The 576,716-nt window shown below is 39.1% G+C and overlaps 1 protein-coding gene, 2 non-coding genes and 3 pseudogenes across 3 annotated transcripts; 2 read left to right on the top strand and 4 right to left on the bottom strand.

The window, feature by feature from the left end:
- Nucleotides 1-77,701: 77,701 nt before the first annotated feature.
- On the bottom strand, nt 77,702-78,541 carry LOC142448721 (glyceraldehyde-3-phosphate dehydrogenase-like; annotated as a pseudogene).
- A 30,414-nt stretch (nt 78,542-108,955) lies between these two features.
- LOC142448719 (glyceraldehyde-3-phosphate dehydrogenase-like) lies at nt 108,956-109,855 on the bottom strand (annotated as a pseudogene).
- An 83,861-nt stretch (nt 109,856-193,716) lies between these two features.
- Nucleotides 193,717-502,148, top strand: CNBD1 (cyclic nucleotide binding domain containing 1). Its single transcript, XM_075550829.1, has 11 exons — nt 193,717-193,918; nt 194,698-194,767; nt 199,546-199,659; nt 212,850-212,852; nt 220,919-221,074; nt 381,560-381,705; nt 404,369-404,541; nt 460,845-460,982; nt 463,941-464,073; nt 493,683-493,792; nt 501,984-502,148. The coding sequence occupies exons 1-11, from the start codon at nt 193,717-193,719 to the stop codon at nt 502,146-502,148; spliced, it is 1,410 nt and encodes a 469-aa protein (XP_075406944.1).
- Nucleotides 261,412-262,340, bottom strand: LOC142448718 (N-lysine methyltransferase KMT5A pseudogene; annotated as a pseudogene).
- On the bottom strand, nt 352,943-353,086 carry LOC142449701 (small nucleolar RNA SNORA48). The gene has a single exon (XR_012784820.1). It is a non-coding gene; the product is annotated as a small nucleolar RNA SNORA48 (small nucleolar RNA).
- A 19,770-nt stretch (nt 502,149-521,918) lies between the features above and the next one.
- Nucleotides 521,919-522,056, top strand: LOC142449744 (small nucleolar RNA SNORA47). Its single transcript, XR_012784857.1, has one exon. It is a non-coding gene; the product is annotated as a small nucleolar RNA SNORA47 (small nucleolar RNA).
- Nucleotides 522,057-576,716: the final 54,660 nt, after the last annotated feature.

Genomic DNA, 576,716 nt, shown 5'->3' with positions numbered 1-576,716 from the left:
CTCTTCAGTGAGGCTGCTCTGAGCTCTCTGGTCTGCTGGGAGGGTGACTGATGCCGCACACAGCTGGACACCTGACCTAGAGCTGGTGCCTTTTCACAGCTGGCTGGTGACCTGAGTGTTGGTATGAAGGACTCTGCCCAACAGGAGCAACAGTTCCTGACTAAATCAGTTAGATTATTCCCTCTGGAATTTGGACTGGGAGATGAGAAGAGGGGCTTGTGGACAGCCTAGAGCTGCCAGACAGAGAAACGTAGCAGTCATGAGCAAATGAGTAAAGTCAGAGTGTGCTAGTGATGGATCTTTTAAGGAAGCCTTGGGGGATTGAGGGATATCCTAACAGTCCTCCTCTCTCACTGTCATTCAGGCTCAGTCATGAATGGCTCTCAGTCCGTTACTTGTGAGTTTTCTTATAACAATCTCTTGCCACTAAGAATACCTTGGCTAAATCAACATGGTAAGGGGTTCCACCCTGCCCCCCATCATTTCAAGTTATAAATTACTTTTTATTTATCTTTTTCCTTGATTATATTTTTAGAAATATCATTTAAGTTTATGTATATCTCTCTTCCTTTGTTCACCATCATACAAGGTATCATTTTGAAAGGATACTTCTTTAGTTCTATAAGTTTAATTGCTTATTAGATGAAACCATTTGTTTGGTTGAAGCAGATAAATATGTTTGAATATTCTATTCTTTTACCTGGAGTCCCTGGGTGTTGAAAACAGTAAATACTTTTGGCTGCTCCCTGAAAGAGTGGAGACCATGTCCACCCAGAAGTACCTTGGAAGAAAGGCCTGGAGATGTGTTTTCACAACTCTGTCATTGAAAACCCTATGGAGCACAGTTCTGTCCGGTCACATATAGAGTGTCCTTGAATTGCAATCAACTCAATGGTTGATGAACAAATCTTAGATTTATAGAGACTGCCCTATACCACTAAACCAGTTGGTCTTATATGGGGAAGCGTTTACTGACTCTTGTCAATTATATTTCAATACAGAGTATGGTTATTTTCTTATATTCTATTGGACAAATTGGCTATTGCTGCCCATGAATTAAGGTATTGGCAAAGACTATTGAATATATACAAAGACTATTGAATATATATTCTATATATGCGATATTGAATATATATAATATATTACAGTCTAAAAAGCTGGCCTATATCTGTATAAATTGCTTTTACCAACAGCTACTTTTATGTTCAAAATATAGTTTAGTTTTAAGCATATGAATTAGTTTTCCATCGCTGCTGTAACAAAATCCCATAGACATGGCTTAAAATAACAAAAGTATATTTTCTTACAGCTCTAGAGGCCAGAAGTCCAAAATAGATTTGTGGAGGTTGGCTTTGTCTGGGTGATTTAGGAGATGATCTGTTTGTCTTTTCTAGATTCTGGGGGTTTCAGACATTCCTTGGCCAGTGGCCTTTCCCTCCATCTTCTGAGCACGGCACTTCAAACATTGTTGCCATCATCCATCTCCTCTGCCTTTGACCCTCTTGCCTCCCTCATAAGAATCCCTGGGACTACACTAGTCATACCTAAATAATAGAAGATAATTTTGTATCTGAAGATCTTTAACTTACTCATATTAGCAAAGACCCTTTGCCTTGTATGCTAACATATTTACATATTTGGGGATTAGAATGTGGGAAGTGTTGAGGGCCATGTGCAGCCTAGGGTAGCAGATATAGATAAGAGCACCCAGCTTTGACCTATTTCAATACAAAGAAGGTCATTTTAAAGCTCCATAAACTGTTATGTAAAGCGTGTATGTATCCCCTACTGGGACCAAAACATTTATTTCAAGAAGCATTTCATGTACTTTAAGTGAAGTGGAAGCCTAAGAAAGATGATTGTAATCACAGGAGGACATTAGCAACTTATCTTTATTTGATTCTGAAATGTGTGACATTCTTCATTTCCATGGCAGATATAAATTAAGCCACGTTCTGCAGAAGATAAGAGTTCTATAATCAGAAATCAACATCTGCAGATATTATGACATTGCACCTGCATGCTTTGAAATGAAGAAAATAAAAATACCAAGCATACATGGGAGGCTATCTTTAAACACTAATAATTTTGCTTTTTCAAGACCAAACATCTTAAATATAACTCTTATTCCTATTAAAGCCTTTGAGAACATGCTATGTCTGCAGATTTAAATGAAACTCTTTTCCCTCTTCACTCAAAAAGCTCTTCTGTTAAATGAAGCTTCCATGAAAGAAGTTTTTATTACAAGCTATGGGGGACGTAAGCTTACAAATATATATTTGAAACAAGTATAACAAGGATAAGAATAATTTGTCATCTCAAAGACATTATCCTTGGTTTCATGCCAGTATATGCTGAATTGTGTGGATAATTCTGTGGTCACTTTCTCCGTTTGTTTGCTGTCTTCTATGACACATGTAGATGCGGCTGCTACTGCACAGGGCTTCTCTCTTGCTTAACCGCAGCAGGTGTCAGAAGCATGCCATTCTATGAAAATTCTTATAGGAATTTTCAAAAGGGCCCTTAATGCCTTTATAAATGTCTATATGTTGGATGACAGCCGTCAATTATTGACCAAAAAAAAGCAGGAACACATTTTATTATATCCTTTTGGTGAATGAATCTTACCATTTGGGAAGTTTCATCTACATGGATTTGTATCAGAAATGGGGCCTTATCATTATTCCTTTTCTTCTTTCGTGACTAAAACTTTTAAATCAGATAATCCAGCTATTGGATACTCATTATAGGAGGTAATGTTATATTACATTCCTGTGATCGTGACTTATTACAGAGCATTTATTCCTCCCCTGCCCCTACCTCTCCTCCTCAAGGAAGGAGACTGGCTACCTATGTAAAAGAGATTGCTCTGTTATCTTTTTTGGCTGAAATAAAAAGGAAGAAGAAAGATAGTCGTAAAAATGCCTAATTTTTACAAGAACAAGTGTATATTCTCTACATCCTAATTTTAATATTTAAATGTAGACTTGGTCTTTGAAATAACACATCATATACATACATGAATGCACACATATGTAAATAAGTTAAGTAGATCAAGAAGAAAAAAGCCAATTTTCTCCAATTCATTTTTCAGACATTTTATAGTTAAATGAGGCCATGAGATTATTAAAGAAAAAAAATTAACCTGTAGATTAATTTGGGAAAAACTATGTTCATGATGTTATCCTCCTAGTTGTGGAAATAGTCTCTTCAACTGTTCAAGTTCGATTCTGCATCAGTTAAACTCTGTTTTTGTCTTCACATAGGTTGTATGCATTTTCTTAAATGAGAGCCACGTCGAATGGGAATTGTGGACATTTTATTTAGAGTGGTGATTGTGATCATATATGTAGTCCATATATGTGAAGGATTCCTTAAGAAGCCCTGGTGGTGCTGTCAGGTAAGCATTGCACTTTTAACCTCAGAATCAATGGTTCAAAGCCAGCAGCCACTCCCAGACTTACTACCTAAGGCAGTAAAGGTTTACACCCTTGGAAATCCTCTATAGGGTGGTTATCCGTTGAAATCAACTCCATGGCAGTGGTGGATTATATTCCTTGCAGGGTATTTCTTAATTTACAATCTTGCTTCTAAGTTGCTCCTTTATTTGTAATATCATTTGTTATTTTCATGTATTTTAATTTCATCCTTCCTTAGAGATGAAACAGGTTGGATAGTATAAACTCAACTGTGCCTTTATTACAGATGTTGTTTTAGTAAAAATATAAAGTTATTGATGCCACCATGCACAGATTTTGTATAGTATATAAAATATGATTTCTAGTTTTATCATCATAACTTCATATTTCCATAATTTAATAACAGCAAATTTGGTTCTAGTGATATATAGCTTTTCTGTGGATGTAACATTCATTCTCACTGAGGAGAAATGGTAGAGACGACTTAGAGGCAGGCAGACAAGTCCTACAAGGTCAGGTGGAGACACTTAGACTTTATCATGTAGGAAATATGGAGGCACTGAAGGATCTTGAACACAGGTGTGAGACCGGTGCAATGCTTTGTGGAAAGCAATCTGCTGATACTATCTGGGCTGCATGAAGAGGAGAGAGATTGGCTGAGATAGAATACTGGCGAGAAGGGAACATGTAGGCAGCTCAGGAGTGTGTGCAGCTAGGGGTTACTGATAGAGGCCTGACCCAGGGTGACATTACCGGAATCGGAAAGGAAGCAAATAGGTTTGAGAGTCCCAAATGAAAGGAGTGTTCACAACTAATTTCCTTTATAGGTCAGCCTAGGTAGAGGAATAACACATGAGTCAGGGGCTGAGCCTGGGGAATTGAATGAATGGTACTGTCGGAAATAAAGGAAAGTCAGGAGAGTGAGCCTATTTGAAAGGCAGAGGGAGAGCTCATTGTAAATGCGCTGTCTTTGGGAAGGCAGTAGAATATGGTTGGAAGAAAATTGGACAGGTCCTTAAAAAAGAAACTGACCTGTTACAGATTTGAAAACATCAGTGCAGAAATGAGTGTGGTAGTCTTGAGAGTAAATGTGTGATTAGATTCTCAGGAAAGCTATAACAAAATCCCACAAAAATTGGGGTTTTTGAACAAGAGAAACTTATTGTCCTGCAATTCTAGAGATCACTAGTCCATATTCAAGGTGTTGTCAGGACAATGCCTTCTCTGAAGACTCTAGTACCAGATCCCTACTTGTCTCTCTAAGCTTCTAGTAGCCCCCAGTATATCTTGGCATGTAGGCGTATTGTCACACAGATGTCTTTGCTCTGCCCGTCACTGTGTCCCTTTTCTTTTATAAGGATAACACTAATTGGATTAGAATGCACCCCACTCAGATATGACTTTATATTAGACTGAAAACTTGTTTAAAGACCTGATTTCCAAGTAAGATCTTAGGTATCAGATATCAGGGGTGTACATTTCAGTGAAAAGATGTCTCATGGAGAGGGTTTAGACAGGAAGAGCAGAGGTGTGAAAACTGAACCCCTAGACAGAGATTTCATTGTCTTTATAACCCTTATTATTACCTGAAATTATGCTCTTCACTATGTGCTTGTGTTACAGAAGCCTCAGTTCAACTCACTTTCATGGAACAGTTAATATATCGAAAGTCCTTCAACTCATATGGGCTGCAGGTCTAAGGTCAAAGAAGCAGAAAGCAGAGTCTGCCCGTAGGCAGACAGCAGGGAGGGCAGCAGCAGCTAGTAGACCTGGGAGCTTAGCAAGGCAGAACCATGGCATCTGCAACTCAAGCTATGTATGCACAGCAACATGATTCTCCACCCTTGAGCTCAGGCTATGTACACACCATAAGCATGGGCAGGCCTCCAAAGAGCCTCAAGCTCTAGCAACATGATCCGTGGGTTGGCTCGCCCCACAGGTAGTGCAACACAAGGTTGATATAAAAAACCAGCTCAAGCAGCAGCCTGCTGGTCCATCACCAGGGAATGATAGAGAGGGATGCCAGCCTCAGAAATTATTTATCTCAGTTGCCGTCCAATCAAGCTGCCACAAGATTAAACTCCACCCACGTGTTCCTATGGGAGCCGAGTTGGCAAACGAACCTAACTATCCTAGTGCTACTTGTCTTTTTCAATCCCTCTAGAATACAAGTTCCATGTCAGCATAGACTTCTCCCACATTGCACACCTCTACATCCGAAGTCCAGATGTAAAACTGGCTTGACACATAGTAGGTGATTTTAAAAAGTATCTACTAAATAGATGAATGAGTGAATGAATAAGAAAATGGTGTTCTTATAAATATTCAGACCTTCTGAATTCAGAGACCACATGTCAGAGAGATGGTTAGTTTTCTCCTACAGAGTACAGACTGACCTGGTTTGGTGTGTGATTCCTCACACATGACTGGAGACGTCTTGGTTTTCATAGGTTTATTTTCATTTTTGTTCTCGCTCTTAGAGAAAAAAGAGAGAATGATATGGGCATGATTAATTTGCATAAAATTGAGTTTGAATGTAAAGTGTTACCCAGTTTTTAACTCAATCATCCCTCCAATTCTTAAAAGTGATCCCTTAGAGGGGAAGAGACAAGAGAACATTCTGGTGCTTCCTGCCCAGTACCAACTGTTACAATACAGAAAAATCCAGGTAGAAGAGATGTCGACTATAATCTTGGAACTCTAAGCTTCAAATAAAAGAGTATAAAAATGGCTTAAACATGGATTGGTAAAAGAAACAGAATGAAAACAAAATGGGAGGGAGACAGTGGGAGGCCAACATGCTGTGGCCACTTTTATATGAGAAGGCAACACACAAGGTGAAGAGAAGCCAAATTCATGGAATTCCCAATCAGACAGATACACGAGTAAAGCAGGATGAGAAGAATATGAATTAGATTTAAGAGAGGAAAACGCAGGAAAGCGGGTGAAAATTCTATTGGCAAGGGCCACCCCAGAGGTAGGAAGGAGCCAGTGAATGGTGGGTGATGACGTCCTTTATCAGGTGTGAGTCTTGGTTATTTGGTTCAGGGTCCACGTGGAGGGAAGACCTATGAGGTAGTGGTTAGAGATGCTCCGTCATGAGGTACCCCTTTAATCGAGTTGGCACAGCAGCTGGATAATTGGCTTAATTTTCCAAGCAGCGTGCCAGACCTTGTCACACCTTCCTGGTGTCCAGGAGTGGGGACTCTCAGCTTCCCCAGAACAGATTGCCTCTCCCCACCAGCGACTACTCACCATCAGGAGCTGTGGCCCCAGTGGATTCAGTTGCATGTCTGTCCTGATCATGCTCTGAATGCCAGGTTCCTGTGTGACTGAAAGGGCGACTCTCCTAAATCACAAACCACCAATCTCCGACTTGGGCTGTTGGACAGAGGTGGTGAGTGCATGGAGCCTGCCATGGTCAGGGGCACACGCAGACTATGCGCCAGACATCTGCCATAGAGGAATGATTGTGAGCATGGCACAAGGTCAGGCTGTGGTTTCTGGTGTTGCATCTAGGGTCTTCATGAGTTTTAATCAATCAAAGTACCTAATACCCACACTGATGAAGCCCTGTACTCTAACACATTCGAAGACATAGAAAAATGGACCAATTTCTAGAGTCAAAGCAACCTCCTAAACTAACAAAAATCAAAAGCTGAGGTTGAAATTTTAAACAGACCTATAGCAAATAAAAAAGGTATCGAAGAAGTTAATTAAAAACACCAACACAAAAAAACTCCCAAAGCATGAACCCAAATCCTGGCCCAGACCACTTCACCGAGAGTTCTATGCAACACTCAGAGAACGCTGCTGTCCTCTAACCCTTCCAGAATCAAGAAAAGGATGATGCACCCTGATTCATTTTAGAAGCTAGCAGAACCATGACACCCAAACCCAGCAAGGGCAATCCTGAAGATGGTCTCTTTTACAAATGGTGCCATGCCGGCAAAATTGGATACCTATTTTCTGGAAAAAGTAAACACGATCCATACCTTGTACCATATATTAAAACTAACTCAAGATGGTGCAAAGACTTCTGCTCTTAAAAAAATTATTATGTAATCATTTTATTAGGGCTCATGCAACTCTTATCACAATCCATACATCCATCCATTGTGTCAAGCACATTTGTACATTTGTTGCCATCATCATTTTCAAAACATTTTCTTTCTACTTGAGCCCTTGGTATCAGCTCCTCATTTTTTTTTCCTTTCCCTCCCTGCTCCTCCCCCCAGGAACCCTTAATACTTTGTAAATTATTATTATTTTGTTACATCTTACACTGTCCGACAAGACTTCTGTTCTTAGGAAATGTTAAAACTGTCTGTTTCCCACGTATTTATAAGTGACTAAGCTCCTTCCTGTGTCTTCATTCAGTGTGGCTTAATTGGCTTGGTGCCCTGCCAAGTTGTACTCAGATAATGATCTTCTCTTACCTCAGCATCAATAGCAAAGTTCAATAAGATAGAAAACAATGAAAGTTGCTGAGGGTGTGAAGAGATTAGAATTCTCATATACCTGTCTTAGTCTTAAAAGGGTGCTATTAAAAGAGGGTGTTTTTAAGCCAGGGGTTTAAAACCAAAAATGTGGCTCTTCGAGCGCAGGGTGAATATAAAAATGTTAACTTTAATTATCTTCCAAAATAATTTTAGCATTGCAACAATTCACAGGATGCTCTGCTCCATCAACAGCAGTTTTTAGATGAATGGACCATTATAAGAAAGCTGGAATGCCTCAAAGATGAATTCAAGGCAATGAAGTCAGCCCAGAAGGCGATGGTGACTGTTTGGGGGATGACAAAGGGGTAGCACGATAGCTTTTCTTGAAGGACACAAGAACATCGTAGATGTTTGTTATGAAGAACTACTAATAATATTGAAAACTGCATTTGGTGTGAAAAAGGCCAGGAAAGTTGTGCCTGGTGTTTGTTTTTCTTTCATCATGACCATGCACACCCCTGCTCATCCTTTGAGGGCAGCCAGCACTGTCCTGAGAAAATTTCACTAGAAAACTTACCCCATTCACTGCAGAGCCCTGATCTCGCCCAGGCTTCCTTTGATCCCCAAACTCAATGACTCTTTGGAAGGCACACAGGTTGAGTTCCTCAAGGGTACCAGAACTACCGTTTTGACCAGGGGTAAATCAAAGAGCTCAGAATTCTTCAAGGAACAATTGCCCCAAACCCAACTCACTGCCCTCCAGGCTATTCTGACTCGTAATGACCCTACCTGACAGGGATAATGGCCCACTGGGTTACCTTTTCTTTTTGAACATTTTTTCTAGCTCATGCTAACATGGCAAGTTGTGGAAGCAGCCCTGGAGGCATATACAGTTAGTCGCTGGGCTGCCGACCCAGTGCCTTGCAAGAGAAAGGTCTGGTAATCTCACAGCCCCAAACATAATCCACAAAGACACCACATAGTGAGGACCAGTCAGGGTCTTAAAACATGGAAATGGTCTCTTAAGATGCAATGATTGGTCTCTCCCCAAGTAGAGCAAAGAAGAGTTCAGTAAACCAAGGACGAAAGGAAGCAAGCAGTCCTTTGGGTCACGTGAACCAGATCACCCCCAGTTACTGTGACTAGCTGCTCTGATCAGAATCACAATGTAATTTCTAGACAGAGTGGGAGAAAATGTAGAATGAACTTTGATAACATAAAGAACAGACTTCTAGTCTGAGAGGAACTGGAAGAACGCCTGCGCTTATGGCCCTGAGACACTCTTCCAACCTGAAACGGAACTCACCCCTGGGGACCACTTTTGCTAGGCCTGTAAAGTGAAAAGTAAAAATCTCAGAACAGCTAACCACATACAACCCAAAAGGCAGCAACCGTTCAAAAATGAAAGGGCAGGACGGGATCCAGGGAAATGAGGAGCCTAGGGTGATCGTGGAAAGAAGTGTTACATTGAAAAGATTGCAACTCATGTCCTGCAGCAAAATGCGTGTAATTGTTGAATTGGAAAGTAATTTGCTGTGGAAGCCACAATAAAATGTTCAAAAAAGGAAAGATAACCCAGTGGGGCAGTTCTGCCATGGAGGTAGGGGTCACTGTGAGTCAGCATTGACTCAGGGTTTCCCCCCAACAACAGCAAGTTCTGGTTCTAGGAGCAGTTACAATGCAAGAATAGCGTCTTCAATTTTAACCAACAACTCTTATAACATGTTAGGATGCAATTCATAAACATTTTCATCGTAGTCTTTATTTGTACACAAATATACTTTCTTTGAAAAATATCTTATTCTGCAGCAAGACTTTGGATTGGGTGTTTCTCGTTTTGAATCATTTGTTACTGATAGGTGGGAATGACCTATGATATTTTGGTTTGAGAACTATCACTCTCAGTGATATGTTTACGAATACAATGTAAATTAAATTATTCCTTCCTAGAAGCCCTGGTGGCATAGTAGGTTATACATTGCGCTACTAATTGCAAGATTGGCAGTTCAAACCTACCAGCCACTCTTCATCAGGAAGATAAGGTTGTCTGCTCTGGTAAACATTTAGACCTTTGGATCATGATGGGTCAGAATTGACTCAATGGCAATGCTTTTGGTGTCTAGGTTTAGGTATTTTAAGAATAAAATCAATGATTTGCATTTCAAATTATAATCTGTGGTAATACACATGGATTTTCACGTAATGTCACTTTAAAACATTCAGAATAATTGGACTTAAGAAGTATGTTTTCTATAACAACATGTTCCCATAAATAACAGATAGGAATATTCCTCTAATATTCCTTTTAAGATATAATGCGATGCCAATAGACTTCATGGTTAATATCCATGGGTTCTAGGAGTTGGTACGGCGTGGGATGCCTAAGGTGTGCTCTACCTGTACCCAGGCTAAGTAATCTAAGTAGGAAAGTGGAGGTTTATGCCTTTTCTTTCTTTCTTCTTTCCTTCAAATACTGCTTACATTAATGATCAGAGCAGGACTATCTGGAAGAGTTGGTGCGGCCAATATTCCTCTTGTTCTGAGTTCTAATGTGAGACACCCCACAACTTTTGACCCGCAAGGTTGGCAGCTCAAACCCACCACCTGGTCTGAGGGAGAAAGATGAGGCTGCCTGCTCTCCTCAGGACTTACAGACTTGGAAACCCTGTCTAGGGTCCCTGTGAGTTGTAGTCTTGATGGCAAAGGGTATGTTGCCCCGTGTAGTCACGCACTGGAGTCAGCTAGACCAGGGTTCTAATTCAGGCATGCCATTTGTTAACTGAGTGTGTATAAACAACAATTATAACATGGTCTGTGGCTATTGTGAAGATTAAGTATGATAGTTTTTGGAAAGAATTTAGCACATTCCTTGGCACATAGTAATTGCCATGAGCTCTTATGCTCTCAAAGAGTACTCTCATGTTACGTAATGTTTGATGTGCTCTTTGGGAAAATAATCATGCTAGACCAGGGTTAGAGCTTGCATTGATGATTTATTTCCCTGACAGAAAAAGCTCCACACTTGCTAGAGACAAGTATTCTGTTCACTATTGGTGGCATTCCAGGAGTCTTTGAACATGCAAATTACTTTAAAATGTGGGATTATTTATTTCCATGTAAGAATTAGAAATCAAAGGCACACACATGATGCAATACTTAAGACAATCCTCCACATCTGTCCAACAATCAGTGTTAATTAAAAAAGAAAGGCAAGTTTTGAAGGCCAGTTTTAAGCAATCTCATTGTTTTTTATTCTCTGGCCTCACTTTGTCTGAATGCTTAGAATATGTCTCCCTGGTCTCCAATGCACTTCTGCTTGTGTTTTACATCAGTCAGCCACCTCTTCTAGATTGGAATATAACGATTGCTCTAAAAAGCCTTACAAAGCTCTCTTAGGTAAATCTACCAAATAATTCAGGACCATCATTCTATAGCTAATAATGAGTGGATATTGCCGATACAACAACCAGTTTGGATTTAAATTAGTCATACAAAACAGATTACTAATCACAAAAGTAAGAATGATAATTACTGTTTGAGGAATAACTATTAGAGTTTTAGGGAGCCCTGGTGGTATAGCAATAGGTTCAAAACCACTAGTAGTTCTTCCTGAGAAAGATGAGGTTTTTGCTCCTCTAAAGATTCAGAGCCTTGGAAACCTTGGGAAGAAGTTCTACTCTGGTCTACAGGCCTACTCCGACCTGGGATGGAATGGATGGCAGTAAGTTAGATTTCTTGTTTTTGTATTTTCCCGAATTCCTAAAAGATTGGCTGGGGGGTAGAATTCAGCCACGGGCACTTCTGTTTCTGTAATATCAGTCAGTGAAATCCTGTGGCGCACAGGTCTACCCTGACACACCTGTCACCATCAGTAGGCCTGGACTACCTGTCGACGACCACCACCATTTGTATGTGTCATCAGGGCCAGTGTCTCTAGGTCTCTCCCTGATCTAATAAGGCAGCTTTTAACATCTCTAGTGGAGACCTTCTTGGATGGGTAACTGCATCTCTAGCCTCCAGCTGCTAGATGCTAGGAGCAACCTTCCTTCAGCTCTGTTAGTTCAAATTGCCTCCAGACATTGCCAGACGGCAAACTTCCCCCTGATGAGAACCACTGAGTTAGAGAAAATGATGTTACCAAGAGGTGTACTAAGAAAAGATGCTTGAAATTCTTCATTGAAGCTAAATCACACACGCAACTAAATATTCTAGAAATATTTTTATTTTGAACGACTGTGGAAGTAAAAATCAACCATGAGCTTTAGTTGAGAATTCTAGATGCTCATATACTCTCTCAAATGCTTATTATTTTGCCTCGAAACAAATTTTGACAATATAGGTAAATTAATGGGGATCGGCCCTGAAGACAAAACAGCACAAGACGCAGGCGGCATCAAGGAAAACCACCGGCCAAGGTTATCTAGCCCACCGTTCATTGACTTATCCCCCGACTAGCACGGATGAAGTCGCTGCTGGATCTCGGAGTGCAGAAGGAACGTACCTGCCTTGTGGTTGGCACAGGCTGCGTGCTCGGAGGAAGACTCACTGCCTTTTCAGCCGGCTGTACCTTGTTGGGTTTAACCGGCAGTGATTTAAACATCTTCTCTGAGGTGGTTCTGGACGCCTCTGTTTTCTAGGACGGTGCCTGGAAGTTCAGAAGTGGGCTTTGTTTTCCTTTTCTGTAGTAGACAAGCCAATTAGTCCTTTAAGCAGGATTTGGGTCTGCTTAATTCCTAGAGGCAATTCCCTAGCTAGTCAGGGCTTTGGCTTAAAAGCAGTGAATTACTTCTGCTTGGGCGAGTTGAACTCTGTTTGTGAACCTTAGAGAGTCAAAATGCCCCTGTGGATAATTCCTCAAGTAGAGGATTAAAAGCCTCATCGCTGAATTGAGTTGTTCAAATGGGCTCACAGTGCTCAGTGGCTTGTTTGTTTTTCCTTCTTTCCAATTATCTACCATCTGTCTTTATCTAATTTTAATCAAAGTAATGCAAACAAATTGTTAATAAATAAAAATATATCCTGAAGTCTTTTTAAAACTAGAGAATAGTTTCGCTTAAGTGGCCCGTGCTGTCTGTCTGGAGACATAAGCTCTTTTCAGGTGTATCTGTAGGCAGTCAGCTTGGAAACTGAGAGGAACTACTCAGAAAGGGAGTAAAAAGGTCATTTAATGGTACATGTACACATTCTTGAATGAATATATTGTCTTCTCTGTAAATTTTCAACAACAAAATAGACAAAAAATTAAAATATGCCTAATGGCGTGTGCTATAAGTGATATGACCAGGCCATCACCAGCCCAGAACAAGGACATACCTACTTAGCTTTCATTTGCATTTTAAGAGGTTATTTCAACATCTCTACAAACTGCTTATTCTTTAAAAAAAAAGTTGATGGTGTACGTTTGAATCCCGATGCTGTGTGAGACACAGATTCCAGATTAAAAATGGTCAGAGGTTCCCACCCCCCCTCTTACCCAGAGTCCAGACACACTTTCTTATCATCTAGACATTTTCTTTTAGTGAGTCTCTTTTGTTTTGAATGGAATCACTTTGCTTGTGTACATTCAAAAAAACCCTGAAGTTCTTTTAATAACAAGACCAGAGCCCCATCCCTACCCCTAGGGTGGCCTGAAGGAACGCAGGTATTTTGTGTCCTCTCCAGCTCTGCACTGAACATTTCCTTCTTTTTACTTAAGGTTTCACGTATGCATTTTAAAGTATGTTTGCTACAATAAGTGCAGAGACACTTTTAGATATTTGTGAAGCTGGGAAATATTGTTCACTTTAAACCAATCTATTGCTAGAAGCATCAGCGGTTAATTAGTTTAGAATAAATTTTGTGCTCTACATCTAGACACAACTATTTCATTAAAAAGGAATGGCTAATAGATGATTCATAACCTGACATGCCCGGTCTGCAAACATAAAGCTGTTTATTCTTTTTAAAAAATTAGTGCAGTTTTGTTCTTTGAAGTTCCTGATTTTTGTGAAAAAAATAGTGTTTTTTGTTTAAAAAGGCAACTAATTTTACAGGCAATTTTAGGAACTTCTCAGCTAAACTTTTAATTCTTTAATTGATTATATTTTATAATGAAGATAAAGCTTTAAAACCAAATCAGGTGAAGGGAAGAGCTGACAGCAGGCCTGTGACTCCTTCCCGCCCTCCCTGGGGCCCTCAGGGAAATGCTGGACCTCTTGATCCTTTTAAACCTGTTCATGGTATTTGCTAGCTGAAGGGTACTGAGAATTCCCCAGCAGGGTTTTGAATCAGTTGATTTAGGTTTTATCTCTTGCTGAGAATTTGCATTTCCACTGTAGATATATTCAATCAAAATCTGCATTTTCACAAGATCCCTAAGGGATTCTTATAGATCACCAGGTGATCATGTTAAAATGATTCAGTATATCTGGGGTAGAAATGCACATTCTCTATAGGACGTAGAAGCAGAATAAACCTTTTGGGATCCTGCTATCAAGAAAATGTACTCAGGAGGACCTGGCTGTTGGGTTTAAACTGCTTATTGCAAACAAATCCGAAATTCATGGGTTTCTGAGATATGGCAGGCTAGGTGGTAAGAGCCATGGAAGTTTTATTAGCAAGTGAAAAATGGAGATGTCCCCATTTCCCCCCACATATTTGCTCAAAAACTCCTTGTTGATTTGAAACCAAATTTGTTTAAGAGAAAATGAAAAAAATTGCTTTTCATTTTTTCTGGAAAAGGATATTTTATCTATGCCTCATAATGACCTCTATTCACTGAATCATTAATAATTTGGTGTTAGGTAAATTCTAAGAATCTGGGAGTTTTCTTGGACAATTCAATAAAATTTAATCCAAGCATCTTTCGAAATGACTTAAAATAGTCTCACAACAATAGAATGATATGGTAGTTACATAATCTGGTGTCAATTTGGGACTTAAGAGAATTAACAGTGAAGGGGTGGAGTCTCATTTGTCAATCAGATCATATAGTCAATGAGGCCTCTGTGTGGACATGGCCTTCTCCTGAGGATTCTGGGAATTTTTGGCCTGCCTCCTTGGAGGCCAGAGACAGACTCTTTCAGCTCACTCTCTTGGAGACTCTCTACTGACAATACCTACTACCTGAGAGAGCTCTACTGCCAAGACACATGGCACTGTGCTGAAAGAGCCTATGCCCGGGAGCTGGAGAAGCCATGTGGCGACTGCTTCCAGCGCTGAGATGCTTACAACTCATTGGATCCAAAGGCTTTCTACCCACTGGCCTGCGATCACCTTGCATTTGACATCATTGCATGTGTTTTGTGAGTCTGAAGAGGACTTTATAGATTGGTATTGAACATGTGGGCTAATAATAGGACTTTGGGGCTTGGACTGGAGTACGTTGGGATGCTTTCTTTAATGTACAATTGCCCTTTATATAAAACTATCTCTGATACACATATGAGTTTCTCTGGTCTACCTGGATGAACACAAATGATGTTAACATGCAGATGGTATTTTTTCTTTGTCTAGATCAGGAGTCTCAAAATTTGAGAAGTGGACAATTGGAAAAAAAAATCTAGGATGAGATACTTAGATTTTGGCTTATTCATCCTCACTTTGTGAGTTAAGGCAAGGAAGTCACTTGCCTTGATCTGGAACTGACAAGGTTGGGCAAAATTATCTGTAAATTTTCTTTTGAGTATAAATTTTGTGATTTTAGTGTTGTTCTGTAGAGACCCTCTCCAACCAGAAGGAAGAGGACTGTTTATTCTGCATTAAGTGACTCCTGGAACATCAGCAATAACATTTTCTTGGTACTGGACTGCTGCAGCACAGCCTGCCATGAATTAAACAGACTATTTCTCAATATAAATCTCAGTATTCGTTTAACTGAAACTATTCAGGGACTTTTCCTGACCTATGGCAGAATGTCCATATCCCCTACCCTAACTCTCTGGTTTCATCTCTAACCCTACTTCCTCTGCTCATAAGCTTTTGCCAAAGTGAATTACTTATGTAACTTGAACTACTTTGCTTTTTCTCACCTCTATCCGTGTCTTTACTAATCCACAGGTTTATTTAGACCTTTTTAATGCCTGAATTAAGAACAAAAAGGTGTTAGCAAAGTAAATTATGCCTCTGAGAAGTCCTCGAGAGAAGGGGTGCCTGGGTTAAGGAATCGGGGACATATCAGATATAAACAACCCCAGCAAGACTCCGAAGAACAAATGTTGATCACACAGACATGAGTATATGTATTATAAATATACAGAGATGTACAATTGTATATATGAGGGACTTCAAAAATTAATGGAAACATTCTATTGTCTTTCATTTCATTTTTCTGTGAACTGTTTGAAGCTTTCCCTACATGAAAACATATAGAAGTAACGTTCTGTTTGTGTAACTACAGATACTCCTCAGGTATAGCCAAATACTTTTCAACCTTGTTTTTCTAGGATTGGAAGATTAGAATCATTGTGTCTTGGAAAACTGGCATAACATAGTTCACACCGTTCACGAGCTTCATCCCAGTGAAGTGAGTAGCCGTCCAACATGCAACTATTGATCTCTACTTGTCAGGAACAGAACAGTAAGACGGAGCTCAAAAGCTCAGAGAAGAAACACATCTACTGGGCTGATAGCCTACATGTGTCCTGAGACCAGAAGAACTAAGTTGTGCCCAGTTATGCGATCTGACCAGGGGCACGAGAGATGGTTGTGGTTAGAATGGGAGAAAAATGCAGAACAATACTCAAAGTCTTATAAAAAGACCATAGCAACTGGACCAGTTAAGGCCAATGGACTTCTTGACACTATTACCGGGAAACACTCCTTGAATCCCTTCTAGTGAAATAGCAGAGTAGAATACAAAATGAAGATATTATCCATAGAATACTGCTCTGCTAACTGGTGCTCCACTCAGACTTTTGGTCGCAGACCAAAAGGTCAGTATTACTTAAAAACAGACAGGAGAAGATAATGGGGAAAGATGCCACAGTACTGGAAATGGAACAACTATAATGTCATTAAAGAGCATATTGACACATTATGAAACACATACCTTATATCATTGGACAATTTGTGTGGATCAACACCAACATCACAATGTAAGGAGTGGACAAAAGGTCTCTGCAGGAACATAGCTGTTGTGCTGTCTTTGACTTTTTATCTGCGGTTAATGTACACAAGACTTTGTCTTAGGCTAAAAGTAGGCCAGCTAAGAGAATTGTAGGTAAGATAATGATGTGTCCCGGGTGGAGGAGACTTAATGGGCTGCTAACTGCAAGGCTGGCCATTCAAACCCACTCGCTGCTCTGTGGAAGAAATATTGAGCTCTCTGCTCCCATAAAGATGTGCAGTCTCTCAACTTTTGTGTAGGGTTCCTATGAAACAGAATTGCCCCAAGGGCAGTGGGTTTCAAGTAGAGTTTTAGGTTCAGTGAACGTTGTATCTATGTGGCACACAGTGAGTATACTATAGGAGCCAGGTGGCATAGTGGCTTCTTTGTTGGGGTGCTGACTGCAAGGGCAGTAATTTGAACTGACCAGAAGATTTGTGGGGGGAAATATGAGCCTTTCTACTCTTGTCAAGAGTCAACATTTACCTAAGAAACCCATAGGGGTAGTTCTCACCTGGTCTTACTGGGTTGCCATGAGGTGATCTGAGTTCACTGGCTGGATAACACCCGGCAATTTGTCCCCATAAAGATGGCACAATTGTTAGGTACTACTGCATTGGCTTTGACTCTATTTACCCTATGCACAAAAGAATGAAAATTCCCTAACTGTGGGCCAGCCTCACAATTGTCATGTTTGAGTTCATTGCTGCAGGATACTGAATCCATCTATCGCATCACGGCTCTTCTTCTTTTTTTGTTTTTTTTAAAATTGTTTATCATTTTATTAGGGGCTCATACAACTCTTATCACAATCCATACATATATGTACATCAATTGTATAAAGCATATCTGTACATTCTTTGCCCTCATCATTTTCAAAGCATTTGCTCTCCACTTAAGCCCTTTGCATCAAGTCCTCTTTTTCCCCTCCCTCCCCGCTCCCCCTCCCTCATGAGCCCTTGATAATTTATAAATTAGTATTTTGTCTCACTGTCCTTGCTACTATAAAGTATTCTGGCTATACTTTTTGCAAGACAGATTTGTTTCTTAATCTCCCAGTCCCTGATACTTTCAGTATCCTTTGCCAACATCATAATTCAACCGCATCAATTATTCTTTGACATTCCTTATTCATTGTCTAACTTCTAATTGGCTATGAGGCAATCAAAAATATCATGGCTTCTGTCATGTGCACTGCCGTCCTCAAAGGGACATCTTTGCTATTTAACACTTTACATAGATCTTGGGCAGTAGATTTGCTCAATGCAATCTGTCATCTGGTTTCTTGATTACTGCATCAGTGAACATTAATTCAGGATTGGGGATTCAAGTAAAATTATATCCTTGTGTTCTGTTTATCATGGTGTTGTCTTTTGGGCCAATTGTGAGGATTTTTACTTTCTTTACATTGAGTTGTAATCCACCCTGTTGTAGGTTTTGATCTTTGTCAGCAAGTGCTTCAAGTCCTCTTTGTTTTCCTCAAGTGAAGTTGTTCTGTATATTACGTGTTGTTAATGGGATTCCCTCCAATCCTGATGCCATGTTCTTCTGCATATAGTCTAGTTTTTTTTATTATTTGCTTAAGGTACAAATTGAATAAATATGGTGAAACGATCTAACCTGGACACAAACTTTTACTGATTTAAAACAGGAAGTGTTCCCTTATTATGTCTGAAAAACTTTCTGTTGGCCTATTTACAAATTTCATGTGTAGACATTGACGTGTTCTGGAATTCCCATTTTTCACAATGTTATGCATACCTTTGCATAGTCAATAACATGTGAATCAATATATTTGTTGTATTAGCTGTTTTCAGACAAGGTCTATGTGATATTGCAGTGATATTCCTGGATCACTGACCTCGTCTTGATCTGGTTTGAATTTATGGTAACTCCTGGTCAAGGTACTGCTGTACTAATTTTTAATTACCTTCAGCAAAATTTTATTTTATTTTAATACTATTTAATAATTCCCATACTTTATTGGGTCAGTTTTTGGGAATGGACACAAATTTGCACCTCTTTCAATTGATCAGTCAGGCAGCTCTCTTCCAAATTTTTTGACATAGACTAGTAAGTGCTTTCAGAACAGTGTCAGTTTGCTGAAATATTTCAATCGGTATTTAAATTAATAGATTCGTTTCCCCCTCCCCCTAATGCCTTTAGTGCAGCTTGGCCTTCATTCAATTCTATTGGTTTTCATCATATACTAGCCCATGAAATGGTTAAATGTTGAATTTTTTTAATTAGTTGGGATTTAGTACATATGACATATCATCCATATTTCGATCATGAGAAGTAGAATTGTATAATTGCTACCACAATCAGTTTCCAACCATTCTTTTTCTACTTGGACTCCTTGATATCATCTCCCTTTTATAGCAGCCCCTCCCCCACCGTCTCCTCCCCCTTATTCTACTTGGCGTCCCTATAGGTACACCAATCCTGGGTTTTATACACCGAAAAATCGAAAAGCATATAACATATCAAAGCATGAATGTTTTTGGTACAGTGGCTCAGTGTGTTAATTCCATTCTCTTTAGATACTTCCTGCATCATTCAGTATTTTGCCCGTACAATCCTTTACTATTTCAACTTGAAGTTTGGATATGTTCTTCCGTTCTTTCAGCTGGAGCTATGCTGAGCATGGCCTTCTTTTTGGTTTTCTAATGTCAGGTCTCCCGACGTTTCATTATGATAGCTTACTTTGTCTTCTCAAGCTTCCTTTGACGATTTTGTATTCCGCTCTTTCTCGTCCTCATTTCTTTTATTCACCTTAGCTGCTTTGCATTCAAGAGCAGGTTTCAGATTGCAGCTTAGGAAATATTATGGGATGTCTTTGCTCTGTCACACGAGGTCGATATGAATGGATAATCAGCCCAAAGGCACGTACTACCACTACCAACAACAAAGTTTGAGTTCTTATTGTGCTTCAGGTACTTTGTTCCTCAGGTTTATAGAGAAGATCAAAACACAGTTCCCGCTGTAAGTATTCACATTACTGAGAAAAATAGCGGTGTAGAAAAATAATGAATTCTATCATGGTAGTAGGTGAACAGTACTTATTGATAGAGAAGAGGAGGGGACTGAATTTGCTTAGCTGTGTGTGGACCTTAACAAGTGAAGTTCCACTGTGGTACTAATAATAGGTCCCAGATGGATCTTGAAAGATGCAGTCTTTACTTAGCAGACATAGAAAGGCAGGGCATTCTAGAATACAGTTGCTAAAAGTATTATGGTTAGTAGTAGTTAATGTGAACAACAATGTGCACTTAGTAGACAGGTAGCCAAGATTTGTCAAACTGATGCTGACTAGTAACAATAAACATGGAATACACAAATAGGTCATGTATTTAAAATAAAATAAAATTCAATCACATCAAGAAGCATGTTATAATCATCACCACAATACTAGAACTTTTTTGTCTTCCTTTTATTCATTGTTATTCATGTAATTATCATTTTTAATTGTGGAAAAATAGACACAACAACGCTTTACTTTAAATATCAGCTCAACACTAGTAATTTCTAAAAGGGCCTAGCATACCAGGTTGATGTCCTTTTTATCTCTGAAGGGTTAGAAAAGCAAGTATTAAGTTCAAAAAGTACAGTTTCAGAGAAAACTTCTGAGTGAACTTATTTTTCTCAAGTTGATTACATTGAATATTTAATGATCTTACAAAGTAGATTTATAGTAACTGATATTTAGAAGCTTCTAATCATAAAATATGTATAACACTATTTAGAAATATTTGCCAGCATGATTTTGGGTGATGACAAATTTAGAATACTTAGATTTTTTTTTTTGCAGTCACCTGCAGGTGTAATGTGACTAGATATTATGCAACTCAGCTAACATGAAGAATTTCTGAAACTAAAGTGATTTTAAATATAGTCTTCCAGTAAGCTGAAATGCTTTCTGTTTCTTTGATTATAATATTTGCATTGCTTTTAATTTATAATTAAAATGCATGAGCAGCAAATGTAACAGATATTAAGGGTAAAAATGCCTTCAGGAAATTGTTAATAACTAGTGGCATCTGTGACTAATGAATACTATATTTGTTTAGACTGTGACTAATAGAATAAATGTCTTGAAAAAAATCCTTATGTCCGTATTTTATAAACAGTAATCGGGCTGCGATGGATTTGTTATGTGACCATGGATGGGGTGACTGTGAGGTTTCTTCATTCTTTCACAAAGTTGGTTAGCCTGCCTCAGTACTTAAGTCCAGTGATGCAGTACAATTGATTATTTACTTATTTATCATCTACTGAACTAACTGGAAGCATGTCAATTAATTGAACATCATGATATGTTGTTGTATAAGAAGATAAATACCATGGTTCAATTCAAAGTGAAGTTTATATATATATAATATATGCAGACATTTAACTTCTAGTGAAGCTGATTTTAAATGGGTTATTTGATTTTTATATTCTGATATGATCAGTGGTAAGGACTGAATAGTTTTTTTAGAGTTTCTGAGCTATTGCAAGATATAACCAGTTCTAATATCACTTACATACAATTGAGTGACGGAGTATGTATGTATGGTTGGTTTAGGAACTATAGCTGTTGGTTATCTCTTATTATCATTTAATAAGAGCTGACATTTACAAAACATATAGAGGAGGAGGTTTCAAAAAGTCAGTGGGAAAATTCCATGATCTCTTGGTTCCATTTCCCCACCAGCTTGTCGTAGCACCCTCCCATTCACCCCCGAGGACATCGTTATTTTCCAACACTCAGTGATGAAACTGTACCAATGATGAAACTTTATTGGTCTCTTAGATCTGAAGGATGAATCGAATTTAGAGCAATTAATTTTTTTCTGAGAATTATTATTAGTTCCTTATTTAGAAGCCAGAATTCATTTCACTCTTGGCTTTCAGCCAGATGGTTCTTTCGGTCTGCTGGATTTAAAAAAAATTTTGAATGTCTTATAACAGCATCATGATCAACATACTTCAAAACATCTGCTTTCTGCTTTGCTACCAGTCTCGCAGCTTCTTTGGGCTTGCTGTCTGCTAAAGGCACTCTTAGTCTTTTAATTTCCTCTGTTATCCTCATTATTCTGATGTGGATTAGTGATTCTTTGATTCTTCTTTTCGAAAACTTCCACTCTGTATTCCCTCTTTTTCCTATCCACAGCCACCAGGATCGTCTACGCACTTAAGAGGCTGCCTTGCTGCCGGAGGAAGCTGGTCGAACGGCATCTGGAGTCCAAGAGGCTAGCCGGTCAGCGTGGGGAGAGGGAGAAGCCCACCCTCAGCGGCGGAGTCATCTAGCACGCTGGTTGTTGAGCACTGTTGACCGTCTTCTTCTGTGCCCTCAAAGGAGTCACTGGTTTCATGGGGTACAGACGCCAAACCAGCTGCTGTTTGTTCCAGCTCCTGGCGACGCTGTGTGCGCCATGCAGGACTTTCATCGGATGATGGATCACAGTCGCTCATCAGCCCTTCCTTTGGAGGAGTCTGCCGATGGCTGCAAACCTCCACATTTGGTCAGCAGCCCGGTGTGTTAGTCCGTTACCTCACCCGGAGACTACGCTGTTTATTCACAGTGCCATCCAGTCAATGTACCCTTGTCAGATGACCACGTCTAAAAGTGTTCACAAGACCGAAATAGTGTATGTCTTACAGTCGCACTTTCATACCTACAATCTAGTTTGGAGGTAAGTTTCCAAATCTTACTTTCATCACTACACGCCATGTATGTACATTGCTTGTCCCCAATGATCAGCTAACTCACACATCCATTTAATTACTAAAGACAATGATGTGAGGCTCTGGAGGCTGGTCACATCACATGTGTTATTTCAGATAATGCTGACATTATCTCATCAGAGAAGTTTTATCGTTACCCTCCATTTTTAGATTTGAAAATGAGAAATTCCAAGAATTAGGAATTTGCCTAAATCCATATAGCTAACAATAGTGAAGGTTGGATTGTGATGGTAAAGATAAAAGGCACCGAGTTGCTCCCTACTGAACATTAAGGGCAGAAATAAACGAGACACCTTGTTTCCAAGAACGCACCGCCTCGTGGAGCACGCACACACATGTGCAGAGCAGCGCTTGCCCCCCTTCCAGATGCCGTACCCCTTTCAGACAGCCCCTCCCCTTTTGGTGACCCCAACATGAAATGATTTTCCTTGCTACTTCATAACTAGAATTTTGCTACTGTTATGAATTGTAATGTAAATATCTGATATGCAGGATGTATTTTCATTGTTGCAAATTGTACATACTGTATATACTTGAGTATCAGCTGACCCGAATATAAGCCAAGGCACCTAATTTTACCACAGAAAACTGGAAAAACTTATTGACTTGAGTCTAAACTTAGGGTGGGAAATGCACCAGCTACTGGTAGATTTCAAAATAAAAACAGATACCAATACAATTACATTAATTGAGGCATCAGGTTAAGTGATTTTGAATTTTTATTTAAAAGAAAAACAGTAAACTAGCTCTGTAAGTGGAAAGGAGGGTCAATATAAACAGTATGGTATCAACAATCACTATACACGTTGTGTGACTGCATACAATGCCGTACCGCATGCACACAGCGCAGCTTGTACAGTTTGAGGCCTAATGCAGGCTGATGATATTCCAGAATGTGATGACATGACTGTTTGCAGAGAGCAGCCTGTGTTGCCAAGTCATTGGTCACCGTCCTGGAGAAGAGCCGGAGAAGAAGAGCGGCCGCATCTGACATTCATCTGATGAGGATGCGGTGCGCCCCAGCGACCAGAACACAGAAGCCGGCAGGTTCATGCCCAGTATGACCGGACAACACAGAGGCTGCCGGGGTGCAGGAGAGAAGAGTGTTGATATCCGCAGTCATGGGACCACCCACAGAGGCTGCAAGCGCCCACAGATGAACAGGAAGGAGCGGAGAACACCCGCACTGCACCGGAGGACAGGTAAGTGGGGACCCTCACTCGAGTATAAGCCGAAGGGTTCTTTTTCAGCATGAAAAATGTGCTGAAAAACTCGGCTTCTACATGAGTACATACAATAATTATAAACACAAGATTAAAATACTAATTAGCACGCATCAGCTACTTATACATGCACACCAGTGTTGCCATGAGTCAGGAGTGATCTAATAGCCGCAGGCTTTGGTTGCACATGCTCAATTGGTGCAGTTGGGTTTATTGTTGATTGGGGACTCATGGTGACAGTGACCTTATATAATCTTTATGGAAACCGATTTCCAGTTCTTTGATTGACAGGTCTTTTTTTCTTTTTCTGTAGTTCTTTTTAAAGTTTGTTTTAATTGTTTTATTAGGGGCTCATACAACTCTTATCAAAATCCATACATACATCAACTGTGTAAAGCACATTTGTACATTCCTTGCTCTCATCATTCTCAAAACATTTGCTCTCCACTTAAGCCCCTGCCATCAACTCCTCATTTTTTACCCTCCCAAGTGCCCTATTTTTAGCTTTTCTCAAATTCTAGTCCTATGATTCTTGATCTACCAAGAGACAGATCCCACACTGATCATACCAAAAAGAAATTAATTTAGTAGAAATGTTAAATAAGTAATAAAAATCTAAATAGACAAAAAAGGAACAGCGAAGTGTCATGGAGGTTGTACCTTGACATCAGTTCCTAATTTTCCCCCTCCCTCCCCGCTTCCCCCCTTCCTTCATGAACCCTTGATAATTTATAAATTATTATTTTGTCATATCCTGCCCTCTCCGATGTCTCCCTTCACCCACTTTTCTGTTGTCCATCCCCCAAGGAGGAGGTCACATGTAGATCCTTGTAATCGGTTCCCCCTTTCCAAGCCACCCTCCCTCTACCCTCCCAGTATTGCCACTCTCACCACTGGTCCTGAAGGGATCATCTACCCTGGATTCCCTGTGTTTCCAGTTCCTATCTGCACCAGTGTCCATCCTCTGGTCTAGCCAGACTTGCAAGGTAGTATTAGGATCATGATAGTGGGGGGGGCGGGGTGGGACGGGGGCGGGGAGGAAGCATTTAGGAACTAGAAGAAAGTTGTATTTTTCATTGTTGCTACATCACAACCTGACTGGCTTGTCTCCTCTCCAAGACCCTTCTCTAAGGGGACATCCAGTGGCCTACAAATGGGCTTTGGATCTCCACTCCACACTCCCCACCTCATTCACTATGGTAAGATTTTTTTTGTTCTGATGATTCCTGATACCTGATCCCTTCGACACTTCATGATCACACAGATTGGTGTGCTTCTTCCATGTGGGCTTTGTTGCTTCTGAGCTAGATGGCCGCTTGCTGGACGGGTTCAAACTATAAATCTTTCATTTAACAACTGAATGCTTACTATTGTGTCCTCAGAGTTCTTTAAGCGCTCTATGAGGTGCTACGTATCTGTGGTAATAATAAAGTTCTAAATGCTTTATATATATGTATTAATTTCCTCCTCACATAATCTTGGGAGAAGGATAATATTATTATCTCAATTTTTCAGATGAGGAAACTAATGCGTAGAGAGTTTAAGTAATATTTTTGCTAACAAGTCCTTAAGGCAGGATTTGCACCCCCCATTGAGTTCCAGAGTCCTGTTAATGCTCTTATAGTTCCTCCCTAGTATCCTTGGTGGCGCTGTTGGCTAAGTGTTGGCCTGCGAACTGAAAGCTCAGCGGTTCAAACCCACCAGCTGCTTGCAGGAGAAAAATTAAAGCTACTTGCTTTCATAAACAATTCAAACTTACTGTCATTGAGTCAGTGCCAACTCATAGCCAGCCTCTGTGGGCTTCTGAGACTGTCACTGCTTATAGGAACAGAGAGCCCAGCTTTTCTTCTGCGGGGATGCTGGTCGCTTTGAACTGCCGACCATGGGACTCGCAGCACAATGTGCAACCATTATGGCACCAGGGATCGATATATATATATATATATACACTTATAATGTAATCTAACTGGCTTCTTGTTAGACACAGCCATGAGGGCGTGCTAGTGGACAACGGGAGGAGCGAAACTTGCCAAATCCATTCCTGCTCGTTACTTGTTCTTTTTTTAAATTCCATGTTACTGTTCACTTCTGGGAGAAAGACTGGGCTTTCTACTCCTGTAAAGCTTAACAGTCTCAGAAACCCACAGGCGTCACTGTGAGTCAAAAATGACTAGATAGCAGCAATTTTGGCTGCTTTGGTTTCCTCCACCTTAGCGTCTTCTCCCCAGAAGTTGAAGTTTCTTCTAGTTGTAGCAGCTGAATTCAATGTACAGTTTTTTCAACACCTGCACAGCAGCTTCCTCACATCCTCTCGGAGCCCCTGTCCCTGTCAGTCACAGCCCCTTCTCCAGAAGTTTGAAGCTGAGCTCTAAACTGTCCTACTGCCTGACTTCCAAGTTTTAGCCCCTTTCCTCCATTTGTCCAGTTCTTGGGGTGGTAGCAGCCTTCTTTAGTTACAACCTCCATGACACTTCGCTGTTCCTTTTTTGTCTATTTAGATTTTTATTACTTATTTAACATTTCTACTAAATTAATTTCTTTTTGGTATGATCAGTGTGGGATCTGTCTCTTGGTAGATCAAGAATCATAGGACTAGAATTTGAGAAAAGCTAAAAATAGGGCACTTTGGCTCATTCATATATATTTAATTGATTCATTTAAAATATATATTCTAGCTAATCCTTGGTGTTATAACACAGCAGGGTACTTATGAAAGAGCTTCAATACATTCGTGGGAAATTGAATGAGAAGATAGGGAATTTTTCTATGAATGTTTGGAAGCTCCCTTGTATTTAAATGTCATTTTCACCAGGTCTTTGCTAAGCATTTATTATTTAGATGACCAGTGGGGTGTTTTACAAATATGTATTATGAGCATAATGAGATGCCACTACCTACCTAATAGAATAGCTATGGAGCAATAGAAACTCTTATTTGTTACTGGTGAGGATATACATGTCATACCAACTTTGGAAAACTAGCCATTTCTGCTATAGCTAAACTTTGTGGCCCAGCAGTTTCTTCCACTCCTAGATAGACATTTTTCCAAAGGTGAGTGTTTGTGTCCACATAAAGACTTGTTCAGAGCAACTTTAATCTTACAGCTCAGAGCTGAAAAAGCCCCAAATATCTGTCATCAGAAAAATAGCTGAACTGTGCTTTACTCGATAAAAGGATACCTTGAAGCACTGCTACTGGTATTCACAACAACATCTGCGTATCTGAAAACGCTGTGTTTAGAGAAAGGCACCAAATACAAAGAATATAAGGAGCTATTATTTACTTAATGAGTTCATGCTTAGTGAACAAAGATACATATTTAATGAACTCATTTCTATGAAATGAGAGAAAGCAGACAAAGTTAATCTGCACTGATAAAAGTTAGAATAGTGATAACCTTTAGGTAGCAGGTTGGGATTGGGGCAAGAGAAAGATTGGCTGACGGGAGCATGGAAGAACTTTTCAGGGGATGGGCATGTCCTGCATTTTGATTTGGATGTTCCTGGGTGTATTATATTTGTTGAAACCTACTGAGTTATACATCGATTGCTTATGTATTTTATTGTATAGTAATTAGAATTCAGTAAAGTAAAAATATCTATTTATCACTATATATAGTGTTTTTTTTTTTTACTGTTAGGCATCATTCTACGTCTGGAATAATCAAAGAGTCTCACATTTGGGGAATGAGATAATTAATATAATTGATTAATAATATAACAGGGTACAATACGTACCCTCTCCAGGGATAGCACAAAGGATGGAACAGTTTAACATCTACATTCAAATCTGCCTGATCCCAAAGGCAACATCAATGAGCCGCCACTATGTGTCTAGGAGCCCTCGTGGCACAGGGGTTAAAGTGCTTGGCTTCTTACCAAAGGTCAGTGGTTTGAACTCAGCTGATGCTCCAAAAGAAAAAGATGCATACAGTCTGCGTACGCAAGCATGTAAGGCCTTAGAAACCTTGTCCCTATGGGCTGCTATGACTCACTTTGACACAATGGCAGTGAGTTTTGCATTTGGCTTACTGTATCTCTGGCATTAAGAAAAGAACTTCTAATTTTAAAAATAAAACAGTAAAGTAACACGTTGCTGTTGTTAGTGGCTGTCGAGTGGGTTCCCGTGCATAGTAACCTTATGTGTCGTAGAAGAAAGTGGTTGCTCCGTCATCAGCAGCTCTGTTGCTATCTAGAAGGTGACTATTTTAAAAATTCATTTCATGAATCTTAAGTTAAGGCTTTTATTTAAAAATTAGTCAATGGATTTATTTAATAATTTATTAAAATATTTAAAAATAAAAAATGTACTGTATGGACCTTATTAATAAATACACTTAATAAACTGGTCCTTCTTGGTCTGAGTCTGGAAGCTCAGCTGAAACGTGTCTATCAATACTTTGCTGGTATTTGAAATCTCAAAGGCCTAAGCTTTCAGCAACACAGCAATACACACCCACCGCAGTATGAAAAACTGACAAATAAGCGGTGGAAAATGACAATTACTATCCCTTTTCAAAGAGGAGGCTCATTCCACCCCCTCCTCCCCCCAGAGTCACGGGGTAAGTTGTTAACAGAGCCATGCTTCACACCCCAACTGATGCTATGGCCTTAAAGTCCCCCATTTCCCCTTTACACTTATATTGTAACACTAAAGTAGAGCTATGCATCTCAATACATGACTTCACCTAGTCTATTCTTTAAGAGATGATTTGAATAATACTACAGTAGGCTTCAAATCCTTTGCCAACCGGCAATGGATGGATGATTGTTGACACTTCGCTTTTTACAAAAGACTTAACATTAGTTCTTGTTCTTGCTAAGGAAAGAGGATTTTCAATTTTACCAAAAAAAAAAAAAAAAAGAGGAAAAGCCACGCCAGTGTTCAGCACAAGCTGTGCAGTGAGCCATTGAGGAGACCGCGTGCACCCGAGAGCGACATGGCGGAGCTCCGGCTCCTTCCCAGGACGACAATGAGCATGCAGCTCAGCTCATGCTGCCCTCGCAGTGACCTGTGGCTGTGAGCAAAAGATGCTACTGTTTAGGTTTTGTTTGTTATTTGGGATGATTTGGTGGTTTTTCTGGGGTGGAGGGGGCAGTCTGAGCATGCTCAAGTATCCCCCCCCATGCAAATGAATGGTAATTGGTTCTTTGCTTCATTTCTGCTTTCAAGAGTGTTCATACGAAAGCACTCCTTCCAGTTACAGAGCATGGGGTAGACCATATCTTCCCTCCAGCCTCCATCTTTGTGTGTCTTATTCTGACACCAACCGTGCCTCCCACTGCACTCTGTTTTGTGTTGGGTCCAATCATACGTGGCGAGGACCACACAGGGCTCACAGACGGTACTTACAGGGAAGGAGGTTTGTGGATTAGGGTGTGACCATGTGCCACAAGCCAGGATTAGTAGACACAGTCTGTTAAGGGGCTGATATTGGTCCAGGCTCGCAGCTGTTCTCAACCTGTGGGTCGTTCGACCCCCCAAAAGGGTCGCGGGGTGGGGGGGTGTCGAACGACCCTTTCAGAGGGGTCACCTAGTTCATAACAGTCGCCAAATTGCAGTGATGAAGTAGCAACAAAAATAATGTTATGGTTGGGGGCGCGGTCACCACCACATGAAGGACTGTATAAAAGCATCACAGCATGAGGAAGGTTGGGAACCACTGGTCCAGAGCAACAAGTCTCTCTGTAGGCCTCAACCTTCTGTCATCTGGCCCCCAGGCCCCCTCTATTTGCATAGTCCCACCTGGTCATTTGGTGGGAGTTGTTAACTGCAAGGTCAGCACTTGGAAACCACCAGCTGCTCCTTGGAGAGCTTTCTACTCCTGGAGAAAAATTAGCCGCAGAAAACAGCTCACTGCCCAGGAGTCGATGCCACCTCACAGGGATTTTATAGGAAAGGGTAGAACTGAACCTGTGCCTTCCTGCGACTGTCCCTTTTTGTGAGTAAAAAGCCTCTTTCCTGCACAAATGCTCCTGGTTTCCACCCACTGGCCTCGCTCTTTTTTTTGGTTTTGTTTGCTACAGAATTTTTTTAGCATTCTATTTATTTATTTATTTTTTAAACAATTTATTAGGGGCTCATACAACTCTTATCACAGTTCATACATATACATACATCAATTGTATAAAGCACATCTGTACATTCTTTGCCCTAATCATTTTTTTCTCCTCTTTTCTTTTTTTACATTTTATTAGGGACTCATACAACTCTTATCACAATCCATACATATACATACATTAATTATATAAAGCACATCCATACATTCCCTGCCCCAATCATTCTCAAAGCATTTGCTCTCCACTTAAGCCCTTTGCATCAGGTTCTCTTTTTTTTCCCCATCCCTCCCCTCACCCCCCTCCCTCATGTGCCCTTGGTAATTTATACATCGTTATTTTGTCATATCTTTCCCTATCCGGAGTCTCCCTTTCCCCCCTTCTCTGCTGTCCCTCTCCCAGGGAAGAGGTCACATGTGGATTCTTGTAATCAGTTCCCCCTTTCCAACCCACTCACCCTCCACTCTCCCAGCATCGCCCCTCACACTCTTGGTCCTGAAGGTATCATCCACGCTGGATTCCCTGTGCCTCTAGCCCTCATATGTACCAGTGTACAGCCTCTGCCCTATCCAGCCCTGCAAGGTAGACTTCGGATCATGGTAGTTGTGGGGAGGAAGCATCCAGGATCTGGGGGAAAGCTGTGTTCTTCATCGGTACTACCTCGCACCCTAATTAAACTGGCCTCACTCTTAGCAGCCCAGTGTGAGAGCCACCACTTAGGAAACCCGATGGGACAGTCCTTCTCGGTCATGTTGGGTCCCTGCAAGTACCTAACAGCAACAACAACAACAATAACAACATCAACAACGACAAAACAACATGTAATTAATTATATTTCTATAAAGATCAGGGTTCCCCCCCAAAATGATTTATTAAAAGAAATAACTCAAGCAACCCATGTTTCGCAGTGTGTTTACATCATGCAAGAATGAATCACCTTCCAGGCTACACAATTAGCTGTTAAGTATAGCAATTCTCAGATAAAATAATTTGGACATAAACTGTTTTAAAAATGTGTAGCCTTGACACGTTCATTCAGCACAATTTGAGCAGCAGACTTATTCACGCAGACCGCTCCTTTCATTGCTTAAATGACAATCTCCAGAGAGGGAACCCTAACCTTCTTCCCTAAGAATTGTCTTCCTCTCAGATCGATTTTTATGCAGCTTGGTTATTTTAACTCTTTGGGGGTCTTTAATTTAGTCATTAATCTGAAGTTAAGAGAGTGACTTTAATCAGTTTTCAACTGGGTAGAGTAGTTAACCTTATTTTAATATGGGACGTTGGCTTTGTGAGTGAAGATACAGGTCTAGGAAATAGGAATAATTTGGCATCAACCCAGGAGAAGGACAGTTAGTCCTGAAGCCTACTTAGTCGCCTTTACCCGGTCTGGTCTGTGGTGCATAGCTGGACGTTGCTTTAGTTACACTGTGAGATGCAATAATTACTTCAAGCAGCATGAGGAGAAGGTAAGCACATTGTTCGTAGTGCTGCCTTGTGAAAAATAACTGGCAGAGACTTTTAGGAAAAGGTTTTAGTTGAGAAAATCTCTACTTCCTTAAATTATTGTATATGATCCATGAATTAAAAGTGTTTACGTTTAGTATCTTTATGTTATTCACTATCTTTGGAAGGACAAAATTCTACCACTAAACCACCAACGGCCTCCAAAGATAATAGCAAACATTAGCATTTACCACATTCCAAGGAGTACTCAAGATTGCCTGGGCAGACTTCTTTCATGTCCACCTCTGTTTCTGTTGGTACTATTATTACTTCTTTCTTACAGATGAGTCACTGGTGGGGAACAGAGGATTGAAGTGAGTCAGCATCCAGGCAATGCAACTTCTGAGTCTATGCTTGTCAACCGCATGCTACTATAAGCAATAGTTGTATTTACAAATATATAACCCCGCTTAATGCCCATGCTTAATGACCATGGTACATTGTGTGAAATAAGACATTAAGTGATTTGGACGGTGTATGAACCTTCTGTTATATCCCGGCAGTCCCTGTATAGTCTGAAGTTAAATCTCTATAAAACCTATTATAGGAAAATCTTTTGGGAGCCTGCCAGACAAAGCCTGGGAGTTGTAGTCACTGAAAATAGGAGACCAGCCTTGCTAGGTGTGGACCTGGTTTGGTACTTTGCACTCTACCCACACTCCAGCATAGGGCAGGGATGGCATTCATCCCTGCATACTAGGTGTGCACAGAGGTGCCTTCAAGCACGTCTGCAGCAATGCATTGTGGGTGCGGGGAGCATGGCTGCTGGTGGCAATGCTGGCTGCTATTGCAGCTTGCTGCTGTCTCTTGGAACCAGGAATTCGGTGTCCTGGATCCCAGCCCTGGTTTGAGGTGGCTCTGGCAAGCCCGGGACAACACAAGAGGAACTATGGCTTGTGCTGGCCTTTGTGGGGAGAGAAAGGTTGGCTGTTGAGTGGGTGAATATAGCCAGAGCAGGAGACACTGTAGAGACTGGGAGGCACACTCTGAGGCCTGCAGGTTTAAAAATCACTGAGGGGAAACAAATGACTGAATGAATGGCTTTCCTTTTAAAGCAAGCAGACAAAACAAACAAAAAAGTAAATAAGTAAAAATAAAACCCAACTCTCACGGGGTCTCAGTATATGTGTTCTTGAATTTTAAGCAACACACCTGTGTATTAAGGTAGCATTCAATGCAAAGGCATAAACAGATGTTGAGGTCGGCCTATCAGTTTTACTCAAATTCTGCTACAGGAAAAAGAAAAACCGCTTCTCAGAAATCCTGATTCAATTGGCTTTGGGTGTGTCCCAGGGAACTGATGTTTCAGTCACTAGGCAGGTGAATCCAATGAGCAGCTGCAGTGCACACCCACTGTCTTGAAAAGATTGTGCTTCCTCGCTTTAGATTTAAACCCCTTTGAAGCACTTCTTGAAGAACGAATCCTGGATCAGCGTCGTCAACGTCACTTGGAAATCTTCTCGAATGCAAATTGTCCGGCCTCACCCCAGATCTACCAAATCAGATACACACATGTAGCCCAGCAGTGTCTGTGCCAGGAAGCCCTCCAGGACATTCTGCTGTATGCTGAGGTTTGGGGAGTACTGAGTTTTAGATAGTTACCACAACCTACTTGTCCATGACTAAAGATGTGTGTTGTAGTCCCTGATGTCATGTATTTTGGGGTGTGCTGTTGAAGGGAGTGAATTCCTCCCCTCATGCCCCTGTAAGACAGAGTAGAATTGTCTCAGAGGGTTTCCAAGGTCCGTCCGTCCACCTGATCGACTTTATGAGAGCTTCGCTTCAGGTCTTCTCACCTGTAGTTGCTGCTGGGTTGGAAGCACAGACACCAGTGTGTCCCCACGGCTTCTTGTTCAATATTAGGTTGCCTAAAAATTTTCCCTTTCTGAAACACAATTATGGTACGATTACATTTTGTTTTTAAAGTCTCTATTCAGCTATCTAATCTACCTACGTTATTAGATACATTCTCAATATGTCCTTTGTAAACCCACACTAACGGCTTTGGTTTAGATGAGATTGCCCAGTAAAGATTTATGCTGCATTTTGCCTCAATGAGACTCACATGGGAATTGTGAATAATTTATCATCTAAAAAGACACTGATACTGTTTCAGCTAATAATCCTGGAAAGCAAGAACACAGAGTATATTTTGATTATATACCTTTAAGAAGTAAGCTAGGGCTTGGAGTTTGGCATCTATAATCTACTTTTGTTTATTTCTCTCTCTCTTTGTGTGTGTATGAGGATTGTAATTGTGGCAGTAAAGAAAGCAAACACTTGGGAAGACAGTTGGCAACTTAGACAAGGTCAAAATCATTATTTGATAAGGTCATAAGATTGGTGGGTTTGTTTCTCAGCTCTGCAGGCCCAGAAATTAAATTGTCAAGCTTGCCCCAAGGTGAGGTCCTCTGGGCATCCTTACTAAACCAAATCTTCAAGAGAGTGGGGTGTTGTCTAAAGTGTTTAATATTCACTCACAATTTTAAATACTTAAGTTTCAGGTGGGCTGGAATACCTATACAGGCAGACCTTGGAGATATTGCAAATTTTGTTTCAGGTGACCACATGATAAAAATATCACAATAAAGAGACACATATGCATATTTGCTATACCAGTACATATGAAAGCTGTTTATCCTACAATCTATTAAGTGTTCAACAAACAGTATTATGGAAGTTTGTAATATTGTTAGAAACACTGAAATATGCCACAGAGGCATGAAGTAAGAGCATGCTGTTGGGAAAAGAGTGCTTCGCATAAGATTGCCACACAGGATTGACACACACCTGTCACTTGGAAAAAAAATATCGCAATACCCATTATGTTAGACAGGGTTCTCTAGAGCAGTGGTTCTCAGCCTTCCTGATGCTGCGGCCCTTTAATACAGTTCCTCATGTTGTAGTGACCCCTCCACCATAAAATTATTTTCGTTGCTACTTCATCACTGTAATTTTGCTACTATTTTGAATTGTAATGTAAATATCTGCAAGATGTATTTTCATGGTTACAAATTGAAATTGAACATCATTAAATCATAGTGATTAATCACAAAACAATATGTAATTATATATTGTGAAATATTTCTTTCTAATTATGGTATGATTACATTTATTTATTTGAATTACAAGTAAATAAAATTTTGTCTTGAAGCATGGTGTAGCATGGGTAATAGTCTTCACACCAGGTATTCATATGTAGGCATATCTGTATGTGGCACACCTGCGTGGAGATGGATAGAGGAGTGGTTTCTTGGTTCCTAAAGTCATCAGAAAGTTTTTCCAATGGTCTTAGGTGACTCCTGTGTAAGGGTCGTTTGACTTCCAAAGAGATCGAGACCCACAAGTTGAGAACTGTTCCTCTAGAGAAACAAAACCAGGGCATTTATGATTTTTTATATATCTATACAACATATGAAATAAACAGCTAATTAGTCTCAATAGCAGTACAAATGGCTGAGCTGCACTGACAGTCCTAGAAGTCTTGAGGGCCACTGGGTGCAAGTCAAGGAAGCAGACAGCTGAGTCCTCTGTAGAACAATTGAGGCTATCCAGCCACAGGCAGCAAACTGTTCAGCAAGGCAGCTCACCAACAGTCAGCCAGATGACAGGGTGTGACAGCCCCCAGCTCAAGCGATGTGTACTCCAGTAGCATGGTGAAGCAGGTCCTGAAGGAACCTCAGACTACACAGTCTATGTGTGGGTTAGGTGTCCCACAGGTAGTAGAGCCTGCAAGCTGAGGCAGAGAAACAGCGAAGGCTGATGATCACACTGGTCTGATCATCAAAGAGCAAGAGACAAGAAAGGCGAGGCTCACCGAGCCATTTATCTCTCAGCCCTCCAATTAATCCCACATGTGTTCATTAGCCAGGTTGGCACAATAAACATACCTACCTCACCCATGAAATACAATAAAGGGAAGTGTGATAAATTGAGGTATGCCTGTATTACTATGATGAATTCTATTTCCTCTTAGAAAATGACAATTCAGAAGTTTAGTTGGTGAACGTGGGACCAATCCAGTGGAAATGGACTGGGTGAAAAATGGCTACTGAATCCATCTTCATTTGGTATATTTGGGAGAAAGACTGGATACATATTTCTGGGTAGGACTTGCCTTTCCTTGTCTCCTCCAGGATTCCTTCTTTTTGGAGACTGTTTTCCTGCTGTTCCGGTTGAGTTAATCATTCCTTTATATCATTCTATTCTTTCTTTAGAAAGAAGGTTGTGATATTCCTATAGTTCTTGTCTACCGATACTATGACCAAGTCTCAATAATAAAGCAACCTGAACATCACCAAACTCCCTAGTCAGCAATGTATCGGTTGTTTCTTAGGGTGGCTTACTTTTTATATAAATTGCATGTCTGTTTCTCATAATTTCATTTTCAAGGTTTCATTTTAATGCTATGTGTACTCATGGGAGCAGGAGCTAAAAAAGATGTTTGTCTGTTATTCTGGTGCATTTTATAAATCGAAGGACCTATATGTGAAATAAAAATGTACATAACCACTATGGGAAGAACCCAATGTTTTAGCACTAGACCTTTTTATTTTATATTTAAAGAAAAAACCCTTTTAAATTCTCTTACAAATAAATTCAAAAAAATTACATATCACTCCTGTCCATATTCAACTAAGAAATTAAAAACATAAATACTCCTGGAATACCTTCACATATTAAATCATGTTATTCTGAATCATTTTCAATGTAGAGTCATTGGCAGACATAGATTTGACATGGTGTCACCTTCACTGGCATCATTAGTATGCCTGAACTAATGTTTTTATTTAACAAATGCTCTGTTTACATAGCTTAATGGACAGAAATAAAAACTCAGAGGTGTGTCCATCAATTTGTAGATACCTGCTTAAACCATATGAAAGGGGGAAGAGATAGTTTCTTTAACAAGTGGTTCTGTTAAAATTATATATTAATTTGTAGGAGAATGAAACAGGACCCATACTTCAAATCATATACAAAAGATTTTATCAAAGACTTACATGTAAAACCTAGACCCATAAGACCATTAGTTAAGAAAAATAGGACCCAAATAGTGGAAGGCAAGCCGGAGGACTCAGATGTCCATAATATCAGAATGTCGTGTTCATCAAAAATTGTTACTCAAATAGTACATAAAGAAGTCAGACGCTTTGAGGAAATTCTGTGGCAATGGCCTATCAAATAGGAAACAAATTTCTAATTTCTAAAATTAGAACCTATTCACAGTTCAACAATGAAAATAAAGACACATAATGCAAATATAAATGGCCAAGGACACAAGCAGATACTTCACCAAAGAAGAGATTCAGGTGGCCAAGAATATATGAAGTGCTCATGATGCTTAGCCATTTGTTGTTATTGGATACTTTCTAGTCTGTTCTGACTCATAGCAACCATGCAGGTTATCTTCAAAATGCTTTGTTTACACAGAATGGATAACACAGAAGTAAATCTGTCCATGTACAGACAGCTGATCTTGGACAAAGTCCAAAGCAAATGAAATGGGAAGAGAGTGTTTCTAACAAATGGTACTGAGGGCAATCCTGTGTACACCATAAAGGAGCATTGCGTTGTCCTGGACCATCCTCACAAGCATTGTTAAGTTTCAGTCTCTTGCTGAAGCCCTGAGTCAATCCATCTCATTGAGAGTCTTCTTTTTCATGGAACCTCTACTTTAACAAGCATGATGTCCTTCTCTAGGGAATGGCTCTGCTGATAACATGACCATAATACAAGGGACAAGTTACACCATCTTTACTTTTTTTCTTTTAAAACATTTTATTAGGGGCTCATACAACACTTATCACAATCCATACATACATCAATTGTGTGAAGCACATCTGTACATTCTTTGCCCTCATCATTTTCAAAGCATCTGTTCTCCACTTAAGCCCTTTGCATCAGGTCCTCTTTTCCACCTCCCTCCCCATTCCCCCCTCCCTCATGAACCCTTGATTATTTATAAATTAGTATATTGTCATATCTTTCCCTGTCCGACATCTCCCTTCACCCCATTTTCTGTTGTCCATCTCCCAGGGAGGAGGTCACATGTAGATCCTTGTTATCAGTTCCCTCTTTCCAACCCACTCATCCTCTACTCTCCTAGTATTGCCACTCACACCACTGGTCCTGAAGGTATATTCGCCTTGAATTCTCTGTGCTTCCAGCTCCTGTCTGCACCAGTGTACATCCTCTGCTCTATCCAGACTTGTAACGTAGAATTTGGATCATGATAGTTGGGGAGGCAGGGGGAAGCATTTAAGAACTGGAAGAAAGCTGTATTCTTCATCTGTGCTACATTGCATCCTGACTGACTCATCTCCTCCCCTATCCCCCTCTGCAAGGGGATCTCCAGTGGCTGACAAATGGGCTTTGGGTCTCTACTCTGCACTTCCTCCTTCATTCACTCTGGTAAGATTTTTTTGTTTTGTTCTGATGATGCCTTATATCTAATCCCTTTGACACTTCGTGATCACCCAGGCTGGTGTGCTTCTTGCATGTGGGCTTTGTTGTTTCTAAGCTAGATGGCCACTTGTTTACCTTCAAGCCTTTAAAACCCCAGACACTATCTCTTTTGATAGCCGGGCACCATCAGCTTTCTTTGCCACATTTGCTTATGCACCCATTTGTCTTCAGCGATCGTATCCTGGAGGTGTGCACCCAATGATATAATTTTTTGTTCTTTGATGCCTGATAACTGATCCCTTTGGAATCACGTGATCACACAGGCTGATGTGTTCTTCCATGTGGGCTTTGTTGCTTCTGAGCTAGATGGCCGCAAGCCTTTAAGACCTCAGACGCTATATCTTTTGATAGCCGGGCACCATCAGCTTTCTTTACCATATTTGATTGTTTACCTGCTTTGTCTTCTGCGGTTGTGTCGGGAGGGTAAGCATCACAGAATGTCAATTTAATAGAAGAACGTATTCTTGCATTGAGGGAGTACTTGAGTGGAGGCCCAATGTCCTCCCGCCACGTTAATACTAAACCTATAAATATATGCACATAGATCTATTTCCCCATCCCCATACATATATTTGCATATGTACATGTCTTTGTCTAGACCTCTATAAATGCCCTTTGCCTCCCAGCTCTTTCCTCTATTTCCCTTGACTTTCCTCCTGTTCCACTGTCATGCTCCGTCCCCACCTGGGTTTCAGCAATACCTCTTAGTTACATTATCCTTGATCATACCCTACAAGGCCTACCATACACACCTCACAACCAATTTGGATCACTTGTTGTTCCCTTCTCCCTGGGTTTGCTAATACAACTTCCTTTCCCCCACCTCCCCCTATCCCATGTTAGCCCGAAACTGTCAGTCCCATTGTTTTTCCTCCAGATAGTTCATCCAGCCTATCTTATTTATACAGACCTGCAGAGATAATAATATGCACAGAAACAAGATAAAGCAAAACCAAGCAATAATATACAACAAAACAACAACAACAACAACAAACCACTGAAAAAGAACAAAACAAAACACAAGAAAGAGAAGCTTGTAGTTAGTTCAAGGATCATTTGTTGGCCTTTAGGAGCGTTTTCCAGTCCAGTCTGTTGGGGTACCATGCCCTGGCCCCAAAGTCCACTTTCAGCATTCCCTGGGGACCTTGCTGCTCCATTCCCTTGCTGTTCCGCTGCCGTCTCCAGTGTCCATCCTTACTTCTAAGGAACTTTTAGATTATATTTCTCCTGCGCCAAATTTGTTTGTTCCTCTGGCAGTCCACTGTACTCTCAAAATTCTTCACCAGCATCATAATTCAAATGCATTAATCCTGTGGTCCTCCCTCCTCCTTGTCTAGCTTTCCCATGCAGATAAGGCAATTGAAAACACCAAGGCTGGGGTCAGGCACACTTTAATCCCTAAAATGACAGTTTTGTCCTTAAACATCTATCATTAGCCAGTAGAGATAAGCAGTTCAAAATAACCACAAGGTTTCATTTCACTCTAGCATTAATAGCAAGCTTTTGCAAAGCAGAAAACAAGCAATGCTGGCATGGGTATGGAGAGACTGTCAACCTCATGTGGTCTATTGGCACTGTAAAATGGACTGTGGACAATTGTATGATGAAATAGAAATATCATCGGATCCAGAAATTTTTCTACTTGGTATAAATCTTAGAGAAATAATAAATAAAATAGTAACAGATATATGCATATTCATGTTCATCACAGCATTATTCACAAGAGCTAAAGGCTCAAGACAACCTAAACGCTCATCAAGGTAGAAATGTGTTAACGTGGGCGAAGAGGAAGGCAATGTACCGTGAGAGATGAAAAGGTGGTAGAAGCAGTGGAAGACACTGGATGGACTGGAAAAGTTAAAGGCAACAAAAGTAAATACTGTTAGAAACACTACCTTCTAATGGAGTGCTCTCTGAGTAGATGCATGGGTAGACCTGCAGGCTAAGTGGGTGTGAGAGTAAGAATCTACTCAGAAATATAGCTATTTCTACTCAGAAATAGCTTTGACAGAGGATATTTGTACATGAATCGTTACCTTTGCTGAAAACAAGGGGCAACCGATGACAAGGATCTACCTATAACCTCCTCCCTGGGGGATGGAAAACAGTAAAATGGCTGAAGGGAGATGTCGGGCAGTGTAAATATGATAAAAAAATAATAATTTATAAATTATCAAGGGTCCATGAAGGTGGCGGGAGCTTGCTCCGTCTCCTTCTTGGAGATGGCAGTGGGGTGGGATTCTACATTTCATGCTTGGGGATGCCATCTCCCCTCCCTGGAGAGACTGGAACAGTGAACATATTTGGGGAGAAGACTGAAGTTTGGGTCTACATTGTCAGTGTTCTGTCTCCTGCAAACATTTCTTTCTTTTTATATTCATGTTCAACAACAGCAGTAACATGTGTCTTATGATGTTGTACTCTCCACAATCGACATGGTTCTCTGATGTGGTTCTCACATTTGCTGAGACTGTTTTTGGGGACCACATTTCTATGGTCTGATGGTGGCCTGGCTGCTGTTTCCATCAAATATGGTCAGGGGCTGGTCCCGTGGACCAGCCCATCTTCTGACACCAGAATTAAAGTCTGTTTGGCATCTATAAAATAGGGGTATGTTTACTAAAACCAAATTAAATCCCAGAATTGCTGGATTCCTCACTACATCATTTTTTTTCATTGCTAATTCGCAAATGGATTGGGGATAGTGTGTCATTAAACCATTAAAATGCTTGGAATATTGTACATAAGAACAATCCATGTTGATTCACACGAAAGTTTACAGACATGCAATGTCTCTCAATTGTCTCTCAAATTTATGCTGTCATTTAAAAATTGCATGGTAACAAATTATCCTTGATATTTGACTTTGCCTTCTAATGAGTTTTATATGTTGAGTAAGTAATTATTGGGAGAAAAGCACATTGATTGTGAGTACAAGGTCCTGTAAGCCTCAGGGCTCAAAAAACATCAAAGGAAGGAGAATGGTTTGTTTTTCTTTGAGTTGAGAGTAAAGAGAAGAGAATAGCTCCTTGCATCTGCCTTCAATAACATGTAGCTCTTTGTGAAGCTGAAGTGTGCCACGATATGGCCATGTACTGACAGCTCCAGGTTTATGAAATCCTACAACTCCTACATGCCCCCCAATATTACGGAAATGTGCCCTCCCTTTGAGACTAAGAAACAAACTCTACTTGAAAGAAATGCATTTGTCACAATTACTTTCACCTGCTGCATATACAGCTTTCACATGATGGAGAAGACTTCAAACCCTTCTTTTTTTTGCCCCGAGGTAGGCAAAATAGGGACCCTATGTGCTTGTTCCCATTTACCTGCAAATTAGGCTTAAAGACTTATTTGGATCTTGTTTGTAACACCATAGCCATCCTGTGTTCCTTAAGGCCCCCCTGTTGTCTGCATTTATCTGATCCTCCTTTATGCTACATTGACACTGACATTCCTGCTTTTTCATCATAGATACTTAAAATTTTTCACTATGAAAATCACAATAGTTAGTTCCAAGTGGATTTTGAATATCAGTTACTTTAGAATGAAGCATTGGCACAGTCAGAAAAATCTCCCACTTTTATCTGATGATCAGTGTATTTAAAATTTTTTAAATGAAAATTGCATGAATGTATTGTAATTATACACATGAAGGATTTGTGCAGATTTATTTTAGGCCAAATCATTATATTTGGAAACATATGACATCTTTAAAAAAAATTATTTTATTGGGGGCTCGTAAAACTCTTAACACAATCCATTCATCCATCCATTGTATCAAGCACATTTGTACGTTTGTTGCCTTCATCATTCTCAAAACATTTGCTTTCTGCTTGAGCCCTTGGTATCAGTTCCTCATTTTCCCCCTCCCTCCCAGGCCCACCCTCCCTCATAAACCCTTGGTAATTTATAATTTATTATTATTTTGTCATATCTTACACTGCCTGATGTCTCCCTTCACCCACTTTTCTTTTGTCTGCCCCCCAAGGCGGAGGTTATAGATCCTTGTAATTTTGTAATTTGTTCCCTGTTTCTACCTTACCTTCTCTCTACCCTCCCGGTATCACCACTCTCACCACTGGTCCTGAAGGGATCATCTGTCCTGGATTCCCTGTGGTTCCAGTTCCTATCTGTACCAGTGCACATCCACTGGTCTAGCTGGATTTGTAAGGTAGAATTAGGATCATGATAGTGGGGCGGGGGGAGGAAGCATTAAAGAACTAGAGGAAAGTTGTATGTTTCATCATTACTACACTGCACCCTGGCTGGCTTGTCTCTTTTCTGTGACTCTTCTGTAAGGGGATATCCAATTGTCTACAGATGCATTTGGGTCCCCAGGCTACAGTCCCCCTCATTCACAATGATATGATTTTTTTTTTTTTGTTCTTTGATGCCTGATACCTGATCCCTTTGACAACTCATGATCACACAGGCTGGTGTGTTTCTTTCATGTGAGCTTTGTTGCTTTTGAACTTGATGTTCACTTGGTTACCTTCTAGCCTTTAAGACCCCAGATATCTTTTGATAGCCAGGCACCATCAGCTTTCTTCACCACATTTGCTTATGCACCCACTTTGTCTTCAGTGATTGTGTCAGTAAGGTGAGCGTACTGGAATGCCAGTTTAATAGAACAATGTGTTCTTGCATTGAGGGAGTATTTGAGTGGAGGCCCAATGTCCATCTGTTACCTTAATATTAAACCTACAGATATATGCACATACATCCATTTCCCCATCCTCATATAGAAATATATTTACATATGTACATGCTTATATTTAGACCTCTATAAATGCCCTTTGTCTCCTAGTTCTTTCCTTTATTTCCTTTTACTTTCCTCTTGTCTCACTATCATATTCAGTTTTCATTTGGGTTTCAGTAATTCCTCTCAGTTACATTGTCCTTGATCAATACTTACCTGGTCTCTTACAACCTCCTTGCCACTGATTTTGTATCACTTGTTGTTCCCTTATCCCTGGGTTGGTTAACACCACTTCCTTTCCCCCACCTCCCCCTTTCCCATGTCCCCCTGGAACCGTGGGTCCCGTTGTTGTTTTCTCTTCCAGATAGTTTATCCAGCCTATCTTATCTAGATACACCTGCTGAGATCATAATATGCACACATACACATAAAACAAGACAGAGCAAAACAAAACAAAACAAAATAGTGATAACAACAACAAACAATGATAAAAAAGAAAAGCCTATAAATAGTTCAAGGTCTGTTTGTTGACCTGTAGGAGTGTTTTCCAGTCCAGTCTGATAGGGTGTCATGCTCTGGCCCCAAAGTCTATTTTTGGTACTCCCTTGGGACTTCCTTGCTCTGTTCCCCTTGCTGTTCTGTTGCACGCCCTTAGTGTTTTGTCTCGGTGTGGTGGGGTCAGATTGAGCGCAATTCCTACACTGTGTCTCTGGTGCTGTCCTCTGTAGGGCTATGGGTCAGTGAGGGTCATGCCTCATAGTGGGGCCGGCCATGTGGCCCTCTCTGTGGACTGGCTGCTCTATTCGGGAACATCGTCCTCAAGGCCTGGTGGGCCAGGATGTGCTCCACTCTCTTATTCCCCTTCATTTGCTCCCATGTGATTTGATCAAATCTGTCCATCTCCCTGAGCTGTAGCTACAGTGCTGTCCTCTGAAGTGAATTCTTCCAGGGGCCGGGGTGACTGTGGAAACACTGGCTTGCTATTTGGATGCCGTGTACCCACTTGTATGTGTAATGACTGCTATACTGCAGTGCTCATCATGTCTCCTGAAAGATGTCAACAAAGTATGTTTATTATAAAATTATGAGATTTTATGGCACGAGGCCCATTTGAGATTTGGTATAAGGCTAAGAGTATACTTTTACTCCTATCTCATGCTGTACTACGGTAGTAGATAAGGGATTTTTGTTTTGTTTTAAATATTATTTGACAGCAGTTCACAGGTACAAAATGAGTAGTTTTTCAATGTGACTTTTAAAATAAAAAACATTCAAATGATGTTGACAGTCCATTTACTGCAGAAATGTTTGCTTATTGGATAAATATTAGAAATACAAGCAAATAAAAATATAACTGACTCAGATCTGCTTTTTAAAGACAGTCATTGTGAACACCAGTTGTTAATCTTCTCTTTCCATATAGGTGTTGTATTGTCAAGGGCCAGCTGCGATTGATACCAACTCTACACACAGTGGGACAGAACACCACCACTCCTGCACCGTCCCTCAGTTGCTATGCTTTGAACCCATTGCTGTGGCCACAGTGTGTCAAATCATCTTGTTGAGGGCTTTCTTCTTTTCTGCTCATCCTCTACTTTACCCGGAATAATGTCCTTTTCTAGACGCTCAACATCCTTGTTACATAGATAGATAGAAATATAGGTCTCTAGCTATTGATAAATAAATACAATATTTGAGCTCACACTGCACATACTCTACTGCTTTTAAAATTTAATACTAACATGTTATGAGCATTTCTTCATATCTGTAAATATTACATTATACTGCAACCTTATTCCAAATGCTGTGCTCATGATATGGGAGCTCCTGGATGGCGTTAATGATTTATTGACTAGTCGAAGGTTGGTAGTTCGGTCTCACTCAGGGACACCTGTTCACAGGCCTGGCAGTTAGTTTACCTGCTTCTGAAAGGTCACAGCTTGGAAAGCCCAATGGGGCGGTTCTCCCCTGCACGTAAGGTCGCTATGTGTGGGAATTGAATCCACAACAGCTAGCAACACTCATTCACTAGATTGAGCATCGCAAATGAACCAATTCCTTAATGCTGTTCAGTATAACATGAAATGGAAACTTATTAAAACAGGCCTTGTCATTCTTTAGCTTTCAGCATTATGCTGTGCTTCACACAAACAAGAGGATTAGTCCATGTGGACAAAGGGGATCAGAGATTAATTGTATGGCGTATATGCAAATTATGCTAGAAAAAGATACTGTACTTAACTTTTATTTTAAAGAAGACTGACAGTTTAAAATTAGTTTAATTTTTTCATTAATAACAAAGATTTAGGGAAAGAACCAAGAAACTCATTCGTACTTGAAATCCTTGTCTATGTTTAGATAAAGCTCACTACCATCAGGCCAATATTGACCCATAGCGACCCTACAAGACAGGGTAGAACTGCCCCTCCGAGTTTTCAAGAGAGTAACTCTATAGGGGTAACCTCATATTTCTCCTGAGAAACTGCTGGTAGTTTTTCACTGCCAACCTTGTGGATTAGAGTCCAATGCCAACCTCTATGCCAACCAGGTCTCTTACTATGTTTGGATAAGGCTCTGAAATATTCCCACTATGCGTTGGCCAATCTTTTGGGAATCTGGCACTGAAGCTATTTATGAACTATCTCCATAAAGAAGTTTCAAATAACTCAAATATTGCTGCCACCAAGTCACTGCTGACTCCCAATGACCCCATAAGTCTGGACAGACTATAACTGCCCCTCAGGGTTTCGCAGACTGTAACTCTTTATGGGGCCAGGCAGCCTCCTTGTTCTCCAGCAGGGAAGCTGGTGGCTGCAAACTGCTGACTTTTCAGTTAGCAGTCCAATGTATAAGCACTGTGCCACCAAGGGTCCAGGTATAAAGAATTCTAGATTTGAAAAATTATAAAAAGACCAATGAATCCATCAAGAGATTTAAATATTTTAAAATATATTCATACTCAAAATGATATAATATTTATTTGTTGATAAAAACCTAATTTATACCACAACAGTTATGAAAGAACATTACTAGATGGCAAAATATTTTTCTTTTTCCTAGTTTCAAAGGGAATGTTCATATTTATTTACAGATAGGATTTTCCTCCAAATAATAATTTCTCCTTTAACTCAATGTCATTCATTTTTTTAATATAATCCCCTGTTAAGTGATTGGATTTAAATATAGCAAGAGCTCCTTGAGGAGCCCTGCTGTGTAATGATTACACATGGGGCTGCGATCTGCATGGTTGGCAGTTCAAAACCACCAGCAACTCCAGGAGAGAAACACTGGCCTTTCTATCCCGGTAAACGGGTACAGCCTCAGAAACCTAGAGGTTTATGCTCAAAAAAAAGGTACAGTATTTAACTTTTACCTTGAAGAAGAGAGACTGCCAGTCAGCATTGGCTGGATGGCAGTGAGTGAGATGACATACTTAGACTGCTAACCACAAGATTAGCGATTAAGAACCACTGATTGTTTCGTGGGAGAAAGATGAAGACTTCTAATCCCATCCAGAGCTACATCTGCAGAAGCCCACAGGAGCAGACTTACCTTGCTCTCGATGGAGTCACTATGAGAAGGAATCAGGTCAAAGGTAGTGAGCATGAGATACTTGCCTATCTTTAAAATTTTAATTTTATATAAACCATATATATGTATATATTCGCATATAAGCTTTCCCAATCAGCATATTATAAAAAGTTTTTTATAGGAACTTCTTTTAGAAAGTTGTTTTTTTTCTGCTAAATTAAAAGCAAAATAATAAGACGACAATCTCAAGCCCCCTCCCTCAATGCAAGAACATTTTGTTCCAACAACCTGGCATTCTGTGATGATCACCCTCCCAGCACAATCGCTGAAGACCAAATGGGTGAACAAGCAAATGTGGTGAAGTAAGCTGATGGTGCCTGGCTGTCAAAAGATACAGCACCTGGGGTCTCAAAGGCTTGACGTTAGACAAGTGGACATCTAGCGGAGAAGCAACAAGCCCACATAGAAGAATCTCACCAACCTGTGCAATCACGAGGTCTCGATGGGATCAGGTAATAGACATCAGAAGTCTCAAAACAGACAAACAAACAAACAAACAAATAAATAAACAACATAGAGTTGACAATGAGGGGCTTTGAGTAGAGACCCCAAATCCATCTGTAGACAATTAGGATATCCCCTCAAAGAAGGGTAACTGGAAGGGATGAGTGACCCAGGAGCAGTATAGTTCTAATGAAACAATGCAATATTCTTCTGGTTCCTTGAGGCTTCCTCACCCCACAACTCTCATGAACCCAGTCCTGCCTTTAAGTTCTGGCTAAACTGGAGCATGTACAGAGGAACATATAAGAGCTCACGACACACAGAATCCAGGTCAGATAAACCCCTCAGGAACAGAAATGGGAGTATCCTTACCAGGAGGGTAGGGAGAACATGGGGAGTGGAGGGGAGGAAGGGGGAACTGATCACAAGGATTGACACATAACAACAGGCCCTCCCCCAGTGGGAGGAACAACAGAAACCATGAGGGGAGGGAGACAGTTGTGGTTATAAGATATGAAAATAATAATAATTTATAATTTATCAAGTGGTCATGAGGGTGAGAGGGAGGGACGGAGTAAAGAGGAGCTGATACTCAAATAGAAAGTAATGGTTAGAAAATAATGATGGCAACATATATACAAATATTCTTGATACAATTGATCAATGGATTGTTTTATGAGCTTTAAGAGCCCCCAATAAAATGATCTATAAAAGAAAAGAAAAAAGAAAACCTCATTTATGAGGATGTACCCCCCAAAATCCGGACTTTTTCCCCCCACAGCTATATATTTAATTTTTTTTTAACAAAACAGCCTTATCTCCTTCAAAGTACTGTAAATTACACTGAACACATTTGTCAAATCTGTGATTCCATTCTTGGAAACATTTTTCAAACTCGTCTGTTTGGATGGCTGATAGCACCTCCCTCATTTTTTCTTTACTTCTTCGACATCATCAAATAGCTGCCCTTTCATGTCCTTCTTCATTTGTGGAAACAAAAAGAAGTTGCATGGAGCAAGGTCAGGTCTGTTAGGCAAGAGAGGCAGGCATCCCTGCAAAAATGGGCGCATTGAGATGGCTGCCTGAGGAGGTGCATTGTCGTGGCAACAAAATCAATCCCCCATCTGCCACAAATCAGGCCTTTTGGTCACACACTGTCACACAATCTTTTCAGAACCTCTAGATAGAAAGCTTGATTACCAGTCTGACCTGGTGAACAAACCCCAAATGTACCACGAGTCGACATTTTCATCTTGTCGGGAAGTGACCAGCGTTAGTCATCAATCAACATTTACCTTTTTTGAAATGAGAAACCCTCTTGCACATTTGAGTTTTTCCCACGGCGCTGTCCTTGTTTGTTGTATTAAACGTCGTAATAGCTTACGGGACATTTTGCCTGAATAGGAAACAAAATTTCACAGCTGCACGCTATCCTCTTAAATCGACCATCAGAAAAAACGGAGTTTGAGTGAAACGGCTTATAGGAAAAACTTCACTGTGATTAGAGAGAACCCTTTCTCCAGGTGACACCACTGCGTGCACTAACTCAGAGCGAGTTACTTGATGCTCACCTACCAGAAAAACTGTGTACTACGAAAATTCCATACTGCCAATAGCAATTCCGATTGTTTTTAGGGTACCCCCTTGAATTTAAACCCTACCAGCCACAAGGCTCGTGGTTGAAATACATCAGCCACTGCCTGGGAGACAGTTGAGAAGATCTTCTCCCCAAAGATTGACAGCCTCAGTGTATTATTCTGGCAATCCTGTGATGGCCATTCCACTCTGTGCGTATGCATGTTCACATTAGGGCGTATCTCAGGGGCACAGCCCTTGGGGGTCACCTGCTTGAAGTTGTGTTACTGGTTTCACTGTGTTTCAGTAAATGAAGCCCATGGATGTTGAACCTGTAGGGAAAGAAAATATAATAGGAGTTTGGGGGTGGGGGAATGATATAGAAAGGTGGGGGAAATAAGAAAGAGATGATATTAAGAAGTCCAGGAGGGAAACATCTGTTTGGATACTTATTATGGAAGCAATTGTACAATCATGTTTGACATGACTGAACTATGGATTGATATGACTTACGTATTAACTCCCACGTTACATCAAATTATAAAACAAAAAAACAAGCAAACCAAAAAACAGAAACAAAAACAAACCAGAATCAGGAATGGGTTTGGGGGTCATACTAAATCCTAGCTCTAATTTAAGAATAATCAGTTCTTACATTATGACCCTGCTCAATACTCACCTGTATGAAATGAGCACTGAAGGTAAGGGGACTACAGTCAAGTGTGGTGAAGAAAGCAGATGGCAAAAAAAAAAGTGCAGATGGTGCCCGCCCATCTATCAGAATAGTGCCTCGGGTCTTAAAGGCTGGTATTTAAACAAGTGGCCATCTAAGTGAAGAGTCAGCTAAGTCCACATGTAAGAAGCCCACCAGTTTGTGTGATCCAAAGATGACAATTACACAATTTGAATATGGTGAAGAGAAGAGTATCAGAGCTAAAATTATGAACACCCAATTTATGGAGGGCAATGGAGGACAGCGGAAGTCCCAAACCCATGTTCAGAGTAGCCAGTCAGACTGAGCCATTGACACATACATTCAGCCATTGGCACATACAAAGGCAAGAGTCTAGAACAGCCTTTCTATCAGGCATAGATCATTGTAATCTTGATTATGCTAGATCGAACTCGATACTTGGTTAGTTGACCTTCTTACAGGCATGGCCTGAATTTATACTGGGGTCAAGTTTCTCATACTTGTTCCACGACAGCAATTTCCTTCCTGGCTTGTGAAATGTTGATGGGGATCTTTTCCTTCCTGTGCACTGTTGTCTGTATGCTATTATAATTACCACCTTAGTGCAGTTAACATCTTTTTCCTGGTGGGGTTCCCAGCTGTGAAGCACAGGAGAAGTGGCTGCGTGATGAGAAGAACGGACACAGGGAGTCTGGGGAAAGCAGGATGGGAGGTGGGCGGTGGGGAGGGAAAGGGGTTTCCAGGAGTAAATAATGGAGGGGGAGGGGGAAGGGGAGGGTAGGGGTGGGGGAGGGGGCACTGGAACTGGTCGGGACTGCACAGCTCAATTGAAAGGCGATGTGACCGTGGGTGGTGGCGGGTGCTCTCAGACTGTTGAGGGGGTGACTGTGCAATGTCCCCTGAAATGATTGAACTATTGAATTGTATGATATGTAAATTATGTGCCAATAAGCTTGGGGGGAAAAGATGCACAGTCTCTGATTTATAGTTGCTGTGAGTTGGAATTGACTCGATAGTAGTGAGCTTGTTGTGCATCTAGGTATATATGACATTGTAGCCTAATAACCACACAGCAACAACCTTGGCATTGCTTCATATCAGTAACTTATATTACAACCTTATTTCAAATGCTGTGTTTATTGTATGGGCGTGCCTGGGTGACACAAGTGGCTTAGAGATTGATTACTCACCTAAAGGTTGGCGGTTCAATCACGGTCAGTGACATCGCTGGACAATCTGCTTTTCTGATTGTGTAATGGGCTATGCATCGAGCTGCTCACTGCGGAGTGAGCAGTTTGAAACAACGGGTGACTCCACAGGTAACCGTGGAGGCCTCTGCTCCCTTCGAGATTGAAATACCTGGAAATGGAAAGGGTCAGCTCTACTTTGTCCTACAGGGAGGCGAGAAATCACACGTGACTCGATGGCGATGTTCAGAGTTTGGTTACATCTATATTCCCCTCACCTCCAAGGGCTAATATAATTGCAGATAAGATAGAACCATCCTGCTCAGAGCTTTGCTGTTTATTCATAAGGAATATGCCCACCTAATTATAATACACATACTGAAAAGACAGTCAATGATAAAGAAAGATTTATGAGAAAGTATATGGGATATTGGAAGGGGGATGAGAAGAATTTAGTTTTAACTAAGAAATATTTCTTGGAGAAGTTGCAATTTGAGTTTTATCTTAAAGGAAGGCCAAGATAAACAAAGATAGGGGAGAGAAATGTGAGGAGAGATTTTATAACATTTATTGGGTTATGTTTGAGGATGCTGAATTCAGGCAGATTATATTCAGATTTGAGCTTTTCCCCTTCTGATCATTGTCAAGGTCCCCAAACACCATACGTTTCATGTTTTTGGTTGCTGTTGGATGACATCAAGAACATCACACAGGAAGACAAAACAGTCATTACAAAGATGGGCAATAGAGATCAAAGTGGATTTCAGAAGAGACTCTGAAACTTGCTTTTAACCGTAGAGTAGCCATGGAAAATGGGAGAAAGGATGAAACAGAAGACCCATGCAGAAAGTTTCAAAGAACAGCTTGAGAGGACAAAGTAAAGCATTACAATGAAATGTGCAAGGACCTGGAATTCAGAAACTCAAAAAGGAGAACATGCTTGCCATATTTTAAACTGAAAGTACTAAAGAAAAAAACTCAAGCTTCGAGTTGCTACATTGAAAGGTTCTGTGGACAAAATATTAACACTACAAGGAGCATTAAAAGAAGAGGAAAGGATGCACAGGGACACGGCACCCAAAAGGACTCATTGACATTCTTGTCAGGGGCAGCAGCTGATCAAGAACACATCCCACTGACGGAAGCAACCCAGGCCAGACTGAAAGCACTGTCCAAAACCAAGGTTCCAGGAATATCAAGCTGATGACACACTGGAAGCCCCCCTTTGTCTAGCCCCCCCAATTAATTTATCTAAATAATAGAAAAAATTACTGGTTTTATCTAGGGCATAGAATTTTGAGGACGATTGTGGGTAACATTTATGAGGATATAAACATTGAATACACCCAATATCCTCAAACATAACTCCATGCTCTCTAACTGCTTGCCTGTGAATGTAGTCCCATGAAAAGAATATCATGCTTGGTAGAAGGTCAATGCCAAAGAGTGAGACCCTCACTCAGGGGGATGACCTAGTGGCTGCAATAGTAAGCTCAAAAACAATAGAGAGGATGGCACCAAAGTGGACAGTGGTGTGCTCTAGTGTACACAGGGGTCAATATGAGCTGGAACTGACTCACTGCCATCAAACAACATGAATGCTGAAAAGAGTACAGGAAGACATGAAGCAGAATCGCTATGGACCAGAAAGTCTCTGGGTGATGCAAATTGTTCACACTAAGTAACAGAAAGTCTGACAGTTCTCACCATCAGCAGCACTGAAAAAGGAAAAACTTGACCATCTGCTTCCCTCCACCCTACGGATCATTATCATCTGTAACACATGAGATCACCATGAATCAGAATTAACTTGATAGCAGAGGACCATAACAACAAATAGACCATCAGATTTTTATGATAAGGAAGTTGAAAACTAAGGCTGTTAACTTAGGTTGAAAATAGCATTGGCTTGTGTCCTTGTCACATCTGGAGTCCCTGGTGGTGGTAACTTACCGCTAACTGTATACTGAAGGTTCAAGTCCATCCAGAGTTACCTTGGAAGAAGGGCCTGGTGATTTCTGTCTGAAAATTCAGCCATTTAAATTTTTGTGGAATACAGTTTTTGTGGGACACGATGGGGTAACTATGAGCTGGAGCCAACTCAGTGGCACCTGGTTAGTTGATTGGAATGGACATTTATTAGAACATGACTTCCAACTCTTTTTTGTTAGGTCCAGATCTATAACTCCAAGTGGTTTACTTCTTATTTATACTTTGAATTAAAACAGAACTCTCAAATTTTAAGTGTAAAAACTTCAAATACTTTGCTCTGCCCAAATCACTCTTCCTCCTGTATTTCTCTCTTATTTATTGGTACCCTCAATCATCTACTGCCAAAGCGGAAAAAGAGCTTCCTCACAAACTCAAACATCCAGCCATTCATTTTGGTAATGAAAAATGCAAATGAAAGATGAAATTCCACTAAGGACAATATCAGTAAATTAGGGGATTTATTGTAAAGGCAGGGTCTCCTTTTGAATAGAGAAAAAGTTCATATGGATTCTAGTGTTTCTTTATAAATAAGATGTTAAAGAGGGACTAAATGGTGATCTAGATGAAATGTTAAATACTTCCACTATGAGGGCATGACTCCTGTTTACCTTTCACCCTACTCTTTCTCCAGTGCTCAGCCTAGTGCTTGTCCTGTGTGTTCAATGAATGCAACTTGGACTCAGAGGATACTTGGTGATCATGGAAGAGAGCAAATGGAAGTAAAAAGATCAACAAAATATATAACTAAGCTGTTGTGAACCTCTGCACATACTCACTAAAAAAATAAGTGGCCCTGTGAACTCAAATCGTAATATGTAGCCACAGTCAATATCTCTCTGCATGTCGAGCATACTTCTCTCCCCTTTTATCCGATAGCAGGAATGGGTGAAGCTCATGAAGTAATAAATTTCTGATTCTCAAATTCATGTTCCTATGGGCTATATCGCACTGACATTTGATTTCTCACGGTGAGGTTTGGGACATACCTTGTACACTCTCAGTCCTTGAATAGCACATTTTCTGTCCAGAGGCAAGCTCCTCTTTGAGAACAAAGCTAAAGCAGTGTTGTGGAGAATGATTTATAATGTATTTTTCAGAAAATGAGTAAGATTAAAAACAAACCAGCTAAGCATTCAATTCATAAAGTCACAAATGGAGTATTAGAGAAAACGCAAATAAGCAAGGAGGAAGGCAGTAATACAAAGCAGAGATCCGTGAAATAGAGGACAAAAAATAATACCGGCCTGAACAACAGAGAAGATTAACTTAACCCCACATGAGCCTGTGAAATGAGTAATGAGATATGGAGATCTCTGGTAAGGTTCATAAACAAAAGTAGTGGCAGGCAAATAGGCAACATATAGAATTTGAAAAGGAAATATTAATAAAAATGGACTAAAATAAAAGAATAAAATTATATTATAATTTGAAATATCTGAAATATATATACATGTATAATATATGTATACACACATTTAAAAACATTTTTAATGTCATTGAATGCAATCCCGCAAGGCAACATCTCATTCAATCCCTGTCCTTATATCAACTCCTCCTTTCTGATCCTTTTTGTCTTTTTTAAAAAAGTCATTTTAATGGAGGCTCTTACAACTCTTGTTAAAAACCATATGTCAGTGGTAGCCACCATCTTCGTACACATATTCCATCACTCTTTTCTAGATATTTACTTTCTATTCAGCCCTTGGGATCAGCTCCTCCTTTTTTTTCCTCCCTCCTCCCTACCCCCAACCCTCCTGGCCCCCTGATAGATTGTAGATTGTTAATTATTTTCCAATCTCACGCCGGCTGCCTTCTCTCTTCCCCTCTGGTTTCTGTTGTTCTTCCTCCTGATTGGGGGTGTAGGTTATGTGCTAGTCATTGCGATCGGTGTCCGTCTCCCTCCGTCCCTCTCTCCCCCTTCTCCCTACCCTCTTGGTGTCTCTATTCCCATTCCTGTTCCTGGGTTCCATGTTTCGTGAGTTTTATCTCTTGCCTATACCTACGTACATGCTCCCGTCTAGTCTAGATTGGGGGTGGCAATGAGGTGTGATAGTGTGGGTGGGGGAGGTCTCCAAGAAACAGAGGTATATCGCGTGACCCACTTCCTCCCTGCGACTCCTCTGTGGGGGGAGGCTCCATTGTCCATAGAAGGGCTTTGGGTTTCTGCTCCAACCTCCTCCATTCTCCGTTTTTGTTTCTTTGTTTACTGTTTGATGAGAATCTTCTGATGCCCGATGTCCAATCTTGACACCCCACAATCGCACCACCTGATGTGCTTCTTCCACATGGGCTTGTTCCTTCACTGTTGGATGGCCGCTTGTTTAAATTCAAGCCTTTAAGACCCCAGAAACTATATCTTTTAATAGCCAGGCATCATTCTCTGTCTTCACCACATCTGCTTATGCACCCATTTTGTCTTCAGTGATTGTGTTTGGGGGTGGGGGGAGCATCACAAAATGCCAATTTATTAGAACAAAGTGTTCTTGTATTGAGGGAAGGAATGAGCTGAGGCCCAAGATCCGTCTGCATTTTCAGTGTATTGCCCTATAAATATATGTCCATAGGTCAATACCACTATTGTTATGGATTAATATATTTGCATAAGTGCACACCTCTGTTAATCTCCCTAGCTATGCCATTGCTTCCTAGAGCTTGCCTCTGTTTCCTTTTGCCTCTTCCTGCCCCACCATCACTTTCCCCCTTTTTCTACCTTAGTGCTTCCTCTCCACTAGTTTGGTGTTGCTCTAATAATCACAGGATCTCTACCCTCTCCTATATGCTGGTTCCGCTTCCCTAGCTGTTCCCCTGTCCATGACACCATCCCTTCACCACCCCATTCTCCCCTCCTTCTTCCCCCTCTACCTTCCAGGGCCATTGGCCCCATTGCCTTCTCCCTGGGCTTCCCTTCCATGGTCCAACCCATATAATCAGGTAACCCATCCATGCCCTAGTCCGAACAATACGAAAACCTACGGTTGAAGAAAAAAAAGGGAAGAGAAAAAGATGAGAGAAAAGCAAAAAGACTCTAGATAGGCCCAGGTCTGTGTGCTGATCCCCATGGCACCCTTCCCCCTGGTCCTGAGGGAGATCCGGGGGCTGCCCCTCCTGGCCCAAAGTCCATCTTGGGGCTCCTCAGGGGCTCTGTGGCTCTGCTTCACTCCAATTCCTGATCTGTTATGCTCCATTTCCTAACTGTCTTCCGCCATGTGTCCCCATTATTGTCCCCTGTCTCTGTTTGCTCCAGTTAGGGGGTGACATGTCTTGAGCTGTTGGTAGTCCCACAGTCCTCTCTGTGCCCCAGCAGCTCCATGCAGGGACCTCATCCTCTGGGCTCTGTGTGCCCATATGGAGTCTAGGCCGACCGCCCCTTTCTCTTTTCCTTCTCGGTTTGCTTCGGTCTGGGTGTGGCAGGTTGGTTCCTTTCCCCACCAGAAAGTTCAATGTCATTCTCTGCGGCACACAATTCCAGGGGGTAGGGTGGGGGGAGGGTCAGGAAGATTCTGGTTAGGGCCGGCCCTGTCGTGGACCAGTCTTTTCATGCATTCCTCCACGTGATATGTTGCCCCCCTGGTTTGGTGCGTCATGGTGGGGTCTGTGTGCACGTTCTGATTCTGTGGAGACACAACCAATATGTGAATCCAACATAAAGAAGGGGAAAGGGGGAAGAAAGAAGGAGAATGGGGGTGGGGAGAAACGGAGATTATTGCTTGTGTCTCCTTTTTGTCTTTGGAACTTTGTCTCTGGACAAATGCCACTCTTTAGCTTTTAAATGGTAGCTTATTCTAAAGAGAGTGTGAATGCCCAGTGCTTTTATTATGGACCCATCTACAGTTTAGCTAACATTGGAGCCATGGATTCATTTCAAGAATGAAGGGTGACTCCAAAAGGGAAAACGAAACCCACAGCTGGAGAGTCGATGCTGACTCAGAGACATGACATGACTCAGGGCAGACATGTCCCTGGGAGCTTCTGAGACTATAACGCTAGATGAGTAGAAAACTGAGTAGCAGTTGGTGGTTTTGAACTACTGACCTTGTGGATCCCAGCCCAACGTGCAATCACTATGCAACCGGGACTCCTAAAAGCCACATGATCTCAGGTTTCCAGTGGCCTGCTTCCAACGAGGTGGGCCTGCTTTTTTTTTTTTAATGATACTGACTTTGTTTCACATTTGTATCACCCAGGTACAATTTCGTTCCTCTTTCCTCAGTGTTTTGAAGGCTGAGATTCAGATGATACATTGGCCTATTGGACTCATTGTTTCCATGCCTCTTAAATACTCGTCTCTTTCTCCTTTGAATGAGATTCACCAAGAGTTACACTGCAGAGGCTGTTCACAGTCCTTCAGGACCGCAGGGACTGCTCACCAAAATAGAATGGAGAGCAGTCTCTGTGGGTGAGTTTATGCCAAGGGACCTTGGTGACCTTTGAGGCTATGATTCTAAGCTCCCAGGCCTGGAGACTCATTTCTTCAAGGTGTTTAGTTATAGCTAATGCAATTTCATACCCTCCTTTCAAGTATGCTTTAGTATTTTCATATATAGATTTACATCATGTGTGTGTGTGTCCACCACCTGTCTGTCAGTTTCTCGTCCCGTGGTGGCTTGTCCTTTGCTGTGAGGCCAGAAGCGATGTCACTGATATTTCAGATGGCAGCAGGGTCACCCAAAGTGAGCAGGTTTCAGTAGAGCTTCCAGACTCAGAACAGACTTCAAAGAAGGAATAGACTGTCCACTTCAGAGCCAGGAGCCATGGGAAGCCTTGTGAAAATCAACAGCACACTGTCAGACACTGGAAGCCTCGTGAATAAGAGCAGATTGTCAGGGCCTGTGCCCATGGATGAACCTTTCAGGTCGGAAGGCACTCAAGTATGACTGAGGAAGAACTGCCTTCTCAGAGGCGACTCTAGGACGATGAGAAGTAGAAAATGAAATGGAATGGCTAAAGATTGATATCCTGTGGATTAGTGAGCTGATATGAAGACCATATGCTCTTCTATGACTGGGGTGATAGATCCAAGTGCAATGGCATCGCATTTATTGTCAAAAAAAGACATTTCAAGATCTATCTTGAAGTACAGTGCTGTCTATAAGAGGGTAATATCTGTCTGCATACAGGGAAATTTAGTTAATACAACTATTACTCAAATTTATGTCACAACTATAGCTAGTGGTGCAGAAATCGAAGATTTAGAAGAGTTTTATTGGCATACAATTCACATATGTAATCCGATGGTCCAGTCATGTTAGCAAGAGTGCTGCAGTCATTGCCACTATCACTTTCAGAATATTTTCCTCTTTCTCGTGCTCATTGCTAGCTCCCCATTTCCTCCCAAACTCCCTGGCCATGAGCCTGGATAATTATTAATCCAGTATGTCTCTACAGATTTATCTGTCATGGATTTCAAATGCAGAAAATCACACCAAACACAAGCACATGAAAGCATTTGAAAAAGAAAAATCCAGCATCCATCCTTAATAAAACATTCAGCAAAGGAACAATAGAAGAACTCTTCAACATAATGAGATCATATACACGAAATAAAGGGCAGGCATTAGTATTAATGGAGAGAGTGAAAATATCCCCTTGAGAAGAAGAACCAGACAAGGACATCTGTTATCACACTCCTGGCGTGTTCAGCATTGCGTTGGCAGTTACAATGAAAGCTGTACCGGGCTGTGTTGACTACGGTGGCGGTGGAATAGGTTTTGATAACCGGAAGCCTGAAACCACCTGTTTTGCTCCACTGTTTTAGTACTGCTTTAATTACCCATGTTCTCTCTTCTTTCCACATAAAGTTGGTGATTAGTGTCTCCTTTCATTAAAAAATGATGCTGAAGTCTGGATCAGGATTGCATATCATATATAGAATGATTTTGGTTGTATTAAAAATAGGCCTATCAAAGATGGTTCCTATTAGTGTGTAAACCTTTTCTTTCTTTTTGCAGTAGTGCTTGCATATAATATTTGTCCTTTTGTGATTGACTGATTACACTCAGAGTAATGTTCTCCAAATTCCTCTATGGTATAAGGTGTTTCACAGCTTCATCATTTTTAAATGTTGCATAATTTTCCACTGTGTGTGAATACCTTGGTTGGTTTATCTATTCTTCCTAGATGGACATTTAACTTGTTTCCGCTCTGTTGCTGTTGTAGTGAGCATGATATATTGGGAGTGGGTGAGCATATTGTTATTCATGTTGCTCTTCTTATATTTCTAGAGCAGCGTTCTCAACCTTCCTAATGCTGCGACCCTTTCATACAGTTCCTCATGTTGTGACCCCTCAACCATAACATTATTTTCATTGCCCCTTTATAACTGCCATTTTGCTACTGTTATACAAAGGAGTCGCAACCCACAGGTTGAGTATATACACCAAGTAGAATTGCTGCACCATATAATGTTTCTGTTCCCAACATTTTAAGGAAGTACCCTATAGTTTATCATAGTGATTGTGTCATTAACAGCCCACTAACAATGTCTGAATGTTTCAGTCTCTCTACACCTTCACAAATATTTATTATTTTCTGATTTTTGTTTTACTTTATGATATTGGTGGTGTGAGATGATATCTCGTTTTGATTTGCATCTCTCTAATGGTTAATGATTAAGGGCATTTTTTATCCCATGCTGATTTTCTTCTTTGATCTCACGCCTGTTTATGCCCTCTCGCTAAATTTGCTGAGGTGTTGAAATTTGTCTTTTGTTGAAGTGCTGAAGTTTGTTTTTCCTTGTTGAGGTGCTGAAATTTTCTATAAATTTTTGAGATTAGTCCCTTTGTCTGATATGCCACTGCTAAGAATATTCTCTAGTTTGTGGGCTATCTTTTTACATTTTTGGTGAAATCTGTTGAGACATAAAGATGTCTAATTTTGAGTAGGTCTAAGTCATTTAATTTGTCGTCTGTGTATACATTGTTCAGTTCTGTTTACTAGTGCATTTATGCCATGTATTAGAACCACTGTGTTTATCCCTAGTTTTTCACTGGTGATCTCAATAGTTCTGGGTTTTATAAATTGGTATTCTTGAGTTTTTTTTGTATATGAGCTATAGGTCTGTTTTTCATTTTTTTCTGTAAAACTGATAACTGAGCACCACTTGTTTTTGTTTCCATTTTAAGATGCTTCATCTTTTGCTAAAAATTAGCTGCCCATGGGTTGATGGATTCGTTTCGGGTTCTCAATTTTGTACCATTGGTCAGTATGGCTACTGTGGTACCAGCACCAGGCTGTTTGGACTGTGGTGCTGGTGAAGTAGGTTTTGATGTCAGGAATTTGGCACCTCCTGGTTTGCTCTTCTTCTTTCGTATTACAGGAGCCCTGGCATCCGAGTGGTCATATGTTCGGCTGATAATTTCAAGGTCAGTAGTTTGAAGCCACCAGAAATGTGCTCCATTGCAAAGATGGGACACTCTCCTCCAGCAGAGTTACAATTTTGGACACTCACACGTACAACTCTGCCTGTCAAACAGGGTCCCTCTGAAGTCAATGTGAGTCAAAAGCTACTCGATGGCAATGAGTTTGGTTTTTGGTTTTCTTTAGCTTTGTTTTCATTATCCACGTTCTCTTTGTTTTCCATATAAAGGTAGTGATTAGGTTCTGCATATTCTTAAGGAATGCTGTTGGAATCTGGATCAGAATTGTTTGTGTACTAGCGACATTTCATAATGGTAAGTCTTCCTATACATTAGCATGGCATGTTCTTCCATTTAGACGTCTCTTTTAGATTCTTACAGTAGTGTTTTGTTGTTTTCTTTGTATCATTCTTTTGTACATCTGGTTATATTTATACGAAAGCATTTCATTTTGTGTGACCGCTGTAAGCGGATTCTTTTAGAATGTACACTTCTCATTGTTAGTGTGGAGGAAAACACACCAGCCAGAGAATGATTTCTTACATCCTGGATCCTGCCATTTTGCTGAATTCTTGTATTACTTCCTGTAGTTCTCTTGTTGAGTCTCTGGCATTTTTTTTGTAAAAGATCGTACCTCATGCAAATATACTTTTTCTTTGCCAACTTGGATGTCTCCCCCTCCTTTATGTTTGTTTTGGCCTTATTGCTCTGGCTGTAACTTCAAATTCAATATTGAACAGGAGTGGAGATAATGGATTTCCTTGTCTGGTTCTCATTCTCAAAGGGATATTTTTGCTCATTCTCTATTAAGAACAATGTTTGCCTCCTGTGTACTCTTCCTTTCTGTTAAAGTTTGATTTATGTATGTTGGGACTCTTTGGGTACGTAGATATTGATTGTGGGTCCGGCCTCTTGTTGGATTAACCTTTTGCTCATGCATAACACCCTTCTTTAGCTTCGACTTGTTTTCCTTTACAACGTTTTTGAAATCAATAGTGAATACTGTCACTTCCACTTTGGCTTTAGAGGCCCTTGGCTTGATACGGGTTTTTCTATTCTTTGATTTTTTAGTTTAATTTTGTCTGTGTTTCTACGGTGTGTCTCTTGTAGCAGCACAACGAAGGGTCTTGCTTTCTTATCCATCCTGTCTCCTCTGTCTCTTGACTGGTGCGTTCAATTTGTCTCATGGCTGCCAGTTTGAAGCTTTGGGTTCTGCGATAGTGTTGATGGTTCTTTTGTTCCATCTAGTTTCCTGGGCTGACTTCATTTTGGATTTTCTGACCTGTCATTGTTGTTTTAATGAACTGAGACTTTATGATATTCTTTTTTTTGTTGTGCTTTATTAATATTTGTGATGTTAGCCTGAAATTTACTATCATCTTTTCAAGTTTAAAATAGCCATTCTATCTCGATATTGTCTTGATTTCCTTTCCATTTGGAATTTCTGTAAGTACATAAATTGTTCTCACTTTTTGCTTTATTATTGTTATAATTTATAAATGGACATCTATTTTCTTTTTATTTTATTGGGGGATAATGCAACTCTAATCACAATCCAAACATACATCAATTGTGTAAAGCACATTTGTACATTTGCTACCCTCATCATTCTCAAAACATTTGCTCTCTACTTAAGCCCATGGCATCTCTTCATTTTCCCCTCCCTCTCTGTTCTCCCCTCCCTCATAAACCCTTGATAATTTACAAATGATTATTTTGTCATACCTTGACCTGTCTGATGTCTCCCTTCACCCACTTTTCTGTTGTCTGCCCCCCAGGGAGGAGATTATATGTCGATCCTAGTAATCGGTTGCCCCTTTCCACCTCATCCTCCCTCAGCCCTCCCAGTATCGCCACTCTCAGCACTGGTCCTGAAGGGATCATTCGCTCTGGATTCCCTGTGTTTCCATTTCTATCTGTACCAGTGTCCATCCTCTGTGGACATCTATCTTCATTATAGTAGGCTTATGTGGTTTTTGATACCTGTCTGAGTTGAGTTCTGGATGGATTTTGTTGTGCATCCTAATCTCCAGTTCTTGTCTGGTGCTTTCAGATCTTTGTTCAAAAAAACTTCCATTGTCATTTCCTACAAGGTTGGCCTGATATTTAAAAATTACCATAATTTCCATTTACCTTAGCATGTCAGAAATATTGACTAGCACCCACCTGTTTGTCCCACCCAGGGACTCATTTGCACAGTTTACTAATGTTGGATACCGTTGCGTTGATTATGTCACATGATTCCTTGTGATAGACAGAACTGCCACATAGGACTTTATTGGCTCTGATCTTCATGAAAGCGGATTGCCAGGTCTTACTCCTGAAGACACTGGTTGGATTTGAACCTTCTATCTTGGGGATAGCAGTTAAGTTCTTAACCTTTGTGCCATTGGGCTCTTTAATTTGCATTATAATATGTTATTAATGTTTCAAATTGAACCATTGCTCAAAAAATATATACGTTAGTTTACATTACTGAAAGTTTTTTTTAGGAGTTTGGGAAATCAAACTCTCTCTAAACTCTCATCAAACTCCTCAAGTCACTCATAGTGACCTTATAGGGCAGAGTAGAACGACCCCTTGGGTTTCCAAGTGTGTAAACATTTATGGGAATACATAATATCTTCTCTCTATTATGAAGTGGCTGATAGAGTCAATGCTGACATTGAGGTTCACAGTCCAACATGTAAACCAGAAGGTAGAAAATTTAATGAAAATTTAATAATCTGTCTAGGCCAGGCTGTTAGATCAGACTAAATATTGTTTTAATGATGATGTCCTTCTTGAAAGTGTATGTTTAACTTGAGTCAGTCAGAATAACTCAGGGTGTTTGAATTTAAAGAGACCAGGGCTAGCTAGGATGATACAAACTCAGCCTACTTGCCCTCTTTGATGATTTCCTTAGAGCTATAGTCTTGGTAATAACATTTTCCGAATCAGTGCCAGCAGGGTTCTGGATTAGCTTCTACCCATGAGAAGTTCTGTTGCAAGATGTGGAAGGTGAAGAGTGGCAGGAGCCATTGTGGCTGCTGCAGTCACTTTGTGGGCTTCAGCAGATGGGCCCACATGAAGTCCTGCCAGCTGCTTGCCAGCATCCTCCTACAACTCACCCACTACCAGGCTGCAAGCTACGGGTGTGCTGCTGCTGCTCCCTCATTTCCTGAACACCATCGGCTTTCCCTGGCCATGGAGACCCCGACTCTCTAACTGGTTCTGTCAGTCTCCAAGTCACTTAAGCATTTTCAGTTCTGCGTGTACTACCCTAGACTGGCTTCTATTTTTCTATTTCTTCCTCAAAATATTTAATTAAAAAAAATCATATTGTTGCGGTAAAGGTCTTTCATTTGAGTTGTTAGAATGGATAAACGCAATGATTTCGTAGTTAACATTGATATTGGTGTTTATAACTTGCTGAGCACTCAGCTTCTGAAATACACTTGAGGGAGCTCACCTTGGCAGAGAAGGCCAGGCACGTTTTTCATACACTGACGCGTAAAGACCATTGAGCTCGTCTTTTGATTTTGGTGGAGACAAACAATCACTTCTCTCATAAAAGATGTCTGCACCATCTCCGGAGTTCTCTAGTCATTTCTGCACTCTAGCCTGTTTTAAATAATCAAATGAAGGAGAAAAAAACTTCTACAAGCGCTCAACTGGATAGTGAGCTTTCCGCTCCTAACACGCCCCCCATACTCTGGGTCATCACTTATTCAAGTTCCCCTTCTGTATACCTGAATGTTTCCATAATTCCTCGTTTTCCCATATCCTAACGTCTTGTTTGAATTTACACTTTAGTGCCTCTTCCATGTCCCCTAGATTTTAAACTTCTCGAAAGCAAGTAGTAAGCCTGATCATCATTATCTGATGTTTAGCCCAGGGTCTACTTTTCATTAGGGAAGATGCAATTAATGGATGCGTTTAAATGGTGGACATTGAGTTGACTTCAGGTATGTTGGACTCGAAGATTCATGTTCTTTTTATGTGGCTCTTGTTCACATTTGGCATATATTTACTATGTCAAATAGACAGCGAGCTGACTAAGAGAAGCAAAACCAAAACTAGCCTATGATAAACTTCAAGGAAGCCATTGGACATTCTATTGATTAAAAAGGGGGGAGGGGAGAATGAATGACTTTTTCTTTTTAAACGTCTATTAGCTCCAATCTACCTTGATAGCCATATCTTCTTAGATTCTAGAAAAAAAATTCTTCTCCATCGGATAACTGTAAAAGGAAGACGGTTAACACAAATGACTCATGTTCTGTGTAAGGAAGACTTGGAAAATGCTGAATTTTAAATGCCAGGCCCATCTAGAAATTTAGGGAGGGATAGAAATGGCAAACAGGATGAGCTTTTTTGCGTGTGGTATTATTTTTAGACAGGGTTTTGCGAAACATTTACGTTGATAAAGAAAATCTATTCCTTCTGGGAAATTATTTTGTGCAAAGAGCTACATTTGGTTTGACACAAACATGTATCATACCTCTGTTCTTAAGACTCTCATTGCCTTGTGGGAGACTCAGGTATTCCATGAGAACAGTCAGGCTATGGGAAGTGCTAAATAGCAGACAGAGTAAATGACGGAAGTTGACATTAATGGACAGTCTTCACACTGGATTGTGCTGGCAGAGCATCCCCTTGAGGACAAACCAACAGGAACAGGTTCCAGGAGTAAAAGTGATTGACGTTCTCTTTCCCATCATCTGCCCCCAAGGAGAAAGTGTGACTTATCTTAGAGGACAATACCCTCACTGCTGGTTTAGATCTTCTTCAAACACAGAAAAATGCATTGCCAATCCATTTTCTTGATTTGTAACGTAAAGCTAAATTAGTGCAAATCTTTCAGTGCTTTCTGTTGCATGTAAGAAGAGATTCATATGACATTTGCATGGACATGTTTAATTTGTGGAGCATGGCCCAAGGCCAGGCATCGGAATAAGTGGGTAGAAAACGTGGTGGACGTGAAGCTGGGCGGCTTAAGTGAAAATGGACTTGGATCCTGCTGTGCCATCCCTCTATGCGTGCCAGGCAGTTTCAGATTTGTTTTCTGAGCAGAATAAAATTCATGCAGGTGTGTATGATGATATGTATTTTGGTTTGTATGAACAGTGATAGTAAATTTTAAAAATAAAAACCTTAGTTATATCCATCAAAAATGTTTGACTGATTTAATCTACTATTTTTTTCCCAAGAAAAGTGCCCTTTTAAAAAACAGATATTTGTTACCAGATAAATTCCTCATCAAGAACTGCTGTGATTGCCTAATAGAGGGGAAAAAAGCCCATCCTTAAATTAAAAATAAGACCCGTCTTCTTTAATTATAAAATGGGAGTGATTACTAGTACTTACTGATTACTTAAATATTCATGAGAAAAGCCTCCAAATTTAGAACCTGTATATTTAAAGATAAAGGTATGTTCGAGGTTCTTATAAGGAAGTCTGGTTAGATCTTTGCTCTCCTGGCTGAGAACTCCGAGAGCTGTGGAAGATGACTTTCCTGCTTCATGTACAGTTTGAAAGGAAGCAAGTAGCGGGAGATATGTTTCTCTTGTGAGACAAATGGAGCGAGTCAGGATCACTTTGTCTGGATACACATAAATAATCGATTCCCTTATTCCTTTTGATTACACATACTGCTTCAATTATGGAATATCTGGATCCCAAAAATTGGCATATGCATTTGGGATCTAAAACTGCCCACATAGAGGTACATGGGACACTGCTGGGTGCCCAGGGGATGCCTGGAAAATAATGACATAAGTGGCAGAAAGATTTCCCCAACTCGTCACACCTGGATGGACTGCTGTGTAGATGCCTGCAGGTTGGAGCTCAAAAGGCGGGTTCGTGGTTTGGGGCCGTCAAGTGAATCCCCACTCTTAGTAGTAGAATTGCCCTCATAGCGTGTCATAGGCTGTGATCTCTGTGGAAGTGGCTTGCCAGGTCTATCTTTCCCAAATGGCTCGGTCGGATTAACGGTCACCCTTCAGCAGCTGAGCCCTTAGCCATTGCTGCCATAAGTGACTCTTGGGATAGAGTCTGGGGATAACCACATCCAGGTCACGAGGTTCAGGAGACTGAAGTGGGGAAGTGATTACAAAACAAAACCATCCGAGGTAGTAACAGAAAAAAAAGCCCCAAATCCCAATTTGCCAAGTACTAGTTTTACGCCATCTCTGGTACTTTGTACTCCTTTGAGTTTTTTATATTTCAGGGTAAGAATTTCAATTCCTAAATACAGATTTTCATATAATACACATTTTGAATTAGATGTACCTTTCTGTTCACTGACATCGGTCCTGTGATATTTCTTTCAACCCAGTGTCTTCCTCTTGTTCCTTGTGGTCTGGATGACTCTACTTTTTCTGTAGAAAAATCTGCTGCTAAAATTTGCCTTAGAAAATCACACCTCGTTCATGGACTCATATGGGTGGGAGGAAGTGGAATGGATAGGTGAAAAGGAACTAAACGGACACCAGCCTGTTCAATACCACCCTTTTCTGACATCAACTAAAAAAAAATGAAAACAAAAACATTTTTTCTGGTGACCCTAACCATCAGATTTAAGTCAGAGCTCACGTCTTCCAGAATGTCAAATTTCCCAAGACTTCAGATACCAAGACAAGCTAAGGGGGTCCCAACACACTTTCTCTTCTGCTTGGGAGGCTAGACATTTATGTCAGTAGCTATAATTTCAGGGGCTTGACTCACTCTGATCTGTTGGCTTTAAATTGAGCTTCCTTTTCATTCTTTTCTACACGATTAGCTATGATTCAGAGTAGACTCAGTGGTCCCTAACAACCACACCTACTAGTTTCCCAAGATGCTATCCGTGACCATGGGAGTCCCAGGTACATCCCAGACTACTGGCCTCCTGCCCCACTACACTCTCTGGTTTGATGACTTGCTCAAATGACTCACAGAGAGTGTTATCATGTTTAAGATAGTTGAACATAACAAAAATGATGCAAATGCCGGGTTACAGAGGATGCGACCTGGCTTCCAATGCCGAGTTTCTGTGTCCCCGGGGCGGCAGCACCCCTCCCACGCATCAACCATAATCCTTGCTGGGCTTCAGTTTCTAGAACCGTTATGGTCATCTCCTACGTAAGCTTGATTGGATAAATTGCGCCTATGTGGGTGAACTCAACTTCCAGACACCAACAGCTTCCCCCCAAGATTAGCTGATGCCAGCACCTGATCAAGAATCACCTTATTGCCATAATTTATTAGATAGGTATGATCTGGAACTCTCCAAAGGCAATGATGACTCCAACCAAAAGGACAGCTGCGAGTTGGTTTTCTCTGTAAAAGGATGAAGACCCAATTCTCTTGGTAAAGATGTTCTGTCTTGTTTTCATCAACATATTTTAAAACATTTTCATTGGCCTATATGTCACATAGTATGCAATTCAATAGTTCAATCCCATTTGTAAGGGCTGTACAATCATATCCACAATGAACTTTAGAACATTTACTTCCCTCTTGTACCCATTGTCATCAGCTCCCCACTTCCCCCCAAGCTTCCTCGACACTCCCCTTCAAGGTCCATCAGTGGAGTCACTGTCTCTATAGCTGTACCAATCCTGAATTTCATACACACGAACATCACAAGCAGAATACAGCAAACTCACCACACTGGGAAGGAGAGCAAGGCCATTCACACCCCTGGAAGATGGTCCGAGAGGATTAATCCTCGGTCCTGCTGGATGGATTTGGGCTTCCACTGTCATCCATAGTTTTTTTTATTTCCCATAGTCCTTTAAAACAATCATTTTATTGGGGCTTATACAACTCTTATCACAATACATACATACATCAATTGAGTAAAGCACCCTTATACATCCGTTGCCCTCATCATTCTCAAAATTTGCCTTCCACTTGGGTTCCTAGAATCGGCTCATTTTCCCCTCCCCCTCCCTCCCTGCTTCTCCCTCCCTCATGAACCCTTAATAATTTATAAATTATTATTTTATCCTATCTTCCACTGCCCGGCATCTCCCTTCACCCACTTTCCGGTTGCCCATCCCCCAGAGAGGAGGTTATATGTAGATCCCTGAGATCGGTTCCCCCTTTCTACACTCCCTTCCCTCCCGGTATCGCCACTCTCACCATTGGTTCTGAGGGGTTCATCTGTCCTAGATTCTCTGTGTTTCCAGATCCCAACTTTACCTCTGTGCATTCTCTGGTCTAACCAGGTATTCAAGGTAGAATTGGTATAATGATAGTTGGGGCGTTGGGCAGGGAAGGAAGCATTTAAAAACTAGAAGAAGGTTGTGAGTTTCATTAATGCTACACTGAACCCTGAATGACTCATCTCCTCCCCACTACCAATCTGCAAGGGATGTCCAGTTGTCTATAGATGGGCACTGGGTCCCCAGCATGCACTCCCCTCATTCACGATGATATGATTTTCCACCCCCCCCCACCTGCCTTTGTTGCTTGAAACCTGGTCCCCTTGGCCCTTCATGATCACACATTTTGGTGTGCTGCTTCCATGTGGGCTTTGTTGCTTCTGAGCTAGATGGACGCTTGTTTGCTTTCAAGCCTTTAAGTCCTCAGATGCTATATCTCTCAATAGCCGGGCACTATCAGCCTTCTTCACCACACTTACTTATGCACACATTCATCTTCAGCGTTTATGTGGGGAAGGTGATCACACAATGAGGGTTTTGTTCTTTGGTGTCTGCTACCTGATCCCTTCAACACCTCGTCTTCACTTAGGCTTGTATGCTTCTTCTCTGTGGGCTTTGTTGCTTCCGAGCTAGATGGCTGTTTTTTTTTGCCTTCTAGCCTTTAAAACCCCAGACACTATATCTCTTTGATAGCTGGGCACCATCAGCTTTCTTCACCACGTTTGCTTATGCACATGTTTGTCTTCAGTGATTATGTCGGGAAGGTGGGTATCATGGAATGACCATTTAGCTGAGTAAGGTGCTATATTGTATTGAGGGAGTATGTGCGAGGAGGCCCAATGTCCACCTGCTACCATACTACTGAACCTATAAATACATGGACATAGGTCTATTTCCCCCATAATCATAAATATATTTACATAAACCAGCTGTTCACAATCCAAGCTCTGTTAACATTCTCTCCTCCTGGTTTGGATTTTTCATCAGTATTTTTCTTATTTTACTTTCTAGATTTTGTGAATCTGGAGGGCAATGACTCTATAATTTCTTTTCTTTCTTTTGAGTTGTCAGGAAAAGGTAAGCACAATGAATATGCTATGAATTGATACATTTTGATTTGAGGGAGACTTTAATCAAGGAAGCAGGAGGAAAGCATAACACTGCAAAAAACTCAGTCTCCTAGAACCTGACCAAATCAGAAAGTTAAGGTCACATTTTCTCTAGTTTAGCTTCTTGTTTAAAAATGTGCCAACACCCTGTGCCATCTTAGAAAATTTTAATACATATATTCCAGGGTTTGGTTGGAAAAACAGAAACCTCAGGATACCACAAGCAGAAAAGGAGTCAGCACAAGGAACTAATGCCTTACAAAACCATTGGTAGAGTTGAAGGTAGGAAAGAGGTTGGTGCCGACTCTCAGGTGCTCATTTTCAGAAACACTCTGAAATTGTAGGAATGCACTGATCATGTAACAACTGCATTCAACATTAAGCCTGGCGATTCCTAGAAAAACAACCAGAGACTGCTATAACATATCCCCTCTGCGGAAGCCCATGGATCTACGGCTTTTTCTCCAATGGAAGAACAATAGAGTGACTTCAACTTCTCATATCTCAAATGTCATGCAAGTGCCTTCTGGTAGACTCTTGTCTGAAATTTTGCTGGCAGGGATTTGGGAAAGATAGATTCCTGCCCTCTATCGCCTGCAGTATAAGAGACCATAGTGAGAGGTGGGTAGAAAGGATACCAAGTTCTAAGGACAATGAGGTAGAAATCAACTTCCATAGCATTCCCCCTTATTAATGATTTTCTTAACCTAGCAATTAGAAGTATCCTGCTCAGTATTGTATTCCTTTATTCATCTGGTAATGAGGCTGTGTAACATATGTGAACAGCAGAGTTTTGGTTTAGCAAAGGAGACTACTTTCAGGAATTATTCATCTAAATATCTGTTCAAAGTAAACATACTCTTTACACAGGCCATCAAAAATTGTTCACATACAAGAGATGATATAGCTATATTCTAACAAAACAATCACACTAAATGAAATCAAATCAAACCATACCAAGTGAAAATAACACCCTAATGAGATATAATATATTGTGAGATTTTTATTTTTGAAAGAAAAATACAGGAATGTATATAATTAAAAAAACCTTATCACCTCAGAGAAATTTGAACTCTGCGATTAGAATTTTAAAATAGCGTATTAGAATAATTGACAGGCATATGATTTTTCCTTGCTTGTGCTAGCAATGATATATCTTATGTTATATCTCAAAAACCATTATGGTTTAAAGTGAGTTTCAGTCAATTAATAGCACCATTCTAGCTATAATTCCTTATGTGATGTATTGTAATTCTTCACTCTATGCCTGTTGCTGTAATCCTACGTTGGAGAGTGCTCTCTGCTCTACTAATGGGCAGGAATGTTGCTGCTGTTGTTGTTGTTTGTTGTTAGGTACCATCAAGTTGGTTAGACTCACAGTGACCCTATGTGTAACAGAAAAAAGACAAACACTACCCAGTCCTGCGCCAAGTGTGTAAGAAGTCACATTGCTCTTACTTCTAAGATACATTCTGGCCGTACTTCTTCCAAGACAGAGTGGTTTATTCTTTTGGTAGTTCACAGTACTTTCAATATTCTTCAGCAGCATCAAAATTTAAAAGCATCAATATTTTCATGGTCTTCCTTTTTCATTGTACAACTTTCACATGCATATGAGGCAACTGAAAACACCATGGCTTGAGTCAGGTGCATCTCCATTCTCAAAGTAACATCCTCACTTCTCAACCCCCTAAAAAAGTTCTTATGTAGCAGATTTACCCAATGAAATGTGTCCTTTGTTCTTAAGACTGTTGTGTACATCGATTGTGGATCCAACCAAGATGAAATCCTTGAGAAAGTCAATCTTTTATCTGCTTAACATGTTGTTTCCTATCGGTCCACTCATAAGGGTTTGGGTTTTCTTTCTATTAAGTGGCAATCAATTTTGAAGGCTGTAATCCTTGAGCTTCAATGGGAAGTGTTTCAAGATTTCCTCATGTTCAACAGGAATGCTGTACCATCTGCATATCACAGGTTCTTAATAAGGCTTTCTCTAATCCTGATGCCACGTTCTTCATCATCCACTACAGCTTCTTGGATGATTTTTCCAGCATGCAGTTTGAATAAGTATGGCGAGAGAATAAAATCCTATACACAACTTTGAAATTTTAATTTTTATTAGTTTCATTGGCATGCAATTCACAAATAATTCAATTTAATAGTTTAATCTTATTAAGAATACTTATGCCATCATCACCACAATTAATTTCAGAAACATTTCATCTTTCTTGTGTGCAACAGTGTTAGTACCCCAGTTTGTCTGCCGCACCCCTCAACAAACAAACCAAACTCACTGCCATTCAATCAGTTCCAACTCATAGGACAGGGTAGAACTAACCCTGTGAGTTTCGGAGACTGTAGTCTATGACCAAACCACCTTGAACATGCCTCATCTCGTCTGATCTCGGAAGCTAACCAGGTCAGGCCTGGTTAGTACTTGGATGGGGGAGATTCTGATACTGTAACTGTTACTAGGAGTAGAAAGCCATGCCCCTAGGTAATGATTACTCCAGTCACTGTCTCCATAAATCCATACATATAAGTTAATTGAAAATAATACAGCTTGGGTCAGATGTACCTTAGTCCTCAAAGTAGTATTTTTTTCTTTTAAATACTCAAGAGGTCTTGTGCAGCAGATTTACTGAATGAAACACAACTTTTGATCTCTTGACTGCAAGACCCATATTTTCCCCCAATATATAAATACCTATTCATACATGCTCCTCAACAGACAACTACAGAAGGATAAAATTGACTATGTTTGTGGGAAGAGATGATGGAAAAATTCATTGTCATCTGTCAAAACAAGGCCATATGAGCATTTGATAGTCAGTGCCAAGGCCTGACTGTGGAATAGACCATTAATTACTCATATCAAAGTTCAGCTTGAAAATTAAAACAAGTTTATGAGTCAAAATATGTCACATGGATTTAGGAACCCTGAATTTAGAGAATATTTTAAGAACAGATTCGATGCATTAAACATTAATGACAGGTCTTAAAGGCTTGAAGATAAACAAGTGGCCATCTAGCTCAGAAGCAACAAAGCCCACATGGAGGAAGCATACCAGCCTGTGCAATCACGAGGTGTCGAAGGGATCAGGTATAAGGCATCATCAGAAAAAAAAATCTTACCATAATGAATGAAGGGGGAAGTGCATAGTGGAGACCCAAAGCCCATTTGTTGGCCACTGGAGATCCCCTTGCAGAGGGGTCTAGGGGAGGAGACGGGTCAGTCAGGGTATGATGTAACACCGATGAAGAATAAATACAGCGTTCCTCCAGTTCCTAAATGCTTCCTCTCCCCCAACTATGATCCGAATTCTACCTTGCAAGTCCGGATAGAGCAGAGGATGTACACTGGTGCAGATAGGGGCTGGGGCACAGGGAATCCAGGGTGGATGATACCTTCAGGACCAGGGGTGTGAGTGGCGATACTGGGAGGGTAGAGGGAGAGTGGGTTGGAAAGAGGGAACTGATTACAAGGATCCACATGTGACCTTCTCCCTGGGGCATGGACGGCAGAGTAGGGGGTGAAGGGAGATGTCAGACAGGACAAGATATGACAAAATAATAATTTATAAATTATCAAGGGCTCATGAGAAGGGGGGAGCGGGGAGGGAGGGGAAAAAAGAAGACCTGATGCAAAGGGCTTAAGTGGAGAGCAAATGCTTTGAAAATGATGAGGGCAAAGAATGTACAGATGTGCTTTATACAATTGATGTATGTATATGTATGGATTGTGATAAGAGTTGTATGAGTCCCTAATAAAATGTTTTTTAAAAATTAATGCTAGAACCCTATCTGAGTTGTGGAACAATGCCAAGACCCTCATAAATGAAGAAAGCAAAGGTAATTATAAATACAACAAATGAGAGAGAGGAAAACCCAAAATGGATATCACAAGAGACTCTGAAAGTTGTTATTGAATTAACAGTCGCTAAAACAGGTGGAGTCATTGCTGGAGTAAAATTGGTGAGCAGAAAATTTCAAAGGAAAGCTTTTGAAGACAAAGTGAAGTATAATAATGAAATGTGCAAATACCTAGAATTAGAAAACCCAAATGGAAGATCACGATCAACTTATCGCAAGCTGAAAGCATCGAGGAAAAAACCTCACGCCTCAGGTTGCAAAATCGAAGGATTCAACGGGTAAAATATTGAATAATGCTGGTGATATCAAAAGATGATGGGAGGCTTACACAGAAGCATCACACCAAAAAGAATTGTCCCCCATTTCAAGAGGTAGCAGAACATCAAGAGCCAATGCTATTGTAGGAAAAAATCCCAAAGTACACTGACGGCGTTGGTTAAAGACAAGACTCCAGAAATTGATTGAATAGTAATTGAAATGTTTAAACAAGCTGATGAAGCACTGGAAGCACTCACTCCTCTGCGGAAGAAATTTGGAAGACAGATACCTGGGCAGCTGATGGGAAGAGATACATATCTGTGGACATTCCAAAGGTCACCCAAAAGAAGGAGAAAATTATTGAACAATGTCATTAATATCAAATGCAAGTAAAATTTTGCCTAGGAAAGGACGTCATGTTTGGTAAAGCAGAAGGTGAGTTACAAAGAGGAGAACCCTGAATGAGAAGGATTGACACAGTGGCTGCAATAACGTTCTCAAACATAATGGCAGCTTTGAGGATGGCGGAGGATCGGGATCGGGCCGCGTTTCTTTCTTTTGTGCGTAGGGCTACCAAGAATCGGGAACTCGAAGGCACCTAACAGTAATAGCAGCAGGAACGACAATAACCGTAAGGTTAGTGCTGCTCGGTGGGAGAAAGGGGAACTGTCTACTCTGGAAAGATCGACAGTCTTGAAAAGCGTCTCTTCTCTATTCTACTCTGCACTCTCACTATGAATCTGACTCGGTAGCTAGTGGCTGGGAATTAATTCCAGAGCAGCTAGTCATCGTCGTCGTCTCCTTCTCCTTCTCCTCCTCCTCCTCAAGTATGCTTTGTTCTGGAAAATAATGAAGAAAACGGAAAGTTAACATCCCAGCCTTCATGGAGCTTTAATTCAAGGGAAAGAGACAGATATTTTCATAAACAAAAACATTTACTAAGATAATCATATACTGTGTTAAGAACACTACAATCAGATACTCTGTTAAGAACTATACTGGTGGGTTTATGAGGCTTTCAATATTTACAGTAGTATAAAGTCTCATTTTTCTCCCAAAGAGCAGTTGGTGGATTCAAACTGTGGACATTGTGGCTAGCAGTCCAGTTTGTAACTCACTATGCCATTAGGTATCCGTTCAAATGGACAGGAGTGGTAAATTAGATATACCTACTAGTTCTAACCAGACAACCAGCTGTTTGAAACCACTGACTTCTCCATAAGAGAGAGACGAGACTTCCTAACTCCCGTAAAGAGCCCCACAGAGGCCCCTCCACTTTGTTCTCTGGCTTGTTATAAGTCTGAATTGACCCGATGGCAGGAGAGAGCACTGCTCTTCCGGAGAAAACATTGCTCAGCAATGAGAAAGATTCAGTCCTCGGAGAAGCTGGTTGAAGAATGTTTTAGGCTGAGGGAAGAGTTAGTACCAAATTCTAGAGACAGAAAGGTGGGGAATCATAATTTACTAATAAGGTTCCCAGGTTGCAAAGGTCTATTTTTATCAACTTTTATAGTACTCTTCATTGGATTACATTGGGATTTACCTTAATATTTCTGTTTTCAGTGTGAACAGAGAACATAGATGGTTGATGTAAATTATAGGAGACCATAAAACATCTAGTACAATTGCTAGCATCTCACAGGGTTGGGTAGAGGATCATTATTACTATTATGGGAAGAAAACAATATAGACTAAAGCTAATGCTAGAACCTCCCAGTTTGATTTGTAGCCCAAATTTATAATGGCTTCATTGTGGTAGAAATGATGTTGGAGATGTGAAACTAGGAAAACATCTCCTAATTGCTCAGAAATATTACAGTTCTTGCTATGACTCTCTCCTACTATTAATAGTCTTAGTATTTATTGAATAAGATTTCAAAATTACTGCATGGGAGGGGGACATTTTTACTTCAATTCTGTTGTCCTAATTCATAGTAGGTCTATAAAAGAACCAACTGGCTCTCTACCATACTTGGGCTCAAAATTTATACCCATGGTCATAGGAAACTTAACAATACTCTATAAAAATGACTAATTATCCATATTTTGGTCTGATTTTCTAGACTCCAGTAGGTTGACATTAGGACCAATTTTATACTTGGAATGCTGCCTTGTGTATTTTCATGAGGTTCTAGTTAGCTTCACTGGCGTGTGTAGTTAGATAAGCTGAGCTTTTAAAATGTTAAAATGTTGATTTCTCCAAATTCATTTTGCCAATCTGACCCACTTATGAATTTAAGTGCTTTATAAGAAAAGCAAAATATACCCAGTTTATTTTAAGTAAACATACACAATGCCTCATTCAGCTATCCTTTTCAACAAAATGATTGTTATTTTCCTAAAGGTAGTGGCACTAACTGCTACTACATAAAAGCACTATGTTTTATCAGAAACTTTTTCTGAAATGCTAGGAGCTTATAAACTACTATGTGTTGCTGAAAAGATCAGCAACACTACTTCAAATTAAAGCTTCAATCAGTCCTTTTTTTTTAAAAGACAAAAGCTCAAGTTTCATCATCTGTAAACTTGGGTTAGTAATCATGTACCTGGTTTGTGGAGTGATTTTCAGAACTACATGCATGTGAAATGCTAGTTCATAGCAAATAAAAATCACCAAGAGAGCTCCAGAGAGATTGTAGATGCAAGGACTAAGCGTCAGCTCAAATCCGTCCTTTTCTGTCCAGTGCCAGTGTCACACCCGCACAGCCCGGATTCTCCACCATCTTCTCTCTGTCCTCCCAACCGCCATATTATTTTCTTCATGGTGTCACCATTTGTCATTAGCCATTAATATAAGTGGATTGTGATGATCTTAACTACAGTTATTGTTTTTGCTAGCTGCCTTTAAGTCAGCCTCTTGCTCATGAGGGGCCTTTGTGTTACAGAGTGGAACTGCTTTAAGATTTTATTTATTTATTTCTTTTTTAAGCAAAAGGAAATAAATTTATTGGAGCCCATACAGGAAACCCTAGAGGGGCTCAGCATACCCTGCTGTGTAGGCATGCCCAGGAAAGGGTCACACCATTCACTGTACCCCAGTGTCCCAGAGGGACTCCCCTTGAGCCGAGCCCCAAAACCCCAGGACTGGCTGGGGGTGGGGACGGCTTTAAGATTTTCTTGTCTGTAAGTTTATGGAAATAGTCTGGGTGGATTTGAATGGACAACCTTTTGGTTAGCAGTTGGGGACACACCATTTGTATCACCTATTAACTGCCAGTGCTTATTGTAATTAGCAGGTAAAATAAGTAGTGCTAACAGAATGAGTTTCCATGAATAACTACCAGTTGTGTGAATGATTGGTACGGTGAACTTATACTACTATGCTGTTAAGAAATTTTGACTGAAAATCCTCTATATATAAAATCGGACAGGTGTATATTGCATTTGATTAGACCTTCAGTATTAAGAACAGATCTTCTCAGAGTGCTTCAGATGTTACTCGGTTGCCAGGTCTCTTCAATCAAGCCAGGTTGAAGTCGGAGGAATCAAAATGTAACTTCCTTGTTCAGTCTCAGTGGCTTGTCATTTGTACATGAGAAAGTACAACAGCATAAAGATTTAAAATTAAGGATGGGATTTAAAATCATATTTGTTTTTAATTAAAGATAACTGTCAGGGCTTGTTTTGGAAAGTAGAGAAAAATTGTTCCAGAGCCGTATTTACCTACCCACTAAGATTAAACAGATACTGACATTTAAAAAACATAATTGCTTCAAAGATTTCTTTTATGTATTAAAATATGTAAATTATGGCCAAATTCTACTCTTTCATTTTCCTCCATTCTTAGAGATAACAGACTGATGTTGGAATAGGGGTACTCAATCCTTCTTCAAGTGGCTCTCTAGTCCAGGAAGATAACCACTAGGGTTCCTGCAGCCTCTGGATTCGGGTTGAATAAGGTTACTGGCAAACTTTGACGACAGAGGAAGTGGGTGTTAATTCTCCATCGCCTTCCTTGCAGGTCCCTTTAGATGATTTGTCTCAGAACCAATGTTTCCTGTTTCTTTTAAAGGTGGACCTGTGTTCTCTTAAGTTCTGTTAGCTGACCTGGCCTTTATCTTTAGGCATAGAAATGGCAATAGGAAGATAGTTAGAAGTCCCAAATTACTACATCGTCTCTTGTGGTTCTCATACAAACGTGCCCCTGTATGCTAGCGACATCCATTCTAGTGGCAGATGGAATGTAAAGAGAGGATCCGCTATGGGGATGATGAACAGAGAGGACATGGGAGTAGGATGAAAGCATAATTCCAGGAACCTGATTTTAGAGTTGATGAGTAACATGTTGGAAAAGTTGCCTGGAGAAGAAGAGCAGAGGTCCTGAAACAGGATGACTGTTTTACAGCTGTTTTACATCGACATGTAACTGTGCATTATTACCTTTCACCGTCTTTTCTATATTATGAATTCCTCCTAATCCCTTCTGGAGCGGAATGGTGTGGTTTTTATGGGTTGGGCTGCTAATAGTAAGGTCAGCAAATGGAGCAAGTTGGAGCTTTCTATTCCCATAAAGAGTTCCAGTCTCAGAAACCCCCTTAGGGCAGCTCTACCCTGTCCTTATAGGGCTGCCGTGAATCAGAATCAGCTTGACGTCAGTGAGCTTGAGTTTCGAGTACTGTGCAGGGCACGGTGGACTAGCTTTTCTCTCTTTGGCCGGGCACTGTGTACTTTACTGATGGTACGTGACAAGGATGGACTTTCTAACACCTCCCCTTCTTCAGTGGGTCTGGGAGGAAACTCCAGATGATGGGATGTTGTCAGTGTCTGGGGGAATTGACACGGGGCAAAGACTTCTCCAGCAGTTGAAAGTCTCCCTCTTCCTCTAGTGCTGTTGCTGGGGCTGGTGGTCCAGGTGGACTCCTAGTCTTTGAAGGCCACATGGACCATAAGGTCCACTGCTTTGTGGCTGTAGCCAAATTTACTGTCATACCAGGAAATGAACTTGACAGCATCAAAGGTGGAAGAACGTCACTTATGAAGTCACAGGGGACAACCTGCTCCTCAGTGTAGTCCAGAATCCCCTGTAAGGGACTATCTGACTCCTGCTTTACCACCTTCTTTATGCTCTCGTACTTTTCAGCTTTCTGCAGAAGGCAGGTGAGATCTACACCCGACATATTGGTTGTGGGGACACAGAAGGCCGTGCCAATGACTTGCCCATTCAGCTCTGGGATAACCTTGCCCACTGCCTTGGCAGCTCAGTAGATGTGGGGATGATGTTCTGGGCCAGAGTTTCCCAGTGGGCTATTGTGGTCTTCTGGGTGGTACTGATGGTATGGACAGTGGTCATGAGTCCCTCCACGATGCTAGAGTTGTCCTGGATGACCTTGGCCAGCGGGGTAGAGCAGTTGGTGGTGCAGGAGGCATTGCTGACAATCTTGAGGGAGTTGTCGTACTTCTCATGGTTCACGCCCATCACAAACATGGGGCATTGGCAGAAGGGGTAGAGACAATCACCCTTTTGGCACCGCCCTTCAAGTGAGTCCCGGCCTTCTCCATGGCGGTGAAGACACCGGTGGACTCCATGACATACTCGGCCCCGGCCTCGCCCCACTTCATGTTGGCCTGATCTTGCTCCTGGAAGATGGAGATGGATTTCCCATTGATGTTAAGCTTCCTGCTCTCAGCCTTGATGGTGCCATTGAACTTGTCATGGATGGAATTATATTGGATCTTGTAGACCATGTAGTTCAGGTCAATGAAGGGGGAATCACTGATGGCAGCAGTGTCCACTTTGACAGAGTTGATAGTAGCACCGGTGACCAGGTGCCCATGCATCCAGATCCGTTTACTCGGACCTTTGCCTCCTGTCTCCAACCTGTGGCTGGGACTGCAAGCGAAGACGTCGCTGCCTGTGTATGAGGCAGAGCAGGTAGGCCTACCTTTTCTACTTACTGTGAAGCTCTTAGTTTCCCTCACCCAAATTCTCATTTCCAGATGAACCGAATGAGCAAAATGCATTTGAGTTCTCTTGGATGACTTGTTTTGCCCAAGTCAGTGTTCTGAGACATGAGTCTTATGTGGTGATGGTGGTTGTTGCTCTCAGTTGTCATGTCAATTTCAACTCTTGGCACCTCCATGAATGTGGAGGGCATCGGCTCCACAGGGCATTGGCTTCTCAAGGCTGTGACCTTTCAGAACAGAACACCAGGCCTGTCTCCCCAGGTACCTCTAGGTGAGTTTGAACCACACCCTTTTTGGTTAGTATTCAAGAGTTTAGCCACTTGTATCACCCATGTATTATTTAGTGGCCTTTGTTTCTCCTTCAGCAAAGCAGTTATTTTTCTATGTCACTGAGGGTGGAGTTAGGAGATATGATGTTATTGTTCAAAGTGAAAAGTTGTCTGTCCGGCCATTGCTGATGGGTCCTTGCCTGGTGTCTGTCCTAGTCTTGCTTAGTTATCTGTATAAGGAAACTGCAATCAAAGGAAATACAAAGACAGTGATGGCAATGAGGAAAACATGGAGACATGGAGGGAGAAAGAAGGGGAAACGAGGAATTGATATTAATATGTAAAAGAAAAAAGTTTCAAAGTTGATTATACCAATGACTGCACAGACTTCCTTGATATGATTGAGAGCCATTGAATAATACGATATATTCATTTTGACTCAATTTTTATAAAGTAAAACATTAATCAGTAAAAATGTCAAGACCACACACACACAAAAAAAACATACCATTTACTATTTTCACATACTTCACTGGACCACATTTGCCAAGATCAAAAGATCCTAGTTTAATTTTTTTTAATTTTACAATATATAATTTTATTATTTTTGTGATTAATCATTATGCTTTAATTATGTTCCATTTGTAACAATGAAAATACATTCTGCATACCAGATATTTATATGGTGATTCATGACAGTAGCAAAATTACAGTTATGAAGTAGCAACAAAAATAATTTATGGTTGTGGGTCACGACAACATGAGGAGCTGTATGAAAGGGTCACGGCCTGAGGAAAGCTGAGCACCGCTGATCAAATGCTTGCATATCAAGTGCTTGATAGTCTCACTCAGTGTTCATTGGCTTGATCATTTAGTGGCCGTAATTGCACTTCTGTTAAGACTTGAAGGATTTATGGCACATGCAGAAATATTAACCAAATATTTGCAAACTGCTGTACATGATATGACCCCTGGGTTTTAAGTGACCAGTACGGCAATAGCAATGGTGAGAGAAGCTTTACTGCGAACTAGAATGGCCCTTTAACCTTTCATTCTTTTTATTAAAATCTTTTTATTGGGGCTCACAGAACTCTTATCAGAATCCATACATACATCAATTGAGCAAAGCACCCTTATACATTCGTTGCCCTCATCATTCTCAAAATTCGCCTTCCACTTGGGTTCCTGGAATCAGCTCGTTTTCCTTTTTTTCCCTCCCCTCCCTCCCAGCTCCCCCCTTCCCTCTACACCCTTAAGGGTTTCTAAATAATTATTTTATCTTAACTTACACTTCCCTAGTTTAATTTTATATGCTTGTCTATGTATTTGAGTCGGACATTGTTTCTCTCTCTGTTCTGCAGTCATCTCTGTCCAGGGGCAGCATTGGACTTCAGTGAGGGGAGGGGCAGGGTTGGATGGGCACACATTCTGTGTTGGCTTGGGCAGGACAAAGCAATGACTAGCTCGGTGTCAGGCTGGCATGTGACTTGGGGTAAGCGTTTCCTCTGTTTCTCATGCAGGTACCAAGTGTTTCAGGAGTGGAGGTTTTGATTCCTTTTTCTTCTGTAGGCTAGGTTGTGAGGAAGGCAGATGGAGCTTCCTGAACCCCCATATCTGAACCCCAGAAGTAGCACAGTGGGCTCCATTTGTACGTGCTACACCTGCCCCGCCCCCCACCCGCTACAGCTGAGCATTCCTGTGCATACTCTGAACCCAGAGGGATGGTATTATAAAGTTAATAAAAACCGTGACAGGTCCAGAAGAGACCACCGAAGAAAATGAAAATATTTAAATTTTAGAATCTGTAATGGTGCATTTGAAATGCTTTTTGAGCAAGTAGCTTTATACTTTCGGATCTCACAAGCCTGCCAGCGCTGCTCACATACCTCTTTCTCACCCACTGTGATCACCAACATCTCTCGTGTTCCAGCTCTTGCCAAACCTTCCAACTGGCCTCCCTACCACCGCAGTCTCCTCCTCTATCCACAGTGTGTAATTTGTCACTTTCCATTAATATAAATGACTGATTATTACCATAATTACTAGTAGAACTTGCAATAAGATAAAATAAGTGGCATTAATAATGTGAGTTGCCAAAAATAACTATGACTTATATGAATGATTGCTACAGTGAAAATGAGCTAAATATTGTTATGCTGATATGCTAATAAGGGGTTTAGAAAGAAAGACTTTATGTTAAAGTTTATAAGTTTATGCAAAAAGTATATAATGGAGATGACTGGGACTAAAAGCTTTAATATTAGGAACATGTCTTCTCAGAGTGTTTTTTATATTGGATGGGTTGGTGTGAGCTTTCTGAAATCAATAAATTGATGTTCCTAATCCCCACAGTTTCATTTAAGGAGAGGAGGTTAAATATAGTAAGAAAGGAACAGCCATTGGGATTGGAAAGATAAGGGGTTGAATCCCCGGTTCCACTATTAACCGGAACCTTGCAGGAGTTAGTGAGTTTCCCAGGCTGAGTTATTTTCTATAAACGGACTGTCCTCCCCGTCTCATAAAATCCTGTTGTCATGGAGTCCACTTGGACCCACGGCCACCCTACGCGTTTCAGAGCAGAAGCGCACGCCATTGGCTGTTCAGTGGCTGTGATCATTCCTTGTCTCCATGGTGTTGCTGGGTGGATGAAAACCACTGACACTTGGTTTAGCAGTCAAGTTCAAACCGTGTATGCCACTCTACCTCACAGCGCTGTTATAAATACTTGGTTATGTGACACAAGTGGATTTACTAGTACATCATCTGTGCAGTAGGACGTTCATGAACTGCAGTTATGAACACAGCGGCAGCACCAATGTAAAGACGTGTTGGCAGCGTTTCTCCACGATTTACTGCTTTTCTCAGCCTGATATGTATCTCTGTTGACAAATCTCCAAGCACTGTGTCACCTGAGCCCTTTGCCCTCTAGCTTTTACATGGGCTGGGTACAGGGGCTACATTGGCAGCAGAGTGCCTGGATGGAGAAAAGCCAGGCTGGAGAACACTGTTGTTGAGTCTTGGGTTTCACGCATCCCACTCTGCTTACAGCAGCTGTTTGGCAGTGGCCACTTGACGTTATGGAGCAGATTAGTCCCATTCCTAAGGTAACCCAACTTCTCTCTCCAGGAGTGGGAAAGAGAAGGGCTGTCCTCGGTGCTGGTCCCTGGGCCCCTTTAACTCGCCTGCAGAGAGGTAAGTAGTGGCTGTGAGGACTGCTTGTATTTATATTCTTTGAATACCTCACCTCCTTCCTGTTAGGATCTTGACTGATAGATACAGTGGTCGTGTGTCCATGTATTTCAAAGAGGAAAGAGAGGATGAGGAATTTAACTGTAAATCAATAAAAGTCAGTATTACCTTAATTTGGTAATTTACCTTAATTAATTACCAATATGTCATATTAGTAAGAAATCAAGGAAAAAGAGACACAAAAAAGAATAAGAAAAAAAACAGATAAAGAGAAGAGAAAAGTAAGTATCAAATTCATTTAATAATGAATTCATAAATGGCTAAAGCAATAAGTACAGTGGACAAAAAAATACTAAATCTAGTCATTGTTAGAGAATCTCAAGAAATAAGAGCTGTTAAATGCTTTAAAGAAAGAAAGAAACAGGAGCTGTAATTTCGTCTTTTTTTCCCAGAGATTTTCAAAAGTAAATGTCTTATATAAAAAATGCAGTTCTGCTTTTCCCATGATTTCTTACCTTGAAGAGGCAGGGGTAGAAATAGCAGTGAATCTTCAGTCTTTTAACTACTAGAAGTAATAGAAAAAATGGTATGTCAGAGGGTGCTTTATACATTTGTGGAAAAATTACAGTATCTCTTAATTCGACTTTTCTAGAAATATTTTGAAAGCTGCTTCCTCAGACTAATTGGTGACTTAAAAATGTGGTTTCAAATGCTCATTCCCACAGAGGACTGAGCTGGAATGAATAAGCAGTTTCTAAATAGTCGAAGTTTGGGGCTGGAACAAATGGTTTGCACCAGGCAGAAGAATGGGTAGGCCGTTAGCGCTAAGAAAACCCTGCGGAGAGGTCCTTCCATGTCTTACGGAGGTTGCCTCGAATTGGAATGAACTCATTGGCAATGGTTTTGTGTTTTCTTATCAGGTCTTCCATTTGTTCAGAGAATGAAATAGGCACACATTTTCTGTAAGCACATTGTTAAAGCATCTTGTTGTTAGAGATATAATAAAAAAACATAAGGAAACCTAGATGAAACTGTAAATACCAATGAGGAAATGTGTTTTGCTTACTGACCTCACATTCGATGATGATCAATCGCAAGTCTTGTAGAGGGACACCCTTCTTGGAACAGCGGAATCTAAGGAGAGTTTATGGAAGTAGAATCCGATTTCCTTTACCCCACTGTAAAAGGATGTAGGCTCACATTAAAATATTTTTAGCCCAAGATGAAAAGGTAATTTAGAATGCAGACTAAGAATAATTTATAATACATGAATGCTATGCAAAAATTATTTTCCTTGAAGTCTAGAAGTTTTAGAGGGGGAAACTGGATTGCGGGTTTATAAGATCTTTTATAAGCACACTTCATTTCTTTCTTTCTGGCAAGTAAATGATCCCCAGCCTTTAAGCATTCTGTTTGAAACATTTATTTTAAGTAGTATTTTCTAAATTACTAATTTTATTTGAAAGTCATAGATAAGGTTATTCAGTTATTACTTATGTGTTTTGCTTTAAACTTTTAAAGTATTTTTATAGAGAAGTCTGACATAGAGAAGGCAGAAGATGTTATTCAAAGGAGATAAGTTCATTACAAAAGACACTTTATTGGAGAGAGTCATTTTTGTAATTTGTAGGGTAAACGTTGGGACGGAAGTTTCTCTTGTTCTTATTAGTAACGCCCAAGGATTGAGTCTTTAAATTGTCACTGGTGAAATTGTAACTGGTATGACATTTTGGTGGCCATGTGTTCTTCAGCACAGTTGTCGGTGACCTATTTTTCCCCTAAGGCTTTTCTCTCGGTGTTGGGGGGGAGGGGGGGAGATGTGCTAGTGCTGAAGTACATCTGAATTTAGTGGCCGAGTTAACAGTCACCCTGATTCTTCTTCTAGTTTTATGAACTTGATCACACTCGTCTATGTAGGAGGCATCCCCTGATCAGGTGTTTACTAATGGGTGACTATTTCGTCCCCTGCGCCTCTGTGACTCTGCAGACACAAAAGCATTGCGAAATGACTGTTATTAGTGACCTTGCTGCTAAAAGCATTGAGAGAGAACTCAGTTATTTAGGACCTCTTTTAAGATTCTTTTGAATCTTGCATATCTGTATGATTGTCTTTGAACTTAGTGCTTTTATTATTCTAAGGTTAAGAAAGTATGACTGGTTAAGTAACATTTGCATAGATAAGAGTTTAGGAATGTTTAAGTTCTTTGAGGTTTGTTTTGTAACCAATTCCCTTGTGTAAGAAAAGTATAAAAACCAAGCTTCAAATACACTCCGGACTTCAGTCCATCAGATTGAAGTCCTCCCGATCCCATGATTTGTATATATCTCTTTCTTTTCCTTTCATCCGAAAGCCTCATTTCGAACCCAACTTGATGCGTGATAGCTGGTCTAATCCCCCGCACGTCTTCATCTTTTGCTGTAATTGAAGGTACTTATTTTTTAAAGTTACTTCTTCTTTTTTTTGAGTTCTTCCCCATCAATCAATGAAGGTCCCCAAATCTTTACTCCATCTGCTCTTCCTCATTCATATTTTGAATGTCTTCTGACATGAGGGGCTCATCTTTGGGGACTATGTTTAACAAAGTTATATTGCTACTCATGAGGTTTTCAGTATTTATCAGTGTTTCCCTATTTTTCATGTGGTTTTCAGTGACGAATATCTCAGGAATGGACAGCCTACTTCTTCTTTGTAGTCAGGTTTATTCTGGGAGTTCTGTTGAAACCTGTTCACTTTGGTGACCCTGCCAGCATCTGAAATACCACCATCACAACAACACTCAAGACACTATGATAAAACAAACTGAGGACAGACTTATCTGGATCTTCATTTGCTGATGGGGCAGGATTCAAAATTAGAACAAACTTCCATGCACATCTATTAATAATTGGAACTCAGAAAGTACAAAATACAAATTTAGGAAAACTATAAGTCATAAAATATGAAACGGAACACAAAAAGATTGATAGCTAAGTCATCAGTTAGCTGAAATAAAGTAGTATTGAGTGTTTTGAATCAGATAATCATACGGTTTATAATTCTGGGAGTGAAAAATTCAAGTAGAATGGCATTGATTTTTTCATAAAAAGACATTTCAAGATCTGTCTTGAAGTGCAAATGCTATGTGTTACAGGATAATATTTATATCTATATAAGGAAATCCAGCTAACACAACTATTATTCAAATTTACACACCAACCACCAAAGTGATTGAAATTAAAGAATTATACCAAGTTCTTCAGCCAATAATCGATCAAACATGCAATTAAGATACAGTGATACTTATTGGCGATGGAGTGACAAAATTGAAAACAAAACATAAGGAACAGTATTTGGAAAACAGAGCCTGGGTGATAGAATTTTGCAAGACCCATGAGTTCTTCATGACACAGACAATGTCACAAACAGCAGCTCTATACATACACTTTTCCAGATGGAATACACAAATATTACATTGACTATATCTGTCGAAAGAAACTATGGAGACACTCAATAACACTAGCCACAAACAAACACAGCAGCAAACAAAAACAAAAACCCAGGGGCCGACTGTGGAACAGATAATTAATTAGTCACATGTAAGTTCAGGTTGAAGCTGAAGAAAATTAAAAAGTTCATGAGACCCAAAATACAACCTTGAGTATATCCTACCTGCATTTCAAAAACATACCAGAATCGATTTTGTTAATGGAACACGAGTGATTGAAGACCCGATGCACTATGGGATGATATAAAGAACAGCACACATGAAAACAAAGGGTCACTAAGAAGACATGAAGAAAATAAGAGATCAAAGTAGATGTCAGAAGTATCTCTGAAACTTCCTTTTTGATCAAATTAATGAACACAAAATCTCAACAGGTAGCTTGAGAAGACAAAGTATTATAATGAATTGTGTAAAGAGCTAGAATTGGAAAACCAAATAGTAAGAACATGCTCAGCATATTTTAAGCTAAATGAAGTGAAGAAATATACAAACCTCAATTTGCAACATTGAAAGTTTTATGGGCAAAACATTGAACTAGGTAAAAAAATCAAACTATGCAGAAAGCATTCAATGAAGATGGGAGGACAATACTGAGTCACTGTACCGAAAAACAAAACAAAGCCAAAACCTCCGAAACCCAAACACAATTACTAACTGACAGTCAACTCTTCCAAAGGTACAATACGACCGAGAACTGGTGGTACTGAAGGGAGAGGCTGAAGCTTCACTGAAGACATTAGTCGATACATGACTCTAGGAACTGTCAGAAAATCAGTTGAAATGACTCAACAAGCTGCGGAAGCAGTGGAGGCAGTTACCTATTCCAAGAAATTTGGGAAACAGCTATTTTGCTAGCCAACTGGTAGATATTCATATTTGTACCCATTTTAAGGAAAGGTGACCCAATAGAATGTGGATGTCATAGAGCAATATTATTAATAATATATGCAAGTAAAATTTTGCCGAAGATCATTCAATAATGGCCGCAGCAGTACATTAACAAAGAACTGCCAGAAATTCAAGCCAGACTCAGAAGATGTGGAACAAGGGTTACCATTGCTGAAATCTGATAGATCTTGGCTAAAAGCAAATAATGCCAGAAAGATGTTTACAGAAGCTCTATTTTCTCTACCAATATGTCTCTTTGTGTGGATCACAATGAACCATGAATAGCATGAGAAGAATCGGAATTCCAGAACTCTTAATTGCACTCCTGTGGAACCTGTACATGGATGAAGAGACGGTCAGTTGAATGGAACAAGTGAATACTGCATGGTTTTAAGTCAGGAAAGGTGTATTTATTCAATCTCTGTTTAGCAAATGAGAAATGAACCATAGGAAGAAGAATGTGGCATCAATATTGGAGGAAGGCATATGAACAGCCTGTGATATGCAGGGAGCGGTGTCCTATTTTGCTGGATGACAGAATGTGCAGATGCCACAACCTGGGGTGCTGAAAGTGAGGACACGGAGAACCTGCTTTTGAAGATAGAGAACTACAGCCTTCAGCATGGGCTACCATTCAACGTAAAGAGACCCCCAATCCTTACCACTGAGCTAATAGTCAATATTGTCTTAAGTGGAGAAAAGCTTGACACTGTTAAGGATTTGATTTTGCTTGGATCGACAATCAATGCTGATGGAAGTAGCCATCAAGGAATCAAGGGATGTGTCGCATGGGGCAAATGGGCTGCACAAGACTGCTTTAAACTATTGAGCAAGGGAGCCACTTTAAGGACTAAAGTGCACCTGCCCCACGCCGTGGTATTTTATCTTATTGCAATATTATATTGGCATATAATTCATGTATCATTATCATACAATACAGTGGTTTAAAATATTTAAAAGGGTTTTGTGATCATCAACACGATCAATTCAGAACATTTTCCTCATTCTTGTATTCAGTATTATTAGCTCCAAACTATCTCCCAACATCCTCTACAGTAACCCTAAAAACAAACAAACGAATGGCAAACTCTGCCATTGCGTCAGTGCCAACTCTGTGATCCTATAGGACAGACTAGACCTGCCCTTGTAGGTTTCTGAGTAAGAATGGGTTAAAAGGGAAAGCAAGTGATGCTATATTTTAACATTAACTACATCTGCAGTAATTGACTTTCCAATGTACGACTATTCACGTCCCTAGTCAATGGTCTAAGGGAGTTTAGTGGAGGGACACTCTTTGTGAGGTCTCTACACGTGGATTTTGGGCTTTCACTGATGTCAAAAAATTTTTGCAAACTGGGTGCTCACAATTTAAGTCTAATTCAGTTCTCACCTCTGATATTGGATGATCTAATTTATAATTTCTGGATCACATGGCTGGTGTGCTCCTTCTGTTTTGGACTTACCTAATACTTCACTTAGGTGATTGCTTTTGAAAAATACTTTTATTGGCATAAATCCACATATAATGCAATCATATTAAGATGGGCTGTGCAGTCATCACCAAAATCAATTTCAAATATTTTCTTCTCATGCTCATTACTGTTAGCTCTCCATTTGCCCCATCCTCCCCCGCACCATGGTATTTTCACATGCTTGGTAAAGTTGGACAATGAATAACGGAGACCACAGAAGAATTGTTGCATTTAAATCATGCGGTTATAGTAGAATATTGAAAGCATCATGGATGGCCAGAAGAGCAAACAAATCTATTGGAAGAAGTATGGTCTACATACTCCATAGTATAGGGATACTTAGTCTCAGACACTATAGACATATTATTGGGAGAGACCAGTCCCTGGAGAAGGACATTGCACTTGGTAAAGAAGAAAATCCCTGATAATGGATGGACACAGTGGACGTAACAGCGAACTTAAGCATAACAACTATGAGACAGGACATAGGACTGACCGGGCAGTGTTTCAGTCTGCATTATATAGGGTTGCTATAAGGAGGAATTGACTGCATGGATCAGTAGCATTTTTTATGCATAAGTTTTTTTTTTTGCTTAAAATACCTTTATTGGCATCTACTTCAAATACCATACAATTTAATCATACAATCTATTAAGAATATTTGTGCAATCTTCACTACAATCAATTTCAAAATTTTCTTTGCATTTTGTGTCATTGAAATAGTTTCATTATGCCTAACCTCACTTTAAAAAATAATTTTATTGGGGGCTCAAACAGCTCTTATCACAATCCATCCATCCATCCATTGTGTCAAGTACATTTGTACATTTGTAACCATCATTTTCAAAACACTTTCTTTCTACACGAGTGCTTGGTATTGGAACCTCATTTTTCCCCTCTCTCCTCCAGCCTCCTTCTCTCATGAACCTCTTGATAATTTTATTTTTTCATGTCTCAACTGACTGATATCTCCCTGTCACCCACTTTTCTGTTGTCCATCCCCCTGGGTGGGGGTTATAGATAGATCATTGTGATCAGTTCCCCCTTTCTCTCTCCACTTACCCTTTCCCCTCCTGGTATCACTACTCTCATTATTGGTCCTGAGGGGTTTATCTGTTCTGCATTCCCTGTGTTTGCAGCTCTTATCTGTACCCATGTACATGCTCTGGTCTATCCGGATTTGTAAGGTAGAATTGGTCATAATAGTGGGGAGAAGGAAGCATTAAAGAACTAGAGGAAAATTGTATGTTTCATCAGTGCTATACTGCACCTTGACTGGCTCATCTCTTCCTTGTTACCCTTTTGTAAGGGGATGTCCAATTGTCTACAGATGGGCTTTGGGTCTCCACCCTGCACTCCCCATCATTGACATTGATATGATTTTTTTTTGTTCTGGGTCTTTGATGTCTGATACCTGATCCCATTGACACCTCATGATCACACAGGCTGGTGTGCTTCTTCCATGGGGACTTTGTTGCTTCTCAGCTAGATGGTCACTTTGTTTATCTTCAAGGTTTTAAGACCCCAGAGGCTATCTCTTTTGATAGCTGGACACCATCAGCTCTCTTCCTTACATTAGCTTATGCACCCTTTTTGTCTTCAGTGATCATGTTGGGAAGCTGAGCATCATGGAATGCCAGGTTATTAGAACAAAGTATTCTTGCATTGAGGGCATACTTGAGTAGAGTCCCAATGTCTGTCTGTTACCTTGATACTTAACATATAAATATATGTACGTAGATCTATTTTCATATCATTATATATAAATATATTTACATATGTACATGCCTGTATTTAGACCTCTATAAATGCCCATTTGCCTCCTATGTTTTTCCTCGGTTTCCTTTTTATTTCCTCTTGTCCCACTATCACATTTGGCCTTAATTTGGGTATTAGTAATTCCTCTTGGTTACAATGCCCTTGATCAAGCCCTACCAGGCATTCTACACCCTCCTAGCCATCTATTTTAGATCACTTCTTGTTCCCTTGGCCCTGAGTTTATTAACACTCACTTCCTTTCCCCGCCTCTCCCTCCTCTCCTGTGTCTCCCAGAAACCACCGGTCCTGTTGTTTTCTTCCCTGAATTGTTTATCCCTCCTATCTTATCTAGCTAGACCTGCAGAGACAATAATGAGCATAAAAACAAGACAGAGCAAAACCAAACAACAAAAAACTCAACGACAAAAAAATGGAAGTTCTATAAATAGTTCCAGGTCTGTTTGTTGACCTTTAGGTGTTTTTTACAGTCCACCTGATGGGGTACCGTGCCTTGGCCTCAACGCATATTTTTGGTATTTCCTGGAAATTTCATTGCTTTTCTCTCCTTGCTGCTCTGTTACGTGCCCTTAGGATTTCTCCCTAGTGTGTGTGGGGTCAGATTGGGCACAATTACCACATTGTGCCTCCAGTGTAGTCCCTTGTAGTGCTATGGGTCAGTGAGGGATGTTGTGGGGAGGCCGGTCTTATAGAGAGGACTCTGTGCATTGGCTGCTCAGAACAGGAATCTCATGGTCAGGCTTGGTGGGCCAGGAGGTGTTCCATTCTCTCTCTCTCTCTCCTTCCCTCTTTGTTTGATCCTGTGTGCTGTGATGAGAGGTGCCCTCTCCTGAAGTGTGGCTTCAGAGCTGTCCTCTGAAATGAATTATTCTGGGGGAGGGGGTGGGGTATCCATGTAGTTGGGATTGGGGCCGGACAATCTATTGGGGTAGACCCTGCTATTGATTCCCTTTTTCAATGCATAAATTTTATACTGTAGTCTCTAACAATTACTTAGAAATTTTGGTAGGCTTTTTCAACTTTATCCATTGATAATATTCAATAGTATACTGCTTATTCAGTACTATGGAGTATTATTATAAAGTTTATGTCCATTCATTATATAATCTTTTAAAGCTTATATTTTAGTTTGGTTGGTTTCCTTATTTTTTTATAAATCATTTTATTGGGGACTCTTTTAGCTCTTAGAACATTCCACACATCAATTTTGTCAAGCACATTTGTACGTATGTTGCCATCATCTTTTTCAAAACACTTTTTTTCCTACTTGAGCCTTTGGTATCAGCTCCTCTTTGACCTTCTCCCTTCCCTACCCTCTTACCCAGTTGATTTCTTCTGATTGGAAAATATTTATATGGGATAGCTTCTTATCAAATAGTAATTAAACTTTGTTTATTATATATATTTGAGTATATTGAAAATTTAAGTTATATAATATTATTCACTTCATGTAATGATATGCATAAGGAAAATATTCCAATATATCTCTAATACTATTTAGGCAAGTTTATTGTTAAAAGACTTGTTTAATAGTTGGTAATATCATACTGCAATATGAATTTGCCAAGTCTATTTCTATAACTGAAATTTAAAGAACTATACATTAACAGTTAAAATTTTCTTAGCTTTTATTATTAAAAATTGTATGCATTTTCTTTAATTATGCTTGTTTAAACATACTATATTTCATTTGACCTACTTTTTTTCTAAGACATTCCATAAATTATACACGTGTCATAATAGAAGAAAGTTAGAAAAACATTTTCTTCTATATCCCCAGTGATGGAAAAGAGAAATAATGCCCAGAGTCTGATTTCAGAGTTATTGTTGTAAGGGTATCTCCTTAGTTAGATATAAATCAGTGTGTGTGTGCAAAACCTTTCTGTAACCTCTATTGCATTGCTTGTTTTGCCTCTAGAAATATGTTTGCCGTCATAATTTTAGGCACTTTAAGTCTACTTACTTAATAGCATGGGTATTTTCTAAGATTTATAGTATTTATAAAGGCTACATATTGAAGGTATTACAATCCTATTTAATAGACCCTTAGAAAATAAATTGTTTTACTACATCCTTTAAGAAAAGATACTTTTGGTTAAAAAAAATGTGTGTGGAAGGACATAACAACCACATGGACCATTTCAGCCTATCCTCATTGGTATGGATTAACTTGCACCCTCCTTGAATATGCAGAGCTCTGACAGTGTAGTGGGTTGCATGTTGGGGTGCTAACCACAAGGTATTTGAGTCCACCCCTCACGAGAGAGACGAGGCTCTCTATTTTCACAAATACAGTCTGAAGAACCCATAGGGACCGTTCTACTTGTCCTATTGGGTTGGTATGTGTCCATAGAGACTTTGCAGTGATTTGAGTCAAAATATGAGGGAAGTGACATAAAACCTTTAGGTAGTTAGTTTATTGTGCCAACCTGGCCGATAAACACATGGGTGGTTAATTGAAGGGCAGAGCGATAAATGGCTCAGTGAGCCTCGCCTTTCTAGTTCTACAGTCTCTTGCTTTGTGATGGTCAGACGAGGGTGCAGCTGTCCTAGCCAGTTCCCTGCTTCAGCTGGCAAAGCTCACTTCATGCAAGACATCCCTGAGGAGAAGCCACGTGGACCTAAGATGCAGCCCTGGGTGCTGGAGCAGCCGTGTGGAGACCCCTGCCAGCGCTGAGATGCTTACACATTCACTGACTCGGCTTTCCTCCTACAGTTGGCATCATTGAGTTTGTTTTGTGAGATGGAGGAGGACTTTGTGGATTGGTGTCGGACATATGGGTTAATGTTGGACTTGTGAGCTTGGGGAGCACTGGGTTGGGATGTCTTCTTGATGTGCATTTAACCTTTATATAAAACTCTCTCTTAGACATGAGTTTCTGTGGATTTGTTTCTCTAAATGACCCAGACTAGCACAAACCTTAATGATCTTATTTTCCTTTTATTTCACATAAAATTATAATTCTAAAATGAATTTTAGCATCCTTACATTTTGAACTCCCTTGTATTTAATTCATCTTAAATAAATCATGCAGCACCAATTTTATAACATTTAAAATTAAAAATAAAATATCTCCAGTTAGAATATTTGAGAAGGATACTGAAAAAATTTGAAAATAAAAAAGTTGATAAAATTTAAATGGGATTCTTTGGTGGAGCATTTATTTTAGGAAAAAAACATTTATTTTATGAGTCAGATATCAGACTTTTGGAATAAATGAGCATAACCAGGCAGGAGAACACAGGTGGCCTTTGTTATTGTTTCTGCACAGTGAAGAATTGGTTACTTGCCTGCATGCTACTTTATAGTGATGATTTTACAAACCAAATGTTTTGACCTTGATTTGGTGCAAGCAATATTAAGTACACTCAGTTCTAAAATCTTACAGATATCTAAATAATATAATCACTTCTTTCAAGTGCTTAAATAATTTTTAGAAAGGACTTTGACAACATTAATTGTGCTGCCCCAAAATATTAACTTTGCTGGCTCAAGATACTTGACAGTCTTAAATCAAGTGGAAAAAATTCACTTCTAAGCCAGGAGTGGAGCTCTTCTTTGGATCCAATATCTCTTTCTAAATCTCATTGATCTAGAATACAGAGAGCCTGATCTAGAATACAGAGAGCCATGACACTAGAGATAGTCAGAAGTAGTGGTTGAGACAAGGTGGCAGCAGAATCAATGTGAAACAGGATTGTGTCTAGAAATCAGTCAGATTCCTTTACAACCACAAAAAGAACTCTGAAAAAAAAAGTAAAAAAAGTTATTTCATTCATAATAACCATCCCAAACATGAAATACTTAGGAATAAATTAATCAGAAAAGCAAAAGACACAAATAAATAAAACTACAAAACATGGCTACAGTGAACCTGAGGATACCTACCTGAGGAGAATATTCCAGGCTCATACTGAAGAAGGATTAACATTTAGAAAACTATCTGCTCAAAGCAATGTATAGAACCAATGCAATCCCGATCCAGATTCCTTCATCATTCTTTTAAAGAGAGAGGAAAGTATATCATCAACTGAACATGTAAAGAAAAGTGGTCCTAGATAAGCAAAGACTTTCAGAAAAAAAAGAAAGAGTAGGAACCCAATAGTAAGTCATACTGTCAAATAGTAAACCACGACAGCCAAAACAGTCTGGTCCTGGTACATTGACAGACACGTGGGATGAAGGAATAGGACGGAAACTCCAGAAATACATCCATTCGCCCATGGAGAGCTGATTTTTGACAAAGGGAAGAAATAATGATATGAAGATGAGATATACATATAAATTTTAAGAAATGGTGCTAACAAACAGGATATCCATTTGCAGATAAATGAAACAAGATCCATAACTCTCATCAAATACCAAAATGAAGCTCCAGATGGATCAGAGACCTAAATAGAAAAAACCAAGAGCTAAAAAGTTTATTAATGAAAAAAAAGAGGGGCAGACTTTAGGGACTTAACACATGGAATATATTGACTGTCAAATATAATTGAAAATGCACAAACCACTGAGGACAATCTAAAGAGTAAAAAAAGAACTTATAGACTGAGAAAATTATTTTGTTAATAACCTATTGAACAAGGGAGAGGTCTCTAAAATGTATAGAAAGCTTTAACACTTCAACAAGAAAAAGACAAAATAATCTAATAAAAAATGTTGTTTCATAGCAGTTTGATCATGCTATGAAAAACCAAAAATGAACTAGCAAAACAAATCAAAAGACATTACTGTAAGAATCTGAAAGAGACCTATATTAATTGAAGAATTACCAGGGATAGGAAGACTTAACATAGTAAAAATACCAATGCTGCCTCAAGTGATCCAAAGATATAATGCAATCCTGATCCAGATTCCACAAGCATTCCTTCAAAACCCCCAAACCAAACTCCCTTTCATCAAAGCAATTCTAATTCAGAAGATGTCTAAATCAAATGATGTCTCCATGGGGAGGGCCCAAAGCTAAGACACTTTCCTACAAAAAGACTTTTATCAAAAGAATAAAAAAAGAACCAAGAACTGGGAAAATGTTTTTGATGACACAAAGACAAGGGACTTATCTCTAAAATCCATAGAAAACTACAACCTCTCAATAAGAAAAACACTTAAAACACTAATTAAAAACTGGGCAAAGGACATACACAGACAGCTCACCCATGATGGCATGCAAATGACCAACAAACATATGGAGAAATACTTGTCATCACTGGCCCTCCTGTAGATGCAAATCAAACAATGATGAGATACCACTTAACAGAGAGGCGTCAGAGATATTAGAACCCCATAGTCTGCTGACTGGACTATATTTACAACCCCTGTGGAAAGTGAAATGGTCCTACATCCAACAACTGGAAATAAAAATCCCATATGTTCCAACAGCCCCTCGATTGAGTGTACATCCTAAAGAATTAAGAGTATGTTTGGTACATCACTGTTCAGGATACTAAAATGATGTCACCAACGTAAATGGCCATGCACAGAAAAATAAAGAAACTTTGATGGTGGTGTTGTTACGTGCCGTAGGGTTGATTCCGACCCATAGCAACTTTATGCACAACCGAACGATCTGCAATCCATGTGCATGGAAGTGGCAGTCAAGAGATCAAAAGATGCCATGCATTTGCTACATCTGCTGCACAAGACTTCTTTAGTTATGGAAAAGCCAGCATATTACTTTGAGGACGAAGGTATGCCTGCCTCATTCAACCACGTGGAAGTGGTCCATTGTGTAAGGAAGAGTGAAGAAGAATTGATACATTTGAATTGTGGTGCTGGTGAAGATTCTTGAAAGTACCACGGACTACCAAAAGAACAAACAAATCTGTCTTGAAGGAAGTACAGCCAATCATGTGGGACTGATGTTACTAAGAGGAATAAGATATTTAAATGACTTAAATAAAACACCAGACGGGGTTAAATTTCATTCCGGTTAATAATCTTTTTTCCATCCATGTCAATATTTTTTATGAGTGCAAAGGGGAAGAAATACCATTACTGTACCTATTGGTATTTTATTGTAAATGTTACATGTGTAATTGTTGAGGAATAAAAATCTACTAAAGTACAGTGGTTAAACACTCAGCTGGCTGCTAGCCCCAAGGTTGACAGTTCTAATATTCAGTTGTCCTAGGAGGGAAAGGTGTGTCAGTCTGCTTCTGTAAATATTTGCAGTTATCGACACTCTGTGGGGACAGCTCTATTGGCTCTGTGCCAAAGGGATGCTCTGCGTTGGAGGTGGCTTGATGGCCATGGATTGAAGCACATAGTCAGTGATAGACAAAGCTGAACTCGAACACACTTGATGACTAGATGTTCAAAGAGTTGTGAGTAACATTAAGAACGGACTGTTTTCTGAGAGTACAGTCTGTCTGTGTGATTCCTTTTTAGTGACAAGCCATTTGGAGATGCTGCAGAGCTAGAGAATGTCACTGCTTTTTAATAGCCTGTTTTTGGTTCACTTTTAAACAAAAGGGATTTTCCTGCAGATTTTTTTTTTCACTCCTTGTTTTTGGATAATTTCTGAGACAAGGTCAGTACCACTTAAAACACAGAAATCTCATATCCACTGAAGTAGATCTTGCTTTTATTTTTCCCCTTATCTGTAAAGCTGCCGTTAATAAGAAGAAATAGGAGAACAAACTGATGAACAAGCATGGAACAAACTAGAAGACCAAATCTGCTATTGAGTCGATTCAGACGCCTACAACTCTGTAGGAGAGCATCGAAACTAGCTGTGTGGTCTTACTGGCTGGTTACAGACCCAGATTGCCCATCTCCATTTCGCAGAGCAGCTGGTGAGTTGGAACTGCTGATCTTTCATCTAGCAACGGAGTGCTGAACCACGTCACCACCAGGGCTCTATTTTTATAATGGAAAAAGAGTTAAAATAAGCCAGAAATGCAAAATCATAGTTTTAATGCTTCTGGAAAATGAACCAGCAGGCAAAACATATAACATACCTTTTACATATCTTAATGTGCTTTATTAAACATTAAGGGTTATGCACCTTAATGAAACATGCTGCATAATTTTAATAGCTTTTTTCATTCTATTAACTGTCTTTATGATAACAACAATATATTGATGGATAATCCAATTTGGTGTCTGAATTAACATACAGTGAAGTACACAAACCATGTATTTCACCCTCTTTAAGGTGCATGCTTCAGAGATTTTGAATATACAAAATTGTGCAAACATCACCACAATCATGCATTTTAACCCTCTTTAGGTATACAAGTCAGAGATTTTTTTAAATAATCAAAATTGTGCAAACACCACATCACAATGCATCTTAAAACTTGAAAAAGCATTTAAAGTTGTGTAAAGATTTATGACACGGTTTAGGTCCTGTGAATCTTGCCCTTCTAAATCTGCTTTACACTCTTCAAATAAGATGCCATAAATAATTGTTCACATCTATTACTCCATCAATGTGTAGAGTGGCATGTCTTAAAGTGAGTATCCCCTTTTACTCAAAGTTGGAAATATGGATGAAAGAAGTCATTTACTTATTTCTAAGACAGAAACAGAAATTGATACTAAGATATCAATACCATCATCACTAAGAATATAGATACTAAGGTCCACTGCAAAGTTCGCATCTGGGTTCTATTTCTTACTAGCTATGACATCTCCATCCCTCCATTTCCTCGGCTATTAAATAGTGAAAAATATAGAACATTTCTCACCAGGTTGTTATGGGGATTAAAAGAACTATAACATGTAAAGTGAAGAAAGTATTGCCTAAAATAGTAGATGTTTGATAAATGTTTCCATTATCATCACACTATACCATTATCATTTTAATTTTGTGTCTGCTTCTTTTATTAAAATTTTGTTTCAATGTTAATAGGATTCTCTGTTAACTTGGAAAGCTTTTGGTGCCAGTTTAAAGGGGGTGATTATATTATAACTTTATCAGTGTATAAATGCTCACATTTATGAGTCTTAATTCAGGTATTTCAAGGCATCACAACTTTGCACAAACAATATTCAGGAGTCTTTGCTCTTTAGCTTCAGTCTGTGTCTACTGGGAACTTTTATTTTATATCAAATCCTTACTGTTTTATATATTATTTCATTTGGGGAAAAAGACAGATGCATGTGGAAATTTCAAGCTGCAAGTAAGAGATATGTAATCTGAAAAAGAAAACAAATTACGTGAAGGTACCTTGTTTTGGAGAGCTACTTCATAATTGCAACAGAAGTTGTCATATTTTTAAGATCTAATTTTACCCAGCAACTTTACTTACTTTCAAATCGCTAACTCACAGGAGGGGTGTAAGATGTAATCGAGAGGTAATTAAAATCAAGTCTTAATTTAGAGTTTCAAAGAAATGATATTGAATACTAATTTGATATAGACTATGTTAAGAATTAAAAGGATGCTTAAGAAAGGCAAACGTTTCAAATTTCCTCTTGATTTGATCAGGTGGAAGTGGAATAAATCAACAAAGGAGCTCTTCGGGAATAATTGTTAGGAAGGCTGAGATGTAAAATAATCAACGGGTACACATAGTATTATGTGAATGATCCAGCATATCAGAACAGAGATTACTTGTTATTCTTTGAAATATTATTGAATATGCTCTTGTGCAAGGAGCATTGATATTTATTTATCGTTAGTTCAGCAACCATCTGACCCGTGGGAGAAAGCAATGGATTGAAGTCGGAAGAACTTCAGAGGGCGTTCAGTGTTAAGAATGACCTTACAACCTTCCAGGCTCAGAGCCAGACTTTGCTTAAATTTTTTTATCCCAGAAGCAGTTCATTATAAGTGAGCATTTCTGATTGTTACAGACACTGCTCTACTAAGCCAACAGTTGTGTCTTTACGACTTCAACCCTTTGTACTAAGCTTTTTCTCTTCTGAACCAGTAAGACGCTGTCCTACTGTCTTAGGAGACATTACTGTGTAGTGGAGAGAATATGAGTTTGGAGTTTGCCCAGTGCTGAATTAATCTGGTCTCCTGGTCACTAAAGGGGCGATGGACTATTAAATAAGCACTTTTCCTGCATTATGTTGAATCATCCTTGAGGAAAGAAAACAAGGCTAATTTTTTTCTCATAATTGGATACCAGGTGCCATTCACCGTGTTGTTGATTCCGACTCAGAGCAGCTCTCCAGCAGGTTGAAACACTGCCCACTCACGCACCATGCTCACGATTTTGTCTGTTTGCGCCCATTCTTTCCATCACTGTGTCCGTTCATCCTGCTGAGGGGCCTCCTCTTCCAGCTGAACCTCTACTTTACTGAACACGAGGTTCTTTTCCAAGACTGGTCTCTCCTGACAGAGCCCAAATAGGTGACCTTTATTTCTGTACTTACTCGAAGGCAGCTTTGTCTTTCTTCTGGAATTCCATGATGTATCCGAGATTCTCAGATGAAATCATGATCCAAAGGCGTCGATCCTTGGTCTTCTTAGTTCATTGTCCAGCTCCACATGCATGTGAGGCGACTGAAAATACCAGGGTTTGAATCAGGCACGTTGTGCTCCTCAAAGGGACTTCTTTGTTTTGTAAAACTCTTTTGCAGCAGTTTTTTTCTGGTACAATTCATCTGATTTCCTGATTGACAGTCCCAAGCTCCTTGATTGTGAATTCAAGAAAAACAAAATTCTTGATACTCCGATCATTTCTGTTTGTCATGTGTTGTTTATTGGCTCAATTGTATGGATTTATTTTCTTATACTAAGGTGTAACACACATTGAATATACTTTTAAATATCATCAGCAATCTTGCTTCATCTGCATATCACAGGTCGTTAATAAGTCTCCCTCAAATCCTGATGCCCAATTCTTCTACATATAGGTCAGCATCTCAGATTGTTTCCTCTCAGCATATATATTGAATAAATATGGTGAAAGGACATACTCAGCATGGGATTAATATAATTCCACAACCCATTTGCTGCCCTAATGACTGTTTTAAGGTATTTAAAAAACCCGGTATATTGAAAAGGAGTTTATTATTTCATACAATTAATAAATAAGAACAAGAGAGATACACGAAACAAAATAGGCTATACGATAATCCTTGACGCCTGTATTTCTATGGATTCATTGTGTCCCAGCTTCCTCCTGGCCTTACTGATGGGGAGCCCCCGCGCGCTCGCAGTAGCGCAAAGCTGAAAGGATGGCAGTGTGTGAACTGGGCTGTTTGGCACGCTCTCTGAGTCTAATGTTTCCCTGAAGTAACAAATGCACGGCGATAAAGATGTAATATTTTACCACAAGTAGAATGAGTTTTATGAAATGAATAAATAAATATGACAAGTATAATTGTATCTAATTGTTATACCTATGGATGGAATGAACCTTACTGAGTGCTTTGAATACACCTTTGCACTGATGAACATTATAAAAGAGTAAGGGAGGTAAATTTGTGATTTTCACATCGGGCGGCTGCCTAGCTGTTCGCCTTAGAGCGAGTCCTGACCACAAGTGCCATTTTCACAGCCGGTTCACCAAACTCATCAAAAAACTAGATATTCATTCAGGCGAACTCATGTGAATGGCTGCATCCCACCACTGGATGGGATCCCAACACACTTTTCCTGATTTTAAATCCGGCACGATTCCCTTGTTGTGTTCTAACTTTTGCCTCTTAGTCTATGCACAGGTTGTGCAGGAGTTTACTTAAATGCCATGAAATTCTCAATCTTTACAATGCTATCCATAATCCAGTCACATAATACCTGGTTAGTTAATTATTATTCATTTAGGAGAATCATAGAAGCCTACTTCTGTGTCTAGAACCTTCAGCATGTTAGCAAAGGCTCATTATCCATTTGACTTTGTTGGATCATATCATGACTTTTTGTAGCCTGAACAGGAGTTGGAGTATATTGGTGCAGATAAGAGCTCTTGACACATGGAATCTAGGACAGATAAATCCCTCAGGAACAGTAGTGGGAGTAGTGGTAACATGAGGGTAGGGGGCATGGTGGGGGAAGGGGGAGAAAGGGAGGGGAATGGATCACAAGGTTGGATATATAACCCCTCCCCCCAGGGGGACAAATAATAGAAATGTGGGGGAAGGGAGACAATGGATGATGTAAGATATGAAATAACAATAATAATAATATATCATTAATTAAGGATTCACAAAGGTGGGAGGGTGGTGGAGGGAGGTAAGGGGAAGAGGAGCTGATACCAAGGGCTCAAGTAGAAAGAAAATGTTTTGGAAATGATGATGGCAACATATGTACAAGTGTGCTTGATACAGTTGAATGATGGATTGTTATAAGATGTGTAAGGGCACCCAATGAAATGATTAATTAAAACAATAACAATCAAACTGCAGCATTTTCTAAATGTTGTCTGGAGATCTCTGCTGTGTGGAGATCTCCAAACTTCTATAGTACCTTCGCACTTCGTTTCCCACATCTTTGACTGGATGTGCTTTATTTTAATTTTCCAAGTGTATTTGTAGTCTTTCATCTTTCAAAGCAGAGATTTTGTCTTATCCAGAATTTCAATAGTGTATTCTAAACTGAAATTATTTTTTAAGGTTTAATTAGTGGAAGTTTGACATAGAAAGTTCCCGAAATGTGATATAGCTCATTAAACAGAGATGAAAGACATTCAGTTGTTTTTTTCCCCTGCCTCCCACATGAGTATGGGTAAAGTTAGTAACTCTAACTCTTGCCCCAGCCTAGAGGCCCAGGCTTATTGAGGGAATTATTTTTGGTTGCCCATGCAGCCTTGGGACTTTCAGTATCCATAACCATGTGGTTTCATGAAGCCTATGAAGCACTGGAAGCACTCCCTAATCTGTCCCAGGAAATTTGGAAGACAGCTACTTGACCAACTGTGGTAGTTATATAACCTGGGGACAATTTGGTACTTGAGAGGATGGGGAAATAGATCTATGTGTCTATATTTACAGGTTTAGTATAAAGGTGGCAGAAGGACCTGGGGCCTGTACTCAAGCACTCCCTCAATGCATGGATACTTTCTTCTATTAAATTGGCTCACCCTCCCCACACAACTGCTGAAGCCAAAGCGGGCGAACAAGTAAATGTGGTGAAGAAAGCTGATGGTGCCCTGCTATCAAAAGAGATAGTGTCTGGGGTCTTAAAGGCTTGAAGGTGAACAAGCGGCCATCTAGCTCGGAAGCAACAAAGCCCACATGGAAGACCAGCCTGTGTGATCACAAGGTGTCGAAGGGATCAGGTATAAGGCATCATCCAAAAAAAAAAAAAGCTTACCATAGTGAATGAAAGGGGAAGTGTAGAGTGGAGACCCAAGGCCCATTTGTCGGCCAATTGAGATCCCCTCACAGAGGGATCTAGGGGAGAAGATGAGTCAGTCAGGGTGCGATGTAGCACCGATGAAGAATACAGCTTTCCCCCAGATCCTAAATGCTTCCTCCCTCCCAACTATCATGATCTGAATTCTACCTTGCAAGTCTGGATAGAGCAGAGGTTGTACATGGGTGCATATAGGAGCTGGAGGCACAGGGAATCTAGGGTGGATGATACCTTCAGGACCAGGGGTGTGAGGGGCGATACTGGGAGAGTAGAGGGTGAGTGCATTGAAAAGGGGGAACCGATTACAAGGATCTACATGTAACCTCCTCCCTGGGGAACAGACAACAGAAAAGGGGGTGAAGCCAGACACCGGACAGGGTAAGATACGACAAAATAATAATTTATAAATTATCAAGGGCTCATGAGGGAAGGGGGAGCAGGGAGGGAGGGGAAAAAAAGAGGACCTGATGTAAAGGGATTAGTGGAGATCAAATGCTTTGAAAATGATGAGGACAAAGAATATACAGATGTGCTTTATACAATTGATGTATGTATATGTATGGATTGTGATAAGAGTTGTATGAGCCCCTAATAAAATGTTTAAAAAAGAACCTCTAAAATAAATAAATAATAGATAAATAAATAAAGCACTAAGAGGAAAAAATTATCAATTAACCATTTTAAAGAGAATAATTAAGTGGCACTTAGAATATTTACAATGTTGTAGAATTATGACTTCTTTCTAGTTCCACAATATTTCCATCTTTCCAAATTAAAACCACCACTGAAGCCATTTGCATTTCTTATCAGAATGATCTCTGTATATGTGCACATTGAAAACTGCTCAGGATAAACCTTGTTTTTTGTTTATTGAATATGTATGTACCCATTAAAAATTGTTCCATGTTTCTCTTTACCCCTAAAACAACAACAACAAAAAACAAAACAAAAAAAAGAGTGAAGGGATGAAGTTAACTCTGTCAATCAGGTCATAGCCAGCGAGGCTTCTATGTGGGTATGGCCTTCCCCTAAGGATTCTGGGAATTCTGGTATTTCCTCCTTGAAGGTGGGAGACACCTCTCTCTCAGTCCACTCCCTGGAGACTCTCTACTGACAAGTCTGACTCCCTGTGAGGAGAAGCCACATGGACATATCCTGATGCAGTCCTGAAGCTGGAGAAGCCACGTGGAGACCCCTACCAGCACTGAGATGCTTACAATGCCACTGGATCCAAAGACTTTCTACCCACTGACCTGTGATCATCTTGCACTAGGTGTCATTGCATGTGTTTCATGAATCTGAAGAGGACTTTATAGATTAGTATCAGACATATGGGCTAATATGGGACTTAGGGACTTGCTGGGATGTTTTCTCAATATTCAACTGCTTTTGTATATAAAATTCTTTCTTATACATATATGCGTGTTTATGAATTTGTTTCTCAAGTCTGCCCAGAATAGCATACCAATTGAGTGGAAGAGAGCCATATTTGTACCTGTTCCAAAGTAAGGTGACCCAACAGAGTGGTCACATTTTAGAAGAAAGTCACTGATACCGCAAGTACATAGAATTTTGCTGATGATCACCCGAGGGTTGCTGTAGTGTATCGACAGGAAGCTGCCAGAGGGTCAGGCTGGATTCAGAAGAGGACAGTGAACAAGGGATCGCATGACTGTTGTCAGATGAGGCGTGGCTCACATAATTGTAAATGCCTAGAAAGTCTCAAGTTCATGGGTTAGACATCAGGTTCAAGGCTTCTTTTGATTCACGTGTTGAGTCAGTTTTGTACTGACATGGATTTGTAAAACACAGTATCCTACTCAGCAAAAACACATTTATCGGTAGTTTTTACGTGTGCCAGTTAGTAACACTGATTCCATTAGCTGAGCAATACAACCATTCTCAGGCTCGTTTCTGAGTTGTTCCTTCCCCAGCAGCACAAATTCACTGACCCCCTCTCTGCCCTGGTGGCATCGTGGTTACGCACTGGGCTCAATCCAGGTCTGCAGTTTGAAACCACACATTGTTCTTGGGGATGAAGATGAGGCTTTCTACTCCAGTAAGCAGTTACAGTCCGACAAACTCAAAGGGGACAGTTCTGAGTCTCTATGAGCTGGCATCAAATTGATGGTACTGAGTTTGTTTTTTGTAAAGTTACTATCTTGTCTTCCAAGTTTCTATGCGCAGTTTGATTGCACATATATAGTTCTTAACATAGCATAATGCTCAAGGCAGACATTTTTTATTAGTTAAGCTAAGCTATTACTTGGTTTTCAGAATATTTCAGGGGGTATTTTTGCTTTAAAGATGAAAGATCATCGCAGGTTAATAGTTTCATAGGTTCATCCAACCTTCCTGGCTCCAAGAAATCTCAAATTTGTAAGAATTTTATGATCTATTCTTTTGATCAGGATTCTTCTTTAAAATCGTCATTAACAATGTTCACTAGCAGTAGCCAGGTACCATCTATTTCTTCTGATCTCATGGCAACGAGACAGTAGTTGATGCAAGAAATTAGCCTTACATTCCATTCTCTCCTCTCTTTTCTGACTCTCCTCTTCTGTTGCTCCAGGCAAATACAGGACATTTGCAAGCTTTTAAGACCCCACGCACGCACGACAAAGCAAAGTAGGAAGTGGAAGCAGTGAACTTGTTACTTAGCAATTGATAATAAGGCCCCATGATTGTCCTTTGTCCCTTGAGAAAAATCTATCAAGGTTATCCCATTGAAAACCCATAAAACAGTTGCAAAAACTCTCTGAGATGACTTCTCAGCCTTGAATTTACTCACCCAGATTTCCTGAGAAATAACTATTTTGTTTTGGTCCTACTGTAAATATATTTTATTTATATTAACTTTTACTTTTGAGTTAGATGAACAGGACAGATTATTTTTCCTTTCAGCAACCCAGACACGGCATCTATTGCAATCAATCCCCACAGCGTCACATCACTTATGCTGCTGCTTCTCTTGGTTTTTGTTTCCATTCCGCTCTCTTTCCTAGTCCTCTGAATGTTGTTGGGCTTATGTTGCGCATTTGATCTCAAATTGACCTTCTAAGACATGTCTGCCTTTTCAGTGTCGTTGCTCCCCTATAGATCTGCCTATTATTTGGCTGAACATTGAGCCATCGTAGTGAGCTCATTTTCAGACCTTAAGTCACTTGGATCATAATCCTCGGAGTCCCACCGTCTCTATCCAGTAAACCTGGTCATAAATCTTCTGTGGTTTTGGGTTTAGATCCACTGTTCTCTTCCATTCTGTCCAGGTCTATGTTAAGTGATTCCTTTCAGAGTAGTTGGTAGGAGTATCCAGACACCACCTAGTTCTTCTGGTCCAAGGGCCACAGAGACTCTTTTCAAGTGGTCCATTAGTCTATTAGCCAGATTGTTTCCATTTCATTAATGTTATTTCTTCTGGACGGGGAGACACCGATAAGTGCACAAACGTGTAGACCTTGGTTGCTGCTCAACAAGCTAGGATGAGATGCATTGTCTTTGTGTGTTGTGCTATGCCGGGATCACAGTCCTGAGCCCAAGCTCTGCCAATAATTTCCATTGGATTAGATCGACAAAATTATGTTCATAACTTTGCCCTGGGTTGTTCCACAATATTCATGGTATATTTGCAAGACAAGTAATACAAGTATAGAAATACTCAGTCAAATATGTGTGTGCGTGTGTGTGCAAGCACACACACATATATACGCACACACACATATACACACATATATATAGCTCCAATAACACTCCCAACTTACTCAACTTCAATATCTCTTCATGCATCTATTTACTCATTGATCATGGCTATTACAGGATTGTGCACAGACCAGTATTTGGCTCTTTGACCTTCAACTCTTGTCCTTCTCCCAGTGCATTTTCTAGCTGCCATAATGTTTTGCTGCCTGGATGCTTATTTTATATCTTCCTCCCCTTGACCCAAGTAAACACATGTTTGGCTTCTTTACATTTTTTTAATCTTCTCACTTTTGGCAAAAATAAAAAAAGGTAAATATGAAAGCTTTTCTTGACCTTTTATAATAGAGTCTCATACAATATTTGTAATTTTTGATGAACATTTTTCACTTATAGTAATGGTCCAAAAGTTCATCACTGTTATGAGATGCTTTCCAGATTAATCTTTCTTCTTTAATGTTGTGTCTTTCCATTGTCCATATGTGCTCTAGTGCATTTGTCCATTCGTCCACTTTCGGTCATTTAGGTTGTTTCTACCTTTTTGCTATTGTGGTCAGAGCTGGCATGAACATAGGTGTGCATGTATCTGTTTGTGTTGGGACTCTTAGTTATCGTGGCTGTATAACAATAGAGGGATTGCTGGGTCGTATGAGATTTCTATTCCTGTATGTTTGAGATAGCGCATACCCCTTTCCACAGGGGTTGTGTAAATTTAGACTCCCACCAGTAGGGTATGAGGGTTCTAATCTCTACGTACTCTAGCATTTGTTGTTCTTCCAGAAGCTAATGTTTTCTTTTTAAACATTTTATTAGGGGCTCATACAACTCTTATCACAATCCATACATATACATACATCAATTGTATAAAGCACATCTGTACATTCTTTGCCCTAATCATTTTCTTTTATTTTTTCTCCTCTTTTCTTTTTTTACATTTTATTAGGGGCTCATACAACTCTTATCACAATCCATACATATGCATACATCAATTGTATAAAACACATCCCTACATTCTTTGCCCTAATCATTTTCTTTTTTTTCCTTTTCTTCTTTACATTTTATCAGGGGCTCATACAACTCTTATCACAATCCATACATATACATACATCAATTGTATAAAGCACATCCGCACATTCCCTGCCCCAATCATTCTCAAAGCATTTGCTCTCCACTTAAGCCCTTTGCATCAGGTCCTCTTTTTTTCCCCTCCCTTCCCGCTCCCCCCTCCCTCATGTGCCCTTGGTAATTTATACATTGTTATTTTGTCATATCTTGCCCTATCCGGAGTCTCCCTCCCCCCCATTCTCTGCCGTCCATCTCCCAGGGAGGAGGTCACATGTGGATCCTTGTAATCAGTTCCCCATTTCCAACCCACTCACCCTCTACTCTCCCAGCATCGCCCCTCACACCCTTGGTCCTGAAGGTATCATCCACCCTGGATTCACTGTCTCCAGCTCCCATATGTACCAGTGTACAACCTCTGCCCTATCCAGTCCTGCAAGGTAGAATTCAGATCATGGTAGTTGGGGGGAGGAAGCATCCAGGATCTGGGGGAAAGCTGTGTTCTTCATCGGTACTACCTTGCACCCTGACTGACCCATCTCCTCTCCTAAACCCCTCTATGAGGGGATCTCCAGTGGCCGACACGTGAGCCTTGGGTCTCCACTCTGCTCTTCCCCCTTCATTCAATATGGTGTGTTTGTGTGTGTGTATATGTATATATACATATACACACACATATATATTCATATATCTTTTTTTTTGAATGATGCCTTATACCTGGTCCCTTTGGCACCTCGTTAGAAGCTAATGTTTTCATTGGAACTTTCTCTCTAGATACTATTGTAAACCCAAGAATATCTCTGATTATGATTTTTTCCATCATATTATCTTCATTAGTTTCAACCTTTTGTTACCATTGAGCCCAACACTTGCTGCTTGATGATGCCAAGATGTTTGCTTATAATTGATGATGACTAATCATATGTCATCCCCAATTTCATAGTTATTCAATGGTAATTCTACTGTCTTCTTCCCTTTGTTTGTGGACATCAGCTACAGGTACTTCACAGGCCGATGTTGATGGTTTTCCCTCACGTGTTTCATCTTTGAGGTCTTCCTGACCTTCTTTAAAATAGTTTATCCATCTAAAAAGCATTTTTTTAAAACCATAGGGTAGCATTTTTGTGAACTTGTTTCAAAGTTTCAATGATTCGAGATGTCAATTTAAATTTTGTTAGAAATTTAATATTTTTATACTTCATTTTAAAAAATCATATAATTGGGGCTCATACAAATCTTATCACAATCCATACATGCATCCATTGTGTGAAGCACATTTGTACATTTGTTGCCATCCTCATTCTCAAAACATTTGCTTTCTACTTGAGCCCTTGATATCAGCTCCTCATTTTCCCCTCCCTCCCTGCTCCCCTTCCCTCTAATATTATCTTCCTTGACATTAAAATAGTTTCCTCAATTCATGGCACAAAAAGTACTTTCAATAAGACTCAGACAAGTGTATTACTGAGCGAACTTTCCTCCAGCCAGCCGCAGCTTGCAGGGACAGTTCAAAATACATTCTGTGTGCATAAACTGTCCCTGCACAAACCAGAGCCCTGGTAGCAATGCTTTTTTTTTACCCTTATATGTGTGATTAATATAAATTATTTTGGTTTATTACAAATCTCATACACATCTTTAACTCATAACTATGGGCTACTCAAATGCTACAAATCCTAAGTGTTCTATTGGTCTTGGTTGTGGTGGTGTATTTCAAGTTAGTGAAGTGGTTGGCTATGCTTAAGTCTTCTTTCCACCTAAGTACTAAGCTCGAGGATCCGTTCCCATAGAGTTCATGTACACAGTGGCTTATTGTGAGAAGCCAAAAAGCTAGGCTTTCTGTGATCACTTCGCAGCATTAGGATTTTCTCTGGATATAACTAAACTTTCTCCACAACTATCTAGAGAGTGAAGAAAACACTTTTTTTTCTGGGTAGTGTACTTTTTGATGGTACATGACAAGGTCGGGCTCTTTAAGCCCTCCCCTTCCTTCAGAGGGTCTGGATGTTATATTCTCAGTATGTTGGGGGACTGAATTGGGGGCAAAAACTCCCCAGCAACTGAGAGCCTCTCTTCCTCTAGTGCTGTTGCTGGGGCTGTTGGTTCAGGGGGGCTCTTACTCCTTGGAGGCCATGTGGGCCATGAGGTCCACCACCCTGTTGCTGTAGCCAAATTCAGTGTCATACCAGGAAATGAGCTTGACAAAGTGGTCGTTGAGGGCAGTGCCAGCCCCAGCATCAAAGGTGGAAGAGTGGGTGTCACTGTTGAAGTCATAGGAGACCACCTGGTCCTCAGTGTAGCCCAGGATGCCTGTTAGGGGACCATTGGCTGCCTGCTTCACCACCTTCTTGATGTCATCATACTTGGCAGCTTTCTGCAGACCGCAGGTGAGATCCACGATGGATACATTGGGGGTGGGGACACGGAAGGCCATGCCAGTCAGTTTCCCATTCAGCTCTGGGATAACCCTGCCCACAGCCTTGGCAGCGCCAGTAGATGCAGGGATGATGTTGTGGGCAGCCCCACGGCCATTATACCAGAGTTTCCCAGAGGGGCCGTCCACGGTCTTCTGGGTGGCAGTGATGGTGTGGACTGTGGTCATGAGTCCTTCCACGATGTCAGAATTGCCATGGATGACCTTGGCCAGGGGGGCTAGCAGTTGGCGGTACAGGAGGCATTGATGACAATCTTGAGGGATTTGTCACACATCTCGTCTCGTAGTTCACGCCCATCACAAACATGGGGGCATCGGCAGAAGGGGCAGAGATGACCACACTTTTGGCACCACCCTTCAAGTGAGCCCCGGCTTTCTCCATGGTGGTGAAGACACTGGTGGACTCCACGATATACTCGGCCCGGCCTTGCCCCACTTGATGTTAGCGGGACCTCCCTCATGGAAGATGGAGATGGCCATCCCATTGACGATTAGTTTCCCATCCTCAGCCTTGACGGTGCCATTGAACTTGCCATTGATGGAGTCATACTGGAACATGTAGACCATGTAGTTCAGAACAATGAAGGGGTCACTGATGGCAACAATCTCCAGTCTGCCAGAATTGAAAGCAGCCCTGGTCACCAGGCGCCCAATGCGGCTGAAACCGTTCACTCCGACCTTCACCGTCGTGTCTCCGGGAGGCGGCTGGGACGCACAAGTACGGGAGAGGCAGCTGTCTGTAGCACAAGGAGGAGCAGAGAAAGAAAACACTTTTCACACACACACACATACACACACACACACCAGCAATCAAGCATGTTTAATCAGAATTCTGCTACTTATTTGGGATTAGGATTTTACAATTTCCTTTGATTTTTAACATTTCCTGAGTTTTCCATCAGTGAATTAAGAAATGAATGCTTTTTGCATTTCAGCTTAGCAAAGAGCATGACACATTTGAATCCTTTAAGTAACAGATGTAAATGGCCCAACCTAAGATTTCTTTGTTCAAAAAGAGTTTATATGAGAACATACTAGAAGCTATAGTTAGGCAAAAGCAGACAGTACCTTTCCTGAGCTCATATAATCAATTTCCTTTGGTGTTTTATAAATGAGTAGAGACTGTTTGTTGGGTTTAGGGGCTCAATTAAAAATTTTTTTGGTAAAGATCAAAAGGCAATGCTGCTTCTGAAAACATCAAAAGTCTAGGAGAGGATTTAGAATGTCTTTCTGGAAAGCTTCTCTTCCTGAATGTGCACCTTGGTGCTTTGTTGTGCACTAGCTATCCGAGAGCATCTCTTAATGCTGTTGACACGCTCACTCTCAACAGCTGAGGCATCGATCGTGTTTCTGAGTACATCCTTGCTCCTATCGTAATGCGCCTAATTTATATCCTCTTGGCAACTTGCGGTGGCTTGTATATAACAATTGAAAGCTATCTGGCAAATATATATCCTTTTAAAGATTCACTGTTTATGCGCATGAAAACTCTGTTTTTGAAGTATAATGCATACTTGTGGAAAACATATTTTGAAATGTTCTTTACATGAGGAACAAATATATTTCCCAAATACACATTTAAAAAGCTTCACATTACAGCATCTTTAACATTTGTATAGAATTGTGAAAAGAAAATATGGGTCCAGCATGCTTCTGCTGCGCTACTCTGCTATCTGGGTTGTGAGAATAAAAGATCTATTGATATTTTAGGATTTGAGAAGATTAGCATTAAGTATAAATATAGAAAGAAATGAAAGGTTTGTTAGAAAATAGCAATTGATGGACAGATAAGGACCTTTAGACAGTGGTACTTTCAATGGAAAAACATACCTATATGTTTAATTTTCTTGAAAGTTCCCTCGTCATCTCGATGTGATGTATGTTTCTCAGGCGCCATTGTCACTGAGCTGTGCTTTGCTGCGGCACCATTCTCATGCTGTCCAAGGGCAACTCGAAGCTTGGGTGTGATCTTAGTCGCTGATCAGTGCAGTCAAACTTTCCTGGTTAATTGGCATTCTTTTATTAATTTCAAAAAGAATTTATTTGAGATCATACAGCAACCTATAACAAGGAAAAAGCAGGCAGCGCCTTCCCTGAGCTCATAGCATCTATTTCCTTTTGTATTGTATAAAAACGTGTTGAGATTTTTTTTTAATGTTGGTCAGGGGTAGGGGCACAGGGCTTAATAATAAAAAAATATCAACTTTAATTAAAATTTTAATGTAATAGTGGGATTATATAGTATTTGTCTTTATGATATTGACTAACTTTGCTAAGTATAATGTCTTCCAGATTTGTTCATGTCATGAGGCTTGACAGTTTCAATATTGCTTTTAGAGATATGTAATATTCCACAGTATGCTTTGTCCCAAAGTTTATCTGTTCCTTCCCAGATTGGCTTTTCGGTGGTTTCCAGCTGTTTGCTATTGCAGATCACACTCATATCAGCCTGGGTGTGCATGCTTTTGTTGGCATTTTGTTCTTTATTTCTTTGGGGTATATGCCAATTAGACAGATGGCAGGACCACCGGGATTTCCAGTCACATTTGGTTAATAAAGCACCTGTAGGCTAGTTCTACTCCATACTATGAGTCACTATGATGCGGACTCAACTTGGATACAGTCAACAAAAACACATGATTATTTATTCTTTTGAAAATGTATTCGAGATTATTATTTCTCTTGAATAGTTCTGTCAGAGCAGGCACTGTATTTGTTACAATTGGGGATTCCAAAAGTTCATTGAAAAATTAGATGAAAAGATAATGGAATTTTAACACAACCTTTTTGAAAATCTTGCCCAAGCAACTTCCTACACATCGTCTCAATAAATATGCTTCGTTGCTCAGGGTGAACAATGAAGTGTTCTTTAGCAAGAATAAAATAATCTGACTTTAGTATAGTATCCTAATATTCCCTTAAAAATCCAATCTTAAACCTGAATAAAATAATTTGTATAAAACCATTTAAATTTTCCAATTTTCAGACTTATAAAAAATGTGATAGAGTTGAGCTAAATTAGATGTCTTCTGGTTTAATAGGTAAGGTCGTCATGTTAATGTTTAATTCACTTTGTCCTACATAGGGCTGTAAACTACAACGTGTAAAAGTAATGTATAGCTGTGTATATTCTGATGTATATAGAAAGCAAAGGAATATGATTGTCTCACCTTCCAAACTAATATATCTTTTCATTTGATAAGGGTCTTTTCAATTACAGGTAATGTAACTAGAGATGAGGAAAGTGCGACTTTGAGACATGAAGTGACTCTCTTACAGCTTCTCCACTAGCAAGTTACTCAGAGCAACTAAATCTTTTGATTGTAGAGAGGTCTCTCCATCAGACCGATGCTGGTGCTTTGGGACATCATGTTCCCAGGGTACTCAAAGGCCATGATTGAGAGGTGTTTTACCCTTTGGCTTCTTTCTTTTCCTTTTTTCCCAGAGTGAATATTCTGTTGGGGAAGAACTTCTAACTCACTTGGTGAAATTTTAGATGCACTGTGGTCTGCACTGATGTAGCTGGATGCACACAGGACAGAAGATGTTATCAAGAGCTGATAAAAGGCTTTCTAGGAACAGAGAAGAAATATTATAAGCTTCTGGGAATATCACCAAGAAATTCTGCTCAGACAGGGCATTAGGTCATTGGTGAAGGATAGCTTTTTGGCAAAACAGTTGATTGTGGGAAAGAATAATGGAAACAATATTCTGGAAGATTATGAACCTTTTTCCCTAGAAATAATTGTCTATTTTAACAGATTGCTGAAGCAGATGGATATATGACATTAAGTACTGTTTATGTACATGAACACACTATGAGACAGATTTGCCTTCATTAAAGAAAAGCAACAACAACAACAACAACAACAAAACAAAACCACTTCAAATATTTAGAAACAGCTTTTTATCAGTTCATTTCATCTCAATGAAATTTGATGTGGTTTAGTCAATTTTGGAGAAAAAAAAACAAAAAAAATAAAACCACAATAAATGAACACCAGCTACAACCACCAGAAATATTTGGCTTTGAAATGTTTCAGCTTTTAAAAATTTAATTCATAAAAATTAGGCTCTCTTTTGCCACATGGCAACCTGGTGACATCATGGTTACATCTTGGGCTGCTAAGCTGGAAGGTCAGCAGTTCAAACCACCAACTGCTCTGCAAGAGATAGAAGATGCTTAAAAAAAAAAAAAAAGAAGATACTTTCTACTCCATAAAGAGTTACTTGGAAACCCACAGGGGCAATTCTGTACTGCCCTGTGTGAGTCAGAATTGAGTCAATAGTAGTGCTGATTTTTTTAACCAAACGTGCGTATGCATTTTCTCAGAGCAGTGCCGCTTACTGATTGAGAAAGAGCAGAAAGCATCGCATCTGCTCCAGTAACATTTAAACATCTGCCCCAAATCATCACATACCTTTACACCTATTCTGAAACCTCCTCTTTTTTAACCTTATGATTTTACTTTCATGAACTTATAATTTTTTGTTTTAGATTTTTCTCAATCGATTCAGCATTTGAATGTTCTGTGCCTTTCTCTGATTATGTATTCTTCACCTCTAAATGATTTTGTCTGTTTTTAATGGTTATCTCAATTATTAAGAATCAATTTAATAGTCACCTGGTTCTTATATTTACTAAACCTTTCTCATCACCACTAATGAGCGCAAAACACATCGTTGCCATGATTACTGTTACATGGAAGGTAGACTGTGCTCCGACTGTTGTGGGAATTGAAGTTTTGTAGAATCGAACAGATGGGATCTAAATCATAATGAACACATGAATGATAGCTGATCCTGAGACGAAAAATCTTATCTGCTTAAACCATGATCTGATGTGCTGTATGTGCCTGTCGTATAGTACAATATTTGCAATACATATTAGTCACTTTGACCAGCTTCTCATTAAAATCCTTCCTATGCAAAGCTATTTTGGAGCTTCAAGGTTAAAGATGGGCAAATATTCTCTACAGTTTAAAACTGAGTACATACCATATTTGGGCTCTCAGAAATATTTGTACTTTTAATTGAATTTTCATAGTGGCCCTATCTTAATTTACATGTTAATGAAACATTGAAATATATTAGGTTGAAATGAGAAAATCCTTTTGTAGTAGTTTATTATCATGAAAAGGAAATGTTTATATCCCAAATCATCTGCCCTTTAGCTGTCTACTATATTATATACAACTTCATTATTTTTAGATCAGTTGAGACTTGTATATGAATCATCTTTTCCAAAACAAATTTATGAACTTTGACGCAAACAGTGACATGTGGATGAATCAGAGTAAGACCAACTAAGTTTGTCAGTGTGTTCAAATCAGTTTCACATATGGTCTAGGTTTTTATGAAGCTGTGCATAACTCCAGGGAAATATGCAAAAGCTGGCAACACATTGTGTAAGGAAGCTATTAATTATCACCCACTACAGGAAAATGTTTTCATGGAACAAAGAATTTATACTTAACAAGATGACAGAGCTCACAACTCTTTCAAGGATTTGTATAGGAAGTAAGATATTCTCTTGATAATCCTCAGAAGATAAAGAAGCACAGTTTTTCTGCCTGGAGTCACTGGAGGAGTATTTCTGTTTAAGCAGTCATCTTTTACACGAAGGAAGTAGAAAAATCCCTGCAGAATCAATTATACCAGGCACATCACTCTTTCTGTAACATGCTAATAAAGCATTTGAGTGAATTTTAAGAAGTATAACTAAGACGTTAGAACAGGGAGTGGAGTAATAATAATATACTTTCTAGGCAGCAGAGACTAGAAAATCATTGAAGGAAAACTGACGGAAAATGACTTAGGGGTTTAGAAGGAAGTATGGACCAATGTAGGAATGATTGAAGGAAGTCAGAAGACAGAATTTCTCCCATAAAATATTTCCTCAGAGGAAAGACTGAACAATAAGCTACCGTTTCTACTGTGTGCTGTGACCCCACCTGACAAGAACGATCAATCAAGAACTGCTAAAGACAGAAGCAGAAGCAATGGAATAGAGTCACCCAGTTCTTATATTTCCTAATCCTTTCCCTTCACCCCTAATGAGCACCAAACACATTGTTGCCATGATTACTTCTCGATGGACGGTAGACTATGCTTGGGGATCATGTGGTTGGTTGTAGATGAATGAGTGATAGAGATCCTTCAAGATCCTCTGCGCATCAGACATTTTATTTGTCTTGGATTGAGTGGTTTCCGGTATGCTTGTACTTTTCAAATTTTCACGCTGTACACAGTGTGTGTGCAGTGGTTCGTTGGTATTCTGTTATCTGTATTATCAGTGGTAAGTGAGAGTTTCATTGGACCCCTTTATAAATGCCAGATAGTACCAAAGATTGGCTATATATTTAGATTGTTGAATATTTATTGACATGTTTGCAACTTTTCCCAGACACCATTGTAATATTAATATATAACATAAGTGAGAATGATATACCTTTCTTGTGATGTATGTCTATATTTCTTGAAGCAAGTTCAATATTTGGTATCTTGTTCTTTCTGGATGGGAGACACACAACTCTGAACTAAGCACCTGTCACTTAGCATGGTGTTATTTCAAGCACACAACTCAATACAGGTATAAAATTTCTATGTCGCAGCATATGGAATGTCTCATTTTTTATGTTTTAAGGCACATTGGTGAGTATTATGAACTTAAAGTAACTGGTTTGAAATCAGTTTAGTCCCCCAAACTATTACACCTGTAGGCAGCCAGAATGATTATCTTTCTGTGTCTGAATATGATGAAACACACACAAATATCACCGTTAAAGGATCTAGATGCGTATATTGATATGGATCCACAAGTAGGCAGTAGGCAAATATCTGATATTTAACCTTGTAGCCCGAGGAAAATAATGTACTCTTTGAAGGCTATAGATGATTGTTAAAAAAAATTTTTTATTGTCAACTGGGTAAAGCTTTACAGAATCAGTCAGTTTTCCATTCAATTCTACAATGAGATGAAACAAAAAAGAGTATGACTTGTGAGTTTTAGTTTTAATAGGGTGAGAAGGTACAAAATAACTGGGGCATGATGTCAAGAAAACAACAATACCAACAACAACAACAAAAGATGGCCTTTCAGGAAAGCTTCATAGATTGGATTCAATTAGATTTAAAGACATAAGAGAAGAAGTGATTCAGGGGAGATGTGTGTGCTTGTGAGCGTGGGTAAGGGGACTGGACATCAGAAAATCTGTTTCTGAAGTCTGCAGGAATCAAATGCCTTTCCATATCACTTGTCAAAAACAATCAACCCCCCAGAGTGGAAGCAATTCTCCAATGCTTCCCCAGACAAGCATTCTCTGTTTTACATTGCTCAACTTCAAATCCATCCTATAAGGTTCAGAGTTTTGGCAAACCGTAGACCACGTGGTGTAAGCCTCAGATGTGTGGGGCGATATAGAGAATGTTGGACTTTAAATGTGGAGAAATAGCAACGTGCAGGTTGCTGTTGTGTTTTGGGGAGTCATGAATGTCCAATTTGGCCCCACTAAATTCTCTCCTGATTTAATCTCGAGATTTTCTGTGTTGTTTATTGTGGATACAGAGGCATCTATTGCCTAAATAGCTTCTGGGAAATGTAGGACTTTCTGGAATGCAATGGGCGTCAGAAAGTCTCTTCATCGCTTTTGGTCAGGAAGAAAAAATAACTTGCAACCAACCTCTTGGTTTCATCTCTGGTGTCCAGAAGAAGGCAAAGAGTATTTGTAGAAGTGAGCTTTTCCAAGAACTTGTCTCTACTCCCGTCTTTAGAATTTAGCAGGTGGTTGTTGTTAGGTGCCACTGAGTTGGTTCCGGCCCATAATCACCCCGTGTACAACCGAAGGAAAGATGGTCCAGTCCCACACCGTCCTCGCAATTAGCTGTTCCTATGCTTAAGCCCATTGTTGCAGCCACGGTGCCAATCTGCCTTGTTGACAGCCTCCCTTGTGGGTTAACCCCTCGACTTTACTAACCAGGAAGTCTTTCTCCATAGATCTGTCTCTCCTGACAACATGTCCTAAGGATGTCAGATTAAGTCTCTTCATCCACGCTGCTATGGAGCCTTCTTGACCCTACTTCTTCCGAGACAAATTTGTCCTCTTTGAAGTTCATAATACTTTCCAGATTCTTCTCCAGCACCACATTCAAATCGATTGGTTCTCCTTCAGTCTTCCCTGGTCAGTGTCCAGCATTCACATGCATATGAGGCAATTGAAAAGATCTTGGTTTGGGCCAGGCATTTTTCAAAAGAGCAAAGTTCCTAATTGCTCAATAGTTGAACCAAAAATCCAACTAGAAAAAAACCTGTAGGTCGAGAGTGGGTCTAACGTTGGGTCTTGCCGAGAGGACAAAGGGGTGGCATGTCAGCCTAACCACCCGCTCAGACAATACAGCACTTGTTTCAATGAGTTCAAACAATCTTCACTGTGCCTTTTCTTTTCCCCGCATTATTTGAGTAAAACATTATAACCAAGGCTCCAAAGAAAGTTAGTGATACTAGTCTAGTGGTAAAGTGAAGAGGAAAAATGGAGAGACCCATTTTAGATTTAAAGACAGAAATCATTGCAAAATTGAAATCAGCTCGCTCCTTGTCTAATTTGGTGGCTGAACAAATGGCTAAGTTGATACTATCAACATTTTTGAAAAAAAGATCAAAGTGGCTCATGTAGTGAAAGGTGTGAAACGGTTAACCATGAAATCAAGAACCAAGACCATCAAAGTCGTTGAAAAGTGACTATTTGGATAAAACAGAAACAACAGATGGTATTTCTGTGACACTGATATCAAAGAAAGCTAAAAGCCTCCAAAGTAATGTAAAGTTCTGGACAAATGAATTTAGAAAGTGCAATTTGGGAGCCTCAGAACCAATTGTTTGGTTTTCCATTATTTCTTATGGGCAAAATATGTTCAGTTCTTGAATTTGGAATGAATTGATTTAGACAATTGAGGTATCATTGCACTCTAAAGAAGTCATGCAGCAGATTTACCCAATGCAATTAATCTTTTAATATTTACTTCATTATGACATTTTTAAAAAATGGGAGTTAATATGCATATTTCATTCCACAGTTCAATCACATAAAGCAATATTGTACAATTGCTACCACAATCAGTTTCCAAACATTCTTTTATTCCTGAATTCCTTGATACCATCTCCCCAGTACTGCCCCTCACCACTGCTGTATACCCTTTCTCAGAAACCCGTGTTCTACTTGCTATCCCTATAGGTTGATCAATCCTGGGTTTTGTATACCAAACACCAGATCACACAATTCAAGAGGGTGACTGCCAATGACAAAACACATCTGAGATCAACCCCAATATGAGCAAAGCAAAACAGAAAATGTTGAAAACAGATCAGGTACAGAGTGCATTCCTTGAGTATTGATTGGAGATCCCAGCAAGAAAAAAGTCTTTGACAACTTCAATCTTTCTTAATTTATTATGACATCCTTTTGTGAGGATTGTGGTCTTCCATTCATTGAGTTGTACTCCATACGGAAGGCTGAAATCCTTGATCTTCCTCAGTAAATATTCGAAGACCTCCTCACTTTCAGCAAGTTTTGTCATCTGCATATCACAGGTTGTTAATAAGCCTTCATCCAGCTCAGAGGCTACATTCTCCTTCATATAATGAAACTTCTCTGGTAATTTGTTCAGCATGCGGTTAAAGAAGTCCAGTGAGAGGACACAACCCTATCACAGACCTTTCCTGAGTTCAAACCACGCGGGATTCCCTGTGCTGCTTGCACACTCGCCTCTTGATCCAGGTGCAAGTTCTGCGTGAGCACAAAGAAGGGTCTGGAATGGAGATTCTTCTCTGGGCTGCCCATACTTTCTGATGAGCTGCACAGTGGAATGCCTTGGCAAAGTCAGTAAAAGGCGAGCAAACATCCTTTTGCTGTTCTCTGCCTTGGGCCATGATCCACCTGACATTGGCCATGCTCTCCCTTGTTGACTGTCCTCTTCTGAACCTGGCCGAAACTTCTGACAGCTCCCTGTCGACATAGTGCTGTTGTTGAATGATCTTCAAACTTTACTTTCATGTCATATCAATGATATTGCTCTATGACGTGAGCAGTCTGTTGGGTCACTTTTCTTTGTAATAAGTACAAATGTCACTGAAGGAGCTTCTAACATCACAGCAACACACAAGCCACCACAGTACAACAAACTGAGACACAAGTGGTGGAGAATTTAGTATAAGCAAAGTTGGTTCACTTTGTTTAGTTATTTTCACTCAAAAGCAAATATGTAAAACATATTCAAATTAATATGCACTGGTTGAGCTTCTATGCTGAATAAGACCCATTCACTGAAGTTGAAAGAATGTTTTTATATCTTTCAATTAAGAATTCAAGTTACATAAGTTAATTTTCTGCAAGAAGATGAGAAAGTACACTGGTTCTCAATAGAAGCAACTGATTTTGACAACTTTTTGATCTTGTATGCTCTTCTGAGCTGAAATATATTTACTTGCTACCACCCAATTATTGATCAGTTTTAATGAATGAACCAAATCTTGCGAAGCAAAGTCCACAACCAAATCAATGAACCATGGACATATACTTGCACACTGAATTACTGTAGGAAAAACACGCATTGACAATATTCTTGGTGGCTTTGAAGTATGCTTCTCTGTGTAGAGCTACTGAATATGATATAATTTTAGAATTTTGAGCCTCACTAAGCCATTTCTGAGTTATTCAATTAGTGTGTATTAAGTTTCTAACCTCTTATTTATTACTTTGATTGTTTTCCTATAAATGTGAACAGTTCTTAAGGGACATTATATGGAGACAGGAATTGGATTCATGTAATAAGATGCTTGAACCGCCCATTGGCCTTCTTTCATTTTTATATAAAAACCTTTTGAACCCAGGCTGAGTGCCATACAACACGAAGGCTTTGAATCCCGAGTCTTCAGGGGCCAACACACTCCAGAGGCCGCACTAAAGAGATTCCATGTGGGAACTACCCCTCAAACGCACCTGTAACCTGAGGACGTCAGACCGAACTTACATGGTACGTAAAGACGCAGAAGACAGCCTTACTGAGCATATTGAACTGTCCACGGGTGGATCAACACTGACAGTACCTCAGTACCCTACTTGCTGTGTTAAAATATGTGTCAGTATTGCAGACCTGTGATTGACATTTTCAGTGAGTGTTACTGTAAATTTTGCTTGACAACCAACTTCCATTGTTTGTATAAATAGTGTCCAATTACATAAGGATTTATTCTGCACAAGTGAATAGTTTTAGGGATTGATATGCAGTCACCTACATTGGTTCAATCTCCCACTTTAAACAGTGATTTAAAAATTAGAACCATGGACTACACAATGACACTATTAACAGAAGATGCTTATGTGCCAGGGAAATGACCAATAAGATTCTCTACCATAAATTAACAAGGGGGTCTCTAAAGGGAGCCAGAGGCTGATAAAAAACATAGATCCAGAGTGAATTGGGGGCTCGCACTTAATCATAGCTCAGATCTAAGAACAATTAGTTCTTTTGGCATGGTCCTGCTCAATATTTACCCCCATGGAAGAAAGGCAGAAGAGTTGGGTGCTATAGCAAAGTGTGGTGAAGAAATTAGATGATACCCAGGTATCAGATAGAATAGTGTCTGGGGTCTTAAAGCTTTATTTCCAAACAAGCATCCATCTAAGTGAGATAGCAACTAAGTCCACATGGAAGAAGCAAATGAACATCCATGACCCAAGGATTGTAAATTACATAATCCAAAGCCAAAGGCAGGAAGAGTAGCAGAGTTCACATTGTGAGACTCTGGTGTGCAGAAGGCTACGGTAAACAGTGGATGTCCGAAGTGCATTTGCGAGATCTACACAGGAAATAAATCTCTGCAGATTTCCCTCTAATTATAATTGAAGGATGAAAATAAACTGGTTGCCAAATAGAGTATTGGGTAGATGACTATCAGATTAAAATGATAAACCTTACCCTAATGGTTAAAATCCTTGTCAATCGATTTCCCATGATATACTTTTGGATTGATTTGGTTTTCAATATTTTCCGTGTTTTTCTTTTTTTTCATATTGGGGTTTATCTCATATATTTTGTTATTGCGCATAGCCTTCTTGAATCTTTATTATGTGCTTTTTTCTCTTTTTCAGTATGTGGAAGCTAGGATTGGTGAACCTGTCGAGATGACAGTAAGGGTTCCTAGGGCACATGGTAGGAGAGGTGGGGAGAGAGGGAAAAGATGACTTTGAGGAGTTCAAGAAGGAAGAAAAGGTTTTGAACATTACTGTGGTAGCAATTGTATAATACTGCTTGATATGAATTTATAATGGAATGTTATGATATCTTAATTAGCTCCTAATAAAATGGTTTGGAAGAAATCCCCAATTTTTGGAATCAAATATACTATCAAATTCAATATAGGGATATTCTAAAATAACTGAAAAAAGGTAAATCTAAATCTTTCCTTGAAGACAAGATATGTGAGGTTTTTTGATGTGTACGGGGGCATGTTAAAGTGGTGATGAGGTATGATCATTTGTAAAACTGCATTGCAGGGTCTGTGTAGAGGTAGGAAAATAGGTAAAACAAAAATGCATTAAGAAATTAGACTTATACAAATAACAGGTCACATTCTATTTTTAAAACAGATTAATTCCTTTAATAAGAAATCTAAAGACTTCTGAGTGTCCTACATAAAATGTTGGCTCAGCAAAGGACAGTAAGGTGGTGTCTACATCCAGTCCCATGACCTCCATCCTAGATAAGTGTCTTGGATACATTTTCTCAGTGTGGTGCCTAAGAATCTACTTCTAAGGCAATTTTTTTTTAAAGCAAGAGTTCTGAACTGGATTTGGACCTTTTTTGTAGCATAGTGGTTTTTACTGAACTTGTCAGTGGCCCTTTGTGAAAGTATTCTAGAGACTGAGAGTACCTGCATGAAAGAATCTTGAGATTGAAGAAAAATAGGAGTTCACAAACTCATAATGTATGAATGAATCAGAGGAGTAAGCTAGAACCAAATAGTTCCGTCTGGTTCCATGGCATAGCTCCAGTAGTTAGGACGATTACATAGTTATGTCTTCCATTGACTTGTGTTTTCCTTGCTCAAGTTTTAATGCTGAGCCCTCTTCTGTGCGTCATCGTAGTCAACCCTCACAGGAGTCCTGTAAGAATGGCACTTATCCGTGTTCAAGAGATAGGGAAGCCATCTACACGTGTTTTAAAATACATGGAATTCTACATGGTCAGAAAATGACCGTCATAGTTCCTTAATAAATATAGAATGGTGCTTCAAAATGTCAGTGGGGAAAACATCTTATTTTTTAATTCCACGCACACTTTTGACTAAATGGCTAAGTGCTTGCCTGCTAACTAAACGGTTGGAAGTTCAAGTGCACTAGCTACTCCATGAGAGACAGATGTACCATCAGCTTCTATAAAGATTACAGCCTCAGAGAATGAGTGCATAGTTGTACCCTAACCCACAGTGTTGCGAACTGACCCCATGTCAGCAGGTTTAGTTTACAGTTACTCCAGCTCCCATGAAGTGGAGCAAACAAATTAAGGGAGAAATTAGTCTGTGTTCAAAGTTAAATATTTCTCTTTTTTGAATCATTTTATTAGGGCCTCATACAACTCTTATCACAGTCTATACATACATCAATTGTGTAAAGCACATTTGTACATTCATTGCCCTCATCATTCTCAAAACATTTGCTCTCCACTTAAGCCCCTGGCATCAGGTCCTCATTTTTTCCCCTTCCTCCCCACTCCCTCCTCCCTGATGAACCCTTAATAATTTATAAATTATTATTTTATCATATCTTGCCCTGTCTGACATCTCCCTTCACCCACTTTTATGTTGTCTGTCCCCCAGGGAAGAGGTCACATGTAGATCCTTGTAGCTGGTCCCCCCTTTCCAACCCACCCTCCCCCTACCCTCCCAGTATAGCTACTCTTACCACTGGTCCTGAAGGGATCATCTACCCTGGATTCCCTGTGTTTCTAGTTCCTATCTGTACCAGTGTACATCCTCTGGTCTAGCCAGATTTGCAACGTAGAATTGGGATCATGATTGTAGTGGGGAGGAAGAATTTAGGAACTAGAGGAAAGTTGGATTTTTCAGTGTTGCTATATCACGCCCTGACTGGCTCATCTCCTCCCCAAAACACTTCTGTAAGGGGATCTCCATTGGCCTACAAATGGGCTTTGGGTCTCCACTCTGCACTCCCCACCTCATTCACTATGGTAAGTTTTTTTGTTCTGATGATGCCTGATATTTGATCCCTTTGACACCTCGTGATCGCACAGGATGGTGTGCTGCTTCCATGTGGGCTTTGTTGCTTCTGAGCTAGATGGCCACTTGTTTACCTTCAAGCCTTTAAGACCCCAGATGCTATATCTTTTGATAGCCGGGCACCATCAGCTTTCTTCACCACGTTTGCTTATGCACCCATTTGTCTTCAGTGATCGTATCATGAAGGTGAGCACACAATGATATGATTTTTTTGTTCTTCAAAGTTAAATATTTCATCCCAGGAAAGACTAATAGCAGTTGCTTCTGACTTAATGGCAAGCCTATATGTTTCAGAGTATAACTATGCTCCATGGAGTTTTAAAATCAACATTTTTGTTTGTTTTTGTTGTTTTTAAGTAAATCAGCAGATCTTTCCTCTGAGGTGCTTCTGGATGAATCTGAGCTGCCAACCTTTTGATTAGTGGATGAGAACATTAGCCACCTAGACCAGATCATTCCTCGTACTTTACGAACAATCTGGACCGACCAGAGAATTTCTAGAAAGAGCAACCTACTATACCTAAGATAGATATAGTACTAGTAGTATTTATTTATCCATTTAGTTAGCTTATTGAATGCTTTGTACACGAGACCCTGCACATAAGATATTGTCCGTATTCATAAAGAGCTATTAGTCCAATAGAAAACTTTGGAAACAAGTCCAGTCGACTGTTATAAATACTGTACTACAGATCTAACTGGAGAGCGAGCAAGTGAGAGTGTGTGGATAAGAAGAAAAAGAAGAAGACAAGAGGACTGTTCTAGGCCATTTTATCTCTGGGCGTTATGACTGATGGCCACTCTGGAGGACACCCTGACTCCTGGAGATCCTACACACAATAGGGACAAACCCTGCCTGTGACCAGTAGGAATACAGTTTGTAACTGAAAGGGTGTTCATTGGCTGATTGCTTTAAATGGTGAAACACAAGCCAAGATGTAGTGAAGGATAAATACAAAAAGGAAACAAAGAATTGGGCTTTAATCAGAAGCCACAGATAAATTTTAAGCCCTAAAAAAAGATTAAAAAAAAACTTGCTCCAAGAACCGAAGATTCATTTGCGGGAACTACATAGGAAACAATCAATCCTCCAGTGAACTCCCTCTGTGCACAATTGAGGGTTGAAGGGTGAGGGGTCACCAAACAGAGGGCATAGAGAAGGTCAAAGGCATAAATCTGATGTGAACAGTTAAAAGTTTGTCAATTGATGCACGCTGGACCTGATTTGGTTTTCTACGTTTTCTGTATTTTTGTTTTGTTTTTGTTTGTTGGTTTATATTAGGGTACCTCAGATGTATTATGCCATTGGAGATCACATTCTTGAAGTTGTGTTATATGCTGTCCTGTTTTCGGTATGTATAACTCAGGGCTGATGAACCTATAGGAGCAACAAGTAAAACAAGGGGTTTGTGGGGCAGGGAGTACAGTGCTGGGGTGGGGCGGGGTGAGGTAAAACAAAGATGCTGTGAAGGAGTCCAGGGAGAAAAAGAATGTTTGGAATCTGATTGTGGTGGTAATTGTACAATCCTGCTTGATGTGATTTAACTATGGAATGATGTATTAACTCTCAATTAATAATAAATTTAAAAAATTCTCCCAGAATATCACTGCTATTTGTGCGAAGGACGGATTTAAATTGTAGGGGGAATTATTGTATGAATTTAACCCAGAGCAAAGAGAACATATAATAAATGGCTAATAAGTATGAAAATAAATGTATAAATTCCAAAATCTTGGAATTACTATTTTTCCTTATTACATCTATATAATTGACTAATGTGGCACAATGCTTGGCAAATAATATATGCTCAATAAATATTTGACTCATAATCATGACTTGGGGTGTAATTTGAAGAAAAGAGATAATTGTATAGTGGAATGAACTTTTAAATGATTGCAGAGAATGATGGGAACCTTAATGTTATTCTGTGTAATTCTCATCACTGATTCCTCCGAAGAACAGCATCAAGGTGAAACTGAAAAAAATAACCTGCAAATATATTGCATTGTTATTTCAAGTGTCACACTATACGTGTCCAGTAGGAAGGAACAGAGAGGAACTTAAAATAATTCACTTGTAACTTTGTGAAAATTCCCTTTGAAAATAGCTATTGAGTAAATTACCTTTTATTGCTAACCACTTTGGGAAACTTGACTTTCTATTACAAAACCCATTTAAACCTGAGAAAGAAAAGATACAACGTGTCGTGGAATTATGATAAAAATCTTAATGTGGTACTAGACTGCTCCCTGAAATGTCTTCCTCAGCTATGTCATATTTTTTTTAGTGAAAAAGGGTTCTGGATTAGAATGGAAAATCTTCATTTCTCATTCATGAGTGTCTACGTATTCATTATTGTTTTGTTGTTTATCACTAAAATGATATGGTATTATGGGAAAATATTGCAGGTCTCTTGTGAATAAATAATAATTAATTGAAGATTAAAGTTTGCTACTTGTTATCTAGACTCAACTTCTACTGATGAACAAAGTGGTACATGGGACTTTCCACGAGTCTCCGGTGACTCAGATGGTAGACCTTCTCTACAGGAGAGGACTGGAGCTCTTAGGTCTACATGCACGTGGATGCACAAGTACTGCCCTCAGCTTAGTCTGAAAGTCATGTCGAAATTCTCACAGGTCAGTCTTTGAAAATTAGGACTTGTTCTGCCTGTGGCCTTGTCTCTAGGATGCAAGAAGACAAGCAAACAAACAAAACAACAACAACAAAACCTCACTGCCTTCCAAGATATACAAGGTATTTCCACAACACTACAGTTTTCTATGTTCATATAATGCTGGTAGGAGCTACTTGCCTCTTTTCTGCTTACTAAGGTCAGGATTTCCCCTTGCTTCTCCTTTGGGACCTTACATTGAAATGTTGCCATCTTGAATATTCATCTTGAATCATTCCCGCTTACCTGACTTACAAATGTGCTCATTTTGCATAAGTAAAAATTGTTCCCATGAATAGCTTTCTGCTACCACTTAGGATTACTATCATTTTTGTTTTTCTTCCTTAACTCCCACAATTATTGTTTCCTTGATTTATTATTTCTAGGACAGCTAACCATTTTCTGTCAATGAGATATGTAATGGAGTCATTTCAACTCCTGTTTACCTTCAAAGCTCACTTAAAAAAAATCATTTTATTTGGGCTCATACGATTCTTATCACAATCCATACATACATCCTTTGTGTCAATAACATATTTACATTTGTTGCCATCATCATTCTCAAAACATTTGCCTTCTACTTGAGCCCTTAATATCTGCTGCTCATTTCCCCCCTCCGCCCTCCCTCATGAACCCTTCATCATTCATAAATTATTATTATTTTGTCATATATTACACTGTCCGATGTCTCCCCCCGCCTTCTTCTCTGCTGTCCCTCCCCCAGGGAGGAGGCTATACGTAGATGCTTCTAATCAGTTTCCCCTTTCTACACCTCCTTGCCTCCACCCTCCAGGCATCGCCACTCACCACTGGTCCTGAAGGAGTCATCTGTCCTGGATTCCCTGTCTTTTCAGTTGCTCTCTGTACTAATGTACATCCTCTGGTCTAGCCAGATTTGTAAGGTGGAATTGGGATCATGATAGTGGGGGGCTGGGGGGGGAGAAACATTTAAGAACTACAGGAAAGTTATATGTTTTATCGTTGCTTCCCTGCACCCTGACTGATTCATCTCCTCCCCACAACCCTTCAGTAAGGGGTGTCCGGTTGGCTACCAATGGCTTTGAGTCGCCACTCTGCACTCACCCACATTTTCAATGATATGATTTTTTGTTCTTTGAAGCTTGATACCTGATCCCTTCAACAGCTTGTGGTCACACAGGCGGTGTGCTTCTTCCATGTGAGCTTTGATGCTTCTCAGCTAGATGACCGCTTGTGTATCTTCAAGCCTTTAAGACCCCAGATGCTTTCTTCACCACATTTACTTATGCACACGTTTGTCTTCATTGATCATATCAGGGAGGTGGGCACCCACTGATGTGATTTTTAGTTCTTTGATGTCTAATATCTGGTCCCTTCTACACCTCATGGTCAGCCAAGCTGGTGTGCTTCTTCCATGTGGGTTTTGATGCTTCTCAACTAGATGGCCGCTTGTTTATCTTCAAGCCTTTAAGGCTACAGATGCTATATCTTTTGATAGCCAGGCACCATCAGCTTTCTTCACCACATTCTGTGGGGACACAGGATAGGGGGAGGAGAGGGCAAGGAAGTGGTGCTGAAAAACCCAGGGACAGGGGAGGTGTAAGTGATCCAAAATCAGTAGCAAGGAGGATGTGAGAGGCCTGGTGGGGATTCAGCAAGGGCAAGGTAACCGAGAGAAATTACTGAAACCCAAATGAAGGCTGAGCATGATAGTGGGACAAGAGGAAAGTAAAAGGAAGTAGAGGAAAGAACTAAGTTTCAAAGGGTATTTATAGACGTCCAAAGACTGGAATGTACATATGTAAATATATTTATATGAGCGTAGGGAAACAGATCTATGTGCATATATTTATAGGTTTAGTACTAAGGCAGCAGATGGACATTGGGCCTCCACTCAAGCACTTACTCAATGCAAGAACACTTTGTTCTATTAAGTTGGTATTCCAGGATGCTCACCTTCCCGACACTCAAAGCTCACTTTTAATCAGCGTGATGTTCTTTAGACTTTCGCTGTCACAGTTTTTCTCATGCTAGCCCTCCTGTTTCTAATCCTACTGTCCAGCACGAAGCTTTCATTTCCTCTTATGTGGATTATTATAATTTACTCTTAGATGATTCTTTCAGGCTCCTTGGCTTCAGAACTGTTTTTGCTCTAATCTTTTCTAAGCACAGTCAGGATGAGTCTTCCTAAGGCATATGCCATTTCTATGCTGATAATAATTACAACCAGTACTGACAACACAATTCAATGGGGCTCGTCGCCTAGGAACCTCTCATCTAGAAGTTCCAGCCCTTCACGTTCTGACCTCCGGTGATTCTCATGGTGTGTCTCCTACTTTTTGCCACCGGGCGTCCCCTGTTCGAGTCTACGCATGCTGCTAACTCTGCGCATCTTCTCAGGGATGTTCTTCCTCTGCTTTTGTGTGGCTTCTTTTCTGTGGAATCTGATGCCTTCCAATCTTTGTCAGAAGAAATTTTATCGATCTTTCCAGACTCATCCTAAATGCCACTTTTTCTACTTTTCCATTTCTCATTCATTAAGTCATATTCCACTCAAGTTACATTTTAATGTTTCGTGTGGAGACGTGCTATCTGGGAAACATTTTGCTTCTGGCTCAGTTATTCTACTTTGCATTAATCGATGCTATACAGCACGTTTGTGGAGGTGAACTGACTGAAGGTGGTTTTGTTAGGAGCAATTTTATTTGAAAATAGATTTTTGATGCACTTTCCTTCTTGTTTATTCATGATCATTTTCCCCATATCCTTGTTGTTGTGTTGTGAATCAGGTTATGCTAAAATATAGCTATTGCTCATATGTTCTTATAAAATATGTATTCCTGCATACCCCTCCTCCCGTGTGTAAATACATTTAAGAGGTTTACTGATATATGTCTCTTTTTAATTTTATTTTTTCATCCATCTTGATATGTCAAGGAGCCCCAGAGTCATAGTGGTTAAGAGAAAGCTGATAAGTACAAGATTAGCAGGTCAAAACCACCATTCGCTCTGTGGGGGGACGATTAGCCTTTCTGCTTCCATACAGAGTTGTAGTCTCAGAAACCCATAGGGGCAATTCTGCCCTGTCCTAGAGGGTTCCAATGAGTCAGGATTGATTAGATGGCAGAGTTTGGTTTGTATTTTATTTCTTGCTATGTGATCAGATAGCCCGGGTATTCAGTGTCCAGTGCTCTCTGAAGGGCAGCTATTCAGTTGGTATGCATGATATGGTCATCATATAGCCTGTTAAAAATCAGAAATGTATGTATATAAATTGGCAAATAACCTCTGATTAGGGTCTCATGAGGGCTCTTCCACTGTATATCTGGATCTCCTCACAATTAGCACCTATAGGGTTAACTATAGGGTGGTTTTTATGAGGGTGGGGGTAGGGCTGAATTAAAAGGGAGACTTTAGCCCTCCATTCCAATGCCAAGGCTTGTCCTCGTGAGATGTGTTTCATATGTTACACATTGTTTTTTGAGTAGTGTAAACCCGTTACTGGAGCACACACTGTCAGTTCCTTCACTTTCTTGTCATCAGTACAGTTGTTGCTAGGTGCCATGGAGTCAGTGCCAGCTCACCAAGACCCCGGGTTCATAGAATAAAATGCCCCCAGGTCCGTGTCACCCTCACAATTGTTGTTATGTGTGAGCCACTGAAGCAGAAATTGTGCCCCTGCATCTTGTTGGCGGCTGCCCTCTGCTTTACCCACTGTGATGCCCTTCTCCACTCTCGTGATACTTGGAGACTGGACTCCTAGGCGAGAAGCTTCAAAATAGTTGTGGACAAATGCCATGGACAGAAGGGGAACTTTTCACGAGCTTTGTGAAGTGTCCTTGTGTGTACTGAAGTGCTCTTGTGTGCATGTGTGTGTGTGCGTGTGTGTCACACATGCCTATAGGACTTTGAAAACATCACAGAGAGGGGTCATAGCTGACTTCCTTTGGCTTCCCTATTGCCGCTTGGCAGAGCTCAGACATGCCTGCACATTCCATCAACACCAATCACTCATCCAATGACACCGTGCTTTTCTATTGGGTCTGATAATCCATCGCAGTGGCCACAGAGAACTCACAAACTATCCTCACAATGAAAGGAATTTATTAGAAGCCAGGAAGCTCCGTAGAAGCAAGATCGCAAAATGTCCTCTGGACATATTATCAGGAGAGGTCACTCCCTGGAAAAGGACATCGTGCTTGGTAAAATAGAGGGGCAGCCCCAGATAGGGAGACCCTTATCCAGATGGGCTAACAAGGGCGACAAACACTGCGGGGCTCCGAGGTCACAGCATCTGTGGCTATGGCACAGGGATGTTGTGTTCTGCTGTACATAGGGTCGCTATGAGTTGCAATTAACTGTGTGGCACATCACGACAATTAGGGTCATTAAGACGTCACCACGAGTCACTCCCTTTCGCACTCCCTCACTGAACTCAGGAAATAACTGCCTCTCCGAATTTCCGAGACAAAACTGCTTATGGGAGTAGAAAGCCCTGCTTTTCTCCCAAGGAGTGTCTGGTGGTTTCAAACTGCTGACCATGTAGATCACAGCCCTATGAGTAATTCTTATGCCACCTTAGGATCAGAAAATAGTAAGGATGGTCATTAGTCCACTATAACCCCTCTCCTTAGCTAGCAGTCAGGTCTCTTCTGAGCCTCAGCTTCCCAGCCAGGTGGTGCTTTAGCCTCTACCTCCATGGGCCAGTGAGCCAGTCCACTGCTATGCCTCAGAGGCTTGTCGGCTCAGCCCAGCTTCTCGGTTCTGTCTCGTGGTCTCTTTGCCTCAGCCTCTGGTCTCTGCTTGGCTCCCCTGCACTTTCCCATGTACTCCATGCCACAGATTCAGCCTTTCCCGCTTCAGACAGAAGAGACCTCGAAATGGGGCTCTTCCAGTGGTCTTGGGATTTCTCTCTGTGTTCCTAATGCTGAGCTATCTCTTATGTAGAGAGGAATGGTTTGGAAGGAGGTGTGTTTTTTTGCTTTCGCAGATCATCCTCCACCCTCCCTGTGCCCAAGGAAACCCAAGGTGGTGACTTGGCTCACTTAAGGTAAAGCCTTAACCCGACCTTAGACCTAAACATTATTAGATTGCTCCCTCCATGATGGGGCAGCTGCCACAAGCAGAGGACAGGATTCTTAATACACTCCCTAAAGGACAATGTCTGGAGGGTCATATTAATTAACCACATTTTAAGGGCATAACGATTAGAAGCTATACATATGGTTTTCAAAAAAGATGAAAGCTCTCAAGGAGATGGGTTGACATGATGGTTGTCAGAGGATTCAGGCATAGGAACAATTGCAATGATGGCACAGGACTGGGAAGTGTTTCATTCAGTTGGGTATAAAGTTGCTGTGGGTTGGGAATGGATCTATGGCACCTGACATCCACAACAAAGGTGTTGAGGGTTATATGCAAATATAACAAAATCAGAATTTCTGGATCACAGGTGTATTGTTGTTAGATGTCAAGTGAATTACAATTCACAGCCACTCCGTGTAAAACTGAGCAAAACATTGCCTTGCCCTGCTCCATTCTCACAATTGTTGCTGTATTTGAACCCACTTATGACATGGGGGAGTCCACATGTTGCAACCATTGAGTTAATTCATCTCACTGAGGGTCTTGCAATTTTCTCTGACTCTCGACTTCAGTGGCATCATCTTTCCCAGGGCCTGGTCTCTCCTGATAGCAAGACCGAGAGGCCGGAGATGGTCTCTTCTACGGAGCATTTTCATTGCACTTCTTTCAGCACAGACTTGTTCGTTCATCTGCAGTTCATGGTGCTTTCAGCATTCTATGTCAACCCCATAATTCAAATGTATCCTTTTCCCCACAGTCTTCCTTATTCATTGGCCAACTTTCACATGTATGTGAAGTGGCTGAACATACCATGTCTTAAAGTTAACTACTTCTTCTTCAATGCTTTAGAGAGGTTTTGTGCAGCAGATTTTCTCAAGGAAACACATGACTTGATTTATTGACTGTTATTTTCATGAGCATTGATTGTGGAGCCAAGTGAAATGAAATCCCTAACAACCTCTATCTTTTCTCCATTTATCATGAAGTCTTTTGATCCAGGGGTAAGGACTTTTGTTTATATTTAGTTGTAATTTGTTCTGAAGGCTGCAGTTCTTGATCTTCACGATCAAGTGCTTTGAGTTATCCTAGCTTTCAGCAAGCAAGGTTGTGTCCTCTCAGCTCATCAGGTTCAATGTGTCAGATCTGTTAAGATATTCTTAAAATTCAGGTGGGATACACTGAAGGTTCTATTTTGGCTCTCATGGCCATGTTTTATTTTTGAACTTGAACCTGAACTTCTCCATTGTCTCTTCCCACAATATAGTCAATTTGATTGCTGTGTCTTCCATTTGATGAGGCCCATATGTGCAGCTGCTATTTAGCTTGTTGAGTTTGTTTTGAGTTTATAGCTTTTTAAAAAAATTATTGGGAGCTCATATAATTCTTATCACAATCCATACATACATCCATTGTGTTGAGCACATTTGTATATTTGTTGGCATCATCATTCTCCAAACATTTGCTTTCTGCTTGAGCCTGTTATATCAGCTCCTCATTTTCCCACTCCCTCCCAGCTCCCCCTCCCTCATGAACCCTTGATAATTTATAAATTATTATTATTTTGTCCTGTCTTACACTTTCCGATGTCTCCCTTTGCCTGCTTTTCTGTTCTCCATCCCCCAGGGAGGAGGTTATATGCAGATCCTTGTAATCAGTTCCCCCTTTCCACCTAACATTCCCTCCACCCTCCAGGCATCGCCACTCTCTCCACTGGTCCTGAAGGAGTCATCTGTCCTAGATACCCTGTGTTCCTGTGTTTCCAGTTCGTATCGGTACCAGTGCACGCCCTCTGGCCTAGCCAGATTTGTAAGGTAGAATTGGGACCATGATAGTGGGGGGGGGGGGGGAAGAAAGAAGCATTTAAGACCTAGAGGAAAGTTGTATGTTCCCTCATTGCTGCCCTTGCACCCTGACTGGCTCGTCTCCTCCCTGCAACTCTTCTGTAAGGGGGTGTCTAGTGCCAGCAGATGGGCTTTGTGTCTCCACTCTGCACTCAACCTCATTTACAATGATAGGATTTTTTGTTCCTTGATGCCTGATATCTGAGTTTACAGCTTTTCATGGAGCCTGGGTGTCACTTTTACTACCTGCAATAGTGAATTTATCTAACCATGGTTCCTTTCTTTGCCTCTGTCATCCCCCCTGCAGCTGTGATGAATTGGTCTCCACCAGTAATGATTTTGATTTTGTGACAGTTTCCTTTGTGTTCCATGTCCCACTTTAGTAGCCACATGACCTTCAAAATACTTACCCAGAGTTTGTGGTGCGGTTTGTAACATTTTCAAGTCATCAGGATACTTGATTTTCTTTTCAAAACTTTTTATTTATTTAAAGTTTTATTGGCACTTCATCCACATATAATACAATTAAAATGTTCACTCATGTCAAGAAGAGTTGCACAACCATTAACAAAATCAATTTGAGAACATTTTCTCCTTCCTTGTACTGATTATTAGTGTAATTATTATTCTTTTAATTGTGTTAAAATATACACAACAAAACATTCTCTAGTTCAATGAGGATACCTTTTTAAAAGCTCATTGAAGCTTGCATTGAGTTACAAGAGGGTATTGTATAGCAAGAAACATATCCAGCTACCTCATTTAGATTAATAATGATCAAATCTTGGTAATTGAGTATAGGTGGGGGTGGATAGGCGTCTCAAGCATTGTCAAACATCAGGTTGTCACTCTTGATACGGTCCATTATTCATGGTTTCAGAGATATACTTTAGGGAAGCAGTGGAAAAATAACAGCCTCTAACTCCTTAACATTGGAGTTGGCATGGAAACATCCAATTTCAATATGTCGGCATGGTAACCACAATCTGCCAGATTCTGTAATGTCAGAAGGGTAGGGCTTGAAAATTTGGCACATATTTAGAAGGTTGCAATTCTGTTTCAGCTCAACAGTTCTTAGTTTGGGATTCTCATGGTTTCCCTCTGATTTATAGTTATATCATTTTATTAAAATTACCACTTACTAGTCTGGATATATCACTTGAACCTGAGCATCTATCACAGTCATTTTTTATGATAATTACCTCCAAAGCTTATGTACTCATATACTAGTCATAGAAAACAACTTTTCTTTAGGGGTAATTCACATTGAACAAATAGTCTAACTTCTATTCCATGTGTTTTTTATCACATTAAAATGTACCCCATTAAATTCTGCCAGACATAAAATACCAGAAAAAAATTGTTTTCCACTGGGTCTGCAGGTATTATTCAAACTCTCCTAGAAGACATAAATAAATAGAATGTTTTGGTAAATAGAGTTAGTGCTAGTACAAATTTTGTAGTTTTTCATAACTATTAAAAATTGGCGATGAACAGTGAGATGAATAAAAGCAGACGATAAGCTGACTACACATCCCTTAGATTGGACTATTTGGCTATTTACTGTGCTTGGCCTCCGATTAGTTTAAGCCACGTGAAATCGCAATTTTTACAAGGGAAAATAGTTGAATCTTGGCAATCACACGTGGTTAAGCATAATGCGTTGTGAAAGCGGTAGTTGTTTGAGCATGAAGGGAATACCACAAGGTTTAAAAGCAGGAAAGGCGTGCTTCGGTGTTGTTTCCTTTCACATAATTGTTCAATTTATATGCTGAGCAAGTGATCTGAGAGACTCTCTGAAAAGGAATAAGATATCCAGATGAAGAAAGACTCACCAGCAACCTATTGTATGTAGGTGACACCACTTGTGATATGCTGATGACACAAGTTGCTTGATAGTGAGGAGGACTTGAAGCACTAGCTGATGGACACAGAAGACAACAGTTTTCCATTTGCATCACAAGTCAATGTACGGAAATCAAGTTCTTCAAAACTGGTGCAATAAAGACCATGATGACAGACAAAGGAAATGTTGAAGTTTTCAAGATTTCGTTTTCTGTGGGTTCACAACCAGTGTTCACGGAAGGAGTTGTCAAGAAGTCAAACTGCATATTACTATTGGGCAAATCTGATGTAAAATACCTTTCTAAAGTATTAAAAAGTAAAGATGCTGTGACATTTTCATTCACTTTATATAAGTGTGAAAGTTGAACAGTGTGTAAGGAAGCCCACAGAAGAATCGATGCATTGGCTTATGGTGTTGGAATAGGATGTTGAAAGCACCATAGACGCCGGAGAGAGGGTTTGAAGAAGTGTGGTCAGAATGCTTCTTACAAACCAAGATGTGGAGCTCTGGTCTCAGATATTTTGGTCTTGTTGTCAGGACAGTCCGGTGCCTGGTAAAGGACATCTTTCTTGGAAGCAGATCAGCAAACAAGAGTATGATCTTAATGAGACAGGTTGGCACAGTGACTCCAGCAATGGTGAGGGAGGTGCAGGACCGGGCAAGGTTTCATTCTGTTGTGCATGGGGTGCTGTTACTTAGAAATGACTCACCTGTCCCTAACCACCACCACCACCACCACTACCACCACTACCACCACCACCACCACCACCACCACCACCACCACCACCACTACCACCACCACCACCACCACCATGTTTTGTCCTGAGTTTTTTAATTTTTCAAGGTAGAGAGAGGCAATGTGAACCGAAAGCAATTAATTCTTCTGAGCTTGTACATTTCTCAAAGTCAGGATCCATCTTTGGCTGTTGCACAGTGTCTTGAAGAATGCAGTGCAGTACAAACAGAGAGCGTGTTTCATTTTCCCGGCAAGCCAGCATTGTTTTTCCTTTCTAAGGATACTTTGACTTTGTTTTACAGAATTACTTTTATCCCCAGTGCGGGTACTCTTGGTGAAAGGTAAAACAGCCACTTACATCCTACTATAAGCACTGATGTTTTATGAAACTCCATGCCAGGTAATGGGCGCATTAACCAAAGTCACATTTGTGAATGCCAGAATGCTGAAACTTCAGCAAGGTCTGCGAGGAAAGCAAGAGTGGTTAGTGTAGCTAGCAAGGCCTGATCGCCACGTTGTTTATACTCAACACCTCTTTTATTTCTGTCTCCTGTCTACCCCAGCTCCTTGGCTGCTTCCAGCTCATTCTGTAACCCTCCTATTGCACTTCTTCAGATTTACTCTTAGTTTGTTATAATTCATTTTTTGTTGCTTAAAGCCCAGAAGTTTATTGATAGAACATTTAACACTGGACTCATTGACTCATGAATGCATGGATTAATACATAATGGAGGGATGAATAAATAAATAAATAAAATTCTTGGGAAAAAGAAAAAAAATAAGATTCCCCAAATGCCCACTTTCCCTCTGAAGAAATTCTTACAGAAAAAAACACAGAGAAATGATTTACTACTTAGATATTTTTAAAAATAATTTCAATTTTCTTCAGAATTTCTGTTTCCACTTTTCTGTGTTTTCTTGTCCTCTTTTCTGCTTTTTTTGATTAGTTGAAATCAACAGGAAAAGATTACATTTAATGAAGAATAGCTGAAGTATTTATTATATTTCTTTCTCCCAACTCCAAATTCAATCAATCACTCATTCATAAACATTTACTGATTATTTAGTATATACCTGCACATTAGTGGCACTGTCTGGTATCCTTTGTACTACTAAGTTCAAAGTCTGTGATTCCAACCAGTTGGCTGCTCTGTGGAAGAAAGGCGAGGCTATCTGGTCCCATAAAAGTTTATAGCTTTGGTAACCCTACGGCTGTGAGTCAGAATTGACTCGGTGGCAATGGGTAATATGTGCCATATATTATACTTTGCCCTGTAGGCATAAGGTTAAGTGATTAATAAATGACGTTTATGAGATATATACCTCAAGGAAGACTCTGCGTAGTGGTGAAGAATGAAGTATACCGGATAAAATTCAACAAATTCTGGGTTGGAGTTTTGTCCAAATACAGTGGGACATCTAGAGGAAAAATATCCAAATGTTTGGCCAAGAGGAAAATCAGTGAGTCAAAGGAGAGAAATGATTCTTGGATTCAGTATTGAAAGAGGGTAGAGATCTGATATAGTTAAGGTTTATTCTGCCAACCTGTCTGACAAACACATGCGGGATTAATTGAATGGTGGAGAGATAAATGGCTCAGTGGGCCTCACCCTTCTGGTTCTTGGGTCTCCTGCTCTGATGGTTGGACCAGGATGCAGCTGCCTTAGCCAACTCCCTGCTTCTGCTGGCAAGGCTCACTTCCTAAGAGACATACCTGGAGGGGAAGACACATGGACCTACCCCAATGCAGCCCTACATATAACCCCCTTCCTGGGGGATGGACAACAGAAAAGTGGGTGAAGGGAGACATCGGACAGTGTAAGACATGAAGTAATAATAATAATTTATAAATTATCAAGGGTTCATGAGGGTGAAGGGGGTAGAATGAGGAGCTGATACCAAGGGCTCAAATAGAAAGAAAACGTTTTGAGAATGATCTTGGCAACAAATGTACAAATGGATGGATGGATGGATTGTGATAAGAGTTTTACAAGCCCCCAATAAAATGATTTAAAAAAATGAAGGGGTGGAGTTTAGCCTGTCAATCAGGTCACAGCTTGATGTTCTCATTTGGAAGCACTAAGGAGATAAATAGTTCACTAGAGGTGAGACACAGGTTTACTCCCTGTGAGACATGCCTGAGGACAAACCACATGGAGATAAGCTGATGCAGCCAGAGCCCTGCGAGCTGTAGGAGCCTTGTGGAGACCCCTACCCATGCGGAGATGCTTACACATGCACTGATTCAGCTTTCTTCCTGCAGTCGATGTCATTGGGTGTGTTTTGTGAGATGGAAGAGGATTTCGTACATCAGTGTTGTGCATCTGGACTAATGTTGGACTTAGGGACTTGAGCAGCACTGGGTTGGGATGCTTTCTTAATGTACACTTACCCTTTACATGAAACTCTCTCATATACATATGAGTTTCTGTGGATTTATTTCTCTAGTCTACCCAGACTAACACAAGTTCTTTATAGATGAAAGGGTGTAGAAGAGAGGGAGGAGAAAATTGATTAGTTATAAGGGGATATCATACATAAGGTCATATCATAGATCATGTACATGATTTATTGACTTAATAAACATTTCTACTTCACTGAATGGATTGAAAACCAATAGCATGGAACACTTATCCATTCTGAATTCACTGTGATTTTCTATTTTTAAACAATTTTATTGAGCTATAATGAACATATCATATAATTCAAGAGTTCCCATCAAGAAGTGTTTGCGCAATCATTGCTACAATCAGCTCTTGCACCTTTCCTTCCTTTTTGTACCCCCTGATGTTGATGCCCCATCTACCTCAGCCGCCCCTCCCCTGTTCCCAGCAATCATTGATCCAGCTACTCTCTTCATAATTCCACCCATCCTGGTTTCCCTCTAAAGATAAACACACCGAAGAAGGACAAACCACAAACAAGAACCTAACAACAATGACCCTATAAAATAAGACCTTGAACTAAAGAGAGCAGAAATTATCAAACATTTAGAATACATTCCCATTGGGTCCGAGGAGATCAAATTACCAGGTGTTACATTCCAGCCTAAATACAGCCCCTAGAATAAGCTTTATGATGCATTTGGTCTGAGATTCAGGGCGTTTGGGGTCCTTGCCTTTGTGCACTGGAGTTCATTGGGAACTCGATCCATGTAGACACCTTGACAATGACTGTTGGCTTAACTGTAATTTTAAAAATATTTTAAAATTATGAATTAGGTGTGTGTATTGTATGTGTATGTGTGTTACATTTCAGACCATCAACTGTACACTCAGCAGTTCAAGCCACTCAATACCCACCTCATATTCAATCCCTTCCCCTCCCAGATTTCTCACTTTACTTTGATGGACCCCTATCCTCCCTTTCACCCAAGTCAATGCCTGGCAGTTTCTTCCTCTCCTGGACCCACTTTGCCCTCCCTCCTTTGGGGACTTACAAAGTCTGTTCCCTTTGGTATACAAGTCTCTGACTTGAGTTTTTCCCATAGTGCTGTCCTTTTAAGCTGTGTTCAACATCACAACAGTTTCTGAGGAAATTTTCTGAGCAAGATACAAAATTTCACAGCCACACTCTATTCTCTTAAATAGGCCATCACAAAAATGAGGTTTGAGTGAAATTGCTTTTATGAAAAAATTCACTGTGACCAGAGAGCACCTTCCCCAGCTATGCCACTGGGTGCACTAAATCAGAGTAACTGCTGAATGCTTGACTAACAGGAAAAACGCATCTTTACAAAAGCTCTGCTCTGCACAGTGTAATTCTGTTACTTTTGGTACCTACTGTGTGTGTGTGTGTGTGTGTGTGTGTGTGTAGCAGAGGTTTCCATGGAATATCTATTCCCAGTTGTTTGAAGTAATGCCATGTTGCTTCCCACAATGGTTGTACATGTTTGCAGACTCGTCCCAGCAATGTATGAGGGTTCCAATAATGTCTGAGTCACATAGAACCCTACTTACCCACACATCCGGGAGGTAGATGGACTCGTACCTGTATATATAGAGAGGTTTATTTCAAGGAAATTGCTGAGGCAGTTGTTAAGGTGGGTATGATCAAATTTGGGGGTCAGGTATCAGGCTGGAGGCTTCTCCTGACTCACAGGGATGTGGGGCTTATGAACCCACAATCTGTAGGTTAGGTGGCTGTTGGCTCATCACCAAGAACAAAAGGTCAGAGGATAACAAGACAAATGTGAAATTGAGAGTATGAATTTGCTAAAACAACAATGTATGTTGCATGCAGGGCTAACCCCCAAGTAAAACCCCCTTGCAACTGATTTATTGTGCAAATCAGATCATAAAATGGATGATTACATAATATGTCAACCCACTTGTGTTAGTCTGGGTAGACTAGAGAAACAAATTCTTAGACACATGTATGCATAAGAAAGAGCTTTATATACAAAAGCAATTGAATATTGAGAAAGCATCCCAGCCCAGTCCAGATCAAGTCCATAAATCTGGTATTATCCCATATGTCCAGTACCAATCTATAAATTCATCTTCAGACTCAAGAAACATATGCAAGAAGTGGAATTCAGGAAAATTACAGGCCACTGGGTAGAGAGCCTTGTGGATCCAGTGGCATTGTAAGCATCTCAGCACGGGTAGGGGTCTCCATAAGGCTCCTACAGCTCCCAGAACTCTGGCTGCATCAGCTTATCTCCATGTGGTTTGTGTGGTTTGTCCTCAGGCATGTCTCACAGGGAATAAACCTGTGTCCACCTCCAGCAAACTATTTAACTCCTTAGCACTTCCAAATGAGATCATCAAGCTGTGACCTGATTGACAGGCTAAACTCCACCCCTTCATTCTTTTTTAAAAATATCATTTTATTGGGGGCTTGTACAACTCATCACAATCTATATATCCATCCATTGTGTCAAACATATTTTTACATTTGTTGCCATCATCATTCTCAAAACATTTTCTTTCTACTTGAGCCCTTGGTATCAGCTCCTCATTCTACCCCCTTCTCCCTCATGAACCCTTGATAATTTATAAATTATTATTATTTTTTCATGTCTTATGTCTCCCTTCACCCACTTTTCTGTTGTCCATCCCCTGGGAGGGGGTTATATGTAGATCATTGTGATCATATACCCTTTCTCCCCAACCTTTGTCTTCCCCTCCTGGTACTGCTACTCTCATTATTGGTCCTAAGGGGTTTTTTTTTTTGGCGGGGTGGGGGGGGTTAGGGTTAGTGTTAGGATTTTTAAAGTTAGGGTTATAAGGGTTAGGGTTAGGGTTCAGGTTAGCATTAGCATTAAATTTGTTAGGATTAGGGGTATGGTTCAATTTAGGTTTAGGCTTGGCCTAGGGTTAGGGTTGGGGTTGTAAGGGTTAGAGTTAAGTTTATGGTTATGGTTAGGATAAGACTTAGGTTAGGATGAGGGCTAGAATTGTTAGGTTTAGGGTTATGGTTACGTTTGTGAGAGTTAGGGTTGTTAGGGTTATGATTCGGGTTCGGGTTAGTGTTAAGGTTAGAATAAGGTTAGAAGAAGATCCTAAGGAGGTTATCTGTCCTGATTCCCTGTGTTTCCAGCTCTTATCTGTACCAGAATACATGCTCTGGTCTAGCTGGATTTGTAAGGTAGAATTGGGATCATAATAGTGGGGAAGAGGAAGCATTAAAGAACTAGAGGTAAGTTTTATGTTTCATCATTGCTATACTGTACCCTGACTGGCTTGTCTCCTCCCCGTGACTCATTTGTAACGGGCCATCCAGTGCCTACAGATTGGCTGTGGGTGTCCACTCCGTACTCTCCCTCATTCCCAATGATATGATTTTTTTGTTCTTTGATGCCTGATATCAGATTCTATCAACACCTCGTGATCGCACAAGTTGGTATGCTTCTTACATGTGGGCTTTGTTGCTTCTGAGCTAGATGGCCTCTTATTTACCTTCAAGCCTTTAAGACCCCAGACAATATACCTTTTGATAGCTGGGCACCATCAGTTTTCTTCACCATATTTGCTTATGCACTGTTTTGTCTTCAGTGATCATGTCAGAAGGTGAGCATCATGGAATTCCAGTTTAGGAGAACAAGGTGTTCTTGCATGGAAACCCCTTCATTCTTAATACTCTCAAATTGACAACAGAGAGAATCACAACCTAACTAGAGTGAGGTTGACATAACCTCACCCACCACCATACATTGCAAAAGAGGGAAATAGTTCGGGTAGTGCTGAAAGGGACAATTCATGCCCAAATTTCTCAGATTCTTTGTGTTTGCTCTCTGAGAATAGGCTTAGTTTTTCTCTGAATGATAGAAAGCATTAGAACAGGCCCTCTCATTTGCAGTACATCAGTTGTTATTGAGACACTTATGAGACTGTCTAAGATTCTCCCTTCAAACCAAACCAAGCTCCCTGTTCACTGTGAGTTGATGTTGTCTCATGGGACAGGGTAGAACTGCACCTGTGGGTTCCTAAGACTGTGACTCTTTATGGAAGTAGAAAGCCTTATCTTTCTCCCTCAGGCCATTGGCAGTTTCAAATGGCTGACCTTTCCAGGTCACAGTTGAACTAATCGTCACTGCTCCACCAGGGCTCCAGATGCTGTCCTACAATGTGGCTCTTGGGCTATGAACTTCCAGCCCCTAAGGGCAGAGTAGAATGGTTTACAATTGCAGTTGCTGGTTAAGGAGTTGAAACACCAGTGAATGGTCACTGTGTGGTGTAGTGGTTGTAAACAAAGGAGCTGTGGCTTGGTCTAACATACCAGTTTCATTTTGTTCCATTTAAAATTTGGATTATGCTCTCCATGTGCCTAAATAAAAGAAAAGTGGTTGTGGTCCTAGTTTCTTACTGGGGACAGGGCAGAGGGAAAGAATTTCTAGAGAATTAAATGATCACGAGGCGGGTCTTCTGAGCACAGCCCATCTGAGGGAGTTTCTCTCAGTTTAATGTATACATTCATGGTAAGGCTGCACATGGGCAGAGGTTGCCGTGGTGGCTTAGTGTGGATCTCAGTTACCTGGTGCTGCTGTCAGAGAATTATCCAGAGAAAGTTAATAATATCTTAATTTTCTTTAACTTGAACAAAAATGTATTTTCTCACAGTTTCTGAGGTTAGAGGTCTGAATTCAAGGTGTGGACTGCCAGAGAGGAGCCTTGTCTCCCTCCATTACTGTCGCCCCAGGACCCCTCAGTTCCTTGGTTTTCTTCACTTGCTGTCTGCCTTCCCTGGTTTGTGCTTGCTCTGCATTGAATCTTTCCTTTTTATAACTCAGAAGTGATCGGATTTATGACCTCATCATCATCACACATAAAACCCTCTTCACCAAAGGGATCCCATAAGTATAGCCAACACATATTTGGGGGCAACATTCCACCTAGAATACTAAGTTTGCTGTGTCGAAAGGTAGATGAAGTTTCAGTTGTTGAGAGAACCAACTCTTGGTGGGAGATAAGTTAGAGAGTTGTTCAAGAAGTGCTGCTCTTGCAGCTAAGACCAGTGATGGGGATCCCAAGAAGGCGTGACGTGACCTGGGTTGTGCCCTCTATTTGAGGAGCAGGAGAGATACTGGAACTGCCCCATTCTAGAGCAGATCGCTCTTCCATTTACTTTTTCTATGGGAGCCATGGAACATATTTTATCTGAAAATTTAACAGTGATAGAGAAAATAACCTGAAAATAGATAGTTCAAAAAATTCTTTATGAAACTTTAAGTGTGTTCTGGAATTTAGACAACCTGTCTCAACTTGTGCTAAATTTTAGACAGCTATCTTCATGTAGCATTTTTCTGGTATCTCATATTTGATACAAAATCAGGAAAGATAAAACTTAGTTTTTTTAAAATTACGGTCAAAGAGTTTTTTACAATCTACTTACAAATCGGGTTTTCACAAAAATAAGATATGATGCTCTTCCTCTTTGTCAGGCTGTAATTAAGAGTATAAAGTTGGAAATTTAACATATTTTTGTTAAATAGCACTTTTGCTCCTTGGGTTAACAAATAAATGGTCCTTCATTATTTTTCTTCAAAAACATGTTTCTGGATTTTTATATATCTTATTTTTGAATATATTATATTCATATGTTTTGTTTTTTATGTAAAAACCCATTTCTCTTTGATTCTTTCCAACAAATGTCTGCAATCCTTGACTATTTTAACTTTCTTTTTGGGAAGCCAGTCGTGTGTGCTTTTCAGTGTGTTTAATGTTGAACCGAAGATTGGCCGATGTTTGAGAAGGGCTTCCGGGTGTGTGTAGGTTGGGGGTTGGAGCTGGTTGGGGGTGAGGTGAAGTAGGGTTTGATATGGATTCATTTCCTCTGCCACCAGAAGCACGCAAACATGAACGATTTCTTATTCAAAGTTAGTGGGAATGCAAAATGGGTTAGCCACTTTGGGTGCTACTCTGGTGATTTCTTTTCAAGTTAAATTTAGTTTTACCACGCAATTGTGCATCAGTGGAAGAAAATGTCTATCCATTTAAAAGGTGAATGTGAAAGTTTCTATTCATAATTATCAGAAATTCAAAGGAATCAATATGTCCTTCAGTGGATGAATGAATAACAACCTGCAGTCTAGCTATAAAATGGAGCACATTTTAAATACTCAGCAATTATTGAACTATCAGGCTATGGAATGATAATAGGGGAAACTGAAATGGATATTACTCCGGGAAAGAAGCCACTCTGAAAAAGCTTTGTATTGTAAGATTATGACCATTTGACACTTTGGAAAAGGCAAACTCTTTGAGCCTGTTTTTTCATATATATGTTGAAAATGAGAATTATAATTAATGTTTAATTTATATGTCTATAAAGCTGGAATGTGATAACAAGTATGGAAGTGCTTCATGGCCCTGGGAAAATTGTTAACCATGGAGGATATAGATACCTCTTGTGAGTTCTGTTCGACCCAATTACAAATGTTTAATAAGCATCTAATGTGTGGATTGTTTGGGCAACTGGGCATGCAATAAGGAACGAGATACTTTCTTAAAGAATTCTAACAAGATCTTGTCCTTCTACATTCTTTTAAGGGATTGGGATCACTCTCGCATCCTACAGGATTGGACCCAACACATTCGGCTCAATGATCCTCATCATTTCAGAACAACAATTGTATCTTCTCAGAGCACACACAAACATTCTAAAGTTTTCTCTTACTCTTCTATGCCTGACTTGACTGAATGGGCGGCAGTGAAATCAGTCCTCCTGACTTTAGTACTATCCCTTGTATCCATTCCTAATCTCTTTTTTATTTTTATGTCAGGTCTGTGCTTCTGTCTGTTAATTGTCCAAAGTTAATTAACAATTGACTTTAATTAACCTGTCCATCACTTGTTCTATCTTTCCCAAGACCTGTCCATCACTTGTTCTATCTTTCCCAAGACCTACACCAGTCATCCCAGAAAACTTGTCTTGTTTTTAATCTCATAAATTATAATAGAAATGCAAATTCACTACAATTTTTTCCTTTAGGGGTGCTAATTTTAGCTGTTCAAGTCTTCATATGCAGCGTCATATCACCCAGAGAACAATTTTAGTGTGGATATGCACACATTCACAAATTGAGGAGGTAGGGATGATTCCATAGTATGATTTTCCTAAATTTGTGGTACATAAGATGCATGATTACAGTTTAAAATTCTATAAATATTAACAGGAGCAGGATTGTTTACTGAGGAGTGATGTTATATTTATTTTCGTGAATTACAGTATTCTGAAAATCCAGACGCTTTTTCATATTTCCTGATGTTTGTATTCAACTATGAAAGCCATCTTCGTAATTGGCATGCATTCTTACTTTATCAGATTCTTTGGGGCCTATCAACCTGTCTCCAAATAATTGCTTTTCCACTCAGTAAACATATTCCCAACAGATATTTCTGTGTGTGTAACATCTTGTGGAATTGGTGGAAATCTGCTCTGCTTTTCAAGATCAGAATAATGTGTCATGCTACTTAAAGGTACACACGAAAAGAAAAGGGGGTCACATATTGAAAGTGACCTTTATAAATAATAATACCCATGAATAGTTAGAGTTATTATTATCCCAGATCTTTTCACTTGTTCCTAAAATTGTCAAAGATGGTTTTATAATATCAAATATTTTGCAGTATTCTATTTACAAAAAATGATCAGAAATCACGTGAATATGTGATCCACCTCAGGCGTGGCATCAGTGTGCACTTGGCTGGGGCAAGAGATTTCTTCAGAAGTCTTGGTGCTTTTGTGCTGTTGATGCTCTGTGATCATTAAAAAATCACTCTAAGTTATTTTGATGCCCTATGCAAAACTTTTGTGGAGCCTCTCTGTTTTGACCTAAATATCTCAAAAGCTCCTGGTCAACACTCCTCCAGTCATTTCACAGGCCTGATTACTCCCCTATTCTGCTGCTGAGCCTCTCAAGCTGTGGTATTTCCTGAGAGTACTGAGGAAAACAAGAAAGACTCAGGTTTGGCGTGCATTTTGTTTCTTCTTTTTTTTCTTCCCAATCATTTTATTGTGGGCTCTTAAAGCTCTTATCACAATCCATCCATTGTATCAAGCACATATGTGGCCATCATCATTCTCAAAACATATGTTTTCTGCTTTATTCCTGATATCAGTTTCCATTTAGGTTAGGTACTTTTTAGGAACATCAAGAAAGTCCAGTGTTGAGAAGCACTGCAAGCCTCTAGTATTAGTTTATTTCTAATTAACAATTCTAAAAGTGTAAATCTTATGAAACACTAACTTTAAATTAAATTTATATGTTGATTGTATTTTTAGTTGCTTCACATATCTGTCCTTAAAGTTTATAAACCATCATGAAATATGCCTTTATAATACAGTATGTTCAGGTAATTCCCTAAAAGGCTAAATGCTTTTAAGAAGGAAAAAAAATTATATATATATAGTTCAGTAGGTCAATTATTGCCGTGAAGGTTGCTCATATTACTCATGAAATAGTGTGTGTGAGTGTACACAGGCCAGAGTATGTGCAAAGGTATTACTACGGAGGTGTATTTCATACACGTGTGGGCTCATTGCAAACAAAACATGTTGAAATGTGTTTCTGTGAGCAGTGGATGGCTGCAGACAAGTTGTCTACATCTTAAAAGGATGCTCTAGTGAAAGGTCTAATAGCAACAATACTTCCAAAGGGACTATCGTGGCTGCTGTGGGGTGCCGTCAGTTGGCTCTGACCTTTCTGCACAGTAGGAGAAAACACTGCCAGAACGTGTGCCCTTCTCACAACTGTTCCTCTGCCCGAGTCCATGGATGCAGCCGCTGTGCCAATCCATCTCTTTGAGGGCCTTCCTATTATTCACTACCCCTCCACTTTACCAAATATGATGCCCTTGGCCAGGGGCTTGTCTCCCCTGGCAGGATGTCCAAATTGTGTCAGAGGAAGTCTTGCCATCCTGGCCTCTAAAGAACACCCTAGCCTTACTTCTTCCAACAAAGGTCAGTCTGTCCTTCCAGCAGTCCTTGGCACTTTCGATAATCTTCTCCAGCGCCACAATTCAAATGCAACATTGTCCATCGCTGCAAAGCATTTTCAAAGGGGTCTGCTGGGTCAGTTAATGTCAAGGTGGAGGGAAGAGCTCAGAGGGTTAATTGGCAGTTTTTCCCCCCAGAGTGTAATCTTGCTAGATTTTCTTAAAGGACATGGGATAATCATCAGAGCTTATTATAAAGAAATTTTAAGACAATTGAAAACTGCATTGGTGAGAAAAAGACCAGAAAATCGATCTAAGAAATCTTTTTCCCCCATCCCAACAGTGTCCCTACTCATTCTATGAGATTAGCAAGGGCTGTCTTCTGAAATTTTCATTGGGAAACTTACACCATTTGCCCCATTTACGCATCCATTACCTTGTTCCTTCAATACAAAACAAAAAATTAAAGCAAATATACATTGAGTCCGTTGAGGATGTCAAAACTGTAATTTTGACAGTTTTGGTATAACTTAAAGAGATTTTTTAAAAGAAGGCTTAGCAAGATGAAACATTAATTTCAGAAGTGTATATACCTACATGGAGGATATATCAACAAACAATAGCTTAATTTTGTGATATACTTGTTTAATTAATATTCCTATAATTTATAGCAATACTTTCTGACTTATCCTCATGGTATGTGTGTGTGTGTGTGTGTGTGTAGAAGGACTTCAGTTTGTGACAAAAATGGAATAAAAAATAATGGAATTCTTCCATGAATATTTTGAAACTCCCTTGCTATGATTACCTCTAGTTAATGAAAGCTCAAATTCAAAGGCATGCTTTTATTGTTTGGCTTGTTTTTTAACTTTTCTTGGAGAAAGTTGGAGTTAGAATCTCACAGCAATTCCAGACAGATTTGACAATTTATCAGGAGATTTTAGAATGACTTTGATGCTTTTGAAAATAGAGCTAAGAACAGACATCTCAACTAGGGTCATCATCAGTCAACTGTTAAGTTTGACAGTTTCTTTCAATGTTTAGTCAAGACTATATTGGATTTTTTTTTCTTTGAAGACTCTTAGGATGTTTCCCCTGAGCTACTGCTTTTGAAATTTAAGGCAGACATGGCATTCTAAAATTGGGGCTCCAAATATGTCCTAGTCTGGAGCTCAGTCCAGTTAATATAATTTAATATGAAATAAAGGGATATAAAATCGAGCATATGGTCATGGTTTTGAAATAATTCATATACATCTAATAATTCTTTGCAATGATGCTGCTATTATAATCACTGTTGACTTTCTTCTGGCCATATAGATTTCTCAAGATACTTATGGCCCTCATAACCATCAGCAACTTTAAAGACTCTAAAAACTAAATTTTTTGGACTGCAGCTGACAGCAGCCCCACTGAGTAGAGTAGAATGCTCCTGGGCTCCCAAGGCAGCAGATCTTTACCGAAGCCAAAGGTCTCAGCTCTCTGCCTTGGGGTGCTGGGGGTGCTGGGGGTGATGGGGGTGATGGGGTGGTGGGGGGTGATGGGGGGTGGTGGGGGGTGATGGGGGTGGTGGGGGGTGATGGGGGGTGATGGGGGTGATGGGGGGTGATGGGGGTGGTGGGGGGTGATGGGGGGTGGTGGGGGGTAATGGGGGTGGTGGGGGGTGATGGGGGGTTTTGGGGGTGATGGGGGTGGTGGGGGGTGATGGGGGTGGTGGGGGGTGAGGGGTGATGGGGGTGATGGGGGGTGGTGGGGGTGATGGGGGTGATGGGGGTGGTGGGGGGTGGTGGGGGTGATGGGGGGTGATAGGGGGTGATGGGGGGGGTGGGGGGTGATGGGGTGATGGGGGTGATGGGGGGTGGTGGGGGGTGATGGGGTGATGGGGGTGATGGGGGTGCTGGGGGTGCTGGGGGGTGCTGGGGTGATGGGGGATGATGGGGGGTGTTGGGGGTGGTGGGGGTGGTGGGGGGGCTGGGGGGGTGAAACTGCCACCTTTGAGCAGCTAGCAGCCCAGCACTTAACCAACTACAAACTCACTGCCACTGAGTCAGTTCTGCCTCAGAGTGACTCCATAGGACAGGGTAGAACTGCCCTGTGGATTTCTGAGACTGAAACGCTACCGGAGTAGAAAGTCGCCTCTTTCTCCTGTGGGGCAGGTGCTGGTGGTCTAAAAACTAATTTAATGCAGCACTATGTAGAACTTTTCAAATAGATGGATCAGTGAAAGGACCCTGGCTTACACAAGCAGTTTGCGGTAGGCTGCTGATATACAGTTTGATGGTTCAAATCCACCCAGCGGTGCTTCCATAGAAGAACGAGGCTACCACTTTGAATCTTTTGTTGCTCCTGTCTCTTGAGTGTATTGTGGACAGAGATTTGACGGTACCCCTGGGGATACTGTTAATAGGAAAACCGGAAATGAGTTAAGCTGAAAGAGAAGCAAGAGTGGAGGACACAGATTTGCTTTGTGTCACTGCATAAGCGAAAATCCCAAATCTTTTTATTGAGTATATTTTATTTCTCTGATAAAAAAACCTGATTGATGCAGTTGATAGGGGACATAGCAGCCAAGACTCTGAAGTAAGAGAAGCTTAGGCTTTTTTGTTTGATTAGGTTTGCTTTCAGATTTAGCCCATTAAAAAGTGAATCACATACAGTCTTGAGGGACAACGTGATGTATCACAGAAAAGAGATAAAGCTTCAGAACTGATATGACCTAAAGTTGTGTTTCAGCCAATGTATGCTGGATAGCTCTTCCTCTCCTGTGTTTGGCCATGCTAATTCTGACATTCTTCGGTGAGGAGACCATTTGTCTGTTCTTTGTGTTGCAGATACTGTGTAATAATGCTTAATAAAAATATTCAACTGGATTGCAGCTACCTTTTACCACCCTCTTGTGACTTATGTTTTACTAATGTATAAACACTTGTGCATGTTTTTTGTTCACAGATCAAGGGAGTAATAAGTACTAACATATGGTTTTAAACTGCAGTATATACACACATACACACACACAAAAAAGAAACCCGGGAAAAATATGTTGGTAACAGCCTTTCCTTTTGAACAATAAAATGTGAGTAATAGTTCTCTGGAGAAAAAGTGCACAACAATGGATATTTACCTAAGTAACATTTTATGCCAAAATGGCATGATGATTTACAATATTATAGGCCATTTCAGAAGTTGCTACAGGACACCTTGTGCAGATAGTATACTGTGTGGTGCAGATTATAGTGATTTGTGGAAGTGTAGAGTGGAAGGCTGGAGCAATAAAGAAAGAAGAAGAATATTCTTCCTTGAATCCGTGGGCGATAAGCACAGCACAGTCCATGTCGCCAGGCAATTTTGAATAGTGCAGGGCATTGACGTTTCAGTCTCTCAAATGTCAAGTCTAAATGAAAATGAGATTACATTAGGAATAATAATTTTAAAAAACGATGACAGTAGTTTACTTGATGCCGTGAATGGTATCTTTATACACGTCACTTACAGTGTTGCAAACTGGAAGGACTGCAAGTAACTCCGTGAACAGAGAAATAATCGTCACTATTTAAACAAGGAAGGGAAAGGGACCCCAGGCAGGCGGTGGAGATACAGACATTGTAATCTGGGCTTCTTACTACTCCGGGGTTGTTGTTGTTGCTGTAGAATAAAATCTTTATGCAGAGAGGAAGAAGATCTCTCTTCTGTCCAGGGTAGTTTTCATGATGACTGTGTTGTTTGAGTTCATTGTTTTGGTAATCGTATCGATGACTCCCACTAGGGGATTCCCAATTTTTTGATGACTTCAGAACACATGATGTTTGACTCTCTACCTAATTCATTATGTGACCTTCAGGAAGGTTGACATCGTTTTGGTGAGGTAGTAAATCTAATTCTACCAGCTGTACAAGAGAAAAGGAACAATCGTATATTCAAGAAATAGAAGCCACACAGTAGTTTCATTCCAACAAGGAGAAGCTCTTCAGTCTCTGAATGATGCCATGTCTGTGCGTAGCTCACTTCTCTGGCCACATATTGCCATAAGCTAGACAGTAAGGCTGTAAAAAGGAGGAACACGTTTGGGCAAGGAATTGTTGGGCTTGGAGATGCTTTTCTAGCAATTGTGAATAGAGCCAAGTGGATTCTGAAGGGCATTTTAGCGATACTTAAAGTAAATGCAAGAGAGGGCAACAGAAAAGGAGGTGAAAGGAGACGTCAGACAGGGCAAGATATGACAAAATAATAATTTATAAATTATCAAGGGCTCATGAGGGAGGGGGAGGAGGGAAGGAGGGGAAAAAAGAGAACTTGATGCAAAGGGCTTAAGTGGAGAGCAAATGCTTTGAAAATTATGAGGGCAAAGAATGTACAGATGTGCTTTATACAATTGATGTATGTATGGATTGTGATAAGAGTTGTGTGAGTCCCTAATAAAACGTTTTTAAAAAAGATGATATGTAAGATCCCCTAATAAAATTATTTAAAGAAAAAAATAGAAAATGCAAGAGACGAAGAAACAAAAGAGAAAAGGGACTCTATCTATCTATCTATCTATCTATCTATCTATCTATCTATCTATCTATCTATCTATCTATCTATCATCATCATCTATATACCTATTTCTCTAATTAAAGGCCAGGGAGACATGGTTCATGTCATCCTATGTGTCAGACAAATATTGTACTTATAGATGCAAAGGAACTTTGAGCATCCACAGAGCAAAATATTGTGTATCCAAAGTGATATATCTGACAAAAATTCAAGAGGAAAAATCGATTGTGCATCTAAGGACCACATGCCAGCCAGGCTTCACAGCATGCAAGAACAATCAGCTTTGTGAGAACACTTGCTTACACAAGGACTTCCTTCCAACAAGAGGCGTTATTAACATTTAAATTGCTCTGGGAGGATGATTCTTGAACATGTTTTCCTTTGCTTCAACCAGAGCTCAAGAAACAGGCTATGGAATCAGCGGAGTCTGAATCTTGGAGCTGTGTTTCAGTGACTGAAAGACCTGGAAACATTATGTGACATCACTAAAGCTTGGTTTCCAGATTCTCAAAATGGGGATAATACAGCTTTTACCTCCTAAGGTTTTGTGAAGATTGAATTAAATTATAGATAATGAATGGATATCACTTGGCTTGGCAATTTCAAGTACAGCCTACAGATGTTATTGATCATTTGATTATTACTCTTTTGAGAATTGAAATTAAAACAAAAATCCCAAGAATTAACATTCTTGTACCACGCTATTAGGGAAAATTGTATCAAACAAACGCAAGGAGTTTGGTAGACACTGGAGCATAAATGCTTGCTTATGACTTTCATAGTGAATTATAATAGACATTACGGTGACCTAGTACAATGAATGCCTTGTTTTTCTTCCCTAAAATTCTCGATAATATAAACATTTTGCTTTCTTTCTCTATTTTATTTAGGGAAACAAAATTAATTTCAACAGGTAGACACCATCTGTCTGTGAGTATGTATAAAAGGAGAGAATTTTAAAGTTAGTAAGAGAAGACATTTAAAAAGTTTTGTGGTATATTGAATATGAGTCAAGTAATTTATCTAACAACCAGCTTGGGAGTTGCTAATGCCATGAAGGCTGACAAGGGTTTCTGCTCTCTGAAGTTTTCCAGACTACATCATTATTATCATGTTTAATTATTCCCGTGAACAGTTGATTTCACTTAAGATGTTTTTCCTTTAGTCATCTACGTTGCTAACATTGTGATCGTTTTAGGCAGCCATCCACCAGAATTAATAGGCTCTACCTTTCTTGCTGAAGATTTGTTTCTTATAAAAAGAACTAGTATGAAATGTTATTTTTATCTGGTTGGGAAAACTGCTAAGAGCTATTTAAGATAAATAGGTTCTTTATATGTTTCAAGAAAGCCAATAAAAACCAATCTACCCACTTTCATCAAGCCACTTTGGACTCATCGCAACCCCATACAGGGTTTCAGAGACTGTAAATCTTTGTGAGAGCATATGGCCTCAGCTTTGTCCCTCACGTGGCTGATGGGTTTGAACTATCTATCTGGAAGTTAGCAGCCCAAGTCCTAACCTACAGAGACTCAAAGGCTCCCTAAGGATGCTATAATCTCAAACCAAACTTCCAGAAAGCATGTCGATTCTGACTCACAGCGATAGCACAAGGTAGAACTGCCTTTATGGATTCCCCAAACTGTGCCTCTACCGGAGTAGAAAGCCCCATCTTTCTCCTGCTTAGTCGCTGGTTGTCTTGAATGGCGGACCTTGCAGTTAGCAGTCCAACATGTAAACAGTACTAACCACTACACCAGAGCTCCTTAAGAAAGCTATAACTAATATTAATTATATCATTTGAGGATTACCTACAGTACAAACTACATTTGTCTTCATTGTCATAGAAATTTTAATATTAAATGCCATTGTTAGTTATATGAGATGCCAAATCAATTTATAGGTATTTTTGAAGGATATAGAGGGCGAAAGCAATTTCGAGGGTTCCTAGAGAAAATAATGTATCATCATTTTGAGGAAGAGGAGCGGAACAAGTATTCCATAGCTCATCTTGTCATAATCTACTCTTTTTTTTTCCGTGAACTCCTCAAAGTCTCTTCTAGTCCAGCCCTCTCTTTTTTTAATTAAAAACACAAACTCTGCCTTTTGTGGTCTGCTCAAGCAAAATGACCTCCAAGTAATCCAGTTTTATCATCAATGAAATAGAGTTAGTAACTTGTATATACTTCTCTAGGTTAAAAGGAAGATTAATATCTGTGGAGTACCTAGTCCAGGTCTTCTGATAAAAGGAAAGTTTAATAAATATTCTTTGCTATGACTTGGAAGACTATCTACTTCTAAAAAATTAGTAACAGAAAACTCTAAGAAGCATAATTCTTATAGGATACATTCTAACCTTACTCTATGAGTAAGAATCAGCTCTATTGCAATTAAACTTTTGTATTAAAGAAATTAAGCCTTAGCTATAGGTCTCACATTTTTCTTCTAAGCTTTATATCTGACTTCTGGAATTATACCTTAAACAGCTTTATTGTCATATAATTCACATATGATGTAATTCAATACTTGAGTTATATTAAGAGTTGTGCAACCATCACCACAAGCAATTTCAAAACATCTTCTTCTACTTACTATTCTTAGTGCCCTATTTATTCCAATCCTGTCCCTCACCGGCCAGGCCCCTAGTCTCTATAGATTCACGTACCCTGCATTTCATATATAGAAAATCATACAAAACACCAAAGAGAAGCAAGAAACCAAAAAACAACAACCCCAAAACAAATAGTTCAACAAGAGCAAAATAAATAACAAAAAACAGAAAAATCTCAATTGAAGAACTAGCAGACAATATTAAAAACAACTTAAAAATAAGTAAAAAGGGAGACAAAATGATATGGTGTTATTTTAACTGAATAGCAGCTGCACTGATCAACAAACATTCACATCCTGAAACTATGGTCAGAGGGCATTCACTGGAGGCCTAATCCACTTGAGGAGTCTGAATTTTAGGCTTCCACTGTCATCCATTGCCTTCTGCAAACCAGTTTTTCATTATTTAAACTCTGATATCATTCTCTCCTCTGCATTTGGATTTTACTCTTTACAATCCTTGGCTTACACAGACAGGTATGCTTCTTCTGTGTGGACTTAGTTGCCACCTCACTTAGATGGCTGCTAGTTTTAAGACAAGCTGTTAAGGTGCCGGTAGCTATTCTCCTGATAGGCAGGCACCCTCTGCTCTCCTCACCACACTTTGCTATAATACCCAAATCTTCAGTGATCAGTTTATGAGGTCAAGTATGAAGTAGGACCATGTCATAAGAACGAATTGTTTTCAGGTTGGCTACGATGGTAGCAATTGTATAAATCTGCTTGATGTGACCGAACAATGGAATGATATCATATATGTATTAACTTACAATTAATAATAAATTTGACAAAAGGGTAAGCCCCCCACTCCTTAATATATTTATTTTTCATATTGATTTATCTTAGAGGCATCATCATTCTTTTAATGGAGAAGGTTTTAAATCATCCCCTTCACCATTCTCATGCTTGTTGCTGTTGTTGAACTCATTGTTGCAGCTGCCATGTCAATCCATCTCGTTAAGGGTCTTCTGTGCTGCGAATCCTCTGTTTTATCAAGTATCATGTCCTTCTCCAGCGACGGCTTCCTTCTGACAACACATCTAAGGCCCGTGAGATGAAGTCTCACTACCCTTACGTCTAAGGAGTTCTGGTGGTACTTCTTCCAAGACAGATTGAGCCATTCTTCTGTTAGCCCATGGTACATTTGACATTCTTCAACAACTCCATAATTTCAAAGTAGCAAGTCTTCTTGGGCCTTCCTAATTGACTGTACTGTTTTCAAATGTCTATGAAATGATTGGAAACACCATGGCTCCCGTCTCTTAAACCTCAAAGTGACATCTTTGCTTTGTCACACTTTAAAGAGAACTTGCGTAACAGATTTGCCCAAGGCATATTTTGATTTCTTGACCACAAAGTATGAAATGATATTGGGTCACACACACAAAAAATGACTGATCAAAGTATACATCACTCATTATATGAATATTATTATATGACAGTATTTTCTAACACGGAAGATAGAAAGATGAGAAGTTTAAATAGTTTGTTCTTCTTTACTGAAAATGTCAAGATGGAATACTTAAATTGGGGTCTAGATTAGGTAGTAGATGCTACCTAGTGTGATAGCAAATTTATTAGTTGAAGAAAATTAACGCAACAATTACTACGATTACTGCTATACTGTTGTTCCTATTGCTGCTATCAGTAATGCCTAATCATACCTGACAACTATGGAGCATTTAAATGTGCAAGGTACTTATAAGCATTTTATACTTTTAAATACTTATAGTTATACTGAAAGGCATTTCACATTTATAAATACTTATAAGCATTTTACTAAGGATTTTACAGTTTATTCAATCTCTAATACTAGTCCTGTAAAATGAATTATAATATATAATTATTTATAATATAATTATGTAATTATTGGATACATATATAATTTATATTTATATAATACAAAACAGTAACAAATATAGAGGAAAAAACAAGATGAGATCTAACATTAATGGGGCAATTGTCTGTACTTAGTGGGTTAGGGAATTTCTATTTCATTTTCCCCAGTCAACAAAATCACCCTGTGGCATAGATTTTTCTATGTTACATGTGAAGACACTGAAGTACATAAAGTACTGAAATAACTTGCCCAAAGAGACAGCACTAGCCCAAAGGAGCAGAGCTAGTATCCGAACCTCTATGTAGCTGAACTTTCTGATGTTAAAATGGACTTATAATAGTTCAGTGTGATCCTGCTGTGATTGATGAAATCTTTCACATCTGGTATTGGTAAACCCTTAGACAAGAGTGACTAGTGTAGTTTTTCTGTCCGTCTGGTTTATCTTTCTTTGTTCTTGTTTCCTAGTTGCTCCAAGACTGCTCTATTTCTGTATTCCAAAGTATGTATTTCCTCATTTCATCCTGGTCTATGCCAGTCCTTGTTTCACTGGCTACCGTCTTACCATTGAGTTTGATACACTCATTTCAGAGAGAAAGAAGAGGAACTAGAGCTTTTTTTGTCTTAAGTCCTTTGCGTGTTTTGTTATTTAGTCTTTATAACCATTCTCATAACTAAGATTCAAAAGCTCTGACTGCCATTGAGTCGATCCTAACTCATAGGGACGCTACATGACAGTGGAAATGACCCTGTGGGTTTCTGAGACTGTGCATCTTCACAGGAGAACAAAGCCTCCTCATTCTTCCTTGGGGTTTGAACTGCTGACTTTGTGTTTAGCAGCCTGATATGTAATCCACTATGCCACCAAGGCCCCCATAACGAAATCATCACTTATTATCTTGATCATCTATAAAGCTACTCTCACCCACATAATTTTGGAGATGAGTAGACTCAGTTAATAGATAATTCAGCTGAGAGGCCATCCCCACATGGCAGAACATGTTTCAGTGCAGGCGCGTATAGCTTTCAGTCTGCGGGCTCTCTTCTATGCTTCCAAGTCTCCTTTCTCATTCTCATAGTACTGCACACATTCTAAACTCTGCTTTGGAAATATGGGATTGTCTGCTTCAGTATTACTAGTTAATACTGAATTACTAGTTAATACTTCTTTCAGTGTTATCGAATACTTCTTTCAGTGTTATCTTTCAGTGTTATCGAATACCTTCCGTATTTAGCATAGCTGTTTTCCTATTTGAAATTTCATGACTGTACAAAAATCAGGGCTATCAAAAATTATAGCTATCCTTGGAGATGAATATGCGCCGAAAAGACTGGCTCAAACCGCCTGGTGCTTGCAGTGGCTTCTCCATATAAATAGAAAAGGACAGGTCCCTCTTGCTCTTGCCAAACCTTCCTGGATGCCAATCTCAGCATATTCTTTCAATCCTTAGAAAACCTCAATCCAATAAGATGCAGTTTTTATTGACTACCCTATAGTTGCAGAGTGGCGGAAGGATGTCATATTTTCCATTGCAAAATTCCTAAAATTCTTCCCTAAACAATTTCTATTCTTTCCCCCACCACCTGTATTTCTATGATAACCCCACCTCTTTCTCTCAGCCTCTTGAACTATCTTAATAATAAATAAAGATAATCTTATTATCTTCTCTGTCTCCTACCTGATCTGTCAAAAAGATCACAAACTGTCTATCCCACTTTGCTAAGTAACACTACAGAAGGTACAGCCTCGTGACATTAAAAGACAGCTTTGTCCATTTCTCCCTGTGTTTTGCTCCTCCCTGGCCTACCTGACTTCATATATTGATTCTACTATGAGATAGCATGGTTTTAAGATTGTGCAATATTTTCTGGGTTGTGATTTCTGAGAACCTGCTTGCTATTAGCTAGGGGATATATTTTCTATGAATTTCCTGGACTTTTTCAGCTATTTGCGTATCTAAGGGGTTATGAAAGCATTAGACATATAGAAATCACCTTGGACATAACATGTTATACTTGTGAATCCCCAGACTCACAGGGAAAATTATTTTGGTAAATCTTTTCAGATACTCTATGAAATTATGCAAGTTTATCTAAATTTGACATATTTTCCCTAATAAATGAAGTTACAAATGTAGTCTACCATAATGAACTGCTCAAAATAGGCCTTCCTTCACAGGTGCAGTGATTAGTGCATCTCTGTAAAACTATCTTAAGTTAACTTGAGTGGCAAATTATACAAATATATGTAGCTACCGCTGTGGAGAGACTTGGTACCCTTCTTTAGGAAGATTAATAACTCATTCAGATGGAAGATTGATTTTGTGGTTTAAAATTCAGTAAGCATTTTAAAATGCTTATAGATTTATTTAGTCAAATTTGTTAATGTTGATGCTATATTTTTGATACATTGATATGACTACTTTTAAGCCCATATATGGTAAAAGACTAAGATCATAAATAAAACCATGTTTAAAATATAGATGAAAATATTTCCCCCCAAATTTTATATACCCACTGCCATAGTGTATAATATTGGATGGAGGAATATTCAAATTTGTGTACACCAATGTATCATGGTTAATTGGGAATGGAAAATGTATATACTTAATTAGCAATATACTGATAAATCATCTTACAAGAAAACTCAACACTTTTGTAAGACATTAAAAATTACACCTGAGTATTGTAGAATAAGTGAAAAAAAATAATTTGTTAAAGTCAGGAGATAATATCTTTACACTGAAAGTCTGTTTTCTATAAACGAGGATAGGCAGTAAATTACTATAGTTTGATATTATTTTAACTATTCTATATGTAGCTATAGATGACTTCTTTAAAGTGCTAAAGTGTGTATATATACACACATATATGCATACATATACATATATAAATAAGTATGTATATATACACACACATATATATTTCTTCTTCTTACAGACACAGCAACTGGCCTGACAGTTCCTGAGGGGCATGGGATAATGATGGGGGATGAGCAGGGAGTCAGCAAAGATGAGTGCAAGGGAATAGTAAGTGTTTTGAAATTGATGGCGAGAAGGGTGTAGCTTTTCTGATCATGTTTGAACAATCGAGTTGTATCTGAGAGGAATTACTGAGAGGTGGATGATGAGTAAACATGATAGTGGGGCAGGAGCAAAAAAGAAGAAAAAATATTATTTCATTTTTAATAGTTTTATTGACATATAAGACACATATCAAACAATGCAATAGTTCAATGACATCAAGAATAGTTGTACAATCATCACCACTATCTATTTTAGAACATTTTCTTCATTCTTATCAGCTCATTGTTAACTCATCACTTCCCCCAACCTCCCGTGGCATTAAAAAACAAACCAACAAACCAACAGCTAACAATGATAAAGTAAAATAGATGAAAAAAAACCACTACAGAAAATAAAGCAGAAAAGATTAAAAACTAAAACAAATTTAAAATGGTTCAAAAGGGAGATCAAATAATAGGGTAATAAATTTTAATCTAAATGCATCTGCAATAATCCATTTGAAATGCATTCTGCGAGATCTCAAGGCTGTTTACATCCCTGGTCCATGGTCAGAGGGGATACAGGAGGGGGTTAATCCATGTGCATTTTCCCTTCATTTATAAAAACAAACAAACAAAGAAGGAAACAACTGAAGCAGTTTTAAAATGGGTCAAAAGGAAGATCAAATGATATGATTAAATTTTGACCTGACCATGTCTACCCTAATGGACTGCCCTGCTCTCTCTGCTGTCTGATAACAGGACTATTCACATCCCCCAACGATGCTTAGAGGGCATTCACAGGATGCTTAATCAATGTGTGAACCCTGAAAATGGATTTTATGCTTCCATTGTCATTTATAGACGTCTTCAAACCAGAATCTCATAATTTAAGTTCTACCCATCACTATGGATTATGTTCTTTACAAGCCTTGGATCATATAGGAAGGCATGCTACTTTCATGTGGATTTAGATGACACCTCATTTATATGGTTGCTTGTTTGAAAACACGTCTTTATGACCCCAGATGCTATTCTTCCTGATAGTTGGGTATCATCTAGCTACTTCAACATTCTTTACTTTAGTTATTAGTGATTGCTTCACGAGGATGAACATCAAACAGGGCCATGTCAGAAGAACTAATTGATCTTAGATTCGGGCTAGAATTAAGTATAAACCCCAAACCAAACTCATCCCTCTCTGGTTTATATATGTCTCTGGTTCAACTTAGAGGCAATATTGATTGCCATATATTGCAGTTCATAACTGGCATATATTAGAAAATTTTCCTTTTATCAAAGTTTTAAATTCTATACCACTGACCAAATGACACTATCAATGCATAGCAGTGTCTATGCATTGGACTGCTAATCACAAGATCAGCAGTTCAAAACCACCATCTAGAATTGCAGGCTAAGGGTGAGGCTTTCTACTTCTATGGAGATTGTTATACTTGCAGGGGCATTTCTACTTTGCCCTGTAGGGTTGCTATGAGTTAGCATTGGCATGATGGCAGCGGACATGATGGCCCAGTGGGATGACAGAGCTATATGCTCTGAAAAGCAGTATTTCTGTCTCTAAAAGTCTTCCCTGAAGAATTCTGAATTCGTTGATCTCCACCACTTCAACTTCGCAGTTTCAAGCCTATGTACTGTAGTTGAGGGTGCATCCGAAGTTTTAAAGCAGGGCTATTAGGGTTCCAGATTATACATGCATGGCTTTATTTCAGATAAAACATGCCTCAGCATGTCTCTGCCATCAAACTATAGACAGTTTTTTTCACTAATATTTTTTTAATAATCTCATTAGGGTGTCTTCAAAAGAAGACACAATTAGCCGGGCACCATTGTGTCTTCTTTTGAAGACACCCTAACGAGATTATTAAAAAAGAATATTAGTGAAAAAACCTGTCTATAGTTTGATGGCAGAGACATGCTGATGGTGCCCGGCTACTGAGAGATATAGCGTCTGGGGACTTAAAGGCTTGAAAGCAAACAAGCGGCCATCTAGCCCAGAAGCAACCAAGCCCACACGGAAGCAGCACACCAACATAGGTGACCATGAAGGACAGAGGAGACCAGGTCTCCAACAACAAAAGTGGGGTGGTGGTGAGAATCACATCACCGTGAAAGAGGGGGAGTGCATGATGGGGACCCAATGCCCACCTGTAGACAGCTGGACACCCCTTCCAGAGGGGTAGTGAGGAGGAGATGGGCCACTCAGGGTTCAGTGTAGCAACAATGAAACTCAAAACCTTCCTCTAGTTCCTGAACGCTTCCTCCCCTCCCAATCATCATGACCCCAATTCTACCTTGCCTTGCGGACCTGGTTATACCAGAGGATGTACAGTGGCGCAGTGGGGATCTGGAGGCACAGGGAATCTAGGACAGACAACCCCTCAACACCAGCGGTGGGAGTGGCGACGCCAGGAGGGAAGGGCGTGTAGAAAGGGAGAACCGATCTTGGAGATCTATGTGTAACCTCCTCTCTGGGAGATGGGCAATGGGGAGGCGGGTGAGGGGAGACGCCGGGGAGTGTAAGATAAGATATAATAATTATTTATAAACTATCAAGGGACCAGAGGTGGGATCGGAGAGGGAGGGGGATGGGGGGAAAAAAAGGGGAACCAAGCTGATTCCAGGAACCCAAGCGGAAGGTGAATTATGAGAGTGACGAGTGCAACGAATGTATAAGGGTGCTTTGCTCAATTGATGTATGTACAGATTGAGATAAGAGCCTTATGAGCCCCAATAAAAAGATTTATTAATTAAAAAAAAGAAGAAGACACAATTAAAACCAGTGCTTCCAGGCAGATCTGCTGACCAGTCATGGCAACTCAGGATGTGACTGTTATAGGAGCATCCGAGAGGCCACCTTGATCATTCTCAAATGACACAGGATGGTTACTGGGGTTATTTGAATGAAGTTTTAAGAAAATTGAAAACTGCATTGGTGAAGAAAGAGGTAGCATATTTTCACCAATGACCGCCCGCTTCCCCTGCACCCCCAACCACTAAACGCCCCTGTTCATTCTTTGAGGTCAGAAGGGCATTTCTATAAGAGCTTCCTTCTGCCCTACAACCATTCCTTTGCCCATTCACATTTTTTTATGCCCCCAAACTCAATCAATATTTTAGAGGAGCACAGTTGGAGTCCTTTGAGGATGTCGGAATTGCTGTTTTGATGTGATGTAAATTGAACAGTGCAAAATTCTTGAAGGTAAAGTTGGAGGGTTGGATGCACACCACTTTTAGGAATTCATCCTCCTCGCTGGGAGATACATTAATAAACAATAGCTTCATACTGTGATTTGTTTATTTCATAAATGTCTGCATGATTTTGTGGTAATATCTTTTGAAGTATGCTTGCATACTTGTGTTCACTTTATTTTGTTCAAATAGAGTAGTCATATGCCAATGCAATTTATGGACCATCTTGTCAAAGAACAGATGGTCCAATGGCATAGCTATAAGAAGCATTTTCATTAAAAATTTTTTAAACATATTATTAGGGGCTCATACAACTCATCACAATCCATACATACATCAATTTTGTAAAGCACATCTGTAAATTCTTTGCACTCATCATTTTCAATGCATTTGTTCTCCACTTAAGCCCCATGCATCAGGTCCTCTTTTTCTCCCCTCCCTCCCTGCACCCACTCCCTCATGAGCCCTTGATTATTTATAAATCATTATTTTGTCATATCTTGCCCTGTCCGACGTCTCCCTTCACCCCATTTTCTGTTGTCCGTTCCCCAGGGAGGACGTCACATGTAGATCCTTGTAATCAGTTCCCTCTTTCCAACCCCTCTCCCTCTACCCTCCCAATATCGCCACTTGCCCCCCTGGTCCTAAAGGTATCATCCACCCTGGATTCCCTGTGCCTCCAGCTCCTATCTGCAGCAGTGTACATCCTCTGATCTATTCAGGCTTGCAAGGTAGAATTTGGATATGATAGTTGGAAGGCAGAGGGGGAGGAAGAAGCATTTAGGAACTGGAGGAAAGCTGTATTCTTCATCTGTGCTACATCGTACCCTGACTGACTCATCTCCTCCCCTAGACCCCTCTGCAAGGGGATCTCCAGTGGCCGACAAATGGGTTTGGATCTCCACTCTGCACTTCCCCCTTCATTCACTATGGTAAGATTTTTTTTTTTTGTTCTGATGATACCTTATACCTGATCCCTTTGACACCTCGTGATCGCACAGGCTGGTGTGCTTCTTCCATGTGGGCTTTCAAGCCTTCAAGCCTTTAAGACCCAAGACTATCTCTTTTGATAGCCGGGCACCATCAACTTTCTTCGCCACATTTGCTTATACACCCATTTATCCTCAGTGATCATATCATGGAGTTGTGCAGCCAATGATATGATGTTTTTTGTTCTTTGATGCCTAATAACTGATCCTTTCAGAACGACGGGATCACACAGGCTGGTGTGTTCTTCCATGTGGGCTTTGTTGCTTCTGAGCTAGATGGCTGCTTGTTTATCTTCAAGCCTTTAAGACCCCCAGACACTATATCTTTTGATAGCCAGGCACCATCAGCTTTCTTCACCACACTTGCTTGTTCACCCGCTATGTCTTCAGTGGTTGTGTCGGGAGGGTGAGCATCATAGAATGCCAATTTAATAGAAGAAAGTATTCTTGCATTGAAGGGGTACTTGAGTAGAGGCCCAATGTCCTTCCGCCACCTTAATACCAAACATATACATATAGGCACATAGATCTATTTCCCCATCCTCATATATATATATTTGCATATGTACATGACTTTGTCTAGACCTCTATAAATGCCCTTTGCCTCCCAGCAATTTCCTCTATTTCCCTTGACTTTCCTCCTGTCCCACTGTCATACTTTGTCCCCATCTGGGTTTCAGCTATACCTCTTTGTTACATTACCCTTGAGCATGCCCTACCAGGCCTGCCACACCCACCTGATCACCAATTTGGATCACTTGTTGTTCCCTTATCCCTGGGTTTGTTAACACCACTTCCTTACCCTCCCCCTATCCTATGTCCACCCGGAACTGTCAGTCCTGTTGTTTTTCCTCCAGATGTTTCATCCAGCTTATCTTATTTAGACAGATCGGCGGAGATAATAACATGCAATAAAAAACAACAAAAAACAAGACAGAGCAAAGCCAAGCAACAATATACAACAAAATAACAACAACAAACCACTGACAAAGAACAAAACAAAACACAAGAAAGAAAAGCTTGTAGTTAGTTCAAGGATCATTTGTTGGCCTTTAGGTATGTTTTCCAGTCCAGCCTGTTGGGGCCCCATGCCCTGGCCCCAAAGTCCACTTTCAGCATTCCCTGGGGACCTTGCCACTCCATTCCCTTGCTGTTCCGCTACACTCCCCCAATGCTTTGCCTTGGTTTGGTGGGATCAGGCCGGGCACAATTCCCATGCCGTGTGCTGCTGACCCCCGCAGGGCCATGGGTGGTCAATGAGGGACATCATGTCTCATAGTGGGGCTGGCCATGTTGTCCTCTCTGTGGACTGGCTGCTCTGATTGGGGTCATCGTCCTCAGGGCCTGGTGGGCCAGGATGTGCTCCACTCTATCCTATTCCCCCTTCATCTGCTCATGTGTGCTCTGATCAGATATGTCCCTCTCCCAGCGCGGCAGATTCAATGCCGTCCTTTGAAATAAATTCTTCTGGGGAGAGGAGCAGGCATCCACTTAGTATTTGGTACTGGGGCCAGGCTCCCAGACCTCTGCACTGGTTCCCTACTCCATTCCAGGATGTTGCATTCACACCTTGTGGTACTGGGTTGAAGTCTGGTCCCTCTTTCCCTATGGAGATATAAACAATATCCTCCCCTTGGGTGGGTTAGCGCCCCATGCCCCGCTCCCCTTTTCTTCCTTATATTCATCCTTTTTTTCCCCTCTCCTCATCTCCTTCCCAGTTGTCTACCATGTGCATCCCTGGATTTGATCTGGTCTTTGGCATACTACACGGTCCTCACCCCAAGAATGTTTGTATACAGTAGGTTTTTCCCTATGCCCCTTTTGAATATTTTTTAATGCTTAACTCAGCGGACTCATGTTGTACTTGTCCTTTTGTGCCTGACTTACTTCGCTTAGCATGATTTCCTCTAGTTCTTCCCATGCCTCTATGTGCTTCATACGTTCATCACTGCTTTTTAGCGATGCGTAGTACTCCATGGTATATATACACCACGGTTTTTTAATCCAATTGTCAGTTGATGGAAATTTGGATTGCTTCCAACTCCTTGTATTTGTGAGCTGTGCCGCAATGAACATTGGAGGACAGATGTCTGGCCTTGGTTTGTTTCTTGCCTCTTCTGGGTATATGCCCAGTAGGGGGATTGCTGTGTCATATGGTAACTCTATTTCCATCTGTTTTAGATATCGCCAGATCGATTTCCACAGTAGTCATACATACTTACAAGTCCACCAGCAGTGGATGAGAGTTTCTGTCTCCCCACAGCCCCACCAACACTTGTTGCTTTCTGATTTTTTGAATTGGGCTACCCTTGAGGATGTTAGATGGTACCTCATTGTTGTTTTAATTTGCATTTCTTGTATGGCTAAAGATTGGGAACATTTTCTCATATGTTTGTTGGCCATTTGGATTTCTGCCCCTGTGAACGTCTGTTCAAGTCTTTTGCCCACCTCTCAAGTGGGCAATTTGTTTTTTTTCTTTTTGGAAGCTAGCAGAGTATTGTAGATTTCAGTAATAAGGCCTTTGTCTAATGTGTCATTGCTAAAGATGTTTTCCCAGTCCGTGGACTCTCTTATTACTCTTGGTGAATTCTTTCAATGTACAAAGGTGTTTATCTTCAGTATATACCATTTGTCAATTTGTGCCTCCTCTGTGTTTGTGTCCTTCCCTATTTCTGATAGCCTATGTATTCCTTGTGCCAAAGTTCTCAAGTTGGTCCCAATTCCCTCATTGATGGCCCTCATACTTTGGGGTTTAATTTCATGGTCTGTGATCCACCTTGAGTTTATTCTTGTGCATGGAGTGACATAAGGGGTTTTCTTCATTTTTCTGCAGGTAAATATCCATTTTTTCCACCACCACTTGTTAAAGAGGCATCTGGTTCCCATTTGATATTTTGGGGGCCCTTATCAAAGATCAGTTGTCTGTATGCTGGTGATTTTATTTCTGGGTTTTCAGTTATTTTCCATTGGTCTGAGTATCTGTCATTGTACCAATACCATGCGGTTTTGACAACTGTGGCTGTGTATGTGTTAAAGTCAGGTAAAGCAAGCCTTCCACGGTGTCCTTCTTCTTGAGGACTTCTCTGCTAATTCTGATCTTCTTCCCTCTCCTTATGAAGTTTGTCATAAGCTTTTCCATTTCTTTGAAGAAAGATGAGGGTAATTGTATTGGGATTGCATTAAACTTATAGAGTGCTTTTGGCAGAACTGACATCTTAACTATATTGAGTCTTTTAATGCATGGGATATTCTTCCATTTGTTGAGGTCGCTCTTGGTTTCTAATAATAGTGTTCTGTACTTTTCCCCATATAGATCTTATTTTTTTAAAGTCAGGTATATCCCTAGATATTTCAATTTGTATTTGGCTGGTGTGAAGTGTAACACCTGTTTGATCTCTTCTTCTGTGGTCTTATCTGATGTGTATAACAGTCCAATGGACTTCTGTTTGTTGATCTTGTATCCTGCCACTCTTTCAAACTCCTCTATTGCTTCCAGTAGTCCCCTTGTGGAACTTTTGGGATTTTCCATATATAAAATCATATCATCTGCCAATAACAATAGTTTCACCTCTTCCTTCCCCAGACAAATACCTTTGATGTCTCTTCTTTGCCTTATGCTGTTAGCTAAAACCTCCAGGACAATATTAAATAAGAGTGGGGACAAGGGGCAACCTTGTCTGGTCCCTGTTTTCAGTAGTATTGTTAGTCTTTTCTCCATTGTCTACCACATTGGCTGTTGGTTTTTCATGTATAACTTGTGTTATCGTGAGGAACTTTCCTTCCATTCCTATCTTCTCCAGTGTCTTAAATAGGAATTGGTGTTGGATGTTGTGGAATGCTTTTTTTTGCATCTATCAATATTATCACGTGCTTCTTATAGTTTTTCATGTCAATGTGATGAATAATACTAATGGTCTTTCGTATGTTGAACCATCCCTGCATCCCTGGTATGAATCCCACTTGGTCATGGTGAATTATTTGTTTTATATACTTTTGTATTCTGTTGGCTAGTATTTTGTTAAGGATTTTTGCATCAATGTTCATTAGGGATATTGGGCTGTAGTTCTCAGTTCTTGTAGGATCCTTGCCTGATTTTCGTATCAAAGTTATACTAGCTTCATAGAAGGAGTTCGGGAGTTTGCCATCTTTTTCTATACTCTGGAAGAGTTTGTGTAGGATTAGTGTTAGTTCTTCCCTAAATGCTTGGTATAATTCTCCAGTGAAGCCATCTGGTCCAGGGGACTTTTTTGTTGGTAATCCCTTGATAACCTTTTCTATTTCTTCTATTGCTATGGGTCTGTTGAGATTCTTGATGTCCACCGAGGATAGTCTAGGGAGGGATTGTTTTTCCAGGAATTTGTCCATGTCTTCTAAATTGTTGAATTCATTGGAGTACAGTCTTTCATAGTACTGTGTAACTATCCTTTTGATTTCATTAGGGTCTGTTGTAATGACCCCTCTTTCACCCCTTATTCTTGCTACTGAAATTTGTTCCCTCCTTTCTTTGGTTAGGTTTGTCCATTGGTCAATCAATTCTGTTTATCCTTTTAAAGAACCAACTTTTAGCAATATTATTTTTTCCCATAGTTTTCTTATTTTCCCTCTCCTAGATCTCAGCCCTAATTTTTATAATTTCTTTTCTTTTGCTATTAGTATGATTGTCCTGCTGACTCTGTGCTAGTTGTTGTAAATTATGTGCCAGCATATCAATCATGAGTCTCTCTTCCTTTCTTGGGTGTGCATGTATTACTATCAAACTTCCTTTGATGACTGCCTTTGCTGTGTCCCATAAGTTTTTGGATGTTGTGTGCTCATTTTTGTTGGTCTCTAGAAATTTCCTAATTTCATCTCTGATCTGCGCAAGTACGTACTCCTTTTGCAATAGAGAGTTATTCATCCTCCAATTGTTTGTTCTTGTTTTTTTTCTTCCTTTTGTTATATTTTCAGTCTTATGGCACAGTAGTCAAAGAGAAAGGTCTGTATTATTTCAATGTGCTTAACTTTATGTAGATTCTCTGGTCTAACCAGAAGCTGGAAACACAGGGACTCTAGAACTGATGAACCCCTCAGGACCAATGGTGAGAGTGGCAACACCAGAAGGAAAGGGGTGTAGAAAGGGGGAACCAATCTTGGGGATCTACATGTAACCTCCTTTCTGGGGTATGGGCAACAGGAAAGTGGGTGAGGGGAGATGCCAGGCAGTGTAGGATAGGCTAGAGTAATATTTTATAAGTTATTAAGGGTTCGTGAGGGAGGAGGGAGTGGGGAGGGGAAGGAGGGGGAAGGGAAAAAAGGAAAATGAGCTGATTCCAGGAATCCAAGTGGAAGGCGAATTTTGAGAATGATGAGGGCAACGAATGTATAAGGATATATGCATGGATTTTGATAAGAGTTGTATGAGCCCCAATTAAATTATTTATAAAACAATTTATGTAGATTTGCCTTATTCCCCAGCATGTGGTCTATCTTCGAATATGTGCCATGTGGACTTGAAAAGAATGTGAAATTTTTTGTATTTGTATGAAAGTTCTGTAAATATCTATCAGGTCAAATTGTGTAATTGTGGAGTTTAGCTACTAGTTGAGTTTCTTTCTCTGTGATCTATCTTTCTCAGAGAGTGGTGTGTTGAAGTCAATCACTATAATTGTCAAATCTGTGATTTCTTTTTTAATCTTTTGGAGTGTTTGGTTGACATATTCAGCTGGTCTCTCATTCGGGGAAAATATGTTATAATGCTTAGTGTTTCTTTGCCTACCATTCCCTTCAGCATTATATAATGTCCCTCCGTATCTCTTTTTATGGTTTGCACTTTGAGGTCAATTTTATCCAAGATTAGGAGTGCAGATCCTGCCTTTTTGTATTGCTGTTTGCTTGGTAGGACCCTCGCCAGCCTTTGATTCTCAGCCTGTTTTTGTCAGTCGCCTTGAGATGTGTCTCCTGTAGGCAGCAGATTAATGGGTTTTGTTTTCTAAGTCAGTCTACTAGTCTTAGTCTTCTAATGCCTGAGTTGAGTCCATTGATATTCAGGGTTATTAGCTCCATCTGATGACTCTATGAGGTCATCTTATACCTTTTGTGTTGGGAGTTTTTCTACTTTCCTTTCTCATCAGTGTGTTGTGCGTGTGTGTGTGTGTGTGTGTGTGTGTGTGTGTGTATCATTCTTGACTTCTTTCCATCCTTAATCCAATGCTATCTTGGGGGTCTGTTTTCTCTTTGTTGCCCTCTGGGTGAGGTTGTTCTATGTGTCGGTCTCTTTTTTTATGCTTGGTGAGTGTTGTTCTTCTGCCCATACTGGGTCAGCAAGGATCTATTCTAAGGCTGGGTTTCTTTTAATGTATTCTTTGAGTTTTTCCTTGTCTGGCAAGACTCTTACTTCTCCATCGATCTCGATTGATAGTTTGGCTGGGTAGAGTATTCTTGGATTTGCGTTGTTTTCTTTCAATTTTTGGAATATGTTACTCCACTCTCTCCCATTCTTCATAGTTTCTGCTGACAGGTCTGAGCATATTCTTATGTGGGAACCTTTATATGTGATTGCTTGTTTTTCCCTAGCTGCTCTCATGATTTTCTCCTTTTCCTTAAAGTTGGATAGTTTAACTATTCTGTGCCTTGGTGACTTCTTCTTGGAATTCAGTCTTGCTGCTGTTCTTTCAGGGTCCTGAATGGTTGCCTGGTTTCCATTCATTAAGCTGGGGAAGTTTTCCTCCAAGAATTCTCTCACTATTGTTGCAGATGACTTCTTTTTTGTGTCTTCCTCTAGTAAGCCAATAATTCTAATGTTGTTCCACTTCATAGCATCAGACATAGCTCTTAGGCTTTCCTCAGCTTCTCTGATGATCTTACTAGATTTTTGTTCACGTTTGTTAAAGTCTGCTTGGCTGTCCTCCAAGTCACTGATGCGGTTCTCTGATTCCTCCAATCAATTCTCAAGGCCCATGTTTCTGCTACTGGTTTTTTGGTATCTCCTCCCTAAGCTCCTATATTTCTCTTTGGTACATGGTCTTTATCTCTTCTATCACGTCATCCTTTTTCTGTATTGTTTCCCTCATATCCTGTTATGACTCCAAGCAGCATTCTGAAAATTTCTTTCTGTGGCAGCTCAATGCCTGTTTCTATGTTTGTTGTTATGTTCAGGACATCGTCTGCCATTGCCTTTTGTTTCTCCTGTTTTTTTTGTTGTTGTTGTTGAGGTTGTTGGGGCTGATGGCTGTTTGCATTGAGTTGTTTCAGAGGGACCAGGTGCCATCTTCCAGGGAGTCAAAGAGCATTGGCTCTCTGGGAGATTTATAGGAATGCTTCTTTGAACTGCCTACAGCTAATTTTACTATGGGATTAACCTACCTCTCTATCCTCCTGTGGCTTCCCCATCAGGGGAGTGCCCCAGAAGGCTGGTGGTATGCCTGCTTTGGTGTTGAAGAGGTTAGTCAGAGGTTCCTACAACAGCTTGGAATGTTGAGTGTTGGCTGAGCTTCCTTATGTCCCCAGGTACACAGGCAGGAATTCCCTGGTGAGAAGTTGGACAGAGTATTCCCTGGAGGGAAAGTGGGCCTTTCCTAGCCTTGGACTATCTATGCAGGGTGGAGCTCACCTAGCTGGGTGTGGCTCAGGTGTAAATGTCCTATGGCAAAGAAGTGTTCTTCAGGTCAGCAGTGGAGTGTGAGAAAACAGGAAAGAGACAAGGAGGAGGAGGAAAATTAAAAAGACCGGTTTAGACTGTGCAGGAATATAGGGAAGTGAGGGAAACAAAAGAAACTATGTGGTTGAGTCCCAGTCCCCGCCTGTGGAGCTGCAAGGGCTTAGTCCCTGCCTGGGGCAATGCAGCAAACCACAGTGGCCAGCAGCAGCTGAGCCAAGAGAAAGCGGCTGAGCAGCCCTTAAAGATGGTGGGGGACAGAGAGCAGACATGTAAACAGAAGCAGCAATGTAGCTGAACCCTGATCCCTGCCCGTGGAGATGCGAGGGTTTGGGTTTAGTCCCTGCACAGATGAAGTGGTGGCAAGCTGTGGCTGTGCCGTGAAAAAGCTCCTGCGCAGCCTCCCAAGGCTGTGGGGGAACAGAAAGCAGAGATGTAAACAGAAGCAACAATGTAGCTGGACCTCGATCCCTGACCTTGAAGCTGCAAAGCTCCTGTCCCTGCCCTGAGGCAGATGGGGGCAAACTGGCTGTGTTGAGACCAAGCCCCGCTACAGGCTCCAAATGGTCCTGGCTCTGGCAGAGACAGTTGTGGGGCCAAGGTCAAGCCCCAGCCGGCTTCCACTAAGGTAAGCCAAAAGCCCCCAGCTCCTCAAAACCCTGTGGATCTGTGCCTACTTATCTTTAGGATGCTCCTTCTGCCTTCCAGCAGTGTTGAAATTCCCTCTCAGCAACTCACATTTTCATTTTAGAAATAAATTTGTGTCTAATCACTTTTAACTTGGATGAATGCTTGGCTATTGTTTTGAAATAAAATATATGGAACTATTTTATTAGCAATATTATTCTTTATAAAATTAACTCATTTGAATATATTTATCCCAAACAAACCTACTTGTGGCCACTGATTCAGTTCCAACTGAGGAGGAATTTTTAGGATGGAGAAGAACTGCCTGATGAAGTTCCTAATGCTGTAATCTTTGTGGAAGGACCGCTGCATTGTCCTGTGCAGGGGCTGATGGTTCACACGACCAGCTTTTGATTGGCAACCAGATGTTCACTCACAGTGCCACCAAGGCTCACTGAGATGGTTTCTAATCCATTGTCCACAATCACAGTCAGTTTGGTCATTGTTATTGTAGGTTCTTTTTTTTTCTTTTTTCAAAATAATTTTATTGGGAGGTAATAAAGATAATCATACCATTCCATAGTTCAATTGCATCAAGCAGTATTGTACAATTGCAACCACAGTTTCTAAACATTTTCTTCTTTTTTTGAACACCTTGATATTACCTTCTCATTTACTTCCCCTCCCTCCCTCCTTCTACCCCCCTCCTCCCCCACCCCCCCATGATCCTTTCTACTTGCTGTCTTGATAGGTTCATTAATCCTGGGTTTCATATACTGAAAAACAGAAAAGCATGAAAAAATTTTAAGAAGACTACCCACAAAGACATAGTACATCAGAGTTACACCTTAATTAAAAACAACAACAAAATGCAGAAAATGTTGAAATCCAGACCAGGGCCAGCATGTTTCAGATGGAGGAGTCTAGAAATACAGTTTTAACCATTTAAGTCAGATTTATTACGTGATCTCTTCTGGTCACCTCTTTAATATTCTTTGTTTGGTAACCGGCTTATTCCCATTCCTCCACTCTGATTAGAGGGGATTCACTGTGGATTTATTGCCTATTTGGATTTCACAAATGCATCCACTGTCATCCATAGCCTTCTGCAAACCAGAATCTCATAATCTAAGCTCTGACACTATTCCCTCTTTCAGTTTGGGGTTATAGGATTTATAATCCTTTGTCCATTGATGTTGTGCTTCTTCCATATGGACTTAGATGACACCTCGTTATATGGTTACTTCTTTGGAAATAAGCCTTTAAAATCCAAGATGCTATTCTATCTGACAGGCAGGCACCATATTAATTTCTTCACCTCACTTTGCTATAGCACCCATCTCTTCTGTATTACCCTCACGAGGGCAAGTACCGAGTGGGGCCATGCTTTAAGAAATAATTGTTCTTAAGTTGGAGCTAGGATTTAATACAAGTCCAGAATCAATTCCTGGATCTATGACCTTTGACACCCATTGGAGACCTCTCCTTGTCAATTTATGGTATAGAGTCATTTATCATCTCCCTGGAGCATAAAGATCTGTTAATATTGTTATTAATTAATTCCTAGTACTAATTTTTAAAACCTGGTGAGAGAAGTCTCTTGGACTGGTGTAGACTAACTACCTACCTATTGCAATACTTGAATTATTCACTTGTACCAAATAAATAGCTGGATGTTATTTACACAAACAAAGGGAGTGGTTTTCAGGTAGAATTTACAGAAATATTCACCAACTATGTATGTATCTTAATAATAATATGTACCTTACTCAGCAAATAACGCATTGATGTACTGAGTCAAAGTTTGTCCACCAACCCATGGAATAACTCTTCTACTTCCTCAAACAGCATGACTTTTCAATCATTAGTCCTCAGGCTACAGGTACGTTTGAGGTAGAGTCCAATTCACCTACTTGAGCTTCCAGATCGGATCCCTGTGTTGTGGCCTTTGGGGCATGCTGTGCACCATGGAGAGAGACCCAGAATTCAATGCTCCAGTATTCTAGGGCACTTGGCCTGGAACTCTGGCCAATATGGTTTATTAGGTCCATATTACCAGGCATACTCCCCACTTAGGGTCCTAAAAAGTATCCATTCCCCCATGGCCCCTAACCATTAGGAAGTTGCTCATTTTCTTTTGTCAACCAACAGATGTGCACTTGTCTTCTGCCAGATGTGTCTGCTCCTGTTCCCCTCTCCTGACTGGACTTTCCCATCAGTATCCTTCGTCCCTCTGATAGGGATATCTACCTGTCCTGGAGGGACCACGTCATAACTTTCCATGGCAGCCACTAAGTGGTCAGCATCCCCTCCCCTTCCTTTGGCAATTTCATCCCAAGTGACATGGATAGCCCTCCACCACAGTGACCTTCAAGATATATACCTAGAGAGGATGGTGCCTGGTTTGTTGGAAGGCATATAAAATACACTTGGCAGTATAGAAACGGTAGATGGAATCCATACTAAATGCACATTTGAGGGAAAATAAAGCATAAAATATTAACCTTGTGGATTTCTAGAACCATATTCAACACAATGAATATTTTATTACTAATGACCATGTAGATGTCTCTGATTGGTGCAAATGTTTCAGATTACTACCTGAAAGTTGTTGGTTCTAACCCACGTAGAGACACCCAGAGAGACACCTCAGAAGATAGGCCTAGGTATCTGCTTCTGAAGGATCACAGGTTTGAAAACCCTGGAGAGCAGTTTTACTGGGCAATGTAGGTTGCCATGAATTCACTCTAGAGGAACTAACAATATCTAGCACAACAAGAGTGACAGTCGTATACACAGCTGTTCTGATGCCTCACGATTCCCTTGGACTTTTATTTCCTTTATTTTATTTAACATCCACAACATTTGCGTTAAGCTCTATCATAACCTTTATTGTATAAATTAGAAAATAGAGACGACAGATGAACTGACTCACCCAAGATAATGTAACAAATACATTGTTGAGGAAAAAATATAATTATGGGAAATACCTAGGAATTGACACATAATATGTCTATCTCTTAAAGATAGTTGATGTAATTATGTCTTTATTCTTGGGGTGAATTTTAAGACTACATTATTTAGAATACATTGCAAGGATTAACACAAAATCAGGAAGGTTAAATAGAATTAGAAACAAGTAAATACCTCCTTTTTAAAATGTTTATTTTTACTGTTTAACTTTTATTGCTCTTCTTGTATTACCACTTATAAGATTTAAACATTTTTTCAAGAAATGTTCATTTTAATGTAAAATGTACCATGGTATATCATGTTATACATATAATGTTCAATGGATGAGGTTATCATATATGAGATACAACTGTTGGTTGAAACTGGCAGTTAAAAAGATTAAACGTTAAAGAGAGGGAGAAGAGCTAGAAAGCAAATATAAATAAGAACTGATAAAATTAGAGTCAGGGGAAATTGACCAATAAGATTTCAAGGCCTTAGGGAAAGGTATTTTTTTCATGTTTTATTAAAACCACCTATAAAACACAATGATCAGTTAGTATAACCCTAGCTCTGGAAACTACAGTACCACTGATAATGAAATTTCATCAAGGAGTTATTAGGTATTTGAGCCATAGAAATGAAACGAATTGTAGGAAGGAAAATAGGAGGGAAATTGCTTTGTGATAGCCTTCTGCTTAAAGGCCAAAGAGTCGGAAGAGGGTGGGGTTTGGGGTCAGAACCAGGTAGATAAAAGCAGTGTCTAGTGATAAAAAATACAAGACGAAGAGCTTTGGTGAGACTCAACATATTTGAGTAGACCAGTGAGTACAGGGTTAAAATTGAAACTGAACTAAGCTTATGGTCTGGATGAAATTTAATTAATGCCATTGTTGTAAGATCAATATATTTTGTCATTTTTATAAAATAACTAGAATTTTCCATTCTCGTTCTTAATGTTTCTAGTAGACGTTGGTCAGTGAGTAGCTAACACCGTACTTCTCCGTTTCAGCAGTCAGACCTGCAGAGTCCCCTTGTGCATGATCCATTATAGTTATGACACCAGGAAGGTTACATGGTCTTAGATACAAGACATATTTTCAATAGGTGTGAATATGTACAGAATTACAAGATATATTGATTGAGACTCTAAGGGTTAGTCCTTAGAACTAGACTCAACCCTTATGAAGGAGCAGAAATAACCTAACGCATTTACCACACTCCAGCAGGATAGGGTTAAATCTCAGCAGGGCAAAATGTGTTTATGCACATTAATTAAAAAGAATATTTCACCAATGTAGGGCATGAGAGAAATATAAACATCATTTCCTGCTGCCACTACTATAAAAAGGTTTTCTTTTGTCCATTATAGAAACTTAGTAAGTAGGTAGAAGAAATTTTCTGGTATATGGAAGACGAATAAAATTAATTCTTTCATCTAACCTAGACTCAGGTTTGTTATAGATTCTGTCACAACGACTTTGTTGACTAGAATTTCTCACCTTGTAACTCCCACTGAATTAGGATATGTCTTTTTATTCTAAACGTAGTGCACTGTCCCAAGTGCTGCAGAGACACCAGGAAGATCTCTGAACTTGGGTTCCACGGGCTCAGCCTATCAGAGAAGACCTTGAACATTCTACTCTATGAGGCTGAGGGAAGAGTGATCAGTTGGCTCTCAAGTAGCTCTAATCAACTGCTCTTGAGTAATCAAGATGCCTCTGTCTCCGCTATCAGCAACTCTCCTGTCTAATCTGATCAGTATTGATAATGTCCCTCTTCCACCACTCCGCAGTATACCACGTGAGTGGAGAATACCTTGAGGCTCTAGTGTATCTGATATTGTTCGCAGTAGTATTTAGCCCATACATTAAAAAATAAGGTATTTTAGGGTGGGAGGTTATATTGGCACTCTTATCGCCAACCCATGAAGGGAAATAATGTCTACGTAGAAGCCATTTCAACTCTCTAGGTCTCCATGACTGTGTCTTTTAAAAATGAGGATGGTTATGTACCATTTAGGCTTTACATATGTTGAAAGACTTTAAAGGAGAGGAAAAACAGAGGCCCAGAGAGGCCACCTGGCTCACCATGGTTCAGGCAGATCTCCTGATCCCTACGCCCAATCCGTCTTAATACCCTTGATGGAGTAGTTAGTACTTATTTTCACTAGGAAAGTTCATATTTCACATTCCAAGAGGGGTGGGGTGTGGGGGAGGGGACGGTAATTGCCATTTATTGTTTCTAGTTCTTGGCTTATATCATCATAAAAATTACAGAGTTAAACTTGTCAAGTTTATGAAATTTCCATTTTTATATTTTATATCATCACTCTGAACCCAGAACAAATTCTCAAGGCTATAAATACTTCATGGTATAGACATCAAATTTATAGATTAATTCAATGCCGTATGTTCTATGTAATAGTCTCAGTGGTACTCGAGATTCTCTTAAAGTTCTTAAAAAAAACTTTAGCACAGGTAATATCCTTGACATTTTTGAGCTTCAATGAAACTTTTAATCTATTAACTTAATATTCACGATGTACATTTATTTGAAACTAATCAGCCTATTTTTACCTTAAATTTTCCAAATATGAGTTAACTATTCTAAATCATATGCGTAACTACATACATATGTACACTTACATGTATATGTGTGTGTGTATATTTATATATATATAAATGCTCAAGTTTTCAGAACTATATTAGACAAAACCCTTTTGAGAAATAAAATTAACTACTATATCAATTGCTTATATGTTTATATTATTCTAAAACAACTTTTCTAGCATACAATATGTTATGTATTTATATTCAAGTAGAAAAATACATTAAATATAATTTTTAGCAATAGCAACATCTACTGTTCAGATTTTAGCTGTGTAAGAAAAAACAAATCACCTTAACATGATTTTACTTAATTTTTTTTAAGCTCCGAAGTAGAGAGTTAAAAGATCAAATTAATTTAGAATCAATGGAATGAGATGTGCTATTCTCTGTAGTGCCTCCCAAGGACACTTAACTTCTGTAAAGTGATTAAAAGATAAAAAATCAGCAGCAATTTAGATCGCAGAGCTGAATAACGTGGAAAGCAGTGGCGCTCCCAATTTCCTCTTTAGAGTTCCTACTTGATGTTCCACGTGGCTTCTCTTTGGAGACGTGTCCTGCTTGCTTAAGAACTGTGTCTTTGTGCTAACTGGGGAAAGTCAACAATTTCCTACGCCTGGCAGGCCGTGAGCTCCTCTTAGTGGGAATAGAGAATCTGCCAAGCTCGTTTTACCTCTGAGACAGTGAACCCATGAAAGTGTATGTGAAGGGTGCTTTCAATCTATACCTGCGGAATTTGAGCCTGAACAATGAGCGATAATGATTCGATATTCAATGGGTTCAGTGAAGGGCCTAAAATACATACAACCATTACATCCATCTTATTATACTTCAGATATGATTGGTTAAGTTAGATATAATGACTCGTAACCACTCTCTCTATAAATATTTACGTACTAATATTTACCGAGTGCTTCCTATTGGCAATGTGCAAACATTTTGCACATTGAAAAAAGTCTCACAATAATCTTATGATGTCTGAGGCAGGCAGGGTAATGGCTCTCTCAAGGATGGCCATGATCTCATCTGCAGGAACTATAAGTATGTTATGCCACATGTAAGAAGGAATTAAGGTTGTAGATAAAATTAAGGCTGCTAGTCAGTAGGCCTTGAAACAAGACTTTGTGGTGGGTTCTCATAAGGACAGAGATGAAGCTGTAGCGTCAGAGCAAAATAAAGTAATATGAGAGAATTCCACTGGCCTTGGCTGGCTTCGAAGCTGGAACGTGGAAGTGAGCCCGGGAACGTGAGCAGTCTCAAAAGCCGGAATGTTTCCTAGAGCCTCCAGAAGGAATGCACCTTGGTTTTAATACAGTGAGACGCATTTTAGAATGAGGACCCACAATGTAAGAACATAAACTTGCGTGTGTTAAGCAGGGCTTTGAATTGAGTCTTCCCAGGTCAGTCATGGCTGATGAAGTGAAATTTGTACATGTGGGTGAACTGGAATGGGGGAAAAAAATCGGGTCCATGTCCTGAAAGAAATGTAATCTCCCGCTTACAAAACAAGGCAGTGTGGGATATGTACCAGCGAAGGCTCTCGGTTGGCAGAGTCTGAAACAGTGGCATCCTGCTCAAAGATGGTGCCGACTGCGCCTCTTTGAATGTATGTTACTTTCTACAGTTTTGTAAATACTTTAATTTCCAGGAGCTTGAAAGTTTTATTATGATATTTCTGGCTTTCCCAGTCCAGGGGTTTTACCTGTAATTTTTGTCCCATTTCAAGGAGAGTTTCATTTTACACCAATTTAAAAAATTCAGATCTGTTTGATTTCATTCTGTCAACTGTGACTGCACTGGATGGAACCAGTTCAAGCTCTGGTTTTAAACCACGAAAATGGGCTAATTTGCAGTTAGCAATAGAAAACGAATACAAAGTACGTTTTACAGTTAAGAATACTGAGGCTTAGGTTTCCTGACTTATCTGGGGTTGGCAGAGCTGTCAAACGGTAGAGGTAATGAACTCCGTGTATTCATAGGACAATAGAATAGCAACACAATAAGCAGACTCTGGTTTCCTCCTTCCCACCATGATGAAGTGCCCTGCGCATTTTACTAGATTGATGATGCAGATCCTTAGGGTTAATTGAATTTCACCATTTGGCTGCTTAGACACTCTTGATTTAAGGGAGAGAACCTAGCCCATATTTTCAACAAGTGCTCCACAGCTGTCCTTTTCACTCTGAAATTCAGACACAGGGGTTTTCTACGAAAATCTCAAGTCTGCTTCTAAAGTCCCTCTGACTTTTGTCTCAGGATTCTTCACAGCTTGTTAACGTAGGAAAGGCATGCTGCTCATCCTGGGAAAGGAGGGAGTATGCTGGAAAGCAAAAGCTCATGCCATTTTACATTCTGGAAGAAAAGAATTGTAATAACCAGGCTAGGAAAGCTAACAATATATTCAGCACATGGTGAAATACCATTTGGTCTAGATATTCCCTTTGCTCATGATTTTTAAAAGTTGATTCTCTGAGAGACCCCAGAGAGGGAGAGAGAGAGAGAGAGAGAGAGAGAGAGAGAGAGAGAGAGAGAGAGAGAGAGAGAGAGAGAGAGAGAGAGAAATGTCTTGCTGCTTTTTCTTCTAGAAGCAGAGAGCTTTTCATTAGCATTTGACTGGAGGACTCCACCCCCCCTCCCCATCCCATCCCCTTACACTTAACCCTTGGGAACATGGACCAGTTAGCTATCTTTGTTTTGGGCAAAATGCTACAGCTTTATTATCTTCCTTTTAGGCTTATCTTTCTTAGAAAAGATGAGTGGGAAAAAAAACAACACAAAACAGAGCACCCCCCCCCCCGCCCCCCGCTTCCCTTCTGATTTAGGAGACACAGAATTTCTGGGCTTTTCCAGTAATAAATGGCTTTCAAGTTGAGAAGCCATTTGTAGGTACATTTTAGTTACTTCAACCTGTGAGGAGACAGAAGGAAGAGCGAGCGCAGGAGGAAAGCACAGGCACTTGAAGGCATTCAGAAAGAAGGTAGCACTCTTAGGCGAGTGCTTTTCTTTGCACGGTGCTGTTCTATGCTGCACCAGGACTCAAAACCAGGAGGCCCAGCAAGGGGAGAAACCCTCAAGTCCTCATTTCTAAGACTTTAAGGGAATTACCTGTAATTTGAGAGGCTTTTGGTTCTTTTCTTGCTAAAGATGAAAGGAGTCTCAAGACATGTGTTTATATGGAAGAGTGAATGTTGCACCATTTTAAAATTTTGATCCATTCAAGTCTTAGGAGTAAAGGTAAGAAAAAAAGAGGGAGCTTGCTAGTGAAGAAGAAAAGCCGGGACTAAATGTATCAATGAACAAGGTTAAAAAAAAAAACCCAAACCGAACCAAAAAGAGAAACCATAGTTGAGTGTTTATACATGTGTGTGTGTGACCCTCATGAGAGATGATTTTAGAGAAATTTAGGGAAAAATAATGGAAATATTGAAAATATGATTTTCTCAACTTTCTATTTCAGTGTAAAAATCACTTTTTGCTTTTTTTAATTACCAAGGAGAAAAAGATGGTTTATTGAAAAAAAAAAAGGCTTCTTCTTTACTTTTTTTCCTAACAGCTTCTCTGACAGTATTTCAATGTCTTTGTCTTAGCAGAAAATCTTAAATGTCTTGTAGACATTAAGCAATGGAAACTGAAACTTAATGATGACTTGATGATTCAGACAGGCAATGTTGAAGTGAAGTCATATGCTGTATAATATCTCTTTGAACAGTATCTCACTCCCTGTCCCTCTGTAGTCTCAGAAAGTAATAATAGAATTCAGAATCCCATCAGAGAATGGGAACAAGCAAAAGCAACAGCTTTCACATGCGACCTATGTATCTCATATTTCTTGTATGTAAAAGGATTATACTGTCAGGCATATAATGGTACAATGCATACATAACCTATAGTACATACATCTGAATAGTCATAAACATCTATGTTGCTGGGTTATGTATGTACTGTTCTGTTCTTTTATTTAAACGTCATACCATATTAGCAATATATGTTTATTCTAATATGCAGTTGGACTCAATCTCATGTATTACATAGCTCTTGAGTACTGCAGCATTCTCTCTCTCTAATTTCCTTTCACAAATGTTACTATTAAGTGCATCATTGCTCCCCAATGAAGCAAAACCAGGGTTAGGAATAGCAACAGCAAGAAGCAAAGGACAAGTAAAAATTTACAGGTGAAATAAATGGTTACCAAACAACCCAAAGGAGAGAAATCAGTGAATGCTATTGCTTCAATTTAGGCTTGTTACACTTGACAATCACGAGGATCCTTCCTAACAACACCAATAACAATAATTTTCCAACCCGTCAGTGACCCAGTGCCACTCAAAAGCACAAGGCTAATGAAAACACAACAGGGGCCAATATCTGATATGGATAAGTTGCTAGTGATTGTTTGACAGCAAAGCACAAAAGTGAATTCCTGCCATAGCACATGGCCCGTCACTGCTCAAACATGAGTTCAAGATGCTTGGAGTGAAAACAAGGCCAGAATCTGATAAGGTGTTTCGACTTTGTCTAAATCATAAAGGGCCCATTTCACAGAAAGAATCCTGGGTGTTAAATGATGCATGATTGTAAGTTGAAATGCAAATGAAGTCTTTGCAGCATCAGGTCACATTAGGTTATCCCTGAATCACTAGTCCTGGTTAGAGTCATCTGGTGGGTTCCGAACCGTAGGACCCTGTGCACCACAGAATGAAACACTGTCCAATCCTGTACCATCCTCACGATCGTTCCTATGCGTGAGCGCATTGCTGCAGTCACTGAGGCAATCCGTCTTCCACTTTACCAAGCATGATATCTCCTCCAGGGACTGGTCTCCTGGCATGCCCAAAGGATGTGAGCCGCAGTCTCTGCATCCTTGCCTTTAAAGAACACTGTGGTCCTACTTCTTTTAGCAACCCAGCACCATCATTCAAACACACCACTTCTTCTTCGGTCTTCTTTAGTCAGTGTTCAACTTTCCCATGCATATGAGGCGATTGAAACTACTCTATACTCAGCAGTTAATGCAGAACGATCTCTTGAATTACTCATCTCTTGTCAATCCTTTAGCTACTTAGAGCAGCCCCAGAGCACTTTCCACTGACTTAACTTGTGCTTTTCTTTCCAGCATCCAAGGGGATACCGAAGGCATTGCAATGTTAGGTGCCACCTAGTCAGTTCGGGTTCCTAGCTGTCTTAGGAACAGCAGAATCAGATGGCCTGATCTTGGGCCGTCCTCATAATTGTTACGCTTGAGCGCCTTTCTGTAGCCACCGCAACAGGGTAGTTCCTTGAGAGCCTTCTATCTTTATTACACCAGAAAGCATCAAAAATGGGGAGCCTTTGGTTATTGCCACGTCCTCCACCTAAACCTATCTGTTTCTGAAGGTGGTGCTTTCTCTTTACGATTCCTCTCTGGAGAATTCTGTGTTCTTCCACTTACATTTACACATCAAAACGGCTCTTTGGCCATGCTTGAGGGAGTTAATTTCTGTTTCTTTGAAATATTCATTTAATTTGGGAGCAAAGAGAAATCTGAAGGGACAAAAATCAGGGCCTTAGGGTGGATGGGGGATGGTGTCACAGCAAAATTCATATGGGACAGCCCTTGCTGTCCTGGAAAATGAGCAGGTAAAGTGAATTATCATGATGGGAAAAAAAAACTGGCTCAACTTTCAGGCTTACCAATACAGTTTTTTATTTTCTGAAAGTGTCATCATAATGTCATCCCATGATCGTCTCGTGTCCTTTGAATTATCAATCAACACTATCACTCCTTAAGCCTATGGCAAACAGGCACAGTAGCTGTCTGACCTGGCTTCTCTGCCTTAACTTTAACTAGCCGAGCGGTTCTCAAGGGCTTTCTGATGGTGTCTTTTCGTCTGATGACCCCCTGATGAGGCTAGGACAGGTGTATACCTGAGAGGCCTTGTCTACAGGCAGCAGCGGATTTCAGACTTATTTGAAGCATGTTTTACTTGTAATGAACTGTGCGTGGAAGAACTGGAACCCTGATAACACTACTGTTTCATTTACCTGTGTGTTTGGTGGACCAGATTACTCTCCTGTGAGGATGAGTAAATTGAGAAATTTGATTTGATTCTGAAAGGAATTTGATTCTGTCAGCTCAGTATTAAAAAACCCTCAGAATCCCAGTTTGCTCTAAAACTTAGGTTAAAATCCAGCTTCTTTAAGTTGGCATTTAAATCTGTCATGATTTAACTAAAAGCTATCCCTCTTGTCCTAGCCTTTTAATTCTGTTAATGCTCCACTACAGCAGACTGGCTTTATTGACCTTTTGCAGCACTGTGAATGCTGCTCCAGAGGCCTTGGAGCCCACAGGTTTAATGTACTACTCAGATCATCACACAGGTACATGTACAAGGACAGATGTCAGATAGAAATCATAACCTTACAGAAGGTCAATGTCAGGCGCTTTCTTTTTGGAATAGACTTCCCAGCTGTATGGTCAGCCTGCTTTGGGGTGTCCAGGTGAGAGCTTATGTTCAAGGCATGGGAGTCACGTAGGGCAGATGCTGAATCCCATGGCTTAAAAGCCACATGCCCAACAGGAGCCTTTATCTCTGATGCAAATTTCATAGCTACTACTCCTTGGTTTCCCACAGCGTACCTGGCAGTTATACGCAATTATATTCAGGAAAGCCCAGAGGGATGGCTCCCCATCAGGCACTTATAGATTATCTATGATTCCTCCCAGTCCAGATACAACTCACCTATCAGAAATCATTGTTTTAATAAATGAAGCTGCCTAACAATATAGTTGATGTCTTAACTTCAACTCCAGGGAATAGCTAGACACAGCCTTAGGCCAAATTCTCCTAAAGTAGAAGTTACTCCTTGAGTCAGACCATCATTATCCTTACCAGGTATGTACAAGGCACAGTTTTTCCTGTGCCAACTGGCTTCCTGTTAAAGTGAAAAGCAAAAACAATCACTCCCATTGCGTCAATACCGACTCATAGTGACCCCATTGGACAGGGTAGAACTGCCCTGTGAGTTTCCACGGCTGTAACTTTATTGAAGTAGGAGTAGAATGCCTCATCCGTTTCCCTCAAAGCTGGCTGGTGGTTTTGAACTACTGACCTTGCAGTTAGCTGCCCAACTTGTATGCAATACCACCAGGGCTTAAGATATATTAATGGGCAAAAAGGGACAAAGAATGAGATTCTTATTTTCTTTCTGTTTTATTTCTGGTACCTTTCAGTGCCCTAACCCATGTGTCTCTTTCACCCAAGAAGTGACAGGTTTTTATCCTTCAGTAGCAGCAGTTGATTCCACATGGTGTTGTTATTTTTTTTCTCCTTTTCTTTCCCACATCCCAGGAATCTCTTCATCTCAGTCTGTAGGAACCCAGCACCGTGTTCTGTCCTCAGAGGTTGGTATCCCAGCTTTGGAGGCCCATTGCTGCACGCTTCAGAGCTTGAGTCCTTCAACCATGTTTGCATTTGTGGTACCAGTAAAGAGGTGGACATGGTTCCTGTGGGCTGCTTCAGGCTCCATTTTGTGGGCTTTTTAATTCACCCAATACCGGGCAAATGATACTTTCTATCAATTTTTCCTGGTTAAAATAGCTGGTGAGGTTTCCATCCCCTGATTCTCACACCCTGGATGACACAGTAGAAGATTTTCTTTCTAATTAAATTTTGCTATTAAAATCAAATAAACATTCTGAATATGTTTTTTTTTAAGTTGGTCAGCAAAACAATGAATAGAACTTCAAGGCCAAGGATATTTTCATGTGAGATTGCGCTAGCTATTAGCACTTTGTCTGCCAGAGAGGTTGTACCTAGTTCTAATCCCATCATTAGCTCATCAAATTACTTGTTCACAAAACACTTTCACTAGTATTGCTGTTGTTGGTACGGTCAAGTCAGTTTGGGTCCATAATGATCCTGTGTACAAAAGAAGGAAACATGGCTAACTGGGCCAACACTGTCTTCACAACTGTTGCTATGTTTAAAGTACTTAACTGTGTTGATCTAATGTTATAGTTACTGTATAGATAGCATATTATGAAACATATTTCCCCCATAAATTAGTTGAAAAATAGTATTTGTTGATGTTCAGATTTGCATTTCTTTAGTTAAGAGATAGATTTTGGATATTTTTGTGCTTTTAGTACCATTTATGTCAGTAATACAAATGGTAATGAATATATTTGTGAACAGCCTGTCTGTGCCCTTGCTTGTTCATTGGCAAGTGTTTATTTTCCCCTTGTTTGAAATAATTTTGAGTATAAAACAAATTCGTTTGTTGGCATCGGTCTGGAATTATGTTTTTGTCATTTGCATATGTCTTTTAACTTTATGATGGTTGTGCCGTACAAAGGTTTAAAAATATTTGTGTAGTGTGAGGTCCTTTTCCTTTTAAAATTATTGCTTCGAAAGTCTCTATACCAAGATCTAAAAACCCTCCATCTGATATCTTTGGTACTTTTGTAGTTGCAATTTAATATAAACTTGCTAAATAGCTGTTGCATCTGAGCTTTTGGGGGTTTAGAATTGTGAGATAAGGCTCTAACTGAATATTTTTCCAAATGACCAACCAACTGTTCTCACACCATTTGTTGGGTGATCTGTCTTTTTCCTACTCATTTGAAATGCCACTTTTTATTACATGCCAGCTTTTCATATGCACTCAGCATCTATTTCTGGACTCCATTATTAACCTCCTCCATTCATCTCTTGTTTATTCATGTATCACTATCAAAGTGTTACAGTTATTGAAGCATTATAATATATTTCAATATCTGATCAAATTAACCTCTACTGATTACTTCTTTTTAAAGGACTTTTCTGGAAATTCATGTTCATTTTCCCATATGGAGTTAAGTAATATTTGTGCTCTTTCAATAAATAACCAGTTAGCAGTTCACTTGTTCAATTGACACTATTTCAAATTTAAAGATTGATTTTTGGAGAATTTAGAATATCACATTCTAATTTAAGAACTGGCATTTTTACAGTATACTTCAAATTTACTCATTCCAAGATAGTTTAACCTTCTCACATGTTATTATAAATGAGGCCTTTATTTGTCCATTGTGTTTCATGTTAAAGTCAGTACACCAGAGAGCTAGGGAAAAATATATATATATTTAGAGAGGGATTTAAAAATTTAAAGTATATATTCTAATAACCTTGGTGACACATTGGTTCTCAAAGCAGTAGAATAGGATACCAAAGTTGGTGATCACTAATTCAGGAGATTAAAAAAAATTCAAGATCAACTTTTAAAGGAAAAATATCAGGAAGAATTTTAAATGAAAATTCAGGTATCTTGAGTTTGATATTTTCTGCAGGATCTTCAAATGAATGCTCTGGAGTGCAAGCTAGAAGGCTTTGAGCTGGACTCTTGAGTATTTTTGTGATGGTTGAAGACATAGATGCAGATCAGATTAAGCAAAAAGAGGAAGTAGACTGAGATAGAATGTAGAGGAAGTACAAACAGAAACTTGGGCACTGGCCGTGCTGAAGGGAAAGATACAGGCGTTAGTACAGTCTTCTATGAAGAATACAGAGCAAGGTGAGGATCGTGTCACAGAAGCACAATAGAGAAAAAGGTTATCATTCAAGTGGCTTTCAGAGATCAGTATGATAAAGACCAGCAAGGGATCATTAGAACAGAAGCCGCATCATTGGTGATATACAAAATTGTTGATTTCAGAAACTTATAGAGGTAGAAGATAAATTATAATGAATGGAAGAATAAATTCAAGATGAGCAAACAGAGAGGATAAGTGTAAATTGCCTCTAAAGGCAGTTATTTTTGACAATTTGTTCTAAAGCATTCCCTTCTTCTTGACCTAATCAGAGAAGGGCAGAAAGTATACAGCCTCCCTTGGATAATTGTCCACATCAGGATGTCAACTTTTACATTTTTATTTTAAATCATTTTATTGGGGCTCTTACAGCTCATAACATCTCATACTTCAATTGTAGCAAGTACATTTGTAATATGAAATGATTTACTTTCTATTTGAGCCCTTGATACCAGCTCCTCTTTATCCCCTCCTTCCCTACCCTCCCATTCTCATGACCCCTTGATAAATTATAAATTAGTATTGTTTTCATATCTTACATTGACCACTGTCTCCCTTCACCCACATTTCTGTTCATCCCCCTGGGGTGGGGCAGAGATTATGCATCGATCTTTGCGATTGGTCACCCTTCCTCCTCTCTACCCCACAGCTCCCTCTACTCTCCTGGTATTGCTACTCACATTTCTCTGTGTTGTGAGCTTGTATCTGTACCAGTGCACATGCTCTGGTCTAGCCTGCAGTGAAAGGTGGGACTGGGCTCATGATGGTGGGGGTTGAGGAAGCCTCAAAAACCAAAACAATATGTGTTTCAGTGATGCTATACTGTGCCCTGGGTGACTCATCATCCCTTCCTTGTGACCCTTCTGTGAAGGGATGTCCTATTGTCTACAGATGGGTTTGGGGTTCTTCTCCAACACCCCTCATTCTCAGCAATATGTTTTTTGTTTGTTTGTTTTGGGTTTTCTGGTGCCTGTCAGATGATTCTGTGAACATCTCATGATCACACAGGCTGGTGTGCTTCTTCCGTGTGAGCTTGTTGTTTTTCTGCTAGATGGCCACTTGTTTAACTACAGGTCTTTAAGATCCCAGATGCTATATATTTTGATAGCCAGGCACCATCTGCTTTCTTCACCACATTTGCTTGTGCACCCATCTTTGTCTTCAGCAGTCTTGTCAGAAGGGTGAGCATCACAGAAGGCCAGGTTGTTATAACAAAGTGTTCTTGTGTTGAGGGAGTGCTTGAGCAGAGGCCCAAAGTCTGTCCACTTCCTCAATGTATTGCCATATAAATATATATACATATAAATATATATATATTGGTATATAGGCCAATACCTCTATTTTTATGAATCATTGTATTTACATATACATGTACCTATGTTTACACCTCTATCCATAACCTTGCTTCCTACATCTTTCTTTTGTTTCCTTTTACCTTCCTTCTGCCTCACCATCATGCTCACCATTCCCCTGCCTCTTAGTAATTTCTCTCAGCTAGATTGCTCTTGGTCAAACATCTCCTCAATCTCTACATAATCTACAATGCTGCTTTTTAATTCCCAAGTTGTTCCCCTGCCTTTGGTGTTGTTTGCTCACCACTCCTTTCCCCTGCCTCCTCTCCTCCCAGGTCCCTCCTGGACCATCAGGTCAGTCCTATTGTTTTCTCCTTGACCTTGCTTTCCATGCTTCTCAAAAGAAAACAAAAAAAATTGAATCAAAAGAGATGGAAAAAGAACCTCCTAGCAATCCCACTCCACCCCTAAATGAAAAAGCATACATAGTTCCAGGTCTGTCCGCAGACCTTTATGACTTAATCCCCACTGGTCCAGCGGGGGGGAGGGGGGGAAAGGGGGCCCAGGAACTGCCCCTCCTAGACTGAAGTCTATTTTGGGGGCTCCTCAGGGGCTCTGGGGCTTGGCTTTGCTCCTGTTGCTGACCTGTTATGATCCCTTCTTGGTTCACCCCACTGTGGGGGTGGTCAAACCAGAGTCACTCCCACCATGTGTCCCCAGGATTGCCCTTTGTCGCAATCTTTGTGCCTTAGCAGCTCTGTGGAAGGATGTCATCATCCGGGCTTGGGGTGCCAGTAAGGGGTCTAGTCCCTTATTTTTCATTTTTGGTTTGCTTCTGTATGGACATGGCAGGACTGCCCCTCTCCTCAACCTGTAGGGGGGAGAAGCTGGGGGATTCAATTTATGTCTCCACAGAAATGGGATTGTGAGTGCAGACCCCTTTTATTTTTTAATAGAAGTCCCCTGCTAGACACTACTTCTTTGGTCCTTGGTTGATTTCTGTTGACAGATTTCATGTACCTGATGTTTATTCAATATTATTTTTAGCTGAATTAGTTTTGAGATCTTAGAAAACAACAATCATCTGAGCAATGAAGAAACATACTACCACTGACATGGACTGGTTTAATTATTTGTCCTTATATACGTTCATTGCTATTGCAAAACACTTTCCTTCTCCCTAGGTCTGACTCACTTTAGTCAGGTATGTCGGAAGAATTCTGCTAATCGAGTTTGTAGTAGCACCATGTCTTTGTTTCCTCCCAGCCAGCTTTCTTCTGTGTCCATGCACCACATGCTAGAAGTCACGTGTCGCTCATTGTTGTCCCAAAGCTATTCTTGCACAGGAGCCCTCGGGTCATAATGGAGAAGCGCTCGAGAGCGGGAGGCAAGGGTTTTGGGTGGAAATGGCCCAGGAACTCCACAGGGAAAGACCTAGCTCTGTGTTCTGTGCAGATTACAGCCACGCAGTCCCACGGGCCAGTTCTACTCAAGCACGGGGGCTCCTCTGAATCAGGCCCCACCCAGCAACAGCTATCTCACTACCAATGCCCCCCCCTGCCCCCCGCCAAAAAATAGCATGTCTGTTGTCATAAGGATTTAACTTCTTTTTTTCTGCTTTGCATATTGAATAAAGAAGGACTCTACGTACTTATCTATCAGTTAATTATTATAGTGTTTCCCGCCATAGTTACCATCAAGAATAAGTCCCAGACCTCTATTCTCCGGTCAAGGACATTTTTTTAAATTTCTTTTTTTACATTTTATTAGGGGCTCATACAACTCTTATCACAATCCACACATATACATACATCAATTGCATAAAGCACATCCGTTCATTCTTTGCCCTAATCACTCTCAAAGCATTTGCTCTCCACTTAAGCCCTTTGCATCAGGTCCTCTTTTTTTTCCCCCTCCCTCATGAGCCCTTGATAATCCACAGATTGTTATTTTGTCATATCTTTCCCTATCCGGAGTCTCCCTTCCCCCCCTTCTCTGCCGTCCATCTCCCTGGGAGGAGGTCACATGTAGATCCTTGTAATCGGTTCCCCCTTTTCAACCCACTCACCCTTCACTCTCCCAGTATCGCCCCTCACACCCCTGGTCCTGAAGGTATCATCCACCCTGGATTCCCTGTGCCTCCAGCTCCCATATGCTCCAGTGTATAACCTCTGCCCTATCCTGTCCTGCAAGGTAGAATTCGGATCACGGTAGTTGGGGTTCATTTCCAGTGTTCTGTATGTACTGTTAGCCATCTTATTACCTGTCCTGCAGCCTCGCGTGTCAGCATTGGCTCATACTGAATAGTGTTTGTGAATCTACAATACTTCTGAACCATTCACCTATCCCAGTACTTCCTCCGATGCCGCCCCTACCCCTACAGCTTGTTGGGGAAAATACTTAAAAAAAGAGTCACCTCAACATTTATAGATTGTGCTACCAGTAAGAGATATGCTGTATAACATTGTCTTAAGAGTAGTTGTTAAACCAATTTTTAAGCCAATCTTTATAAATCCCATAGGAAACACACTTAATTTACCACACTGCATAATTATGAAAGATAAACTAGCCTTGAATATGCATTTGGTATATAAACAAAACCTCATCAATAGTCTGCTTAGATCCAAGATTGCATTTTAGTTTACCATATCATTTAATACACAGAGGTTCTGATATCAATGGGATAATTACTTTTAAATTGTACATTGGATTTCTCGTTCAGAATAACTTTGTAACCACTCGCCCATATCAGCTTCTAATCCTCTTAGACTTATTGTGGCCAAGCTAGTGGATTTTGTTCCAGCTTTTGGGGTAAGTCCTCTGTGCTTCTGTCAAAAGCCTGCCTAAGACATATTCATGAGGGCAAAGTAAGATTGAAAAACAAATGTAAACCTTCCGCTCTTTGAAGCTCTCTGAGCTTTATCCCTCTATTACATTTGTGCATCTGTGGAACTCAACACTCATGGTCTTTACATAGTTACAATTTCCTATGGAAACCTTTGGCTTCTTCCTTTTACTGAAACTGCTTTCAGAGATAAGATTCATTACATTGCCGTACACCTTTATATAAAGACCCTCGTGATTAATACCTCCCAGAAAGGAGGCTCTGTGAAGAATGTTTTGATGAATTGTGAAGTCCTTTCCTCCTAAACTGTGAGTCCCATAGACCCCATTCTACCCTGGAGTTTGCATGGCCTTTCCCGTCTGGAACAAAGCCTTGCCTTCCACTGCTACAGGATCGCTCAGGCAAACAAAGTGATTTTAGCTTTAAAACCAGGCAGTATTTTTAAATTAAAAGAAGTAACAGTAATTATTTGTCTTAATTCATCAACGTACTGATTTTTATTTTTCATAAGATCCTTTAAATGAAATATGTATATATAAAATTAAAACATACATAATAATTAAGAATTCTAATTTATTTAATAAACACTGTATGGGTAATTTTTAAAAATGCCCCTCTGGTAAGAATGTGTCAAATCCTAGCCTTTCCCCAAATGTATGCTCACGCGGTCTAAAGCAGTACACCTAGGCTATAATGCGAACTTCTGGGTAGCTATTGGACTGCTGGGAACGAAGTACATACAGACACTCTTACCAGCTCGTATGTGGCTGCTACTGCATTCAGAGAAGTAGAAGAACAACTTACCCTTCCCAAATCACGCGTATCCATTCTACGTCACTGAGCATGTGCATGCACCAGCACTCAAGTCAGATGCTGTGTTCCCACCGTCAGTGCTTCTGAATACCATCAATTTATGGGGCCCTCACTGGGCTTCACTGATGCTTGGAGGACACCTGCCCAGGATCTGTGAGCCTCTGCTGCTGGTGCTTTTCAGCCTCTGCAGCTCACTCCTCACTGTCCCATGCCCACCATATGCCCACCATCTACCCGAGCCTAGGGGACGGTCTCACTGCCATACATCGAAGACCCCAGTCCCCCATGAGGTTCATGTGTGATCCCATGTTTGGGGCCTTTCTTGCTCCCCCACAAGCAATTGGAGCATCTCTTTTAGCTCCACTGGCAAGTTTCAGCTCTGGTCTGTGGTTATAAACAAAGCAAAACAAAACAAAAAACCAAACACACAGGCGCACGCGCGCGCACACACACACACACACACACACACACACACACACCACAATAAAACCTATCATGGGCAGGTATTACGACCCTTTCAGCAATGTTGGCAAGCTTGGTACCTGAGGGTGCTCAGCTCTCGCTAAGTGGGCCAGGCAGGCTTAGCCTGATGCCTCTTGCGGTCTTCAGCACACACCCTTTATTCTGGGGAGTGTTAAGTTCTCAGCATAATGACCTCCACTATTTGGTCCAAAGAACATACTCTACTACAAATTCTACTTGATGGTAGTGAGGTGCCCCTGAACTCTTGTATGAATAGCCCTTTTAAGACTAGCAGGATGGCTAGTGGATTGTGGTCACCTCGTTTTAACAGGCACAGTAAACTCTTCAATTTCTATGATGGCTTGGCATTCTATTTGCATAGTCAGAACTGATCATTCTTGGGAGTTATAATTCCATGGTTAGAAATACCTTATAGAAGCAATTCACTACCCTACATCAAATCTCTATGGAATCATCTCTTTTTCCCTCTCCTATTAGTCACTAAAGATATGTAATGTTATCAATAATATTAATGAGAATATTAAAAATGTTATTCATGCTCACAATTTGGAATTTGCATTTTATGGTGACAAAACAAAATAATTGTTTTTGGGTTAGGGCATAACTGATTAATGTAGCTAATAATTTCCTAAATCATTTAATCAATACTTTTAGATGATTTACATGGAATGATTTATTTGGATCACAATTGCTTTTTGTTTAAATTTCCCTTATTTTAATTTCATTTTAGAAAAAAATAACTATGTATTATTGTGAATTAACTTTTAGACTACAATTGGCTTATACAAAGTTCAAATTTTAAATTTAGAAATCTGATATTAAATGGATAAATTTGGACATGTCAAATTCTAACCATGCATTATATGAATGCTGTCAGTGAATGTATTTAAATAAGTTTTACAAATGCATTAATCGTTGACTTAGTCAATATATCATCATCAAGTCCTTTATTTTGTCAATATATTTTCAATTGGGGAAGGAATAGTATATATGAATTATTTATTACCAATTATTTATTACCAATAAGCTAACCAATATACAATATCATTGTAAATGAAGCAAAGATTGAAGTTGCTATCAAGCATTTCATTTTACTGGGATTCACAACAAATACTCATAGAAGCAGCAGTGAATAAATTGAAGAAAGTATTACACTAGGAAAATCTGCTCTAAAGACCTCGTTAAAATATTAAATAGCAAGAGATATCACTTTGAGGACTAAGGTGTGTCTGCCCCAAGCCATGACATTCTCCATCACCTCTTATACACATGAAAGGTTGACAATGACAAAGGAAGACCACAGTGAAGAATATTGAAAGTCCCATGGATGACCAGAAAAACCATCAACTCTGCTTCAGAGGAAAATGTAGCCAGAGGCTCCTTAGGAACAAGAATGTGGAGACTTTGTCTCACCTGCGACGGGCATATTGTAAGCGAGGGCAGTCCTTGGAAAAGAACATCGTGCTTGGTAAAGTAGAGTGTTAGCGAAAGAAAGGAAAACCCTCGGTGAGAGGGATTGTCCCCGTGCCTGCAATGATGGGCTCACATATAACAATTGTGTGGGTGGCCCAGGACCTGGTACGGTTTCAATCTGTCGTACATAGGGTTGCTATGGGCAACTCAATGGCACCCATCAGCATTGTCGTCATCATCAACCACACCAGCAGTATTTACTACAACTTTTCATTTCGGGAGGATATTTCGAATTGCATCTACAAGTATTTTCCTGAAGCAGTGAGGGGTCCCGTGATGGGAGTGGTCAACACTGTAAGAATCATTGCGATAACTCAATACTTAGCGTGCCTTACCATCTCCTTTGACGGATGTTAGCACATTCTCACACTAAGTGGGAATGCCATTTTGTTCCCTGGTACATGGTCAAGTTCCTAAAAGAGTCTGTGTGACTTGACTCAGATCTAGGCTGCAGAGGGAAAATTTTACATGAATACATAAGGAGAAAGGTATTCTGAAGAGAAGCTAATGAAAGATTGAGGTCTGTCTAGAATGACCATCGTTTTGATTTGTAGGATTGAATCATTGAATCATAGTATGGGCATTCTAGAGAGAAGGCAACAGGGAATGGGTGTGTGTGAAAAAGACAGAGAGAAAAGGTTAAGGAGACAGAAAGGGGGTGGAGAAATGGGAGCAGGAGGTGCCAGCAGGAAGAGGAGGACCTAGAAGGAGGGAGGGAGAGAGGAGAGACATCCAGGGGGAGGGTCAATCAGTGGGATTTCTTGAGGAGTGGGAGAGAAAGCAGAATTGTTGCATCTGGATTTTAGAAACCATTTCCAATTCCATAGGTATAGGGTGGGTGTTCTGAAAGGCTTACTTCCTGAGTAGTTTCATTACGTGACGAATCTAAATGCCAGTATTTATTGAAATTGAAAAAGTAATGTCTGGTCAGATTTGACATACATGAAGAATATTAAATTCTTTCCTTATTTTAATCACCCTATTCATTCTGCTGGTGTGTGAAGCAAAGACTGTGAATACCTTACTTCATTTAATTCTTTTACTTTGGAGAATATTTACAAAGGAACTATTTGTTTACATAGCTAGAAAGATTGTGGAAAACTACTCATTTTTAATTACTCTTCTTTTCAGGTTTGAAAGTTTCTAAGCACATTGATTATGGCCAGTTGAAAGTATTATGCCACATCAGGGGACAGTACAGGTAAGTAATGCACGCATTCCTTTTCTGATGTTCAAATGAATGTGATTGTGTTTGTTTTATGGATAAAGTCTAACAGTAAACCAGTGGAAGCTCTCATAGGTCGGTACCCGATTTACCACACAGATTAAAACACTTGAAAGCCAGAAGGTGATGTTCGATCAAATGGGCAGAATAAGTACATCATATTTTTAGGGAAACAATATACTGTGAAACAAATATAATCCATCCCGAGCTGGGGCGTTTCTAGTACTTATAGAGTTGTCTTCGGAGGAACAAACTTTAAGTGGAAGAAACACAAATCTGAGTGAAGTAATGCTCTAGCAGCATGTAGGGGTGCCTGGTTAAAGTAGGTGACTCCTCCAGCTCAAGGGTTCCTGTGCCGCGTAACTTAAGAAATCTATTTCCTCCACAATTCCCTTTTCCACCGTGAATTGATACAACGGTGAAGATGGCTATTTTTTTCCCATATCCATTGTCTACTTACTCACCCTCACCCTCTACTTCATTCCCTCACGCAGCGGACTTCACCTCATCGTTATGGGCAGAGTTTGAGAAAACGCCAGAGGTTTTTAGGCTCTCCTTTTCCTCTTGAAACCAGCTCTTAAAGATCAGCAGTTCAAACTCATCAACCGCCACAAGGGGGAAGAACCGAGCTTTCTATTCCCATAAAGAGTTACAGTCTCAGACACTCAGAGGGGCAGTTCCACCCTGACCGATAGGGGCGCTGTGGGTTGGCACTGCCTTGGCAGTGCGTTTGTTTGGGTTTTGGTTTAAGTTACATTTTATTCACCACTTGAAATTATTCTATACCTTAATGTGGATTTTCCCCATTTCTCGTTTTCCGAGAATGGGAGGAGGCCACACTTTGCGCTTCTTTGAGTTCCCATCAGGAGGGACTTCGTTTTCTCCTCTTCTGTCCCCCCACTCCTAGTGCCATCCTGCAGAGTGTACAGATTCAGGCACGTACACTTAGGAGCCAGATCACCTGCTTTGGATTCTGGATCAGTCTCCATGAGTCAGGTGATTTGGGCAGACTCCTTTATTTATTTGTATGCCAGTTTTCTCATTTCTAAAATTAAGATGGAAATAATAACCTTCCAAAAGGATCTAATGAACCAGCATTACTCACTTCCATACAATCAATGCTGACTCAGAGACCCCCTGTGGGTTTCCGAGACTGTAACTATTTATTTAGTCGGTGGTTTCCAACTGCAGACTTTGTGGATTGAACCCATAACCATTATATTACCAAGATTTCAATAATGAACTAATATACAAGGAAGTACACCCAAAGATCCAGAATTTTTTCCTTCAAAGCTATGTATCTAAAATTTTTTACTTTTCTTTCTTTTTTTTTTTTTTTACAAAACAACTGTATCGCCATCATACTTAATGATACTTGTCAAATCTGAGATTCCACTCTTAGAAACATTTTTCAAACTCATCTATTTCGATGGCTGACAGCACCTCCTTCATTTTTTTCCCCCACCTCTTCTATGTTGTCAAGTCACTGTCCTTTCATGTCCCTCTGTATTTGAGGAAACAAAAAGTAGCATGGATGGGGTCACGTGAGAAAGGTGTGTGGGGCAAGAGAGGCATGCTGCGTTTAAAAAAACAAACAAAGCTGGCGCACTGAGATGCTGCACGAGCAGGGGCATTGTGGTGGCAAACCAGCCTCCTCCCTACCACAAACAAGGCTTTTTGTTTTTTTGGTCCTTATACTGTTAAGCAATCTTTAAGAATCCCTAAATAGAAAGCTTGTTTAACAGTCTGACCTGGTGGAATGAACTCCAAATGCACTACTAGTCAACATTTTCATGTATTTGGGAAGTTGACAGATGTACAGAATGAGGTTTGTCATCACCTTTTATGAAACAAGAAAACCACTCACACACTTGATTTCCCCCCCCCCCCCCAAAGCACTACTTGTCAGCTCTGTTCAACCTCACAACAGTTTCTGTGGCATTTTTCCTGAACAAGAAACAAAATTTCACAGCCGCATGCTGTTCTCAGAAATCGACCTTTACAAAAAATGAGGTTCGAGCGAAACTGCCTTGACAAAAAAAAAACCAAAAAACAACTCACTGTGACCAGAGCGAACCTTCACAGGCGACATCACTGAATGTCCTAACTCAGGCACGTTTCTAGATGCCTACCTAGTGGGAAAGACGCGATGAAAGTGCTATGAAAGTTCCACTCCGCCCAGCACAATCCAGTTTTCTTTGGGCAGCCCTCATATGGATGTTCAATTATGTCTGGCTAATAAGAAGGGCTATGTAAATGTCAGTATTTTAAAAAATTCAAGTAGAATACATATACCCATATTTTAAACAAATTAAAAAAGCATAAATGCCGAGTGATGAACTTTCATTAAAAAATGCCATTTTCTCTTACATTCTGTATTTGTATTTATATTAGCTGCCTCTTTTACAAGCTTCCTATTTTATAAACATTAGGTCAAAAGCTTAATGTGCGTTGTTTCTAACTACTACAACAGTCCTACAGGGTAGGCAGTCTCTTTTTGTTTGTTTATAGAAATAAGATATAATATAGACGTTTTAGACCTCGTGTATTTGAAAACCTCATTTTAGATGCAAATCAGATATTTGCTCTCATCGTAACGGGGATTTCAGCTTTCCCCCTTAGCTCATGACCTTTTCCAGCTGATTTAGGAGAGAGAACATTTGAGGGCATCTCAGTCCCTCTAGGTTCAGATTTAGTTACCTTTGTCAAAGTAGATTAAAAAAATTTTTGGAAAAAATTTGAGATTTATTTGTATGATTAACTAATTGCAATAGCAAATGGGATGACTTGGAGAAAACAACTTTGAAATGATAAAGTTATTGGCTAATGAACTTTGTCCATTGACAAGGGAGATGAGTGAATGGATTCATAACTAGGGACTCGGAGTTACAGTAACATATTTTAAGTATAAAGGATGCTGAATAGAATAACAGTTTAAAATATTATGTAAAAATAGTTATGATTAAATTATCTTCTCATTTACATCAAAGATGTGTGAAATGTAAATATATTGGCATAATATCAGGGAATTTTTGAGCTCGTGTTGCAATGAAAGGATACACATGTAGTGATAAACACACATAGATAAAAATGTACATATATTCGTATATGTATACAAATATGCACATATGTGTCACAGATACACAGATATAATTCATATCAAATTGGACCTGCTTCTTTTTATATACAAGAATAATATTTTTTCTTGTAATTTTTCTGAAAGAAATGTAGATACTGTAATATTTGTGAGATAATTTCATCAGGAAATAATCTATAAAAACTGGATTGGATTAAAATTTTATTGTTTTAATTAAAGTAAAAAATATAAATTGCCGCAGGACAAACATATAAATATTATTTTCAATAGATATTATATTAAGAGCTTATTATGACCGCTGATTTGTGATCAGACCTGAATGATATATAGAAGAAACATCCCATTAGTTTGGATAATTCTAGCTGCTATAGATAAACCTCAAATCACAACAGAATTTGATTTCTCTCGCACACAAGTACTCAAAGGAGTCATTCTGATCAGCAAGTTGTTCTAGTTCAGGAACTGAGCACCTTGCAAACTTTCTCTCTGTTTTATTGCGTGACTCTCAAGACCACAATGTCCCTCTGCTTCAAGGTGGAAGAAGGGAAAGGAGAATTTCCTCTGCGCAGGTTGTGTTAGGGACTAGACTGAGAAATTCAGAAAATTTCCCCTGTACAACCTAGTGTGGTGTAGTGTGTTGTATGCTGGGCTCCTAAGAGCTGGGACAGCAGTTCAAAACTACCTGCTTCTCAGTGGGAGATGGATAAATCTTTCTACTCCCACAAAGATTTGTAGACTCAGAAATCCACAGAGGCAGCTCTACTCTATCCTATCAAGTGGGAATGAGTTCAAATCAGCTTGAAGGCAGTGAGTTTTTGTTTGTTTGGGAACTAGTGGTATCAATCATGTCCTGTAGTCATCACTAAAATTGGTTTAGTATTAGCATCGTTAATACTGTCAGTGTGTTTAAACATGACTTCAAATAGGAGTAGCCTGGGGCAGATACTCCAGTACAGTCTATGTAAAGGAGAACCCCCAAATCCAACCCTTGTTGGTTATGCTTCACTGGGTCCAGAGAAGGATCAAAGGTTGGGTGTTAGCACTAACACACCTCTGTTCCAATCTAAGAAACAGCTCAGGAGGTTTTTCATTAAAGGTCCATTTATTTATTTGTCCCAGAATGTACTTGTTTGTGTGAACCATTTAGTGACTCATTTCGGAGGTACTTTAATCACGAAGTGTACTATAAAGCCACCAGACCCAATCCACTGTCATCCATTTATAGTCACCGAGACCCTATATCAGGTTTCCAGGACGGTCAGATTTGTCAGAGCTGATAGCCTGACTTGATAGATTTGAACTATTGACCTTGGAGATAGCAGCCTTCTGCCTAACCCTCAGTGCCACCAGGGCTCCAAGGTAGAGGTTCTTTAATTGTAGAAATTTTAAGATGATTCAGCTTAAAAACCATTTTTTGGACATTGCCCTTGTCAACAATTTGGTATTTAAAAATTTTTTTTCATTAACGCACAATACTTGCATTTTTTATAATGGATATTGTAGGTGTACAAAATCTGTATGTTACTTGTTTTTATCATTTGATTCTTAGCCTTGGTAGCATATAATTAAGCTGTATATACAGTTAAAAATATTTTCCTTGGAGTCTCTTACTCTCATGTTACTCACAATTAAGTTTTCTCATCTCTTTATTTTAAAGCAAGAGTTCTTGCAGTCTTCTGAATGCTCACAACTTCTTTATGAAGCAATATCCGAAAATATTCCTGCAGAATAAAACCAGGGTGCCTAAACTTGCCAAAATGGAATCAGAAAGGTAAGGATGTCTTTCTGAAAGCATGGTTGTTCATCTACAGTTTGAAAGAAATAAAGGAATTCAAAAAATGAACTTCATTTGCTTAGTCCCCAGCACTCGAGGATGAGGAGCAACGTGGAAAACAGGGATGGGGGATTGCTCCTAGGTGCAGACCCGTGAGTTCTGACTGCTAGCAATCTAATGAAATGCTGTCCCGGCTACTGACATCCTCACAACCGTCACTGTGTCTTAGCTCAGGGTCTCAGTCACGGTGCCCATTGTTCTCATGGAGGGCCTTCCTCTTTCTCCCCAAGCCTGGATTTGACCAGGCATGATGCCCTTCTCCAGATATTGGTCCTTCTGTCACACGGCTAAGCAACATGACCAGGAGTGAGTTATGCCATCTTGGCTTCTAAGGAGCATGCAGATCGCACTTCTTTGAAAGCGTGTTTGTTCTGGAGTCCGCCATGTGCTCGATATTCCTCACCAGAACCTTAATTCCGATGCCCTAGTGCAGGCTTGCTGAGTCATCATTCAGCTTTCACACACCGATGAGGTGATTGTCGATAGCATCGGATGGGCCAGATGCACCGAAGTCCTCAAAGTAACGTCTTTGCTTTTTAATAATTTAAAGAGGCATTGAGCATCAATGGCTCAATGCCATATATTGTTTAATTTTTTCACTCCTGTTTTTATGAGTGTTGATCATGGATCCATGTGAATAAAAATCCTTGACAATTTCAATCTTTTCTCTATTTATCAGGATGTTTTGTATTGGCCCAGTTTCGAGGATTTTTGTTTTCTTTTCCTTGAAGTGTAATCCATACTGAAGACTAGTCACGCATCCTCACCAGTAAGGGGTTTGAGGCTTCTTCTCTGTGAACAAGCAAAGTTGCATCATTGGCATATCTCAGTTTGTTAATGCGTCTGTCTCTATCTGGACGATTGGTTCTTCACATAGTTCAGTTTCTTATAGTAATTGCTCAGCATAAAGATTGAGTACGTATTTTGAAAGGATATAATATTCACACACACCTTTCTTGATTTTAAACCCTTGTTAACCCCTGACTCTGGAGATTGATAGGTAGGGATAATTCATTTTCTTATTAAGTTAAAATATCTGGCCAATGCTATTGAACATACTTATTCAATTCTTTTGCAAATATTTTTGTTAAAATATTACTGACAAATACAGTTTATGAAATGACTTAATTTTTAACACTGTTTCACAAGGAACTTCCTCATGGAAGTACAGGCAGTCTCCACGTTGTTAAAGTCTGACTTCCAGAAAACTTATACTTTCCCTATAAAAACCAAACTCACTGCCATTGAGTGATGTCAACTCGCAGTGACCCTGTAGGACAGGGTAGAGGTGCCCCCCTTGAGTTTCTAAGACTGCAATTCTTTATGGGAGTAGGAAAAAAGCCTTGTCTTCTCCCCTTGAGTGGCTGGGGGTTTCCAACTGCTGACCTTCAAGTTAGCAACCCAGCATGTAACCCCCCCACTCTCCTCCTGCTGCGCCTCCCCCCCATCCAGAGCTCCTCAAGGTGCTATGCAAATTTGCCCTCCCTATGCGGTTGGCACCGCTGGAGGCGTGGTGGGTCTGCATTGGGTTCACATCCCTTTCCTTGGCAGCAAGACTGGACTTTCGACTTTGGTCAGCAGTTACAGTCTCAGAAATGTCCAGGGGTCCCTATGCCTCAGCGCTGCCTCACAGGCAGTGAACTTGGTGTAAAGCTTGAAACACCCCGACTCAAATTCTTCATCACAATCATCTTCATTTGCTGCATGTGCAGCTGTACAATCATTGAGAGATTTGGGGGCTTTTATTTAATTGAAGTAAGGCTAAACTCATATGCACCTGTATCAACTTACCAACCAATTTGACTTAAAGAAACGCTTAAGAATGAATGAATCTACTTAGCAACTTGGGCATTACATGTGGTTCAAGTTTGTGGGTTAGACTGGGCTTTCTATTTCTGTAAACACTCTACAGTCTCAGAAGCCCACAGGGTGGTCTCTGTGAGTCAGCATTGACTTGACAGTGAGTTTAGGATTTTTTTTTTAAGCTCATGTTTTGATATGAAGAAGGAGAAGACCCGGTGGCCTGTGTAGTTATGCATTCGGCTTCAAACCACAATATCAGCGGTTTGGGCCCGCCTGTGACTCTGAGGGAGGAAGATGAGGTTTTCTGCTACCATCATGATTTATAACCTTACAACCCCAAAGGAGTTGCGGTTAGTCAGAATTGACTTGAAGGCCGTGGGTTTGGTGGGCATGCGGAAGGAATAAGTGACAAGATTAGAAGGCCATTATAGGCATTTGAGAGTATTTTTTTTCCCTGGGCTCCTGATTCTAGGTAGACCCGTGTTTATCTGCGTTGTATGTCATTTTAAAGGCAAGGAAGGAGACTATGTTGCAGAAGGTGAGAGTGCACTTTCTGGAGTAGATTGGATTATCATGGGATGTTACTGCTCTCTGAAATATCATGGCTTGGCTGAGGTGCACCTTAGCCCTCAGACTGAGACTTGCTTTCCAAGACTTTAAAGAGGTCTTGTGCAGCAGATTTACTCGAGGTAAGGAAGTGTTTGATCTCTTGACTGCTGCTTTCACGAGCATCGATTGTGGACCCAAGAAAGATGGAATCCTTGATGACTTCGAAGATTGCACAGATAAAGATGACTTCAGGTATTGAGTAAGGAGACAGAAGAAGAAGGATTCCGTGTGAATCATGGTGCTGGAGAAGAATAATGAACACACTGTGGACTTCCAAAGAACTAAACTGTCTGGAAGAAGTACAGCTCGAATGCTCCTTAGGAGCAAGGCTAGCAAGACTGTCTCAAGGACTTAGGAGGGGTGTCCGGTGAGCCCCGTCCTCGGACAAGGACATCATGCTTGGTCAAGTCGAAGGGTGGCGAAAGAGAGGCAGACCCGCGGTGAGACTCAGTGGCTGCAATAGTGGGATCAAGCCCGAGTGGTGTCTTGCTCTTTTGTTCGCGGGGTTGCTGTAAATTAGAACTGTATTTGTATTTCTGACACTAACAAGTAGATTATCAGGTAATTGAGACTCATAACTGTTTTTCCTCATAAGAGTTTTAGTTAAGGAGTTGATAGTGAATATGTTTTTATTTATTTACATCAGCACAGAAAAGATAAAATTCCATACAAATTATGGCTAAATTTTTTAAAGAGACATAAAATTGTTGTTAGGTGTTGTTGCTGTTAGGTGCAATTGAGCTCACCTCCTGGTACTAGAGTCGGTTCACAGTTGCTAGGTCTGAGCACGTTGGTGCAGCCACAGTGTCGATCATTCTTGTGGAATGTCTTCCTTTTCCCCTGACCTTCCACGTTTCCGCACAGGATGTCCTTGGTCAGGGATTGGTCTTTCTTCATAATTTGCCAAAAGTAGGTGAGACAGTCTCACCGTCTTGCCAGAGGCAAATCTGGTGTCCTTCTTCCACGACAAATTTGTTTGTTCTGGCAGTCCACGACACTTTCTGCATTCTTCACCGACACCGTACGTCAAATGCATCAGTCCTCTGGGGCCTCCCTTATTCATCGTCCAGCTTTACATGCAGGTGAGACTGTTGACAAACCATGACAGGGGTCAGCGTCACTTTAGTCTTCCAAGTGACATGTTTGCTTTTCAACACTGTAAAGCGGTCTTTTGCCAAGATATCTATTTTCCCAATGCATTAAGGTGTTTGATTGCTTGGTGGCTCCTGTGTACATTAATTATGGATCCAAGCAAAATGAAATCATTGAGGAGAAGCATTTTCTTTATTTGTCATGCTGTTGTCTGTGGTCCAGGGGTGAAGATTGTGAGCTTCTTTACAGTGAGTTGCAACACATACTGAATGCTGGAGGATGTGATTTTTATGAGCACATACTTCAAGTCCTCCTCCTCTTCAGGAATCAAGAAGGGATCATTTGTGTATTTAGGTTACTCTTAAGTCTTCCCTCGATCCTGATGTAGTGTCCTTCCTCACACAGTACGACTTCTCGGGTTATTTTCTCAGAAAACGGATTAAATAAATATTGTGAAAGGATACAACCTTGACACATACCTTTCTTGGTTTTAAGATATGCAGTGTTCCCTTATTTTGTGAAACAATTGCTTCTTGGTTAATGTACCCTCTCTGTGCGAACTCAGGTGTTCTGGAATTCCCATTCCTCTGTTGCCCATAATTTTGGGGGGGAATAGGTACAATTATGATTTCCTTCTAATCAGTTGACCAGGTATGTGCCTTCCAAATTTCTTGTCAAACAACGTGAATACTTCCAGTGCTTCAACAGCTGATTGAAACATTTAGATGACTGTTCTATCAATTCGTGAATCCTGGAATTTGGCTAATACCATCATTACATCTTGGACATCCTTCTTCACTACCATTGATTCTTGATCCTGTGCTACCCCTCACAATGGCGGAAAGCCAACCCATTTTTTGTAGGGGTACAATGACTCTGTATTCTGTCCATTGTTTTTTGAACGATGCTGTAAAAGTTCATGGAACACGTGAATTAGAATAGCCCCCCCCCAAAAAAACCCCAAAACGTATTGAAGCTTCCTTATATTATCAGAACTTGGAGGATATCTGCATGGGAAATACTGAGCCATTTCCATTATTATAGAAATTCAATCACAGAATTAATTTATCTCAAGCCTCTGTACATTCTAGACCTTATAAATACTGATAGAACTGTGCCCAATTTAATTACCCTTCAATAGTGCAATAAAAAGCTAGCCAGGCTTGACAAGCACAATTAAATCCCAGACGTTAGGACATACACCTAACCTCTGGAAAGATTCTTCAGCTTTAGAGGAGGTGGGTGTCAAGGGTTAGTAATTCAGGGTTGAGGAAAATTAGAGAAATTTCCTTAAGAGGATATACAGTTTTAATATCTGTGAGTTTTGCCTGCTTTTACCATGTCTTTACTTTGTTCCCGGAACCTCAGTTCAGTTCCTGTTCTTATTACGGAATTGTCCCTGACCCTAGTATAAAACGTTGTGTGGTTTTGGCTTCTCAACCAGAGTCACAGTGATTGGTGGTAGACTGGGCGACCCAGAAATTACCAATAGTCACAGGGAGAAGGGTGTCATTGTTTGACTGGTTGGATTCAGCCACTTCTGAAGTTAAACCACCCAAACTCACTGCCAAAGTCAATGCCTATTTATAGTGACCATAAGGGACAGGGTGGAACTGCCTCTGTGAGAGAAAGCCCATCTTTCTCCTGAGGAGCAGCTGGTGGTTTCAAACTGCTGACCTTTTGGATAGCAAACCACTGGGGCTCTTGATATTAGCATTGGGAAATAGATTTCTCTCTTCTCCCCCCCACAATATTTGTCACTTACTGGTTTTCTGTAATTTCTAACCAAAGGAGTCCAGAATGACACAGGATTATAAAGGTGTTTTTAGTTTCTTAATTAGCTTAATGCTATTAGGTCTATGAATAGATATCAAAGAGGTAAAGCTTTCCCTCAATTTAAATACAATTAGTATATATACTATCTTATTAATGGTGGAAAAGTATGCACTTTGGTTTCTATACAATTTCTCCATGTAATTGTGGTGCATACATATCTACCCCAGTGGGGTGAGACCAAAACTCAGGGACTCAAAGGCTCTTGCAGGCAGCATGGAGCCTTGGTGGTGAGGTTGCATTACTTGCTGGCTTGCTGAACACAAAGTCAGTAGTTTGAACCCACCAGCTGCTCTTCAGGAGATGCTGAGATCTCCTGCTCCCGTAAGGATCTACAGGAACCCAAAGGGCTGTTCTACCCAGTCTGAGAGGGTCTTTCAAAGTCAGAATCGACTTGCAAGCAGTGAGTTTGAGTTTTTTGAGTTTTAGTAGAACAGAAATGATGAGGTAGCATCAATCCTGGCACACCAAATGCCTGTACTATTACACTTATTCATTACCAGACATTCATTGTTATCATATTCAATGCTATAAAGTTTCTTTTGATGTAAATATCGTATGACAGCTAACAGGACTTTAAAACGGGCCAGCTGCCAAGCTCCAGGCAGCTGATGAGACTGGCTGCTGGCAAGTCATTGGCTGAATACTGAAGGTGGACAGTCAAATGCAAGGAGAGTGGGAGGAAGCCTTCGTATAGCCCTGATATCTATTTGAAGCCACAGTACAATAATGACACTAATCAGAAGACTGGTTCACACATCGGGAAGCAATTCAGTTTGAGTTAAAGTTTAAAGACAGGGCAAGAATGAGAACAAGGACTCATAAGAATCATTATCTTAAAGTAGATTCAGTCATGGGGAAACTATACCAGGGGATTTTTTGGAATCAGGAAATCAAATACACAGCTGCGTGTGTGCTTTGTTTTTAAAGAATTTTGACCCAGAATTCTTAGGTTTGAGTGTTTGTTTTTTTCAATACCAGCAACATGACTTTAGAGAAGTCACCCTGATTGCCCTAATTTTTCCCTTGCACTGAAAGAGATTGCTAATTATATTCACACTTACTATTATCTTAAACTATAAAGAACAAGGATGTCTTATGTGAATTAAACCATATTAAAGAAATTCTACCTTTTAAAAACCAGTTTAAATAAATTGCAAACCATACATTATATGAGCTACCATTCTATGTATAAGGGGCTTCTCAATGGAATGATTTGCACATACCAATTGGTAGATAAAATTATTTGACCCTATAAAAATGATTTCTGATTTTATTGCATAATAAATGCTAGATCTATTTCCAAAGAAATTTAAAGATCTAATTTGTATTCCTTTTAGAGTAACACAAACTGGGATTGTCATAGCCATCAGTATTTTGAGCAGCCTTAGTTAATTAGGAAGGTGCTGGAATAATCTTAGATTTTGATTTATAGTTTATATATGTTGCTGTTTTTGAGGTGCCATCTTTGCTCTTTAACATTTTAAAAATCATTTTTTGGGGGCTCATACAACTCTTATCACAATCCATACATACATCAATTGTGTAAAGCACATCTGTACATTCATTGGGGGATGGACAACAGAAAAATGGGCGAAGGGAGACGTTGGACAGTGTAAGATATGACAAAATAATAATTTATAAATTATCAAGTGTTCATGAGGAGGGGCAGCGGGGAGGGAGGGGGAAATTGAGCTGATGCCAAAGGCTTAAGTGGAGAGCAAATATTTTGAGAATGATGAGGGCAACAAATGCTCTCTAACACTTTAAAGAGATCTTGTGCAGCAGAATTCCCATAGATATTAAAACAAACCCATGGAGTCAATCATGACTCATAGTGATCCTAGAGGACAGAATAGGAATGCTTCTCAGGATTTCTGAGGCTATAAATGACTCTGGGAGCAGAAAGCCCCATCTTTCTCCCGTGGAGGAACTGGTAAGTTGGAACTGTTGAACTTGTGGTTAGCAACCCAAACGTAATCCACTACACCACCTTATTGCACATAGAGAAGGTATAGCTATTTAAATGCAAGTATTGAACAAAAAGTCTAGTTTACAGGTGAATAGTGGGCCCTTCTACTTTTAAACTATTGTATAATAACTTTAGAGAATTTTTTTCCTCTAAACTGCAAAGTTTATGACTCTTCTTTCTTTTTATTGAACTCTAAGAACTTTAGAAATACTGTAAGGCCGATGGCTTCCTGCAATTGTATCTATTAAGGTGAAAAAAGTGCATTTACAAAAGTACTTTTAGTAAATAGTTTTTATTTAAAAAATATATTAATTTTCTACATTTTTAAAATTCCCAAGAATATAGGAAGTTGTTACCCAGAAAATGTAAGTGACAGTTCAGCCTCCGTTTGTCCTCGAACATTTTTGCAGTTTTACATTTTATACTTTTAAAATTATAAAGAGAAATAATTTCAAAATCGAGGACTCTGGCTAAATATTATTGGCAATCAAATGTCTAGTGACAAATCATCTGTTTTAAAGAAAATGTAATGGCAACAATATAAAATTATGAATTATAAACATGATATCCTATACCTACATTCAACTAGTTGTTTTATTAAGTAATTTAACCAATTTTTTTTTTTTTACCAAATCTGTGGTATCAAGTACTGTGCTGTTGAAAGCTTATGATTTGAGGAGGATGAGAGGCTAGATACAATTATTAAATAAAATCTATAAACATGGTTTATCATTATGAATTCAACTTTCAATTTTTTTGCATTGGATTATTATTTAGTGCAACAACTCATTACAAAAGGGAATTTATTGGCTTTCTTAAGGAACCCTGATGGCATAGTAGTTGTATACAGCCACTAACCGATAGAGCAATGATTTGAACCCACGGGTTTTTCTGTGGGAGAAAGAGGTAGCAGTCTGCTTCTTTGAAGATTACACAGCCTGTGAGAATCGATGGAGTACTTGTGCTATGTCCTGGAGGGAAATTACGAGTCAGATATTTACTACACAGCCATGGGATCAGTTCCCCTTAACTAACCGGAAGTAGGGTGAAGCTGGTATTAAGGATGTCTGAGTACACAATCAAGAACACTTTAGGCCTCTAATTCTCATGATGCTTGTGTTTTTAGGTTGCCCATATTCTCTCCTGGTGTGCCTGGGCTTCCTTAATGTGATAGGGAGAGTAGGTGCCAACCCTTCAATTTCAGCTGTGAAACTAGAGACAAAAGGAAAATTTCCCCACCATCTTCAGGCAGAATATTTCTAGGAAAAATAGATTGAATATTCTCAAACAAGGCCACACATCAAACACTCTACCAATGACCTAGGAAAACTTAAGAACTGGGTTAAGGGCACATGTCACAAAGAAAATAGTCACTGTAGATAATAGATAATGACTGCTCTCCTGGTCTAAGATACATTTTAATAAATATTAGCACTGATGATAAAACTTGCTTTATTTGGTCTAGCAAATTTCACACTCTTCCGTGGTTATGCAATAAAAAAGATCGAGCTACAAGCAATTTGCGCTTGTGATTTTTGTTGTTTGACCAGTTTAGCTCCAGTAAAGCGTAGCCGCCAGAATTTAAAAAAAAATTAGTTTTTTAAAAACTAACTAGGTTAACTTTTACAATATGTCCCTATTTAATTCAGAAACAAGTATCATTTTCAAGCTGGCTGACATTAAGCAAGATGTGATTCAGCAATAAGGGGACCTTTACTTAAAAGTAGGTATAGCTCAAAGTAATGGTACAAAGGAACCATCAGTGTGTTGAATGATTGGTTGTATCCACCACCCAACCCCACTCAAGAAAATTCTTACTTGTTACCAAGCTAATTGAAATGACAGTTGGCTGATTGAAATAAAGAAAAAACTAAAATAACAGATATAGCAGGTGATGAAATAATCTTTTTCTAAAGTCCTGAAAAGAGCAAAGAGTAAAAAAGAACACAGAACTGATGATTTATACCTAATTTACCAATCTGTTAAATTGTACAGTTCATAAAAAAATCAACGTTCTTTCACCTAAGGTGTCATACAATAAAGAAAGAAAACTCACAGCAAAACTGATGAAAGCTAACTGAATGCTTAACAAGCACCAGCTGTAGGAGCAAAGAAGAAAGATGCAGATCTCAAGACTGTCCATCTGTGTTTGGGAGAAAATGGTAAAATTATGCCCATATGTAATGAAGTTACAAGTCAAAATAAAGAAGTGCTCTTCCTGGAAATTCTGATCAGAACTCAAATCCAGCCAACAATTGAAAGTGGATTTGATTCAGGATGCAATGCCGTGAGTTGCAGTGTGTGTTCTGTCACTCTCTATTTGACTTTGGAGAAGTCAACTTATTTGGAATTTAGTTACATAACACCTACATTGAAATGTTTGGGCTACAGATGACATTTAAGGCTTCTTTGGCTCTGTTAATCTAAGACTCTAATTTCCTATTTGAAATTTCAGATACTCTAGGGATATAGATATATATCTTCCTGGATCTATATCTTCTTGGATCTATATCTATATCTATCTTCTTGGATATATATATTTATCTTCTGGGACATATATATATCCCTGGATATATATTATCATATATGTATGATAATATTTTGGGGTTACTATTTTGGGTTCCTTTTAACATCAGACCATTCTAATCCTCACGCTCCACCCCCTGCAGTCATTGTCTCAGAGAAAAGGGCGGGGCAAGGACTACTTGGATAAGGCCAACTGCAGAAAGCATGGGACTGTGGAAAAGAGGAGGCCATAGAGATAAGAGATGTGCCAAGCTTGGGAACTGTGGAGCTTCCCCCACTCCCATCCCTGGTATGAATTTTACACTTAGAGTCTCAGGGGGGGGTGGGGGGTGGCGTAGAAACTGCCAGAGAAATACTGGGGAAGCCACCATGCTTTCAACACTAATAGTTCACTTTAACTCCTCTTTTGAATCACCTGGCTAGACTTTGAAAAGTACATGTGTCAGTACCTCATTTACCTCAGACTATTTAAATAGAAATGACTGGGTTGGGCCGAAGACCTCTTAATTAAAAAAAAAATTCCTAGTTGATGTTTATGTGCAATCAGAATGAGAATTACTGCCGCTGAGTTCAGAACAACGTTCAGCATGAAGTGAGGAGACTAGCACAGCTTCCGGGGAAGGGAGATGAAGCACTAACCATAGTACCTTGCTCCCACTCGGTCTGTGTCTAGCAGGTAGGTGGTTCAGCATTCCTTATGAATGCTGATGAGGCAAAGCTAATGAGACTGAAGGACTATTAAGACTGGGTTGGAGAATAGACTGCTGACGTAGGAATCTGATAACCTAGGGACTGGTAGATAGGAAGAGTGGCTGCCATAGAAACAACTCCAAGCCTGATCCACCTGGAGCAGGTTTGCCAGCACCTTTGCTACAGGGACATGGATGATCAGCTGATGCCTGTACAATGCCCTGTGGCATTCTTTTTAACTCACGAAAAAATATTTCAGAGAGAAACAATAAAAAGTGTAGTTGGGACCTCATGATAGGGACAAGTTCATGGAGTTATCTGAGTGAGAAGTAAGCAGCAGTACTCCCGTAGCCCTGAGTAGAGCATTGACTGACTGCAGAAGACAGCGCAGTGTAAACAAATAAAAATATACACCATCCATTTGCATTGGACTATGGAAGATAGCAGCGTGAATGCTTCTTCATGGGAATTAATTATTTAAAAGGTAATTATTAAGTATTTACCGAGGCAGGCAAAGACAAAGTCGACTTTACTTTCAAAGTGACTTTCGATAAACTCCTGACCATGCTGCTCATCTTACCGTAATACTCATTCTGATTCAGAACACGGGCTGGAGTTTGAGGTTCCACATTTCTAACAAGCCCAATTGTTATTGATCGCTGCCGATCCAGGGGCCATAATTTGAGTAGCAAACTAAGAGACTACTATTTGATGTGGATTTATTTTTTTCCACTCAGAATATAGAAAACAAACAATTCAGTTGTATTTTTTCCTGTGGAACTCCACCTTATATTTTCATCATCTACAAATTCATCTATAGGCCTATTTTAGTTAAACTACAAAAGCTGTGATTTGCCTCATTTCAAATATCCATATACGAGTATTCATTTTATTGAATTTATGGAATCTCTTTGGTATTATTTTACTCAGGCCATTTTAAAGCCCAATCAGTAGCTATTACTTTGAATAATTCAATTTTAATTGGGCACCAGATCATATGAGGACAAATGAGGATGCATTAGTTTAGAAGTTTCCAGGTGTGTAATGACTCAGTTAATGATCATGCTTTGCAAAGTAAGGTTCTTTTAGTTTGTATTCTGTAACCACGTGATGATTTGATTTGGGACGAATGAAGGGATTTGGACGGTGTGCATGCAGTATGATCTCTTACCCACAAGTCTCAGGAACCATTAAAATTGTTCTTCATATTGCAAAACACAGTCTGACCGGAAGAGCTTGGCCGAGTATGTTTCCTTGTGCCTAGAAGTCTGTGTCCCTCTAATGGAGCAAATCATTAAGCAAGCTAAAAGTGTGCAACAATGTATTGTGCAAAGAATTGATTCTTACATTTGAACTCCAGATGCATAAGACCTTAGAACATTCCCAGTGCCTCAGTAGAAGCTCTCAATTTCATTTGTAGTTCTGTCTGCAATAGTAACAGGGGGTTTGTTCTGGGCTAGAAATGATAAGGAAAGTTTCCATGTTATTTTTGCCAAAAATTTAACAAGCAATCATAGTGAACATTCTACATAGATGGATCATAAATTCTTCAAAGTGGTGTACAGAGCATGTTGAAAAATAAAGATGTGATAACTAAAAGCCTAGAGTAAATATACACTGATGGAGTGACTATTGGAAAAGTAAGTATTTAGCATAGGAACAATTTAGACTGCCTTTGATTATAATACCTATAGTATCTTTGAAGTTTTGAGAACTATTGAATGAGATGTCACAAGTGTTCTTAAAAGTCAGAGCTTTGCTGATTCTGTTCCATTTGTTTTTTTCTAAAGGAAAAGTAAAAATTTTATACTGGTTTCAATAAAACATCACAATAATACTATATTCATTAGAATATTACAGACTGAGCACTATGTGCTAAGTGAAAATTAGACATGGTTTTTATACATAGAGTGTGCACTTTTGTGGCACTGGCTGGCTTTGAGTAAGAGGGGAAAAGTAATACAATAGGGGCCACAAAGGGTCCCCTGGGTTCCGCAGGGATGCGTTCGTTTGACAGGTGATGGACTGAAATGTCAGGAGAAGTGTGCCTTAGGAAGGCTTGAGGCAGGTGCTTAAGTTGAAGAATTGAACAGGAAATTGGAAAGAATCAGAGTATCATGGGCAACTTTTTACATTTCTTGATTATCCAAATACTATCAAAATTATTTTACCTGCTACTCTAATAACCCAATTTAGTATTTGTCAGAGAGGACCACTCTTGTGGGTGTCAGGTGAGGAGGAGGAGGCATAAAAGGGAAGGGAGAAATGGAGGACTGTCTTGCTAGTTCTTAGGGCACCCTTGGTGCACACGTAACTAACTTCCTCTGCCCTGCTTTGGTGTTGTCCTTTGTGGCCGAAATAAAATTCTTAGCTATGACCTAAAACTGGAGCCCTGCATGTTGTGGGCCCTATTTTAGTCAACTGAGTTTATTGATGTTGTTGACACACATAGGATTCCCTTGAATTAAGGTGGACTGTTGAAGAAAGTTCTAAGCCCAGCTCTACAAAATGTCACTAATAATTATAACGCCACTGAGGAAAGGTGATTTCACTGAAAGGAAAGCCCTTTTTAGTATGTTTCCATTTTAATGGTGTTAATTAGAGAGTCAAGGAGTAGGCTGTGATGAATTTTGAAGCTTCCCATGCTTTTGCTATTGTCGTTAGCAATGCATGACTTCTTTAATACCATTGATTCTTGATCAAATGCTAACTCCTGGAATGGTTGGATGTCATTGAGTTCTTTTTAAAAAAAATCATTTTATTAGGGGCTCATACAACTCTTATCACAATGCATACATACACCAAATGTGTAAAGCACATTTGTACATTCATTGTCCTCATCATTCTCAAAACATTTGCTCTCCACCTAAGTCCCTGGCATCAGCTACTCACTTTTCTCCTCCCTCCCTGTTCCCCCCTCTCTCACGAACCCTTGATAATTTAGAAATTATTATTTTGTCATATCTTGCCCTGTCTGACGTCTCCCTTCACCCACTTTTCTGTTGTCTATCCCGCAGGGAGGAGGTCATATGTAGATCCTTGTAATTGGTTCCCCCTTTCCAACCTACCCTCCCTTCACCCTTCTAGTATCGCCACTCATACCACTGGTCCTGAATCCGCCCTGGATTCCCTGTGTTTCCAGTTCCTACCTGTACCAGTGTACATCCTCTGGTCTAGCTTTATTTGTAAGGTAGAATTGGGATCATGATAATGGGGCGGGTGGAGGAAGCATTTAGGAACTAGAGGAAAGTTGTATGTTTCATTGTTGCTACATCACACCCTGACTGGCATGTCTCTCCCTGAGACCCATCTGTAAGCAGCTGAGTTCCTTTCTATACAATGATTGCATTCCTTCCATCTTCTTGGAATGCCTTCTCTATCAGCTAACAGTTTGCCCATAGAATGCTTTAATAATTCAATTAAAAGCTTGAGTTATTTCCTTATTTCCTCCAACTTGAGACAAGTTGTGCCTGGTCCTCCATTTGGCTTTCTAGCCCCCTGTCTTTGCGCATTTCATAAGCATACTCTACTTTTTCATCTTGAGCTGCCCTTTGAAATGTTCTGTTTAGCTCTTTCACTCCATCATTTCTTCCATTTGCTTTTAGCTACTCTCCATTCAAGTTTCAGACTCTCTTCTGACGTCTACTTTGGTTCTTCCTTCTTTCCTTCCTTCCTTCCTTTTTTACTTTCCTTCTCTCCTTATTTTCATGATATTTTGGTTTATTCACACCAATGCTCTTGATTCCATTCCACTGTTCTCCTGGTCTTTGGCTATTATGTTCAATGTATTGAATCTATTCTTGATATAGTCGCTAAGGATAGCTGCAATGTAAGTGAGGCCATGTTTTGGCTTTCATTGACTTGTTTTAATTTTTTCATTTTCAGCCAGAACTTATATAAGAAAAAAATCATTGGCCTATTCCATCGCCAACACTTGGTCTTGTATTAGCTGGCATATTGAGTTTTTCCGTCATCTCCTCCCACAGGAAATGTCAAATTTGATACCTACTTATTCCATCTGGTGAGGTTTGCATGCATAGTCAACGTATATATTGTTGGGAAAAGATACTTGCAATTTAAAAGTTGTTGGTCTTGAAAAATTCTGTCATGTGATCTCCAACTTTGTTTCTATCACTAGGACAATATTTTCCAACTATGAACCAAGAGTAGTTATCAACAAGTCTTGATTGTATGTTTGATCGATTTCAGACAGAAAAAGTTAGTGGAATTCTCAAATTCTTCCTCTTTGGCATTAGCAGTAGGTGCATAAATTGGGATGATAGTTGTATTAACTGGTCTTCCCCTTAGATATACAGATATTTCTACCACAAAGTGTTGTGCTTTAAGATCTTGGAATGTTACTTTTGATGATGAATGCAAAGCCATTCCTCTTGAACTTGTAGTCCTGCTGACAGTTAACTATATTACTGTCTGGTTCACATGCCCAAGACCAGTCAAATTCAGCTTGCTAATGCCTAGGATTTCAATTTTTATGAGTTCAATTTCATTGTTGAATGCTTCCAATTTTTCCAGATTCACACTTTATACATTACATATTCCAATAATTAATGGATAGCCGCACCTGCTTCTTTTCACTTTGATTCATGCTTTACTGGCAAACAAAGGTCCTGAAAGCTTTGCTCCATTTAAATCATTAAAGCAAATTCTACTTGCAGGTGGCAGCTCTTCCCTAGGAAAATTTTCTGTGCCTTCCAATCTGACAGGATCGTCTTTGAGGACTGTCAGACAACATTTTACTGTTATCCATAATTTTTTCAGTGACTAATTCCTCAGAGATGAGCCACTTCTGCCATCTTCCTAGTCTGTTTTTAGACTGGAAGCCCCACTAAAACTTGTTCACCCCCACGGGTGACCGTGCTGGTATTCAAAACACTAGTGGCATAGCTTCCAGCATTGTAGCAACATGGAAACAACCACAGTACAAAAAACCGAAGAGATGAGTGATGGTCTCAACAATTCCACATCTCCATCTTCACTGCCGTTTAGTCAATTCTGACACAGTATTAGTAGTATTAGTTATTATTAAGTCCTGTATAGAGATCCACTAGCATGTCAATGAATCAAGGGAAATTGATCTTAAGGAAGATCATTGTTTACTTCAGAAGGTTGGCAGAGATAAACATTCCATTACTTGTTAGGAAATAGAAACTGTAGTCCTGGCTCACAGTATGGGATGGAAAACAAAGAGAAGTCTTGGTTTGGAGTCAAGGTTATTTTTGGAGAGTGGAATTGGAATTAAATAGGGGACTAATTGAAGACCATTGAGGGAAGTGTGTCAAAATTCAGCACACCCAATAATTTAAGGATAGAGAATGAAATCAAGAATCAGCTGCAATTAGATAATGTATATTTGTAATCACCTGGTATGTGACTAACTCAGCAGTGATCTGTAGGTGGTTCAAGTAGGTTGGTGAAAGTGGAAAACTGGAAATGATTCACCTGATTGTTGAGATAGTGAACACAATGCACACCTGTTGGCCCATCTTGAGCGTTCAATAAATGCTGGCTTAAATGAATTGTGAATGGCGGGAATTGAAGTTCAGACTAAAAAGGAGCAAGTCAGTCGATTAACATTTTATCCTTGTATTAAAGACCATCTTAAGATAAAGCTCCAACAGACAATAGTAAATCCAATCACTTCCTTGAAAATACTGTATGGACTTACATAAAAGCAGGCAAAGAGTCTGAAAGATTTGGGGTAATGGTAAAAAAAATTGCAATAGCTATAATACAAGAATATATAGCAGACAATTGTTTTGCATTCATTTCGGTCTGGGTTTAAAATTAAACTTCGCAGTTTGGCAGATGTATGTTGCCTTATGAAAATGATTTCAAATGTTGCACCTTTACTTCCTTATAGTTCATTGAACATATTCTTCCCATGTCAGTCATAGCCAATGACGGGATACAGGGCGGCTCCTGATCTTTGAAATGTGATGTACTGAAATAATAACTGGAATGGGAAAGGATTACTTCCTGAAACCTTGTTAGAAACTTTACATCTAAGGGGAAATAAAGCAGTATACCCAATGCAAAGCCACCAACTCTTCTGACAGAGTTGGGAATATTGATGCTAGACTGTAAGGTGGCAGCTAAATGCACCACTTTTAAAGTGTGTCACTCTCCACAGTGCTGGCAATAATTATTTCTCCTATTTCAGGACTTTGATCCATATTTTCCCCATTCTGATTATCTTTCCAATAGACCCACATTTTTCAAATTAGGGTATGTTCCAGTTTTACTGTGTTGGTTGGTCATGGCTGAACTATTTTAAATGGGTTCAAAGCACTGATTTCTTCATTTGAAAAATGGGGATGATGATATTTAATTTACAATGATTCTGGAGAATGATTAAGTGAGGAAATATATGTACAGGAGCCATGAATTATTAATTTTGGTTCTGCTAGCCAAAGTCTTTAACTCCTACTAAACTATCTTTCCCAGCATGGGTCTGGCAAGAAGGTGGGGAAGATACTGTAAGGTAGGATACTGAGTAGATGTAGCGTGCCAAGATTCTTTTCTGAAAAAAGGAAAGCTCAGTAAATTACATAAAAATAGCTAAAATTATAATGATCAATCTTGCCAAATAATTGAAAATATCCTAATCATATTAGGTACATAAATACTACCTACCTTGGAATAATTTGACAGAGGGACATGTGTGTGGGACACTCATGAAGATATATACACACTTAGGGCCATAGGGTAACACAGAATTCGATTATGCAACTGGACCCATAAGAATCAGAGTTTAGTATTGCACATTATAGAAAATGCAAAGACACAGTCAACTGTGACACAGGATAAATCTTATATCACAACCTGATCCTTTAACAAGATTTGGATCTTCTCAACACTCTCTGCTAGTCATGTCTGTTTCTTCTCACTTATTCAAACATAATTCAACATTTTGTTGACTGAAATGTTTAGACGTGTATCTTGCATTATTACTAGTTGTACTATATCTCTGTGTAGATAAGCACCATTTCCCACCATTTCTTCTTTTATGTAATTTTGTTATCTTGTTGTTGTTCTGCACAGCAAAGCATACACCGATTTAATGGTCTCGATATGTACCATTTAGCGACATTGATTACAGTCTTTGAGCTGTGTACTTAATATTATTTTTCGGTGTCGTTCTCCCCCGTTGACACACATTCCCTGCCCCCTAAGATACCTATTTAGTCTTTCAAGTGGCTGTTTTCAAATTGACAACTTTTAGCTGCATCTTAAAAAGCATAATGCCACAGACAGGCAGTTGTTGCTAGTAAAGCTAAACTACTGTTTGGTTTTACGCGATGTCAGGAAATAGGGAATGCTTTCGCAATCCTTGAAGAGTGAGTATGTACACTCGTTATAATAGATGGTATTCTCAGGAGAAGTAGTGTCTGGGGTCTTAAAGGCTTGTCTTCAAACAAGAAGCCATCTAAGTGAAATGTTAACTGTGCCCATATGGAAGAAAGACACGAACATCCGTGATACAAAGATTGCAGATGATAAAATCCAACTCTGAATGAGGGAACAGTACCAGAGCTTGAATTGTGAACACGGGTTGCCGAAGGCCGTGGAGACAGTGGAAGCCCCCAATCCCTCTTTAGGGTCTACACATGGATTAAGCCCCTGGGGAATCCTGGAAGAAGACCCTCTTTCTTGTGATAGCACGAAACTTTCCTTTAGAAATCTTACCCCCTCTCTCCTACAGCCCTTATTTCCTCCCAAAACATTGTTTTGTTCTCAGAACATTTAAAGCAGCGGTTCTCAACCTTCTTAATGACGCAGCCCGTTCATACACTTCCTCATGTTGTGGTGATCACCCCAGCCATAAAATGATTTTAGTTCCTGCTTCATAACTGTGATTTTGCTACTGTTATGAATCAGGTGACCCCTGTGAAAGGGTCATTTAATCCCCAAAGGGGTTGTGACCTACAGGTTGAGAACTGCCGATTTAAAGGAAACACAATATGCGTGTTTCCTTTAGGATGGCAAAATTGCTGTTCTGCTGTGGTGAAAATTGAAGGATGTAACATTTGAGACAGAAGGGTTAGTGAAATTCATCTGCATTTTATCTTCAGAAGTATATAGACATAGTTGGCGTATATGTCAAGAAACAATAGCTTTACATTTCAATATTCTGATTTAATAAGTGTTTCCACGATTTCATAGCAAAGTTTTTTTAGTCCACCCTCCATATATCTACCTCACAACCTTTAATTCAAAATTTTGCAGGTGTACAATTTATTGGCAGCAAGTATAATAATCAGCTATACAACTCTACGATTATAAGGACATTTCTATCACCATTAATCCCTATTCTCGCCCCATCCCCACCCCCACACTCACCCCTGGCATTCACTAACAAACCTTGTTCTCTACACATTTGTCTTACTCCTGTTCCTGGTTGTAGTTTGACTTTTCCTGGTGGGAGTTGGCCACAGTGGTTCAAATATGAATGAGGACAATTCTGAATCCTTTGGCTGGCTGGAGATTTCCATAACCAGTGTAAAAATTTGAAGGATCCCTTGATTGGTTGTAGCTTTGACTAAATAAGAGGGGCTTGGGCCAAGAGTATACTGGGTAGATGAGACCTGACTCCATTTCTGACCCGTGGTATACCATACCTACCTCCTCTCCCTCGTGAAGTCCGTGGACTGTTTCTTCCGAAGAAAAACGTTAATCCAATGGCATTTGAAAATCAGGAATGATTGGAAGAAGGCAGCCACTTGCGTAACACCTGAATTCTCATCATTGCTGAGTTGTACTGGATTTGCTATTATGATTTATTTTGAGGAATAAGTAGGAATTAGGGCTTTGTGAATGGAATGGCTGAGGTTATGTGAAGGTATTTGTGGAAGGAAAATTAATTGTTACTTTAAACATTTTGATGTAAATTATGATAAAATATCTTAATTTTCACCCTTATATATTTCAGATGAATTTTACTATCACATTTACCTATTCTGTGAGTGTTAGATAAATTTAACAGCAGCAACAACAAAAACACCTCTTTTCAGGATCAATGCTGTGGAGAGGCTAAGCAAAGTATAGAAATGTTTTAAGCTACAATAGCTTCCTTTTATAAATAAGGGTCATATTATCCATTTCATATTGTTATTGTTAATGAGATAATATGTATTGATAATATGTGTTTGGCAGTGTAATCATCATGTCTTAAGACTCAAAATATGTTAGATGTTAATGCGATAATTTAGTATTATTATCATTATTCCGTAGAATATTATGGCCTTCTCATGTATATTATTATTGTTGTTTAGCTGTAGAGTTGGTTCTGATTAATGACAACCTTCTGTATAAAAGAAAAAAACCAACATTGCCAGTTACCATTCTCACAACTAATTGTTTTTATGTTTGAGTTATTATTGCATGCATTGTGTCAATCCATCTAATTGTGAGTCTTCCACTCTTTCACTGACTCTCTACGTGGAGAAGGACATCATGCTTGGTCAGGGGAAAACGTAAACCCCTCAGAGATGACTGGACACACTGGTTGCAACAATGGGCTCAAACATACCTAATACTGGGAGGATGACACGGAGCCAAGAAATATTGTCTGCTGTTATGCGTAGGGTCACAAAGATTAGGAACCAACTTAACACCTAACAACAATAACGACTACTTTTTCAAGCATGATGTTCTTCCCCAATGATTAGTCTCTCTCCATGACGTGTCCAAACTAAGCGAGACAATGTGCGCCCATCTCCCACTTATCAGGGGAATTCTGGTTGTTCTCCGCCAAGACAATTTTGCTCATTCTTTTCATAGCTTCTGGCTCATTCAATATTTTTGCCAGCATGCAAATACATCGATTATTCCTCTAATTTATTCATTGTCCATTGTTAGCATGTATGCGAGAAGATTTGAAATACCATGGCTTGAGTCAGGAACACCCGAGTCCTCGGTGTGATATCTTTTCTCCTGAATCCTGTAGAGAGTTCTCATGCAGCAGGTCTGTCCAGCACAATCTATTGTTTGATTCCTTGACTGTACCTTCCAGGGGGTTGATAATGGATCTGTGTTAAATGAAATCCTTTTAAAGCTTCCATCTATTTTTGCCATTTATCATGATAATGCTCATCAATATATTTAAGATGATTTTTGTTTTCTTTATGTCTGTTTACTTCATTAAAAAGGTTATCATTCTTCATAATTGTCAATTCTTCTCCACTTTTAGCAATGAAGGCTGTACACTTCACTTAATAGTTTATTAACCAACTTTTTCTCTAATCCTGATAATATGTTCTTCTTCATGAAATATATTTTCGTGGATTAAATGTTTAGTGGGCACTCTGAATAGGGAGTTCCATCGGCAGAGTGGGTTAAGTGTTAGACTATGAATTACAAAGCCAACAGTTCAAACCTACCAGCCCATCTGCTCTTGTGGAGAAAGATGGGGCTGTGTGCTGCAGTTTTATGCACAGAGATTTACAGAATCAAATTCTTTCTATTTTTTAGACTTAAAACCGACTAATGAGGAAACTGTTCTAACACACTGAAAAGAATTGTGTTTTTTTTAATGCCAAATTATTTCAAAACTCTGTATTTCTTTTGGGATGATAAAGTCAAACATTGTGTAAATTTTTGTAGGACATGTAACACCATATGTAACTGTTGTTCTGTTTCTTTCTTCCAAAGATTATATGAAGGTAAAGAAGAGACTCGGCCCAAAGCACGTGATGATTCCCACAATATAGCTGTGCATGTTAGGAGAGTGCACGGTTGCCGCTCTTCAAACAAACCCAAAGGATTTGAGCAGAGAATTGAAGAATTAATAGTAATTTTAAAGAAAGTGTAAGTACTATTAAAAATGAAATTTTATGAATGCAGAATTATTTTGAATTGTTTTAAAATAGTGTTTGCTGATAAATATGCTTAAGTGGTAATCTAGCACTATTCAGGTGAGCTGATGATGCTGGAATTTTGCCTCTAGAGGAATACAGTCTTCAGGAATCTAATCACTGTAAGTGTTTACAGGAGTAAAAAGCCCCATTTTTGTCCCTTGGAGCTGCTGATGGTTTCGAACTGCCAGCCATGCAGATCGTAGCCCACCACATAACCATTACACCAACAGGACTCCCTAGACTGATAATAGCAATGTAAATGAGGAGAGAATTCCTTTATGGTATATTTAAATTCACATAAAGTCTTAAACTGTATATATAGAATTTCTGATTTAGTCCTCACATCAATGTTTTGAGGTAACAGTGATAAACTAGTAAGTAAACAGAGTAAGTGTATGTTCTTAATCCACCATCTATGTTCTTCCTTAGAACATGCCTTTTCATGTCTCCTTAAACTCTAAGGAGTATTCATTTTCTTTTGTTGTACAATAAAAGTGAAATGTTACACAATGAATTTGTTGTTGTCAGGTGTTGTGTTAGTCCAGGTGGTCTAGAGAAACAAATCCATAGAAGAGGTTTATACACAAGAACAACTGAATATTGAGAAAAAATCCCAGCCCAGTCCTGTCCAAGTACATAAGTCCAATATTAGCCCAAATGTCTGACACCAATCTATAAAGTCCTCTTCAGACTCACGAAACACATGCAATGACACCGAATGCAGGATGATCACAGGCCAGTGGGTAGAAAGTCTTTGGGTCCAATGGCACTGTGAGCATCTCAGCTCTGGCAGGGGCCTCCACGTGGCTTCTCCAGTTCTCAGGGAAGCATCAAGTTAGGTCCATGTGGCTTCTTCCCAGGGATGTCTCTCAGGGAGTCAGCTTTATCAATAGAGTCTCCAAAGGAATGAGTAGAGTGAGAAGATGTTTCCTACCTCCAAGGAGGAAATATAGGAATTCCCAATAGTCTCAGGAGGCCATGCCCACATGCCCACATGGAGGCCTCATTGGTTGTATCCTGATTGACATGCCAGACTCCATCCCTTCACTCGCAATCCTCTCAAATTGACACCAGATTGTGTAACTACCATGCCGTGGAGATGGTTTTGACTCATAGTGATCCTATGTACAGCAGAATGAAGCATTGGCCAGTCCTGCTCTGTTCTCAACAATTGTTCTTATGTTTGGGTCTGTGGATACAATCACTGTGTCCATCCATCTATTTTTTTCACTGCCCCTGTACTTTACCAAGTATGATGCCCTTCTACATGGACTGGCGTCTCCTGACAACATATCCAAAGTACATGAGACAACCTCTTGCTATTCTTGCCTCTAAGAAGCACTCTGTATTACTTCAAAGGCAGATTTCTTCTTTTGGCAGGACCTGGTACTTTCAACATTCTTCCCCAGCACCATAATTCCAATGTTCAGCTTTTATTTGCACATGAGGCAATGCCAAATACCATGGCCTGGGTCAAGCACACCTTAGTCCTTAAAGTAATAACATCCCTGCTCTTCGACACTTTAGAGAGGTCTGTGCCGCTGGTTCACTCAGTGTGATGTACCCTGTGATCCCTTCTCCGCTGCTTCCCTGAGTATTGATTGTGGAGTCAAGCCATACTCAATCACGAATGACTTCCATCTTTTCTCCACTTCTCATGATGTTACCTCCTGGTCCAGTTGTGAAGATTTGGATTTTCTTTACATGGAATTGTAATCCATTCTGAAGGCCACGATCCTTGCTCTTCATCAGCAAGTGCTTCAAGCCCTCCTCACTTTCAGCAAGCAAGGTTGCATCATCTGCATAGAGCAGCTTGTTAATAAACCAGTAATTTATTTTGGCTATAAAAGTCACAATAAATTAGTGACACTAACTAGTCTGGACTATTGTCTCTCTGGGCTGGGATTAGTGAGGTAGGTAGGTCCTCTGGTCTGTGTCTCCTAAATCTTCACACAAAGTTACAGTTGGGCTTCACATTTTTTTTGTTTTCTTTCCTGGAGCAAACTCAAAATGATCTCTCCCAAGCTAATTTGGCTGGTTATTTGCCTGCTTCCTTGTAGTTGTAGAACTGGTCTCCATTGTCTTGCTAATGCCCACTAGGGGACGCTCTCAGCCCCACTCTTGCCTTTGACACCCATTTGTAACTCAGGGGCATCCATCTTCAAATGCAGGGAGAGAGTGTTTCTCCATCAGCTAATATGAAGGCTTCTATTTTTAACTTTTCATGAGATGGGTTGATCTGGTGGCTGCAACAAGAAGCTTAAACAAATCAATGATTATGAAAATGGCACAGGCCTGCACAAGGTCCCCATAAATCAGAGCCACCTTGACAGCAGCACACAACAGTTCTCAATGATCTTTCTCGGTTTTGAAGGCCCTCTTCACCATTGCACCAGTGATCTATCTATTTCCCCTCCCATTATATTCTCCATTGCTCTCTCTGCTTGTGATACTGAACTGTTTCTCTTGTGCCTGTTGGCACAATGTTGAACTTGGTCAGAAGAGGGTGCTGGAGGGACATCAGAGAGGAAGGGGCTTCTAGACCTGCTTCTGGTTTCAATCTCTTTGTGTCTATTATGCACCTTTTATGTTCTAGGCATTGTCCTAAAAACATCACATATTTTTAAGGATTGTATCATTTTTAAGGGTGATATTTATACTCTAGTAGGGGAGATAGGTGTTTTGGCTTTTTTAAAATGAACTTGCTGAATTGTTTCATTGACTATAATAGAAGTCTATATGGCATGCAATGGAGAAGGAAAAGGAATGATATTTATATAGGATGTTTAGTCATAACTGCCTTTGAAGGGCAATATTATATCTATTTATAGTTTAGAGGTGTAAGCGAAGGGCCTGTCTATCACACTACCTTCTCATTCATGCCATTCTTGGTTGGATAGAAGTAAATCATATATCTCTTCCCTTTACAAATTCAAGGAAAGAGAATTATGCAAGAAGATGACTCCTTGGGGGCTACACCGAGTAGGTTTGCCATGTTTGATAATATTATCAATCTTCTTGTAACAATCTTAATCACATTTGTAATGGGCCTGGCTGTTTTATGTTCAGAACACAGAATTAATCCTCTTAAAGGTAGTTTACTATTGGATCGAAGTCCTTGAGTAGTTCCGACAGTTTGGTGTTTGAAGGCAAAATTTAAAGTTTGGCAGTTGTGGTAGTTACATAATCTGTTGTCAATTTGAGACTTAAGAGTGAAAGGGTGGAGTTTAGCCTGTCAATCAGGCCGCAGCTTGATGACCTCATTTGGAACTGCTAAGGAGGTAAATAGCTCATTGAAGGTAGAATATACACATAACCCCTGTAAGACATTTCTGTTGAAAAGACACATGGAGTTATGCTAGAGCTCTGGAGCTGATGGAGTCACGTGGAGACCCCTACCAGTGCTCAGATGCTTCTACTGCCATTGGGTCCACAAGACTTTTTACCCACTGGCCTCTGATCTTCCTGCATTCATCATCATTGCGTGTGTTTTGTGAGTCTGAAGAGGAATTAATGTATTGGACATATGGGCTAATATCAGACTGATGGACTTTACCTGGACTGGGCTGGTATTTTTCTCAATATTCAATTGCTCTTGTATATAAAGCTCTTTCTTATACACATAAGAGTGTCCATGAATTTGTTTCTCTAGTCTATGCAGACTAACACAGCAGTGTAGACCCATCTTGATGAATCATGGGAGAAATGTCTGGAATTCTGTTTCTTAAAAGGTCATAGTCATGAAAACCCTATAGTTTTACTGTAGGCAGAGTTTTACTCTGAAAATACATGAGGGACCATAAGTTAGAATCTACAACTGGTTAGATTTTGTCAATGGATAGGTTTTGTTACTATGTCTTCTCCCCTTCTGTTGAAGCATTACCACATGCTAATCCGACTGGTGAAATGTTTCAGTGCTGTGATTTTAACTCATTTGGAAAAGTAGCTACTGCATTCTCTAAAATTTATTCTGTCAACAGAATGACATAAGGTGCTGTTCTCACAATAGGGCTAGACATAACATGACTGTGTTTACTTTAAATAGATTAATCAGATTTTACCTTAACTTTGTGTGTATTTAAAAAAATACACCAAATGCCATTGAAATCGAGATTATTCTGATTTATGGCTGCCCTGTGGGTTTCAGAGTAGACTGACCCAAAGGGTTTCCTCACCGCAGTCTTCTTAAAAGGAGCTAGCCAGGACTTTCTTCCATGGTGCCACTGTGTGGGCTTGAAGGACCAGCCTGTGAACACGAATCAGAGGGTCCTTCCAGTGGATTACAACTCAAAATAAAGTTTACAAAAAAGAAAAGAAATGACAATAACCTAAATTAACGATGTATTTTTACTTCTCAATAGTCTCCATATTTGTGCATACCTCTAGCTCAACACCAGTGACTGATAGGTACACTGAAGCATTTCTGCTCCCAACACATTAGACTTACTATGAGTCTTATGAATTTGGTGTGGATGACATGAGAATAAATCAACTGCAATTATTTCGATAGTTTTGGGGCACTTCTACAAATATAAATTGATATTCATATCTATAGTTGTACAATCATTATGACAATTAATTTTAGAACATTTTCTTCTTCCTTGTATTCATTGTTATTAGTGTTATTATTATTTTTAATTGTGGTAAAAATATACACACCAAAACATTTTCTAATTCAACACCTTCAACATGCAAATTCAGTGTCATTGATTAGATTCTGTTGTGCAACCATTATTGATATCCTTTTCCAAATTATTCCTCCACCATTAAAATAAACTCAATGCCCTCCCCTCAAAGCAAAAAAACTTTTCCTCCCTCATTCATAGTAACCACTGGTTAACTTTGGTTTCTTTCTTTCAAGTAGTTTTCTTGATATAAAAGTTCACATATCATAAACTTCTGTAGGAAATTGACTTTTAAAAAGAGTTGTATATACATCATCGCAATCAGTTCTAGTGTTCCCTCCCCCTCCCACGTTCATTGCTTGCTCCCTAATCCCCTCCACCCTCCTAATCCCTAGTCCCAGGTAAATCATTGCATCAGTTATTGTCTCTATGCAGCCATTCCTCTGTGCTTCCAAAACTGGGAAACCTAATAGAAACAAACAAACAAAAAGAGTGAGACAGAGAGAAGAAAATAATAAGAGAAGAAAATAATAATAGTAATATAAAGATAAAAATTAAAGTCAAGAGTAAGAAAGAAAAGACCACCAAAATATTAAAAATCCGGACAAGAAATTCCTGTCATGGAACAAATGAGAAATATTTAAGTGTAGAGCAAATTCAAGTTGGGTCTAGAGGAAGGTCAACTGACCAAGTATCGTATTAAACTGTGGTTGATGCACCGTTATCAAGTTTATAGTAATCTCTCTCTGATAGTAAAACTGTTCAAGTCCCTTGCTTACGGCCAGGAGTGATCTACTAGTGGCTTAATCTGACTAGTTACTATGCAGATGAATTTTGGGCTCCTCCTGACCTCCGTAGTCTTCTACAAACTGGATGCTCATAATTTATGCTCTCATATCATTCTCTTCATCATATTAGGGGTTTGTTATGCCATCTTTGGATCACACAGGCTGGTGTGCTTCTCTGTATGGACTTAGTTGATGCTTCACTTAGATGGTTGCTTGTTTGAATACAAGCCTTCAAGACTGCAGGCACTATTCCACTTGATAGCCGGGCACCATCTGCTTTCTTCACCACCCTTATCTTCATTGATTTGTTCAGGGAGGTGAGTATCGAGCAGGACCATGTTATAAGAACTAACTCTTCTTGGATTGGGGATAGAATTATGTGAGAGCCCAGAATCCATTTGCTTGTTTGGTAATGAACAACTCTGATTTACTTTGAGTGTCATATTATGACAAAAACCAAAACTAACGAGAACAACGACAACAACACACACAAAAAACAAAAACAGAAACAAACAACAACACCCCCCATCTCCAGTCAAGAAACAAAACCAAAACAATAAAGGAAAATATTGTCAATCATCACCTTGGGGGATAAAGCAATTGCCTTGATAACATCAATAATTTTCATAGAACTTAAGGTACTGTTGATATGAAGGGTTAATGTGAGTATAGTCCACTTGGGAGACGCAATCCATGAGTTGTTGCTTTGTACAGAATGATTTCTTAGTTGATTGAGCTCTGTTTACATTGAACGTGGGGGGTTGGTGCTGGAGGAAATTTACTGGACCGTTTTTACAAGGGAAGAGCCTGGCCTATCAGAATGATACCTCTCATATTAGTGCAAGGGGAGCACTGAGATACTAAACATAAGGTGATTCTGGGTCTCCCTACATTGGTCCCCACAAAGCCAGGGGTCCCATTCAAGGTCCAACAACTGCCATTTTCACAGTCTTGGGGTGGCCATCCTTTGCTTCCTCTCCCATCAGGGAGTTTCAGTCCTAAGTGCACAGGCTACAGATAGTTTTGAGGTAGGGCCATTTGTTTAGTTGGGCCTCCATGTCGAATTCCCCTGGTTTGGCCTTGGGAAATGCCATATTCCCTGTATAGCGAGTGTCTGTGGTCATCTTAGCGCTTAGTCTATGGCATGGTTCCCCAAGAGTTGGGTGGAACTAATTCAAAGTGTCTACACAGGAATATAAAAGTGGTTTTATTTTCCCAAGAGGTTCCCTACAATTGTTATTTAATATCCCTTCCCAATGTGAGGTTACTCTTCCTCATTTACCCAGCATTCCCACCAACAGAAGCATCAGGGCCTCCTCTGAAATGCAGATGCTCCCCTCCTCCAGCCTTGACTTGATTTTCCAGTAAGGTTCTCCTCTCGTTCCCATGGAGTGCCTTGTCTCAATGTCCTCAAGACTCAAGTGGAAGGTAATCCTCCTTTCCCACTCTGGAAGGAGTGACCCCAGCTCACGTGTGGTCTCTCTTTTTGAGGTGGTTCTTATAAACTGCACGTAAAGGGGGAAAGGAGGAGGTGATATATGGTTCATGACCAGTAGGCATACTTTCCACCTATTTCTTTGGAAATTGGTCTCTAAGATTTCTTTAAGTGGTGTTTCTCCTTATGGTAGTGGATTTACACAACATTGGTCTTTTGTTATTGACTGATCTTGCTCAGCATAATGCTTTCCAGGTCCTTCCACAACTGCAGTCATTTTTTATTAGTAGGCTCATCTTTCCCTTTCAGGATGTGGGAGCGAGCTGGACTGCAGGAGTCATCCAAGGATACATGCTAAAAGGGCAGAACACTGAGTTGGCTAGAAGTTTTGCAGAGTTTCCATGTAGTGGGTAGAAGTTTTAATATTTCAAAAGAGAATGTTTCAGAAGAAAAGTGCAATGGATTATGAGTAAACAGTCCTAACAGCTGTGAAGTAAAACATGCATTGACATTTTAATATTAAAATAATTTGGAATTATTTTTACCTGTTAATTAGTGAATTCAACATTACATTTGAACTCATGTTTCTGGCAATTCTTGGCACTGGTGCTTGAGATAGTTAAAGTTTATTGTGGCCAATAAACACCTGTGAGGTTAATTGAAGGGTGGAAAGATGAATGGCTCAGTGAGCCTTACCTTTCTAGTTCTCGGGTCTCTTGCTTTCTGATGGTTAGACCAGGGTGAAGCTGCCTTAGCCAGTTTCCTGCTTCAGCTGGAAAGGCTCACTTCCTGCAAGACATCCCTGAGGAGAAGCTGCATGGACCTACCCCAGTGCAGCCCTGGGTCCTGGAGCAGCCATGTGGAGAGCCCTGCCAGCGCTGAGATGCTTACATGCTCACTGATTTGGCTTTCTTCCTGCAGTCAGTGTCATTGCACGTATTTTGTGAGATTGAGGAGGCATTTGTAGATTGGTGTTGGACATATGGGCTAATGTTGGACTTGGGATGTTTTCTTGATGTGCACTTACCCTTTATATAAAACACTCTTATATGAGTTTCTGTGGATTTGTTTCTCTAATGAATGCAGACTAACACAGGGCTGCTGGATGAATACCTGCTGTCTTTGACCAAGTGAGTTTTTATCCTGTTGTAAAGAGAGAGATAGTAAACATAGGTACTATACCATTTTGTGATGAATGCTTGGAAGAAAAACAAATGCAGAGTAAGAGTATATACGATGTGAGAGAAGTGATCAGAGAAGGCCTCTCTGAGAAGGTGACATTGGTAATTGAATAAAATGAGAGAGCGCATGCCAATTAAATGCCTCAGAGAGTGAACTCCAGGCAGAGGAAACTCAAGTGCAAGAATCCAATGGTAAAAGAAAAGGCAACAAGGTCAAAGGATGAGCGAGGGGAAGAGTTGGTGTAAATGAGGCCACCATGGATGAAATCCCTGGTGGGTCCTGGCAGGCTTTGTCTGATTGGCAGTCATAGATATGACATGTTCTGATTTACTTTGCCAGGAGACAATTTAGGGTGATCTGCCTATAAGAAGTCCTGGTAGCATAGTGGGTTATGTATTGAACTGCTAACCACCAGATCAATGGTTCAAACCCACCTGCTGCTCTGAGAGAGTAAGAAAAGGCTTTCTGCACCCCTAAAGATGTACAGCCTCAGAAACCCACAAAGGTAGTTCTTCTCTGTCCTGTAGTGTCGACATGAATCAGAACTCAATGGAGTTGAGTTGTTCGGGGACTGTGGAATTGATATAGATGAAGGAGAGCTCTGTTACGTTAGGAAGTTTAATTTGACATGTACAATGTTCGTTTCTTTCTTAAGCAGGGTTGGATAGTCCCGGAAGCAAATGAGATTCTTTACTCAAATTCATCACTAGTATGATGAAGGATTTGGGGGAAAATCATCTCCCTCACATATTTGCATGCGGTTATGCTGCCTGCAACAACACTGGCTTTTAAAATGCAATTACAAACTGCTTTGGTAAAAATAATTGGTTTCTTTATAATGACTAAATTTAGGGGGGGGGGGAGTGACATGGCCTATGTGTATCTGTAGAGGTTGTGGAAAGGGTAAAAAATGAGGTGAACTTATAAATGAGCTGTGAAAAGCAGTTTAAGATCCTCGGAGAAAACTTGCCCCAATTGTTTTTTCTTCTACTTTCTTCAATTAGAGACGTTTCCTCTGAGGGAATGAGGCATCTGAAGATCATTATGTGTCAGTGGTGCGGTGGTGCAGAGCCACTTTGCAGGAATGACTCAGAGGGATCGCTCCCTGGAAGAACATCAGGATTTTTGCCATATAGATTCAGGCTGTTTAAAATCCAAATGCAATATGGCTCTACAGTGTTGTCCTCTGGTGAAATGGCGTATATAAGATGAGGAATCGCATACTCAAATTACATTTAAGGGCTCTATGCTAATCAGAGCGAAAAATACATTGTGCGGCCATTAATTCTGCCTGTTAAAAATATAGTTTGCTTGGAGGCAAAGGGCACGAGGATGTGGTGAGCCATGGGAAAAGAAGCCCTCTTCTAGGAAGGAAAGCCTTTGGTAGATACTGAAAGGGAAATATTCACCAGGAATGCTGTGGTTATGGAAGGTTTCTTCAGGAACAGTGATGGATTATAATAAGAGGAACTAAATAAAGAGTATGATTTCTATCTTGTGTAGATGGATTAGCAAAGGGAGCAATGAAGACTCATTGACCGCAGATTGATGTTCCCATTATGGTCCAGCGTCTTGGCCTATCAACTGCAGTGACAGTCAGTTTTGGAACTAACTGAGTTCTGAATGTGCTCCTTTGATTTCTGGTTGTATATCTTGGAATTTTTTCTACCACATGGTATTCAACCCACTTATCTATATAATTGGCACAATTAGTAGCTGCATAGGGTCATTGCTATTGTGCAGCTTAAATACTATTAGGTGTATTAAGACAAAAATCCTCATTCTTGTCGAGGCGATTCGGACTCATAGTGATGTTGTAAGCTGTAAATCTTTGCAGAAGCAGACTACCACATCCTTCTCCCGGGGCAGTCACTGACCTCTCGTTAGCAGCAAAGCCCTCAAGCACTGTGCTGCCAGGCTCCCTACCTTTTTCCTGCTGAGCCCAACATAGGCTCTTTGATCGGTTTGGTTCAAAACGAACTTGTTAGGTTCTTGATCCTGACCAAACCAACCGCCACGGAGTCCATTCCAACTCACAGTGAACCCGTCTAAGGTTTCTGAGGTTTGCGAACAATTCTGTAGCAGACAGTTGCTGCTTTCTCTTGGGCCGCAGCTGGTGCGTTTGAACTGCAGGCTTTATGGTTCGCCGCTCAGCACTTACCCAAAAGCTTTTTGATAGATCAAAACAAAAACAACACACACACACACACGTTGTTATGCATACACCATTGTTGAAGTATAAAGGGGTTCCTAGACGTTCTGAAAAATAATGTATCAAATATCTTTTTTTCCTTCAAAAAAGAAAAATATAAATTTCTCTTACTTTTTAATGAATTAATTAAAAAATAACTATTATTTACCGCATTTTTGCATTAGTGTAAGATGTTGTCAGTGATATTTTCATACCGGGGTTGAAGAACTGAATATTGGGTCACAATTAACTAGTATTTAAAAATAATATATTTTTATACTTTTGCTCTACTTTTGGAAATAAATACCTCTATTATAATATTTATTATAAAATTAGTTGTAGTGTACAGACATACATATCTCCAGCATAGATGCCATTTGAATTCTTGGATACCTTTTAAATATGTTCATGATATAACTTTAGTACTTTAAAAGTTATTATATCCTTGGGATAATTATATTTTTTATTGACATCTATCTATTCTTACATTAAATCCTACATTAATTTTAATAAAATAATTTTAGTTTTAGTATGTATTTTGATGTCCAGTGAGACAATTTCTGATTACATGGGAACTTTCTAAATTTATTTTTTTTCGGATCCATTGGATATACTTAGAATGTATTTAGATTTTGTAATGAGGTTTTTTATTGGGTTCTATACTTTTTTCAAAAAGTAATTTTTGAGTATTTATGATTCAGAGGAATATTATGAATAGGATCATTTTCTTGTATTTTATCTCTGAGTATTGTTGACATATATTTAAGCAATTAACTGAATCTTCATATTTTCTATTCAATGCTTCCTGAATTCTTTAATTTAATCTGTTTAAATTGTTTTCTGTTCATTAATTTTTAAGTAGCAACAATACTATCTGAGAATAATGATCATTTTATTGCCTGTCATATAGATAAAATTTATTGTTATCATCTTACTACAGTGATTAAAACATTATGAATAATGCTAAGTTAGTACGATGGTAGCCATTATGCATTTTCTTTCAGTATGGTGCTTCTGGTGTCTTACCATGGTGTGTGTTGAACCACCATGATTTAAAGAAGGAAACGCGTATTAGAGTAGAAGCATCCTTTTCTAAAAGCCTTGCTGAAGGTGAGGAGGACCTGAAGCACTAGCTGATGAAGATCAAGGATTGCAGCCTTCAGTGTGGAGTGCAACTCAGTGTAACGAAGACCCAAAGCCTCCCCACTGGACCAATAAGCAACATCATGATCAAAGGAGAAAAGATAGAAGTTGTTCAGGATTTGGTCTTTCTTGGACCTACAATTCATGCTCGTGGAGGCAGCAGTCAAGAGAGCAAAAGACATCGGTGGTTCTGCTGCACAGTACCGCTTGAAGAGCAAGGATGTTCCACGGAGGACTAAGGTGAGCCTGGCACAAGCCATGACATTTTCAAATGCTTCATACACACGTGAAAGTTGGACATTGAACAACGAAGACTGAAAAAGCATCAATGCCTTTGAATTGTGGTGCTGGTGAAGAATCTGCACTGAAGTTAAAAGGACAAACCGATCTGTCTTAGAAGGACAGCCAGAGTGCTCCCTAGCGGCAAGGATGGAAAGCCTTCAACTTACATACTTACCCATCCCCTGGTGAAAGACATCATGTTTGGTAAAGTAGGACCGTAAAAAGGAGGAAGGCCCTCAACAAGCTGGATGGACACAGTGGCTGCAACAATGGGCTCAGCATAGGAACAATTGTGAGGATGGAGTAGCATGGGGCGGTGTTTCCTTAAGGTCACTATGGGTCAGAACCAGTTTGATGGCACTGAACGACAGCAATACATTTTGTAAGCAATCTCATTAAAATTCCTTCAATTATCCCTTCTGACTGTCCAATCTTCCTGCCTAATAGAATATATGTGTGATTCTATGTACCTTCTTTATGGCACCCTGGTGGTGGCGTGGTTGAGCTTTGGGCTATGATCTGAATGGTCGGCAGTTCAAAAGCACCAGCAACTCCAAGGTAGAAAGATTGAGCTTTCTATTCCCATCCGCAGTCATAGTGTCGGAAACCCACAGGGAGTTTCTGTGAGTGATCATGGACTGGATGGCAGTGAGTTGAGTTTATGGATGCCAAACAAAGAGACAGACAGACAGACAAACAACTACCATCAAGTCTACTCTGACTCAGCGTGACCCTAAAGGAGTGGGTAGAAACACCGTTGTGGGTTTCATAGATGGTAACTTTTTATCGGAGTAGAAAACCTCATCTTTCTCCCCTGGATTGGCCAGTTGTTTTGAACCGCAGATCTGAATTGCTGATCTTGCGTTTAGCGGCCCGACGTGGAATCATTATGCCGCCGTCTCTGGTTAGGCATTCCAAGCACTCACAGTGTTTTCTTTTAGTGTCTCTTAGCAACAAAGTTAGTTCTATGTATTTTCTGGTCAAACATCTTAATCTTTTGGAAAAATTGACATCTTCCTGAAGTGCTGAGCCTCAACTTGCTGAAAATCTTCTAAATGCTTATTAATGCAGGAATGGATCTTCAATGTAGAGTACCCACACAATGGCATGCTAAGTTGTAGTATACGGACACTAGGGATCCAGGTACATTAGCATGGCTGAAACTCAAAACTATAATATTAAATGTAAACAACAAATCGTGGTTAAAAACACAGTATGTCATTGGGTTAGCATGACACTGACACTAGTTATAGTCTCATTCAGCGATACCAACTTGTGTGATAAATGGGAAAAAAGCAAAATGCTTTGGAAACTGCTATTACTCAAGTTGGATGATGAATAGATGTATTCTCAATTCATTTTTGTTATGCTATTCTTTAAGATATATAATATATTACATTTTCTATTTGTCTTTTACACATAAGCATGCTAACGTTTTTATAGTAAGGCGCTTTAAAATAATTATTTTTCTCAGCTTAAATTAAAACTATCAAAAGCTATTAAAGATGAGGGAAAAACCTCTTGGGAAAACTTCCGAATGAACAAGTGAAACAAAAATAGTACGTGTCTTGGACAAACCATCGTAAGGTAATGTACTTAGGTGTCACTTTTATTGTAGCAAAAAGTATATTATAAAGCATATACCAATTCAACAACTTCTACAGGTTTAATTTGGAGACATTACTTAGATTCTTCAAGTAGCACAAACATTTACTCCATACCTTTAAAATTATTCCACCTCAATTAACATACTTATTCCACCCCAATTAACATACTTCAACAGGCCTTAAGCACAAACTCCCCCTTCCCACCATCCCGCCTACCCCTGAGTAAATCACCTTTGCTTGTCTAGTCTCACAAAATTGTAATGTACTGACATTGTCCCTATATGTTTTTTTCTACCATTTGAATTTATGCTTGTAACTTCTAGCTCTTTTAATTGTTCAGTAGGTAATCTAGATTTCAGTAGCTAATATTCAGAAATAAATCACTTTTCACTAAAATTTATCTTAAATTATCTAATTTAACTATTGAATTGACCTTTGGGTCTCTATGACTTAATGCCAATACATGAGCTGACTTTGAGAAATCAACAAATACATTAAGAACAATAAAAACATGCTTTAAATTTAGCTTCTGAAAATACACAAAGGAAGAGATAGGGGAAAATCTAGAGGAAGTACTTGGGAAAAATATTGTCCATAATTCAATGTTAAAATTGGCTAATGGTTTATAATTGAAATTTGTATGATCAAAGAAAAACACAACCATCTGGGGGCTTTAAAAGTTAATGGAAAAATGAAATTAAATAGAGTGAAAACTTTCCATGTTCTTTTTGAAGCATATATGTGTCTATACATTTATATATATGCACATACTTCAAATTATAATTAATCTATATTATATTTCTATAATAAAAGTTTTCCCATTTCAAAATATCAAAAATATGCGATCAGTTCTATTATTTACATTATCATGTTGTGCACCTGGCAGCACTCTTCATTTCAGAATTTTCCATCATCTTTAACAGAAGGAAATAATACGGGTTTAGTATTTCTACTAAGTACGCATACTTTGTGTAGATTTTAAAGAATGGATTTAAAAATACCTGTACCTCATTCTACTTTTGTGTTTGTAAAGGGCTGCTGTGCATTTCTGTGAGATACATTCGGATTTTAGTCCTCTTGGCAGCAAGTGGATGCTCTTTTGTAGGCAAAGTGTAATTAGCATCACAGTGCAGGCATGTGTGTAAGTGCACTGGATACAGAGAATATACCAAATAGTGAATCACACAGGTGATGCAATTTTATCTCTTTTTTGTTTTGTCTGTTTTTTTATCACTCTAGAAATGTCATGGCTGTTTCTATGCTAGGTAAAGATATATCTAGAAATCACTTCAGGCTTTGAATCAGTTGATAAGTTATCAATTCTCAAAATCGAATTTAAAATGAGATCACTTTCCCCTTTTTTTCCATTGCACTTAAAAACAATGGCATCTTGGGTGTGTGTTTGTTATATGACAACCTCCATATCACCTGACCCACACATCACCTGCAGCCAAGCAGTGGAGAGGCCATTGAAACAAACAGTAGCACGCATGCTGGAGGGGCCCCTCCTTAGCGGAGCACAGAATAACAAACCGTGGTGTCTATACTTAACGGTAGCTGTGTAACCAAGCATTAAACTATTATTGCTACAATTGCCATAACTATAGCGGTATCATTTGCCCCAAAATGAAGTTCAGAAGGCAGGAACACACAGGGAAGATTGGCACATGGAAACAGGGAACTCAGAGAAGAAGTGGGAAGGGTGGTGCTCCATGGAGGGATTGCCGCTAATGTCAAGAAATAATATATGTACAAATGTACAAATGTATGTAAGCGTTCACACGAACCACAAGTAAATAAAAAGAATGTGCCATGTTTCTTGAAGGATGGAGAAAGACCGAAAAGAATTTGGTGTTCTAGTGGGTGGTTCTGTAGCAGTCCCTGGGCCACCACGTTCTCATTCCCTTGGTCAGGGGGCCCTTTGCCGCTGTTATTACTGAGCAAGTGAGCTTTTGTTCCAAGGCTATTTGCTCCTCCTGACATCCAATGTCTAGGGTAGAGAGCGGGGAAAGGCAGGTGGGCACAGAGAGTGCTTTATACCTTTCACATTGACTTTATACATTTTTTGATTTCCTTAGCGAGTATGTCTGTTTTATTCCACCCATCACGTACAACTCAGATTTTAAACACATTTTGAGAAAGTATAAAAACGTTGCCACATCAGGTGAACAGGCAGTTAATGTGCAGAAGTAAAATAAAATTAATATATGTTAGAGTTTATTTTAGAGATAGAATTTATTTTAATAGCTTTGTAAATGACTCCAGTCATGTATTATAGAATCATTAAGAGCCTAAAGGGATTGCTAAAATTTTTTGGTTACACTCTAGTGTGTTTTATGAGGCAAATTATTTGCTAGAGTAGTATTAAGGGACTTACTAGAATCTTAGGATATCGGCTAATAATAAAAGTTGACATTTATTGAGCTTTACATTTATTAATGCTTTTAATATTCACAACTATCCAATTAGGTGGGAGTTATTATTTTCCAAATTATAGTAGATAAGGAAAGTGAGATTTGCTTTAATTTGGGATTGCACAGTCTCTGCTCTGATGCCCTATAGCATATATATACTTTTCAAATATTATTGATCTACAGGGTTTTTTTTATACCATCCCTGTGTTCTCACATATCCATGTGGGGGTGGCTTCAAAATGTTCATGCAAGAGCAGCTTAGGCAAGAGCAATTTGGTTGGAAAAGGCAGCAAGCTTTTGAAATATTACATCAAAAATATCTGCCTCCCTAAGCCATTAAAAAGCAAAGATACCACTTTGAGAACTAAAATGTGCTTGACCCTAGCCATGATAACTTCATAGACAAACTTGAGAATGAAAAAGGAATATTGAAAAAGAATGATTGCATGTGAATTACGGGGCTGTCAACAAATACTGATATATCATGAACTTCCACAAGAAGGCTCAAATCGATCTTGGAAGAAGGACAGGACAATGATCCTTCAAAACAAGCGTGGTGAGACATCAGCTCATGTATCCTGGACATGTTGTCTGGAGGGACCCGTCCCTTATGAGAAAGCATGCTTATTAGAAAATTAAGGAAAAAGAGGAGTCAGACAGTGGTTGTAACAATGAGCTTAAACCTAACAAGGACTGTACAGATGCAGGCACAGAGTTTTCTTCTGTTGCATGTGCACAGCATTATCACAAATCAAATTCGACTTGGCTCTACCCAACAAGGAACTGAGGCAGACTGGAAGGACTTGGTGGAGAGGCGGCTGGAATAAAATGAATCTAATGACTTCGCAGGGCTCTGCTAAAGCAGAGATTGGTGGACCATTGAAGTTTTGGGGGAGGTAGACATTCGTAAATAAATATTTATGAAACAACAGGGTACATTCTACAATCAAAGCATAATCTACGTTTCAGCAAACTTGGAAAGATCCAGAGGGTAACTATTTCTGGCTTTTTGAGTCATGTTATCACACTCACAACTATTCAACTCTGTGTTACAACGAGGAACAGGCAATGCATAGAACAACAAAAGGAACAAAACTGTGTTAAAAGCAGGCACATTTTATTCAACAGAATAGGCATGAGGTTGAACTTGATCCTGGATAAACAAAGAATGTTGCCTATATTTCTGATCAGGTGAAAAAAAAAGAAGAAACAAAATCAGAGTTATAGTTACAGTGAATTCATAAAGACCGGCCAAGAATGTCTTTAACAATGTGTGCATGATATTAGTATTCCTGATATAGAAAAGTACACGAAAGTGAGAAGGAATGTGCTATTGCTAGAATTGTACAAAAGAGGTTGTACAATTCTTTCCTATATTGTACAAAATAGGAAAGCAGTTTGTGTAAATGAAGGAGCCTCAATGACACAATGAAGTATTCAGCTGCCAGGATAAAGGTCACCGGTTGGAAGCTCCCAGTCTCTGTGGGAGAAAGGTGTGGCCGCCTGTCTCTAGAGCTTTAGCACCTTGGCAGCCCTCTGGGGGGTAGTTCTACTTTGTCTTGTAGGGTCACTCTGCAGTGGAACTGACTGGACCAGGGTGAGATTGGTGTTAGTTTTGGGATGTGTAGACGTGTTGGCTGTGTATGTACATGGCTATGTTCATGTGAGGGAAAGATATACTGGGATTATAGAACATGAGTTGCTGTGGTGGGTCTGAAAAACATGGTAGGCAATTTGAAGTTTTCTGAGAGGCAGATTATAAAGTATTTCATTCCCTTATTAGGTTTAGATGCTGAGTAACATCACTATGAAAGCTGAAGTGGAAATTGATAGAAGAATAGCATTTTTCTTGTCAACAATCTCGAATGATTTCTGTTTCATGAAAAATAAGTCTCTCTTCAGTTGCTGTTTAGATTTCTACTCCGACTTCCAGGCCATTTTTTTTACCCAGTAATTTAGCACTGGGACTGTGGCTTGCCATAAAAGGCTTGTCTTATTGCTGAGAAGGTTCAAGTCTCAATGCTCACATTGAGTGATTGATGCAAATGCAAATACCATCGAAATTCTTCCTGAGCAGAAACTGATGTAAAAATCAGTTTATAGCCCAGATAAGATTTTCATTAGGATTCTCAAAACAATTTCACATTGCTGTTTAATATTGATGCATGCATTATTTTATCTTAAAACACTATAGTAGTCAACTGAATATTTATAAACCTTGACACCCTCTGTTTTTAATTTTTAAAAATAACATGTTTTCTACCGCTGGGCAGAAAAACATGTTCTGTCCTAAGCAATCCATTCTGAAGCTAAACTGGGAGTGGATATTAAGCAGAAGAGTTGAATGCCAGGAAGTTGATCTTAAAGTTCCATTCAACAGATTGACATTAAAACAGTCAGTTATGTGCGAATCTTCAAAAAGTTTGTGGAAAAATACTATGATCTTTAAATTCCATTTTTCACGCTCTTGTGTTTTAAGCCTTTCATATTTTACAAAATAATACAAAGTCACACTTGAGATTTTTTCTAGAACCACACCTTTCTCTCAATATCATTAAGAGTCATTGACTTAAAATTTTGTATTTGAGGATTGCTGTTTGCTGAATGGTATTGAGTTAGTTCTAACCCACAGCAACTCTGTAGGACAGACAGGGACTTCCGCACCAGATTTCCTAGGTTGTAAACTTTAAGGAAGGGGTGGGAGTGGGTTACACTTTGAGCGACTGATCCTACGAGGGGCAGTTGGAGGCCCCCGATGCTCCACAGGAGAACGATGGGCTACTGCCGCAGAGAGATTTCTAGTTTCAGAAACCCAAAGGGGGTGCTGCACCCTTTGCTGTAGGGTCTCTGTAAGTTGGAACCAACTTGATGGGAGTTGGAATCCACTTGACAACTGTGGTTTAATTATTTTTTAATTATTAATAATAAATCATTTCATTGGGGACTCACGGTTCTTATAACAATGCACACATCAATGGTATCAAACACATTTGAACATATATTGCCATCATCATTTCAAAACATTTTCTTTCTACTTGAGTTCTTGGTATCAGTCCCTCTTTCATGCCCCCTAATAAATTATAAAACTTTATTTTCATATCTTACACTGTTGACTGTCTCCTTTTGCCCATGTTCCTGTTCTTCCTTCCCCTTGGGGGAGGGGAGGCACGCGTTGATCTTCTAGTCAGTTTCCCATTTCTCCCCTTTTCCCCTGACCTTTCTCCTACCCTCATGGTATTGCTACTCCCACTATTACTCCTGAGGGCTTTATCTGTCCTGGATTCCGTGTGTTGAGAGCTCTTATCTGTACCAGTGTACATGCTCTGGTCCAGCCTGAACAATACCCTCCTATCTGTAGGTTAGTGCCTTGTTGCCCACTATTCATGTTCCCCCTGTCCCCCCTTTTAGTTGGCTGCCATATGCATCCCTGGGTTGGGTCCAATCCTGACAGAGTGCCTGGTTCTCACCCCAGGAATTTATGCATTTGGTGGCTTTCCCCCTATGTCCGTGTGTTTCTAAGCTTACCTCTGTGGATTGTACTTTTGTGCGTCGCTTACTTTGCTTAGCATACTTTCCTCCAACTCTTCCCATGCAATGGTATGCTTCATGTGTTCATCACTGCTTTTTAGGGGTGTGTAGTACTCCATTGTGTGTGTGTGTGTGTGTGTGTGTGTGTGTGTATAAAACCAGAGGTTTTTAATCCGTTTGTTGGTTGATAGAAATTCAGGCTGTTTCCAATTCATTGAAATTATGAACTGTGATGAACATTGGAGCACAGATGTGTGGTCATGATCTCTTCCCGACTTCTTCTGGGTATATTCCCAACAGGGGGATTGCTGGGTCATATGGTAGTTTGATTTCCATTTGTTTTAGGTATTGCCAAATCAATTTCCTTAATGGCTGCACATACCTACAAAACCACCACAGTGGATAAGAGTTCCTGTCTCCCCACAGCCCCTCCAACACTTGTTGTCTTCTGACTTTTTGAACTGGCCTACCTTTGAGGGTATTCGGTGGTATCTCATAGTTGTTTTAATTTGCATTTCCCTCATGGCTAATGATTGGGAACACTTTCTCACGTTTGTTGGCCATTTGGATTTCAGCTCTGTGAAACTTCTGTTGAGGTCTTTTGCCCATCTCCTCAATGGGTTGTTTGTTTTTTTCTTATTGTAGGCTAGCAGATTATTGTAGATTATAGTAATGAGGCCTCTGTCAGATATGTCATCGCTAAAGATGTTTTCCCCATCTGCAGCCTCTCTTATTATTCTCTTGGTGAATTCTTTCTATGACCACAGGTGTTTTATCTTCATTATATCCCCTAGTCAATTTGTGCTTCCCTTGTGTTTGTTTCCTTCCCTATTTCCGATACCCTATGTATTCCCCGTGTCAGCGTTTTTAGGCTTGTCCCAATTCCGTCATTGATGGCCCTAATAGTTTGGAGTTTTACCTCAAGGTCTGTGATCCACCTGGAGTTTATTCTTGTTCACAGAGTGAGGGAAGGGTCTTGCTTCATTTTTCTGCAAGGAGATATCCATTTTTTCCAGTACCATTTGTTGAAAGGGACATCTGCTTCCCATTTGATATTGGACCCTTATCAAAGATCATTTGTCTCTATGTGGATTATTTCATTTCATTTCTGGGTTTTCAGCTCTTTTCCATTGGTCTGAATGTCTGTCATATAACAAGCTGTTTTGAACTCTGTTTTCTGTATAGTAGATACTAAAGTCAGGTAAAGCAAGTCCTCTGACTTTCTTCTTGGGGAGTTCTCTGCTAATTCTGGATTTTTTCCCTCTCCATATGAAGTTGGTAGTCAGTTTTTCCAATTCTTTTCAGAAGGATGTTGGTATCTGTATCAGGATGGCATTACGTTTATATAGTACCTTGGTTAGGAGTGACACCTTAACTCTACGAAGTCTTCTGATCCACGAGCATGGGATATCCTCCCATTAGCTGAGGTCACTTGTTTTTTTGTAAGTGTTCTGTGGTTAGTTTTCCTCATTCAAATCTTTTATTACTATTATTATTTTTTGGTTAGATATATCCCTGGATATTTTGATTTGTGCTTGGCTATTGTGAAGGGTTCTATCTTTTTAATCTCCTTTTCTGTGAACTTGTCCGATGTCTATAGCAGTCTGATAGACTTCTGCTTGTTGACCTTGTATCCTGCGACACTGCCATACTCCTTTATCACTTCCAGCACTCCTCTTGTGTAGCTTTTGTAGTTTTCCATATATAAAATCATGTCATCTTGTGACTAACAATAATTTCCCCACTTCTTCCCCCAGATGAATACCTTTGATATCTCTCCTTTGCTTTATGTTGTTAGCTAGGACCTTCAGTATGATGTTAAATAAGAGTGGGGGCAAGGGGTATCCTTGTCTGGTTCCCTTTTCAGTGGGATTGAATTCATCTTTTCTACACTGACTACAATGTTGACTATTGGCTTTTCATATATAGCTTGTATTATATTGAGGAATTTTCCTTCCATTCCTATCTTCTTGAGTGTCTTAAATAGGCATGAGTGTTGGATATTGTCAAATGTTTTTTTCTGTGTCTATTGATATTATCATGTAGTTTTTCTTGTTAATGTGATGAATAATACTGATGGACTTTTGGATGTTGAATCATCCCTGCATCCCTGCATCAATGGAATGAATCCCACTTGGTCATGGTGAATTATTAATTTTATAAACTTTTGTATTGGCCAATATTTTATTAAGGACTAGGACACAGATCCCCAGAACTCGGGAGGTAGATTGGCAGGAAGGTCACCTCCCAGACCAAGAAAATACTCTGGGTTGTCGCGGGAGTCTTTTCACTTACCAGAATCCCCTGTGGTTTAATTCTTAAGGGAAAAAGATAATTTGTTTTTTTCTTCTGGGAGACTGATGATGGATTTGAATTCCTGACCTTTTGGTTGCCAGCTGAGGCTTAACTGTTGTGTTTCATGGGCTCATTTTTAGGATTAAAGTGTCATATTTAGAGTTTATTGGCTTTAACTGGATTACAAAACCCTCTTTTAATAAAAGGTAAAATAGTAAGTACCTTCCTGTTTCTTTTAACTTTGTAAAATTACCTCTTTTTTTCTTCTCCATAGACCTAACCCATGACTGCACTGGATTCATTTCTAACCAGTGACCACCAACCTCCCCCCTGCCCCGTACACAATGTAGTCCTCTGCCATAAGGTTTCCTAATCTATCGTCTTCAAGGGAATAGAATACTATCTAGTTTTTGCCACAGGGAAGCTGGTGAGCTTGAGCTGACACATTTGTTTAGCAGCCACATACTGTAACCATACAAAAGCCAGCGAGGTCTGCTGGGCTGTGTTACCATTTTTATCTTACTCATGCATTCCCAGGAGCTGGCTCTAAAAGGATGTTATTTCCATCAGCACTTGGGAATCATGATCGGCTAATGATTGGCTCATAATTGTGATGACATATTTGATTCAGCATTGGACTGCCAACTGCAAGGTAAGCAGCTCAAACCCACCAGCTATTCGTGGGAGAAATGCAGTCTTTTCTACCCATAAAGATTTCCATACTTACTTGGCCTACTGTTGCATCGATGACTTAGGGAACCCTTGGCAACGAAACAGTTTTGCACCGTAGCCCATAATCCAAGAAACAGAATGCACGTGTGCTTATGGAACCGCCACCCTGCCCCCACATGGTCCCACTGCCCTCCCAGGACCAGTAGAGTTCACTTTGGGACACTGATTTATATTCTTAGAATTCCTATGGAGCAGTTCTACCCAGAATTGTAGGGGTGCAATGAGTTGGAATGTACATGATGGCAGTGTGTTTGGTAGGTCTGTCATTTCAAACTGTTAGTCCTTCTCGACATGGATTAAGCCATTGGTAACTAGTGGGGCCTCATTTTTTCTGTGTAACAATTATCAGAGGAACATGACCTTTAAATGTTTCCTCTAATATTTTATGAAATAAAGTATTTGAAAGTGGAAACTGTCCAGGACTTCTTGTTGCCACTCTTCAGGTCTTGTGCAAAGAACCTGTATAAATATGGATGGAGATTGTGGCTGTTTGGTAATAAGTTTTCATTGCAACCACCTTTAAGTCTCTAAAACTTACTACCAGGGGAGTTATTTTTCTGGATGTATTGGCGTTTTAGATCTGCAGTGACTAATATTTAGTAGGACCAATCCTCCCTCCCGCCCCCCACCAGTTTCTCTGTCAATTTACAGTACTATAGATGCTTGTGTGCTGCTGTAATACTGGAAGCAATGCCACTGATTGTCAGTTAGGCCATCCAAGGAGAATAGGTGTCATCAGAGCGTCCAGCCTACGAACAGACTACTAAGAAGGAACCGACTCTCCACTTTGGAGGGAGTAGCCTCTAAAAACCTCATGCATAGAATGGAATCATTGTCAGATATTGAAGGTCTAATGAATGGGAGACAAATGTTGTCAGAGATTGTGCCACTTGGGTCAGAAAGTGCTCAAAATAGTACTGAAGAGGATCCACCTACTCAAAGAGTCAACCATGGTGATGTGAATAGAGTACAGACTGTGGGAATAAAGCATTAGGGATCTTCATTACACAGAAATAGCTCCCAACAATTAATAATCTGAATTTGAAGTGATAAAGTATGAATTTAAGAAAATTGGAAGTAACATAAAATGAAATGGAATATATAAAGATTGATATCCTAGGCATTACTGAACCGAAATGGACTGGTACTAGCAATTTTAAATCAGAAAATCATGATTTGCTATGAGGATTAATCAAGAGGAATTGGGTTGCATTCACTTCAAATAGGCATTTTCAAGGTCTTTCTTGAAATACAATGCTGTCTGTGATAGGATTACATTTAGATGCCTTCAAGGAAATCAAATCAGTTCAACTATTTTATTTTTTGAGGTAACTGGAGGTAGATATTTGGTCAAAGAAAGTTTTTTCTTTATTTAATAAAAGATTTTATATCATGGCTTTTGAATAGGTTCATTCAACTTCAAGCCCCTGCTCTCATCCTGCATATATTGAATAATTATATTAAAAAACACACTACTTTTTATTGTGGTTTGGGTGAAAGTTTACAAAGCCTATTAATTTTCCAGTCAACCATTTATTTATTTTAAAAATTATTTGATTGGGCGCATTCAACTCATCACAATTCACACATACATCAATTGTGTAAAGCACACTTATACATTCGATGCCCTCATTATTCTTAAAACTCTCGCTTTCTGCTTGGGCTCCTGGAATCAGCTCCTAAATTTTCTCCCCCACCTCCCTGCTCCTCCCTCGCTCATGAACCCTTGATAATTTATAAATTATTACTTTATCATATCTTACACTGCCTGGCATCTCCTTTCATCTACTTTTCTGTTGCCCATCCCCCAGGGAGCACGTTATATGTAGATCCTTGTAATTGGTTCCCCCTTTCTACCCGCCTTCCGTCTTCCCTCCCGGTATCGCCATTCTCACCACTGGTCCTGAGGGATTAATCTATCCTGGATTCCCTGTGTTTCCAGTTCCCATCTGCACCGCTATGCATCCCCTGGTCTAACCACGTTTGCAGGGTAGAATTGGGATCATGACAGTGGTGGGGAGGAAGCATTTAAGAACAAGAGGAAGGTTGTGAGTTTCATCAATGTGACACTGCACCCTGACTGACTCATCTACCCCCACTACCCCTCTGCAAGGGATGTCCAGTTGTCTGCAGATGGGAATTGGGTCACCATCGTGTACTTCCCCTCATTCATGATGATATGATTTTCTCCCCTCCCCCCTTTGGTGCTTGATACCTGGTCCCCTTGACCCTTCATGATCACACATGTGGGTGTGCTTCTTCCATGTGGGCTTTGCTACTTCTGAGCTAGATGGCCTCTTGTTTATTTTCAAGCCTTTAAGACCCCAGACACTATATCTTTCAATAGCCAGGCACCATCAGCTTTCTTCACCACCCTTACTTATGCACATATTCATTTTCAGTGTTTATATGGGGAAGGTAATCACACAATGATGGTTTTTGTTCTTTGGTGTCTGCTACCTGATTCCTTCAACACCTCGTGATCACACGGCTTGTATGCTTCTTCCCTGTGGACATTGTTGCTTCTGAGCTAGATGGCCACTTGTTTACCTTCAAGCCTTTAAGACCCCAGATACTATGTCTTTTGATAGCCAAGCACCATCAACTTTCTTCACCATGTTTGCTTTTATACATGTTTGTCTTCAGCGATTATGTCGGGAAGGTGGGTATCATGGAATGACCGTTTAGCTGAGCAAAGTGCTCTTGTATTAAGGGAATGTGCATGAGGAGGCCCAATGTCCACCTGCTACCCTACTACTAAAACCTATAAATATATGCACATAGGTCTATTTCCCCCATAATCATAAATATATTTACATATGTCAGCAAAACTACTATTCAAATGTATGCACCAATCACAAAAGCCAGTCATGAGGAAATTGAAGAATTCTACCAATGTCCTCAGTTAGAAATTGACCAAACATACAGTCAAAATTTATTGGTAATTATTGATTATTAAAATTCAAAAGTTGGAAACAAAGATGGAGGAACAGTTGTTGAAAAATATGGTCTTGGTGATAGAAAGAAAGCTGGAAATCACATGATAGAATTTTGTGAATCTAATGACCTGTTCATAGCAAATACCTTTTGCGGCAACACAAAAGATGATTATGGACATGGACTTTTCCATATGGAATACAAAGAAAATAGCATCTGTGAGACTACAACTGTGAAAAGAGATGATGGTAGAAGCTCAATAAAAGCAGCGAAAGGAGAGCAGGGTTTGTCTCTGGAACACACCGCCAATTGCTCGTATGCAAGTTCAGGTTGAATTTGAAGAAAATGAAAACAAGTCCACTAGAACCTAAATATGAACTTGAGTCTATCTCATGAGAATTTTGAGAACATTTCACGAACAGCTTTGCTGCCTTTAACACCAATGACGGAAGACTCGATGGACATCAAGAATATCATTCATGGAGGAAGCGAAAGGTCTTTAAAAAGAAAAGTCAAGAAAATGAACAAATATATTTTTGAGGAAAATGAACAAATATATTTTTGAGGAAATAAAATCAAAATGTTTCTAAAGAGAGAGTATGGAGGACTTTGTCTTGCTCACTCTGGACACATCATCAGGAAAGACCAATTGCTAGAAAAAGACACCATAGTTTGTAAAGTAGAGGTTGGGTAAAACGAGGGACACCCATGTTAACAGTATAGGTACTCAACAAGACCGGGCAATGTTTCTTTATGCTGTACATAAAATCATTATAATTAAGAGCCAACTGGACAGCAACCAACAACAGTATCATCTTCGTTGACAAGAAAATTGTGCCTCCTTTATAACATGACTGCTCCATGATGGCTATGGGTAACTGCTCTGCAGGAAATCCACGAGGCTGTCAGTTCCAATAACGACAGGCAGGCTTGGAAACTCTGGAGAAACAGTTCTCCACTTGTAGGGTCTCTGTGAGTTGGAATCAACTCAATGACAAGGGATGGGTTACAAGCAACTCTTACCATTAGGTACAGCTCCTGTGAAAAGCCCAGTAACAGACCTTAATGTGCCATGTTAACACCAATTCTTCCTTCAGTGTTGAGTGAACCTAGACTCAATTCATTATTGCCTTTCTTCACACGCAGGTCACAAGACAGAGGAAGAATATTTCAGTCTTGAGTAGACACTGATACTACCACAGTTGATATATTTATGACACTGTAAAACTCTTTGAATGAATTAGGGATATTCATTTAAAAACTAATCTTGTAACAGAATAATCAGTTCTTCATACCAGTTTTTATGTTTTTTTCACAGGTTTAGATATAGCCAGGCAGACATAGGAAAATACAGATTTGTCTTATTTCTCAGGTTCTTAGTACTTTTGACATATCTCACTAGGAGTTCAGTGCTCTTTGGGATATTGACTCTCAATTCTTCTGTTCCTTAAGGATAGTATTGTAAAGCCCCTAAAGTTTATTTTTAACAAAAGGATAAAGAAAATAGAAGAGTATAATGGTTTATATAATTCTAATGCTATCTCTGAATGAAAATTATGCATACTTGAAAGTTTTCATTTTTTTCTATTGAGAATAAAGAATCATGTCATGTTAATGACTTGAATCAACAAATGAATGTTATAATTAGATTATCATAATTAATCATCTCTGCCCTAGGAAAGACGATAAAAGAGATTCAGGTGCCGTCCCCCCCCCCCCCCCCCCCCTTGAAGCAATTGCCATGAAGCTTGGCTGAGGACACAGTCTGTTTTCTGACTTTTCACTTTGGAAGGACTCCAGAACTGTTGGAATGTTTAGGTGGTGGCAGAGATATTAACAGCACAGATTTGAAAAACATTGCGGAAAATATTTCATAATGTTACCTTTTGAGAAATAAGTGTATATGTGGAAAAACATTTTGTGATGGCTGTGTGGTTTGTGAGGTTTTAAAATACCTCGCAGGTATTTTAATACATAATTGAATAATTAATTGAGAAAGAGGAGGGAGTGATTTCTGATTTTGTAATATCACGAAATACCTATGAAATTACTTGTACCATCGTGATGATAAAATGGAAGAACCATTGTATAGAGGGTGCACAATTTAAGAGTTGGATAGATCTTAGTATGACCTTGTGCAAGTTATTTAAACACTGAATGTTTGCGCACTCAATACCAGGCGGCTCAGTGGTTACATGTCAGGCTACTAACTGCAATGACAGCAGTTTGAGATGATCAGTCAATCCTTGGGGAAAAGATGGGGCTTTTTCCTGCTGTACACATTTACAGTGGTGTAGTCAATCCTATTTTTATAAGTTATGGTTTATCTCAGGAATTTATGTAATTTTATTGACTCATAAGTCACACAAATATCAGTGTTTATTTTACCATATGTGTTTGAAGTTCAATAGAGAGAACTCATCCACATATTCTAGCAACACATACATGGCGTAGATATGAGAGCAAGTAGATGCTTCTGCCAGAAAAATACTATATGTTATATGTAGGGGAGGGGGTGGGCAAGAATGAATCTAAAATAAGAGCACACCAGTCTGACTCAAACAATATAGCAAATTGCCTTCCATAAAGGAGGGCTGTTCTTTGTAAAAATTATACCAGCCTGCAGATTAAACCTTTTGAGATTAAAACTGTTGTTGAATTTGGATACATTAAAATACAACTAAATGGTTGTTGTTTTCTTTCAAAGATGGTGGCATCTGTTACCTCTGGACAGATAGCACAGTAGCTACTTTGGACAACTGCAAGCCAAAGCAGATTCTGAAATAGGTGCACGATTAATTACTGTAATCTTAAAACACTTGTTGAAATATTCAAACCAAATGCAACCCTTAAATATTAAAAAATGCATATATCACCAAGGAATATATATACTGTAAGATACTAAGGTTAATGATTTGATATAGTTAACTTAATTTTGCTTCAAGTTAAACCATGATGAAATCATTAGGTGGTAGCCTATTGACAACTATTAACTTATATCAAATATGAAATGTTCACTCCCTAAATTTTATTAAGTTGTTTAACATCTATGATTACTTTTCATTGAGAAACATAGGTGCATGCTCTTAATCTAGGGCGGAGTATGATTACAAATGGTACAAGCACCCCTTGGAATTGGTGAGGTGAAAGGTAGGACTGAAGAAAGTGCTCCTGAAGCACATCTGGATTTGAGCATTTCCCCTCTGTCATTCTGAGGGAGGATGCATGGACAAAGGGGCCGTAGCGGTGTGCTCAATCATAGCAGTACGTGTGAAGTTGGTACAGGTCTCCACAGCGTTTTGCTCTGTTGTTTTTAGAATCATTGATGAGTAGGAACTCATTTATCTGCTTTGACTCATTACATTTTCTACTTGAGATTTTTTGGAAGGAGATACTATTTCTAAAATAGGATGCATCCCTTCAACTTGCCTTGGTAAATTATGCTGTTGATACGGGCCATTGAGTCAGTTATGACTCGTGGGGTCTCATGGAACTCAAGAAAACACTGCTCAGCTCTGCTCCATCCTGTTCTTATATTTAAGCCCATTCTTGCAGCCACTGTGTCCATCCACCTTGTTGAAGGCCCTTCTCTCTTTTGCTGCCCCTTTCCTTTCCCAAGCATGATGTACATCTCCAGGGACTGGTCTCTCCTGAGAAAGCATCGTAGTACACGAGACCAGGGCCAGTCATCCTTGCCTCCGAGGAACATTGTTTCTCCTTCCGAGACAGATCTGTTCTGCAGTGCATGGGGTGCCCCCGGCAGTGGCAGCTCATGGCAGCCCTGCGCACGGCAGTCTCCAACGTCGCCTGGCCTGTGCTGCACCGTCCTCGCAGTTTTCCTTGTGCTGGGGCCCATTGTTGCACCGTCCGTGTCAATCCATCGTGTTGGGGGAAGCCCGTGGTATTTTCAGTACACTTTGCCAGCATCATAGTTCACAGGTATCATCCCCCGCCCCCCAGTCTTCCTGATTGAATGTCTGATTTTCACAAACAGCATGTCTGGTTCCCTTCACTGTCCACCATTCTTTCCCCTGTTCTGACATTCCTCTAAGGGCACTCTATTTCGATGCTGCGTTTGGTTAATTGTAATGGTCTCACAGAACTCACAGACAGCCACAGACAAATTTATTAGGTGACTTAACAGGATTCCACCACCCAGTATCAGTAAGCATTAAGGGTACAGTCCTTGGTTCAAAGCAATACCTGTCTTCAGGTAGCAGCCTTCTCTCTCTGGTCTCCAGTCTCTTACCCATGTGGCCCTTGGATGGCGCCTCTCTGGATCAGGAAGTCTACCATCACTCTGTCTCATAGCCCATTAGTCTTGGTTCCAATGAAGAGAAGCTAGCCCATCGTCTCAGGCTACTCAGCCTGAGTCTCCAGGTGACAGTCTCTGGTGTCTCTGGTCTAGCCTCTTCTACTTCAGGAAGAGATCTGGAATGCTCTTCAGATGGTCCTGGGGTTTCTCTGTGTGTCTGCGATGGCTCTTATACACACAGGGGGTTGTAGGGTGGGGGGCGCTTTGAGGGAAGCAGACGGCTTTATTGTTTTACTTATATCTTTTAGCAGCTCATTCTCCCAAGGAAACTGGGGGCATGACTTTGTCCACACCCTCGACTAGGTTGAAGTCTAAGGCTACATCACACCTTAATCCTGTCACAGAAACTCCCAAATGAGATTGTGGCCGCCGGCGTAGAGAATTATAATACACCACATAAATAATTTTGGCTAGAAGGGCCATGTTAATTGACTACATCTCACCTCTTATGTTATGATTAGTTGAACTTATTTACATTTATTTCTAAGTATAATGCTTGATGCTATCTTAATTTTTCATGCTTCATTAATTCAGTTTTAGAAACATTGAGTGTAGAAATCTGCAGGTGAATGTCACAGTTCTGGTGTTTCTAAAATCTTTTACACAGTAATTGAATTCCTGAACCATAACTTTTATATTGTCTTGGTCTTAGAAATGCACTCTGTTGCATTCTCCAACAAGAGTTCATTTCTAGATAGGCTAGAGTTTATTTTTAATGTATATCTGAATGCTCAGTGTTGATAAATCAAATGTATTCCAGCCACGAAGTCCCTGCCGAGTGAAATGGTTTGCCACAGCTAAAAGTCTGGCAAGAAAAGCAGAAACCATCAGGGAGTTAGCTTGATGCATGAAGGACTCACAGGAAACAAAATGGAATTGATGCGAGCCAATAGTAACAATTAACAAAGAATAGGTTGGTGCCAAAATGTTCCTGTAAGCTTATTTGGGGAACCTTTTTTTGCTTTATCAAACAACTTTTATTCATCTTTCTCATAAACAAAATGTCCCATTCATACTGTCAACATATATTTTCTAGGATTCAAGGAAGTTTTTTTTCCATACTTAGAATATATGTAAATGAATATATTTTTGTTATTATCTTTGTGTTCTAATTCTGACAGTTTGTATATTACTTAATGTAGCAGTGGTATATTTGAATTGGAACCTATCACAATACTCTGGGTTTTTTATTGGAAACATGTTTTTTTTTTGCTTTCTTCTCTTTTAATGTGCTGATATCCTTTTATAAAACAAAACCAAATACAAACTTATTCACGTTGGATCCACTCCAAATCATAAAGATCCTATAGGACATGGTGAACTGCCCCTTTGAGTTTCTGATTCTAAAGCTTTTTAAAGGAGCAGAGAGCCTCCTTTCCGTGGTTGCTACTTGTGGGTTTGAACTACTAACCTTGAATTTAGCAGCTAGTGCCTAACCCAGGTTGCCACCAGGGCTTCTTATCATTTCAATAAAGTGCCCTGGAAATTAATGTAAGCATAATTGATTTACTAGAGTCAACAATAAATTAATACTTTGACACTTCCAGAAAACTGAAATGATTACAAACCTGGTAGCACCATTTAGCTATTTTTTAGCCCATTTATAATTTTCTCCAATTTAATTTAATCCTGCATATGTTTTCAAGCACACAAAACATTATTACTGCTGGTCCGTACACTCAATGTTCATTTAGATTTACATAGACATGTACCCTTCTCAGTACTCTTAGTTTTTTGCATGTTGGTGGTGGAGTGGGGATGCCATTATGTGGATTCAGACCACAATCCCCCTATGCACAAATGATCCACACACTGCCTTGATTGTTACCATCCTCACAGTGCTTCCTATGTTTGATACCATGGCTTCAGCCACACGACTATTGTTTGATCACATTGTTGCATTTCCAAACCTAAATCTGGGAGAGCTTTTCTTCTGCTGAAGAATTCTTTTCATATTCTTTTTCTTTCAGGTGACCAATTGTAGTTGTTGACAAATTCTCTCAGTTGTTGTTTAGCTGATAAATAAATATTTATAACAGTAGCTGAAGCACATTACTCATAAGGTTGGTTCCCTAAGCAATGTGTTTGCATCTGTGAAAATGGTTAACTCTTAAGCTTTTGGGATTAGTTCTGCCATTTTAATTTTAGGTATGCTTCTTTTTAATTTTAGATCCTGAGCATTTTTCATTCATCTGTATGTCCAAGCTTCAGTCTGGATAATTTCTACAAATATGACTTCCAATTCAGTAATAGTTATTTTGTTTCTACATTTTATGTTAACTCTGTCTACTTGGATTCTTGTTCTGATGTTTTCATTTTATTCTTTAAAAAATTCAAATTATAGTTCTGTGGTGAAGTTCTCTATTATCTCTATTCTAGAAACTATTGAAACTACTTCTTTGTCATCCATAGTGATTGTTAATCTCCGATGCCTGTAAGTGTGTTTCTATTGTCTTTATTTCTTTCTCCTGACCTTTGATTTGGTTAATTGAGTTGATCCCAACTCATAATGACCCCACACAAGATTGCAGAGGCTGTGAATCTTGATGGGAGCAGCCTTAGCTTTCTCCTGCACATCAGCTAGTGGTTTTGAAATACTGGCCTGTGGTTAGCAGACCAAGGTATAATCCGCTATGCTACCAGGGCCACTGCGTACTACTTGGTTTACACAGTAGCACATTCTTGAAATGCTGGATATTGAATATGTGAAAGTGTAGCAACTCTGGATAAAGGTGTCCCTTAGAGGGGAGAGTTTATTCTTTTCAGAGTAGGAGCAGATTGCCTTGTTACAGAATCTAAGACAATCATATTTCAGAAGACAGATTTTATTATTTGTTTTGCCCTCATTTCTGAAGTGTGGCCTTTCTGGGTTTTCAAAGGAAGTCGTTGGTGCTTCCTAAACTTTCTCCTTTTATGAAAGTTCCTGAATTCCAACAGTTAATGTGTCCATTCCTGTGAATCTGCAGCAATTTCTACTAAGAGTTTAGCTTCATATGGTATATTTATTTTGGCTTCTTGGCCGCCTATCTTTGTAGCCTATGAATCAACAACTGTTTGGAGAGGTGAAGTCTTAAAGACTGTTTCATTCCCAAGAAGAACCCCCCTCCCAGCAGCCTTTTGACCTGGTCGCTTTGGTTTTGTTAGATGCACTTAAAACTCTTGTGGTGGTTTTCGTAACTTTTGGCATTTATTTTAAATTTATTTAGCTTTGATGCTTTTGTCTTGCCGGAGGGGGGTTGATCTGAGCAGTTCCACTTTATTGTGGAGGAGGCGGCGATGGTGCTAAGTGCCTCAGGCTGGCTCCTTCTCACAGCAGCCTTGCATGCAACAGAGTACAAAACGCTCCTTTCAATATCCCTGTCACATTTCTGAATGCATACTTTTCCCGTTTTCAAACCTTTATAAAATGGAATTAACCTTTGTTTTATATGCTTTAAAAATTAACAGAGCAAGTGTTTTGCATGAAGAAAAACATTTTGTAGAGAGGACATGATTTCCTACTTTTTTGATTTAGAGTTGTATTGTGTGTAGAGTTATATTGTCCAGTTTACCCAGAATGCTAATTTACAGAATAAACAGGAGGCTGCTACTGTTTTCAGACAACAAATAGAAATGGTAGAGAAGATAAACAATATTAGAAGGATAGACTATGTAATTGACACTAAGAATAACTGTTCCCATGAAGGGAGGAAGCATTGAAGGTAAAAAACCCCAAACCACACTCACTGGCATTGTGTCCATTCCCATTCATAGTGATCCTAGTTAAGGTTGCTGAAGCTGAAAATCTGTACGGAGTGGACAGATCATCTTTCCTCTGGTGAACAGTTGGTGGGTTTGAACAATGGACCTTGCGGTTAGTAGCCCAACACCTAGACCAATTAGAATAAAAGAGCTATGCAATATCAAGGAATGCTGTCCTGAGCGTACATATAGTCCTGTATAAATCAAGTCCTATACCGTCAGTGAAACTTCAGGGACATCTAGGTCTTTTGTAGAAGACATTCATTGCGATTGGATTTACACATTATAAAGGACTACAACCAAGAAAATGTCTAAAAAGTCACTAAATGAGCATGGAAAATGTCTTAAGAGCAGATAAATGAGTATTATATTTGTTATTTAACAAATTAGACACAATTATTATATTGTGTTTGTTGTTGATTTTGAGGGGAGCTGATATTGAACTTACTATGTAGAATTAGTCAAATATCTTTTCTTTTCTCAAAGAACTTTTGAAAACATTTGCTTAATATGTTTTCTTATAGCCTGGAATTGCTTTTGTAATATATTATACCGTACTTATCCAATTTCAATATTAGTATTCACATTGTATAGAAACGAGGACTGGGTAGGGATAATTCAATGTGACTTTGAAGTTCCTTGACGTGTATTTCTTAAGGTTGATCTATTTGAAGTAACACAGTTCTGAGCTTTCTCATGATTTTCCTAGACATTTGTTGGTGTCCTTAGGTGTCACCCATAGCGGCCCCGTGCACAATGGAAGGACACGCTGCACGGTCCTGCACCACCCTCACAATTGTTCCTGTGCCTGAGTCCATTGATCAGCTACTTTGTCAATCCATCTTGTCACAGGTCTTCCTTTATTTTTGTTTGTTTGTTTTGCTGCCCCTCCACTTTACTAAACATAATGTCTTACTCCAGGGTTTGATCACTCCTGACGATCGATGTGTCCAAAGTATGTAAGATGGTCTTTCAATCCTTGCCTATAGGCGTGCTCTGGTCTTACTTCTTCCAATACAGATCAGTTTGTCCTTTTAGCAATCCATGGTACTTTCAATATTTGTCTCCAGCACCACGATTCAGATGCATCTATTCTGGGAGAGCAGTCTTCCTTATCCAGTGTTCAGCTTTCACATGCATGTGATGCAATGGAGAAGACTGTGGTTGGGTCAGGTGCCCTTCAGTCCTCAAGGTAACATCCTTGCTCTTTAGTAATCTGAAGAGGTGTGCAATTGACCTTCTTGATGTAACCCAACTTTTGATCTCTTGACTGCTGCTTCCATGAGCTTCAGTTGTGGATCTAAGCAAGACAAAAATACTTGACAACTTCAGTTTTTTTCCAGTTATCATGATATTTGATTCAGCTGGGAGGGTTTCGGTCTCCCTTACATTGAGTTGTAATCCATACCGAAGGCTACAATCCTTGACCTTCACCAGCAAGTGCTTTTATTCCTGCTCACTTTCAGCAAGTAAGGTTGGGCCTTCTGCGTACCGTAGATTGTTAATAAGCCTTCCTGCAATCCTGATGCTGTATTCTTCTTCATATAACTCAGCTTCTTTAATGATTTTTCTCAGCACATAGATTGAATAAGTATGGTGAGAGGATACAACCTGAATGCAAACCTTTTTGAATTTAAGCCATGCAGTAATCTCTTGATCTGTTCTCACAACTGCCTCTTGATCCATGTACAAGCTCTGAGTGAGCATAAAGAAATGTCAGGAATTCCCAGTCTTCTCAAGGTTATCCACAATTTATTGCAGTCTCCACTACAAGTCAAATGCCTTGGCATAGTCAATAAAACACAAGTCAACTTTTTGTTGTTGTTGTTATTCTCTGCTTTGGCCCATGATCCATCGGACAGCAGCAAGGGTTCCCTTGTTCCACATCCTCTTCTGAATTCTGCCTGTACTTCTGGCAGCTCCCTGTTCATGTACTGCTGTAACCCTAGCAGCTTAGCAAATGTCACAGTGAGATTCATTACTTTTAACTGGGGACCTGGAGTTTGTTGTCACGACTGTGAGAAGGGTACAAATTGACATCTAGGAAGTGGAAACCAGAGATGCTATTAAACATCATAAACCAAACAAGGTTGTCTATTACGTTGAAACACATCTGCTCAAAACGGCAGCAGCGCCAGGGGGAAGAACTCTGCTCTAAAATGCCATAAAATAAATCAAGCTTTTAGAAAAAATGCACACACCTCTATCCCTATTCAACTTACATTATAAATGCCTAGTATTTATCAGATATGCATTCACTTAGAGATAAATAAGAGAAAAGATAAACTAAGTATATGTTTACAAAGTAAAAAAAAATTCATGCAAAAATATTTATTTGATTATAATAACAAAGCCCCCCCAAGAGTTTGTGTCAATATTATGTTCACAGCATTCTACAATGCATCTCATGAAATATTCAGTAATAATTTGTGAGATTTACTTGACACGAGAAAGAGATTTGTGTTGGTGAGAGAGAAATACGAAATTGCATCAAATGGGGGTCAATGAAGGCTTTTTGTTGAAGAAGTGGAAGCTAATCGAAGTTGGCTGTAAGAGATGTGGCCTACCACATGGGAATGGAAATAAAGTCTTATCATGTGGAGCCTTAGTGGCCTAGTGGGTTAGTTTGGTGGATAGACACAATGTTAACAGTTTGAAACCCTCAACCAATCCATGGGAGAAAGGTGAGGCATTCTACTTCAGTAAAGATTTATAGTCTTCGATACTACTCCTGGGGCAGTTTAACTCTGTCCTATAGGGTCACTCTGAATAGGAAGACACTTGATGGCAATGAGCTTAAGTTTTGTTTTGGGTGTTAAAGTTGGTGTTTGAAGTTTCAGGTGCTTTTGTTTACTCTGGCTATTAAATTCATAATCTAGAAACTTTCCGTTGAGCACCTATTTCTACTGTCGCCTTTGTGTAACTGCTGTTACTGACTTACTAATTGCGATTACAGAAACTTGCTTTAACTCCATAGATTGCTTATTTTCCAGAAAAAGTAAGTAAAATACCAAGTTAATTCTTAAGACATTTTAGCTTTTAATAGTTAGTGGAAGCATTTTCATATTTCATTAGATGGAGAAAATTTGAAGTTTAAGGAAAGGATGATTTGAATTTACTTGCTTGGAAGAACAAAATTTGAGTTTCAAATTTGAGGGAAAAGAGAGAAAATGTAAGGGAGCGTTGGAAGAGAATGTTTTTGTGGAGACAGTCATTTTCAAATATTAGTGTTTGACCTTTACAATAACATTTGATGAGAATATTTCTATCACAATTACCTAAAAGGGAACGGAAACCTGGTTGTTTTCCAAGTGTCACTCAGCACCTAATTGGGGAGATGGGACTTGAGTTTAGAATCTTTACAGCAAAAGTGAGTGGTGTTTCCTGAACTCATGTGACAGAGGATTGTGTGCTTAATTGCTGTTCATGACTTCATTAAATCTACTTTATCTGAGTGATTTGATGGAGGTGACAGATGAAAAATGAGAAAACATTCCTGTTGAGGAACTCACAATACAGAGTTTATTGTTAACATAGAGTGAATGCAGTGAGATGTTAAAAATATATAAAGTTACCTAGAGAATACATTTTTTCCATAGTAAGTATTAAAATATTGATTTCTTAAGAATATTAATTATAGAAATTTCAGTCTATTTATTTTCACTGAATTTAGTATTACTATTCCCTTAGTTTGATCTTTAATATATGAAAAATGAGAATCATATGTTGAAATATTATTTTATACTTTGACTTTCTCTATTATTTTTTATCCAGAGATTCTTAATACTACTTATTTATGCAAAATATTAATAAGACCATGTATTTTAATTTAGGTATCAAATTACCATTTTAACTACCTCTTCTTTGTGTTCTTGAGTACTAAGCAGGCTCAACTATCATGTGAGTTAGGCTTCTTCACCACTCTCTTACTAAATAAACCGTTTTTGTTAGTGTCTCTGAAAGTCTTGACTCCTCGGAAAACCTGAGCTTCATCATTTTAGCTGAAGTGTTTTCAAGACTTCTTGAAATGCTCTCAGAGGAGCTTGTTTTGAACTTTAATTACAAGTCACTTCAACATATTTTTCATAACATTATCCCAAATATGTTTTAGCTTGAAAATATACTTTCTTTAATGGTAAATCATAAAATACATCATAAGAGACATTCCACATAGTAGGTTGTTATTATTTCTAAGAGTTATTACAAGAAGAAAAATACAGGAATATATTTTTAGAAAGTGAGAGTGTTTGATGATTATTTTAATAATCATAATGAAATAGAATGTTTTAATACATCTTTATTTTCCCATTTTTAAACAGTATGACTTCCTCAGCCGGATATTAGTAAAATAATTTTGCAATGACTTCTATTGTGTTTGAATGACAGTTGATCATATAAAGCTGTACAAAATGATCTTTAAAATTGTTTTATAAGGATAAAAGTAAGTTTTTTTAAATGAAAAGTTGTTTAAAATACACCAACTTTACTGAGTGCATACACTAGTGCCTAAGAAAAAACACTGAAAAAACGAGAGGGAGAGAGAAAGTCGTTAGCATCCCTTTGTTTACCTTGTGGTAAATTGTGGCTTAGTGTGAATGAGATGTAAGGTAGAATGTATGAAGAAGGAAGACTGAATATAGTCAAATTCTATTATCTCAAATCATAACATCTTTTTTTTCTTGTAGAGTAAGCATTTTCTAAAGCCATGAGGAATTCTATTAAAATGGTTTTATGAAATAAGGATTTTGCTTCTCTTTTCAACCCCACGCAAGTCTTCCAAATCCTATCTTTATAATAATGACTTCCATGTAATTAATGGGACTCAAATGGCCTGGGCTCGAGAGATTTGTCTTCTTGTTTGCTCTATTCTTCCATTTCTTCCTGCCCCTCTCCTGTGTTCTCTTGGTATAGATTACCACTATTTGTTCAAATAATTACCCTCATTTGAGAAAAAAATGTGTTATGTCTAATTTTAAAACATACATGCATGTTAAGAAAATCTACTTTAAAAGTTACCCACTCTTCTGATTATGGATTTATGCTTAACAGTGAAAATGGGACCTGTGAAAATATTTTATAATTTTAGGTATTCTCAGTCCCAATAGCCATGTCTACTAGCTTAGAAACAATATCAGGAAGCAAAAGAATAATCCTAGAATACAAACAATATGTTTTACTCATGCCTAGTTTATATGAATGTAGACTTTGTAAGATGGAATACTTTTGTAGCACCCATTTATCCTAACCTAAATAAACAAAAATATTTGTTCTTCAGTAGTTGCTTTTAGGGAAAAATTGTTTACCTTGAATTTTTTTCTTTTTTTTTGGCAATAAATATTTTAATTTCATTTCATGTTTGTTTTGGGCTGATGATGACAAATCATTTTCAAGTTTATGTCTTTTCCTTTAAATACAGAGTTAAGCCACAAACAGGTATATCCAAGACAAATTAATCTCACACCTACACGCTGCTGTGGGAATCTTCTGACATGAACGCTAGGCGGGGCGGGAAGACTTTCTTAGGTAGCACCATCATGAGGCCTAGGGGGAATCAAGGAGGACAGGCTCTCACACCTGTCTCCATTCACATTTACCTGGGACCAGAGTGGGCAGGGGACCCCAGGTGACAGCTCTGGAACCCGTCCCCCTGGATTGAAGATCAACAGTAAACCAGTTTTGGGTGGGGATGGTGGTGTGAGGCAACTGCTCCTCTTGCCTTCAAGCCAGTCAGTCAAGGTGAAGACTTTTCACCTGCTTCCACAGGAAGCCCAGCCCACTGCCCTGTGGCACCTGGCATCCTGCCTGAGACTGGAAGAGGTGGCCATAGGGTGGACCCCATACATCCAGACTAGTAGATTCACCTATCAGTTGATGGCTGCTGCTTCACCGGAAGGCCACCGGTAGTCTGTCACTCGCAAGGCTTCAGCAGCAGGTCTGTACCTTTCCACCCAACACAACCAGGTGGGGTGGGAAGGAAGTAGGGCAGGGAAGTCATTCTGGGGCCCACTACAAAATTTTATTTTTGATTAGAATAGAGTACCATCTCAAGTCTTTCCTAGCCCCCCAAAATATAATCCCCAATCCCCCCACCCCCACCCGCTGCAATTTCACTCATTTCAAGATCTATGTACATATAAGTTGTTTTCCGTGGTGTTCCCCCGCCCTTGTCTTTTCTTTTCCTTTTTTAAATGATTTTTCTTCGTCTTTTTTTCTTTTAAAATAAATTCAGAGTTCACATTTCTATAAAGAGTTAAACCCAGTTTCCGGAAACCTGCCCTGGCCGGGGTGGGGTGGGCGGAGGCGAGAGCCGCTCCGCCCTCCCTGGGCCCATGTCTTGTCCAGTCTGATGACCTTCTCTGATTTGCTTCGAGGTGCCAAAAACAAAAAGGGAAAAAGCGGCAGCCGATGGAAGAGTGAAGACCCGCGGCTGGTGCCGGGGCGGCAGTAAGCTTTCGAGAAGTAAGCAGAGGGGAAGACTAGCTGACTGCAAAACCTTCTTTAAAAATATTCATACACTACAGCGCACGCGCAGGGAGAGCAAGAGCTTGGAGACGTCCCGGCGTCGTGCGTGCCCTGCGTACGTCTGCGAGGTGGCGTCGGTGAGGTGGCGTTGGCGTCTTCCTGCGTGCACCTGCCGTCGGGGGCGGGGCTTCATGGAGGGGCGGAGTCCTGGCTCCTCAGTCGGAGGCGGGCGGTACCTCTAGGCTTTCCGTAGTCCGTGGTGTTTGCCTCTTTCTGCTAAAACCTGCTCGGGGTCTGGGACCGTGTGCGCGGGAAGCACAAACGCTCGGCTTGTATGCAAAAAAGGTACACAAAACAACGCAGATATAAAAGTTTTGGTAATATAAGGCTATCTGTACAAGCCCACCTTGGAAACCTGTGACAGATTATTTAAATACCACAGTGAAAAGGCATCTTAATATATATATATTTAAAAACATCTGAAGTCATCCACTAAGATTTAAGTGTGTAAAAAGGGAAAAAATTAAAGAAAAATAAAGGGTGGGAGCCAAAAAATTAAGAACCCCGACTCCCTTTGAGGGAGGGCACTTTGTCCAGCAAGGCCGGAGGGTCAATGCTTCAGCCACGGGTCGGCCTCGATGGAGGCCTTGCTGCGGTCCCGGTCGTCGGACAGCAGCTCCTCGCCGGCGGCGATGTCCGGGAGGCCACCAGGCTGAGGTGCGGCACGCCGTCAATGTCCTGCAGCTCCGTCCGGCAGTTCCCGCACTCGCTGTGGTGGATGAGTCGCCCCCGCCGGTCTGGCGGGTGGCATCCCCGCAGTAGGTTTTGCTTAGATACTGGAAATTGTACATGGAGCAGCCCGTGGAGGGGTCCTGTGCGTACACGGCTTCTGCTTCTTGGCGTCGGTGATGGCAATGAGGTCCCCGTGGTACTCCACCACAAACTCGCCCCTCAAGAACTGCTTGGTGGCAATCACCCCCCGCCTTTGCCATTGATGCGGTCAATCTTCATCCCTTCTTCCTTCCCGCTTTCAATCAGCTCGTCGATTCTTCTCCTCTCTTCAGACTGCAGTTCCATCTGGCTCTTTCTGGAACCCCTTCGGACAGGGTAGAAGTCTGTGAGTTTGTGGTTCTGTTGTGTTTTGCCTGGAGCTTTTTTTCTAGAGGTCGGTTTGCCCTTGCCGGGCTTTTTCAGGGTGGGCTTCGTAATGGGGTTGGTGGAACCACCAGTCGAGGTGGGAGTTTTGGGAGGTTCTGCTGCTTCAGATTTTTGGTTTGGGAAAGGGACCAGTGGGCCTCTCCTACTGTCTTTGACCTTCTGTTCCTCGGCCTTCACGGGGCTCCCAAGGGCGCTCCCAGTGTTTCGCTTTTTGTCTCGTTTCCGGTAGATTCCGGCTAAAGGTTTCCCCTGGCATTTGACTTCATGATGTGCAACTGAGTTCTCTTCCTGAAGTGGGGATCGCATTCCAGAGCACTTGTTCAGGCTCATGTAGGAGTAAATCTTGGACTGCCCCATAAACAGGTTCTCCTCTCGCCATGGCTCCGATCTGTCACTGCCCTTCGAATTTTTTTCTTAAATGAATGTGTCCTCCCATATTCCAAGCTTTCTCTCTCTTTTGAAAGCAGAGTTTATTCCATGTAAAAATATTTTCTGAGAAAGGCAAATGAAAAGTGAAATCACTGGGAAGCCAACCAATCAAATAATAGAGGAGTCATTGCTATAATCCTTTTTAGAGTCAGTGCTGTGTACCATTTTCACAGTTACATTCATGGAAGCAGATGCAACCACAAGGTTTAATGCCACTCTGTGGGGACGTGAGGATGGTGAGACTTTGTCTCCGGCACTTTGGGCATGTTACAGGACAGACCAGTCCCAGGGAAATGGCATCAAGGTTGGTAAAGTACAAGGTCAGCAGACAAGGGGAGGATCATCAGGGCAGTGAACTGACCCTGCGGCTACGGGGCTGGGCAGGCACGGGGTTGATTCTGTGGTACACGGGGGCACCACGAGTTTGCACCTGCTCAGCAGTCACCAACAGCAGCAGGTGGGACCGCGGGGGAGGGCAGTGGAGGGGCCAGCTAAAGGAGATAAAGATACTCTTTGCCCTGATAATCCGGCAGCTAACAACATCTGGATAGGATAAGTTCAAAAATAGTATATGCATGTTGTTTAGATGTGTGCATGTCAGGAAAACAAATATCTAATACAGGACATGATTGAGCTATGGAGTTACTGGGCATATGTATTAACTTGGAATTAAATAAATTAACATGAATATTTAAAAATAAAATGCAAAAGGAAAGAGATGGACTTAAAAGAACAAAGTGCTTGCCCTGTGTCTGGGAGATGAGACCAGGAGTCATAGTGCTTGTTAGGTCTTTTAATACTCCTTTTAATATATTTAAACTATTTAATTTTATGGAATGTGAACTATATGCCAATGAAACTGTTAAAACATTTTTAATTAATAACTTAAAATGTAAAATGATTTCTAGTACTATTGATCTGAAAAAAAAACCACACCAAATAATTTAATACCATGGATACAGGTATTTGATTTTGAGGTATGTTTTATTTTGAGGCATCAATTTTATGAAGTACAAAAATTTAAACAACACAATAATCATCATGAATTGGACATAAAAAGCCTTGTCTAATCTGTGTCCAGCTCATTTTAAATATACTATGGCAGGCATATATATTTGTGTTCAACATTTCATAGAAAAATTGGAGTAACAAATATAATCAACTGAGAATAAGTCAATTTAGATATGCATTTTAAGTGAAACCTATACATTGTTCAGTGAATTTAACACATCTGCTGAGTTGCCAGAATTATTATCTTTAACAGCAGTGATGAATAATAGTCAAGATAAACATTTCTGAAAATTAAAAATAAATGCCTCATGGCACTGATTTTCATAAAGCAGATTCCTAAATATTTTATGGCTGCTGGATTTAATAGAAGTAACCATGGAAACTGTCTTATAATTCTGTGTAGTTGAATGAGATTTAAAATAGCCATTTTAAAACATAAACACTTTGACAGCTGTAAGAATATTTACATTTCCTCGCATTTTGGTTTGATATTGTACTGCTTAGAAAATGAGAAAAATAAACTTTAAAACAGAGAATAAATTCTAGATATTCTTGAAATTCCAATGAAATACCCTAGAACTTTGTTGATCTGTCTTTATACATTAGCCTGCATTTTGGGAAGTGTTGAAAAACTTCCCAAATGATAAGATTTCAGACATCTTGTCCAGGTTCATGGGATTTAACTTTGCCTTCCCTCCCCCCACTATCTGCACACTCGATGTCTTCTGCACCTCTCGCATCTCCCCTTCTGAATCTACCTGATTTACTTACGTTTTAAACAGGTGTTTTTGGAGACATATGATCAATGTGCTTGGATGCTCTGAAGAATATCTTCAGCGAAGCAGTATTTCATTACGTCCCTCAGTCATGACACACTAACCACCTTATCGGAAGGGAATTTAACTGACTTGTCGATGACCAGGACTCAATGGGCACGGAGTTGAGCTCCAGGCATAATACCTGTGTTCAAGATAGGAAGAGGCAGGTTAACGACGGCCTTCTCTTCTGGGCTCACCGTCCCCTGGAGGAAAGCATATTTTTAGATTTCCTCAGCAAACAGAATTCCGGTTGTTTCATGATCTGAGATTGGGTCTTCTGGCACCTTCTAACTTTAGGGAAGATGAAAAACATTAAAATAAAAAATTTAAACTATTAAATTAAAATGAATGCAGCATTTTCAGCATCCGTATATGATGCGTAAAGGCAATTCAATGCTCATTGTCATTGGGAGGTGTTGACTCATCGTGACCTTGCAGGACCAGATTGAAGTGTTCTTTAGGGTTTCCAGGCTGTAATCCTGCTTGAAACCGACTGTCACTTCTTTGTCCTACAGATTGACTGGGTTGATCCGGGTAGTCACTATGCTACTAGAGCTCCTCGGGAAGGGAATAGAGGGATGGAGATGACATTTCTATAGTTAATTAAAACTGTGTCTCCTGGAAAACTAATAATTAGAAGGATGGCATAAACGGACATCCTAAGTGTACCCAGTATACTTTTATTTAAAGGAACTATCCAATTATTGTCTTGAAATAAACAGTGTCTTAGATCTATAGTCTAAGGTCCCTGAATAAATGTTCACATGATGAACACATTTTTAGTGTCAACCTATAGCAAATAAAACCAAAATGTCCACAGAAACCAGGCAGAAAATGCAGTGCTTCAGAATGAAAGATACAGCAATCTCTTAAGGAAGAGGGAAAGAGATAATAAATATTAATGCACCTGAAGATTAATGAATGAATCAATCAGCATTAGTATCCATTTCTGATATTCATGACAAGTGGAGCATCAAGCTGAGTTCCAGAAATGTCAGTGGAATTATTGTAATACCTGAGTTTATTCCTCTGTCATTCTCAGTCTGTCCTGTCCTACTGAGGACTAGACCTCATTTTGATTTTGTGTCTAGAGCTGAGAAAGCCAATTCTTCATTTACTACTATTTCTCTAATCATACATCTTAAACAATGACACCCACATTTATTGTTTCAAAATTAATATATCTAAAGCACGACTTTCAACCTCTGTAAGGAATTGAGTCTGAGGAACTCACAAGGTCAGTGAGATCCATCCTGTGCTATATGGTTGCGATGTGTCACAATCAACTGGATGGCAGGGAGTTTGTGTGGGGTGAGGAGGGTCCCCCACAAATCATCACAGGTCCAGTAGACGCAATTGCACAGCGATAATAAGTAAAGATTATAGTAAAGGTATAGAGAGCATGAGAGATAGAAGAGAAATATTGAGATAAATGGAGTCAGACACATTCGTGCCCCCAGATCCGAGAGCAGGAGAGCCTCAACTTTATTGTTAACCAAGGGTAACATCTCCTTCAGGGGGCATAATTATAGATAACCACACGTCACAGTGTAATTCTGGTCATTTTTAATTGGTTAAAATAAATATAATTGTCCATGAATATTACAAAAACTTGCTGTGATCTAAAGAATTAAAAGATAATTTTCCCCTGCTCCTGGGTGACTTTCTTACATGAACCATTCCCATAGTGATCAAATTTTTATAATTAATCATGCACATTTTAATTCAAATTTATTTTCAGGTAATTTGTTTTGTTTTCTTTTTGTTGCATTCCGCTTACCTTTTCAAACAAAATTTAAAAAATTGATGTACTAGCAAATTTACTGATTTTTAATCTTTAGCGATCAGTTGAAGGTAAACTATGGTTTTGAGATCACTATGACCATACAGGACAGAGTAGAATTTCCCCGTTGTCTTTCCAAGACTGTAACCCTTTATGGGAATAGAATGGCTAATTTTTCTCCTAAAGAGGGCTGGTGATTTTGAAGTTCATTCTAAGAAGCAAGCATAACCCCAACTTGCAAACCAAGTAATGACCACATAAAGAGAGAAAATTACAGACCAATATCCCTCGTGAACATAGAGGTCAACAATCTCAACAGAATTCTGGGCAATAGAATCTCACAACATATCAAAAAGAAATTCATCATGACCAAGTGGAATTTTTACCAAGGATACAAGAATGATTCAACATGTGAAAAACAATAAATGTGATCCACAATATAAACAAAACAAAGATTAAAAAACTACTTGATCATATTCATAGATGCAGAAAAAGCATTTGACAATATTCAAACCATTTCTGATAATAACACTCAATAAAATAGGAATAGCAGGGGATCGAATGATCCTTTCACAGGGATTGCCTGATTCATCACAGTAGCAAAATGATAGTTATGAAATAGCAATGAAAATAATTTTATGGTTGGGAGGTCACCACACATGAAGCTGTATGAAAGGGTCGTGGCCTTAGGAAGGTGGAGAACCTGCTTTAGGGACTTCCTTTCATGGCCTCAGACTTTACCAAGCATGATGCACTTCTCTAGGAACTGGTTTTTCCTGACAGATTGTCAGAAATATGTAAGACCAAGTCTTGCCATCTTTGCTTCGGGGAAGTACTCTGGCTGTACTACTTTGAAGCAAACTAGTTGGTCATTTAGGCAGTCCATGGTACTTTCAGTAGTCTTTGTCGGCATCACCATTCAAACACATAGCTTCGTCTTCAATTTTCCTTATTCATTATCCAACTTTCACATGCATATGAGGCAATTGAAAGTACCATAGCTTGGGTCAGGTGTGCCATCGTCCTCAAAGTAATGTCACTGCTTTCAACACTCCAACGAGGTAGTATGCAGATTTACCCAATGTAATGCATCTTCTGATCTCTTGACTGATGACTCCATGAGTGTGATAGTTATAGAATTGTTTGTCAGTGTGAGGATTACGAGTGAAGGGGTGGAGTCTAGTTTGTCAATGGGGTCACAGCCAATGATGTCTCTGTGTGGCCATGGCCTTCTCCTGAGGATTAGGGGAATTCCTGCATTTCCTCCTTGGAGACGGAGACACTTCTCACGACTTCACTTCCTTGGAGATTCTCCACTGACAAGGCTGACTCCCTCCAAGACATCCTTGAGGAGAAGCCACACGGACTTACCCTGAGACAGCCAGGTCCCTGGACCTAGAGAAGCCTCATGGAGACCCCTGCCAGTACTGAGATGCCCACATCACTGGATCCACAAGATTTTCAACCCACTGGCCTGTGATCATCCTGCATTCAGTGCCATTGCATGTGTTTCCTGATTCTGGAGAGGACTGTATAGATTGGCTTCGGACAAATGGGCTAATATAGGACTTATGGATTTGGAGTGGGCTGAGATGGGATTTTTTTTAATGTACAATTGCCCTTAATATAAAACTCTCTCTTCTTATAAACATTTGAGTTTCTATGGATTTGTTTCTCTAGTCTACCCAGACGAACACAATAAGTAAGCATTGATTGAGGAGCCAACAAAGACAAAATCCATGAGAACTTAAATCTGTATTCCATTTATCGTGCTGTTACCTGTGGATCCAGTTGTGAGGATTTGGGTATTTACACTGAGTTGTAATGCATGCTAAAGAGTACAATCCTTGACCTTCAACAGCAAGTGCTTCCAGTCCTCCTCAATTTCAGTAAATATGGCTCTGTCAGCTGCATATAGCAGATTGTCAACACATCTTCCTGTAATCCTGATGTTGCATTCTTTTTCATATAATCCAGTTTGTCTGATGATTTGCTCAGCATTAAGATTGAATAAATGTGATGAGACGACGCAAGCCAGGTGCACACTTTTCCTGCTTTTAAACCATGTAGTATTATTTTCTTGCTGTTTGCACAACTGCCTAGGATCCATGTGCAAGTTCCTCACGTGCATAACGAAGTGCTCTGGAATTCCATTTCTTCTCAAAGCATCCCTAGCTAGTTATCGTCCACGCCGTGGAATGCCTTAGCATGGTAAGAAGATAAAAGAAGAGTAAATAGCAAAATTCATGCTATGGCGCCACCTGGACGAAAAGGGCACTGAAATAGATGTCAGCCGACAAGTAAAATTTCACCCAGTGATGACACTTATTCCGGAATACCATGCAACCAGAAAGGTGTGCTGTGCCAATTATGGTTGCATTCAACCAATGCAGGCATGCATTTTCTGTTTGTTTTAGTAGTTTTTTTTCTTTCTTTTAAAAATCATTTTATCAGGGGCTCCTACAACTCTTATCACAATCCAATTGTGTAAAGCACATTTGTACATTCATTGCCCTCATCATTCTGAAAACATTTGCTCTCCCCCTAAGGCAGGCATGTATTTTATTAGTTATTCAAGGTAAAGTTAATTTTATGTGGATAATTCTTGATGGTGGGAGGTATTTCAACTATAATTTCATGCTTGGAAAGAATGGATCCAATTGTTGTTTGGGTATTTGTGTATGTTTATTATTTTCATGTATATGAGCTTTATTGTCATTTTTCTCACCTATAGAGCTAGCTGCTAATCACCTCAGAGGCTTCTTAGGAGTGCTTGAGTGCTATGATTTGTGACGGGATTCCCCAAGATAATCATCCAGGAAGAAAAAGAGGCTAATGTGGAAATGGCAATGTCTTTTATGATTTAGTCTCAAAAAACAGATGCTGAATTAGTCATCTTTTGCTCCACAATAAATTACCATAAGATTTAGGAGCTTAAAAATACAAAAAAAGAGAGAGAATATTTACTCATAGATTTTTATAGGAAAACAGGTTAAGAATGTGTTTAGTCCCTCTCAAGACCACAATCAAGGTGTTGACAGAGGCTGCGGTCAGTCATTTACAAAGTCAAGTGGGAGAGCAATTGCTTTCAAGACACTTACTAGGCTGTCAGCGACCTCTGGTTTGCACTGTTGCCTGGAGACCTCAGTTCCTTAGCAAACGGACATCCCGGAGGTCTAGGCCTAAATTCTTCAGGAAAGAAAAAAGGCTTTATTTTATGATCATTGTAGCTAATAAGCTAGATACCATGTTAAATAAGTTATAATACTTATTTTATTTGCTCTCTAAATAAATCTAACTACACCTTGGAGCTCAGGTTAAACAATGTGGCTTATTATCTTCTGTGGCTTTCATAATCATGTGCGTTATCCATTCACAGTTTCCTTTCTTTTGTATTTGCCGTCTCCTCTTCCTTGGGAAAGGAGCCTTGCTGGCGTAACTGTCTAGTCATCGAGCTGCTAACCAGAAGGTCAGTGCTTTGAATCCACCAGCTGCTTTAAAGGAAGATAGCAAGATGAGTCTGCTTGCTTCTTTAAAGCTTTATAGTCCTGGAGAACAGCAACAAGGGGGTCCCACTAAGTCCAAGAGGGTCATGATGAATTGAAATGTATCTATGGCAGTGAATTTGGAGTTGGTTGATGGCTCATTTGTTTTTCTCTTTGAGACTCCAAAGTGGTACATTAGACCTTCTTATCTCATGCTCACTGTGTCTGAACCTCTTGGAACATTTATCATTGTTCTGTTTCTCCCAGCTCTGATCTGGATTCTCTGCTCTGTTTCAGTTCAGGAATTCTCCAGCTATTTTCAGTTTATTTCATAACTTTTCTCTCATTCAGTTCTTAATTTTGACTTTTGTGTGTTTCAGTTTTGTAATTTCGGATATTCCATGTGATTTTTATAGTGTATGGTGTTTTTTGGAAGTTTTAATTTTGTCTTTTATCTCTTTGAATCATAGTAAGTATAGTTTATTTGACAGGTTATGTCTAGGAAGTATAAAATATCGACTTGTTATGGGTTTGTTTTTGTTTTCTGCTGTTTTGTTCTGTTTATGACGTCTTCCATTTCTTGGGCCTGATTATTTTGTAATGTGTCAGGAACTGTATTTTGAGAGTTTACATAGCTTCTGTTAAGTTTCAAGGGATACTAGCAATTTGAGATTTATAAATCCATTTTGGGGGGAATTCAGATAGTTTGGCCTAGTTCTTCTATGATCCTCTTTCTAGTTCACCCTTCCCCTGACAGTACAGTCTTGTTTTTGGCACCAATCCAATTGGAGGGGCATTGGCAGACATTGCCTTTGTTAAGTCTGGATTCCAATTTTCTTCTCCATTTTCTATGAAGTCGTCAAAACATTAGAAATTGACAGATTTCTAAGGGCAGGGTGGGGGGGAGCCCCTTGAAACTGGAATCACTTTTTTTGATGTCATTATTACGCTTCTTGTACCTTTATATAAATATTTTTGTATTTTGCCGAGTCCTTGTTATTGTCCTTCCATGTAGTCTTCTCGCAAACTTTGAGAACCATCCACACCCAGGGACAGATTCTCCTCCTTTCGGGCGTAGTGAGTGAGGGCTAGTCACATGGCAGTCACTCGATTTCTCAGGCATAGAGTCATAATGCAAAGCTCACTGAAGCTTAGGTATAATCAGAATGCCGATTTATTTCTTGACAATTAAAAATGAGACTATTCTTGAGGTTTAGGTTAGCAGAGTAGTGATGTAGGGTCTAGGAACAAAGGTTCTCTGTTAGTATGAGATTAGAAGGCATTTTTTGGTTATAATATGGTTCAGCTGTCACTGGGCTCAGAGTATGTAAATCCATGAACCAGGGCATGTGGACTCCTCGATGCGTGAGTGCTGCCGCCTTGTTACATTTCACATGTTCAGGCTTCAGTTGGCCAAGTCTCCTCTTCTTCCGGCCTTGAGTCTCTCAAGAAACATCCTGGATCATTTGATTGGAGATTAGGATATTATACGCAATTATATTGATTGTGAACTTTTATTTAATGATTCATATTTTTAGTTTATCTCAGAGATTAAGTCATCACTCCAGATTGGCTTTATTTTATGTACCTTATTGTTGACTAAAATACTGAAGAAAAGCAGGCATTTAGAATTTTACAATTTCTGAAGATTTGGAAAATGAATGATTTTTTCAAACCATTAAACTCTTACAAGGTATATGCTTGTATCCGTTAGCATAATCATTACATGTTTATTGTATCATTTTGAATACTTAGGAATATGCCTTAATTTAGACGTTGTTTCCTCCTTTGTGTCCTTTTGCTGTAGAATTGGCTTCTTTGGGCTTTGATTTTAATTGGTAATATCAAGTTCTGGATTGAGTAATATTAAAGACTTTTTAGATCTAAAATTTTATGATTCCATGCTTCACATAGGTTTGGTGGAGGAAAGGATCATTATACTGATGATTTTATTTTATTAATGCCCTTCTCTGGACTCAACTAAGACATGTCTCTCTTGAACTAAGAGGAAATGAATGTCTGTGCTGACTTCATTTGTAGAGGGTGTGAGTAGGAGCCTCACCTCTTGCATTTCATGATGCTCTTGAGAGTTGAGCTCATTTGTTTAGAGATGGAATATTAAACATGGCTACATCTGGTGTTCATATGTGACCAAAGTTTTTAAACAATGGTTATTTAACTGTATTAACCCCAGTGAATAAGATTGGGGTAGCTATGGATAAAGGTACAAAGAGAAAACCACAACTTTCATCAAAGGGTAAACGTTTCTCTGCTTGGAAAAGAAAGGTGCCCTCTCATAATTGTGTTTTTATTATGAGATGACTGCTGCTCAGGGTGGTTTGTCTACACTGCCTTTGAAATGCCAACCCCCCTGAAGCTAGCCCCCAGGAAGGATTCATTTTACGCAAGCACAACATCCTCTTGGCTTTTCTGAAGACAGTAATTTTGAAATCTGCGAAAACAGCTCAGAAGGGCCATCTCTGACCATCTTTGGCTTCCCTGTTGCCACAAGCAGAGGTCAGCTATGCTTCCACACCCCATCCTTCTGCACCTTTTCCAACACCAACCCTTCCTCCTGTGCTCATCTACATCTATGCCAGGTTCGATATTGTGTTGCAGTGGCCACACACAATGCACAGACAACTCACAATTAAGGGGGTGTACTTGGGTGTCAACAGTTTATCAGGGCAATCAGCACCAAGAATAGGGGTGTAGGTCCACTGCAGCACCTCTCCTAAAGCAGTAGCCAAGTCTCTCACTGATCCTCCGCTCTTCAGTCATGTGGCACCTTACCCTCTGCGCCTCCCTGGACCAGGGAGCCAGCCCAATGCTCTCTCTACTTCTCAGTCCCATAATTTTATTGCTGCTTCTCTGTTCTGTCTCATGGTTTCCTTGACCCAGCCTGGCCTCAGCCTGCTTCCTTTCCACTGCCCATAGTCTCCATGCCACAGTCTCTGGTGACTTTACCTGCTACTGCAGAGAGAGAACTTGAAAGTGTTCTTCTTGCAGCAGTGCAGGGATGGCCGCCTGTCCCAGGTGCCACTTACACACAGAGGCATAGCTTTGATGGAGGTGTGGTTTTTGACGTTCAGCTGCTCAGATCCCTGAGGAAACAAAGGGTGTGATTTAGTTCATACCATCTACGAGATTCAGGGGGAGAAAATGGGGTTTCTACTCCTGTAAAGAGTTAGTCTTGGAAACTCACTGGGGCAGGGCTACCCTGTCCTGACAGAGTTGCTATGAGATGTCATTGACTCAATGGCAGAGAGTTTGGTTTGGGTTTGACCTTAAGTCAGAACTCACTCCCACTAAAATTTTGCCCATTTGTATAGCAGTGGCTCCAAAATGGGGTTATGCCTACAGGCATAGAGCCCCGAATTATCATACATCACGTTAGGAACTATAGCTAGAAAGGCCATATTAATCGACCACATCTCAGAATCTTATATGACAGTATTTCTGTATATAATGGCATAAAGTCTCTAAATTTGAGAGTTAAATAAATAAAGTTGCATTTGGTCTTGACTAATTTCTCCCCAGCCCACTTTTCTAGGATGGATGCAGGCATTTCTTTGAGAGGATTTGAAATCTTAAAATGACCTTTCAGACTTCACATATTAAAATATCTGTATAAGTCATTCATTTTTGACTTAGTACTTAATTCATAACCTTGTAACATCATGCACCTTTTAAAGATGCAATTGGTATCCATTAATGTATTATTTCTCTGTGTCATTTTTTTTCGTGCTTGATAATGTCTGAAGTGTTTTCAACCACGGAGACCAAAGACTCTTCTTGCTTATGTCCCTATCGATGAAGGAGATTGCCAGGAGTGCCGTGGGCCATGAGTTGGACCACTAATCATACAGTCAGGTGATCCCACCAGGTACACCTTCCCCTGAGTGGATGCCTCCCCTTGGAGATCCTGTGAGCACAGGGTAGGGCTACCTCTGTGAGTTTCCAAGACTGTAACTCTTTATGGAAGTGGAAAACCAATCTTTCTCCCCTGTTCTTAGTAGAGAGTGTGGATTAAATCACAGCCTTTGTTTTCTCAGGGGACTGGTCAGTAAAAAGACAAGAAAGCACACCTCCATCAAAGCTATGCCTCTGTGTGTAAGACCCACCTTGGACACTCAGACAAGCCTGAAATAGATGGCACAAAGAAATACATGACTTTCCTCTGTGGAGATTAATAGCCACAGGAATCCAAAGGAGACGTTTGTGTCTGTCTTATGTAGGGTTGCAGTACTAGGAATCAGATCCATGGCAGTGAAATTGTAATATCCAATGAAGAGTGGAGCCCTGCTGCTGCTGCTGCTGCTGCTGGGTAAAGGCTGAATTGCTAACTATAAGGTCAGTAGTTCAAACCCACCAGTTTCTCCAAGGTAGAACTATGAGGCAATCTGCTTCTGTGCAGAACTCACAGCCTTGGAAACGTGGAGAGGCTTGCTGCGAGTCAGGGCCAACCTAATGGCACTGGTTTGTTTGGGTTTTTTTTTTTTTTGCTTATTATATAAGAAATTGACCTAATTACTCACATATAAGAGAGACAATTCTGACCTAACTGGGAACTGATTTTTACTCAAAAACAATTATCAAAAATTCCAAGAGACTATTATATTCTAAAAGGATATTCATAAGTAACTTCCTTTATAACTCCAGCAAATTAGACTGTGAGCACAAGGTTACGCATGCTGAGGTGTGGACAAGCCATCATCTGTGCTTTCAGGATTTCATTACTTTTTAAAATTGCATCTGTAATTTTGACCTCCAACATAAACCAAGCATGATGCGTTGGGCTGCTAATATAACTAGCAGAAGCCCTTGTGGATGTATGTGATATTACTCATCACATCCTGACAACATTTTTAGTTAACTTACTCATGGGTTGTGCTTAAATTGCATTCTTTGATTTATGAGAGCAACATCATATTTCAGTACACTATGTGTACTAAAGACCAAGGCAGAGAGATAGTGTATCCTACCTCCAGGGTGGAAGAGAGGGAGTTCCCAGAATCCTCATGAGTAGGCCACACCCACAAGGAGACCTCATTAGTCTCTGACCTGATTGACAGGCTAAACTTCACCCCTTCATTCTTTTATTAAATTGACATGAAATTGTGTGACTACCACATAGTGTTGAGTGTTCTATTACTAAGTAGGGAAAGTTTGGGGGTTTTTATGCGCTTGCTAGAACAATAGAAAGCACAGTACAATACATAGATAAGGCAGTACCATAGACATTTATTATGACTCTCAGGACACGTGGATTATAGGTTATAGGCGCACTGTACAATTTGAAGGAACCCCGGTGATGCACTGGTTTTACACTGGGCTGTGATACAAAAGGTCAGTCAACCTTCAAAACCATCTGTGCAGAGGGAGAAGGCTGGGACTTTCCACTCCTGGAAACAATTACAGTCAGTGACTCAACTCGTGGGCATGTATACCCTTTCCTACAGGGTCGTGTGCGTTGCCATCCCTCTGGCACGGAGTTTGCCTTTTAGTACTGTGTGAAGCCTGGCAACACAAGAGACACGAGAAACACGTGTCATGTGGGGGACTGTTGTATTTGCCACATCTAGTTACACCTGAAATGTCCCATTTCCAGGGAGCGTTTCTGAACGCTCTAATAACTTTAGAGGACCAAGGATGTGTATAGAGCTAGGCATTACCTGAATGGACTTTATACATATATAACTGTAATTAATTGTCAGACTGGTCAGGAAAAAATGGTTTCTCAGAAATTTTGGTCAATATGCTGGCATTCTGTGTGGTATACCAGAGTCACTAATATGCATGTCTCTACACAGTCTGGCTGCTTTGTGTCTTCGGCCTGTGCCGTCAGAGCTTGAGATGAGTGTGGGTTTTTTCTTGCTGTTCGGTTGCGACTGCTGTTCTTGGTGAGCATGGGCTTGAAGTCCCTTCCTGGTCTTTACGCTTAGGGTTGGCAGGTTGCAGAGTTTTCTCAATCTGTCTAGCCTTATCTCAGTTGTGTGCTTTCACGAGGACTCTGCCTCAGGAGGGTTTCCTTGGGTGCCCAGTCTCCGAGAGTTTCGGCTCCTTTGAACCCACTGTGCTCTTCTTCTGATCGCAGTAGGAGATGGCTGTTACTTGCCAATGCTCCGAAACAGAATGCTAACCTTCCCTTAGCCACTTATAGCAATTGACAAGACCTTTTTAGCTGGATTCTTCTTAGCAGCTTGTATGGTAGCCAGGGCTTCAACATACCGTGGTCTGCATCAGAGCGCAGCACCCTCTCGGCTGGGGGCACCCATTCTTCCTTAATGCAGACTAGTTCACTGCTGGGGATGTGCAGGCTAATTTGTTCTCTGATATAGTTAAGAAGAACTATGCTCTTTTAGATGATCTTTTTTCTTGTTGTAGGAAGGCATCTAGGAGGGGATATTCCTTCCAGGTTTCTGCTTGTGAAGAAGAATGCAAACAGCATTTTGCAAGGTAGAAAAGGAAGGCAGATGGGCAAAAGACCCTAGGCTCTGAAAGAAGAACACATTGCAAAAAAGCATTTGGAGATATTGCCGAAGCAATGATAATTATATTCATGTTTTCAGATGTTCAGGCCTTTGAAAGATAGCTCCCTTGAGCAATAGGAATACTATAAATCTGTTGTTTATTTTTTAAATGATGGCTTTAAGAAATATGCAAGAACTCTTTAAACTATGGGATTATATATGTTAAAAATACAAATTCTGGAATTGAGGCTAACCCATAAAACAAAACAAAATACAATCCTCTAGTCTACATAGTATACATGTCATTTTTTGGAGTGATCCCTGGGGAGTGGTAATCAGCTTCTTTACAAATTCTTTAATTACTGCCTGTATGTGAATGCTTTGGTTTCAGGTAACAAAAAATCCATCTTAAATTACTTTAAACAGAAAAGTGAATGTTTTTAAATAAACCCCGAAGTCCACAGGCAAGAGGAACTTTACGCGTCGGGTGAGCCAGAGATCACAAACTTACACAGAACTCCAGTGACATCTCTCTGTAGCCCTTTCCCTTGGCTTTCCTTTGAGTTTCTTCTGAAATCTCTGTCTAAAATAAACTGTTCTCGCCCCCCTCTGTGGACGTAATGCTACCAAAGACATGAAGAGGCACCAGCAATCTCAACAAAAACTCTGTTAAATGATGTTGGGCCACAAGCCCACCCAGAAACCGATACTTTTCCCAGGAACGTCATAGGCTTACTGGATTGCCTTAAACATAGGATTCTTTTCTGGGAATAACAGTGAATTCAACCTCCGGAAAATGAAATAAACCTGAAAAGGAGTAAAAAATGATACTAGGGGATCAAACAAACAACAAAAAGATATTATAGCCTCTTGTGGCATGCTTTCACCCAAGCCAATACCTGCCTGCCCTCCAGCCGATTGCTTATCTGTCCTCTCTCGCCCTCCCACCGTGGAAATCAGTGGGCATTAGGACAAGCTATTGGGGTGGGGTAGGAGCTTAAAGTAGATTCAAGCAGCTGAAAGTGTTTAATATAAGATTGATTATCCTAAATTTAACCCTCATGTAATTCACAAGATTATATATATATATAAATATATAATATAAATAAATAAGTATATTTATACACATACTTAAAGGAAGCTAATGAGGTATTCTCAACTATTTATTCTACATGTTTTTTGAGTATCCAATGGATATAAAGTACCAAATTAAGCACTTTGGCATTTTAAAGAGACATGTGGAAAATATAATATTTACTTTCAAAAAAGGCCAACATATGGTAATACATGGCAAAATAGCAGTAAGAATGTTGTTGTAGGATATTACAAGAGGGCCTGATCAAGGGCAATGTAACTGAGAGGAATTACTGAAACCCAAATGAAGGCTGAGCATGATAGTGGGGCAAGAGGAAAGTAAAAGGAAATAGAGGAAAGAACTAGGAGGCAAGGGGCATTTATAGAGGTCTAATTGCAGGCATGTACACATGTAAATATATATGGTGATGGGGAAATAGAATCTTTGTGCATATATTTATAGGTTTAGTATTAAGGTAGCAGATGGACATTGGGCCTCCACTCAAGTACTCCCTCAACCCAAGAACACTTTGTTCTATTAAACTGACATTCCACAATGCTCAACTTCCCGACATGATTGCTGAAGACAAAGTGGGTACATAAGCCAATGTGGTGAAGAAAACTGATGGTGCCCGGCTTTCAAAAGATAGGTCTGGTGTCTTAAAGGCTTGAAGATAAGCAAGCAGCCATCTAGCTCAGAAGCAACAAATCCACATGGAAGAAGCACATCAGCCTCTGTGACCACAAGGTGTTGAAGGGATCAGGTATCAGGCATCAAAGAACAAACCAATCATATCTTAGTGAATGAGGGTGTGTGTGGAGTGAAGACCCAAAGCCCATCTGTAGGCAGCTGGACATCCCCTTACAGAAGGGTCATGAGGAGGAGACGAGCCAGTCAGGGTGCAGTGTAGTAATGATGAAACATACAACTTTCCTTTAGTTTTTAAATACTTCCCTCCCCCTCCACCCCGCAACTATCATGATCCCAATTCTATCTTAAAAATCCAGCTAGGCCAGAGGGTGTACACTGGTACAGATAGGAACTGGAAACACAAGGATTCCAGGACAGATTAACCCCTCAGGACCAGTGGTGAGAATGGTGATACCGGGAGGGTGGAAGGAAGGTGAGGTAGAAAGGGGAACCAATTGCAAGGATCTACATATAACTCCCTCCCTGGGGGTCAGACAACAGAAAAGTGGGTGAAGGGAGACACCAGACAGTGTAAGACATGACAAAATAATGTAATTTATAAATTTTCAAGGGTTCATGAAGGAGGGGGGAGAAGAGAGGGAGGGAGAAAATGAGCTGATACCAAGGGCTCAAGTAGAAAGCAAATGCTTTGAGAATGATGAGGGCAACAAATGTACAAATGTGCTTGGCACAATGTATGTATGTATGTATGTATGTATGTATGGATTGTCATAAGAGTTGTACAAGCCCCCAATGAAATGATTTTTGAAAAACTCTTGGAGAATTGTTTTTTTAACTGAAATAATATCCTTGAAAATCTCAGGAGCTTGGAAATTGGAATCACCCGAGGGAACACTGAGTCCCCCCTTTTCGTTTGTAGGCGAGGTGACAGAGACCAGAGATGCTAAGTGACTTGGCAAGTGGCGTGCAGTCAGCAGGCAGTAGAGTTTGGGGGAAACCACCTTTTTGCGTGTTTTGAGTCTGCAGCACTCTACCCTGTGTTTATTCTGAAAAATAAAAGTTGTGTGATCACATTACGTGAACATAAAGTCATTTTCACGACGTAATGGCGTTCTTCATGTTATAGATTGATTGCACAGGTTCTTCCGCCTTTCCACAGTCCGAGTTTGTAGGAGAGCTTGCTTACACTGTAACTTTCCTATTGAAGGGCAATTCATTTGGTTTGGTTTGTTTTTCTCCCTTCTGTTTCAAAGAAAAATTTCAAATGTTTCACCTTTGACGACTCCACCTACAAACACTTATGAATTTTAAAGAATGTTAGAGGTTAATGTCCTACTAATGATAGGTTGGTGTAACCCAGTTGGCCCCTTTTGGCATGAAGTGGCAAATAAAATACTATTTTTTTTCCTGCAAAAAGTAAGCTATGGAATGTTCGATTTTGGAAGTAAGACATGTCTACTCATGTTTCAAAGATTTTTTTAGGGTTATATGAACAAAAAACTTTGAATTTTATAAATCGTAGATAAATTTTCCATTTAAAGTTTGTTTATACTGTTATTCATATTTAGTACTCTGTAATTGTGCTTCTCAAGTAGTTTTTAAACATCATGATAAATAATTAGATTTAAAAAGCAAGTTATTGAAAAATTTCAAAAGAATTATTTGGAAGAACTATTTTGTAGTATTGGTTTTACTAGCATCCTGTTACCAGCTTCTTTCCAAAATCTTTTACCAATTTCACTTCCTTCATGTTAAATATAAGGACTAACATTTTTAAAGGACATGAGCCTATAAATTAAATCTTCTTAAAAATAAATTGAAGTTTAAAGTAACAAAGGAAAAATTAATTGAGCACTTATGTTGTTCTTGGTGTATGTATACTACTAATTGTATAACTAAAATTTCTTTTTAAAATGAAAATTTAGTAGAAGTATGGTATGACCAAACATAAATATACTACCAAGCAGATTCATATATTATATGAGCAGTATTTATTCAACTTAAAAGAAAAGAGCTGACTTTTAAGTCAGGATATGTAGGAAAGCCTTTGTAGAGTAGATCCTAGGTAAGTGAGATATTAAGAGTTTAGTAGAGGATGGAAAAATAACAACAGATATAACAGTAAGAAGGATCATAGTCTTTTCAGGGATGACAGAAAGCCATGGTTAGTGGAAGCGAAGTAAGGTACGGCACATGATACTGAAGAGAAAAGGGCACCTTAAGAAAATGGCATCAAATCTAAGAGTAGTTATATATATATCAAGATATGTATGTCAAGGTATACTTAAGGAATATTACTTGGTATAGCATAGTTTAAAATATGATTGTGTGTGTGTGTGTGTCTATGCTAGGCATGGAAAAAAATCTCATGAGGTATTGCGTATCCCAAATAAGAGATAGTAAGTTTAATTCTGATGGTAGGAAGAAGAAAGAAGTTCAGCATAATTAGCATTAAGAAGTTTAGAGGAATAATTGGTATAATGCTAGGGATTGAGAGACATACTAGAGAAGAATAAGGAGTTTCAGATACTTTACGGAAAGCTGGAAGACCGAGGGCAGAGAAGCCCCGGTGTAATTTAGTCTTTGAGGACACTCCCTCAATAAAACTAACGCCACAGAGTCCCAGGGATAGAGACCACATGGCAAAGGAATTAGGGACAGGAATGAAAAAACATCTTTGGAATTACAATAGCCATTTTGTTTCCTTTCCTTAATCTATCTAGATGTTTTTATAGTCTTAGACTTTAATTGTATTGAAAATGTTACTTGTCTGTGTAAAATTTCTTTCCTTCATAGCATGTCGCTCTTAGATAATACAGCTAATCGATTTCTCTTTATTGTAAATCCAGACACTTAGTCTGAATGTGCAGCTACGAACTGAAACTTCAAGTTGGAGGTTTCTTTATCTTTTCATTTGATTTTGCCCATTCTCCTCTTTGATCATTTTTCCAAAAATCTGAGAGGCTTCTAGAAATTTATGGGGAAAAATTCCATTATTTTAAGATTCTATGTTCCACAAATGTTTGGAAGCTGCCCTGGCTAGTTCTAAACAGACTCTCCCGGTGTATTGGACAGGGTTCTCTAGAGAGACAAACCAGATTGCTAGTAATTATATATAAATATATTTATAAAGATAGATATATAATTCAAGAAATAAACCGTTAAATAATATACAGATAGATAATACACGAAATTAACAGTTAAATTATAAAGCAGTGAGACACTAGCAGTCCTTCAAGTTTTTGAGAGCTGCCAGTTGCCAGTCCCCTTCTGTAGAGAGAGCTGGGTTATATATACCCAGCAGCAAACAGCAAGGCAGGTCCCCAACTGTCATCAACTGTCAGTCCCCAGCTCCAGAGATGAACATTCCAATCGTGTGGACTTAAAGGGACCTCAACTTACAGCGACACAGTCCACAGGCTAGGCATCCCACTGGTAGGGTACCCCTTTAAACTGAGGCACAGAACAAGCAAGGTGAGGCCCACCGAGCCATTTATCCCTCTGCCCTTCAGTTAATCCTACTTGTGTTTATTGGCCAGGCTGGCACAATAAACTATAGCACCCAGTGTTAGTTTTCGCCCTGGTTCTGGTGGCACACCCTTTCGAGTTCATTTGCTGTTTGATCAATGCCTGGGCTGTGAGTGAAGGGGATACATAATTCACACGAGATAAGCAAACTTATTGTTTCTTCATGCCTTCCAGGCAGTGCTTTGGGAAGGTGCAAGAGAGTGCATGTTTTATAAAGGTAGCTTCAAATGAGATTATTTTCTTCTTGTCATTCTTTAGTGTGTCTTCTTTGGAAAATGCTAATTTAGCTTGAATGTCTGCCTGGCGTGTTGTTGGGGGGAGAAGGGGGATTAAATAACACCTTCCGAGACAAGCGTTCACAATGTTTGAAAGATGCCTTGGTGCAGTGTCCGTCACTCCACAGGACATTGCCATGAAGATGAAGAAGTGATTGCAATTACCTTCATCTCTCTGGATGTATCAGTTTTCAATGTTCTTTGAAAATAATAATTGATATATCCTTGAAGATAGTATATTATTGGATGAAAATGGTGTAAATTATTTTTCAAGGAATTCTGAGCTTGCTTTCTTGGAAATTAATTCTAAGGGATGACTTTGGGCTTCTGTAAAAGCTGTCTCTATAAAACCTGAAGTAAATGAATTTATATAATTGGATTTGTGATTGGACTTGTTCAATTTTTTGAATTTTTGTCTTTCAAAATTTTCTTTTCTAAATCAGATATTCCAAACAATGAAGTGGATATTTATAGATTTAGTGATAGCTAAACAGAAACATCCTAATCCATTTAGCTCCTTATTCAAACACCTTACTACTTATATAATGGAAACTCCTGCCAGACTCTTCTCCGGTACCTTACTCCCCAGAGAACACACGGGGAACCTGATGAACAAATGACCAATTTGTCCTGTGGTACTTTGGGAGATATCAGAATGTCTGGAAACCAAAGAGAACTAACTTTGAATTCATATGTTCCCCATTCCCAATTCTTAGTTACAAAAATTCCTTTTCTTAGCCAATCCCTATAAAGCTTTCTCCCAATTCCAGGCTTCCTCTTAGCACAGGAAAGAAAGCAGTAGAGTTAGATCTACTGGTGACACCTCTGCCTTGTATCTGCTCATTACTCTGAAGTCAATATTTTATTTAGCTGGTCCCAATTAGGGAAATTCTCCTTTGTCCCACATGATCACTTCTGAGGAAATATAACAATCTGAGACTATCGGGAATCATTTATAGTTGTAAATTTTGTTTATAATGGAACCTGGATATAAATCCTAGGGGATTTTATCATATTGGCTATGATGATTCAGACACAACTTGAGGGCAGTGAGTTAGGCTTGGCTGTGGATAGATACACACAATACAGCTATCCATGCACATACAGGAGAAAAGCCCTCTATCTTGAATCACTCACGGCCGGGGAGTCAGTGCTGACTCGCAGCGACCTCCTGTGGGTTTCGGAGACTGCACTGTTTACTAGAGTAGAAAGCCCAATCTCATAAGCGGAGCTTCTGATGGGTCCATCCAGTCCACTGTGAGGATCACAGCCCCCATGTAACTACTACACCGTTGGGGCTCCTAGAATGACTGCAATACACACACATATAAATATGCTCACGCAGAAACACACAATTACATAGAGTGAATTAAGGAAAAAGTCCATCTATATTCACACACAGATACAGATGAAAAATAGATTCATATGGATATATTTGTATTTAAATTAAAAGAAACACAATTTAATTTCTATTTATCCTCCCTCTTTTTCATTTTCATATTGAAACTATCCCACAATATTTGTTGACATGGGTTTTAAAACATTTTTAGAAAAATTCATTATATTTCATTCCACTAATCAAAAACTTCCCCCTCCCCTGCTTCTTCACAGACTTTTAATCGCTTATGAGAGAAACGGATTTTTCAGACCTCATTCCTTGACTCTTGACTCTGCTCTCTTCTTCATCTATCAGTTTTTCCTAGGCCACCGAAGACTTAAATGAAAACCTATAGGTCAGCATCTCATTTGTTTCCTTAGACATTACTTCATTTCTGAGCTCCAGAGATGCATCTGTAAGCGGGCACCCCCACCAAAACTGGTTTGTTTCCCCCAAAGTTATCTATATGAATTTTTATTTTATTTTTTTACAAAACAACCTTATCACCTTCAAAGTATTCTCCATTACAATGAGTACATTTGGCAAATCTGCAATTTCATTCTCAGAAACATTTTTCAAACTCATCTGTTTGGATGGCTGACAGCACCTCCCTTATTTTTTCTTCATCTCTCCTATGTCATAAAATCTCTGTTCTTTCATGCCCTTCTGCATTCACAGAAACAAAAAGTCACACAGAGAAAGGTCAGGTGAGTGAGGTGTACGGGGCAACTGAGGCATGCTGTTTTTTTACCCAAAATGGGCACACTGAGATGACTGCATGAGCAGGTGCCTTGTCGTGGTGACAAAACCAGCGCCCACTGAGCCACAATGCAGGTCTTTTTGTTACACACTATTAAGCAGTCTTTTCAGAACCTCTAAATAGAAAGCTTGGTTATCAGTCTGACCTTGTGGAACAAACTCCAAATGCACCCCAAGAGTCGGCACTTTCGTTTGTTCAGCAAGTTGACAGACATCCAGAACGAGGTTTGTCATCAATTGATATTTCACTTTTTTCTAAATGAGAAAACAACTCGTACATTTGAGTTTTTTCCCATAGAGCTGTCCTTGTATTCAACATTACAACAGTTTCTGCGGCATTTTTCCAGAGAAGGAAACAAAATTTTATAGCCACGTGCTTTCTCTTAAATCGATCACCACAAAAAAGCGAGGTTCTAGTAAAACTGTTGACACAAAAAAGTTCACTGTGACAAGAGAGAACCTTCCTAGGTTACACCACTGGTTGCACTAACTCAGAGTGAGTTGCTCAATGCTTGCCTGGTGGGGAAGAATGCAAACAGTGAAAGCTCCACCCATCGGGGCTTTTTGTGCGTGGTGTTTTTGGGGTACGCACTCATATTAGTTCTAAAGCTGAATGTGTCATAGGCACTCATATTCAGTATCCCCAGATCTGAACTTCTTTCTTTCTAAATTTATATAAATACTTTTACTGGGGGCTCTTGCATCTCTGATCACAATCCATACATTCACCCATTGTGTCAAGCAGATTTGTACCTACGCTGCCATCATTTTCAAAGCATTTTCTTTCTGCTTGAGCCCTTGATATCAGCTCCTCATTTCCCCCTCCCTCCCCACCCATCCTCCCTAAAGAACACTTGATAAGCTATAGATTATTATTTTAATATTGTACATCATCCTCTGTCACCCTTCACCCATTTTTCTGTTGTCCACCCCCCCCCAGGGAAGGGGTTATATGTAGATCATGGTGATTGTTTTCCCCATTCTCCCCACAAGTTTCCCTTCCCTTCCTGGTATCACTACCCTCATTACTGGTCCTGAGGGGTGTGTCTGTCCTGGATCCCCCGTGTTTCCCAGATGGGTACAACCTACAAGGAGGCAAGCAAAGGGCATAAACTGTCTGGCTTCTAAGGAGTGGAGTCTTTAGATTCACTCCTTAGCTATATATTCTCTTCTCCTTTACACCTTGGTACAGTTCAAAGACTGAAAACCACTACCGGCAAGAAAACGCCAACTTCTTTAGCATTACGGCTGAGATCTTAGGTGATAGATGAAGCTCTTTTCGGTCCTTTGGGCAAATATTTCCTCTTTCTTTCCTTGATTTTTCACCTCCCTTTTCCTTTGATTTTTATTCTGGCAGATTTATTTTCATATGAGTGGTTAAAATTACCATCACAGAATGGGGAAAATGACATGTAAAATTCTCATTAAGACTTTTCAATGACTTCTAGTTCTCTGAATCTAAAGTGACCTGGTCCCATTGGGGGGGGGGGGGGAGGCGTTGCGATTTGTTTCTCTGAGTGTTGGGTGTTGCACAGAGAGTCTGAAGAGACTAAGGATCTCATTAACACGTCAGTCTGTCCAGGCTCTTTGCCCAGTGCTGTTTGGGTTCCATGCACTAAATTAAGTTATTCATTGTGAGCAGACAACTGCACCCTTCCAGAACATCACCTTCAGAAGGCACACTCCTCCATCCAAACTGAGAAACCTCACAGTTAACCTTCAGGTATTATGTTTCCGACTTTGCTTCTTTGCACAAAATTGCAAACTGCAGAACAAAATATCCTAGAATCTAAGAATGAGCCTTCCTTTCCATTTTTAGGGGAGAAGATTGTATTTTAGTCTAGATTTTCAAAATAATGGTCTTTTTTCTTTGTTTTTTGCTGGTTGATTTATTAATTCTATTTATTTCTATCAAAAGCATGCTTTGATTGTATAAACTTTTAAAAAAGTGAAAGAGCAAGCAAACCAAACCAAAACAACAACAACAACAAAAGATTGTTGAACAACCCTCATGGTTGTTTCCTAAAACCCGAGTGCTTTCTCAGGACAATGTACTCAACTCTTACTGTTGGGCATGTGAAATTGATTGGGAGGAAAGCCTGGATGCTAGTTTCTTCCTCTTATTTGTAACTTCCCATTTCAGTATTATTGTTTCTCTATTCCTCCTCCTTCCAATCTTATTGGGTTAGAGACCCCTCCCCGCTGCTATGATGACAATTGTAGTATGTTTCTGTGGCCTCTACTCAACTATCTGCTGGCTAGGATCACGTCTTACTACCCCTTGTATCTGGTTTTATGGGTAACACTCAAGTATAATCTATTGAATGAATTCATGAATATTTATGTATCTGTATTATTGTCTTTCCAATGACCCAGTGCCGCTTTGTGTTATTGAATGAACACTTCAGTGTAAGGCAATTGATATTTTTCAGCTTCTGGAAGCATCCTTAGACTCTGAGGCAATCTTTTCTTTGTACTTTAAATAGTATATTTAGGGCCCTTTTCATAGGGAATCAAAGAGGAACATCAAAAGCATTTTAATTTAAGGTCTATTTTTAATACCGAGACACATGACTGAATATGTGATATATTTGAGCGAGAACTCAGTGCAACTGAAAATGTGCTCCTGGACCTAGACACTTTCCTTCCACCAGTTCCCTGTCTTTTTTCCAAGAAGAGGACGGGCGAATGCCATGTAGTCTCCTGGGTCAGGCGTTGAGTTCCACATTCCAGGGCAGAGAAGGGTGTCCAGAAGAAACGTTCGTGGGGCAGATAGAATGAGGGTCTTTGCTTTTTGTCTTCTTCTTGCGCATCTTTTATTTAGTTATTTAACTTCCCCCCTCTTAAACACGTTGTCCTACAAACAGGGACCTAACAAGACCAGCAGGATCAAGGGAGAGAGGGGGAATGGCGACGCCATCACAGTCTGGCCTCAGACTCTGCATCAAATGGAAATTAATGCAAGTTCAAGAGGAAGAGCGAATGAGCACTGGAGGAGATCGTGACCCTAATGTGATCTCCTCCTTTGATCAGTTCGTTTCCTGAGTGCGTCACTGAGCGTCAGCAGCTAACGTTTGATGAGGCAAAGTGCTGGCAAGCTTTAGTGCGATTTTAGGAGTAAGGAAAAAATGGATTTTTTTTTTGAGTATTGCCTTGTGCAATGAACTTTGGGTATCCAAACTCCCTTTTGCCTCCTCTGTTCAACTCTCGGGTGTCACACTAGCCTGCTCATTGATTTGCTTTTGTAAGCATTCTTTGCTTCGAAGTGCTAGGTTTATATTGTTTAAGGGTGATTTAAAAAAAATTACCAGCTATTTGCAAATGTGTTTGATAAGGGGGAATATTCTTCAATGAACAAAAGAAGAAACTGAGTCACATGGTTAATTTCTGTAAGCTGGATAATCTAGCTGTGGTTCATACTCAAGGGTGGTGGAATCCAAAGATTCTTGTAAAATCTTTGGTCTTTTCATATAAAACCTTTCAACATATGTCAAGAAGAATGTTTCTGCTTAATTATTTGCCAAGCTCTGTCATTATACATTAAATAATTATAGTCTTCACCATGGGGCAGAAAGCCGTTCCTGCTTTGGCGTGTGCCTTGTAGGGAAGAAGCATATCTTACCCCTCATTTTGACTTTGCTCTTCGTTAACTTGCCCCGTGGTGTGCTTTTTGTCTGATTCCCTATGAAGAATTTCATTGTGATGCATGTTATCACATATTTGATTAGACATTTGATTCTGACTTGCTTCGAACTTTCCCCTCTCTTGCCTCAGGGGCTAGTTTGTTATAGAATTCCCTGCAGCTAGCAGAAACAAAAGAAATCTGTGCCCTGGGCACCCCAACAGGTGAATTAACTCCGTGATCTGTCAAATTCCACTAGAGTCATTATAACTCTGACTCTCCCGTAACACACAACCTTGTGAGGTATTGTAAGTGGTGTAAAGGTGGCTGGCACACGAATATGTACGTCTAAGGATGGACACAACCTGGTTATGCTACCTGTTGCATATTGCTCTGGGGGCGGACCCCAACATTCTGTCAAAGAAAAATTCTCTAGGATGATAATTTATTTTTGGGAAAAGATGTAATATTTTTGGATCAATTGTCAATTAAGCATTAGACTTAGAAGAATATTAAACAATGGGGTACCCCAGAAAACCACACTTGATCTGGGTGGAGCAGAGCTTTCATAGTAGCCACTTGTCCAGGTTAGTGAGCACTGAGTAACTTGCTCTGAGTTTTTCCACGCAGTGGCTTCACGTGGAAAAGTTCTTTATGGGTATAGTGAATTTTTTTGTAAAAGCAGTTTCACTTGAACTTTGTTATTCGTAATGACCAATTTAGGAGAACAGCATACAGCTTTGCAATTTTGTTTTCTGCTTGTGAAAAAATGCAGTAGAAACAGTTGTGATGTTGAACACAGCTTACAAGGATAGCACTGTGGGAAACTCACACGTGTTAAGTATGGCTTTCTCCTTTCAAAAGAGGTGAACTGTTGATTGGTGACAAAGCTCGTTCTGGACATCTGTCAATTTCCCAAATGGGTGAACTTGTCACTCATCAGAGGCACATTTGGAGTTAATCAAGCTTTCTCATTAGAGTAGCGGTTCTCACCCTTCCAATGCCGTGACCCTTTAATACAATTCCTCATATTGTGGTGACCCCCCAACCATAACATTATTTTCGTTGCTGCGTCATAACTAACTTTGCTACTGTTATGAATTGGGCGACCCCTGTGAAAGGATTGTTCGATCCCCAAAAGGCTCAGGACCCGCAGGTGGAGACTGCTGATTGAGAAGTTCTGAAAAGGTCGTGCAACAGTGGGTAACAAAAAGGCCTGATTTGTGGTGGAGATGGTACTGGTTTTGCCATTATGACAATGAACCCGCTCCTGCAAAACCCAGCATGTCTCTCTTGCCCCGCACACCTTACTCACCTGACTTTACTGTGCGCAACTTCTTTCTGTTTCTGAAAATGAAGAGGATCATGACAGGATGGTGATTTGATGACAGAAGATGTGAAGAAAAAACAAAAACAAAACAAAACCAAAAAACCTGTAGAGATGCTGTCAGCCACCCAAACCGATGAGTTTGAAAAATGTTTTCAAGAATGGACTCGCACATTTGACAAATGTATCAATTATAATGGAGGGTACATTGAAGGTGATATGGTTGTTTTGTAAAAAAAATGAAATAGCTGAAACAATAGGTTTGGGTGGTACCCCTCATCCACCTCATGCATAGTTTGCATGGAGGGGACGTGCTGTAAGAAAGAGGTAGGTTCAAATGCTGCCTTGTCTCTGCCTAGGTTCTTAGCTGACTCACGAATGAAAAAGATTTTTGGGGTTATTTTATTTTTTACAAATTATTGTGATTTAGTGAAGGGGCAGATCTTCAATCTTACCTTCAGCGATTCATACACATTTTTGTTTCAGTTCATTCATTGCAATCCTGTCTTTGAGCCAGCCCTTACCCCAGGTTTATTCTGTTTCCTGCAGTGGTTCTTCCTTCTTCCGTGCCCGATGGAGCTCTATCATTAGGTGAACGCTGCCCTTTTGGTCTTCAATAATTAGTTATGCTAAGAGGGAGGCGAGTTCAGTTCCAGACCTGACATGTGACTAATGGTAAAGGCCTCAGGGTCCCTCCTGGTCGTCTCTTTGTATGATTTTGAGTTTATTCTCCATTTTTCTCCCACTCCATCAGGAATTTTCTAATGTAATATTTTTCGGAACAGTTGGCAGTGGCAGCTAGGCACGCTCTAGTTTTCCAGGTCTCATGTTTGTGGATACTGATCTTTCCGTGGTCCATTGGAGTTATTGTTTTTGAACACTCTCAATTTTCACCTCTCCTTTCCCCCCAAGGGTGAGACAAATGGTTGTATATTAGGTAGCCACCCTAAAGTTTCTAAGATATTATTTGCTATTCACCCAAGGATGACTTAGAACATTATCTTTTAAAACTACATTATTCTAATTGACCCCAGTGTCCCCCAAGACCATGGCCTTGATCACCTAGGCCCAGTGGCTCATTCCCTCAAGGGGGATGATCGTGTCTAAGAATGACTCATCATTGTGCCTCCTATATGTTCCAGTGCATTCCTGGATATATTTTCAGCAAAAGTAAATTCACAATACAAAAAGAGTTTCTGCCATATCTCTTTATCTTTGGGAATATAGCTCCCCTCACTTCCCCCACCTGTTCACTCTGCATGTCTATGTAAAAACCTACTTGTTGATCACCACTATTGCAGGGTTGTGTGTATAACTGTCTGCCTCTGTTATATTCCACCGTGTAAGATATGACAAAATAAAATAATTTATAAATTGTCAAGGATTTATGAGGGAGGGGGAGCAGGTAAGGAGGGGGAAAACGAGGAGCTGATATCAAGGGCTCGAGTAGAAAGCACATGTTTTGAGAATGATGAGGGCAACAAATGTACAAATGTGCTTGACACAATGGATGTATGTATGGATTATGGTAAGAGTTGTATGAGCCTCCAATAAAATGATTAAAGAAAAAAAGAAAACCACCTGTCTTTTCCCACTTCCATTCTTTTTTACCTACCTCCTCTCCTATTTTGTCTTCCTCATTCATCAAAGTTAACACCTGTCTACCTTCTAACCTGTCATTTCCTCTTCCTCTATTTTCCTTCCACCCCCGTACCCATCAAAGTATGTTTCCTTTAGTGTGTCAATATTATTTTGGATTTTTATAACAGTGGTCTCATACAACATTTAGCCTTTTGTGAATGCCTAATTTCATTTAGCATATTATTCTCCATTGTCATCCATGTTATGAGGTGTTTCAAAGATTCATCCTTATTCTTTAACTGTACTTGGCATTCCATTGAGTGCATATATCAAAGTTTAATTAGCTATCCATCCACTGACGGGCACCCCAGTTGTCGCCATCCTGTTGCCATTGTGAGCAGTGGTGCCATGAGCATTTGGGTGCACGCATCCTTTTGTGCTGTGGCTCATATTTCTTTAAAATAGGTACCACGTGCCGGGATTGCTGGGCCATATGGTATTTCCATTGCCAACTTTTTAAGGAAACATCCCACTGTGTTTCCTAGTGGTTACGCAGTCTTACAGTCCCACCGTCAGTCTACGCGCATTCTCCGCTCTCCCACCCTCACCTACATTGTTGGTTCCCGTTTTTCATTCGACATTGCTATTAACGCTGAAGAAAGGTGCGCTCTCATTGTTTTGGACTTACCGCTTTCCAGTTGCTAAGGATCGTGAATTTGTCTTCAGATGTTTGTTAGCTGCCTAAATATCCTCTCTGGTGAATGTCTGGTCCTGTCCTCTGTCCACGTTTAAAGTAGCTTATTTGTCTCTTTATTGTTGCGGTGTTGACATCGACTAACGTTTTTTAGATGATTCCTTTGCTTAATATGTTAGCGCCACATTTCCCCTCAGCCCGCGGCTTCTCTTGCTACTGCTTTGGTGAAGGCTGTTGACATTCCTGGGCCTGCAGTCATGTATTTTGTCTCCTGCCGTGTGTGTGTGTGTGTGTGTGTGTGTGTGTGTGTGTGTTGCCTTATGTTTGACAGTGTCTCATGCTGTGCACGAGGGCTCTTATGCTTATCACCATGTTTTCATCGACGGTCTTTACAGTTATAGGATTTACATTTAGGTGCTCAATCCGTCTCAGGTTCATTTCTGTATATAAAGTGAGACCTTCTTATTTCATTCTTCTGCAAGGAGAAATTCCGCTTTCCTCCCACTGTAAAGATACGGGCTCTTCCCCATTCAATGCGTTTCAGCCTTTTGTCAAAGACATAAAGGAGGAGAGTAGCTTTACTTGTGGGTTTTCTGTTTCGTTCCCTTGGCCTCTGCATCTAACGTTGCGCCAGTACCAGGCTGTTTGGACTCCTGTGGGTGTGTAAGTGGTTTTGAGACTGGAAATACTTCCTTTTCCTTTACTTGTGACTTTCTTCTTTGGAACTGCTTTCTTTCCTGTATAACGTTGATAATGAGTTTCTCCATACCCTAAAGAAGGATGCTGGGATCCAGATTGGGTTTGCGTTGTAGCTATGGACTGCTTTGGATACCAGGGTCATGTTTATAACTAAGTCTTCATATCCATAAGAAAGACACATGAGACATACGTATTCTTCTATTTATGCTGCTCTCTTTAGGTTTCTTGTATTTTTGTAGTTTTCATTGTAAAAATCTGTTCCTCTGGTTAGATTTATTCCTGTGTATTTCATGTTTAGGTTGCTATAGTGAGTGATGGTATTCCCTGATCTTTTTCCAGAGCTTTTTTTGTTTGTATAAAGGAATCCAACTGATTTTTAATAATGATCTGTACCCTGCACATTGCCAGTCCTAGAATTTTCTATGAATATCTCTGCAAATAAAGAGTGCTTTACTTCTCCTTTGGCAATTCATATGTTTTTAGTTGATTTTTTTTGCCTCATAGCGCTGGTTAAAACTTTCACAACAATATTGATAGGAGTTGTGATAAAAGGCATCATTGTTTGATTTCTGTTCCCAAGGGGAATGCTTTCAGCTCACAGTAATATTAATTTTTATTTATATATATGGTCTTCCTTATGTTGAGGAATTTCCCTTGTATTCCTATTTTGTTGACTGTTTTTTAATCAGGAATGTGTGTTGATTTTTCCCCTCTTTGCGTACCTGGTATAAATTCCAATTCACCATGCTATGTTGTTTTTGTTTAACAAATTGCTGTGATCTATGCTGTCATGTGAAGTTCAGGATTCTGGTTTATCATCCGTACCTGTTCCTTCACACTTTGATGCAGTGCGTCTGTGTACTATGTCTATCCAGTCCATCATCTCATTGGAAGTTTCCAGGTTTTACTTTTTGAAAAATGTCAATCAAATACTAATTGCATCAGGTGCCCTGTGAGAGTCCTGCTCCGATATGGCTCACAATGAAGTTAGCAGATGTCTGCCACAGACAAGGATGTCTTATCACGAGTAGCACAAGGCTTCTTGGCTTAGACATAAGATAATATTATCTGCGAGTTTCCCAGGCTGTAAATCTTTAAGGGAGCAAACAACCTCATTTTAAAAGATGGGCTGTAAGTCATGAATATGTATAAACTACATGAGATAAAGGTTGTATTAGTTAATAGATGGAATTTGAGGATGGCAGAGAGGGAAGATTATGCATACAATTATAAAATATATTAGGAGTTTGGACTTTATCCAAAGATTAAAGTCATGTAGAATTTGATTCATGTAATTATTTATTCATCCAACCACTATTAATCACTCAATTGGAATTAGGCACTGTTCCAGGTTCCAGGAACTGCAGGAAAAGCAAACAAATGCATATTGCCCTAATGCTTACTTTCTTCTGGAAATTTCCATATATTAAATGCATGGACCCTGTTATAAACATAAGGATTCATGCTATTGGGAGAAAACAGGATACAAAATGGGGCAAGAGTAAGGTCTGCAATTTTAACCAAAAGAACCTAGAGTAGCTTCAGCAGAGGCAGCAAGTGGGAGCATATTAGGAGATGTCAGAGAGACCATGATAGGGGAGACCATTTAGGACTCCAGGTTTTTGTGAGTATTATGGTTCATTTTTCTAAATGAAATGGAAAACTACTGCCTAGATTAGGGATAAATATCTGGTTTGAATTTTAAAGAGCGGATGTGACTAATTTGAGGCACAGCTGTCAGGGAGCGATAGTAAAAGTTGCGTAATGAATGCAGGGGCCATTGCCAATGTCGAGATGAGTGACGGTGCTCAGGGTGGGTTTGAACAGCTTCACAGGCAAATGAAAGTCATAGCCTCAGAGAGACTCTTAGGGTAGAACATTTAAACTTTTCTGAATGTCTGAAAGAAATATTCAATAATGATCTCAACGTTTTGTGCTTATCTCTTTTTAGTCAGCTGGATAAATGGAGATAGCAGTAATACTATGTAGATGGCTTAAGACTGCTTGAGTGATAGAAGTTTACAGTTCAAGTTTTGACATGTTCAATAGACTCCTAAACGGAAATGGCATGCCAGATATTAGATATATGAGGTTAAACCCAAAAGAATCGCTATTAGTTTTCTGGTTCAGAAATGCACACGTTTGTTTCAAGGAAAACATTAGTAAACGTGTTTGTGTGACCATCTGATTGTGACGACCAGTCCTTTCAATCACACGTGTGTTATAGTCTCATTAGAGTACCTTCAGAATTCCCAGCCGAAGCAGCGATGCCCATGGTGGGAAATGGGCCAGGTAACTTCAAGGCTGAGTGGTCACCTGAGAAAGTTATTGTGACTGTGTTTGAGGAGTCCACATGGGATATTATTGTTAGACTTCCTCAATGGACACAGGATCATCATGGGGGAATAGTATTAAGATAATTTTAAAAAATTAGAAAACTGTATCTGGGATAAAAGACAAAGGAATTTGCATGAAGGACTCCCCCCCCCTTTCTTTTCTATCATGACAGTGATCCTGCACATTCATCAAGTGCAGCAAGGGCTGTTATATAAGAACTTCACTGGGAAACCTAACCCCAACCACCTTAATGCCCTGATCTTGCCTCATCAGACAGGGTTCTGTTCCCAAATAATAAAAACATTTAAAGAGGAAGCCTGACTTGAGCTCCTTGAGAATTCCAAGACTTTCATTAGTACTAAGAAGTACAGTGTGCCGAACTTTGCATAAAATCATTAGAGAGTGGGGAATGAAATTACTTGGAATGACTTTTATTTCCAAAATCTTTGTAACTCCCACCAAATGGCTGGGTGGGACATGCACATAAGGTATACAAATCTCTAATTCAGGGATTGGCAAATGTCCCTGTCCCTTTGGGTGTAGCTGAGCCATTTCAGAAGCAGTAGCACACTATGTCTAGCAGAAGCAAATGCCACACTTGGCTGAACTCCCTGCATGGAGAAGGAACATCAGCGGAGACCATGAAGTAGGAGCAGTGGTGGCGGCAGTGACCATGACACAGACCACAAGTCCCTTGTCCACAGGACAAGTAACATTTCATGTCTCTGGTCAGGGGATGCCGTGTGGAGTGGGCTACCCTTTGGACATTTGTCAGTGTGACAAGAGCTTTGTACCACTTGCCCAAGAAGGCAGAGGCAGAGTGGGCAGCATGGCAGCATGGCAGAGGGAGAGAGAAACACCTGTTGGCATGACTGAACAGAGGTGCTATGGAAAAGGGTACTGCATCTTTATGGTTTTGTTGCCTGTTACCTCCCGAATAACCGCCCATCATCCTGAGCAGTGTCTGTGAGTTCTGGGTGGACCTTGCCCTGCATCACTAGTACAGTGAGGAAGCAACGTGCCTTGGGAGGGACTGTTGGGGTCAAAGTAGGGTAGAGACAGTTGGAAGGAGAAGGCATGGCTGCACGCAGCCTTGTGCTAATCCTCCTTGGAAATATGTAGCTGTGGATTATTTTTTCCCTCTTTTGTAGCTGGAGGAGGTCATATTGGTCCCCCACTATTCCCATCCAGATGAAAATACTACTTTCAGAAGCTAATAGTCCATTGTAATGGCCACACAAAATTCACCGGAATGCTCACAATTATGGGGCTTTATTAGGGATATTACTAGGTTTTGTTAGGGAAGTTACCACAGGTCAGGATCAGCACACTGTAAAAATGTAGTCATTGGTCCACGGCAACATTTCTCCTCAGTCAGCAGCCACTTTCCTCTCTGGTGCTTGGCCTCTGAGCCATGCCTGCCTTTGGGCGTCATGAAGTCATCGTGCTTGTGGCACTGTCTCACCGTTTTATCGTCCTGGGCCGTATGAGAAGGTACCCCATAGACTCGGGGCTGCTCTCCTGAGTCTCCGTGCCACAGTCTGTGGGATGACGGCTAAAAGGGCCATTTTAAAGGAGCACATTGCAGTGTGAATATGAAAGCGTAACGAGTTCAGCTTTTTCTCCAGCAGGTGCTACGGATTTTGGAATTTGAAGGTACACAGGTAGATTGCCAGCTAGTGCAAAGCTTCCACACCTTTGCAAGAAAAACAGCCAAATCCAGAATAGCCATATTGTATGGAGCACATTCTGGAATATATGATAAAATTATTCCATATAAAATAACAAGAAGATGTTACTCAAATGCAACAAAATTAATTCAGTAGGAACTCCAAAAGGGCTCTGATATTTAAAATAGTTGCTAAGGTCTTTTAATAAGATATCAGTAGTATGTTTCTTTCTTAATTAAAAAAGTTAAAGTGAATGAACCTATGAAGCTCATCTCCAGAGATATCCTGGAAAAACAAAATGAAATAAAAAAATCAAGATAGAGGGACATGTCTGATCAGTGCACACGGAAGCAAATGAAGGGGGAGGGAGAGAGTGGAGCACATCCTGGCCCACCAAACCCTGAGGATTATATTTCAGCTCAGAGCAGCCAATGCACAGAGGACCATATGGCCGGCTCCACCATGAGACACGACATCCCTCACTGACCCTTAGTGCTATGGGGGATAACACTGGAGACAGAGTGTGGGAATTGTGCCCAATCTGAGCCCACATGCCGAGGCAAGACACTGGGGATATGCAACAGAGCATCAAGGGGAGCAGAGCAATGAAGTCCCCAGGGAACACCAAAAATAGCCTGCGGGACCAGGGCTTGGTGCCCCATCAGACTCAACTGGATAACACTTGTAAAGGACAACAAATAGACCTTGAACTATTAAAAAAAATCAAGATAGTAATAGCACAGGCAATATGAGTGTTTTTGGAGGCATTTTGGTGGTACCAGGTAGTTGGAAAGGATAGTAGGATCAATAGATATTTTTTTGTAGGCCAATGGAACTAATCTATTACAGAGTGAAAATAATATTATGAGAGGGGACCTTTAGGTAAAAGATCCATTTTCTGATGAGTTAGCACAGAGTCTGGTAGGAAACGATGTAGTTTACTTAGGGTGACATGAGGATAAGCAGTTTGTATATATAAAGGTCCCAGAACATGTAGATAGGACAGGATGAATTGGTAGGAGTTGATATGTTATCTCTAAAGAGAGGTTATCTGAGTAGATTTGTGTTTTAAAACCTCATTTTAACTATGTATGGAGAAAATATTGTTGAGAGCACGGTTGTGGGCAACCATACCTATTAGAAGATGACTTTAACCCAAGTAAGAGAAGATGGTGGCATGAATTAATTTAGAATTAGTGGTTGTGCAAATAATACATGAATTAGAGAGTTATTTGGAATGTGTTCATGTCAAACTATAGGCGACAGAAATATAGTACCACAAGGAGGAATTGAGGAAAATGCTCAGGAGCTTGATGCAGACAATTGGCTTTAAGGTGATAGCATTTCGTGACGTAGAATGTTTAAGGGAAAAGGGAAATTTAGAAATGAGATGTCGAGTTTAGTCACAGAAATGGTTCAGCAGATAGATGTAAAGTGTTGTAGAGATGTCGGCCGAGGGTAGTAAACTGGAAATCATCAGCAGAGAAGCGGGCATTTCACCGGGTTCGTGAGATTTTCTTTCTTTTTTTTAATTAATAAATCTTTTATTGGGGCTCATACAGCTCTTATCACAATCCGTACATACATCAATTGAGCAAAGCACCCTTATATATTTGTTGCACTCGTCATTCTCATAATTCACCTTCTACTTGGGTTCCTGGAATCAGCTCAGTTTCCCTTTTTTTGCCCTCTCCCCCTCCCTCCCCACTCTCCCCTTCCCCCTGGTCCCTTGATAGTTTATAAATAATTATTATATCTTATCTTACACTCCCCGGCGTCTCCGCTCACCCACCTCCCCATTGCCCGTCTCCCAGAGAGGAGGTTACACATAGATCTCCAAGATCGGTTCTCCATTTCTACACCCCCTTCCCTCCTGGTGCTGCCACTCCCACCGCGGGTGTTGAGGGGTTCGTCTGTCCTAGATTCCCTGTGTTTCCAGATCCCTATTGCACTGCTGTATATCCTCTGGTATAACCAGGTCTGCAAGGTAGAATTGGGGTCATGATAATTGGGAGGGGAGGAAGCGTTCAGGAACTAGAGGAAGATTTTGGGTTTCATTGTTGCTACACTGAACCCTGAGTGACTCGGAGAGATTTGAAGGTGAGGAGGGAAGGGAGTGGAGCAGAGAAGGAAAAGAGGGGTCAGAAGAAATGTCTTGATTATTTAGTAATTTTCCTGGGCCTTTGTGAACTCTTGAATAATACTTTACAGATACTATAAACACATTTAATGGCCACAAATATCTCGTGGCTCAGAAACACTATCAATCCAATCCTCAAAATCTGAAGATTAATCCAATCCCAATTTCCCACTTCTCAATGATCTCAAACACCAAGCACGCTGAGATCTTAGCACCGCAGATCTAGTCAAAACTCACAAGTTAAAAAGACACTGTCATTTAAACAGCCAAGTAGGTAGATCAAAATCTGGGATCCACACGAAACTTTTCAATTGGTGGCTGCAAATTCAGGATCTTCCCACTAGCCCTTCTTGCTGCCAGTCACCAGTCAGGAGTTTCACTTGAACTCACTCTTTGACCTGCTGGGTCCCACTACACCTTTGAGTTTGATATTCCATGTGTGTGATTTGGAAATGACTACATAGATATAAAGAAGATTTTAGGAAGATCTAGACCGAGAGTAGATGTTTGGGAAACATCATCATAGACATGTTTGTTTGAGTCAGTCCCAGAGGACTCTATAATTGCCATCGCAGATTTATGTAGGGCAAGCATAGGAATCGGGATCACCCTAAGGAATAGCCCATTGTTGGGCCCATTGTCTCAGCCACGATGGCAGTCCATCTCCTTAGGGCCTTGCTCTCCTTCACTGCCCCTCAACTTTACTATACGTGACGTTCTTCTCCAGGGACTGGCCTCTCTGAAAGCATGGCCAAAGTATGTAAGATGGAGTCTCGCCTTCCTGGCCTCCAAGGAGCGCTCTGAGGTGGTGGTTTAGACGCCTCCTGCAGTTCGCTGAAATCACATACCATGTGATTTTTTTCTTTTCCGAAGAGCTTCCCCTACCAGCATAAGTCCTCATGTGTGCTCTGCCGGTTTTGGACAATGAAGGGACTTTTATAGGCCACTCCAGGGAATCTCAAGAGTTAGCATGATCGTCTCAGGAAGTAAGGGAAAGGCCACATTGATTAAGGTGTTAAAAATCTTATACCGCAAACACTGTGAGTGAAACATACTTATTTGTAAATGAGAAAATTGAGTTAAAAGGTGATTTACAAATTTGAACAAAATGAACTTAAAATTAAGTAAAGGTATATAGAAAGATGATTACAACTTTGAAGTCAGTGAGGATTTTAAAAAGGTAGTGGGATACTTTGCTGAGAATGAGAGAGAAGAGATATAATAAAAGAAGCCAGTGGAGACTATTTTAAATGCGTACTGTGAATGCTGTTGACACTTGCTGATGGGAAAGGAAGCTGGAGAGTGATTTGTGTCCAGCTGACTGTGGAGACCATGATAATTGGTTAATCCACAATTGACATCGCACAGGCGTATAACAAAATGACCAAAATGTAGGGGGCATATGGACTTTGGCAAGGAAGTGGATGAGGTAATAAACTATGCTGAAGGATAAACACAAAATAAACCTAACACAAATATGAAAATCTTGTCAAAGACTAGAGGCCTCAGGGAGATCAAAGGAAAGCTTAGCCGGGTGTTGAACCTTCATGTTTCTGAGCCGGAGAATTCTTGGAGCAAGTGTGAAGAAGGGGCATAGGGATGTGCAGAGATTGAGATAAATGGAAACGAGGAGGTCAAAGAAGCAGACTATTGGATCAGTGGTTTTTTACGACTAGAAAGGCCCAGCATGCTGGCGGGAGCTTAGTATGTAGAAAAAAAATGAAAGGAAAAACAACAACAACTGTGAGCGACCAACTTCTCAAGAATTGAAAGGTACACTTAGCAAACTGGTTGATGAAACCAACCAGCATAGGACTAAGTTTTGTGTCTCAGAAACAACAACAAAAACATTTTTTTTGCATGAGGAGTGGTGATCTAGATGTGCCAAGATTGAGAAGGACATTAAGTCTACTTAATAACTTGATATTTAGTCTGTAGTAAGAATTAAAAATAAGAAAGAAAATATAAACTTATTACTCTAATCTAACCTTTTCTTTGTAAACATTTGGGTGCCTTTTCCTGTGTCTTATTATGGGTGTGTATGCTATTATTAATCATAAAATTAAGCAGTTTCTCTCAAGTGAAATGCATCAAACTAGTAAAATACTCCTGATTTATAAACTAGAAATGATTATAAAATATATACCTTTGAAACAATTCTGTATTGTTAGGTTGTAAAAAATTTAGAAGTCTGATTCAATAAACAGTTCAATAAATTTCTTTAAGTATTATTTCATTATGAGGGCTTACTCTGTACTAGATTTTTGTTTGTCTGTGCAGGCAAATCATAGCACCCCTACATGGCTGTTGTGGTTAGGGTCCATGAATTAGGTTTCAACCCACATGGACACTGTGCATTGCACAATGGAACAAAGCACTGCTCCATCTTTCACCATGCCAACAATTGTTCTTATGTTTGAGCCCATTGTTGCAGCCACGGTGTTAGGCCATCTTGGGGAAGGCCTTTCTCTCTCTCATTGTCCCCCTACTTTACCAAACATGATGTCCTTCTGCAGGTATCGGTCTCTCCCGACGACATGGCTGCAGTGTGTAAGACATAGTCTCATCACCCTTTCTTCCAAGGAACACTGGCTGAACCACTTCTGAGATAGGTTGGCTCATCCGTCTAGAAGTCCCTGGCACTTTCAGTAGTCCTCACCAGCACCACACTTCAAATATAACAATTTTCTTTGTTCTTTCTTATTCAATGACCAACTTTCACATACATCTATGAGGCAATTGAAAAATACGATGGCTTGTGATATCAATTATATTGTTTCTGTAATTGGAGCATTCTGTTGGGTCACTTTTCTTTGAATCGGTTATAAATAGGGATTTCTTCCAGTCACTCTACCAAGTAGTTTTCCAAATTCCCTGGCACAGCCAAGTTGGTACTTGTAGTACTTCAACCAGCTTGCTGAAACATGCCATAGGTATTCCATCAATGTCTGGAGCCTGGTTTCTCATGCTTTCCATGTAGCTTGAACCTCTTCCTTTAGCACCATTGTCTATTGCCTGTTTGCTGTCTCCTGAAATGGTGGAATGTCAGACTGATTCTTTTTGGTGCAGGGACTCTGTGTATTCTTTGCATCTTCTTTGGATGCGTCCTGCATCGTGCAATATTTTGTCCATAGAATCTTTCAATATTGCAACTCAAGACTTGTTTTGGGGGGAGTTCTTTCAGTTTAAGAAATGATGAATGTGTTTTTCCTTTTTGGTTTTCTAAACGTATGTCTTTGAACATATCATTATAGTTTTTGACTTTGTCTTCTCAAATTGCCCTTCGGAATTTTCTATTCAGCTATGACTTCATCATTTCTTCCACTTGTTTTAGCTACTCTGTGATTAAGAGCAAGTTTCAGAGTGTCTTCTGACATCCAATTTTGTATTTTCTCTCCTATCTTCTTATGACCATTTGCTTTCTTCATGTGTGGTGTTCTTGACGTCCTCCCACGGCTCAGCGGGTCTTCTGACATTAGTGTGAAATGCAGCAATCTGATCTTGAGGTCTTTTCAGAATTCAGAAGACATGGACTCAAGGTCGTGTTTTGGCTCTGGAATTTATTTCATTCTCTTCAACTTTAACTTGATCTTACAGATTAGCAATTGATGATCTGTTCTACATTGCTTCTTGCCTTGTTTTATCTGCTTATATTTAGACTTCTCCAAAGTCTCTTTCAACAGAAGGAGTTAATTTCATTTCTGTGTATGCCATCTGGAGAAGTCCACGGATATAGTCACCTTTTGCAGTGTTGAGAAAGGGTCCGTGCTACGAACAAATGGTTGGTCTTGCAAAATTCTATCACGAGAGCTCCTGCTTCTTTTCTATCACCGTGTCTATATTTCTCAACTCCAATTTCTTCCTCTTTGTTTACCACTTTGGCATTCCAATTATCCATGCCTATTGATTGCATGTTCGATCAATTTCTGACTGAACAAGTTGGTAGCATTCATCACTAGATTTTTGATTGGTCTATAAATCTGAAAATAATCATTGTATTGATTGTATTTCCTTCAAGGCAGATAGATACAATTCTTTTACAGACACCATTGTACTGCAAGATTGATTTTAAAATGTTCTATTTTGGCAATGAAAGCAACGCCCTTCCTCTTAATTGTGTTGTCCCTGGTGTTGTGAATCACATGGCTTTCTGATTCAAAGTGGCCAATACCAGTCCATTTCAGTTCACTAATGACGAAAATATCAATCTTTATGCTTACATTTAACTTTTGACCACTTCTGATTTTCCCAAATTCATACTTCTCACATTCCACATTCTGATGATCAGCAGATGTTTTTACTTACCTTGAGTCATGCCTGATCAGCAATTGAAAATCTAGAAGCCTTTATTTCCATGGGATCCACCAGACTCATGTCACCACGTGGACTCCACGCGGAGAAATCAGCTCCTCCTCCGTCACATTTGGAGTGCTTTCTGATCCGAGGTGCTGCTCATCCTGCACTCTGTCCAATAAAATTCTGTTTCCATTCATTAGGCTTTCAGTGTGTGACAATATTACAAGCTATGCAAAGCTCAGTGGGGAGCGGGCCCTTCTTTGTCATCTGCCTCTAGTCTGGAAGCTCTGCTGAAACCTGCTCACTTTTGGTGACACTGCTGGCATTTCAGATGCCAGTGACATCGCTTCTAGCCTCACAGCAACATAGAAACCACCATAGTATGACAACCTGAAAGACGGGGTGATACCGACCATATAGGACAGACTCTAACTGTCTGTGTGGGTGTCTGAGGCTATAACTCGTACAGAGAGTAGAAAAGCTAAGCTTTCTCTTGCGGAGCTTCTTGGGAGTAGCAGACGCAAGCTAATGCACTGCATCACGTGGGCTCTCTAGGGTTGCTGTCAGTCAGAATCCACTGATAGCCATGAGTTTGGTTTGGGTTGTGGATTCACAGCAGTGAATATAAGTTCTATTAGATTTTAATAATCAAAAGATTTTATTATGTAAGAAAACATCCCAGAAAAAAATGGTCATTTGAAAATTATTCTTTTTGGAAATGTAGTACCCGAATTGAAGTGTTATAAATTTGTATAGATTGTTTTCTTTTTCTTTTTGTTTGGTCTTAACAGCAATTTACCCAAAGATAGTAGAGAGTTTAAAAATTAAAGGGAGAGCCATTTGTTTCAATGTTAAAGGGGTGGCTACTTTAAAAAATTTATAGGCAAATGGAAAAGTAATGCAAATAAAGATGTGTTTATTCACCCAGAATTACATGACATTCTTCAAAAATGTGGAAAATAATTCAAACATTTTATTTGCTTTTTGACATATATTTTTGACAATAGATGGGTATTCCAAATACCCATGCTAAATTTGTTTTTAAAAATAATCTGGGAATTAATAAATACTGACTTTAGAATTTGTTAGCTACAAAATACTTATAGAATAAATGGAAAGCAATTTGCATATATGTACTAAGGTCTCTGATGTAGCCATCGATATGCTTTGGTCACTTCTTTTGGTCAGTTCAGACCAGATTTAGTCCTTACCGGATCCCTCGCCCTGGACGTCAGTGGTGGCTCCTGTATCCCAGGGGAGTGACACTTGCTTCAACCTGGAGGCTCTCCTACCTGTGCAGTGAGGAGTTGGGTTGGTCCTCAGAGCAGGGCTGTATCTTCATCCTGCAGATGATGCGCTTAGAGTTAGCCATGCTTGGGTGGACCTTGGGACTCTGCAAGTTACATGTCTGGTTCCTTGTTCTGGGGGCCCCCTCTCCCCCTGAGCGGGTTCAGGCCTGATTTTCTTTCCTTTCCTTTCTGACCCTCAACTGAGGCCCCAGTAGCGTCACAGGAGAGGAGTAAACAGATTGGTACATGCTTTGTTATTTTTACAGTAGGAACTTTGTTTACTATGTCGCATAGGTACATACCATTTGCAAGTTAGGACCAGAGGCAAAGCATATGCTTGATAGTGCAATCACTTGGCACGGTTATGAACCAATAAAACCAGTTGGTTGGCAGCAGCTCTTTCTCTGATGTTTCCTTAGCCTACTCCATTGTTAAGAATTAAATGGGAGTAACTTCTACAGTTAACATTTGGGATGAATATTAGATGTTTATATAGAAAGTATATTTGGGTTATAATAACATCACAACTGTTATCCACCATCCCCCACGTTCCCCCATCCTCATGAACCATCTGGAATTTCAAATTTTAATTAAGATTTCTTCCCCATGTGTTTCTCTGCTCTGTTCGTCTTTCTTCCTATCTTCTAGTTTCCACAATGAAAACACAAACCACACTTTATTGCTTTTTTTTGTCTTACCTTTGCATCTATTTCTTGGTTTTCATTGTTGGTTTTTATTGGCACACTCTGGATATAGGTGTTTTTCAAATATCCTTCATGGGCTACCCTTCTGACATCTCAAAATATAACATGTCCAGAACTGAACTCTTGGCTTTCTCTCTAAAATGTAGCTCTGATAGCACTTACAGTAAATGCAACCAGGCCCACAAGAAGATGTATGACCCGCCTATGGGCCGCGACCTGTCTCAGCAGCTCCTTTAAAACGTCCATGCCCCATGTTTCCAGCAACACTGAGCTCATTCAGTTCCCTGAATACAGCAAGCCCATTGACACAGCAGCTCACTGTCCAGGCTGTGCTTTTTGCCTGACGTACTCTTCTTTTATATCTCAGCTTAAAATCATCTCCTCAGAGAGCCTTTGCTGATTTCCAATATTCTTCATTTCAGCATTCTGTTAGTTATTTTAAAAGCACTATTTACTCTAGCTTGCAATTACTTTGATTGCTTCATCTATGAGTCTGTAAGTTCAAAAAAGGAAACATCACATTGATCTTGGCCATCATCTCCCCTGCCCCCACATTATCTAATTTAGTACCTGGCACTTATACAATTAATATTTGATGAATGACTCTATAGTAAAATTTATTTTTGCTTGCATGACTCCTCTTTAGCTATAATTGAAGAAGGTGGCCTTAGTCTCACTGGAGTATCTTGCTAGCACATCTAGTTTATACTCAAAGGTGATCTCCTGGGAAGGCCTAAACTTCTGCTTTGCTGTTAAATGTGCTTAGGTGACTTCTCTGGAGAAGCAAACTGGTGAGATATAACATATATATACATATACATATACATATACATATATATATATATATATATACACACATATATGCACTGCTGGTGGCATAGTGGTTACAAGTTGGGCTGCAATCTCCATGGTCAGCAGTTTGAAATCACCACAAGCTCCTTCGGAGAAAGACTGAATTTTCCACTCCTGTAAACATGTACAGTCTTGGAAACTCACAGGGGGTTTCTATGGGGCAGCATTGACACAATCACAGTGACATCTGAGATATATATATATATTGTGGGGTGTTCATTGGCTCAAGAAGAGGACTTTCATGGGACAGATGCAGGATCCACACCTTCCAGAAGAGATAAGCCTTCCCACAGGAACAAGTCATACTCTTGATAAAACTTTCTTTCAGTTTTATCAAGCAGTGACCTGATTAAGGGGATAGTGCTCCAATCTAATCTTTCCACAAGGCTTGGATGCTCACAGCTGATTCCATTTGTTGTTGACTATATTATATAACTTTTGGGGGGGGAACTCCCTACCTGCCAAACTAATGAGAATCCTGACCTAGCTAGGTTGATACAAACATTGACTTGGTGTCAATTCATACTGACTCCCTCGATGTACAATGGAAAGAAACACTGCCAATCCTGCATCACCCTCACACTTGTCACAGTGTTTGAGTCTATTGTTGCTGCCACTTCGTCGGTTCATCTCATCAAAGGTCTTTCTCTTTTTTGCTGAGCCTTTGCCAAGCATGATGTCCTCCTCCAAAGATTGGACCCTCCTGATACCACGTCCACAGTCTCTGAGATCAAGTCTGACCATCTGTGTTAGACCAGCTTGACTAGAGACACAAATCAGTGACACTTATAAGTGTAAGAAAGAGCTTTATATCAAGAAGTAATTACATATTAAGAAAATATCTCAGCCCAGTTTAACTCTAGTGCCTACGTCTAATACTAGATCATAAGTCCCTCTTCAGAGTCAGGCAGTCACATGCAATGTTACAGAATGTAGGAAGATCAGAGGCCGGAGGGTGCAAAGTCCTGTGGATCCAAGTTCAGTGGAAACTTGGCAGGGTTCTAGCAGCTTTCAGGGTGGCCACCAGGCAGAGAGGTGAAAGCAAAATGAGAGAGATACTCCCTGGGCCCTTCTATGAGAAGGCCAGGTTCACAATGAGGCATCATCAGGCTGTGATTGACAAGTTGGATACCATCCTTGCACTTTCATAGATCAACGTTACATAAATGAAGCTAACTACTGTCCTTGTGTGGTAGTTATATAATCCGTTGTCAATTTGAGGGTGCTAACAACGAAGGGGTGGAGTTTAGCCTGTCAATCCAGTCACAGCTTGATGACCTCAGTTGGAGGCGCTGAGATAAATAGCTCATTGAGGCAGGATGCATGCTCACTCCCTGGGAGACATTGCTGCTGACAAGACACATGGAACTACGCTAGAGCCCTGGAGCTGAAGGAGCCACGTGGAGACCCCTGCCAGCACTGAGATGCCTCTGCCGCCATCGGATCCACAAGACTTTCCACCCACTGGCCCATGATTGTTCTGCATCTGGCATCATTGCATGTGTTTTGGGAGTCTGAAGAGGAATTTATAGATTGGTATCAGACATATGGGCTAATACTGGACTTATGGACTTCATATGGACTGAGCTGGGATGTTTTCTCAATATTCAATTGCTCTTGTATATAAAACTGTTTCTTATACACATATCATTGTCCATGAATTTGTTTCTCTAGTCTACCCGACTAGCACACCTTACTTTTAAGTAACATTCTTTTTAAGGAGTATTCTGGCCGTATTTCTTCCAAGACAAATGTTCCTTCTTCAGGCAAGCCATGGAATATTTAATATTCTTTTCCAACCCCTTAATTTATGTGTATGAATTTTCTTGCCTTCCTTATTCGTTTTCCAGGTTTTCTGTGCATATGTTAGTTTTCAAACTAGCCAAAAAAAGCAAACAAACAAAAGGCATTGAGTTTGTGCTGACTCAGGGTACCTATAACACAGACTAGACCTGCCCTGTGGGTTTCTGAGGTTCCAACTCTAGGTTTATTTCATGCAGCTGCTAGTCGAGGTTGACCCTGCAGTTAGCAGCCCAACGCAGAAACTACGCCAGCAGCGCTACACATGTCAGTGAGGCCGGAAAATATCTGATGAGTCAGGTATCCTTAAGCCCTCACATTAACATCTTTGCTCTTTAACATTTCAAAGAAAAAAAATTTTTTTGGCAGCAGTTTTGGCCACTGTGTCTTGTCATTTGCCTGCTTCTGTGCGCGTTGGATGTATGTCTAAGTAAAATGAAATCCTTGATAACGTCAATGTATTCTCCAGTTTTCACTGTGTTGCCTATGGGACACAGGATATTTGTGTTCTTGACATTAAGGTATATCCTATATATATTTATATACCTCCTAGAGTATATATTTTTATCTATCTATCTATCTAGATCAGTAATTACTTCAAGTTCCTTTAGGCTTTAGCAAGCAAAATTCTTGATGCCATATTACTTTCAAATAATCTAAATTTTGGTTTATTTTCACAGCATACAGATTGCACAGGCAGGATAAAAGGATTCAACCCTGACACACTCCTAACTTGCGAGTCATTCAGGAGCTTGTTCCATTTGAGTGACTCCCTCATGGGCTATGTTCAGGCTCTGCAGTACATGTTGTGGAACTCCCATTCTTTGCATTGTTATCCTGTTTGTTGAATGCCTTTACCTAGTCAATAAAACACAAGGAAACATTTTTTACATTATCTGATTTCACCCAAGATATATCTGACATTAGTCATGATATCCCTCATTCCACATTATCTTCTAAATCTGATTTGAATTTCAAGCATCTCCCCATCAGCAGCAACCATTTTTTAGTTATCTTCTGTAAAATTATGTAAATACATAACTTTGAAAAATATCCATTTTTTTCTTTTTGGTACCCCCTCGTCCATCAAATGACTTCACTATTTTGTGCCTACACTATATTCATGGTCATGTTAAAAAGAACTTTTCATGTTTGTATGTGTTTCTTTTGTACATAGTTTCATATCGAAATATCCTTCTTGGAGTTTTCTTCCCTTACTCTCTTGCTCTGTTCTATAGCCATGCATCTCTTATGTAAGACCTTTCTTACAATACAATGTATCCCTTTAAAGGGGGGCTTCACTTTGATACGTGTTCCTTTTACACTTGGTGGGCAGTTATTCTGCTCTCCCCTACATCATTCTGCTGACAGTATTCTTCTTAACTGACTGACAGACCTGATTTAGTCAGCTACCGAAGTGCATCGTCAAAATGAACTTAATTACAGTAAAATGTAGACTACGTGGAGACGTCAATGAGCTTAAGGTAAAATGTATGACATATTCCCTCCTTGAAAGTTTGTTAAAATGTGCCGCTGTTTTTTCTGAGGTTAAATCTTAAAAGTCAAAAGCAGTAGAGGTACTTTTAATTGTTCAGACTATTTCGTCTTCAAATGGAGTGTGCAATAACAAAGAGCCCCTTGCGATGGCCTTTGACATCAATATTGAGGTGCCAGAAATCAGTGGGCGATGTTGTGTGTGGAGTGTGGAGTGTCCTCGGCACACATACAGCTAAGAAACAGGAGCACTAATTATATTTATTATCAATAGATGATGTAAAGAAATCATTTACCATGATTCAAATAATTAATTTATACATATAATGTATATAATTTATAGATAAATATTAAGCATATTTATGTATTATATATTATATAGTTATAGACAATATATTTAAACTATACAATAAAACAATGTATGATATAAAAGATATATATTTATATGTTAAATATATTGATATATACAGTAGTATACTTTTATATGATAAATTATACTATATAATACAAAACACATATACATTTTATGTTATAGATATTTATATACAATATAATAAAAATGTATAATAATTTTATCTTATATGATGCATTAAAATATAAAGCATATTATAGATTTCTTTTTATATGTTATATATAGATATACAATATATTAAATATATAACATAAAACCCACATATGTATTATATATGATATGATATGATATGTAATTACATGATTTATACATAGTGTTATATATGGTTTTATGTGATGTGTATATTTTATCTATAGTAATTATTATATGTATTATACATATTATAAATCATATGGATATTATATTAGCTCATATGCATTGTTTTACATAGAATCCTGACCACCAAGTACTTGAAGAGGGAAAGCTGGAGCTTTCTACTCCCACAAAGCATTACAGTCTTGGAAACTCACAGAGCCAGTTCTACCCTGTCCTATAAGGTCACTATGAATCAATATCAACCCACTGTTGGTGAGCTCAGTTTATTTTAAGAGTTGAGACATGATGGAAATCCTACATATGCAAGTGTCAGATCAGATGTAGCTAATGGACCAGTGGTAATTTGATCTACTGAGAGATTATTTTAAAGTATTGTTCTCAAAAAGATTAGCCATTAGAAACCAGGGTTAGTATTACATTTCCTTTAACTAAAGGTTATTTTAATTTTATATATGGCCATAGGAGACATGGTTGATTTTCTCACTAAGATAGAAATCAACAAATATTTAGAGAGTTAGAAATAAAGATAGCGAGTGGGAACTAAAGTCAAAATGCCCCGAATATTAGTCCTTAGGTTATTAGCTGAGTGGCATTCTAGATACTGGGCTAGAATTTGGAAGAAAAATGGATTTGGTGCTGTCAATTCCAGCTTATCACTATGCCTAAATACATTGGGGACCATAGCTCACCTCTGCTGGCTTCCCTGTTGCCACAAGGCAGGGGTCAGACATACTTTCCCCCTTCATCCTTCCTTACTCTGCTCTGATACTGATCAATTCTCCCATAGCAATCTACTTCCGTGCCGGGCTATATAAATCATTGCAGTAGCCCAACAGAATTTTGAGACAATACTCAAAATGTGGTTGTTTGCTAGGAAAGCTAATAAAGTGCCACAAGTCAGGATCAGAAAACAGTAAGGACACAGTCATTGGCCAATAGCAACTGTTTTTGTCATCCCTCAGCTAAGTCTCTCTCTAGTCATCAACCACTCAGCTCAGAGATCTCTTGGCCTCTACCTCTTTGGGCCAAGAAGCCTCATAAGACTCAGTGTTTCTCCTCGGTTCTGTCTGTTGGTTTCCTTTGGTATTGGCCTGGCTCCTGTGCTCTATCCATAGACAGACTCCATGCCATGCTTCTGGTCTTGGACTCCACCACTTCAGATAAAGATCTCAGATTTGCTCTTCTTATGATGGTCCAGAAGAATGGCTTTGATGGAGGTACTTAAAATCACCATAGAAGAAAGGCGAGGCTTTCTACTCCTCTAAAAAGCCATAGTCTCAGAAACCCCAAATACCAATTTTAAACTATCTGAAAGGGTAGCTATGAATCAGAGTCAACTCAGTGGCATTGAGTTTGGAGTTATACTCCTAGAGAAAGAAAAGATGTGACTTGGTTAACACCCTCTACTAAAGTCAGGACTTAATCCCACCTTAGTCCTGTCCACTAGTGTAGCAGAGAACCCTGTCCAAACACGACTATAGCCACAGGAATAGAGTCTAGACTTAAAAAGAATTAGGGCTACAAGAGGCTTTTTGATTGACTACATATCAAACAATATTATGTGGCAGAGTAGACATGCCCTGTAGAATTTTCTTGACTGTAATCTTTATGGAAGCCAGTTAGTCACCAGTTAGACAGTAATCTTTCTCCCTCAGAGCTTCTGGGTAGATTTGAACTATCAACCTCTCATTTAGTAGTCAACACTTTGTTGCCTCAGTACCACAACTCCTTACATTTAGATTATTAGCATATAATTAATTTTATAAAGTATTTTTCAGTTATTATAAGTTATTTATTAAGTATCTACTATTCAGTGACCAGAACAAAGTTTGAGGACTGATAGTTTAATTATTCTGTGTTTTAAGACAAACTGTAAGTAATTAACAACGTATAAATAAAAATTTTTTTAATGCTAGAAATTGTTAAGTGCTATAAAAAATTAGTGCTGTACAAAAATATTGGAGGATGTTATCGGTGTTGAAGGGAGTGTTTCTCATTAAATAAGATGGCTACTGTGAGTCTCAAAGAGAAGACGTTCCTTTTGCAAAGACTCCACAGAGGTCACGGACTGTGTTCTGAAGATAACTAGGGGGCTGGTTTATTAGGCAGAAGTTCTAAGATGGAGCAGACTTACCATATGCTAGGAAGAACAGGGAAACCGCCTGTGGCTGGAATGGATTGGGCAGGACATAGGATGATGGATAGAAGCCTTTAAATATGTCGCCTTTTGAGTCAGTTGGGAGTTCTTACGTGACTTTCATCACCCAGACCCCATCTCTATTCTCTTTGTCCCTCCGCGGTTCAATGTTTGCCTCCTTCCATTTCGGAAAGACCGAGTGTGGCTCTCGCTTCACTGTGAAGCACTCGGCTTGTACAAGAGTATTCTCGATTAACTTCTCAATCATAGTCTCTGCTTGGCAGAGGCCTTGCATTCGTTTAGTCATTCATCCAGCCTCTCTAGGAGAGGTAAATAAAGCCTTCTTTTGGAGCATGCTTCCATTTTTCCCCCCAAACGTGCATTTTTATCTTTTGCATCTATGCCCAGGAAGTTCTCCATCCTTCAGTCTCTAACACCGATGCTCTCTTCATGTAGCTAACACGCACAAAGACCGCTTTTCTGCCATGTTTAATTAAGGGAATGTGTAGGCACACAGAAAACCTTAAAGCAAAAACATACACTCTCCTTGGCTAAAGATGAGCTTAATGGTTTGGTAGTATTGTTTATGTAATTATAAAAAATTCTCATATTTTTCCTGTGGTTGAATGATTCTCAGAATTTTATCCCAGAAAAAACTACATTATATACAGATTCGCTATAGCAACAATGCATGATAATGAAAATCAGGAGCCATTTATTAAAAAGTGGAGGGAAAAAAAGAAAACCGTGCCTATGTTCTTCCAGAGTTTTTGAGCGACAGGACATGTAAAGCTCTTCTCGCTCTCAGTGTCCCTATTTCACCTACACATGGCTCTGATTTGTTCTGCTACTCATGAGTTATGAGATTTTCTAGTGTTGTCAAAATATTTCCCACATCACACAGACACAACAAGGGAGAAACTCCAATGACTTTTGATGTCTGTTGAATGGTTTCCAATGTCAATATGGATTATGTTAGGGGTTTAAACCTCTGTTCAAATCAATGGCACTAATCTGATTTGTCTAGTTCAGCTCTGCTTTTCATTGGAAAAAGCCAGTCTGCTTCTTGCAAGGATATCACACAATAAAAACAGCTGTGGTACTTGTGAATTCACAAGGAACATGTATTTGATTTTGACATAATTTTATTCTTAATGTTACTATCCCTTCTCTGAGCATTTAACTCTCATAATTTTATACTGTAATGAAGCTTGGAATTAAGAGAAAGGGAAAAAAAGAAGGAAGGATATATTGATATGAAAGACACAAACATTTGATTTTTAACCATTAAGGATAACAGCTGTAGGTATGTCTTAATATATTTTTAAAGAATGAGTGTTTACCTACAAAAGCACAGTTGATTTTCTCTCCAGCAAAATATTCCATGGCATTGGATGAATCTGCTGCACAAAACCACTTTCAAATTTTAAGAGTAAGGATGTCACTGGAGACTAAGGTGCCCCTGACCAAAGTCATGCTGTTTTCAGTCAGTCATTTTATATGCATGTGAAAGTGGGGTAACAAGTGAAAAATACCTAAGAAGATTGGTTTCATTTGAATCATGGTTTTGATAAAAAAAAAAAGGAAACAAGAATAATCAAATCTATCTTGGCTGAAGTACAGCCAAAATGCTCTTGAGATGCCAAGACTTTGCCTTACATACTTTGGCCAGGTTATCAGGAAACACCAGTCACTTGGAAAAGTGGAAGGTCATTGATAAGAGTAAGACCTTCGAGGAACTGAAGTGACGTAAAGTTTGCAACAATAGGCTCTACCATAGCAACCTGCTTGAGGCTGGTGCAGGGCCTGGAATTTTCTTTGTCTTGTACACAGAGTTGCCATGGACCCAAACCAACTTGCTCGCATCTAAGGACAACAAAATGAATGTTTGAGACAGGTAAAAGAGATACATATGTACATAGGCATAGTTTTATTATGATTTAGAGTCTGGTCTTAAAGTCAGCCTGCTGAGTTCACATTTTCACCTGCCTCTACGATGCATGACCTTGGTGACATTGCCAAACCTATGTGTCCCTCAGTTTCTATCCTCTGAAAATAAGGTATAATAATATCAACTTTATATGTATGTTGTGTTAAAGGAGTAATTATGAAAATCTTGGTACTTGAAATAAAGTTGTTAGTTTTTTGTATACATTTCCAGTCAGTAAACATAAATTGAGTATGGAAAATCATATTAGGCACTAGAATTAGAAACTACTCACTTGAAGAAATGAAGCAATTTCATTTAATTTCTCACTTAAAGTAGTTAACTTGATTTCTTATCCAAAAATCATTTCCCAAATGAAACTTTTGGTCTGGAATCTGTTTGTGCTGAATGAAGTTTGATGGTATCTTGCTAAGGATCTTTTGCATCTACGTTACACCATTTATATAAATATTATTTATTCTCTAGTGTCGCTCCTCTCTCCTTTCTGGACTCCAATTGCATGAATGTTGTAATTTGATGATGTTCCACAAATCATGAAGGTTCTATTTAATGGTTCTCAATAACTTTTACTATTTTTCTTAAAATTGGATACTTTTAATTGTCTTCAAGTTCAATGACATTTTATTTAAAAAAATCTAGTTATCTGTTTAGCTCAGTGTCCTAATTTATGCCTGTATATCATGGTTATGTGGTGGAGTGGAATTTCTTTCTTTTATTTTTTAATTTATTTAATATTTTTAAATAAATAATTTTGGGGGAGGACTCTTACAGCTCTTACAGCAATCCATACATCAGTTGTATCAAGCACACTTGTACATATATTGCCATCTTCATTTCCACAATATTTTCTTTCTACTTGAGCTATTGGTAAAGAATTCATTCTTGTTTTCCCACCACGACTTTCTAATATAAGGGTAGCCTGCTTTTGTTTCATTTTGCTTTGTCTGGAAAGTTGTTAGGAATTCAATTCAAATTGAAAGAAAAACAAAACTATTACAATTCCCCCATCACCATTGCTCCATTCAGGCTATTCTACCTGATTTTTGAGTTTGCTTCCCTATTTTTAAAAAATCGTTTTATTGGGGATTCATACAAATATTATCACAATCCATACATCTATCCAGTGTGTCAAGCACATTTGTACATTTGTTGCCATCATCATTCTCAGAACATTTGCTTTCTACTTGAGCCCTGTAAGACTGAGCAAAATAAAGCAACAAAAGAAAATAAAACAACAAAAAAGAAAAACCTATATAAATAGTTCAAGGTCTATTTGTTGACCTTTACAAGTGTTTTCCCAGTCAAGTGTAATGGGGTGCCACACTCTGGCCTCACAGTCTATTTTTTGTATTCCCCAGGAACTTCATTGCTCTGCTCCCCTCGCTGTTCTGTTGCACGTGCTTAGTGTTTTGCCTTGAGGTGGTGGGGTCAGATCGGGTACAATTCCTACACTGTGTCTCCAGTATTGTCCCCTGTAGTGCTATGAGTCAGTGAGGGGCATCGTGTCTCGTGGTGGGGCTGTTCCTATGATCTTCTCTGTACCTTGGCTACTCTGAGCAGGGATATCGTCCTCCAGGTCTGGTGGGTCAGGATGTGTTCCACTCTCTCTCCCTCCCCTTTAGTTTGCTCCTAAGTTCTCTGATCAGACATGTCCCTCTCCCTGAGCTGTAGCTTCAGTGCTGTCCTCTGAAGTGAATTCTTCTGAGTAGAGGAGGGGTGCTATCCACATAGTTGGGATTGGGGCCAGCCCCTCAGACCTCTCTACTGGTTCCCTGCTTCATGCTGTTATGTTGCTTAATATGGCTCTTGTACCCAAATCTCTGTAATTCCCACCAGATAATTGGATGGGACTATGCAAACGGGGCATGTGATCAGTTTTCGTTACTCCCCCCATGACTATAAGGATGAGTTATCTTTAAAACAGCAACGGAGAGAGAAACCGAGGACCTGAAAAGAAAAGGCACACCCCAATCTCCGTCTGAAGGGGCAGAGGCAACCAAGACCAGATGCATCAGCAGTGATGGTAGAGAGACCCAGAGAAGTAGGACCAAGACTACGGGGTACCTTCTCGTCTGGCCCATGACAATGGAGTGGTAGGACAGAGTGACAAGTAGGCTGCCTTCCTTGTGCATGGAGGCAAACGCCAAAGAACCATGGGCCTGAGAGTGATGACTGGAGAGAGATTGAGCTGCTGGCTGAGGAGAGCGATGGCTATCCTTACTGTTTGCCAACCCTGACTTGACGCAATCTATTGACTTCCCTAATAGTCCCCTTAATAGTGAGTATTGTCTTTGAGCTTTGTGTGGCCATTGCCATGGATTATCAAACCCAGTGCAGATGTAGATTGTTTGAGGGGAACAGTTGGTGTCAGAATAGACAAGGAAAGATGGATCATGGAGGCTTGTCTGAAACATGCCTCCAGTGGCAAGGGGGAAACCAGAAAAGGTGGGATATATCCACCTCCATTGCTATTTTCTGCAGACGATGCCAAACAAAATGTGTTTAAAAATGCCTCGTGATCATCAGATGGGTAGATAAGTCCTTTCAATAATGCATTCATATTAGACTCTTTAAAGAGGATGTCTTCACACAACTGATCCATCCAAATGGTGACTTCCAAGGGAATCTACTGGGCCAGTGACATGAAAGGCTGGGAAGGAAGCTCTCTGAAGGTTAAAGTGATTGTCGTTTGGAATTCTATTCAGAATAATCACTCTTTATCCCAACATGTTTCCTCAAATAACCTCATAGATTTCCCAAAGGCCTCAGGGCAAGTACAGCAGGCCATCATGAAAACGTTTTAAGAAAGCTGGACACTACATTGGTGTAAAAAGTCAGGAATGGCAGACTGAGAGCTTTGTTTGTTTGTTTTTTGACGACATGACAACGCATTTATTTGTTCAGTCTTTTTGGAAGCAATAGCTATTCGACAGTTTCATAAGGAGACATGATGCCATCCACCCCTACAAACTATTTTAGCTCCAGACTTCTTTCTGTTTGCCCAAATTCGATGAACATGTGACAAGAACACTACATATAATCCCTTGAGAATGCCCAAACTGCTGTTCTCTTGTGTAAATCGATGGATTTTTCTGGTAAAAGATTAGAGATTGACAGACGGCCCTCAGAAAATACTCCATTGACATGGAGGATTTGTTGGAAAAAAGTAGCTTCTAAATTTGGACTTTTTTATTTAGTATAAATTTCGACAATTTGGTAGCAATATTTTTTACCTACTCTCATATTTAAAGCTAACATTTTATAGCTTTACTTTTCATATATTCCTCTTTATATCTTCAATTTCTCTGATGAGCTGTTTTTAATTTCTTTTATCCTCTGGTAATCATGTTTTCAAATACATTCATTCAAAGCATTTTAATGGTGCTTTAGGTGAGGATTTAAAAAAATCATCTTATTGGGGGCTCATACAACTCATCATCATATATATATACATCCATTGTGTCAGGCACAGTTGTACATTTGTTACCATCATCATTCTCAAACATTTGCACTCTACTTGAGCCCTTCGTATCAGCTTCTCATTTTTCCCTCTCCTCCCTGTTCCATCCTCCCTCTTGAGCCCTTAATAAATTATAAATTATTATTTTGTCATCTCTTGCACGGTCTGACATCTCCCTTCACCCACTTTTCTGGTGTCCATCCCTCAGGGAGGGGTTTATATATTGATCCTTGTAATTGGTTCCCCCTTTCTACCCCACCTTCCCTCTACCCTCCTGGTATCACCACTCTCACCACTGGTCCTGAAGGGATTATCCGCCCTGGATTCCCTGTGTTTCTAGTTCCTATCTGTACCAGTGTCCATCTGCTGGTCTAGCCTGATCTGTAAGGTAGAATTGGGATCATGGTAGGGGTGGGAGGAAGCATTTAAGAATTAGAGGAAAGTTGTATGTTTCATCATTGCTACACTGCACCCTGACTGGCTCATCTCTTCCTGTAACCCTTCTGCGGCGACCTTTCTGTAAGAGCATCTCCAGTTGTCTACAAATGGGCTTGGAGTACACACTCCCCACTGTCCCTCATTCTCAATGATATGATGATTTTTTTGTTCTTTGATGCCTGATACCTGATCCCTTCAACACCTTGTGATCACACAGGCTGGTGTGCTCCTCTATGGGCCTTGTTGCTTCTGAGCTAGACAGCTGCTTGCTTACCTTCAAACTTTTAAGACCCCAGACACGATATTTTTTGATAACTGGGTACCATCAGTGTTCTTCACCACATTTGCCTAAGCACCTGCTTTGTATTCAGTGATCATGTCAGGAAGGTGAACATCATGGAATGCCAGTTTAATAGAACAAAGTGTTCTTGCATTGAGAGAGTACTTGAGTGGGGAGGTCCAATGCCCATCTGCTACCTTAATATAAAACCTATAAATATATGCACATAGATTTATTTCCACATAATCATATATAAATATATTTACATATGTACATGCCAGTAATTAGTTAGACCTCTATAAATGCCCTTTGCCTACTAGTTCTTTCCTCTATTTCCTCTTGTCCCACTATCATGTTCAGCCTTCATATGGGTTTCAGTAATTGTTCTTGGTTACATTGCTCTTGATCAAACCTACCAGGCCTCCTATACCCTCTTTACCATCGATTTTAGATCATTTGTTGTTCCCTTGTTCCTGGGTTTGTTAACCTCCACATCCAATTCCCTTCCCCCACCTCCCCCTCTCCCGTGAGGGCAGGAACCATCAATACCGTTGTTTTCTCCTCCAGATTGTTTATTCCGCCTATTTTATCTAGATAGGTATGCAGATACATTAGTGAGTGCAAAAAAGCAGGCAAAGCCAAATAAAACAAAGGAATCCAAACTCACAAAACAATAACAACAGCAGCAAAAAACAAGCGGAAAATAACAATAATAATAAGAAAGCCACTGACAAAAATGGAGAAGCCTATAAATAGTTCAAGGTCTGTTTGTTGGCCTTTAGGAGAGTTTTCCTGTTGAATTTGATGGGGTGCCAGACTCTGTCCCAAAGCATATTTTTGGGATTCCCCGGGGGTTTCATCAGTCTGCCCCCCTGCTGCTCTGCTGTGTGCCCTCAGTGGCTGCCCCAGCGTGATGGGGCCAGACTGCACGATCCCTGCACTGCTTCTACTGTGCTGTGCCCTGCAGCACCATGGTTCAGCGAGGGTCGCTGTGTCCCGTGGGGGTGGGGACAGTCCTATGGTCCTCCATGCATAGTCTGCTCTGAGCAGGAACATCTTCCTTGGGGCTTGGTGGGCCAGAATGTCTTCTCCTCCCTCTCCATCCCTTTGCATTTCTCCCATGTGCTTTAATCTGATGCGACCCTCTCCCCAAACTGTAACCCCAGAGCTGTTCTCTGGAGTGCGTTCTTCTGAGGTGGGTGGGTGGTGGAGGGGGTGGTGGTGTCAACATAGCCGGGATTGGGGCCATGCAAACCTCTCTATTGGTTACTTGGTACATGCCAGTATGTTGTATTCACATCTTGGTACATCAGGTTGAAGCCTGGTCTCTCTCTCCCTTTCCTGTGGAGATATAAATACTCCCCCTTGGGTGGATTAATGCCCTGCTCCTCCCCACCATGTCTTTCTTTTCTTTTTTTATTTTTCTCTTTCTTGCCCCTCTTATTTAGTTGACTGCCATATGTATCCATGGAATTGGGTTTGGCCCCTGCCATAGTTGCTGGATAGGTGAGGTTTATATTTCAGATCATTTTTGTGTTCAACAATTTAAACAATTTATCAAATTTACCAATAGCTTCCTTTGCTCCGCCCCACCCCCTCCTTCCCCCTCGTCTCCTTCTTGTAGAAGAGTATCTTCCCTTTAACCACAGCTAAGACTGATCCACGCTCCAGCCTATTGCTGCTCCTTCCCTTCCGCTCCTGGTAGCCATCGAAGTCTATTTCTTTTGGAATGAAAAGTTCTATCTTGAGTTCTTTCCTTTTAAAACAGTAGCTTCATATAATACGTGTCCTTTTGTGATGAACTAACGTGACACAGCATATGTCCTCCAAGTCCATCCATCCAAACCATGAGTTATTTCACGGCTCTGTCATTCGTCTTTAGCCATGAGCTTGTGGTATTTCGTTGTGTGTATGTACCAAAGGCTCTCTATCCATTCTACTGCTGATGGGCACTTAGGTTCTTTCCACGTACTTGCTTTTGTGAACAGGGCTACAATGAACGTGGGTGTGTATATAGCCTGATACTTCTTTAGCATGTAACCGTCAACAGAGGGATTGCCGGGTCACATGGGCGTTCTGTTCCCAGTTGTTTTGGGGGATGGGCCCCGGCTCGTTAGCAGCAGCAGCTAACTGTTGAAGGTTTGGGACAGTTGGTCCTGTCATGGGAGCAAAGAAAGGAAAAGAACAATCACCTATAAAACAGAAACCACAAAGACACGCTAAGAACATGAAGCGGATAAGCTCTCAAATGCCCAACACCCCTGCAATACACACAAACATAACGACCTGAGCCGGAATCAGCCGCCGCCTTCTTTGTCTTTCTCAGTCACCACTGTGTGTGCTCGCGACAGGCTCACCCCAGTAGGCATGTCGGGTTTACCAGGGTGAAAATTGGTGATCTCTTTGCCAACAGAGGTTGTATTTCGGTGTGGCTCCAGCTCTGTTGCCCTGCATCGCTCTGTGTATCGTTTATCCAACAACAAAAGAGTAGGAGGGGAAACCTGGCAAAACAGAAAAACACCAAAATCCCAACCAGAACTGGCCGCTGTCTTGTCTCAAGGGCCCTGAGGCTGATCTCCTTGGTCACTAGGGATTGTGGGTAGCAGGAAAGGTTGCACCCCTCTGGGTCTGTGTTATCAAGTCCAAAGCCAGAAGTAGGGAAGGAGAGAAAATGCAATAAACTACCAGAAGAAAGGGGATACCGTACTACTGCCACACCACAGACTTGCTTTCGTTTGAGGTAAGGCTGCCAACCAGGGCCTTTGTAGGCAGCGTGCAGGTGCTGGGGACGAGTGGTCAACTACAGGCCAAACCTCAGCGTGTTCGGGAAGCCCCTCCGGCCCCTGGGCATGTGGGAAACCTGGTAGGACTCAGCCTTCCTTGCATTTGTCTTCTGTATTGTGTGATGGTCCCATCAATTCTCTTGTAGAATGTTATCTTCCCTTTCCCCTTAGCCAGCACCACAATTAAAAAACCTCCATTGTTCTTTGGCATTCCTTATTCAATGCCCAACTTTTACATGCATGTGAGGCAATTGACAATGCCGTGGCTCATGTCCGATGTACCTTAGTCCTCAAGTATCATCCTTGCTTTTCAATACTCTAAAGAGGTCTTGTTCAGCAGATTAGCCCAATGAAAAGTGTCATTTGATCTCTTGACTGCCACTTCCACGAGCATTGATTGGGATCCATGCAAGACAAGGCTTCAAAAGTTCATGGAACATTTTCATATATTTTAATTCCATTTTTATACAGAGTTTTGAAGTCCTTCATATAATCAGTTTTATGTAGCAATTTGGTGTTTGCCATTTAACTTGGACCCAGGTGTGTCTAGCTTATTTATTGATAGAGCATTCAGAAGTCTTTGATATAGTGCCAATCTCAAAATTGCTACTTAATGAAGCACATCGCTTTGTGCTCTATACTTCCACTGGTTGGTTATAAAATAGTTTTAGGAATTACAAGCATTGAGCTATACTATAATTTGAACACAACACTGGAAGTGTTAATAGTTCTTTATTTTTTCTGTATACTCCTATTAATCCAAATATATAATATATATATATATATTTTTAAATATGCTCATAAAACATTTGGAAGAAGGGCTCACTGCTAGTTCAAGTCAGTGTGACCTGTGTGATAAATTTGTTTAAAATGTAAAGTATTTTGAATATAATTACCAGTTATGTCAAACTTGCAAAAGTAGATGCCACTACTGATTACTAGGCTTCATCAGTACCAACATATTTAATGCAAATATAAAATTAATAAAATGCAAGGACCTGTGCTTTGCAAAGGGTAATAAAGGATAGATTAATGTTTTAGGAATAAAATGTCCTGTTTCACTACTTAGTTACAAAAATAGCTATGTAGTATTCACAATATACATGATCTTTTAGTTACTTAGTTTCATAATACTAGTTTTGTTGTTAAGATACTGCATTTTCATTCCATATAATTTTTAAAGTAGGCAATGCAGAGGACACATTTAGAAAGTGTATTTCTTTGTTAAGAGCTTTAAAGCATTTTTAAAATGAAGTGAAAGTTTGCTTACCAGAGTAACGGGCCATTAATAACGTGCTTAGGACTTACTGAAACAATTGATTTTCCTTTTTATTTCAGTGTATCTTTCTTAATATGTGAAAACCAAAAACCAAATTCACTGCTATTGGGTCAAACGGAGTCATAGTGATCCTGTAGGGTAGGGTGGAATTGCCCCTGTGAGTTTTGGGGACTAACAGTCTTTGGGAATAGAACATCCTGTCTCTCTCTTGTGGAGTGGCTGGTGGTTTGAACTTCTGCCGTTGCTAATCGCAGTCCAGCGTGTCACCTCTCTGCCACCAGGATTCCTTATAGATGAAGAAAGCTGAAAATTTAAGATATTCTTGTTAACTCTATCTTATAGTCCATGTATAAATATAAATGGCTACTAAAGGTATACATTTAGTAAGGCAAATCATAATTAATATCTTAATTTATGTTAGAATATTTGTTATAAATTATCGTCACTGGATTTTATATTGGCTATATTATCAGATATGACTGAAGAGAAGATATTTGGTGTTTCAAACATACACCATGGTTATTCTATAAAGTGCTTACTTAGTAAATTACTGAATAAAAATATTTGAAAAAGAACCCAAGACAAATAGATTTTTATACACCTTTAACATATTTTTATGGTAGAATTACTAAATTTGTCTTTGATATATATTGTTGTTTTTATATTTTTAATGGTACTTATCCTTGCTTAATAAAAAAGTCAGTCATTCTAGATCAAAGGCATCTATGGCACATTAAAACACACACACACATTTTTAAATGCAAGTTGGAAAATAATCAGCAGCCTAAAGTTATTTGTGGCACAAATACTTTCAATTAATCATATACATCCTATTTAGCATTAGTGCATTATATAGCTTCACGCGGAGACCGCAAACCAGAGAACAACATATATAACTGCTTCCAAAGTGGAAGTACTTTGCACTTCCCAGAAGATTGAAGACCAGGGGTTGTAGATGGACATTTACTAGAAATGGAGCCAGTACTGTTTATGCTGAAGCATTGATGAAGCATTGGCTGTCATAGGTAAGGAAGCATGTGCTCTTTATAGCTGTTAACAGCTCGACACACGGGGTCTTACATGAAAGTAAGGGAAAAGTATGGCTACTGGGGCCCAATTCAGCTTAGACATATGTGGGTTAATTTGAAATGTCTCTGCCGTCAGTGACTGGCTGTCGATGAATTATCTCAGTAATACTCCCGTCTTCCTCTCATTAAGGTTGGGGTATTGTAGAGAAGCCAAACCATTGCTATATATGTGTGTGTGTATATCCATATCTTTATCTATCTATAGCTATATATAATTCAAACTCACTTCCATCGAGTTAATTCTGACTCATAGTCACTTTGTAGTATAGAGTAAAATTACCCCTGTGGTTTCCAAGATGATCAATCTTTGCAGGAGTAGAAAGCCTCATCTTTTGTGTAAAGAGTGCCTGGTGCTTTTGAACTATTGACCCTGATGTTAGCAACCCAATGCATAATCTACTATTCATAGGTAGATAGATAAAAAGATAGATGAAAAAATTGGTTTCCCCCATTTTAGACACAAGCAAGTCCTATCTGAGTTCCCACAGGCTGCTGGCTGCAGAGACAGACAGATGCAAGGTCAGGAGGCAGAGGTTGCAACTGGAGAGATCAAGGAATCCAAGGTCAGAAATCAGCAGTTCAGATAGCAGGCCAAGGATAGTTCCTAGGATCAGCAGGCACTATGGCAAGCAATTTGCTCAAGTCTAAGGGAGCAGAAGTCAATGAACCAGATGTAGGACCCAGACCCAGCCAAAAGCAAGCAAGCTTTTCCCACAGCATCCATATATAGAAAGCAAACCACATCCTTATATAACATCCTTATATAGAAAGCAAATCGAAAATCCTTTTCAATTGCATCAGGGCCGTGACCCGAGTAAAGGGATTGTTTCACCATAATCTTGCAACAGATGGGCTTCGCTCAGTTGACAGCATTGTGTTCTTTCATGTCACAGGGGGCTAGGCTTTAACTGTCAAACTACTGAAATTCTTGCCCCCCACCCCCGCCGCTAAATTGACAAAAAGCCTTACTATCACAGATGTCTTCTCCCCAAGAAAGAAAGAAGCCTAATCAAAGCTGTGACTTCTGAAGGGATATTGTGGGCCAGGGAACTTGAAGCAGACAGGTCAGCTCATAGCTTATGGTTTTGAACTCCTGACCTTGTAGTGCTTTAGAATTCTGAAGGTGCCAGATGTGAGGGGATCTTGATAGGTTTTTTTCAAAGGATGCAATACCATCATGGCAACTTCTTCAGGAAGGAGGTTTAAGAAAATTGAAAACGGTCTTGTTGGAAAGCAGGTGAGGAGTGTTAGGAAGGGAAATTTGGGGAGGAACAGGTAAGTCTGGTCTTGCCTCCTCCACCTGCAGCCCTGATCTCACCTCTTCAGACTCCTTTTGTTCTGAAACTCAAAGAACATTTAAATGGAAAATGAATTATATTCCTCAATGATACCAAAACTATCATTTGAACATAGTGTCAATCAAAGTGTGCAGAATCCTTCAGGGAAGACTTAGAGAGGCAGAAACCCACCCCACCTTCCTGAGTATTTAGCCATAGATGAAGGACAGATGGAAAAATAATACTTAAAAATTTTATCTTTCTGTTCAATAAAGTTTATATTACTTTTGTAGTGATACTTTAAAATTTATCTTTGTATCTCACTTGTAGTCACTGAGTGTAGAACTGAGCTTGTTTAGAGAAAACGAAAATGGCATAAAACTGAATAAATGATTTTAAAAAGCATTTTTTTTGTGAAGGAAAAACTTAAAGCAATATAACTTCTTTTCCTAAGTTTTATCATAGTGAATTTAAGCCATTAGAAACAATTAATTCCACTGGTAAAAATACCAGTATGAATTACTATATCCTATGGCAAATTTTAAGGACCCTAGTAGCAAAGTCAGTGCTTTAAGTCCACCGCTGTTTCACTGGAAAAAGACAGCTTTCTACGTTACAGCCTCAGAAATTCAAAGATCTTTATGAATCAGAATCAACTCACTGGCAATGGAGGTTTGGGATTATGATAAGTCTTTGGTATTAGAAATAATATAATTTGACTAGTTATTATTTGAATTCCACATGCAATTGCTTTTAACACAAAATTAATGCAGAAGACACTACTGGTTTCATATGAAATTTGTGTAGTTCAAAATTTATATACATTACAGATATTTGAATATTAGGTATACTTCTTATTATTAAAGTTATCACTAAGATGAAAACTCAGATAGTCTAGGAAGGAAAGCTTGACTATTTATTTCCAAAACATCACTTATAAGTCAAATCTTCTTTATTTCTGTTTCAAGGAGGGGGTAGTTAACTATTGAGAGAAAGCTATTTATTTACAGTATAAAATGTATTACATTTAAAAAAGTACTATAATAAAGAATAATTAAAATAGTGGGTTATATAAGTTATACTTGTTGCTGTGTTTTAGTTGACATTCAACAAATGAAATAAATAACAGAGTGAAACGTTGCTTGGTTGCACACTATATTCATAATTTTTGATATATTTGAGTCTGTTCTTATGGCTATGATGCTAATTCATCTCACTGAGGGATTGCCTTGGTATCGTTGACCTTTTATTTTCCCAACATTATATACTTTTCTAATGATTGGTCTTTTCTGATGACATGTTCAAAGCAAGCACATTGAAATCTTAAGGAACATTCTAGTTGTATTTCTTTTAAGACTGACTTGTTCCTTATTTTTGGCATGGTATAGTCAGTATTCTACACCAGCACTACACGTCAAATACTTACATTTTTATTTCCTTTTTCTTTTTCATTATCCAATTGCTAGTATGCATATGAAGTAACTGAGGTGACTTTGGCTTGGATTGGGTGTGCCTTAATCTTCAAAGGCCTATCCTTGTCATACTCCAGTGGCTTGTGTGTGGCTGTTGTGCTAGAAGCTAAGTCATGTGAATTTCAAATGTATTAGTTCTAGTAAGTAGTGGGAAGAATAACAATTTCAGAGTTTCTTTCTTAATTATAGTTATATGGTAATGAGTAGACGCTCTTCATTCTTGAAGGCCTTGGACAAAATAGAAGCAATATGCCCAGTTATATTTCAAACTCACCCCATTAAAAAGAACATCTAATCTTTTGAGAGCTGGGCACCATCAGCTTTCTTCACCACATTGCTTATGCACACATTTGTCTTCAGCAATCGTATCGGGGAAGTAGGCACAGAATGATATGATTTTTTATTCTTTGATGCCTGATCCCTTCAACACCTCGTGGCCACACAGTTTGGTGTGCTTCCTCCATGTGTGCTTTGATGCTTCTCAGCTAGATGGACACTTATTTACCTTTAGGCTTTTAAGACCTCAGATGCTATATGTCTTTTGATAGAAGCAACTAAACATTCTACATCTGTAGGTAACTGGACATCCCCCTAGAGAAGGGTCATGGGGAGGAGATGAGTCAGTCAGGTTGCCGTGTAGCAATGATGAAACATACAACTTTCCTCTAGGTATGAAATTCTTCCTCTCCCCCACTATCATGATCCTAATTCTGCTTTACAAATCAGGCTAGATCAGAGGATGTACAATGGTACAGATAGGAACCAGAAACACAGGGAATCCAGGAAAGATGATCCCTTCAGGACCAGTGGTGAGAGTGGCGATACCAGGAGGGTGGAGGGAAGAGTGGTGGAATGGGAGAACCGATGACAAGGATCTACATATAACCTCCTCCTTGGGGGATAGACAAGAGAAAAGTGGGTGAAGGGAGACATTAGATAGTGTAAGACATGACAAAATAATAATAAATTATAAATTATTAAAGGTTCATGAGTGAGGAGGGATGGGGTGGGGTGGGGTGGGGGAAATGAGGAGCTGATACCAAGTGCTCAAGTAGAGAGCAAATGTTTTGAGAATGATGAGGGCAACAAATGTACAAGTGCTCTTGACATACAATGGACGGATGGATGGATTGTGATAAGAATTGTTCAAACCCCCAATGAAATGATTAAAAAAAAGAGAACATCTAATTTGAATTATTTTATGGAAAGCCTGTAATTCTTAACCTATTGTCATCAGATAGGTCAGTCAACACTGATAATGCTGTTGTTATGTGCTGTTAAGTCGGTTCGGACTCATCATGACTGTGTATAACAGAATGAAGCACTGTTTAAAAAAACATTAGTCCAAAAAATAGAGGTTATATTTGGGAGAAAAATAATTCTTTCAGCCTTCAATGATAGGTAAGACCAAAGTTTCTAGAGCAAGATGATCCTGAATTATGTCAGAATTTAGTGTGTCTTTAATCAAGTTACATATTATTTTACATCTGTTATATAGGATAATATTGTGTGGGATGTGGTAAAGGTTTATATTAAAGAGGCAGAAAGAGTGATAGACATGATTGATATCCAATGCAAGTGATGTGGCCGAAGTACTGCCATGTGGAATAGCTAGCATGTTTTCAGCTATAAATGGGCAAAACATGTTTGTCAGCATCAATGTACTAGTATATATGTGACTAATGGAGTAATTACAAATTTGTTTTAATATATTTTATATAAAACTTAATCATAATAAAATGACTGTAGTGAGTAAGATACCATAATTGACACCATGAATTTAGGAGTGTGCATCTTATTTTTAATACCTCTGAAAATTATTCTTTAATTCAGTTCTCATTCCAGTCATGTGTGGAAAACACGGTCTATACTGACTTGAGTAAAGTAACCTGTGGCATCAACTGAAGATAGAGAGTCCCTTGACTGAGATACGTATGCTCTACTGACCATGCAAAGAAGGCCATTGACTGTGTGGGTCATAACCGACTATAGATAATATTTCAAAAAAGTAGGAATTCCCAAACATTGAACCGTGCACATGAGGAACCTCTACAGAAACTTAGAGGCAATCTTTCAGCAGAACAAGGGCCTGCTGCATCGTTTAAAACTAGGAGAGGTGGTTGTCAGGGTTATAGACGTGTACCATATTTATTCAGTCTAGATGATGAGCAAGTAATCGGAGCAATGCGAAGAACGCAGCAGTGGAATTGAAGGAAGAATCATGAACAACCAGTGGTTTCCAGATGATGAGGCTGGCTTTGCTAAAATGAAGAGGACTTGAAACGCTTACTGATGAAGATGAAAGATTGTGCATCCTTTAGTATGGGTTATGTCTCAATGTAAAGGAAACAAAAATCTTCCCAAGTGGACCAATAGACAGTATCATGATAAACAAAGAAAATGCTAAAGTTGTACAGCATCTCATTTTATTTGGATTCACAATCAGTACACGTGGAAGCCGCAGGCAGGGGATCAAACATTGCACTGCATATTCTTCAGCAAATCTCCTGAGAGAAGATGTCTTGTCAGTTAAAGAGTTAAAAAAAAAGCTGTCATTTTGAGGCTTAAGGTGTGCCTGACAGAAGGCATTCTATTTTCAGTTGCCTCACAGGTATGTGAAAGCCGGATAGTGAATAGTGGAGTCTGAAGGGGCACTGATCCATTTTAATCATGACGTTAGTGAGGAATATGGAATGTACCATAGACTGCCGGAAGAACAAACAAGTTTATCTCAGAAGCACAACCAGAATGGACATGGCATCACGAGGGATCAGTTTCTGAAAAGCATCATGCCTAATGAAGTAGGGCTCAGTGAAAAAGGGCATGGCCCTCAATGAGATAGATAGACGCGGTGGCTGGCACATTGGGTGCAAACATAGAGAGATTGCAAGGATGGACTCACGCCTGGGCGTGCTTCTATGAGGAACATCTTTTATACATAGGATTCATACAACTGACTCACCGACTTCTAACAACAATAAAAACTGTTGGCAAATGATTGTAACAGTTTGAGTTTGTAGATGATTATATTATAAAACATTAAATGTAAAAAATTATTGGTTGTCTAGGTAATCTGTTAAGATTGAGCAGAATGATTTATTGAAAGATTGATATTTATAGAAGTCAAGCTGTAGAATGATAAATTATGATAGGAATCTTGAATTTTTATGTAGAGAGATAAAGGCCTTTCTTTATACATTTTTAGATTCAATTTTAAAAATTATAGTATTATATCAAGATTCATGTAAGAAGCATTAAAAAGATTTCAAAGATTCAGGTATTTCAGTTGTCAAGATAACATAGCATGTAAAATAGAAATTTTTCATAAGGAAAAAATATTCACAGGATGAAGTGGCAAGAATCCTGCAAATACACATAACTTGAGAAAGTATGTGAGGTGGTCACTGTCAGGATCATCTGCAGGATGTTACTACTGATCCTTGCCCTTTGGCCATTACATCACACCAAATTAATTCTGGGGTCTGTTATAACTTTAGATACTTTTTGGAAATAGTGGAAGTTTTTTTTTTTTTTTTTAAGAAAGACACCTCTTTTTGAGGGACGTCTTTTAGAGTCTTCAATTTATAAACATTGAATATAAAAATATCTTGCCAAAGTTGTTAGATGTGTTTACTTGTAAACATCTGTAGATTTATAGTTTATTCATGGCATTTACTATTGAGCTTTTCAGAATCTATTTACTGAGTGGTAATGGGCATCCTTATAAATACGCCATCCAATTTCCATTTAACTGTGTAACTACCAAATACAAATTGATTGTCTCATTATGAAAATTTACTGTGGTGTATTTTGACATTCTGTGGACATTTCCAGTGACATAAATAAAACAAGAAATCAATGCTGTTGTAACTAGTCTAAGGTCTGCATATGAATTGTATTTGGTATTGATTCCTCTGGTTCTTGAAGGGCAAGGAATCGTGTAAATCTATATTATCCAATTATTTCATTTCTGCCAATCCATATGATAAAAAGTATGTTAAAAACTTTATTCACTATTCTAAATTATCATAAAATTTTACCACAAAACCATTGCTCCTAACTATAGTCAAGTGTCTGTTTATTTTATTCAGGGAAGATGGCTGTGAACCAATGGAATGTTCTATAAGCTTAGAAGATGCCTAAGTCCCCACAAGGCCTACTTTATCCTTTTTTTAGTTTATTGGTTTCTGTGAATAATATTTTCAAATAATAACTCTAAAAGGTGATAACATAAAATATCCATAAAATATTAAGTCAATGAAAAGTAGCAGATATGTTATTAACATAATGGATAAAATGAAGGCTGAGATCAACTAGTAAAAATGCCATAGGACCATTTATAAATGTTTTAGTCTGACCATATGCTTTATTATCTTTTGTATTCAAAGGGAATAAGAACAATGACTTTTGAAATTTTTTAGTACTAAGGACCCACATGAAATCTTCCATATGTTTTCAATATCAATCACATGCATAATTATTTCTTTAAAATTGAATAGACTCATCTGCTAGCAAAGGTTCTCAAAAGTCATCACATTCTGCTATCCCATAGCTAGTGTCATATTTTTACTTGAATGTGTTGATGTATTCATTTTTGTCAAACATTTATAGAACTGTGCGTTTTTGAGTAAAGGGAGCTAAGAGAAGACAAGCGAATGAAGTAAGGGCAACAATTTTGTATGTTTTTTTCAAAAGGAACAATGTTCAAATTGTATTTGGGAGACATGTCAAATTTTGGAAGAGCTAGTAGGTTGGCAAGGACTGGCCAGTCATGTATACATCTATACATAAGCATAGCCTTGGAATATATAAGACCCACCTAGGGATCTTGTTAAATGTAGATTCTGAGTCAGTATATCTGAGGTGGAAATGCAAATTCCTAGCAGGAGGCTGAGCTGGAATGGATCAGACTGAAGACACCAGGGAGACTGTGGATCCTTACTAATGGCGCCCTCTACCGCAACTATGAGTCCCGGACGTTTCCCCAGGAGCTGAAGTGAAGAGAGGGACAGTGAACTGGGGAGTTTAGCCAGGGTCGGGGGTTGTCAGAGGGCCAGGGCTGGACATAATTAGTTGAAACGTTTAACGATGAGGTTCAGGATGGGTATGGAATAATAAAAAGATGGATTCACTTTCAATATTCACGGTAGATCACTTACCTATAGTTTAATCAGGAGCCCAGGGGATTCAGTGGTGAAGCACTGAACAGCTAACCTCACATTTTAGAATTTATCAGCTCCTCCCCGCGAGAAAGATGTGACAATCTTCTCCCTAACAGTGACAGCCTTAGAAACCCTGTGGAGAAGTTCTACTCTGTCATATAAGAACACTGAGCCAGCATCAAATTAAAGGTAAATGAGTGCTTTCATCATCTTCAAGAAATATAACTTTTAATGAAAAAAAATCTATAAAATACAAACAAACAACATTATATTAAGCTGGCACAAAATCATACAAAGTGTATTGTTTGCCTGTATATGCACACATGGGCCTTTTGTCTTCATCATTGCATAGTGATTTAATCAGTTTGTGAACAGCTAGTAATGCTTCATTTTTTGCTTTGAATCTGTCAATATTTTTAATTTTGAGGAAAGTAGGCACAGTGGGTCATATATCCTTTCCTTCAACTCTGCAGGTGCAGTTCAATACTCTTAGTTACATTCTCATTATCTCCATCCCTATTGCTTTACTCCCATTGATTGGGGCTCTCTGCTCCCTAACCTTCCTATCAATGATTTAGTGGTTATCACCTAGAAAGATGTAAAGTGCATGTGAAAGTTGGACAACAAATAAGGAGGATGGTAAGGAAATGATGCATTTGAATTCTAACATGGGTGAGAATGTTGAAAGTACGGACTGCGCAGATGAAAAAATCTGTGTGGCATAATGACTGTGATGTGCGTGATCAAAGGTTCGAAACCACCAGCAGCTCCGCAGGAGAAAAACTGGACTTTCTACTCCCGTAAACAATTACAGCCTCGGAAACCCACAGGGGTGTCACTAGGAGTCAGCATTGACTCGATGGCAGTGAACTGAGTTTGGTCTATGAGGAAGTAATGCTAGAACACTCTTTAGAAGGAATGGTGGTAAGACTTCATTTGACATAACTTTGGACCTGTTACCAGAAGAGACGTGTCTCTGAAAAGGATGTCATGCTTGGTAAAGTAGAAGTTCAATGAAAATGAGGACGACTGTCAAGGAGATAAATTGACACGGCAGCCGCAACAATGGACTCAAACAGAAAAACCATTCTGAAGATGGCACCGATTGAGCAGTGTTTCATTATATTGTGCACAGTGTCACTCTGAGCCAGAATGAACTCTAAGGCATACAACAGCACAGAAAACAAGGCAGGAGACAACAGTATCAAACTCTGAAGGTCATTTGTAAATAATCATTTTCAGGTTGGTTAATAGGGGTGCCTTAGCAAATAACATACTCTAATAATTGAAGGCATTCAAAATGATATGCTATGTTGCTTGGCAGAAATCTAGAAACAATGCCAGGTTCACTAAAGAGAATTGAGATACCAAATTTCACCTGCCATATATTTTTTCATTTAAATCATTTTATTGGGGGCTCTTACAGCTCTTATCACAATCCATCCATCCATTGTGTGAAGCACATTTGTATATATGCTGACACTATGACTTTCAAAACATTTTCTTTCTACTTGAGCCCTTGGTATCAGCTCATTCCCCCCCACCACACACTAAAAACCCAAACTTGTTGCCATTGAATGTATTTTGACTTCACATTTCCATATCTTATAAAGTAATATTTCATTGGCTATAATATTTATAGAAGCAGATATCCCCGTTTTCATGTTACACTTCATCTGGCTGGACCCAAGCAATTCACCTTCAGGTTGGTGGGCAACTTTAAACCATTTTCACCAGCCAGGGGTCTAACCAGCATCATAGGACCATGAAATAGATATTTTAAAAATCGTTTCCTAATATTGCAATCATGGTGGGATCAGCAGCACCAGTAATACTACCAGATTTGGATGTTACTCCTTAAATATCTGTTTCATACATGAGGCAGTGTACACGTATCACATTATTTTAACATGATTGCTCATTGATAGCAGTGATTTTATAATTTAACGATTCAAATCTCCTACTAAATTTCTGAACTTAAATCTTCTTGAAATACTGCTCAGAGTAATTTCTACTAAATTGGTTGAACTTTGAGAACTTTTAAAACTATGCGTGAATAGTAATTTATTTCTATCTAGTCCAACCAAATTTGAATATGACACATTCTACTTTATTTCTTAGTACATGAAACTGTGAATGACCTCTAAAATGATAAATTAAAATTTTGAGCACCCTAGACAAAAAAATGAAAATGTCAGGGCAGATCCATTTGCTAGTGAATTCTCTGCTGTGAGGATGGGTTGAACTGGGTTTGTAAAGTCATCATGCACGCCTTGGGTTTTTCACCTTTCACATTCTGATTCTTTGTGCGGTGGTTGTACTTAGATTTCAAAGTTAAGTGTACTTTTTTTTGGTCTATTTCATGCAAAAAAATTCCTTAAAAGAGTCCCTTCAAAATGCCTACGCAATTTTTTCTTGTAGTATGTTTATTTCGTTATACATTTTATTATATACTCAAGAAAAGACACCATCAAGTAATACATCTAAGCCTGCACATGCTTTTTGTATAAGGTCTACAGAAGATGATGATATGAATATGAGTAATGTTTTTATGAATTAAGTTTATATTAATGAGTCTGATTTCTAGTTTGCAAATTTGCCAAGAATAAATCTGTTTTTTTTTTATAATCCCTTCTGCTCATCCATGCTAGGATGCAGTCTATTATAAAGACATTTCAAGTTTTCTTTTTTTTTCCCTTTTAAGGTATACTGATTTGCCATTAAATTAATTTGAAGTATTAAATTCTATCAGATACATTTATACATTAAATTTTTTAACATTTTTATGGCAAATGTGGTGAAATAGCTTTATCAATATTGCTATCATTTATTTTGCAGACCAGAAATTCAGATAGCCTTTTTTTAGGGACACACAACTAAGAAGAGGTAGAATTAGTTTGGCTAAGAGTGTTCTGAAGCAGTAGTCGACTAAGATACTATTATCTTAATGTAGCTATAAAGAGCTTTGAGGAGAGTGTTCATGGGTGGTCCACCAAACTTTTGTGAGTCATCTGTCGCCAGAACTCCCAGCTCTGTTGGAGTGAGGCCTGAGTCTGACTAACAAAACCTTGATAGAAAACCCCAGTGACTCAGACAATTACCAGATGTGAGCGTAAAGGAGAAAAACAAACAACTTGATACTACATTTTCAGAAGGCTCTTCAAGTTAGCTGAAACCCCCCTGAAGTAGGCTTCGATGACTTCACAGCTGCTACTCATAGAGTTCCAGCATCCAAGGGCAAAACTGCAGACAATCTAATTTTCTGAACAAACATTGCAAAAGGAATGAGACCACAATGTATTTCCTTTATCGTTTCTAGCCACCACAGGCTTGGAAAACCATACTGCAAAGCTGGGGTGATGTTCTAGAGAATGTCGTACACAGGATGACCCAACAATCATTTCTCATGCACCCTGTTTGCGATCTGAGCACCCACTCTCAGAAACGGAGGGGTAAACCTTTCTTTAAGTTCTATTCATGGTAGGGAATGCCTTTGTAGTCCTTCCTGCTACTGAGGTATACAGAGCATGAGCGTATGTTTGTACCAGATACATTGAACACGGAGTCCTTTGAGTTTTAGAAGCGAGAAACACACCGGAATTGTATTATGACTTTACTAGAGGAGAAATAGGCCTGCCCTAGACTGAGGCTCATGAGACTGCTGGGAAGAGTCTTTGAAATAGTAATGTAAACATTACTGAGAGATAAAGAAGGCATGTATCATTGGTGTTAGCATTAATTGGGATGGGTTGTGAAGCATTTGTAGGTGAATTGTGATATAAAGATCAGGAACAAGAAGGAGCGTCTTTGAAACAGTGGGCGCATGAAGAAAGACATGCAGAGTGGATGACATGTGTTCCTCACAGTGTCGATCACGTCCCCACGCGACCCACTGTTCAGACTGAGGAGACAGGGATTCGAACGTAAGACTTGAGTCTCTGAGCATAGCAGATGCATTTGGATCGGAGGTGGACCACTTATCTAAAGGTTACCAATTCATAGATTGGGTAGGAGGAATCAGACAGTGCTTTTTCTGTGCAATTCCAACTAGAAAAAATATTGTAAACCAGGGTGCAATGGGAACAGAAGCACAAAAGATGGAGCCAATTTATGGAGACCCTTGCAGGCCCCGAAGTAAACCAAGACAAAACAGAAGAGAGGATATTAGTAAGAAGATAAAGACACCGTATGAGACAGAGAAACGTGCTTTGTTTCTAACTTCCACAGAAGTAGGAGTGGAAAAATTAGTTTAGAAATAAATAGACAACACAATGAAGACCCGAGTGGCTTAGGGCTGAGGTTGCTGTTCCTGTTTTCCTCTGAATCTCCCAAGAAGTTCGAGTTCCAATTTCTGTGAGACCAGCGATATTCGGTGGAGCGTAGTTCTTCTTTCTGCATTAACTGATGTTCCTTTTCTTCCAAGTAAGATAACCAATTATGAATAACTTAAGATAAGTGCACATTTATTTTTGTGAGTGACTCACAGAGCAAAAAGAGCTGACAACCAAGCTTCAGGGAAGTAGGCAGCAACCAAAGCTGTAAGAATGCTGGCAGCCCAAGGTCAATGCCCTCTCCATTAGGCACGCGCACTGAAGTGACACAGTTCCAACCACTGTTGTCTGTGACTTATCCTTTGGTTCCCATTTATATTGAGTGCATATATATACATATACACATATATATATTCATTCATTCATCCATCAAGTATTTATTGAACACCTACAGTATACCAGACACTATCCTAAATACCAGGGATGGATTCCTTGGTGGAAAAGGAGTGCAAAATCACTTAACGCCATGAAATTCACATTTTAGTGGTGGCTGTGATGGTGGGGTGGTTACAGACAGTTGTCATGATACATAGACGTGTAATATGTGAATTATGCTTTGTTCCACAATGAAAATTAAAACAAAGAAGAGTAGTATCTTATCTGTATGCACCAGCTAGTTTGTGGTTCGTCCTCACCAATCTATGCATATGATCTGGATAATTACCATAGACGAAGGGACCCTAAGGAGATGGGGAAATACTGTCACTGATATCCATTGTATTGTTTTGACACACATTCCTGTACTGTATGCTCTCATTACTTAGATATCATAGTGTCTTTTAGTCCCTTTCAAATTGAAATACCTTAATTGTTTTGTGATGTTAGTACATATCCAAATTAGAAAATTTAAAAGGATGTGTTACAACCTAGTAGCTGAAGTTAACTTTGGTTATCTCAACTAAAAGTAACATTTTGGACTTTAGTTTTTTCTTTATGCTATAGATTTTCATCTATGGCACATTATTTTCACTTAATAGTTGGTATTTATACATTAAAATACTATATGCTAACATTTTATATATTTTATTCATTATGATAACAGTTTACTAGAATATTATTAAAGAAATAATCTTGTCCAGTACTAAGTGCTTTCATTTTCATCTTCTTATTTGCTCTTCCAAAATGAGGCAAGATAAGCCAAGACCAAATAAAATATCTGTGATATTTTGAAAATAATACCCTCTATGTGGTATGGGCCAAACAAGGTGGCTTGAGCCCACTAGGTAGTTGCAGCGGAGAAATCTAGGGTAATAGTATTCCAATTGCACTCCAATTATGAAGTGAACTTGGACCATGCTGAGATTTTATCACTTGTAGTAATAAATTGACTGATAGAAAGTGTTAGATAACCTGGATTATCCCTCAGGATGGTGATGGTGTTTCTCACCAGAAAATTAGTAAGCGTTACTTGTAGGACCCTTTTTTGTTTTTCTCTTCGCATAGTTTGCAGTAACTTCTCACTGCTTCCGGAATCGGCCAGCCAGTGTTGGGATCCATAGCCCCGACAACTGACCCCTGATGGATTTTATAAAAGGGTGCAGCTAATCCTTGCACTATAAAACGTTTGACAGCTTCCAACAACTCTGCCGCTCTTCCTCATTTTGCCATTCTTCTGCAGCATTTCTTCCCTCTTGAAGATCCCTTAATTGCTGCTCTATCGATTCGCCATCATCTATCTCTAAGTTGTCATCCACATCACGCTCTAAATTCAATCCTCTTGCCGTGTGGATGATGCCTCCACCAATCTCTTTAGTCAAATTACACCAATCAGATGCTGGGAGCTTCTTCACCTACTCAGGACTTTTCCCTATCTTTTGCACACAATTTCCTGTATCTTTTCCCTAGAAATATATATTAATTCCCCTAGGAGTATCTACTAGTGGTTAGTTATGCTGATATAGAAATAAAACTTGTAACTCCATCATCCTATATTGCTAGCATTTCTACTATAGGATTTCCAATCACCATCTTAGGTTTTATGTATTTAATTTCAAAGGTGTGTGTAGTGAAAATGCATCATTTTTGAACAGTTAACACAAAGAACAAAACAAAATCTTAAATTAAACCATATACTATTTTTATTCTTTATTTCTTTTGGGAAGTCTTGCCTGTGAGATTCCCTGCCTGAAAGCATTAATCTAACAATATTTCTCTTTTATAATAATTTTAAGATAATTTCCAGCAAATAAACACTAGATGCAAGGAAAATATTTTGGTGATCTGATTCTAAGGAGCTCTGGTAGTACTGTCAGGTAAGCATTACACTACTCACTGAAAATAATTTTGTTAATAGCACTTCTGTATGTGGTTCATTTCGAAAAGCGGTGGTATGAAGTGCGTTCACATATATTTTTTCCTTGACTGGTTAGCTATTTCTGCTTCTTATTTGTTGATGGCTCCCTAATTGGATAGGAAAGGTGCAGTTACTCACCACAACATAAAATATTGAAAGGTGACAGAGGGAAATCACTTTACTAGTCTCCTGGGAAAGAAAATTGCTTATCGGTAATTGTTTTGCTCTCTGAAGAAATCTCTCAGACTTCCATTTCCACATGGATTTTCTGGATATAGTGTGACCCACTAGTTTAATGTCAACAGAAGCAAACCCTTGTAGAATTTTTCATCCTGTTGTAGGCTCTAGTTAACCTGAGGGACCTTTTAGCTGTAATTTGTAGAGAAAGATAGTAGCATGGCACAGAGGAGGCAGGGATTGATTTGTAAGTCATGTCCCAGCATCCAAAGTGACAAATTGTGGGCAGAAGCACTGAGAACAGGAAAAAATAAAAGCAAAAATGATACTCATCACTTCTATAAAAAGCAGAATGTGTATGTAGGACAGTGAATGTCATAACTATCCAAATAGATCGCTCACCTGGAGCCTGGGTGAGAAGCATCCCTGATTGGCCAATTGCCAAAGCGTTATTAATTGCTCATCTCTGCACTGGCAGTGGTGATGCTCCATAGGTGAGCGGGGGAGATGCGATGCCTGCCGTCACAATGCTATGTAGTTAGATAAACAATTGAAACAGCATGTGCTGCAGACGAGGGGCCTGTCCTTTAGGAACGTCTCCTCTAGCACGGAGGGATCCTAGTAGAGGAGATATGTGAAAAGAGAACAAGAGGGAAAGTCAGGAAAAGAAGGTGTAAGGCAAGAGGTTCACAAAGCAAAATGAGTCCGTGGGAAGTCCAGGGCAATCAGAAGCAGGGACGATGTGAGTGAAGTTAAGCATGGTGGGACCGTGGCGTGTGTCAGGGAAGTTCTCAGACACACTCAAGAGCGAGGCAGGAGTGAGGCCTTGTAAGAATCGATACTCAAACAAGTCTTAGTGTGTTCTTCTGTAAACAATTCGTTCTAAGATGCCTATAGCTGGTCAAGCTGTTTATGACACTACTCGACGCCCTCACATTGATTTTGACTCATAGTGACCCTATACAGGGGTTCTGAGACAGTAAATATTTATGGGGGAGACAACTTTATCTTTCGCCAGAGAAGTAGCTGGATGAGTTTGAACCACTGACTTTTCAGGGCATAGTTTCATGCTTACCTCACAATGCCACCAAGGACCATTAAGATACACAGGTTGAAAAAAAAAGTGTTTCTAATTTTTTGAAACCATGGATTTGGTAAAATCCAAAGTCAAGCAGAAAATAAGAGTGATAATAGAAGGCTCCAAAAATTTGGTGGAAAAAAATTACATTTTCCCCCTGAACTTTTGAAATCTTGTGAAAGCTAAAGTAATATGAACATAAGAACCTGGAGGTGCCGGATCTACATGTGACCTCCTCCCTGGGGGATGAACAACAGAAAAGGGGGTGAAGGGAGACATCGGACAGGGCAAGATATGACAAAATAATAATTTATAAATTATTAAGGGCTCATAGGGGGAAGGGGAGTGGGGAGTGTGGGAAAAAAAAGAGGACCTGATGCAAAGGGCTTAAGTTGAGGGCAAACCTGGAGGGGCCAAAGGAACACAGAAGTCAGGGCATAGGAAGGACGATGTAGATGTGGGGAGAGAGTCCTGCAGGTGAGACATGAGTTGATGAAGCAGGAGAGGGAAGGACATCAGCAAGGAAGCCCTAGCCAGTGGAGTAGAAGCGTAGGATGCCAAGCCCTCTTCAGAACAGGTAGAGTGTTTGCGCTACAGTAGTATTTTCCGAAGTATATTGTGTTAGTCTGGGTACATTAGAGAAACAAATCCACAGAAACTGATGTACAAGAGAGAGTTTTATATAAAGGGTCAGTGCGCATCAAGAAAACATCCCAACCCAGTACTTCCCAAGCCCACAAGTCCAACATTAACCCATTAACCCATATGTCCAACACCAACCACAAAGTCCTCCTCCATCTCACAAAACGGATGCAGTGATGCCGACTGCAGGAGGAAAGCCGAGTCAGTGAATGTGTAAGCATCTCAGCGCTGGCAGGGGTCTCCACACGGCTGCTCCAGCACCCAGGGCTGCATCAGGGTAGGTCTATGTGGCTTCTCCTCAGGGACATTCTGCAGGAAGTGAGCCCTGCCTGCTAAAGCAGGGAAGTGGCCAAGGCATCTTCACCCAGGCTCGGCCATCAGAAAGTAAGAGACCCAAGAACTAGAAAAGTGAGGCTAATCGAGCCATTTATCCCTCTGCCCTTCAATTAACCCCACATGTGCATATCAGCCAGGTTGGCACAATAAACTAACTCATATATATTAGGAAATATCCTGTAAGATGAGGTAGAAATACTCACAGCATCCATCCCTTGTTGGGAAGTCATCTCAACCATTATTAGACGGGATCTGGAAATACTTCTCAGGGGGAAAAAAAAGCTGTTTTAACTTTATTCTGACCAAGACATTTTCAGAATTATTTATCCATGGACTTGTTGGCACCTCATTCTCTCCTTTGGGTTTCACACCTCGTAACAGTCCATGAAATGCTCTTGAATTTGCTAGCGGACACTCAGTGGATGGTGTAGAGTGGCAATGAATGGAGCTGCTAGAGAATCTGGTAAAGCAGAGACCAAGAAGGGCTTTTCTGAACAAATGGCATCTTCCAGGCAACGGAGCTCTCTGTGTGTGGCCCGCCTAGCCTCACTCCACTGGAGAGAGGTGGGGTGGAGCCTGGTAAAGTTTGCAAGACTTGAAGGGAAGTATCTACACAGCTTCACCGTTGGTGGTCTTGCAGTGGGCTGACAACTGAGAGCACCTCTTCTAAGTGGAGAAACTTGTCCTAGTTTCCCATTCCTTTGGGCTGGGAGAATAATTTTCTTCACATTTTTGATTAGATACAGGCTACATATTCTACTGCAAGTATAAACCACACCTCTAACCTAGTTCCCTTGATATAAACCACTCCTCTAACCTAGTTCCCTTGCTATAAACCACACCTCTAATTTAGTTCCCTTGCTAATGCGGTTGCTGCCAGGTGTCCTCAAAGCTATTCTGACGCTAATGTCTTCATTAACGTACTCTGGGGCACTTCTCCACATGATGTCTCTGGGTTTTAATATCTATTGCAGTGACTGTGCAGAAACCCGTAGCCAAAATTTGTAATTAAAGAATTTATTAAAGAGGTTAACAAGTAGTGCTGCTAGTGAGAAATGCTCAGGGCGGTGTTTTCAAGGCCCTGTCACACAGTTTCAAGTCTGCTAGTAAACGGAAATACCCCTGGTCTGCCAGCCTCACCCAGAAGGCATTCAGCACAAGCTCTGTAGGTCAGCAAACCCAGCTTCCTGAGTAAAGTGACCAGAGGTACCCCACTCTAGTAAGCCTCAGCCCCAAGGTACTGAGCTCCACTTTTGTGATCATCAAGTCCAACTTCCCCAGTCTGCACCAAAGGCACTTAACTTACTCCATGGGTTGGGAAGTTCATCAATCTATTCCATACTCTGGCTCCTGCTTCTACTGCTGCTTCTCTGATGATATAGCTGCCATCTGGATCCAGTAGACTCATGGCTCAGGGATCTTGGGTCCAGAGGATGGCCTCCATTCCTGACTCTTGCTGCTAATGAGATCCCTCCTCCTCATTCTCAGAGGGCCTGTTTTAGTCACAGCAGGATGGCACACCACTGAATACTGTCTGCAAGCCCTCACAGGCGTATTCTACTGTTGTCTTCCCCCACCTTCTTACCAGAACCAGGCTCAGAAAGGTCCTTTGATGGGAGTTAAGGACTCGACTAGAAGAGCAAAATTAAATGATTAATTGCGCCTGAACTTTGCATAGGGATCCCACTTTCAATGAGATGAAACATTGCCCAGTCTTACCCCATCCTCACAATTCTTGCTGTGTTTGAGCCCATTGGTGTAGCCAGTCACTATGCGAGTATATTTTGTTGAGATTCTTATTCTTTTGTTTTAATCTTTACTTGCCTAATCATGCTATCCTTCACCAGGGATTGGTTCCTCCTAATATCATGTCAAAACCAGATAAGGGTGAGGTCTCATCATACTGCCTTCCCAGGAGCACTTTGATTGTATTCTGCCGAGCAGATTTACCCATCCTAGCAGTCCATGGTACTGTGAGTATTCTTGCTAACACCATAAATCAAAGGCTTCCATTCTCGGCCCTTCTCAATTCTTTGTTCACCTTCTATATGTGTATATAGAAGGGCAACTGAAAATATAATGGCTTGAATCAGGCAGAGAAATTTGAGTTATCCTTCTTACTTCTTTGTTGTGTTTATCAATATTATCAGGATTTGTAGAAATAAGGAAGTGCTCCTTATTGGGTTCTGCGATACCCAACGATTAGGCATCTGTTCTTTATCCTCCTCATAGTGAGCATTCATTGAACTATTTTATCAGGGAATGATCTGATCAGATTTTCATTTGAGTAGCATAGATATTACATTGGGGTGCACATACAAAGGCTGGGCAACCCCTTCCAAAAAAACAGTAATATTCCAGGCAAGAAACACTCACGTTGAACTACACCAATGGCAGTGGAGAGAAGAAGAAGAGAGACACAGAGTACATTTAGGAGCTTGAATCAACAGAACCACGTGCTAGGCTAGGTTGCTAGAACAACAAAGCCAGTGACACTGAAATGTGTAAGAAAGAACTTTATTTCAAGAAGTAATTTTGTATGAAGAACGCATCTCAGCTCCGTCCAGCTTAAGCCCATGGGTCCATGCTAGCCAGAGCCTTGTCAGACTCATGTAGCCAGAGGCCAGTGACACAGAAAGGGGAAGCGGGATGCAGAAAGATCATGGGCAGAAGGGTGAGGGTTGCATGGATCCAAGGTTAGTGGAAGCTTGGTAGGGTGCAACAACTCCCAGTTTAGCTCTTGAGGTCAAATGACCCACGTGGAACTCTCCCTCCTCCTGCCAGGTAGATCGAGTCCCAGCAAGCAAGCCAGGCTAAAGGCAGAGGACGAGTTCCCAGGTTTCCTCTCATAAAAAGGGCACACCCCAATGAATCATCACCAGGCCACCCCTTGCATGGCTAGTTGGACTCCACCCTTACCTCCACACGGGCAGCGTCCAGTTGACAGAAAATCTAATCGCCACAACTGAGAGGCTGTTTAAATATATAATGTTAGAGAGAAAAATATAAGATAACTTAAGGATTTCAGAATTGAGCTGGATTACAATCGTGCGAACTCTAGTTCTAGGATGTTAAGCTAGGAATTACTCAAGGGACCTCTATATAGAGTATCTCATCCGAATTTGTGTATCTCATCTGAATTTCAGGTACACATATGACAACTTAAAAAATACACATAGGACAACTATTCATGTATTAAAGGTCCTGGAAGATATATTTAATTAGACTTGGGTGCGTGGAGGGTGAGCAATGCAATAATTATCTCATCCATTAACAGTGCGTCAACATGTAAACCCTAATCTCTGCCTCTCTACTCACAGATCATGCAGACTGAAGCCCAACACATGACCACTGCTCCACCAGCTCATTAGCCTTGCCTCACTAACACCTCACGACAGCTTTTTATGGTTAACACTCTTTCTATCAGTGAAAAATTAAAGTTGAGAAAACGGGAAGCAGAATAGAAGAGACACCTAGACAAAGTAACAGTTAAGGAAAACAAGTCCCGTCAGGAGAAAGGAGGCGGAAGAGAAAAGGAGACCGTGGCAGGGCGGCATGGTGCTGAAAAGAAAGAGGGAGTGCTCAGTAATCCCAGATGCCCGCCAAAAGCCAAGTTAGAGGGTCCAACGAGTCCTCCCAGGTTTAGCAACCAAGAGACAATCCCTTTGCTCAGTAAATCTTCCCAGATTACATATGTATATTTGGTAAAAGATACCCATAATCAGACACATACATGTTCGTGCCTTGGTGGCTTGTTCGTTCAATTTTCTTTTGCAGGGAGTATACATTGAAAGAAAATTTCTGGGTCCTACTCTTTCATCCATTTAACTTGAATCAGGTCCTGGGAATTAATCTTGTTATGCAAATACTGAACACAATCAACGATGCTTTCATTTTCTTTTGTTCCTTATATCAAAGGTCAAAGTTTGGAGTTAACTGCGTTATAGCTATTATGAGATTATAAATCTGAAATACCAGTTCTCCCAGAGAGCGAGAGCAAGAGCGAGTGAGAGAGAGAGACAGAGAGAGAATTAGAAGCGAAAATATATTATCATATGCATTGGTGAAAGAGAAACTATCAAAGACCTAGAATTTAAGCAAAGTCATCATCTTTCAAGTCAGATTAACTGTGTGGGGAAAGTGTGCATCATTCCAAATTCTGAGGTTACAGAGTTAAATAAGTCTGTGACTTCTTGCTAAGGGGGAGTTATTAGGATGCCATACCATGCCGCAAACACCTTCCTGCGTGATCTTTCATAAAACAGATGTTTCAGCAGATGAACATTATCCTAAGAAACACACTTTATAAAGCAAGCTAATATTGCACATTTATGCACTGCTTGATTGGGGAGATTGAAAGTTGATCAATATGATTTCATTTTTAATTTAATCCAACCCATCCCCATTAGTCTGGCTGACTTTGAAGAACTTATGCTATAAGATTTTTTTCCCTATAAATCTGAAAAAAGTTGAAAATAATGATACACCATATCAATATATATAGAGCTCACACAGCAGGAAACAAAATGAAAGCAAAGTCTCAACATCAATAGCAGGCTTGATGTCAGATGAAATGGCTGAGTGTAGGTCAAAGTTATAGTGCAAAGACAGCCATGTGCATCAGAGTTAAGAAGTAGCCCGCATTATTGCTGTCCTGTTACTTAGGATCATTGACAACTGATGGAAAACTTGGGTTTCTTTTTCATTCGGTAGAACCCCACATAATTCGTTTGCTCACATAAACAAAGTAAAACAAAAACATATTGGCGCTCTTTCCTCTTCTCCATGTTCTTCCTGGAGTGCCTAGGGACTAAAGGCTGTGATGGAGGCTCATGTATACTCTGGGGGCAACCCTTCCAGCCACGTAAACTCGAGCAGGATGGACGGGTATCTCATTCCCCAGCATTTGGTTATGAAACCGGAGTCATGTCTCTGCTTTTATTCCTAGCACATTTGCCTGTTTTCCCTTTGATTGTGCAAAGCAATCAATTTGCCTTTTGAAATGCAATAACTGTTTGGCATGAGTAAACAGCTTTGATTGGTTTTGATATCTCTTCCCGAGTTGGAGTATATCAAAAGAGAAAGTATACATTCTCCTTGCCAATTACAAAGCTTTTGAAGTCAGACTGGCCTGACTAGTTAGAATCTTAGATTTACTTATTACTATTTATATGTCTATGAGCGTGTTATTAGATTGCTGATATTATGTTTACATCGTGCTTAGCACAAAGTCTGATGGTCAGAGACATTCAATGGGCAGGATCTGTCTAGAACATAACTAATTATACTGAACCTGGAGTTGGGCTATATTGAGCTAAGTGGCCTAGGATAAAATTCAATCTCTACAGTTCAGCAGCCATGGTCCTATATATTATATAGCACACCTGCATCTTCATTTTCTCATTTGCTAATAAGATCTACTTGTAGGTTCTAGAGAAGATTAAATAGATTGATCCATACAGTTCTTAGAAGAGTTAACATAGAGTAGGCTCTCAGTAGATAATTCCGGTGAAATAACTTGAGATAGTGCTTTAAAAACATACAATAGAAGACGACAGTAAAATATGTGAGAGCCTGGTTTGGAAAGAGGGTCTTCTTTTTCTGGGTCTCACAGGTTTTCACCGTTAACAGGGTGCAGTCTGACCACTTTTCCATCAATCATATTAGTGGAAATTTCCTTCTCTGACAAGTTTCTGCCTTACACAAGTTCTAGATTTTCAAGTTTTACAGTATAATGAAAACTTGATTTTAGTCCTAGCAAATTTAGACTAAAAATGAATTGTATTCATGATTGAAATCTCATCCCTCTGTTCCTTCGTTGCGTACTGATTCTGCTTTTAACTTTGTGCAGCTTCTTGAAGTATGATGATCAAAATGCATTTGATTATTTTTATCAACTTTTATGTCCTGTCCTCCACCCCTCTATGGATGGAGGTGGTGATTTAAAGCCAGAGACTGGCCTGCTTGTGATCAGATAGAAATGCACTGTACTTTCTGGTGCTGTATTAAGGGACGTTTTACTTCCAGTGCCTGCCCTAACTGGTCCACAGTTCATAGCTATGTAAAATTCATGTAAAATTTTGAGCAGGATCTCAATCCAAGGGTTCCCATCAAGTATACATGCCTGGAGAGAAAGAAATGAGCAAACGCTAAAACAAAATCATTCCTTAGCAAGCAATTTGTATTGTTATGCTAGTTAAAGATATCTCGTCTTCCAAGCAATTTAATAGCCTGCCAGTTATCATTTGGCAAGATCAAGCTATAAATGTTTTTATACAATTTGAGGAAGGCTTATGGCATTCCTTCATAATTTCTTTTTTGTTTTTAGATTCTAGTAATCTTTTCTCATTTGTAGTTAACAGCTGCCAAACCCTTAATTCTTATAGTAAAATCTGAGTATATCATTTTGCTTGTTGCATTTTAATTGTGTTAATTTGCATTACATTATAAAACATTTTATTGACTTTAAAATCAGTATAGAATCAGGTTCCATAAGTACCAGCCATAATCCTTGTCAGTGCATAATAATTCAATGCCTATTGTATAACACTTGTGGTCTTGATTGATTTAAATGAGACAGAGAACCTTTCTAAAAACAAGCAAGCAAACCAAAATTCATGTAATTTCTAGAAATTTTAATGTGATATGAAGAAAATGGGGTCGGTTTACAAATTATCATTATAGGAAATAAGATTAAATCCATTGTAATATAATAATTGATATTATAAAGCTATTATAATTGATGACAACCTACCTGGTGTAGTGAGGGTAGAGGCAGTCTATTACCTGGCTTTCAAAGGAGGTGAAGGTGTGGATAAAAAGCTATGTGTCCCGCGTGTTATGTGCTCGACTGATAAGCAAAAGGTTGGCGGTTCCAACCCACCTCTGTCAGAAAACACACGTGGCATCTGCCTCCAGACATAGTTTTAGGTTTGGAATCCTGATAGGGTGTTTCTACTCCAGGGTCACTATGAATCAGAATCAACTTGACAGCAGTTGAGTTCGGTTTGGTTTGTCTGGACAGGTGTGGTTTGTCTGGACAGGTGTGTGAGGGAGCGTCTATTTTAATATCTGCTTCTTTATGAGCACAGAATAAAGCTCCTTTTGCTGGCTTGCAAACCTGCTTGTTAAGGTTACGGTGTGGTGCAACCATTCCTTCATCTGCCATAGTGGAACCCTAATGCGGAAACCACTTGACGGGACAGTTTCTGGAAGCTTCTGAATCGGCCCCTTTATCCGAAACTATTGCTCTCCACCTAACAGTATCCTAAGCTTGGATTTCTGCTTCGTAAATGTCTTACTCACACAGTTGCGGGCCTCCTGAGATAAAGACATTGTACCAGGTATCCTTAATGAAACTCAGGCTGTTGTATTTTATAATTAAAATTGAATATTTGTATTTTAACACAATAAAGACCGGATTTTTTTTTTACCAACTTATCCAAGTGGCCAGGCATTTTTTTCGGCTGTTAGGTTTTGTTTTGTTTTTCTGTATTAAACCATAAATGGGTTTACATCGCATCAACTTTTTATCATATTTATTTGTACCTTTCAGTTTTTTTAACATAAAACATCTCACATTATGAAACAATATTTGCAATGTATGCGGAACTTTGTTACTTTTATGAACTATAATCTTCGTGAAATGATAAACTTCTTGTAAAAATAATCAACACAATCCGTATTACTTTGAAAACCTAGAAGAATTGGGACTAAGAATTTCTTCGTGTCTTTTTGTGTGACAGGAGGCGACTTGAGCGATTTAGGGGATGGTCCACATTTCACTGAGGTTTGATCGTGAGGAGTGCACGACTCCTTGCAAACAATTCAAACAAATAGTAACTAATTGATTGAACCAAAATGCACTAAAATGAGAAATAAAAAAGAACATGAAGACAATCGAGTTTGATACATTCACTACTGTTTTAAACACCTAAATAGATGAAGTAGTTAAAATAGATACAAGCAGATGGCATCTGAAGACAGCATGTAGAAATCACGCTGATTCTCGTGATCCGTCAGTAAGAGATGGTGCGCGGAACACGAGTAAACTCGGGATCCGTCCACAATTCAGTAAACGTGCAACTCCTTAGTAAAGGAACACCACAACCACATGAACACATACCAGCACACACACACAAACAATAAAACAGCTCATCTCCCTGGTGTTGGGCAGAGGGTTAATCGCTGGACTGCTAACCACAGGTTGAAGGTTCAAATCCAGCAGCTATGCTGAGCTAAAAAGATAAGACTGTTTGCTCACGTGAATATTTACAATATCGAAAACTCTATATAAGGTTACTATGAATCGGAAACCCGTTCATTTGTCAATTGGCTATTCTGCGGTGGATGGAATCTTGTTTTTATGCGGCTAGAAGCAATGACGCTAGTCTTTGAAAACCAGCAGAGTCCCACAAGGTCCCAGGTTGCAGTGAAGTTTTCAAACTAAGAACAGTCTAGGAAGAAAGATTAGTCACTTCTGGGGGATTAGTCACTGAAAACCTTATGAATGACAGCAAAATATATTTAAAAATTTGTATATAGTCCCAGAAGAAGAACCTGTCTGGTTGGAAGGTACTCAAGGTGGAGTCAACCTTAATGATGTAGATGAAGCAGAGCTTTAAGATTCTTCAATTGCTGATGGGACACAATTTAAAATGAGAAGAAAAATCTGCAACCAGCCATTAATAACGAGAACATGGAAGGTACAAGTATGGATATAGGACAGTTGGGAACTGTCAAAACTGAAATGAATGCATAAAGATTATTGATATCCTAGGTCTAGTGAACAGAAATGGACTATAATTGACCATTTTGAATATGACTGTTGTGTGCTTTATTGGAACAACAGATTCAAGAAGAATAGTTTCTCATTCAGCAACAAAAAAGAATACTTCAAGATCAATGCTGTCTGTAATACCAATGCACCTACAAAGAAGCTCAGTTAATTAGACTGTTATTAAAATTTTTGTACCAACCACTGAAGTCAGTAAATAAGAAATTAATCCAATAACCCCTCAGTCTGAAAGTGATCAGACCTACAATTAAGATCCACTGATAACTATTAGGGATTGGAACATGAACTATGGAAACAAAAAGGAAGGATCAGTAGTTGAAAAATATGTCTTTGGTGATACCAATGAACCCCAATAAAATCACACAATTTTGCAAGACCAATGACTTCTTAGTTGCAATACCCTTTTCCAAGAGCATTCACTGCCACTATGCATTGTGACCTCACCAGATAGAATACCCAGGAGTCACTCTGACTACATCTGTGGGGAGAAAAAAATGGAGGAGATCAATATCATTGTCCCAAACAAATCCAGGGGCTGACTGTGTATACTCATTTTTAAGTTCTGGTTGAAGCTAAAGAAAATTAAAATATGTTCATGAGAACTAAAACATCCCACCTGACATTGTCAGAGCATACTCAATAGATTGAACATCAATGTGGGATTGTGGAATGATATAAAGTATATTATATGTTAACAACATCAAAGGATATTAAAACATAAGAAAAGAGCAAAGGAATGTCAGAAGAAACTCTGAAACTTTCTCTTAAACATAATCATAATTAAAACTTGTTACTACAGTTTATCAACAGACAATTCCCAGAAATTCAAGTTGCATTCAAAAAGGACATTATTGCTGATATGAGACAGATCTTGGCTGAAATCACAGAACATCAGAAATATATTTACTAGTGTTTCCCTGAGTGTGCAAAGGCATCCAATTATATAGATCAAAGCAAATTATGGATCGTACTGCAGAGAAAGAGATTCCAGAACACATTGTTGTGCTCATGCCAAATCTGTGCATAGACCAAACGTACAGAGCAAAGAGATCCTGCATAGCTTAATATCAGGAAAGTTGTGTGTAAGGCTGTACAATTTCACTGTTCTTATCACATCTGTGTGATGAACAATAATCCAAGATACTAGAATATATGAAAAAGAATGCCCCATCAGGATTGGAGCAAGGCTTGTTAACAATCTGTGATATTCAAATGACATGAGAATGCCTGCTGAAATCGAGGAGGACTTTTGATTTCAACTCGATGTAACAAACCCACATTTTCTCACAACTGAACAGTGACAAATGTAAAATTACTATAATTGTCAAGAATTTCCTTGTATTGGCTCCATAATCAAGATGCAAGAAAGCAGTCATTAAGAAATTAAATGACAAATTGCTCTGGAAAAACCTTCTGCTCAAGAACTCCTTGAAGAACTAAAGAGTGAAGATGTCATTGTGAGGATTACTAAACACCTGACCTAGCTAGAGCCTTTTCAATGCCTTATTTTACTGGGAAAGTGAGACAATGAATAAAGAAAATGGAAGGATAATTTGTATTTGAATTACATCATCAAAAGCCCAAACAAACAAACAAACTTACTGCCATCAATTGATGGCAATTCATCGTGACCACCTGTTCTTCTCTGAGACTGTAACTGTCTACCAGAGCTCCATTTTTCTTCCTCAGAGCAGCTGGTGGCTTTGAATAGCTGACCATGCAGAATACAGCCCCACTAAGAATATTGTTGTGGATTCATTCAGCCAACCTCAGACCTCGGCATCCACCAGTCTGTGCCCTCCGGTGACTCTGCTTCCTCATTCTGCTTCCTGTTTATCAACTTCCTTGAATCAGGAGAAGGGTGACTTCAACTGGACTTGAATTTTTTTTACAATTCTGTAAGACTTTTCTTGCTCAATGGTTTTGCTTCTCTAAAGAACACAACCCAGCTCATGTAAGGTAAATGACAGACTAGAAACAAACAAACAAACAAACAAACAAACAAATAAATAAGAAACCTCCTGCCAATGAGTTGATTATGAATTATGGTGATGGTATCTAGGGCTTCTGAGACTGGGAATATGGGAGCAGGATGTAAATCTTTACAGGAGCAATAGTATCTTTTTCTCACAGAGCAGCTGGTGGATTTGAACTGCTGGCCTTGCAGTTAGTGACTCAATGCCAAATCAACAGGGACAGAAAAACTACCATCTACTTTTATCTTAAAATGATTTGTATCTTTGGATCTAGCTTGCAATATTTTTTATCATAAGAATACCTTTCAACATCATCAAAAAAAGGAGACAAATGATATAAATATCCTCTATCATTTTATTTGTGGTGCTAGGGCAGTTGACATGGTAGTCAAGTTTCATGAAGTGCTTGAATTCACAACATATTCTTATAGAACAATGTTGTCAACAAGTTAAATCAATACCGTCAGAATCTTTTAAATTATTAAGAACTTTATACTCTTCTCAAAAGGCAATCTTTAAAGACGTTCCTTTAAGAGTCAGAATATGAATGTGTAGTGGAGTCCGTGCATGGTAAAATCAATAAGGCACTCTTTCTTGAACAAATAAGTGGGAGGTTCCTGAACTAGATGAAAATTGCATTCATATTGGTTTTGATTTGAGCCAGAAAATTATAACCAAATACATGCAATTAAAGCTCTAGGAATTGCATTCTATTGAAGTATAGGGGGCAGTATTTGATCACTGGCACCGTCAGTAGAAAATGGATATAAAATTCTCAGGTGCCTAAATAAAACCCCTGGCCGTCCAGTCTATTCCAACTCACAGTGACTCTAGGCTTTCTGAAGCCCCAGCTCCTTCCATAAGCAGGGAGCCTAGCCTCTTTCCCTCAGTGTTGCTAGTGGGTCTGCCTTACTGACCTTGGGGCTCTCAGTCCAACGCTTATCTGCCATGGCTTCTGGGTGCCACAACCAAGTGGTGTATATCTGATGTGCTAATCAGGGTTGGCTAGCGAAACAAATCCAGTGGCACTCCTATATGTGCAGGAAATAGCTTTCTATCATGAAGTAATTATATATCGGAAACGTCCCAGCCCAGCCCATCTCAAGTCCTAAAACACCGTATTCCTCCAGAAGTCCCTCTTCAGACTCATGCAGTCACAAGCAATGGTGGTCAGTGCAGAAACGTCACCGGCTGGTCCGTGCAAAGTCTTGGAAATCCAATGGCAGTTGATGCATCTCCCCAGCTCTAGCAAGTCTCAGGGTGGCTATTTGGCCTGAAGGTGAAGGCCGAGGGAGAAGGAGGGGGGGTGTCCCAAGGCCTCCTTACGAGAAGATCATGCCTACACAGAGGCACCATCAGGCTGCGACCTGGTTGGCAGGTTGCGTACCACCCCAAACTATCACATAGCTTCAAATTGCCATGAAATTACATAATCACCATATTTGATGACTCATACCTGTTGGGTTTGGTTACTGTTTTACTTCTCTAACAGGATTCTCAAGTGAAGTGTCTTAAATAGTCCACCACTGTACAGGCCTCTTGTCTAACAAGCTCAAGGAGAGAATCTTAGGCTGATGGGAAGCTTGATCGTTACTAGTCAGAGGCTGGATCTACTTCCATCCTGTTGCTATGCCACATGCTGGGTGATGGTCCTGATTTGAGAGGTTGATGCGCTGTAACCTGAAATAGAAACCACTCGAAGAGAATAGAAAACAGTCCACCCTTTATATGTACGACATGTATGTTATCCACATCACCTACCCTCCCCGGGCTGTGCCAAGGGGGTTTGTTCGTGGGCACAGCTGTCTTCACAGGGAAATAAAACTTGCAGGGATTTCCCTACTAGTAGTAGGAATATGAGCCTGATAATGATGAGCACTCCGCACTTTCCCTCCATTTGTTAGTGATGATATAAAGTTGAAGAATATCAGGACTAACACATTATAAAACTTGCATGACTTGTTATTTAAGAAAAGGATAAAAATAATGGTAACAAATTATTAACCAAAACATGGATTTATTGCACATCAAACAATAGAGACCTTCAAAAACAGCAATCATAGAGAATTCAAAACAACTAGTAACTTTAATTTCGATAAGCTGTATAAATGCTAAAACAGTAATAAGTATAGTGGTTCACATAATGCATGAATTTCAACAATGAGACTTACCATATAACTCAGCAAACATAAGTATCTATCCACTTCTAAGTACATAATAAAATAAAATATATTGTTCAAACACAGCAAAGTGTCTATTAGATTCCTCAGGACATTGTAGTGCTCTTGAAGATAGTATTCCGTGGCAAAAATGTGATGGTAGAAGCATTGGATGAGATTACAAAACAGCTTCAGACATAGGTGTTTGGAGAGTTGCTCTGAGCGAGAGCCCTTCGTGGAGATGGCTGAAAAGTGCTGAGAATGGCCAGACACAACCCACGGCCTTTGTGCCCACAGGGTTGCAGGCTTTTCTTGGAGGCGTCTCCTTCTGCACAGTTTGGCAGTTTAAAGCAGGAAGAAATTAAATCAGTAAAGAGTAGAAAAGCTTACTTCACTGTGAGCAATAGTTAGTTCTCAGACATTTTAGATCAGAAAATGGGAAGAAATAATAATAAATTCCTGGTACTAATATCCAGATGATATAATTTATGAAAAAATTGTGATGGTAACATTGTAGTATATCAATATAAAAGTGGTCATTTCATTTATTTATGTATTATATTTTGATGTTGGAAAGTTAGCACTTGGTATATCTAACACTGGAGAAAAATCAATTGACTAATGCAAACATTATTTTAATTTTAACACATTGCTGATGACTTATTTTTGACTAAATTTTTCTGTTAATAATAACTGATTGAAAAATACAAGATTTTAAAAAACTTAATAAAAAAGAAGGGTGTCTCAACTAGAAACATTACAAAGTTGATTTTACTACAAAGAATCAGATGTGTTATTGCAGTAATCATTTTATTATTAATGATGTCTTTTAAATTGAAGATAACTCTCTTATTAGCAGATTGGGTTGTAAAAATATGAAATTATTTTTCTAAACCAACCGAGGGACTTGCAATCCACAAAGAGAGTCAAGGTACAAATATAGTTTATTCAAATTTCTGGGGTTTTTTTCTTTTAATGTGCCCTAGGCATGAAACAGCTCTGGCCACGATCTAGGCATCAAGGTAGGATGAACAAAGGGCTGCCAGTCTGCTCTGCCCCTGACTGATATCAGAGCGCCACCACTAATCAGGTGTCTCTTTGCCCATAGCCAGGGGATTCTGTGTTTTTTTAAAGCAAAGAAAATGACACACTTATTCACTAATTGCTTGTCTCTTTTCAGGCATTCATTGTGCTAATTAATAGATATGCTACATTACAGTTTAGTGATACCTTCAGGAACTAACAGCTCACAGACCTTTTTTCCTGGGTAGTCAATCATTTTGATGCTGAAGTGCGTTGCATCTTATTCCCATCCTGTGTAGCATGGCAACAGCTCAGAACTAATGACTCTTTTTAGCAGAAAGAATCTTCTGAAGGTGAACATCTCATAAAAGAAACAAACCAAATAAGGAAGCCCATCCCCAAAACACCTTATACGAGAGTAAGTCAAAACGCCCTGCTGCTGTGGCTTCTGTTCATATATGCCCTAGTTCATCTACAGATGTATACGTTAATATAGGCACCCGTTTTTGTAATGGGTTATTTTTGAGATGCTTGCTGCAAGGTGAGCAGTTCAAAACCACCAGCCATTCTGCAGGAGAAGGATGAAGCTTTTGACTCCAGTAATGAGTTACAGTCTTGGAAATCCACGGAGGTAGTTTAACTCTGTCCTACAGGGTCACTGTGAGTTGGAAACAACTCAACAGCTTATGTAAAGATATCTCTTTAATTAGTGGATGGCTACAGAGAAGTTCCCTCAGTAATACACCTGTCTTGGTCTTGTTAGTTTGTCTTAAAACAAAACAAGCCCAGTGAAAACAGTGGGTTTCAACAGGATCTGCTGGGCCAGGACAATGAAACAGAGAACTCATCTCAGCATGTGACTGTTAATTTGGAGATTCGTGAGATAATTAAGGCTGTGTGTCAACTTGGCTGGACCTTAATTCTCAATTAGGGGTAGCTAAAACATAGTTGTCACATGTGATGAGATCTGATAAATTTCTAGGGTAGGATGCAGTTCAAATATAGGTGAACATTTCTGCTAAACTTGCTTGTTTTTTGCTGGCTGGAGATCATGAATCTAGCTCATCATGAGTCCTGCAGTTGTTGAACCTTGAGCCTGCTATACTCCTGTCAAATCCAAGGAGTCATCAACAGTCTGCCACCATGCACATATGCTGACCTACATTCCTTTGCCTCTGCAGCCGTCAGCCGACTGGGGGATTTGCTAATCATGGGTTCTTCTACCCCTGCAGCTATGAGTCTGGAGATGCCTCAGCCTAGTTTTGCATCTTTAGTATAAGACAGATAATCTTGATAGAGTTTTTTCTTTTAAGGACACAAGACAATTGCTGGGATTTATTACAAAGCAATTTTAAAAAAAATGAAAATTGCATTGAGAAAAAGTTCAGAAAATTTATGAAGAGGAAAACTTGGGTTGCTTCCAACTCCTCGCGATTGTAAACTGTGCCACAATGCACACTGGGGCACAGATAGCGGGTCGTGGTCTGTTACTTGCCTCTTCTGGGTAGGTGCCCAGTAGGGGGATTGCTGGGTCGTATGGTAGCTCAATTTCCATCTGTTTTAGATATCGCCAAATCAATGTCCATAGTGGCTGTACATACCTACAGGTCCACCAGCAGTGGATGAGAGTTCCTGTCTCACCAGGGTCCCTCCAACACTTTTTACTTTCTGGTGTTCTGAAGTGGGCTATCTTTGAGGAAGTTGGGTGGTCTCTCATAGTTGTTTTAACCTGCATTTCTCTTATGACTAAAGATTGGGAACATTTTATCCTATGTCTATTGGCCGTTTGGATTTCTGCCCTTGGAGAATTTCTGTTCATGTCCTTTGCCCACCTCCTTAGTGGGCAGTTATTTTTTTCTTATTATAAGCTTGCAAAATATTATAGATTTTAGTAATAAGGCCTTTGTCTGAGGTGTCATTGCTAAAGATGTTTTCCCAGTCGGTGGGCTCTCTTATTACTCTCTTGGTGAATTCTTTCGATGTACATGGGTGATTTATCTTCAGTATATCCTACTCGTCAATTTGTGACTCCTCCGTATTTGTATCCTTCCCTATTTGCAATATCCAATGTATTCCCTGTGCCGAGGTTCTCAGGTTTGGCCCAAATCCCTCATTAATGGCCCTAATAGTTTGGGGGTTTACCTCAAGTTCTGTGATCCACCTTGAGTTTCTTCTTGTGCATGGAGTGAGGTAAGGGTCTTGCTTCATTTCTCTGAAGGTAGCTATCCATTTTTCAAGGACCACTTGTTGAAGAGGGCATCTGCTTCTCATTTGATATTTAACAAGTGAACTAAAATCAATGGAAATAAGGTGGTAGGATGCCAGGAGGGGATTAATCAAGGGCAATGTAGCAGCGAGGAATTACTAAAACTGAATGAAGGCCGATCATGATGGTGGGACAAGAGGAAAGTAAAAATGGAGGAAAGAATCAGGAGGCAAAGGACATTTCTACAGGCCTAGTAAAGACCTCAATACAGGAATATATATAATATGTATATTATATATAACAAGAAGGGCTAAAACTATATACTCATATCAATATATTAAGAATTAAGGTTGCAGAAGGACATTGGGACTCAACTTAAATACTCCCTTAGCACAAGAACACTTTGTTCTAACAATCCGGCATTCTGTGATGCTGACACAATCACTGAAGACAAAATGGGTGCACAGCAAATATGATGAGGAAAGCTGATGGTGCCTGGCTATCAAAAGATATAGCATCTGGGGTCTTCAAGATAAACAAGTGGCTATCTAACTCAGAAGGAACAAAGCCCACATGGAAGAAGCACACCAGCCTGTGTGATCATGAGGTGTCAATGGGATCAGGTATCAGGAATCTAAGACCCAGAACAAAACCATACCCAAGGTGAATGATGGGGGTTGGGGGGTGGGCATAGAGTGGAGACCCAATGCCCATCTGTAGACAATTGGACATCCCCTCACAGAGGGGTCACAGGGAAGAGATGAGCCAGTCAGGGTGTAGTATGGCACTGATGAAACACATAACTTTCCTCTGGTTCTTTGGTGCTTCCTTCACCCCACTATCATGACCTCAATTCTACCTTACAGATCAGATTAGACCAGAGCATGCACACTGTTACAGATAAGAGCCCACAACACAGGGAATCCAGGATAGATAAACCCCTCAGGGCCAACAAGGAGAATAGAAATACTAGGAGGATTAGGGGAGGGTGGGGACAGAAAGGTGTAATCTATCACAAAGATCAAACTACAATCCCCTTCCAGGGGGACAAAGAACAGAAAAATGGGTGAGGGGTGATGGAAGATGATATAAGATATGGAAATAAATATCTATGACTTATCAAGGGTTTGTGAGCGAGGGCGGGAGAAGAAGGAGTGGGGTGAAATGGGGAGCTGGTATCAGGGACTGGTGGGAAGAGAATGCTTTGAACATGATGATGCAAATGTGCTTGACACACTGGATGAATGTATGGATTGTGATGAGATGTAAGAGGCCCCAATACAAGTATTAAAAAAAAAAGTTCAGAAGAGGATTTTTTTCCCCATCATAATTAACCTGCTCATCCATCAGGGGTAGCCAAGGAAGACCGACAAGAATTTCTTTGGGAAACTCACTTCATCTATACTCACTTCATCTATACTTGAGATTACAGATATGTTTTGTTTCTTTAACTGACAAATATTGAGTTCCTCCGAGTCCAGAGGCCCCAGAACCCATTAAGCCACGAGGACAAACAAATCCTTGATATGCGGTCCATTTCTGCTGCTCTAGTGCGGCTGAGAGAGCGGGGAAGCAAGTGTTGAACAAAAATATGTTCAAAATGTCAGCCACTATCAGTATTATTTTCCTCTCAGAGGCTTAATTTATTTAACTAAATGATAAGGCAGTATCATCTATTTAAATTCCCAAGGCTATTGTTAATGTACAATGAGACAATATAGGGGAAAGGGCTTTAAAATTTAAATGTGCTATTCAAATGTTAACTATTTTTATCACTTCATTTTTTAGTTTAAGGGAACAGAGAAAATAGAAGAGATATAAAGTGGGAGTAAAATAAAAAAGGCAACGGGTAGGAAATAATGATCATGATCCAAATTGTAATTGTTTGGCTGGTTCTGCTACTTCCAGTGAGTGATCTCTTGCTAAGAAATCTTACAACATTGAAAATTATTTTGTAAAATAATTATTTCAATGCAGGGAAAAGATTGGGAGCTGAGTTTCATCCTCAAAATAATGAAAGTATTTCCCTACAGGAATTTTAATATTGAATATTACTTTTAATAGCATTTGTGAATAGTTTTAAGTTTTACATATCAGTAAATAAATCCAGCATTGATAATGCCTATCAGTCTCTGCTGAAGATAATGGCTTTCCTTTGGTAAAGCTATTGAAACAAAGAGATTAGCATGGTGCTTTTTTAAATAAATGATCATTTATATCACATATTTTATGATACATAAAACACCAGGCACTCAAAACTTCCTTATGAATCTGAGGTGCTAGCTTTCCTTTTGTAAACAATAACTAAGAGATTAGTGCAATTCATATTCCTTTACAAATTGATCATGTTACATTCATACCCAGTTATAAAATTTTGAGCAGCAGGAAACTTGTAAATATTATAAAAATAATCATAATCACTTTTGTAATGTAGGTTAATTTTGGGTAAATGGGAAATGTGGGTTGGCTGATATGGCCTGAGCTTTGATAGTTGCATTTGGATAATGGTTGTACAGAGAAGATGTGCAATGCCATGTAGTAAGGCAGACATGGAAAGCAAATTCACTAGCTTTAAGCAAATTAATTGTTAGGGGCTTGAAAGTCATTGGAGAACAATATTAAATTGAATTAGCTTGGGGGGAAAGTAAAATAATTAATTTTTTTTCCAGCAAGTATTTATTGAGCATCTTCCAAATTCCAGTTCATAGCACATCACCTCATACAGCTCTTCCCTTTAGCTTATATTGTGATGGAGGATAACAGAACGTTAAACAGAAAATCTATGCTTGGGCTCTGTTTTATGTCAACCTGGGTAGGCCATGATAAGGCATAGTATAGTCAACTCCACAATGGGGTCTTCTGCAAGCAGTCCAGCAGCTGCGAGGAGAACAAAACTCACTGTCACTGAGTGGCTGGGGACTCAGAGTGCCCTAGAGGACTCGAAGCAACACTGCCCCCACCGGTGTTCCAGTCTGTAACTCTTTACAGAGCAAAAGCCTTCTCTTTCTCCCCCAGAGTTGCTGGTGATTTAGGCTTAACCCACTGTGCCCCAGGACTGATCACAGCCCTGCTATAATTGAAGGAGGTATCATTCAGAGAGTGCCCTGCGGTCTGTAGAAAGTGAGAAGATGTGGAAGCTAGCTCATTCCTGCTGCTGGATTTGGGTCCCCCACATCTGGCTTGTCGACCTAATATTATATCTACTGCTGATCCCAGGAGCATCAGTGGACTCCTGATGTTGGATTCATTAGGCTGATCTTGGATTCTTTCAGCGCATCATCCACCAGCCTGTTGCTTTCCTGTTCGTTTTTCCTGCTTACTGTTTGTCAGCCCCTGAAGGCACAGGAATTGGGAGACATCTTCAGTTTACATCTGACTCATGGACTTCAAGTGGGATGGATTTACCCATAACTACAACTGTGTGAGGCTTGTCTTGATATGAATCTCATTCTATACAATTACACCACCAGGTTTGCTTCTCTGGAGAACCCAGACTAACATCAGGAAGTATTTAAATGAGAAGATGTTCTGTCATGGAAATAAATAAGGGAGTTAAGAATCTTGCTAGGGATGATTGCTTTTACTGAGCCTCTTTTGATCCCTGGTTACCTTACGTACAACGCTGGTATCTCAGACACAGCCTGTTTGAGAACATCATGAGGCCAATGTCACTTACGGAAGGTTCAGAGAAAAAAGCAAGAAGTGAAAACACATATGTCAGAATCATTTGTACCGAAATAGAAGTCAGGCATATACGAGACTGCAAGAAATGCATAAAATGCAAAACATATGAGTTACTATATTACTTGAAAAAAGATAGGGTGGAAAAAAAGGATAGGGTGGAGAAAAAGTTAACGGTGTATTGTATTTTAAAGGTGAATCATTTGTCATTGGAAAAAAACAAACTCATTGTACAGATCTATTTTACTTGTATCTTCAAATACCTATCTTACATTTTGAGCATAAATTTGCTTCCATTCAGTCACTACTTTATAGCAGTCTGAAAATATTTCTCAAAAAGGATATCTAACAGCTTATTATTGTCCGTGTTGTCTTTTATAATAATGATTTCTTTTTCATTCCATGCATACCCTAGTTTCCATTCTAGGCAGGAACAATATATTCAGTATTTCATGATGATGTTTCACATTTTATTTATACAATGACTACCGTAAACATTTATAAATGTCATAAAATATTTCTAGAAGTGACATGAGCTTTAAGTTAGCATATATTTTATTATATAGGGAAGAAAAACATTAATTTAAGATAACAGCTATAATTCAGGCACAAATATCACAGTAGAAAGATGTTCCTGTAGCGTTTAGAGCTTAAATTTATTTAGCAAAGAAACTCACTCATCAACCCACTGAGACCAATAGCTTGGAAAAGAAGGGAAATGGGGGAGGGATGTGCATTTCTCAGGCTGTCTGTGTTTGCTTTGTGCCCATGATCATAAGGGGTGTTGTTAGGGAGTAGTTTAGCTGTATAGAGACTTTCAGTTTATCCTAGTATTTGCAACTTCTTTTTTATCTCATTTCATTTTACCATCGACAAGTTTGGAGGCTCTTATGAGTTCTACAGAGCACACAGGTCATTTCCTCTTCTATAGCTGCCGCTTCTGAGATGACTTTGAGTTAGATTTTTTACTCAGACTTTAGTACCTGTCCGTAACCTTCCATCCACCGTAGTCCCCGAGGAGTGTGATGCAGTCTGATCGCTTGACACCACCCTCCCTTTTCGCCTTGGTTTTTCTTGTTTGAGGGAGAGAAATCAAAAGAGCTAGCTCTGAATTTTGTACCATCATAGCTATTCCTTAATTAAAAACAAGTTTTATGAGTTTAAATTGACATACAATAAGTTGCACATATGGACACAATGTGATAAAATTTGACATTTGTATGCGTCAGCACAGTCATGATAACAAACATATGAAAAGCTTCCCAGAGTTTCACGGGGTACCTTGGGAATCTAAGGTTTGATCTCTCTTTAGTTAGTGGACCGTACAAACCATCCATCCATGCATGAGCTCTAAGTATTGTCTACTTCAAGCGATCTGTTCATTTCATATAATTTGTTAAGATTTTTGGATTAAGGTGGCTCAAAATATCCCCTTTTCTTTCAATATATGCTTTAGTGATATGTTTTCTATTGTTCCTAATGTTAAGCAGGGATTTCTTGTTTAGTCTTTCTGCTCAGTCCACTTTCAGGTTTGTGAGTATTAATGATGTTTTCAAAGAACCATCTTTTTAAAAAAAACACACTTCATTTTATTGAGGGCTCCAAGAGCTCTTATCACAATCCATCCATCCGTTGTGTTAATCACATTTATACATATATGTCAATCACATTTGTACATATATTGCCTCATCACTTTCAAAACATTTACTTTCTAGTAAAGCCCTTGGTAGCAGCTTCTTATTTTCTTTCCTCTCTCATGAACCCTCCCTCTTGAACCCTTGATAATTTACAAATTATTATAATTTTTTCATGCCTTACACTGACTGATATCTCCCTTCACCCACTTTTCTGTTGTCCGTACCCCAGGGAGTGGGTTATATGTAGATCCTTGTAATCATTTCCCATTTTCTCCCCCCACCTTCTCCTTACCCTCCTGGTATCACTACTATCATTATTGGTCCTGAGGGGTTTATCTGTCCTGGATTCCCTGTGTTTCCAGTTCTTACCTGTACCCATGTACATGCTCTGGTCTATCCAGATTTGTAAAGTAGAATTTGGGTCATCATAGAGGGGGAGAGAAGCATTAAATAACTAGAGGAAAGTTGTATGTTTCATCGGTGCTATACTGCACCCTGACTGGCTCATCTCTTTCTTGCGACCCTTCTGTAAGGGGATGTCCAATTGTCTACAGATGGGTTTTAGGTCACCACTCTTCACTCCCCCTCATTCACATTGATATGATTTCTTTTCTGGGTCTTTGATGCCCAATACCTGATCCCGTCAACACCTCATGATCGCACAGACTGGTGTGCTTCTTCCATGTGGACTTTGTTGCTTTTGAGCTAGATGGCCGCTTGTTTTCTTCAAACCTTTAAGAATTCAGATGGTATATCTTTTGATAGCTGGACACCATCAGCTTTCTTCACCACATTTGCTTATTCACCCACTTTGTCTTCAGCAATCACGTTGGGGAAGTGATCATAGAATGCCAGGTTCTTAGAATAAAGTGCTTTGAGGGAGCACTTGAGTAGAGGCCCAATGTCCATCTGTACTTTGATACTTAACATATAAATATGTGTACATTGATCTCTTTCCCTATAATTATATATAAATATATTTCTATATGTACATGCCTATATTTAGACATCTATGAATGCCCTTTGCCTCCTAGTTTTTTCCCTCTATTGCCTTTTACTTTCCTCTTGTCCCACTATGATGTTTGGCCTTCCTTCAGGTTTCAGTAATTCTTCTCAGTTACAGGTTACATTGCTCTTGATCAAGCCCTACCAGGTATCCTACACCCTCCTTGCCATTGATTTTAGATCCTTTGTTGTTCCCTTGTCCCTGAGTTTGTTAACACCCACTTCCTTCCCCCTGCCTCCACTTCTCCCATGTCCCCCTGTCACTGTCAGTCCTGTTGTTTTCTCCTCTGGGTTGGTTATCCCACCTATCTTATCTATATAGACATGCAGAGACAATAATAAGTGCAAAAACAAGGCAGAGCAAAACAAAGCAAGAGAAAACAAAAAAACCCCACAAACAACAACAACAACAAAACAACACCAAAAAAGAAAAGCCTATAAATAGTTCTAGGTCTGTTTGCTGACCTTAGCCGTGTTTCCTGTGGAGTATGATAGAGCCCTGGCTATTTTTGGTATTCTCTGGGGACATCATTGCTTTGCTCCTCTTGCTGCTCTGTTGCATGCCTTTAGCATTTTGTGCCAGTGTGGTGGGGTCAGATCAGGCACATTTCCTGCACTCTTCCTCCAATGTTGTTCCGTGTAGTACTGTGGGTCAGTGAGGGACATCTTGTCTCTTGGTGGGGCCAGCCCTATGGTCCTCTCTGTGCATTGGGTGCTCTGAGCAGGAATATTGTCCTCATGACTTGGTGGGCCAGGATGTGTTCCACCCTCTCCCTCCTTCCCCCTTCATTTGCTCCTGTGTGCTCTGATCAGACACACTCCTCTCCCTGAGCTGTAGCTGCAGTGCTGTTCTCTGTAGTGCATTCTTCTGGGAGGGGTGGGGTGTCCACGCAGTTGGGATTTTGGCCAGCCACGCTGATTTCTCTATTGCAAAGAACCATCTTTTGATGCATTAATGTCCCGACAGTTCTCTGTTTTCTTTCTTCTAATCTCTGATCTTTAATATTTCCTTTCTTCTGCTTTTGTTGGATTTAGTTCTGTTCTTGTTCTGTGTTATTTAGATGGAGGCTGAGGTAATTGACATGAGACCTTTCTGTTTTCTCATAGAGACATGAATGGTACATTTCCCTCTCTGTGTTATGTTAGCTGCTCCAAGTGAATTGCAGTATTATCTTTTCAACTTTATTTAGTTCAAAATATTTGCTAATTTCCTTTTAATTTTTATTTGATGTATGAGTTATATAGAAAGGTACTAGTTAAGTTTAAACTATATTTGAGATTTCCCAAAGATCTTTATATTATTGACTTTAATGTTATTCTGTTCTGTGAACATACTTTGTATAATATAAATCTTTTAAAATATGTTGATATTTGCTTTTGGCGCAGAAATGATCTAATTGGGTAAATGTTCTTTGTACATTGGAAAGGAATGTGTATTTTACTTTTGTTGGATAACTTTTTTCCTATAAATACCAATTAAGTCAAGTTGTTCAAAGCTTGTATGACCTTAATGATATTAGGTATATTTTTTTCTATTGTTGACAAGAGAACATTTAAATCACTTTAGATTTTCTACCATATATCCGCAATGATAAGCTGACCTAAATATCAGCCCATGCACCTAATTTTACCACAAAAACTGCATTAAAAATGTGCTGTAGAACTCAGCTTATACAAGAGTATATATGGTATTTATCCTTGCAGTTCTATCAGCACGAGCATCTCTACTCACTTTTGATTATTTGCAAGTTGCAGTGAATTTCTCTTATAGAGCGTTGACTTTTTGCACTGCAAGTATCTTTTCTGACCTTTTGTTCTAGGATTAGTTATGGTTTTGTTTTTAAAACACCTTGACACTTTTACGCATTCATTTTGGGCATGGGTCGACAGGATCAGAGTAGAATTTAGTCAAGGTTCATTATTTTCCTGCTTAAGCAGAAGGAAGGAGCTCTAGTGGAACAGTGGTTGCGTGTTAGGCTGCTACCTGCACGGTCTGAAGTTGGAGGCCACTGGCAGTTCCTCAGGCGAAAATGGGGCTTCGACTCCTATAAATTAGTCTCTGAAACTGCATGGGGACATATCAGTCACAAAGTCCTATAGGCCAGTTATGAGTCAGCATTGACTCAAGGACAGTGAGTTGGGGTTTTGAATGCGGAAGCAGTGGGTTAGTCTTCTGTCCATTGCTCTGTGTATTCTAAGGCCTCTGTCTCTTGGGGCCAGGAATTACTCATAGCCCTGAGTGAGTTCCAAGATTTGGAGACTTTCTCACCAATCTTACAGGTAGTTCATTTTTCAGCCTAGATTAAAATGTTCATAGATCAAATAGTCAGTGGGTTTTCTTCACAAATCACTGTATTTCTCCTGTTCTGCATTTCCCCTCTGCAGTCGTTTGCTCTGTAAGCATCGGTCACCTTTACCTCTCAGCTGTTTCCTATCGAGGGTTCGTTCCACTTTCCATGCTGTAGCGCGGAGATGATCTTTCCTCTGTACAATAGGCGACTCTGTTAGTTCTTGTTTTATGGCTCACTGCCCTTCTTTACATTTTCAGTACATTCAAAGCCACCATTTCATGCTGTCATGTTTGGAATGATTTCATGTCAGTATGGTAAACATGGTTCTGTTAGGTTTTTTCTTTTGGTCAGTAGAAACCCTGAATTGTATTTTCTAATTAAAAGAAATGCATTAATTGTCACCTGATGAAAACATTTAATAAAGTATATTTCCTGATAAGTAGGCCATGAAATACATAATTGACAATAAATCTCATGCAACATTTTAGTTTCGTCTTTTACTTAACAACATTTTAGTTTTGGTCTTTTACGTAACAACGTTTTAGTTTTTGTCTTTTATTTAACACCCAAAAGATTACCTCTGTGTGGTCATTTTTCTTATCAATCTTAAAAAAGTCAATATTTCATATTTGCAATTTCTTGAAATATGTTCATAACTGTGTAACTCTGTGTTGTAAATCCCCACCTCTATTCTTATGGTTAGAATCCCATTTGGGAATGGGTTGTCTGTGTTGTGTTATTAGTAGTGGGGTAAATCTCTTTTAAGAGAGAAGAGGTTCAACAGGCAAAGGGTCTGAGATGGGGAAGGAAAGAGGACAGTTTATGTGGAGCTCCCCAAGAACCGGGAAACCAAAGGAGGAATGACAGGGCTTTCCCTCCACGCAGACGGAAACACAGCTCTCCCTAGAGAGCTTGCACCCTGAAGTGGGATGTGCAGCAGCCTGTACTACAAGGAAATAAATGTCTGCTTCTTCAAGCTTCCAATTGAAGTAGTTTAGTTATTACCCACACTGGTAAACCAGGATAGCTCTCTATCAATATCTATGTATATCTGATACAGTTGACGGTTTATGGCTTTGTTATCTAATGTATATATTTCCCCATAAACAATGATATTGTTAGAACTAACTTAGTAAAATATAAGGATATAGCTTTTTATGACTAATATTTAAAGGATACAACATATTCTCAGCAAAGTGTCTAAGCCTGGTGGCGCAATGGTTAGGCATTTGTCTGCCTATAGAGGAGTCAGTTCTTAGGCCACATCAACCCCTCTTCAAGATAAAAGGCATTAAAATCTACTCCTGTAAAGATAAAAAAAAACTTTATAGTGAAGTTCTCCGTCCTATAGAGTCACTGTGAATCAGAATCGACTTTATGACACAAAACAACCAAGAGTGTATTAAGCTGTACTTTGTCGTTGTGGGAAGCCCTCTTAATTTTTCGTTGTATGTGTTTTGGAATATGAAGCCCAGGATTGACGAACCGATGGAGGCAGCAAGTGGGGGCAGTATTCCTCAAGAGTTCAAGAAGGAAAAGAAATGTTTTGAAACTCATTGTGCTAGCAGTTGTGCAATACTGCGTGATGTGATTGAACTATGATACCTGAATTAGCTCCCACTCAAATGGTTTTGAAGGAAAAAGGGTTATAAAAAAAGGTGTTTTTCACTTTAATGGGTCTGGCTAGCACTTTGACAATACCAGTGTCCACTGATGACCAATCACCGCAGCTTTCCTCTATGGGGCGGGTCTTCTCTTGGTGGTTCTTGCTGTTGTTCGGTTCCATTGAGCTAATTCCAACTCATACCAACCTCCTGTTCAACAGACTGAAATACTGGCCGTCTGCACCGTTCTCATAATTAGTCTTCTCTGTGAGCCATGTGGCAGCCACGGTGTCAATCCGTCTTGCCGTGGCCCCCCTCTTTTCCCTGCCCCTCTACTTTCCCAAGCTTGATGTCTTTCTCCAGCGACTGCTCTCGCCTAAGAGCACGTCCTACTTACTCAGTCTGTATGCTCAGCAAGTCATCAGCCAAACTGGATTATATATAAAGAAATATGGTATCAGGATTGGAGGGGGGCTTCTTATGCATGTGTATATCCATGGAAGACAAAACCTTGCTTGCCGAAAGTGAGGAGGACTGGAAGCACTTGCTGATGGAGATCAAGGATTGTAGTCTTCAGTATGGATTACACTACTCAGTGTCAAGAAAACCAAACTTCTCACAACTAAGCCAGCAGCTAACATCATGATAAATGGAGAAAAGACTGAAGTTGTCAAAGACTTTGTTTTGCTTGAATCCACAATCAATGCTCCTGGAAGCAGCAGTCGCTGAATTTCATTGTTAAATTCTTTTGGTTAGCAGCTGAGTACTTTACAAAACAGTAAATAGATTATTTTGGACTAGACACGTGTTAAACTACTTCCTCATCTTGACAAATAAAGTCCTAACGTCCTGACACCAGTGATGCCAGCGGTATCCTTGTAGGACTAATTGACTCCTGACATTAAGGGTGGTGCCTTTGGCTTGACCCATCAGGTTTGCTAAATATATTCCAAAGTCATTTTAAAAATTGCCCCGCTAGATGAAATTGTTCATTATATAATTTTCAATAATAGCCTCTAATTGATCTCAGTGCATTAGCATCACAACACTCCAATCCATTCTCCGCTGCTTAGTCAGAGTAATCATTCAAAATGTAAATCTGCTTAGGTGCTTCTCTGAATAGAGCCTTTGGATGGGTTCACCTTTCCACATGATGAAGTGTAAAATCCTTGCCAGAGTTTACCAGGCTATCTAGGATCTGGCCATTGCTAATTTTCTTACTGTACTCTCTGAAATCTGAGCATTTTGCACCAAGTGTTTTTTGCTTGTTTGATTCTCGCTCTTTGGGCAAGTAATTGCTTCATCCTAGAACACTGATACCCTCTTTCACACCCTCTGCACAACTTTTCTTTAAGTGTCTATTTAAATGCTATCATCTCTGGGGAATATTTTTCTCTCTTAGAAAGCCAAACTGACTGCCAGCGAGTCAATACCGAATCATAGCAACCCCCTATGAGTTTCTGAAATGGTAACTGTTGACGGGCATAGAAAGCCCAGTCTTTCTCCCATAAAGCCACTGGTGGGGTCAAACTGCTGACCAGGTGGATTACAGCCCAACGTGTAACCACTACACCAATAGGAGAGCTTAGACTAGATTGTACACCTCTAATATTTTACATAGAAGACTCACATTGTGTCTTATAACATGGCCACACAAGCAGGCTACTTTTAGTTAATGTCTGACTTCCTTTCTGAATATTATTTTGTGGAAGGTCAGGACCCTAGCTGTCTTCTTTGGTTTACCCCAACCGGTAGAATAGCAACTCACCAAAACAAAGGAAAAGGGAAACCTATTGGTTTGAATTGGTTCTGACGCATGGGAATCTCAAGTGGTACAGAGTAGACCTTCTTTGTCTTTCTTGGCTCAACACATTTCTTGGTTGCAGTCTTTCTAGAAATACCACCAGCCCTTTCTTTCATGGTGCTGCTTGGTAGGTTCAAACCACCAATCTAGTATCTAATCTCTAGGTGTTTCCACCACTCACACACCTTTGAGAAAAGGACTTGACAGCGATTACATATAAATATTTTAATTTGTGTGTAATAAATTTCTGAGTGACTGGTTCAGTAGGAAAGTATCTTGTTTTGGCTGACCTAGAAAACTCAAAATGTAGGTAGAAGCTGTTTCTCACCTCATATACTTCTGAGCACAAAACAAGAATAATAGGGTGATTAAGTTCAGAAGAATTAAGATTCCCAACCTACCAAAATTACCTGTCAACTTCTCTCACAAAGAAATCCATCTCATCAAATTTTCATCTTTGAAAAGCAGCTCTTACAAATGTCTAAGTGCAAGCAATACAGGAAATTTTAATAAAAATTATTTCAAAACTTCACTGTATTTCAGTAATCCATGATTATCCTATTTACTACTGTTGAGAGGCTTCAAAACAGATGATTACAGAGAGCTTTCGAATGATGTTGAAAATTCTTTTATAGTCCGGTTTTGTTGATGTTCCAATTGTTAATCACTCAGATCTTAGGGAATGAGTGTATGAAAGTTGTCCAGGAATGCTCGGAAGATTCTTACAATTTCCTAGTTTGGGGTTAGCTTCCAAATACATATATACCTTAAGCTATTTGAAACTCGATTTCTGATTCAGCCATTCCTCTTTTCTAAACTCCAAGGAGGCAGATTATTTAATTATGTTTTTAATTAGCTCCTTATGGATCAAAAGGAAGATGTGACATATTGAAGTACATATTTATCAAAAAAAGTCCAACCATCCTTCACAAATAAAAAGAGAAGGAGGCAGATAATCAGAAACATCTATTATTTTTAAACAAAATGGGCTTTTTGTCATTTGTTGTTGCTGTTTAGTTTTAAAAAAATGAGTAGAAGTTGCATTTCAGTATGGACTGTACATAGGACTAGCAAAATGACCCAATTCAGTCTCTGTTTCGGATGTCTGCATTTCATGAGTACCAAATCCAAATTTTGGAAAACTGACAATAATCAAGATTTGTCACATGAATGCGCATGTGAATGATCAAGCAGATTCAATTGTTATTCTGAGCATTTATCCTTGACTGATTAGACAATACAAATGAGAAGTCAGACAGAAGGTGATGTGCATATTAATGATTAATGATCCGTGAAAAATTTCAAGAATATAATACACCTTAAGAAAATAAAATCACGGTGAGTTGCTTGAAAACCTACAAGAGCTCAGAATAAATATATTTTAAAAATAACATCTTGTGGGGAAAATAACCTTTTAAAAACAGGATTAAAAATTTAACTGCCATAATGACGTTTTAAAAACTATTAGGGAATTCCAAGATTATGCAAGTATAAGTCTTTTAAATGGTCCTTTAGCGGGGATTTTCTGTCTCACTAAGGTTTAGCTCAGACATCTTTATCTGTGCAAGTTTTGAAGATGCTCATGGATCTCTAAACCTAAAGCCAACACATGACCGCAAATTGTTGGGCTTCCTGAGGAGTCCCTGATGTGTCCGGTTGTGCGGGAAGTAGTCTTTGCTGGGTGTTGTAGGTTGGCTACACCTGTTTCACACCTGTGAAAGCCAGAATCTAGGTAAGGCAGAAACCTTTCAGAGAAGGAAAAGTCACACATTTTTCACTCATAGTGAGCAATAGAAACATTTTATGAGTGTGCCCAGTCAAAGGCATACTTTGCCAGCCCTGGAAAAATAAAGTGATTCTCATCAAAGTCAAACAGATTTAACTATATACCAAGTGTATTCGATTCCCAGATAGTCTGCTCCAAACTGATGATTCACTTTTAATTTTAGTTTTATTTGTGAATTGTAAGTATGAGCTTTTGGATTCAGGTTCATAATTTTACTTAACTTTCTGTCCTTTGTTCTTTTGATTGTTTTTTTCTTTTATTTTTCCCGCTTATCATTCCAAATCTTCTGATTCTAATCTAGCTGGGTTACTGAACACTGTTTTCTTATTGTTCCCTTTTTTTCCCCCTTATTGATGCAGTTGAAGCTGCAGGTCTGTTACTGACTTGTATGAGCCCCTTCAAAGGCACTGGGAGAGGCTGTGTGACTGTGTTCACTTGTTCATAAGTGTCTGTAGAATATGTAAACATGAGGTGCTTATCCTGTAACCACTGTTCCTGTTCTAAGACCAACTGTATCCCAACTGCCTTCTGTTCTAGTACTTCATTTTTACGGTGCCTTGCACTGACCAGCCGACAGGCCAACAGCAGCAATTGTTAGGGACCCTTGAGTGGGCTTGGACTCCAGTGACTCCATACCGCAGAATGAGACGCTGCCCAGTTTGACACTCTCCTCACAATTGCCTTTATATTGGAACCGATGTTTGCATTCCTGTGTCAATCTCTACAGTCCAGAGATTTCCTTTTTTGGGGGGTTTCCCTTTTACTTTACCAAGCACGATGTCCTTGAAGGTGGCACTACATTTAGGTCAGTGGGAAGTTCTTTTTGGTTCTTAGTCTTCTCCACATAGTCCTGAGCCACGATCTGTGCTTGGCTAGGACTGACCACCAGGAATAACTCTCCTGCACACCGGGTGGGCCCCACAGCTTGTGGACATAAAGGAACAGGTCTAGATCATAAAAAAAGGAGCATTGTAAAAGTCCACCGGAAAATGGAAACAAAAGGTAGTAGAACTTTGCCATGAATGTTTTGAAGCCCTTGTGGATCACCCTAGAAAACGGTACTTTGGCAATCCAACACCAGCTGAGTACTCACTTAGTGTGTGCTGCAAAGGGACAGAAGCTAATTCGTAGAAAAGTATGGAGACAGACCCTAATATAAACTTTCCAAATTTTATACATCAAATAAAAATGAAGCATGGGTGGGGATTTTCCCAAATTTGAAAGGAGACCTATATATTTACATATTTTAAATAATAGCTGGATGTGGAGCTGAAAAATATTCCTGAGTTAAAAATAAATTTATGAAACTATTTTTAACCATGTAAGAAATCAGGCTATATTCTTCTGATAAGAAAGTTGTCATACAAAAGAGGTGAACATGTATGAAAAAACAAAACCATAGGGGATATAAACATAGAGGTACAAAGAGGACTCTGGAGACACACAGGTTAAATGTAAGGATTCTTCCCATAAGATCAGCAGCTCAAAGCTCAAACCCAAACCGACTGCCATCAAGTCGATTCTGAAATGTCATAACCCTGTGTAGTATTTCTGAGACTATATCTGCATGGCAGCAGACAGCCTCATATTTCTTCTGAGGAGGGCCTGGTGGGTTAGAACCACCAACCTGTAGTTAGTTTCTCACTGCTTCACCCAAAGTGCCACTCTGCTCTGTCCTAAATGGCACCGCGAGTCAGAATTAACTGAGTGGCATTGGGTTGGTTTGACTTATGTGATGGAGTAGTGGTTACCTGCAGGGGGCTATGATTCCCATAGTTGGTAATTCGAAACCACCTGCAGCTCTGCAGGAGAAAGACAGGGCTTTCTACTCCTGTAAACAATTACAGTCTCAGAAACCCACCAGGGGTTGCTATGAGTCAGCATTTGCTCTATAGTAGTGACTTTGTTTGTTCTGGATGTTATTTAAAAGCAGCCAACTAAATAAAATATACACATGTTGAAAGAAGCCCTTTTCCCCTTTATCTTCATTTTCAGAATTATGGATCCCTGCCTGCTACTCTAGGTACATGTGATGGTGGAGAGGGGTCTAATTAGGAAACAGACCTGGTCTCCCATGCCTCATAGAGATTATATTTCATGCTCCATGTACGTTTTAGGGATAGACATGGTGCCTCCTACTCCTGTACAGAGTTACAGTCTTGGAAACCCACACGGGCAGTTCCACCCTGTCCTAGAGGGTCTCGATGTGTTAGCGTCAACTCAGTGGCAGTGATTTTGTTGTATACTTGAAAAAAGAACTCAGTGATTGTGTGTGTTCGAACACCTCTGTACTGTCCAATCTTTGTAAAATATGTGATTACATTAGTCAATGTGTTAAAAATGGATATGTGGTCATTTATATTGGATAATGACCTTTTATGTAGGAAGTCTAAGTTGTTATTCAAAATAAAACAATAAGGAAAATTGACTAAAAAATTCTACTTTCTGGATCAGTGATAACATTCACTTATGAAATATTGAAGTATCAAGAAGTGACTGGGGAGCATTTAAGCTTTCCCGAAATTCTCAGGGATATCAGAGGTCTGTCAAGTGTTTTATTCCATGTAAAACTTAACTGCATTGATTTTCATTTGGCTGGCTATTTTGAATAAATACTAGAAGAAGTTTGACCTCAGAGGGAGGAGGACTGTGTAGAGAGAAAGCGCTTGGGTTTCACATATATCTCCCCAAAGTTCAATTTTATTGTTGCCAGTATGTTAAACGGTGCCTCTTGGAGCTCTGGTGGCGCAGTACTGAAGTGCTCGGGTACTAACTGGATGCTCAGCGTTGTAACCGTCAGGCGCTCCGAGGAGAGCAATGCAGAGTCAGTTCCCATAAAACACTCTGAAGTCACAGGAGGCACTTTGACTCAGTCCTATAAGGTTCTTGCACTTTGGAATTGTCTTGATGGTAAAGAATTGTTGCTGCTGTTTCTCTTATAATTGTATTTTGGCAGGAAAAAATACCATGATATTTCTATTTCTTCCTACCCAAATCGAGTAATTATAATACATCTTTAATTTGACAACCCTCAAAATACAAGATGTCTTTCAAAAAGTCCATGGACAATGGAATTTCCCCCAGACTTTGGCAGCCCCATCATGTTTGAATCAACTCTATCCTAAAATAATTTGACTTATAGTCAAACTTTATTATTTTATTACTCTCTCTGATGCTTATAATTAATTGAGAACAAATACTGGTCAGCATCTCTGAATAATAAAAACTTCTCAGCATCTATGAAATTAACTATGTTTTTTTTTTACAAGTTTCACATGATTTCTGTCCTAAGTGAAATATTTGTCTCAAGCAGAATGATTCACATTATTTTTCTTGTTGACTACAAAAGAACTGGAAGCTGCTTCATTTAATACAGGGAGCTTCCAGGTTCTCACTAGATTTCTAAACCTGTTCCTCTTTACAGGAATAGAAAGTCTAATTTTCTTCTGCACAGTAGCTGGTGGTTTCAAACTCCTGACCTTGTGGTTGGCAGCCAGCATGTAGCCACTAGGGATCCTTGTCTCCAGGTTAGGAACATCCAATTTAAGGATACCTCTTACTTGCCCTTTAATGTCATATAAATTCCTATCAGTTTGAAAGGACAGAGCCTACTTGTACTCACAACAAATTTCTTCATTGCAGTATCCTTACTTTTAATGAAAAGGCTTGGAAGCTTTCCCTGCTATAAAATAAAACTAAATAAGAACTGTGTGTACCTGTTCTGAATCAACCTACGAATTCATTTAAAAGCTTAAAGACACAGAAATTAAAAGGTAGTGAGTTATCTTTTCAGATTCAATAGCTTTGATGTCTTTAATTAAAGTAAATAATTAATTCACAACACTCAGTTCTTATGCCAAATAATACCCGACAATTTAGAGTGAGCATTTAATGGATGAGATAGCACAAACTTGAAAGAACAAAATGTTCAAGGCAGACTTTACTAGTTAAGCTGAAGTATTGTTTGATTTTTAGAAGCTGCTGGAATGGTTTTACTTTCAGGCTTAAGTTTAAAGATTATTTCAGGGAAACGGTTTTGGGGGTTCAAGTCTCCAAGGCCCCAGAAAGTCCGGAGTCCTTGGTTTTCTGTATAGTCCCTATTTTGATCAGGATTCTTATAGAGAGTCTGTGATCAAACATGCGACGGTGGTAGCCAGGCACCTTGGCGTCTTTCTGTCCTCCTGTTGGAGGACAGTTGCTTGTGAAGAACTATCTTCATGAATCAAATGAATAATGGCTTCCCAAAAGGTGAGAGGGGATACATCATGTTCAGTGAGTTTGTGTTAGTGGAGGAATAACAATTCAGTATACACGGTGAGAATGGTAACACACTTTAAGAATGTAATTAATTTTATTGAATTGTGCATATAGAAATTATAGAATTGCTGTATGTTCTGTACATTTATGCAAATAAAACATATGTTGTGGATTTTGGAAATTGTGCAAACCCCTATGTATTGGTTGCCTTTATGTATGTATGTTATATATTTGGCTGCATTATGCACAAAATATGATATGTTTTCAAGAACAATTATAAACATAAAAGCAAATTTTATCATTATTACATCGGTGGCCTATTATACAGCTTTCTTTTCCTGAAGGATGTGGGAATCAGACAATGGAAATGACTGGTGGGAAATATTGTCAGTTTAAAAGCAGTTAGTTAAAAGAAGCAATTTTTTGAAATATCAGTGATTTCTGTATAATTAAGTCAAGGCTCATAAAACTAAATGCCTGAAATTACTATTTTAATTATGGCATTTAAAATAGTAAAATATATATTATTAAAAATCACTTATAATTTTTCCTCTGGTGTAATTACTTTTGATGTGTTTGTAATTATATAACTATGACTGATAACATGTCACCAGTATCATACATTTGTTTCCACAGAGAATACTGCTTTGTATGTCTGATTTCATAATAAGCTAAATAATATCCGCTTGAGAAAATATGGGCAAACACTTGAATTATTTCTTTTATAATTGAATGCTTTATTATTTATAATTTAATATTTATTTAATTGAGTGCTTATCTTCATTTTAATAATGTTTTACTAATGATATATGCATATCTTTCTATCTGTAACATTTTGATTTTAAAATGAAAAAGTTATGTTTTTTTCTGATTCTATTAATTTATATTGTTTAGTGTGTATGTATCTATATTATTTTGTGTGTATGTATGGACAGGTATTTGTATTATTGGCAACATGATTTGCTCCCCCTTGAATAATTTTAGTATTATACATTTATTTGTTGTCATCATTGTATATATATTCTTATTCTATATATATTCTTGAGAATATGAACTTCTTTGAGCCTGGGTTTATTTTCAGTAAAATGCTTTGATAATGGGCTGCTTATTAAAAGTATCTCTTTCCCAGGAGTTGAGAGCTCAGTTTTCACCCTGTTACAAAGCAGCGAACAGTAAATATTCTTAAAGTGTATTCCACCTCTCCTTTTGTCCCATTTTTACTGGGCTACTTTTGTTTACTATTGTTTTATTGGCAAACATCGTCCTACATTTTAATGGCTTTGTATATTTCTTCTGTAATATAAGTTGATTGTATTCCTCTGCCCATTGCTGTAAGGACACAGTCCAATAATTTACACACTTAAACTTCCTTTTGTGTAACAAGATCTGTGCATGGAAGATTGAGACTTTGTCAAAAGGTATCTTATCCTTCTGAGAAAGGCCGTGTAAATGAGTGAACACGCGAAGCTACACTTGGTGCCTCCTGCATTTTAAAACTGGGCATCAGCTGGTTTTCTGCTTCCGTGTTTCAGAAGACCTGACCTTGTTAGGATCCCTACTTTTATACGGAAATTTCTACCCTACATTTTAACCTAAGAGATCGGGAACTTGTTATATTTTATTAGTTGGGGGGGGAGTAGAAACTCCATTTATTTTGCGCATGTAAATAATAATTTACTCACTAAGAGAGTCCTCAGAGAGTGTACAAGAGCCCCAAATAATTTAATATCCTTTGGTCACACAGATGTTAACTGGAGCAATAAACTTCTTTCCTAGTATTAGTGAAATGTACGTAGAGTTAACGGAGAGGGAGAATGCTAATAGATCTGCAAAAATATCATAAGACAGATGATGTGGACCTTTACAACTAGAGAAATGAAGGAGCTCAGCCAATGCCAGCATCGGAGCTTACTGATGCTCACGTGTCACTCTGTTTATACACCTTTGAGTTTTAGCTCATCACCCAGACAGGAAGGAACAGAAAGCAAGTAAGAATGCCTGGATGGCTTGTTATTCACTGATACTTTTTCTTTCTGCTGTCAGTGTGAATGAGGACTAGAAATGGAGATACACGTGAGTTAATTGAAGTCTGAGTTTACCGCCATCAAATTGACTCTGATGCATAGAAGAGAGTAATATTTTCTGGTACATGGTGCAACAATTCATAGTGATGATAGTAATAACAATAAGATTACAACAAATGAACAGAAAAAGAAGGAGATGACATCAAGAAGCCTCGGAAGGAAAAGTATGTTTGGGGACTAATTATGGAAGCAGTTGTAGAATTATGTTTAAAATGATTCAATTATGGAATGACATACGACATGTGTATTAATTCCCAAATCACAGCAAATTAAAACCAACCAACAAACAAACACACAACGTAGATCCAGGAATGAGTTTTCAGCTAAAACAAATCCTAGCTCCAACTTAACAAAAATTAATTCTGACATTATGGCCTTGCTCGATACTTGCCTTCATGGAATGATCACTGAAGATAAGGGTGTTACAAACAGTGTGCTGAAGAAAGTAGATGGTGCCTGGCTATCCTTCAGAATAGTGCCTGGGGTCTTAAAGACTTGAATTCAAACAAGCAGTCATCTAAGCGGGGAGTCAACTAAGTCCACATGAAAGAAGGACACAAGCTTGTGTGATCCAAAGATGACAATTACCAAATTCAAATATGGTGGAGAGAAAAGTATTGGCGAGAATTATGGATACCCAATTTATGGAAGGCTGTGGAGGAACATGGGAAGCCCCCAAGTGAGCTGCAGAGTATCTAGTCAGACCCAGCCACTGGCAGCCAGGCTTGAGCCAGGGCCAGAGTCCTGAACAACACTGCCATCGTGATTAGGCTGAATCGAACACGGGACTTGGCCAGCTGAGCTCCCTAAAAACATGATCTGAAATTATTCTGGGTGCAAGGAGCTCTTATATGCTCCATGTCAGAAATTTCCTCCTTGGCTTTTGGAATGTTGATGGGGTACTTCTCCCTCTCACATATTGTTTCTTTTTTGGGCTTTACACCAATATGATCTTATCCTTATCGCCTTAGTGTGATTTGTTTTGCGTTGGTTTCTGTTGGGTTTACCAGAGGGAAGGCACAGGAGGAGTGGATGCATAATGAAAATAGCTGATACCAGGCATCACAGGGAATGAGGGGCGGGGGTGGGCAATAGGGAGGGAAAGGGGAAAATGAAAGTGGGAGGGAGGAGCACTAGATCTGATCATGACCTCACAGCTCATATTGAAGGTGATTTAACCATGGAGGATGGGGGGGGGTGCGCTCTAAGATAGATGTGGTGGTGATTGAACAATCCCCCTGTACGTGATTGCATTATTGGACTACTCAATTTTGTGATATGTAAATTATGTGCAATGAAACTGTTGGAGGAAAAAACAAAAACAAAACAACCTACAACTGTTAATAGTTTGGGAACTTTTGAAACAGCTCCGAATATCTTTATTTCCCCTTTTGTTTTTCTAGCTTCTTTCAGTGCAGACATTCTGTACTAAGGCTGGGCCAAGACACTGGGGGAAGGACTGGCTTGGCAGTACTAGGACGCAGGTAGTGAGTAATCCTGACCAATGAGAACGGATGGAGAGGAGGTGAAGGCAGCACTTTCAGAGAGGAAATCTTTAGACACGGATGCCTTGATGTACTATCTGAAGCACAGGAATGACCAGTGTGTGTTATAATTCATTGAAAGTTTTAGGGCGGGTTTCTAATCTATGGACTGTACTGATTACTTGCAAAATTAGGCACATTCAGCAAGGTAGAAAGGATGGCAACTCAGGAGGACTGATGGGCTACGTTCCACCCCTTCCATTTCTCCTTTGTTCTAGCATTTGAAAGTGTTTGATGCATATGTAGGGGGGGGGGGCGAAGGAGAGAGGAGAACTAGGAATTTGTCAAGAACAGGATTTCCAGAGACAGATTAAGTTAGTTGCAGGAAATGACTTGCATGTTTGAGTAAGAATATGCAAATTATAAATCCATTCATTTATCAAAATGATGAATACCTATAATTTATTGTGTGTGTGACTGCCAGACTCCTCCAAATTATTTCTTTATAGAAATCTGTTAATCGATAATGCTATTTTCCAGATAATTTAGATTCTTCTATCCCCAAAGGTTATCAGCACCTCCTTAACCCTTTACTGGAGACTTAAAGTATGCGTTAGCTTTGACCTGTGGGAGAAAATTATGATATGTTATTGTTGAGAGGATCTGAGAGACAGTGTGGAGGGAAGTATTTCTGAAAAACCTTTGCATAGTCAAATTCCTCAAAAATCGATTAGGATGCTGATTCATTTGTCATCAATGGCTTTCATGTACCAGTAACCACATCCAAGATACTAGATAGACGTTCTTTTTAAACCTTTTCATATTTCTATGCTCGTTCTCTCAATGATTTTCTTAAGGAGGCTTCTTTAGGGCCCTTTGAAACAGAAATGGATGGGAAAGCAAAATTATAATCAGACTCATTCACGTTCATGAATTCATGCCTAACATTTTACTACTTTTCTCTGTTCAGTCTATATCTTCTGTCTTTTTATTCCTGTCTTTACAATTTTTTATGTGCACCAGTTAAGAAGTTTATATATGTTTATGTACATGAAGTGGCATGGACTGCATTCTTTGAGATGCGCAACTTGTTTTCTATCTTGTCTTATCTCCATTAACATAAACTCATTGTTATTTATTTTTATTATTTTGTGAACAATCACTTTTAATGAACTCTTCTATTAAAAAAATTTGGGGGGGTTCTTACAGCTCTTATCAGGATTCATACGTCAATTGTATCAAGCATACTTGCTCATGTGTTGCCATCATCATTTTCTAAACATTTTGTTTGTTTGAGTTGAGTCCTTGATATTAGCTCCTCTCTCCCCACCCCTTCCCTCACCCTCCTACCCTTGTGAACCCCTGATAAATGATTAATACTTTCATATCTTACACCGACCGCTGTCTCCCTTCACCCACGGTTTTGTTCTTCTTCCCCTTTGTGGGTGGGGTGGGTGTGGTTATGCATCGGTCATTGCGATCGGTTTCCTCTTTACTCCCCCTTCTCTCCCGCCTTCTCCCTACCGTATCCTTACTCCTCTTTCTGTTCCTGGGGGGTTTATCTGTCCTGGATTCCGTGTGTAGAGATTTCTTGTCTGTACCAGTATACATGCTCAGGTTTATCCGGATTTTTAAGGTAAACACGGGGTCATGATATTGGGGGTGAGGAAGCATCAAGGAACCAGAGGAATATTGTGTGTTTTTGAAGTGCTGTCTTGCACCCTGGCTGACACGCCCCCTCCTTGGGATCCTTCTGTTAGATGTCCAGTGGTCTACACATGGGTTTTGAATTTGGGACCCTAGCGTCTTTCATTCTCAAGAGTATGTTTGTTTGTTTTGGGTTTTATGGTGCCTGTTATCTGATCCTGTCGACACCTTATGATCACACATGCTGAGTGTTTCTTCCATGTGGGATTGTTGTTTCTCTGCCAGGTGGTTTCTTGTTGAACTTCACGCCTTTAAGACCCCAGATGCAGTATATTTTGACAGCCGGGCACCATCAGCTTTCTTAAACACATTTGCTTATTCACCCATTTTGTCTTTAGCGATCCTGTCAGGAGGGTGAACATCACAGAGTGTCAGGTTGATAGAACACAGTGTTCTTGCATTGAGGGCCTGAGTAGACACTCGGTGTCTCCTAAGCGTTCCAGCTAATATTTCAAGGCACTGTAGTTAATCTGATCACATATGGGCAGGTCTTCCAAGAGCATAGGTGTTTTACAGTAAGACTTTCAAAATTGTTTCCTGTTGCATGGGATTATGAAACAATTGGCTTTTACAACCATGTTACATATTTCTCCCTCTCTCTTTAAAATCATTGTATTAGGGGCTCATACAACTCTTAACACAATCTATACATGCATCCATTCTGTCAAGCACATTTGTACATTTGTTGCCATCATCATTCTGAAAACATTCGCTTTCTGCTGAGCCCTTGGTATCAGCTCTTCATTTTTCCCCTCCCTCCCCACTACCCCCTCCCTCATGAACACTTGATATTTTATACATTATTATTATTTTGTTATATCTTACACTGTCCAACGTATCCCTTCATCCACTTTTCTGTTGTCCATCTCTCAGGGAAGTTGTTATATGTAGATTCCTGTAATTGGTTCTCCCTTTTCACCCCACTCTCCTGCAACCTTTACTGTATCACCACTCTCAGCACTGGTCCTGAAGAGATCATCTGTCCTGGATTCCCTGTATTTCCAGTTCCTATCTGTACCAGTGTACATCCTCTGGTCTAGCCAGACTTGTAAGGTAGAATTGGGATCATGATAGTGGAGGGCGGGTGGGCAGGTAAGAAGCATTTAGGAACTAGAGGAAAGGTACAGTGTTCCATCATTGTTACACTGCACCTTGACTGGCTTGTCTCCTCCTGGTGACCCTTCTGTAAGGGGATGTCCAGTTGCCTACAGATGGGTCTTGGGTCCCCAATCTGCACTCCCCTTCATTCACAGTGATATGACTTTTTGTTCTTTGATGCCCGATCCCTGATCCCTTTGATACCTCATGATCACAAAGGCTAGTGTGCTTCTTCCATATGGGCTTTGTTATTTCTGAGCTAGATGGCCACTTGTTTACCTTCAAGCTTTAAGACCCGAGATATTATATCTTTTGATAGCTGGGCACCATCAGCTTTCTTCACCACATTTGCTTATGCATACATTTGTCTTCAGCAATCACATCGGGAAGGTGAACACACAATGATATGTTTTTTTTTTTTGTTCTTTGATGTCTGATAAATGATCCCTTCAACACCTCGTGATCACACAGGCCGGTGTGCTTCTTCCATGTGGGCTTTGTTGCTTCTGAGCTAGATGGCCGATTGTTTACCTTCAAGTCTTTAAAACCCTAGATGCTATTCCATATCTTTTGATAGCTGGGCACCATCAGCTTTCTTCATCACATTTGTTTATGCACCCACTTTGTCTTCAGCAATTGTGTCCGGAAGGTATCATGGAATGCCAGTTTAATAGAACAAAGTGTTCTTGTATTGAGGGAGTACTTGAGTGGAGGTCCAGTATCCATCTGCTACCTCAATACCATACCTTCAAATATATGCACGTAGCTCTATTTCCCCATCCCCATATATATATTTGAATATGTACATGCCTTTATTTAGACCTCTATAAATGCCCTTTGCCTCCTAGTTCTTTCCTCTATTTCCTTTTACTTTCCTCTTGTCCTACTATCATGCGCAGCATTTATTTAGGTTTCAGTAATTCCTCTCGGTTACATTACCCTTGATCGTGCCCTACCAGGCCTGTTTCTCAATTCTAATTATTGTGTTTGATTTTCATTTGAAAAATACTTATTTGTCACCAATCATGAACACACCGCTATAATAAATAACGCTGAGGAAACAAGGCATCACAACATGCTTCAGTCTGTGTATGTAATCCCGTACCACTGCCAACCTGACTGCTGTCAGTGCTACATATTTCAGACTCTGATTATGAGTCCATGCCACTACTGATATTAATAGTTTATTATTGCAACTAAATCCAATTTTATGCATGCTGTTAGTAGCAAACAGTTTCCTCAAGACCATTTGTGAAAGTTAATAGTCAATATTTTTCAACTCTTTTCTGCTATTACCCACAAAAAATAAGACAAAAATAAAAATGTAATTTATATCACTATCCAGTACTACACATTTCAAAACTCATGTCCTGATCGCATATAACCCTGATGGTCCAGTATGATACCAAAGAAACCTGGCTCATTTCTCTCATACCCTCCTTCATGGGCACACTCTATTGTGTTAACCAAACAGTCAGTCATTCAAACCCAACAGGAGAAAGGCGAGGTAGTTTGCTTCCAAAAAGCCTTGGGAAACCTATGTAGGATCACTATGAATTGTAGTCAACTCAGTAATACTGGATTTTCCTAGTATTAAAGCTTGAAATTATACAATAGTTCTTAAAACATGGTTAAAAAGTATATTACCACTAAAACACTGTTTTCAATAAAAAGCAAGAGAAGGCATTTTGAAATTTTCTAAAATTTAGAAAATCTTAATGTTGCTTTTTAATATCAGAACAAGTTCTAGAGTTAGGAAGAAAAATTAGAATACTGTAAAAATTTGCCTTAAAGAATTCTTACATAAAAAGGAAATATAAATATTGGAGCGCAAAATCAAGGATTTAGGAATTGCTTGTTTCTTTGCACTTAAGCTGTGGTCTCTGAATTTGCCTTTATTTCTTTTTTTTTTCTTCTTTGAAGGCCCATTCACAGGACACCCCGTGAACACAACACTGTGTGGAAGATGCTGAACATGGTTCCGAAGTTAACATGCCTGTTAACTGATGATATTCTGAAGGCACTTAGTGAGAGTGTCATTTCTGAAACATGGGTGAAAGGTAGCACAGGTAATATATACTGATCTCGGGGAAAATTTGACAAAATAAAATGCATGCCACTATTTTAAGTTATCATGATGATGCTTAAATTTTCCTTTGACATGTTAAAAGTGTTTCGTTGGAAGTATATTACTTCCAAAGTTACAAGTAATGACTTGAATGATATATATTTTTATTATTTACCTTTTAGAGATGACTTTTGTTCCACCTTTAACGTGGCCTACATCTGGAACACCGTGAACCTAGGGTACTCATCAGACACAGAGTTCTGGGCATCATCTCCAGAACTTTTGGTTCAGCAGGTTGGGATGTGATCCAATGTGCATTTCCAATGAGCTATTAGATGACAGTGTATGGTCTGTGTCTAAACTTGGAGAGCCACTCACTAATCCCCAGGTGTAGCAATCTAACATGGGTTTACTGGGTTTACGTAGTTCTGATAGCAGGTAAACATAGTCACTGTTTTACTGATCCAGAATTTGTTTCAGTTTTGCTCTTTAAATCCCAGTTCAACTTTAGTGTCTGATTTCTTATTTCATCTATCATAAGCAAATTAAAAAAGTCTTTTATACGTATATATATTTTAGTGAGGGTTAGTAAATTCATTCACATGCAATCAAACACAACCCATCAACACTCAAACTAGTAGATTTCAATAAGGTGGTGTTTTCTCTTTCTCGCTCTCTTTTTTGGCATCTGTCAAGCACCTATATTGAAGAGGAGGAAGTGAACTATGTTTAATGTAGCCTTTGTTTCAGGGATATTTCTTATTTGTTCACTGGAATTATAAATCATGATAGATATTATTATTTTCAACAAACGAAGACTCCCAAGAATTAAAAATATCATTGTTGATAAAACTTCAAACATAGTTAAGCATTAGTACAATCTCTGTTCTTTGCCAATAATGCCCTTGCTTATATAAAGTAATTCATCAAGATCCTGATACATTTAACTTATCTGGACTTTTGAGAATTTGTGTTTATTAAACATTTATATCTTTTGAGAGCTTCACCTTAATGTGCTACTCATGATTTGTTCCATTTAATCAGAAATCAAGCAGAGAAATTTAAACCATAGGAATTTTGTAGAATTTAAATGTTTCTGAACAAGAAAAGTTTATTTAACATTATTTTGCAATTAGCTTCGGAAAGTAATTTAAAAATTAATAGTCTTATTATGAATTGCTAAATTATGCTTAGAGTGGTGAGAAATTCAGCAATAACCTAAATAATATTCAAAGAAAGATTGCCTACATGCATTGTGATATATCTGTTAAAATCACTAACTTTTCAATTAGCAGCTCAAAGCATAACTCACTTGCCATCATGGTTAAAAATAATAAGGTATTTCCATATGTATTGATGTGTAAATTTCTAGGATTGTAAATTAAAACAAAGCATTTCAGAATCATATGAAAATATTTATGGAAAAGTCTGAAATTATGCATGTGTGTATATGTTCTTATATGTGTGTGTATACTTAGCAATACTAGAGTTCATTGGGAGGAATTTATATATAAATATGTTAATTGAGGGAGTGTGCTTGAGGTGGCGATGAAGGATAAAAACGAATTATTTTTTCTGTACATATCTTTGCTCTTATAGAAAGATGAGGCTTTCTACTCCCATAAATAGTTTCAGACAACTACACCCACAGGGGCATTTCTATTCTGTCCTAAAGGGTCACTATGAATCAGAATCAATTTATTGGCAGTGCGATTGGTTTGGCCTTCTTTGCTCTTGTTGGATTTTCTACAATGAGTACATATTCTTCAGTTCAAGCTTAAAATTATAAAAATACGTTTAAATTACCATTAGAAGCTAATGTTTTATTCTAAAGTCATTTTAACTTAGGTGATTGACCATTATAGTATGAACTTTCATTCTTAGGCAAATATCAACTTATGGTTCATAATTTATATTGAATGAGGTATTCCCACTTGTATTTAAGTGGGGGCATACTTTCCATGATGTATTTTTGATCTAGGAGACTCTGTGCACACTTACCTGTGTCAAACAACGTTCTCCTGTGTATTAAAGACATCTGGAACTGACAGCTCAGTCATTTCACTTTCAAAGTAGTCAACTCATTAAACAGCTGACCTTTGTAAACTTCTCTGTTCGTGTGGCTTGAAAACAAGCTCGATTAGCTGTCTGTCTCTCTCTCTTTTCTTTATTCATGTATACATTTATTCCTCTTTCAGATAAGGATGTTGTTATTTCAAGTATTCCCTCCAAGCCCCATATCACCAGAATGCTAACTTTCAATCTGCTGCTGAGACTTGTGTTTCTCTGGTGTCTTTCCACACAGCTGTTTACACTTTCTGGTCTTTTTCCTGGCTACAGGTTATTTAGGATATCATTATTTAATGAATTTCCTAAACTTATTATATGGCATAATTAGCCTCTGATAAATACATTTTTCTTAAAAATAAAATATTAACAATTCACTCAACCCCAAACTCACTGCCTTTGAGTACATTCCAACTCATTACTCATAGTGACTTTATAGGATAAGATAAAACCGCACCTGTGGGCTTCTGAGACTGTAACTACTCTGTATAGGGGTAGAAAGCCCCTGTCTTTTACCCATAGAGTGACTGGTGGATTTGAACTGCTGACCATGAAGTTAGCAGTACAACCCATAACCCCTAAGCCATCCAAAATATAAATAGAAACAGAAATGCCAGATTTCCCAAATACAAACAATATATACATATCTTGAATCTAAGTGATATATGTACTTAAATATGATTTCTATCTTAATATTATTTCTATAACTAGATTTGTAATATTACTGTACTTACATAAGGCAAGGAGTGATGGTGGAAATTTCGACAAAGCTTGCACTGAACCCATGATAAAATCTAGGGACTATATTTCCCAGAACCCATTCATACCCCTGTGGAAGTTCCTGAGAATCTTGTGTATACCTGAACCTTTAAAAATAAGCTTATTATGCATGGGGACAGGTCAGGGATAGGGGAGGGTTCTGAGTTCAGCCATGCAGGCTTCTATGTTTTCTTCTTCCTCAGAGATTCTACTTAAAATTCCCTTGTGATGATCTGTGTCTTCCAAAATAAAACCTTCCATTTGGTCAGACAAGAACCTAGGCCCAGGAATGTTTATTGAGTTATTATGTCTGCAAGGATTTCTTATATTACAGGTATAACACAATTCAAATGTTATCAGAGTTTTCCATTGAATGTGTTACTTGCCATACCATTGTTATGAGGTATCCTAATATGGACCTCAGTTGGATCTTAATGGAAAACTCAAATTACTAAATATATGTGACATGTGTTTTATTGAATAGAGAAAGGCTTTTGACTATGTGGATCATGACTATCTATTATGGATAGTGTGGCGAAGAACACTTCATTTTGATTATATGCACCGTGGGGAATCGTTTAAACAAAATAATAGGAGATTGCCTGATTGAACATGAGGAAATGTGTGCATAAGGGTTGTGTCGTTCCACCATACTTTTCAACCTGCATGATGAGCAAATGTTCCCCACATCTGGGCTATATGAAGAAGAATGTGGCATCAGGTTTGGGGAAAGGCTCAGTAGCAACCGATGACATACAAGAGGGCACAACCTTGATCTTGGAAATCATGGATGACTTCAAAGTCCATAATGACGAAGATCAAAGACTTCCGCCTTCCCTTTGGATTGCAAGTCAACAAGAAAAGCACTCACAACTGTACCAATAAGTAACTTCATAAGAGCAGAGAAAGATTGAAGTTGTCCATGATTTTATTTTACTAGGATCCAAACAGCGCACCAAATAAAGGACTGGTCAGGAATTCAAATAACATGTTACAGGTTTGGTGCCAAAGTTCTCTTTAAAGTGCTGAGGAGAAAAGTATCACTTTGGTAACCTAAGCTATTTACTTAGTGTAGTTAGAAATATCCCCTTTATTCAGGTAATTTTGGATACTTTACTTACTGGAATCTGGGGAGGAATTTTTATAAACTGTTCAAAGACAAACAGGTTGGTTGTGAATGACATGTCGAGGGGCCAGGTTACCCTGAGCGTCTTCTCTTATTTACCTCTTAGTGATTAAAAGCTGGATCCTGGAATCTAATTAGTCAAAAAGGATAGCCTGAGACTGGCCCAAAAATAACCTTGTTGTTCTGTTTGCTTACTGAGAGTCAACAGTTATTTCCTGTGGTTACTCTGAAGCTGGACTTATTGAACATTTCTATACATGACCCTTAAAGTGTAACTTCCAAAGTAGAAGGTATGCATTCTACACGTATTCTAGTGTCAACCATATGACTGCAAAGAGAGCCTGGTTGACTGTCCCTCTCCTTCCTGTGAACACCGTCAAGGAAATGTTCTATTTATGACTCTAACTCGAGGGGTGCATGTGGACCACACCACGCCAGGGGTCACACGCTGGCATTTCCTGAGATGGTTTGAGCCCTAATGTGCACCTGACCCAAGCCATGAAACTTTCATTCTCTTTGTGTGCATGCAAAATATGAACAACGGATAAGAAAGAATAAGGAATTGATGCGTTTGAATTGTGATGTTGGCAAAGAATGCTGACTGTGCGTTGGATTTGGTAGACGTGCAGCTGGACGCTTCTTAGAAGCAAAATTGCCCCAACTTTCTGTACTTTAGGTGTCTTACCAGGAGGACTGGTCCCTGGAGAGGGCAGAATGCATGGTAAATTAAAGCGTCAAGATAAAAGAGGGAGTTCCTTAAGGAACTCGACAGACACAGTGGCCGTGGAAGTGGGTGACAATATAGATATGATGATTGTGGGGTGCGGCAAGGGTTTGTTTCATTGTGTACAGGGTCACTGAGTCATACCTGACTTCTCAGCCATTCACCAACACGAGTAGAAGAATTTTTTTTAATTAAATACTTTTATTGGGGACTCTTATAGCTCTTATCACAATCCATACATTCATCCATCAGGTTAAGCACATTTGTACATTTGTTGCCATCATTTCAAAGCATTTTCTTTCTACTTGATCCCTTGATATCAGCTCCCCCACTCTTCCTTTCTCATGAACCCTTGATAAATTATAGATGATTATTTTCACATATTACATCATCCTCTGTCCCCTTTCACCCACTTGCCCATTGTTTGTCCCCCTGGGAGGGGGTTATACATTGATCCTTGTTATCAAATTCCCCTTTCTCCTCCCACCTTCCTCTGATCCTCCTGGTATGTCTATTTTCATTTTGATCTTCAAGGGTTTATCTGTCCTGGATTTCCTGTGTTGCAGGCTCTTATCTGCAGCAGTGTACATGTCCTGGTCTAGTCAGATTTTTAAGGTAGAACTGAGGTCATGATAGTGGGGGCAAGGAAGCATTAAAGAACTAGAGAAAAGTTGTGTGTTTCATCAGTGCTATACTGCACCCTGTCTAGCTCCTCTCTTCCTTGTGACCCTTCTGTAAGGGGATGTCCAATTGACTACAGATAAGCTTTAGTTCTCCACTCCCTAACCCCTCCAACCCCCCAATTTTCTTTGGTATAATTTTGCTCTGGTAGAAGAATTTTTAAGGTTAATAACCTAAAGCTCATGAAAGCTAAAATAAAAATTGGCCAAAAATTATAGAAAGTAGACTTCAGTTCAAAATATTATTGCTATTGACCATACCTTTATTTTAGTATTGAATCATATATCAATGAATTATTTTATATAGAGCATTTATTCCAAGATTTTCTCTTTGATTAACTCTGTTACGTTTACAGTGTTATTTTTTGTTTGCATCTTTCATTTGATTTCATTCTCTCCCCACCATTATTGAGGTTATGTCTCAAAAAATGTTTCTCCCATTATTACCTTTGAATACTGAAACAGACACTAAATTTTACCAAACTTTAACCTTTACATATCACAAAAACACAGGTACTCGACCTGATAAAACATGTAGCAGATCTCTTTTATATATTCAAATTCCTGAGTTATATATCATTTCATGTATATTAACTTATATAACTACTTTTTATTGTAACAATCACAAAAATCTCACTTGTCATCAAGTTAATTCTGCTCACAGCCACCCCCTGGGATGCAGTCGAATTTCCGTGTGCTGTTTTGAGGCTGTAAATCTTCATGCGAGTGCGAAGCTGATCTTTCTCTGGCGGAGCAATCGGTGGTTCCCAGTAACTGACATTGCCTTTAGCGTTTAGCTGCCCAAAGCACAACCCACTAGGTTCTCAGAGTTCTTTGTTTTTTAATTTAAATAAAGTTTTTTTTCACAGTTTCATTGGCATATAATCTACATATTAAATACAATTCAATAGTTCCGTCACATTGTGGAGTGGTACAATCTTCCCCACAATCAATTTTAGAATATTCTCTTGTTTCTTATACTCATTGCTATTAGTCCCCATTTTCCCTCAACCTCCTCTTGTCATACACCAAAGACACTATTAAGCCAGTTACTGTCTATAGAGTTACATAGCCTTGATTTCATATACAGAAAAATTACTTTAAAAAAATCTTAATAAAACTAAGAAAATGAAGCAGAAAACCCTCAGTGAAAAGGAGCAGAAAATGTAAAAATTAGACCAAATTGAAAATGGATCTAAAGAAAATCAATGATAAGGTGTTCACTGTCAACACCTGCATCTGCAACAATCCACTTTCCAGTGCATTCTTCATGAATGCATGGCTACTTACACCCCGGGTCCATGCTCAGAGGGGATGCACAAGAGGCTTAATACACAAAATAAAACAATTTTTAAATCCCCCAAAATGTATCCCTTCCCCCCTTTAAAACTGGAACACTTTTAAAATAGATTAAAGGGAAATAAAATGATAAAACAGAACATTTTAACCTAACTACATCTGCCGTAATCAGCGTGACCAGTCTCTCTGCCTGATAACAAGGCTCTTCAAATCCCTGGACTATGGCCAGAGAGGATTCAATGGAGGTCAGATCCATGTCTGGACTGAAGACATGGATTTGGGGCTTCTACTGTCACCCATATTCTTCTGCAATCCAGGTGTTGACAATGTAAAGGCTGATACCATTCCTTCCTTAGATTTTGATTTCATTATTTATAACCCTTGCATTACAAAGTTTGTGTGCTTCTTCTATGTCAACCTAGTTGACACTTCATTCAGATGACTGCTTGTTGGAAGGCAAGCCTCTAAAAACCCAGACACTATTCATTATGATAATGGGGCACCATCTGATTACTTCACGACAGTTTCCTATTGCACCCATATTTTCAATGATCTCTTCAGGAGAGTGAGCACCAAGCAGGGCCATGCCATAAGAAGGAAATGCTTTAAGATGGGGGCTAGAATTAAGTACAGGAGAAAAATTCATTCATACATCTAGGCTTTATGTGTGTCTATGGTTCCCCTTAGAAAGATCATTGCCATTTTATGCGGAAGTTGTGGCACATAGTAACCCTAGGTGCCAAAGATGGTTACACTGCCTGGTCCTGTGCCATTCTCAGAACAGCCCCTGTGTTGAACCTGTTGTTGCAGCCAGGTGTCAATCTACTTCAGTCCACCTCCTGGAGAGTAATCCTTTGTATGTCTCTCCACTATCTGAGGCATGGCATTCTCAAGGGATTTGTCTGACAACATGCCCAAAGTGCCCGAGAGGACTCTCCCAAGCTTCCACTACAAGGTAAATTCTGGGTTGGAGGAGTCCAAAATAAGGTTGTTTACTGTCCTGGAAGTCCACCACATTTTCAGTAGTGTTTTCCCATGCATTAATTCGAAAGCATTGCATCATATTCCTGGTCCAACTTGTATGTGCATATGAGGTAACTCAAAATACCATGGCCTGCATCAGGTGAACCTTAGTCCTTCTAAGTGATGAGATCTTTGCTCTGTAACACTTTGAAGAGGTCTACTGCAGCAGATTTTTCCAATACAAAACATCATTTGCCTTCTTGATGGCCATGTCCTTCTGCACTGACTGTGAATCAATGAAATCAAAGACATCAGAAGAAATATATATGTGTATATGTGTGTACACATATATTTATATGTTTTCTGGTGTGTATATGCATATGTGCACATATTTTAATGTACATGCATATGTGTACATTTTCTATGTAAAAAACACACCATGAGTAAGTATGATTCAGATAAACAACAGATATAATCTACCACATAAACAAAACAAAAAACAAAACAAGAACCACATGATCATATCACTTGACACAGAAAAGACACATGACAGTATCCAAAACCCATTCCTGATAAAACACTCAACACAAAAAGATTAAAAAGGATGTTCTCAACATAAATGGCCATTTATTAATAACCAATGGTCACCAACTCACTCAGTAGAATCAAACGGAAAGCATCTCCCTTGTGAAAGGGAACCAGACAGAGGTGGTTACCGCCACTCTAATTCAACATTGCGCTGGACGTCTTAGTCAGAGTCTTCAGACAACAAAAAGAAAACAATGGAATCCAAATAGGCAAGAAAGAAATGAAGCACTCACTATACGTACATATAGAATTTTATATGTTAAAACACCTAAAAGAACAATAAAAAGATTTGGAAACAATTGGAGAATTTGGCATTCTGGTAGTATGCAAGATTAATGAGCTTAAATCAATTGGATTCTGATATGCAGTGAAGGAGGCCTGAAAAAGACATTAAGAAAATACCTTGTACAATATACACATAATAATGAAATGTTTGCAAATAAAACTAACCAGAGAAACAAAATATTTGTACAAACAAAACCTGAATACAATTTAAATAAACCCCAAGAGAGCAGTACACATGGAAAAACATCCATGTGCATGGCCAGGAAGGTTTACATTTTGTGAAAATGTCAATACCCCCCAAACCATCTATAAATGCAAGGCAATTGTTGTCCAAAACCAAGCTTTTTTCTCTAAAGAACTGGGAAATTACTAATTTCTGATGAGAGGAGAGACCTAGGATAGGAAAAGACTCATTAAAAAGAAGAATAAAGTAGAGGGCCACCCATTCTCTGACCACAATGTCTATTACAAAGTGACAGGAGAAAAACACCCCGGGACGGGTACAGTGATAGATACAGACCCTAGTGGAACAGTGGAGAAATCCCCAAAATGAATGCACCCACCAGCAGGCAGCTGATCATCATCAAGGACCAAAACTATTAAATGGGAAGGAGACCGTCTCCTCTTTCCCATGCACAAAAACAGGACTCAAGACAGATTACCATCCTAAATGTAAATCCCAGAGCTATTTTGTTCTTAGATGCCATTGAGTCAATTCCAACTGGTGGCAGCTCTATGTACAACAGAACAAAATACTGTTTGTTCCGACGCCATCCTCGCAATTACTCGACTGCAGCCCACTCTTGCAGCCACTGTATTAACACATCTCGCTGAAAGTCTCTCTCTCTGTCGCTGGCTCTCTGCTCTACCTAGCAGGATTGATTTCTCCTGAAAAGTGTCCAAAGTACGTGAGGTGAAGTTTCACTATTTTATCCATAAACATTTGGACTGTGCTTTTTTGTGGGATAGGTTTGCTTGTTCTTTTGCCAGTATATGGTACTTTCAATATTCTTTACCAGCACCATAATTCAAATGCATTGATTCTTCCACCATCCTGATAATAGTGGTCAACTTTCATATGCATATGAGGCATTAGAAAACACCATGACTTGGTTCAAGGGCACCTTGGTCCTCAAAAGGTACAGTCTTGCTTTCCAACGCTTTACAGAGGACTTGTGCAGGTGATTTATCTAATGCAACACATCTTTTGATCCCTTGACTGCTGCTTCCAGAAGCATTGATTGTTGGATCCAAGCAACACGAAATGCTTAACAACTTAAATCTTTTCTCAATTTATCAGAATGTTACCAATTTGGTCCAGTTGTGAGGATTTTGGTCTTCATGGTTTTGGATTTCATGGTTTGTGAATTGTATCTCCATAAAATCATTCATTTAAAATATTAAAAAAATAAATTAGAAACCACTGGAAAGATCTAATGCATGCCATCTCCTGGAGAGTCCTGCTATTAAAGTAATTTTTTCTTCCGAAATCTGTTTTATCCTAAAAATTATATAATAAAATTAAAATGAGCTTTTGGCGGAACAGTCCCGCTTTCTAACAATTTTCCCCACATCCCACGGTGTTTTTAAAAAAGTCTGGATTTTGGGAAAGAATGCATGACAAGCTAGGGTATACGGTTTTCGGCTGCGACGTGGCTATTTCTCCAGGATATGAGTTTTATCAATGGTGTCCTGCTGGTGTCCCGCTTTACCAGTGTTAAAATCTGGTAACCTTATTAAGCAAACTGTGAAAGGATGACCAAAGCAGAGTTAAGTAATTAGAAATATTTATCATTACTTTCAAATACTTTAATGTGCCCAAATGCACTGTGTGCTTCTTGTAGAGGACTGAGTGCTCGATCCTGTAAGGGGTTTCTGAGACAGCATTCAGCTTGCCGTCCTTTTTGTTAGCAGTTGGTGCAGCGTAAATTTGTGAATTCCGTCATATGAAAAAGACACCGAGTTGCCCTCAGCCTTTCGCTCTTATATGAGCATGGCAAATAGCAATTCTAATAGCACATTGGAATTGACTGCAAATTATTTGTATCACATTTAATCCTTTGGCGGCCTATAGCATTCTTTGATAGGCAGGGCAGAATTTGCTGTTCCTTTCTGTGCTTTACCCAGGGTGACAGCATCTCACTAGTTCAACACTAGTGAAGGATGCAGCAAGGGTTTTAAACCTGGGTGTTCAGAAATCAACTTTTTTTTCTTTCTCTTCCCCCTTTGCTTCTTATTTAAGAAAACAAACTTTTGCACAGGTAAATTAAACTTGTACCTTTCCACACCAAGAGGTAGTGATTTGTTATGCCCGTCATCAGAGGGCCTCCCCTAAGGTAGTGCATAACATCAATTGGCACACTCTTTTAATGGATAAGCTTGCATGTCTCTTCTCCTATGATGGACCATAGAAAGCAACACTATGTTTCTATGATCTTTTCTAGTGTGAGAACAATTCTGCTATAAAATCCACAGTAGTGCTAATTCTCCCCTTGTGATCTGTCACCAGAACAATGACACTTGATGTGAAAGATCCTATTCTTGACATTGTCCAATTTTAATGTTTAATGGAAAATTTAAACTTTTAGATGTTTACAAAACATACTCTATCAATTTGGTAAAAACGACAGCAATAGAAAGAGGATTTTTAAAGGCGGTAAAAATAATGACATGTTTATTTAAAAATTAAAATTAGGATATGATAAGTCAGTTATTATCCAGTTTTAACAAGCATAAAGGGAGAAAGAGTAGGTGAAATAACAAAAGTTTTTTTCCAAGATATTTGACCCATAATTATGCATTTTTAAAAGGCAAATGGTTCAAATTATCACTGTTTGGTGCCCATACATTTATGACTTTGAAACATTGAGATTTAATAAAAATTGTTATATTTTTTAGGAGTATAATTCACTCTGACCCTAGGAAGCACAATGAACGTGTAAGAAAAAAATACCTTGCATTATTTTGTGATTTAATCAGACTTAAGTTAGAATGTAGAATTGGAGACAATCATATTTAACAGTATATGTTATCAAGAAACTTTATTTAAATTCTAGCAGTAAAGGATGCAAATGTTAGTGGGTAAATTTATTTAAAATAAATTATTCATTGGCATGATTGACTTTAATAACTATGATATTTAACTACTATTAGAAAGAATTGCTTTAAATAAACCATTAATTCTCCAACTAAAATGATATGAAGTTATGTCTCAAGGTTAACTATCTTTTTACATGAACAATTCTAAGCAACCAAGTTGTCTTGTTATCCAGTGATGTCTTTTAAAATCAGTAGTGGAGAATCTACCTAGAAATTATATTGGTTAAGAGAAGATATTCTCTCTGGACCCTTCCTGAGAGTTTTGTTTTCCTCTGTTGTCTTAATAACCCAGAAGACCTTTTGATAACATGAATAAAGTGCTGAACAGGGTCTAATTTAAAGGGAGGCAAACAACATCACATCTGCATTATATCTTAGAGTTATGGCCACTGATATTTAGAGATAAAGATTCTTATTTCTGCTCCCTACACATATTGAAGCAGAGGTGACCTGACTTCTCTTTTTAAAAAAATTTTTTAAAATCATTTTATTAGGGGCTCATACAACTCACAATCCATGCATACATCAATTGTGTAAAGCACATTTGTACATTTGCTACCCTCATCATTCTCAAAACATTTGCTCTCCACTTAAGCCCCTGGCATCGTGTCCTCGTTTTTTCCCCTCCCTCCCCACTCCCTCCTCCCTCATAAACCCTTGATAATTTATAAATTATTATTTTGTCATATCTTGCTCTGTCCCACATCTCCCTTTATCCACTTTTCTGTTGTCTGTCCCCCAGGGAGGAGGTCATATGTAGATCCTTGAAATTGGTTCCCCCTTTCCAACCCGCCCTCCCTCTACATTCCCAGTATTGCCACTCACACCAGTGGCCCTGAGGGGATCATCCGCCCTGGATTCCCTGTGATTCCAGTTCCCATCGGTCCCAGTGTACACCCTCTGGTCTAGCCATGTGCCATGACCTTCAGAAGCTCTGGGTCCCTCCTGGGTCCCTCCCTGAGGGGTCTTCCCTAACACAGCCAGGTATGCTCTTCCTTTGGGACATACTCAGTATGGTTGTGTTTAGGCATAATACACACTCAATAAATATTTGATAAATGAAGGTAAATAATACTATTCTTTCCAGGTAATTTCCAAACAGCATAGCCTTGAATATGCAGTACCTACCTCAAGGATCATTAAATTGAAAAAATATTTATTTTTTAATAATTGTCTTAAAAAGATGTAGCTTATTCACTATTTTAGATAAATTAACTTTTATCCATGGATTATTCAAGCAAACACCACCATAATATACTTAATCCAAACAAACCCACTGCCATTGAATCAATTCTGTGTCAGGATTTTGAGTCTTTAAATCATTATGGAGTAGGCAGCCTCATCTTTGTCCAGTGGAGCTGCTAATGGATTTGAATTGCCAACCTTGTAGTTAGCAGGGTACTGCCTAACCCACTGCAATGCCAGGGTTCTTTAGTATATTTCATTCAAAATGAGTGTTATCCTTCGGTATAGAATTTTGAAGGATCCCTGGTATAGATTATTTTAAGGATCCCTCGTAGTTAAATAGGTTACGCATTATGAAAGGCTTGACCCAACCACTGACTGCTACCTTCCCGGAGAAAGACATGGTGGTCTAAACCTCCAGGGCAATTCTCCTCCGTCACTCCAGGTCCCTGTTAGCCAATATGATTCAGTGACATCCAAAGACAACCTTTGAACATATCCAGAAGAAACTCAATATTTGAAATAGATCACCTGTTAAGAATTCATTCAGTTCAATTTTGTCTCCGTAAACTCACCTTCTTCTTGTCCTCTGTAAAAGTTCTGCTAGTACCGCTCTTGATTTATTTCCCTCTCGTTGTTTCATATTCTCCATAAAAGCTTTCACTGATTCCTGTGCTTCAACTTTAATTTATATACTCCTGATTCTCAACCCCACTGAAATTTAGCCCTTACCTGGCTCTGTGTTTGAATCATTAAGATTGCTGCATGAGAGCTCCTCTTGGAAGTCCGACAGGCACTGTGGACAAAGCCTACAAGAAGCAAACGTTTTTACCTTGCTTTCAGTGTAACTTTTAATTGTGCAACTATTTCCCTTGACAAAAGACTTAAAACACTGGAGTTGTGTTAACTCCCATAATTTCTCTGTATTAAATGAATTGAGGTGTATCATAAAGATTCAACTTTTATTTTGCTTTCTCTTTCTTTTTCCTTCCTATTTTCCTTTCTGTGTGCAAGTATTCTGGCAGCTCGGTAGGGTCACCGATGAAGGGATGGTCGTCCAAGCCCATCGCCTGGTCCATGGGAGAAGGTTGAGGCTGTCTGCTCCTGGGAAAATTCAGAGCACCAGAAACACTCCAGTCTTTGCTGGTTGGCATTGACTGAGAGCAGTGAGTTTGAGCCGGTTGGCATTGACTGGACAGCAGTGAGTTTGAGCCGGCGTCTAGGACAGGTCCTCACCTCCACTTCTCACATGACCGACTTTAAAGAAGACTCTTCAACGTGCTTCTTATTTCCTTAGTCTTTCTAGATTCCTCAGTACATAGTTTTCTGTTTCTAAGTGAATCATGTTCTGTAAAAAAGAAGGCCAAAGCTATTGCTATTATTACCATTATATTTTCTTCCATTACAAGTGATACCTTGCAAACTTTCAAAGTTGAAATCATATGCAATTTTGGTTCCTATTTTTCATATTTAATATATTGTGTAGTATACTACTTTGGTCAATAATATTCCTATTATTATACATCAGCTTTATTGCATATTTTTGTCAAATAAATATTACATAGTTAGCCAATAGATCTTTTTGTAAAAAGATTTTAGATTTTGTCTGATCATAGCTACTGTAGTCTTGATTATCTTCCTGTTAGGGATTTACCTGTACTTTGAATTTATTTATGACAATGGAGTTAAAAGTCACATTTCATCATGTGGGAATTGTTAAGTCTGGATACAGTTTTACAAACCTATATTGATGTATTCTTGAAGCATTGTATATTATTTAATTTTAAAATATTAATTTAAGAATTGAAAGTGATAGTAATTATTTTAAAAGACATTTCTTGCATTGCTAAAAGTAAACCTTTTCTGCTTGGCTACTTCAGCCATGTTTCCAGTTTTCAATGACTCTCCTAACTATATCTAATTTTCCCATTGTATTACTCAAGAGACTCTGTTGTATATTATGCTTCTAACAAATTGAGTTCCTGATGATTCCTCATCAATCTTCTGGAATGAGAAGGGCCATCAGGTTACTTTGGTTCTCTGTTTCTTATTTTTGCATAGATAGATAGATGATAGATAGATAGATAGATAGATAGATAGATAGATATCTGTCAGAAAATCTTACCTATATTTTAAGAATAAATTTCTCTTCCATGAAGCCATTTCAGATCTTTCTTTTAGCTAGACTTTATTTCTCCATCGGACCACTAGGTCATTGTTTTTGTACTTACTTAAGGATGACTACTTTGTCATGCCTTCTATCATACTTTTTCCAGAACAGTAGTCATTCTTACTTTAATCTGGGATTTGAAAGTGCTAATTTTGTGAGACAACTCCATTGGAAACTGTGCCCCAAATAAAATAAGTTTCATTTTGTCACAGTTCTGTGATTAAAATATTTGTTTGTTGTTTTAATATTTAAATAAATATTCAGTTTATCTGTAGATTGTCTTCCATGAGTTACAGCAATATTCCTAAAATTTTTTTAGATTTGTGACTTAACATGACTACTTAAAACCAAACTCACTGCCATTGAGTCAATTCTGCCCCACAGAAACCACATAGGACTATTCCACAGGACTCCTTTCACAACTACTTAGGGCACTTCAAAGAACTAACTACCTAAATGAAAAAATGTCCCTAAGAGCAATAACCTTATCCTCAAGGATAACTTCATATAATACTTACTGCTTGTGTTAGACTATTTCTTGAACTCTTCAGAGTGTATAATAGAGGTTTCATAAAATAAATGATCTGGTTTAAAATTTGTCTGACATTCTGATATTTTCCTAGGCTCCTAGTAATGGATTAAGAAAAATCATAATATTTACTTTGTATCTCAAAAGACAGAATTCTAAGAGGGGGAAGGGAGTTGTTCCCCAGTGTTTCCCCCAGTTTCATGAGATTCTTTGGAGGTAGAATAAGATAGAATTATTTGGAAATAGAATAAGGGGTCAGTTATTAAACTTTCATTAATTCATCGATGCCTACAATCATCAGGCAATATATTATGAGCTGCAGTTACTGAGAGCAGTCAGCGTTCATTCTCTTGGGAGATTACAACCTATTGGCACAGACTAAAAATGCAAAGTGCCCACACAGAATGGCTGTGAAAAAAGCACAGAGGAGGATGGGATGCGTTAGGCTGTACAGGAGTAAAGCTGAGGCCAGGAAAGGCTTCCCTTGGCAGATAGGTACTACCTCACTTAATTGTATAGGCTAAGTAGGCCAGGTAACTATATCACCTTATCTACCAGTTGTAGCTCTTTGAAACCCCAAGTCCCTTTTCTATGCCAGATTTCAACATAAGAGTCTGTGCACCAAAATGTTCTAAACATTTTTACTTTGATCAAACTTTCTGTTTGGGGTTGGACTTTTTGAATATTCCCTACCAAAATGATTAATTACATATTTCTGTATTGGTGTTATTAATTCATTTGGATGCTTATTGTCTAATGATTTCATATTTTACCATGTTAAATACTATTTATATCTATATTATATTACACATAATATATAATATGTGAATTGTTATATTTATTATTTATAATTACTATAAATTAATGTACTATATTCATTTCTTTTAGATGTCTTTTGTCTAGTTATTTTGTATTTTACTGTATGAAGTCCCATACAAGGAATTTTCTTCCTTTTCTTTTTAAAACACATTTTATTGGGGGCTTATACAGCTTTTATAACAATCCACACATCAATTCCTCAGTTGTATCAAGCACATTTGTACATATGTTTCCATCATCATTTTCTAAGCATTTACTTTCTACTTAAGCCCTTGGTATCAACTCTTCTTTTTCCTCCCTCTACTCTTCCACCCGTGTGTACCTTGATAAATTATAGATTATTATTATTTTCATATCTTACACTGACCACTGTCTCCCTTCACCTATGTTTCTGTTGTTTATCACCCTGAGGGGATGGGTTAGGGTTATGCATCCATCATTGCAATCAGTTCCCCCTTCCTCCCTAATCGCCCACTACATTCCCCTTACTCTCTTGGTATGCTACTCCCATTTTTGTGCCTGAAGAATTTATCTGGCCTGGTTTCCGGGTGCCCTAAACTCTGATCTGTACCAGTGTATGTGCTCTGGCCTTGCCCGAAATAAAAGGCAGGACTGGGGTCATGATAGTGGGAGTGAGGAACCAGAGGAATATTGTGGGTTTCATTGGTGGAATACTGCACCCTGGTTTCCTAGGAAATTTCTTGAAGTCTTTATAAAAATATTTCTTTTGCTCTTTTTCATATAATGGAGGTTAGGTGGATAAATCATTTTTATGAAATGTGTTCCTGACTACCTTGATATTGTCACCTTTATTGGCATTTGCAAAGTCTAGGAATTAAAATGTCATTTTTTAAACATTTTATTAGGGGCTCATACAACTCTTATCACAATCCATACATATACATACATCAATTGTATAAAGCACATCTGTACATTCTTTGCCCTAATCATTCTCAAAGCATTTGCTCTCCACTTAAGCCCTTTGCATCAGGTCCTCTTTTATCCCCTTCCTCCCCGCTCCCCTCTCCCTAATGAGCCCTTGATAATTTATAAATTATTTTGTCATATCTTGCCCTATCTGGCATCTCCCTTCACCCCCTTTTCTATTGTCCATCCACCAGGGAGGAGGTCACATATATATCCCTGTAATCGGTTCCTCCTTTCCAACCCACTCACACTCTACTCTCCCAGTATCGCCCCTCACACCCCTGGTTCTGAAGGTATCATCCACCCTGGATTCCCTGTGCCTCCAGCCCCCATATGCACCAGTGTACATCCTCTGCTCTATCCAGACTTGCAAGGTAGAATTCATATCATGGTAGTTGGTGGGGAGGAAGCATTTAGGAACTGGGGGAGGGCTGTATTCTTCATTGGTGCTACATAGCACCCTGACTGACTCATCTCCTCCCCTTGACCCCTCTGTGAGGGGATCTCCAGTGGCCGACAAATGGGCTTTGGGTCTCCACTCTGCACTTCCCCCTTCATTCACTATGGTAAGTGATTTTTTTTTTTATGATGATGCCTTATACCTGATCCCTTCGACACCTCATAATCACACAGGTGGTATGCTTCTTCCATGTGGGCTTAGTTGCTTCTGAGCTAGATGGCCGCTTGTTCACCTTCAAGCCTTTAAGACCTCAGACACTATCTCTTTTGAATAAAATGTCATTTTAATCTGTATTTTAAACTCATCTAATTTTTCTTTGATGTTAGTCAGATGTTTTCCTTAAAATTCAAGGAAATTAGAATAAATACTCTATTATTTTCTCATTGCTAAGAAAAAATATCTTCTGTTTCACTCGTTAGGAATTTATTACAACTTTGTGATATATTTTTAAAGAAGGAGGCCTGGCGGCCTAGTAGATTATTGTGTCAGGCTGCTCACGACAAGATCAGCACTTCGAAACCTCTCGCTGCTCTACAAGATAAAAACATTTTACTTCTGTAAAGAGTTACATTCTTGGAAACCCATAGGAGTAGTTCTACTCTGTCTTGTGAGGTCTCTATGACTTGAAATGAGTGTAATTCATCCCTTTCATAATATTCTAAGGATTCTTTGAGAGCATCACTGAAATGCAACAATTTTTTTCTTTACAGACCTTGTTATGATGTTTGCATAATATGCGTATCTACTTGAGTGTCAATTTCAAAGATTTCTCAAAATCTGTGTGAGACTCTTCTGTTTCTGCTATATTTTGTATTTTTCTTTGTGTTCATTTTTAACTTCATTTTTGATACTAATTTTGTGCTTACCCTATTTAAGTTTAAATACCCCAAATGTCATCTTTCCAAATATTTATGAAAATTCTTTAAAATTATTTTATTTTCAAATGTCTACAGAATATATTTTAATAGATTCCTGAATAAATAGGTAAATTAATTTAGGCGTATAATCAGAATCAATTTCTTAACTACAGTAAAAGTAATAATAAAATTATAGTCCTCAGTAGGTGTTATTCTTTTATTTTGCTTCTTTTTTCCCGGTTTTCTTTTTAATTCTGCAAAAAAAAGTTTTAGCAATAAATTAGGCAGGTAAGTATGCAATAAAGTTTAGTAATAAATTTAGCTAAGAAAAGAAAAGAGAAAATGGTTAATGTTATATAAAAAAGTGCCGTACCTGTAGCTTGGGATACAATACTCAAGAGCTTCATGACTTAAAGATACAAAATGTAATATATCTTAAGTGAGTTAGAAGTAAAGACACATATTTTGCAAGCTTTTGCGGAATGAGGTGAGTGATGAAGACCAATCTTTATCTAATATATTTGAATAAATGTTTTGTACTTTTTGATATCAAACCAAAAGTGGTTTTCCCAAGTTGACATTACTTTATGCAATATGTGCATTTAAACACTACTTTTAACTAAATTAATTATTATAATGAGATACAATCTATCTCATCAACATGTCTAAGTTTTTAAATTCAGCCTTTACCAGACTTTTAAAATAATCTTCTCATTGGAAACTTTTAGTTATAATATGTTTTGAAATTTATAATACATTACACCTTTTAAGAGTGTCTCTGGAAATAAAATCTTACCTCATTTTCTGAATAATTGAAAAAGAAATAACGTTTTAAATGCACAGAGAAAATTTTACTTAGCATATCAATATTAGAAGATAGAATACTGGGGTTCGTTCCATAAATACACTACTCTACAGAGTTTATAAAACGTGTGACAGCATTGTCATTAAATTGAGGCCTCCTGCCTCTTAGAACAGAACTTGATGCTGTAAATACAGCATCTTATTCTCAAAAGTACGTATAATTTATATATAGTAAAATACATAAAATTGCATTTACCTAATTGTAATAAAAATACTTTCTTTTAAAAACAATGTCACCTTTCTCCTTACAAACATAGCACTAGTAGAGTTAGCAGTTCCCAGAATAGCTTAATCTAAGAAAATAATATGCATGATTTGTAATTAGTGAGATAATTTGTGTCAAAAATATTTTCTCCTATATATAGATCTTATATTTTACAAATCAGTTTAACTCTTTAAGAGCCTCATGTTATATTTTATTATGTCAATATGAAACTAATACCATAAAACTAATAAATGAATTAAGTTGTTATTTAGTAAACTCTTTGGGTTTTTAAGATTGTAAATATTGATTGCAACAGGCAGCCTCATCTTTCTCCCCTGAAAGTGAGGAGGACTTGAAGTAGCTGTTGATGAAGGTCCAGGATTACAGCGTCCTGTAGGTGAAGAGAACCAAAATCCTCACAACGAGGCCAGTAGCTAACCTCATGATAAATGGAGAAAAGTTTGAAGTTGTCAAGGAGTTCATCTTGCTCGCATCCACAATTGCGATTCATGGAAGCAGCAGTCAAGAGACCAAAAGATTAACAGCTTTAGGCGAATCTGCTGCACAAGCCCCCTTGAGAGTATTGAACAGCTAGAATGTCCATTGAGGATAAAGGTACCCCTGACCCAAGCCCTGGTATTCTCTATGGCATTATATGCATGGCGGAGTGGGATACTGAATAAGGAAGAGCGTAGAAGAATAGATACATTTGAATTGTGGTGCTGGAGAAGAATATTGAAAGTACCATGGACAAACAGATCTGTATTGGAAGAAGTAAGGCCAAAGTGATCCTGAGAGGCAAGAATGGCAAGACTTCCTGTCTCGTGTTTGGTAAAATGGAGGCATGATGAAAAAGAGGAAGACGCTCGATGAGACAGATTGGCACATTGGCTACAACAATAGGCTCATGAGGGTGCCATAGGACTGTGCAGTTCTGGGTTCTGTTGTGCACAGGGTTGCTATGGGCTGGAACCAACCAACTAGATGGCACCTACCAGCAGCAACCAAAATGCATTCCCTGGTCTCACATATAAAAGCGTTTGAGAAATAAGAAAATGAATGCAACACTCAATAAAAATTGTGATTTCCTAGTAAAGGAAAAGGAAAGATTAATATTGGGTAGGTCAGAACATGCCCTGGTAGTGCATGGTTATGTACTGGGTTGCTCTGGGAGAAAGATGAGGCGTTTTGCTCCATCCACGGTCGCAGTGTCTGAAACCCACTGGGGCGCTTCTACTCTGTCCTGTGGTGTTGCTATGAGCTGGAAGAGACTCAGGGGCGGTGAGTTTGGTTTGAGTGGCAAACTGCAGCCGCTCCAATCAACACTATTTCATGCAAAGCACAGCTTCTTTACAGTTTTGTTACATATGAAAGTTGCAGTTCACATTATCCAAAACCAGAAAATAAAAGTATCTGCTGAGTTTCTTTCCTCCTCTATGTACTTGGCTGAAAAGCCAATACTAGTTATAGAATTGTCTTCAGCTGTTACCTTTGCAGCATGTTGGTGACCATATAAGGCTCATGGAGCTCACCTGAAAACAATTAAAGAGAAATGGCTGAAGTTTTCTCCTCAGACAGATGAGATCACAGGGAGAATGACATTGTCCTATCCAGAAAGGAATCTAATTCTAATTTGGGTGTCCAAGAAAAAGAACTGACTTTAAATCAAACCGTAAAAACCCCCCTCTTGCAGTTGCAGTGTGTGGGTAGTGGTCAAGAGAGTCTGGCTAATAAACACGCTATTTAGAGAAACAAAACATACAAGATAAAGAGTTGACATATTTTCAAGCATAGAACAAAACACAATTGTCCTTGAAAATACATTTATAAAGTTTCTACTTACAGCAAAATAATGAGAAGCATGAGGAAAAACTTTCTTACAGAAATTGAATAATTTGCTCTAATCCTATAAACTAATATAGACAATTTAGAGAAACATCCAGTTTCCATAACTTTCTTCTTTAAAGGGAATAGAAGATTGGAATTGATTTGTATTTGAATTGCTTACAAGGTTTCCTGTGTATGCAGTTGGATTTGGAGATGGGTGGAGAGTTGGTGGAGTCACAAGGTGGAGTAGAAGAGCTTGCAGGAAATAAGTCTTCTTCCATTCCCTCATCTTCTCCAAACGATTTCCTTAATGAGTGATCAAGGATTTCACTGATTTAGACCCTTGATGACACTCATGGAAGCAGCAGTCATTAGCACTGGTGGCGCAGTGAGTTATCTGTTGTGTTGCTAACTGCAAGGCTGACAGTTTGAAACCCCCAGCTGATCCATGGGAGAAAGAGGAGGCTTTCTACTCCTGTGAAGAGTTACTGTCTCAGCTACACCCTGTTTTAGAGTCACTAAAAGTTATATATGGATCTCTATCTCTATCTATACATACGTAGACATGCATATATATGTGTAACATATAATTATCTGAAAAGGGTACTCCATATTTAGACAAACCTTTTCTTGTTATTTGGGAATTCAAAATTCACTCCCATTGGAGTCATTATTATTCATAGTGACTCTGTAGGCCTACTCACTTCATGCTCCCCAGACAAACAGTTACTGAAGTAGAAAGCCTCACCTCTCTCTCTCTCTCTCTCTCTCTCTCTCTCTCTCTCTCTCTCTCTCTCTCTCTCTCTCTCTTTCTCCTGTAGATTGGCTGGTAGTTTTCAATGGCAGATGTTGTGGCTAGCAGCCCACCTCATAAATCACTATGCCACCAAAGCTCCTTTAATTAAATACTTTTTTTTTTGGGGGGGGGGTAAATGATTACATGTTGTATTAAGGAGCCCTGGTAATGCTGGTAAATCCACTTGCTGATCTTCCAGAGGCTGTGTGTTCCTATAGATATTTACAGCCATGGAAACCTCAGAGAGTCATAATGAATTGGAATGGATACAATGGCAGGGGATATTTAGATGTGTTATATTAATGTCACACTCCCTGCATGAAATACAAGGAATCTGGTAAAAATAAAGTGTTATATGTGTCTTAGCCTTATCTATATTAAATAGTATGGAATATAAAATCTGAAATATGTATTTATATATTTGTTCTATTTCAGTAATGGGAAATGAAGGAATTTATGTTATACTGAAAGGCCTAGCTCAACCGCAAGCCGAGATGTATGCAGTTCTTGATGAAAATGTATCTCACTGTTTCCAAAGCTCGCTTTACAATGATGATATCAAAATCTCTACAATTCCTTGGATATCCCCTAGTTCACGTGATTCATTGGTAAGAACTGAATATTTACTTTTTTCCATGAGTAGCAAGGTGACATTCTTATGAAATGTTATCTCTCCAACTATTTTAAATATATAATCCACTGTTAATACCGAATTTAAAATTGATCTCAACGTTTTCCAAGACAGCACATGGATTCTGCAAATGGTATTTCTGCTAACATATTTAGATGAACTGTAAATATATCCTTGTTTATAATATAGCAAACAGGGAGCAAATGTATTTAAACTGCTTAGCCATAACCAAACACATTAGAGAGTATGTCCCTGGTTCTCGGGGATTAAATCTACAATCAGGTTTAGGGCATAGAGAGCCTCCTGGTGAATATTGGCCCAACCCACCCAGGTATTACCACCCAGTGGGCACTGTCATTGTGTCCTTAGAAGGTCATCCCATCATTCTATGGGGTCAGCTGCTTCAGGATGATGGACAACATGGTAAGACCAAATACATTGCATTTGCTGTGAAATGAATCCTTTGATCTGAGGTGATACCATGCTGGTGGATAAATCATTTTATAAGAGCAGGGATGGTGGTTTTGCAGAAGCATCATATGCAGGTCTGTTAGTTCGGGTACACTAGAGAAACAAATGCACAGAAACTCATATGTGTAATAGAGAGACTATTATATAAAGGGTAATTGTACATTAAGAAAGCATCCCAACCCAATCCAGTCTAAGCCCAGAAGTCCGATTTTCCCCATATGTCCAATACCAATGTATAAAGTCCTCTTCAGACTCATGAAACATGGGCAATGACCCCGCATGCAGGATGATCACAGGCCAGTGGGGATGTAAGCCTCCCAGTGCTGGCAGGGGTCTCCACATGGCTTCTCCAAGTCCAGGGTTTTGACTGCATCAGGGTAGGTCCATGTGGCTTCTCCTCAGAGATAGCTCGCAGGAAGTCGGCCTTGTCAGTAGAGTATCTCACAGGGAGAGGCAGAGGGAGAAAAGTGTCTCCCACCTCCAAGGGAGAAAGACTGGATTTTCCAGAATTCTCGGGTAAAGGTCATGCCCACACAGAGGCCTCATTGACTATGACTAGACTCCCACCTTATACTCTTAATCGTCAAATTGACAAATGATTATATATCTACCACAGTAGAGAAGGCAAATTCATATCCAGAATCAGTCTATTTCAGTAAGAATAAAAAATGCTCTTTGCATGATTGAAATGGTCTTTTATAGTCAACCTACCACCAAGTTTTTGGCTCATCCCCTGAGGAACGATAACATATCATAGACTCATTGATGGTCTCTGCTGCTGATGGCACTGGGCAGGGGCCATTGCTAAGTCAGTCTTGGTGAGTAGAAGTCCCTGTTGAGCCCATATGTGACTTCCACCCCTCGCAAAGGGCCATGGCTTCCCCTTACTTCATCTTTAAACTGGCCTCAGGCTGGGAATTGATTGAAAGTCAGTGGATTAATTCTGGCAATTTGACGAAGACTGTCATTCTGATGACCTAAAATTGGAGGCAACCTCACCACCCATGCTCCAAAGCAAATCAACCAAAAAAACTTTTAGATCTGCCAGCCACTTGAACTGAAATACCGAATGAAGAATCTGCTTTGCCAACCCATGTAAACAACTTCAGACCAATCCAACTTACGGTCCTTGTACCATTGTCCCACAGTCCTAAAAACCTTTCCCACACGTATTTTCCAGGTTATTGTTTTTAAATAGTCACACATTTTCCCAATATTTTAGGCAAGTCGTACCTCTCTTCCTGGGTCATCAATCATGTGGATTTCACCATTGGGGATCAGGTGAGACTTATGTCTAGATACAGTTCTAGAAGCAAAAAAAATGGTCAGTGAGTGTGTTTCATGGACAGACTCAGCAGTTTCTTGTTGAGCATCTGCCTCAGGCAATGTCCCGGATGAAGCCTCAGGTATTCTGTCAGTGTGTACGTGTGAGCTGATCTCAAGTGAAGGTGGAGGGACAGGAGTCTTACTGACAGTGCTTTCATCTCTACAGATGGGAGGGAGTGCTGGTGGCCCAAGTGTCTCAGTGGACTTTAGGAAACCAGTGTCACCATCTCCCTGCTTATCTTCCCAGACAGCCCCATCCCAATGTCAGGGTCCCATTTTTCCCCAAACAACACCGACTCATTAACATCAGACACCATTCAGGGTTGAGAGTTTATTTGACATTATAATCCGGTCACTTTGATGATAACATTCTTGGTTTGATTTTTGGCAATATCAACTGAGATGCTGAAAGAAATAAGGCTTTCCTTTAGGGCACAAGTGGAAACGTTGAGGTTTTTTATGAGGTGCTTGAGATGTACCTTCAAATCCCCGAGCCCCTCTCTTTCCTTTACCACTTTTTATATTGTAAATAGTATCAGGCACCTGGCTTCCATATACTTCCCATTCTGATGAAATTGCTGAACAAATAGATCCATTTTCTGAACAAATTGCATCAATAAATGTCCACACAGCTGTAGAGGCAGCTACATCCAGTCTAGTGTAACTACTTGGATCAGAGGCACCCCCTTCACAAGCCGGTCTTCTGCACAAAAGCACTCAGCTTTACTTGCTTCGTGGATCAGGGTATTGACTACTCTGTCCCATCCCCTGGCCGCTGGTGCGGCTGCTGTGCCTCTGTCCTCCAGATCCAGGAGGCTCACTGCACAGAGATTTCAGGTCCAGAGGATGCTGCTCTCCACTCCTGGTTCTTGCTGGGAATGAGCGACTCAAAGGGCTCGTTTTAGATGCAGCAGAATCTCTTTCCAGGGAATTCAGCTCACAGTTACCAGCAGGTGAATCTCATCAGTATCTTCCCTTCTCTTCATCCCAGGCTCAGGCAGGAAAAGGTCCTATGGCAAGAGTTACAGAGGTTCGCTAAAGAACCGCATCAACTACTTTACTATCCCTGTAGTCTTGGTCAGCCAGAAAAATCCATCTGTTACTGCCATCAAATCCATATGTATTCTTTCAATCACTTCCTAAATTATTACTTTAAGTACTTTTTAAATACTTTAAAAAAGTATTTATACTTAAAGTAGATGAGCGAGGCCATTCCCCTGAAACTCTAGCCACTGGACGAGGCCCCTCTCATGTTACCAGTCCTTGTTCAGACCTACGGGACTATGGATCCAGCTCCGACTTTCCCTTCTTTGTGAGTGAGCTCTAAAAGCAGCCATAGGTTTGGCCTCGTGAGTGACTAACCAGTGGTGGAGTATAACATGGGCCTGAGGGTCACATGATCTTGCAACTTACTTACATGGCGCCTCAATCAGACGCTCGGTCTCTATCCACCTGGCCACACCGACATGTCCCGAGGTGCTTTTCAAGCAAGATAGGATTTTTACTGTAGATGACACGGACTTCTTTCAGGAATCCCGAGGTCTACATTGAGATTCTCCTACTGGGAACTGCTATAAACTCTGCATGGTGGTTTTTGTCTAGCATAAATCTTTAATGCCATAGGGTCTGCTCGTAATAAGCCACAGGAGAGAGCCTGTGTGCACTGAAGCCCGGACCTGCAGCAGAGCCTGTCTGTGCTGAGCTCTGCTCAATGCTGGCAGCTCCCCGTGTCACTGTCGAAGCACTGAAGTGCACTCGTACGTGTGGAAGATGCCTCCGGAACCCCAGGGGCCTACCACACATTGTGCTTCCTTCATCAGAGTGGGAGGGGTGCAATGCATTCTTCTGTGCCTTGCTGTGGAAGATTGTTCTGGTACATTCCACACCACTGAAGATTTAAAAACGATCACAGATGTAGTCCCTAAATATCAATAGGTTTTATCTCTCACCATCTGGATTCCATATATCGTACTAAAGGTTCCAAATTACTTAGCATCTCGTGCCTTTTATTAACATGCTATAGTGGATCAGAGTTATGTTCTGTATTAGATCCAGTAGGTCAGACAGTCCAAATTCCTTTTGATTGTGTTACATAAGACAAGTGGAGCACAAGTTATCAGCATCCTGGGAAAAGGACCATAATTGTGCTATTTTTGACCCACGTGAAGGAGACCTGCCTGTGGTCCTCTTCTTTGATATTGCTGTTGTTAGTCACATCCAGTGATCTCCCGATTCATATCAGCCTTTTGTCTGAAGGAAGGAAACCTTACCTGGTGCCGACCACCTTCCTAATTGTTGGTAGGTGTGAATCACTGTTGTGTTTTTGTGCCCGTCTATTTCACTGAGCAGTGGCATTGTTTTGGTTGACCTTCTAGTTGGCCAACATGATGTCACTAATTTTTTAGCAAGTGGTCTTTCCTGACTCTGTGTCCAAAAGAACACTCTGCTGCGTTATCTTTAGATTGGTTCTTTCTTTTGCTAGTATGCTTGACAAACACCACAATTCCAACACATCCAGTTTTCTTCACTCTGCCTTTGTTTATTGTACAGTTTTTGCATGCATATTGAAAATATCTCATTAGTGCTGCTTTTTATTCAAGTTTGTAAAAATCACCCCCTATATTCCAGAATCCACTTGATTTTTTTGAGAACCCAGCTGGCTGAGTAGATCAGGATATGTTGAAGACACTATTCTTGTAGCCTACTCATTTTTGCCAGCAGCAGTGATCTCTGCTATTGTATTTGAGATGTGATAGCAGTTCTGATGGATGATCTTGACGGAGGAGCTTATAGGTTGGGCTGCTAAGTGAAAGGCCAGCAGTTTGAAACCACCAAGTGCTCCCTAGAGAAAGAAGAGGTTTTCTATTTCCATGAAAATTTATTGTCTTGAAAACCCAGAAGGGCAGACCAACTCTGAGGTACGACCAACTCTGTGACAGTGAAAGTTGGTGGGACAGGCGAGGGAGCGATGATTCCACTGTTTCCCCCAGACCTCATCAATGTGATAGCTGTCACCACACAGGTGAATGAAAGTCTGCTCAGCTCCATGCACCTCCTTCAGAGTAAACATTTAGGGGAGCGACCTTGGAAATTAGTATGGGGTCAGCCTCTAGGTCCAATGTACCTACCGTGAACCAGATTTGGACACCCACTTCACTTTCTATGCATGCCTTATAGTTCCTCCTTGACAAGGCCATGGTGACACTTAATGTCTCAAATTTGAAAGTCACTATTCACTTTCAGTGGTCAGTTCCTTTTTCTGCACCCTGACGTTGGCAGAGAATACCTGCTGAGGTCGAGAATTTAAATCTTTGGGGAGCTCTGCCATCCTCTTCATTGAATTGTGGACCCAGTCCCAATTTGTCCTTGTCCTCAAACTAGCAGAGATTTTCGTTGTATGCCTCCAAAGGGGCTCGAATACAATTGTTCACCAGTCACTGACAGCCCTCTGCCTGCTGTCTCCCAATGAGTAGGCTTATTCCAAAGTTTTTACAATTATTCTTCCCCCCAACATATCAAAAGAGCATACACAATAGAGGGATGGGAATAAACTGGTAACAACAGAGAATGCATCGGAGAGATGACTATAGGTGAAGAAAGTGATAGCGCTGACTTGAACAGTTAACATCTTGTCAGGTCAACCCCCCTCCACACATTGGGCCTGATCTGTTCTTTAACATTTCTGGGTTTTTTTTGTTTTTGTTTTTTATATTAGGGTTTAGCTTTGATATATTTTGTCATTGGGGTAGCCCTCTTGAATTTTTGTTATGTGTTTTTCTGGTTTTTGGTTGTTTGTTTTTCATTCATTGTTGTTGTTTTCAGTATATGAACCTTAGGTTTGATGAACCTCCAGGGACAGAAAGTAGAATGAAAGTTTCCTGGGGTGCACAGTGGGGAATGAGGGGGTTGTGAAGCAAAGATGATATAAAGGAGTTCAGGAAGAAAGAGAACGTTTTGAAACTGATGGTGGTAGCAATTGTACAACACTGCTTGATGTGATTGAATTATGGAATGATATGACATCTGTTTAACTCCCAATAAAATGATTTTGAAAAAAATTAAAAAGATCATATGTATTGTTGCCAGTGGCCTTTCATTAGGTCAGCACCATTTAAGAGCTTAACAAATTCATTGTGAAAACAGACCAGTGGATATCAGAAACTCATCACAACAATAAGGGGATTCATTGTTAGTTGCATGGCAGGCTGGTGTGTTCTAAAATATCTCTCTGTGTGTGTGTGTGTGTGTGTGTGTGTGTGTGTGATTTCTAGTAGCATGTTTTAGAACAAAAACCAAAAATAGAAATCAAGCCAGCCCATTGTGTTAAGTGTCAGCATTGTTAGTTTTGTTGTTGATTTTTAAGTCAGCTTAAAGTGAAGCATGTAATTATTACCTGTATTTATTTTAGATAGCTAAAAGCTTATCTTTGCCAACTCTTCCCTCAACAAGACGTATGTATTAGTTATATTTGTAAAACATGTTTTTTCTGGTTTAACTTTAAGAAACTGATTTTTTATATCAAAATATTATTAATCACAAATATTTTTGCCTTGGTGAGTGTACTGTTTTTGCACAAATAATCAAAGGATTGTATTTTTCTATATACTTTGATTGGGCTTTCTTGCTATCGCTATGATTTGTTTATTGTGCTGTCTCAGAGAAACAAAACACCAAGAAGAAGAAACAAGTATTAGCATGTTCACTCTTCAGTTTAATTCTCAAACCCTTTTGTAAACAAGAGGGTATCATCTGAGTGCAATGAACATAAGTGAAGCAACATACAGTCTCTGGATCAAGTTATAGTTATAAATTAAATTTGTTAGAATGGTTATCGGCTGTGTCCAATATCTGATACAGAGGGTTGTGAAATGCAATTTTGCAATTATTCAGGAAACAGTTTGTTTTTAACCTTTCTTGACAAAGGTTTATACATTAAGGCTACAAACTTTTCATTGGAGGGCTTTAGATTAAGAGAGAAATAGAATATATATTAATTTCTTTTATAAGATCACCAAATTAATTGTTCTAAGTAGCTTAAGTTATTTAATTCAATGCATCTGTCTTTTTAAAAAAAAATACCCCACATTTTTTCAAATGGCAATTGTGAATAAATTTTCAAAATTTAAAGAAAGTAATCTAAGTATGTTTGTTAAATGGTGATTACTATGCATACACACTGTTATATTACAGGCATACATTGATTAATTGTACTCTGCTTTATTGTACTTCAAATATACTTGATTATTACAAATTACTGGTGTGTGCAACCTAGTGTAAAACAAGTCTACCGGCATTGTTTTCTCAACAGCACGTCTTCACATAGTGTCTGTGTGTCACATTTTCGTAATTCTCATAATCTTTCAAACTTTTCACAAAGGTAATGCACATTGAGGTGCTGGTTCAGTGTAAACATAAGTTTATATGTACTGAAAAGAGCAAAAACACTCTTGTGACTCTATTGTGTTATTCAATTTAATGCAGTGATCTGGAACTGCATACACAATATAAGGCTAAATCAGAAAGGGTTGCTAGAAAAATCTTAGAAACCTTTATTAAACAAAAATATGAGGCTATTGTTTCTCAATATGTTCTCCATCTAGGTCCATCAACACACTTCTGGAAACAAGGTTTCAATATTGTTAATCCTTCCTGAACTATTCTGCAAAGGTGATTCATACGGGTTTAAATCTCTTGTTTTCCTTTTCTTACTTCATATTCTATTTCCCTCACTAGTTTTGTTCCCTGGGCTGCCTCATACAGGATCAGCAAGAGAGGAACGGTGCCAGGAGAGAGGGGAAATCCTCAGTTAGAGCTCCCGGATCTGGTGTCAATCAAAACAGGCAGAATTGTTTATGGAAAGGTTAGAAACAAAATAACCCAGCTTCAGATGTAGTTGGAGGATTTGCTAAGAAATAATAGCTTCACATTTGACATTTTTATTTAATTAAAAATTATATGATTTTCCAGCAATACTTTTTTAGTTACCCTCCTCTATAGGTTTACATAGATCGGCTACAAAAATATAACATGTTACCGTTGTTGGATGCTATTGAATCAGTTCTGACTCATAGTGACCCTATGCAGACATTTTTTTCACTTATTGACTATCTTGTTATCATTTGCATTTACAAAATCATGAGAAAATTTACTGTTCAGTTATTTTTGCTTATTAACTTATGTTTGACAGTCACACGTGCCAGAATGCATACCTAGGGTCACACTGACTGTGATGGTTAAGGTTATATGTCAACTTAGCTGGATCATGACCCTCATAGATTTGGCAGTTCTGCAATATTGAAATGTGGCAGTCTGCTAAAATATATTTTGGTAGTTGTGCAACAGAGAAATTGAGCAGTTAAGTAATGGTGCTTGCTCCCTCCATTTTATGATTTGATGTGGTCATCTTTCATTTTTGCCTACTACCCATTTTCAAATACTGACCTGGTATATACCGTTTACTATGTGAATAAGTAGGTAGGAGGGTAAAAATATATATTCACATATAAATTTAACATGCTAGCATAGCTAACAAAAGTTATTTTGCTTTCTTATGTGTATGAATATTTAAAAGCACATATATTTGCATATTGATTTCTGAAAGATGAAATTTTGCAAATAATTTTTTTTCTGGAAACTCAGACCTCTTTAGTGAAACCATGATTGAAAATGTACCTTTAACCTGAGACCTTTGCAACAAACACATGTACTCCAAAAGCAACTCATTAAACTACTTTTCAAAAAGAATGTTTTTCTTTATGATAACACAGATTTACAGTCAAACAGGCAACTTTTATTCAGCATTGTGTATATGAGAATTTTTGCATGATGTACTGTGGCAGGTATACAACACAGTATTGGAATGATGGGATAGTAAGAGGTAAGCACCCTGTGCTACAGATCAGATATTTACTTCATAATATTAAATGAAGTCACTGAGAAAAATGTCCTAGCATATTAATAAGCTTACCGTATAGACATTGAATAAATTCCACTTTCAAAAAGGAGAAAGAGGCTTAGCAAAGGAACAGCACTAGAACTGTCACAGAGTCCTCAAAACCAGGAGCAAAGACATACAAATTCCTCACCTCATTTTCCAGCGAGAGTTTGACATCAGTCATCAGATTTGCTTGCCTAGTTATTTTCTGTGACCTATTGTGAGCATTTGCTTGATGGGTTGAAAGCATTCTAGCTAGGAGAAAATAGGCTAAACTGGAGCTATGGAATTTAATTCCAAAAAAGTTCAAACTTTAATCTGAGACCCTTTTTTTTTTGCTTTCTTTATCAAGTTAGTTAATTAACTCTGAAATTAAACATGATATGATTCTCTAATTATATATTATTCTTTAGCAGGTGGGGTGATTGTAATCTTGAAAATCTTTGCAAAGTTAGTATAGTTCTATAATAATAATAATAATAATAATAAATTAGATGCGTATTTTCTTACGGCCGTCATGCTCATATAAAGATTGAGGCAGTTGTACACTCTTCACATCTTTTGTAGGTCTTGCCATTTGTTTTTGAAAATTTGTAAGCATGTCTCAAACAGGCATACAAATCAGCACACAAACACATTCAAATAAATCATTTGTAACAAGGCTCATGCAAATGTATTGTTACAGATTTCAGGAACTTGAGTTGTAGCTCAGAGAAGAGATGGTTTGTAGATCAATGGCGAAGCACTACCCTTGTAATGCTTTTCATAGAATTACATGAACTATAGGGACCGCCAGTGATTTGCATGCTCCTTAGAAGCAAGGATGGGCAAGACTTCTCATGTTTTGAACAGATTATCAGGAGAGACAAGGCCCTGGAAAAGGACATCTTGCTTGGTCAAGTAGAAGGTCAACATACAAGTAAGGGGTTAACACCGTGGCTGCAACAACGCACTTAAACATAGCAATGACTGTGAGGATGGTGCAACGGTGGGCCATGCTTCCCGTGTTGTACACAAGGTCACTGTGAATTGGAACCAACTCCATGGCACCTAATGACAATGGACAGCAATGAGTGAGAGTGTGCCCCACCTACACCGCTGGCTCATCTAGTGACCAAGGTAGCACAGTGGGTAAGAAAACAGACACTGAAGTAAGACCACTTCTTATAGTGATGGACATGTGAGCAGGGTGGCTTAGATTCTCTGCTCCAGATTCTTTATCTTTAAAAGTCGGGCTAGTAAAAACCATCTCATTGGCCATGGTCTCCATTAAATTGCTGATGCAAAGCACTGAGACCAATGCTTAGTACATCGGGAAAGCTCAGTATTATTTGCAGTTAATGTTGTTTCTTCTGGTGTTCTGATTTTCATTTCCTCTCATTCATTTTATCCATATTTAATTGGAGACTCATTATTTCTTTGTAATATATCACTACCACCCTATGTCCTTCTAGTTAACTTTTCATTAACCCCTTCAAATAAAGTTTAACATCGTTAATAGCATGACTTTATGTTGTCCCCATGGCATAAAATGTTGTGGAGAAATGATCACTAATTTTGGTACTATTATATGATATTTCTTGATAAAAATGATGAATATTCCAAATAAAAGATCAAATCCTATATTTTAGGTTCCATTAATCTTCTGCTTGAATATAAAAAGGGCAACTTCCCATTTTAAAACAGTTGTCTGCTTTTAAAATATGTAAACTTAATTCACATACAAACTGTGTATGAGTGGATTGGAAGGAAGCACAGGCGAGCAGGCAGGGACAGAGCGTGGAGGCTCTGATTGATTCGAGTCCACCTGTGTAAAGTTGATGATCTAGAAGTGTTGATTAAGTGCTGGGTGTGGCTGTATCCAGATTTGGGTATATTTGAAATGTAGGATGGATAAGACTTACTGATGGGTTGCATTTGAAGGTTGGATGAAAAGGGGTGATTAATGTTGATTTTCAGAACTTTGGACAAAGTACATTAGTAGATGTGATGGAGAAGAGTAAGATAAGTGGGGGAAAAGATTTGGAGAGAAAATCGAGAATTCTAATTACACCATGCTCGGCTTGAGACCCCGAGATGCCTGTTAAATGATATATCCAAATAAAATAATCAGTGACATTTGAAGTAGGTGTCTGGAAGTTGGCATAGTATTTTTTGTAGCAGTTTCTCAAAGTCCTCATCCTGGCCCCTGGGGCACTGAGAAGATTGGTTGGGGATGGGGTGGGAACCGCAAAGGCAGATAACTACATTTTATTCTGGATTATAGACTATAGTATGACAGTTTTTAATTCACAGAGGCGCCGAGTGCTTTTTCACTCTGGAAAGTGCGCAGCCGGCTAACTAACTTGTGAACCTCTGGATTGGAGAGTCGTGCATATTTCTGCTGTCCAAAGCCGTAAGACGGGGTCGGCTCTTTGGCAAGAATAGCATCCCTCAGAAAGTGAAGCAGTTCAAATGCACTCCATATTTATCTTTTATCACACACTGAAATGATCTTTTAATTTAGATTACAGTAAGAGCTTCTTCATTGAGTCACTTTCTAATTTATATTCCGTATTGCTTTCTGAAATCATCCTAGCTTTTCATTCTACCCCTTAGTTTCTAAGACACCTTTAAGTGTTTTAGTATAGCAAATCAATTCCTACCTTCTTTCTGATATCCCGATACCATATACCTCTCGGCTATATTTCTGCACATCTCATTACACTCGTGTTCACCTATAGAAACCATAGACATTATTTCTATAACCAAAATTCATGTCTTTCCCATTTGTTTTGCCAAGATTCTTTCAATGTATCCAAAACTGAAACAACTCAACTGATATTCAGGAAAGTTTTTCAGGACAACCTATCTGAGGTAAATTGGAACCTCATCAACTTCCCTTTCTTTTTTGTCTTTTTCTTCATCATCACATTTTAACGTGTTATTTAACTGCCAGTTAACTAATATTTGTTATGTTATATACCAAGCCTCACGCTAGGCACTTTTTATAGAGTCTCTTGATTACGCCTTTAAAAAGCCCTTCACACTGTGACAGAGATCACTAAGCCCTAAGGTGTTCTCTAAAGGTGCCTGAAGTTCAACACAGGTGGTGGAGTTTATGGTGTGAGTGCTTTCCCTAAGCTAAGGGCTTGAGAAGCTGTGGGATGGGAAAAGAGATGCACAGGAAGGAACAGCTGGCACTTCATTTGAATAAATTAGAATGACACTGGGCTAGGAAGAATAGACTCGGCTGCAGAACAACAGCAGGAAAGGCAGTAGGAAAGAAGGCTGCGGGCTGGGAAAAAGACAGTTGTGGAGATCTGCCTCAGTGTTTCAACCTGGACTTCAACCCAATTGGAAATCATTCCGTTGTGGCTAGAGAAAGTCAAGGCAGCATACACCTTACAAAGCAACCAAATCGGTTGTGTGTAAGAAATTCACCCATGTAGGAAGCAGCCAGTGGTGCCCGCCTTAAAGATGGGCGCCTACATCTTTGAAAGTGTGAGTCACCTGCTCTTGTCGAGTGGGGCACCACTCTGCCTGCTTCCGATTCTGTTTAAGAGATGACATGGAAGCGAATGGTTTGCTGTGCATTTCTCTTCTTTCCCTTGGTTGTAACTGAACCATTCAAAGCCTGTTGAAACTCTGGATTAGAAAAAACAAACAACCGTGTCTTCCAGGCTTTCTATTTAAATATTTGTTTTACCAGGAGTGGAAAAGCATCCATGGGTTTTGTGTAGTAAAATGATATAGGCAGGTTAGCATTTTAGAACATCAACTTTGGTGGTGTGAGTGTGTCAGTGGAGGGAAGCCAGAGATGGATAAAATGCATTAATTTTTTAAGAGATCTCTGTAGAGGGCAATGGCCAGAGAAAAGACAAAGCAGAGCAGACCTCGAAAGCCATATATTGTGGTATGAATAAGTATGCATAAATGGAGAAGTGAAATATGTCCCCAGATGCTGCCTAGACATGCAGGCAGTTTCAGTAGACGTACGAGCCTAGAAAACACTTCAAAATCTACAGAGAATAGATGTAGTAATAGTGGAATAACTATAGAGATCAAATAAGCTAAAATAATTGACATTTGTGTTTAAGATAGGTTAAAAAATATACACTGAATTGTAACTTAAACAATCTCTGCTACTTGGCTTGTTATCAAATGTTGAACGATGATCAGAAACTCAAACAATTATTAATTTGTTATTGAACGAGTAAACACTAATATTGTTATGTGACATCAAAACTGCATATTATATCCTTGACTACTATATATATTTTAAGTACAAATATTAAGCATAATCTAAGCTTGACTATATCTAAATATGTAAATATGCACGATATATGAAATATTATTTCCGCATACATGAAAAACATTGCTACAAAATAACAGACGTCAGTTAATAAACAAAAAGAAAGAAAAATATGAGACTATTTCTTCTTGGTGAATTTTGCATCTATGTCTATAAACTTTTGAAGGCAGCGTCTCCATAGCTCCATGCCTTCCTTGAAGAATTCCACATTTTGTGATTTATACCATGTCAAAACAGTAGCTTTGGTGCTTCCAGGACCCTAATACTATTCCTTTTCCATATTCTTTGAGTTCTGAGGGAAAAACAGAAGCCTGAAGGGGCAAGATTGGGGCTATAGAGGGCATGGGGTAAGGTTTCACAATAAAATTCTCTTAGGAGATCTCTAACTACCTCATAGAATGAGTATGTGCATTGTGTTGTGAAAAACAATTTCTCAGCTCAACTTCTCTACCTTTTCCTGACCTATGCAGTTTTCCATTTTTTTGTTTTTGTTGTTAAGGAAACAAAAAACAACATTTATTTTTTATAAGTCCCTAATCGTCCTGTGTCCTGAGAAAGTATTTATCAAAACCCTTTCGGAGTCCTCCCAAAAGTCCTTACTTAAGTGGATGAACAAACCTCTCTGCCTTGAACTTAATGGGCCCAGCAGATCCCTGTGGAAACCAGTTGTGATCATACCTTTTCCTGAAGGCACCCAAACAAGACTGACAGATTTATTACCGAGATGATTATGTATCATCTACATTTGTATTATTTTTTTATTTTAAATAAAGCAAAAATACCACAGAGATTAAGACACTCCTAATGATGTAAATTCTAGGAACTTTTAAAAGATTAACACAGCCTTACATCCAGATTTTACTTTTAAATAATTGCATAACTGTCAGTTTTTAAAAGTTGAGGTATAATGAATATACTACAAATTACTTAGATCTAAAGATTATACTTCATTCAGCTTTGACAAATGATATCCAGACACAAAACTTGGAACCCTAGAAACTTCCTTTGGGTCTCTTAATCACTCAAACATTTTTCTGTAGAAATATCTCTTGTTCTGATTTCTGCACCATGTATTAATTTGTTTATTCAAGTATTTCATAACGCTGAAGTTGTACACATCAATGTATATGTCAGGGGAAGCCAGCCCCTAACACATCATTACGGGTCCGGTAGGCACAATTGTACAGCGATAATAAGTAAAGATTATAGTAAAGTTATAGAGAGCATGAGAGATAGAAGAGAAATACTGAAATAAATGGAGTCAGACACAATTCATAGTAGCATGCTCACCTCAGCCCTGCTTGGTGGTCCACATGGAGGGCGAGAGAGTTTAATACTAGCCCAGGATTTTATATTCTCTGGGGACATGCAAGCCCCCTAATTACAGGTGAAGACATACATCACAGGAAGGGATTGTGCTATAGGTAATACAGTAATGGGAGGGGGTGATCTAGGGATGCCATGTAATAGGAAGAGGAGGGATTGGGGGTATACATGTGGCAAGATGGGTGGATCCTAGATTTAGGATGGCAACTTTGGATGTCACAGAGCCAGTTTTTCCTATTACCTGGCTCAACTGATAGAGACCATTATTGGTAGGGTGTGAACTGCTTGGTCACAGGCCTCAGGGAGAAATACTTCATTGTCCCCAGCAGCAGCGGGTGAGGCCTACCCTGAAGTCTGGTGACTAATTGCCCTCAGGGTAAGCGGCTGACCTTCCCGCACACATGCATATAGTGTTTGCATAATTTTACTCAGTGAAATATATGTGCTATCGGATCATGTTGCTGTTAGTTGCCACGAGTGAGCGCTCAGGAATAGCAGCCCTATGCACACAAACAGAATGGAACAGCGCCCCGTCCTGCGCCATCATCACAACAGCCTCCTGCTTCAGTCCAGTGTGGCGGCCGCTGTGTCAGTCCATGTCATTGGGGACCTTCCTCTTCTGCATCCCCCTTTGCCTGACCAAACATGATGTCCTTCTCGGGTGTCTCTTGACAACTGGTCCAAACGAAGTCACCATCCTTGCCCTTAAGGAACACTCTGGTCGCACTTTATCCAAGACAGGATTGTTTGTCTTTTAGCAGTCCATGATACTTTCAGTATTTCTCTCCGGAACCACAATTCAAGGGCGTTGATTCTTCTTCAGTCTTCTTTATTGAGTCCCCAACTCTCGCACGCCTATGCGGTAACTGAAAACACTACAGCTTAGGTCAGGTGCATGCGAATCCTCAAAGCAACGCCCTTGATTTTCGATGCTTTACAGAGATCTTGTGCAGCAGACTCATCCAGTGCACAGTGCCATGTGGTCACTTGACTGCTGCTTCCATGAGTATTGAGTGTGGACCCAAGCGAGAAAAAAATCCTTCACAATTTCAACATTTTCTCCATTTATCATGATTTCACCTGTTGGTCCAGTTGTCATTAGATCTTGTCATTTGATATTAGGTTGTCATTAAGCATTATCTTTACAGCTGAGTAGTAGCCAATTATAGGGATATACAACAGCTTATTTATCCATTATTCAGTCAAACATCTAAATTGTTTTTCAAGGCAATAACCATTCATGGATAAGTCTTTTCATGACTATTTTATATAGCTAGGAAAAGTATCTTGGAATAAAATTGCAGGGTACAAAGCAGTGGGCGATTAACCAATAAACAAGGTTTCACCACAGGTCAAACTGCAGGTCTTGGGGGTTAATCAGTACACGCAAAGAGGCCTAGGATTACCTGGCTTATTGGGGACTCTTGTCCCTAATGGAGATTGCACAATAGAAAAAATATTTTGATTCTCTGGAAAGGTGCTGTCTATGGGTTTTAGAGAAAGACAAATGCCACCAATATTTAGAAGCAGAATCTTTGATGTGGAAAATTTGAAATTATTCACTGTAGGTTAATAAATAATCACATGAAAGCTCATGCTTACCTTGCTTATTGAGTAAACCAATAGCAATGTTAAAAAACGCTGTTTATTTAATTTCTTACGGCTGCCAGTTTGAAACAATGTCTATTTAGGAATTAAAATAATATTATTGTTGTTAAATAGATTGTTCTTGTTAGGTGCTTTCTAGTCTGCCTGACTCCTACAACCCTCTGTAGAGCACGCTGGATCAGAGCATCTCACTGAAGGTCTTCCTTTGCTTCTCACTGGTACTCTCTACTTTAGTGAGCACGCTGTGCTTGTCCAAGGGCCACTCTCTTGGATGAGATGTTCAGAGGGCATGTGATTAAATTTTTCTAAGGGATATTCTGGCTCCACTTCTTCCAAGAGAGATTTGTTATTTTTTCTGGAAGTACATTTTTATGCAACATTCCCCATTGTTTGCCAACACCATTACTCAGAGTCATTGTTGATTCTTCAGGCTTTCTTTTCCATTGTTCAAGTTTCATATGCATATGAAGGGATTGAACATATCAAGGATGGAATCAGGTATCCTTCAGTCTTCACTGATACCATTGTTGTTGTAAACACAGTGCAGTACACTCCCATTAAAAGATGGCTTTTGATACTTGACTACCATTTCTATGGACAATAATTACGTTGTTAGATGCCGTCAACTTGGTTCTGACCCATAGCAACCCTACACACAACAGAAAGGAGCTGCTGGTCCCGCACCACCCTCAGTGATTCCTGTGCATGAGACCATCGCTGCAGCTCCTAGGTCAACTCGTTCCTTACTCAGTGTCTAACTGCCACACACACTGATGATGGACCCTAGGAAAATTAGATCCTTGACAATTTTAATATATTCTCTATTTGTTCTAATACTGTTGGTCCAGTTGTGAAAATGATGCTTTGTTTCTTATTGAGGTGTGGTATACACTGAAGGCTGTAGTGTTTGATCCTTCACAGTAAGTTCTTAAAGTCCCTTTGGCCTTGAGCAAGTAAGATTATGTCATCTTCACATCACAGATTTTTTTAAAGAGTCTTCTAATTTCTTCTACTAAGAATATTTGCTTTGCATACACATTGACTCACTATAGTGAAAGGGTAGAATTCTGATATTCAATTATTCTTATTTTGAAGCATAGGTTAACTTCTTGTTCAGTCTGAGTAACTGCTTTGTAGTTTATGTACAGGTTCCGTATGAACACAATTAAATATTCCGTTTTCTCACATAATTTCTCACAAAATTTCCATTTCTCACATAATTTGCTGTGCGCTACAGAGTTGAATGCTTTTGCATAGTCAACAAAGCACACGTAAACCTCTTTCTGGTTTTCTCTACATCAGCCACGGCCAGTCTGACATCAGCCTTGATATTCATGTTACACAGCCTTTTCTGAAGTCCGCTTGTATCTCTGGCTGTTTATCAAATTTTTTGCTGCAAACATTTAAAGGTGATGGTCAGCAAGATCTTGCCTGTGTATAACCTGAATTATATTGTTCAACTTTTCCCACATTCATTTGAATCGCCTTTCTTTGAAATGGGCACAGATAGTGAGTGACCTTCTCTGGGGTTTCCCACACTGCCATCATCTGAATTCCCTGGGAATCGAAGGATGCGGTCTCTGCTTGCCGGAACACTTCAGGTGCTCTCTGTCAACGCCCACAGTCTTGTTTTCCACTTTGCCTTCCTGTAGTTTGAACTTCTTCCTGCAATACCATCACTTCTTGATCGTATGCCAGCTCCTAACGTGGTGACTGCGGACCAATTAGTTTTGGCACAGTCACCGTGAATTCCTGCCATCTTCTTTGGATGCACTCTCTGTCCTTTAATCAATTGCCCTATAATCCTTCACTATTGTAACTTAGGGTTTGATTTCATTTTAAATCATTTTATTGGGGGCTCGTACAATTCTTATCATAATCCATACATCCATTCATTGTGTCAAGCACATTTGAACATTTGTTGCCATCATCATTCTCAAAAACATTTGCTTTCTTCAGCTCCTCATTTCCCCTCTCCCTCCCCACCCCCCATGAACCCTTGATAATTTATAAGTTATTATTATTTTGTCATATCTTACACTGTCCGGTGTCTCCCTTCACCCACTTTTCTGTTGCCCATCCCCCAGGGAGGAGCTTATATGTATACCCTTGTAATTGGTTCCCCCTTTCTACCCCACCCTCCCGGTATAGCCACTCTCACCACTTTTCCTGAAGGGATCATCTGCTCTGGATTCCCTGTGTTTCCAGTTCCTATCTGTACCAGTGTACATCCTCTAGTCTAGCCAGAGGTTAGAATTGGGATCATGATACTAGGGGGAGGAAGCATTTAAGAACTAGAGGAAAGTTGTATGTTTCATCGTTGCTACCCTGCACCCTAACTGGCTCCTCTCCTCCCTTCATCCCTTCAGTAAGGAGGTGTCCAGTTGCCTACAGATGGGGTTTGTGTCTCCACGCTACACTCACCCTCATTTACAAAGATGTGATTTTTTGTTCTGATGATGCCTGATACCTGATCCCTTTGACATCTCATGGTCATACATGCTGGTGTGCTTCTTCCATGTGTGCTATGTTGCTTCTGAGCTAGATGGCTGCTTGTTTACCTGCAAGCCTTTACCCCAGATGCTATACCTTTTGATAGGCAGGCACCATCAGCTTTCTTCTCCACATCTGCTTATGCACATATTTGTGTTCAGCAATCATATCAGGAAGGTGTGCATCATGGGATGCTAATTTAATTGAATAAAATGTTCTTGCATTGAGTAAGTACTTAAGTGGAGGTCCAATGTCCATCTGCTGCCTTAATACTAAACTGATAAATATATGCACGTAGATCTATTTCCCCACGATCCTATATAAATATATTTACAAATGTGCATGCCTGTATTTAGGCCTCTATAAATACCATTTGCCTCCTAGCTCTTTCCTCTATTTCCTTTTATTTTCCTCTTGTCCCACTATCATGCTCAGCCTTCATTGGATTTCAGTAATTTCTCTTGGATACATTGCCCTTGCTGAATCCCTACCAGGCCTCTCACACCTTCCTTGGCACTAATTTTGGATCACTTGTTGCTCCCTTGTCCCTGGATTGGTCAACATCACCTCCTTTCTCCCGCTTCCCCTCTCCCATGTCCCTCTGAAACATTGGTCCCATTGTTTTCTCCTCCAGATTGTTCATCAGGCTATCTTATCTAGATAGAGCTGTAGAGATAATAATATGCACAAAAAAAGCAAGGCATAGCAAGACAAAGTGACAAAGGAGAACACAACGATGATAACAAAAAAGAAAACTAATGGCCCAGAAAAGAATTAATTAATTAAAAAAAAAAGAAAAAATTTAAAACAGAAAGAAAAACCTGTAAATAGATCAAGGTCTGATTTTGACCTCTAGGCATGCCCTCCAGTCAAGTCCGATGGGGTGCCATGCCCTGGCCCCAGAGTCTATCCTTTGCACTCCCTTGGGAGCTCCCTGCTCTGCTCCCCCTATTGCTCTGCAGCATGCCTTTAGTGTTTTGCCTCTGTGTCCAGGGGTCAGACGAGGCCAATCCCGACACTGAGTCTCCAGTGTTGTCCCCCGTAGGACCATGGGTCAGTGAGGGACACTGTATCTCATAGTGAGATCAGCCATATACTCCACTCTGTGCATTGACTAATGTCAGGTATGTTCCATTTTTTTTAATTTAATTTCCTCACTCCATGTAATTGTCTTCTCACTCTAATGCTTTACTGTGTCTTCTTGAGCTTCCCTTTGGAATCTTCTCTTCAGCTCTCTTACTTAATCTTTTATTTGCTTTCACTACTCTCTACTCAAGTGCAAGCTACAGTCTCTCCTCTGACATCCACTTTCTTTCTCTTCTTTTTCATGGCTTTCTTTTTTCAAATATGATGTCCTTGATGTCACCAAACCATTAATTTGATCTTTAAATCATTAGTATTGATTATATCTATTTAAATTCAGATACAGCATGCTCAAGATAGTAGGGTTTTTTTTCTCATGGATTTGATTTAATTTTCTTCAACTTCAACTAGAAATTTCCAAAGCAAACCAAACTGATCACCATCGAGTTGATTCCAAACATGGTGATCTTATCATTGATGATCTGTTCTATAATTACCTCCTTGATTTGTTCTGACTGAAGATATTTGTCACCTCAATCATTTCTTTACACAGATATAGTTGATTTGATTCTTATATTCCGTCTGGTATGGTCCACATGTATAATCACCATTTATACTATTGAAAAAAGAAAGTTCTAATAACTAAGTCCCTGGTCACGCAAAAGCACTGCATTACTCATTCCACCATTAGAGACATATTTCTCAAAAACTCATTCATATTGTTGTTTTCAGCTTTTATATTCCAAATAACAGGAACTGTCAATGCATCTTGATGGCATGTCTAATAATTTCAGATTGCTAAAATAAGAAAAACCTTCAATATCTTTATCTTTGTCATTGATGGTAGGTGCATAAATTTGAATGGTAGTCCTATTAACTGGTTCTCTTTAGAAACATATTGTCATATCCTATCACTGACAGCATTGTACTTCAGAATAGATCTTGCAACAATTCTTTTCGATGATGAATATGATACTATTTCTCAACAATTTATCATTCCCATAATAGCAGACCATGTATGATTATCCAATGCAATGTGACTAATACTGGTCCATTTCAGTTCACATCTGGGGTACTGATCTTTATTTCTTTTTGTTATTTCTACTTTTCCTAGATTCATATTTTCTTCAGCCCATTTTGAATGATCAATGGATGTTTTCTGCTGGTTCGTTTTTCTTTCCCCTTCTTTTTGAGGCACGCTGTATCACCATGCAGCTCTGGCAGGACTTGAAGGTCACGGAGGTTTGGCAGCCTCCCCCTGCTTCAGCCATAATCCAAACTAGAGGGGCAACTCTCTCGGTTATATGAAGAACTGATCTTCTGGCATTGTATAAGACAGTCTTGTACTGCTATTTCTAATGTTTTTCATTCATCAATTGTTTTAATAAGTAGACAGACAAGTCTTTCTTCCTAGCCTATCTTAATCTGGAGGCTCAGATCTGCCTGTCATGGAAGACTCTGGCATGAATCCTGATTGGACACCTTCCAACCTCACAGAAACATGTAAACTGCCAGAGTATGGCAGACTGATGAGTTGTGGACTATTAAATATGGACCCCAATATTTGTTGTTTTTCTGGACTCATGAATGTAAACTGTGAATGTGACGCATTGATGGTCTTGCTGAGAGTGCTGGAGGAAGCATATTAAAGTTCTAAATGACGTGCTTTTATCCTCGACTTGATGGGCTTGTGCATGGAACGCAGGTCCCAGTTTAAGAAAAGAAAAACAAAGAAGTTATTTTTACCACTTTGACAATAATTACTTGAAGAAAAATATTAACATAGTGTATTTGGCAGTCATAACTTTATTTTTGCATTTGATGTTCAAATTTCGGCATTCTGGATAATCATATTAATAGAAACTAGTAATATATTGAGGGAAATTCATGACCTAATAGAGTTTTCTTCCTGAATTTTTTTCTGTTGTTAAAAAAAAACAAAACTATTCCTCCTCAATTGAATTTCCCTTGCTCATTTGTTACAGATCGCTTGACTATCTTTCTGAAGGTGTGTTTCTGGGATCTCAACTCTCTCTGTGAATCTAGATATTTATCATTGTTTCCATCTACACTACCTTGATTATGGCGCTGTCTTGTTAAGTCTTAGAGTAACTTTGTTCTTCACAGTATTGTATTGGCTATTTTCAATTTTTTGCCTTTCCATTTAAATTTAGAATTAATCTGTTGATATCCGCAAAACACCTTGCATTACATACAGGTTGGGAAGACTTTATATCTTAATAATATGGAGTCTTACAAATCATGAACATGAAATAACTTTGTTTATTTTGCTCTTCTTTGATGTTTATTTCAGAATTTTAAGGTGTCCATTTTAGAATCTCTGTTATATTGTCAGACAAATAACAAAATTAACATTTACAGAAATACCTGTAGGTAGGAGGTAGTGATTACTAAACAAGAAATCATGTGATTTTCATGTAAAAATTTTGTATTTTTTGTTAGTGTACATTTAAATATGTTTTTATTCTAATATAAATGACAAGAGTTTTTCAACTTACATTTGCTCACTACCAGTCAAATTTGCTTCCATTTGCTCATTTGCTGTCAAATAAGAAAACAATTGATGTTTGCATATTAACCCTGTGACTGATAAAATTGTCTGAATTATGATTTTTCGCTGAATCTTTAGTATTTCTGAATAGAAAAGCATGTAATCTATGAGCAACCACAGTTCCATATTTTCCTCCACCCTTTAAAAATGCATTTCATTATCTTGGAATTCTAATATGATTTTGAGGAGAAAAGGCGGGGCATCCTTGTCTTTTTCTGGATCTGAAGGGCACCATGCAGAGCATCTAAGAAGAGCATCTGGCATCAACATTTTACATATACTGTCAGCTTGCAGCTTTGTGTAGATGTTCTTTATCAAGCTGAGCAACTTCGCTTCTATTCCTAGTTTGCTGAAAGGTTTTACTTGTTTTTGAAATCAGAATGGATGCTGAATGTAGTCAAATATATTTTCTGCATCCATTGATCTATGTCATCATGATACTCTTCTTAGCTTACTAATTGGTTTGCAAATTTCAAACTTACTTCACACACCTGAAGTAAATCCCACTAAGGTGCTGTGTGTAATTTTTTAGTGTATTGTTGAATTAGTGCTGCTAGTAATATATTGAGTTTTTTTGCATCTACGTTCTTGAGAAGCATTGGATTGTAGATTTTATATTTTGTAATGTATTTACCTAATTCTAGAATTAGAATAACACTAATGAATGTAAAGCGTTCTCTCTATCTCTCTGTCTCTCTACCTTTTAAAACTCTTTTGGAAGAGATTACAGAGAATTGTTACAATTTATTTCTCAAATATTTAAAAGTATAAAACAACGAAGTCTGAGTCTGGTATTATGTTTCTGGAAGTGATTATTTATTCAATTTCTTTAATAAATCTTGACCTGCAATGATTGTTTTTTTCTTCCTGCTACATGATTCTTAGTAATTTGTGACTTTCAAGGAATAGGCCCATCTGATCTAGTTATGAAACTTTGGATCATAGAGTTATTCCAATGTTTTCCTACTATCCATTTAAAGCCAATGAAACAAGTAACGATAACCTTTCTTTGGTTTCTGATATTAACACTTTGTGTCTTATCTCTTATTTTGTAATTTATTTTGACTAAATTTTATCAATGGATTGATTTTTTTTGCAGTCAGCTTTTGATTTTGCTGATTCTTTTTAGTTTTTACTTGCTATAACCTTAAGTTGCTCTTATTTTATACTTTCATAAGGCAGAAACATAGATTATTGACTTAACATTTAAGTTGCTTTTTAAAAATATATGCCTTGGTTTATTGACTTTTGTATATTGGATGAATATCTACTATACCTTAGGTTTTATTAGATATATGTGGACATTTGAGACTATAGAAAGTATTGATAAATTATTGTTCCCATTGAGGAATTAATACATATTTTTCCATGACAATTGAGTAGCAATTTTATATTAAAGAAACAAGAACAAAAACCAGATCATTAGAATGGAGCTGGTGCTTGTTTTTAAAATCTGTGCCATCAAGCACTGCTTTACTGCATCCTACTTACTTGAATAAGTTATAGATGTTTTAAAATTTCTTTTGATATCTCTTTGTTCCATGAGTTATTTAGAAGAGGGCTGTTTATTCACCAAATTTAAGGGATTTTCCAATGTACTGTTACTTATTTTTACTTAAATCCATTTTGGCCTGAAGAATTATGCTAGCAGGGGGGTGAATTCAGTTACAGATCTGAAGGATAACTACAAGCCATAATCTCAGGGCTCATCAGTACAAATCCAACCAGGGAGACTTGTGTATGATTTTAATTTCTGTTCCATGCTTTTCTCCCACTTTATCCAAGACCTTCTAATGTGATCTTCATAGAGCAGTTGATAGTGGTAGTCATGTATGATCTACGTCTGGTCACAAATTTGTGCATTCTGACATTTCTGTGGTCCACTGGACTAATTATTTCCAAACGTCCTTCGATTTTCACCATTCTTCTTCCTTTCAATGAAGAGAAGCCAATAGTTGCACAATAGATGGTTGCTGGTGTGCTGTTTAAACCCCAACCACTACTCTCAAAAGTAGGATGTAGAACATTGACCTTTATGACTCATGTTATGTCAGTTGACCTTGTTGTCCTCTGAACCTATGGTCCTTATTCCCCAGTCCCAGTGACTCATGGCTCCTAGTTGTTTGTTTATGCCTAGAAAGCTTTAAAAACTTTGTCCCCCATATGCTTTATATTGTATTAACATTTTCAGTAAAGTTAAGTATATATACACAAATATTATGCAAAACCTACAGATATATTAATGTGTATATTTTCCCTCTCACACCTATGTAGCTTGCATCATCTACCCAAATATCTATTCTTTCAATTTGCAATGTCTTCCTCTACCTCCATTTTTTAAAACAAAGTTCCTCTTCGCTGTATATTGCTTTCTCTTTTACCCCACATAACAACCTTTTATCTTCTAGCCCTATATTTTTAAATAATTTAATGAAGCTCAGTTAAATCAATAACCACTGAAACTAATGAAATGTAATCTTTTCTGTTTCACTTCAATACGATAGCCATGTCAAAATATTGTTATGCAAATCTGAATTAAAAGTGTGCATGATTAAATACTATAGAAATGTAATACCTCAGTCATACTAATATGTTTTAAGAAGCCAATAGCCATATATATTAGGGTACCCACCCCCAAATGGAAAAAAAAATTCTGTGCTGAGAAGAACTTTCTTAGTACACATTTTTCCCACTAGACCAGAGCAATCAAGCAACTCAACAGCTGACTCTGAGTTAGTGCACCTAGTGGTGTCACCTGGGAATGTTCTCTCTGGTCACAGTGAATTTATTTGTAAAATCAGTTTCACTTGAACCCCATTTTTTGTGATGGTCAGTTTAAGAGAATAGCAAGTGGCTGTGAAATGTTGTTTCCTTTGCAGGAAAAATGCTACAGAAATGATTGTGATATTGAACACAGTTTACAAGGACAGTGCTATGCAAAAAGCTCAAGTGTATGAATGGTTTCTTAGTTTCAAAAAAGATGAAATTTCGATTGATGACAAACCTTGTTCTGGAATTCCATCAACTTCCAGAATAGATTAAAATGTCAACTTGTAGTGCATCTAGAGTTTGCTCCACCAGGTCAGGCTGTTAGTCAAATTTTCTATGTAGAGGTTCGGAAAAGATTGTGTAACAGTGTGTGACCAAAAGACATCAAAAACGGGCCTGACTTGTGGCAGATGGGAGACTGGTTTTGCCACCACGACAATGCACCTGTTCCCACAGCCATCTCAGTGCACCAGTTTGGGGCAAAAAAAAAACAACATGCATCTCTTGCCCCATGCACCTGATTCACCTGCCCTTGCTCCATGGGACGTTTCTTGTTTCCACAAATGAAGAGGGACGTGAAAGGACAGTAATTTGAGGACATAGAAGAGGTGGACCAAAAAAACGAGGGAGGTGCTGTCAGCCCTCCAAACAGATGAGCGTGAAAAGTGTTCCCAAGACTGGAATCACAGATTTGACAAATGTATTAAGCATAAATGAGAGTCCTTTGCAAGTGATAAGGTTGTTTTGTAAGGAAAATTAAATACATAGCTTTGAAAAAAGTTCTGGTTTGGGAGAGGTACCCCCTCATATATGACCAAAAACCAAAGCACAGAACAAAGCAAAGCCCACTTTGATCAAGTTGATTTTGACTTATAATGACCTTTTATAGTGTTTCTAAGACTGTAAATCTTCATGGAAGTATCAAAGCCTCATAACTCCTTGTAGAGCAGCTGCTGAGTTTGAACCAATGACTTTGCAGTTAGCAGTTCGACACCTAGCTGATAGCACCACCAGAGTTTTTTTGTTAGTGCCTCCCAGTAGCCACTGCAGGGGCTGTAAGCTATTTCATAAATTAATATAGTTCAACACAATCAGACAATAGCCTATTGAGGTCTCCTGAATTTTTATTGACTAATTTGGAGGATTTAAATTTTTTTAGTAGTCTTCACCAGACCTTTCTTCATATTATTAATCTAGAAGCTCCACTGAAATCTGTTGAGCATGAGTGGCCCTCAGATTGCAGCATCATACTGACATACATACCATTATTATAGCGTAAGAAATACGCACGCAAGCAGTGGACTTTCCGTCTTGGAAACTCAGAGGAGTAGTTCTACCCTGTGCTACAGGGTAACTATGGGTCAGCATCAACTCCGTGGTGATGAGTTTGTTTTGTTTGGCGTATACCAATTGATCACATATTCCCAGGAGAAAACCATCTTGATGCTCAATATAGTGCAACACAAAGGCCCAGTCTTATCTGAACATAAAATGCTACTGGTATTATAATGTACAGTAATGCAGACATTAGTGCTAGATTACTTGGCTTGGATAATTATAAATTTCACATAATATATATTTCATGGGTAATTACCTGCTCAAGCATTCATCTCTTTCATCTACTTTTACAAATCTTAAATAACCTTGCCATGAATTATATTCAGTGTACCAAGGTGAAGCAGGCTAGTGTCAGGAACAGCAAGAGTGCTTGTTGGTGAGTGGTTTAGATATGAGTCAACAGTTCTACTTTGTACTAAAGGTTCTCTCTGAGTCTGAATTGACACAACAAGTGGGCTGATTTTTTTTTCAGATGCTGGACATGATTGTATATGGTTTTAATATATTAGCTTATTTATAGCCCTCTAAGATATACATATAGATATATAGATATACATACCCTTGTGGTATAGGGGTTATGATCTGCATGGTCAGCAGTTTGAAACAATCTGCAGCCGTTCCATGGGAGAAATGCTGGGCTGTCTCCTTCCATCAACAGTTACAGTCTCATAAACCCATAGGATGGTTGCTATGAGCCAGCACTGACTCAGTGGCAGTGAGTTTTATTTGTTTTTGAGTAAATACAGCACAGCTACTCTTTTGGTCATTGCTCATATGAGATAGTTGCCTCATCACAAAAAATTATAATGACTAGCTGTCATAGGTAGGTTTATTGTGCCACCCTGACCAATAAACTTGGCCAACATGTGGGAATAATAATGTCACAGATTGATTGGAGGGCAAAGAGATAAATGGCTTGGCAAGCCCCGTCTCTCTCTCTCTCTGTCTCTTGCGCTCTAGTGATCATACCAGCATGTGGCTACCTTAGCTAGTTCTCTGCCTCAACTTGTGAGCTACATTACGTGTGGGACACGCAACCCAAGGGTTGTATCACTAGTGCTTGAGGTTCCTTCCAGACCTGCTTTGCCACGCGCTGGTTTTAACATTGCTTGAGTTTGGGATTGTCAGATCCTGCCATCTAGCGGACTGTTGGTGACCCACCCTGCTGTTTGCTGCCTTTGGTGGGCTGCCTGCATAGCTCGACAGAAGACTCAGCTATCTGCTCCCTTGACCTTAGACCCAACAGCCCTCGTGAGTTGAAAGATTTCCAGTATATTAACTGTCCCATAGAAGTGACTTGAACTGAACCCTCTGTACTGTTGTGTGGACTAATTAGCGGATAGATATATAAAATCATAAGTGTCCTGGTTTTGTTTTCTCTAGAGAACCCTGTCTTATACACTAGCACAATCTCTCTTGGAAGGGCAGCGTACTTCTTAGAGGCAAATATTTTGCATACGTTGTCATAAGAGACAAGTCTCTGGAGAAGGACATCATGCTCAATAAAGTAGGGGGGCAGTGAATAGGAGGGAGGCCCTCAGTCAGGTGGACTGACACAGTGGCAGCCACAATGGGCTCAGACAGACATGAAAAATTGTGAGAACAGCACAAGACTTAGCAGTGTTTCGTTCTATTGTGCATAGGGTTGCTATGGGTTGAAACTGACTTGATGAGACATTATGAGAGGTCAACTGAGGCACAAGGACAAACAAAGAAAGAGAAAGTTAAGAGGGTGTAACAGCTCTTTATTAGAAAAGAAGCTCCCGGACGAGGTTCCATGGTCTAGCAAGGTACCCAGGAAGTCACACCCAGTGAGGAGAGTGGTGGGTTTTTAGAGGGACCGAGCAGGGGCTGCAGCTGATTTTCCACTGCTGTCATGATTTTCCTTAGTCTAATGTCCAGCCGTTGCATGTGGGGAGAGAGATGGTTATTTTTGGAGCCAGTTCCAAGAATTGTCATCAGCTTCATTTCCTGGTACATGCAGGGAGGAGGGTTGAGGCCCTGACAGCCTGTCCCTGACCCAACATCCCAGCCTTTTGGTGATAGTGGGAAAAATAAGTCCTGGTTAATTACTGCTGAAAGCAGGGTAGGGTGGGGGACTGGCAATGAGAGACTACAGGCTCAAGTGTGCCCGGTCAGGTTTGATAGGCAGGGGCTGTCAGGGTGTAAAAAAAATCTGGTTGACAGTAAAATTGGTTATGTCCCTTATTCAGTTTTGGAGAAACTTGAAAAAACAGGGGGCTATTACCAACAGAAAACACATGACCACTAGACACCCAACCAAAGGGAGAAGCCAGGAGACAACAGGGTTTTGAAACCAGGATGTTAATGAGGCGCTGTCTTGTTGACAGTTCCTGATTTTGTCCACCATTTTATTTAGAATTCTTACATTCTGTTCCACTACTCCAGACTCATTATTGTAGTAGCAACATTTTCCCATGGTCAGGAGACCTAGAGCCCTGTGGTTTGGGAGGGGTACCTGTGCTAGGGAAGCAAGCTGTCACTGTAAAGAGTTTAGGGATTCTGAGGTGGAATCCATGACCAGTTGGAGATGTTTTTCAAAATTTTGTGCCTGGACCACGCTTTGACCTAGGGCCCCACTAGAGCCCAGCTGTCGCAAGCATGGAGGCAAAGCTAAGGCCAACTAATACCGGTAGGAGAACAGCCCTTTGGTTGTGCAGGTTGGTTTTGGGACCCACTAGCCATTCGAACTAGCAGTCCCGTACATAGTAATTTGGGGAACTACAGTGGTTGGGAGGGAAGGACCTGCTATGGAGTCATTGATACATTTGGTAAGAGTGCCACTACACCAAAACAACATGTCTGGGGAGACTTTGAGAACCCCAGATACACTGTGGGTGTGTTGCACTGGTGGCTTGAGGCCGGAGGTGTTTGGCAGCAAATGGATAGGTCTTATCCCGGCTGGTGTTTGAAGGGATATACAGGGGAATTCTCTTCCAGGGTGCAGGGCACTCCTTGGACTTATTCGAGGAAGAAAATGTTAATAGGGCCACGGCAGCTAATAGAGGCCACTGTAAGGAGGCACAGAGAAAGCAGGTGGTCATATTGTTTATTCCGGAAACATTGAGAGGACTGCAGCCTCCTGAATTATGGTTACGAGGTGAATGGGTTGTCAGGATGTTTAGTCTGTGCCGAGCCCTAGATGGTTGGCTCAGGATTGTTTACCGTCCTAGATCTCCTGTGCCACTTGATCTAATTTATCAAAACTCCCAGGAGGAATTTTTATATTGCTGATTAATCTAAAGTGTGCCAGGACTTGCTGCTGCACTGCCAAGGATATCGTTTGCCCTCCACCCCTGACAGCCATCTGTTGTAAAGCAGGCGCCAGTGCGGCAGGCAGAACAAACAGTGTTCACAAGGGTTTGCAATGCTGGGTGATGAAACAGAGGCTTAAGGAAATGGCTAAGGTTTTTTGGGCCGATGTTTAACGAGTGATGGATCTGTTGTACAATGGTGGCTGCCTGGGCTTGGAGTAAGGCTAGCTTTCTTTGCAACATTACGCACTCTTCTGGGGTTAAGTTTCCCCCTTTGGACAGCAAGGAGTGTAATTCCATGTCTGTATACTGTGGCTGGACATTGAGCAGTGACAAGAAGAAGATGGGAGAAGGGTTAGGGTGTTTTGAATCAGCTAGGCTGCAGGCAACTATGTCTGGTCGGCTTTTTACCTGTTTCACTGGGGAATCATTAGTTTGATGCCCTTCATATTTGTTATACTGTAATTCTTTTATTATAATGAACACATTCATCTCTTCTTTCTCATTAACTTCTTGGCTAACAACTTTCTGTATACTTTTCTGACTATTTAAAAACTTACTGTCTCTATATTTTTTGTGTAACTGGCCTGCTATCCACCCAACATGTAAGTGACCCAGTGGACAATGGATGTGAAGGACGGCCATCAGTTTCCATGACAGTGACCTGGGAAGGGTGAAAAGGACCAGAGTAGGAATGCAAAACAGAGAAGACAGCCCCTGTGTTGACCAGAAAAGACAAAACCTTACCCGCTACCTTGAATGTTACCCCAGGTCAGGCAAGGGTGATTGGGATCATTGAGTCTAGGTTCCATCAATCCTTGGCAACTAGGCCCATAGCATTAACGGTGAGTCAGTGCTTAGAGGGACTGGCCTTTGATGGTTGGACACCAAAGGACAGTAAATTCTCTTTGTGGATCGCACACTGGGCAAGGCTTGTCGGGTGGGCGCAGTTGTGGGCAGCAATTGGCCCCATGCTGGCTACATTTGAAGCAGGCCCAATTATGTGGTCTGAAACTGCCATTTCCAAGACCTGGGAAGGATGCTGAGGGCCTCGGGGCTGCAATCAAGCTTGGGCCTTTAAGCTTGCCTTTTGGTGATTTGGGGACCCCCTGTCTGCCTCTGCCTGCTCCCCTCTGGTATTAAAGACTTTAAAGGCCATATTTACCAGGTTGTAGACAGGAGTCTGAGGGCCATTTGGCCTTTTAAAACTTTTTCTAAAGTTTGGAGCTGATTGAGTAATGAAATGTGTGGTGAGGACAGTGGCCCCTGCTGGAGAGGTTGGGTCTAGATGGATGTATTGGGTAAGGGTTTTAGTCAGGCAATTTTTAAATGCTGCCAGATTTTTATCCAGCCTTTGAGTAATCCCTCTGACTTATCAAAGTCAACTACTTTGTGAGAAATTGCCTGGAGACTGGCCAAGACATATGGGAGCATTTGGTCTTAGTAGGCCCAGCCTACTTCGCCTGCCTGGTATTGGTCTGGTAACTCCAGCCTGATTCCTGCCTCAGGATGGCCTCATTGCCCACAGGCCTATTGGATAAGTGAGATGAACCTGATATGCATGCTTTCTTTCATTTGAGGTGAGAGTGGATGAAAGAATACAAAAATACCATGCCATGATAAATCATAGGCTTGAGATAAATAGTGATACTCTTTTATGCAGGTGGTTGGATTATTGGAATAGGAACTGAAACACTTTTTAATTTGGGGCAGGTCAGTGAGAGAGAAGGGATGTGAATGAGACATTTAGTGTCCGCAACTTCCCATAGGGCACAGAGGAGGGGTTGGTGCAGACAGGTATGATGCCTGGCAGGGGAAGACAAAGGAGAGAAATTAGGGCCTGGAGTGGGTGGGGAATTCGTGGAGAAGGGGTTGGGAATTTAGGGGGTAGCAGAAGGGGATGATGGTGAGAATATGGAGGAGGCCTTATTGGGGACACAGATAAGGAGTCAGGGGGTTCTCAGAAAGATAAGGAATGAGTGCTGTCAGGGGCCTGATTAAGAGAGGGTTTGGCTAAGAGAATTTGAGTGGTGTGACAAGTAATAAAGAGAGATAGACAGGAACATAGAAGGAAGAAAGCTCAGATATAGGGGACCTTAGGCCATTTGCCATTATCTAGTTTCTACTGGGGCTAAACCGAAATGTAGTAAATAAAACAAGGTGAGGTAGTTAGTTTATGGTGCCAACCTTGCCAGTAAACACATGTGGGGTTAACTGAAAGGCAGAGTGATACATGTCTCAGTGAGCATCGCCTTTTTAGTTCTCAGGTCTCTTGCTTTCTGATGGTCGGGCCAGGGTGCAGTTGCCATAGCCAGTCCCCTGCTTCAACTGGCAAGGCTCACTTCCTACAAGACATCCCTGAGCAGAAGCTACATGGACCTACCCGACGCAGCCTTGGGTGCTGGAACACCCATGTGGAGACTTCTGCCAGTGTTGAGATGCTTACACTTTCTGATTCAGCTTTCCTCCTGCAGTCGGTGTCATTGTGTCTGTTTTGTGTGATGGAGGAGGGCTTTGTGTATTGGTGGTAGACATATGGGTTAATGGGTTAATGCTGGACTTTGGCAGCACTGGCTTGGGATTTTTTTTTTTGGTGTGCACTTAACTTTTTTATAAAACTCTCCCTTCTACATGAGTTTCTGCGGATTTGTTTCTTTAAAGTACCCAGACTATTACACAAGGCATCAGGGCCAGACTTCTGCCATTAAGCCAAGGGTTGAGATGTTAGTTAGGAAACACCCTAAAGGTGTGGAAGAGTCCAGCTTGGGATTTTTGTTTCCCATGCTGAAGGGTTCTTGGAAGAGACTGAGCTAGACATTCAGCATCGTGAGTATCCATCTGGGCCCCTGGAACATGGGGAGGGGGAATCCTGTCTTTTCAGTTCCGCTGGAAAAGGGCAGAGAGACTCAGGCATCCTGAATGTCTTAGACCTTCGGATGAGGGGAGGCAGGGCTCAGCAGCTTCCCAACTCCCTGGCTGTCCTTTTGATGGACCCACGGTTCAGCAGAAATTAATGGACAGAGCCTCTCTTGGAAGAATACAACAGCGAGGGACAGTGGCCAAAATAGCAGAGATAACTTTAGTCAGGTACTCACTCATAGATGTAGCAGATGGCTGAATCTGAAAGGTCCCGGTCCGTGGGAAGGGGGGATGGAGGAGAAAAGGGCTCTGTACTCACCCAAGGGCAGACAGTGTGTGTTAAGACACCTCTTACTCCTTCCAGGTTTCAGCACCAAATGAGAGCTCAATTGATGCATGAGGACACCAGAAAAAAAGTTAAGAGGCTGTAACAACTCTTTATTAGAAAAGAAACTCCTGGACAAGGTTCTGTGGTCTAGCAAGTAGCACAGGGAAGTCACGCCCAATGAGGAGAGTGGTGTGTTTATAAAGGAAGGACCGAGGAGGGTCCCTTTGTGTAGGGGATGGGGCTGTAGCTGCTTGGGATTTTCCACTGCTGTCATGTTTCCTTAGTCTAATTGTCCAGCCATTGTAGGTAGGGAGGAAAGACCATTATTCTTGTAGCCAGTTCAAAGAGTTGTCCTTTAGCTTCATTTCCTAGCACATGCAGGGAGAAGGATTGAGGCCCTGAGAGCCTGGCCAACATCATGACAGCAAAGCACTCTTCTATCTACCAGCATCACCATCTGTCCCACCACTCCAGCAAGAACAAATTCCACTGTCATTGAGTAGTTTGTATCTCATAACAGGGTTTCCAAGGCTGTGTAAATCTTCAGTGGAAACACAGACAGCCTGATTTTTCTTCCATGGAGCTGGTGAAATTGAACTGCTGACTTTGTGGTAAGCAGTCCGGCACTTACTCCCAGCAGTAACACAACTCTGTGTTGCTGACTTTTGCCCAAGTAGATAGAGTGGCCGCTATACTCGGAGGAAATGAGCACTTGTGCCAGCGAGCACTTTTAAAGTTTTTTTAAAGGTGTTTGTGAGAAGGAGCAAAAATGTTCTGCTACTCACAGAATTTTGTCTTTATGTTCAACAATAGAATAACACTAAATTACACAAAGTAAATAGTGTTAAAGCTACAGTCATAAACTTAATGAGTGATATGATAAATACCATTAGCTGCTATTTAAAAATGGTTTGCTATGTACTTTCCGTAAGTTAAGACTAAGACTTTTTTTTTGAAGTACTTAAGCAATCCTTATAACAATTCTTTGAAGGATTATGGTATGATTTTACCTTTGAGGAAATTAAGACTTTAATTACTTGACAAAGGTCACACAGTTGGTAAATAGCCAATTAAACTGGAGTAGGACCTAGGCTTATCTGACTTTTAAGCTCACTCTCATAATTACTATGCTTTTCTGTCTTGTGAAGTAAACATACTTATTTCTTGAGTGAAATTTTAAAATAAGATAAATGGAATTAAGTTTAGAATAGTCTTTTGAAGTAGAGTTCGACATCATCAAGTGGAAATAAACACACACAGTGAGAAGCAATAAGTAGTATGAAAACATACTAACTAGAAATGCTATTTTGTCCTGTGCTGTGGTGGTTGAAAAAGATGACATCAATAATTTGTCTTCAGATGAACTGAAAAATAATCTGTGTGCACACAAGTAAAGTCATTGGCCTCAGAAACTGATGTTATTTAAGTGCTCAGAGACTAAGTGGAAACGTGTTTTTGTTGATATTCGAGTATATATCTTTTGGCAGTTTATATGATTACAAGATATTTAATTATTACAGGTGTAAGGTAGCAACTTAAACCATGGTGGTGACCTGGATGGTTTACATCTTAACTGAATATATAAAACAGTCATTCATCACTAAGTTAGATACAGTAATAATAGTGATTGTGCAATACCACAGACCCTGGGCTTTAGTCCTGATTGTGCTGCTCACTAGCTTTTTAAACTTTAGACATGCTCCTTAAATGTTTGTAAAGTTTGAGTCCTTATGTGTCAAATGGCTTTAGTAATCTGATTGATATGAACAATGTCTTCCTCATAGAGCTATTTTGAGGGGAAATAAGATAATCCCCAAGGGGATGCTTAACACAAAACAAGACTCAATAATGTTTTGATTAGTATCCAATAGTAAGTAGCTATAAATGATCAGCTATAACATGTGGGCAGAAATTAAGGGTTCAGTTTGAAGAAAAGAGTAGCAGCTCTGGATAAGCCATCACCAGGGAAAATCAAAGACTAAAGCTCTGAGTATGTTTTATACCTGAGCATAAAGACAACAAAATTTCTCACAATTGGACCAATAAACAGCATCAAGATATATGGAGAAAATATTAGAGCTGTGAAAGATTCCATTTTACTTGATTGAAAATCAATGTGTATTATATTGGGAAAATTTGCTGCAAAAATATTTCTTTAAAATATTAAGAAGTGAAGATATCACTTTGAGAACTAAGGTATGTCTTAATTAAATCACGATATTTTCATTTGTCTGAATGTGTGTAAAACTTGAATGGGTAGATAATGAAGGCCAATGAAGAAGTCGTATATGAATAATGATGCTGGCAAAGTATATTGAATATATCATAGACTGCTAAAAGAATAAACAGACTGTGTGAGGAAGTACAGCAAGTACACTCTGCAGACTCCAATATGGTAGAATTTCATTTAATATACTTTAGGGATGTTATTTGTAGCGACCAGTCCTTGAAAAAGACCTCATGCTTTGTAAAGCAGAACATTGAAAAGGGGTATCTTCAAAAAGATGGATCGACAAAGTGGCTACAACAATAGATAAAGCATAGTGTGTTATGCAGAGTTCTCTTAAAAAACAAAGCCAGGACACTTTTGATTTTACATATATATAAGAAGATAGGTTTATACAATTAGAAGGAATATAGCAGATAATTAGTCCACACATCAGTACAGAGGGCTGATTTCAACTCACTTTTGTGGATCGCTTAATATCCTGGAAGTTTTTGACTTGACTTCCATATCCAAGGTCAAGGAAGTAGACAGCAAAGTCCCTCAGGCAAGGCAGGCAGAATCTGCCTGTAGGCAGCAGCCAGCAAGGTGGGTCAGCAACAGTTAATAGCTAGGGAGCTTAGCAAAGTGGGCCCTGGAGAGATCTAGAAATCAAACACCCAACAGGATCCAGCAGCCTTAAGTTCAAACAATGTATGCACCAGCAACATGGTAAAGCAGAGCCTCAAGCTCTAGCTACATGAGCCATAGATTGGCTTGGTCCTCAGGTAGTGTGGCACACAGGTTGAGACAGAGAACTAGCTGGAGCAGCAGCACAGTGGTGTGATCACCAGGGAGATAGAGGAGATGGGATGCAGGCTGACTTTATTTATTTTGGTCATCCTCTAATCAAACTGCGACCTGGTTAGACTCTGCCCATACATTCCTCTTGGTCGAGTTGTCACAATAAACCGGACTATCACAGCTTTGAGGATGTGCAGGCCTGGACAGTGCTTTTTTCTGCCATAGACAAGGTCATTATGAGTCAGAATACACTGGATGGTATCAAACAATGATTTTTAGATTGGGCAGAAAATAGGTACAAAATTGAGCATCTTGAATTTGAGTTTGGACTTATTTCCACAATATCATTTACTAGTACACTTTTATGCATGGCGTGTTATCGAGAGAATAATAGAGGCATCTGACTGGGATCTGATACATAAAGCAGGAATAATATTTATGTGACCTCTATAAAGGTTCATAAATGAGACTATCATACACAGTGATTGAATTCCAGTTATTTGAAATGATATGGTACTAGTACACTAGTACCAGTGCGATCATTTCAAGAGCTATAAGTATAATATTTATATGCCCAGTGTGTTAGTCCAGGTACACAAGAGAAACAAATCCAGGGAGACTTGTATGTGTGTAAGAGAGAACTTTATATCAAAGAGCAATTGTACATTAAGAAAACATCTCAGCCCAGTCCAGATCAAGTCCATAAGTCCTATATTACTCCATATATCGGTAGTAGTCCATAAATTCTTCTTTAGACTCATGCAGCCATGTAATGATGCTGAATATAGGAAGATAACAGTCCAGTGGATAGAAAGTCTTGCGGATCTAGTGGTGGTGGAAACATCTCAGCTGGCATGGGTTTCCACCTTACTCCTTCAGCTCCAGGGCTCTGGCTTCATCAGCGTAACTCCATGTGGCTTGCCATCAGGAATACGAAGCAGAGAGAGTGTGTCTGGCCTCCATTGAGCTATTTTTCTCATCATGTCTCCAAATGAGGTCATCAAGCTGTGACCTGATTGAAGGCTAAACTCTACCCCTTCACTCTTAATAGCCCCAAGTTGACACCAGATTATGTAACGACCACACGAAGTAGTAAAGGCATATGCAATGTGTCTACCACCTTTTATAATTGTATAAACTTAGGAACTAGACATAATAAGCACATGGGTATAATAATTGAATTGGAGGAGCAGTGGTTGATCGAATATATTTGCTCCCAGTATGTATTCAGGTTTAATTTAGATTAAAACATGTTTTATGCAAGTTCAATATTGAACAACCAAACATCAACCGTTCTATTTCTTGATTCTAAAATATTTCTAATCTATGTTACCATCACTTGTCTGTCAGTTTGCCACACAATTGTGGCTTATGTGTTGCTGTGATATACTGGGAGCTACTTCATTGGTATTTCAAATACTGAGGGTTACTCAAAACGTGAATAGATTTTAGTAGAGCTTCCAGACTAAGAACAGATGATGAAAAAGGAATTGAGTGTGTATTTTAAAGGACACTCTGAAAACCGTATGCATAGCTTCTAACATGGTCAGATACTGAAGGCCTAATGAATGGAAGCAGAACATTGTCAGAGAGAGTGCCTGGTGGGTGGGCTCATTGGTTCCAAGGGCATTCCAACTGTGACTGAGGAGGAGTTGCAGGGAGGGTCAAACCTGATGAGTTGAGTGTGGTGAAGCCTGTAGGAGTGGATCCCATGGGATCTTTATCACCTGATGGAGCATGGTCAAGGTAAGGAGAAGTAGCTGATGATGATCGGAACTTGAAATGCGCAAAGTATAAACCTAGGAACATTGAAAGTGGCCAAAATGAAATGCAACACAGTAAGATTGATAGCCTAGACATTAGTGAGCTGAAACTGACTGGTTTGGGCAATTGAATCAGAAAAATCATATGTCTTACTATTCTGGGGATAACACAATCAAGAAAAATGGTATTGCATTTATTGTTAAGAGAACATTCCAACATCAATCTTGAAGAATGGTGCTGTGTGTGATAAGATTATATTTATTCACCTTGAAGGAAATCTAATCAATGAAATTATTAGTCAAATTTATGCCCTAACCACAAAGCTAGTGTTGAAGAATTATACCCACAAATTCGGTCTGAAATTGAGCAAGAATACAATGAAGATGCATTGATAGTTATTGGCAATTGGAATGAAGAACAAGGAGGGATAGTAGTTGGAGAGTGTGGACTTGGTGAGAGAACTGGAGACTGAATTAAAGAATTTTGCAAGACCACCTACTTGTTCAAAGCAAATACTTTTTGTTTTCCAACAATACAGAATACAACTCTACCTAAGGAATTCTCCAGATGAAATACATGGAAATAAAAATGACTACTCCTGTGGGAAGAGAGGTAGGAAAACTCAATAAACAGGCAAATGGTTGACTATGAGATAGACCATCAACTGTTCATATGTAAATTCAAGATAAAACTGAAGAAAATTAAAACAAGTCCATGAGAGCCAAAATAAGACCTCTATTCTATCCAACCTGAATTCTGAGAACATGGCAAGAACAGACTTGTATTATCACTAATGACACCTGAAGACCTGTGGGAGGGCATCAAGAGCATCAGTCATGAAGAAAGCAAAGGGTCATTAAAAAGGCAGGAAAGAAAGAAAAGATCAAAGTGGATATCAGAAGAGACAATGAAATTTTCTCTTAATCAAAAACAGATAACGCAAATGGAAGAAATGATGAAGTCGAAGAGGTGAAGAGGAAATTTCAAAGGGCAGTTCAAGAAGACAAAGGCAACTCTTGTATTTTCAATTGCCTCATCTGCATGTGGAATTTTGTCATTGAATATGGAAGACTGAAGGATCCATGCATTTGAATTGTGGTTATGAAGAAGAATATTGAAAGTACCACTTATACTGAAAGGACAAACTATCTGTCTTGGAAGAAGTATGGCCAGAGTGCCCCTTAGAGCTAACGATGGCAGTACTTTGATTTACGTATTTGGGACATGTTTGGAGAGACCAGTGCTTGGAGAAGGACTTCATGTTTGGCAAAGTGAAGGAGCAGCAAGAAAGAGGAAGTCCCTTAGACAGACAGATTGACACAGTAATTGCCACAACAGGCCCAGGCATAGCACCTATTGTAAGAACGGCTCACAACATGGCAGTGTCATATTCTGTTGTGCATAGTGTGGGTATGGTTTGGAACCAATTAGCTGGCACCTAACACCAAACAACAATTTGTGTTTTAAATGTAGATTTTCTATTTAGCTATTGATTTTCTTTGACTCAACCATAAACTCCAAAATGAAAGTATTAGGGAGCTGATTATTTTCTGAAGTCTAGTATTATATGGCTGGAATTTCTAAAGTATTCAATAAAATAAATTTAGTTCAATGTAATTAGATAATGTCTTCAAAATATCAGATGACTATGCTATGTGTTTGATTCAATTAAATTGGAAATGACGAAGCAGTAAACTTTTTGACAACATAAGTTCAAAGTTCTTGTTTTTATGTATTACATTTGTGTGTCCTAAATGTTTAAAATATAATTGTTTCATTCTGTTATTCTTCAAAAATGAAAGATATATAATGTATTAGTAATTAATTATATTGTATAATATAATGTATAAATGTAGGATATATAATGTAATATATTATATGATATAATGTATATATTGTATGATATAAAATGTAATCTAATATTTGTTTTTGTTTTTTTTTTTCTTCTTTTACATTTTATTAGGGACTCAAACAACTCTTACCACAATCCATACATATACATACATCAATTGTATAAAGCACATCCATACATTCCCTGCCCCAATCATTCTCAAGGCATTTGCTCTCCACTTAATCCCCTTGCATCAGGTCCTCTTTCCCCCCCCCTCCCCATTCCCCCCTCCCTCATATGCCCTTGGTAATTTATACATCGTTATTTTGTCATATCTTGCCCTATCCGGAGTCTCCCTTCCCCCCTTCTCTGCTGTCCCTCTCCCAGGGAAGAGGTCACATGTGGATCCTTGTAATCAGTTCCCCCTTTCCAACCCACTCACCCTCCACTCTCCCAGCATCGTCCCTCACACCCTTGGTCCTGAAGGTATCATCCACCCTGGATTCCCTGTACCTCCAACCCTCATATGTACCAGTGTACAGCCTCTGTCCTATCCAGCCCTGCAAGGTAGAATTCGGATCATGGTAGTTGGGGGGAGGAAGCATCCAGGATCTTGGGGAAAGCTGTGTTCTTCATCGATACTACCTCACACCCTAATTAACCCATCTCCTCTCCTAAACCCCTCTATGAGGGGATCTCCATTGGCCGACACTTGGGCCTTGGGTCTCCACTCTGCACTTCCCCCTTCATTTATTATGATATATATATACATATATACACATACATATATACATATACACATATATACACATACGTACACACACTTATATCTTTTTTTTTTTTTTTGCATGATGCCTTATACCTGGTCCCTTGGGCACCTCGTGATCGCACTGGCCGGTGTGCTTCTTCCATGTGGGCTTATTTGCTTCTGAGCTAGATGGCCGCTTGTTCACCTTCAAGCCTTTAAGACCCCAGACACTATCTCTTTTGATAGCCGGGCACCATCAGCTTTCTTCACCACATTTGCTTATGCACCCATTTGTCTTCAGCGATCCTATCATGGAGGTGTGCAGTCAATGATATGATTTTTTGTTCTTTGATGCCTGGTAACTGATCCCTTCGGGACCACTCGATCACACAGGCTGGTGTGTTCTTCCATGTGGACTTTGTTGCTTCTGAGCTAGATGGCTGCTTGTTTATCTTCAAGCCTTTAAGACCCCAGTCACTATCTCTTTTGATAGCCGGGCACCATCAGCTTTCTTCACCACATTTACTTGTTCACCCACTTTGGCTCCAGCCGTTGTGTTGGGAGAGTGAGCATCATAGAGTTCCAATTTAATAAAAGAAGGTATTCATGCATTGAGGGAGTGTTTGAGTAGAGGCCCAAGGTCCTTCCGCCACCTTAATACTTGACCTATAAATATAGACACATCGATCTATTTCCCCATCCTCCTATATATATTTGCATGTACATATCTTTGTCTAGACCTCCATGAATGCCCTTTGACTCCTAGCTCTTTCCTCCATCTCCCTTGACCTTCCTCCTGCCCTACTACCATGCTTCATCGCCACCTGGGTTAGAGTATACCTCTTCTCTAAGCAACCTTATCCTTGATCATTTCCCACCAGGCCTGCCACTCCCCCTTCTCTACCATTTGGGGTCCCATGTTTTTCCCTTGTCCCTGGGTTTGTTAACACCACTTCCTTACCCCCCCTACCCCCCACCCCAAGTCCCCCCGGAAATGTCGGTCCCATTGTTTTTCCTCCAGATAGTTCATCCAGCCTGTCCTATTCAGACAGACCTGTGGAGTCACTAACATGCACGAAAACTAGACAGAGGAAAACAAAGCAACAGTATACAACCAGACAACAAAACAACAAAAACAAACCACTGAAAAAGAGCAGAACAAAACAGTTCACAAGAGAAAAGCTTGTAGTTAGTTCAGGGATCGTTTGCTGGCCCTTAGGAGCGTTTTCCAGTAATCTAATATTTGTATTAGTACATTCAAAAGTCAAATATTTAAGAGTAATTCAGGAAATATTCTCACTGTAATACTGGAATTTGAACTCAATATCTAATTTGCTCTCTAGTCATTTAAGAATTTAAATGGAAAACTTAGATTTCCTTACTCATGAAAATATTTCCATATATTTCGCTGTTTGTTTTCATGCAGAAAGTTAAAATGTACGGTGTAACTAAAAAATAAACAGTAGGTTATACAAAAATTGACTATTATTGAATATAAATTAGAAGAAGAGCAAAAAATATTGCTTCTAAGATGCTTTTAGAGTCCTTCTCTTACAGGTAATAAAGGAGAGATGCTTATTGACACATACTAAGTCTGTTTGCTAATGTTATTTTTAATATAATCATAAAACAAGAGTACTTTATGAACATCAACTCAGACATGCTTCAATTAAAAAAAACATATACCTCTTAGGATTGACATTTCTTATTCTCAGTATCTCTATCATTTATATAAAATACCAACATTTATTTTGTTAATATTGAAAACTTTAAAATGTACTCCTTTGTTATTTTTTACTTTACTTTAAGTAATACATTAAAGAAATTTTATAATTTCAACATACTATATTTACAATGAGCAGTAAAGGAATCTACAGGTAGGAAAATAAGTGTAGTTTCTAATTTGTGGCTGTTTGCTTGTTTTCTGTGAAATGTCTGTTAACATAATTTGCTCCTCTTAGTCTGTTTTTATATTTTGCATATTTATGTATATGACCACCTTTGAGTATAGTAATGATTTAGCTTTTTTCATGCAATATATATACATTATGTGTTTTTATATATTGCGTACATTATACATTGTGATACTTATGGTTATTTTATCATTATAGATATATCATTTATATAGCCCAATGTATTCATTTTTTCATTTGGTGTTCTGTGTTGCTTAGCCTCTAAAATTTTATCCAAATATGTTTTTTTTCAGCTCATCCATTTACTATTTTATTTTTATGGTTAGAGGTTTGGAAGATGTGAAATGTCTTTTTCATGGAGCATATTTGCAACTTCCTATTTTTTCAATTGGGAGTCCTACCACAAAATTCTATATCATTGTAATTTTCAAGTTTACTTTCTCTTTGAATTGGTAATATTTCCTAAATGAATGTCTTAAATATTGGTTGCATTGTTAAATCCTATCACTACATTGTTTGGGGGAATGTGTTAGTCTGGGTACTTTAGAGAAACAAATCCACAGAAACTCATGAATAACATAGAGTTTAATATGAAGGTTAGGTTATGCATCAAGAAAACATCCCAACCCAGTGCTGCCCAAGCCCACAAGTCCAACATTAACTCATTAACCCATATGTCTAACACCAATCCACCAAGTCCTCCTCCATCTCACAAAACAGACACAATGATGCCGACTGCAGGAGGAAAGCTGAGTCAGTGAATGTGTAAGCATTTCAGCGCTGGCAGGGGTCTCCACACATTTGCTCCAGCACTCAGGGCTGCATCAGGGTAGGTCTACGTGGCTTTCCCTCAGGGATGTCTTGCAGGAAGTGAGCTTTGCCAGCTGAAGCAGGGAACTGGCTAAGGCAGCTGCACCCTGACCTGACCATCAGAAAGCAAGAGACCTGAGAACTAGAAAGGCGAGGCTCACTGAGCCATTTATCCCTCTGCCCTTCAATTAACCCCACCTGTGTTTATTGGCCAGTTTCGCACAATAAACTAACTACCTCAGGGGATAGCTGTTTGGTTGCAAGATGAAATTTTTTGATCAAAACAATTTAAATGAAGCTGTGATTTAATGAAACTAAACTAATAATTGAAAGGGACTTTGCCCAAAATCATAAGTTGTTAAACGAATACTTTTTAAAGTTTTTTTCCAAGAAGTTCTACTATTTATATTTTCCTAATGGCTTCTTTATTTATGAATAGTATTATTTAATATTTTGAATAGTATTAATTACTATTAATTAAGTGCATCCTACATGCCAGGTATTTTAAGCCAGAGTTCTTTTATGGTAGAGGAATAGTGAACAAGTGAACAATCTAGAACATTGTTATTCCAACCTGGAAACTGGGCAAGGGGTCGGCTCGTCTTTCCTAACTGAGTGAAATAGTTTCAGTTCAGTTACAGAATTAGTTCACTAAGACTTCCCTTAGTGTTTTTCTTGTAATTTTTTCTGGGACTGTTCCCTGGGACCATCTACAGAGCTGTGGTCCTCTAGGTAGTAGCCATCCTGGACCCTGAAGCAGCTGTGAAATTGCACACCATCACCCTAAACTAATTGAATGAATGGATTTTAGACAAGAAATGTTCTTCTTATAGGTGAGCCTACACTCACATCCACCTTGAAACCATGAACGTTTCCAACATCTCAGCAGTAGCTCCCTCCTAATGAAGTCCTCTGTTAGAGAATCAAGCAGGAGAACGGGTCCCAGCTGTCACCCACCTCCAAAGAGATGAGTATTTTGGGTGAGCGAATGGGTCTCTCATTTGTAAAACTCATCCTTAGAAATTACACTCTGATATTAATTTAGGTCTTCAGGTACAAAGGCTCAGTTCTACAAGTCTCACAACAATCTCACGCCACACGCCCGTAGGATTACTTTATTTTAGCGGCTTTCTCATCACTAGGAAATCATTCAGAAGTATCACCTTCACAGTACACTTCCTTGTATCGGCTTGGACCTCTGAAGTCCATCACTATGTGGAGTTCTAATTGTTCCTAACGAACACACAATAGTGGGTTGGAAGGCTAGATAACACCGACATACCTGCAGAAGCCATCCTGCTGCTTCTGGGATAAGCTTCCTTATTTTCATTTTTATTTCTCAGCTTGTACTTTGTGTCACCTCCTTTGGCAGTGATCATGCTGGGATTGAGTGGCTTGTGAAGTGAGTAATTACTAGCACACTAGATGGTGCCAGTGAAGCGTCGAGTGTATCCTGCCACTTTGTGTACAGAGAACATTTCCCCCCTTTCCTTTTAGAGTCAAATTCATTTCATACAACTTGGTTAGAATATTTTCTTTTATATATGAGTCAGTTAAGAGGACTTTGATTGCGTGGAATATAACCCCCTACCAATAATAGATGAAACCCAAAACATAATTAATACCAAATATAAAGGAAGTTTGGAGCTAGGCAGCTCAGTATTAGTTAATTTAGCGGCCCAAGTATACCATCAAGCTTAAGAAGTTTCACCATTTTACCAGCCTTCCATCCTTAAAATAGTCACTCCTCCTTAGATTTGCCCTTCATCTGTTCACTCCAGATGTGAAGTTAGGACATTTTCTTTAGTGGAGAAAATATGCCTCGAAAATACAGAGAAGGTACAGGCTCCCCTGTCTCTCTAGTGGTTCAGATTGTATCCTGGATTCTTCTTTCATCCTAAAATTGACGAGGTGATTGTGATCACTATTGTTATCTTACAGCTGTCGAGATTGAGCCCTAGGGTCTCTGGGAACTGCAGCTTGATAAGCTACCAAGGTTAGGCTTTTGTTAAGGAGGCGCGAGGGAGGAGGTGTTGATGAGTAGATAAATACGTAACTAACAAAAAATTTTCAGGAGGTAGTTAGACATCACACAAGATAACAACATTGTACCCATCACCAGGTTCTCTATAAAGAAATATAAGACCTTTGAGACCTTTGGCTTAATGTCATTTTCCTAGTTCTTATATTGTCTTCATAATATTTTAAATGTTGAACATGACTGGTGCTTCCATAAAATGAAAATATTTCTTAGGAATTTACAACTTTTACACAGGGATAATTTAATAACGAATCCTTCCAAATGTCTTTCAAAATATGCTTTTAATTGCACCATTTGGTAATGTAGGTATACCACGAAGAATAAAAAGTTTGAAGTGGAACATTTCTCCCCTCGCTCCCAAGCATTTTGAACATCTTACAGAACAAAAAAATACCTCCTCTGTTGGCCATTTTCTATTTTTCATCTTGTGATTCCGAACATTATTTGGTTAAGCAAAGTATGTGTTTGAGGTTGCTGGATTTCGGAACACTCCTGCTTCTGGCACTTCAGGCATCATAGGCTCATTAAACTCATGTTCCTGCCCTATTGCTCTTGCCACCTGCTCTTCAGGGGGCACTCACTCACAGTGACTGGCCTTACAGCACTTATGTGTGAGGCTGTTGTTGCAGCCACTGTGTCGGTCCATGTGCTGTAGGATGTTCTGCGTTTTGCTGACCCTCTACTATGTCAAGCATGCACTTGCTCATCTCTCTAGTTGTGCCTCAATGAAACAATTAAGAAGATTAATACCGTGGTAGAGATGCAGAAATCAAATGTACACTAAACCTTGGGAGAGAGCTTAACAAACAGAAATTAGCGTGTAGGGACCATATTGGGGTGATAAAGCTAAGACAGCCACAGAGACAGAAATAATAGAAAGAGGTGAACAAAAATGCAGCAGAAATATATTAACCATTATTTGAATAGACATGAGTATTGAAAAAATATGGAAATTAGAAGAGAATGTAGGTGTCAACAGCCTACCAGTTGAGTTTGCATTACTGGTTAATCTATGTTGAGTAACATACACAAAATGAAGAAGGCTCAAGACCTAATAAAGGATTTTGATGATGAGTTTTAGATGGATGTATTTACTGAAAGAGAAAAGTCCAGTAAGTATTTGGAGATATCACTGGAATTACAGTGACTGATTAGAAACGGGTCGATTTAGGAACATTTCAAATACTGAACGCATTGCTTCATCGCAGTGTTTGGTTCTCATCCAGTGGAGCTACAGCGTGGAGGGCAGAGACCTGTGGTCCAGACCTTGGGAAAGGTTCACATTGAGCAGCCACGAGGAAAAAGAAGAAATGCTAAAATAAATTTCAAATGAGTTCCTAAAGAGGTTTGTAGAAAAAGCCCCACAGGTTACTGGCGAACATGGATCCTTTTACAGTGATGCCTCTCCCACTCTGATCATCTAGTCAAACTGAGCGTCTTATAAGAGGCAATGATTCTATTTAGTTGTGTTATATATTCCCTTACTCCCCAATTAATATTTCTCTCTCTTTCCAAATTTTATTCTTTGTTCTAATATCGAGGATTAATATCAACTTTGTATTTTTATCACTAGCATATCACTAGCACTAGCAATAGCATTGTAGAGTTGTTGGCGATGATTTTTCTTTAACACAGACATGGGTTATCAGGGCCCTTCAGTGTTTTCGTTTTATAAAATCTTATATGTATAAAGTACCATAGAATCAAAAAATAGAAACATTTCAGCCACTTTCATATCCCTGATTGATATGGAGCCTTTCAGTTATTTCCAGGTTCAGAGGTAGACTCTTCTTATCTTTTGTTGTTGTTGTTGCTATTTTCCCATTTCAAAGATACCATAAAAGATTTTCATGTGTGGAGAATTTTATGAATTGCTTTAACTTACTTAATTTGGGGGAAAATATCTTTTTTCTTTTCTTTTGTTTTGCTAAAAACTTCAATATATAGTTTACATGAAACTTTACTGCATGGCATATTAAGAAAGCTCTCACTACCTGACTCTGAATGTACCATTCAAGTGAATATAAAACTGTTCAAGGCAAGGGGTTAGGTTAGGGATAACAATTATGTAATGATATCCTGTTTCATGATGCAAACAAGATATGAGGATACATTAAAAAATATTCCCCACATTTATAGAAACCTTTATTTAACAAAAGTATCAAAATTTAAAGCTACTGTTTCCCAAAATAGTATCAACGGTATTTAGTTCCATATGCTTCTGAAGACTGTCTGTCTCTCTAACCCTTCCCTGGAAACCTAATGTGCTTTTTCATTTAAACTAAATCAAATAGCAATTTGTGTACCCTTGAGGAACGAAATCATTTTCCTTTTAAATGTTGTTTGAGTTTTAGGAACAGCAGATATCTAAAGCGGGGTCAAGATCAGAGGTGTAGGTCGATAGTGTAAGATTTCCCACAGAAATTATCATAGGACAGGTCTTTCTAACCTCAAGTAATAAAGAGATGCATTGTCATAATTGAAAAAGATCTTATTAGAGCAGTTTTCCCATATGCTTTCTCACCAGTGCAATGTCTGCGTATAAAAATATACGCATAGTAAACCCCCATGATTCTCTTGGGTCCTTCAAGAAATATACCAAGATTACTTTTGGGTAGACTGGTATTGCAAGCTTAAAATATACATAAAATATATTTTTATATGTGACTGGTACCTTTTGAAAAGATAAGTTTAAACTAAGAGAACTATACTCATGTCCAGTTGCAGGAATCAATTATTTTAATAATTTTATAACTGATGGAATGTATATAAATTTGAACCCCGGTGTCCCAGCTGGCTTTCACCCTGAACTTCTTCATTAAGGAGGCTCGGGAAGTTACTAAGGAGTCCCATGTTGTGAGTACATTCATGATAAGACACAAAGTAGCCAAAACAGGTTTTCACATTTTCTGAGAGTGTATTTCCACTTTCATAAATTCATCCCTTATTGTGCACTGGAGCTAAGAGTTTTGAGTGCCAATATTTTTCCTGTCCATTTTTGAAAATCAGTAATTTTGAGAAAAGAAACCAAAAACTTTTAAAAAGCCTTGGTTTTACAGAGCAAATTTCTTCTCCACTTGCACCGTCAATCTTTAAAGTTCCCTTCTGAGGCGTTGACAGCTTCTGAACTCACACAGTAATAACTGCTTTGAAGTTGGCTTTGTTTTTTGCTGAAAGATTTTTCCAGCAGATTATCATCAATAGTCTGTTGTTTATCTCTAGAGTTATTGGATTCTTCCCACCAGCTCATTCAATAAATAACCTCAATGTTTTATTCAAATGCATTTTTGACATTTCAATTCATCCCAAAGCCATTTATTCCATATATAACAATACTGTGCTTTCTTACTCTAGCGTGTCTTACTCAAACAGCCTTTGAAACTAAACCGGCAATTATTTGAACTATAACTGTTTATACTTATACTATGAAGTCAAGCTCATTTCTTTTCGATGGGACCAGGTCATGAGCACGAACACACTCTCATGTTGATTGGTGCAGTCACCAAAGACTTTGCCAGTAAGATTGGGGGATGCCATTGAGAGTATCACAGGCCCGAAGGACTTTCATCTTTCTAACTTGCTGATAGTAGAAAGTCAAAATATCCTTTATCTTTACCAATAGTCTAAAAACTGTGCTTTATCCCTAATACGTTGCCTATTAAAACAATACTACAGATTTTAAAGCATAAGATACTAAAAGCTGAAGTCTGAGGATATATGACTGATACTTAGGATAGGATTGTCCTCTTTAATACATTACTTTTTGATTATAGATTGAATTCATTCTCCCCCCTCACCCCTGCTGTTAAAAAACCCATTAATACTCATATATGCTTTGATCAAAGGTAGAAATATAAATGTTCAACTAGGTTTGTTCTCTTGGGTTAGATCATCAAGTGGTTTACCATGTTATTGTCCAAAATATTTTAGGAGAAGGACAGATTCATTTTTATAAAACATACAAGCACAGTACCTCTCCAAGAAAGCTGAATTTCTAGAAAAAACATGTCCTGTTTGGTAAAGTAGAGCATCCACTAAACTGAAAGAAATTCTCAAGAAATGAATTGACACAATAGCTAGAACAATGCACTCTAATTTGGCATAGGGCTGGTTAATATTTTATTTTCCTATCTAGACAATTTCCATGAGTCAGAGCCCACTAACTAATGACAAATAAGAACCATGTATTTGATAGTGATGTAAATGAGAACTGCCTCTGCTTTGGAGACAGTGATGCAGTGGGGATGACTGGGAATTCGAGTGAGAGTTTCAGTGTAATGCTTTGCAAACAGTCACTGAAAAAAGCAAAGCTTGTTGCTGACAGAAAGGACTGAGCTTTGAGAATGGGAAAGAAATTCCATGGGGGAATTTTCTGGAATGAATGGTCATAATTGGGGTGATATAATATAGTCCAGTAGTGATAATTGGGGTGATATAATCTAGTCCAGTATATATTTTGTCATATATAGCCCTGTCCGATGTCTCCCTTCACCCACTTTTCTGTTGTCCGTCCCCCAGGGAGGAGGTCACATGTAAATTCTTGTAATCAGTTCCCCCTTTCCAACCCACCCTCCCACTACCCTCCCAGTATCGCTACTCACACCCCTGTTTCTGAAGGGATCATCTGTCCTGGATTTCCTGTGTTTCCAGTTCCTATCTGTACCAGTGTACAGCCTCTGGTCTAGCCAGATCTAAAAGTTAGAATTGAGATCATGATCGTGGTGGGGGGAGTGGGGAGGAAGCATTTAGGAACTAGTGGAAAGTTGTATGTTTCATCGTTGCTACATCGCACCCTGACTGGCTCGTTTCCTCCCCAAGACCCTTCTGTAAGAGGATGTCCATTAGCCTACAAATGGGCTTTGGGTCTCCACTCTGCACTCACCCCCTTATTCACAATGATATGATTTTTTTGTTCTGATGATGACTGATACCTGATCCCTTCAACGCTTCCTGATTTCACAGGCTGGTGTGCTTCTCCCATGTGGGCTTTGTTACTTCTGAGCTAAATGGCCACTTGTTTACCCTCAAGCCTTTAGGACCCCAGAAGCTATGTCTTTTGATAGCCAGACACCATCAGCTTTCTTTACCACATTTGCTTATTCACCTGCTTTGTCTTCAGCGATTGGGTCAGGAAGGTGAGCATCATAGAATGCCAATTTAATAGAAGAAAATATTCTTGCATTGAGGGAGTACTTGAGTGGAGGCCCAATATCCTTCTGCTATCTTAATACTAAACCTATAAATAGATGCAAAAAGATCTATTCACACATCCTCATATATACATATATTTGCATATGTACATGCCTTTATTTAGACCTCTATAAATACCCTTTGCCTCCTAGCTCTTTCCTCTATTTATTTTGGGAATTATTAAACATGAACTTTAAATATATTATAATATCATTTTTTCAAGGAAAGATGGCAACAAATCAATTTAGGAAATTTACAAACAGGAGAGTCAAATTTAAATTTTATAACTTAAAAATATAATAACTAATATTGAGCACAAAGTAAATATACTAATCATCAAATAGGCAGAGCAGACGGGAGTTACTGAATTGGAAAATAAATCACAATCAATTACCCAGATAAAAATTAAGGATGAACATTTGGGGGATATAAAAAATCACAAGGTATGATAAAACATTCTGAGAAATATGTAATAAAAGTACAAGATCTTTTGTCAGAAGAATATTTAAAAAGGTATTGACTAAAAATGTTTCCAACCTTGAATACACAGTAGATATTTATGAATAAGCTAGAAAATTTCATCTGAATGCATGAGAATGAAACTAAAAAACTAGATTGATAAATTACTAAAGGAAGAGTAGATGAAAAAAAGTCTGCTTCCAAGGGTAATATTTAGTGAACTTTTACAACATAATGAATGTTATAAGAAAGAATGATATTCTAAAGAACCAAAAGAAAAATAGAATTTGCCGTCTTAGAATTTTATAACCAGTAAAAGTGCCTTCCAAAATAAAGATACATGCAGGCATACAAAACAAGAAAGGGTTTTTGTTTGTTTGTTTTTTATAACAGAACTTCATGAAAGAAATACCACACCAAAAAAAATTCAAGAAGAAAGAATATTATTTCAATTTAAATAAAAAGAATGCTCAAGGACTAAAGACCAAATAATTTTAGTATATATTGGGATACACATTAATTGGCTTTTTAAAACTATGAAATATATAAAAAGGGAAGTGGTAGATTTTATAGTCTTTCACCTATAAGATGAAATATACAAAATGAAATATATATAAAGTATTAATAATAGCAACAGATGAAGTAAATAGATCTAAAGAGCTTTCAACTTCTTAGGTTTCTTTAACAAGAGATAAGTAAAAATTTAGAGTATATGTAATAATTCAAGAATGCACCTTGCAATCACTAGGATACCTAACAAGAGAATTATGAAGGAATATATAATTATCTAATATCTAATAATCTACATATTAAAACAGTAAAAAGTACCAATTCATTAAACAGTAATAAAGATCAAGACAGGATACAGTGATCCCAAGAATGGAAAGCAAATCGGATGGTGCAATAAGGCACATCTGACAGTGAAATGTTCTCTGTCGTCGAGGAAAAGATAGAACTGCACCATCAATGCTTGGTGACAGTGGTATAGTTATTCATTTTTAAATGGTCTTTATTATCACATAATTTTTACCGTTCAAAACAATAAGATATCTAGCTGATTTTATTATAAATTCAGAGGTTACTAGGGTGAACTAGATGACTTTTTTAAAGGGATGAGATCTAAACCAGATTTGCATGCAGTAGACTTCAGATAAACTGTGTGCTGGATATTTCGTAGACGTATGTGAAGGTGAAAACGGTCAGACAATGTTTGAAGGAACTCTTCCAATGTGTGGTAGAGGTGGGAACAAAATGTGACGTTTGATTCACTTTTTCATACATTTATTGCAAATATACAGGATTAACTTTTTCAATACATTTATTGGGTATAATATGAAGTTTGATTAGTTAACTTTCAAAGAAGTTTACTTGAAAGGAATACAAATTTATTTGATTTTTAGGTTTTACTGAAGAGCATTGTTTCCAATACCTGTAATGGGAAAGTCCTCCTCTTGGACTTCTTGCACAGGTTTGGAATGTGGATAACCACAGACACAGAAAGAGTATGGTCCTACTTAGACTGTCCTCATATCACATTCCTACTTCTAGCTTTTGCTCTCATCTGCCCCAGCATCCATACATAGGTGAAAAACTATAAAATCTGCCACTTCCCTTTCTTTTTCTCTTTGTGCACCACGCTTGAGTTAAAAGAATGCACTTTTAACAAATGTCATTAATGTCTAAATATTAAGATAAATGAAACATGTTCCTATTTGGAGCAGTGATTATTTATTTTCTTTCAAGATACAGAAAAGTTTGAGAATATAGTAGCTACTGTGGTATCACAACTCTAGAAAAATGAAATTTAAAAATATCGCAAGTCATATATTTGAATTTTAACAGTTTTAGACTTTTAGAAGCCCATCAGTGAAATGACCTAGGTTATGTCTCTTATGTAGCAAGGCTTTGTATTTTGCCTGCCTGATTTTCCAGCTCCTTAGAGAAAAGAAAATATATTTTATGGGGTTTATATCAAGACCTTTTCTTGATTTAAAAATAGCAACTCTAATTTTAGTTGTTGAGTTTGTTTAATGTGTAAATGCTTGTAAGATAGAAGCTGTGAAAAATAATACAAGGAGGTAAAAAATATATACCTATAAATATTTTCGGGTTGTCATCAAAGTGCATTTTTATTTAAAGTTATGTTTGAAAACAAACTCAATTTGATGTTTTAATTGAAATGAAATCTTTCTAGATTTATACACTCTTATTTTGGGAAGATAAATAGTAAAGGTCATGTATTTTTAGATGGGTTTTTGTTTTAGTGCTTAAGCAGAGGAATGCATTGCTTAATAATAAATTTAGGTATCCATTTATTTTTCAATAAAATAACATATGAGTATTTAGAAATGAAAGCAACTGTTCATTTTCTGAACTGTCAACTACATCAGTTATCCCTAGTACAACTGGATTGTCTACATAACCTTAATGAATAGTATTTTCTAATTCCATAAACCACAAACAGAAGAAAAGCTTCTATTTGACTTATTCAGGTTATGGTGTGGGATTTTTCTAGAAGTCTTTTCAATTTACATATGGGAGAATCTTGAAAGATCATAGACTTTAGGCAAGGACCTCTCTTAGTTGCATGTATGATGGGATACCCCCCAAATGGAATTTCACTGGGCAGAGCAGAGCTTTCATAGTGCGCATTTTTTCTTTTCCCCCTGCTAGGCTCATAGCAAGAAACTTGCTATGAGTTAGTGTACTCAGTAGCATTGCTTGGGATGCTTCTCTGTGGTCACTAAATTTTTTCATAAAAGCAGTTTTACTTGAACCTCGTTTATTCTGATGGGCAATTTAAGAGAATAGCATGTGGCTGTGAAATTTTGTTCCCTGCTCAAGAAAAACGCCACAGAAACTGATGCCATGTTGAGCACAGCTTTCAGGGAGAGCACCATGGGAAATACTTACGTGTATGCGTGGTTTTCTCACGTCAAAAAAGGTGAAATGTTGATTGAGAGGCCTGCCAATCTAATTATGAAGAGTCAGTTATTGAAATATCTATGGATTATAGATTACGACTTTATTCTGGCATACCTGGGTGGCCATAAGTCAGTCAATGCAATGATGACTGATTTTTTTAAATATTAGTTTAATGCTTACCATCAAACAGTTGGGAACCACATTTGAACCAGGTCGTTACATAAAACTAAACATCACCGGTGCTATAATGCACGCTTACTGACTCATCTCTTCCTTGTGAACCTTCTGTGAGGGGGTGTCCAATTGTCTGCAGATGGGTTTGGGGTCCATGCCTCATCCCTCCCACCCCCTTCACATTGGTATGATTTTGTTCTGGGACTCAGATGCCTGATACCTTATTTCATTGACACCTCATGATTACACAGGCTGGTGTGCTTCTTCCACGTGGACTTTGTTGTTTCTGAGCTAGATGGCTGCTTGTTTACCTTCAAGCCTTTAAGACCTCAGAGGGGATATCTTTTGATAGCCGAGCACCATCAGCTTTCTTCACCACATTTGCGTATGCACCTAATTTGTCTTCAATGATAGCACCAATGAAACACACAACTTTCCTCTAGTTCTTTCATGCTTCCTCCCCACCCACTATCATGACCTTAATTCTACCTTACAGATCTGATTAGACCAGAGCATGCACACTGCTACAGATAAGAGCCTGCAGTACAGGGAATACAGGATAGATAAACCCCTCAGGGCCAACAAGGAGAGTAGAGATACCAGGAAGATAAGGGGAAGGTGGGGGATGAATCGCAAGGATCAACATATAACTCCCTCCCAGGGGAACAAACAGCAGAAAAGTGGGTGAAGTGTGACAGAGGATGATGTAATATATGAAAATAATAATCTATAAATTATGAAGGGCTCATGAGGAAGGGGGGGAAATGAGGAGTTGATAGCAAGGGCTCAAGTGCAAAGAAAATGCTTTGAAAAAGATGACAACATATGTACAAAGGTGCTTGACAAAATGGATGAAAGTATGGATAATGATAAGAGACGTAAGAGGCCCCAATAAAAGTATTTAATAATAATTAGAAACAACAACAAAACTAACCATCACAACCACCTGGGATTTAGCTGTGACTATTTCACTTTTGAGTTTCTCTCTTAATTTTTGGACTTGTATGTAGACGGAATCTCAGAACATGTTTAATTAAGCAGTAAAGTACTTAGCCTTTCTACGTATTTGGAGAGGAAAGGTAGACATCCTCCCATAGCTTATTGTTGTTGTTGGGTGCCATCAATCCGCTCTGACCCATAGCAACTTTGTACACAACAGAAAAACACTGCCTGATCCTGAGCCATCCTCAAAGCGGTCCTATGTTTGATCCAACTGTTGAAGCCACGGTGTCCATCCATGTCCTTGGGGACCTTTCTCATTTGCAATGCCATCTATTTTACCAAGCAGTGTCCTCCTCCAGCGATGCCTCTCTGACAACCTGTTCAAAGTACGTGGGGCCCAGTTTCACCCACCTTGTCTCTTAGGAGCACTCCAGCCAACCTTCAGTCTCCCTTATGTCCATCTTTCACATACATATGAGGCAATTGAAAATACCACAGCATTTTAGCCATATTTGATAGCCTATCCGATTGTAGGTAGTCATATTAACTCGACATTTTGTCTAGGAAGCATCTCCATTCTGCCTATAAGTAGTGTACATCCCTTGCTATCCATGTGCCCTCCAGTTTTTCTTAGACAAACTTGAACATATATTTTTATATGTGGCCTTATATGGCCTAATTAAAAGACATTGGGTAGTTAAGTACTAAATGATTAACTGACACGTGGGATTGCTTAACTACACCCATCAGTGCTTTGGAAGAAAGGCCTGTCGATTTGCTGCCACAAAGTTATAGCTTGGAAATCAGATAGAGTTGTTTCTTAGCCCATGGCTGCATGGGGTGGCCAGGAGTCAGAACTGACTGAATGACAATTAACAACAAATGGTCTAGTTATATTTTAGTGACTTATAGTAAGTCATTCTAATGATAACATTTATGTAATGTGAAGTATTTTTATGATTTATTTATGTTTCACATGTTCGAGGATCCTATGTGAATCTATACACAAGACAGCAATTTGTACACTGCATATTTATTATTATAACTTATTACTAATCAATACATGAGAATAATCAACTAAAGCAGAAGACTGTGTAATACGTTTCAGTATACTATTTTTTTCACGTATCTACTTTTCAACATGTATCTACTGAGACACTGGTTTATGCTACATATTCCTTAAAAATAAAGCAGTGAATACAGTAGAAGCTCTAGTCTTAGGAACTATGTCAAGTGTAATTTGCCTTGGGGATGTGATATTGGTGAGAAAAAGCATGTAACTGGTCATGGAAAGATTGTTTACAGCTTATTCTTTCATGGAATTGGAATCTGACCGGAAGTTCACCTTTTGTAGAAACACTGCAGAGGAGCTGTGGTGGTCCCGGGGGCTCAATGGTGAGCTGCTCCCCGAGAGATCAGCAGTTTGAAACCACCAGCCTATCCCTGGGAGAAAGATGAGGCTTTCTACTAGAGTTGCAGTCTCAGAAACCCAGTTTTACCCCATCTTCCAGGGTTAAATGAGACATCATTGAGTCTCATTTATTCACCAGTGACTTGATAGCAGTAATCACTGACTTGGTAGCAATGAGTTTGGTTTATTTTGTATTTTTTGGATCCTGTGAAGATTTCCAGACTTGAAAAGTCTCTGTTGAGTGGGTTGTGTCATGATGATTTTCAATCGACTCCATTTGAGTAGTTTGATCTGGGTTGGTCGACTCTATAAGATGGTTCTTACCATTAGTATTGCATTTTATACAGAGTGATGGAAATTATGCTAAATTGTCTTTGGTATTTTTACAGCTTAGACCATGGGATACTTTTGGATCCCTGGACCTTTTATCTGAGCTTATACCAGAAACAGAGCCGTCCATCATGCTGACATTGGACGACTGTGAACTCCTCAAAATCCCTGCCAAGGAATACGCAAAGATAAAATCGGTATGGCCCTATGTATGCCGTCTATTTATTAAAAAGGGGCAAACATTAAGGTAAAGGCGTCTAACAATAAGAGTCCCGAGTCATTCACTATTTCTTTAATTTGACCTGACCTGGAGACCACAGCTATGTAGCCAGTGGAAGGGGAGCAAAAAGACTACGTATTTAATATTAAGACTTAACAGACAAAACCAAACAGTTACTTGATCATGAGAAATCCTCAGCCTGCACGGATGCCAATGAAATCTGCTGGTTCCCAGTCATGGTTATCATCCGTATCACACAGACCACAGGAAAGCCTCCTCAGCTCGTGATTGTTGGCAGTCAATCCATCATCGTCACAGGAGAGATTAGGAAGTGGGGAGCATCCACAAGTGGGGTACATATAACATTGCAGGTTACATAGATTTCTAAGTGGAGGTCAGAGTATGATTTTAGGTCACGTGGCAACGTCAGAGTCACCAGGATCCCAGCGTTTAATTTAAAATGAGATAAGTAACATTTTTTCCCAATAAATCATTAAAGATCTATACAAGCTAGTTCCATGGTTCTTTGTATAAGCCTGAGGCTGAAATGCTCCAGAATTTATCTAAACTTACCCACCTTGTGGTTGGTGGTCAGCAAACACTGAGGAGGTAAAATAAAACCTCAAATAGCGTCTCATCTTATCGCAAAATTCAAAATGAGGTTAGGACTCCTGTCATAGTCCATAGTTTCCACAAAGCAAGTAATTGGAATTTAAGTTCTAATGCAGGAATTTAAGTTCTATTTACTGAGAATCACTGACGCTTCTGTCTGCAGTGATTATTTATTTATCACACAGAGCCGTTTATTTTCCCACAAAGAGGTATGTGGTAAAAGATGGATTTTACCATTTGGATATATTTTGAATGCCCTTTTTGGTTTTACATTAGTTTCAAATTAATTAATTTTTCTTATTTACCCAGCAGTTAAGTGTTTGAGAAACAAGTGTTCTAACTTTAGCATGGCTCTGTCATTGTGTTGTCCTGCGGTGGTTTTCTCACTGCAGTGATGTTGGCAGCTACACCCCTGGGTATTTAAAATACCAGTAGGGTCACCACTAGGTGAACAGGTTTTCTGCAGACCTTCCAGACTAAGATAAAAGAAGACGGATCTGTGACGCACTTCTAGACAGTGGCCAGTGAAAAATGTATCAAGAGCTGCAGGACAGAGCCTGATAATACCAGAGATGAGGCCCTCAAGTCAGAAAGCAGGAAAATGGGCCTCCTCAAAGGAGAGTTAACCGTAATGACGTGATAAAGCAAACATTTCAGAGCCTCTATCCGCCGAGGTGGCATCACACAAGATGTAGAAGTGACACTGAACCCATTCCTTCATAACTGGGAAATGTAAAGTATGGATTATGAACCTCAGAAAGTTGGAAGTCATTAAAATGGAAATGGAATGCAGAGAAATCTCTGTCTTCGACAGTGCTATTAAGGCCATTAGGTTCCTAATAATACTGACTTGAGTATCCATGTGCACTGCAGAATGAACGCTGCAGAATCCTGCACCTTCCTGTCTTTCTGAGGTTTTAGCACATTGTCACAGACAGTGTGTCACTCCATCTCATTGAAGGTCTTCCTTTGTTTCCCTGACCCTCTACCTTCTCAAGCATAATGTCCTTCTCCAGGGACTGGTCCCTCCTGATGACGCGTCTAAAGTACATGAGACACACTTTCACCACCACCATTTCGAAGCATAGACTTGTGTAGCTCATCATCTACACTTCTAAGACCAATGGTTTGTTCTGATCGCACACAATATATTCAAACTCTTCACCAGCACCGTAACTCAAAGATGTTCAAATTTGGTCTGCCTTATTCATGGTCCAGCTTTCCCAGTCTCATGAGGGCATTGAAAAGACCACTACTTGGATCAGGCATACCTTAGCCTTCTATGACATATTTGATTTTCAATATTTAAAAGAGGTGTTTTATAGCAGACTTACAATATGTCCTTTATTTTCCTAACTGCTGCCTCCATGGGCTTTGATTTTGGATCCGAGTAAAATAAATTCCTGACAACTTGGATCTTTTCCCCGTTGACAAGTGAGAGAATCAGCGTGTGGGGTGCTAGGATGCCCCTGTGGTCGGCCATAGTAGTTCTCCAGTGTGCACTGTGGGAGATGCATTCTGCTGTGGGGAAACATTACTACGGAGGGATTATTGTCTCAATACTACGACAGGTGTGCTCAAAGCTAAGACCCAGGTGAGTACACGATCCCAGCTGCATGTCTGCACCGTTAAAAGAAACTGGTACTGTATTCGCCTTTAGTCAGTCTTTGCATTTCTCTAACCTAGAAATGTAAACAGGTACAGTTTAAAGGGTATGGATTTATACCTTTTCTAATTCTTTTCTCTGAATGGAAAATTGGATATTGGTGAAAATCCTATGATTGAATGGTCCCAATAGCCTTCTGCGTCAGCTCTTCTGAGCCCATCCAAACCCCAATGTTGACATCCGGCCACAGCTGATGCTCCAGATGCGGGAGATGGCTCAGCATCCAGTGACTGACATCTGTCTCTGATAGAAAAGGGGTTCTTTTGAGGACACTTTTTCAGGTTTCATTTTCAGTCCAAATCCCTGTTGTTTATTTTCTTTGATTTTCAAAATGTCTGCACAGGATTGTTAAAAATATATTTTGTATGTTTTATTTAAAATTTCAGTCCTACTTATTTGATATTCCAAATACCACATTAGGGTTTAGTTTTGGCAATGACAGGATGATTAAAAGATGTTAAATATTTATAGAAATCTAAAAATATTATGACAGATGGAACAATCTGAGATGAAGTTAAAACTTCTCTATGTACTGTCATAGTATATGTCAACATATTGAATTTAAATTATTTTTTGTTATTAATTTATTTGCCATCTTTTCTTTCTTTCCTATTCAATTACCTAATATTTTAATTTGATAATGATTTTATTTTTCAGGAAAAGTTAAAAGCTGATAATATGAGAAAGGAACAACTGATTCGTAAGTGTCCATACTATACGGAGTGGCCAACTTTGTCCATATATGAGTTAATTTCCCAAATTAAATGGAGAAAATTTCCTCCAGGTCATGGTAAGTTTAATGCAATCTTGTATAATTCTACCTCACATAATTTGTTATTGTCAACATTCTTCTACCCATAGATTTTTACTTTGTTTACTACATGTTTACCTGATTTATGTTTTATGTGGTTCTTTGTTTTAGATAAAGGTTATCTAAATAATTATGCTCTCCACCACCAAAGGTAATGTACAACACAATAAAAAGTTGACTGTCATTGAGGAGCTTCTGGCTCATAGCGAACCTATGGGACATGGAGAACTTCTCTGTGGGTTTCTGAGTCTGCCACTCTTGGGGGGAGCAGAACGCCTCATCCTTCTCCCACGGAGCAGTGGGGAGCTCAAACTGTTAATTTGTGGGTAAAGCCCAAGAGCTTCATCCAGAGATAACCAGTATCTGCATTTTCATGATTATAAACTTCTTTAAATAATATTTCCCGACATTGTCTTTGACAACTTTATAAAATGCCATTATTTGAATAATTCCCCATATTTTCTCAATGGGATTGCTGCCAGATACCCTATTGTGAACATGATGAACATCTGCTTGTATCGCTGTTGAAATGCAACTGGAGGATCACAGGGTATATAAATGTTCCCTTTCTAAGACTTTATCTGATCGATGAAGTTTTTGATTTTCTTAAAACCTTTTCATAATAAGCTCCCATGGTCACCCTGTCATTGAGAAAATCTATCAAGATTTCTACTTTGGGATCCCCAATAGTAGCGCCTTTATAATCATCTGCACTGACCCTCTGTTCTTAATTTGTCTCAGTAGATTCCCTCAGAATCCACTGTTTTCGAGGGACATGGATCTCTGGGCAATATTGGTTAAGATAAGACTCTTCTGGTAACAATTTATCCCATAAAAATCTTCATTATCTTCTATATTGCTTAAAAGACTGAAAAATCGGCTCCTCGAGCTAGGGGATCTTTGCACAGCAGCATTGGTATGCACTGAGCTGAACGCTTGCTCTATCCTGGATGTTAGTTTAATCAAAAATATCACACAAGGTGATATTTCAACCTCAAAAAGTTTCAAATCAATGGCACTTCTGCTTTCTTCTTTCACCAGTTTATAGACTTCAACCACACTGTCTTCACCCATGGAGATTGGGGGCCTTTCCTCTCTTGATTCATCTTCCAAGGTCTTCTCAGTCTTCCTCAAAACGCTTAGTCCATAGAGCATGGTTATCTCTGGGGCAGCTTGCCCATGAACTTGATGCAAGGTTTGAGTGATTCAGAAAGATATCCTCTTGAGTTTCGTTAAAATTTGATATTAGTCTTGATTTTAAAATTGTTCTTTTTGCTTTTTTATATTCCATTTTCAAAGGCACCCTTATGATAATAAGACAAGTATATTACTCAAATTATTTGTAGCCATCCACTGATTTCAGAGATTTTTACAAACACATTTTGTGTGGAATAAACCTGAGCATGTATAAACTAGAAACTTAGTAGTGATTTTTTTATCATCCTCAAATATCAATTTATTCTATCTTACCTAGCACTTAGACAAGAGAGAAAAGAAATTTTCTCTGATAAGTGCATTCATATATCTTATCTAATTTATTTATAAATGCTTGATATTCATTAATATGATTACTATTATAGATAATATCAGGTATATAGAACTGTCATTAACTTTCATTTTTAATCTTGAAAACATTTCTAATTAAAATGTCTAAGCCACATATGACCCATGAAGTATTGCTTTACTGCAGCTCATAGATTTTTATATGCAATATTATCACTACACTATAGTTTTATTTCAAAGTTTACATTATAATTTTTCCTTTAAATCATCTATTTTCAAGAAGTGTGCTTTAATTCCAAAATTTACAGGGGCATTAAAAATGTGCTTTTAATTTTAAGTTACTTATATCATGATCATTAGAAATCATGATGTGGTTAAAACATATATTTAAAGACTTACTAATTCTTTGGCCTAGTGCATGATCACAGTATACGGTCATTTTAAAAGTATACCATTTATGTTTGAGATAAGTTGGATATATTTTTAACTAGAGAATCCTTTATATGTACATTCATTATTATAAGACTAATGATCTTTATATTAAATTTTCTAGAGTGCTCTCTTTGTTTGTTTGTTTTTTAATTTCCTGCCCAGTAAGTAACTGAGAAATCTGCAAGTTCTCTTTTGGAAAATATCTTTAAAGATAATGGTTGGATTTACTAAACTATCTATTGTATCGGACCGTTTGCAATAATATTGAAAATGTGAAAAAGAGCATGATCATTTCACTTCTCCCGCAAACATATAAATGTATGATACTTATACTTACAGAGTTTTGAAAACCACTTATCCTCCATAACAAAGAATAACAATTGGACGAGATGATCTTTAAATCCCCTTTCAGCACTGCCGTACTGTGGGTCTCATAAATAAACATATCTAGGTATAGAGTACGTTCTGTCAAACTAATCTAATTCTCTTTTATGTTAGTGACAAAGTTGATATAGCAAGGAGAAGCTTTAGATATAATACTTCTTGACTTTACTATAAATCTTTTTGAAATTTTATGAGAAAAATCTAGAATGTATGGTTCCAAGTGTCCTTTTATTATCTGGATTTAAAGTAGTAAGATAAATAAAGCACAATTACTTGTGTCTTTTTATTAGGTAACAGATATATTTTGAATGAAGCTTCAGAGAGATATAGTTAATTATCAAAATAATTGAGTGAGGTTATAATTCATGTTTGACACTGTATAAAATAAATAAAACTTGTTTCTGGCTCTATTTTCTTTGTTACCATCTAAATTCCTGGACATTTTGCTTCATATGCCAATGGAAACTGACTGTAATAAGTGTGCGCAGTACCGTGGGCCTGCCTTCTCTGTATCACCCATCAAAGTCCTCCTGTGCTCTCCTCTGTCCCGTTGGGGTTGACTGGACACTGACACTTTGCTGATTGTTGAGCTCCTTAATCAACCTGTTTTCATGTAAATAAGAAAATGTTGGTAAATTAATTTGGCATCAATGAAATATTTATGTATATTTTACTTGCTTATATTGGTCTACATCATCCTTTTCTTGATAAGCATTGGTATATTAAATATGTTTAGAAAAACTATGAAAATCTTGTAGTATTCAGTTTAATAATGGAAGATAAGCTATGGAAATGTAATGGTAACAATAATGAGGAGGAGACGAATAAGAAGCAAGCTGTGGAGTTAGATGACAGCATGTCAACTTGAAGATGTATGAAAGTTGTAGGGTTGGCATCAAAACTGTAAATCTGGTCACAGCGTGTTGATCCCTGAAGGTGATCTTTCTGCTGCCCAGTCACTGTTCTGTGTCACTGGGTTGTGACTACTGAGTCTGAAGAGGGATTTATGGAATCACATTGACTTAAGGTCTTGAATTGGCCTGGACGGGGATCCCTTCTCAATATACATATTAGTATCTTCTTGATATAAAGCTCTTTCTCATATATATGCATATCACTGGATGTGTTTCTCTAGGCCAGCAGTTCTCAACTTGTGAGTCGCGACCCTTTTGGGGGTCGAACGACCCTTTCACTGGCTGTCGCCTGATTCATAACAGTAGCACAATTACAGTGATGAAGTAGCAACAAAAATAACTTTATGGTTGGGGGTCACCACAACATGAGGAACTATATTAAAGGGTCACGGCATTAGGAAGGTTGAGAACCACGGCTCTAGATAACCCAACCTAACAGAAGAAGAGTGAAGAAGATATTCAGTGATCCCGAAACAAGGGTAGAGTGTGATAGTTACAATTACTTTGAAGCTCAGTTTAAGAGAAGTTTGAAGTCCAGACCTACAATGCTAGTGTCTTCTAGCTCAATTAAATCTGCAGAAATAAAAACCCATGGACCCAACGGAAATTTGAGCATTCCAGAATCAATTTTATGCATAAAGAAGCACCTGAAATCAAGGTTGTACATACGTCATTTTCTTGCAGTGTGTATTGGCCTTTCCTTAACTTTTTATATTTTTATCAGATGGAGTCCTGGATTACTGATTGTAGACTGTCCTTGTTTACTCCAAGCTATTGATTATGGGCTTCCCCTGTTTACTATAATCATTTTGTGTCACATATTTCTATGTAAGCACCAGTTTAATTGTATCACATGCATTTTTGTATTTGATATTTTAAATTATTTTTCATTCAAAATATGTTCCAATTTCCCTTGAGATATTAATTTTGACCCAAAATCATTTTTAATACATATTATTCTCCCCAAATGTTTTCTGTTATCTTTCTGCTATGATTTCTAATTTAATTTCATTTTAGTCAAATAACAAACTTTGTATTTTTGAATAGTTAAAGTTTGTTGAAAATTATTTTATGATGCACACATTGATTGATAAGTTCTATTGGACTTCAAAAGAGTGTGTATTTAACTTTTGTGTATTTTGGTTCCGTTGAATTCAACTCATAAAAACTTTGTGAATAAGACAGTGACACATTCTCCAGTGCTGCATCATCTTCCACATAATTATTTTTGTGTCAGTTGCTTTAATATTGCATTGATTTGTTTGACTGAGACTTTACCTTATGTTTCTTGATGACGTCTTGTCATCAAGCTAATGTTTTGCTACCTACATGCCTAAGGATCTTTTGGTTGTATTTCTTTCAAAATCAATTTGCTCAATCTTCTGTCAGTTCACAATTTATTCAATACTCTTAACCAATAATAAACCAAACAAATCCCTTGCCTATGAATTGATTTCAAATCAGTGAAATTGTAAGACAGAGTGGAATTTTCCCAAAGAATTTCCAAAGCTGTAAACATCGTGGAGGTAGGCTGCCATGTTTTTTTCACTCAGGCTTGCTGGTGGATTCAAACAGCCCATCTTTGGGTTAGCAGCTCAGAGTTTGAGCTACTGCACCATCAGGACTCTGTTTTCACCCATATCGTTAATTATTTTGTCTTTATTTTTCAGATCGTTCCACACTTAAGTATTTGTGTTACAACACACCACACCAATGACAGTCTGGTCGTTGTTTATTTGTTTCATACATCTTGCCAATGGTACATTATCATATGTTCACTTGCAGATATTCAGTGTTATGATTGGCTATGCAAAAGACTGCCATATTGAAGGTTATTGTAAGAATAGTGAAAACTTAAGAAAAAGAAGTATTTTAACATCAGAACCCATTTAGGGTGGGAAGGACTTCAATCATAACTGAGCACTGCCTCTGTCATTTCATTTCTTGACTGTTGCTTCCATGCATCAATCCAAGGATGATGACATCATTCACAGCTTCAATTTACTTAACATTTATCATCAGGATACGTATTGGTATAATTGTGAGGATTTTACTTGCTTTATTTAAGGTAAAATCCATAGTGAGGGCTGTCTGTAGTTTTTTTTACCTCTATCAGTAAATGCTTCAAATACTCTGTATTTTCAGCAAAGTTGTATCATCTGCATATCACATTATTAACATATCTTCTCCCAATCCTGATGCCAAATTCTTTGATTATCCGGTTTCTTATATTATTTGTTCAGTGTACATGTTGAATAAGTAAGGCAGAAGGATACAGTCCTCCTCCATGTTTCTAATTGTGCCCACGTAGGGCTCTCTTGTCGGTTCCAATGACATCATTTAGAAACAAGTTCCGGAGAAGCACAATTACATGCTCTGGTATTTCCATTCTTCCTAATGTTAGCTGCAATTTCTTATGATCCAGTGTCAAATACCATTAGAAAGTTGATAGAACATAGGTAAATATCTTTCTAGTATTCTTCCTTGAGGTAAAATCTATCTAATATCAGCAATGACATCTGCCTCCCATCTCCTTTTCTGTATCTGACTTCAACTGTAGCCATTTTGAATCATATTAAGCAAAAATTTGGTAGCATCTAATAAAAGTAATATTGCTTCATAATCTCCACATTGTTTTGTTTGATCTTTCTTTTGAATGGTCATACATATGCACAGAGTTGTTTATCCTGTAAATGTCAATTAGATATACTCAGTTGGTGGTGATGTTTAGTTCTTTACCATTCTTCCTGATTTCATGTCAACTGTTTATGCTTCTCAAAGGAGGATTGTCAAACTAGACTTGAAGATTTGTAGAGGTTTACTTTATTTCCATCAAGTTTTGTTTCAAATATTTTGAAATTCTTTTATTGTAAGTATATATATAAAGATCAATATGTATTTTTGGTGAGATGACTTGTTTTTCATTATGTAATATACTTTTTTTTAATATCTTGTGCTCTTTACAATGAAAACAATTGTAACCCATATTGATACAGTCATTTCAACTTTCTTTTCATGAGAGCATTATGCTGTGTGTATATTTATTGTATCTATGTATGTATCTATTTATCTGTCTAACCTATGTACACACACACACTAGAAAGGGAGTTCTTGTAGCAGTTTAAAGTCGGATCATTTATTTTTTTTCGTCCACTCTGACACTCTCTTTTAATTGGTGTGCTTAAATCATTTGTCTTTATTGTAATTATTGATGTGTTTGGGTTTATTTCTAACTTTGATTTTGAGGCTTCTCTATATTCCTTTTATTTTAAATTTTTCAATGTCCCTCCCTGCCTTACTGAGGTTGTTTGAATATTTTTCAGAATTCCATTTTAACTTATTTATAATTTTAGTAATTGAGTTTATTTCTTCATATAATTTATTTAACAGTTACTCTAAGGAATTACAAGTTTGTGTTGAATATGAAAATATTACCACTCTATGATGCTCTTTATGTTTGCCTCATTATATGTGTCTTGTGTGTCTGCATGCATTGAGACCCTTGTCAGGTAGTGTTACCGTTTTTTATTCCAGTGATCATACACGTAAAGAATTCACTAGGAAAGAGAATTGCCTAATAAATTTACCCATATATTTACAATTTCTGCTGCTCTACTTTCAGACTTTAGGCTTGGAGTAGTATGTTCTGATATATTTCTTAAAGAGCACGTCTTAAGACAATCAATTCTGTGTTTTCCTTCAGCTGAGACTGTTTTTACTTACATTAATTTCTGAAGAATATTATCACTGGTTATATCATCTGAGGGGGCAGTTTTCCCCCAAGCTCCAAAACCAGGCACTTTAAACATATTGGGCCTTTTTTCTAATTTTGTTTTGTTCTTATTGGTTTCTATTGAGAAATCATAATCTTTTGGATCATCATTCCCTTAAAATAATGCATTGTTTTACTCTGACAGCCTTCCAAATATTTTTCTTCATGTTTTGTATAATTATTTGGGTGTGGATTTAGTTGAACATATTGTTTTAGAATTGACCTAGCTTCTTAAGATTGTATGCTTATATTGTGCACCAATGTTTTAAGTTTTCAGCCATATTTTCTCAAATAAAATGTCAGCATTGTACGTTCTCCTCTCCTTTGGTGACATCAATGGTGTGTTAGGTTTTTGTTACTCTTTGACAGTTCCCTGAAACCTTCTCCATTTCTCACTTTACATTTCACTGTGCACATAGGATAAATTCTATTGATATTTTGTCTAGATCACAGGATCTTTCCTCTGTAATATTCACTCTAATTTAGAGCACATTCTGTCAGGTTTCATTTTTAATTTAAGAATTTATGATTTGCAGTTCTAAATTTCCACTTGGTTCATCTTTATATTTTCTAATTATTTCTCCCCTTGTCTGTCATTTTTTTGTATTTGAAGAGTACTTGATGTTACATGTTGGCACATTCTCTAAAAAGTTGCATTGAAATCTCTCGCTGATAACACTGATCTCCATTATCCCAACACTGTCCTCAGTGAAGTCTTTCTTGGGTTAATTGGAAATTTTCTTGTTCTCTGCAGATCACATAACTTTGAATTATGTCCATGCTAAGCATCTTCTTTGGTAAGAACTTTATAGCTTATAATCCACATACTATATGATTCACACATTTAAAGTAGAAGGTCCAATGGCATTTAGTATAAATACATAGTTGTTCAAATATCTTACAGATAATTTTAGAACAATCTGTCCTCCAAAAGAAACCACATACTCAGTAGCAGTGAACTTCCCAAACTCCTTAACCTGTGTGTCTTAGGTTTAAGAACCCATCAAACAGCTTTCTGTCTGAATGTGCCTGTTTTGAATAATTCAATAAGTGGAATCATATAGTATGCAGTCTTTCATGACAGTTTTTTCATGATATTTATGTTGTTAAGGTTTATCCATATTGTAAAATGTTGCAAAACTTTGTGATCTTTTACACTTTGCATTTTATATTTTTGTATGTGATCTAGGTAGACATTGAACTTCACTTGGTATTTGATTATCCAGTTGTCCCAATACCATTTTTTTGAAAAGATTTCTTTCCTCTTTAATTGCATTGATAGTTTTATGGTGTGTTAGTCTAGGTAGACTAGAGAACCAAATCCAGGAGAATCATGTGTGTAAGAAAGGGTGTTATATACAAGAGCAAATGAATATTGATAAAACCTCCCAGCCCAGTCCAGATCAACTCCATAAATCCTATATTAGCCCATAACACCAATGTATACATTCCTTTTCAAACTCACGGAACACAGGCAATGACACTAAATCCAAGATCACAGGCCAGTGGGATTCAGTGGTGGTAGAGACATCTCAGCACTGAGAGGAGTCTCCAGGTGGCTCCTTCAGCTCCAGGACTCAAGCGTAACTCCATGTGTCTTGTCATCAAGCATGTCCTGCAGATGGGGAGTGAGTTTGTGCCCCAACTACACTGAGCTATTTATCTCCTTAGCACCTCCAAATGAGGTCATCAAGCTGATTGACAAGCTAAACTCCACCCTTCAACTTTTAAGTCTCAAATTGACAGCAGATTATGTAACTACCACATGTGGGTTGTGTATTATAGTCAGTTTTCATTGCTGTGAAATGGGGTCTTGTGAAGAGAACTTTTACTGACACTTTAGCAAGCAGAGTCTAGCAAGGGTCCTCCAAAATGACTGCATGCTGTAATGGTTTCCTATCTCCTCTTAGGAATGTTTGCCTTGTAGGTAACATGCCACATTTGGTTAAGCAAGAGATAAAAATGACCATAGATAATCAATTAGGCAAATGGAAATTTCAGGAATTAAATTTTTTATGGCTACCTCTTACATGTTCTGTACACATTTTAGTGGGATTATTTATTTCAATTCTAGGTTCAGTTTTGCTCTGTAGCGACTTCATCCTTCAATAAGTTTCTCTATATCCTGGCAAAAATAGCTTTGAGAGGCATTATCTTCAGACCCTGGTGAAAGTCTCCTTTCCAGATTATTTTCTTTTAAAAACTGTCATGACTCACTGGCTGGCCTTGAGTCAGTGAATCCTAAAATACTAAATTCTAGCTATGAGATGGAATATATTTTTCTAGAACGGAATTACAACTGTGCCACTGGGAAATACCAAAAAAGAATGCCCATGTCTCTGGTGTGTCTTTCTCTAGTAGAGAGAGACCAAAAAGAAGCCTGAGAGCCGAATGGTTCAACGCTCAGCTGCTAAGTGAAAACTCACGGTCTGAACCTACCAGGTGGCATCATGGGAGAAAGTAGTCTGCTTTGAGATAGATTATGGCCTTGGAGAGCACAGGGACAATTCTGTATGTCCTATAAGGTCACCAAGAGTCAGAGTCAATTAGATAGCAATGTGTTACTTCATTTAGAAAGATAGTGTTCTAATTTTCAGGTACCTTCTATTTGGTTCTGGCTCACAGAAATCTTATGTATAACAGAATAAAACCCATCCCAGTCCGGTGCCATCCTCACATTTCCTTCTTTGTGTAAGCCCATTGTTGCAGCTACTATACCACTATCTTATTAAGGATAATTTTGTGACAAAGAATACAATTGAGTGTTCTGGAGTTCCCATTCTTTGAAATGCTACCCGTGGCTTGTTATGATCCGTAAATTTGAATGCCTTCACAAAGTCTAGAAACATCTTTCTAGTATTCTCTGATTTCGCCCAGTCCCGCCGACATTAGCAGTGATGTCTCTTGTTCCACGTCCTCTCTGAATCTGGTTTGCATTTCTGACAGCACTTTGTTTATGTCCTGCTACAACTGTTGTTGTGTTTTTTAAATGATGTACAGTCACCATAATTGTATTTCATGTGTTATTAATCATACTTCTGAATAATGTTAACATGCTATTGGTTCACCTTCTTATTGAATGGACCATGATAACCAACTCTTCCAGCTGGTTAGCCAGATAGCTGTCTTCCAAATTTCTTGGCCTAGAAAAATGAGTGCTTCCAGCCTTGCATTTTTTCTTTAGGCATTTCAGTTGGGATTCCAACAATTTCTAGAGCTTCTTCTTCCTTTAATACCGTAGGTTCTTGATAATATGGTACCACCTGAAATGGTTGAGTATCACCCAATTCTTTTTGTGACTCCAGATGTCCTTTCATCTTTTTCATCTGCTCTTGGTGTTTCCTGCCTTGTGCAATATTTTGCCTGTAAACTCTTTAGTATTCCAACCCAAGGCCTAGATTTTGTCTTCAGTGCTTTTTGCTAGGGAAATGCTGACAGTGTTCTTCATTTTTGGTTTTGTAACTCCAGGTAGTTCGGAATTTGTTATAAAACTTTGCCTTCTCAGACCAAGGCCCCCCGGAGGCATAGTGGGTTATGCTCATCACAAGATCAAAAGTTGAAACCATTTACCCATCCACTGCAAAATGATGAGGCTGTCTACTTTCATAGACATTTACTGTCTTAGAAATCGAGTCAGAATTGACTCAAAGACAATGAGTTTTGTTATTGGGTTGTCACCTTTTGAAATCTCTTAGCTTGTTTACTTCATTGTTTCATCCACTCACTTTAACTACTTTAAGTCCAAGTTTCAGAGTCAAGAGAGAGAAGACAACACAAACACAGGCAGGACTCAGAAATATTTCAGAACACTGCAATAAAGCAAACATCACAATGAAAAGGAATCTCACATTTCTTTTGTTTACTTTGTGCATGTGAAAGTTGCATTTACCCTGTACTGTAGTCTACTATTTGTGCAATAGAATTGACAGAAAGTTTTAAATACTGTGATAATTACCAAAATGTGACACAGAAACATAAAGTGAGCCCATGCTGTTGGGAAAATCGCCAATAAAAGTTGCTGGACACAGAGATGTCACACCCATCAATTTGTAGAATCTGCAAAGGGCAGCAAAGTGAACAAAGTCATACAATGAGGTATGACCACTCATGTTTCTTCCAAGTGGAGGTGGTGCATTACACAGCTCCCATTGATTACACAGTTGTTGTTGTTATGTGCCATAGAGTGTGTTCTGCCTCAAAGTGATGCTTTGCACAACGTTAGAAACCATGCCCAGCCCTGCGCCGTCCTCACGATTGTTCCTGTGCCCGAGTCCATTGTTGCAGCCACTGTGTCAGTCTATCTCATCAAGGGCCTTCCTCGTTTTCACCTTGACTGTCTCATCGCTGTACCAAACATGATGTCCTTCTCTGGGTCTGGACTCTCTTGACAACATGTCCAAAATAAGTGAGACAACCTCTCTCCATCCTTGCCACTAAAGAATACTGTAGCCATACTATTTCCAACATGTACTTGTTTGGCCTTTTGGCAGTCCATGGTATTGGGGAAAATTAAAGATCTATTTGCTTCTGACCCCAGATATTCTTTGTCTTTTCAAAAATTATATTTCTTTTAAAATCTGATTTACATCTACTTCTGTGTCCCATTGTCACTTCTGCTATAACCCCTGTCATTTCCCTGTACTTAAGAAGTCTTGGGGATGCAATTATTAAGTACTCCATTGTGAACTGAGAGTTTGGCATGTCAAACGCACCCAGCAGCTCTACAGAAGAAAGGCCTGGTAATCAGTCCACATACAGACTTCAGCAGAGAAGACCCCGCGGGCAGTTCTGTGTTATGCAGTCACTGTGAGTTCGAATCGATTTGACCAAGAGTACTATCTGTTACCAGTTTGGGTTCTAAGTTTCAGATTGTTCTCCAAGTTCCTAAAAGACATCTACCTTTCTAGTGATACAGCTGTGTATATTTATATTTACAGCTGCCTTCATATGACTGAACATGAGCAATATAACCCTTTGCTTGAAATTTCTGGAATCTACACAATTACTTTTGTTCAAAGTTGGTGGAATAACAGTGTTTTAGAATGCCCCATAACTCTCACAAAGAACACATTTCTATCTCTATATCTTTCTATTTTTTGGTCATTTATAGATGTCTCCTGAAATGAACACAGCTAGAAGACTTCCTTCATTTTTCAAAGAATGTTGATTTTTGTGTCTTGTGAAGGTTTTAGCCATATTTGTGATTAGAAATATTACTCTACTTGTATCCAGTGCTACCCCACTCCAAGGCTGTGCGCCTGCACTGTACGCACATCTCACTACACGGTGTGCGCTCCGTGCTCAAAGCCTTCTCTAGGCTCTAGGGAAAACAGCCAGACATGTAGTCACATCATTTGAGACAGCATTTCTTTCTTTTTTTCTGGGTATTGCCACTCCTGATTTTACACCAGTGGAATTGCTCTATATTTTTGTTCTAAGCAAACTTGTATTTGAGGCTTCACAATATATTAATTTATAACAAAAGTAAGGAATCATTCAACTCCTCATTCAACATAAAATATATCTAGTTGCTTACAAAGGAAGAAAAAGAATACTCGGGGGTCTCTCGTTCTGTGCTGACACCCCTATTTCACATGGCAGTTTCTTGGATCTCTACCTGAAAATGAGAGAGACAGGAGTAATTCATTTTCCTTGGTTTCATACACTGGTTTTCAAACTTTAACAGTAATCGTATTGTATGTGTGCTTTTATTAAATCTAGCACCTTAGAAAACGTAGGAGCCTCAGATAATAATGTCCATACGAGTTCTTTGCTGAAATAAGAAACATCTTAGGTCAGTAGAGGGCAGCCATGTCAAAGACCTGTCTTTCTCTTTGGGTCTCGTTCTATTCCCAGGAGTTGTCAGAGGTTACTGGAAGATAGTTAGATCTATGGGATTGAAATTAGCTTAAAATGTCAACATGTTTGTAACTCTAAACTTAAATGATATAGGTGCTCTGCTTAAACATTCCACATTGCATACTTTTGTATTTTTGAATGATATTCATTATGCAAATTTATACAATTGTGAACTTAATGCCATTCTCTGATATTTATTTTAACATTACACCATTCATCACACAGAAAGGTTTACAAAGATTTGTTTTAAATACCATGAGGCCCAAGCTCTCATTTTAGAAAATGTAAAGTGATACAGAGTCAGAGAGGGTTAACTTCTTCCTTGCACATACTATATCATCATTAAACCTCTATGTTTGTGTGACAAATATTATTTAAGAAGATATTGTTGAAATTTATCTGGGGACCATATTTTTTTATAGAATGTAAAACATCAACACATTTGTATTGCTATCAAGGAATTTATTATATGTGCCTGAATAACAGATTGATAATGAAGCATTTTACACAGAATAATTTTATGTACTTAAGTTATTTGCAATAAATATTTGAGTCCTTATTTATACTATTTCTAAAATATTTAAGAATGGAAGAGAGTAATATATGATATAGTACCAGATCAGATCCATCTATCTTAAAGGGACTATTAATAGTATGTAGTGAGCTAACTTTCTCAACTGCCTGTTCAGTGCCCTACACAACCAGGGTTATCTCTGAGAAGAAATGACATCTCTGTTCATTTCAGGGAGAGCGGGGTGTGTTCTTTATGTGTTCTTTAGGGAGCTCTGGTGGTGTAGTGGTTATGCTTTGGACTCTCTGCCATAAATTCAGCAGTTTGAAACCATCAGGAAGCTCTGTGGAAGTCAAGGCTTTCTGTCCCTGAAGGGTTACAGTCTCTAAAACTCACAGAAGCCATTCTACCCTGCACTATCAGCTATCTGCAGGGAATTGATGGGAATAGGAAGGCAGTGCGGCCAGTTTGGTTTGGTTGCATGGAGGTCATGAGTTGGGATACATTACAAGGTCAGAAGCTCAAAACCACCAGCCATTCAGTGGAAGAAAGATGAGACTTTTGACTCTCATAAAGAATTATAGTGTCAGAAACCTGCAGGGGAAGGTCTATGGCATGTATAGGGTTGCTATGAGCCAGCGTCAACTCATGGGCAGTGGGTTTCATTTTTGGGTTTTTTCTTAATAGATTGAAAAACGCCAAAACCAAAAAACAACCAATAAACAAACAAAAAAAAATCCACACTTAACTTTGTAAAGCTCAGACAACACCTTTTATTTAAATCATTTTATTCGGGGCTCATACAACCCATATCAAAATCCGTACATACATCAATTGTGTAAAGCACATTGTACATTAATTGCCCTCACCATTCTCAAAACATTTGCTCTCCACTTAAGCCCCTGACATCAGCTCATTTACCTCCTCCCTCCCTGTTCCTCCTTCCTCATGAACCCTTGATAATTTATGTTATTATTTTGTCATATCTTGCACTGTCTGATGTCTCCCTTCACCCACTTTTCTGTTGTATGTTCCCCAGGGAGGGCGTTATATGTAGATCCTTGTAATTGGTTCCCCCTTTCCACCCCAACCTCCCACCACCCTCCCAGTATCACCACTCTCACCATTGGTCCTGAAGGGATAATCTGTCCCTGATTCCCTGTGTTTCCAGTTTCTATCTGTACCAGGGTACACCCTCTGGTCTAGCCAGATTTGTAAGTTAGAATTGGGATCATGGTAGTGGGTGGGGAGGAAGGATTTAGAAACTAGAGGAAAATTGTATGTTTCATCGTTGCTGTACTGCACCCTGACTGGCTCATCTCCTCCCCACGACCCTTCCATGTGGGGATGTCCAGTAGCCTACAGATGGGCTTTGGGTATCCTCCTCTCTTTCCCCCTCATTTACAATGATATGGCTTTTTGTTCTGATTGTGCCTGATACCCGATTCCTTCAACACCTCATGATCGCACAGGCTGGTATGTTTCTTCCATGTGGGCTTTGTTGCTTCTGAGCTAGATGGCCACTTGTTTACCTTCAATCCTTTAAGACCGCAGATGCTATATCTTTTGATAGCTGGGCACCATCAGCTTTCTTTGCCACATTTGCTTATGCACCCATTTATCTTCAGTGATCATATCAGGGAGATGAGCAAACAATGATATGATTTTTGGTCTTTGATACCTGAAAACTGATCCCTTTGGCACCTTGTGAGCGCTCATGTTAGTGTGCTTCCTTGTGGGCTTTGTTGCTTCTGAGGTAGATGGCCGCTGTTTACCTTCAAGCCTTTAAGACCCCAAACATTATATCTTTTGATAGCCAGGCAGCATCAGTTTTCTTCACCACATTTGTTTATGCACCTGCTTTGTCTTCAGTGATTGTGTCAGGAAGGTGAGTATCATGGAATTCCAGTTTAATAGAACCAAGTATTCTTCCATGAGGGAGTACTTGAGTGGAGGCCCAATGTCCATCTGCTACCTTAATACTAAACCTTAAATATATGCACATAGATCTATTTCCACATCCTCATATATATTTATATTTGTTCATGCCTGTAATAGACCTCTGTAAATGCCCTTTACCTCCTGGTCACACCCTACCAGGCCTCCTACACCCTCCTCACCACCAATTTGGATCACTTGTTGTTCCCTTGACCCTGGGTTTGTTAACACCAATACCTTTTCCACCACCTCCCCCTCTCACATGTCCCCCCAGAACTCTTGGTCCCATTGTTTTTCCTCCAGATTGTTCATCGAGCGTATCTTAATTAGACAGACCTGTGGAGATAATAACATGCACAAAAACACGACAGAGCAAAACCAAGCAACAAAATAAAACAAAACAGTAACAAGCCAATGACAAACAAAACACCGCAACAAGAAAAAAACAAACAAACACTTGTAGTTAGTTCAGGGACTGTTTATTGGCCTATAGGTGTGTTTTCCAGTCCAGTCTGTTGAGGCAACAAGCTCCGGGCCCAAAGTTTATTTTTGGTATTCCTTGGGGACTTTGTTGCTCTGTTCCCCTTCCTGTTCTGTTCCACCCTTTCTGTTTTGCCTCAGTGTAGTGGGATCAGATTGGGTGGAATTCTCACACTGAGTCTCCAGTATTGTCCCCTGTAGGGCTATGGGTCAGTGAGGGATGTCATGTCTCATAGTGGGTCTGACCATATGGTCCTCTCTGTGGATTGGCTACTCTGAGTGGGAATATCTTCCCCAAGGGTTGGTGGGCCAGGATGTGCTCCACTCTCTCTTCCTCCCCCTTCATTTGCTCCCATGTGTTCTGATCAGATATGTCCCATTCCTAGAGCTGCAGATTCAGTGCTCAGACAAACACATTTTGTATGGATTGAGTCACTTTAAGGTTACTGAGACTTTTTTAATGGTCACAAATATAAATATACTCTATGTTGGTAAATGTACCAAGTGTTCTCCTGAACAATATGTATTCTGCTGCTAATAGATGGAATATTTTATAAATATCAATTAGGTCAAGTTGGTTTATAGTATTCAAGTTTATACCTTCGCTGAACTTCTGTTTCTTTAATCAATTATTGAGAGGGAAGTTGACAATTGTGACTATAATTATAAATATGTTTATTTCTCCTGGAAATTCTATCAATTTTGCTTAATTGATTTGCATATCTATTATTAGTCATATAAACATTGACAAGTGTTGCCTCTTCCTGGTAAACTGACCTCATTTTTATAATGAAATGACAATATTTATTTGTAATAAAAATTGCTATGCAATCTATTTTTTCCCGGTGTTAATATAGCAACTCAAGCTTTTAAAAAACTCTATTAATGCTAACTTGTAAAATAATTTTCCATCTATTAATTTTAATTGATGTGTTTTTAATCTTTAAAGTGAATTTATTATTGAAAGCACTTATGTGAATATTGAATTTTATTCACTCTGATATCCTCAGCATTTAAATTGAGATATTAGGATTATTTAAACAAGGGTGATTCAAAAACTTCATGCACAGATCCCAGTGCCTCTGAATTCCATTTTTTCTATGAATTTTTGGAAGATTTCTCTTATTTAATGATTCTTAAATTTTATAACTTTACTATTTTTTGTTGTGGTTTATTATCCAATCTGCGCCTTGCTATTCTTTCTTTCTTATTTTTATCTTCTTTATCATCATTGAGTGTCTTTAATATTTTTCCCATTTATCGTTCATACATCCCTTAGTAATCAGTAATCTTATTTCATATCAATGTACTTACCTAGTTTAGATATTTCACACAAGTGGGATAATATAATATTTGTCCTTTTGTGTCTTGTTTATTTCACTTTTATGTTTGCAAGGTTCAAGTGTTTAACTGTATCAGAATCAACATTTTTCCTAGTGTTTACTAGATACCAAATATTGTTCTAAATTCTTCATAATCAATAAGCCATGAAAATAATTTAGCAAGTCATTTTTAACTCTTATTACTATTCTTAATTTATACAGAACAAAACTAAAGTACGCAGAATTTAAACTATTTGTTCAAGGTCACAATCTACAGCTGCAATCAGCATTGAGGCAGTCTTCCTCCAGGACTTTCTCTCTACCAGTAGCCTATTGAGGAAATGTGTTTGAAAGGAACTTGGATATTTAAGAGTATAACTTAAAGATGTGATATTAGGGACATAAATAATGCATGCAAATAAAATACAGCAGAGACTATTGTAGGTGCTTTGGAATCCAGGCTGATTCATAGCGACTCCATGCACAGCAGAATGGACTATTATTACCCAGTCATGCACCACCCTCCCCATCTTTATGTTTGAGCCCACATGGCAGTCTCGCTCCCATTTTATCTCCTTGATTGTCCTCCTCTTTTTTGCTGACCTTACACTTGACAGAGCATCATGCCTTTTTCCAGGGACTAGTCTCTCATGACAACATGTTCAAAGGATGTGAGACTGAACCTCTGCATCCCTTCTTCTAAGGAACATCATGGCTGTACTGCTTTCAAGACAATTTGTTTGTTCTTCTAACAGGCTGTGGTATTTTCAATATTCTTCACCAACACCATCCTCAAATACACCGATCCTTCTGTCATCTTCCTTATTTATTGTTTAACTTTCACATACATAGTACGTTTAAGAAAATTCAGTCATCGTCAATTAATATGAACCTGTTAGCCGTAATTTCTTATGTGATTTAAAATTCGGGACTCTAAAGGGCTGTGGGTGTAGTTTCATTTTGGGGGGCATTCTCTATATGCCGAAGGGCAGAATTTGGGTGGTAGAAAGGACAGACTTTATTATTTGTGTGAAATTAGCCTAATCCTTTTTTTACTTGGTTGGGACATCTTTAATATGTCACTTTAGTAGAGGGCGTGGACCTAGCCACACGCTTTGTTTCTTGGGCACATTCTCGACTCTATCTTAATAGAAGGTGTGGTTTGACATCATCCTCTGATTTCCTTGGTTGGGATATTTATATGGGTCCTACCATAGAGTTCTAGCACAGAACACCTCTCCTGGATAGTTATACTTCTATTTCATGACTAAGAAGACCTGCTTTGACTTTGGGGCATTTTTGGGTTCTAGCTCTGAACCCTACATTGAGGCTGTCTCTGACATTAGGTTCTTGGACTGAACAACAATTCATGGACTAGAATATGCATAATAAACTGTTAATAGAAATCGAGGGAGAAGAGTTTGTCAGAAGGGCGATATCTCCTCCCATCCAATAGAGGGATAACACAAAAGATATTGACTGAGGTAAAGAGCATCTAGTTCATATTTAGAATGATATTAGTCACCTTCAAGAAAGTAGAATTGGTAGATAAAGTGAACTGGTGACTTGGTAGATAAAGAAATTGGTAGAGTGAATTGGTAGAGAAAGCAACAATGCAAATAGTGTGCAGTGTAAAAATAAACATGACCAAGTAGAACAACACAAGAGCTCACCAAAAGGTGATGAGTTTCATGTTGTGGGATTTTTTTTCACATTGTTATAAATAGCTTGTCTATGATTGTAATAAAACTACCAGAATTGAATGTACATCTTTTCCACTAATAAAACGTATCATTTTACCTCACATGAATGCAGTTCAGAAAGGCATTCATATAAAGAATAACCAATGTGAACTCCAGTTGAAGAAAAGAAAATAAACAAGCACAAAATGCTTTCACCTCCTACTGAGCAAAACCAAAAATTACAAGATAGAAGAAAAAATCACAGGAAACATTCTGTATTTTTATAGCCACAGGAAACATTGCACTATTTTAATGTGACCCGAATAAATCAACAACTGGAAAGCTTCTTAGAATGATGACACATTCCAAAATCAGCTCCGGAGTCCACACCATGTGAACAGAAAATACTGGTCATCTGCTATTTCCATAGCATTAAACAGCACTGGATGTTCTTTCAATTTGAGAAAGAAGGGGAAAATTAACTTAAAAATATTTGGATCCCAAAGCTATAGTTCACTCCGTTATAGTTTCTTTACTCTTTATTATTTGCTTTGTCAAGTTAAACTATCATTCAGATTTTCTAAAGTATAGGATCCATAGTGTTTTGTGGGAAGATGCATAGTGATTAAATTATTTTAGGAGTCCTGGTGTGGTTTTAAGATGAAAACTAGGCAGCTAACCACAGATCAGTACTTCAAATCCGTCATCCATTCCACAGGAGAAAGGCGAGTTTATCTGCTCTCGTGATGAAGTCTTGGAATATCTTGATCCGGTTGCTATGAATTGGAATTAATGTCATAGCAGTTCAGTTTTTTTGCATTTGTTTGTTTCGTTGCAGTTTTAAATCATAGGAGCAGTAAGAGCCAGTTTTGGATTTCAGGATCCAGGGCTTGGTGATAGCCCGAACAAGTAGAACAACTAGTTCTGAAAGGACACAGAAAAGGGATGCGTGACCAGAACTTGAATAGATCTCCAGTTAGGGCTTCATCTTACAGCAGTTTTAGCTCCTGGTGCAAGTGACCAGCTCTGGCATACAGACACCCATCACAGTGGCAGGTGAGCGAAGGAAAACTCTGACTAGTCTCTCAATGATGACTTTACTTTGCCACTCATGGGCCGAATCCAACTTGAAGTCAAAAGATAAGAGGGCTATTTTGATGAACTCTATAAAGATTTAAATCCCAGGGTAAAGAGCAGAGGGCAGAAGATGAGAATCGCTAAAGGGAGATACAAAATATCAATTATCTTAAATTTCATCTAGAAGAGAGAACAGGATAGGATTTAATGAAATTTTGATAAAATTTCCATGCAGAAAGAAACTTAGAGTTAGCAAACACATTCTAATATTAATTGAAAGTAGTCTTACAGAATCAGAAGAAAGTGAGCCCAGAGTGCTTCTTAACTTTATATGAACTTATGGTATGATAATAGGAATCCTTCAAATCCAAAGGGAAGGGACAGTATAAAATATTCAATAACAGTTGGGGAATTGAATCCTTTTAAGATAAAAATTCTTACCTCATACTCTATAAAAATCAGACAAAACTAGAATGCAAAGAAACCTATACATTTAAGAAAGCAAAGTACAGAGAGAATATTTCATTAAAATTGTGCATAAAATCTGTCAGGAATTAATAAAGAGAATTTTAGCAGGTTCAACACACAAATGGTCTGACTTATATGGTCAAAATTATAAACAAGTAATAACACTTTTAACAATTGAAAGAAAATATATGCAACTTGGCAGTTACTTAATATATACACAGTGATGTTTTACATGTACACCTAGTCCTCTTCTATCCACTATCTTGTTAAAACTATACTGTCTGCTATCTGAGGATGCTGCTCATTAATAACATGCAGCTGGCAATAATTAATGCAAGTAGCGAGGTGAGTATATTGCTGGTTGTGATGGCTAATATCATATGCTAATTCCTCTGGGCTATGATTCTTAGTGGTTGGGAAGTTTGTAATGATATTACAAAATTTGGCAGTAATGAAATGATGAAATTTGTTTTCTTAATCGTCATTGTGTTGATTCCCAACCTTATGGCATAGTGGTCAGAGGGAGAGGTCTGTATGCTTTCTATATGCTTGGATTTACACAGATTTAACTTCTGTCCCAGCATGTGCGCTTTGAGATCTATTTTGTCTGAGATTAAGAATGCAACCCCTGCTTTTTTTGAATTGCTATTTGCTTCATATATTCTTCTCCAGTCTTTTATTCTCCACATATTTTTGTCTGTAATCTTGAGATGTGTCTCCTGTAGGCAGCAGATTGAGGGGTTGTGTTTTCTAAGCCATTCTGCTAGCCTCTGCCTTTTAATGCCTGAGTTCAGTCCATTGATAGTCAGGATTATTATACCCTTCTGTGGATTGTGTGATGTCATCATGTACCTTTTGTGTTTTCCTCCCTACTTTTCATAACTGTGTGTGTGTGTGTGTGTGTGTGTGTTTCATTCTTGACTTTTTTCCACCCTTAAACCAATGCTATCTTGGTGGATATTTTGTCTTTGTAGCCTTCTGCATAGGGTTGTTCTATATGGCAGTCTCTTGTTTGTGCTTGAGTGCTGTTCTTCTGCCCATATGGGTCAGCAAGGATCTTTTGTAGGGTTGTACTTCTTCTAATGTATTCTTAGAGTTTTTCCTTGTCAGGGAAGACTTACTTTTCCATATCTTAATAGATAATTTGGTTGGATAGAGTATTCTTGTGTTTGTGCTATTTTCCTTCAATTTTTGGAATAGGTTACTCCAATCTCTCCTCTTCTTCAGAGTGTCTGTTATTAGGACTCAGCATTTTCTTATTTGGGTATCTTTATAGGTGACTGATTGATAATCCCTAGCTGCTCTCATGACTTTCTCCTTTCCTCCAAGTTGGATAGTTTAACTACTATGTGCCATGGTGATTTCTTCTTGACATTCAGTCTAGCTGGTATTCTTTTGGTCTCCTGAATGGTTGCCTGGTTTTCATTTAGTAAGCTGGGGAAGTTTGCCTCTAAGAATTCCCTCGCTATTTTTGCCGCTGACTTCTTTGTTGTGTCTTTCTCCGGTAATCCAAATATTTTGATGTTGTTCCTCTTCATAGCATCAGACATAGCTCTTAGGTTTTGTTCAGTTTCTCTGATGTTCTTATTTGACTTTTGTTTTGTTTTGTTAAACTCTGCTTGGCTGTCCTCTAGGTCAGGTGTGGTTTTCTGTCTCCTCCACTCAGTTGGCAGAGACTGTAAATTTGCTACTGGTTTTTGTATCTCATACCTTAGCACTTGTATTTCCCTTTGGTATATGGTCTTTATCTGTCCTATCATTTCATCCTTTTTCTGTATTCCTTTTCCCATATGTTGTATGACTCCAAGCAACATTTTGACTATTGTTTGTTCCTTCTATGCACGTTGTTAGGTTCAGGACTTCTTCCAACATTGACTTTTGTTTCTCGTGTCTTTTCATTGAGGTCGTTAGGGCTGATTGCTGGCTTCTTTGTGTTGCTTTAGAGGAGCCTGGTACCATGTAGTCAAAGATCACTGGGCTCTCTCTGGGAGACTCATATGAATACTTTTTCAAACTTCCTGCAGCTAATTGTACTATGGGATTGAGCAACAGCTTTATCCTCCCGTGGCTTCACTCTTTCCCTAGCTAACCAATATTCTGTTATTTGAAGGGTAAGTTGGATGGTCCTCTCAGGAGACACTGGTTGGGTGGTTGTGGACCCATGAGGATGGTGCTTCACTGCATGATTTCACAGAAAACAGTGGCAGTGTGGCCCACGGAAACTCTTGGTACCATAGATGGTGTGCAGGGATGCCTGCTGCACCAGGAGTGCTGTGGAAGGCAGATGGGTGTGCCTACTGTGGCGTAGAGCACTGCAGATGGTAGGCAGAATTTCCCTATTCAATTAGATCACTACAGAGGCTGGGCAGAGGTTCTCCCTGCCCCTAATCATTTTATTTGGGGCTCATCCATACATCCATCCATTGTGTCAAGCACACTTGTATATTTGTTGCCATCATCATTTTCAAAACCTTTTCTGTCTACTTGTGCCCTTGGTATTAGCTTCTCATCTGGGCAAAAGTTCTTTCAGCAGTGTGGAGTGCTGGAGACTATTGTTGGAGCTTCGTTAAGCTGTGTGAGGCACTATAGTAGGTGGGAAGAAGTTTCCTCAGCATTGTGAAGGGTGGAGGACAGTCTGGGGCGATCCCAGCTACATGGAGTGCTGTAAAAGTTTGGCAGAGGTTCCCCCAGCCAAGTGAAGCACCCCGAATGATAGGAAAGAGTTCCTTCAGGGGCCTTGGAGGCTAAGTGTAAGCTTCCCTGTGGAGGAAGGTGGGCAGGATTTCCCCAGACACATGTTACAACTCAGAAAGTAGATGGGCAGGATTTCTCCCAAGTCACTTAAAGAGTCAAGTCACTTAAAGGGTGGGTGTGATTTCCCCTGTAGAGGAAGGTGGGCAGGGTTTCCCAACTGTGTGTTACACTGCAGAAGGTAGAGGTCCCCCAGCTGGGTGGAGGGCAGGAGTAAATGCCCTAGACTAAGGGGATTGGCCTGGAGTTTGGCAGTGATGTGTGAGAGGAAAGAGAAAAAAATTTTAAAAACTGACCCAGTGAGGCTGTGGGGGGAAATGGAGAAGAGAGAGAAACAAAAGTAATGATATAGCTGAGCTGTAATCACCTGACTGTGGGGCTGGAGGGATTTAAACCCTGTCCAGATGCATTGGCAAGCTGTCGTGTGTGAAGTAAAGGCCTTGGGCTGGCCAAAAGAGCCTGGCTGTGGCGGAAACTGTGGTGGGGCTAAGGTGAAGCCATTGCTGCCCTCCACTGTGGTAAGCCAAAGACCCTCAACTCCTCACAACCTAGTGTATCTGTTCCTACTTATATTTTATGATGCTCCTCCGGCGACCCAGCAGTGTGGAATGGCCCTCTAGTTTGGTCTCCTGAACTGATTTCTGCAGACTCCCCCGGTATCAATAATACTTCTTATATAACATTTCCATTTTGAAATTGTCTCTACTTAGTCATCAATGCTTCTTATATTTTTATCTATATAGCCTATAGTGTTATTAATGAAGATATTAGGGTTAATTTTGTTTTAGTGTTCTGTAGTATGAACCTTGACAGATATGCAATAAATGCAAAGCCTTTTGCGATCTCTTTCTTTTTGATGGCATTATAAAAGTAAACTTTAGGTATAATTAAAAATGAAATTTGTTCAGAAAAATTATCCCTAAGGAAAAATGAATCTGAACAGAAGCATTGATTTGTACCATTCTTTTATATTGTTCTTTCCTTAATGTTCTAATTTTACAATGAAACCTGGTGCTCATTCAATTAATTCATGTCTGCTTGAAGTCACATCAACCTTGCGGATCCTCAGATGTACTTCTGTTCCAAAATTGTATGGCTTAAAAAAAAATCTCTTAGGCTAATAGACTTGGGATTATTTTAATGAGGATGTCTTCTAACTAGCCCCATAATCACTACTTTTCAATTAAACTGAGACCTTAATCGTACCAGGGATAATGTCAATAATCAGTAGGAATTATACTGCTTATCTTGGCTATTTGGATTTCTAACTGATCTGAAAATTGTTGTAAACTTGATTTTTTGTCAGAAAGAATTATAACTTTCCTGCCATAGGCACGCAACAGGGAAAAACACAAAAAGTATGCTGCTCAGTTTCTTGAATTTTTCATATTGTCTTCCCCTTCACATTTTTCGTAATAAGATCAAGTTTGTTCTTTTCACAGTTGTCCAATGCTTTGAGAATTTAGAACATGGAGTCTGTGTTTTGATATGAGTATTTTAAATCTAACTTTTAAATATAAATTCAATTTTCTTCCTCGAACACTAATAAAATTACCTTTGATAAAAATGAATAAAACATAATTTCCATTTTCCATGATTAAATATTTATATAGTAATTGTGTAACTAAATGAGCATGAGTTTGCTGTACTGCCTCCATTGAGATGGATATTGCAATGATTAGCACAGAGACCAAAGGTCATTATTCATAAAGGTATGTGCCCTCTATAGAAGGAGACAACTGGAAATGAATGTTTTGCTGAAATGGTTAAACTTTTCTACTGTAATGAAAGTTGATAAACAAAGAAAATGTCCAATGGCGTTTATGATTTTAAGTGGTAATAATGCTTCTTTATGATTCACATAAAGTTTACCTTTTGAGAAATTATTTATTGTAGTGCATCTTTGAATGTTAGGAGTAGTGCATCTTCCTAAGTAGCTGCTTAATTTCACCCTTCTGTGCCTATTGCCATCCGACTCTATGCCTTCCTTTAAATCCCCATTTATTGACTAAAACAAGTCAAGTAGTCTCTACTACTATATATTCTTTTGATGGAAGATCACTCTTTGCTTCTGAGAATAAAACTTGTGGGAAATTTTTCTCTAGTCTGTATAATGTGGTGGGCTAGGCCCAAAGGTGTTTATGTTTGGAATAGTTGAATTTCAGTTCATACATGCACACATTTATTCCAAAAAAAGTATGCAAATATTTTTCTCCAACTTCCATATTCAATATTTCTTCAATCAGGTGATGAGTACAGACACATTTTCTCAGTAATACATTTGTATTACACTGATTAAGATTCCTTCAATTAAAAATTCCCATCAAAACAATTACTTCCAAGGAGCTCTGATGGGCCAATTAAATTCAAAGAGGGGCTGTCAGTTCAGAAGAGTGGTGACTATATTTTTGGATCTAAAAGGGAAAATCTAGACAGATTTTCTCAAAGGACACTGTGATTATGAGGCTGTTTTATGAAGAAGTTTTTTTGAAAATTATAACTGCATGATTTGATGAGAAAACAGCCAGAAAAATCATGCTGAGAGATTTTCATCCCCCTCATGGCAATGCCCTTGCATATTTCTTGAGGGCAGTAAGAGCTAAGAGGTACCCTAGGACAATGTTATTGGCCTTATCCCAACCATCATAAAGTCTGACCTTTCCCCTGAAGGCTTCATTTTGTTCCCCAAACACAGATAATATTTAAGAGTCACCAGTTGAGTATATAAAGGTTGCTAACACTAACATTTTGAAATTATTTAAATGGAAGATAATAGCATTCTCCAAGGAAGTGTTTGAAATTGATTAGTATGTTTTCAAATCATGTCAGCAAAATAATTGAAATTTCACTTGGCATTTACTTTAAAGTAATCCCAGACGTGTATATACGTAATGAAAGATGTAGCTTCACATTTTGAAATTTTGTATGGAAAATTTTCTTTAATTAACTTCTATGATTTCATAGTAATATTTTTTATTCATAGAAGAAGGTTAGTTATGATCAGCACCCCATTAATTGCCCAGCTCCTAATTGAAAAGTGGGTGGTTCAAATCCACATGGTGTCCTCTAGAAGAGAGAGCTGGCAGTTTGCTTCCATGGAGACTATGTCCTTGGAGACTGCATGCAGTAGCTCTACTCTCTTCTGTAGAGTTGCTGGGAATGGGAATTAACTCAACGGTAAAGGGTTTCCAATATCACAATCTATACATATATTAAAATTCATACCTGATTATAAAATGGCTTAATATCATTATTTGGCTGTAAGAAATACAGCATTGTACACTGGCATTACCTTTAAACAAAATAAGTAATTGGCGACAGTAGAAAAACAATATTTTTATTATAAACTTTGAATATATAACAAATGGATAAATAGCATATCTCAAAATACATCAGCAAAATAATTGAAATTCCACTTGGACTTTACTTCAAAGTTATTTTTCATGGTAAGTGTGTGTTTACTTTAACATGTTGGCCTTAAATTTCTTTACTGATTATTGCTTTGTTTTCCCTGTTACCCATAATTTTGAAAGCACTATGCTATTTTGTAGCATCTTTATTATTTTATACCATTAATAACTTTTATCATTTTTATAAATCATCTTTTGTACTATATAAAGAGCATTTTCAATACATTGTTCTCTTGCAAAATTCTATCATCCAATCTCTAGAGTAATTTTTATCTCCAGGATTATATTTTACAACTGCTGCTTCTATTTGGTTTCCAACTTTCACATTCCAGTCACTTGTAGTTATCCATGCAATTTGATTTCAGTATATAAACATCACTGAACAATGACATTAATACCACATGCAAGTAAAATCTTGCTGAGAATAATTTTTAAAATAGTTCCAACAGTAAACTGACAGGAAACAGCCAGAAATTTGAGTCAGATCCTCAAGTGGACGTGGAGTGGGTTCCATTGTTGGTGTCAGATGGATCTTCGAGATTCCAGTAACACGTTTGCTAACTTTTTTCATGGAAGTGAAAAGGCATTTGTGGATTAGAACAAATTATGGATAAAGTTGTGAAAAATGGGAATTCAAGAGTACTTACTTGTGCTTATTTGGGACCTAGATATAGTCCAATAGGTAGTTGTTCAAAACGAATAAGCATTATTTAAAACCAGGAAAGGAATGCGTCAGAGCTGTATCCTTCCACCACTGGTACCTAATCCATCCACTGAACAAGTCATTCAAGCCGGGCTACTTAAGGAAGAACACCACCAGGATTGGGGAAATGCTGGTTGATAACCTGTGAAACATAAATGATCTGTTTGCTTGCTGAAAGTGAGGAGGAGTTGAAGCACTTACTGAAGAGATCAAAGCGTGACATCTTCAGTGTGGATCACATTTCAACATAGAGGACACAGAAATCCTCACAAGCAGCATCACAGTAAGTGAGAAGAAGAGATAGGCATGTTTGAGGATCTGCAATACCTATTGAAGCACCAAGCAGGCAATCAAGGATGTATTACATTTGGGAAAAAATGCTGCATAATATATTTTTAAGTGGTAAGGAGCAAGTATGTCACTTTGAAACTCCCCTGACCTATGTAATGGGCTTTTCAAAGTATCATGTTCTGTACTTCTACAGAGCATTCTCGCTATAATTCTTCTAAGACGAGATCTGTTCTCTTGTTAGTCATTAATATTTTCAACATTCTTGGCCAGAACCTCAGTTCCAAAGCATTGATTCTTCTTTGGTCTTCCTTATCCAATGCCCAATTGCTTTCCCATCAAGAAAGATGATGAAATCTGCTTCCATAAAGATACACAGCAGGAAAAATCTAGAGAGCAGTTTTACATGGTCCTATAGGGTTGCTGTGTATTGGAATCCACTGTAGGGTAGTTAGTTGGCTTAGGCTATTCAGCGTTATGCTCAGCCTATAATGCAATACTGCAGGGTAAGCATAATGCTAAATAATTGGTATGTGCTTAGTGTGCATATGCTGCGTATGGAATTCCAAACCCAAACTAGCTGCCTGCTGTTGTGGAGTCAATTCAGACTCATGGCAACTCTAGAGGACTGAATGGAGCATCTCTGTGGGGCTTCAAAAACTGTAATCTTTACGGAAGCAGAATGTCTAAACATATTCCAGTCTATAAATTCTTCTTTGGAGTGGTTACTGGTGACCTTTTGGTTAGTATCTATGTTAGTGTGGGTAGATTAGACAATCAAATTCATAGATACGTGTATAAGAAAGAGCTTTAAATAAAAGAGTAATTCTATATTAAGAAATCATCCCAGCCTAGTCGAGATCGAGCCCATAAGTCCAATATTAGCTCATATATCCAATACCAGTCTATAAATTCCTCTTCAGACTCATTCAACACATGCAATGACACCATCTACAGCAAGATCACAGGCCACTGAGTGGAACGTTTTTGGATCCTGTGGCGGTGGAAACATCCTAGTGTGGCTGTGGATCTCCAGGTGGTTTCTCCAGTTCTAAGGCTCTGGCTACCATCAACCTAGCTCCACATGGCTTGTCCGGAAGAAGACTAAGCAGAGAGTCTGTGTGTCTGCCTCCATTGAGCTATTTATCTCCTTAGTGCCTCCAAATGAGGTCATCAAACTGTGACCTGATTGACAGACCAAACTCCACCCCTTTCTCAAGTTGACAGATTATGTAACTGCCACAGCTCCCAGTGCTTGAATCACTGTGGTACCACGACTCTTGGGTTATAGAATATGGACTACTATTTCAAAGGTTAAAAACCTGAAGCTGTAATTTATCTAGGGCCACAGAGTTTGTGGAAAAATTTGGATTTGACTCGGTTCAATATGATATCAAAGCTGTTGCTTTTAGCCTCCACTGTGTTCCGTAGAAGGAGTACTGGTGAGGTACGTGACTTAGGTGGTGCACTGCTAACTAGAAATTTGGTGATCTGAACCATGGAAGTAAGGCGAGGCAGTCTGCTTCCATAAAACCTATAGCTCCAGAAACTCCAGAGAGCACTTATATGCTGCCCTATAGGATTGCTGTGTGTTGTAATCCCCTGGAAGGTAGTAGGTTTGGTTTTGGCTATTCAGGGGAGGGGGCAGAGGGGCGCAGATCCTTTTAAACATTTCATTAAAAATTCATAGATTTTTAAAGCTACTTGTTAAAGTATGGAAAACCTGAAATATGCTACACTGTAAATGTTTATTTACATGACAGAAATCAGAATATGGTACAAAGCAGTCCTTACATCATGCTCTCTCCCTCTCACACCAGTTTGCCAGCATGCACTGCCTTGATTGCTTCAGTGTTGTTAATATTTGTGTCCATATTAAATTATGGTTATGCACATCGTAACATATCATATACATATCATAACTAATTTTCTTTCATACCAGAAAGAGTCCCTGTAAATTGTCTACCATTAAGAGATTTACTACTATTAATTATTGAATTAAATATACTAATATTTATTGTAATACTAGGATAGCTAAAATACTTCCTTATAAGAAAAATGTATGAGATAATGAATTTTCTCTCTTATTTTCAGTGATAGTAGAAAGTGGAAATATAATTTCCAATGTGGCTTACATTTATTCTGGATATTGTAACATATATAGAAATATTGTGGGATTTGTGAAGCTACCATTGAATAAAGTGGTAAGTTTTTACCTGGTGTATTATCTTTAATCAATTACTGGTAATGTACTAAAGTGAATTAAGGGCATTGGACACATTTTCATATGCTTACTGGTATTTATTTTCTTTTGTAAAAATTATCTTCAAATGCTTCACTTAGGCTTAATTGTGTTTCTTTACTTTGTAAAAGAAAGCTATAGCAATGACAAATAAGCATATTAAAAGATGCTTAGAATCCTTACTCTTCAGAAACATCAATCTTGGAGAAAGCACAGTAGACCACCACTCAAGGTATGGTGGTATAGCGAAGATGGAAATGAGATAGGCTAGGATAGCAAGCAACTAGAATGCTTATCGATTGTATGTGGGGATAGAAAAGATTATAATCTCTTTGGAAAATAGCTTCTCAGTTTCTTATAAATTTTAATATATACTCACTCTCCTTCTACTCAGGAAAATTAAAATATATGTCCATAAAAATACTTCATAAAGATGTACTCCATTCCATCCTTCCTCCTTCCTATGTTTCAGCTTCCTTCTGGGTGTGGTATGCCCATCTGTAGACAACTGGACATCCCTTGCAGAGGGGTAGTGAGGAGGAGATGAGTCACTCAGGGTTCAGCGTAGCAACAATGAAACTCAAAACCTTCCTCTAGTTCTTGAACGCTTCCTCCCCTCCCAATTATCATGACCCCAATTCTACCTTGTGAACCTGGTCAGACCAGAGGATACACAGCGGTGCAGTAGGGATCTGGAAACACAGGGAATCTAGGACAGATGAACCCCTCAGGACCAGGGTTGGGAGTGGTGACACTGGGAGGGAAGGGGATGTAGAAAGGGAGAACGGATCTTGGGGATCTATGTGTAACCTCCTCTCTGGGGGATGGGCAATGGGAAGGTGGGTGAGGCAAGACACAGGGCAGTGTAAGATAAGATAAAATAATAATTTATAAACTATTAAGGGTTCAGGGAGAAGGGGGGAGTGGGTAGGGAGGGGGAGGGAAAAAAAGGAAAATGAGCTGATTCCAGTAACCCAAGTGGAAGCCGAATTTTGAGAATGATGAGGGCAACGAATGTATAAGGGTGCTTTATACAATTGATGTATGTATGGATTGTGATAAGAGTTGTATGAGCCCCAATAAAAAGATTTATTAAAAATTAAAAAATACTTCATAAAGATATATAACCACAAACTAGATATAAAACCACAAACCAGTTATGATTTTCAGTTGAACGCATCGAAACAAATGCATGGAATTTTAATTCAATGGGATGTTGTACATCAGTTTCAAACAACAAACAGAAAGAGAGCCCTCAAATTATCGAACCATGCAAGCTTCAGTGAAACAGAACTAACTTCAAAATAACTAGATTTGGGACAAAAAACAAAACAAGACGAAAACACCCTCAAAGTACATTATAGTTCTATATGATTTAATTTTCACAAAGTTCTAGAACATGGTAAAATATATCTAGAATAATGGGATCAGATATTTTTGTCAGGTGCACTGAGCAGATCAGCCATTAACTTAAAGGTTCATGGAAAATTCTGGATGATCATTGATGTGTACTAAATCTGCATGGGTGGTTTAACAAGATACATGCAGAAATATTGGGGTAAGCTGGGATTCCTCATATGTTTGTTGGCGAGTCATCAGATAATATACACATTTAAACCTCTTGGTCGTTTATTGTGTTAGGTCTCCTTTAGGCAAGACTTCAAATTTATCATTCTTGGTTGATAAGAAACTTGAGAAAATCCAATTTCTTATGTAAACTTAGTTGAATTCTGCTACATTAATCACATTTGGCCTAAAGCCTTGCCATTTATATAAGCGGTAAAGCTTAGTGATATATTATACTTTAACCCCAGAATATTTTAAAGGCTTCTACCTTTTATTAGTTCCTGTAAACCTAATATCTATACTCTGTATTTTATTATCCATCTCTGCTTGGAGCAGATACATCTCCAATAAAATATAACTTGACGTCTGACATATTTCTCCAGACAGATCCAACTGAATGCCATTTAGGCCTGTCTCCACAGGCTTTTAGTTAAGACTGAAATTTTATTTCCCTTAGGTCAAAATCACTTTCCTGTGTTTCTTTTCTTTTTCTTAAAAAACATTTATTTTTAAACAAGAAAAGCAGGGAGAGTTCTAGGGTCAGATTATCTCCCCAAACTGCCTCTGTTCTTTATTTTCTGCTAGTTCAGCAATATCAATAATAGTACTTGCAAGTAAAACTTTGTTTAAGATAATTTGAAAATGTTCACAGTAGTATATTGTCAGGGAGCTACCATGACTTCAAGCTGTGTTCAGAAGAGGACCTGAAATGAGGGACCCCATTACTGCTGTCAGATAGTGGTGTAAAAGCTGGACACTGAATAAGGATGACTGGAGACGAATTGATTCATTTGAATTATTGTTTTGATGAAGAATAATGAATATACCATGTACTCTCAGAAAACAAAATAAATTTGTCTTGGAGAAAGTGTAGCCAGGATGGTTCTTAAGATGATGAGGAAGGACACTTATCATGAACTTTGGACATATTACCAGGATAGACTTTTCCCAAGTAAAGGACATCATTGCTTGATAAATTAGAAGATCAAAAAAAAGAAAAAAGGAGAATGAGGTGAATTTACACAGTGGCTCTAGGGATGGACTCAAATATCATAGGATGGTAATATAATATAATAGGACATGGCAGTGTTTCGTTCTTGAGGACACAACAGTGACAACTGGCTTATATCATCTACATATAGAAATACCTTTGCCTCTTTTTTGCTAATTTGATTGCCTTTAATTTCCTGTTTTTTGTCTTTTTGCTCCAGCTCAGACTTCCAGGACAATGTCGACTAGGGATGGGGACAAAAGGCATCCTTGTCTGGTTCCTATTTGCCTGGAGTAGATTCTTAGTCTCTCTTCATTGAGACTAATGTTAGCTTTGGTTTTATGTGTATGCCCTTAATTAAGTTCAGGACTTTCCCTATTATTCCAATTTTACTGATAATTTTTTTTATCAAGAATGACTGTTGGATTTTGTCAAATGGCTTTCCTGCATTCAATACTATAATCTTGTGTTTCTCTAACGTTTTTTAATGTAGTGGATTATGCTGATTATTTTCCTAGTGCTAAACCATTTCTTCATAGTTATTATTAATTCCTCTTAGTCATAATATATGATTTTGATACATTATAGGATTCTATTGGCAAAATTTGGTTAAAAACTCTGCATCTGTGTCCCTAATGGATACTAATGGGGAGTATCCCCTGAGTTTGGGAGTATTCCATTACCTTCCACATCCCAGAATAGTACAGGACAATTCTTCTCTTAAGGTTTGGTAGAATTCATCAGTAAATCTGTCTTGGCTAGGATATTTTGTTGTTATTGCTAGCATTTAATGACCTATTCATTTCCTCTTTCGTGATTCATTCAAATTTTCTACATTGGTGTGAGTTGGTTTAGGTAAGTGGTGTGTATATAGAAATTTGTTAATTTCTTCTTATATTTAAATTTTTGGGGAATACAGTTTCTTAACATCCCTAAACACCCACCATCAGGTTGACTTTGATGTATAGCTCCTTAAGTTTCTGAGATTGTACATTGTAAAAGAAGCAGACAATCTCATCTTTATCCTGCAGAGTGACTGTTGGGTTTGAACAGCCAACTTTGAAGTTAGCAGCCCAATGCTTATCCCAGAGAAACCCCATGTTCTTCATATTGTTCTTGTTAGGTGTCAATATGTCAGTCCCAATTCATAGCAACCCTATGCTCAACTGAATTTCAACCGAAGGGAAAAAAGAGTCACATGCCATCCTCAAAATTGTTCTCATGTTTGAGTGTATTGTTGCAGCCGTTGTGTCAGTTCATAACTTTAAGTGCTGCTCAAATTTATCAAACATTATATCCTCCTCCAGGGCCTGGTATCCCCTGACAACATGTTCAAAGTACATGAGACAAAATCTCACCATCCTTTCTTCCAAAGAGCGTCATGGCTGTACACATTCCCAGATAGATGTTTGTCCTTTTGCCACTCCATGGTACTTCCAGTGATCTTCACCAGCACTATAATTCAAAGCATAAGTTATCATCTTGTATTTCCTTACTCAATATCCAACTTTTAAAAATAAATCATTTTATTGGGGCTCATACAACTCTTATCATAATCCATACATATATCAATTGAGTAAAGCACCCTTATACATTCGTTGCCCTTGTCATTCTCAAAACTCGCCTTCCACTTGGGTTCCTGGAATCAGCTCGTTTTCCTTTTTTTCCCTCCCTCTCCCTCCCTGATTTCCCTTCACCCCTCCCCCTTGAACCCTTAATAGTTTATAAATTATTATTTTATCTTATCTTACACTGCCTGGCATCTCCCCTCATCCACCTTCCCATTGCCCATCCCCCAGAGAGGAAGTTACACATAGATCCCTGAGATCGTCCTCCCTTTCTACACCCCCTTCCCTCCTGGTATCGTCAGTCTCACTGTTGGTCCTTAGGGGTCCATCTGTCCTAAATTCCCTGTGTTTCCAGATCCCTACTGCACTGCTGTGCATCCTCTGTTCTAACCAGGTCCGCAAGGTATAATTGGGATCATGATAATTGGGAGGGGAGGAAGTGTTCAAGAACTAGAGGAGGGCTTTGAGTTTCATTGTTGCTACACTGAACCCTGAGTGACTCATCTCCTCTCCACTACCCCTTTGCAAGGGATGTCCAGCTGTCTACTGATGGGCATTGGGTCCCCATCGTGCACTCCCCTCATTTACGGTGATGTGCTTCCCCCCCCCCCCGCCTTTGTTGTTTGTAACCTGGTGCCCTCTGTCCTTCATGATCACACATGTTGGTGTGCTGCTTCCGTGTGGGCTTTGTTGCTTCTGGGCTAGATGGCTGCTTGTTTACTTTCAAGCCTTGAAGTCCCCGGATGCTATATCTCTCAATAGCTGGGCACCATCAGCCTTCTTCACCACACTTGCTTATGCACACATTCATCTTCAGCGTTTATGTGAGGAAGGTGATCACACAATGATGGTTTTTGTTCCTTGGTGTCTGCTACCTGGTCCATTCAACACCTTGTATTCACTTAGGCTGTGTGCTTCTTCTCTGTGGGCTTTGCTGTTTCTGAGCTAGATGGCCACTTGTTTGCCTTTAAGACCCCAGACGCTATATCTTTTTGATAGCCGGGCACCATCTGCTTTCTTCACCATGTTTGCTTATACACACGTCTGTCTTCAGTAATCATGTCGGGAAGGTGGGTATCATGGACTGACTGTTTAGCTGGGCAAGGTGCTATTGTATTGAGGAAGTGTGCACGAGGAGGCCCAATGTCCACCTGCTACTCTACTACTGAACCTTGAAATATATGTACATAGGTCTATTCCCCCATATTCATAAATGTATTTACATATGTACATAGTTGTATTTAGGCTTCTATGTATGCCCTTTGCTTCCTGCTCCTTTCCTCTATTTCCTTATGCTTTCCAACTTTTACATACATTCGAGGTGCCTGAAAATACTGTAGTATGAGTCAGGGCTCCTTGAGGTCTGCCAAGTAACATCTTGGCTTTTCAGCACTTAGAAGTCTTACGCAGTAGATTTACCCAATGCAATGTATCATTTGACTTCTTGATTGCTGCTAACATGAGCACCCAAGAAAGATGAAATCCTTGTTTTCTTTGTTTATCATGATATAAGTGTTGGTTCAGTTGTGAGGAGTTCGGGTTTATTTACTGTGAATTGTAATCCATAGTGATGACTGTAATGTTTGATTTCATCAACAAGTGCTTTAAGTCCTCATCAGTATGAACAAACAAGGCTGTATCATCTGCATATTGCTAATAAATAATAAGACTTCCTCCTATGCTGATGCAAATATTTGCTCAACATGGAGTTGAATAAGTATGATGAGAGTGTATTACCCTATCTTGCACCTTTTCTGTTTTAAACCATGCAATATTCCCTTTTTCTTTTCCCACAATTTTCTCTTGATTCATGTACAGTTTCTACATGAGTACAATGAAGTGTACTGGAATTTCAATTCTTCTTGGGGCTATCCATAATTTTTTGTTGCTGTTGTTATGATCCACATGGACAACTGATTAAATGTAGTCAACAAAATATATGTTAATATATTTCTGGTATTCTCTGACATCAATATTTCTTGTTCCATGTCCTTTTCTGAATGCAGCCTAAACTTTTCTGTTATTTGAGCATTCTGTTGGGTCAATGTTCTTTGCAATGGGTACAAATATGGATAAATAACTGTGTTCCAACTTTTTTGTCATAGATACCTGAATGCTTCCAGTGCTTCATCGGTTTATTGAAACATTTAGATTGGTATTCCATCAATTCTGGTAGCCTTGTTTATGGCTAGTATTTTCAGAGCAGCTTGGACTTCTTCCTTCAGTACCATTGGTTTTTGCTTATACCTCTTCAAATGTTTGAATGTTGACTAGTTCTTTTTGATACAGTGACTCTATGTATTTTTCCCATTTTCTTTTGAAGTTTCCTGCATCATTCAATAGCTTGTCCATAGAATCCTATATTATTGGAACTAAGGCTTGATTTATTTCTTGAATTCTTTCAGTTTAAGATATGCTGAGTATGCTCGAGTTTTTTGGTTTTTGTAACTCTAGGTTTTACCCCTCTCATTATGATATTTTACTTTGTCTTCTCAAACTGCCCGTGGAAATTTTCTATTTGGTTCTTTGACTTCTTCTTTTGTTTTAATGTACCTTAACTAAGAGCATCTTAGTTTTCATCTGACCCATTTTGATCTTTTCTCTCCTTTCTATCTCTCGAATGATCTGCATTTGGCATATGTGGTGTTCTTGATGTCATTAGTTCTTCGGCACCAAATCTGTTCTTGAGATGTTTTTAAAATTCAGATGGGATATGCTCAAGGTCATATTTGGGCTCTCATAGACTTCTTTTAATTTTCTTCTATTTAAGTCTGAGCTATAATATGAGCAATTGATAGTCTGCTTTACAGTTGGCCACTGGTCTTATTTTAACTGTGGAACTTCTTACTGTCTGATTCCACAGATGTCATGTGAAGTCCATATGTGGCTGCCTTTCCTGTTGTTGATTTGCACAATTCTGTCTTATCTCCAGCTTCATTTCTATACTAAGACCATAAATTCAAGCTACTGTTCCTTTCTCTTTGCTTTTCATTTTTGCATTCCAATTGCCAATAATTATTAATACACCCTGATTTCATGTTTGTTCAATTTCAAACTGACGATGCTGCTACACTAGCTTTAGGGGTTGGTGCCTAAAATTACATAACAGTTGTATTGACTGGATGTCCTTGCATGCGTATGGACTTTATCCTATCATAAACAGCAGTGCACTTATGAGATATTTTGAAATGTCCTTTGGATGATGAGTGCAACAGCATACCTCTTGAATTTTTCTTTCATTCCCACTGTAGTAAACATTATGATTTTCTGGTTCATTATGGCCAATACCTTTCCATTTCAGCACACTCCTGCCTAGAACATTGATATTTATGTATTCCACTTCAGTTCTTCCTGATTTTCTTTTATTACATTCTTTGTTTCCCTAAGTCCTACTGTGATGGCCCTCATTTCTCATTCATACTATGTGTATTATCTTCATTTCCTTTGTTAAATTTGTCACTCACTCACTGCCATCAATCATTTCTACCATAATCCTGGTTGCTGGGGAACAAAGGGATAAGGAGCTAAATCATACTTCTCTGGCACCAACAACTGCTGTGTGTATCAGTGTAGTCCTGGGGGAGTGGAGCATATTATCTGGCTACAGTATTTTTCAGAATGCTGCTTGCCATAATTCAAAGTGGTCACACTCTGTGCTAGACCAACCACTTGGAAATCTATTATCTTGCAACTCTCCTTATTGACTGTTTCGATCCATGTCTGCATCTAGTAAGTATCTGATCTACTGCTTTCTTCTTTCCTCTGAATTGGTGTGTTTCAAGATTGTCATGTCTATGCATTCAGCTTGGTTCCCTAGGTCTTTCTTTTAGAGAAGTTGACTATATATCTACATAGACTGCCATGTTGGATAAATCTCCTGAATTTATTTTAAATGAACTAAATATTGTTTGCTTTAAATAAACTAAAGAAATGGCATGATTAATCAACAGTAAGTTTCTGGTGTCAGCTTTATTTGTTCTTTATAATATGATGATTTCATAAACACACATGTTCTGTATCTCTTATAGAAAAAAATCCGGAAACTTGTCCATGTGGGTAAACTTACGGAGAATGAGTCTTTTGGTGAGGTCAGCATTCTTCTTCATGTTCCATTCACGTGCACAGTCATCACTGGAACAGAGACTGAGATGGCCATCATCAAAGACACAGACTTGTTGGGTAAATACAAATAAATGGAATTTTAGTGGGTGGGTTAAGAAAAATGATGGTCATACTTAATTGACAAATCAGAGCATATAGTATGTGTGTGTGTAGGTGTGTGTGTGTGTGTGTATCTTATGCATCTGTGGTAGTTACATCATCTGTTGTCAATTTGAGAGTATGAAGAGCGAAGAGGTGGAGTTTATCAGGGCACAGCTTGGTGACCTTATTTGGAAGTACTATGGAGATAAATAGCTCACTGTAGCTGGGACACACACTCACTCTCTGCGAGAAATTCGTGTGACAAGCTGCATGGAGAAAGACTGATGGTAGCCAGAGCCTCAGAGCTAGAGGAGCCACGTGGAGACACATGGCAGTGCTGAGATGCCTCTACTACCACTGGATCCATAAGATTTTCCAACCACTGGGCTGTTATTTTCCTGCATTCAGCATCAGTGCATGACTGCGTGAGTCTAAAGAAGAATTTATGGACTAGTATCAACATATGGGGTAATATCTGACTTATGGACTTGATCTTGCCTGAGCTGGGATGTTTTCTCAATAGTCAACTGTTCTTGTATATAAATCTCTTTCTTATACACAAATAAGTGTCTATGAATTTGTTTCTCTAGTCAAACCAGACTAATACACCATCACTTGGCAGTTTGTCATACTGTGGTGGCATCTGTGTTTCTGTGATACTAGAAACTATGTCACTGATATTTCTAATAACTGCAGTATCATCCAAATTGAATAGCTTTCAGTGGAACTTTCAGAGTAAGAACAGACTATAAGAAGGACTAGGCTGTCCTGAGGAACTAGCCATTAAAACCTAATGGACAGCATGGAAATATTATCAGAAACTGACAACCTCACAAATGGAAGTAGAGCCTAGCAGAGACAACTCCAGAGCATGGGCCCCTCTTGTCAGCAAGCACTCAAAATCTGACTGAGAACTGCTGCTCTCAGCATTACCACAATAATGTAAATGGCTTAAAGGCCATGGGCCTAAAGTCTTTGGGACCTTCATTTGCTGACGGGGCAAAGAGAACAGCTTCACAAATCTACTAATAATCAAAAAGTATGACTGTATGAATACTGGAAGTAATCAAAAGTGAAATGGAATGCATGTTACATAATCATGACCTAAAAAAGACAGGTATTGGCCTTTTTTTTCAGTCAGAAAAATCATACTATTTACTATTCTGGCAAAGAGGGAAACAAGAGGAATAGTGTGGCATTCGTAGCCAGAAAGGATCTTGCTAAATCCATCATGAAGTACAGTGCTGTTTGTGATGGCATTATATCTATCTGCCTTCAAGGAATGCCAATCTAGAAAACTATTGTTCAAATTTATGGACCAAGCCCAAAAGCTAGTGGTGAAAACATTTTAAATATTCTACCAATAACTTTAGTCTGAAATCTATCAAACATGCAGCTGACTGTGAAACAGACTACCAATTGCTTATTTGGGATTTTAGGATTAAGCTGAAGAGAATTAAAATAAATCCACCAGAGCAAAAATACAACCTTGAGTGCATTCCCCTGTATTTCGAGAACATCTCAAGAAGAGAAGTTTAGCTTGTGATATTGAGATATGTAATGACATAATTCATGAAGAAAGCCACACAGGTCATTAAAAAAGAAAAGATGAAAGTGTATTTAAGAATTGTAGAATAGCAAAGGCAAATGAAAGAAATAACAAAGTCAAAGATCTGAACAGAAAATTTCTAAGGACAATCCGAGATGACAAAGTAAATGGATATAAAATGAAATGAGCAAAAGTGCAAGTTAGAAAAAAAAAGAACATGCTCAGCATATCTTAAACCAAAAGAACTCAAGAAAAATTCAAGTTTTGGATGTAATAATACACGATTGTAATGGCAAAATATTAAATGCCGCAAGAAGCATCAAATGAAGATGGAAAGAATACACAGAGTTGCTGTACCAAGTAGACCTGGTTGACATTCACACATGTCAGTATATTATCAAGAATCAATAGCACTGGAGGAAGAAGTCCAAGCTACCTTGAAAGCAGTAGCCCAAACCAAGGCTCCAGGAATTTAAGAAATAGCAATTGAAACAAGCTGATGAAGACATAGAAGAGCTCACATATGTATGGCAAGACATTTAGGATTTTGGTCAATTGATTTGAAGAGATTCATATATGTACCCTTTCCAAAGATATGCTCAACTTATAGATCAATACCATTGATATGCAAGTAAAATGTTGCCAAAGATAGTCAAATAATAGTGGCATGATTGACAACGAGCCACACTGACAGCAGTACATTGATAGGGAACTGCCAGATTCACCAGAGCACATAGACTAACAGATACCATTGCTGATATCAGATGGATCTTTCCTCAAAGCAGAGAATACCAGACACTTTTCTCCTTGTGTTTTATTGACTGTGTAAAAGCATTTGATTGTATGGTCATTACAAACTATGGATAACCTTTAGAAGAATGGAAATTTCAGAACAATTCATTATGCTCATGGGGACACTGTCCATGAATCAAGAGGCAGCTGTGGCAACAGAACAGGGTAGTACTTACTGCACGGTTGTAAATCAGGAAAGGAGTATGTTAGGGATATAGCCTCTCTCTCTCTCTAACCTTGCTTGCTGAGAGTAATGAGGATTTGACGGCCATGTTGATGAAGATCAAGGATTATAGGCTCCACTATGATTACAACTCAATGTAAAATAGAACAAAATCCTCATCACTGGACCAATAAGTAACATCGTGATAAATGGACATAAGATGGAAGTTGTCAAGGATGCACAATAAAGGATCATGGATATAAGATTCAAGAGACTGAAAAATGCACTGCTTTGGGTAAATCTGCTGCACAAGACCTCTTTAAAGTGTTAAAACATGAGGATGTTACTTGTAAGATTAAGGGACACCTGACCAACGCCACAGTATTTTCAATTCCTTCTTATGTGTGTGGAACTTAAATATTGAATATGGAAAACTGAAGGAAAACGACTGCCTTTGAATTATGGCTGTAAGTTTTCAAAGGTACCAGGGACTTCCAAAAGAACAAACATGTCTGTCCATTATTTGCCTTAGAGGCAAGGTGGGCCAGACTTAGGCTCATATGCTTTGGACACGTTGCCAAGAGAAATCCATCCCTGGAAAAGGACATCATCCTTGGTGAAGTAGAGGGCCAGTGAAAAGGGGAGGTCCTTGTAGAGGTTGAGTTGGTCCAGTGGCTGCAATGATGAGCTCAAACATGAGACAGTGGTGAGGCTGGTGTAGTTTCATTCGTTGTACATAAACGCGATGTGATTTGGACAGACTCGATGGCACCTAACAGCAATAACAACCTCTATATATGGTAAAGCCTTCACGAATTGCAGCGATTTATGAAGACAACATATCTATAATGTATATATAACCCCCTTTATAACTACTTTTTCAGTCTCATTTAATTGTGCTTTTAAATTAATTGTTTAAAAGTCTTTGGTTTGAAATTACTAATATATCTGCTAATTCCCAAGTCATCTCTCTTCTTTTCTGGGATATCTACTTGCTTTTCACCTCTATGGTTATTACATTAATATTTTCAGTTCAAGTCTAATGTGCTATTCTCCAATATATACTGTAGATCAGGAACTTTTGGAGATCTATGATTTGTATTATTTATTAAATCTTTATTTGTAATTATGGAGACCTAATAGTAAAATTATAATAACAAAATCACTTTTTCTTGGGCCTTCAAGTATTATTGATAATCAAAGAGGTTGCAAAATTTTATGTGATGGATAAACTAATCATGTTTAGTAAGGCATAATAAAATAGAATATCAAAGAAAATTAGAACTGTATATAAAATTAAAATAGGAATATGAAATGTAGAGTAAATGATTAAAGACAATTCAAAAGAAATGAATAACTAATTTGAAAGGTGTTCATGATTTTTCAGGTATAACTTCACTCATTTGCCCTAATCTGAATTCAAAGGTTGTTTTTCTTTTCTCTTAGAGTATATGTTCCTCAGACATGTCTTGCTATTCAAAATGAAAAGAATTTATTTAAATTTTGTATCTATTTTAAAAAATTATTATTTCAAGATTAGTGACCTTTCAGAACCTGAGCACATTTCAACAGATGACTCTGGTGAATGTGAATTTCTAAACTTTCAACCTGTAGTAGAGTACTTAACCATTTCTTCCAACCAAGGGTTCCTACATTTGACAAAATATTGGTTAATTTTTTCATTAATTCTCATCTAAATAATACTTAATAATTGATCGACTGTCATGCAGGAGATGCCTACTCATACTTCTATATAGGATAGAGTAGAACTTCACTTGTGGAGTATTGATACTGTTACTCTTTATATGAGTAGAGAGCCATGTCTTTCTTCAATGAATAACTATGAATCGTTAATCAATATTATAATATTACTTCATATAAGTCAGATGTTTCTTCTTGTTTGCTACTTATTTTAACTGATGCAAGGCAAATATCCAATGGACTTTTTTGTAAATCAACATTTCTCACATGAAAGTATTTCCATCAAGCATCTATTAGAATTCTCTTCCTCACATGCCAGCTAAAATTCAAATAGATGGTATAGTATAAGATTTTGTTGTGTTTGCATGTGCTAGACATATTTTAAATTTAATTTTACATTTAGTTCATTTTAAGACTGATGTTATGAAACGACTGACATGTTTTTTGCCTAATTAGTTAATATGAGTACAACATTACGCTGGTTTTGCCACAACATATAGCAAAACAAATGCTCCATTAGATTGCAGAAAGTCGTTCCACTTCAAAGTATTTCATGTTTTATTCCAAGCGAGTTAAAACTACATTAATAAAGTTAAATAATTACAATGTGTAGCACAGTTGAGTTACTTGGCATGATGTTTCCATCCATAGCTATAGAGTTTGTAACACCCACCCAATGACAGGATGGGAACATGCAAATAAGGTGTGAGTGATTTTAATGAAGAGATTGGTCAGTTTTGCCATAAGCTATAAAGTGAGTCATTTCAGAAGCATACTAGCTAGAACCTAACATGGTAGAAAGAAGAGCCATACACAGAGTGTCATTGAGATTCCTGCACCAAGACCATGATACAAAGGTAAGTGCCCTCAACAGAAGGCTGGATAGCAGAGTGGGATACCTTTAAGGCATTTATCAGCACTAGGGACGCTTTGTAATGCTTGCCCAAGTATATAATCAACAACTAGTGGTCTTGAAGGAAGTAGCTCAAGCTGTACTGAAGGCACCGGAGAAAAACAAAGTTCCCCTTCTGGGGTGAGCAAGTCCAGATTCCTTAATGAAGTGTCCAGAGGCACCCACTCCAGACGCCCTCCTCCTGCACAAGCACTCGGCTTTACTTATTCCATGGGTCGACAAGTCCATCACGCTGTTCCATACTCGGGCTTCTGGTTCTGTTGCTGCTCCTCTTATGTTGAAGCTGCTCTCCAGTCCAAGAGGTCCAGAGTTCACATTCCACTCCTGACTCTCGCAGCTAGCTAGAGTCTAGCTGGTAATGAAACCCCTCCTCCTGCTCCTCAGATGGCTCATGTTGTATGCAGCAGGGTGTCACTGCAGGGGAGCCTGTTCACATAACTCACAGGGAATCCTATCAGTATCTTACCCTACCTTAACTAGACCTACAAGGAAAGGACATTTGGTGAGAGTTAGAGACTTTGGCTCGAAGATCACATTAAATAACCCACTGTCCCTGCAATCACATGCAAGGAAACGGATGCAAAAGATAATTCAAAGTGGTTGCAGCAGTACAGCCAAAGGAACCGTCCGAACGTCAAGCTAGATTCAGAAGAGAAGATGCTACAGAGGATATTTTTGCTGGGGTCAGATGCTTATTGGCTGAAAGCAGAGTACACCAGAAAGATGTTTACATGTTTTTTATAGGATACCAAGTCATTTAACTGTGTGGGTCACAGCAAACTATGTAAAGGGACGCTATTCTAGGACACTTTTTGTGCTCATGTGGCACTTATATGTAGGGGCAGTCCTTCAAACAGAACAGGAAATACTGTTTGTTTTTAAATCAGGAAAGGTGTGCATCAAAGTTGCATCCTTCCACCCTCGTTATTCATTCTGTATGCTGAGCAAATAGTAGGAGAAACTGGGCTGTAAGAAGGAGAAGGCAACACTGTGCCTGGAACAAAGCTTCTTAACCACCTGCAATAAGCAAAGGACAACCTGATTTGCTGACAGAGAGGAGACCTTGAAGCACTTGCTCCTGAAATGGAAAGACTGCTGTCATCAGTAAAGATTACAGTGCAATGTAAAGAAAACCCAAATCCTTACACCTGGATCAATAGACCAATTAGGATAAATGGAGAAAATATGAAAGTGTCAATGATTTCATTGTTTGGATCCACAATCAATACTCATGAAGCCGCAGCCAAGAAATCGAATGATGTATTGCACTGGGCAAACCTGCTGCCAAGATTTCTTTAAAGTGTCGAATAGCAAAGATACCACGTTGAGGTTTAAGGTGCACCTGACCGAGCCATGGCATCTTCAATCAGCTCTCATGCTTGTGAAATAGGACAATGGACACGGAGGACTTCAGAAGAATGGATGCACTTGATTATGTTGTTAGCACAGAGTATCGAAAGGGACCATGGACTGCCCGAAAAAAACCTTCTGTCTGGGAAGGACCGCCAGAATGTTCCTTAGAGGCAAAGATGGCAAGAGTTCATCTTACATTATTTAGGCATGGTATTAGGAGAAACCAGTCCCTGGAAAATGACATCATGATTGGTAAAGTAGAAGGTCAGCAAAACAAACAAACGAACAAACCACCACCAAGGCAGACTGATACTGTGGCCACCATACTAACTGGCCTTGAACTCGACAATGATGACTGTGTTCTGTTCTGTTGAAGCACAGCGTCATGAGTCAGACCCACTTGAAGGCATGTAACACCAAAACTAGACCTTTGTAGTACTTGCTACAACAGGGCAGACCCTATGGGGCTAAGAGACTGAGAGACTGAGCAATAGGAAGAGCCATTCCTGCTGGCCAGCTGAGACAATACACTTTGGAACAATGAGCTCTGCCCTAAGTAGTTTTAGTCCTGAAGGGTTGAAACCTATTAGCTTCCTTAACAGTTCCGTGGGAGGAACAGAGGGTGACAGAGTAGGTGAAGAAGGTTGGAGGCAACAGGCACTTGTGACTTCTGCTTCATAGGAATCATCCTTGGTCAGATGTGAAATTAAATTTTACTACCCGTTTGGGACTTCTGGGGCCCTGGTGGTATAGTGGTTACGGTTGGGCTGCTACTGGTTAGCTTGGCAGTTCAAAACTATGAGTTGAAAGACAAAGCTTTCTATACCCATATTTACAGTCTCAAAAGCCACAAGGGCAGGTGCTATAGGGTTTGGACTTTGGTTTGTTACATCTACTCTATTTCCGCACAATGAGAAAAATAATGCTTTCTGTTTCTAAGTTGATTTTTCACACAAAAAGAAGAGAAATTCTTAATCAGTTTCATCGCATTACTTCATTTTGCTTCCATCTATTGTATTGCTTTCATCTTCAGAAATACTGATTAATTTTTAAAACAGCAAAAGAGAACACAAGAGAAAGTAAGAAGAGTTAAAAAAGTAAAAGAGAAAACAAGCATGACAAAAACCTTGATTTGACGTATTTTTAATGAGTTAACATACTGCGTTCGGTGTGAAGAATTCTTCAATTTTGTGCATTTATCAAAGATTGTTATTTATCGGAATATTTTGGAATGCTAATTGTGTTACTGAAAAAACTAAATTAAAGTTCATGAATATAAAACAATGTGCAGGTCACTTTCATTGTTTTCTCCAATGTCCAGTGAACCCCGGCACTTGACGCATCAGTACTCGGCATAATCAGATTTCGACATGAAATGCCGAGAACATTTTGCATCAGGGCTCAAACAAAACATTGGAATCCGACCCGACGCACGTGATTTTTGTAAACAAAAGCAGTTCGTGTTCCTGACTCTAGGCGCTAATTGGCATTGTTTAAACCTTTTGGCGGCTGTGCTCCAAGTGGTTTGCTATAATTTTCTTAATTTTCGTGACTTTTTGTACCTTTTTTAGATAAAAAACATGGGTCCTAAGAAGGAATTTTATTTTAAAGAATCGTCATGATAAGGTACCGGTTAACCATGTTATCAATATTGTTGATGGTAATTTAGTAAACTCATTTAGAAAACAGTTAAGGAAATGGCAACAGCGGACCACATGGAAAGACTTATTTTTTAGAGAAAGCCAGCCAGGTCCTAGTGGAAAAAGGCAAAGAAGGGAGAAAACTTCCGAAAAGCAGCTACTAGTTGATTGATGGAAGGGGAATCCCTTTCCAGACAATGACTCTCTTCTTCCCGCCTCTCCACATCCATGTCCACAGATCCAGAACTTCCTCAATCTCAAGGTATAGGCCATCCTGTAGTGTGAAAAACTTTTTAAATGTTGTGTTTCTTATTTGAATTATACTATTTAACTCTGACCTTATTTACTTTAAAATTTCTGTGTAATGTTTTGTATAAAAAAGGCACGATTAGGGTATTTTTTATGGGAAAAATTGATTCGGGACTCCACTGCATTGCCCCTCAATGCTCCTTCTAGAACGGATTAGCGTTGAGGTCCAGGGTTCTCCTTAAATCACATTAAAGAGTCCCCAGACACTCAAACTCACTGGCTTTAAGTTTGTTCTGACTCATAGAGACCCTATGGATGGAACAGAATTGCCTCTGAGGGTTTCGAGGATTGTACCTCTTTATGGAGGCCGGAAGTCAAATCTTTTTCCTGCTGTGTGCCTGCTGGTTTCCTGTGACTGCTTACAGTTAGCAGCTCAACGTGTAACACCGTATCCGTCAAAGCACCTCCCTTAAGCGCTAGTGCGATTTAATTACAGAAATTACTCCATAATTACCGAATTGATACTCTGAGGGAGCAGATGATGAATTCATTTACTATATTGGGAATGGGTAAAATGGAATCACCCATATATAAATAATATATTTGCTAAATATTTTATTTAAATAATTGTATATTGCAACTACAAGTACACACACATGCAACAATAAGCTTGGCAATACTTAAAATGTCTGGAGAAGTGCCTTGTTTTTTTTCATTGACTGCGCTTATTAATTTTTAAAGGAAAGAAAAAAATATTTTAATATGAGGGGGTGCCCCCCCAAAATTGGAATTTTTCTCAATGCTATGTATTTGAATTTTTTTTTACAAAACAACCTTATCACCTTCAAAGTACTCTCCATTACACACATCTGTGAAGACTAAGGTGCTCCTGACTCAAGTCACAATATTTTCAATCATCACATGTGCACGCAAACATGGAAAAACAATAGGGAAGAGTGGCTGTGTTTAAATTATGAGTTGGCAAAGAATTGAAGGTATTGTGGACTTCCAGTAGAACAAACAAATTTGGCTTGAAAGTATAGGCAGGGCATTCCTTAGAAGGAAGGATAGCCAGACATCATCTTCCAGTCTTTGTGCTTGGTGTTTGGAGGACCCTACCCTGGGAGAGAGGAGCTCGAGGTGGCATAGTGAGTGGTTACTCAACTCAAAGTCCAAGCAAGAAACCACCAGCCACTCTGTGGGAGAAAAATGGGGCTTTCTACTCTGTAAAGAGTGACAGTCTCAGAAACTCACAGGAGCAGGGCGGCCCTGTCCTATAGGGTCACTATGAGTAGGCAGTGCCTTGCTGGCAGTGAGTTTGCTTTGGATTACCATTCCTGCAGAAAGTCATTATGATTGGTAAAGTCGAAGGTCACTGAAAAAGGGGAAGAGGCTCAACAAGATGGGTTGACACAATGGTGGCAATAGTGGGATTAAAGATAGCAATGATTGTTACGTTGGTTTAGGACTGGGTAAGGTTTCTTTCTGTTGTACGCAGGCTGGCTATACAGAACTGGTTCAATAACACCTAACAACATCAATCATTGTTTTGTGTAGTTGTCGAATATATATCTCAAAGCATTTATATCAAAAGTAACACAAACACAAGTACTTTTATTTTACTGTTAGCTGGAATTTTTTTTTCTATTAAACAAATATAATACTTTTATAATAAGAAGGAATTGTTTTATATATAAAATTAAATAGCTGACATTATTTATTATATCTTTTTTTAACCATGCATGACTGAAGCATAGAATTTAACAAAAAGAGCAGGCTATGGATTTTAAGTGTTTTCCCAAAAATGAAATTTCCAAAATGATTGTGAACAAACTACTCTAATAGGTGTGTGTTTTGGTGTTTTGTTTTCAGAGGAAGAATCCCTGAAGGCTTTTTATCTCTGATACTGCTTCTCTTGATCAAAAGCCTAGGATATCAAATTCCTCCTTCTAGGAGGAATGTGTTTATGAAAATATCTGTTAGGGGTTTAAGGGTACAAGGAATATATTCTTATCAAACAGAACTACTTTCCAATGATTTGTTTTTTCTACTTGGTGTAGAGACAGGTTATAACTTGGTGTCTCTTTGTTAATTCTGATAATTAGGAGACCTTCATTTCTCTAACAATTTTGCACAGGAAATGTGCCTTGTCTCTCCCTTTCCTTCCTTCCTACCTTCCTTCCTTCCTTCCTTCCTTCCTACCTTCTGTGTTAGTCTGGGTAGACTAGAGAAGCAAATTCATGGATACTTGTATGTGTGTAAGAAAGAATTTTATATTCAAGAGCAATTGAATATTGAGAAAACATCCCAGCTCAGTCCAGATCAAATCCATAAGTCAGGTATTATCCCATATGTCTGATACCAATCTGTAAAGTCCTCTTCAGACTCATGAAACACATACAATGACGCTTAATGCAGGAAGATCACAGGCTATTGGGTGGGAAGTCTTGTGGATCCAGTGGCAGTAGAAGCATCTCAGTGCTGGCAGGGGTCTTCACATGGCTCCTCCAGCTCCCAGGGCAGGGACTGTCTTCACAGAGCCACGTGTCTTGTTAGTAGAGCATCTCTTAGAGAGTGAATCTGTCCCCTGCCTCCAGGGAGCTATTTACCTTCTTAGTGCAGTGGTTCTCAGCCTGTGGGTCTCGACCCCTTTGGGGGTTAAACAACCCTTCCACAGGGATAGCCAGATTCATAACAGTGGCAAAATTATAGTTATGAAGTAGCAATGAAAACAATTTCATGGTTTGGGGGTCACCACAACATGAGGAACTGTATTTAAGAGTCGCAACATTAGGAAGGTTGAGAACCACTGCCTTAGTGGCTTCAAATGAGGTCATCAAGCTAACACTTGATTGACAGACTAAACTCCACCCCTTCACTTTTAATACTCATAGTGATAACAGATTATGTAACTACCACACCTTCCTTCCTTCCTTCTTCCTCCTCTTTTGTTTGGCATGATGCTTGAAATTTTAAGCAATTTATAATGACACATGTGTAAATCACTTTGCTATGAGCCAATGGTGGTTGTAATCCACCAACTTTTCCACTTGACTATCATGTGGCAGCCTTCTTTGATAAAGATTTATGTCCTTGGAAAATCAATGTTTCCATTTTACTCCATCTTGAAGTGTTACTGTGAGTCTGAATTTATTCCATAGTTATGGTGGTAGGCCAGTAGAAATCTTAATATAAATATATTATTTCCTAGTTAAAAATAATACATGCCACTTAAAATGTATTTTTACTCTCAGATGATTCTTTCAACTAATTATAAACATACACGAGTGTTTAAAAGAAAAATATAAATTAATTTGAGTATTTTTTATTTTACTTCTTTGGCAAAGTTTGGACTAGCTAAAAAAAGTTGTATTTCATGTAACTATATATCTGAATGTCGTCTTAAGTTATTGAGTATTCTGTAAATAACTTGAAATCTTGTTAACGATAAGGCCAGCCAAATATTTGTAATATCTTGCTAACATTTTAAAGTTATATTACTTGGGGAAATGAAATCTAGCTTACGATGAATATGCTTTTGTGATTTGGTGCATCTAAAGATAGAGATAAAAATGGGGAAATGATCCATTTTGTATTATATTCTGCATTATTTACTTAGTCACTAAATATTTGTAAAATTTTTGATTTGCTAAAGAAAGTCAAAGTTTTGCTTGACTTCAACCTTTCTGAAACCAGTTCAATTGACAAGCAAGTAAATATTTTTTAATATAGTGTGATTCTAAATGTTCAAACACATAGGTGTGAAAGTTTGGGATGGTGGAGTTTACTTGGGGTCATTAAAGACAAAAGCAGTAGCGAGATGTTATATATATATATATTGTTTGCCTTTTTGATTTGTTGATATCCTTCCTTGTGTTATTTCTTGACATGCGATATTATCTGTAAAATTTAAACACTGAGAAATAATCTAATTAGATATTCAAAGACTATATTAGTATTGCCATCTATGTCCCTTGAGAGTTATAGCTCTTATGTGTATGATTATCTGCTATTGATGACATCTATTCAATTGGATAAGTTTAGTTGAACATTAACATCATATTTCCCCTGTTATGTAAATATTTTACAATTCATATTCTAGGATTTGACTGTTTCTATTAAAATAATAACCAGTAATTATTAGATCCACAATAAATGTGTTTTTTAATCAAGTACAATTCATAGGAAAATATTACAAAGCAACTCTTTATCTCCTACATGTCTTAGTATTTGTTGAGTAAGAAAGCATTTCCCTGCTGTTTCAAAACTCAATTATTTTTCTATCACTTAAAAGGCATACATTTCCTGAGGCCACTTTTAGTGGCCAATAATTCTCAGTTAAGGTATTAGTACCTCTAGTCTGGTAACAAGCACGTATCTAAACCTGGTTTTTAAGATTGAAGGGCCTGCTACTTGGTTGCATTAATTTCTTTTAATACATAATAAATTACTATAAATTGAACAACTTAAATCAACACCTTTTTAATATCTCACCATTTTGTAGGTCAGATTTCCAGTTGTGTTTGACTGAATTCCCTTCTCAGAGTGTCATGTGGTAGAAATGAAAATGTTGGCTGCCCTCTAGGGAAGATTCGGTTTCAAGCTCATTCAAGTTGTTGGACTAATGTAGCTTCTTAAGGCCATAGACTGAGGTATATCTAATTTGACCAATTGTCAGCCAGAGCAACTCCTTAACTCTAGGAACGGTTTAATACATGTGGTCTCCTGTATATATCAGCAATGAAGAACTCTCTCACTCAGAATCTCTCGTTCACCTCATAGACCAAAGAAAATTCTACTTTGAAGGGCGTGTTAGGTGCATTTCCATAACTATGTACATTATTTTATAGTCAATTGGTTAAAACTCATTGCCAGTGAGTGAATTCTCACTCATGGTGTCTTTCTAGGACATAGTAAAATTGCCTCTCTGGGCTTCTGAGATTGCTAAGGAAGCAGAAAGCCTTATCTTTCTCCCTTAGAGTGGCTGGTGGTTTCAAACAGCTGACCTTGTGGTTAGAAGCCTAGTGGGGAGTCCAGTGCATTACCAGAGTTCCTTGTCCATTAGCTAATAATCTCAATTTATTATTATTAGTTGCCATTGAGTTGATTCCAACTCATCATAACTCCCTATGTTACATCTACAAAATTTCTTTGTTCTGTAAGGTACCGTGAACACGGGAATATTTGCAGAGACCAAAGATCCAGGGGTTCACTGTGCTAACCTGCCTACCATCACGTGGGGGCTGGCAGTTGCTTAAGAAAACAGTTGGCATCTTGGTTTCCTCATTTTCATCTTGTTACCTGTGCTCCATGATCTCTCTGGGTTGCAGCAAGCAGTGAATTTTAACAAGGATTGATGGAGTGAAAATATTCTTGATTAAATAAAGTTTAATCAATCAATAATTTTTTAAAAAAGAAAATATTATTAATTATGGGTGACATAGTTGACTTCTCATTCTGTGCTCAGTAGGTATTTCAAGTTGATCCTTTTTTTAATGAACATCTTCATGAGCTTTTAAAATTCTTTACTATGCAATATCTTAATGAAACCAAGTGCCATCCAGTGATTTTGACTCAGGAATTGAGAGACAATTAAGATTTTGCCTGTTGAGGCCAGTGACCTTCACTCCCCTCCATATCCCGGGCAGCCCTAACAGGACTGTTCTGTCTCTTTTTTATGTGGGATTACCTAGGAAAACATTCCCAACCTTTGCCTGGCAGACTTTGAGAGGAAAGTCACTCCCAGAGCAGGAACTTCTAAAGAAGTCTTTATCGTCGGATTTCTTCAGAGGCAGTCAGACAGTAGTGCATGCTGGCCTTGAACTTCTGGGAATGAACATCAATAAAGCTCTCTCCGTGTCCTCCTTGAGGACCTGCTGTTTAGTTGAAGTAAGGGAAAGCTGTTCTTCCATCATAGACATGGAGATAAAATGGTAGAGCCTGGAACTGGACTCTCCCAGAAACTCATTGCAAATATTTTCCCCATCTCCATTTTTAAGCATTTTGTGGATTAGAAACTTTGAAGTGTTCTGTTTCTCCACATCTATTTCAAAAACTTAGCACCTTTTTGAAATGTATTGCCTTGGATTCTAGCCGGATTCTCCCAGCTCTTGTTTCCTCCATTGTTTGCTTCTCCCATTGTCTTGCTTCATTTGCTCTCTATAGGCTATGCATTATTCTGTGTACTTTACTTATTTTATTGTATTAGATATTCAAAGCAACCAATGATGTGTGTACATTTCATACTCTATTTAATAGGACACAAAATTAAAGAACAGAAAGTTAAGTAATGTCAAAGTTTTCAAATGAAAGATCACCAGCAAAGCACATGTTGAAACACTGGGGGTTCTTTCTCATTGCAGTGAGGGAGGAGTCTCACGGGGAACCATAGATAATGTCAGAAAATGGTGCTAGATAGAAAAAAAAAAGCTTTGGTGCTGGATTGCAGATTAGAAGATACTAAAAAGTAGGGGGAATTTTACAATTCTGTTATTTTTTTCTAAAGAACTCACTGCCATCAACACAATGGCAGTGTTGCACACACACACAATGGCCGGGGTGGCTCGGCGCAAACTTACAGGACAGAGTAAAACCGTCTTGGTGGGTTTCTGAGACTGTTTTCATTTGCGTAGAAAGCCTCGTCTTGCTCCATGGGAGTGGCTGGCGGTTTTGAATGGCTGACCTTGTGGTTTGCAGCCCCACTCTAACCACGACGCTACCGGGGTTCGTGTTGCTGTTGGTGCAGTCAAATCAGCCCTGGTGCATGCAGGGTTCTGTGTGCAGCAGACCTGAAACTGGAAAGACCTGTGCCATCCACACAATTTTCAGTGAGATCAAGCCCAAGGATGCAGCTGGTGTTATCTCAATAAATCTAACACGAGGGCAGGTCAGAGATTAGCGGCAAAACTATAATTTACAAAGAAGTACCTATTTGCTGCTCATGTTAGCTTACTGAAAGGGGGTTTGGTATTCTGTCGGTAGCACATAGACTCTATGTTTATGCTTAGACAAAATTATAAAACGACCCTTATCTTGTTTTTTTCATGGTATGGTCTCAGAAAAATTGTATACGTGATCAGTATTTTGTAAGAATTGGGAGATTGAGCAAAGCCAAGCAACAATATGCAACAACAACAACAGCATACCAGTGACAAAACAAAACAAAAGAGGAAAGAAAAGCTTGTAGTTAGTTCCAGGATTGTAGGAGTGGTTTCTAGCCCAGTCTGTTGGGGCACCACACCCTGGTCCCAGAGTCCACCTTCAGCATTCCCTGGGGACCTCGCCACTCCATTCCATTGCTGTTCTATTGCACCCCCTTAGTGTTTTGCCTCGGTGTGGTGGGATCAGATCGGGTGCAGCTCCCACACTGTGTCTCCAGTGTTGTCCCCTGTAGGGCCATTGGTCAGTGAGGAGCATCATGTCTCATAGTGGGGCAGGCCATGTGGTCCTTTCTGTGGACTGGCTGCTCTAATTGGAAACATTGTCCTCAAGGCCTGGTGGGCCAGGATGTGCTCCACTCTCTCCTCCTCCCCCTTCATCTCCTCCCATGTGCTCCGATCATTTTGCTGTATATTGTTGCTTGGTTTTTCTTTGTCTTGTTTTTATGCATGTTATTATCTCCGGAGGTCTGTCTAAATAGGATAGGCTGGGTGAACAATCTGGATGAGAAAACAATGGGACCGACAGTTCCGGGGAGACATGGGAAAGGGGGAGGTGGAGTAAAAAGTAGTGGTGTTAACAAACCCAGGAACAAGGGAACAGCAAGTGATCCAAATTGGTGGTGAGAAGGGTGTGGGAGGCCTAGTAGGGCATGATCAAGGGTAATGTAACCAAGAGGAATTACTGACACCCTGGTGGGGACTGAGCATGATAGTGGGAGGAAAGTCAATGGAAATTGAGGAAAGGGCTGGGAGGCAAAGGGCCTTTATAGAGGTGTAGATAAAGACATGTACATATGCCAATATATTTATATATGAGGATGGGGAAATAGATCCATATGCATATATTTATAGGTTTTGTATTAAGGTAGCAGAAGGACATTGGGCCTCCACTCAAGTACTCCCTCAATGCAAGAATTCTTTCTTCTATTAAATTGGCATTCTATGATGCTCACCTTCTCCACACAACCGCTGAAGACAAAGCAGGTGAATAAGTAAATTGTGGTGAAAAAAGCTGATGGTGCCTGGCTATCAAAAGAGATAGCATCTGGGGTCTTAAAGGCTTGAAGATAAACAAGTGGCCATCTAGCTCAGAAACAACAAAGCCTACATGGAAAAAGCATACCAGCCTGCTTGATCATGAGGTGTTGAAGGGATCAGTTCTCAGGCATCAAAGAACCAAAAATCTTACCATTGTGTGCTCATCTCCATGATACTATCGCTGAAGACAAATGGGTGCATAAGTAAATGTGGCAAAGAAAGCTGATGTTGCCCAACTACCAAAAGATATAGTATTGGGGGTCTTAAAGGCTTGAAGGTAAACAGGCGGCCATCTAGCTCAGAAACAACAAAGCCCACATGGAAGAAGCACACCAGCCTGTGCGATCACAAGGTGTTGAAGGGATCAGGTATCAGGCATCATCAGAACAAAAAATCTAACCATAGTGAATGAGGGGGGGTAGTGCAGAGTGGAGACCCAAAGCCCATTTGTAGGCTACTTGACATCGCCTTGCAGAAGGGTCTCGGGGAGGAGACCAGGCAGTCAGGGTGTGATGTAGCACCAATGAAGAATACAGTTTTCCTCTATGCTTCCTCTCCGCCCACTGTCATGATCTGAATCCTCCCTTGCAAGTCTGGCTAGACCAGAGGATGGACACTGGTGCAGATAGGAACTGGAAACACAGGGAATCCAGGGCGGATGATCCTTTCAGGACCAGTGGTGTGAGTGGTGATACTGGGAGGGTCGAAGGAGAATGAGTTGGAAAGGGGGGGAACTGATGACAAGGATCTACATGTGACCTCATCCCTGGGGGACGGACAATAGAAAAGTGGGTGAAGGGAGACATCAGACAGGTCAAGATATGACAAAATAATAATTTATAAATTATCAAGGGTTCATGAGGAAGGGGAAGCAGGGATGGAGGGGAAAATGAGGAGCTGATGCCAGGGGCTTAAGTGGAGAGCAAATGTTTTGAGAATAATGAGGGCAATGCATGTATAAATGTGCTTTACACAACTGATGTATGTATGGATTGTGGTAGGAGTTGTATGAGTCCATAATATAACGATTAAAAAGAAAAGAAGAATTGGGAGATTGATGTGGTTTAGCTAAGAGTGCCAGATCAATTCCTAAATTTCAAATACTGCAGTTTTCTATTTTATTTTGTTTTTTCCTTATCAACTATTTGCTTAATATCATATAGTTATTAAGGGATGAAACTGGAGATCCATTCGAGACAACTTGGCTGTTTAATCTACATTCAAATAACTATGCTTTATTAATAATGCAACTGATCATATTTACTAATTTTTAACCATTGCCCTTATCTATTCATTTGATTTCTTTTTATATTAGAAATAATTGTTTAAATTGTGACTGAATTTTTACTATAAGACCCTACATACTATCTAATAATGTTCTCCAATGTCTGCAAGTATATTGTAATCCATGATGATTTTCAAATAAAATGTAATTGTTAGGAATCCTGGTGGTGTCGTGGTTACGTGTTGTGTTGTGATCTGCAAGGTCAGAAGTTGGAAACCAGCTGCTCAGATGGAGAAAGATGAGACTTTCCACTCGAGTAGAGAATTAGTCTCGGAAATCCACATGGACTGAGGGTCACTGTGAGGTGGCATCAACTCAGTAACACTGGTGGTGCAGTGGGTGAAGTGCTGGGCTACTAAGAGTCGGAGGTTCAAACCTGCTCACCACTCCATGAGGGAAACGACGCCACCTGCTTCCAGAAAGCTTTACAGTCTCCAAACCCACACGAGCTCTCAGACTCATCCTTTTAAGGCGTTGTGAGTCTGAGTCCATTTGATTTGTTTCCTCCTAAAGATGTCACCCTATTATGACTTACTAAGCTCTGAGCTAGAAGTGTGAGCATGCTCTTCCTGGATCACTTGCTAGACCACTTCCCACACATTTGACCTATCTTCTTTGTTGGGAACTTAAAACAATTAAAATGCATGTCTCCACCCACCCTCACATTGGGAGAGAGGCGGGCCTCTGCTTCTGTAAAGATCCAGTCTCAGAAACTCTACTTAGGACCCCTGAGTCAGCATCGACTCCAGGATGGCAGGAATGCTTGGCCTTTTTATAGTTTATATTTATGGCTGTCTTTCAGAGTTGCTGCTAGTGCCCTGTATGTCTTCATGTGGCTCTGAATTGCCACAGCGGCCTTTTTTCAGTTGGAAAGAGTACCTCCACTATGTCTTCAAAAAACTCCATTGTGGTGGCTTCAGGTTTGGCTCTTTGAAATGGTCATTTTATTTAAATTCTTTGATTAATATTCACAGTCATAAAATTGTTCATTTTGATCATTTCACCAATGGTTTTGCGCTTCTGTGGTAAAATGATTGCATTCACCTCTCTCCTCACACTGTACTTCTAAAAGCCCAGTCGCTGTTGTGAACTGAGTAGTAAGATATCTGTTTTCTCTGGGGGTCATCATAAAAGTAAGTAACAACCTACATGAAAACACATTTCAAGCTAAAACTACTAAAATGAATTATAACGAATAATAGTTATATTTCAAGAAGTTAGCATGAATTAGAAGGTAAATAAAAGATATAATCCAGGATATTAATGATATTTCACTAAATAAAATAGAAAATTAATTAAATCTATATTTTTATTGTTAATGTTGATTGTTATGGATGATGAAAAATATAGGTGATAAGAGAAGAAAGATTCCAAAGCAAAATCAATAGATCTAAATAAGCATGCTAGGGAAAAAAAGAATAAGTTATTACTATTATAAAGAGCATATATAGGCACACAGGTAAATAAATATGAAAATTTAAGAATTAATCTGGTGGATAAAACAAATAAAATGATATTTATGTGACATCAACTTAAAAGATCAGAGTATTCTCTAAACATCTTTATTTCTCCATTAAAATGATCATATTAGATACTGAACAAAAATCTATATAACATGTATATAAATTAATTATTTGACCTTTTATGTAAATTCACCATAAGGATTTTCTCAGACTTAAAATTTAGAATTTGTAAGTATTACTATTATGTTTATTTAAATTATGCACTTTATAAAATGCAACTCTTCACATTCCCTTAATGGGAAGAAATCTTGAAGTTCTCAAGAGCTCTAAAATCACTTCTTTTCACTACTGTCACCCCACTTAGCCTCTCATTATTTTAGATTTGCATTACAATAATTTCTTCCTTTGTGGCCATATTTCTTCCTGTCAAAGCATAATTAAAAATTTTTAAAGCATGAGGACTGAGAAGGTGAGGCAGCTCTGTACCATGCTTCCGTCCACTGGTTAAGGCCTCCAAAAGTGAAGGGCCACCAGGGCAGAGGATGCCCCTCTGCCACCTTCCACGGGGAAGTGCCCTGCTGGCCGACATTGTAAAAAATAAAGTTAAAAGCATGTTTTTTATACAAATATGAAAAGAGCACATTTCAAGGAAAGAGTTGATTAAACTTAATAATTAATAGGACTAGAGAAAGGGTAATAATACTAGTTCCCAGAACAATTGAGTACCAAGCTTTCTGTAGTTCAACAGAAAAGCCATTTTGATTTTTAAAAAGATAGAATATAATTTCAGTATGTGTAGTAGATTAATTAAATCTTAATATTTTCTAGTGGACAGAAACCTTTAAGTAAGTATGTAGATTTGTTATTTTTAAGATTGAATAAAATAGTGGTAAAGTTAAATATGGCTATAAGCACCCAGAATTTTAATATTTTTGGATGATTCTTAGAAATCCCCATATGACAATGAACTAATGTACATTAATCATTTTGCACTTATTTATTTCTAAGTTTTAAATATTTTTTTCTAATACTTTTATGTTAGGTTGGGTTCTCCAGAGTGGAAAAACCAGTGATACTTGTATGTGTTTGAACTTTGTATATGGAAAGAGACATATTTAAGAAATGACTTATACCTATGTAGAAATAGCTACATCCAGTCTGGTTCAAGCCCGTCTTCTCCTAACTCATGGAAGCTGAGAAACAGGAAGCTGGATGATGAAGCACAGACAGTGGTGTGCATAGGCTGACAATGTAAATACCAAACTGACTGAATACATCCAATGTAGGCAGTTTGCTTGGGTCTCCTGAGATGAGCAGGTGACATGACAGGAGATCAGAAAAACTAGATGCAAGATCCAGCTCAGGCAGTAGAGGAAGGGGCGAAGAGGATTCATCTCTGTTCCATCTCTCTCTCTCATACAAAAAAGCTATGACACCAAGGTGATGTCATCAGGCTGCACCCCAATTGATAAATTGGGCTCAGCCCCAACCCCTACCAGGAGTCTCCAGTTGGATAATCATTAACTATTGCAATTTCCTTTTCTACCTGTTCCGTATTGTCCTGTCCAGTTACATATGCACATTATAATCTTTAAATAATATCATCCTATCATTGCCCTGCAAAAGGTTTATCTTTGGTGAGCACTAGATTTGGTCTAAAATTGTCTCCTGAACCTTAGATTGCTGTCATGGTCTTATCCTGTTTCCCTGTTAACCACGCTCCTGGTTTTCTGGCAAATATGTTTTTATTATTAAGGCTGCTCCTCCTCCATCCACATGTCTCACAAACACCTGAAACTCATCATATTCAATTGTGTCATTGCAAACTTCCTTGCAGTTGTTTTTATTAGATGCCATCAAGTTCATTCCAACCCACAAAGCTCATTACAGCTGCAAACCAGACCAAACTTTGCCTAGTTCTGCACCAGTCTCACATTTGCTGTAATGTTGGACCCCATTGTGGGGTCACGGGGTCGGTCCTTCTTGCGGAGAGTATTACTTTTTATGTTGACTTTCTGCTTTGGCAAGTAGGTTGTCTTGCATGTTTTCCAAAGATTGGTTCCTCCTAATAGCATGTCTTGAGTACATTAGACAAAGTCTTGTCATCACTTCCAAGGAGCATTCTGGCTGTACCTCTTCCAACCCAGATTTGTTTGTTCTTCTGGCAGTCCATTACACAGTCAGCAGTCTTCACTGGCAGTGCATTTCAAATCTACGTCAACCTTCCTTATTTACTTTCAGCTTTTGCATGCACATAAGATGATTTAAAGTAGTATGGCTTATGTCAGGCACGCCTTAGGCCTCAGAGTGACATCTTTGTTTTTAACACTTTAAAGAAGTCTTTTGTGCCAGATTTCCCCCATAAAATACATCATCTGATTTATTGACTGCTGATATATGGTTGATGATTTTGATCCAGTAAAATCCTTGGCAACCTCAATGTCTTCTCCTCTGAGCATGACATTTCTTATTGACTAAATTGGCGCCAATAAACATCTTCCCCCAAATGTTCCCCTTCCTCTGTTTTGTATTTTTATTTAAGCTGTCACTTTCCTTTAGTCCTGAAAGCCATCTTTTGAAACTTGAAGGAACTGAAAATCATATTCCTTTTACTTGCCTGCCTTCTGCACTAGCTGGTATTTAGGGGAAAAAATAATACAATAAAGAGGAAGTCAAAATAGAACTTTTATTGTTGATAAACAGGTGTTGGAAAATACAACTTATATCCCAAGAGGCTTCAAAATGTTCATGGAAAAGTGGAATGAAAAGATAATAGATTTCCCCACAAGTTTATTGTGGTCCCCTTCTATTTGTACAGCAGTGAAAGTGCACATTTTCTCCCCCATATTTTAACTGGCTTAAAGGCTGAGTCACTGGCAGGGCTGTATGGCAAAGGCCTCCTCATGCAGCGATTTGGGGGGTGCTTTCCTGGGGAAAGGCACAAATATCCAGCTTTTGGAAAACATATTATCTCCAAGGAAAATTGGAAACAATTAGAATTCTATCTCAATGCACTCACTGTGTGTGTAGGACTAGCCTCCACAACCGAATAGATCCTAAGGGGCAGCTGTGTAATTGAAGGGTAAATAAAAGAAACATCAAACAAGGCATGCAAGGGCTCACCTCTTCCAATGGAAGGATCAAGAGAGAGAGAAAGCTTGCAATTCATAATTTATCAACGGTTCATGAGGAAGGGAGGGTGGGGAAAGGAGGGAAAATATGAGCTGATATCAAAGAAAATGCTTTGAAAATGTTGATGGCTACATATGTACTTGACACAGTGGATAAACGTATGAATTGTGATAAGAGCTACGAGTCCCCAGAAAAGTATTTAATAACAATAATAAAGAATGGAAAAAATAGAAAGCTAATGTATTCCCCAACACACTTATATCATCTTGGGCATGCAAGTCATGTCTTATACATACATAACAGGAAGGAGACATATTAGGGGTATAGATGTGACAGGTAGGTATATACGCAACAAGATGGGTAGGTCCTTGAGTTCAAATGGTGGCTTAATCTTGGTTGTTCCTCAGCTGTCTTGACCTTACGTGTCTCTGAGCTCTTCTCCAGGGGAACAATCTAGGATCCGTATGAGAAGAAGTGGGCTGTGCTTAGGTTGGGGTCCTTGAATCACTCTTGATGGCAGATGTCAGACAATCTTCAGGCAGTTGGCCTTCGAGCCGTTCACCTTCAAGAGTATTTTAGCCACCATGGGCTTGCAAATGACATTTTAGCATTGGGATTATTACTGTATGGAGGGGAGGGGGCATTGTGGGGAATAACAATTTAATTAGAAGAATGTGACTGGGAGAATTCACCCCCAACTCACAAACATGGACGTCGTCCTCCACCAGTCTGACTTTCATAATATTTAACATGAGCAGACAGAATTGATCCTCATACACTCGCTTCCCAGTTCCCAGTTTTCAACACGGTCTTCCCTAGTTTAGAAATAGAAGGCAATGCCAGAAAGAGGTCATAAACGTGAAAATATTAACCCTCTTGCTTCCAGAGGAATGAGTAACAAACATTGCCTCTAACGTCCTACGTTAATTCCCATAACCAGTGTTGAGAAATAACATTACATTTAATTCTATTGCGTCTGCGTACACTCCTGCGTCTTCAAAGGTTGTTTTAACAGTTTTATATTATCAATTCTCACTTCTCAACTTCATGTAAATCTCTCTTCTCATCTTCATATCCCCTACTAGGACCTAAATTCATGATTTAATCATAGTTTGCTTAGAATTTCTTAAAGTAACTTAATTGATCTCCCAATCTCTGATTTTATCATTTCTAATACATTATTCACATAGCCACCTAATTAAACTTTATAAAATGCAAATATGATTATATTTCTTCTACTTAAAACCTAATATTGACTCCCATCTTCTATGCTAGGACATCCAAAGACTTTATCACCGACCACATAACAAATTGTAGTTCTTTCAAAAAATTCTTCTGGCAAATGAAGGTAGCTGTTTTTCTCTTCATCAGAGAAGTATGACACATGACACTCCCTACCACCAGCATCCCAGGATGCACAATAGCTGAGCAGGTCAGCATCTCTGTACAAGGTAATATATTTGTTACACTTGACAGAGACATTCTTAACTCTACATTCAAGTTTCTACTTCTAGGATGCTTCTATTGTACTATGGCCTCCATTCAGCTACTTATCTCCTCATCCTTAGCTGTCTAGCAATATCAAATTAAGTGATTTCCAGAAAATCCTTCACTGTTTATTGCTTTATATTTAATACCCTCTCTCTGTAGTTGTTCTCTGCGCATTATCAGCTGTAAGACTATTGGGAATACTGCTCAACTCAAAGTATTTGAATTCACTTCTTTTCTCCATAGTATTGTTTATACACATGCCTCTTGATATATTTACCCTAGTGTTCTGTTTCGTGTTTACACATATGCATTTCTAAACACCATTGAAATCAAAAGAAAATGTTTTTGGTTTTGCTCATAGGTATTCAAAGAATGAGAAAACATTATAGGAGTTTTTTCTACAGAGTTGTAATGGTGATTTAAGCGCATGTTAAGTCCATGGCACATTTAAAATTAAAAGTAGTTTACTGAATATAATTTTTCACATTTTTTAGAATACTTAGCATTGTTATACAATGCTGCTTTATTCTCCATCCTTCTTTACCTATTCTGACACCCAACCATTCTTGCCACAGCACTCTACTTCTGTGTTGGGTTCATTCATTGCAATCACCACACAGAACACACCGTTATGCTGGTGTATTGGGGAAAGGAACAGGCTACGTAAAAAGCATGAATACAATCACTGGTCTACATCAGTGCCCCTCCTCAGCTATAGCCAAGTCTCTGTCTGGTCCTCAGCCTCTCATCCACATGGTCTCTTGGTTGTGCCTCTGTGGACCAGGAAGCCAGCCTGCTGTTTGGCCTCACATTCTCAGCACTGCTCCTCTGTTCTGTTTCACGGTCTCCTTACCTTGGCTTCTGGCCTCAGCCTAGCTCTTCTGCTCTCTCCCATGGTCCTGGTGCTGTAGCCTCTGGTCATGGACTCTGCTACTTCAGACACATTCTGAACATGCTCCACTCCTGATGGTCCTGGGATTTCTCTGTGTTCCCAAGATAGCTCTTATCCACAGAAGCATGGCTTTGATGGAGAAAAGGTAATGACTTGGTTCTCACCCTCTACTAAATTGGAGATTTGCTCTTTGCTTAATCTTGTTCACTCTTGGCTACTATCATAGCAGAGATTTCACAGTATGTCTCGTTTACCTGGACATGAAGCATGTTGATAATAATAATTAGTTTAGTTTTACTCATTAAAATAGGTTTGAGTTTTTTAATATGTAATTATGATGTATTAATCAAGAAATTTAAATGACATAAAATAATGGGTCGTTTATAAATCCTTACTTAGAAAGATTTTATGCTTACAAATTTATAATTTCCAGCAAAACAAAGGATATTATAGCAAAATTCTGCTACTAAGAAGTTGAAAAGCCATGCTGAAGGACTTTGCTGGTTTGGCAAAGATAGTAATATTAATCAAATATAAATTTTAAATAAAAATAAAATTTGATAAAATGTTTTATCTATTTAAAAAATAGCTTCCTAGATTTATGCATGCAGAAGTATAATATTATACATAAAATTGCATTCCATTCTCTTATGAGCTTTAATAGATTACAAAAGCTTGCTTAATAGTAAAAGTAAAACAGTTCAGATTCTAGCAAAATAGCTTTGAAAAAGATAGTATTTTTCATCTCCTGCTTGACATGAGATCAAAATTGAACTTCTGTGATTGGACACTCCTCACATACATGAGGAGGTAGGTGGTAAGTGCCTGAGTGTCTACACCGACATAGAATCTTCAGTTAAATACATATACATAGACAACACAATAACTTAGAAACAGTACATTATATCAGTTCCCATGACTAACCAAGAAAGAGTGACTTGAAAAAGTTACACAAAGTACAGAGAAAAAAAATATTTATGAAGAAGAAATAACATTGTATTACTTGGTAATTAAAAAGAAAAGCATTTAGGTACTTTCAATGGATAGATAGATAAACAGAAAATCTATACTGAGAAGGGAAAAAAAGCAACTTTAGAAGAATTCAAGAAAAACTACAACAGAAAACTGACATTATAATTAAAAAAATGGAAATTATACAAAAATTGAAAATAGAAACTGAAGATTAATATTAAAATTTCAGAAATATATAATACATTTTAAGAAATATGTGGAACATTATCAAGGGGAACAACTTGTGATTAGAATTCCAGGGAAATAATTTTAAGTGCAAAGAAAATTAATGAAAAGTCGCTGGGAAAAAAATCCCCAAGAAACTACAAAAAGCCTTTCTACTATCATAAAATACAAGAAGATATACATTCAAGAAGCTGACAGAATCCCCAAAATGACAGACTCAAAACGAAAATCATTAAGACAAATTATAATCAAACTTTTCAAAACCAGTTACCAGAAAAGAATTTTGAGAGCAGTCAGGGAAAATGAAAACGACGAAGGCTGAGCTCTGATTTCTTAGCAGAAGCTATAGGCAGAAGGCAATGTTTAGGCATGGATGCAACTCTGTAAGAGGAAAAACAAATGCCCACCAGGAATCATATTCCCAGCAAATTGTCCTTCAGATATGATGACTAAACTAGGACATTTCTAGCAATGCAAAAATTAATGGAATTTGTAAAAAAAAACAGACTAATTTACAAGAAATCCTAATAGGAATTATTCAGACGTAAAACCAACAATAGCAGGCAATCACCTGAGATTAACTTGACAACACCCCCAAAAGTCAACACAGACATAGAAGTTCCCAAAGTAGTTGTATTCTAGGCTGCTATGCCTTGCACGGCAGACTGACTAGAGACTCAACAATCTCTTTTCTTGAGTACCGAGGTAGGTTGCATTCTGTAGCCTGTCACTCAGTTAGATTAGAACCATGTAACTGGCTTTAGCTAACAGAATAGGGAGAAATTATTATATCCTGGCCATGCAAGATATGATCTTCCATGATCTCACTTTCATCACTCTGTCTGGAGGAGACGTGCTCCAAGACAGAAGACGCACATGTTGGTGGGAACATGATTTCTGGGATCCTTTTCTTGGAAAGAATTTCCCATAAGGATAGTCCGGCCAGGAACATCTGTATTAGACTTTGCGTAAATGACAAATAAACATTTGTTGAATCAAAAAAACATGATTTTGTCTTGTTTGTTATAGCAACTAGAAAGTGTTGCTCTGAGTCATTAACTGGCAAAAAGGCAAGATTTTGGGAGGAGTTCTTAGAAAAGAAATAATTCCCAAATTAGGGAAGTGAATATGCTTTTTATAATTATTCTCTGACTCTTAACATTTAGAAATTACCAAACCTGAGAAAATTTCAATATTTAGCATAAAAATACATGTACATATAGAAGATACATGTTCTTACATCTAAGATTTAGAGTAAATTTTGAATAATTATGTTATAAGAATATAATATATATGAGAAATGGCAGCAATATAAAAATAGTGCGTTTTTATGGAACAACTTCTGACCCAAGAGACCATAAAGAACAGTGTAGAATTGCTTCTTAAGATTTCTTTAAGCTGGCAGACAGCCTTAATTTTCTTCCATGTACTGGCATCTGGGTTTGAAATGTCAACCTTGAAGTTATCAGCCCAATTCTTAAAAAAACAAAACAAAAAAACAACTCACTGCAATTGGTCAGTTCTGACTCATAAGGAGCCAATAGGACAGGGAGGAATTGCCCCTGTGACTTTCTGAAAGACTAACAGGGCAACAGAGAACCAGGAAATGCATTCAAAGAAAAATAAAATTCAATGGAGATTTTTTTAAAATTTATTTTTATTTTAACAATTTATTGGGGCTGATACAATTCTTTTCACAGTTCATACATATACATACATCAATTGTATAAAGCACATCTGTACAGTCTTTGCCCTAATCATTTTTTTCTCTTTTCTTCTTTTACATTTTATTAGGGACTCAAACAACTCTTACCACAATCCATACATATACATACATCAATTGTATAAAGCACATCCATACATTCCCTGCCCCAATCATTCTCAAAGCATTTGCTCTCCACTTAAGCCCCTTGCATCAGGTCCTCTTTTTTTCCCCCCTCCCTCCCCATTCCCCCCTCCCTCATATGCCCTTGGTAATTTATACCTCGTTATTTTGTCATATCTTGCCCTATCCGGAGTCTCCCTTCCCCCCTTCTCTGCCGTCCCTCTCCCAGGGAAGAGGTCACATGTGGATCCTTGTAATCAGTTCCCCCTTTCCAACCCACTCACCCTCCACTCTCCCAGCATCGTCCCTCACACCCTTGGTCCTGAAGGTATCATCCACCCTGGATTCCCTCTACCTCCAGCCCTCATATGTACCAGTGTACAGCCTCTGTCCTATCCAGTCCTGCAAGGTAGAATTCGGATCATGGTAGTTGGGGGGAGGAAGCATCCAGGATCTGGGGGAAAGCTGTGTTCTTCATCGATACTACCTCACACCCTAATTAACCCATCTCCTCTCCTAAACCCCTCTATGAGGGGATCTCCTCAATGGAGATTTTTACCAAGAAAATGGAAAAAATAAAATGAAGCTATAGCAACAAAATAGAACTTTGTAGTTAGCTAACCACATCAGTAACTGCTGTATAATGACTTAGCATACAGACAAGCAACTTAAAATACAGACGGGTGCAACTTGTCAGGAAGAAGATGGGGAATTTGAGGTAAAATGAGAATGGAAGTTTTTATCATTTCCATAGGAAGGTTATTAACAAGAACAACAACAACAACAACAAAAACCCCTTCAAATTCACTACCATGAAGTCGATTCTGACTCATAGCAGCCCTATGGGACAACTAGAATTCGCGCCGATGAGTTTCTGAGACTGTCACTCTGTACAGGGGCTGAATGCCTCATTTTTCTCCCACAGAGCAGCTGGCAGTTTTGAAATTCCGATGTTACAGTTACAGCCCAACTTCTGTCTCACTATACAACCAGGGTACCTTTTTAAAGGTGATCAAATCCTTTATTTATCCATCTTAATATTTTTAAGCAGCTACATTCTTCACAGTGGTAGGATGGGTGGGTGGGTGAGAGCTTCAAATCCCTCAGTTTACCATCCGATAAGAGAAGAGACAAAATATCCAACTAAATCAAGAAACAAAAAAGGAAAATGATCACTTCCACTGAAGAGAGAGAGAGAGAGAGAGAGAGAGACAGAGAGAGAGAGATTGTGACCTAAAGCAGAGGTTCTCAAGCTAAAGCAGAGGTTCTCAACCTTCCTAATGCCTTGACCCTTTATTACAGTTGCTCATGTTGTGGTGACCCCCAACCATAAAATTATTTTCGTTGCTACTTCATAACTAATTTTGCTACTGTTATGGATTGTCGTGCAAATATCTGATATGCAGGATGTAGCTACATTGTTACAAATTGAACACCATTAAAACATGGAGATTAATCACAATGACAATATGTAATTATACACTATGAACTATTTATTTCTAATCACAAATAAATGTAATTTTGTCTTGAAGCATGGTGTAGCTTTGGTAACAGTCTTAATATAACAGTAAATTACATTGCTGCATTTTGCAACAATAAGTGTAAAAAGCCAACTTCAGTGCGAAGTTTGAGATAGCTTCTTTCTCAGCAGTTGAGAAATTCTCAGGGCAGTCTTCTGCAAGAGCCCACTGAAGATCATCTTCCACAAAAGGTCTGCTTCTGCAGTTAGACTTGATAACCAACAAGCTGGAAGACCCTGTTTCACAAACATATGTTGTTGGAAATGGAAGAAGGTGCAACACAGTCTCAGACAGAAGAGGATATGACTGCAAACACTTGATCCAGAATTGTGTGACTGGCATTGTAGAGGAATCAGTTCTCGCTGCATTCCTGTCAATAAGTTCAATGAACTCCTCCGGTGCTGTCTCAGGAACATCTTCAACTTCGACTGTGGATGGGCTTCTGGCAAGTGCAAGCAGAGGGTCAGGTAGATTAGGAAAGTCTGATGACATTCCGTCTATAAGCACGTGCAAGTGTTCTTTCACAGAGATGATCACAATCCTTTTGTCTAGTTCAATGCCATGTTCCTTGAAGAAAGCAGATAAGGTAGGCACATGTAAATTTCATTTTCATCCAACTTTTTTTTTTCCAAAGCTGAAGTTTCATTTGGAATGATCAGATCTTGTCAGACAAATCGAGGCATGTTGCAGTGAGAAATTTAACTCATTCAAGATGGCAAAGATGGCAACCAAGTAAGCTATTTTCTGCAGTTCACTTTTATCGCTGAAAAGTGCTTTGAACTGCACTTTTCTGACTACAAAACGTTTGAGTCCATCACGAAGCTCAAAGACATGTTTTAGAACTTCACTTCAACAACCATCTCGCTTCGGTGTGAAAAAGCAGAGCATTATTCGGCGAATCCAATTCGTTGCACAGTTCCGGAAGCAGTCGACTGTTTAAAGTGCTCGCTTTACAAAAATCGACAGAACTTATGACGCTTTGCATTACTTCTTGTAACTCTTGTGGCAGCATCTTCATTGCTAATATTTGCCAATGAGTCCTACAGTGAGTTCCTCTGACTTTTCGTGATTCATGCTGTACTAAATGTTGAAATCCAGATTGACATCCTAGCATAGCTGGAGCGCCATCTGAGCAAACACCACAAACCTTTTCCCAAGAAATCTTACGCTCTTTCAGAAATGAACCAACTGTGTCAAATACATCAGTTGTCATTTTAAGAGGTTTGCAGAGAAGAAACTCCTCTTTAAAGTTGCCATCATTAATATACCTCACGTAAGCCAGTAACCGTGAACAGTTTGCAGCATCTGTAGATTCATCAAGCAGGATGCTAAATATTGAAAGTGGAGCAGATTTAATTTCCTGGATGACCTGATCAAGAATATCAGCAGACATGTCATCTATTCTGAGGACAGTGTCATTCGATAAGGAAATTGCACTCAATTTCGTAACAAATTAGTCTGTGATCATAACTGGAACAATGCCTTTGGCCACTGGCAACAGTAAATCCTCAGCAAAGGTGTGAGGTTTCAGAGTTCTCCTGGTTCTAAGTGCTACCAAATATGAAACTTCAATGGCTGCAACGTTCTGTTTGTGGTACTTTCCCGGCTTTCTTGAGTCCATCAGCTTTGCTTCAAAAACAGTTGGTATCCTGGCTGGCAAAGTTTGGATGTTTGCTATCAAAATGGCGTTTTAGTTTGTTTGGCTTCATTGATTTGACTGGTAGAACTTCACAACAAATAACATATTGAGGTTTCTCTATTCCTGCTGTAATTATTGAGGTAAAACTATACTGTAAAACATCCTTATATTTTCTTTTCTTAATGTTCTTCTCTACATGATCCATTGTCATGGGATGGTTTGCTAATGAAATAAAATATTACAATAGCTTTAATAATATAAAAGATGATACATGGCATAGTTCAGTCAATGCAGTTCATTAAAGTTTCTTCTGTGTGGTTTTTTTTTTAATATACCTGTTACTCTCATAAGGGGGCAGTATTCACATCAACCACAGCTGAATATAAAAAAAGTGATCAGCATCCAGATTAAGTTTTCATGGTACAGATTTTTTTAGTAGCTGATGATTGTACAGTAATGATTTTACATTTACCCAGTGATTATAATTCATGAAGTGTTGTTTCACCTCCAATACTGCTGTTTTCAACACAGTTGCTGTTTTTAACAGAGTAGCTGCTTTCAACACAGTAGCTGCTCTCTACACATGTGTGGCTGGTCTGCTTAAGTACATTATGGTGCCAACACTGTCACATACACCTGTATTTGTATTGGTTGCATATGATGGAGTTGGCATGATGATGTCATCACATCAGTTACTTGTATGTGAGCATATCTGCATATGGGTGGGCCCACCTGGAGATGGATAGAGGAGTAGTGTCTCAGTTCCTAAGAGCACTGGAAATACGTGTTTTCCAATAATCTTGGGCAACCCCTGTGAAAAGGTCGTTCTATCCCCAAAGTGAGAACTGCTGAGCTAGAGGGTGTTTAGAGACATCTATTTGCCTGTGGGATCACTTTCACTGAGACGGTAACTTTTGAGGTAAAACCTGAAAGTTTAGGGGCATAAAGTGGTGTGAAGATCTAGAGAAAAACTTTTCTAATCTGTAGGAAGAGCAGATATGAAAATTCTGAGATGAGAAAGATCAGGTCACGGATGTCTCAAAAAAGGTTTGTGGAGTTAGAGTAGCTTCACAGGGATGGAAGGGGCGAGGCTTGGAGAGAGAGACAGAAGCAAGCGCATGTATGGTACACCACTGTGTTAACGTGTTTGATTGTATTCTAGCTGTAATTAAGAAGCATAGGGGGTTCAAGGAGAATTTCTACAGAATTCACAATGAAGAAATTTGGGGATCTTTGCATACTTGCAGTACTACATTGTAAATAAACATATCATTGGTTCTGGGAATTGCAGTAGAAAGTGTAAAATTTTAAACATTAACATCCCCAAATGTATAACTAAATTGTTTCTACTGCTTGCTTGGCTTCCCACTTCAGGTTGAATCAGTTTGTTGTTACCTCACCAGATTTCCATTCTATAGTCCCTCTTTCCCCCATATCATTTGATCCAAACGAGTCAAACTCTTAAAAAGTTTCTTCCTCCTAATGACCATTCTTCATTACCATTAAGAAGTTAAAAAACTTTAAAGTTTGACCCTATCACTAACTATACTGTCTGAAGTACAGCAGGAACTCATAGAAACTCCTAGATCTAGAAACTCTTATAACTCTTACGTTCATAGAAATCTTAGAAACTCTTAGGATTAGTGGGTTATAATTGTGCTGCTGAGGACAAGATCAGCAGTTCAAGCCTACTAGCTGCGGTATTGGAGTACGATGGGACTGCTCCCATAACATGCACAGTCTCTGAAATGCTCAGGAGCAGTTCTACTCTGTGCTACAGGGTTAGGATGAGTTAGCATCAACTCAGTGACTGCCAGCTTGGTTTTGGCATAGGACATAATTTGTAAGTTAATATAATGGTGCAAATAATGTAGAAATGTTTGAGAAAGTCTAGACTTTAAATTACTGTGTATCACTGGTAAGAAATAAAGAAATCATATTTATATTTGAAAATACATACTAAAGCTGAAGGATGATAATGAGATATAGTCAATTAATATGGCCTTTATAGCTATAATGTCTTATGTGATATATTAGAATTCTGGGTACTGCGCCTGTGGCTATAATTCTGTTTTAGGGGATTTTCTACTACACTAATGGACAGCATCATTGTATTGTGGTCAAGTGTTAGGAAGTCAGTTCTGACCAATAGTGACCGTATGCACAACTGAACAAACTACTGCCCAGTCCTGTGCCATACTCACAACTGTCCCTGCGCTACAGCTCATGTTGCAACCACCGAGTCAGTCCATACATACCATTGGTGGCCTTCCTCTTTTTCACTTCTCCTCTAGTCTCTCCTAATAACATATCCAAAGTACTTAAGATGACATCTCACCATCCTTGCCTCTATGGAGCATTCTGGCCATACTTTGTCTAAGACAGACTGGTTTATCCTTTTTGCAGTCCATAGTACTTTCAATATTCTTCTCCCATACCAAAATCCAAATGCATCGATTCTTCTTCAGTCTTCCTTTTTCAATATCCAACTCTTCCATGCATATGAGACCATTGAAAATATGAAAGCTTGAGTCAGGCACATTTTATTCCTCAAATTAACATCCTTTCTTTTCAATACTCTAAAAGAGTTCTTTGTGCAGCAGATTTACCCAATGTATGTGTGATTTACCAATACATCTTTTGGTCTCTTGACCGCTGGTTCCATTAACATTGAATGTGGATCCAAGCAAGACAAAAATCCTTGACGATTTCAATCTTTTCTCTATTTACAAAATGCTATCTATTGGTATAATTGTGAGGAATTCATATTGAATTGTAATCCATAATGAGGCAGGATTAGGGTGGGATTGAAGCCGGCCTTTCACAGAGAGTAGGCATTGGGCTGCTAACTGCAAGCTCAGCAGTTCCAAACCAGTAGCCACTCTGCTGGAGAAAGAGGAGGCTTTCAATGCTAATAAAAATTACAGTCTTGGGTTCTACCCTGCCTTGTAGGGTTGCTATGAGTCAGAATCTCCTCAACGTCCATCAGTGTTTGGTTCTCGATACTGTTGGGTAAGTGTTGGACGACGACTGTTCACCAAGATGTCAGCTGCTTTACACATTCTGTTGTTTTTTGAGAGAAAGGAGAAGTTTTCTGCTTCCATAAGGATTTGCAGCTATCAGGGGTTAGGTTCATCTGAGTTGGGATCAACTTGATTGCACAGGGCTTTTATAGACCTGATACACTGAGGAGAATGGCCTCAGAGGGTTTTCTTGCATGTAATCTTTATGGAAGCAGTTTGCTACCATAGCATAAGAAATATCACAAAACAAAAACAAACTCTTGCCACGGAGTTGATTTGTACATAAAACAAAGCTATGGGACAGAACAGAACTGTCCCTTTGTATTTCTGAAGGTGTAAATCTTATTGGAGTAGAAAGCCTCATCCTTTTCTCTGGGACAGCTGATGATTTTAAACTACTTGATTAGGGATTTGTAGTTTCCTAGCTAGAATATTATTTTGCCTATAAAACTGACAATTTTTCTTTTGTTTTGTTTGCCACATGCATGAGGATCTTGGGAAAGAAAACCAGATTTATAGAGGGAGTAAAAGAGTTAGCTTACTGTTTATGAAATACAGGAAATGTGACATAGATTGGGATCTAGTCTGTTAAGATTTAGTTTGCTAAAGTCCAAAACGTAGTAGCTCCTTCTTGCTGTAAAACAAAAATCCTTCCCAACTTAAATAATCAGTAAGGATGTTCTGATTCAGCAACTTTGAGCAACAAAGCCTTCTGGGCAAACAAGGCCACATACATGAGTAATGAGCCCTAGTCCTCAGGGAGCACCTGCAAGGACTATCCCTGTTCTCTGTGAGCCATGGCTCCTTCAGACCATTGCTTGAAGACCTTTGTTCATTATCCTGCATTGTTAAATATTCCGCTGAGTGTGCCACATGGTTTGAGTGTATATATCTTGCTGGATTTTCACTGAATCTTTGAAGCAGGTTTAGAGGTAGCAAACCCCACTGTTTGCTTTTGTGGAGTGCTTACAGAAATAAACTTAGATTTTCTTAAATCAACCTGGTCTCTATTTTTGACTAAAACAGTGACAGACATTCCAAATTATATCTGGAGAGGAAAAGGAGTTACCGTATGTACTCGTGTATAAACTAAGTTTTTCAGCATGTTTTTAATGCAGTTTTATGGTAAAATTAGACACCTTGGCTGAAATTTGAGTTGGCTTATAATTGAGTATATACAGTAAGTAAATTCTTAATCCATTGAGAAGGTGATTTCAGGGACAGAAACCTGGAGATCCAGTTTAATCTCCTGGGAGTTTAGAGACTAGATGAGTGACATTTAGTAAGAGGCTCTTATAAATGCATTATTTTAGAAGGCTGTCCTTATTATAGGGTTTCTTATAGCAAACAAACCAAAGGTCTTGTGCAGCCATGTAGTTTGATCTCTTGACTACTGTGTCTATGTGCACTGATTGTGGATCCAAGCAAGATGAAATCTTTGACAACTTCACTCCTGTCCTCATTTATCACGATTTTATCTGTTGGTCCCATTGTGAGGATTTTGGACTTCTTTACATTGAGTTGTAATCCAGTCTGAACACTGCCCTCCTTCATCTTCATCAGCAAGTGTTTCAAGTCCTCCTCACTCAGCAAGCAAGGTGTGTCATCTGCCTGCTTAAAGCACAAGCAACGTTGAATTATTAGTAAACCATCCTCCAGTCCTCATGCCACATTCTTCTTCATTTCATTTACTTCCTCTGATTAGTTGCTCAGCATACTGAGCAGGCTCTCTGATTTATATTCTTTTGTTAGGCCAGAGAAAAGAGGAGCAAGAAAAGAAAGGGAAAACTGGTAACAATTTGGTGATAGAGTAACTAAAGAAAGGAGTATTGAAGTTGTTAGAATAGTTGACTCAATCTGCATGAAAATAGAAAACATACCACTGATGTATGTATGTGTATGGATTGTGATAAGAGTTGTATGAGCCCCTAAGAAAATGTTAAAAAAAATAAAACATAGATGATGTAAACAACTCTTAACCAGAAGCTAGTTCTTTTGAAATCTTCTTTTACTAGTTGATCCTTTTTTCCCTTTTCATTCTCAGGTATTTTAGGAGCACCCCAATTCAAGGAATTAAAGTCTACATTGGTTTCTTGGTGTGACTAGAAAGAAATACCACATATTCATTTAGTGTCAATCATCAATTTACCCCTCTGGAGGTCAGATATCTTCAGTAGGTATCACGGAGCTAAAGTCATTGTGTGGGTACACTGGCGCTACCCTGAAGGTTCTAGAGGAGAGCTCATTTCCATGTCCTTTCTGATTCTTAGAGACCAATTGTCTTCCTTGATGCTCCCACTCCTCCTCCTTACCAAATGTACCAGGAACTACAAATGGCAGCACATTGTTTTAGCTTTGTTAGGGAAGATGAGTGGCTTTCACCTCAAGTAGGCAAGGAAAACATTAAGGTTGTAAATGGAATTAAGGTTAGTATCACCTGATGGTAAAATATGGAGATGATTTTTACTATCCAGGTAGATTCATTGAAATTATCAGGGCCATTTACTGTGAACGAGGGAGAGATTGTGTCCAAGGCCATTCTGAAGATGTTATATGTGGTACTTACATAACCTGGTGTCAATTTGGGACTTGACAGGATTAAGAGTGAAGGAGTGGAGGCTCGTATGTCAATTGGATCATAACCAACGAGACTTCTGTGTGGGCAACACCTTCCGAGAATCCTGGGAACTCCTCCTGTTTTTTTCTTCCTTGGAGGTGGGAGACACTGTCTCTCTTTGCTCACTCCGTTGGAGACGCTCTACTGACAAGACATATGCTGATAGACATATGCTGATCTACTGACAAGACACTACGCTGATAGATCCCATGCCCTGGAAACTGGAGGAGCCCCGTGGAGACCCCTGCCAGCACTGAGATGCTTATAACCCCACTGGATCCAAAGACTTTCTACCCACTGGCCTGTGATCTTCTTGCATTTGGCATCATTGCATGTGTTTCATGTGTCTGAAGAGGACTTTATAGATTGGTAACAGACATATGGGCTTGGGCTAATAGCAGACTTACGAGCTTGGACTGGACTGGCTCGGATGCTTTCTTAATGTACAATTGCCCTTCATATCAAAGTCTCTCTCATACACATGAGTGTCTATGGATTTGTTTCTCTAGTCCAGCTAAACTAGCACATTGTGTTAATGGAAGGAGGACTGCGGGCCTAGTGCTTTACAGCTTGAGCCTCTAGCTGCTCCACTTGAGAAAGAGGAGCCTTTCTGCTCCGACAAGGTTTAGAGCTTTGGGAACCAACAAGGGCAGTTCTATTCTGCCATGTATGATAACTGTAAGTCAGAATGGACTTGATGGCTGTAGTGCTAGTGATGCTGATTCTGAAGTGTTTAAATGAATGAGTTCCATATAGTAAGTACCTAATAGATTATAAAGTAGGCTAGGTAAAGTAGCAGGGCAGGTAAAAAGAAGCCCTTTGACAAGTTGGGATTGACACATGGCACCATGGATGGGCTCCAACATAAGATCCATCGTGAGACTGGCACAGGACTCAGTAGTGCTTAGTCATGTTGTGCCAGGGTGGCTGTGAGTCAGGATCATCTCTACACACCTGACAGCAACCATGTATTAAAGCTATTACTCAAGTAGCATTCTCACGCTAAAGACCTGTCAAATTACGTACATGGCAGATGACGTAATCTTCTGCACTTATCATGTGTCAGCACCAGGCTAGGTGCTCTAAAAAAAGTGTTTGTGCCTTTCCTTTAGAGAGAAAATGTTAGCGTTCTATGGCATTTCACATTTTCCTCCTTCTTCCATTCACTTAGGAAGTCTCTAGGCAACATGCAAACAAAGGTCTGCCTGATTCCTAGGCCCTCCTTCTTTACCAGGCATTTGTAGTTAGGTTGTTTTTAATTCACAAGCATGAAGGTATATTTCTGGCCTCACCAAAAATGTTACCCTGTAGAATTGTTTCCTTTGGAGCGACAATTTTCAAGTGCAAAAGTAACCTGCATTTAGGGTTATGTTGCCTTTCTCAATATCGCCAAATGCATGAGGAACTATGGCAGCAAGTTGTATTAGCTTTGTTTTAAGGAATAACAACCCAGGGCTAGGGAAGATAAATGACTTGTCCAGCGGCCCTTATCAAAGCATGCAGAGTTAAAAATAGCATTGTTAAATGCTCTTTGGCTTCTGGTCTAGAGTACTATTTATGGGATGCCAGTGATTCTCTGATTTTAGGACACAGTGATATAAATTTATTGCTTGACTGAACCGGTACTGATTATAAGACTTTAGCATTTCTGACTTGCTAAAAATGAAATAAAAAAAAATGACTCATTCATTTAAGATCACCTTAATCAGTCATGCAAATCGTTCAACTTGTAGTTTTAAAATGGATACACTGCTTGAATAATAATATCTTAATATGAAATGTAACAGGAAGTTTTAATTATGTGTTTTTAAAAATAACAGAACCTGTCTAACAAAACCCCACTCAATATGTTGTCTCATGTGCAGCCATTCATGTTAATAAAATACTTCATTCATCTTTTAAAAAATATTTATTGTGTATTTGCTATATGTCAAGTACAAGTCTAAACACTAAGGATAAAAGAGTGAACAAAATAAAATCCTTTTTATAAAATTTAAATTCTAATGTGTTACAAATGCATTGCTTTCAAGTTAATTGCAACACATAGCTACCTAAAAAATACAGTAGAACTCTCTGCCCCATGCCCCTTCCAGCCTCCAGGATTTCCCCATTGTCAATCTTTAAGGAAAAAAATTTGCTTAAAGTTTGCTCCCATGGAGCAACTTGTGGGTTCAAATCTCTAACCTTTCCATTAGCAGCCAAGTGCTTAACCACTGCACCACCAAGGCTCCTTCTAAGCAGGTATTTAAAAATAAAACAAAATAAAAACTTCCATCAAGGTTGATTCCAACTCATCCTAACCCTATATAGCAGAGAAACTGCCCTCTATGGATTCCAGGGTCAAAATATTTAAGGAAGACTTGATGGCTGATAAGTTCCAGGATGATTGTCACTGTTTAGCCAGAGGCAGAGACTAGACTAGAGAAACTCTTATTTTATTTCTGCAAAGCACTGACAGATAGAAACAGTGATTTATCTACCTCCCCACACGGCATCAAAGACTCAGTGAAAAGCAAGTAAGTGATATGCTCTAAAGCAGGGGTCCTCTAACTACGGCCCACAGGCCACATGCGGCCCACCGAGGAGATGTATCCAGCCCGCCGGGTGGTTTTGCCCCCTTTTGTCATTTACTTCAAAATAAGATGTGTGCAGTGTGCATAGGAATTTGTTCATCGTTTTTTTAAAAACTATAATCCGGCCCTCCAATGGCTCTGAAGGACAGTGAACTGGCCCCTTGTGTAAAATGTTTGATGACCCCTGTTCCAGAGTATATAGCAAGCTTGAGGGGCTATTCAATACATTTGTTACAATGAACAGTCTTTGAGTAAGGGGCCAAGAGTCATGCTTGGGTTTTTCGCTCCCATAGGACTCAGTCTTGTTGGCTTATCAAAATCCCCTTGCTTGCCCAGGTGGTCTTGTTTGCCCAAACTTGCTGACTAAGTTTCAAAGGAACTGGGCTGCTACAGTTTGGGTTCTTCTGCAAACCAGATCTTATACAGCCCAGATCTCAGAACATGTGACCTTTCCAGAATTCGGCTAACCGCAGATGAAAGCTGTTACCCTCTCTGTCAGAAACAGACTACTACATCGTGGCTTTGAACCACCATTTTGGTTAGTTACTGGGTTCTTAGCCCCTGGCCACTAGAGCTAGTTTAATAGAGCATAGACAGATAATTAATAAATAAGCATATTAAGTAAATTAATATGCAGCCTTACTACATGCCATATTTTCCCCCAAGGTGGGGTAAGTGTACTGAAGAAAATAAAGCCTATCAGAATTGAGGACCAGAAGGAAGGAGTGTTATTTTCGATAATGGTATCAAAATAGGGGTCCCTTAATATACCTGAAATCTGGAGAAAATGATGGCTCTCTGGAGGAAGAAGAATATGGACAGAGTGAACAGGGTATAAGCGATCTGAGAAGAAGTGGGTAAGGCATGCTGGAGGAAGAGTGATCTTTGTGCAACGGAAATGAGTGAGCAAAGGAAAAGCTGATAAGAAACGAAATCAGTGTAGAAGCAGCATAAAAGTAGATGTGGGGACAAGACATAATGGAAAGATCCTTAGAGTTTAGTTTTAGTGAGATGATAAATCTTACAAACAGAGGGGTATTAATGTGGCTTCAGTTTTCCAGTGAATGAAGTGTGCGTGAGATTTAAAGATTGTATAAATGTTTTGTTGTGGTTTGCTAGTAATATAGGTCTGCTATCAGAAGGGACCAAAAAGCCTTAGATAAAGATATTATCCATGGTAAAGTATAAAACCAAAACCAAACACTGCCATCCAGTTGATTCTGATTCATAGTACAGCATCATAGAAAAGATGATGAGTGACATCGAGGCTGAAACAATGAGCTTAACCATAACAATTGTGAGTCTCGCACAGGTTGGTGCAGTGTTTTGTTCTGTTGTACACAGAATCATTACAGTTAGACCCACTCAACAGCACCAACAACAGAATTTTTTTTTGAGTCATAAACAGTTTCCTTGTTATAATTTGATGGCTTTTAGAATATATGTTTTGGGGAACATGGGGTGGGAGTATTTTTTAAAGTATAACTTTTATAGTTCATTAATTTAAGAAACATTTATTAATATCCTACTATGTACCAATAATTCTGAAAAAATGCTATCTAAAAGTTTTTACAAAGTTACAAGCCAATTGGAAAAGAAAATTTCTTTGTATGAAACCATGGTGCCACACCTTTGCGTATTACATGTTAAGCTCTTTGGGAATCTGATGAAGGGTCCTGAGCATCGTCCCCAGAGGCAATGGGACGGGCATGCTTAAATATGCAAACTCATGCTTTTCCAAACATTGAGAGAATTCATGGGGATTAGTTCATGAGAGACAGATAGATGCGATTGGCCTAATAGAAAGACCTTTGTGGAAAACAGAATATTTGAAGGAAAACTTGAATTCAGTGTTTAGGATAATTTTCCCACAGTGCAATCCTTCCTTGTTGTTAGATACCATTGAGTGGACTCCACTTTATAGTGACTGGCTGTACAACAGAACAAATCCCCCCTCAGTCTTCCATCATTCTCATAATTGTTGCGATGTTTAAGCCCCTTCTTCCTAGAATGGGTGAAAGTTTCTCTTTTTCACTGACCCTTTACTATAGAAAGCATAATGTGTTTCTCTAGGAAGTAGTCCTTCCTGATAACTTGTTCACAGTAAGTGAGATGGATTCTAAGCACCCTTTTTTCCTAAGGAGCATATTGATTGTGCTTCTTTCCAGGTAGAATTGTTAATTTCTATGATGATCCATGTATATTTTATATTCTTAGACAATTCAAGTGTGTCCTTATGTAGGACTACTGAAACATAATGAGTACCTACCATTTTCTTCCATCTTTTATAAATATTAATCTGTAATCTTACATAATAATCTATACAATAAGATCAACTAACGATATATCACTAGTTATATAAGCCTGTGGAACTTTCTAATTCACCTGACAAATGTTTATTCATTCTGGGATATTTCATTGCTTGACTTAGAATCAACTGTTCATAATTATAGATGCATCATAATATATATCCATATTTGGTTGATATCTTAATATGATTATATATTAATATATCTATATATCCTCACATGATTATAGGTGTGTATATATTATTTGTATTTACATATATGTGTATGCATATATCCTAATATGGATACATACATACACACCGCTTATCTGACATTTTCATACTTTAGTGGTTTTTATGTTGCTGTGATGCTGACAGCTCTTTCACTGTGTTTCGAATACCAGCGGGGCCACTCAAAGTGAACAATTTTCATCGGAGGTTCCAGACTAGGAACATACTGCAAAGAAGGAATTGGTGGGCCACTTCTGAGAAATTAGCCACTGAAAACCTTATGGGAAACATCAATACATTGTCAATTATAGAGAACTTCATGAATAGAAGCAAAATGTTGACCGAGATGGTGCCAGCCGATGACCCCTCCAAGTTGGAAAGCACTCAAAATATGACTGAAGGAGGGTAGCCTTCTCAGCGAAAGTCCAGCAAGATAATTGAATGGAGTAAAGCCTATAGGAATAAAGTTTTTGGGACCAACATGAAGACAAAACTGAGAATAAATGTAATGGACAGGGAAATTAGATCAATGAAAAAATCACACTCAGAATGGACAGGAAAATGTTTTAACGTTTTTAAGAATGTAACCAATATCACTGAACAATTTGTGTAGACATTGCTGAACAGGGGCAACATGTGCTGTGTAAACTGCTGAAAATACAAGAAAAACTTTATTTGGGAAAACAAGAATACATAGAAAAATGTAAATCAATTTGTCATGTGGGAAAGTAACATATACTATGATATGAAGAATTGATGAGGTGGAGGAGAGAGGTGTACCGAGCTAATAAACATATTGTGACAGGTGTGTGGCGTGGTAGGTTTGAAACACTAGACTAGAGGATCAAAGTGGCTGAAAGACCACTTAGAACAGCATGCCGGGAAGGGTAGGTAAATGAGTCGATGCTTGACTCTAGCTATTGAAGATTTTTTTCTCTCAATTCTAATCATAGAAACCACTGGATTATGTAAAGAGAGATATGACTAGACTTTCTAGCTGTCAATACTTTAATATATTGACACAATAGCTACAAAGACCCACTGCTATTTTGTGCATTTTTTTCTGAACTTGAACTTATTTATATTAGCAATAATACTGATTGGCTTAATGGCACTTAACAACAACAGTATACGATCACTATTATTTTTAATGTTTGCAGAGCTGCAAAGTTCATTTTTTCTAGAGCTGAATGTTAATGCTAATAATACTTACAAACGTAGCTGGAGTCAGCTGCATCCTGTGACTAGTAATGTTTGCATAACTTGAACTGCATAACTTCTTTAACTAGCTGTATGTATTCTGCAATCTATGACTTTGGTCCAGTTACCTCATCCTGCAGTACTATTTATAAAGCCAAATTCTCATTTGTTTTTGCAAGAGTAAAATTAGAGCACAAATCAGACGATGTAAGCACTATTTTGTTGAAGTGCTGGGAAAAATGGAAAAACATTATTTTGCCATAAAACTAAGTTTCCTTAGCCCTTGCCAGGCAATTTGTAGCATCAGACAGGGCTTATCTCTTTCTTGGATAGCTGTGGAGTGAAAGTGAAATACAATATTCATTCAAAGTTTCCAGAATTTCATGGAGTAATCTTCCCCCTGATCCCGTGGACACCTCATGATCACACAGGCTGGTGTGCTTCTTCCATGTGGACTTACTTGCTTCCTTGCTAAATGACCGCTTATTTGAGTGACAGCCTTTGAAACCTTTTTATAGCCAGGCACTATTGGCTCTCTTCACAACATTTGCTTATGCACCTATTTTGTCTTCAGCACTCAATTCGGGAAGGTGAGTATCAAGGAGTGCCAGGTCGTCAGAACAAAGTGTTATTGTGTTAAGTGAAGCCTTAAGTAGAGGCCAAAGTCTGTTTGTTATCTTAATACTTATTGTATAAATATTTGTTCATTGGCCTCTATCCCTTTCATTATAAATTAATATGTTTACCTATATACATCCCTATAGCTATACCTCTATGAGGTACTTAGTTTATTGTACTAACCTGGCCGTTAACAACTGTAGGATTAATTGAAGGGCGCAGAGAGAAATGGCTCAGCGAGCATTGCCTTTTTTGTCTCTTGCTCTTTGATTATCGGACAAGTGTGTGGCTGCCTTGCTTGTTTTGTTGCCTCACTTTGCAAGCTAGACTACCTGTGGGGCACCTAACCCATGGATTGTATCGCTGTAATTTGAGATTCCTTCAAGACCTGCTTCACCACACCACTGGAATTTATATCTCAACCCTGTTATCTGGCTGACTGTTGCTATTTGCTGCCTGTGCCCGGGTAGCCTGAATTGCTCTACAGAGGACTACCCAGCGACCCTCAAGAGTTGAAGGACTGCCAGCGTCTCACAACTGTCTCACGGGAGTGAGTTGCCCTGTGCGATTTGTACTGCTTTATTATATAATTAACTGTTTATTTCTTATGTTATTATCCATCTATCTGTATATATATTTGCATTCTGGTTTTGTTTCTCTAGAGAACCCTGTCTAACACATTTGGTACCAGGAGTGCTTCTAGAGAAATAAAATCATAAATATGGGCTTCTTAAATTGGCTCTCCAGCCTGATTAGCCTTAACAACACTAATAATGCTGCTTCTATGCCCAAAAGTATGGATGAGACTGCTACTCTTACTAATCCATGGTGTGAAATGGCAAAACTAATACCTACAGTAGCACCACTGATAGATGAGGTGCTGGTTAAAGGAGAGGCTCTGAGCGATCATTTCTTTGTTATTTTCCTGGAGTTTTGGCAGAATGACAAATATAAGGAAGCTGATTGGCTGGTTCTTCTTACAATGGACAGCGTGATTAAGGAGAGGGATGGTCTCAGAGCCTCAAAAGCACGCCGCAGGTGTAAACTATAACAGATTTGAAAGCTTCCATCTGTTTTACAAAGGAGAGCCTTCTCTCCTCTAGTAATAGAGCTGACATTGCTAAGAACCAGGTCCAGAGTCTCATTATGCAAGTGGCTGAATTACAATGGCAGCTGAATTGCAGATCTAGAGCAGTGTCTGATACCAAAGTGAGGGCATTGATTGGGACAAGTTGGGACCCTGAAACGTGGGATGGGATCATATGGGCTGATGATCCAGAAGAGGAGGATATTGAGCCCTTAGATACAATTGACTCACCCCAGTCAATAGATCCACTCCTCCCAGCTGAAGGAGTTATTTCACTTTCAATAAAACAATCCACACCTGAGAAGATTAGCCAAACTGTTCAAGTTGATATGCCAGGTGGGGCTGCATCAGTAGCATTGCCTGAGGGAGATGCCTTACAAGATATTGCTGAGAGCACCCGGGAAACACCCTCACCACCCATTATTTCCGCTAGACCTGTCACTAAAATTAAGTCTCAGAAAGCTCCTGAATGTGAAGTTGAGATGATTACCCAAGAAGAATCACGCTATACTCACAAAGATCTGCTCGAGTTTTCAAATACGTACAAGCCGAAGCCCGGAGAATATCCCTAGGAATGATTAATAAGAGTTTGGGATATTGGTGCATGAAATGTAATATTAGACCGGTCTGAGTTTCTGGATATGGGACCCCTAAGCAGACTCTTCTTTCAATGTCTCTGTGAGAGAGGCTAAGAGAGGATCTAATTCTTTATTTGGTTGGTTCACTGAAGCATTGACTGCCGGCTGGCCTAGATTAGACCAATTTGAAGTACCTGACCTACCTTGAAACACTGTAGAGGAAGGCATCCAAAAGCTTAGAGAAATTGGTATGTTAGAATGGATCTATCAGGATATTCCCATAGACCCAAAAAGGGGGTGTCCTGAGGACATACCCTTTCCCACAACCATAAGGTACAAGTTTGTGAAGTGGACCCCAGCATCTCTTAAGACTCCTGTAATTGCTATTTTATGTGCACCAGGATTAACAGTGGGCACTGCCCTAAGCGAACTCTGACATTTGCCCACAATGGGGCTGATTGGTCCCCGTGATGGTAGAAGGCAGGTGTCAGCACTGAATCAACAGAGACAGGGTGGGCATGGTTATAATAAACAACAAGGTTTCCATAGTAATCTAAGCAACCCGTCTCATATGGAATTATGGCACTGGCTACTTAGCCACGGTGTCCCTAGGAATGAAATAGATGGGAAACCTACTAAATATTTACGTGATCTGTACAGGTGAAAGAATGGTAGATCAGGTGAACAACAGAAGAGACATGATCACTCAATCAATTCCCAGACCTTAAGTAGAGGCCCAAAGTCTCTTTGCTATCTTAATAGTTATCATAAAAAATATGTTCACTGGCCTCTATCCCTTTCATTAATTAACATATTTACTTATGTACGTGCTTTTAGCTATACTTCTATAAATAGCTTTCTCCCCCTATTTCTTTCTTCTATTTCCTTTCACCTGCCCCATCCCACTGTCATGCTTACCGTCCATTCAGCTCTCAGCATTTCCTCTTGGATACATTGCTCTTGATCAAGCCCCACCCGACATTATACAGTCTCCTCACCATCAATTTTAGATCTCTTCTTGTTCCCTTATCTCTGAGTTTGTTGGCTTCCCAGTCCCACTCCTTGCCACCTTTTCCCTCATGTTCCCCCCAGAACTGCCAGTCCCACAGTTTTCATAGGTTTGTCCTGCCTATCTGTTATAGACAGACATAGGGTGAAAGAAAAACAAAGCAAAACCACAACAGAACAAATGAACAAAAAAGCAGAACAAGAGAAAAAGATATAGATAGTTTCAGATCTGTCTGCTCTGCATGTTTTCCAATCAAGTCTGATGAGGCGCCAAAGCCCTGTTCCCTGAGTCGGAAGTGTATTTTCAGGATTCCTTGGTTACTCCCCTTGCTGCCTGGTTGCACATGGGGCAGACCAGGTACACTTTCTGCACAATGTCTCCAGCGCTGTCTGCAGTAGTGCTATGGGTCAGTGAGGGGCATCGTGTCTCGTGGTGGGGCCAATCCTGCGATCCTCTTTATGCACTGGCTGCTCCAAGCAGGGATGTCATCCCTGGGGCTTGGTGTGCCATGATGAGGTTCTCTCTCTCTCTCTCTCTCTCTCTCTCTCTCTCTCTCTCTCTCTCTCTCTCTCTCTCTCTCTCCCTCTTAGTTCACTTCCATGTGGTCTGGAAACACCCGCCTCTCTCCCTGGGCTGTATCTTCAGTGCTGTCTTCTGTCTTGCCTTCTTCTGGAGAGGGGAGTCAACATAACTTAGCTTGGGCCCCCATCATCCTTTCTGTTAGTACATGGCTCCATGCCAGTGTATTTCCCTCAAGGCTTGATAGTTTACAATTTTAACATTGATTTTTTTTGAGACACTTCATTTTATTCTATATGCTGAAATATACTGGGCATTGTTTTCCAGTGAAAATAGAATACCAGAGAAAATAAAATCCCATTGTTCTGCATGAGCTTCTCTGTGAGACCATTTATTGATCTCCGTCTAATCTGAAAAGAGCCATGGCATCAAAGTTGTTGGGGTATTGGGCTGCTAAGCCCAAGTTCAGCGATTCAAAGCCACCAGCTGCTCTGTAGGATAAAGATGAGGTTATAGACACCTATAAAGATTTAGTCTCCGAAATCCAATGAGATTCATTTACATAACCCATAATCTCTTTAAACTTGATACATCCTTCGTTTTCCTCATTTTGAAGCTTGTGTTTCATCACTCCAAATGTCAGGGAGGCCTATACTTGAATATAATTCCTTTACTTAGAAGTTTAAATTCGCCGTGTTACCCACATTCAGGTTATTAGGCAGTAAACATATTTTGCCTGACGGCTCCTATGTGCCTTTCTTACAGTTTTGCCTGTGACTTATTGGGCTTTAACTCCATTGTTAATATCCTTTTCAGAGTAAGGACGGCAGTAAATCTAAAACAAACTTACAGATTGTACTACAATGACTTTCAGACACATTGTGATGAGAAAACTATTTCCTCAGCGTGGGAATATTTTTGTACTTGTCTGAGAGATTTGTTATTCTTCAATGCTTAATTCTTTAATTGAATCAAGGAGCTTATTTCCCCCAGAGGTTAAAGATGGATAAACTAAATCTTGTGCATGTTCTTTTTTTAAAATTTCATTATAATGGAACAAGTATATTTCTGTTTCAGTTCATGTTCTAATGTTAGTCGCTCCCATAATTTAGCATACTACGATTCAGTAGAGAATTATTATATTTTTATTTGTGATTCATTTATTTCTCTGCTTTGAAATATGAAAAGGGGGACTTGTTATATACATACAACTCTGAAACAAACAAGGGAGGACTTTTAAAAGACTGCCAACTATGTGCTAGATCCAAGGATGCTCCTCAAAACGTCCATCTTAGGTGCTGTGAATGTGTATAGTGTCATAGATGGTCAACTGGATACCCCGTGACCCTGAGAGCAGCTGGTGGGGTTTAACTGCTGAGGTGGATGAAACTACCTGTCCCCATAAATGCAGTCACGGAAAGTGTAAATAGGGTCACTGTGGGTCAGCACTGATCTCCAGGCCGTGGGTGCTGACTTTTGGACACCCTTAGTGGTTTCCCTTCCTGCTCTCCCAAATTCCTCCTGCTTCGTCGTCTGTGAATTTTTTAGGGAAAATCGTTCCATTGACTTTATCTCGAGTGGACCAGTATGATTTTGTTTAAGAACATTGGCTCTGGCATGAGACTATTGGGTTTCAAATCCTGCCCCTGCCCCCACTTGCATTCTGTGTTGTGTTGGAGAGGTTGTGAACCCAATCTGAAGACCTTGTGATGTTAATAAAAGAGCAATATGGGGCAGCAGTGATATTCAAAACCTTTAACTCTTGGAAGAGCCCACGCGCTGATCTATACAGAAGTTTGCTGCTCTAGGGGTCCTTGGTGCACCAACCCTCTGTTCTTTAGTTTAATTCAACCGAGTTCATTTGGTGGGACACATGGTGTGTAGAAGAAGCTCCTGGAGCTGGAAAAATACGTTGTCAGTGGTTACTTACCAATGAGAAAGTCGGTATTTCAATAATATGCTAACTGGATTGGCTTGAAGAGCTCAGAGCTGGTTCACAGTGGAATTAAAATCTTTTCACCAGAATTTTATGGGATATATTTTTCTAAAGAGAAAAATCAAGGCTTCCAGAAAGGACTAAAGGGTAAACCTAACCATATCAATTGCAAAGGCAAACAAGAATTAAACCTCCCAAACCAAACCATTGTAGTCAACTTGATTCTGACTCAGAATGTCTCTAGAAAATTAAAGGCCCAAATCATATGTTGCCCATATTACCAATAAGTAATCATGGCCATGTTAGGTAGATTGGTCCTTTGGCAAAACCCTGCCTGTGCTTTAATGTCCTTTGTGCCTGCCTGAGATGAGCTCATCAGACTTTTGTAGATTTTGTGGTGATCAATTATCCCTCCCTGTACTGCTTCTCTTTTTGTGTTAGCTTCGACTCAGTTCTAGAATTTTCAACCACGACTACTAAATATTAAAGGACTTATCTTGGGACTGGGCTACTAGAAGTGATATGCCCTAACAGATAGAATCTATTTATTGGAGAATGCTGCCATGTTTGCTTAGGAAACATAATAAATAAACAAATGAATAATTTAGGCTATATTTGGTTAAATGTTAGTTTATTGTATTTTTAGAATAGGAACCATGTCAAACAGGCAGGTTAGAAACATCAGGATGTAGAGGGTTGATTAATTGTGTGGCTATTATTAAGAATACAAAGAAAGAGGCAAGCTGAGGACTAGGCGGAAGCAGGGACTATGGGGTGGGGTGGGGAGACGGCTTTCAAAAGGGAGCTCTTTCCCCTGTCATTGCTATGCAAACCAACGCAAAATAGAATAATCTAGTTCATTGTGTAATTGAAAACTACACTGTGACCTAAATTTAAAGTCTGATATACTGAGGGAGAAAGTGAAGAATTTATAGGTGATTTTACCTAGATATCTTAAGCTTCTTGCATAGATGTCTGGTTAACTCAGCGCTTTAACTTTGGCTGTCAATTGTTGCTTTTAAAAGCATTATGATGCTTTGGTTTGGCTCATGGAATTCTTATTTAAATAATTTGTTGATCAGAGGGCTTGAAAAGACTTTCCTTATAATTTCCCTTGATAATTCTCTGTATAATGTGTCTTTCGCATTGAAGACTTTGATAGTTTATTTTAGTTCGCAGCCATTTACTTCCTGAACTCGAGGATGGTTAGTGCACAGAGGCTTAATGTAAGACAACAGCAATTCCCACACTCAGAAAATCTAAAGGTGATCTTTGGCTGTGCTCTTAGCTCACCGACTGCGATGGGGGATTACATCGTATGTGTTAGGGATTTTATCAACCAGACACTCCTGTGTCCGGGTAGGTTAGAGCTCAACCTATCAGTTGGGTGGAGGAGTGATGCCCTCTACTTGGTGTCATTAGCCTTTTGGGAAAAGATAGAAACTGAGCAGATTACACTCCTCTTTGGTCTTTCTACTTCTCTCCGCACTACATCTTGATTCTGGTTCTTTGATCTTGCATCACATGCAGGTCCCAAGAAATATCAGTAGACTACTGATGGTGGATTTATTTGAGTGACTTTGAACCTTTCCATTCGGCAGCGTGTGCCCCTGCTCACTCTGCTTCATCATCCTGCTTCCTGTTTATCAGCTTCCATGAGCCAGGAGAAGCCTAACTTGAACCAGCATGCACATATATATTTTTAAAACTGTGTATGCCATTTCTTGCTATAAATCTCTTTGGATATTCAACACTTACAAGTATCACTGGTTTTGCTTCTAGAGAGAACCCAACCTAACACACTTAATCAACATGAAAAAAGCCCCCCAACATGTTTGGCCTCTACTGAGGTTTGTAAGATAATTAAATTGAAATAATGGAGCCTAGTATCACAAGAGTTAAGCACTTGGTAACTAATTGAACAGTTTGTGGTTCCAATCTACCAAGTGATTCTTCTCCAAAATGCTATAGCAAAGTAGAGGTCAGGTTATTAATGGAGCCTTAGCTCAATTTCATCTCATAGATATATCTCATAGGAAATCCCAGGGGACAGTTGTGCTCTATTGTCTTATGTCAACATGGTGACCTGCAACAACAATGGAACGACCCTTTCATAGTGGTTGCCTAGGACTCTAGGGAAGCACATCTTTCTGTTGGTCTTAGGAACCAGGACACCACGCTCTATCCATCTCCAAGCAGGTCTGCCCACATGCAGATTCTCCCACATATGAGTGCCCTGTGCAAAGACAGTTACCCAGGCTACACCATGCTTCAAGACAAAATTTCATTTATTTGTCATTAGAAATATATGTCACAATATGTAATTAAATATTTTGTGGTTAATCACTGTGCTTTAATTAATTTCAATATTTAGTAATGAAAATACATCCCGCATATCAGATATTTGCATTACAATTCATAACAGTAGCAAAATGACAGTTATGAAGTAGCAATGCAAACAATTTTATGGTTGGGGGTTACCACAACATAAGGAACTGTATTAAAGGGTCACAATATTAGGAAGGTTGAGAACCACTGCTCTAGTCCATTTCAGAATGAGTCAGGTGGGTCCCCAAACCAATCCTGTAGCGATTTCCCCAGTTCTAGAATGCATAATTATAGAGTGAACACACTCAGCAAGTGTAAGAGTCAGACACTGACTATCTGGAGTGAGGAGGAATGGCGAGTGTTGGAGGAAAAGAGAAGGGGAAGCCATTAGAACTTCTTCTACCCAGGAAAGAGTAGACTGTACACAATACTACATTGTGTATCATGAAAGTTTTCAGAGATTATTGCCAACATCAAGGACATAAAGGTCACTGTTGTTCTACCGCATCTCCATTGAACTTGCCTATTTGGCCTGTGTGAAAAAATGATGGATTTTGGAATGCCTTGGTTGATTATTACAAACTTAACCAGGAGGTAATTCTAATTGAAGCTGCTGTTCCAGATGTGATTTCATTGCTTATGCAAATTGATACATTTCCTGGTAGCTGTTATGCAGAAATTTACCTGGCCAATTCTTTTAGTCTAGATGGTTCCTTTGTCTGGTTCATCATCGTCTGCTCTCTCATTGTTTGGATTTGAGTCAGTTGCCTGCCACCTGCTGCCTGCCACCTGCCCACCAATCTTGGGATCATCGGTCCTTGCAACTACATGAGTGAGGAGAATTCTGCAGCCTGACAGCTGAACCACAGGCTTGGGAACTTTCAGTGTAAAACTTCACGAGTCATTTCTTTAGGAATCTCTTTCTATACACATACAAGGAGCCAAGTTGATGTAGCTACATCTATATAAAAGTAGCTATGTTGGTGCAGTTGGTTAATTGTTGGGATTTTAAGCCAAAAGTTGTCACCTGGCCCCCACCAGTAGCTCTGCGGGAGAAAGGTGAGGCAATCCACTTTTGTAAAGATCTACCCCCCTAAGAACCCTGTGAAGCAATTTTTCTCTGCCCTATATGGTAGCTTTGAGTTGCAATTGATTTGATGTCAGTGAATCTATCTATCTATCTATCTATCTATCTATCTATCTATCTATCTATCTATCTATCTATTCCCCCCCACACACACATAAACACTTTCCTACATGCACACATGCGCGCACATAGACATACAGGCATACACTCCATTAACTTAGCTTCTCTAATATCTATTATAAAGCTGGAAACACTGACAACAGTCAAATCCAATTTTCTGTGCAACTTTATGAGACTTGTTATTTATCTAGTTGGAATTACAGTGCCATTAAAGGGCGTTAGGGAAATGACGTGAACAGTTGGCATGCTGGTATTTGGGGAGTAAGGCAGGCTGGTAGAGATACTACTCAGGGACTTGTTACACAAGTTCACATTAGTTCAGGATGAATTTTAATGAATGAAGCTTCTGTTGTATATGCTTAAACTCATATTAATTTAATGTTTATAGAATGGCATTGTGCTGATTTTTAAAAGAAAGCAAATGTTCATTTATATATCTGATTAAATTCAGTAAAGGAAAAGTTCAAAGTAACAATCCGAGTTAAGTATATTGCCTTTTTAATAAAATACTTTTTCCACTGGTTTTCCTCATGACAATAATATCATGGTGGAAATAAGGATTGATAAAGAAATTTTCAATCTCAAAATACATATCTAATGTAGAGATTGAAAAAATTTAGCAATGTGAAAATATAGTACATGTTGATTTATTATTAAAAATAGTATCTTTAATGATTTTCATCAATGTGAAATTAAAATATAGCTTAAGATCATGGTTAACTATTTCAGCTGGTAACTCAGAAGCTGGGTTGTATCCTTCCTTCCTGTGTGCCGTTTGTAACATGTTTTTTTTTTTCTTTCAGGGCAATGCCTACGTCAATGTCAAAAAATGGCATGAGGCTGGCCCAGAAATATTTTTCACTTTCTCTTGATAGAAGGAAAGGAAAATATGGCCCATGGAGAGAAAACTTACCTCCATTTGTTGCATCAGCTTATATTTCCTGTTTTATATCAGTTTAGGTTTCTGCCCACTAGCCTAGGCTCTTGAACTTTCTATCCTATACCATAAATTTTTATGGGAGCAACGAGCCTCATCCTTCTGACACAGAGCAAATGGTGGGTTTGACCTGCTGACCTTGCATTTCGCAGCCCAATGTGTAACCCACTCCCAGAACGTATCTTCACGAAACACGGAAATAAAATGTAAGAAAACTCATACATTAGCTTGGTTTCTATACATTGGGAGTCTTTGATTTTCGTTATTATTATTTTTTGAATGGTGCTTTATTTAGATTGAATTTTCCCATATGTAAAACGTGACTTTTACATGTACCACCGTGGGTTCTGTATTTTTATTTTAAGTACTGTATATAAATCGTCAGTCACAGTGCCCTGTACAAAGCATGCACACACTCTAAAGACATCTGTGGTTTTGTTGTAATCATTCCTTTAAGTAATACAGTAGTAATGAAAGCAGGAGTGCAGATGTTACAATCAGTGCATATCTCAACTTCAAGATGTAGTTCTTATATGCTGTACATTCAAATTCACTGCCAACCTGTTGATACTGACTCATAGCCTCATTTTTTTCCCTTTGTATGATTGATGGGGTCGAACCTCAGCCGCCCAAGACAATCCACTGAAACAGGGCTCATTCAGTAAAACTTAGAGGGAGGAGAGGGAGCCGCCTGATGGTTTCATTTTGATTTACTTCCCTTCTCTTCCATATCTTATCCTTACAAGTAGTGGTTGTTTTTGTAACATTATGCTGCCCTCAAAGAGATTTTCTTAATTTTGCTTGCCTTTTCCAATTATTTCTGCTAGTAGTATTTATCTGATGCATGATAGTTCATCATATCAAAAGCAGAAATCCCCAATAAAATGATACATTTTGTATAGCCTGTTCTATAACAATCATACGAAGCACTAACTCCATTTATTTCAAGCCACAGGTTTCTTTTGTAACTCAAAAGCATCGTTCTCATTTCTTCATAAAACTTCGCGGTGCCATTGTCAGTTTCTAATGCCTTCCCTGGTTTTCCCTGATTTTAAAATGTATGTTCCCCAAATATCATGACATTGTAGTAGATGCCTGGCATACGTAAAATAACAAAATTCTAAACTATACAAATTATGAAACATTATATTTATTTGAGTTATTTTTCTGATTTACTTCCTCAGATTTTTAAGTGTATATATTATGGGACTTTTCATAGTTCAATTAAATTACCTATTTGGTTCCTTGTCTCCCCCATTAGACTGTTTGGCTACCCAAAGTTAGAAATTATATTGTATTCACCTTTATTTCTTGCTTATAGTTTAGCTATGAATGATAACTAAGTGAATAAGTGACAAAATTATTTATAGTCCCATGTGTAACTCTTTTTCCTACTCTATTTAGGCATTTCTTTTCTAGTAGAATTAGCCTAGATGCATCTTTTAAATATATCTTGATATTATTAACTCAAACCTTTAAAAACTAATATCACAAATGTAGTGCCATTACCAATGTTTTGTTGATCCAGAGCCAGCCAGATAAGTGTTTTCTTTTTGTTGGTGGTGGGGTGTCACTGAGTCAGCGATGAACCACAGGAACGCTGTGCGCACAGACTGAAACCCTGCATGGTCTGGTGTCCTCCCAGTTGTTCCTATGCCTGAGTCCATTGATGCAGCCACTGTGTCCATCCATCCCACTGAAGGTCTTGCCCTCCTTCTCTGCTGCTCCACTTTACCAAGCATGATGTGCTTCTCAAGGGAATGGTCTCTCTTGAAAATAGGTCCAAATTCTATAAGACAAAGTTTTGCCATCCTTCCCTATAATGAGCATTCCGACCTTATGTCTTTCAAGACAGATTGGTTTGTCCTTTTAGCAATCCATGATATTTTCAATAATTTTCTCCAGCACTATAATTCAAATGCATGATAATTTTGAGTCTTACATATTCAGTTTCAAACTTTCACATGCATATGAGGCAATGGAACATACCATGACACGGGTCAGGCACCTGTCAGTCCTCAAAGTACCATCCTCGTTTCTCAATATTCTAAAGAGGTCTTGTGCATCAGCTTGACCTAATGCAACACCTATTTTGATCGCTTGACTTCTACTTCAGTGAGCATTGATTCTGGATCCAAGTAAGAAAAAAATCCATGAGCGCTTCAACCTTTTCTCAATTTATCATGATTTGGCATTCTGATCCAGTTCTGAGGATTTGGCTTTCTTTTATGTTGAGGTGCAATTCATACAGAAGATTGTTTTGATATTTATTATTATATTCTGTAAGTCATTTTAGCTTTAAATAAGCAAGGCTATATCCCTTCTAAATGGCAGGTTGTTCACTAGTCTTCCCCAGTCCTGGGGCCATGCTCTAGCATCTCTAATCATTTGCTCAGCATACAGGCTGAATAAGTGTGGTAAAAAAGTGCCACAGTTGTACCTAGCTTTTCCGACTCTAAACCATGCAGTGTCCTCCTCTTCTTTTACAGATCCCCCCACGGTTACAGTTAAAGGTTCTGGAATTCCTACTCATTGCAATGTTGTCCATAATGTGTTTTGATGCTCATGATGAGTCATATTCCACAAACACAGATAAACCCTCCCCTCCCCCCCCCCCGGTAATTTTTCTTTCAGTTAAGAACCATCTGACAACAATTATGTCCCTGTTCTGTGTCCAAAAAATAGAGGGAAATTAAATCCTATCCCATACATGCTTTATTAGACCCCTATAACTTTTATACTAAAAGTAATACAAACATTATGGAAGTGGTGATAAGAAAAAGCTAATATCATAAATAAATATGTGCAAAACCCTAAACAATATATTAATATATTGAATATATGAATACATCAAGAACAAATTTGATTTAATACTTAAAAATCAAGCTTAATGAAATGTATTATTGTCACGACATTTAAAAATGAGGAACTTCAAGCAGTTATGTCAATGGATAGATAGACCCTTAGTTGTGTTGATATACAGTATCATTTCTATCACAATTACTGCAGTTTCAGAGCTTGTGTAAGCACCATAATAACCAATATGTCAACTCCTGAGGGTGTTCTCCTCCAAGAAAACCTGCAAACAACAGGCTGTTTTGAATCACATCCTGTACATCAATCTGACATTACTTCTTCAGCTGTACCCCCTGAAGTCTTTCTGAAGCTAAAAATACAAGAACACAATCATTCTTTTATGGCTATCATAATTGCTCAAATGGAACCACATGATGTTTCTAAACTCACTTTTGAAAAAAAAATGTTTCTTTGCTAGTTAAAATGTGTTTAGAAAGAAGTGAAAGTTTTGTGTGTCTCAGAGCCAACTGTAATTTAAGGATGATGTTTTAGTCCCTTAAATTCCTGTCTGTTGTAGTTGGATGAATAACCACTCAACCCCAGGTAATTTTTACTATTCAAATACAATTTAAATGTTAGTATAAGACTTTAAACACACCCCTATCTGATTAATAACTTTATTTATCTAAATATTCTTTAGTAGGATTGTTTGATTGTCTACACTATTAAATGCAATATTATGATCAGGATAACAGGTTTGGTACAAGTAACATTAGCATGTCTCATGAAAAACTGATGTTTCTATACATTTAAACTCAGAAAATCAAGATAAAAATCTAAATCTATCTGATTGATTCTGGATTATATGTTATTTGAAGAAACTATATAACTTTACATGAGGTAATTAATTATCCAGTTACCTCTTTTTGAGCTACATCATCTTCTTACATACTAATATTTATGTATGTCATGTTTAAACACTTTGGACTGCAAGTAATAACAGAACTAATTAGCAGGATGGGATTTTTATGATGTCAGCCAAGATTCTGACCCTGGCCTTCCCACTTTGCTATCGTCGGTAAGTTGGCTGAGGTCTTCAGTCTTGTTTTACATGAGTCCAAGATGTTACCAAGGATTCATGGATACATTTTCCAAAACAAGAAGGCTAATTAGCATTTGTATATTGTTTTCACAACCTGGGATTTACAACTACCCAATAGCCTCCATCACACTTCCTCTGGAATATCTTGGTAGGGTAACCTGTTCTACTCCTTTGCTCATGCATCTACTATTAATACGTCCTTCTTTTACACATAAATATGCCTCCACTTGGGTGATAAATTATAGGGAAATCTAGATTTCAGTAGTTTACTGATGCATTAAGCCCATAGGATCTTAAATAAAAGCAGGTTTCTGCTATTTGCAGTCTCTGTCATAGGAATTAAAGAGCCCCCTGATGAGTCTGTCTCGGAAGAAGAAAAACCAGAATGCTCCTTAGATCTGAGTATGACAAGGTTTTGTCTCACGTGATTTGGACGTGTTATCAGCAAAAACTTGTCCCTCGATAAGAACAGCCTGCTTGGCAAAGGAAACTGGCAGCAAAAAGAAAGAAAAAGGAAGACTAAGTAAAATGGATTGACACGGTAGTGGTAATAAGGCCTCAAACACAGCCATGCTAGTGAGGATGGGCAGTGTTTCCTGCTGGTGTGCTCTGATTTGGGGGCCCATTGGATGGCACCAATTGGTCCCAACAAGAGCAACCCCATATCCAGTGGGTTAAACATTGAGTGACTAACGAAAACGTCATTGCTTTGAATCCATCAGCTGAACTCGGACAGAAAGTGTAGAGAGTTGGCTCGCTTACAGATTTATAGCTCTGGATACCCAATGGATCAGTAGGAGTCAGTATCAACTCTACAGCAGTGAGTTTGGTAGATTGATTGTCGAGGGATGAGATGGCTTTTGGGTGGGTATTAGATGGGAAATAGTGAACATTTTTTGTTAGAAAGTTACGGTTATGCAAATAATCAGAATATACAATTTATACCAAATTCTCTGTGATGATCTAGTTGTCTGTGAAGGTAAATTGAAAGAAAAGTAGCATCTCACATTAAGAGAAATGTAATTTGATCTTCTACTTTTAAGTATTGATAAAGACTTTTGGGTTTGTTTATTTTTAATTGCTTTTGATGATGTTTTATATTTTTTCTTTGTTTTTCTCTAGATTTAGACCCAGTCACCAAACAACTTATGATGCAAACAGCGAAATCAACTTATGGCCATCTGACCGACGTAAGTAGAGTATTCGAGTTAAAATAAATGTCAATATAGTAATTAAATATAAGCATTTTTATGTTGTAATATCTAGTAGATTTGCTACTAAAATGGCTAATACTATCTACTTTCTAGAAAATATACCAGGACATTATAAAAGTTCTAAAAAACATTCATCAATCTACTAATCTCTTTTAATATTACTTATGGCAGTATTTTTGGTATAACAGAAATGCATAACATGCTAGAGAAATCTTCATAGCTTGAATCATCAAAAGGTACCATATAAACCTCACTAAAAAGTTTTACTCTTTCTTTAAAGAGAAATGCAAACATATAAATAGGTCTTTTTAAATGTTCATGTGATCATATATTTTACCATGTCCATTTTATGTGAAAATTAAGACTTCAATATGGAGTTGAGGGAAAAGTGAAGTCAGTGTGTTGTCCTTTATTATTGTTTTTTTTCTAGTTATTTTTAGGGATGCAAAATGTGTCCTAGAGAAATGGTAGAAAGTGACTCCCCAGTGCTGGTGGATGTAGGGATGCTAGGAAGGGCTGTCTAACCTGCTGCCCTTGGCACCTGCGTGAGAAGCCTAGAGGGCAGAAGTCTGGACTGTACCTCCCAGGGCTCGGTGCCTCACATGGAATGTTGCATGTCAGGGGAATAGACAAGCAGCAATAAAACCAGAGCGGAGCAAGGAGAGAGTCCTAGCTTAGAAATGTGACCAAGGATAGGTTGCAAGAAAATACGGATTTCTAATCAAGCTCCTTTAAGTTGCTTGCAGTGAGAGTCTGAGTAAACCCTATGCTTTCTTAAAAAACTTCCAGTTTCGTGGGGGCAACACAGATGTTTCCCACAAAGCCAGCCACATCTGTGTCAAGTTATGTAGCACAGGAAAGGAAAACAAATCACTTTGTTCTGCAAAGCATTAGTGATCCTGCGCATGTTCGTATTTAATTCTGTATTCGTTCCTGTGTTGTCTGTGACAGTTCTCAAGCTGCTTCACATTTCGCCTCCTTCAAGGACATCTCTGCTGGTGTTTTGTACAAGCGAGCATTATTTTGCTAACTGATTCTGGCAGTCAAAATCAAATGAGCCGAACCTGAATAAAACACCTGAATTCTTCATGCACTTTATTCATGCTAATCAGCAATTTTACATATACCTGACAGTGTTTTGACAAGTTAGGGTTTGTTTTTGTTTTTTTAAGTTCAATCAAAAGAGTGACTTCCAAATAGAGCTGTTAGGTTAGTTAAATTCAGGGCAGAGAGGTCAGCACAGAAAGTTATGGAAATTTATTTGAGGGATTCCCAAGTAGCAGCAGTAGTTGATGTTTTTGTTGTTAGGTCCCATCGAGTCAGCTCAGACCTAAAGTTCCCCCAGGCAAAAAGAAGTAAACACGGCATGGTCCTGTGCTACCCTCACAATTGTTCCTGTGCCTGATCCCTTCGATACAGCAACCGTGTCAATCAATCCAACTTGTAATCCCAAGTAGTAATATTGATCAGTTTTATTGAAGAACACATTATTTTTGTGAAAAGATTTGATTTATAAGTGAGGAGATAGGTTTATGGAAAATAAAGGAAAGTATCTGAGTATTTTTTAACAATAGAATCCTGGGGACAAAGTGCTGCAGGGTTTGACTGTTAACCTAAAGTCTGTGGTTCAAACCCACCAATCACTCGATGGGACAGAGATAGGGACAATCTGCTGGTTACAGACTTGGAAGCCACTGTGAGCAATTCTACTCATTCCATCTGAGCCAGTAAGAGTCAAAATTGGCTTAATGGCAATGTGTTTAATTTTTGGTTAAATTATTAATTGTGCAAAAAAAAGCATTAGGTATGGAAGTAGACTCTAGACACCACAAAGCTAAATTTTCATTGCATTAACTTACACACCTTGGAAGTGGACTAAAGAAGCAAAGAGAATAGACAAAAAAAGTAAACAAAATGAGATAAACAGTATTGTGTTAGTCTGGGTAGACTAGAGAAACAAATCCAGAGACACTCGTGTGTGTAATAGAGAACTTTCTATCAAAGAGTAATTGTATATTAAGAAAATATCCCAGCCTAACCCACTTCAAATCCTTAAGTCCGATATTAGCCCATATGTCCAATACCAGTCTATAAATTCCTTTTTGGACTCATGCAACAAATGCAATGACTTTAAATGTAGGAAGATCACAGGCCAGTGGGTGGAAAGTCTTGTGGATCCAGTGGCAGTGGAAGCATTCCAGCGCTAGTGTGGGTCTCCACAGGGCTCCTCCAGCTCCAGGGCTCTGGCTGTATCAGCATAGCCCCATGTGGCTTGTCAATAGTAATACCAAGAAGGGAGTGAGTGTCTCTTGCCTCCAGGGAGGAATACAGGAGTTCCTAGAATCCTAAGGATAAGGCCATACCTACATGGAGGCCTTATTGGCTATGGCCTGATTGACAGTCTAGACTCCATCCCTTTGCAAGTTGACAGGAGATAATGTATCTGTCACAAGTATGAATCAAGTTCAACATTTGCCAAGTTGTATCTCAAAATACAATGTATTATTCTGTGAAACAATTGGAAGAATAAAGCTAGTTATTTTTAAAGGAAATATGTAGATATATATTATTTTCATAGAACTGTTTTAACTAAGCATCCCCCCCCTCAAATTGGTAGCATATAAAAGTATATATTTATTTTCTCACAGTTTTGGAGGTCCTTGAATCTGAATAAAGAGCATTAGAGGCCATATTTTCTCCAAATGATCTAGAGCTTAGTTCCCAAAATTATTTGGTCCTTTTCCTTTTTCAGAAAAAGAAAACAAAAACAAACAAAAAACACCACTCAACATCCCACTGGAAATTAAAATGTTTATACTATAACCCATAATCCAGGATAAAGTCTACGTATCTGCTTTTGTAGTCCTCACTGCATTCTGCCAGTGCTCCCCCACCTGCAACCCCAGGACCTAATCCCGCCCACTTTGGGAAACACTGCTGTAGAGGAAGATTGTTTGCTGGTCTTTTCCCAGCTTCTGATAGCCTCAGGTGTTCCTTGGTGTGCATAGGCACTCTCCCAAGGCCATTTCCCTTTCTCTCTGTGTGTTCCTTTGCCTTTTTTTAGGATAATACTCAGATGGGATGGGAATTCACCCTCCTCCAGTATGGTCTCATGTCAATTTATAACAACATCAAAGACTCTGTTTTCAAAGTGACACATTCACAGGTACTTCACAGGACTTCAGCACAAACACTGAAGGACATAATTAGACCCATAACACGGAGATACCAATGAAAAGCCATACTCTTGAGAAAATAAGATTTATTATAGAGCAGACCAATTCAATTTATGTTTTAAAGAAAAAAATGCAAAATTTCTCTGCAGGAATTTAGAAGGCATGATAACTGTGGGGACGGCAGGGAAATGCAAAGGAAGCTGCTTTCTTTCAGACATGATCTCCTTCTTTGGCTCATCTGTCCCCGAATATGATATTCTTTTGTAATTTTCTGAAAGTCCCTATAAACCACATGCATTGTAAAAGCAAGAAGGACTCACTAAATATTCTCTAGAAAAGGCCAGCCTTGCTCCAATGTCTCCCATTATCACCAGATTTCCATTCTGAATTTCATCTGTAACATGTAGCTGAATGATTCATGATGACACTCACTGAATAGCACTGGTGTCGAAGACATCATACATGATGCAGGAAAACATGCAGCCCCAAGACTCCACTACAAGCTTTCAGTATTTATCAGGGCAGTTGATATTCAAAGATTTTTTTAAAAAAGACAATGTGATAGCAAAATGGAGGAGGCTTGTAGATGTAATGTCCTTCATTCTGCAATGTATCAAATACAGTTTTTCAAGCTTAATTTTTGGCTCCTGGCTGTGTGAAGTGTTGGGTTGGAAGGAAGTATTTTTCTCTTCTGAGTCTCACTGTATGTGCAAAATGCATAACAGAATGAAACTGTTTGAGCATTCATATTCTCTCTACCCATTAGCGGTGTCTTAATTCAGAATACTGTAGATGAATCTCATACACGTACATTTTTTGCTTTCTTAACGATCCTGTTTATAGGAAATATCGAACATCAACAAATCCATGGGGACATAATGCAAAATAGTGAATACTAAAAGTTTTGAGGAGGAACTAATGAGGAGTTTCAATAAATATAATTTGTTTGAGGTGATATGTTTTTAAACTTTAGAAGTACTAGTGATGGTTACACAATGAATGTATTGTTATTCTGGTTAGGTGTCCACAGTTGGTGGAAACTCAGTAATTTTATATATAAGAAGCATTCAATATTACCCAGTCCTACACCATTCTCACATTGCTTTGTTTGTCCCCATTGTTGCAGCCATTTCACTGAGCTGCAATTCACTGATTTAATTTTTTTTTTCCTTCGACTTTATCAAACATGTTCTGTTCCAGCAATTGATTTCACCTACTGGTATTCCCAAAGTAGGTTAGAAGGAAAGAGGTTTAAGAATTCTAGGTATATTTCTTGCAAGACAGATTTATTAGTTTGTTTGACCTATTATAGGTGCCATGGTAGTGTCCTGGTTACACATTGTCTAGATGATTCACAAGGTCAGCAGTTCAAAACCAACAGCCACTTAGGCAGGAGAAAGACGGGGCTTTCTCCACTTGTACAGGGTTACAGTCTGAGAAACTCAAAGGGCAGTTCGTCTCTGTTCTGTAGGGTTTCTATGAGTAGGATTTGTTTTTGTTTTTTGATGCCTTGCTTGGCCATCCTTAGGTATATTCAGTATTCTTTGTGAAAGACACATTTGTAAAACTTCATAAATGTTTAAAAAAAATCTCTTTAAATCCAAGGAATTTTCCCGTATTCCTCCCCAAACTACTTTAAAACTTGTATTTGGTTCTCAGAGAAATCCAAAGTAGTTTTAAAACCCTTGGCCCAAGCTAGGCTTTTAGTTCGAATCTGTACTTGTTCGGTAGCTAGAGGCAGAACCAGGGGTTCGTCCCTCTACATGCTGAAGCCTCCCTCCCCCTTACAGGAAGTTAGAAGCTGTTTAAGGCTGGAGGGCATGCGCACATTCAGGTCTTTGAGACAGGAAGCCAGCAAACCTGGGTGGGACCCCATCCAGAGCAGGTGGGCTAAATTCAGCCAATGGAGTCAACCAGTACCAGGGTCCACACCTCCCGATGGGGTGGGGTACCGAAAAAAACAGGAGTTTTCTCTCTGGCGCTCTCTCCCAGTGGCTCAGACACGCATTGCAGCGGGCCAGGCTGTGGTTCCCCAGCGGCCTGGCCTTCAGCGCTGCCCATTATGAACTCACTTGGATCACAAACCAGGCTTTGGCATGAATTCTTTCTCAAGCGAAGTCAAGAACGTAGGTATAACTTCTCCCACGAAAGAGACCTAACATATTCCCCACCCCAATTTTAAAAATATTGAATATTTATTGAGTTTCAAATCCATTTTTCTCTTTAGTGGTTGTCTCTGCTTGCTAGTGATGTTGTGTAGAACAGATATCATCCGTGAGTAGCTTTAAAGAACAGAAGACTCATTTTCTGGAGATTAAAAGTCCAAATTAGTGCTTTGGTCTTGTGGATTCCGTCCTGGTTTTTATATGCCCTTTGCTTATCAGAGTTGTTACCTTAAAAAAGATGATAACATTCATGGTTAACTTACACTAATTGTTAAAATAATTGGTTCTGTGTGGGCAAGAAGTACTAGAATAGTAATTCTCCAAAGGATTTTAGGAAGGAGAACCTAAAAAAATTAACATGTCACTTATTCTCCATCAGGTGAGGATTGGGATTTGTGGGTCACCTGAAAGGTATTCCATTTCTAAGCTAATACCTGGAATGTTTCAAAAGCTTCTTGCCGTTTCCTTCTCTTGTGATTGAAGGCCTTTTATATATTATGTACAATATATAAAAGTAAGGAAATTTTGGTTGGAAGGCAGTGGATGCGCCTTCTATCTAGATGCCTGGACAACCAACTGCTAACGCAGGAGAGATCTTGAAAATCGCTTCTGTAAACATCTTAGTCTATTGATGGGCATTGCTGCTGCTGATGTCCAACTAAATTATCTTACTTTCAATTTTTCTGAATTGCCCTCTGCATGATGTGTAAAGCTAGAATAGTAGATGTTGTCTTGAATTCGTGGCATTACTTGGGGCGAGGACACAACTCCTGACAAAGGCAGAGGGCGTGCACAAATGGCCCCAGGGTCTGATATGACAGCAGTGATGGAGCTCCAGACAGACCAGGGTCACAGGGTAGGAAGAGGGCAATTAATGGAGCTTTTAAAATAATAAATGTAATCCATCAAAGTACTAGCATTAAACATTATGATTATGGTTGATCAGAATCATAATATGGACAGTTTTCATATTAAAAATTTCAGGTCAGGGTAAATTGTTTCTCTCAGTGAAATATTAATGACAGCTAGAGGTGGGAATTTCAAAAGTTCTAACTTATATATTATTTTATTTCTACTAAGTAAATTATAAAAATACATTTTAATAAATAAAGACATTCCAGTTTGCAATATGAAACGGACCTGCTTCTAATTTGAACAAGTGGACGCCTCCTAAGAATCACGCTTGATTTAACGTGGTTTTCTTTTCATGTGTAAGTATGGGAAGAGAGTCTTCTGTTTCAATCACAAATATTTTTTTCCTAAAGAAAATCATAACAATACAAAGCAAATTTCTGGAACTTGGGAATAACTTATACTTTTGAACATAGGTTTGCAAAGTTCACTAGAGAGTTTCCTTGATTTATTGCAACAGCTAGCTTTTTAATAACTAGTTTAAGAAGAATAAAGAAATTTTGGATTCATCATCATTTTAATGGGAGTTTTATTTTGGAAGCAAAACAGGAGAAGCAGGCTATACGTTCACAATGAAATTTGTATTGTTATTGTGTATGTGTGATGTCATATATAATTTTTCATGGATGTATACTTAGTTAAATGCTAATAGTTTAAGTTATGCCTATTCTTTGATATACGATTAATATTGTTAGGTTTCTCTTTACTGAATTATGTATAAACAATTTAATTTATATTTAATGCACTAGTGGAGCCCTTTTGATGTGCCGATAATTCACAGGGACCTAATGACTCAAATATTACCAGAACAATTGTAGTTAATACATGATTAATACAATTGTAGTTAATACATAATTAATACATAATTAATACATAAACTGTAGTTAATACATAATTATTTTTTTCATGCCACTGGCATGAATTGATAACATCCTATATAGCATGTTGTATTTTAAATCACACTGATATAATTAAATCTATCATTTCTATAAATGTGCTTATGTTATAATGATAATACATTTATTTTTTAGGTCTAAATGCTTCAATTTGAAGATTAGTCATAATTTCTTATATTTCTTATTAAAAATATAATTCCATATTCTTATGTTTTCTTCTTTATATCTCAGATGATGGATTTTTATATACAATATGAGATTTAAAAAATCTGCAGTCTTTCATTTATCAAGTTTGATTATATATTCTTTCAAGTTAATGATAATTAGTTAGCTATTTATATCTGCCTTTAAACTCAATTGATTCAGAATTAAATTTCAAACTGATCTCCCAAAGCTAAAACAGATTCACTGCTGTTGAGTTCATTCCAACTCAAAGAAATTTGTCAGACAGCATAGAACTTCCCTTGTGAATTACTTCTTTACAGGAATATAAAATCTAAAGTTACTTCCTTGGAGTAACTAGTGCTTTCAAACTATTGACCTTGAAATTAGCAGGCCAATATTTAACTACTATGCCACATAAATATATTTATATACATAACATCAGGATAAATAAAAAATATTGCCAATTTGAGCTAAGGATGAAGATAGAATAGTGATATACATTACCTCAGTAGAAGTTGAAATCTTCCTGGAAGTTTGTACAAATGATAATTGTAATATCAGGGTGATATTATCATTGTTTACTAGAATTCCCTTTACTAATAGAGATGTAAATTTTTATTTACAGCATCAGTGGATTATGAACAGCATTTACTGACATTTGATTTGGGGGGAAACATTGTCATTAGTCAAAGGAATCGCTTCTCTTCTTTTGGAGTATCATCGGTGACACAGAGCTAGCATTGGGCTGCTCCCCTCTGGGGTCACACTGAGCTAGCATTGGGCTGCTAACTTCCAGATGGGTGGTTCAGACTAACCAGCTCATCTGTGGGAGAATTATGAGGGCTGTCTGGTCCCATAAAGTTTATAGCCTCTGAACCCCTTAAGGAGCTGTTTCATAGGTCACTGTGAGTGATAAATTAACTCAGTGCAATGACTTTAGTAAGAGGATCAATAATACATACCATAGACAATGTCAAATAATGTCATTTTCTGATGCTCACCCAAACATAGTCAACGTCATGGTTTACTGCTCAAAATACTCCTATATGGCAAAAACAATAGACCAGGTAGGTAACAATTAGAGCCCTGGTGTGTAGTGGGTTGCTTACTGTGCTCTAACTTCAAGGCTGAGCCTGCCATCATGTGCTGGGAGAAAGATGAGACTGTCGGCCCCCATATTTTACTGTCTCAGAAATGTGACATAGGATTTTTGTGTAAGGAGTCAGAACTGGCTCAATGGCCGCAGATTTTTTTAAGAGTAGCAATTAATCTAAATCTCCCATTCTAAATTAATTTGAACTCATTTTGAAATTTTTATAAATGATACAGTATGCAAACTTATCATTGACTCCCACATGCCCTTGTCTCTCCCTGATTTTTGCTATGAACATTTGGCAGAAAACACAGACACTACTTGAAAATTCTGAAAAATGAATAATAAGGTAGATTGGGTAAAAATATCAGAATTCAAAGTATCAGCAAACTTATAATTGAGCTTATAATTTTCCTCCATTGTTCCCCTCCTCATTAAAAAAGCTTCAGCTTTCTGGGTTGAGGAATGAGAAGGGGAACCATAGGACACTGCAAAATATTAGTGAGATAAATGAGGGAAGAGATTATGATGGTGAGTCTTTGAGTTTAATTTTTAGAATGCAAGAGCTTATACTAAAGCTATAAGTTCAACTATAATAATTTTTCAAAAACTACAGTTGACCCTTGAACAAGGCAGATGTTAGGGACACTGACTCACCTGAAGAATAAAAAATTAATGTATAATGTTTGACTCTCCAAAAATAATAACCTACTAAATAATAACCTACTGTAAAGGACAGTTACCAATAACATGATCACTTTATTAACATGTATTATATACTGTATTCCAGAGAAAAGAGAATGTTATTAAGAAAATAACATGTGGGAGAAGTGTGGAGGAGGGTGGGGGGAAAATGAGGAGCTGCTGCCAGGGGCTCAAAGAGAAAGAAAATGTTTGGGAAAAGATGGAGGCAACAGATGTACAGCTGTGTTTGACACAGTGGATGTGTGTATGGTTGGTGATTAGAGCTGTAAGAACCCCAAATAAAATAAAATAATAGTCACACCTAGTTCCTGTTTATAATTGTTATGTGCTCTCTGGTCCCATCCGACTCATAGTAACCCTGAGTAGAGCAGCACAAAGCACTGCCCACTCCTGCACGATTCTCACCATCACTGTGATGGATGAGGCCCACTGCTGCAGTTCTGTATCAGTTCATATGTCCTTGATGGGTATCCTTGCTTTTGTTGACGTTTGACTCTATCGAGCATGACATCCTTTTCTGGCAGCTGGTTCCACCACAGCCAATTAATGTTAGGTGAAGGTTCAACATCTGCGTCTCCAAGGACCCTCCTGCTTGACCGTCTTCCAAGATAGATGTGCTTGTTCTTCTGGTAGTTCAAGATCCTTTCAATAATCTTCCCGCCAACCTCACAATTCAAATGCTCCAGTTATTCTCGAGTCTTTATTATTCATCGTCTAACACTTCACATGCTGATGCAGTCAGTGAAAATACCACGCACCTTGTTCTCCAAAGGGACGTCCTTGTTCTTCAGCACTTTACAGAGATCTTGCGCTGCCGATTTGCTTCATGCAATATGTTATTTGATTTCCTGACTGCTGCTTCCATGTAAGCATTGGTTGTGGATTCAAAATATCACAGCTTTGATATTTTCTTCATTTACCTTGATAATATCTCTTGGTCCATTTGTGAGGATTTTGATTTTCTTTACATTGAGTTTTAATCCATTCTGAAGTCTGTATTTCTTGATCTTCATTAGCAAGTGTGTAAGTCCTCATCACTTTTAGCAAGCAAAGTTGTTTACAGCAATATACTGCTTCAAAAAAACTCGCAGGATGGTACATTTTCAATTTGATGAAGTAAGGAACTATTTTGAATTAAGGATCACAACATTTTATATCCAAAGAAGAAACACCCCTCCAGATTAACTGTCAATTAAGGATATTCATAAAAGGAGAAAAACTCATAGGAATCACTGGCAGCATATATCCTCTAAAATAATAATACCACCATAAATAATTTGCATATGCCATCTGGTCAGCATTGTTTTGGTAGTTGGATACTGTGTCAACTTTCACTTGAGTAGGGATGGAGTCCATCTGTCAATTAGGTGACAGCCCGATGATGCCTCCTGGGAAGTGCAGCCTTTTTATCAAATGCATGGGGCACCTTCCTTCTCTCTCTGCCCCTTCTCTTTCTTGCTTGTGCAGACCCTGTGCCTATCCGGCTCTGAGAATTGCCAATGCTCTGCTACATTTCCACTGACCTCGGATCCATGTGACCCTGCACACGTCACCAGCCTATGAGCTTCCTGTGAGATCCCTGCGTCTCTCCTCACAGGCTACAGCTAAGTGAATCTAAAGAGGACTCTGGTTAGCCTCAAACCCATGACCTTATGTTGCATGGATTGGGATGCCTTCTTGATGTAAAGCTCCTTCTTATACCTATGTAAGTGCCATTGGTTTCGTTTCCCTAGACAACCCAGCCTACCCCACAGTTTTAGTTGAATGTCATTGACATTGGAGAGGAACATTGCTGTTCCCAGAGGCATCCGTGTACGCATCATTCACAGACATTGCTGACGTAGTTGAACCAGTTTGCGTTCACATTCGCGGTGGATCTTCATCATCCAGCACTGCTCTAGTAGGAGTGCCCCAAGTGGATGGATGGCTTTAACAGACAGATGTGTATTTTCCCACATGTCCAAAAGCAAACACATTGCCATTGAGTAGACTCTGACACATGGCGACCCTGTAAGACAGGTAGAACTGCCCTTGTGGATTGCTGAGACGGCAAGCCCTTGGGTGGAGTAAGAAGGCTCATCTTTCTCCAGAAAAGCATCTGGTGGTTTTAAAGTGCTACAGCTCCAGGGCTCCCTAGTCAGTGGTGAGCTCCAAGGGAAGGCTCTCTTGCCCCGACACTTCTAGGGAGCCAGCCCTGCCATAGACTTACTCTCGGCACAGTCCAAAAGATGCATGCCCTCTTGCTGGTCTTTCTTGGTGATGTAAGGTTCCTTAGCCCTTTGCTAGTGTGTTTATCCTATTTTATATATCAAAGGAGATTGACACAAGATACCATTTAACCCTGCAAATTGGGACCTGACTCCTTAACATAATGGTTCCTAATCCTGCCTCATTAACATCATATTAATATTAGAGGCGACTGATTTAGCTCCCGATCACAGTGACCCTATGCACCATAGTCTAAAAACACTTCCTAGACCTGCTCCAGCCTCGTAATGGTCGCTGTGTTTGAGCTCATTGTTGGAAGCACTATGTCAGTCCAGAGAGATGTTTTCTTCTTCAGTAACCAAGCGGGATGTCCTTTTCCAGGGACTGGTCTCTCCTGATAACATGTCTAAAATAAATGAGAGCAAGTCATGCTATGCTGGTTTCTAAGGACCATTCTGGTTATACATCTTCCAAGACAGATTTGTTCATTTTCAGGTCAATCAATGGGATTTTAAATTTTCCCTGCCAATACCCTAACTCAAATATATCAGTTATTTCCTAGGTGTCCTTATTCAATATCCAGTTTTCACATGCATATGAAGTGCCTGGAACATCATGAATTATGTCAAGCACACCCCAGTCCTCAAGGTTGAAATCTTTGGTCCAAATAAAATGAAATCCTCGACAACATCAATATTTTCTTTACCTGTCCTGCTAAAGAATGGTCCATCTGTGGAGACTGTTTTATTTACATTAAGTTCTAATATCAGCAGTGTCCCACGACTCTTTCAGTAGGCAAAGTTGTCATATGTATATCTCAGGTCGCTCATCTGCTTTTCTCCCATCCTGATCCTGTAGTATTCTTCATATAGCCTTGCAGGGGTCCTCAAATTTTTAAAACAGGGGGCCAGTTCACTGTCGCTCAGACCATTGGAGGGCCACACGATAGTTAAAAAAAACAAACAAACTATGAACAAATTCCAATGCACATTAAGCAGGAAAGGCAGCGGCGGCAAAAACACCCGGCGGGCTGGATAAATGTCCTTGGTGAGCCCAGAGGACCATAATTTGAGGACCCCTGCTAGAATATCAGATATTTCCTCCGCATATGGTTGGTTGACCAGGACACCATCTCCAAAATTTCTCGATAAAAGGAGTGAGGGCTTCCAGAATGCTGTCAGTTTGTTGAAACATTTCAATTGGTGTTCTGTTCATTCCTGATGCCTTGCTTTTTGCTAGTGCCTTCATTGCTGCTGGGGACTTCTTTGTTCAAGAACAGCAGTTCCTGATAGTGTGCCCTCTTTGGAAAAGGTTGACTATTGACCAATTCTTCTTGTTACAGTGACTGCAAATTCCTTCTAACTTCTTTTGAGATTTCCTGAATTGTTCAGTATTTTACCTATAGAGTCTTTGAACATTTCAACTTGAGGCTTAGTTTTTTTTATTCAGTTCTTTCATGTTGAGAAAATGCTGACTCTGTGCTTCCCTTTTGGTTTTCTAACTCCAGGTCGACCGCATATTTCAGCAGAGTTTATCTTCTGGAGCCACTCTGTGCAATCTTCAATTCAGCCCCTTTTACTTTATCATTTGTTTCTTTCCCTTACAGTATTTCTACCTTCAGGAGCAAGCTTCAAGGTCTCTTCTCATATCTGTTTTGTCTTTTAAATGACCTTGTAATTGTCCATAATAATATCCCTGATGTCATTCCATAATTGAACTGGTGTTCAGTTATTAGCATTCTACAGTCGATATGTCCAAACTATTCCTAAGATGGTCTTCAAGTGGAATATATTCAAAGTTGGTTTTGGCTCTTATGGACTTGTTTGAATTTTTTTCAACTTCAGTTTGAACTTACATATGAATAATGAATGGTCTGTTTCACATGTGGCCTTGGTCTTATTCTGAATGATGATACTAAGCTTCTCATTCATACCTTTCCACTTATGTAATTGATTTGATGCCTGTAAAGCCCATCTGGCAAGGTTCATGCAAATAGTGTCTATGTTGTTCAGAGAAGATATTTTGAATGGATATTTCATTGAATAGGCTCTGAGGTGGTTAGTTTATTGTGCCAACCTGGCCAATAAACACATGTGGGATTAATTGAAGGGCGGAGAGATAAATGGCTTGGTGAGCCTCACCTTTTTTGTCTCTTGCTCTTTGATCATCGGACCAGTGTGCAGCTGCCTTGCTTGTTCTGTTCCTCAATGTGCAAGCTACACTACCTGTGGGACACCTAACCCGTGGACTGTGTTGCTGTAATTTGAGGTTCCTTCAAGACCTGCTTTGCCACACCATTGGAATTTACATCTCTTGAGCTGGGGACTGTTGGACCCTGTCATCTGGCTGACTGTTGGTGACCTTCTTTACTCTTTGCTGCCTGTGCCAGGATAGCGTTAATTGCTCTACAGAGGACTCCCCTGCGGCCCTCAAGACTCAAAGGACTGTGAGTGTCTCACAACTATTTCATGGTAGTGAGTTGTACTGAGCCATTTGTACTGCTTTATAATTTAATTAACTGTTTATTTCTTATGTAATCTATCTGCATATATTAGCATTCTGGTTTTGTTTCTCCAGAAATCCCTGTCTAACACAGGCTTTATCACACAGTCTCAGGATTCATTATGTCACCAAGACTATATTTTCAAATTATTGATCCTTTTTCTTATATTCCAACCTCTGCATTCCAATCAACAATAATTATCAGTGAGTCTTGATTACATGTTTGATCAGTTTTTTACTGCACAAATTCATGAATATTACCTGATTCTTTCTGTTTGTTATTTGTAGTTAGTACATACACTAGAATAATAGTCATATTTACTGTCTATTACAAGTGTGTGTAGATATTATCCTACCACTGACAATCTTGTTCATTGGCATGGATCTTGAAAGGTTCTTTTTGACCAAAAATATGATGCCATTCCTCTGAAATTTTTCAACCCAGCTACTAGACCATATGGTTGCCCGATTCAAAATGGCCATTAAGAGTCCATGTCTGCTCTTTAAAGTCTAGGATATTGATAAGAGTTCTATATCATTTTTCACAATTTCTAATTTCCCTAGATCCATGCTTTGTATATTATACATTTTTATTTTTAATGGACGTTTGCAGCTATTTCCTCATATTTTGAGTCTTTACACATTATAAAATGAGGCTACTGAAAGATTACTCCATCTGTCATTTAAGATGACCCTATTTGGATGGAGCAGCTCTCTTACAATCATATTTTAAGTGTCAAAATCTGCTGGATAACAGTGAGTTTCCAAACCGAGTTGCTTATCTTTTAGCACTATATCAGATTATGGTTTATTATTTTTTATTAGATTTTCTATATGATTTCTATATTAGATTTTCAAATGATATTTGAAGTGATATTGCTTCCAGTATCATAGGAACATCCAGTCACCACTGTACAGTGTGACAGATTAGTGGTAGTTCTCTACTATAACCCTAAAACAAAACAAAACCTCATTGTCAGCAAGTCTATGCCAAATCATAGTGACCCTATAAGACAAGGTAGAACTACCCTTGTGAGTTTCCAAGACTCTAATACTTTACTGGAGTAGAAAGCCCTTTCTTACTCCCACGGATAAGCTGGTAGTTTCTCTATGCTGAATATTGGGATCAGAACCCAAAGCATAACCACCACACAACTAGGTTTCTGAAATTATAAAGTGTTTGTATTGTTAGATTACTTTTCAGCTAAGGGTAATCATTTTTACTTACTTTTAGCCTAATATATATTTATTATTCTCCAAAGAAGGCTTGAATCCTAAATGTACAGATAATGTCTCATTTGGGAAATGAATTTGACTTTTCCATTCTTTTCTAGTTTGCAATTCAGGCCTTGAAAGAAGAAATGTCATCACACACACACACACACAGAGAAATAGTTGCTGTTTAACATTTCAAGAGACAGGTTCTTTGTTGACATCAGTGATTTTAACAACCTACATAGACTTATAATTTCATTAATTAAATAAGTATTTAAATCTTTGTATGAGGGAGTTCATAATGGTTATAAAATAACAGAATGAGAAGATAATGAAAAAATTCTATGGCCTTTCTAAAGCTCTTATGTGTTATGTGTAGATATTAAATTAGTTTTTATGTAATAGGTAACAGAAAATGAAGGAACTGTTCATCTGGCAGGTAGAAATTACAGAGACTTATTGATGGACTAATGCCCCATTAAGAAAATATAACTTTTTCTAAATCTTTAGGAATGAGCAGGTATTTTCAGGTAGCAATCATAAGAAGTGATGCAATGATCATACATAGACTACTACATGAAGAATTAATTTAGGAAGGAAAACATTGAGTGAGGTTGAAATAGTACATAATGACATTTAGGAGACACTGGGAAATAAAGTGGTGTCATATTTTGCAGTGTCTCACTGGGAAACACGTGGATAGGGTCAGTATAAGTTGGAATTGACTCTACATGAGAGATCAATAGCAACAACATCACTAGAAATCCATTTAATTTGTAAGTAGAGAAATACATTATCTAAGTGTCAGAAAGATTACTCGTGTGGAAAATTAACTACCAGTGAGAAGATTGAGGAGCCCTGGCGGCATGGTGGTTGCACCTTGGGCTATGATCCACATGGTCTGCAGGGCAAAGGCTCCCCAGCTTCCCAAGAAGAAAGGCTGAGCTTCCTACACCTGTAAACACGTGCAGTCTTGCAAACCACAGATGAGTCACTATGAGTCAGCAGTAACTCAGTGGCAGTAAGTGTGATTTGGGTTTGTTGAACATAGAAGGGGCCTCTGCATGGTGCAAGCAGTCAAGGACTACCCAACAGATTAGTGCTTTCAGCCCTCGCAGGGCCACCTCCTGAGTCAGGCCTGTTGACCTGCTCTTGAAATTCACGGCTGTGAAACCCTGTGGAAAAGCTCTGCACGCGGGTCATCCTGAGCTGCAGTCCACTAGACAGCAACTCACAGCAATAGAGAAGGGGCTTCCT

This window comes from Tenrec ecaudatus, chromosome 5 (assembly GCF_050624435.1).
Source record: "Tenrec ecaudatus isolate mTenEca1 chromosome 5, mTenEca1.hap1, whole genome shotgun sequence".
In the NCBI taxonomy this organism is placed as follows: Eukaryota; Metazoa; Chordata; class Mammalia; order Afrosoricida; family Tenrecidae; genus Tenrec; species Tenrec ecaudatus.
Note: the sequence above shows the minus strand (reverse complement) of the source record. Positions and strands in the feature narration are given on the sequence as shown.

Coding starts and splice junctions, on each gene's coding strand:
- CNBD1 (XM_075550829.1), top strand. CDS start 193,717: ATGGCACCCATCAGCATTGTCGTCATCATCAACCACACCAGCAGTATT. Junction 193,919..194,697: donor TACCATCTCCTTTGACGGAT/GTTAGCACATTC, acceptor TCTTCTTTTCAG/GTTTGAAAGTTTCTAAGCAC. Junction 221,075..381,559: donor ATAGTAATTTTAAAGAAAGT/GTAAGTACTATT, acceptor TCTTCTTTGAAG/GCCCATTCACAGGACACCCC.